This window comes from Mauremys reevesii, linkage group 4 (genome assembly GCF_016161935.1).
Source record: "Mauremys reevesii isolate NIE-2019 linkage group 4, ASM1616193v1, whole genome shotgun sequence".
NCBI classification, from domain to species: domain Eukaryota; kingdom Metazoa; phylum Chordata; order Testudines; family Geoemydidae; genus Mauremys; species Mauremys reevesii.
In genome coordinates this window covers 91,844,114-92,369,984 of record NC_052626.1, presented here as the reverse complement: position 1 = coordinate 92,369,984, position 525,871 = coordinate 91,844,114, and the positions used below count along the sequence as shown (strand labels likewise).

The window sequence follows — 525,871 nt, the reverse complement described above, 5'->3', positions numbered from 1 at the left end:
CCCTTTCCTCTCAAGATAAAATTTAATATATTTTGACCCATCTTGTTCCCTCACCCCACAAGTATTTTTTGTCACCACATCATGTTATCTCTTAATAAACATAAAATGCCATTACTTTGCATGGAGTTTTATGGAGACTAAATAAAAACAAGGTTCCTGCTACAAAAATTGTAAAATCTAGGATACCTGAGCTAGTGGAGAGCCTCACTGGGAGCTCCATTCAGCTGCAGAGATCCACCGGTGGATGTGTTTTTCTAGGCCTACAAACCTAGAATAGGAATATAGACAGAGAAAGGTGGTTAGTGAAAGGAGAGATGAAGGAATCAACTGTGTATAGTAAGGCAAAAGAAGAGGGGTTCTCAGGAGAGATTTGATGGTGCAATTTGAGGATGGATGGTGAAGTGATAGAGTGGTGTTTCACATGTAGGGAATAGCATGTAAAAGTCCAGAGAAGGAGGAGAGGATGAAAAACAAGGTGAGAAGAGCACAGGCCATGAAATGAGGAGTAGAGACCTGACAGGTTGGTGGTGCAGAGCCTTAAAAATGAAGATAAGGAATTTAAACTTTAGAAGAAATGAATTTGAGGGAGTTGAATGGTCAAAACAACAGAAATAGATTAAATAATCTTATTATTGTGCAGAGGTTAAGGGAGAGTCAAGAATTTGCTTATAATAGTCCAGGCAGGATAGAACTATGGCTTGAACCAGTTTTGACAGTGGACAGAAACATAAAGGTGCAGATTTTATAAATGTTTTAAAGACAGAAGCAACAAGATTGGGCAAGAGTCTGTATATGAGCAGATAAAGGAAGGGAGGAGTGAAAGATTAACTAAGTCTGTGAGTGACCAATTCCAAAAGAAAACAAAAACAGTAGAGTGGTCAGTATTAATGAAGAAAGGGAGAAGGCTAGAGAGTTAGGATCATAGGCTAGGAGTTCAGTTTTTGCTGTGTTCAGTTTAAGGAAGCAGCAAGTCACCCATGAGGAGACAGGAAGAAATGAGGCCCTGGACGAAAGGGGAGAGGTAGATGTGAGAGTTATCAGTACAGAGGTTGTAAGAAACCATGAGAGTTCATAAAGTCACACAGGGGCAAGGGTAGAGAGGGGACCAAAGACAGTGAGTTTTCCTTGTTCTTCCATATGACAGCACCTGTACTGCTGGAGCCACCCTGGAAGAGAGTGGGTGAGATGGGTCACCCACTGGAGAAGATATAGGTTGCTATTTACATATGAATTAAATTTGATGACAAAAAGTAACTGTCAGTTTTATGCTAATGCCCAAGTAAATATACAGTAGAGGCTATTGAAAGTAGCATTTCCAGCAGGAAAGGATTTACATATTGTCTTGATTTCCCTGCAGGATCTCAAGTAATCTCCATTACAATATTACAATTACAATACATTGTTTCCTTCAAAAGTGTGTGGGGAGGGCGGGGGAGGTGGAGGAATTGCAGACACCCATACCACACACAGTGCCTTGCCAACCTTCAGTGTTTGCTGTCAAGAAACTATGCTAATACAGGGCTTCCATACAAGTTTTATTACCACAAGTATAGATCAGCAACATACTAATAAATGGCAGAGCTACCAGTGAATTATGTAGGTCATCTCAAATTAATGACAATAGAAACTATAGTATCCTATCCCACTGTATATTTTGTTCATACTATATTGATTGGAAAACAGGAATTAATGAGAAAATGTACATATTAATATTATGGTGTGTGACTCTCCATGTAAAGTCATGTTAAATAAGATCACATGACTTTACAGTTAAGAAAAACAGTCCAACACACATACTAGTGTACCACATTAATTAAATATCAGGCTGCTACAAACACAACATTTCCCAAACTATTGCTGAGGTAGGTCAGGTATCATTTATAAGGGAAGCTGAGTGACATCTGCTGATTTGTTTAATTTCTTTGAAGTAATTGCAGCTGAGATTGATGAATAAACAGGGTGTAATTTGCATCGCCGAGGTCTACAAGTGCAGAATAAAGTCAATTTAATAGTTTGCACTTTATGCACACAGTATAAATCCACTTGCTCTGATGACAAACCCTGAGACCTTTGCAGCTTTTTAACACAGTGACTTGGGTTGCTTGCTGCTGTTCTATATTTGGGAAATCCATATTGAAGTGTGTTTGTCTTAGTGTTTTACATTTTTGTGTTTTATTTGAAGGATATCATTTTCTCAGTCTTTTAACACAAATGGGCTCAGAAAGGATCCCACTTAAAAAGAATCAGCTCTTTATAGTGCCTGATCTTGATATTTTATCTCTCAGGGTTTCTCTCTAATGATTCTTTGATTGTCTTAATCTCTATTTTACATTCAGTACTTAAGTTTATTTAAATATATGTAGTGAAATGTACATATAAAGACAAGGAGTATGTGTTGTGATTTAAGATAGTGTGTTTAGGGTTTAACTTTATATACTAGTGTAAAGTGTTTTTTTTTGTTTCTTGTGTTAACAAATATACTTTAGTTTCAAATACAGAAATTATCTTCCTTTCATGAGCTGAGCTTTAGTTGGCTTTATATAACAGGGACCTGATATTCAGAGATGTTGAACACTTGCAACCCAAACTGAAGACAGTAGAGCTGCAGGTGCTATTGTCTCTGAAATCAACTCCAAGTATTTAATAGCTAAAAGAAATGCAGCAGAAGCGATGTTGCTACAGCTTGGTTATAAAGCCTCCACCCCTCTTCAAGATCAGACAGAAAAGCCAGGGGAAAACAAAGGCTGGAATGGCCAAAATGTTGGGTTTCCTGAGCCAACAAGTAACACACCAAAGGGAATTCTCCATCTCTCACCTGATGTGTATCAAGAGATGGAAGCAAGCCACAACAAAGCAGCCCCTGGCACTACTGGAAGCTATTTGTCATTCAAAGAAATGAGCCAGATTTCTAGCTCTTTCTTCAGCATATCTGCTACTACTAATAGTACAGCTACAATTGCCAGGGAACTCCTTATGAATGGAACATCCCCGACTGCAGAAGCCATAGGTCTAAAAGGAATATCTCCTGCTTCCCCCTGTTCTGCAGTGCAGCCTTCAAAACTGCTGGAGTATTTGGCAAGGATTCAAGGCTTTCAGGTACACTACAGTGATAGACAAAATAGCAAAGAGTGTATGACCTGTTTGACACTGTCTCCTGTGCAGATGACTTTCCATGGTATTGGAAGCTCTATTGAAGCCAGCCATGACCAGGCAGCTTTAAGTGCCTTGAAACAGTTTTCAGAACAGGGACTGGATCCAGTGGAAGGGGCTATGAAGGTTGAAAATGGAACACTTGAAAAACAAGTCAAGCATCTGGGAGAGAAAGCAGACAATAAACAGACTAACTCAGGCACCATTGCTCAGGACTGCAAGGATTCAAAGGCTGTCGTCTAGGAGCTTCCCAGCACCCACTGCCGCCACTGCATCCTTATAAACCTGTCAACACGCAATAGGGTGTATGTGTACGATGAAATGAATGACTAATACCATTATTTGAGTCTTATGTGAAGACAACACTATTCTAACACAAGAGAGAGTATAAATGTTACAAAAGATACTTTTCTGAGATATGTACCAAAGCAATTTTTGAATCTATGGGGATAAGTTTAAAAAATCTTTCTTTTATACATTAGAAAACTAGATGGAGTTAAGAGATTTAACAGCTGAAATTTAAATACTGTAATATAGTACTTGTGGTCTAGCAGCCTTAACCCATAGCTTGGCCTGCTGAGATCTTTTTTGTAGCTCATTGGTTGCCACTTAGTTTCTATAGAATTTAAGATCTTATTTAAAAAAAAAATTACTGTTTAGAATGTCTTTCCAGGGGAAAATCCCTGTGTGAGGAAAGGAAGTGGAGTTCTGACTCTGATTTTCCTAAGAATTGTCTTATGAGGGGGAAGACAGAATTTACTTTCCCAGGGAATTGATTGGGTTCAGTTCTCTAAACCTGCAGATCGTGGGAGCTCTATTGACGGCAACTACATCAATATGGAGGCCTTTTGTCCCTCTGCACTCTACTGGGGCTGCCTAGGAATGCTGCCCCTAGACACTGATGGTTGTGGGTCACTGTTGGTCACTATCTGAGGTTGTATTATTGGCTCAACATTGTCTTTGTCAGTGATACCCCATCAGGTTTGAAGAGATTGTGCCACAGATACTTCATCCATTCCGCACATGCAAGAAAGCTCTCTCTCCCCTTCCATGGCCCTATAAGGAAGATACCCTGCTTTTGAAAGTGGAGGTGACTATCCAGCCCAAACTTTCTAGCCCTTACAAATATGAAACTGTGCAACACTGTCTTTCTGAGCCTACAGAGAGGGAGCTTGAAACTATAGCTCTGAATAATGGTAGAGAAACAAATAAAACTAAACACTTGGAAAATGTTGTGGATCTACTGAAAACAATAATATTCTGATTCTTATATAACTATACTTCATACCTTGATTACAGTGAATGTCCAGAATTCTTTTCCAGGTATAACACCAATTATTAACCCTTTTATTGCTGAACTGTATTACTACTTACCATTTTCACAAAATTATCCAGATATTGTATTTACTCAATAGGGTTGAAAATCATAGAAGTTACATATGGAAAGAACATACTGGGTCTGTGGAGCACAATCCAGGGTCCTCCTCTTCAATAAATTTATTACAAAAGTATTGACAAGAGTGGATTGTGGGATTAGGAGACGGGAGATGGATACATGTGCTGGATAGGGCAAGCTGATCCAGAGTCTTCAGCTGCAGTTGGTCGAGGAAGTTGGTGGAAGGCACATTATGTGACTAACTGCAATATTTATCACTATATCCAAGCATGAAACCACAGCTTGACTTTCAACAACTGAGAAAATATTATATTCTGGTACACTTCTGCCTTAATATAACACTGTCCTCAGGAGCCAAACAATCTTAGCGCGTTATAGGTGAAACTGCATTATATTGAACTTGCTTTGATCCACCGGAGTGTGCAGCCCTGCCCCCCCAGAGCACTGCTTTACTGCATTATATCCAAATTCGCGTTATATCGGGTCGCATTGTATCGAGGTAGAGGTGTATTAGTAATACGTAACTTTGTAGCTGCTAGGGGATCAGAAGAGCTTTACTAACAAATGCAAGAATTTTAATGATTAGCTACATTGGAATAACCTTTTCCACTTGTGAACAAAAACTGCAGAACTGTAGACTCTTGGCATTATGCTGAATGGGTCAAAAAGTTTCAAGACTCATAGACTTTAAGGTCAGAAGGCACGATCATAATTATCTAGTCTGACCCACTGCACATTTCAGGCCACAGAACCTCACCCACCCACTCCTGTAATAGATCCCTAACCTCTGGCTGAGTCACTGAAGTCCTCAAACCATGACTTCAAGTTACAGAAAATCCACTATTTACACTAGTTTAATTTCCAAGTGACCCATGCTTCAGAGGAGTTTTTGCCAATCTGAGCCAGGGGAAATTCCTTCCCAACCCTAAATATGGTGATTAGATAGACCCTGAGGATGTGGGCAAGACCCACCAGACACCTGGGAAAGAATATTCTGTAGTAACTCAGAACCCTTCCCCATCTAGTGTCCCATCTTTGGCAGTTGGAGATATTTGCTGCTAACAGTTGCAAATTGGCTACATGCCATTATAGGCAATCTCATCATACCATCCCCTCCATAAACTTATCAAACTCAGTCTTGAAGCCAGTTAGGTTTTGTGCTCCCACTGCTCCCCTTGGAATAATTCAGAGACTTTCAAGGTGATAAAAATATTCAAATTATTTACAGACCTATGTTCAGTTGAACCTCCAAAAAACTGAGGTCAAAGCTGAGCTAGGACTGATTGTCTTATAATGTTCTGATCCAAGTTTAGTGAAAGAAACTTATTGCAGCTTTACTAATGCCCAGTGGTTGGCAGATATCCACTTATATGAGGGCTGCTATTTGTGCAGGCTTCCTTTAAGTGTATAAATGCCAGAGTATGATATCCTCTCAGAGTAGAGGCTTAGAGTGAGATTAATGAAGGGACTTAGGTATTGTAATGCTGAGCACCACAGCACCTAATTTTTGGGTGCATAGAAAAATCACAGTCCAACAAAACTGCAATCCAAAAAGTTGAGGCTCCTGGCACAATGAATAGGGAGAGAGAGGTGCCTAAGAATGTGATCCTCAAAAACCTGCACTCTAGGTGTGGTGCCTCCTAAAATAGCCAATGGGAAATGTGGATGAGAGGGGTATGAGCTAAGCCCTGCTCTTCTCTTGGATTTAAGCACCTTATCTGGGCTGCATGGAAGCATCTACCTTTGCTTAGTGATCCGTTAATAAGAACCTGACACCAGGAGTCTTTCTTCCAAGGAGCAGATTTTGTCTTTCTGTGTATTTTGTAAAATGTACACTTACACACATTCAGCTGATTAAACAAATTAGATAGATCCTTGTGAATCCTCCCACGTTAGCATTGGTGGCCCTCACAGCAAAAGATTATGCACAGTTGCTGAAATATGTCATTTCTCCAAAAGACGTTAGCTTATTGTTTAACAAGGAAAATATTGTTTTTAAACTTATCAGCTGTTATGCTTTGTATAATATCAAAATACTAGATATATAATAATAAATCCCCATTTAAAAGTAAGATTTATAGATCTTTAGGGCTTTTAAACTAGATCTGCTAGTAAGGTTTTCTGTTATGTTTAGTAGTCTCTGTTGTTACTTCCCAAATGAAGTTGGGAGATATTGTTCCAAGAATTTGGGACCTTATGTTTCTATTATGCCATTTTAAAACTGTAATTGAAACAGACTGATATCCAGAAGAAAACACTTTTCCTGGTCTTTTTAAACATCTTTGTTATCTCTAAAATTAGGATTTGTTTTCTAGAGGTTCCTAAGTTGGGGACTGCAGACAGCTGGCTGGTCACACGGTACTGGCTCCTCCTCCTTGTTTCAGCTGCTTCTACAGAAATCAAGGTGCCCTACAAAGAAGAGCCTAGAAGTCTATAAAAGTAGCTGAAAATAAGGATAAAGAGCTACTTTAGCTGCCTCTTCTAGGTCAAGCTGCTTTCAGGGACCAAAGTCAGCAGTAGCACAGGATCCACTATTGGAAAAGATGTGTCCATTGGTGCAGTGGGAGGAGACCTGGTGGCTGGGCTGCATGTTTAGGAAATAATGAAATTAAGCAAGAGGGAAGCATGGTGGTTCTGACCAAGCAGCAAGGAAGGAGAGAGGAAGGAAAGGGAGCAAAGTAACAGAGAGCATGTGTAGAACTGTAGGGAAAAGAGGGAGAGGGTGGGTGGTGCATAAAGACATCCTCTCTATAAAAGTGTCCACACACTGAAAATGTTTCAGAATGCCTATGCTATGTTTTGACCTAAATTTCTTGAGCCTACTTTATCTGAGATTAATAGTCAAACTCCAGCTCACCTCAGTGGGAACAGGATTGGGTCCACTGTTGATACATTATAAGAACTGCCATTCCCAGGATGGAAGTTAGTCTCATGTTGACTTTTCAGCTTTTGTCAAATTGTTCAGGCCAGTTCTATTGATGATAGTGAAGCCTATAAAACTGTATTTACAGTTTGAACTAAAATAAATTGGATTTGTAATGAACCAGCACAAAAGTTATGAATTGCATGGAAGACATTAATCTGAGTTCTGGCTAACTTTTCCTTTTAGGCTTTTACTCCATGCCGATTAGGGGGTGTTCTAAATTGTAGTAGTGTCCACGCTAGGATACAATTTTGTTGTTAAACATAGACAATAGTGAAAGCTTTGGTACTTACGTTACTTTCTGTGTCAAATAGACTGCAAATAGGGCTGTAGGGTTCCATGTTTAATGTCTCCACGATTCGAAATCATATCCACTCCCTTTACTATTAATATTTTTTTCCACACTGGCTCTGAACACAATCCCTGGGATTTCAAAATTAAACTGGGTTCTTTCTGCAAGCCAAATTTTGCCATTAGTTACATTAATGCTCTCTCATTTTCCACAAATTCTGCACTTGGTTTTCTAGCCCTGAGGTCCGAATTTGTCTGTAGAATCTTTATCATATATTGCTATCTTCATTTATTTGAAATTAATTTGAACCTGTTTATGCCAGCAGCAAATTTGAGTATCATAAACAGATTATATTATTGTTTTAATTACTTTGTTCATCATCATGTGCAGAGGACAGGTCAGTATATTATTGTGTAATGTCTCCAACAGATCTAGGACTTTAAAAACAACAACTGGGCAAAACCTTTGGAACAAAGCAGATTAAACTTTTCTAGTTATAAAGCCAAATTGATGCCCACATGTTCATAGTCTTTCATAAGATGAGCAGGGAGTGGGTTTATTCTAGGAAGGAATTTATGGTTTTGTTCAAAACCATGCGGAACACTAAGGTTTCATAACCCAAAACCAAGCAAAATGTGTCAGATTCTGCATGGTTTCACTTTGAGTTTTCTGATTTGTTTGAACTTGAAACACTGAATATTAAAGGTTGCGTGGGGACCAAAATGCAAATAATTGACAAATTACAAACAAAGTGGATTTTGCATGGTTTGAATGGTAACCCTCAGTTAGAAAGCAGGGCTATGAATAGCTGAAGCAAAGCTGAATTAAACATGTTACCTGGAGTAGGCATAGAAAATAGTATTTTTCTTTTTTTAATTTAGTCTCCCTGAGAGTGGTGAAAAATACATTGCTAAGAGGAGGCCTGAGCAACAGTGGTGCTGAGCTTTTCATAGCATGGACCTTGTTCCCGCCCACTTTTCCATCCCATTCATAACTATATCAGGGAAGTCACAAATACAGCAATACCTACATGGAAATTAATGTAAAGAAAATATATTTTCATGTGTTGAAACTTTTCTCATGGTATGCTTGTGTTAGGAAGGAAATACATTTTTCTCATCTATCTTTGTTACATTTCCTCCTGATCTGCTCTGTTTCCACTGGTCTACAATTTTTGAGAAGGCGTCTGCTTCAGGGATAAAATGTGCTATTTATTATGTATTTTGATGTGCTGAATTCAAATATGACAATTAAAACAACTGATTGGCTACTGTTTCTAAGTTATGTAAGTTTTTACATTTTATGTCTATGTATATTGTGTAGATAGAGTTTTAATCATAAATTGTAAACCTAGGTCTTTTCATGTGTTTATGGTTGCTTTACATGATAATATTTCACCTGTCCTGTTTATGTAACACTTTAAAAATCAGCAAAAGGGTTATATAACTAAAATTTATTATGAAACAAAAGGCAAAAAACTATTATGTACATAGTTTAGTCCTATTCAGTGTCTACTCGGCGCTTCTTGGCTTGTCTCTTGTATTCATTAAATGGAGCATCTCTTGTCACTGTCCAGCAATAGTCTGCAAGCATTGATGGGCTCCATTTGCCCTGATAGCGTTTCTCCATTGTTGCAATGTCCTGGTGAAATCGCTCGCCGTGCTCGTCGCTCACTGCTCCACAGTTTGGTGGAAAAAAATCTAGATGAGAGTGCAAAAAATGTATCTTTAGTGACATGTTGCAACCAAGGCTTTTGTATGCCTTGAGGAGGTTTTCCACCAACAACCTGTAGTTGTCTGCCTTGTTGTTTCCGAGAAAATGTATTGCCACTAACTGGAAGGCTTTCCATGCCGTCTTTTCCTTGCCACGCAGTGCATGGTCAAATGCATCATCTCGAAGAAGTTCACGAATCTGAGGACCAACAAAGACACCTTCCTTTATCTTAGCTTCACTTAACCTTGGAAATTTTCCACGGAGGTACTTGAAAGCTGCTTGTGTTTTGTCAATGGCCTTGACAAAGTTCTTCATCAGACCCAGCTTGATGTGTAAGGGTGGTAACAAAATCTTCCTTGATTCAACAAGTGGTGGATGCTGAACACTTTTCCTCCCAGGCTCCAATGACTGTCGGAGTGGCCTATCTTTCTTGATGCAGTGGGAATCTCTTGCACGACTATCCCATTCGCAGAGAAAACAGCAGTACTTTGTGTATCCAGTCTGCAGACCAAGCAAGAGAGCAACAACCTTCAAATCGCCACAAAGCTGCCACTGATGTTGGTCATAGTTTATGCACCTCAAAAGTTGTTTCATGTTGTCATAGGTTTCCTTCATATGGACTGCATGACCAACTGGAATTGATGGCAAAACATTGCCATTATGCAGTAAAACAGCTTTAAGACTCGTCTTCGATGAATCAATGAACAGTCTCCACTCATCTGGATCGTGAACGATGTTGAGGGCTGCCATCACACCATCGATGTTGTTGCAGGCTACAAGATCACCTTCCATGAAGAAGAATGGGACAAGATCCTTTTGACGGTCATGGAACATGGAAACCCTAACATCACCTGCCAGGAGATTCCACTGCTGTAGTCTGGAGCCCAACAGCTCTGCCTTACTCTTGGGTAGTTCCAAATCCCTGACAAGGTCATTCAGTTCACCTTGTGTTATGAGGTGTGGTTCAGAGGAGGAGGATGGGAGAAAATGTGGGTCCTGTGACATTGATGATTCAGGACCAGAAGTTTCATCCTCTTCCTCTTCCTCAGCTGACTCAAGTGAGAATGATTCTGGTGCGTCAGGAACCGGCAGTCCTCCTCCATGGGGTACTGGGCGTATAGCTGATGGAATGTTTGGATAATGCACAGTCCACTTTTTCTTCTTTGACACACCTTTCCCAGCTGGAGGCACCATGCAGAAGTAACAATTGCTGGTATGATCTGTTGGCTCTCTCCAAATCATTGGCACTGCAAAAGGCATAGATTTCCTTTTCCTGTTCAACCACTGGCGAAGATTTGTTGCACAAGTGTTGCAGCATATGTGTGGGGCCCACCTCTTGTCCTGATCTCCAATTTTGCAGCCAAAATAAAGGTGATAAGCTTTCTTAACCATAGTGGTTATACTGCGCTTTTGTGATGCAACAGTCACTTCACCACAAACATAGCAGAAGTTATCTGCACTGTTCACACAAGTACGCGGCATCTCTGCTCACTTTGGCTAAACAGAAATGTGTCCCTTTGCAAAATCAAACACTGACAAATAAGAGAGCACGACACTGTATGATTTCTAGAGCTGATATAGGGCAATTTGTTCAGCAGAGTGATGTAAGCTTCGTTATGATTGCATCATCCATGACTTCTAGGAATAACATGATGCAATTCATATCATGTATGACGCAATACCAGCTTCAGATTGCATTATTCATTGTTTTGCCTAAAAAGCAAGTACTGTCCAAACCCAGTCATAGATTTATTCATAGATCCAGTCAAAGATGTATTTTAGTCATTTCTGGTTTAAATTGAGATCCCTTCCCTTTATAACTCACTTATCCTCCGCTATTCCCAAGTCAAGGGTCGTATATACTGACCCAATAGCATAACTTGAAAACTAGAGCCAATCAACAATTTTAAGCATCATTTTCGTTCTCAGTGACCCAGAATTAGTAAAGTTTGACTACATTTATTTCAGAAGCAGTATATGGGATCACAATATGAAAAAGGTTGATAATCATGGTTTTAAAAGAACTACTGACCACAATAATCTAGTGGTTTAATTATTTGCTTACAGGTGTTCCCTCTTTTCCCCCAAGACTCGTGGTACTAATCTAACCAAAGGTAAAATTCTTCTATGCTGCACTAGCTAGGGCTGGGCTTTGTTTCAGGAAAGAGCTATCCCATTAAAATAAACTCTAGTTAATTTTACATGCACAGTTAGTTATTAAAACATGCAATCTTCCCTAAGCAATTTTGATAGCAGCATGGTTGTAGGCATATTCAAAGTACCCAGTAAATTTTGATTAGTCATTTCATTTTGCATCCAAACCTACTCTCCTTGAAGTCAATGAGAAATTTGCCATTGACTTCAATGGGAGCAGGATCTTGCCCCTCATGAGTCGGGGTATTTCTCTGACTCACTTTTCACACAGTACTTAAGGTTTTGCTCCTTCACTATGCCCATAAAAAAGTGAATATATATTTATATTTATAGTACCTTTCATTAGATCTCAAAATGCATTTGAAAAGGTAGATATCCTCACCTTACCCAACTAAAGAGCAGTCAAGGGATTTGTCTAACATATTCAGCTGGCAGAACTGGAAAAAGAACCTAGAAACGCTAATATCCAGCCCTTTGTGTGACGGATATGGCAATATCCTGCAATGTCCTTAAAATACCTTATAGTATTAAGTTTATGTATTATTGTGTACTGTGATTGTATGTAATTTCTTTATGGGGGAAGTATGACAGAGGTTGTAACATCATGCAGTATCTTTGGGATCCATTGTTTAAAATGAATGTGTTATTCCAGATGGGAGGGCTACCAAAGCTCATCCAGGAACTAAAAAAAGTGGGTGGTGATTAAGGCAAATCAGACAGTTTGTAACTACCTCAGAGAGGTATCACCTCCTGTGGAGGCTCACATATATTAAATCAAACCAGATTTTCTAGAGACCAACAGACAAAGAAAGGACTTTTGGATAGTCTGAAATTAAACTGACTTAAGGCTTTCTTTCTGATCCAGCAAACATACAGAATCTTTCTATCCAATGGAGGGGAACCCCAATCATTAGGGAAGGGTTGGAAGAACTTGACCTACTAAGGCGTCCGTAGGATTAATGGGTGACCTCTGATAAGCTTATTAGCATGTGTGTAGGTTTTTATTCTTAATATGTTTTTCTGTAATTTCACCTTAAGTGTGCGTGCTTATCTAAAGAACTATGTGGTAACTTGTGACTGCTGTCAATTATAGCTGTTCCTAGCTTTCAAAGAGAAAGCAACACTCAAGACGGTGGCCTGTTTAGGCAGTCTGGTTTGCTGGGAATATTAGAGTGTAAGCAGGGAACTATGCAGCTTGGAAAAACGCCAGTGAGAAGGGTAAAGACATGTCTCTCACAAGAGAAGAGATGGCTGAGGAGCCTCGAGCAGTTGCCCTTGAGGGACCACAGAAAGGGAGCACAGGTGTACTTTCCCTGAACTGAGAGAACTTGCTCCAACTAGTATTCCATACAGCATAGCAATACAATTTTACAAATCACTCTCCAGGGATGGGTGAAGGATTTTGAAGTTTGGATGGTTTAAAGCCTTGCAACTGAAATATTAAAGAGAAATTAAAGGCAACGGGTACAGAAGTGATGTATCATTGTCATCTTAGATCTGTTCTGTGAAAACAGAAGTAAAAGCACAGTATCAATAAATACATTTTAATGTAAGAAATTAGGACTTGAGTTTATGGCTCTTAACAAACCCTCACTCTGGTCACTTTTAAAATATCACAACATATGCCTGTTCCAAAAGACAAAAATCAGATGCAGTTATTATATTGAATATCAACAATGCATTTTATTTCCCCTACTCCTCCAAACCCCATTTAAAAATGCTCTCCAATAAATATTTAGTCTCTCACCCTCTAATAATAATTGTACTTCTAAAGAGCAGAGCAGGTAAAAAATTACAAATGTGATGATAGTTCCGAATACGAGTCCCCCCACCCCCTTAGTATATCAGTTATATTTGAAAATGTTTCCCATAGCATCTATGTTTAAATGAATATCCCTTAACAGAAGATCAAAAGGGGATAGGAATGAAGGTAAGGAAGGCTTGGGGCATGAGAGAATCAACTTTGAAAAATTCTTTTTTTAGAGGAACTTTTCCCACCCACTTCTTACTTTAAAAAGTTTAATTTCACAATAGTTTGATTACATTGTCTACAACTACGCAAACATTTAAAGAATGAGAATAGTTTAGTGTTTTGTAAACTGACAAATTCTAAATGAAAGATCAACAGCTATCAATTGAAATATCTAGTGACTAATTCAAAAATTAGCATTAGTAACTAGTGGCTTCATATTTCATAGTCCAAGTAAATGTTGATCCTTTAAACAAACTGTAAAATTACACAAGCTGCTTAGTCCAAAATAACCTATAAAGTATTTTCAACAAGGTTATACTACCCTAAATATTTTATTTTAAAGAAGTAATCTGTAAAATGTTTTCATCAATTTTAAAAAAGTTTGGCTTTACAAAGTTTAGACAAATTGTGTTTAACCAGGCAGTGCACATCTTAAACTTTTAACGAGGGCTGTTGGTTAATCACAGTTAACTCATACGATTAACTCAAATAAATCACGATTAATCTCACTGTTAAACAATAGATACCAATTGAAATTTATTAAATATTTGTGGATGTTTTTCTACATTTTCAAATATATTGATTTCTGTTACAACACAGAATATAAAGTGCACAGTGCTCACTGTATATTATTTTATTACAAATATTTGCACTGTAAAAATTACAAACAAGAATAATTATCAATTCACCTCATGCAAGTACTGTAGTGCAAGCTCTTTATTGTGAAAGTGTAACTTACAAATGTAGATTTTTTTGTTACATAACTGTACTCAAAAACAAAACAATGTAAAACTTTAGAGCCTACAAGTCCACTCAGTCCTACTTGTTCAGCCAATTGCTAAGAGAAACAAGTTTGCTTACATTTATGGGAAATAATGCCCACTTCTTAATTACAATGTAACCTGAAAGAGAACAGGCGTTCACATGGCACTTCTGTAGCTGGTGTTGCAAGGTATTTACATGCCAGATATGCTAATTATTCATATGCCCCTTCATGCTTTGGTCACCATTCCAGAGAACATGCATCCGTGCTGATGATGATTGTTTAAAAAAAATAATCCAGTAAATTATAATTGTAAATCTCCTGTTCTGTTTACCCACATTCTGACATATTTGATGTTATAGCAGCCTCGGATGATGACCCAGCACATGTTGTTCGTTTTAAGAACACTTTCACAGCGGATTTGACAAAATGCAAAGAAGGTACCGATGTGAAATTTGTAAGAATAGCTACAGCACTCAACCCAAGGTTTAAGAATCTGAGGTGCCATCCAAAATCTGAGAGGATGAGATGTGGAGCATGTTTTCAAAAGTCTTAAAGAAAGCAACACTCAGATGCGGAAACTATAGAACCCGAACCACCAAAAAAAAAAAATCAAACTTCTGCTGGTGGCATCTGACTCAGATGATGAAAATGAACATGCGTCGTCTGCTCTGCTTTGGATAGTTATGAAACAGAACCCACCATCAGCATGGACGCATGGCCTCCGTAATGGTGGTTGAAGGTTCATATGAATCTTAAGGGCATCTGGCATGTAAATATCTTGCAATGCCGGCTACAACAGTGCCATGTGAATGCCTGTTCTCACTTTCAGGTGACATTGTAAACAAGAAGCTGGCAGCATTATCTTCCTGCAAATTGGAACCAAACTTGTTTGAGTGATTGGCTGAAATAGGACTCAGTGGACTTGTAGGCACTAAAGTTTTACATTATTTTTGAATGCAGGTTTTTTTGGACATAATTCTACATTTGTAAGTTCATGATAGAGATTTTACTACAGTATTTGTATTAAGTGAATTGAAAAACACTTTTTTCAGTGCAAATATTTAATCAAAAATAAATATAAATTGAGGACTGTATACTTTGTATTCTGTATTGTAGTTTAAATCAGTATTTGAAAATGTAGTAAACATCCAAAAATATTTAAATGGTATTCCATTATTGTTTAACAGTACGATTAATTGTGCAAATAATCATGTTTTGTGTGATTAATTGTGATTAATTTTTTTAATTGTTTGACAGCCCTACTTTTAACTAGATTGTTTGGGGGGGGGGAGGGGGTTTAAGCCTGTTTCCCAGTAATAGTTGAACAGGTGATTTAGAGAAGCAATTACATCTCTCATTCACTTCCCATTGTTGAAGTGATTTCATTAATAATCCCATCATATGAAGTTTGACAAAAGTGACTCACCTTTTAGAGTGTAGGGTGGTACTTTACAAAACTATAATCTGTTGCACCAATTGGTGCTCTTCGAATTCAGGATGAATTTATCATACCAAGAGTCATCTTCCTTGTATTAACTTTTCTTTTCCAAATCAGTGCTTATGCTCCATCCAGTTTTGGTATAATAATTGAAAAAGCATGGATTTACAGAAGGCACCTATACTGAAGCCAGGTGCATTGACTCTGGCAGAAAGTGATGGACATCCATTAGTTGACAAATATGGTGTAAGGAAAGTAGGTAAACCAATACCCACAATATTTCAAAACTGTAATTTGCTTATGTCAACATTTTTTCTTTGTTGTCAGCAATCACTCATTTGTAATTACTTCCTCCTTTTATGAATTAAGAGTCAGATTCTACATTCAAGTGACTACTCTGGCCTTATTTCATATAGTGTTTTATTTATATTTTAACAAAAAATGATACAATGTTTTTGGCACATGTACAAGATACAACAATTGAGACCAATGTCCAAAACCCCCAAACCTCTCTAGACCTTTCCCCTTCAAATCTCTCCAATCCAATTACGAATCTCATTTCACCCAGCAAAAGCCTGGGAGAGAAAATGAGCCTTGCAAAGTGAGTAGAAGGTTAACAGACTTGGGAACTGGGGTATACAGATGACAAGTTAATGCAATGGTCAAGCACCTCTCACTCATGATGTGTGGTTTCCACTCTCCTTGTGATTAAGCCATGAGACTCTTGGTTCACACTTCATATATCAGCTGATCAGTTGAGATGCAGTCTTTGAAGTAGATTGGACACAATCTTTAAGGCTTCAGCAGTTAAAAATGATCTATGGCACTCTTCAACCAAGAATCTCAGAGCACTCAAAGTATGAATGGCAATGACTTAAACATCACAGTACTCTGAGGTAGGTATTATACTTTTCAATCTGTAAAATGGGTAAGGCACAGAGGGGTTAAGTGACTTGCCATCAGCTATAAGCAAGTCTGACAGAGACAGAAGGGAAACCAATTTGACTCCCAATCCTGTCAGTCAATAACAAGAAAATAATTATCCGTCCACTTAAGTCAATGTGAGTTACTTATAGGCAAGATTGGCCTTATGTAGTACTCTCAGTGCACCCTATATCTTCCAAGTATTCCAGCAATTTCTCTTTAGATGAGAGATTTTTAGATTTAAGACGGTGATATGGAGTCATTAATAGTTTCTCAGTGAACTTCTCTGTCAAAAAAATTGTTACAAGTAAACATTCAACCTGTAAATGTAAACAGTGACTGAATACAAATGAACAATTTTAAATACAAGTTTAAATTTAATTTGCTGCTATTGAACCATTGGCCAAGATTTTCAAAAGCGACTCAGCTTCTGAATGTCCAACTGGTGATACGTTAAAGAGTTCCAATTTTAAAAGTGTCTCCCATTGGAGCTCCAGAAATGAAGGTAACCAAAGTCAGTCACTTTTGAAAATCTTGTCCATTGTCTTCTGATTACTAGACATTCTATGGATGAGTGATTTCTAAAATCTCAACATTCCAACAGGGTAATGTAAATGACCTGCATAAGCATGCAGGAGCAACTTTTGGACTCATTTTATCAGCCAGAAGTCTTGACTTTAAGCCTCCAAGACTAAGGTAATCAATGGAAGTTGCTTCCCCAGACAATGCTTTGAAAATTCACACTGTGTATATTAAGGTGGGGATGTGGAAGGAGAGAAATAATCCTACTAGTTACCAACTAGCCATTGCTATGGGTGGGTTGTTAATGGGATCTAGGGAAAGACACCTATCTGACTTGCCTAGCAATAACTACTGTTCTGCAACAGAGAGCAGTATGAAGTTGAGGAGAATACATGTAGTCATTATTTTAGATAACCCCAACCATGATTTTCATAAAGAGAATATCCTCTGTCCTCCTAAGCATGGCTTCCTGCCATGTAAAATCTACATTATTGCAGTATTGTCTCATACTGCCCAGTTAATGTTTAAAATTAGACAAATTAATACAGAAACCATAACACTATACAAGCGTGACAGATTAACTAGCTTTCGTCAATACAGCCAATTACTACTTCTAGAACCACTACAAAACCCACCTAGCAACCAAATGAGGTATCTATTTTGTTAGTTGTTCAATGCTTAATATATTCACAGTGGTTTAAAGTTTTAATTTAAAAAATGGTTAGTGTTAAGTCCAATTTTAATATTAAAAATCTTTTTCCTTCTGAATAAACAGTAAATAAAACTAGTAAGGGAATAACAGTAGTTTGATACTTGGCTCAAAATGCATGGGAGCTCAAAGATTAATATATTTATGAATGGTTCAGTTCTAGCACCAAAAACCTGTATAAAAAAGTTTCATGCTGGAAAAAGACATCAAACTTTTGCAAAACAATAACTTAATTTCCATTATGAAATAATTCACTTGCTCCTAGCTGTGCTGAAGAGCTGTAAGTCTTTCACATTTGTGAAAAGTGTCCTGCAAGGTACTGCCCCTTTTCAAATGTACATCTTCCAATGAAGATTAATTCCCCACTCCTCCAGAGTCAAGTTTAGGACGATGGGGCAGGAAGTGACATAGACTTTTTAAACATCTTAAACCCTTTTGCAGGCCCCGGATATGGTGGTGGTGGGACATCGTATTTTCCACCTAATGTCACAGCTTCTTCATAAGTTGGCAGTCCTGATTCATCACCTGTTCTTAGAGGGAGTGGGTTTAAAGAAACCTCTTCATGTCTTCTGAAGATGATAGATGAATGTCTTCTACTTCTTACACTGTCTGAGTACCTAACAGAGTTAAAAGTATTATGAATGACATTTTTGTTTTTATATATGAAGGAGAGGATTACATAGCCTTTTGCCAAAGCAAGTACATTTTTAATAATCTTAAACAGCATGGGCCAAATGGGTATCCCCAGAACCTAGGCTGAGTTAAGTGCTGCAGAAATTCACAGAGACAAGGATGGGGTAGAATCCTCCTCTAGGACCCACTATGACAGTTACTTCACGGCAATGGCTGGAGTAGCTCCTGTAACTCTGTTACCCATTCATACCTGTGAGGTTGAGAGGAGTAGAGAGAAGGAGGGCTAGAGGATCCATGTAGCAGTGGCACCTCCAAATTACTTCAGCTCCCTATCCCAGAAGAACTATGCAAAGGTCCACCCCTCCTTTGAGTTGCAGAATTGTGCCTCCTTCACTAGAAGAGGGGCTTCTATGCTTATGGAAGTCGGACAGGATTTGCTTTTAACAGGTAGAGAAGAGGCCTTTAAAAGGATTCCAACACAAGTAGTTACAAATCAGCTTTTTCTATCTCAATAGATATTTAAGTTGCAAAGATATTTACTGTTGTAAATAGTGTAACTCAATTTACTGTCATTTTCTGTACACTTATTTAATATATCATCAAAATTCAGTGCAGTTTTCTGCACTTTAGATCATTGGGATATTTCCATGTATGCCACAGTGTGCATGTTTAAAAAAAAAAAGTGCTGTTTACAAGAACTGACAAGCGCTCTTCTTTAAGATCATTAAGTGCTGATTACTTATATAGTTTCTCAAGTTTAGTGTTTCAAGCACTAGTACACAGTCTAGTTTTTAAATCATATTCCAGAATCATATGTAAAATAAATATCTTAAGTAATAATAGAATATTAATAAAATGTATTTGTTTCTTAAATACTCAATGTTCTGTGGAGTTTATGGGTGCTTCAAATGATAGTGGTAAAGCTTTTAGTCATAAGGGGAGTCTTAGTGTGGGTAGTATCACAGATTATACTTTGATGGTGTACATAACCCTGGGGAAAAAAAAATCAGACTTTATGGTTCCATCCTTTCATCACCCTGTATAGAAACAAGAACACATGCTTATACTGCAAATGGATACACATTTGGTTCATGAAATTCACAGAAATTCACCTACAACAACCCTGGAGGAGCAGATATCCAATAGCACTATACTTGATAATTTTAGGTTTAAAGATGTATTTTCAATTAAAAATGCATTCAGTTTACTTCTTTGTAAATAATTGTATTTTTAAAAAACTGATGCAGTTGAAAGGAAAGTAACCAAAACTGCCAGAGATTTTAAAAACAGAAAGAAAATTGGAGAGGAGATTTACACTAACAAGCTGGCCAAACAAGTTTTTGAAGTCTGAAAGATCTATTACAGATCATTTAGTCCACAAGTAAGATTGTGTAAACTAAAATCTGATTTACCTTTATTTCCCTCCTTTAGCTATTCAGAGTCCACTTAACTCTTTAAATACAATTGCCTAACACAAATATTTCAATTCAGTGATGGACAAATGGCATACTTAGTGCCATCTGTAAGCCTCTCACATTGTTTACTGCTGTGAATTTATGCTTGCAAGCATACATTTATTGCTATGTATCTCCTGCTTTACAGCATATTATATTTATCACAGCACAAAATATTCTCATGAATCTCAGATAAACATACTAGTTACTAACTGTGCCAATTAAGGAGATTCCACTGTATTACACTAGTATCAGAGGGGTAGCCGTGTTAGTCTGGATCTGTAAAAGCAACAAAGAATCCTGTGGCACCTTATAGACTAACAGGCGTTTTGCAGCATGAGCTTTCGTGGGTGAATACCCACTTCTTCGGATGCATCATGCTGCAAAACGCCTGTTAGTCTATAAGGTGCCACAGGATTCTTTGTTGTATTACACTAGTAGTTTTCATTGTGAAGCTCATAGAAAGGCTGTCTTTAGGAGTCTGTGGATCCTCAGCAAGCTAATTCTTTGGAAAAAGTTAAGTCCACTCATACTTCCTCTAGCACAATTCAATCTCTCCAGCAGTTACAAATCCTAATATCTAAAACTATTCTTAAAACCAGTTCACCTTCCTCCATTGCAGGTTTCAAAAACCAGATCTGGCTCAGGGCTTCCTCATGCTGAAACCATTTTTCTTGGTAAAGATTTTGGGACCCAGCAAAATATTGTTTAAACAAGATCACTCACCCATACAAAGGTTATTTGTTTTATATATTTTCTTGTGATTTAAGGTTATACAAGACTGTAGCTATAACTCTAAGAATCATATTTTCAAAAGCATTTAGTAGTGACCTAACACTGTCTCCACTGAAGTCAATAGTAACATTTCCATTCACTTCACTGAGAGCAGAATGATTTTGAAAATTCCACCTATATTACTAAAGTTTTTTCTGTGAAAGTAAAGTGAAATATTCTCAATTCCTTACCCAAGTAGTTGTCTTGCTTTGCATCTGTTTTTCCAGAAATAATAAATAAGTAATCCAGTTAAAACCAACAGAACTCCAGTAGCAACTAGGCCAGTCAGAAGTCCTGTAACATCAATTTTTTGTGTAGTTTCACCACCTGAACAGAAATCAGTAATTATTTCCAGTTGACTAACACTATAGCATTATTAACAATGCTTCGGCAGTGGTGGCCTTCTCTCTTTATGAAGATTTGAGAGAGATGTTATAGTAAGATTAATAGTAGTAGTTCCTTTCTATTAGTCTTCTCACATGACAAGCCATCACATCAATCCGGCACTTTAATGCCCACCCCAAGACATTAATACCCACCCCAACCAAAAGCAAAAGTTAACAAATATTCCTCTCCTAGATCATTTATATATGCATATTTTTGAGATTCTCCACCACTCCATCCCCACCAATTGTTATTTCACACACTTATTGCATCTTTTATCAGATTAAGTCCTTCAGAGCAGATCCTGACTTTCACTCTGTATAGCACCTACCACAGTGAGGCCCTGATCCTAACTGGGGCCTCTATAAACTATTGCAAGACAAAATAAAAACAGAAGTAGGAAGCAGCAGAATTATAGTTGTAAAGTTTCTATATTGTCTAATACATACAAGGAAATGGATAGCTTAATTCATATTTCAATATGCAATAGTAAAGGGCCAGAGTCCTCTAACTCCCCAAACTTCACACATATATTAGATACTATGTAATACACATTTCAGTATATAAAATATAAACACAAAAATGCACAAAAAATATAAACAGACAGCAATCAAGGGTTATAAAACTGTGCCAGCTGAATACTTAGTTATGGCCAGATGACAAATTGCAACATATTTAGAGGGGGAGGGAGGGTCTAGAATGTGTGTGTGAGGGGAGCAATATTTGCAATGTAATGGAAAGAAACGAGATAAGTCAAGATCAGAGCTTACCAAATTTTGTGCTGGGTCCTTTAATGGAATATTCTTTCCAAAAAGTCATCTATGAAAATATAAATGTTTTTTTTAAATAGTTCAAGCCTGTATGTGATGTATAACTTAAATAAGAGATTGTGGACAGAATTCAGACATGGCACAAATGGGCACAACTCCCACTGAAGTCAAAAGTTGCACCTTTTTACCCCACGGCTGAAATTCCACTTGTATATTCAGGTATAACATCATAAAAAACTGCCATATTAGAACAAACCAATGGTCCACCTAAACCAATAGAAAGAAATGACAGCTGTTTAAAAGAAAAGGAAAGAGACAAATCAAGAACACCTCTAAATTGCAATACTATATCATACAGAGAAATTTCTTCTTGATACCACTTAATAATTAGCTTAGACTGACAATGGAGATTGGTGGTACTTCTAATTTATCCTAGTTAGTGTAAGTTCCAATGCTATTCATGCAAGTGTCTGATCTTACAAAGCTACTTGCCTCAATAATATCCTTGAACAGTGAGTTCCATAGGTTAATAATATGATGCATTACTGTCTTTAGTCATAAAATATTCTCTTATATGCACTGTACAAAATTTAATCCTATAGTTAAGACTGAGACTAAGCCACAACCCACATTGGAAAGGGTGTGGGGTTGGGGGCAGGAGAAAGAAGCTGCTGTGCAGCAGAAGCCTCCTGGGAAACTACAATGTAGTCATGTAAAATTCCTCCTGGGAGACTCCTAAGGAATTCAAACTCTAGTGGCAGCTCCATCCTCCAGGGAGAGGGTGCACTGCTTGCTCCTTCTGCAGCTGAGTGCAGAGGATGGCAGGGGCCCTGGAGAGATTTGCACTACAGGCAGCAGTAGTTGTTTGGAGGATTGCAAGTACTGCCTTCATCTGGGTGTGTGTGTGTGTGTGTGTGTGTGTGGCTTGCACGCCTTTTCCCTCTCTTGCCAAAGATTTCTTTCACTATACAGTAGCATCTTCCAAGTTACTCCTTATCCATGGAAAACACACCCTTAACTGATCCACAAGGTCACCACTGCCCTCTTCTCAAGATTCCCCTTTGCTGTAACTTGTATATAAAATCAGCCAATTAATGAGTGAAAGGAGATGGAAATAGTTGGCACTTTATATATCAATTTTTTAAAAGTATAAAATACACAAAATTATTTGTGTGATTTTATCCCCTTCCCAGGGACTTTTTTCCCCCAAAAAGTTCCCAGTTCTGAAGACACTTATGCATGTGCCTAGCTTTACTTTTGTGAGTAGTCCTACTGAAGTCCCACTTATGTCTGTAAGTATTTGCAGAATCATAGCCTTTGCCTGCAAGCTTTTTGGGGCACGTACCATGAATTTGTTTGTGTTCACTGCATTCCTAATACAATGGGCCCCATCTAACTGGGGCTTCTGGTTCTACTGTAATATAAATAATAATGGCAGAGCTCCTATTTTAAGTGATCTCTTCTGAAGGGCTGAAGTAGTTTATAATAACAATCTACTGATGGCCACCCAGTATTTTAAACTAAATCAAAGCAATTACCGTTTTATCAGGGTCTTCAAAAATTTCTCTTGCCTCTTCATAATTGCACTGCTCCTCATAGCATTCTCTTTCTAGATTACCAGGAGTAAATACTTCAAAATCAAATCTGTTATACAGAAGATGTCGTCCAATGAACAAATTGGCTTCTTTTTCCGATGTAAACACTAACAAAAAATAGTTTAAAACAGTTAAATTAGGGGGATAGTTCTGGTATTCTTACAAAAAAAACTCTGGAACTCTTTAAAATCCCAAAAGAAAAACCTCTCTCTGTTTTTTCCCCATTTTACCTGATATAAAAGGAGACTTCAAGGTCTCTTCCTGAATCATTTTCTTTGCTGCCAACAAAGCAGTTCTCTTTCTGCCTATTCAACATGCAAACTGAAATATTTTCTGTCCCTTGCAAATAGTTGCAGATTTTCTCATAGCAACTTTTTAAAATTTGGTCCTCATGCCAGCTGTCTGAAATGCAAGTGACCACAGCTGTGGTATTGACCCTGCTGGAGTCCCTGGGAATCCTAAGGTTCCTTGTAGTATTCAATTACTTTAAGATGGACTTCTAAGCAGACCCAGACTGAGCAAGATCCAGTATCCCACATCTTGAAAAAGCCTAAGGATTACGTCATTTGATATGTTCCAGTAAAAATCCTAGGCATACATTCCTTTTCACACAGTCTGGTATCTGAATTCTAGTCTTTGATTTAGAAATTGGGTTTCCATCATCACAGTGGACGAATCCCATTAATTTCTTCTTAATATCACACTATTTAGGAACAGCATTTAAGGGTAGACTGAAACTTTAAACAAAAAGGGCAATACATTATTTTGATACCTTTCAAATAAATGCTGCTCTATGGTCATTAGGTCAGGGGTGAAAGTAACTTAAAGGACTTAGCGGTACACTGGAGTCCTGAGAGGAGGTGTGGCCTCAACCGGAAGAGGCGGGGCCTTTCAATATTTAAAGGCCCTGGGGCTCCAGCTGTGGCTGGGAGCCCCAGGGCCCTTAAATCACCCCAGGGCTCCCAGCTGCCTCTCAAGGGTGAATTAAAGGGCCCGGGGCTCCAGCCGCTGCAGAGCTCTGGGCCCTTTAAATCACCGCTGGAGCCCTGCTGCCACCACCCTGGGGCCGCAGGGCTCCAGCAGTGATTTAAACGGCCCGAGGTTCCACCGCTTAGGGCAGCCCTGGGGCCTTTAAAGCGCCTTCGGAGCCCTGCCGCCGCTGGGGCTCCAGCGGCCGGGCTTGGGTGGGGATTTAAAGGGCCAGAGGCTCTGGCTGCCACGGGGAGCCCCGGGCCCTTTAAAGCACCACCCGAGCCCCACTGCCGGAGCTCCGGCAGCGTTTTAAAGCACCACCCGAGCCCCACGGCAGGAGCTCCAGGCTCTTTAAATCCCTGCCTGAGCCTGGCTGCCAGAGCTCCGGGGGTTACTTAAAGGCCCGGGGGCTCCCCACAGAGGCTGGAGCCCTGGGCCCTTTAAATCACCACCGCGGAAGCCAGTCCATTCCGGCACGTCGTACCGGCTTACTTTCCCTTCTGCATTAGGTTCATGATGGAGTTCTTGCTGACATCATCTTTGATTAGGCAGAGTTTTTAACAACTCATCTGTATTTTTGCCATTTTTAGAAGCTGGTTAGGAGCCTCAGAAAATAAACTCACTCACCCTAGTTGTGAGGTAGGATTCCAGAAGAGTTAGTGAAGTTATAGCAGACTTAAAGAAACTGGAATGCATTTTCTCATCAGGTTTCTTCTGGGCTCAAGTTTTAGCCTGTCTTTGCTATAACTTGTAATAGAAAACTCATCTTTGAACAACAGAAATCTTCTGACCTGGTTTTCTGTGCAGCTGAAATATTTTAAATTAACTTCTAGTCAGGGGCGGCTCTAGGGATTTTGCTGCCCCAAGCAAGGCAGGCAGGCTGCCTCCAGCGGTTTGCGGAGGGTCCGCTGGTCCCGCGGCTTCGGACGTGCCTGCAGGAGGTCCTCCGAAGCTGCGGGACCAGCGGACCCTCCGCAGGCAAGCTGCCAGAGGCAGCCTGCCTGCCGCCCTCGTAGCGCCAGCAGAGCGCCCCCCGCGGCTTGCCACCCCAAGCATGTGCTTGGCATGCGGGGGCCTGGAGCCGCCCCTGCTTCTAGTATAAGTAAGTAGATGATTTTGCTAAGTGAAATGACTAGAGGGTTAATTAAAAAGAACTCTCCAGTGTGCAAGGGTGTTAATGAAAGCAGGAAGAGCATTCTTACAAACTAAGTCCACTTGCTTAAAAAGAGAGAGAGACAAGATTCAGGATAAAGTTATTCAGTCACAAAGTAGATATGTGCTTGTTAGACAATTCGTTTGTATAGATCAACGGTGGACAACCTGCGGCCCATCAGGGTAATCCGCCAGTGGGCCGCCAGTCAGTTTGTTTACATTTGCATGGCCACCCGCAGCGCCCAGTGGTCGCGGTTCGCTGTTCCTGGCCAATGGGAGCTGTGGAAAGTGGTGCGGGCCACAGGGACATGCTGGCCGCCACTTCCTGCTGATCCCATTGGCCGGGAATGGCGAACCGCGGCCACTGGGAGCTGCAGGTGGCCGTGCAAATATAATCAAACTGTCTGGTGGCCCGCCAGCAGATTACCCTGACAGGCCGCAGGTTGCCCACCACTGGTATAGATTATCCCATCATTCAGGAATTTTTCCCTTAATAGTTACTGTTCAGCATTGCAATGGTATCTCCAAGTATTTTGCTCAGTGACAATTCCAAAAGACTTACCGTATCACTCATATTAATTGCTGCTGCCTTTAATACTATACCTGAACAATTTGGGGAATCACTTATCTTAAGATGAATTTTCTTGTCATTATTTCATCAACTAAAAAGGAGTTATGGCATTTAAGATTATCACATTTTTACAGCGTAGAGAAAGGGACTAGCCTTAAAAAGAATAAGGGTGGGAGGGGATCCCCAAAAGTACATTAGGGCAGTGCTGAAATAGAGTTTTCCCTAGGAGTTCACCTTAGTGCAATGTGTATCAATGTAAGTACTCTGAAACTGATTTATACTAATCAAACTGAAAAGAAAAGCTTTGCCTATTTTGTTCAGCAGTGTTTCATTCACTTATCAGATATAACTGAAAAAAATTGTGTTTCAAAATAGAAGTGTTTTTAACTGAAATCAAAACCTGATCCTTCAACTTGTAGATTTTTCAACAACTTTCAAATCCAGGAGAATGGGGAAAATACTGTCAAATCAGGTTCCATCCTGTTAACACTAGTTAACTACCTAAGAAACTTGCACATATTTGCATTCACTTAAATGCTTTAAACATATGTGTAATGAACAGAGTTATGGTTGCTTTGTGGGAATTTCCTGACTTTTCTGTGTCTCACATCTGAAACAGAACATTAAATTAACAACTTGTAATTTTAATTTAAAATTGTGGCAGTTATGCATGCAGAGAACTTGCAGAATCAGAATCTATACAGAATCATAGAACTGGAAGGGACCTCGAGAGGTCATCTAGTCCAGTCCCCTGCACTCGTGGCAGGACTAATTATCTAGACCATTCCTGACGGTGTTTGTCTAACCTGCTCTTAAAAATCTCCAATGATGGAGATTCCACAACCTCCCTAGGCAATTTATTCCAGTGCTTAACCACCGTGACAGCTAGGAAGTTTTTCTTAATGTCCAACCTAAACCTTATATGCTGCAATTTAAAATAATTGCTTCTTGTCCTATGCTCAGAGATTAAGAAGAACAATTACTCTCCCTCCTCCTTGTAACAGCCTTTTATGTACTTGAGAACTGTTATTATGTCCCCTCTCAGTCTTCTCTTTTCCAGACTAAACAAACCCAATTTTTTCAATTTTCCCTCATAGGTCATATTTTCTAGACCTTTAATCATTTTTGTTGCTCTTCTCTGGACTCTCTCCAATTTGTTCACATCCTTCCTGAAACGTGGTGCCCAGAACTGGAGATAATACTCCAGTTGAGGCCTAATCAGAGCAGAGTATAGAGGAAGAATTACTTCTCGTGTCTTGCTTACAACCCTCCTGCTAATGCATTCCAGAATGATGTACGCTTTTTTTGCAACAGCGTTACACTGTTGACTCATATTTAGCTTGTGGTCCACTATGACTCCCAGATCCCTTTCTCCTTCCTAGGCATTCATTTCCCATTTTGTATGTGTGCAACTGATTGTTCCTTCCTAAATGGAGTACTTTACATTTGTCCTTATTGAATTTCATCCTATTTACTTCAGACCATTTTTCCAGTTTGTCCAGATCAATTTGAATTATAATCCTATCCTCCAAAGCATTTACAACCCCAACCAGCTTGGTATCGTCCGCAAACTTTATAAGTGTATTCTGTATGACATTGATGAAGATACAGAATTGAACCGGACCCAGAACTGATTCCTGCAGGACCCCACTCATTATGCTCTTCCAGCCTGACTGTGAACCAATGATAACTACTCTCTAGGAACTGTTTTCCAACCAGTTTTGCACCACCTTATAGTAGCTCTATCTAGGTTGCATTTCCCTACTTTGTTTATGAGAAGGTCATGCAAGACAGTATCAAAAGCTTTATTTAAGTCAAGATATACCATGTCTACCACTTTCCCCCCCTCCCCAATCTACAAGGCTTGTTACCCTGTCGAAGAAAGCTATCAGGTTGGTTGGACAAATCCATACTGACTGTTACTTAATCACCTTATTATCTTCTAGATATTTGCAAATTGATTGCTTAATTATTTGCTCCATTATCTTTCTGGGTACAGAAGTTAAGGACAACCCAGAAAATTACAGTCCAGTCAGCTTATTCCCATTATATTTGCCCTTTTCCAGTCTTCTGGAATGTCTCCCGTCTTCCATGACTTCTCAAAGATAATCACTAATGGCTCAGATATCGCCTCAGTCAGCTCCTTAAGTATTCTAGGATGCATTTCATCAGGCCCTGGTGATTTGAAGACATCTAACTTGTCTAAGTCATTTTTTATTTGTTCTTTCCCTATTTTAGGCTCTGATCCTACCTCATTATCACTGGCATTCACTATGTTAGACGTCCAATCGCCACCAACCTTCATGGTGAAAACCGAAACAAAGAAGTCATTAAGCACCTCTGCCATTTCCACATTTTCTGTTATTGTCTTCCCCCTCTCCCCCACTGAGTAACAGGCTTATCCTGTCCTTGGTCTTCCTCTTGCTTCTAATGTATTTGTAGAATGTTTTCTTGTTTCCTTTTATGTCCCTAACTAGTTTGATCTTGTTTTGTGCCTTGGCCTTTCTAATTTTGTGCCTACATACTTGTGTTGTTTATAGTCATCCTTTGTAATTTGACTGAGTTTCCATTTTTTGTGGGATCCTTTTTTGAGTTTTAGATAATTGAAGATCTCCTGGTTAGACCAGGGTGGTCTCTTGCCATACTTCCTATCTTTCCTATGCAGTGGGATAGTTTGCTCTTGTGTCCTTAATAATGTCTCTTTGAAAAACTGCCAACTGTCTTCAATTGTTTTTCCCCTTAGACTTGCTTCCCGTGGGATCTTACCTACCAACTCCCTGAATTTGCTAAAGTCTGCCTTCTTGAAATCCATTGTCTTTATTTTGCTGTTCTCCCTCCTACCATTCGTTAGAATCATGAATTCTATCATTTAATGATCACTTTCACCCAAGCTGCCTTCCACTTTCAAATTCTCAACCAGTTCTTCCCTATTTGTCAAAATCAAATCTAGAACAGCCTCTCCCCAGTAGCTTTCTCCACCTTCTGAAATAAAAAAATGTCTCCAATACATTCCAAGAACTTATTGGCTAATCGGTGCCCTGCTGTGTTATTTTCCCAACCGATGGCTGGGTAGTTGAAGTCCCCCATCACCACCAAGTCCTGTACTTTGTATGATTTTGTTTGCTGTTTAAAAAAAGCCTCATCCACCTCTCTTTCCTGGTTAGGTGGTCTGTAGTAGACCCCTACCATGACATGCTGTTAAATATAGTCCTGCCTGGCAGGATGGGGTACACTGCTGGGACAGACCTTGGTCTGTACAACCATATGCACTCTTGTTATTTGGAAATACTGGATTCTTCGTGTCATAATGGACTATACACAAATACTTTGAAGAAATGAACCAAATGAGAGATCAGTTTAGTGCTTCCATGTGTTGCATTCAATACTGGCTGCTAGGAACATAACTGCCAAACTGGACAGACCACTGATCCATCACTGTCTTGCAGTCTCTCACTAGGCAGATGTGGGATAATCAGTCTCCATGAAGGTCTCTAACAACTATAGATCTTCTTTGCTGTCCCTATAAAAATGTCCAACCCCTCTGAGTCTGGCTAAATTCTTGGTTTCCAATGTTATCCTGTGGCAATGAGTTCCACAGTCTAATTACACATTGAGTGGAAAAGTATTTCCTTTATTCAAACAAACTTTCTGTCATGTCAGAAGAGAATATGGTGATTCAAACAGTTTATGATCAACTATTTTTTAAATGAAAACTTTGATCTTTTCTGAATGCCAAGAATGAAAATAAAACAACACAAAAAAAACAAAAAACAACCTTCCAAATACGAACCACTGCAGTGCAGTCTTAATAGAGACTGAACTATTGTTTCAGACTCATTACTAAGAAAATCTGATGACAACGGTAACTGTCACTGTCAGGTGTCCAGAGGCCTAACAGGAGCCTGTATTGTCCTGTTTATCTCACTTGTGGTTTTTCTGAAACCTCACCGACAATCTGTTTGTCTGATGATCATTTTAGCAAAAACATCCAACTATTCTAAAATTATGGGAGAAGCAAGAATATGATTTTTAGACCACTCTAAATCCTGTTGCTTCTAATGTTAGTTAACTATCACAAAACTGTGTTACACAATTTTAGTTTTTAAACAAAAGATTGTTTCCACAATAGAACACCATAAGATGCAGTTTCACTCCAGAAAGCATAGCTTCATTTTAGAAGAATGTTACCTTCTTTCCCTGTATGCTTTGAATCCTTTAATCTTCTTGTGCAATGAGGAAATGCAAACATTATTGGCAGCTGACACAGTAGTACCAAAACCACAGACATAGTCTAGGATCTGTCAAAATAAAGTATTAGTTAAAAACTCCCAGATGTTATTTGTGTATCTTAAATGAATTTTCTGTATGCAGTTGTCAGACACAAGTCCCCACAAGCAACCTGGATTATTTTTTCCCTGTAGGCAGTACACCTACCAAACCGGTCCCACATATATTTAATAACAATTGCATAATGTCCTCCATATTGGTAGTCATCACCATTTGAATTAACAAAGCCCAGTATTCTTCCACTTGAGCTAGAGAAGTAACTCCATTAGTTGGCAGAAGTACTATAAGCCCTTACTAAAGGTTGATATTACATATTTTGCGATTGTGGCAATTGCACTTGGAAGATTTTAATAATGATGAGCCTGCAGCCAAACTAAAGTGCAAGTGTGACTGATTGTATTGAACTAGAGCTAAAAGAATCACTTTGCCCACTGATGAAGTACAGCCACCACGAGGGCAGCAGCTATTTAGCAGAACACAGCAAGCTACTTGACAGTTTACGGTAGAGTTTGTAATAAACTGTAACTTCAATAGGATAGGGTAAGTGATTCTAGCATATAAAACAGTTTTGATTCTCTGTTTAAACCCTTTCAAGATGCACCTACAAAACACTTTTCTAATTACATGACAATCCAAGATGTCAGGATGACTTTAAGATATCTAATAATCAAAATTAATTAAAAAATAATTTTCCTTCCTTCCAGTGGAGCCTGCTGGAAAGCATTGTTTCCTTTTTTAAAGGCATGAATAGGGAGCCAGTTTGCCTTCTCCATTGCCTACTCTCATTCTAGTTTGTTGATAGCAGGCAGGGCCCTACATTAAGTAGGTCCACAGAATTTGAGCAACAACCATTTGTCCCTCTGAAACAAGCATCTGAAGAAGTGGGGTTTTTACCCATGAAAGCTTTTGCCCAAATAAATCTGTTAGTCTTTAAGGTACCACCGGACGCCTTGTTGTTTTTATGGATACAGACTAACCCGGCTACCCCGATAACTTGAGCTTCCTCTTTGTTCTCCATCTGTGATTGGATCTGAAACAGGCTCTGGTGCAGGAATCTTGCCTGCAGCTCCCTTCCCCACCAGGCCTTGTCTTCATTCATTTATTCTTTATTGTGTTAGGACATGACTAACTATGAGTGTGAAATTAGCTAACAGATTCTTGACCATAACCTAGGCCAGAAAAGGCGTTCAACACGGTGTCAGCGGATTCCGCTCGCCACAGGCAGGGGGGGGGGGGTATCTGCAAATGGGAACAGAGTCACTTTATCCCAGCAGCTTTGGGACCCGATGGTTGGCCCAGGGTGGGTGGGATCCGGGGTGGCCCTAGCCTAGGTTTGATTTCGGGAATGAATTTCTTGTGTCTCGTCCTGAATGGCCCGACAGGCGAGGGAAAGGTTTAAATAACAAGTCTTCCGTGACCCTCCCGGCAGGGGACAATGTAGCTGGGCGGAGTCTCTCTCCCTCCCCCGCAGCCCGAAGGCAGGCACCCAGCCAGGCCGGGGACTGACCTACCTGCTCCGGCCGAGCTGCAGCGCCCACACTCCGGGCTGAGGGGTGCGGGCCAAACACCACCCCGCTCTCTCCCTTCGCCGCCGCGGCTCCAGCTGCCTCTTCTCCGCGGCGCTTCCTGGAGAGGGAGCGGCCAGGATCACATGGCCCAGCCGCTGGTTCACCGGGAGCCGCCCCAAGTGGCACCTGGTCTGGCCATACGGGGTCTGCCCAGAGCACCCCGCCCCCGCAGGCGGAGCTGAGCCCCGCTCTAGGTCCCTGCCCCCGACCCGGCACAAGGAGACGAGCCTCGGCATGGGCCCTGGCGTCCCCGAGCAGCTGAGCCCCTGCTCCGTGTCCCCCTTATGAGCGGAGCCCTGGACACCCGGCATAACAGCTTAGCCTCCGTATGTGCGCCTGGCGGAGCCCGCTCGGCCCCATCATGACCCCCTATGAGCAGGGCTCATCCGAGCCTATCGTCCGACTTCTGCGCCTTCTTCCTAGAAGGAGGGGTTGTCTCCTCATCCCTCCCAGCACTTCGGATTTGTGTTTTAACCTTTTCTTTCCTCTTCCTTGAGGGATGCTGATTAAAAGCATGAAGCAGGAGAGCAATGATTTATTTGTGAAATTCGGGGTCGGGGGGCACACAAAGGGTTTACTGGCCTCATTAAACAGCCCAGTGTCTTAATCCATCTACCAACTGATAATAGAAACTACTGAAAAATAGGGGGAGGAGGAAAAAGGAAAATGTTCCCTGGCTGGAATGTTTGGAGTCAATGTTTAGGATCCCCTGTCCCAGCCCCTTCCCAATAAACCACTGGTAGAAAGTAAAGAGAAATAAGAAAGGGAGAGAAGAAAGGAAAAAATAATAGTTAATACCAGAGAAGCCAGTAGGAGATCCCAATGTAATTTGTTAGACTTTCCGAGTACATCTCCATTTCAGAACTTGCTGTGATTTAGTGGATGTCAAGCAGCCTAGCCTCCTCTGCCCTCCAAACACAATGGGTCCAATTCTCAGGCCTAGGAAAAAGGGTGTATTTTTAATCCTTGATAAACTAATCCATGTTGCAAGTCTAGTAAAGATAAGGCAGTTGTACCTTTAATCCATATTAGCTGGACAAGATAAACCCAACAGAACAATCTCGGGTTTACCTCAAATAGTTAGTAGAGGTTAAAACTACAACTACATTGTCTTCACTAGGACTGTAACATAAGTTAGTTAATACAGATTAAAATACACCTTGGCATTGTCTTCACTGCCATTAAAGGTGTGTTTTTACTGCAGGATAATTAGCACACATTAGCTATCCTGCTGTAAAATCCTAGTGGAGACAAGGTACTGTAGTTTTTACTATGAAGTAGTTAAATAAGGTCAATACAATACCCCAACCTATAGCTGAGCTCACCTATATCTTTTTTTTACAATGAAGATATGACCCTTTCACTAGCGAAGACATCTTCAGTTAGGCTGTAAAAGGCTCTTAAACATGGCAGAAACAGCTCTCTGAGAACAAGGGTGCTGGAACAATTTGTATAGGGGAGGTGCTGAGAGCCATTGAACCAAACTGTAAACCCTGTATATAATGGAAACCACTTCAAGCCAGCACCCTTAGTTCCATCACCTATGCCTGAGAATACCTCCTGCACAGTGGGCCTTCTTGACTATCATAAAGCTGTCATAAGGGGAGGTTAGGTCCTGGAGCCCAGGGGTAGGAGGCCCAGGGAAGGATTGGACTGTGAGCCCACCCTACACTCACCCTGCTGTGGCTCCTGTCCTGTACCATGATGTAGGCCCCACTCCAGCCCCTTGGCTCTTGCCACAGCATGCAGATGTAGCTTTCCCCCTGCGATGTACCTGTCCTGGCCCTGGATTGGGTTTTTTTGTGGGGGTCTTGTGTTCCCCCACCCTCCCTGGTTGTTGGGGGCCCTGTGCAAGTGCACTGAGACTTTCCATGTGCCTACTCTTAGCCTCCCCTTCCCAGTGCAGGGGGCAGAGTGTCTGACTGAAACACACCTTACTATGGCTATTCTTGCTTCCCAGGGACCGTGGGAAACAAAGCATAAATTAGGTCCTTAAGGACTGCTGTCCACCACACAAACTCAGAACATTTCCTCAGACTCTCTCCCCACACAGTACTCATCTTCCTGGTAGGAAAAGGGGTGTTTCAAAGAGCTGTGGAGCTGAATTCACAACCTTTTGAAGCAAAGAGGATGAAGAATCATCTCCAGTCCACAAGCTCCCTCACTTAGCCCAACCAGCTCACCCCTCCTTCCCAGCATGGTGAAAAAAATATCATTTTAGGATTTGGGGCCATTTTGAAGGTTTGAGGATCATTGTGGTAGAATATATAATGAGTTGCCTAGCAGAATTCTCAGAAACAAATCCCTGCCCGTGCTGGTCAGGAACCACAAGTGATTCATGTTTCACAATTATGCTTAATAGTTTTGACTAATGTGTGGATATTATTTATTTACTTCAGAGGAGAAAGTAACTTAAGGGACTTACCAGTACGCAGGGTGGCTGGGGTCCTGAGCAAGGTGAAAGGACTGCTCTGGACCCCCAGAAGGAGCGGTGCCTCAGGCAGAAGAGACAGTGCTGCTTGGCCCATGCCGCCTGGGGCTCCAGCGGCAATTTAAAGGGCCTGTGGCTTGCCACCGCTAGCACTACTCCAGGGCTCGCACCCTTTAAATCACCCCCACAACCCCAGGGCTCCTGGCTGCCGCTGCTACCCCAGGCTCAGGGCTCCCAGCCACCACTACCACTACCCTGGGGCTCCAGCGGTGATGTAAAGGCCCAGGGCTCCACCAGAGCCCCATGGTAGCAACGGTGGAGGCCAGGCGCCACGGGGCTCTGGTGGGCCCCCGGGAAGCTGCCCCTTTTGGCCCCCCTCCCTGCTATCAGCGGCCCTGCTGGTATGGTTGGTTGTGTATTGGCTCTTATCGGTATGCCATACTGGGCCAAACTGGCTTACTTTCACGCTAATTTACTTACTAAATACTGTGATGGTGGTTTGTGCATATATGAAAGGAGAAAAGTGAAACTCCTCTCCTGCAAGATAGAGTACTGTTTGAAGGAAAGGTAACACTAGATACATATTTACATTATGACATCCACACCCTGCAGTGAAGAGATACTTAGTGAATATATCATTTCTTTTGGGGGGGAGGAACCTGAAATACTGCTGTCCTGATTGTGACCTAAGAACCTCTTAATGCCAACTGGTAAAAGGGTGCAGAGGGTTACAGGAATCTCATGAGTCTGGTGTGTAAATTCTAGTTCAAAGACTATCAAGCAAGGTCTCACATAAAAGCTGGTGTCACACTGGCCATAAAGATCATTGCAAAATTCATGTACAGGGGTTGTGTAAGGAGTTATGTATATATAACCAAAAATACGTTCTTAAAGTCTGCGTCTGTGAAGCTGGCCAACAGCAATGGTGAAAAATAGGTTCTGTTTTATTCATCTGTTTACATGTAACTTTAGTATTGCCTCATTCACAATGCGTCTCATCACACATCTAAACCAAATGCAATTGAAGGGTTGTGGGGACTTCAGAAAGAAAGTACCAGGAGGAGAAAAGAAAGGAAGGAGAGAAGCATATTTGGTGGTACAGATCAAAGGTTTGCTTGACTATATTTGCAGGGACAAAAGGGATGCCTGGGCACCCTTCACTGAGGAAGTAAAAAGACAGTGATTTTGCTTAATGAAAAAGGGGTCTCAATCAGGCTTGCTGAAAATGCTGAAGAGAACTTAGGGTGAGATGAATTTCTTTAGTCAGGAGGCTAATCTGTTAGTTAAGTTTAGCCTCTAGTCAGTTTGTTATTATTTTGTTTTATCTGTAGCCCTTTGTTTCCAGTGCTCTTACTCACTATCACTTAGGGCTGGTCTACACTAAGGGGAAAAATCGATATAAGATACGCAACTTCAGCTACGTGAATAACGTAGCTGAAGTCGAAGTATCTTATATCGATAACTTACCCGTCCTCACGGTGCGGGATCGATGTCCGGGGCTCTCCATGTCGACGCCGCCACCGCCGTTCGCGGCGGTGGAGTTCTGGAATCGATAGAAGCGCGTTCGGGGATCGATATATCGCGTCTAGATGAGACGCGATATATCGATCCCTGAAAAATCGATCGCTACCCGCCGATACGGCGGGTAGTGTAGACGTAGCCTTATAGATTCATAGACTCTAGGACTGGAAGGGACCTCAAGAGGTCATCGAGTCCAGTCCCCTGCCCTCATGGCAGGACCAAATACTGTCTAGACTGAATCTATTATTTTTTATAATAGGTATATTTACAGTGAAAACAAGAATAAGTTTAAGTGCTGTGGTGTGGTGTTAAGCAAAGTGATAGTTCTGAGTTGAATCTCACATAGTGGCACATACTGTTCTTTGGGAACAGCAGGCATCTTAATTCTGTGAGTATTCAGTGGATAAGGGGCTGGACACTGCAGGAAATGCTCTAAGATTCTGGGGGTTGGTATGTGCCTATTGCTACCTGTGCAGAGAGAGCAAGGTCTGCCTGGGCCTGGAAGGTAGTGCTTGTGCTTCCAGAGGCTGGTGGTTTCAAGGAGCTGACCCACAACAGGCAGAGACAAGATTGCTTCACGCTGAAGAGCAAGTAGTGGTGTGGTGCCTCACAACCCTGGGTACAACTGGGAAGCACCACACTGATCTCTGGACTTCAGTTGTCGGCTGTCTCCATTAGCATTGTAACATCAAACAGTTAACAATGCAACTATATATAGGACTGGCTTAGAGCATGTGTTGTATGATACATTAAGATTTCTTTTTGTATAATGAAAAATGACTAAAAACAATACCTAGCTTCAGATTTAAATCCACAAAAGCACAGACACTCTGAATTTAGTGCCCACACCAAACTTAATTTAGACATTGTGGAATGTACCCTATCATTAGAAAAAATATGATTTTTCACAAGCCATTGATAATAGACTGAATGCGCTATAAAATATGCTGGACAGATAGGCTGAATTAAATATATTGAACCAACACTCCCCACGCCCCCTTCTCTACATTGGACACAAGTGCTAGTAGATGTTTTAAGGTAGCATGCCTACACCTGTTCCTCTTTGGGATGGGCATAGACCCTTTTTGCTTATATAGATCTGGAAACCCCTGACACAAAAAACACATAAAATAACATTAGGCAGACGAATGGGTGCAAGTCAGTGGGATGAAAGGGAATGGGAGACAAAGGAATTCAACAGCAAAACATTAATCCCCCCTCCCCCACAATACAGCAGTCCCATCCCCCACATCCAGATATGCCCATAAACATTGATTTTCACTGAAATGTAGTGTCTAAATTACTTCTGAAAATGAGATATAGGCTCTTAAGTGACCTAGGTTTGTTATGAAAAATTTACCCTATGTCTTCTTTCATGCATGTTCTCTACAACTCATTTAGACACACACAAGAAAAGATGCTATGCAAAACCCATTCACAGAATATCAGGGTTGGAAGGGACCTCAGGAGGTCATCTAGTCCAACCCCCTACTCAAAGCAGGGGCAATTCCCAACTAAATCATCCCAGCCAGGGCTTTGTTAAGCCTGACCTTAAAAACTTCTAAGGAAGGAGATTCCACCACCTCCCTAGGTAACCCATTCCAGTGCTTCACCACCCTCCTAGTGAAAAAGTTTTTCCTAATATCCAACCTAAACCTCCCCCACTGCAACTTGGGATCATTACTCCTTGTTCTGTCATCTGGTACCACTGAGAACAGTCTAGATCCATCCTCTTTGGAACCCCCTTTCAAGTAGTTGAAAGCAGCTATCAAATCCCCCCTCATTCATCTCTTCTGCAGACTAAACAATCCCAGGTCCCTCAGCCTCTCCTCATAAGTCATGTGCTCCAGCCCCCTAATCATTTTTGTTGCCCTCTGCTGGACTCTTTTCAATTTTTCCACATCCTTCTTGTAGTGTGGGGCCCAAAACTGGGCACAGGACTCCAGATGAGGCATCACCAATGCCGAATAGAGGGGAATGATCACATCCCTCGATCTACTGGCAATGCCCCTACTTATACAGCCCAAATTGCTGTTAGCCTTCTTGGCAACAAGGGCACACTGTTGACTCATATCCAGCTTCTCATCCACTGTAACCCCTAGGTCCTTTTCTGCAGAACTGCTGCCTAGCCATTCGGTCCCTAGTCTGTAGCAGTGCATGGGATTCTTCTGTCCTAAGTGCAGGACTCTCCACTTGTCCTTGTTGAACCTCATCAGGTTTATTTCGGCCCAATCTTCTAATTTGTCTAGGTCCCTGTGTATCTTATCCCTACCCTCCAGCGTATCTACCACTCCTCCCAGTTTAGTGTCATCTGCAAACTTGCTGAGAGTGCAGTCCATGCCCTCCTCCAGATCATTAATGAAGATATTGAACAAAACTGGCCCCAGGACTGACCTTTGGGGCACTCCGCTTGATACCGGCTGCCAATGAGACATGGAGCCATTGATCACTACCTGTTGAGCCCGATGACCTAGCCAGCTTTCTGTCCACCTTATAGTCCATTCATCCAGCCCATACTTCTTTAACTTGACGGCAAGAATACTGTGGGAGACCGTATCAAAAGCTTTGCTAAAGTCAAGGAATAACACGTCCACTGCTTTCCCCTCATCCGCAGAGCCAGTCTCCTCATAGAAGGCAATTAGGTTAGTCAGGCATGACTTGCCCTTGGTGAATCCATGCTGACTGTTCCTGATCACTTTCCTCTCCTCTAAGTGCTTCAGAATTGATTCCTTGAGGACATGCTCCATGATTTTTCCAGGAACTGAGGTGAGGCTGACTGGCCTGTAGTTCCCCAGATCCTCCTCCTTCCCTTTTTTACAGATGGGCACTACATTAGCTTTTTCCCAGACATCCGGGACCTCCCCCAATCACCATGAGTTTTCAAAGATAATGGCCAATAGCTCTGCAATCACATCCGCCAGCTCCTTTAGCACCCTCAGATGCAGTGCATCCAGCCCCATGGATTCGTGCTCATAAGTCCCAAACCACTCCTTTCTCCACAGAGGGCTGGTCACCTCCTCCCCATACTGTGCTGCCCAGTGCAGCAGTCTGGGAGCTGACCTTGTTTGTGAAGACAGAGGCAAAAAAAGAATTGAGTACATTAGCTTTTTCCACATCCTCTGTCATGAGGTTGCCTCTCTCATTCAGTAAGGGTCCCACACTTTCCTTGACTTTCTTCTTGTTGCTAACATACCTGAAGAAACCCTTCTTGTTACTCTTAACATCTCTTGCTAGCTGCAACTCCAAATGTGATTTGGCCTTCCTTATTTCACTCCTGCATGCCTGAGCAATATTTTTATACTCCTCTCTGGTCATTTGTCCAATCTTCCACTTCTTGTAAGCTTCTTTTTTGTGTTTAAAATCAGCAAGGATTTCACTGTTAAGCCAAGCTGGTCGCCTGCCATATTTACTATTCTTTCTACAGATCGGGATGGTTTGTTCCTGCAACCTCAGTAACGATTCTTTAAAATACAGCCAGCTCTCCTGGACTCCTTTGCCCCTCATGTTATTCTCCCAGGGGATCCTGCCCATCAGTTCCCCGAGGGAGTCAGTCTGCTTTTCTGAAGTCCAGGGTCCATATTCTGCTGCTCTGCTTTCTTCCTTTTGTCAGGATCCTGAACTCGACCATCTCATGGTCACTGTCTCCCAGGTTCCCATCCACTTTTAATTCCCCACTAATTCTTCATGGTTTGTGAGTAGCAGGTCAAGAAGAACTCTGCCTCTAGTTGGTTCCTCCAGCACTTGCACCAGGAAGTTGTCCCTTGCATTCTATTGTCCCTCCTGCATGGGATCCCTTAACATTCATTCCCACCCACTCCAAAGAAATTACAAGTCCACAGACTGGTCCCAATAGCAATCCCATTTTATTGAAATCCATTACAATCACAATTGAACAAAGAGAGACCAGATAGTTTATGGGATTAGCAACAAGATACAGAGCTTCTCACTTCTATATCATAGGTGCGTCAGTAATAGCTAGATATCATTACCATCTAATGGCATGTTTGGTGGCCTATGTGAGATTAGTTTGGAGTCCAAATCACAAAACACACCATCACATTTGGCTTCAATTGACATTTTTGATAGCTGTTTATCAGAAAGAACCATGCTGAACTATCTGCAGAGACAGAATCCCTTCTTATCCCAGAGCTGGTTCCTTCAGGTCCTGATTGAAGAACATTAATGAAGCACACTGTAGGGGAAAGTTGCCATGCCACTGCCCATGCTATACCTATCCTGTGACTAGATGGAGAACTTCTCTCCCTGAAACCATCATTCCAACCATTTAACAACACTGTGTTCACTTTTGTACACATTTTAATTTCTTTTTTAAAATGTGAGACTGTCTTATGGAAAATGAACCCAAAAGAAAATAAAAATCAACTCAATTTTTAATCAGCTTTGAAATGAACTCACTTCCCCACCTGACCCCTCTCTCCACTTATTTTAACTGCAGTAGGATTTCCTGTCTTCCCCCACTTTGGTAAAGAGAACATGTGTGTAGCAGTCTGTGTACTATGCCACACTTTCCCTTCTTATACTGCCTGTTCTCCTCAGGACAAGATAATTAGATCACCCCACAATAAAAAATAAAATAAAATATTTGATGAGCTGTGCAGTCCCAGTTATCCCAGCAGGTTGTTAAAAAGTGGAATCCTGGGGAACAGCTGCAGTTTTGATGGGAATGGAGTCACCTCTGAAATAGCAATTTCTGACAGGTGGAGTATTAGATAGATGCCACATTGGTGGGATGGAGGATTCATAAGAGGGAAGGAGTATTTAAAGATCGAGCAGTAACGACAATGCTGAAAGAGCAGGCTGCACTCTGGTTAACTTTCTTGTGCTATGAGAGTGTTGCTAGCCCCTCAAATTCAAAAGTCCTGAGTATGGCCCCAAAGAATAATGACATTGGCTTAAAAATCATGTTTCTTTTTAAAGTCATAAATTTGGGGCAAGGCCGCCCAGAGGATTCCGGGGGCCCGGGGTCTTCGGCGGCGGGGGGCCCTTCCATTCCGGGACCCGCCGCCGAAGTGCCCCGAACACCCGCGGCGGGTACCCCCCGCCGCCGAATTACCGCCGAAACGGGACCCGCCGCCGAAGCGCAGCCCGGTCTTCGGCGGTAATTCGGCGGAGGGAGCCCCCCGCTTCGGAGCACTTCGGCGGCGGGTCCCGAAACGGAAGGGCCCCCCGCCGCCGAATTACCGCCGAAGACCGGGCTGCGCCTCGGCGGCGGGTCCCGCTCCGTCTTCAGCGGTAATTTGCCAGCGGGGGGTCCTTCCGCCCCGGAGCGGAAGGACCGCCCCCGGCGAAGACCGGGAGCAGAAGCAGCTCCTGCGCCCAGCCGCGCAAGAGTTTGCCGGCCCCCCCGGGGCCCCCGAAAAACTCTGGTGGGGGCCCCTGTGGGGCTCGGGGCCTGGGGCAAATTGCCCCTCTTGCCCCCCCCTCTGGGCGGCCCTGATTTGGGGTCTTATTTGTCTTCTGGTTTTGGTTTTTAAGGGGTTTGTGTTTTTAAGCTTTTCTTCCCCATCAGGACAGAAAACTTATTTGAAATGAAAGCTGAGAGTCTGATGTAATCAGGTGAGTCCAGGACTTAGATTTTAAGAAAAATATCGAGATTCACACAATTTAGGAGTAGAGCATGTGGCATGTTCAAAGCACATATCTGTTTGGAAAGGAAACAGTCACCAACGATGGGTTTTTGGTAGAGTATGATAGCATCCTGTTCATTCAAAATTGTATGAAGGAAGATGTACAGGGAGACCTCAGTGGCCAGATTTTCAGAAGTGCTCAGTACCCACTGAAAACAATGGGAGCTGAGCACTTGAAAAATCTAGCCACTAGAATATAGATGATCCATGTCACAAAGTTTGAATCCAGATCTGAATTTGCTCAGTGGAGAAGAACAAGAGAATAGTACACATTTTGAATTTTATTTTTCTTTCTAAACTGACTTTCTGGTCCTAGGTAAGAAGGAGAGAACATTTTCAAAGTTTCATTAACATTTAAATCACAAAGTAAATTTATTTTCTGCCACTGCAGTTTCCCTTTTTTTTTGCTCCACTCCCAAAAGCGTTTTTCTTTTTGCAAGCCAAGGATCCAGATTCACAAACCCAGACTTTTCCCTCAGATGAACACAGAATGCTTCAGTCTGTACAGAATTCACACTAACTAGGACTTTTGGAAACACATTAATGAAAATGGTGTAAATTGTGCAAGGTCTGCCCTATGTTAAAACCAGCATCCACTATAGAAAAACAAGAATTAATACAGTTTGTGGAAGTAAAATATCCATGATGCTTATAGTTCAGTAATCCCAGGGATATTAACATCTCATGCATCCATGAAAAGAATGAAAATAAACTTGTGATTATGTGGATATCATATTACATCTCTCTCTCTCACACACACACACACTCTTAAACTAAAATGCCCTGGACATTGTAAAGTCAGCGTGTTATCATTCACAGAGGCTCTCAGAGAACAAGGAACTGCCTTACTGCATCCCTGCAGACTCCCTAGCATTAGAGTCCCACTATCACAAACTAGGACATGGGTGGTCATACCTGGTGATAGGAGCAGGAACCAGAGCCAGAGCCAAGGGGTTAGAGCTAGAGCCAGGAACCAAAGCTAGCAAGCAAAATGGACAGAAGCCAGCCTGGGAACAAGACAAGCACAAAAATAATCACAAGTATAAATGTAAACATTAAGTAACCAGAGATCAGTTGTTGCTGTTAGACTTAACAGCTGACTTCCTGGGCTAATCAAGTGGAGTGGTCAATCAGGCAGCCTTGCAGTGGCTCAGCTGTGCTTATAGGCTGCCCAGAGATAGGACAGGTGCAGCTGCAAATCCTTATTTCTGACACCTGCATTGCACCTCCAGTGGCTTTAACACCACTTTCCCCCCATGTACAATGGCTTATCTAGAGAGTTGCAGGCCTTGATCTTTACTAGGGGGAGGGGAAAGTGTTTGTTGAAGCTAATGGTGGTGTGATACTGACACCAGTGCTAGGGGCTCTGAGGGGCTACAATGAGACAGCTCTTTGTTCTCAGTCATCTAGTTCCTCTGTCCCTCTAGCTTTCATTCATCCTGGGTTGGAGGATTTGGTGCTGGGGAGCTTCTTCCTGAAGGAGGCCAAGCTGGGCAAGGTATGTTCCTTGGGGAGAAGTAGAGGGAGCCTACACTTGGCCCTCCTGGTGCCTTTGAATAAGAGAGAAGTGAGTCCCTAAAAGTAGTAAGGTGGCCTGTGATGTAATATACAAAATCAAATGGGGTTTAAAGGGTTAAAAAACAATACTGGGCCCAAATAGCCCTGTACCTCTAGGCCTGCTGGTATGCTCTTACTGGAGGGAGCAGTTTAAAAGGGAGCTTGGACACTCAGGCAAAGGTGGTTGACAGGCAGCAGGAGAGGGGAATCCTTCTCCAGGAAAAAGAACAGGAGTACTTGTGGCACCTTAAAGACTAACAAATTTATTGTAGCATGAGCTTTCGTGAGCTACAGCTCACTTCTTCGGATGCATAGAATGGAACACACAGACAGGAGATATTTATACATACAGAGAACATGAAAAGGTGGAAGTATGCATAACAACTGGAAAAGTCTAATCAATTGAGATGAGCTCTTATCAGCAGGAGGAAAAAAAACTTTTTGAAGTGATAATTAAGATGGCCAATAGAAGGTGTGAGGAGAACTTAACATAGGGAAATAGATTCAATTAGTGTAATGACCCAACCATTCCCAGTCTTTGTTTAGGCCAGAGTTAATTGTATCTAATTTGCATATTAATTTGAGTTCAGCAGTTTCTCTTTGGAGTCTGTTTTTGAAGTTTTTTTGTTGCAAAATTGCCACCTTCAAGTCTGTCACTGAGTGGTTAGAGAGGTTGAAGTGTTCTCCCACTGGTTTTTGAATGTTATGATTCCTGATGCACGGCTGCTACTCTGAAACTTCTCCAGGAAGTTAGATAGATGGTTGAACCTGAGAGGGGAATCAAAGCGTGGATAAGAGATCCCGTAGGCAGTGCTTTTTCTAACTCTCATCCCCTTTGAAAACTTGTAGGTCTGGCAGGGCTCTGCTCCTTTGGACTTCATTGGCTGTAGGGTGATTGATTGGACTATAGAGGCTATGCCCCAAACTGAAGGGATCTATTAGTAGGCAGTAGCCCTGGGAAGGGAACTTGAACTTGCTATAGGGAGTTAGTGTTGCTCCCTGCTGGGACTAAGGTTGCTACCTTTCTCATTGCTGGTAACTGGACCCCTGAGGCCCTGCCCCCTGCTTTGTCTCTTAACCCACAAACCCCTTCCCCCATCCTCACTCCTCTCTCTTCCTCCCCCCCATTACTTGCTGGATTGTCTTGCCTTTGCTCCCTGTGTTCTGGGGCTGGGACAGGAGCTGCTGCAGCCTGATAAGGAGCCTGCCTGCAGGTAGGAGGTGGCCCTGGCTGAGCAGGGGCTAGCATGGGTTAATGACCTGGTGCCTCCCCTTACCCCATGGTAACCAGACTGTCAGTACATCTGACCGGACACTCCCAAGTCCCATTTTTGACTGGATTTTCCAGTTGAAAATCAGCATCAGGCAACCTTAAATGGCACCCAGACACAGAAGCCAAAAACTGGACTTTCTTGATAAAACATGGATGGGTGACAACTCCAGCTGGGATCCAGTGGAGAGGGAGGGGGTGGGTCCCCTTACCACAGACCCTTAAGGGCTAAGGCCCAGATGCTGATGGAAAGCTGAAGATTCCCAGCTTAAGGTCAGGAACGGCTATTGCTATTGTCTTGCCAGAGAGGCAAGGGGGTGGAAGTCAGGTGTGCTAACCACTAGGCTGCTTCACCCTCTGAGCCCACTATCACAAGGCCCAGATCTGCCCAAGCCTCCCTGTAATTTGAGCACTGGTTTGGGGCCATTTCAGCAGCCTCTTTAGGGATAATGTGAGATTGCAGCTTCATAGCAAGCTCAGATCTACAGAACCATAGTTAATACCTACTCTATTGTATAACAGTGAGTTAAGTACAGTCAGGGGCGGCTCTAGCCATTTCGCTGCCCCAAGCATGGTGGCACGCCGTGGGGGGCGCTCTGCCGGTCGCCAGTCCCGCGGTTCCGGTGGACCTCCTGCAGACCTCCCTGCGGAGGGTCCACCGGAGCCGCGGGACCAGCAGACCCTCCGCAGGGATGCCTGCGGGAGGTCCGCCGGAGCCGTAGCGCCCCCCGCGGCATGCCGCCTCAAGCACGCGCTTGGCGTGCTGGGGCCTGGAGCCGCCCCAAGTACAGTATTATATCCATTTTGTAGACTGGGATATTGAAATAGATTAAGTGATATGCCTAGGATGACATTGGGAATATGTGGTAGAAGTCTCCAGAGTCCCTGTCCTTTGCCTGTCTTTCCTCCTTTTATGTTTGATTATCTTCACTTTAGGGCCTTGTTTTAACAAATTGCCTGTGAAAACATTTCACCATTTTCCTAGCAATGTTAGAAATGTTAAGGGAGATCAGCCACTTAATAACCCTGTTGTCTAAGATCCCAGTGTTCACCAGAACCTTGCCTACACTAGAGCTCCCACCACAGGAAATGCAACTATAGAAGATTTTAACAAAAGTGTCAGTGTAGATGAGACCTATTTTGTCCCATTTTAGCATCTTTGTATGGATCTCTTTCACAATCTAAAAGCTTATCAACATAATAAAGGGTGGCCTATAGCCTTGTCCACACAAACTTGCATCAATTTAGCTAAAGATGTTTTTAAATCAATTGTGTTAAACTGGTGAAAAACCCTATATAGACACTTACTTTGATTAAAGAGTGGGTGATGTCAATTTTGCTAAAATTGACTTCTTAGGCCTGGTCCACACTAGGACTTTAATTCGAATTTAGCAGCGTTAATTTGAATTAACCGTGCACCCGTCCACACCACGAAGTTATTTAATTCGACATAGAGGGCTCTTTAGTTCGACTTCTGTACTCCTCCCCGACGAGCGGAGTAGCGCTAAATTCGACATGGCTATGTCGAAGTAGGCTAGGTGTGGATGCAAATCGACCTTAGTAGCTCCGGGAGCTATCCCACAGTGCACCACTCTGTTGACGCTCTGGACAGCAGTCCAAGCTTGGATGCTCTGACCAGCCACACAGGAAAAGCCCCGTGGAAATTTGAATTCCTTTTCCTGTCTGGCCAGTTTGAATCTCATTTCCTGTGTGGATGTTGTGGCGAGCTCAGCAGCACTGGCAGCGATGCAGAGCTCTCCAGCAGAGGTGTCCATGCAATCTCAGACTAGAAAGAGGGCCCCAGCATGGACTGACCAGGAAGTCTTGGATCTCATTGCTGTGTGGGGTGAGGAGTCTGTGCTTTCAGAGCTGCGCTCCAACAAACGGAATGCAAAGACCTACGAGAAGGTCTCCAAAGCCATGGCACTCAGAGGATACAGCCAGGATGCAACGCAGTGCCGCGTGAAAGTCAAGGAGCTGAGACAAGGCTACCAAAAAATCAGAGCGGCAAACGGACGCTTCGGAGCCCAGCCTCAGACATGCCGGTTCTACGAGGCACTGCATGCCATTCTTGGTGGGTCTGCCACCACTGCCCCACCAGTGTGCGTGGACTCTGAGGATGGGATACTGTCAACGGACTGTTCCTCGGAGATGTTCGCGGACGGGGAAGATGAGGAGGACGAGGCAGTCGACAGCGCTTACAACGCTGATTTCCCCAACAGCCAGGATCTCTTCATCACCCTCACGGAGATCCCCTACCAACCCTCCCCAGCCGTTACCCCGGACCCTGAATCAGGGGAAGGATCAGTCGGTAAGTGCTTTAAACATGTAAACATTTTTTTCTAACAGAACAGGAATATTAACTATGCAAAAAGAAGGTCAATATATATGGGGATGGAACAGAAATCCTCTTGGGAGATTTCCAAGAAGCTCTCCTGCAGGTAATCGAAAAGCCTCCGCATGAGGTTCCTGGGGAGAGCTGCCTTATTGGGTGCTCAGTGGTAGCACACTTTTCCACGCTAGGCTATCATCAGGTACTCCGGGAGCATTGCCTCCACGAGCATGGCCGCATAGGCCCCTGGTTTGTGCTGGCTTTCACGCAGCATGCGCTCTCTATCTGCCTCAGTGACCCTCCTCAGGGTGATCTTGCTCGGAGACTCCTGCATTTAATTAGAGTAATTTGTGTACTATTAGTATTGGGAGTGCTTCACTGTTCCTTTGCATAACAATGAGCGTCACTTTACAGCCACGTGGTGGAGGCTGCAGAGTGGCATCATACAGGGATCTTTCCCAGGGAACAGACGCGAGGGGGTGCAACAGGGGCAGCGTTTATGCTTTCAGGATTGCCTGTAGCAAGAGGACAGTGGTATACATTGACTTTTAAGCAGCCAAAAGTTTCAGGCTTACCATGCCTGGCTGCTCCACGGATTCTGCTGTCCCACCCCGCTTGTCTGGTCTGCAGTGCAATCCCCCAGGCAATGAAAGCGAATTCCGAAAATTCGAACTTTCCCTGAGTGAGTGCTGTGCATGGTCTTGTTCACAGAGACTGACTAGACTATGTTTCCTCTTTGCGGAAATGTATCTTTATAAGGAAGTCAATCCCTTTTCCCATCACACAGCTGCACCTGTATCCCGACCTGCTCCACCATGCCCCTCAGAGAGGCTGGTGCAGATTAGGCAGCGCAAGAAAAAGACACGGGACGAGATGTTCGCAGAACTTATGGGCTGCTCCCGAGCCGAGGCGGCCCAGCAGAGCCAGTGGAGGGAGAACCTCTCTCAGCAGCAGCGCTCACACAACGAACGGGAGGACAGATGGCGTCTGGAAGACCAGCAGGTGACTCAAATGCTGCTTGGACTAATGAGGGAGCAAATGGACACGCTCAGGCGCCTTGTGGATGTTCTGCAGGACCGCAGGCAGGAGGACAGAGCCCCCCCTGCAGTGTATCTGCAACCGCCGTCCCCCGCCACAAAGTCCCATACCCCCTTCCCCCAAAATAACAAGAAGGAGGTGCGCCAGGGGCCGTGAAAACTGTCACTTCACCCCAGCAGAGTGCTCAAGTACCAAAAAGCTCTCATTCGCTAAATTTTGAGAAGTCCTTCCCTTCCTGGATCACCCAAGCCCAAATCCCAGTTTCGTTCCCTCACTGTGTAGTTGATTATTAAAAATAGTTTGCTGTTCATTACTGTTTCCGTCATGTTTCTTTACAGAAGACTTTGTGTGAAGGGGGGGGGAGGGGTTTGGTAATTGCATAGGATGGTCATCATTACCTGGATACATACACGGGGGCAGGATCTACAGCAGGTCACACACACATAGTGCAGTCACTAGGCACCCTGGTCAGTCTGGGAGGTGTTTTTCATGTTCTGTGCATAGGCGGCAGGTGCCCTGCTCCAGCTATATTTGGAGCTGGGTCTCTCCCCCGCTCCTGCCTGGATCGGGCCCTGGCCCCCACGGGTCTCCCCCCCGCCCCGCCATGCTCCGTACCTGCCTGACAGTAGAGCGGCTCCCTGCACAAATGCTGTCTGGTGCCCCAGGGTCCTAGCGCCTGCCAGCCACAAATGGCAAGGCAGGCTGCCCTTACCCTGCCCTTCCACCATAGCCCTGAGCCTCTCTAATGCCCCAAACCCTCAGCCCCAGCCAGAGCCCTCCTCCCCCTACACCTCCTCACCCCTTCCTACGCCCCCACCCCAGCCCAGAGCCTGCACCCCTTACCCCTTCCTTCACACCCACCTGTAAACGTCCTGCCCCCAGTCCTCCCCCGCCACAAGGCCACATAGCCCCCGCACACAGAGTCCCGAAAAGGAGGGATGGCAGTCTCCGTTGAAACAACCAGTCTGGCAGTGCAGACCGCTCTAGGGGCAGGAGCCTGTCATTCCTTGAGTGTAGAAGCGGTCTGTACATCACTGCACACCCTACCCACCACAGTCTGCATCCCTGTTTCAACCCTTTAACGCGAATTCATTAGTAAAGAAAACTTTGCTAATTAACAATATTCCATTAACTTTATTTTTAAACGTGTGTTGGAAAGGGGGAAACGTGGTGAACGGGGTATGTAACCGCAGAAGAAAGTCAACAGTAACTGAAGCAGGGGCAGGTTCAGCTTCTCTGTAAAGAAACTGAACAGTCACAGGTTACCCCGCTCCCTGAGGAACCTAGCTTTCAAAGCCTCCCGGATGCACAGCGCTTCCCACTGGGCTCTTCTAATTGCACGGGTGTCTGGCTGAGCGTAATCAGCAGCCAGGCTATTTGCCTCAACCTCCCATCCCGCCATAAAGGTCTCCCCCTTGCTCTCACAGAGATTGTGGAGCACACAGCAAGCAGCAATAACAATGGGGATATTGCTTTCGCTGAGATCCGAGCGAGTCAGTACGCTTCGCCATCTCCCCTTGAGACGTCTGAAAGCACACTCCACCACCATTCTGCACTTGCTCAGCCAGTAGTTGAAGAGCTCCTTGTCACTGTCCAAGGCGCCTGTATAGGGCTTCGTGAGCCCAGGGCATTAGCGGGTAGGCTGGGTCCCCGAGGATCACTATAGGCATCTCCACATCCCCAACGCTTATTTTGTGGTCCGGGAAGAAACTACCTTCCTGCAGGCGTCTAAACAGACCAGAGTTCCTGAAAACACGCGCGTCATGAACCTTGCCCGACCACCCGACGTTGATGTTAGTAAAACGTCACCTATGGTCCACCATTGCTTGCAGCACCATTGAAAAGTAGCCCTTTCGGTTAATATACTGGCTGGCCTGGTGGGCTGGTCCCAGGATAGGGATGTGAGTCCCATCTATAGCCCCACCGCAGTTTGGGAATCCCATCGCGGCGAAGCCATCTGTGATGACCTGGACGTTTCCCAGGGTCACTACCTTTGAGAGCAGTAGCTCAACGATTGCGTTGGCTACTTGCATCACAGCAACCCCCACGGTAGATTTGCCCACGCCAAAGTGGTTCGCTACTGACCGGTAGCTGTCTGGCGTTGAAAGTTTCCAGAGGGCTATGGCCACTCGCTTCTGCACAGTCAGGGCTGCTCGCATCCGGGTGTCCTTGCGCTTCAGGGCAGGGGGACAGCAAGTCACAGAGTTCAAGGAAAGTGCCCTTACGCATCCTGAAGTTTTGCAGCCACTGTGATTCATCCAGACCTGCAGCACTATGCGGTCCCACCAGTCCGTGCTTGTTTCCCGGGCCCAGAATCGCCGTCCCATAGCATGAACATGACCCATTGCCACCATGATCTCCACGGCGCGGCATACCAGGCTTTCTGAGAGGTCTGTGCCACTCTGAGACTTCATGTCCTCACCGCACTGCCGGAGCCTCCTCGCCCGATTTCTCAGCATCTGACTGTTGAAGAGGTGGACGATAAGGTGCGAGGAGTTGACAACGGCCATAAGTGCAGCGATGATTGCAGCGGGCTCCATGATCACAGTGGAGTGCTGTGGCATCCGCGCTGTCACTAACAGGAAAAGTGCGCAAACTGATTTCCCGCCGGCGGGAGTGACGGTTGAATGCTGACAGTTACCCAAGACCACCCTTGACACAGTTTTCCCCCCAGCATTCATTGGGGGGAAATCCCAGAATTCCAATGGGCAGCGGGGAGTGCGGGAACTGTGGGATAGCTTCCCACAGTGCACCGCTTCCAATTTCGACGCTTGCCCCGTTAGTGTGGACTCACAAAGTCAAATTAGTGTCCTTACTGTGGACACACAAATTCGACTTTGTAAGGTTGGTTCTTCAAATTCGACTTAAGTTGATTCGAACTACTCTTGTAGTGTAGACATACCCTTACTAACAAACTTAAATGGAATAATCTGTCTGTCCAAGTTTTTGTACTAGTTTATATAAAAAAAAAATCAGGTTTTACACTGATTTCATGTAAATCAGTTTTAACTTTCTTCTGTAGACAGGCCCCAAGATCAAAGCTGGCCATCTTTAGAAATCGACGTAAGAAGTGAGATGCACAAAATTTCCTTTGACTATGAATTTAATCTTGGGCATTTAGCTAGCTAGTCAGGTGTTTCTCCATTCTATAGGCTAAATTCAGATGGAGATAAAGAAGGTACAACCCCATTAATAAAAATTAACTCCGTATCCGATACTATTGAACATGACATATTTTTAGTATGTCAGAGGGCCTGATATATTGCTTCTGTTAATGGGAAATGTGAATAGACCCAACTTTGAACCATTTGTACTGTAATGTGCATCTAGATCGCATAGTTATGGTGCTTTATTAATCTGTATAATAAGCAGCAAGTAACTGTAAAAAAATATGAGGGCAAGGTGCACAAATAATAGCTACCTTTCACATTAAATTTAGTTGGCTATCTACCAGATAAAATACCCCAAACCTTCAACAGTGGCAAGCAGACCACAATATCGTTATACAGCCACTTGGTAGCCTCATCTTAACTTTTATTTATTTATATTGTGATCTATTGTTTATCTAAACAATAGATCACAATAAAATCAATACTAATACAAGTACAACAAATGCTTAAGGTACTCAGAACAGAGAGATGGAAGGAATCATTCCTACAGCTCCATTTACAGTGCTGCAGAATTATCAGTGGCTTTTGTACATTTCAGTTTCCTGATATTCAGTGAGTCATTCAGTCACAACAACTCTGATGATTTAACAAATCATGTGATAGTGGAGCTGGAGAAGAGGTGTAAAGAAAGCAAAAGGGAGTGATCCTTTAGTTTGTTATGAAAGCTAAGTAAAGTAGTAATTTTGCTCAAATGTTGTGGGATAAATGTTATGAATAAACACTGTATGATCACAGATGTGTAACTGGAGAGAGAGATTGAGACTTCAAAACAAGATCCCTAAAATGAGAAATTAAATGAAAATATTTATTTTAGAAGCTGTAAATGAATACGAATAATTATGTGGAAATGCCTATTTCCTAAAAATATCCCCAATGTATTGTTCATTTTATCTATTAAACTTAAGTATCTATATATTTTTATGCCTCACTCATCACAGTGGTATCTGAGAACTATATTATCTTACTGAAGACCTGAATCAGAATTCCATATTTCATTTGTCTGAAAAATAAAAGTATCTTTCTGCAAGGGGTGGGCACTATCTATTAGTGTGCAGTAATTTTTCATTTCTGCCCCCTGAATTAACATTTATTTAGCCACAAGGGAAAGTAGTAGATTGGTTTCAGACTAGTCCCTATATTAAAACACAAGTTAATAAAATCTATTTATTTGTGATCAGGAGCATTCCAGGACAGAAATGAATGTAATTCACAATTAGTAGGATTCCCTCTAGTTGGTGTTATGTTGTATTAGGCCTGGTCTACACTAGGACTTTAATTCGAATTTAGCAGTGTTAATTCGAATTAACCGCGCACCCGTCCACACCAGGAAGCCATTTAATTCGACCTAGAGGGCTCTTTAGTTCGAATTCGGTACTCCACCCCGATGAGGGAAGTAGCGCTAAATTCGACATGGCTATGTCGAATTAGGCTAGGTGTGGATGCAAATCGAACTTAGTAGCTCCGGGAGCTATCCCACACTGCACCACTCTGTTGACGCTCTGGACAGCAGTCCGAACTCGGATGCTCTGACCAGCTACACAGGAAAAGTCTCGGGAAAATTTGAATTCCTTTTCCTGTTTGGACAGTTAGAATCTCATTTCGTGGTTGGACATCGGGGCGAGCTCAGCAGCATCGGCAGCAATGCAGAGCTCTCCAGCAGAGGAGTTCATGTAATATCTGAATAGAAAGAGGGCCCCAGCATAGACTGACCGGGAAGTCTTGGATCTGATCGGTGTGTGGGGCGAGGAGTCTGTGCTTTCGGAGCTGCGCTCCAAAAAACGGAATGCAAAGACCTACGAGAAGGTCTCCAAAGCCATGAGAGACAGAGGATACAGCCGGGATGCAATGCAGCGCCGCGTGAAAATCAAGGACCCCAGACAAGACTACCAAAAAATCAAAGCGGCAAACGGACGCTATGGAGCCTGCCACCACTGCCCCACCAGTGACCGTGGACTCTGACGATGGGACAGTGTCGACGGCCAGTACCTCGGCGATGTTCGCGGACGGGGAAGATGAGGAAGGGTTTGTGGAGGACGAGGCAGGCGACAGCGCTTACAACGCTGGTTTCCCTGACAGCCAGGATCTCTTCATCACCCTCACGGAGAGCCCCTACCAACCCTCCCCGGCCGTTAACCCAGACCCTGAATCAGGGGAAGGATCACTCGGTAAGTGCTTTAAACATGTAAACTTTTATTCTTAATATAACAGGTATCTGAAGTATGTGAAAAGGAGGTCAATATATATGGGGATAGAACAGAAATCCTCCTGGGAGATCTCCACGAAGCTCTCCTAGAGGTAATCGAAAAGCCTCCGCAGGAGGTTCCTGGGGAGAGCTGCCTTATTGGGTGCTCCGTAGTAGCACACCTTTCCGTGCCAGGCTTTCATGAGGTACTCAGGGAGCATTGCCTCCCCGAGCACGGCTGCATAGGCCCCTGGTTTGTGCTGGCTTTCACGCAGCATGCGCTCTCTATCTCCTTCAGTGACACTCCTCAGGGCGATCTCGCTCGGCGACTCCTGCATCTAATTAGGAAAATTACCGTAATGTTACACCCAGTCCAAAGTATTTTAAAAAAATCTCCGGACAGACTGCGTAGCAGAGAGTCATCACGCTGCTGCGTGACAAGCGTAACGGGAAGCCAAAGAATCAAATGGACGCTCATGGATGGAAGGAGGGGCGGGGCTGAGGATGCAAGCTATCCCACAGTTCCCGCTGTGTCCGAAAATCATTTGCATTCTTGGCTGAGCTCCAAATGCTTCTAGGGTCCAACACAGGGTCCGCGGTGGTTCAGGGCATAGCTCGTCAATGTACAGCCACCCTCCACCCCCAGAAGGAAAAGGGAAAGAAATTGTCTCTTGACTCTTGTAAATGTCACCCTATGTGTACTGAATGCTGCTGGTAGACGCGATGCTGCGGCACGCTACGGTAGCATCCTCGCCCCCCCACCCCCGCCTCATGGGTGACTGATGGTGCAATACAACTGGTACTCGTCCTCATCATCAGCCTTGCGGTAGATGATGTTGTGCAATAGGACTGCTACCTATCAGCCCATAGGTAGACGGCCTGCTAACCGTCTTCATCATAGCAACAGGGGGCTGAGCTCCATCAGCCCCCGCCCTTCATGTGTAAAGAAAAGATTCTGTAATGCCTGGACTATCATAGCAGCTGGAGGCTGCCTTACCCTCATTCCATTTCCCTAACAAGTCACTGTTTCTTATTCCTGCATTCCTTATTACTTCAGCATACAAATGGGGGGACACTACAACGGTAGCCCGGGAAGGCTGGAGGAGGAGGGAAGCAACAGGTAGGGTTGTTGCAGGGGCACCCCCTGTGAATGGCACGCAGCTCGTCATTCCTGCGGGATCTGACACAGAGTGGCTGTGCTCTGTAGTTCTCTGATACACTAAAACCCTAGTACAGTTGCCCCATATTCTAGGCGGGACTGTTTCTATTTTTAGATACCATAAAGGAGGGATTGACTCGGGGAGTCATTCCCAGTTTTGTCTTTTGCGCCCCTGGCCGATCTCGGCCAGGGGCACTTACGACAGCAGCAGAAGGTGTAGTGCAATAGGACAGCTACCCGTCATCACCTTGCCAATTTACATTGGCATGGTAGATGGTGCAGTATGGCTGATAACCATCTCTGCTGTCATGCAAAAGCAAATGAATGCTGCTGTGTAGCGCTGATGAATCGCCTCTGTCCACGGCATCTAGTACACATACGGTGACAGTGACAAAAGGCAAAACAGGCTCCATGGTTGCCACGCTATGGCGTATGCCAGGGCAATCCAGGGAAAACGGGCTCGAAATGATTGTCTGGCATTGCTTTCCCGGAGGAAGGAATGACTGACTACATTTACCCAGAACCACCCGCGACAATGAAATTTGCACCATCAGGCACTGGGATCTCAACCCAGAAGTGCAAGGGTTGAGTAAAAAAGCATGGGACACTGCGATGGGGTAGAACAGGGGCAGAGTTTATGCTTTCCGGATTGCCTGCTGCAGGAGTGCGGACGAGATAGGTGCTGTGCATGGTGTTGTTCACAGACACAGACTAGACTGTGTTCATTGTTCGCAGAAATGTATCTTTGCAAGGAATTCACTCCCTCTTTCCCATCACACAGCTTCAACTGTCTCCAGACCTGCCACAGCATCCCCCTCACAGAGGCTGGCAAAGATTAGGCGGCGAAAGAGAAAGACACGGGACGAGATGATCGCTGAAGTTATGGGGTGCTCCCAAGCCGAGGCAGACCAGCAGAGCCGGTGGAGGGAGACCCTCTCTCAGCAGCAGCGCTCACACAGCGAACGGGAGGAGAGGTGGCGTGAGGAAGACAAGCAGGCGACTCAAACGCTGCTTGGACTAATGAGGGAGCAAACGGACACGCTCCGGCGCCTTGTGGATGTTCTGCAGGACTGCAGCCAGGAGGACAGAGCCCCCCCCCCCGCAGTGTATCTGCAACCGCCCTCCCCCGCCACAAAGTCCCATACCTCCCGTCACCCAAAGTAACCAGAAGGAGTGGCGCCAGGGGCCGTGAAAACTGTCACTGCACCCCAGCAGAGTGCTCAAGTACCCAAAAGCTCTCATACCCTAATTTTTGAGAATTCCTTCCCTTCCTGACTCACCGTAGCCCCAATCCCAGTTTCATCCCCTGACTGTCTGGTTAATTATTAAAAAAACTTTGCTGTTAATTACTGTTTCCCTCATGCTTTTTTACACAACGCTGCGTTTGAAGGGGTGGGTGGGGAAGGGGGTAGGGTATTGCATAGGACAGTCACCTTTAGCAGGGTACAGAGACGGGGGCAGGATCAGCAGCAGGTCACACACACAGTGCAGTCAGTAGGCACCCTGGTCGGTATGGGAGGTGGTTTGCAGGTTCTGTGTGGGTGGGGGGGATATGTGACTTTGTAGCGGGGGAGGGGGGTTACAGATCTCATGAAACGGTCCCTGTCCTGGACCACAGAGCCACGCAGCAGAGGAATCTGTATCCGTCCTCCCCCGCCGCAAGGCCACATAGCCCCCGCACACAGAGTCCCAAAAAGGAGGGATGGCAGGCTCCGTTGAAACAACCAGTCCGGCACTGCGGACCGCTCTGGGAGTAGGAGCCTGTCATTCCTCGAGTTTAGAGGCGGTCTTTACATCACCGCACACCCTACCCAGCACAGTCTGCGTGCCAGTTTCAACCCTTTAACGCAAAGTCATCAATAAAGAAACCTTTGTAAAGTCACAGTGGACCATCTGTTTTATTTTTAAACGTGTGTTGGAAGTGGGGGAAGCGGGGTGGACGGGGTATGTAACTGCAGATGCTAGTCAACAGTAACTTGGTAAAGAAACAGGGGCAGGTTCAGCTTCTCTGTAAAGAAACTGAACAGTCACAGGTCATGCTGCTCGCTGGTACTTGAAGAGTTCCTTGTCGCTGTGCAAGGCGTCTGCACAGAGCTTCACAAGCCAGGGCATTAGCGGGTAGGCTGGGTCCCCGAGGATCACTATAGGCAGCTGCACATCCCCAAGAGTTATTTTGTGGTCCGGGAAGAAACTACCTTCCTGCAGGCGTCTAAACAGACGAGATTTCCTGAAAACACGCGCGTCATGAACCTTGTCCGGCCACCCGACGTTGATGTTGGTAAAACGTCCCCCATGGTCCACCAGTGCTCGCAGCACCATTGAAAAGTAGCCCGATTTCTCAGCAGCTGACTGTGGAAGAGGTGGACGATAAAGTGCGAGGAGTTGACAACGGCCATAACTGCCGCGGGCTCCGTGCTCGCAGTGCTGTGGTGCCCATGCTGTCACTGAGCAGAAAAGTGCACGAACAGATTGCCCGCAGGCGCTTTCGGGGAGGGAGGGAGGGCGTGATTGACGGTTCAATGATGACAGTTACCCAAAACCACCCTCGACACATTTTTCCCCCAGCATGCATTGGGGGGAAATCCCAGAATTCCAATGGGCAGCGGGGAGTGCGGGAACTGTGGGATAGCTTCCCACAGTGCACCGCTTCCAAATTCGACGCTGGCCCCGTTACTGTGGACTCACACAATCGAATTAGTGTTTTTAGTGTGGATACACAAATTCGACTTCATAAGGTCGATTCCACAAATTCGACTTAAGTTGATTCGAAATAGTCTTGTAGTGTAGACATACCCTTAGTAACTGGAAATATGTTATTACACTGTTAGCCTATACTGCTACTATGTGTCTAAGATGACATAGTATGTGCACCAACAAGTTAGCTGGGTATAGAACCCAGTTGTCTGACTGACTAGTAATTCAGATAGAACAAGCAAATGACTTTTTTCTTGACAATGCTACTGTTGTTGTAATGTGCAAAAGAATCTTATTATGACTATGGCCACAGGCTTTACAAAAAGAACAATAACCATATCAACAAAATATATGCTCTATCTGAAATATTAAGGTTGCGTCATTTTCCAGTTCAATGTTTCTCAGTCTAAGTATAAAATGACAAATCATTGGCAGTGCCAGTTTTTAAAAGGCATATAGTTCTTTGAAAGCTGGATTTGTTGGGATATTATAATATTCTGAACTTAATGAAGTGCTACAAATCCTTAACGTACTGTTAGAGAATGACACCCCATAGTGGGTTTTGAAAATATCTGCATCTGAATGGTACTCTTGAACTCTGTAATTGACTTCCTAAATCATACAGTTTCTTTTGTCTTTATGCAGAATTACAATTTAAGATTCCAAATGCAATAAACTTCTGTCAGTGTGCAATAAGCTCACTTACTAATAGCGTCATCTTAAAAATGTTAAATTGAACTTTCTTCAGATTACCTGTTTTTTTTCCATACAACTCATGTCAAAGGGCTTTTCAAAATACAGCATTTAATCAGAGCTTTAATTAATGTGTACCATTTCAGAACCTGCCATAAGAAAGATGTGAACAAACTGGAGAGAGCACAGAGGAGAGCAACAAAACTATAAGAAGTCTAGAACACATGAGTAAAGGTTGAAATAATTGGGTTTAGTTTAGAGAAGAGGAAGTGGGGCGGGGGGGAGATAATAGATATATTAAGGTCTGTTACAGAGAGGATGGTAATCAATTGTTCTCCATGTCCATTGAAGATAGGGGAAAAAAATTAATTGGCTTAGTTTGCAGCAAGGGAGATTTAGGTTAGATATCAGGGAAAAACTAATTATCAGTGTAGTTAAGTACTGGAACAGGTTACCTTGGGAGGTTGTGGAATCTCAGTCATTGGAGGTTTCTAAGAACAGGTTAGACAAACAACTGTCAGAGATGGTCTAGATATATTTAATCTTGCCTTAGCATGGGGCAGGGGGTGGACTAGGTGACCTCTTGAGGTCCCTTCCAGCCCTACATTCCTATGATTCTATAATGCATTCATATCTGTTCACTAGACTATTAGCATTGTATTTTAATTTTGTTTAAACATCGCCAATTCTTATTATATTATTTTCATACCATGAGGGCTTTTTAAGAAAACCTAGTGCTAGATGTTTATCCCAGAAGACATGATCTAGTATTGTAAACCTCAGGCTTGAGACTCCCTGTGTTTATAGTCTCAAATCCCAGTAGGTTTAATTTAATTTAGCCTATCAGCAGCTGTGAAAAATCAAATAAATGGAGGTATTCCAGGGCTGAATTTAGCCTGTAATTTATAAATTCACATTTTCCTATACAGACCAATTGCTTTTATATTTTACATTTGAAAGAATAAGAAGTAATATTTAACATCATGATTGCTTCATGGAAAAGTAAACCAGTATCCCCAGTTTCACCAAAAGGAGGTCCCTCAGCTCCCCCTGGTATCAATATAAATTGGGGGTGCTCAGAACCTAACAAGATTGGATCTCTGCTCTCTACCAGTTGATCATATTACGGTATATTCAGACATAATTTACTTAAGGTGTACCTTCCTGTTTTGTATGGTTATTGGAAAGGCTAGCATGATTGTAGGTTATTATATAAACTTCTTGATAGGAATATTTTTTTAAAAATTAAACGGAAATAGCCAAAATAATTGTTTAGAAGAAAGCACAATAGACATTGAAATTATAACATTGTCAGAATCCCCCTAATACTGTGGTGAAAGTCAGTTTCTAGATTTTCTCAGAATAATTTTATCTTGTTTACATGAGATATCTCTTGAATGTCATTTGAAAACAAAATGTTCCTATTGGTTTCTAGTAACTAAGAGCCCTAACCAGAAAAAAAAATAAATCTATGGCCATCAGAAACATGCAGCCCTGGAAAGATCCTGGGTGTGTAGGAGGGTGCCAAACACTAATCAGTTGGATTTGTCACAGCATACTCAGTGGAGCCACAGAATCATAGAAACAGGAGATGTAAAAAACCACATAGGTAATTTTGATTCTAGTCCATCTCCATGCATGTACAGCAATGTTCGCTAGAGCAGAGGTTCTCAAATTGTGGTCCATGGACCACCAGTGGTCTGCAAGCTTCATTCAGATGGTCTGCAGATAGTTCCCTCTAAGGTGTGCGCCTGGGTGGCTGCACACCTAATTAGTGGAGCCGTGCAGGCATGGCTCCACTAATTAGGTGCCTGGACCCTGGAGAAGATGCATATGTAAGGTGAGGTGGTGGCCTCGGGGGGGGGGGGGGGGAATAGATGGTAGGTGAGAGCGGGGAGTGGATGAGAAGAGGACTGCAGTGGCCAGAGAAAGAGGCGACTTTCCCCAGCTCCAGGGCTGCAGCTGCCAGGAAGAGATGGCCCTCCTTCCCAGCCCCAGCTCTGTGGCTGCTGTGGCAGGGGAGAGACACCCCCTCCTTCCCAGTCCCAGCTTGGGTGCTGCTGCAGCAGGGGAGAGATACCCGCCCCCTGAGCCCCAGCTCAGGGGCTGCCGTGGCAGGGGAGGGAGGGAGAGACCTCCCTTCCTTCCCAGCCCCAGCTCGAGGGCTGCCACGGCAGGTGAGAGAGGGCACATCCATTGCATTAGAAAGGTAAGACTACTGATATTAAAATATGAGTTGTGTGCTTTTATTTGTAGAACAAAAAAACTTTTATTATTATTATTGTTTTTTATATAGCGCTTTTATCCAAAGCGCTTTACAACAGTTAGCTAATGGTACAAACAACATTTGGAAAGATCATTAAGTTGTCCACCGAGACCCTCACCAATTTTCAAGTGGGCCATGAAAAAAAAAATTTGAGAACCACTGCCCTAGAGCATATTTTCTACCACCTTTTTTCCAGTTTAAATAGTCATCTTTGGGAGATTTTCACAATCCAGTAGATCTGTGGGAAATTTTAACCTGATGTTTAACCTACATTTGCTCTTTATTAATGTCAGTTTGACTGGAACTGAAAATTGAGGTTTGTGTTTTCTTTTCCTGTACTTGGGATGTCCTTTGAATATGTTTATCTTTTTTGAAAATAAGAGACTGATTCTGTCTCTTAACTTTTTCTCCCTCTATGCTTTGGAGTTAGTGTTTCTTTCTCCTTGTACTTTGATTATATTCCTTTTTCATGTAAATGCCACAGTCTCTTTGAACAATTTATTCCCCTGTTTAAACTGCTTGCTTTTCTTTTTTACACTAGAGGGAGCATTTTACTGTGCTTTTTGCTGCTTTTGTATTTTCTATGTTCACAGAGATGTATTTGCTTATTGTTCTTTTTACATATCCATATAATCATGGAATGCATTTTATATAGTTTGTACACCATACTTGGAAAATTTAGTATTTTGAACAAATTACCATTTAAAAATTATTTGATCATGAGTGAATGTAATGCTTGTCTCTTATGGATTGTCAGTCCTTATACATGAAGTCTTTTATTTATCCACAGAATGGGTATAGCCAAAGCAGGAGCAACACAAGCTTCCCATACTGCACTACAGATGTGTCCTAAGTCTGATTTTAAAGGGACTACTTTGAGAAGTGATAGGTTCATTCTTTCTCCACACCTATTCAATCCTTGTTCTCTTTGTTAAGACTGCAAATAAAAATTCCAATTGTTGTGGTGTATATTGTGATATAGTCTTCACAAATCTCACATCTTTTTAACTAAAATCAGTTTTTAAATCAAGTTAGTTAAACTGATGGAAACTTCTGTGTTGACACAGTTAAATCAGTTTACAATGGACTTGTACTGATTTAGCTTAAATCAAAATGTTTTGATGTAAGTCAGTTGTAAATGGATTTAAATATGTCCATACAGGTTTTGTATCAGTTTAACTACATTTATTTTAAAAGAACTTTAAAGCTGACAGTGCCTTAAAGTCTGAATAAAAACACTTCCTCTCAGTCTCCAGTCCGTTATTTCTTGTGAAGTCATAGTCTCACTAGTTCTCCAATTTCCATATAGTGCTCCAGAAAAAATGGGCTAGAAAGAACCTGATATTTCTAATATTGAAGTAGAAAAATCCACATTAAAAATAAACAAATAGACTTTCACACTTTTTTTATATACCAGTAAGAAACAAAAAAGGAAACATCTTATTTTTCAATTTGCAGATCACATTTAATGTACTATTAACTTCATAGCTCTTACGGGCTCATTTAAATTATTAAACAATTATTAAGTAAGCAACAAACCTTGAACATGAGTAAAATAACCTTTTTATACTCCTTTATACTGTGGCATTTTGCAGATTTCTTGGCAGCAGTATTTCAAAGAGAACAGTCATTCCAATGAATTGATGGTAGGGTTTACTGGGTATATTGAACCATAATGCGAGGTATGTAGTTGTGAGACATACTTCATATATTGCTGAGTATAGAGTGTGCTTCTGTAAATGCTATCCTCAATTTATCCATAATAGAGATCAGAAATGATTTTGCTTCTTGTTTTTTTTTGACATTTTTCCCTGTGCATTTTTTTAATCTGCCATCTCTGTAGTACCTTACATCCACCAGAATAGACTCTTCATGCTGTTGTTCTAAATCTGTTCAGTAATATCAAAAAGTGACCTGCTCAGCACTCCACCCAATGAAACATCATAGATCCTTTTTCATTGGTTATCTTCTTCAAGCTTTTGATCCAAGATTATTTAGGAAGAAATCTCAGCCAAGTTTGCCAACAGTCTTTGTACATTTGTTAGCTTTGCAGGTCTACAGCATGTTATAAGCAAAAATAATGTAATTTAAAAAATGTTCTGCTCCCTAACCAAAGTAGAAGTGATATCTTCTGATCTCAAACTGAAGTTCAAGCCTGGTTAGTACTTAGCAGCAGAAAGTGGTGGGTAGGTTCAGCAGGTGGCACACTTTCCTTTGAGTCAACATGAATCAGTTCTCAGGTTAGTGTTAAACTGTACAGTGTTGATGGAGGTACCTGTTTCAAATTAAAGATAGGTGATCCATGTACACAGGCCTTGAAGGATAGTACTCTTTGGTTAATGACATGGACTCAAGAAATCAGATTTTCTACTAACTTTTTAGAAGGCCATCAATAGCAAATACAGAGAAATGCTTACCAGTTCTGTTTGCAAACAGCATCTTCGTTTTTCTTTTGGAGGTATGACTTAACATCTAAAGTTATTTTTAGGAGGAAGGATAAGATGAAACATACTGTCAAAATCTGAACTCTGGTAAATTCATGCAATGCAAACTAACTGCAAATTAAGTCAATGGTGTTACTTTGGACGTAGACATGTAATTTAGTTTAGGATGTGACAGTTCATAATGTAGATTTGAAGGAATTTCTTTTATAACCTTGTCTTAAAAGTTTATAGTCCTTTCAAGAGTAAATCTCTGCCATTTCTTTAATTACACTAATTTTAAAACTTTATTAAATCTCTGGACACACTGTGCTAATACATTATAGGAACTCAGTTTGGGTATTCTGGAGTAGCAGGAGAAAAGTATATCCCAGTGGTTCAATTCTGAATTCATGAATAGATGAACCAATGTCAGTTCAACACTTAGAGTACTTTCTGCCATCCATATATTAACGTTTACATCAGTGCAATGTATATATCATTCTCAACTGTGCAATGGACTCTGAAATGTTTTCCCTGGATAATGCAGAGTCCTGTCTTTTTATTTCAAGTAGTTAAATCAATGATGGGTTCACTTCTAATTTCATACTAAGGCAAGTCTTCCTTAAAGTGATGTAACTGCAGTCAATTGCTTTGCAAAAAATTTGAACAATTTCATTATGAGAACAGACATGCTCTGGAGGCAGGGGCGGCTCTACGTTTTTGGCCGCCCCAAGCAGTCATGCGCGGGAGGCGCCCCGGAGCCGCGGGAGCAGCGGACCTCCCGCGGGCATGACTGCAGCGGGACCGCTGGTCCCGGGGGGCGCGGCTGGACCTCCCGCGGCTGGGGCCGGTCCGTGGGTCGGGCGGCTCCGCTGGCGGTGCCGCAGTCATGCCGGCGGGAGGCCCCGCCGAGCCGCGGGACGAGCGCCCCCTCCGCAGTCATGCCTGCGGCAGGTCCGGTCGTCCCGGGCCCGGTGGACCTCCCGCAGGCATGACTGCGGCAGGTCCGCTGCCCAGCCTGCCGCCCCGGCCGCAGGGGACGCCCCCTAGATTTTGCCGCCCTTTACAGTGTTAAGGCAGCATACAGGGAACGCCCAAGGTGGTATAAAGCTCTATTCCATGGGGCCACCAGCTTGTTTTGCTGGTGCCTAGAGCCGCCCCTGTCTGGAGGTGGAGCCTATAGAAAAGAGATGGCTGGCACACTTTCTAAAATCATATATCAACCATGTTTTCTTTAGTCTCCCCTGTTGTATAATCCAGGGAGCAGATTTGTGGGTAGATTTTAGGCAATGAACAATTAGATACAATTTTGTCTAAATATTTTGTGATATCTCATATATCACTAACACTGTCAGATTAAAAATCATGGATCCTAGCAATTGCCAAAGCTGCTGTAAGTTTAATGGACTGATCCCCTTAGAGACTGCTCTGTGGAAGGACTGGTTGGCATGGCACTTTGGCCCCATGGAATAGAGCTTTATACCACCTTGGGCGTTCCCTGTATGCTGCCTTAACACTGTAAAGCAGCTGGAAATGGGAGTGAGGGGGGGCAGAGATGTGGCTTTTATGGATGTGCACAGCTTCTAAAAAGAAAGGAACTAATAATGAACAGTGTTTGAGGACCGTTTAAGCCATTGTTCCCTTGATCGTCCTCCATCAACCTTGTGATCATCCTCCCAGTGTGATTAATGAGAGGGTAGGGCTGACCTAGGAGGGAAGGCCTGAAAAGCCAGAAGCTAAGTGACCAAGGAGAGCTAGCAAATAGGGGACTGCAAACAGGAGCGTTAGAGAGGGCGAAGGCGATCCCCCTGCTGAACAAACAAGGTGCGAGTACTAAACTTGGGGTGAGTGAGTTCGTTTGGCTGTTCGCATAGGCGGCAGGTTTGTATAATTTTTGGTGGGGCCCAAAATGGTGGTGCCCCCCCGCTCCCGCCCTGTAAGCCGATATAAAATGAAGCTACAACGCGTCAGTGCCACAAGATTACAAGGGTCAATTAAAAGTGGAAAGTCAGAAGCAGCACTTGCCTACTTCAATATACAGTATTATATTTTGTTGCATCTGTTGTGATGAAGTGGGAATGTTCTTAATATTTTCTCTGAATACTGTGTGGGTGCCTCAGTTTCCCCTGCAAGATGCCAACTGAAGGTGTTGGGGACAAAGAGATCAGGTGGCCTCCTTGTCCAGAAGAGACACAGAGGCCAGAGGAGGGAGTGTCAGTTTGGAGCTGGCTGGGGAAATTGGGAGAGACCCAGAACTTGGTTCTGGGCTCCCCACCCCCCAAGATGGACCTGACAGAGGGGTTCTGTTTTCTGTACCAACAAGCTCTGTTTAAACTGTGTTCCCGTCATCTAATAAACCTTCTGTTTTACTGTCTGGCTGAGAGTCACATCTGACTGCAGAGTTGGGGTGCAGCGACCTCTGGTTGCCCCAGGACCAGCCTGGGCAGACTCACTTTGGAAAGTGCATGACGTGGAAGGGCATGCTGAATGCTCCGAGGTCAGACCCAGGAAGGTGTAAGCTTCTTGCCCTGGAGACAGTATGCTCCGAGAGAGGAGGCTCCCCCAGAGTCCTGACTGGCTTTGTATGGAGATGTTCCAAAGCATCACAGCATCCCCTTCCACACCGTGCACTTCCCAGAAGTCCGCACAGGCACTGACACTCCCTCCTCCGGCCTTTGTCTCTTTTCCAGGCATTAGGAGGCCACCTGATCTCTCTGTTCTCCAACACCTTCAGTTGGCACCTTGCAGAAACTGATTTGGGAGAAATGAAGTAAAGCTGCCCAAACCGAGCTTGAGCACTCCTGAATTTTGAGGTGTTCAAATCTGGAAGGCAGGTGCTGGGGTGGAGAGGGCTGTGGGCTCCATGGGGAGCATGGCAGCAACTGTCTGGAGCTGCATGGAGCCAGATACGCTGGTCTGAGTGGCACAGTAAGCAGTTTGGGGGTTGGAGAAGAGGTAGGGAGTTCCGGGGGGCAGTCAAGGGACAAGGAGCAGGGGGAGTTGGATGGGGCAGAGGTTCGAAGGGGCAGTCAGGGGACAGGCAGCAATTGGATAGGCATGGAAGTCTAAGGTTTATCAGGGGACAGGTAGGGGCTGCGGTCCTGGGGAAGTTGGGTGGGGTCTCAGGAGGGGGCAGTTGGGGACAAGGAGAAGGGAGGCTTAGATAGGGGCTGAGGTCCCAAGGGGCAGTTAGGGGCAGGGGTCTCGGGAGGGGGTAATTGGGGAACAAGGACCAGTGGGGCTTAGATAGGGGGTGGAGGTTCTGGGGGGTAGTTGGGGCAGGGGTCTGGGAGGGGGCAATCAGCGGACAGAGGCTGGGATTCAAAGGGCTCTGGGCTGCTGGCAGCCGCGGGATCCCAGAGCCCTTTAAATCCCAGCCCGGCTGGGAGTCAGAGGACTCTGGGCTGCCTGCAACCGCAGGGAGCCCAGAGCCTTTAAATCCCAGCCGGGCCGGGAATCAGAGGGCTCTGGGCTGCCCGCTGCGGGAGCCCAGAACCCTTTAAATCTCAGCTGCTGCTGGGATTTAAAGGGCTCTGGGCTGCCTGCAACTGGGGAGCCCAAAAACTCAGCCGCGGCAGAGATTTAAAGGGCTCTGGGCTGCCTGCAACCGGGGAGCTGAGTCCTTTAAATCCCAGCCGCGCCGGGAATCAGAGGGCTCTGCGCTGCCGCGGGAGCCCAGAGCGCGGCTGGGATTTAAAGGGCTCTGGGCTGCCTGCACGGAGCCCAGAGCCTTTTAAATCCCAGCCGCGGCCGGGAATCAGAGGGCTCTGGGCTGCCTGCAACCGCAGGGAGCCCAGAGCCTTTAAATCTCAGCCGCAGCCGGGAATCAGAGGGCTGGGCTTCCGCTGCAGCAGGCAGCCCAGAGCCCTCTGATTCTGGGCTGCCTGCGGAGCCCAGAGCCTTTAAATCCCAGCCGCAGCCGGGAATCAGAGGGCTCTGGGCTTCAAATCCCAGCCGGAATCAGAGGGCTCTGGGCTGTCTGCTGCGCGGGCAGCCCAGAGCCTTTAAATCCCAGCCGGGAATCAGAGGGCTCTGGGCTGCCTGCGGCGGGCAGCCCAGAGCCTTAAATCCCAGCCGCGGCCGGGAATCAGAGGGCTCTGGGCTGCCTGCGGGAGCCCAGAGCCTTTAAATCTCAGCCGCTGCTGGGATTTAAAGGGCTCTGGGCTGCCTGCGGAGCCCAGAGCCTTTTATATCCCAGCCGGAGCCGGGGATCCGAGGGGTCGGGGCTTCCCGCTGCCGCAGGCAGCCCCGAGCCCTCTGATTCCCGGCCGCGGCTGGGATTTAAAGGCTCTGGGCAGCCCTGGCGCGCTCAAGCAGGAGAAAACATTGGTGGGGCAGAGCCCCTGCTTGGGATTTATTCATGGGGCTAAAGCCCCAGAGCCCCATATAAGTCGGCGCCTATGGCTGTTCGTGTTTTTCTTTTTCTTTCAGGTTATTTCAGTTACAGGGTCAATTGGGATTGTGTATTTGGGGACAGTTTGAGGCTGATCAAGGGAACAATGGCTCAATCGGCCTTGTGATCACTCTCTCCCTGTGTGATTAACAAGGGGGTAGGGCCAGGGCCGGCTCTAGGTTTTTTGCCGCTCCAAGCAAAAAATTTTTGGCTGCCCCCCGAAACCAGCCCTGGGCTCCCCCTCCCCGCACCCCCCTGCTGCCCCAGCCCTGGGCTCTCCCCCCGCACCCACACCCCCTGCCGCACCAGCGCTGGGCTTCCCCTTTTCCCCCCCACCAGTGCCCTCCTCCCACCCCCCTGCCGCCCCAGGCCTGGGCTCTCCCCGCACCCACACCCCTGCCGCACCAGCGCTGGGCTTCCTTTTCCCCACCAGTGCCCTCCTCCCACCCCCTGCCGCCCCAGCCCTGGGCTCTCCCCTTCCCCCCCACCTGCACCCTCCTTCCGCCGCAGCCTTGGGTCACTGGTAACTCGCTCCCAGGGCAGGTCATTCAGCAGGAATTTTGGATGTGCACAAAACACAGACAGGATTGGTTCCCATATGCTTACAGAGCTGCAGAAAAGTGGAACAATTTTCAGCTTGTGTGATTGGAGGATATCTGGATGCATATTATAAGACTGTCCTACATGAATGAGGAAAAGTTGAGGTGCCTTTATTATTCTTTTGTTCCAGTCTTTCTTTCTATGGGGAATTTGCCAATGCAATATCACTGTCTTCCTTTTAAACAAACAAACAAACAAACAAACAAACAAAGGCAATGGTTGTTGAAAATAGCAATTCCAGTCCTAATAAGCATTTCTTGCTCAATTTTATCCTACTTTTTCTACAGCAAGTTACAGTGGATCAGTATATTTGATTTGGGAGAAATGAAGTAACAGCTGCCCAAACTGAGCTTGAGCACTCCTGAATTTTGAGGTGTTCAAATCTGGAAGGCAGGTGCTGGGTGTGTGTGTGGGAGGGGAGGGGGCTGTGGGCTCCACGGGGGAGCATGGCAGCATGTATGCAGCAGCATGTCTGGCATGCCCGGGGGCAGTCAAGGGACAGGGAGCAGGGGGGGTTGATGGGGCAGAGGTTCGGAGGGGCAGTCAGGGGACAGGCAGCAATTGGATAGGCATGGGAGTCCCAGGGGTTTGTCAGGGGACAGGTAGGGGTGGGGTGCTAGAGGGAAAGCTGGGGGTCTCAGGAGGGGGCAGTTGGGGACAAGGAGAAGGGAGGCTTAGATAGGGGCAGGGGTTCCAAGGGGCAGTTAGGGGCAGGGGTCCTGGGATGGGGCAATCCGGGGACAAGGACCAGCGGTGCTTAGATGGGGGTGGGGTCCTGGGGGGCAGTTAGGGGCAGGGGTCCCGGGAGGGGGCAATCAGGGGACAGGCAGCAGGGGGGAGTTGGATGGGTTGGGGTTTCTGTGGGGGGCAGTCGGAGGGAGTGGATGGTGGCAGGGTGGGGCTTCCCTCCCCCTGGAGTGTCCTGTTTTTTGAATGTTAAAATATGGTCTCCCTACCACTCACAGCACGCTGTCGCATGAGGTCCCCCTCCTTCCTTTCCAGTTGGTAGTGGCCAAGGGAATGCTGGGAAATGTAGTTCTTTCCCTGCTCCAGGACTGGCTCTATAGGCAGGGAGCTAACCAAGGAACTACAGCTCCCAGAGCCCCCTGTTGGTTCTCAGCTTCCCTGCTGCCCCTGCAAATAGGCTGCCCCAAGCAGGTGCTTGCTTTGCTGGTGCCTAGAGCCGCCCCTGGGTAGGGCTGATCTAGGAGGGAAGGCTTTAAAAGCCAGAGGCTAAGTGATCAAGGGAAGCTAGTGAACAGGGGAGTTTGAGAGAGGAAGTCATAATATTATCGTTATGGTTAGGAAGGGCCGCATCGCCAGTGCCAACACTGCTTCTGTTTCCTCCACCTGTGCCTATATCCAGATAGACAACCGAACCATGGATGCCTCTACCCAGATCCTGGTGCAGATTGGCAGAGACTGCGGCCTGCATTTCCCACTTGCAGAAAGCCAGGCTGGGGGAACCATCCAGTGTGAGAGGTGCCTGCTGGTGGAATCTCTCAGGAAACAGGTGGGAGAGCTACAGGAGGAGGTGGCTAGGCTGTGGAGCATCCATGCACAGAAGAAATTCATTGACAGTATTCATATGGAGACTTCCAAAGCTGAGGATGCTATCCATCTAGAGAGGTGAGGAGGATAAGGCTTTGGTATAGGGAGCACACTGGCTGCTGGTTACTTCTGGCAGTAGGCAGTGCTCCACCCCTACTCCCAACCCACCCACCATGGTGGTGGGGAACCATTATGTTGCCCTGGCAATGAATGATGAGGAATCACTCCCCAAAGGTTGAAGAGGAGAAGCCATGTACCCCCAAGGCTGGGAGGATCACAGCCACCACTCCCAGGAGGAAACATAGGGTAGTGGTGGTTGGAGACTCTCTTCTGAGGGGGAAGGAGGCACCCATCTGTTGCCCTGACATGGCATCCCAGGAGGTATGCCAGGGGCCCATATCTGAGATGTTACGGAGGGATTGCCGAGGATCATTCGGCTCTCTGACTACTACCCCATGCTACTCATCCATGTGGGCACTAATGATATTGAGAGGTATGACCCTCAGCAGATCAGACGTAACTACAGGGCTCTGGGAGTAAGGGTGAAGGAGTTGGGAGTGCAGATGGTGGTCTCTTCAGTCCTTCCAGTCAAAGGTAGGCGCCTCAACAGAAACAGATGCATCCTGGAGGTGAATGCCTGGCTGTGAGGATGGTGTCGCCAGGAGGTCTTCAGCTTCCTTGACCACGGGATGTTGTTCCAGGAAGAAGGACTGCTAAAGAGAGTTGGGGTCCACCTATCGAGGAAGGGAAAGAGCATATTTGGCTACAGACTGGCTAACCTAGTGAGGAGAGCTTTAAACTAGGTTCAACAGGGGCAGGTGACCAAAGCCCACAGGTAAGTAAAAAATATGGAGACCTCAGAGAAGGGTCGGAATCTGAGGAGAGGATGGGCTGTTATAGCAGAAATAAGGGAGAGACAAGACAGAACAGGGGGAATCAAATCAGTATCTTAGATGTCTGTATACTAATGTGAGAAGTATAGGGAATAAGCAGGAAGAACTTGAAATGCTAGTAAATAAACACAACTATGACATAGTTGGCATCACGAAGACTTGTTGGGATAATATGCATGACTGGAATTTTGGTACAGAAGGATACCGTTTGCTCAGGAAGGACAGGCAGGGAAAAAGGGAGGACGTGTTGCCTTCTATATTAAAAGGTATACACTTGGACTGAGGTTGAGATAGAAATAAGAGACAGACTTGTTGAAAGTCTCTGGCTAAGGATAAAAGAGGTAAAAAAGGGTGATGTCATGGTAGGGGGTCTACTACAGACCAGGGCCGCCGAGAGGATTCGGGGGCTTGGGGCAAAGCAATTTTGGGGGCCCCTTCCATAAAAAAAATTGCAATACTATACAATACTATATTCTTGTGGGGGCCCCTGCGGGGCCCGGCGCAAATTCCCCCCCTTGCTTTCCCCTACAGGCAGCCCTGGGAAAAATAAATCTTCTGCATCTCGGCAGAAGAGAGAACTTCTTTACAAGGTCTCACTGGTTCTCAGCATCAGCTAGTGCTAAAAGGCACTAAAGCTCATTAAAAGGATTGGACAAATATTTTCCGTCAAAACTTTTTCTGGATCGAAAACTAGGGGTTTTTAAAAAGCAGAAAAAAATCATGGACAATGTCTGCTTTCCTTCAAAATTTGTTGTGGTTTTTTTTAATTGAAAAGCTGAAATTAGTCTGCCAAAACCTGAATATGGTTTGGGGTTTCAGAAGTGTGTGGCCAAATATTTGCTGCTTGCTGTGTTGATTGTTTAAAGAAACAATAAAAAAAATTCTGCTTAAAAAAAATCCAAAACTTTTGAACCACCTTAGCTTGTGACCAAACGCCTGAGCCCATCCAGTCAGAGATTTTTCCAGGTTTCTGATACTCTGCTGGCTTCCTTGACTCATATGTGTCTCCATAACTTTGGGTTAATTTAGGTTAGAACATAAGAACAGCCATACTGGGTCAAACCAAAGGTCCATCCAGCCCAGTATCCTGTCTACTGACAATGGCCAATGCCAAGTGCCCCAGAGGGAGTAAACCTAACAGGTAATGACCAAGTGATCTCTCTCCTGCCATCCATCTCCACCCTCTGACAAACAGAGGCTAGGGACACCATTCCTTACCCATCCTGGCTAATAGCCATTAATGGACTTCACCACCATGCATTTATCTGTTTCCTAGAGGCTGGCTCCATGGGGTCCCTCACAAACTGGAGACAGTTACTGTGGGTTTGTCTTTAGTATAGCTTATGTACATTCTCCACGAACTGAGCATTTGAGCTTGTTCCAGAATCTGGGATGAGCCTATGTTGTGAAAACTGAAATGCTCAAAATAGCACATGCATGTGAATGGACACAGGGTGCTAAAATTAAATTAACCCAGGGGTTCTCAAACTGGGGGTCAGGACCCCTCAGGGGGTCACAAGGTTATTACTGGGGGTCGCGAGCTGTCAGCCTCCACCTCAAATCCCGCTTTGCCTCCAACATTTATAATAGTGTTAAATATATAAAGAAGTGTTTTTAATTTATAAGGGGGCGGGGTTGCTATGTGAAAGAGGTCATTGCACTCAGAGGTTTGCTATGTGAAAGAGGCCACCAGTATAAAAGTTTGAGAACCACTGAATTAACCCCTCTGAAGCCTCAGGGAATGCAGGGGGGGGGTCTCCCTTGGTAGGGTTGGGAAGGAGGTAGGTGGTGTAGAATATTGCTCTTCTCATGTGACCCCTCCCCCAGTGGCTAATTTTAAATGAAGCTACCCTCCCCTGACATGAATCTCCCTATGGCACTGAAATTACATATAGACTATAATTGGGCATTTGAGAAGTGAAAGGGATGGTAGTCCTAATGGAAAAGCTAACAGCTTGGCTCTTCTGCAAGCCTCAAACTGTTGAATGAGCTGTAGGGTAGGGTAGGGAAGGCTGTGCCTCCCAAACAGTGTGGCCCTGTCCCCTATCCGACCCTCACCCACTTCCTGCCTCCCGACTGCCTATCCCCTTCAGAATCCCCGACCCATCCTGCTCCTTGCCCCTCACCATCCCCCAACCTGATAGCTTTCTTTGACAGAGTAACAAGCCTTGTGGATAGGGGGAAGTGGTAGATGTGGTATATATTGAGACAGTATCAAAAGCCTTACTAAAGTCATGACCTTCTCATAAACAAACTAGGGAAATACAACCTAGATAGAGCTACTATAAGGTGGGTGCATAACTGGTTGGAAAATCTTTTTTTTTTAAGTGTTGCACACTAATACAAACTGAAAGAATACAGCTATGGATATAATTATCATACAGTGTCAGCATCTGAATATTCGTAGATCAAATAGACAACCAAATTACCATTTACCAAATTGTGCCAATATAGGTTTGGAAAACCCTTCTTTTGGATGCATTTTCTTCTATAAAGAATTGTATTGGGCTGGACCAGAAAAAAGAACAACACACACAAAACCAATTTAACACTACATGAAAAGCAAAAAATAACTATAAGATACCTGTTTAGGATTAATTTAGAGAATTCTTTCAATCCATAAGAGTGTGTGTGTAATATATATACAACACATCACTTTATTAAAGATATATTCTATTAATTGGAAAAACGAGAGTAGAAAATTAATTTTCCTCCCACAATGTTAATGAAGGAATAAAGAAACTAATTTTCCATTGCTGTTAGGGGTTTATCCACTCCTTCGCATATTAAGAAATTAATGTAACAGATCCGGTCAACTGAACTGTCTCTGATTTTCCCCCACCCCCTATCCCTAACACCAGGTCCTTCTTTCACATAAAATTATTAAAAAAAAATAAAAAATTGAAAGAGTCTACAAAAGGTATCTTAACTTCAGCTTCTTAGTGTTTTTAGATCCTAATATTTACAGATTTGAGGCCCAATCCTGTTTGCGGTGAAATCTTCCTATGGATTTGATTTGAGGGTATTTGCTAATTCTGGCTCCACCATTACCAAGAATTTTTTCCTTGCATTTATTTAATTTTTTTTAAATATCTCCTTGACGTACTTTATTTTTCTCACTAGTATTTTATTTTTTTAATGTTGTCAAATGATCCCCTTTTTCACTTGACTCAAATGCTGAAGAGAGGGGGAAAAAAGCTCCCAAATATGGAATTGTCTTTATTGCTCTGCATTCTGAAAAATCTAGTTTTGATCACAAAAGTTTGAGAACTTGAGAATGTTATTAAACAATCACCAGGGACCAAGTTTTGCCTTGTTGAACCATGAGTTTATGCTACAACAAAATAATCTGAAATTCTCCTGGAACTTTTTTTTTCCATACAAAAAATGCTAAACTCAGAGGGTTTTGTAACTCTAAAACGAAACTCACAAATTTCCTTAAGGTATTTAAAATAAGTTTTTTTTATATTGCTTTTGATATGTACATAGTATTTTTTTCCTTTCTTCAAAATGTACATCTGAATTGAATGCTGGTGAAAGATGCTGACTCGGATAATATTGGAAATTTATTTTTCCTTAGAGAGCCAAATCCTTCTTATCTTACTTACACAAATAGTCCAATTGACTTAAATGGGACTACACACATTAATATGACTTGAGCAAGCTTTGGCCCAGATAGGGGATAGGATCTGCACTATTTATCTTCATTAAAAGGGGGAAAAATTGAGAATTTCAGTGTTTTTTGGTTTTGAGAGGGTACAATTCAGGTGAAAATCAGGGAACAGGCAAATAGAGGTATCATTGTGTTGGAATTTCAAAGTCTCAGCAGTATCAATGCAATTTTCATTCTCTTCCAAATGTCTGCCATGTCCATTATGTTATGTGGTCTCAAGTATCCTGGAATAACTCCAGTAGGACACTGAAACTTGCCACAGCTAGCAAGTTTCAGTGTCCTACTGGAGGATTCTTTTTATGGGCTCAATCCTACACGATGCAGAACACGCTGGCCTGGATCCAGCAAAGTACATAAGCATATACTTAACTTTAAACATGAGAGTAGTCCCATTGGTTTTAAAAGGACTACTTGTATGCTTAAATTTAAGCATACACTCTTAAATTATTTGTTGGATCACAGCAACTTGTCAGAGTGAGCCATATTTCCAGTGAAATACTAAGTTAGATCTCATCCAAGACAGCAGCAAGAAGAGATTTGTGACTATGTCTAGGGCAAGGAGATAACTACATAAAACAGTTCTTAACTTCTGCAAAATTCTCATGTGGAAAACTCTTTGGAGAGGCTCTTGACAATATTGTGGAACAAAATAAAACATTCTTCCAGCACCTAGGGACAATAGAAAATGTCAATGCCAAAGGATTTTCTTTCACCAGTTTTAATAAAGAAAGTCCAGGAAGACGCAGGACTTTGGTTACAATAGGCCCAGGCCATGGAACAGAATTAGTAGAGGAGGAATAGGCAGATCTACTGCTGATGTCCTGGACATGCAGGAAGACGACAAGATTCAAGAGATCTTTGAATTAGGCTGCAACTTTAACAACTTAATTCATCTGGGAGCTAACTGATGTGGGTGTGTGAGAGGGGCCCAGCTGGAGGGGCAGGACCTATGTATCTTACCCTGGGTGCACAGAGGCCATCTGGTCATGTTCCCCCTGCCACTTTCTTGTTCCAACAGAAAGGAACAGGGGAGTCCATAAAGGAGACATTACCCCTTTCTTCACACTGTCCAGAAAAAGAACCCAGGCCTTTGGGGTTTGGGGTGGGAGGTGCAGCCATGCTATTTAGAAGAACTTCTGTGAGAAAGCAACCTCTTCCATTCAATCAAAGCTAAGTGGGGGAATGCTTGCTGCTTTCTTTTTAATCAGTGGCAAATACAACTAAGTGCTGGAGGTTATCTGCCAACGTTATGCCATCAAGTTAGCTGAGACACCTACACTGACCATCCCATTATCAACATCCAGAGATCTCAGAGAGCCAACACGGTCCAAATGGCATTGCATAAGTGTGAGAGGTGACTTTTCTAGAGGCCTCCAATACTGTTGGCCTTTTTTTTCTTCTGTAACATATACAAACTAATATCTAATTTGCTATACACTATCATCTATAAGGACCACTATTTCCAATGGGAAATTTGTGAGAGAAAGACCATTAGGATTTGACCACAGCTGTCTTTCAGAAAGACTGCATTCCAGGTTTCTTCCTCATCAAATATCTGTACTTTGAAATATTTCTATCTCGGTTTATGATGTTGTATTTTTCAAAGGTGAATCTCAGTATTATTTTCTGCCATGTGTTTAATCTCTGTAAATACTCTTTGTATTATTCCTCCGTCTCCTTAGTATTTTCTCTATTAAATATTAACTTTTTCACAGTTAAATATCTTGTGAATTTACCTGATTCATTACTTTAAAAAAAAATCTTGACTGGGGCTTAAAAAAAAAGTTGGAGGAACATGTTAGAGCTCTTTGTGGACTGATGTTATCTTATGGTGCTTGATGAAAGGCTAAAGAGACCTAACTCGCTATGTTCTATCTAAAGTATTCTTTCTAGATGGATTATTCTAATGATACCACAAAGCTATGCAAAGAAAGATTATGTATGAATTCAAAAGAACCCAACAACATATAATTTTCAGAACATAAGGATCTGTGGGATGACAGTTCCCAGGTTTCTTGTCAAGTATTTACACTATATCTAAATACCTGTATGATATAGAAAAAAGCATGCAAAACTCTAGATTATCCTGTGTTGCCTGTTTTTGGGAATAGCAGTCTCGAATTCTAGCAATAAATACAATCTCAGGGTATTACTACATTGATGTTTTGGGAAATACCTATTCACAACACAAAAGGCTTCAGGAATTTGAAAGGATCATCAAAATATTTGACATTGTCAAGAGTGACATCTATTTCATTTTTGTCCCACATTCTTCTTAAAATTTCTGGGAAATACTCCTTTTTATTTAAAGTCATTTTAATTTTAATTTGTAGGATTAGCAAGAGAACAGGAGAGGTAATTAAAATAAACAGATCAAGACTGTAATATTAACAGAATCCCACAATCAGGACAACAATTAAAAAAGTTATAAACAAACAACATTAATACTTACAATCTTTATAGTACCACAGGAATAAATGGCCAGAAATAGTGTTTTTCTTTTCTCCTTGGCATGTTGCCTGTCTTGGTATCTCTGGTCTTTTTAAATTTGCATATTTAAAAAATACAAAACAGAGAGAGATAAATTGTTTTATATAAGATTTTACTATATTTTATTGATACCTTTGCTACAAATATTCTCAGGTAGTAATTACAGTAGTTAACATACAAAGCACTAGCTCTGGAATTTTACTCAGTGGTATAGATCATCAAATTCAGGTAATCTAAAAAAATTACATGGGTTGAAAATATGCCATGAACACTTCAATTCCAGTGTACTATACACACTTCCTCAAAGGTGGGGTGTGAAAGGAATTTAAGAAACATGTTGGTGAAATTACAAATATTTAGTGCCTGGAATTATGGTATATATGTTTAGAGTCTATAAAAGGTGGTTCTTTCATATTAGTAGAAATACATATTTGTGATTCAGACTACATATTCTGGACTGAATAATTATAGCAAGTGTGAAAATGAACTGTGATATCAAATCTGTGTATAAATTGATAATTGTATTTGGGTTAAAGCTAACACTAAAATCAGATACTATATCTGATTCTAGAAGATGTAGAGAGTTAAGGTTACCCAGTTTCACTGTCAACTATAAATATTAATTTATTTCACAAAATTGTATACATGATATAGAATACATTACAATAATAAAATTGATGCAGAAATGAGATAATAGCTGAGAGTTAGTTGTAAAAAGGCTTAACTTGATCCAACATATAAGATTGCAGAAAAAATGTACTGTATTTTAAAAAGAATAGCAGTGTTGTTCTCAATAAACCCTTAGTTGCAGAAGTTGCATTTTTGAACAGACTATAATAATCCACAGTGAAAACCATTAGAGCAATTCTGCAAGCTTCTCTAATATGTCATCTGGTTTAGACTAGCATCATAAATATTGTTTTGAAGATTGTAGTGTTTATATCATAACATCATGGTTTCCAACAGCTGTCATAGCCACCAGTATGTATTAATCTAATGCTTATATGGAACATTGTCTTTAAACTTCAATAAAAAGATCAGTTCTCTGATTCATTCAATTTTCAGCTTCCACTGTGGCTTTGACAAGAATATCTGCTATATTAACAGTATCAGTCCAAATTATGTCCCAACTCGCTAGTACTAAATTAGAGATTTGAAATCTGCTATATGAGGAAACTCACTCAAAAGATGTAGGTTTGAAAATATACTATTTCATAATCATCAGTAAATTTCAAATACATGTCATAGTTTTAACCAACTGAGTAATTCCTGGGATTGATTTTTCTATGACTATTTTTCAATAAATTGTGATTTAAGCTCAGTGAATATTGCTATGAATATCATTGAGAAGCATGAATTGTCCATTTATACAAACAAAATGGTTTAATGAAAATCCATGCTGTACTGACATTATAAACTACATGCAAAACAATGGGATTCAAAACCATTTCAAATAACAATATTTTGGAAAATTTTAGTGGTGAGGCTTCTTTACAGAGAATGAATTGGCACTCAAATTGTGACAGATACAACAGAACATTAAATGAAGTGAGCTCACTACTGTGTCCAGTTCCAGTGTCCATACTTTAAAAAAGATGTTGGAAAGACTGGAAAAGGTTCAGAAAGGGCTACAAGCATGACTGAGGTCTGGAAGAAATGCCTTATGTTAAGAGTATGCAGAGAAAGGCAACTCTATCAGAGCAGAGATTTCCCAAATTTTCCTTTCAATTTGGTGAGGTCAGAATGTTAACCTCACCAGCACATCACTAACATTATGTGTGTTACCCCCTATTATTCAGTCACACTACTCTTCATCACATCCCACCCCCTTCCTCCATTTGCTTATTGTCGATTACAGAAAGACTAAAGAACAGGAGTACTTGTGGCACCTTAGAAACTAAGAAATTTATTTGAGCATAAGCTTTTGTGGGCTACACCCCACTTCATTAGAAGCATGCAGAGGAAAATACAGTAGGAAGATATATAGAGAGACTAAAGAAGCTCAGTCTATTTAGTTTATCCAAGAGGAGTTTAGAGGTAACTTGCTCACAGTCTATAGGTACCTACACAGGGACAAAACTTTCTGATAATACAGGGCTTTTTAATTTAGCAGACAAAGACATAACAAGATATGACTGGAAGGTGAAGCTAGACAAAGTCAGGGTAGAAATGAGGCATAAATGTTTTATAGGGAGGTAATTAGCCATTGGAACAACTTACATAAAAATGTGATGAATTCTCCATCACTTGAAGTCTTTCAGTCAACACAGAATAGTTTAAAAAAGATATGCTCTAGCTCCACCGGAAGTTCTGGGTTTCATGTAGGAATTACAGGAGAACATCTATTTATAACAAAAATTTAACGTGTAATTGTTTTCCTGAATAAGGATAGATTTAAACACATGCCCTGAATCAGGGCCAAGAATTGTAAGCTCTTCAGTGCAGGGAATTTGTCTTCCTACATCTGTGTAAAGTACCTGTAGCACTAACAGTGTGCCATGAATAATGTACTGACCTTGGAGCTATTCTCCTTGAAGCTACAATTATTTTTTAAAATATGTTTTAATTGTTCTCTGAATATTGTATTCTTTGCATTTACACATTTTACTGAAACTTTGGTCTGTCCCATTTCAATTCCTCTAAACTGTCTCCTAAGTGAAACTTGCAAAACTAATGTTGAAAAGCCATATTGTTTTATCTGTTCATTATATGTTCAAACAATATTTAGCTTTATCCACTTATAATATCTGGCCCTGTTCATGTTGAAGTCAATGGGAGTTAGAGCACAATCAGGCTGTAAATGCATAAGATTGGGGATTTGAACATCTACACTAAATTTCATGTAAGTAAGGAGCCAATTACAATGAAAAGTGAAAATCTGTGATGACAGACCTTTGTGAACAGAACATATATGGCCCCAGTTGCATGTTTTCAATCAGTAATCTCCATGACAGTAAAGATACTAATGAGCATCTATGCGGGAAGAAAAAATACTGAACCATCATGCATGATTCCTAAATAGCTTAAAGCTTTGTATGGATTGACAGTAGGAATTTTTCAGTAATATTTTTACCATGGTCCATTTATGATAGTTAGCATAGATATAGGGTGACCAGATGTCCCAATTTTAGAAGGACAGTCCTGATTTTGGGGTCTTTTTCTTATATGGGCCCCTATTATCCTCCACCCCTCACCCCCATCCCAATTTTTCACACTTGCTGTCTGGTCACCCTACATAGATAACACTATGTCTCTTGGGCATGCAGCTGTGGTAACTGGTAAGGTCAATGAGGACTAACTTGATAATGCATTAGAACTGACACAGAGTGACATGGCCACTATTACTTAATTTGACAGTAACTGACAATGCTGATGTCAGTACTGGCTGCAGTATTATAAGGACTGGAAAACGTTAAGGATTGTCTCCATGTAATTGTATATTGCAATTACTGTTACATTCAGATTTTTAAAAAATATTCCTTTTTAATGTACTGTAATGTTAACAAATAATCCACCTGAAGAAATACAAAAGTACTTGATTAAATATTAAAATTTTGTTTTTAGTTTTAATTGACCTAATTCTGCTCACCTTTTTTCATGCCAAATACATGGTATTTCAGGCATCAGATTTATAAAGAAGTCAACACTGTGGATCTGAGTGGTTCAGATATGTGACTTTACATTATATTTGTCCATTATTGGCTATTGCTTTGTTCTGCATGCCTGGTTGAAATTGGGTTGTATATTTCCCAGAGGTCAAATTGTCCATAACTCCTGTTATTTTTGTGCAAGAAACTTAGAAGTCTGAGATAAATTTATTTGGAGATATGACCTTTAGCTGAAATAACACTATGGAGCAGGTTTGAAAAAATGAAAAATTATAGTGCCTATTAAACTATGTAATAGAAAATATTTGGAAAAAAGTCTATAATATTGAGTTAGGGAGATATACATCAGACCTATCCAAATAATTTAGTATGTGATATGAGATAAAATTTCCAACAGTTCAAATACTGGGGCAGGTCTACACTGCGGAGTGAAGTCGACCTAAGTTATCCAACTCCAGCTACATACCTTATTGTGGTGTCTACACTGTGCTGGGTCGACGGGAGAGTTTCTCCCGTCAACTTACCTTATGCAGCATTGATCCACCGGTAAGTGGAGACAAGCCCCTACAGTTAAACTGAAATCTGAATGATTGTGGAAAATTTTAGTCACAAATTCTTTACTTAAAAAATATAGGAGAAATTGGAAATTTGGAGCCCAACCTTCTTAACTTTTGTCTACTGGGAAGTGTTCTGTTTATATTGTAGTTTGAGTTAACAAGATCTGTTAACTGTGGAATACCTGGAATTATAAATTAAGACTTCATTCAGCAACCAAACTTTTATTATTTTTATGTATAATTATTTCTATAGTGCCATTTGTTACAGAAAAATTAAAAATGAGCAAAGAGATTCCCAGTTTAAGGACCTGATCCTACAGTCCATACTTGCTCAAGTACACCTTATATAACAGTTGCAGGCTCAAACTCTAACTTTTATATACAGAACATTCTGGAATAAGGAAGGTGGGTCTGGGAAGGATGAAAATTAATATTAAAATGATATACTGCTGTCATGCATGCAGTTTATTTTTGTATAACAATGATTTGTGCTTTTAACACTCCTCCACCCCTGCCCCCCGATTGAGGCATCAGTTGTTGTGGCTCCATGGTTAAGTTTTTAACTCTGTACTCAAAGCAGGCGTTCAATTTCTTTGTTATGAATGAAAAATACAGCTTATTTTCCCAAAAATGGCATTAATTCTTTGCATATAGAATGAATGTTGGGAATTTGAAAGTAAATTCATTAATTAATTTAGATGTTAAAATTAATTAAAAATGGGTCCTTTAAAAATTTAGGACTCCTTGTCAGATCTTTATTTGACTCTAATGAAATTAATAACGGAATAAATGCAAACTTTCCTTATAATTAAAACTCAATGAAATCTTGTGTATGGAGTATCAGAGGGGTAGCCGTGTTAGTCTGGATCTGTAAAAGCAGAAAAGAGTCCTGTGGCACTTTATAGACTAACAGACATTTTGGAGCATGAGCTTTCGTGGGTGAATACCCACTTCGTCGGATGCATGTCACACGGCGGCATTCACGAATTCACCCTCAACCTCAGCTCCATAACCTCTGTAGTCTATATCCTATACACATCATGTTATTATATTTTACACAATATTTTTTTTTTTTTTTATGTTTAAATTTTAGTAATTTTTTTTTTTATTCTTCATCATTCTTTTCTTTTCTTCTTTTTTAAAAAGGTTAAAGAATAATGTTCTTAGAAAGAATTTAAAAGAAGAAAAGAAAAAAAAAAAAAAAAATAAAAAATGGTTTCCATTTTTCCCAAAGGAGTCAAAGGAGGTCAAGGAAGAATTAGACTGTCCCTCTATTATATATAGAGAGGAGGGAGGAGAGAGTGGAGAGGGGGGTTTGTGAACCTCTGGGCCAGAGCAAGTGGGGTCCCACCCCACCCCTTCCGACTGCAGTTCACCCTGGAGCTCCTGCCAGGGAGTGAGGTGAGGGTGCTGGGGCTTGCCCCGCTCCCCCAGTGCTCCTGCCAGAGAGCGAGGGAAGGCCCTGTGCCCTGACCTCATTCCCTAGCAGGAACACCAGGTGAGCGGAGCAGGGCAAGCCCCTGCATCCCGACCCCACTCCCCAGCAGAAGCACTGGGGAGACAGAGCAGGTTGGGGCCCCTGGGGCCCCCAATTGGCAAGGGCCCTGGGCACAAGCCCCATTGGCCCAGTGGCTAATCTGTCACTGAGAGGAGCACTGTGAGGAGAAGGAGAATGGGTAAGCAGCCATCTTTGCTAAATTCGGCTATGCCAGGGGTGGGCAAACTACAGGCCAGGGGCTGCATCCTGCCCTTCAGATGTTTTAATCTGGCCCTCAACCTCCCACCAGGGAGTGGGGTCAGAGGCTTGCCCCGCTCTGCATGTGCCGTGGCGTCACACGGCTTCCGGAAGTAGCAGCCTGTCCACCCCCGGGTTCCTACGCTTAGGGGCAGCAAAGGGGCTCCGCATGCTGTCCCTGCCCCAAGCGCCGCCCCTACAGCTCCCATTGGCCTAGAACAGCAGCCAATGGGAGCTTCAGGGGCGGCGCCTGCGAACACGGTGGCGCACAGAGCTGCCTGGCTGCCTCGCTGCATAGAAGTTGGAGGGGGTCATGCCGCTGCATCCAGGAGCTCTTGAGGGAAGCGCCACCCGGAACCTGTGCTCCAACCCTCTGCCCTAACCCTGATCCCCCTCACACCCTCCAAATGCCTAGATCCCAGCCCGGAGCACCCTTCTGCACTCCCAACCCCACCCCAGAGCCCACACCCCCAGTCAGACCCCTACTCCCCACACCCCAACCCCAGCTATGAACCCCCTCCCATACCCTGAACTCATTTTTGGCCCTACCCCAGAGCCCTCACCCCCTCCCACACCCCAACCCCCAATTTTGTGATTATTCATGACCATATAATTTCCATACCCAGATGTGGCCCTCGGGCCAAAAAGTTTGCCCACCCCTGGGCTATGCTCTCAGTCCCAATGAGAACAGAAGATAGCAGCCATTTTGAAAGAGTGAAATTCCATACCTTAATATGCTTGGATTCCTTTTCATTTTAAACATAACTCTGAATTTCCTGGGTTTATAACATTTCATCTGGGGATTATTAAGACAATCTCATATTTGACCATAAAATACTGATATCTCCCTCTTTTGATTGGGAATTTTATTTAAGGTTTGAAGAATCCAAATTTTTCCCAAGGAACTGGAACTGGAGCGTAGGTCAATGTTGGCAGGGTAATTCTGAGAACGTCTGAGTCCAAACAGAACCTAGGTTATTAAAAAAAACAGAATTAACAACTTGTCTTTTCATAATTAACTCTTGAATATTAGGGATTTTATGTAAAATTCAAAAAATAGCATATTTGAATATATATATTTTAAGCAAGTTATTATAATAAAATGTTTGAGAGCAGGGCTTTGGAGCTGTGCTCTGGCTTCACTCCAGCTCCAGGCAAAAACCTGCAGCTCCACTGCTCCGGAGCTGCTCTGTGCTCCAGCTCTGGGCTCTGCTCCAAAGCCCTGTTTGAGAGTCTAGGTGTGAAATATTGGTCCCCATGAACTCAATGAGATTTTTGGCTGACTTCTATAGAGATAGGATTTCACACCATATTTTTTCCAAATAATAGCAGGCAAAGCCTACCTTTTCTGAAGTTCAACAACTACCTACATGCACCTATTCACTGTCTGATGAGGCATGTATAATATGTTCTGATACTTAGTAATTATTTTAAGCGAAAGTAAAATCCATGCCAAAATATTGCTACCATTATTTATTTCTAAATACCTAAAATTTCTTCCCGGATTATCTTGAATTTTCCTTTAACAAAATGAAGCTTTGTTAAGGCAGATAAAGAAAAGGAACAACACTGAATATCTTCAAATACAAAGAAAAAATACTCTGGACCAGAATTTGGCTATTTTGCAAACTGTTTTGGAAAGCTAAAATGATATTATTGTGATTTTTTTCTGAGAGTGAATGGTGTGAAAACCTCTATTTTTCACTTCCAAAATGTTGGACAGTGATTGCTTTCTATGATCTACAGAAAATTGTGAAGACTAGTAGTCAATAAGTGTAGGTTTAAAGTGCTAACCTCAGGCCATGCCTATACTAAGGCCTTGTCTACACTGGCAAGTTTCTGCACAGTAAAGCAGCTTTCTGCGATGTAACTCCCGAGGCGTGCACACTGCCAAGCCACTTAGTGCGCAGAAACTGCGCAGTTGCAGTACTGTATAAAAACCCACCCCAATGAAAGGTGTAGCTTTCTGCACTGAGGGTACAGTACTGTAGTGCCAGTGTAGACACCCTGGTCGATTACAGCACTGCAGTTGGCCTCCAGGAGGTGTCCCACAATGCCTGTTCTCGCCTCTCTGGTCATTGGTTTGAACTCTACTGCCCTGGCATCTGGTGACCAACCGTCATCCCCACCCCTTAAATTCCTTGGGAATTTTGAAAGTCCCATTCCTGTTTGCTCAGTGGTGTGCAGTGGTCTCAGCACATCTTCCCAGGTGTCCATGCCTGCTCCATGCACCAGGTGATCTCCCGCTTGGAGCAATGCTGAGCTGCTGGACCTCATCAGCATTTGGGGAGAAGAGGCTTCCAGTCCCAGCTGCGCTCCAGCCATAGGAATTATGATACCCATGGACATATTTCACAATGCATGACAAAAAGGGGCCATGACCGGGACACACTGCAGTGCAGGGTCAAAATGAAGGAGCTGTGGAACACCTACCACAAGGCGCAGGAGGCAAACTGTCACTCCCGTGCTGTGCCCACAAGCTGCCAGTTCTACAAAGAGCTGGACGCGATATTGGGTGGTGACCTCACCTCCACTGCAAAGGCCACTGTGGATACTTCAGTGGCTCACGTGCCAGGTGAAAGTGGACCGAGCCAGGAGGAGGAAATCTTGGATGAGGATGAGGAGGGGGGAAGGGACCCAGAGGCAGAGGACAACTTGGAGGTCAGAGATGCATGCAGCCCAGAGCTCTTCTCTACCCTGGAGGAGGCTAGCCAGTCACACCTGTTGGATCTTGGTGAAACACAAACAGGAGAGGAGGATCATAGCAAGTGGCTTTGTTTGGGAGAATCACTGAAGCAAGTTGTTGGGGGCAGGAGGGTTGCAGAAAGCAGGCTTCTGTCTGTATGATGTGCATACCACCACATGCCTAGTCTGAGCGGTGGAACAGGCTGTTGATTGACTCTCTCACTTCACGGGAATCTACCTCAAAGATCTCCAGGAAACTCTCATGGAGATACTGGCCAATCCACTGCCGCAGCTTCTTTGGCAGAGCTGCTTTGTTTCTTGCCCCATTAAGGGTAACTTTCCCACGCCACTCTGCTGTCACTGGACGGGGTGGGCGGGACACCATTGCTGCACACAGGCGAACCGCATAAGGGCCAGGGTGGAAGCCGCAGTCTTGGAGAAGATCCTCCTTGATTCCCTGCTCACCCTCAGCAGTGAGATATCTTCCAGAATGAACACTGTCTGTAGAAAATGTGGGGACAGGAATGATTATAAGGCCCCCCACTACAGTGCTGGCTCTCCCCAAGAGCCACATGCCCTGTCTACAGTACAGTCCTGGAACACTGATTTACCCTGCCCCTGTGGTTTGTCACCATTTTTGGGGGTCTTGTGGCTCATGTGTCCTTGCTTGGGGTCAGCCAGTTAGTGACAGGTATGTGAATAGTGGCTGTGTTTTAAATAAGTGGTCTGTGTTATTGCAAACAATGCTGCTTCTGAAAAATGTTGCATTTTGGCTTCACAGATATGACCTTGGGAACCCAGCCTCCCTCTTTGTTATTGCCGGCTGAATGGCTGCACAGAATTAGAAAGCGGCCACAAAGAACTAAAGAGGACTTTCTGTGTGAGGTCACGATGCACTCCGTGGCCAAAAATCAAGAACTGAAGGAGTGGTGGGACAGCGAGATGAGGGACCGAAAGGAGAACGTGGCCAGAATAAAGCCACGGAGTGGCTCTTAAACGTTATGGAGTGCCAAGCGGACACGCTCCAGGCGCTACTAGCACTGCAAACGGAGCAGCTCTGCGCCCTCCCTCCCCTGCAGCCGCTGTCACAAAACTCTTTCCCATGTGCCCCCCCAGACACCGCCAACACAATTATCAACCTCCTGGCTCCAGTCTGTACTCGCTGCATTCCACTCCTGCCCCGTCATAGTCCAGCCCTGCAGACTCCCAGTACCCATTGCACTCAACACTCATCCCTCTGAAGTACAGCACCTGCTGCACTGTACTCCAAAAGAGAAGGTTGGATATGATCCCTGGACATACACAATCTTTAACCAGCCTGGGACCCCACCTCCTCCTGCGACCCTTCCCTCCCCCATCTCCTTCAGTGCTGATGTGTGTTTTTTGTTTGACTCTCTTCTCCAGTTCTTTTTTTTTTAATAAAAGAATTGTGTTGGTTTGAAAGCAATCTTTATTCCATGATTTGAAAGCAAACAGAGCCCTGCAAAGCATCAGGCAATTTTCTTACATCTTCATATTGCACCATCTGTACCAATCACAATCACCTCCTAGCATTACAAACATAGGCGCCGACTCCGTGGGTGCTCCGGGGCTGGAGCACCTATGGGGAAAAATTGGTGGGTGCTCTGCACCCAGTGGCAGCCAAGCTCCCCTCCCCATCTCCCTGCCCCATCTCACCTCCGCCCCCTCCCCTGAGCATGCGGCGTCCCTGCTTCCCATGTAACAAACTCCGGGAGGGAGGGGGGAACGGAAACATGGCGTGCTCAGGGGAGGAGGTGGGGAAGAGGCAGGGCCTGGGATTTGTGGAAGGGGTTGGAATAGGGTCAGGGAGCGGGTGGAGTTGGGGCAGGGACTTTGGGGAAAGAGTTGGAATGGAAGCGGGGCAGGGGCGGGAGGGGGCAGGAGAGGGGTGGAGTCGGGGTGGGGCCTGGGGCGGGGGGGGGTCGAGCATCCACCGGTGCCAGCAGAAGTCGGTGCCTATGATTACAAACACTGCACTCCTGAGCATAGCAAGAAATATTAATGGCTTTCAGCTTCAAATTGTTGCCTCAAGGCATCCCTGATCCTTATGGCCCCACGCTGCATCCCTCTAATAGCCGGGGCCTCTGGTCGTTCAAATTCAGCCTCCAGACACTGAGCCTCAGCGGTCCAGCCCTGAGTGAAGCTTTCACCCTTCCTTTCAGAAATATTATGGAGTGTACAGCACACGGCTATAAGCATCAGCCAAGTCCAGCCTCTCATATAGGCAGCGCCAGCAGGCCTTTAAATGGCCAAAAGCACACTCAACAGCCATTCTGCACTTGCTCAGCCTGTTGTTGACCCGCTCCTTGCTGCTGCTAAGGTGCTCCATGTATGGCTTCATAAGCCACAGCATTAAGGGGAAGGCGGGAATCTCCCCAGGTCCCTTGGGACGTAGGGCAAAAATCTGTCTGGGGATTGGTCCTGCTTTGAGCAGGGGGTTGGACTAGATGATCTCCTGAGGTCCCTTCCAACCCTTATAGTCTATGATTCTATGAAGATCACAATGGGCATTTTGACTTCCCCTGCGGTGATTTCCTGGTCCAGGAAGAAAGTACCTACTTGCAGTTCCTGAACAGGCCAGTGTTCCAAAAGATGCGTGCGTCACGCAACTTTCTGGACCAGCCTGCGTTAATGTCCATGAAACGCCCACGGTGATCCAGAAGCGCCTGGAGAACCACTGAGAAATCGCCCTTCTGATTAATGTACTTGGTGGTGAGGTGGTCTGGTGCCAGAATTAGAATATGCATGCCATCTATCGTCTCTCCACAGTTAGGGAAGCCCATCTGTGCAAAGCCATCCACAATGTCACATACGTTGACCAGAGTTAGTCTTTTGGAGCAGCATGAGATTAATGGCCCTGCACGCTTCCGTCAACACAAGTCCAACAGTTGACTTTCCCACTCTGAACTGGTTAGCGACTGATTGGTAGCAGTCTGGAGTAGCCAGCTTCCACAGTGCAATCAATATGCGCGTCTCCAAAGACAGGGCAGCTCTCATTCTCATGTCCTTGCTGGGCCGGGGTGAGCTCATCACACAGTCCCATGAATGTGGCTTTCCTCATCCGAAAGTTCTGCAGCCACTGCTTGTCATCCCAGATGTGCATGACAATGTGATCCCACTACTCAGTGCTTGTTTCCCAAGCCCAAACGCGGCGTTCCACTGTGATCAGGACCTCCATGAATGCCACAAGCAATCTCGTGTTGTAGCTAGTACGTGTGGTGAGATCAATGTTTCATTCCTCTTGCCTTTGTAGTTTAAGGAATAACTCCACTGCCACTTGTGATGTGTTAGAGCAAACAGGATTTTGATCAACAGTGTGGGATCCATTCCTGCAGGTTGAAGAGGTAGAGCGCACAGTACAGAAACTGTTGAAAGATGGCACCAAATGCGGATGAAAGCATAGGGATTGCTGGGATGCAAAGCAATGCATCATGGGCATTGGTATAGGATCCAGGATGCTCCCTCCGCCTTCTCAGAACTCTTAGCAGCAGAGAAAGAGGTGCTCTGTGGGATAGCTGCCCAGAGTGCACCGCTCCAAATACCGCTGCAAGTACCACAAGTGTGAACACGCTATTGCACAGGCAGCTGACAGTGTGAACACACAACAGCTGTTTTCCTTCATCACTTTCTGAGCAGCACTGTAACTCTGCCAGTATAGACCAGGGCCGCCCAGAGGGGGGGGCAAGAGGGGCAATTTGCCCCAGGCCCCGAGCCCCACAGGGGCCCCCACCAGAGTTTTTCGGGGCCCCTGGAGCGGGGTCCTTCACTGCTCCGGGGGGGCCCGGAAAACTCTTGCGGGGCCGGGCGCAGGAGCTTCTCTGCTCCCGGTCTTAGCCGGCGGGGGGTCCTTCCGCTCCGGGGTGGAAGGACCCCCCCCGCTGGCGAATTACCGCCGAAGACGGAGCGAGACCCGCCGCCGAAGTTCAGCCCGGTCTTCGGCGGCAGGGGGGCCTTCCGTTCCGGGACCCGCCGCCGAAGTGCCCCAAAGACCCGCGGTGGGGGCCCCCCTCCACCAAATTACCGCCGAAGACCGGGCTGCACTTTGGTGGCGGGTCCGGCTTCGGCGGTAATTCGGAGGCGGGGGGGGGGCGCCGCAGGTCTTCGGGGCACTTCGGTGGCGGGTCCCGGAATGGAAGGGCCCCCCCGCCGCCAAAGACCCCGGGCCCCCGGAATCCTCTGGGCGGCCCTGGTATAGACATAGGGCAATTCAGCAGTATAGCTATGGTGCAGTAGCTATGCCAGGGCCGCCCGGGGAGTTGGGGAGCAAGTGGGGCAATTTGCCCCAGGCCCCACAGGGCCCCCCACAAAAATATAGTATTCTATAGTATTGCAACTTTTTTTTATGGAAGGGGCCCCCAAAACTGATTTGCCCCCGGCCCCCTCAATCCTCTGGGCAGCCCTGAGCTATGCCACTGCTGTGCTGTAGTGTAGTGCTTCCCACAGCCAGGGAAGGTTTTTTTCTAGTGTTGTTGGTAGTCCCCACCTCCCTCACTAGCTAGCATTCCTCCAGGATCCCAACAGGCTGAATACAGCAGGGGTTAGATCAGCTGAACTGCAGTGCTCAGGCTGTGTGGATTTTTCACACACCCACTGCTATAGCTATTCTGCTCTAAATATTAAGCCCCTAGATCAGGCCTCAGTTGACAAATTCCTGTCTGATCTCCCTTCCTTATGGTTGCTATCAGTCTGGCCTCACCAGCCCCTCACATTTCTCTCATTCACCTGCCCTGGTTTTAGTGAGAAGCCAAGGCCAGCACTAGTGCAACCAGCGCAGCTGTTTGGGACTCAGGCCATAACTGAAGGGCAGTTGAGGCAATTTGCGGGTGGTGCGAGCACCTTCCTCCTGCATATTTATTTTTCTTTTCTAATGATTTTACACATAAGCACAGGGAGGCACCCGGGAAATGGAGGGTGTGTAACAGCGAGCAGAGCCCAGAAACCAGCCCCTGCAAACCCGCCGCCGAGACCCGCCGAGACCCGCACCCAGCTCCCTTCTCGGACTGTCCGCGAGGCGGAACCGACAGTTGGAATTGGCGGGAAGGCGGCGGCGGCTCAGCGTGCGGGTAAATGGGGGACGATGACCCGGCCCTTCTCCTTTGGCTTTTCCCTCTTTCCACTACTTCACCCACCTCCCATTTAACATGTTCCCCACCCGCTCTGCCTCCCTCGCGTTACGCCGCCCGGGGAGGTTATTTTTCTTCAGGGTTTCAGTGCCAGCGCGTTGAGTTTTAAAGAGAAGGGGGGAGCCGAGCGGCGAGGGTGGGGCACGAAGCGGGGAGCCTGCAGCAGGCGGGTGACGAGTTCCCCTCCGCTCGTTGGGTTGGAGACATGCCTGCGGGGGTCCACCGGACCGTCCGCAGACACTTCTGCCCCGGCCGCGGGGCCGGGGAAGGGCGGTGCGGCGCGCCGCCCTACTTGGGGCGGTGTAATTTCTAGAGCCGCCCCTGGCTGGGACTGGCCTCTGCCAGGTGCGCGGGTGTCTGGAGTGCCCTGCTTGCCGGCAGCGGCTGTGCAAAGCGGCGATAGAAGCCCGATGCTTTATTGGTCTAGCCGCTCTTTAAACAGCCACTGACAAGAGCGAGGGGTTTAAAATCCTCCCACCTCCCACCCCAGCAATGAAAAGACTCCAGCTAGCAAAATAAGGGCTGCAGTGTTGTTAAAACCCCTCTAGCCTTCAACAAACCAACCCGCTACCACTAGGGAGTGTGAACCTGCTTATAACACACAGGCATATGTTATTGCCTATTCAGTCTTCCCACGCTGGTAAAGCATAGGGGACTGAACTTGACAAGATTACTGTTCTCAAGGAGCTTCAGAGAGCAACTTCGCCCAGTTCAATCCATTTCCAGTTTCCTGTGGCCATTTTGGTGTTTTTTCCCCCTACCCCTCCTGTAAGGTACAGTCTTTATGTGCATAAATAAATTAAAAGTTAAAGTTTAGAATATTTACATTGCTAAAATGTGTTAATAGCCTCTTAGCATATGCTCAAAGCAATAATTGAGCCATAAACAGCAAATATGTAGAAGGCCATTCATGCCTTTGCTTCCTGTCTTTCTGCTCTATGGTCAAGATCAGTCTCCCATACATGGATCTTGGCAGAATGACACATTTTCTGCTTCTCTCCCCCCCCCCCCCCCCGGCCTTTTTCTTGTCCCTGTATTTCATTCTTTCCCTTCACTCTATTCATTCTATCCCTTCACTTAATCCTTTGAGTACTACTGTAATAATTTCCTTGCCATATATTAGTTTGTTGTAATTCCAGCCGAGAGGAAACATGCTACTAATACCATTTATGATTCAAGGACAGTGGCAGACAAATTGAGTGACTTTTTTGCATTGGCTTTTAATTTTCATAGTGATCCCTGAAACTGATTATGTATTACAACGACCACACTAATAATTGCTTCAGCTGGGAGAATAACTGGTGAGTGTAGCCAGCAGTAAAGTTTATGGTGATGTGAGATGAGAAATATGCCCTCTACTGCATCAATCAATGGATGATGTACATTGTTGCCTTTTAACATGACAGTGGATTCCAACAATATAAAGCTATTATTGACACACAAATAATACAAGCACATGTATGACGTGTTTAGTAAGAGGCTAACAATTTATTGTAAAGTGAAATATCTTGTTTTTTCTTATTCGTCCCTCTTATATTATCTCTTATATTTGTGTTGAGAGCTAAAACGTAAAATTATAGTTCTAATTTTAAAAAAGTCTTTAAATATATTTATATTGAGAATTAGTTTTAAGAAGCTTGCTTATTGAATTTCTTACACCTCTTTTGTGTTTTCTCTTAATCCTTAGTTAATGGGTTTTGCATTATATTGTACCTTTAGGATGATATTTCTTAGAAAATATTTCACTGAGTCTGTAGTATTAGGAGCAAATTTAGGCTGTATTGATTCCTTAGTGAGATTGGCATATGAGAAGTTCTTTCTGCAGCACATCAAAATTTGTATGAGAGGTTAAGAAAGAATGATGCTTCAGTAGCAAATGATGCTTCCTGTGATTAATAGGACTAAGGAGTCATGTTAAGTGATGTATCAAAAATGGGTTCTCAAACTGGGGGTTGGGACCCCTCAGGGGGTCCTGAGGCTTTACATGGGGGGTTGCCAGGAGCGGCGCCAGGGTTTCTGGTGCCCTAGGCAGAATTCAGGGGGTGGCATTTTGTGCGCTCCCCACGGGGCGCATGGGAGCTTCCGGTTCTGCTCCCATCGCGCCGCCGAAGAAGGACCCTCCGCCGAAATGCCGCAGGCGACAGCTGCAGTCATTGAGCTGCTCAATAGCCCGCCGCTGTTTTCTGTGGCACGTCGGCAGAAGGTCCTTCTTCGGTGGCGCTACGGGAGTGGAACCGGAAGCTCCTGCGCGCCCCGTGGGGAGCGCACAAAATGCCGCCCCCCGAATCCTGGTGCCCTAGGCGACTGCCTAGGGTCGCCTAATGGAAGCGCCGGCCCTGGGGGTCGCGAACTGTCAGCCTCCACCCCAAACCCTGCTTTGCCTCCAGCATTTATAATGGTGTTAAATATATAAAAAAATTTTTTAATTTATAAGGGGGTTCGCACTCAGAGACTTGCTATGTGAAAGGGGTCACCAGTACAAAAGTTTGAAAGCCACTGATCAAAAAGGTTATATACACAAATTAAATTTTTAAAAACTTTAGCTGTTTGTGTAACTACCTGTGTACTGATTTGAACATTTACTACCAGTGTGAATGATTCCATAGTGTTCAGATTCTATTATTTTAGGGCCTGAGAATATGAACCAGAATCTAGTTTCATTCCTGCCACTTTATGTCACTTAGAGCAGCTTTTTTACACTGCTAACTTGAGTCAGGACTCAGGGTGGCAGGACTCAGTTCACCTCTCTCCTTCCCTCATTGTTATGAGTAGGTATCAATTGATCTCAAGTCAATGGAAGCTGCTAGGTGACCAGCACTTCTGAAAATTAGCCACTTTATTCATGTGCCTAAATATACATAAAGAAGCGTAACACTAGGTACCCTTTCTGAAAATCTTGGCTCCTTTATTTGTTTCTATGTTTTGGGCTAATTGCTTTTAAAAATTCAAAAAAGTCTTCCTAATTTCAATTTGTTGATTTCTTGCCATAGTTCCTTTTTATTTTATTTTTTAAAATTTTTTGCCTAAATTGGGCTGGATCTGCATTTTTGAACAATACCTGTTTGGCTAGAAAAACCTCTTGAACTTTGTCATTTAACCATACTGGTTTTTTCCCCCTTGCCTTTTTGCTTCTTTTATTTTTTTAAGGTATATTGTGGTTTACATAAGTAGCTTCCATGCTGAATCTAAGGATTTTAATTATGTAATTTTTTTACTTTATGGTCTTCTTGAGTTGCTCCTCTTTTCAAAGTTTAATGTCAGTGTTAGATTGCAGCATGGTGCCTTTTGTTGAGAATATTAAACTTAATTATATTGTGATTGTGATCACTGTTGTTTACTGGCTGAATCATAGTTATTCATTGTTCTAAGTCCCAAGTATTACATAGGGTTAAGCCTCTAGCTTTGTGTGCTGTGCCAAGGAGCAATCTTTTTAAGGTTACATACAGCATGGGTGGAGGAGCTTTGCTGGCTTCTAACTGGAGGTAGTGGCAGTGGCTAAAGCATCCACTGATAGGAACATAATGGCCAAATTATATTTGATAGCCAGCACTGAAAGACTGAGCCACAGGAATATGGATTGGCCAGTGATGCAAAATCATCAGCAACCAGGTTGCGGTAAGAAGGCTGCCGGCCATGTGGGGAAATTTTTTATAAATTGGGTTTTGGGGGCTTAACAATTTAGAAATTTGGATTCTGTGTGAAAATAGAAACTGGAGGTCTGATTCTCCACTGCTTTACTCTCATCATCAATAGCTTAGCCTGCAAACAAGTACCAAGTGGATGTAAAACAATATCAAATCAAAATAGTATCGTTTTACATCCAAAATGCACTCATTTTGCACAGGATGTAAGTGACAGCACAAGGTGCAAATCAGGCCCCAAGCCTGCCCTAATAACAGAGGATCCAGTAATTCCCTTCATGTACTCATCATGTACTTAAGTCTGTACCTGGTGCTACTTTTGTGCCACTAAATCTCCTTCCCCTGATGGAAAAACAAGTTGGAGAGTCTGTGAGGTGGCCCTCGGATTGCTTCTGACCCCATAGTTGTCTCCCAAAAAGTATTTCCAGATAGGGTTAGTATGGCTTAGAGTTCCTAATTAGAACTTCAGCAAGGCAGCATCATTTAGTATAGTGTCAAGTAGGTGGCAGTATAGTGTATAAAACAAACACTAAAAGCTTTGGTATCATTGTATGGCCAAAAAACAAGTAGATGTAATTTGATCAGGTTTCTGTAAAAAGATGTCAGATGTTTCTTGTTCTATAAAATGACGATAGAAGTTAGGGGAGGATTAAATCATCTTACATCAATATGTTATGGGTCCCATATAGAATTTTAAAATTTTGATAAAACTAAGATAGTCTTATATTTCTAGTTTTTGTTCTGAAATGGGTTAAATAGGATTGTGAAAAATTTAATGAAATTATTTTATGTATGCTTGAAGAGGCCCTTCCCAAGTTGTAATTGTGTTCCTACCATATTCGTGCTCTTTAGATACACTACATTATATTAAAGGAAAATTAGTGTTTCTGGAGTTATTTTGAGGGTATTGTAAATACATTTTGGTGTTCAGTAGATCTATGAAATTTGCTTATGTGATAGAAAAAAATAGGAGAATTTAAATTAATCATCTGGATTTCTAGGTTAACTAGCTTTCAAAAGATTTCACAAGAAGTTGAACTATTAAAGAGAACTTCTTGCAGAGGAAGAGAGGTAGTCTCTCAGGTAGGCAGTTGAAAGCCATTATATGTTCTTCTACCGGAGCATGAGGATGTGTATGGTGCAGGTGTGGACCTGCAGGCTCTGCTGACAAAAATCTCTAATCAAAAGCACATAGGAGTGCATGCATCCTTATATGGAGTACCCATAGAGAAAAAACATCTGAAGAACTCCAGTTCCTGTACATACATGTAACCTCTCCTTACTCCCAATTATTCTCCAGGATCTCCAAGAGAGAAAAGCACAATGTCACCTCTAGGTAGCCTAGTTTATTCCTGCTCAAGACTATAAGCAAATCAGCAACACTTCATGCTCAGTAGTATCAAAGATAGCTGATAGATCTAATATTAGCATGTGCACTTGTGATGTATCAGTGCCATAGCCAGATAAGCCAGATCAACAAAAATATCTGAAATCTCCTTCACTAACAATTGAGAGTTGTCTTGCCACTACCTTCTCACTAATAGAATCAGGACTGTAATTGACCAGATTGTCAGCATCAAGAGATGGTTTCTTGACCATCATAGCACACACTTCCTTAAAAGCATTTGTCACTTTGCCCTCCTAAAAGGAGATTTTGACAGTCCCCACCAGCAAAAGAAGTAGCACTTCTCCTTACCCTTTACAGCCAGGAAGACCTTGGTTGAAAGCACAGGTTGTGGGATGAAGATTGCTTAATTATCTGTGAGAGATGAAGCAATATGCAAGGCAGCTGGAGTGCAGAAATCCTGAACTGAAGATAATAAACAGCAACAAAGATTTCTTCAGTTTTCATAGTGTGGCTCTACAGGACATAAAGAAGTTGTTCCTTGCCTCCACCATAGCAACTGCAAAACCTGAAACAGTAGATTTATTCAATATACCGGATATCCTATTCAATCTGTTTAATACCAGGAGCAGACCTGAGTACCTTCTCTTATGTCTTGTTTTGCAAAGAAAATTGATCAGATTCAGATTGAGTTGTCCATGTCTAGGGTAACTGAGCAGGATCTTGAGGGGATGCTGGCTAGGTCATCTGTGCTCAAGTTTATGCTCTTGGTGCTCACTTAAATTCTGGATGTACCGAAAGATCTCATCTAGCGACCCCCATCCTTGGCCTAGGGAAAGGAAGGGGCAGAGTGAAGGATGGAGGTAGAGTGTGTTAGAGCTGCTATGCCTGATTCTGTACTGGTGCAGAAAAATGTAAGGTAGGGGACATTTAGTATTTGTTAATTGCCTCTCTTAACGTTATTTTACAATAGTCTGGATCTGTCTCCTGTAGTTTTATACATTATACAGCATTCTCATAATTTTAAAACATAAATTAAAAATCAGTCATACATGTATCGCTGTCCCTTTGAATAATTCCAAATAGTTAAATTCTTATTCATTCATTCATTCATGCCCGTCACCCCAACCGGGGTATGGGCCGCCAACCACAGATCTCCAGAGTCTTCTATCCTGGGCCATTCGCTCTAGCTGGTTCCAGGTATAGCCCATTTTTTTGCTATCAACCTGAAGGTCGCGTCGCCAGGTATTTCTTGGGTGGCCTCTTTTCCGCTTGCCTTGGGGGTTCCACCGCAGTGCCTGTCTGGTGATGTTGGTTGGCTGCTTGCGTAGTGTATGTCCTATCCAGCCCCACCTTCTCCTTCTAATTTCTTCCTCTGCTGGGAGTTGACGGGTCCTCTCCAAGAGGTGGATGTTACTGATGGTAAATTCTTATTACAGTTATTGTATTAGGGCATTTTACAAGATCACTGCTCTCAAAGTTTTCATCTGAGGATATTATGGTTGCCAGCTTCATATAAGTGGGAGAGTGACATAATCAAAAGGTCTCCATCATCTGGCAGGGAGAAGTGTAACCCCGACATCTGCACTTGTATAGAAGAATCTGAAGAAAGAAAATTGACAATTTTAAAATTTCTCTTTTAGCCTTAGTTGCAACTTACTAGTTAAGACTGGGTTCACTTTTTCACTTGTAGCAGAGATTCAACCTTTTGTTTTGTATGAAGAAGACAATATATCTTCCCCATATTTACAGTATGCAATCTGTCAGCAAACACTGAGTTTTCTGAGATTTTCTAGTAAATGCATTACTTAGTTTGAGTTAAAATTAATTTTAAATAGGTCTTTTATGAAAGTTTACTTTGAGTCTCATGATTCACTGGTCCCCTCCAGTAAATTCAGGGCATATCTACACTACAGATTTAAGTTGGCATCTAGCCACCGCAGTAATAAAGTCAGTAGTGCATGTCCACGCCACAATCCTTGTGTCAGTGGCGTGCGTCCTCACTAGCAGCGCTTACATCGATGCAGAGAGGAGTGTACTGTATGTAGCTATCCCACAGTGCAACTTGCTGCAGGGGTTTTTGGGAAGGGCTTGTAATACCTCATATGACCAACACATTCTCGCAGGGGGGACTGGGAACATTGCTTCAATGTCCCATGATGCAATTTTCTCCCTCCCTACTGCAACATATAATATTTTCACCTTTTTTGAAAAGCTGACATGGCCATGAATACCCCATGTCCCGAGAAGCATGGACCCTGCTCAGGTGTGAACTCTTGTTGTGAGCATTACAGACACCACGTGCTTTATCCTGCGGTATTTCCAGAGCCATGAGAGGAGCCGCCATGCAGAACATTGCAATGTCCTTCAAGCAGACCTTCTGAAAGCCATAGAACAAAACAAATCCTGGTTGAGCTGGCATTCGCGCAACAGCTGAACACGGTGGAGTGCTGTTTCTGGTCCCAAGAAACAAGCACTGACTGGTAGAATTGCATCATTATGCAGTTGGATGATGATGATTAATGGCTGCAGAACTTTCATATGTGCAAAGCCACTTTCCAGGATCTGTGTGTGGAGCTCTCTCCTGCCCTGCAGCGCAGCAACACTAAAATACTCTGACAGTCAAGAAGTGAGTGGCGATTGTTCTGTGGAAGCTTGCAATGCCAGACTGCTACTGGCCAGGGGGAATCAATTTGGAGCTGGTAAATTCATCATAGGGGATGTTCTGATCCAAGTATGCAGGGCCGTTAATCACATTACATTTTGCTAAGAAGGGTTGTGACTCTAGGCAATGTGCAGGAGATACTGGATGGTTTTGCCACAATGGGGTTCCCTAACTGTGGTGGGGCGATAGATGGCACGCATATCCCTATCTTGGCACCAGACCACCTTGCCAAAGAGTACATAAACAGGGATACTTTTCAATGGTGTTACAAGCACTGGTGAATCTGTTTTGCCAAGCACTTGGGGCTGTTTTACCGAGATCAATATGGGATGATCAGGGAAGGTGCATGTAATGTGCATCTTTAAGAACACCGGTCTGTTCAGAAAGCTGCAAGCAGGGACTGCCTTTCCGGAATGCAAAATAGCCATTGGTGCCATTAAAATGCCAATAGAGATTGTGGGAGACCCAGCCTACCCCTTACTCCCATGGCTTATGAAGCCATACACCAGACACCTGGACAGCAGCAAGGATTGGTTCAACAATAGGCTCAGCAAGTGCAGAATGTCAGTGGAATGTGCCGTTGGCTGTTTAAAGGGTCACTGGCGCAGTTTGCTTACTAGGTTATAGCAATATCCCCATGGTTATAACTGCCTGCTGTGTGCTTTGTGATATCTGTGAGGCAAAGGGAGAGAAGTTTTCACAAGAGAGGGGCATGGAGGTGGATAGGCCGTCTGCTAATTTTGAGCAGCCAGATAGTAGGGCTATAAGAAGAGCTCAGCGTGGAGTGCTGCATCTCAGGGAGGCTTTAAAAACCTGTTTTAGTAATGACCCACAGTAATGTGCGCTGCTTCTCTGTATTGTGCCTTTCCACAGTGTGAACCTTGCTGTGACTGCTGGGTTTTTGTCTCCAGCACATCCCCTCTGTTGCCTCAGTTTCCCAGTCCCTCCCCTTCCACCCATTTTAAATTAATAAAGATGATTTCATTCTCAAGACATGGGCTTTTATTGCATAAACATACTGAAACTTAAAGATCACAAAAAGAAGTTAACCTTGGAAACCTGATGGAATAAAACTGGGAGGGAAAAACACATTCATCTTGTCTCTAAAAGCACAGTGGCCTTGTCTGTCACATATCATTGTGTGGCTTTAATTCTTAGGCCTGTCCCCCAGGGTTGAGTGGAAGGGATATTGCATTTCCCCCCCTTGCCTCCTGGAATGAGAGGGAGAAGGGGAATACAGTGATGTTGGAAAGTTGTGCTGCAGAATGAGTACAGCCTCAAGGCGTTTCTCCTGAAGGTCAACCAGATGCCTCAATATGTCTGTTTGTTCCTTTAGAATCCCCAGCATCTGCGTCATGCCACACTCATTCTCCTGGGCTGCTCTCCTGGTTGCAATGTCCATGTCCAGTTTTTCAGAGAGAAATGCTCCATGCTCTCTGTACGTCTGCCGTCCCAGAGGTGTTCATAATTTTGTGAAACGTCATCACATATTCTCTTTCCCCTTCGTCTCGTCTGGGAGAGCCTCTCCACTAGTATGGAAGAAGAGCTGAAGACTACACTTTCAGCTGTAAGCCATGAACAGCACAAAGCAACCATTTTCAGTGCAAACCTAGGGTCTAGTGCATAATTGCTGTATAAAAATAACTCCCCTTATTTCACGGACGTTTAAGTCAGAACATTTTGATTTAAACAAGGTATTTATTGAACCAGTTTGCTGTCCCAGCCATGGTGAGTATGGCCCTGATGCATGAGTGCTGGACCATCATGTGTGTGAGTGTGCGTGTGTGCGTGCATGTGCTTGAGGTGGTGAGTGGGTACCACAACATTTCTCTTCCCGTCTTCCCCCCATTTTCCCTGGTGCTGCTGTTGCTAGCCGTCGCCAGAGGCTTGAAATTACTAAGGTCAATGCCAGCCCCTGCCACCCAAACTACAGCCATGTTTTGGAAACCTTGGGTGAAGGGGTGTGAAATCACGAAGGGGGAGAGCACATGCACTAATGTTTGCACATGTAGTATTGTTTGCGGTCCAAGTAGTTGAAATGAAAACTACCACTGCCTCCCCTAGGTGACCCTAGCTGATATCACTCTCCTTAGGGGAACCAAGGTGGCAAGGAACAGATGCCACAAGCATCTGGGTGCAGACTGGGTCCTTATGCTGCTATGTTGTGTACTGCAATGAGGCCAGCCAAATTAATACTGGAATGGCATGGGAAAGTGTCCTACCACAGTGGAAGAAATAAGGCAGCCCTCTCCAGAAACCTTCTGCAACAGATTGCAGAGTACCTCCACAAAAGTTTCCTAGAGATCTCTATGGAATTTCCCGGACTATACAGTCTTTTTCATGGGGCACCCTCTGCCTTGCTGGTATGGCTACTGGGAAGCAAATAGCCACTCTACCTCTCCTTGTCTAATTAAAAATAGAATATCAGAACATATGATGGGGTGTGCCAACCCCGCACTGAGCCGCTGGGAGCAGACCAATCATTGTGGGCTCAGGAGGCCATGCCCTCTTTCCCCTGCTCAGCATGCTCCAGGTGGAGAAGCCAGATAAAAGAAGGCAGTCCAGCTCATTCGGGGCGGGTGATAGAGGAGGAAGGATGTACACTGCTGGTTCCTGCAGAAGTACCCGTGATGCTCCTGACAGTAAAGCCTGAAGTCCTGGACTACACTCTAGGCGACTCACTGACTGCAGAGACCATGGGGGAAGCCAAGTCGCCACCCACTGAGGAGGCTGCTGCCTTCTGTATGTCCTAGCCCAGAGGGAAGTAAGACCTATAGACTCTTTGCTTACCTTGACCATCCAGAGGCTGCAGCCTGCTTGCTGTTTCACCCTGCCTAGTGGGCAGGGCCGGTGCAAGGATGTTTCGCGCCCTAGGCGAAACTTCCACCTTGCGCCCTCTCTGCCCTGAGGCGCCCCCCCCCGTGGCAGCTCCCCCCCTCCACCCTGAGGCACCCCTCCCACCCCAGCTCACCCCTGCCCCGCCTCCTTCCCGAGCACGCCGTCGCCTCTTCACTTCTTCCGCCTCCCAGGCTTGCGGCGCCAATCAGCTTAGGCACCGCAAGCCTGGGAAGCAGGAGAAGTGAAGCAGCCACGGCGTGCTCGGGGAGGAGGCGGGCCATGGGTGAGCTGGGACGGGGAGTTCCCCTGCATGCCGCCCCCCCTTACTTGCTGCAGGCGGCCCTCCCCGCGCCCTCCTGCCCCAGCTCCCTCCGCCTAAATGCCGGCGGTGACTGGGGTGACCGAAGATCCGGCCGCCGCAGAGGCTGCCAAAGAAAATGGCACCCCCCAGATCCCAGCGCCCTATGGTTGCACTGACCCTGCCAGTGGGCTAATTCCCCAAGTGCCCCCATTGGTGATGGACTCAATATTTTCCACAGTTGTAGCTGTAACACAAGAATGGGGTAGCCATGTTCCTATAGGCAATCCTGGGATTGGAAGCTATTTGTTTGGAACAGGTACATCTGGGAAAACTTTCCCCCTTAACATCTTCACTTCTTTATTTCAATTAGAGCAGGATTGGTTGCTAAACCTGCACGCACTTCACTGGGATATAACTTTCACAAGCATTTTTCATTAAAAGATCCAGTTTCCTTAAGGCTAGTGCCTTACATGGTTTTTCTCAGTGAGCACATACTCACCTGCAACCAAATAAGTGTGCATAATTATGTATGAAGACGTACTACACATTTAATAATTGATTTAGCTTGCACAGAAGTGTCATAAAAAGCCATACAGGGCATAACCAAAGATATCTGAGTTTCTTGTATAAAAATGTTACTGTAATATTTAAAAAAAGCAGAAGTTTTTCAGACAAATTTGTTAGGTTTAAAAAAAGAAAATTTGTACTTCATTATTTCTTTTAAAAGATACTTTGATCAATTATAGTGTTCAGAAGTTTTATCTAATATCAAAACCTACCAGTTGTTGTGGTAAAATGATAGTGTGAAATTAATGCTGTTATACTATAACAATAAGGACGTGACTCATGTATTTTATGTACACATGCATTCAAGTGTAGTGACAAATGGCTTCATGCTGTGTGATTAAATGCATATTAGCGTTTGCCCTAGGCATTTGATTATTACCATCTTTACTTCATTACATTACCACACTGTATGGCCATATAATTTATAAGATAATACAGACATCACTTTGTTGCTGATAGGAATTATTCTGTTTTATGGATGGTGTCCTTTAATTTTGCCTTTCATGGATTATAAAATTGGTTAATATCTGCTGAAGTGAATCACTGGAGAAGCAAATAAAGATGTTGGCCTCCGGTCACAGTGTCATTTGTGATACTGGCAAAATCTTACAGGCTCATTTATCCCTGTACATGATTGATAACACTATGGGTTAAATGGAGAAAGCTTTGCTTCCATTAAAGGATCATCATGAATGAAGACCTCCCACTTAAAAGTCAGGCATGATGAGAAGACAAGAGACTATCTACAGGTCAAATTAAATAACTTAAATAATTTAAGTGGAATGACAGTGTAATTTGTCCAGTCTGTGTTATTACCCTGACCCCTATCAGGCTCATAGGCTAACTTGCTTTCTAGTGTAGGGTATTTAAGATGTAATTTTTAATAAATGTTCAGATATAAAAACCTTTATGGCACTTAAAAGTGTGTTTTAATAAACAGATTTAATAATGTGTTTTTAAAAAACATCATTTTATCATGTTATATTTGTTAAACATAAATACATAATAGAAAAGCAAGTGCAGTGAATGCTTCAAAGTGGGGATTTTAATCATTTTTTATAATTTTCATTTTTTTCATTTTAGAATGTTGTTGTCTTAAAGATGCACATTATAAACTTTTAAAATGTTTTTTTACACCAACTCTGACAAACATGTTTGTTGCCAAGAACAGAAGGAGCATGCATTTCTTCAGGGACATTTTTTGTTGCACAAGAAACAATTTCTGTATTATCATACTAACCAACACTCAGTATTGTTTATCTTGTGGTTTTTATGGCTTCTAAACAGTTGTATTAATTTGAGACGTTTATAGTAGACATTTAATCTGTCATTCCAGTATACATCTGATGTTTTTAAATCTTTAAAAACATGTTTTAATAATTTAATATAATATGAAATTATTAATTTAAACTTCATCAGATGTTTTCTGTCCGTATATTTGCATGCTTTTCTTTTTGCTGCACATCATCTATTCAAACAAATTATAGAGCAAATGGTCAAGTTCTCGTATTCCTCTGACTGGTGGGGAGAGTCACACAAGTATCACACTCAGCCTAGAGAGGGAGTAGGGTATAGCATGCATCATACCTTTGCAGTTTCCAGTGGTTTGTTATGGAGCATTTTGTGGCAGTCTCAAAGGAGGCTTGCCTGACCTCCCAGTTGCAAAATGAGTGCAGATTATACATAAGAAATTGGTACTTCACAATGGAAGGATGAGTGAAATCTCTGAGCTTCCACTCAGAAAAGCTTTTATCTTGACTCAGTGACTTCGGGATGTGAAGCTTTGCTTGTCAAGTGCCCTTGCTGGTATCAGTGGGATCAATTGGCAAGTGGATGCCTCAGGTCCATTTTCTTCCATCCCTTAAAAATGGTAAAGTTGATTTAAAAAAAAATCACTGACAAAATAATTCCCCAAATTGCTTTTCTGATGAACAAGGAATTGGACACTATCCTATATAGACTAACACATATAGCTTTGCCCATTGACTTCAGTGAGGCTACTTGCATGATTACTTACATGCATCAGCCTTTGCAAGATTGGGCCCTAAATTAATCCATCACTTTCTTTGTGTACAGAATTTTTCCACAAGAATTAATTTTTCTCTAAACATACCACACACAAGATTCTCCTATTTGGATTAGCATCCTCGTGTCTGAAGCTGGTGGAATTCCAAAGCTCAGAAGGCTAGGTCTACAAAGGGACTTAGATGTTGCAACCCTCAGAGTTTCAGTGCCTAGGCATCCTGCTGCCTAGTGGAATCCTTAGGCCTGAGATAGGCACCCAGGTTTCCCATATAGTGCATGGGAGGATAGTTAGGGGCCTAAGATAGGTGCCCTCAGAGGGGAGCAGGTTGTTTGGAGAAGCAAAGGAGCAAAATGCAGAGAAAAGCAGTGGGGCTTAGATTCATAAAGATACTTAGGTGGCTAACTTCCATTGATTTGGGCTTCTATGCTCCTGTCTCTCCTAGGGACTCTGAGCCATGAATTCTCTCCCTCACCTCTTTTTTGGGGAAAACCAGAGAGAGACACCCCTTCCCCATCATTATGCCCAATAGTTAAGGCACTTTGTTGTGAGGTTGGAGACCTGGGTTCCAGTCCCTTTTCAAAATAATGCAGAGCAGAGATTGAAATCTGGGTCTCCCACCTCCCAGGAGAATGCCCTAACCACCAGGCTGTTGAATATTCTGGGGGCTTCTCTCATTCTCTTTTGGTGGAGTTGTTCCACTTTGTATAAATGATTAAATTTCCATTGGAATAGGACATGTCTGAAACACCAGGCTGTAGAGTCAGTCTGTCCATCTGGTCCAATGCATATTTAATTATTCATACAAAGTGGAACAGCTTCAACAGGAGAGATCGAGAGAGACCCACCCTAGACTATCCAATAGACCTGAACCCAGGTCTTCACCTCCCAAGAGGTTAGGGCACTTTTCTAGGAGGTGGGGAAACCTGGGTTCAAGTCCCTGTATCAAATCAGGCAAAGTAGGAGTTTGAATCTGGGACACACACATGTAAAATTCCTTTCTTTGGAGGTCTGGTCTAGTAGGCATGCTTTGAGAATGCCTACTGGATCAAGCCCTCTGGGGCCATTTCAAGTAATGAAGGAAAGAAAGAAATTATTTGCATCTGTTATTGGGAGGGCTGATTGAGCAGTTTTGGATTCAATAGGAGTTTTGGGTAAATAAGGATTTGTCTGTCCTGAATTCTAGTGCTAGTTTTTTTTATTAAAAATAATTAAGCCTGTATTCTATGTGCAAAAATGAATATGTAACTGTGTAAATGAAAGTACAGAGTTTGGTTAATTGCACAATATGTGTCTGCACATGCAAGCAATCACTTGATGGTGTTGCTTAATGTGGATACATTTTTTTACACAGGCAGGCAGATTTCAGCTTCTACTCTTGAAAATTTGGTCCTTTAATTCTACATATATTTTGTTTATGGTGTGGAAACGTAAGTACTTTTTAAAATTATTGATAATTTATTATTAAGTGCTAACAGTATTCTTGGTGCTGTATAAGACAGAAGACAATACTGGGCCTGATTCTCCTCTGCCCTCGTCCCTTGTGTAACTTCAGTGAGTTCATTAGGGCATGGCTACACTTGCAGATGTAGAGCGCTGTGAGTTAAACCAGCCTTCAGAGAGCGTAGTAGGGAAAGTGCTTCAGTCTGCGGCATTTGCAGCACTTGCAGCAGCATTGGGAGTGGTGCATTATGGGCAGCTATCCCAGCATGCAAGTGACTGCAACGTGCTTTTCAAATGGGGGATGTGGGGTGGAATGTGACAGGGAGTGTGTTGTGAATATGTGGGGGGAAAGAGAGTGGGGTTGTGGGGGGCTGAGAGCATGTCAGCATGCTGTCTTGTAAGTTCAGACAGCAGCAGACCCCATCCTCCCACCTCTCTCTCTCACACACAGCATTCCACACTAATGGCTTGCATGCTGGCTGTCAGAAACAGAGCTTTGAAAGGGCATTTCTGCTTTCCTACAGGAGTTCAAAACAATGACAAGAGTGGCCACTTGACTTAAAGAGATTATAGGACGTTTCCGGAGGCCGATCAGAGCGCAGTAACACAACACCTCGTTCACACTGATGCCCGTGCTTTGTAGCCAAGGTGCAGAAAAATGTTATTCCTCTCGCCAAGGTGGAGTACCAGCAGCACTGTAGCTGCGAAGACAGAACACTCTACGTGCCTTGCCAGTGTGGTCGGGGAGTGAGCTAGGGCGCCCAGGGCTCCTTTATTGCGCTGTAACTTGCAAGTGTAGCCAAGCCCTTAGAAGTACTCCTGGTTTGCAGTGGTGTAATTGAGAAAAGAATCACACCTACAATCCCTTCCCCAAGCAGCTCAGGTTGTGTTTATATTATGGTTTTAGTCATCAGATAACAAGGCCTTAGGCACTGTTTCTGGCTCATGTTTTGGTTTCATGACACAAATTGGGAATTCCCCCAGGAGGATCCCAGGTTGTTGTACTCTTTCTCCCCCTTCATCCCCCCATGACCTTTGGAGCACCAGCATAGGGAGGTGCTAAGTGTGGTCCTGGGATTAACTGGTATACTAAGGAGGAGGTGTTGCTAGAGCACTCTGCATTCTGGCTATTTTGGGCTGCTGATATAAAAAAATATCTTTCAAAAAGAAGGAATTTTTTTGAAGCGCATCCACTATATCTACAATTACTCCTGTTCCATAAATAAGGCAAAATGCTGGGTAATCTGAGGAAAATACTATAATTTACCATTATCATCTCCACCCCAAACAGGCTGCCCCAATAGTGGCAGTAATATGAATCTGTATTGGTGTGTGAGATCCAGCACTACAAACGATTCCTTGTGTGTAAGAGAGGGGAATAGTTGAGTAAATGAAATCCACTGCCAAATCAGCATAAGGAGCAGTGCTACGTCAGCTCCTGCAGCGACTGTGTTGCCAAGTCTTGCAATTTTATAGTGAGAATTTTATGTCATATTTAGTGTTTTACTTAAAGTCCTAGTTCCTGTAGTCAAATAACCATTAGAAAATCTCAGCTTTCATTTTAAAAAAGTAAGTTTACTGCCATCATGGTTGTGGGGAAAAAAGCCCCAAAGTACATTTTTCTTAGGAAAAAAAAAAGAAAAAAATATATACAATTTTTAAGCAATGTTAAGATTATTATTATTTTATTTAGGCTTGAGTCATGATTTTTGAAGTCTTGGGGTTGGCAATTAAATTCTTTTTCATAGGTTGAAATAGCATCTGCAGCCTACCCATGTCAGTGATGTAGGTTATTTGAGCTACCAGATGTGCATAAACCTGGATCCTATGTCCCTTCCCTATTTCACACCCTATGTATGTATGTATTTATTATTGAGACTCGAAGCAAAAGATAAGAGAAAAAATTATGGGATATGGTGAGATAGTGATAAAAACATCTTTTGTCCTCTACCATCATTGTACATCCTTTTATTAATACCATATTTATTTTTAACTAATGTGTAATCATTAATGGTTTTATATTTTCTGGAAAAAAGTATTCAATATATCTCTAACTTTAGAAACAAATATAAAAGAAACTGGAAGCTAGCAAGATCTCAAGTTATATCATGTACCTGCTACAAGAATAAATAAGAAATCAAAATTAAATATATTAACTCTAAGCAATAAGCAAGGGATTTCATTTTTTGTCAGATTTAAATATTATTGCCTAATTTCACAGTTTACAAATGGGTGTTTAAATAGCTAAATTATGATGTCATTTTCAACACTTGCAAGTTTTCAGAAAGTGAAAGTCTTTAAAGGCTAAATCTTAAAAGATGATATAAATTTGTATATTGCAGATACTGACTTTAAATATGGATAGAGACTTTAAGACAACGACACCTGCTTATACTTTTCAAAGTTCTTCAGACACACTGCTTTCTATTCATCTGTTAGATTTTAAAACAAGTTTACTAGAGGCAGTAGAAGAACTGCGTGTAAGAAGGGTATGTGTGCTAGAATTATTTTAAACTCCCAATTCTTTGTGTTATTTCCAACGTTTCATTATTAATTGTAAGAATTCCTACTCATCTGTAAAAACAGATAACCCACTTTCATACAAAAGAACACTTATCCGCCAGGATTTTGTATCATAAATATCATGGAAGCTTGTAGTGTGTGTATTTGGGGCATATATTAGACTTGGACAACTTAGTTCTTATGGGTACGTTGGGACAATGAATACAACTGTCACATATTTATTGATCAAAAAATACAATTGTTTACCAAATTAAAAAGGGAGAAATTGCTTATAGTCAACTTTTATTTTCTATTGTGTTTATTTTATTACCAATATATCCTTCTGTATCAAAAACCGTTTCAAGAGTGACTCATGATGTGGAAAGGTGGCAGACATGTAGACATACACCCATAACTGAGTCTATCTCAGTCTTTTTTTAACAGATTGATTTACCATTTACCAGGAGGGGTGTAGCTTTGACCTGCTTTTCTGTCAGTGTACCAGTGCTTTCACTAAATTAAAAAAGAAAGCAAATAGATGGTTAGTATCTTTGACATACACAAATAGATTTTTTTCAACCATCTTGTTGGTTATAAACATAGTCAATAAAGGACAAAATCAAACTATTACTTTAGAGATATCATGAGCACTGCCATGCTAAGATATGAGTATTTCTTGATTTAAAATAAAGAAGTAGATGGAGATTCATCTTTAAGTATTGCAATTATGTCTTTATAATTAAAGGCTAATAGTAACACCTATTTTATTTTTCAGTTATATTCCAAAAGATTCTAGTGTACATTTGCTAATGCTTTTCTTTTTAGATTTTCTGAATGATTTTCTTTCTGCCTTTCACAGAAGAAATATACTTTAGTTATTTAATACCTTTGACCTGTTTGACAAAAGTGTATTATAAACATTATACAAAAAATGTTTGCATTGATAAATGTTTACCTTTGTTTTGATCTATTTTAAAAGTTAAATGGCACAACACTTTTTTAAAATAATACTACATCTGTAATGGCTGCTGCACAGTATCTAAACCAAAAGCCTCCAGGCCCTTGGTTCAATTGCAGTTGTTATAAATTCACCACACCCTAATCACTACGAACTGTGGGTTTAGTCTAGGACAGGAGTTTAGCCCAGTACAGCCATGTTTGCAGTAATGAAGGGAACCTGGAGAATTTTTATTTATATCAGAATAGCAAACCACCACTTTTCCCCATAGGGATAGTATATTTTGAGAGTGTAACAGCCTGCTGCCTGTTACACTATCAGAGTTTTTAACCTCTTTATTTCATTTGGTTAGAGTCATATAACACTATGCAAAAGGTCTCTTGTAAGGTATCATTACAAAGTTTATAATCTACTGAGTGTGGTCATCCTGTTTGTGTAAATGTATCACTCTTGTATCTGAAACTAGAAATATGAAATATAACTCTGAGGGCCTATTGTAATTATGCAAAGTGTGGGCCATTAATGGTGGTTTGGAATCTTGATGGCTCCCATCAGCCAGGACAATTGACTGTGGATGGCTCTGTTTGCAGGCAGGCCTTCTTGTGAGTCAGACTGGGAAGAATGAAGGCTTGGAGTCTCACAGGAAAGCTTTATACAGGGTAAAACAGATTTATTTGGGGTTTAGACCCCATTGGGAGTTGGACATCTGAGTGTTAAAGACAGGAACACTTCTTAAGTTGCTTTCAGTTAAGTCTGAAGCTTTGGGGCATGTAGTTCAGACCCTGGGTCTGTGTTGGAGCCACCCCTGCCTCAGGCTGCTTCCTCTTATTATTACTCCAGGTTTCCTGGGTGCCAGCAGCAGGGGCGGCTTTAGGTATTTTGCCGCCCCAAGCACGGGGCAAGGCTGCCTTCGGCGGCTTGCCTGTGGGAGGTCCCTGGTCCCGCGGATTCGGCGGCACGCCTGCGGGAGGTCCGCCAAAGCCGCGGGACCAGCGGACCCTCCGCAGGCATGCTGCCAAAGGCAGCCTTCCTGCCGCCCTCGCGGCGACCGGCAGAACGCCCCCCGTGGCTTGCCGCCCCAGGCACGTGCTTGGCGTGCTGGTGCTTGGAGCCGCCCCTGGCCAGCAGCAGAAGCATTGAGAAACCATCTCCCTGCTTTCATTTCCTGTGCCCATACTGTGGCAGCCCCTAGCTGCTGGGAAGACTAATTGTAGGGAAAATCTTGCTCAGCCCCTGGAACTTTGATATGGAGCATGTTTGGAGCCGACAAAATCTTAGTAGAGTTAGCTGCCAGCCTTTAACACATCTGTGTTGAACATGTGCAAATTGTGATTTTTGAGAGGCTTATAACTTGGCCAAATTTCAGTTAATTTTTACATGAACAGCAAAAGCCACATCTGTGTCACCAGCATGTCATCCCTTGTGTCAAATTTCAAGCCCTTGCTCCAAAGCATGGAGGTACAAACTGTCTTTTTCCCTAAATTGGTCTCAGAAATGGTGGAACTATTTAGCTGAAACTTAAAAAAAAAAAAAACAGACTGAGGCCAACATTGTGTAAAGTTTTAGTTTGAACAATTAAAGTTTGGCAAAGCTATAAACAAATGAAATCAGGGTCTTACAATGGAGAGTGTTAGGCAACCCTAACTGTTGGCGATGCTACCAGCTTTGCCTATAATATTTTGTACTGTATATGTTTTGCTATCATTCCCTTTTCACATTGCTTTGCTGATTATTTACTGAATATAACCGTGATTTCAGTCTCCACTTCTTCCTTCCACCTTTATGCTGCCATTTAAAAAAAATACTTTACTTCTTCTGTTAATTTACTTTCACCCTCATTAGTAAGTCAGAAAGGCTGGATTCCCCTTCCCATCATCCCTAACCTTTCCACTTGATTTATTGAACACTGGCATAAATATATGGTTCCTGAATCTTAAGAACCCTCATCATTTCTTTAGAATCAGTGATAGGGAGAGGCAACTGGATGTAGCTTTCTTGTTAGTAAGTGTTTAAGTTTATAGCTGATCTCTGTTGCTAGTTAATTAATGAATAGCAAGGGTGAAATCTTCTGTGTGCCTTCTTAAGTGTACTAAAAAAATTAGGAAACACTTCCATTATGCACAGCCAGAATAATAGTTTTCATATGCAATTTATCATTTGCATGTGCAATTAATGTTCTGCATTAAAAATACAGGGTTTTGTGCCTGCAAAACAGATACTCTTGAAAATTTTATGGGAGCAATCAAAGAAACATTTTGAAAACGTGGACTTCAGTGTACCATGATAACTGAATAATAATTATAATATCTGAGAGACCAGGTAGGTGAGGTATTATCTTTTCATTGGATCAACTTCTGTTGGTGAATGCGTCTAGCTTTTGAGCTGTACTGAGCTGCAGAAGAGGTCTGGTAAATAATTTTGAAAAACAGTTGAACAAATATTTAAACAGATATGTTGTGAGTTCAGATTTTAAGGGAAGGGGACAGGCAAACTACTTGTCCTCTTTCCTTTCTAAAATGTCCTATGTTCATACACTTAAGACTCTAAATATCAGTACAGCTTCATTTAACATTGTATACAACTTCTACATCAGATTGTAACTACTGTAAAGTGCTACATGCTGTAATAACAGAAGGAAAGAAGTTAAGAAGTATAGGCAGAGGAAGAAAGTTATTAATAAGATTTAAAATGAGATGGAGCCTCAATGAGGCAGATAGATACAAGAAAGCTATTCCAGATGGTAATAGTTACAGAAAATATTGTTCTTTAAGTAGTGTCCCAGCTGGTGCTCCACTTCAGGTGCTCATCTGCCTTTTGAGTCCTTGATCAGAGATTTTCCATTAGCAGTATTCATTCTGCCCACACATGCACTCTATACAATTTCATGCTGTTCTTTGAGAATATGTAGGGCTGTGTGGGTGAACCGTCTTCAGTTCCTTCTCTATCGCCTCAGCCTGGGACAGAGCTCTAACATGTCCACCTCATGGGTGCCTCAGCATGTTTTATAGTTACTGTTTAGTTAGTTCAGTGTTAGTTGTTACAGAATTAGTTGGATGTAAGAAGTTTGTTTTTCCTCTCTCTCTTTTTTCTTTCCCATTTTTTTCTAGGGAGCTTATTTGGCCTGTCTGGTCATGCCTTGCTGTCTTGTTGGGAGACTATCCTAATCACTGATGGCCACTCTAACCTCCCAAGCCGTGGCTGCCCCAAGCTGCGCCGCTCCCCTTCCCCCCCTTCCCAGTCCTTCTCCGCTCCCTCTTCCAGCTGGGGGGGCGGCGGGCGGCATTTGCTCGCATGCCTGCGGCAGGCGCGCGCTGCGTCCACCCGGACGAGCGGAGGAGGCGGACTCGCGGGCTGCCTGCGGAGAGCTGCGGAGAGCGGAAGGCGGGGACCGCGCGCGGTCATGCCTGCGGCAGGTCCGTCCGGCCATCCCGGCTCCCCGCCGCGCCGCAGCGGGGGAGGGAGCACGGAGCGAAATGCCGCCTCTCCCAGGATGCCGCTAAAGGCGCTTGCCCGCGCTGTGCCTAGAGCCGCCCCTGACTCTAACTGTGTCTGTTGCTTGGGAGAGTCCCATATCTCCCCAAAGTGTAACTTTTTCCTGGCTCTAAAATCTAGAACTCAGAAGAATTGGAAGATCAAACTGAAACTGCTGCTGATAGAGCACATCCTTTGCCCAGCTTCTGAGTCAGGTCAAGAAATTACCTCCTATACGTCTGTAATTAGACAGATCCAGTACCACTTTGGCTAAGGTCTCACTTAAGAAGGGGAAGATCTTGGACGACCCAGGGAAAGCTCAGAAGAAAAGGAGCTCAATCTCCCAAGAAGCTCTGATCTCCTGCTAGGTCTGTGGTGTCGAAGGGCTTGACCTCTCCACTCAGTACCTTGGTGGTGAAAAACTCTTCCTTCAGTACTAGCAGAACAGGGAGATCCTGAAGCATTTTAGAGAAACCTGCACCAGTAAGGCCTCAATACCATCTGCCTCCAGAGCAGCACCATCTATTTCAGAGTTACCAATAGTGCCTTCCCACTCAGCTCTGTCGGTACTGACAAAATCAAACTCGCGTCTTTGACCCTGGCACCTACACTCTTCAAACCAATGCCCAAATCAACTGATGTGTTGTTACCGACCCACTCAGTACCGCAGAATTCCATGACTCCACGGACTTGTCAGTGTTAGATGAGCCAGAGATCCCATAGGTGTAGTTTGACTTCTATATTTGGGGGGTGACTCCAGTCAGGCCAAAGGAGGGGGTGGGGGATGACGACAAATTCTGTGCCTGCCCACAGGGATGCTATTTCAGATTGGAGGAGGGACTTTAACTGTGATTCAAGAGGCTATGTAGGCAACTGAAAACTCTAGTGTTTTTGTAGATAACTTAGAAATATCTGACAGGAGCATCGTATCTAATTCCTATATCAAGAAAGAAAATTAAATCAATGTTAGACCCGCTCAGCTCTAATACTAACAAGTTCTGACATCTTGTGGCAAGTCACTTATGAGACACTGGTTAGGTTTAAAATCGTAATGTATATTCTTACTCAGATACTTTTAATAAAGTCAGAAGGGACCATCGTGATCATCTAGTCTGACCTCCTGTACATTGTAGGCCACAGACCCTCACCCACTCACTCCTGTAAAAGACCCCTAATCTCTGGCTGAGTTACCAAAGTCCTCAAATCATGGTTTAAAGACTTCAAGTTATAGAGAATTCACCATTTACACTAGTTTAAACCTGTGAGTGACCCCATGCCCTATGTTGCAGAAGGTGAAAAACCCCCATGATCTCTGCCAATCTGATCTGGGGGGAAATTCCTTCCTGACCCCAAATATGATGATCAGTTAGACCCTGAGCATGTGAGCAAGACCCACCAGGCAGATACCTGGGAAAGAATTCTCTGTAGTAACTTAGCCCTGGTCTATACTTCGAGTTAAGGTTGAATTTAGCAGCGTTAGATCGATTTAACCCTGCACCCGTCCACATGACAAAGCCATTTTTGTCGACTTAAAGGGCTCTTAAAATCGTTTTCTGTACTCCTCCCCAACAAGAGGATTAGCACTGAAATTGACCCTGCTGGTCAAATTTGGGGTAGTGTGGACGGAATTTGACGGTATTGGCCTCCGGGAGCTATCTCAGAGTGCTCCATTGTGACCGCTCTGGACAGCACTCTCAACTCAGATGCACTGGCCAGCTAGACAGGAAAAGCCCCGCGAACTTTTGAATTTCATTTCCTGTTTGGCCAGTGTGGCGAGCTGATCAGCACAGATGACCATGGAGTCCCAGAATCGCAAAAGAGCTCCAGCATGGACCGAATGGGAGGTACTGGATCTGATCGCTGTATGGGGAGATGAATCTGTGCTATCAGAACTCTGTTCTAAAAGGTGAAATGCCAAAACATTTGAAAAAATCTCCAAGCGCATGAAGAATAGAGGGTATAACAGGGACCCACAGCAGTACCATGTGAAACTTAAGGAACTGAGGCAAGCCTACCAAAGAACCACAGAGGCAAATGGCCACTCCGAGTCAGAACTCCAGACATGCCACTTCTATGATGAGCTGCATGCCATTCTAGGGGATGCCCCTACAACTACCTCAGCCCTGTGCGTGGACTCCATCAATGGATTCTCACGCAACAGGGATGTGGATTTTGGGGATGAGGAAGATAGCGCACAACAAGCAAGCAGAGAAACTGTTTTCCCCGGCAGCCAGGAAATGTTTTTCACCCTGGATCTAGTACCCTCCCAACCCACCGAAGGCAGGCTCCCAGACCTAGAAGGCGGAGAAGGGACCTCTGGTGAGTGTACCTTTGTAAATATTGTACATGGTTTAAAAACTAGTGTGTTTAATTATTAATTTTCCCTGAAGATTGAGATGCACTCGCGGCCAGTACAGCTACTGGAAAAGTCTGTTAACGTGTATGGGGATGGAGCGTAAATCCTCCAGGGACATCTCAATGAAGCTCTCCTGGATGTACTCCCAAAGCCTTTGCAAAAGGTTTCTGGGGAGGGCAGCCTTAGTCCATCCTCCATTACCATGCCAGGCCAGTAGCACATAGTCTGGAAGCATTGCATAACAAAGCATGGCAGCGTATGGTCCCGGTGTTTGCTGGCATTCAAGCAACATCCGTTCTTTATCTCTCTGTGTTATCCTCAAAAGAGTGATATAATTCATGGTCACCTGGTTGAAATAGGGGAATTTTATTAAGGGGACATTCAGAGGTGGCCGTTCCTGCTGGGCTGTTTGCCTGTGGCTGAATAGAAATCATCCCCGCTGTGTGCCATGCGGTGGGGGGAGGGGTGAAGCAAACATCCCAGAGAATAGGGTGGGGTGGAGTGGTTTAGTTGGGTTTGTGCTGCACGTTAACCCGAAAACCGCAGCCCTTCCTTTTAAATGGCCAACCCAACGGGTGCTTAGTATGGGACATGAGGGCGTTGCTGTTTGAAACCATTCCCACATGTTATGAAGGTTAAAGAAGCCAAAAGATTGTGGCTTACCATGTCTGCCTGAAAGCCAAATTCTGTTGCTCACCGGCCCTGCATGTGTGATCTCTCACACCAAACCGGCAGGCCCTCAATATAAGAGGCAAAATGCAAACTTGTAAAGAAAGCACATGTGCTAGGTAATGTTAACAGCTTGATTCACAGTGAAAGAGTCTACCCATTGTTCTCTAAAATGTGTCTTTTTAAATTTTACTCTCCCTTTTTTTCCCTCCTGCAGCTGCAAATGTTTCAACGCTCCCTGTATCATCTCCATCCAGAGGCTAGTAAAGATTAGAAGGCGAAAAAAACGCACTCGTGATGAAATGTTCTCCGAGCTCATGCAGTCCTCCCACACTGAAAGAGCCCAGTGGAATGTGTGGAGGCAGACAATGTCAGAGTGCAGGAAAGCACAAAATGAACGTGAGGACAGGTGGCGGGAGCAAGAGGAAAGGTGGCAGGATCAAGATGATAGGTGGCATCAGCGCGATGAAAAGGGGCAAGAAGCAATCCTCAGGCTACTGGAGGATCAAACTGATATTCTCTGGCGTATTGCTGAGGTGCAGGACGGGCAGCATGAGCACAGACTGCCGCTGCAGCCCCTGTGTAAGCAACCACCCTCCTTCCCAAGTTCCATAGCCTCCTCACCCAGATGCCCAAGAACGTGGTGGGGGGGCCTCCAAGCACCCAACCACTCCACCCCAGAGGACTGCCCAAGCAACAGAAAGCTGGCATTCAATAAATAAGTTTTGAAGTGCAGTGTGGCCTTGTCCTTCTCTCCTCCCCTCCTCTACCACCCCACCTGGTGATTCCCTCCTCCCCCACCCCTCCTGGGCTACCTTGGCAGTTATCCCCCCATTTGTGTGACGAATTAATAAAGAATGAATGCATTTGAAATAGCAATGACTTTATTGCCTCTGCAAGCTGTGACCAAAGAGGGGAGGGGAGGGAGTTTGGCTTACAGGGAAGTAAAGTGAACCAACGGGGTGGGTTTTCATCAAGGAGAAACAAACAGAACTTTCATACGTAGCCTGGCCAGTCATGAAACTGGTTTTCAAAGCTTCTGTGATGCGCAGCGTGCCCTGCTGTGCTCTTCTAACCGCCTTAGTGTCTGGCTGCGCGTAATCAGCGGCAGGCAATTTGCCTCAACCTCCCACCCTGCCATAAACATCTCTCCCTTACTCTCACAGATATTATGGAGCACACAACAAGCAGTAATAACGATAAGAATATTGGTTTCGCTGAAGTCTAACCGAGTCAGTAAACTGCGCCAGCCCATTCTGCACTTGCTCAGCCTATAGTTGAACAGCTCCTGACTACTGTCCAGGCTGCCTGTGTATGGCTTCATGAGCCATGGCATTAAGTGGTAGGCCGGGACTCCAAGGATAACTATAGGCATTTCAACATCCCCAATGGTTATTTTCTGATCTGGAAAGTAAGTCCCTTTCTCCAGCTGTTCAAACAGACCAGAGTTCCTGAAGATGCAAGCGTCATGTACCTTTCCTGGCTATCCCACGTTGATGTTGGTGAAACGTCCCTTGTGATCCACCAGTGCTTGCAGCACCATTGAAAAGTACCCCTTTTGGTTTATGTACTGGCTGCCTTGGTGGTCCAGTCCCAAGATAGGGATATGCATTCTGTCTATTGCCCCACCACAGTTAGGGAATCCCATTGCAGCAAAGCCATCCACTATGACCTGAACATTTCCCAGAGTCACTACCCTTTATAGCAGCAGCTCAGTGATCACATTGGCTACTTGGATCACAGCAGCCCCCACAGTAGATTTGCCCACTCTGAATTTATTCCTGACTGACCGGTAGCTGTCTTGCACTGCAAGCTTCCAGGGGGCTATCACCACTCGCTTGTGAACTGTGAGGGCTGCTCTCATCTTGGTATTCTTGCGCTTCAGGGCAGGGGAAAGCAAGTCACAAAGTTCCATGAAAGTGCCCTTATGCATGCGAAAGTTTTGCAGCCACTGGGAATCATCCCAGACCTGCAACACTATGCTGTCCCACCAGTCTGTGCTTGTTTCCCGGGCCCAGAATCGGCATTCCATGGCATGAGCCTGCCCCATTGCCACCAGGATGGCCAAATTGCCAGGGCCCGTGCTTTGAGACAAGTCTGTGTCCATGTCCTCATCACTCTCGCCACCGTGCTGCCGTCGCCTCCTCGCCTGCTTTTGCAGGTTCTGGTGCTGCATACACTGCAGGATAATGTGCATGGTGTTTACAGTGCTCATAACTGCCGCAGCGATCTGAGCGGGCTCCATGCTTGCCATGGTATGGTGTCTGCACGGAAAAAAGGCGCGAAACAATTCTCAGCCATTGCTCTCACTGAGGGAGGGGTGACTGGCAACATCTCTTACAGGGTTGGCTTACTGTACTGTTCCCGCAGTCTCTGCTGCCCATTGGAATTCTGGGTTGCGCTCCCAGTGCCTGATGGGACAAAAATATTGTCGCGGGTGGTTCTGGGTACATGTTGTCAGCCCCCCCCCCCCCCCACGGTGAAAGCAATGGCAAAAAATTGTTTCTCGCCTTTTTTCCTGGGTTACCCATGCAGACGACATACCATGGCAAGCATGGAGCCCACTCAGCTCACTGTCACCGTATGTCTCCTAGGTGCTGCTGGCAGACACGGTACTGCAGTGCTACACAGCAGCATCCCCTTGCCTTGCCCTGCGGACGGCAGACGGTACAATATGACTGCTAACTGTCGTCATCGTCCCGTGGGTGCTCCTGGCCGACCTCGGTGAGGTCAGTGATATTCCAGGCAGGACTGAATCTCCATTAGACGAAACTTAAAGAAGGGAATGACCTGGAGTCACTCCTATTTATGTCCAGGCGCCCCCAACCAACCTCACTGAGGCCGGCCAGGAGCATCCATGTCTGCCCAGGAGCCACCGACCAACCTCACCGAGGCCGGCCAGCAGCGGATGGTACAATACGGCTGCTAACCATCTTTGCTAACTTGCAAAGGTGAGGAGCTGCTGCAGTGTAGCACTGCAGTACCGCGTCTGCCAGCAGCACCCAGGAGACGTATGGTGACAGTGAGCTGAGCAGGCTCCATGCTTACCGTGGTATGTTGTCTGCACGGGTAACCCAGGAAAAATATGAGAAACAATATTTTGCCATTACTTTCACGGGAGGGGTTGGGGGGCCAACGACATGTACCCAGAACCACCTGCGACAATGTTTTTGCCCCATCAGGCATTGGGAGGTCAACCTGGAATTCCAATGGGTGGCAGAGACTGCGGAAATTGTGGGATAGCTACCACAGTGCAACGCTCCAAAAGTCGACACTAGCCTCGGTACTGTGGACGCACTCCGACGACTTAATGGTCTTAATAGTCTTAAGTGGGGACACACACAATCGACTGTATCAAATCGATTTCTTAAAAAATTGACATATTAAATTGGCCTAATTTCGTAGTGTAGACGTACCCTTAGAGCCCTCCCTATCTAGTGTCTCGTCTTCAGCTGTTGGGGATTTTTCCTACAGGCAGTTGCAGATGGGCTACACACCATTGTAAGCATTCCTGTCATACCATCTCCTCCATAATCTTATCAAGCTCAGTCTTGAAGCCAGTTAGGTTTTTTGCCCCCACTGGTCCCTTTGGGAGGCTTCTCCAGAACTTCATTCCTCTGATGGTTAGAAACCGTTGCCTAATTTCAAGTCTAAACTTACTGATGGCCAGTTCATATCCATTTGTTCTGGGGTCCACATTGATGCTCAACATAAATAACTCCTCTCCCTCCCTGGTATTTATCCCTCTGATGTATTTATACAGAGTAATCCTATTTCCCCTCAGCCTTCTATTGGTTAGACTGAATAAGCCAAGCTCTTTGAGTTTCTTCTCATAAAGTAGGTTTTCCATTCCTCAGATCATCCTAGTAGCCTTTCTCTGCACCTGTTGCAGTTTGAATTCATCATTCTTAAACACGGAAGACCAAAATTGCACATACTATTCCAGATGAGGTCTCACCAGTGCCTTGTATAATGGTACTAACACTTCCCTGTCTCTACTGGAAATACTTTGTCTTCACCCCAGGACAGTATTAGCGTTTTAGAACATAAGAATGGCCATACCAGGTCAAACCAAAGGTCCATCCGCCCAGTATCCTGTCTTCCAACAGTGGCCAATGCCAGGTGCCTCAGAGGGAATTAATAGAACAGGTAATCCTCAAGTGATCCATCCCTGGTCGCTCATCCCCAGCCGCTGGCAAACTGCAGCATAACATTGATGGCGCTCAGTCATCGTGTAATCAACTAATACCCCCAGCTCTTTCTCCTCTACTTTCACTTCCAACTGATAAATCCCCAGCATATAGCAAAAATTCTTGTTAGTCCCTAAATGCATGACCTTGCACTTTGCACTATTAAATATCATCCCATTTCTATTACTTCAGTTTACAAGGTCATCCAGATCTTCTTGTATGGTATTCCAGTCCTCCATATTGGCAATACCTTCCAACTTTGTGTCATTTGCGCATTTAATTAGCAGATTCCCACTTTTTGTGCCATGGTCAGTAATCAAAATGTTAAATAAGATTGGTCCCAAAACCAACTCCTGAGGAATTCCACTAGTAACCTTCCTTTAGTCTGAGAGTTCACCTTTCAGTATGACCTGTTGTAGTCTTCCCTTTAGCCAGTTCCTTATCTACCTTCCAGTTCTCACATTAATCCCCATCTTCTCTCATTTAACTAATAGTTTCTCATCTGGAACTGTATAAAATGCCTTACTGACATCCAGGTAGATTAAATCTACTGCATTTCCTTTGTCTAAAAAATTAGTTACATTCTCAAAGAAAGATATTAGTAACTTTACCACCTCTTGAATACAACAATTGAAACAATTGTAGAAAAATCTATAATTATTTTCTATCATGTAGGCTACATACTTTTTTGCGGTTGACCAAGCTTGGACCAGATCATTTAATTTTAGGAAACATTCTAACAGCCCTTTCTGTTAATGACTCTGTTTTATAAACAAAATTCTGACTCCCTGCCTCAGCGGCGCAAACTGGTAGCAGCACATCGCCTGTCTCCTCTACAGAACTCATTGCACTGCACGTTCAGGCTGCCTGCCCCTGAGGCTTGTAATTTTTTTTTTAGGGGGGGAACAATGCCCTCCTCCTTTGCCCCCCAAACTCCAAGCATGCACAGACCCTACTGCTTATGGGTACTGAATAACTCTCGGTACTGAGACCTCGATCTCCAGATTACCTATGCTGCCTCGTACCTCATGATTCTCCATCCTTCTCTGCTAGGCCTTCTTCCCCATCCGCCCCCCCGCCGAAGATGTTGAGGAGGGTGAAAAGGGTTCCCCTCCTGATGACTACAGGAACTCATACTTTGATAAAGATAATCACCCATGTCAGGAATGGTGGGATCAGTTCTGAGTACCAACCCTCTCCCATATGGGCCTCCCCAGTGAGCATACTGGGATCCTTGGGTGGTGTATTGGCAGCAATTTGTCAGGTCTCTGGCTCCACTTCACCAGGAAACTAGGATCACACAGTCTCCTCCATCAAACTCCCAACATGAGAAGACCTTTGAGGTACTGGAAGGTAGGGCAGACAAAGAGGCTACTTGTCAAACCCCTACTTTGTCTTTGTCTCCAGAGGAGACAGTCATGCCTCGACCGTCATCAATGGTAAAGTTTAGTCAATCCCAGAATCTTGTGAAGATTCTTGTGGCAAACACTCTCCATATACCTAAGGACTCGCATCTAGGATGACCAGATGTCTCGATTTTATAGGGACAGTCCCGATATTTGGGGCTTTGTCTTTTATAGGTGCCAATTACCCCCCACCCTCTGTCCCGATTTTTCACCCTTGCTCTCTGGTCACCGTACTCGCATCACAAGCTCCTGGACAGAGTGCAAATACACGACCCATTAATAATGTGCTCCTGGATCCAGCAAAGACTGTGCATGGAAACTCCTGCCACCATACTGCCAACTTGTAAATAGGCAGATAAGAAATACTATTTCCCATTCGCGCCCAGGGACTAAAATTTTTTTGTTTTCCTATCCCCCACCTAATTTCCTGTTGGTGGATGCCATAAACAAGCAGGGTAGACAGCATTGCTCCAGTTCTACTCCTTATGACAAGGATTGGGAACAGTTAGAACTTTTTGGACGGAAAACCTACTCATCTGCAGCTCTCCAGTTTTGGATTACAAACTATCAGGTGGTCATGGCCAAGTATGATTACATGAATTACAACAAGTTCACATTCTTTATTGAACATCTTCCACAGGAGCATAGAGAACACTTCGAGGCCATGATTAAGGAGGGTCAGTTATTTGCCAGAATCTCTCTGCATAGTTCCAACCTGGCCGAGGCAAACTTGGTGTTCTTATCTGCCTCTTCTGTGTGTCCAACTGGCTCACAAGCTTCTGACTGTCCCTCATCTCCTGTCCCAGGACCTAGGTTGTGTGCTTCATTCTAACTAGGAGTCCTCTATCTACAAGCATGGCTTCAGAGGATTAGAATCTACCTGCTTGACAGGTGTACAGCAAATATTGCTAAATAGTAGGTGGTCAATTTGAATCACTTACCTTCAGAAATGGAAGAGGTTCAACCACTGGTATTACCATCATCGCCTTGTGCCTGAATCATCTTCACTGTCAGCCATCTTGAATTATTGGCTGGATTAAAAAAAATTAGATTGTTCAATTAGCTCTATTAAAGTTCATCTCACTGCAATATCCACCTTTCATTCCCTAGTACAGGGAATTTCTGTTTTTGTGCACCCTACATCCCTGAGATTTATTAAGCATCTGGGATATCTATGCCCCTAGGTTAAGGATCCTACTCTGACTTGGGATCTCAGCCTGTAACTTAGATACCTTTATGTGACCTCCATTTGAACCTATGGCGATCTGGTCTTTGCTTTGCTCATCTATGAAGATGGCCTTTCTAGTAGCTACCATGTCAGGCCTCAGGGTTGGAGAAGTTGGAGACTTGATGGCAGACTGCTCCTCCGCCCCCCATTTACAATATTTTTCAAGGACAAGGTCTCCATCTGACTCCCTCCAAAATTCTTATCTAAGATGCTTTTGGATTTCCATCTTAACCAGTCTATTCACTTACTGTTATTTTTTTCCTGAACCACACAAATTTCAGTGGGAGACTTCCTTTCATACATTAGACGTATGACGGGCATTGGCCTTTTAGCTGGATAGGACTAAGCAATGTCAGAAAACACCTAAACTCTTTGTTTCTATTGCAGAAAGATCAAAGGAGTTCACAGCCTCTTCTCTGAGACTGTCAAGATGGATTTCTGGGTGTATTACTGCTTGCCATGATGCAGCTGGTGCTTTGCCTCCCCAAAGGATTATAACACACTCTACCAGATCCCAAGCAATTTTCACAGCATTTCTCAAAAACATTCCAGTGTCTGAGAGCTTCTACATTGGGCTCCAGTGCATACCTTTTCTAAACACTATGCCATGGTCCATTCCATCAGATCTAATGTGGCAATTGGTTCTGCTGCACAGTCTTCCCTCCCGGACTTGATTCCCAGGCTCCCTCGTTCCTGTGAGGATACTGCCTGGGAGTCACTTAAAGTGGAGCAGCCATAGGGACACTACTCGAAGAAGAGTAGTTACAAGGTTACTTACCTTGTTTGGTTACTGTGTGTCCCTATGGGTGCTCCGCTGCCTGTCCTCCTTCCCCTCTTGCTTTGGACTGTTCTTGTTAAATGTTCGGCTAGAGAAGGAGCTGAGGGTGGTTCACCTGTGCAGATCTATATACCCTTCAAGCATGGTGCAAAGTCCTACAGAGCGCATGTGCAGGCTAAATGGACTTTAACAGAAAATCGCTGATCAAGGGCCGCATGCGCACCTGAAGTGGTGCACCCGTAGGGACAAACATCTTGAAGTGTAATCTTTTTTCTGTATCATAGTAGTGACATTGGTGGGAAGAACAGAGAAAAGGCCAATACTAGATGAATGGAGGGACCAAATGAGGGAGACAAGATCTGTGAGACTGGCTGGCGCAAGTCCTTGGAATGAATTTAAAATTAGATAAGGTTTTAAAACAAGACCAGTTTTGAATTAGATTCTGAAATGATTTTGGAGACAGTGACATTACTCGAGAATTAAGGTGATCTATCGTACTTCGTAATATGAGAGTGTCACATATCTCTTATCTTGTGGAGATTAAGGGCTTGGCTACACTGGAGAGTTGCAGCGCTGGTGGAGGCTTTACAGCACTGCAACTTAGTAACTGTCCACACCTGCAAGGCACATCCAGCGCTGCAACTCCCTGGCTGCAGCGCTGGCTGTACACCTGGTCTGCTTGGGGTATAACGAGTGCAGCGCTGGTGATGCAGCACTGCTCGTCAAGTGTGGCCACACACCAGTGCTGTTATTGGCCTCCAGGGTATTAGGAGATATCCCAGAATGCTTTTAACTAAATTACTCTCTTTGTTTTATTATGATGCCTCTCTTTGTTTTGTTGTGAACTTGGGGCTCCGGGAGCTGTTTATCTAAAAAACAAACACAGCTCTTGTTTGCTGTGATCAATCTGTAACTGACTGTGAACAATCAATTGAGATAACCCACTACCTTGCTGTGAATGAGGCAGGCAGGGGGATGAGTGTTTGCTTGAGGAGAGAAACAGCGGGGGGATGGGGAGAAAGGGAGTCCGTTGGAGCAGCTGCTTATCTGGTCTGCAGGCTATTTGCAGTTAAGAGTAAATGAGGGGTCGAGGAAATTTTCAGATTTTGCAAGGCAGGGAGCTGAAGTGTCGGCTCCAAAAATCCACTCTCTCTCTCTCCCCCGCTCCCTGTCACACTCCACCCCACCCCCCTCTTTTGAAAAGCACGTTGCTGCCACTTGAACGCTGGGATAGCTGCCCATAATGCACCACTCCCAACAGCGCTGCAAATGCTGCAAATGTGGCCACACTGCAGCGCTGGTAGCGGTCAGTGTGGCCACACTGCAGCGCTGTCCCCACACAGCTGTACGAAGACAGCTTTAACTCCCAGCGCTGCACATCTGTAAGTGTAGCCATACCCATAGATGGTGCCTCACATTCCTCACCTGCCTGTGTCTCAATTTTCCTCTCAGCTGATGCAGTAGTTTAATTTAGGCTCCTGGATAAATTAGGAAATGCTATTCCTTTCAAGGTAAATAAAAGTCAAATGAAAAAATCCAAACAAGCCCTCCAGTCAGCTATTCTTTGTTCTAACTTAGCCAAAGCCCTACTTTAAGAGTCTGAGCAATCTTGCTTTCTTCTTGATGCAGGTAAGTGAAAAGGAATTTCCAGCCACCTCTTTTGGAAACCTTGCTATTGGCTCCGAGACAGGAAACTAGTAATTGCTCCAAGCTATTGTGCTCTCATTCCCCTCATCCTCTTTTATCACCCTGCTGGTCCCACTAAGCCTCCTTCCTGACTTAAGACCTGCTTTGCTGGGCTTACTGAGCTGTATCTGCAGTTGTCTCAGACTTCCATCTCTCTGCCCTTTCTCATTCTCCTTCACTCATTAGAGACACCAAAAGTCTTCATGGGCCCTGTAGCGTACCTGGCCTTTTCTCAGATTCTCTCAGAAGGAAAACAATGTTTTGCTACCTCCCTAATAGCTTCTTCATTGACAATCAAGGTTCTTTTTTATTTTCCAGAATGTATTGCTGTCCAGACTGCAATTCTCAGGGTCCTCCTCCTGATAACTACACTTTCCAGGATTCCTTTATTCTGTTTCCAGTGGTGTCCCTATGGGTGTTCTGCTTCAGGTGTGCAAGTGCCCTAGGCTACCTTTGATCTGAGATTTTCGGTAGGAATGCCCATTTGGCCCACGCATGCACCTCCTTGTGCCCTGTACTGAGGATATATAGGGCTGCATGGGCAAATTGCCCTCAGTTTCCTGTGACGGTACATCTAGCATGCCCACTTCAACTTTGATAGCTTAACGAAAACTCAAGGCTATTATAGTTAGTTTAGCTTACCTGATTTGAGTTTGTTTTATATTTTGGGGCATTTTATTGCTCTTCTTTGGACTTTCTCCAATTTGTCCACATCTTTCCTGAAATGTGGTGCCCAGAACTGGACACAATACTCCAGTTGAGGCCTAATCAGCACAGAGTAGAGTGGAAGAATTACTTCTCATGTCTTGCTTACAACATGCCTGCTAATAAAAAGCGAACATCATTCTGGGATGTTTGTAACAGTGTTACATTGTTGACTCATATTTAGCTTGTGGTCCACTATGACCCCCAGATCCCTTTCAGATACCTTTACTGAGAAAGAAGCTTCAAGAGAAAGACATTCTCATGCCCTTTCCCACTGAGATGAGCAACACTCATACCTCCTTCTCTACCTTATAGTCCTCCTCAATTGCCATATTGGGACCCATAGGCAGCCTACTGTCAACAGTTTTCAAGAGCTCCTAGCTACTCTCCTGGGGATCATTGCAAAAAGCACTCTCCTGACCCATCTCTCCCTCCTCAACAGCCTCAACTTCATGAGGAGTCTTTTGAAGAGCAAGAGGCTAAGGTGGATAAGGAGGTGACACCAAAAACAAACATCTCCTCATCTTCTCCAGATAAGGCTGTGATGTCTCCTCCACCTTCCTATGCTGATGATTTTAAACAGTTTCAAGACCTGATGAAATGGATTGCTGACTTAATACAGATCCCATTGGAGGAGGTCCAAGTTCATTCTTCCCTCTCTGCTGTTCTTAATTATCTGGTGGTTTTAAAGAAGTCAAATCATTCTGTGAATTCCATCAGAGTTCATTTGGCAGCTATTTCATTCCCCTGTGCAAGGATAGTCATCCCACAACTGAAAGATTCATCAAGGGGTTGGATAACCTTTTTCTGCAGAAAAAGAGAACCTACTTTTGTATGGGAAGTGAACTTGCTCTTTAATGGTCTTATGAAACCTCCTTTTGAGCCATTAGCTAAGTGTTCTCTGATGTATTGATCTATGAAAACAGCATGTTTAGGCTATCACCTCTGCCTGTAGGATTGGGGAACTAGGTGCATTAAATGACTGATCCTCCCTTTAAGATAAGACATTGTTATGCCTATATCCCAAGTTCATATCTAAAATATCCAGGGCATTAGCTTTCTATTTGGACAGAACTAAACCATTCAGAAAGTTTTCCAGACTATTTATTTCTGTTGCAGACAGATCCAAAAGATCTTCAGTTTCTATTCAAAGACTTTAAAGTGAGTTTCCAGTTGTATTCTTGTTTCTTACCAGACTGCTAATATTCAGCCCCCTTCAAGAATAATAGCCCATTCAACAAGATCACAAGCTGCTTCCATGACACTGTTAACAAATGTTCCCATTACTGAAATTTGAAAAGCAGCAACATGGGCATCAGTTAACATTTTTTCCAAACACTACACTCTGATATATGCTTCTAGATCAGATGATGCTGTTGGCATGGCAGTTCTTCATTGTTTGGCATGGCAGCCCTTCATTGTTGGATCCAGTTCCGAAGCCCCCTCTTCTTTCAGAGGATACTGCTTGGAAATCACCTGAAGTGGAGCACTCATAGGGACCCTACTTGAAGGAGAGGTTATTCACCATGTTCAGTAATTGGAATTCCTCAAGTTGTGTGTCCTTATGGGTGCTACATTACCTGCCTTCCTTCCCCTCTGCTTCAGAGTTTCCTTCAAGAGACTTTGCAGTAGAGAAGGAACTCCTGGTAGTTCACCCATACAGCCCAATATATCCTCAATACTAGGCATGAGGAGTTGTAGGGTGCATGTGTGGGTTGAACGGGCATGCTACTGAAAATCTCTGATCAAAGGTGTATGGAGTGCATGCACACCTGAAATGGAGCACTGACGGGCCCACATCTCAAAGAACTTCAGTTACTGCACATGGTGAATAACCTCTTTTTTTGGGACTGAACTGGTTGGTTCTCTCAAAAGGAGAACCACTACATATTTTGCTACCTCACTAATAGCTTCTTCACTGACAGTCAAGGTTCTTTTTTATTTCAAAGCCCCCATTCTCAGAAAGTATTTCTACCCAGACTACAGTTCCTATGGTCCTTTTGGGAACTACACTTCCTAGGATTCCTTGGTTCTGGTCTGAACTTGATGAAGGCTGTGTCTGGTTTTTAGCCTCTCTTAAAAGAACAGCACACATTATTTCAGTGAAAATATGAGTAGAAGTATTCTGAACATAGTGTAGTCTAGAGAGTTAAGACTAAATAAAGCATGGATGTGGATTTCAGCAGAGGTAGAGAAGATGCAGAGATATAATTGGGCAATATTGTGACAATAGGTTATAGGTAGATATGCACACATATGGAGATTCGTGGGGGAAATATATTCTGGGCCACAAATTTACCCTGTCAAGAGAGACAGATAGGGAGAACTGAAATGAATTATTAACAATATTTAAATATCTGTGTAGATGACTGTTATCGTAAAAGTGGTGGTTATAGTTAAAGACAGGACTAAGATGGTAGGAAAAAGTACCGTTCCAAGAAGTGAACCTTTTTGGACTCTGTACAGGAGGGTCTTGATGCAGAAAAAGAGCCATCCTCTGACATGTGGAACAGTTAGATTGTTGAGAGCAGAATCTTTTCCGGTTTCTCTGGTTTCCTCCTGCTGAGCTATGTAGGTAATCCAGGAGGAAGGAATAGTCCACAGTGGCCAATTCTGTGACCAGTGATGTCAAATCACATGACAGAGAAGGTGTAATCAGAAGTAAAAACAAGGAGGTTGTTGACCACAAGGAGAAGAGCAGTATTTATGCTACATCCAGAGTAAAACACATCTTAAGGTCATGGGTATTATGTGAGATGGAATTGGAAAATGAAAAGCCTATATTTCCAAGAACTTTGAGAAAGGCAAAGTTAAAGAATGAGAAATATTAGTGAGAGAGTCAAGGATTTTTTAAGAAAGTGTAGTGAGGCAGATTTTGTAAAATTGGAGCATATACTAGGGGAATGAGAATTGTTGACAATGTTTTAATGTAGTGAGCAAGAGTAGGAGCCCGCAAATGATAAGAGTGGAAAGGAAGTTACGGGAGGTGGTTTGCCTGAAATATCCAGGGTTGAATAAGGGGATGGATTGGCAAGAAAGGAGAAGGCAGCAATAGGGAAGTGTTTCGAGTAGGAAATATTAATATTGGCAGTAGTAGTAGTATTACCGTAGCATTTAAGAGCCCTAGTCATGTATCGGGACCATGTACAAAGTGTTATACAAACAGAATAAAAAGATGGTCTTTACCACAAAATGCTTATTATCTAATTGGTGGGAAATAGAAAACACTGACAAAATGATGCCTGCAGGCTCTGTACATTTGGTATGGGAAAGGCTGATAGAAGAAGATCTGAAAGGTGGGTGAAGAAGAAGGTTCCTTGTATAGAAGAATGAATAAAGATTACCAGGGAAATAAAAAAAGAGTAGAAATTAGACTTAGTAGCCAATAATGGCACAATAAAGATGGGGGTCGGTATTCAGTGACTTCTGTGGGTTGTTGAGACCACTGCTTTGTGGAAGTCATATCATAGGCCAGTCTTGCTGACTCTGTTAGGAAGATGGATTATAAGAAACTGTAGAGCATCTGATGAGGTTTCCAGATCTCTTAACGGATTTTGAAATGAGGCATGCAATAATGTTTTTAAGACACTAACCAATGTCTTGAGAGCCCACAACTGCTGGTGTGGAAAATAATGGGAGTTTTGACAGGGAATAGGTTGGTTTAAGGCAGAGAGCAGCACAAGTAATTGGTGGAGAAAGGTCAGGTAGAGAAGCTTTAAGAGAACAAATCTAGTCAAAAACTATGTTGGGATTAATGCAAGAACAGTGAAAAAAGAGCTTTCAAAGGGGAAGGTGTTGGAAAGGTAGTTCAGTCAGTGAGTTACTTATCCCAAGTATATATAGATATTTAGTTGACAGCGTGCTTCTGAACAGGAAATGCCTTTGAGAATAAAGCCCAATGTCTGATTATTATTGGGCTTTAAGAAATCATATAATCAAATTTCCAACAAGGTCCTATCAGAAATATTGGAAATTGAAAAAAATATACAGGAAATCTGTTGAACTAAATACCCAAGTAAAACTTTTATGTAAGGAATCCTGATCAGTCTGGAAAACAATCAGAAAAGTGAGGAGTACTTGTGGCACCTTAGAGACTAACAAATTTATTTCAGCATAAGCTTTCGTGGGCTACAGCTCACTTCCGAAGAATTCCGAAGAAGTGACCTGTAGCCCACGAAAGCTTATGCTGAAATAAATTTGTTAGTCTCTAAGGTGCTACAAGTACTCCTGTTCTTTTTGCGGATACAGACTAACACGGCTGCTACTCTGAAACCAATCAGAAAAGTGTGAGAACTATTTGACTGAGCAGCATGAGAAATTGGATGTGCAATTTCGTAGGAGGTGGATTATAAGTTTGAAAAAGATAGTAAAAGTACCTAACAGCAGTTTTGGCTGCTTGGACATCAGCCAGCTGTCCTCTGTTCCTAAATCTGTTCAGGGTCAAGAATTGAGGGGGCCTGACCAATCCAGAGCCCATCTTGTAAAACTACAGCCTGAAGCAAACACTTTAAAATAGGCTTGACACTTTCTAAAGGTTATAACGAGTAAATAAACCATCAAATTACTCCTCTTTTATTGTTATGATAGTGTTTTTGTGAAAACACTTAAATCCTTGTAGTCCTAAGGCATATAATAAAAAATAAACACTTTTAAGATTTTGTGTTCTTTGATAGCTTATTAAAGTTATATACAGTATTTTCTTCCTAAATATAACAAAGTTGTTTTTTTAAACAGCTTCAAGAACTTTTTAAAATGGGAAGGCAACTTTTAAAAACTTTAAATCCACAATGAGTAAAAGGTAGAGATCCTATAAAGGAAGTCAACGAGTTAATGTTGGCTAAAGTTTTTAATTGTTAGCAATTTCACATACGAACATCTTTATCAGATAATTGTTACTCTCCCTGGCAATTTAATATGGTGGTAGCTTTTTACTAATAGTCATTGTATACACTGGTATTTTAGATAGTTTCCAAATTCTGGACAGAAATCCAGACAAAATTTGTGTAGGTTTGGGAGGAAATTAAAACACCCCGTTGGTTCAGTGTTTTTTTGAGGCCATGAATTTATCAAAGACTGTTTGTATTTTAAATCTAATTTTCAAACCTATATTGAATGGTCTGTGTTTGTTTGGTTCAATTTAAAATGCTTAATATTAACATAATAGCTAAATATTAAGGTTTTTAATGAGCATTAGTGACAGTACATTTCTCTGAGTCCTAACTTTTTAAGCCAAAATATATAATGAAATGTAGCTCTGGTTGTTTGCTCATGCCCTCATTCACATTTAAAGCTCTTTAGTTACATGTACATTTTGAAATTAAACAAATTGAAATTGAGTGTGTGTTGGATTAAGAATAGTCTGAAAAATATATTTTTATAAAATAATTATCTTGTAATTTAAACTAAAGAGCATTGACTATACTCAGACAATTGTTAACAAGTGAGCTCTAGAATCCAATTAACTGGAATAGAAGTTCCATGGGCAGAGAACTTGAGAGACTGGTTTATAGTACTTTACCCAAACCCTTTTTAAATGTTATATATTTTTTCCTATATTTCCTTTTTCATCATAGCTAATTATGAAAATACTGTATAGGTGCCCAACCTACTCCCATTTAAATCAGTGCTAGTTTTACCACTGATTTCAGTGGGTCCGGGATCAGTGTGAATTAATAAATGTTTTTCCCCTTTTTATCAGTCTAGTTCTCATGTTTTAATTATTTGTTAGTCTACTGTCTATGGTTTGTTTTGTAATGACTCAAACTATGAATTTTGGCTTTACTGAATGCATCAAAAGAAGACAACATTGTAAAGAAAAAAGCTTTTGTTTAGACACAACTGTGTTTGTAATAGTTCAACTTGAGAAATTACCTTTTTTAATAATTTTGATGGATAATATTGATGTTTATTTTGAAGCATTTTTTTCAATTTTTATCAATTTTAAATTTTCACAGTTGCGGGAAAATGTGGGGTAGAGGTCAGACAAAAAGTTAAAGCTTAGTAACCATTAAAATTGTCAATGTCACATTTCAAAATATACTAAGTAAATATCCTTAAATCAAACTAATAACTAATCATACAGAATTTTTCTTACTTTGCCTATCTGTGAATTTTGATTACTGTTGATGGAAATATTTTTTCATCTGTTTGTGTGTACAGTGAAATCAATGTTTATTCACATTTATCAACAAAAATCTAATCCTTTCCAAGCCTAGTAACATCAAGGAAACACAAAAAGTGTATAACAATCAAATTGGATATTTTATATATATATATATATATAAAAAATAGTATACTATATACTCTTATAGTATACTATATACTATATATATTTTAAAATCCTTAAAATATATACTATATATATATATATATATATTATAGTATAATATTATATATATATATATATATATTTAAAATATCCAATTTGATTGTTATACACTTTTTGTGTGTATTATAGTATACTATTATATATATATATATATATTAAGGATTTTTAAAGTATACTTTAAAAATTAGCTGGAGTGTAGTGAAGGCTAATCAAAAGCATTTTTAGGGATCAATCTTGCAAACGTGAATTCTTTAGTGATTTTGCAAAATTTAATCACTTTAGACCTACTGTAGTCAGAATCCATATGGGGGCAAGAAACTGCAACTGAAAGGACCACTTATGTGAGTGCCATTACTTACTTATGTGAGTGTTTGCAGGCCTGAGCTCATAAATAAAAGCTTTTTGTCCTCTACTACTGTTCTCTGTATCTCACACTCATTTAAAAACAATAATTATGCTATGTTAAAGAAGCAGTTGCTACCATTGCATCCTTAAAATTTGAGGGATTATGATAAATAAATTCATAATGATCATGAGGACATTTTACTTGCAAAATCTTTACTTAGTATTTTCTACAAGAGTTTTGCTAATGATGTATCCTAGCTTTTTCTTTTCATTAATGTGTAGTTTAGTAGTAGCACATGTTAATGGTATTTGTAAATAAATTGTTTGAGACTTCTATAAAAAGTCATAAGTTATTCAAAATAATTGGCTTTTGTCACCAATGGAGGAGGATACAGGATGCTTTCTGGTTCTTTGTTTATAGATTAATATAAGAAAACTAATTTGTTGATGTTAGAAAGTATCACTCAGGGAGTACAGAGAAACCATTTTATTATCTTTTTAAATTTTGTGTTTGCCTCTGAGATCTGTTGGAAGTCATGGCCATGTGCACAGAGGATCTGTGCTTCTGGAATAGTTCCAGGGTTTTCTATCCCATCCCATAGCTTCCTGGTGTGGCTATTCCCCTTGAAACCCTCTTTAGCAGGGGGTTCCCAGAAAAGGTTATTAGGATGTATCACCTTTACAGCAGATTTCCTACACTGTTGATGTGGTGATTGTGCACATAATGGATTCATTCCCCCAGACCAACCCCCTGTTCATATACTACAGAACACTTCTTTGGAGCCTGGGAACATGAGGAAGAGAGTCTTATGGGAATGTCTGATCCTCTCACTCTGCATAGGAAGGGGACATCGATGTGTGACGCTGTATGGAATCTGGGGGACACTTTACTATATTATGAATACCAATATTGTAATATTGCAATGAGTTGTGCCAGATATGCAATGTAAGATATCTGCGAAAATGCTATAATTTGCCAAGTATAATCTTGTTTCTGTTTGTATCACCTTTGTATTGTAAGTTATAAATATGTATGGTATATCTATATTTCCAAACTTGTGCTGTGCATCTGGGTGACACCCCCAGACAGATTGGCATCAGCATTGCCTACCCTGCTTGATGGCCCATCAAAGGACATCAACTGTACAATGAACCCATTGAAAGGGTCAGGGGCTACACCTTATGACTCAGGAAGGCATGCAGGGGCATGCCTATGGACAGAACTCTAAGCGTTCCATGCCATATGCTGGGCAGCTTGTGTTTGGAATAAAGGAAATACAAGCTGCACGGCAAAAGACTATAAAAAGTCTTCTCCTTTTTGTCTTCATTCCTGCTTCTTTCCTCTGGAGTAATTTTTCTACAAATGAAGCTCTGAACAAAGGACTGAATGACCCATCCAAGCTGTGGATGTGTTCCAGAGAGACTTTCAAGCCATCAAACTCACCAGTACTGCTAACAACCTGATATATGGACTTTGAAGTCTTTGTATGTATGTAACTGCTTTATCATTTAGCAGCTCTCTTCTTCTTCTTTCTTTTTTCTTTATAATAAATCTTTAGTTTTAGGCACTAAAGGATTGACTGGCAGCATGGTATTTTGGGTAAGATCCAAGCCTATACAGACCTGGTAACATGGCTGGCCCTTTGGGGTTAGAAGAACATTTTGTATATTGTCCAAAGTCAGTCTCCCCAGCCTCCTCTGTTTTTTTTTTTGCTGGTGAGACCGGCTTGTAATGCAGTCCCCTTAAGAACTCAGGGAAGTCTGTCCCTGTCTTCCCATCAGTCTTAGTTACAGTCTGTTGGTTGACCTGACCTGCTGTTGCCTCAGATAGGAGAGGGGCCTTTCTCTCTGGGACTGACTCCTCCCCCCCTCTTGCAACTGTCTGTCCTGAGTTTATCACAATATGTGAACAGAGTTTTAAAATAACTTCTCACTATACTGGACATAGGTGCTGATTGGAAGCCAGAGAACTGGAATGCACTAAAGGGGGGATTTCTTTTTTCTTTTTGCTACTAGATAACCAGTGTGGGGATCAGAAGAACAGTTTGTGACTGGCTGGGGAGTTTAACTTCAGTATTACCCCCCAGTCTTAGGAGTATTTCTCTCCTTTTTGCAGCCTACCTGACCTTGGCATTTCCAGTGAGGGCTACCCCGGGTCACATTGCATAGTTGGCAGGATCCACAGAACCAGATCATTTGGGTTTGGATCAGAACCCCACACTATTCCAAACTTTGAAATTTTGGTACTGAGTGTGTTAAATGTTAAAGTTAGGCACAATGAGTGATCCACAATCAAAACTGCAAGCCCTGAGAGAGAGCCAGCGCCTACAATATAAGAGAGAAATGGTAGAACTTCGAATGCAAGAGAAGCAATTCTTGGCCTGGCTGGAGAAAGAAGCTGAAGAGAGAAGAAAAGCTGCCCAGGAATGCAAAAGGCTAGAATTGGAATGCAAAAAGGGTGGCTGTGCGATTTTCTTCTTTTGCTTCTTGATAACCAGTGTGGGGATCAGAAGCACAGTTTGTGAGTGGTTGGGGAGTTTAAACTTCAGTGTTACCCACCAGTCTTGGGAATATCTCTCTCCTTTTTGCAGCCTGTCCTGACCTTGGCATTTCCAGTGAGGGCTACCCCAAGCTCCTCGGGTCACACCATGCATGGGAAGTTTTCTCTAGCACAGTGGTTCTCAACCTTTCCAGACTACTGTACCCCTTTCAGGAGTCTGATTTGTCTTGCGTACTCCAAGTTTCACCTCAATTAAAAACTACCAGCTTACAATATCAGGCATAAAAATACAAAAGTGTCACAGTACACTATTACTGAAAAATTGCTTTCATTTTCATTCTGTCAGCATGAAATTTTAGTTGTACAGACTTTGCTAGTGCTTTTTATGTAGCCTGTTGTAAAACTAGGCAAATAGCTAATGAATTGATATACCCCAACTAAGGGTACGTCCATACTACCCGCCCGGGTTGGCGGGTAGCGATCGACTTCTTGGAGTTCGATATATCGCATCTCATCTAGATGCGATATATCGAACTCCGAACGCGCTCCCGTCGACTCCGGAACTCCACCACCGCGAATGGTGGTGGCGGAGTTGACGGGGGAGCCGCGGACTTCGATCCCGCACCGTGAGGATGGGTAAGTACTTCGAACTAAGGTACTTCGAGTGCGTACTTTAGTTCGAACCCACCCACCCCTAGTGTAGACCAGGCCTAAGAGCAGTTGCTTATTTTGTGTGCAGAGCTTAGAAAAACACCTCTGTCTTTTTTCAATTTGACTATTGTTAGAATGTATCCCACACAGAGGCTCAAATATATATTACAAATGTAGCTATTCCTTTAAGAGAGGGATCTTATCTTATGGTATTCACCTCATTTAGACAATGATCAATGGCAGAAAGAAGGTTTAACATTAACCTTTTGGTGCTTAGAACTACATGTCAACATAGCTCCATAAGAATCTCTAAAAGTCTTCATATCTTGGTCATATGCAATACCAGAACAGTAATGAGTAGTCTGCCACAACATACAGAGTCACCTGTAAATGGTCAGTTCTTGCTGGAAATCATGACCCTCTTCCAGTAGACAAAATTGTGTTTTTTCTTCTCTCTGAGCTTTATATTTGCCGGGGAAGAGCAATATATGTGCATATTGATTTAACAAAAGGGAGCTGATTTCAGTTAGGAAAACTACACTTTAATATTAAATATTTCAGGAGATCTACTATAACTTAGTGACAACCATAATAAACTGTCAGCAAAGGTATCATTTGCTACCACAGCAGTTGTTTGATCCCCAGGCAGATGCTTTTGTAATAATTGGGGAATTGACATATATCTTCCCACCTCTGCTTATCTATTGTGAATTTTTTCCAGACTATGAAGCAGGAAAAGGCAAAGATCACGTGTTAATTCCATTTTGGGCCAGATGTCTGTGGCTATCAGGCCTTGTTTTAGGATAATCTTCCTGACCACATATCTAAATTTACTTTCAACAGCTATTGCCTTCTCTTTATCTTTTTTGTTCTCACTTGACTGGCACAAAAGCTTTTTGGTACAAGATGTTGATAAATATTCCACCCTTCTTTCAAAATGACTGGTTTTGCTCAGCATCCTAACAAAGATTCAGTTTTGATTATCTCTCCCTGTAGCTAGCATACTTTCAGAAAGTATTGTTCAAGTATGGCCACAATAACGGAAATAATTTTTGGAAGGAAGCTTTCAATTTTATTGTGGAAGTCTTCTTGAAGGGGCTCAATTTTAACACTTTATGGGCAGAGACATTAACCATGGTTATCTGTAGCTAACCATTGCTAAATTGATTCTTCTCACATTCATTACATGATGTTGCTTTGTTTTCATCTCAGCATTGTGGCTTGGTCTCATCAGACTATTTAGTCATAAAGGTTTTTCAAGCATGAGTTCAAGACAAGCGTATCTTGCTCTATTTCATTCTGACTCTTGATTTGTTGTAGGATGATGAAGAGTATAGATATGACAAGGGAAATATTACTTACTGATAATTAAATTAATTGTTTTCCTAATTCCCAATCTTACATCTCTTCCTGTCAACTCTTACTTATTTCATTCATGCTAAGATTTTTCTGATTGAAGAGGATGAACATGTTTACTGTTTGTACAATGTGTATGTATATAGTCTTGGTTTAATGCTATTTTGACCTCCTTGCTTTTTGGTGGATAGAAACATACTATTCTATATATTGAACTGTAGCTGAAAAATAGAAGAGCATGACTACACTAATTGTGTTGGTACGTAACTTGTCTTTACTTATAGTTCTTATGTGTTTAAAATTATGGATAATTACCTTTGTATTTTTTTAAAACTAGGATGCTGAAATTAATTATGAAGATCAAATTAATAAAATTATTATGGAAAAACAGGAACTTGAGTGGCAGAAGGTTAGTAATTTTTCCATAAGCCTGATAGTTTTAATATTTAGCTGTTAGAATTTCATTTTAATGGGATGTTAATGGTGTTTGGAGTTAGGTACAATTGAATGTTAATTTTTTTTAGATTATAGTCATACCAGTATTAAAGCATGAGGGAAACTGGATCTGACAATGGTCTTCCATACTGCTCATACTATTTTTGGCAATAAGGTAGCTGTGATCAGGATTCTAAAAATGTGAAATTTTGTTAAAAATATCACAAAATTTGGCATGCTTGGAAGTTGTTGCTAAGAGAGATGTAGAACTTGAAATAATGATATTGAATCTCACAGATGAGGTGTCTTGACAGAACTATGTAGGGGAGTTAATACAACAGCTGTCTGCATTATGCCTGGCTATAGCAAGTGCTAATACTACCATGGTTTCAAGAACAACAAATTCACTCAATATTTTTTTGAATCATAGAATATCAGGGTTGGAAGGGACCTCAGGAGGTCATCTAGTCCAACCCCCCCTGCTCAGAGCAGGACCAATCCCCAGACAGACTTTTGCCCCAAATCGTCCCCCTCCAGGATTGAGCTCATAACCCTGGGGTTAACAGGCCAATGCCCAAACCACTGAGCTCTCTCTCTTTGGGGGGAAAAATCCAAAGAAATGTATTTTCAGCAGTAGGTTACATGTTTATACCTGTCCAGAAGTGATTCGGTAGCATTTACACTTCCAAGATGAAGCCTAAATTAAAATGAGTTTAATATTCTTTTTAGGGTTAGGACTCATGAGGTTATACTTTAGTAGAAAATCCATTCCCTTTTTTAACATAGTTTAACCCATGACAACTGTCACTAGGTCACATGATAAAAGGTTTCTCTCAACATATTTTATGATCACACAAAAAAACCCAAAACAACCCTCCCACCCAAATATTCAGCCTTATCCTTGATCTTGAAATATTTAACATTTTAGTGAAGGAAGATCATTTATTTCTTGGGCTTTATCCTAACCATCTCAATTCAATAATCCTATCTATGTGCTTTGATTCTGAAAGATTAGATATATAAAAATAAAATAATATGGACATAGAAACAGGAAGCATCTTAGATTTGAAAAGGCAACAGTGCTTTCAGTTTGTATCTCTACCTTGCTTTCCTCAACCTGTGGTTATAGTCCTTCTCAAACCTCAAAGTTCAGTTTCCATTCCCAGTTGAGGCCCCACAAGCAAATTAATGTACACTAATAGGAAAACATACAGGGTTTGTAATCAGTTGGCCAAACTAATTGGTTTTTTTTGGGTCACATTTAACATGAGCACACAACATATCTGAGTGTAAACAAAAAGTTATACAAAATTCAATTCTGTGTAACTATCTGTTGGAATGGATACATTTTGAACAAAATGAAATCAAGGATCTAGGTCCCATAACTTCTACCACACAGAATTGGGGCTGAGAACTCTGTCACTAATCAGTCACCCATGTAGTAGATTAGTCCTTTTACTACTTAGAGTTATTTCTCCTTTTTTACATTAAGGAGGTATTGACAAGTTACTTACAGTCTCTAATCTAATCCATGAGCTCCTTAATGAGGCCTCTTCTGTCTCGTATCTTCAGATATGTCTAATTTATCGCCATATTTGGGGTCGGGAGGGAATTTTCCCCGGGGTCAGATTGGTAGAGACATTGCGGGATAGGGGAGAGGGTTCACCTTCCTCTGTAGCATGGAGCATGGGTCACTTGCAAGTTTAAACTAGTGTAAATGGTGAATTCTCTGTAACTTGTAGCCTTTAAACCATGATTTGAGGACTTCTGTAACTCAGCCAGAGATTAGGGGGGTCTATTTCAGGAGTGGGTGGGTGAGGTTCTGTGGCCTGCAGCGTGCAGGAGGTCAGACTAGATGATCATGATGGTACCTTCTGACCTTAAAGTCGATGAGTTTGAGAGCCTCTCATGGAATTTAGACAAAATGGCTGATATGCGTGCAGTTTTCTACCCTTCCCATCATCTTGTCTTAAGGAGTATGTATAAAATTCAAAGAACCCATTTTGGAATCATTTTAAAAGAGTAACTCTTTTTCAAGGGTTACAAGTATACCACGTTTTTGTCCCTAGCCTCTGTTTACCAGAAGCTGGGAATGGGCGACAGGATGGACCACTTGATGATTACCTGTTCTGTTCATTCCCTCTGGGGCACCCGGCATTGGCCACTGTCAGAAGACAGGATACTGGGCTAGATGGACCTTTGGTCTGACCCACTATGGCCGTTCTTATGTTCTGTGAGCTTGTTTTCACCTCACAAAGTTAACAAAGTTTATACTCTAAGTTACCACATTTCTTTACTTTCACAGTTGAATGATCAAGTTCATAGTTGGGTATAGGAATGGAAGAAAGATAAATGTGTTGTTAGCAACTTATGTACAATTTTATTTGATATTTATGACACAATTGTTCTTATGGTATCTAACAATTCCTGTTAATATTCCCATAGTGAAGTTTAGCTTTCAATAGAACCATCTTAACAAATCATTATCACAGATATTGCATAAAAAGGTGGTGGTCAGTGTGGTCTTGTGCACTGTGATGTGAGGATTATTAGTTTGGGTTCTGAGCTCAGTCCCTCTCTCACCTGTCAAGGGCTAGGTATACTGCAGAGATAGTTTCTATCCATCCTGGCTAGTTATGTTGCTGTAGTGTCACAGAAACACCATCACCTTTACTGTTTACATAAGCACACACTTTTCCCTTCGTCTTGTTCCTCATCTCTGATGTGGAGAATCATATTATTCTAGCACATGAAATAATTTAAATTATGTCAGTAAGAATCTATTAAAATATAGTTTAAATCTTGCATTGCATAAAAAGAAAACATAATTTGTTAGAAACAATCAAGAGAAGAAATATGTGAGATATTGAAAATCCATCATAAATTTATTGTAGAGGCAGAAATAAAAAGTATTTTTGTGTGTATGGTATGCATTTAGTGATAGGAACCATGGGGTATGAATTTAATGAAAAAACAGGAATAGAAGATAGTACAAGTTTCTGTTGGAACCATAGAGCCAGTTTTTCATAACTGTATGCAAAAAATGCATGCATAATTTACTTCTGCAATTGTTGATTATGCATACAAATGTATAGTTACACATTAAAGTGGTAGTTTGCATACACAATTTAATGATTTAATGTTCAGTTGTAGTAACTGTACATGCAGTACATTGTGCAGTTGTGCACAAACAGTAATGAAAACTTAACCCTTAACTTTTTCACTTCTTTGTATCTTTAGTTTTAACTGTGTAAAGAGAAAAACAGTGTTTGGAGTTATTCAGGTTTCTAAACTTACAAGCCCTGCTTCCTTAAACTGTTTCTTCCTTAGAAGTTTTTTAGTTAGCAGAGTTTATAAATTCTTTGAACTCCAGCAGGATTCTAGTGTTGCGGAGAAAAATTGTACTGCAGAGCAAAGTGGCTCGACAACAGTGGGGTTGCAGTCCAAAAAATCTTGGAAATTATTTGTGATCTGGGCTGTAAGTCTGTGATGCTCAGAAATTCTACAGGAGCAGACCAGTAGCCCAGATGTAAACTTTCCAAGTTTCCTGACTCCATGGTAGAGTGCAAAGTCTGAAAACCCGTGAAATTTGAATTGAGTGTAGAATCTAACGATTCTACACTCTGTCCAAAATTCTTTAGTCTTCCGAGGGCATAACTCTTATTGACCTCAGAGGGAGTTCTGTAAATGGAGGTGTGACTGGGGTCCCAGGGAGCTACACTGAGGTTACTCAATTAGGGTAAACTGCAAAGAATGGGGCAGACAATCCCCAAAGCTGGTGGATATTCCAATGCTTAGATTTACCAAGCCAGGACAGAACGGCTTTTATAATATCTTACTGGTTACCCAGCGCCAACAAAACAGTTTCCTTTAAGTAATCCAGCCTTAGGCCTCCACCCAGACAGCCAAGTCAAATATGATGAGGCTTACTGAAAATCTTATTAATCATATAAGAAAGTTTTACCAGTCCCAAAAGACTGGACACATTACCTTCCAGGGTAATGAATATTCCAAATACACACATATTTTAACCAAATACCCACTTACAGCAAATTCTTATTAAATGAACTAAAATTTATTAAAAAAGAAAAGAGTGAGAGTATTGGTTAACCATAGAGTCAGTTTTTCATAACTGTATGCAAAAAATGCTGCAGAAATTCGGGGGCGATGCCTCTCGATGACACCGCTTGCCGCCGACAAGTGATGTCATCAAGAGGCGTCGCCGCCGAAATGCTGCAGCAATTCAGCGGCATTTTGGCGGCCAGGACGCGGGCGCATTTAGATGCACTCGCGGGTGCCATGGCACCCGCGGGCACTGTGTTGGGGACCCCTGGATTAATCAGAGCTTACTAAGAAATTAGATGACATATTAAAAGGGTCTATGGGTTTATTCACAAGGCTGCTCTGCTGTGTAAAGCCAGGAATCCAGCCTTCCTTTGGAACCCAAGACACAAACTGTTCACTTTCAATATTAGCTAACGAAGCCTCCTGAGGCAAAGTCCAAGGCAAAGTCAGTGAATTCATTTTCATTTGGAAGGCTTTGGCCATTAGGCACCAACACATTTTTCTTAGTAGACAAACTGTTGACTACCACCAATGGCCCATTAAAAGTTAATGGGAGAAATTCCCTTTTGCCCTCACTAGGCACAGCTGTTAACTTTTATAAGACTTCACCCAGAAATTTCTTTCCTTTTGCAATATCATGAACTGCAACAGATTCTTTTTGAGCTTTAGTTATGTTCAGAATTGACTTTGGTATAAACAGACAAATTTACAAACTCCTTCTGAGTTTCACTCAAACCCAGAACTACCTCTGGTACATCAGGAAGATTTTCACACAGCTTCTTTTTGGGCACATAATTTCCTGTAGACTCCATAGTCAAAAAGTTAGAGGAATTCTCTTCCTCTTTTCAGCTCTTCTTGCAGACAACATGCAGGTTACCAGGCTCAACACACACAAGTTTAGGGACCATTCTCTTTCTGTTACAAGTTTCCACACTGTGTGTAACATAGATCACCTTTATGCTTTCCTTGTGCCCTGTTCATATCATCAGCCTGATCAGACAAGGTTGCCATATCTTTATCTAGCAACTCACTAGCAACAGGCAAAATAGAAGCACCAGCATCGCCTGGTCCCTGGGAACTAGCCATGACATCAACTGGATGCAACCTGGTTATAATGTCATTATCCCTAGCAGACACAAACTTAGGAATATTTCCTTCTTGGGCTTCAGTTATGTCCAGAATCAACTCTGAGACAACTGATAAATTTTCAACCAACATAGGCTGATGGGCTTCTTCTGTCTGCTTTCTGGAGAAATATTCTCGTTTAGCAGACACACTGCTATTCTCAACAGACAACCAATTTGAGAGAAATTTTCTCTTATTCCAGCACACATGGCTGTTCACAGTCAATTGTTTGGCGAGTGGGACACCTTCCTTAACATTTAAGGTGGATTTTAGCCAAAGGCACTCTTACAAAATATTCAGATAATGCTACAACAGTTACACTTTCACCTGGCAAATAATCTGCCTCCCTGACAAGACTTGCCTTAACCAAAGTAATATCTGCTGTGGTGTCCCTTCATGCCATACACCTGATTCCATTAACTTCTGCACAGCTAATAAACTCTGCATTATTGTTCCCATGTTTAGCTTTAATATGAGTTTTAAGGTCAAGTCCTTCAGAAACAACAGTAACAGCATTTGCACACAAGGCAGCTCTATTTGGGTCGCCTGTGTTTTTAGGATAACTGGATTAGCATTTCCTGGATTTGCTGATTTATTTTTTACATTTGGCCACTCTGGTTTGATGTGTCCAAGTGTACCACACAAATGACATACCACTTGTCTTTGCTTAGATTATGAGTTTTTCTGTTCTGGGCTTCCATGAGCTTTTTTAATAGAAGTGGGGCTGGTCCCACTTTTAAACTATTCTCTTCTTTTAGATTAGAGAGAATAGTGATTATTCTTTCCCAAGGGCATATTTCTTTCATGACTTCCATTCTACACAAATTCATCTGCAATCTTAGCAGCTTGCAAAACAGACCTGGGCTTTTTATCGCAAATAGCAGCCCAGACCTCATCTGGAACCAAATTTAACATCTGTTCTAGAGTAATTAATTGCATTAATTGTTTAAAATTACCCCAAGCTTTCTCACCAGTAATCCACTTCCTGACAAAACCTAACAGTTTATAAGCACATTCCATGTAAGTAATATCATTAGACATTTTAAAATTTCTAAATTTCAACCTATAAGTTTCAGATGTAACTTCAAAACATTTTAACACAGTATCTTTATATTTTACATAATTCAAAGCTTCATCCATACTCATTTCATTGAACACCTCTGTAGCTTTCCCAGTCAATCTGGTCAGCAGGACAGGCATATGCTATACCTTGGGATATGGTGAATTTCACATAAACGTTCACAGGTAGATAGAAATTCCTCTATGTCTTCAGTATTTTTGTAAATGGGACAAATTCTTTCCCAGTTTTTGTTGTCACAAGGGGGTGGATTTCCAGGTTGTATCAGCTTTTTCTGCTCTTCCAAGACTTGGAGCTGAAGTCTGGCAGATTCCTGTTGCATCTGGTGAGCCTTCTCCTCAGCAGCCAGACATTCCATATGCCTTAAATGGGCTTCTTTTTCCATATCAGCTCTCTTTTGCTTTTCCTGCAATCAAAGATCTATCAGCTTTTGTTCATGTTCAAGTTGCTGCTGGTTTTTCACTGCAAGCATTTTCACTGGGTCTGCTTCCTGATCACTGGCCATTAACAGATTTTTCAGTTCTTGCTCTGGGACTTTTTTCCTAAAGGTCACCCGCTCTGTAAGCAGAATTCTTCAAGTGTTTTTCTTCAAGATCTTCATACGATCCTTGCTCACTCACTGTAACTGATTTTTAACCTTTAAACTCCAATATCAAAATGAATTTTTGACAAGCATGTGGTTCTGACTACAAAATCTCAAATAACCACAGACTAAGGAATCATTCTTTTTGTTGAGTTCAAATTCCTTTTCCTGATTTTTGTTTTATGGATAGCTGTATATTTTTTTCAATATCCTTTTATGTAGTATGTATTGTGCACCAGAGCTTAGATAGATGAAAATTTGTAAATTCTATGGCTATCATATTATGAACAAATAAATATGTTGACTAATAAAAGATATTACCTTTCTCCTGCATAGTTTTTCTCCTCATTCATAACAAATGGGTAATCCCTTTCACCAGTGGAATTCAGAGGTGATCTAGAGTTGTTGACGCTAGGGACTTGAGGACTAAGCCTTACTCTTCACCCTGGGCTACCAGAAATTCTGCCTCTGGTGGTAGAGCAAGTTAGCCGTTCTGTTTCTCCCAACCAATTTGTTTTACAACTTTATTTTTTATTCATTTTGTGTTCATACAGAACTCAACACAGAAATGTCATTCATTGATGTAGTCCTTTGGTAGGAAAGTAATACTGGGTTGGTTCCCAGATAATTCCTTAAATTACAAAGCTTTTACTTTATGTGGAAGAACTTACTTTTTTGCCTATTATTCTATTGTAATAAGCAACAGTTTAAATTAATACTATATATTCCCCTTTACTTCCCAAGCTGTGCAGCACAATGAAAAATTTCTTACCTGATAGTATTCTTTGCTAATAACGACTCTCTTTGTTTAATCCACTCTGGTAGTCTGGTAAATTATCAGAATACAATTTGTAACAAACTGAAAATTTTCTCTAAATGGAGTCTTAAATGTAAAATTCCCTTCAAATTAGTTAATACAGTTTCAAATTGTTGTCTTAATACTAATAATTCGTTGCTGGAGTATTTTTATAGCTTTGGAAGAACTTTTCTGGTGGCCTGAGGTAAAGAGTAAGGCTCTAGCAACAACTCTGGACTGTCTCAAAATTCCACAGGTGAGAGACATTATCCATTTGTTATGAATTAGGACAGACGCTGCTAGCAGAAAGAAAATTACCAGGTAAGATATTTCTCATTCAAGAGCTTCAATTTTAGATAAGTCATTTATTTTATTCATTTTTTTCCCTAGAACCTACTTAAGAAAGAATCAAAATAGCAATATTTTTTCTTAAAATATTATATCTCTGTTACTGAAAGGGTATAAGTAAGAGTCACGTTTAAAGCACATTATAATTTGAGCTAATTTAAAGTATTTTCATTGGTAATTGGCTGGTAATTGGCTGAGCCTTAATCAGTGGGCGGGGCATTCACTCAGGCCAGGGCTTTATAAAGCCGCGCACAAGCGACCAGGGAGCTTTGCGAACAGGGAGTTTCGCAAGGGAGTTTAGAAGGGGAGTGGGAAGGGAGTGGGAGTCCCCCACCAGCCCTAACCCCTTCCCCGTGGTCCCCCTAAAACCTATAAACCGAACCACATTCCAAAACTCCTTTCTGTAAACCACCCTTCCATTAACTAGGAGACAATGTAGGCAGAAGCCCAGCAGCAGAGTGGGGGCTATCTGGTTTATTGCACTGAGTGTAGCATGTATGATTACCTGCCCTGTGGGCGGGTGGCGTATGTGCGAAGTCGGTGCAAGGAGCTCCTGGCCCTCAGAGACCATGTACGGACTTTGGAGGCCAGGGTGGCAGAACTGGAGGAGCTAAGAGAGGCAGAGAGGTATGTTGATGAGGCTTTCCGGGACACTGTAGAATTGTCCCACCTCCGCTCAGACAGCACCTGCACTGTTGAGGAGGAAGAACAGCCCAGGGAAGTAGAGCAGTCAATGGGAGCAGAGGGAAACCTTCCCGTAGTTGGGACCCTCCTTCCAGATGGTGCGGGGGTTGCCTCTCGCACTGAGGTTGCCTCTCCAGGGGAGGGAACTCCAGTTTCTAGGAAAAGGCAGGTGTTAGTAATGGGAGATTCGATTATTAGAAACGTAGATAGCTGGGTCTGTGATGACCGGGAGAACCGTATGGTGACTTGCCTGCCTGGTGCAAAGGTTGCGGATCTCTCGAGGCATCTAGACAAACTTATGTGTAGTGCTGGGGAGGAGCCGGTGGTCATGGTACATGTAGGTACCAATGACATAGGGAAGGGTAGGAGAGATGTCCTGGAAGCCAAATTTAGGCTGCTAGGGAAGAGACTGAAATCCAGGACCTCTATGGTAGCATTCTCAGAAATGCTCCCAGTTCCACACGCAGGGCCAGGTAGGCAGGAGGAGCTTCAGAGTCTCAATGCGTGGATGAGACGATGGTGTAGAGAGGAGGGGTTCACGTTCATTAGGAACTGGGGAAACTTCTGGGATGGGAGGAGCCTATACAGGAGAGATGGGCTCCACCTAAACCAAAGTGGAACCAGACTGCTGGCACTAAACATTAAAAAGGTTGTAGAGCAGTTTTTAAACTAGGAGATGGGGGAAAACCGACTGCTGCAGAGGAGCGTGTGGATCGGACACAGACTTTTCTTAGGGGAGAGTCTGATGATAGAGAATCTCCAGGTTATAGTCAGGAGCAGAGGACTGAAGAGTATAATGTAAGGGCCGGATCAGATGATAAACAGTCACATAATAAAGAATCTGGCACATCAGAAAAAGGCAGGCTAATAAACAGGGACAAGTTTTTAAAGTGCTTGTACACAAATGCCAGAACTCTAGATAATAAGATGGGTGAACTAGAGTGCCTTGTGATAAAGGAGGATATTGATATAATAGGCATCACAGAAACCTGGTGGACTGAGAGCAATCAATGGGACACAATCATTCTGGGGTACAAAATATATCGGAAGGACAGAACAGGTCGTGCAGGGGGAGGAGTGGCACTATATGTGAAAGAAAGTGTAGTTTCAAATGAAGTAAAAATCTTAAGCGAATCCACATGTTCCACAGAATCTCTATGGATAGAAATTTCATGCTCTAGTAAAAATATAACATTAGGGATCTATTATCGACCACCTGACCAGGACAGTAATAGTGATGATGAAATGCTAAGGGAAATTAGAGAGGCTATCAAAATTAAGAACCCAATAATAGTGGGGGATTTCAATTATCCCCATATTGACTGGGAACATTTCACTTCAGGACGAAATGCAGAGATAAAATTTCTTGATACTTTAGATGACTGCTTCATGGAGCAGCTGGTACGGGAACCCACAAGGGGAGAGGCAACTCTAGATTTAATCCTGAGTGGAGCGCAGGAGCTGGTCCAAGAGGTAACTATAGCAGGACCGCTTGGAAATAGTGACCATAATACAATAGCATTCAACATCCCTGTGGTGGGAAGAACACCTCAACTGCCCAACACTGTGGCATTTAATTTCAAAAGGGGGAACTATACAAAAATGAGGGGGTTAGTTAGACAAAGGTTAAAAGGTACAGTGACTAACGTGAAATCCCTGCAAGTTGCATGGGCCCTTTTTAAAGACACCATAACAGAGGCCCAACTTCAATGTATACCCCAAATTAAGAAAAACAGTAAAAGAACTAAAAAAGAGCCACCGTGGCTTAACAACCATGTAAAAGAAGCAGTGAGAGATAAAAAGACTTCCTTTAAAAAGTGGAAGTCAAATCCTAGTGAGGCAAATAGAAAGGAGCACAAACACTGCCAACTTAAGTGCAAGAGTGTAATAAGAAAAGCCAAAGAGGAGTTTGAAGAACGGCTAGCCAAAAACTCTAAAGGTAATAACAAAATGTTTTTTAAGTACATCAGAAGCAGGAAGCCTGCTAAACAACCAGTGGGGCCTCTTGATGACCAAAATACAAAAGGAGCGCTTAAAGACGATAAAGTCATTGCGGAGAAACTAAATGGATTCTTTGCTTCAGTCTTCACGGCTGAGGATGTTAGGGAGATTCCCAAACCTGAGCTGGCTTTTGTAGGTGACAAATCTGAGGAACTGTCACAGATTGAAGTGTCACTAGAGGAGGTTTTGGAATTAATTGATAAACTCAACATTAACAAGTCACCGGGACCAGATGGCATTCACCCAAGAGTTCTGAAAGAACTCAAATGTGAAGTTGCAGAACTATTAACTAAGGTTTGTAACCTGTCCTTTAAATCGGCTTCGGTACCCAATGACTGGAAGTTAGCTAATGTAACGCCAATATTTAAAAAGGGCTCTAGGGGTGATCCTGGCAATTACAGACCGGCAAGTCTAACGTCGGTACCGGGCAAATTAGTTGAAACAATAGTTAAGAATAAAATTGTCAGACACATAGAAAAACATAAACTGTTGAGCAATAGTCAACATGGTTTCTGTAAAGGGAAATCGTGTCTTACTAATCTATTAGAGTTCTTTGAAAGGGTCAACAAACATGTGGACAAGGGGGATCCGGTGGACATAGTGTACTTAGATTTCCAGAAAGCCTTTGACAAGGTCCCTCACCAAAGGCTCTTACGTAAATTAAGCTGTCATGGGATAAAAGGAAAGGTCCTTTCATGGATTGAGAACTGGTTAAAGGACAGGGAACAAAGGGTAGGAATTAATGGCAAATTCTCAGAATGGAGAGGGGTAACTAGTGGTGTTCCCCAAGGGTCAGTCCTAGGACCAATCCTATTCAATTTATTCATAAATGATCTGGAGAAAGGGGTAAACAGTGAGGTGGCAAAGTTTGCAGATGATACTAAACTGCTCAAGATAGTTAATACCAAAGCAGATTGTGAAGAACTTCAAAAAGATCTCACAAAACTAAGTGACTGGGCAACAAAATGGCAAATGAAATTTAATGTGGATAAATGTAAAGTAATGCACATTGGAAAAAATAACCCCAACTATACATACAACATGGTGGGGGCTAATTTAGCTACGAGGAGTCAGGAAAAAGATCTTGGAGTCATCGTGGATAGTTCTCTGAAGATGTCCACGCAGTGTGCAGAGGCAGTCAAAAAAGCAAACAGGATGTTAGGAATAATTAAAAAGGGGATAGAAAATAAGACTGAGAATATATTATTGCCCTTATATAAATCCATGGTACACCCACATCTCGAATACTGTGTACAGATGTGGTCTCCTCACCTCAAAAAAGATATTCTAGCGCTAGAAAAGATTCAGAAAAGGGCAACTAAAATGATTAGGGGTTTAGAGAGGGTCCCATACGAGGAAAGATTAAAGAGGCTAGGACTCTTCAGCTTGGAAAAGAGAAGACTAAGGGGGGATATGATAGACGTATATAAAATCATGAGTGATGTTGAGAAAGTGGATAAGGAAAAGTTATTTACTTATTCCCATAATACAAGAACTAGGGGTCACCAAATGAAATTAATAAGCAGCAGGTTTAAAAGAAATAAAAGGAAGTTCTTCTTCACGCAGCGCACAGTCAACTTGTGGAACTCCTTACCTGAGGAGGTTGTGAAGGCTAGGACTATAACAATGTTTAAAAGGGGACTGGATAAATTCATGGTGGCTAAGTCCATAAATGGCTATTAGCTAGGATGGGTAAGAATGGTGTCCCTAGCCTCTGTTCGTCAGAGGATGGAGATGGATGGCAGGAGAGAGATCATTTGATCATTGCCTGTTAGGTTCACTCCCTCTGGGGCACCTGGCATTGGCCACTGTCGGTAGACAGATACTGGGCTAGATGGACCTTTGGTCTGACCCGGTACGGCCTTTCTTATGTTCTTATGTTTTACGAACAGGAAACTCTGCAGCATGAGACAGAAACATTAAACAAACAACACAAAGAAGCCATGGCAGCTTTCAAAAAACAGGTAGGAAATTGAGACTCTTTAACCTCTGATAATAATACTTTTAAATATGGTGGTCCGAAAACCAAATTATCAAGTAGTATTAAAAACTTTGTAATGCTGTATATAAAATATTATGATACAACCCCACGGGAAAACATTAAGTCCTTTTTTACACAAAACACACATGTTTTAATTAATACTTCCTACAGCTATATCAGAGAGAGAGAGAGAGAGAGAGAGAGAGAGAGAGAATCTTTTTTTCACAGAAATCTCACAGAGCTAAGAATCTGGCAAAGGTAAATTATGAGGATCATGAAGAAATAGTCAACCTGGTCAAGTTCCTACCTAAAGATAGATATCCCCTTCAAAAATACGTTCCAAAATGTCATCCTGCCTTCAACATTAATGCAACCAGAGACGCAAAAATAGGATTTATTTGGATCTAATTAAGTGTAAGTATAGTATACTTTGGGCCAGATCCTCAGTTTTGCCAGAGCAGTGCTTGACACACCTGGGAGTCCCCACCTGATCTGCCTTTGGAGGCTGCTGGTGGCTGAATTGCTCCCTGGTACAAGCTTCTCTAACTTGTGCTGGTGAATAACTGCCCTATAAATGATGCTTCATTGGTTAGGATTGCTGAAGCGCATTGCGTTCTAGCTCTGCCCCTGATAACCCCCCAACCAAGGGGAGCAGCAGCTGTTAAGGAGTCCCCTAAAGTAGGGAAATTTTCAGGTGTTGCCTAAAGGTAGCTTTGAGCACCGTTATGTTACTTGAAAAGTGGGATTTGTATGTGCTTAGGTACCTTATTGAATTGACATGACTTAAGTGGCATTTTAATATAATGCTCCAAGATTTTTAATTCTGCCCTTTCAACCATGAAATACAATCCTTATATTTTCTTTTAAAGTTTATTTCCTCATTGCCACCATTTCAATGAATAAAGTATCTCAAAATAAGTGAGACAAGGAGGCTGAGCTAATTTCTTTTATTGGACCAACTTCTGTTGATGGAAGGGACAAGCTTTCAAACTTTACAGAGTTCTTCCTCAGATCTGGGGAAGGTAGACCAGAGTGGCCAACCTAAATACAAGGTTGGACAGATTGTTAAGCATATGGGGTTCACACATGTTGAGGATATCACTTAAACTGAAGTGGACAAGCAATACCTCTGCAGTAGTAGGACAAAGGATGGTAGTAGGCAGCAGGGTATGTTACAATTACAAATTGTTGTAATGAGCCATAAAACCAGCATCTCTAAGTCCATCTTTTTTAGTGTTCAGCAGAGTTATGAATTTAAGTACCCAGGCCCATCTTCTGACAGCGTTGTGCAGGTTTCTTTTGAGGATGAGGACTGAGAGGTCCGATATGGACACATTTCTTTGTGAAATGTGTTCATCTATGGTGGGGAGAGGGATAGCTCAGTGGTTTGAGCATTGGCCTGCTTAAACCCAGGGTGGTGAGTTCAATCCTCAAGGGGACCATTTAGGGATCTGAGGCAAAAATCTGTCTGGGGATTGGGCCTGCTTTGAGCAGGGGGTTGGACTAGATGACCTCCTGAGGTCCCTTCCAACCCTGATATTCTATGGGTGTGTAGTGGGGTGGTTACTCGCTCCTGCCCTGAAGGGTTTAAAAAGCAGTCGTGGAGAGGGCTGCAGCTCTAAAAGCTGGGCTGATTGGGGAGGCAGCCGCAGCTGGGCCACGCCCCAGTCGGGCCACAGCTGGCCTGTATAAAAAGGCTGTGAGCCAGGAGCCCAAATAGTCTCTCTCTGTTTGTAGAGGGAGATGGGCCTGGCTGCAGGAAGCTAGAGACAGGGTACCTGAGTTGAGCAGGGTTGGGGAAAGGCAGAGGAGCTGGGGAGCTCCAGCCTGGAAAGCTCCAGGCTGCAGCCTAGCAGAAGGCAACAGGTACTGGGGGTTGCAGAGGGCAGCCCAGGGGTAGGCAAAGGCAGCAGGTCCAAACCCAACCTTGCCAGTGATGAGTAGGCTGATACTGCAGTCTGCCCCAGGGCATGGGGCTAGGCGATGACTGGCAGTAGCCTGATACTGAGGCAAGGTGGGGATAGTGAGTGGGGGTTTCCTGGGGAGGGGAGACCCTGAGAGAAAGGGGTTACTGCCAGGGGGCAGTACCCCAGCTAACAGGGCACCGGGTCCAGGGAGGGACACGGGAGCCAGAGGACAAGCGGTAGTGGATCACCGGCCTGCAGAGGGCGCTCCAGGCTGGAAATCAAGCTAATTCCATGGATGACCAGCAGGAGGCACTGCAGGGGTGAGTCTGCACCTTTACAGGGTGATAGGATATTTTTGTCTTTTATAATTTTTCTGTGTGAATTCATTTGAGTGTGTAGTGATTGTCACATAGTAGTTGTTAGGGTATTTAATGCACTGGATGAGGTACATGTAGGATCCATTGATGTTGTAGGGGGTATTGATCATTATAACACTGAAGATATGTCTGCACATTTTGGATCTATTGTTCTGGCAGGGTCTGATGCTGCTTTGAGTTGGTGGGTCCTGGTTTGTGGGGACTTCTATGAGTGAAAAATAGTTAACAGAACGCTATGGGTGAAGGTCTGGGCCAATGGAAGACATACATTTTTAGAAAAAAAGAAAATGGCAGGTACACAATTCTTTGAAGAAAATGAGATTCTTCTTCAAGTAGATTCAGCCGTGTATTGCACTTGTATGTTCATGTGCCCAGTGCATTGAAGCTGGAGAATTTCACCTAGCAGTACTCATTGGAGGGCAGTTCTCATGCCTTGTGGCCATCGCCCCTGTTCTGGCTCTATGACATGGCACTACCCTGACCACCACCTGTGGCTGGAATCTGAGCTCTGCGTGGTTTCACCTCACAATCCCTTTTCAGTGCTGAGAGTTTTCTTCTGTATAGTTTTCATAGTTGTTTAGTTAGTACCCTACTTAGTGTTAGTAACTGTTAGTATCGTTATTTGCCCTGAGTGATGCCTTCACCATGGCTCAAACATTGTCTGCTGTGAGGGGGTGTGTAATCCCCAACAATGATCCTCACATGGAGTACTTGCTCCATTTGGACCAGGGTCATGCCCAGGAGCAGTGTTTGATTTGTAAATCATTCACTAAATGGACTCAGGTGCCTAGAGACCTTTTCCTGAAAGCAGCACCTCCTTGAGCAAGCCATGAGACCTGTTTCAGTACCGAGGCCCGTGTTGGATCATTGGGCACCTTCAGGGTTGGTGCATGATGCTGCTCCATGTTCTGAGGCTGGTGATTCCCCCTAGAGATGGAGAAACTGTTCCCCTCCTTGAGTGTGCCAAGGAAAAAGTCTCATAAGACCAATTGAGATCACTATAAGTCTCGTGATGACTCTTCTTGGTCTAAGAAGAGTACGGATGGTTGCCGTGCTACTGCTGGCACGTGGGATGGAACAGGTCCTTCTAATCACTCCCTGGTACCATGTATACACGCGGGATCCCATACCACTTACTCTGGTTCCGACCCTGGAACGTGCGTTGAGTCTGTACCAATGACATCTATGCTGACACCAGCTGTCTCCACACCAGTGGCATACCAGGCAGCAGTGGATCTACTCTGCCTAGCAGTTCCAGACTCCCACCTCATGACAGCCACAACCTCATTGGCACCATCTAGACATGTCACAGAACCGCAGTGGCTTTTGGTAACATAACCTGATCTCCCTCTGCCACAGACTGCAGAGTTGAGACTGGGGCTAGGTCTGGAACTGAGGAATGATACATTCCTTGTCACTCTTGTTGCCTTGGCGGTAGATTTGTTTTTGGGTGATTTGTCATTTGTGTCTGGAACTGCACTCTCAGCCTTCAACTACAGTTTGAGTGTGCCTAAGACTGTTAGGTCACATGGCTGCATGCACACAGTTAGTCCAGTTTGTCAGGATGCGTCTTGGCCCTCTCCAAATGTGGCTGAGGACAATTAGCTATATGGTTGTGGACAGTACAGGACAACATATGACAGGGGGTCCTCTTCTCTCGGTTCCCACTGCCCAGGACCAGAAATCTGGTCAGAGCTTGCATGTTGCACTCAGATCTCTCTATATTTCACTGTGTTGCTCCTCCATGGCTAAATGAGGAATAGGAACAATGTTTGGAGGCTGTGCGACAGGTTTTACTTAATAATAGGAAGACCTCCACCAGATTGGCCTATTTGGCCAAATGGGAACATTTTTCAGTGTGGTCATTGGCCCTCAGGGTTCAACCAATGTTGGCTGGGATTCAGGACATCTTGGAGTACTTGTTACATTTTCAGTCTTCAGGTCTTGCACTCAGTCTGTTGAAGGTCCACGTGGCTGCAATCTCGGCATTTCATCCTTCCATCCAGGGGAGGTTGTTATTTTTGAATGCCATAGTAGCAAGATTCTTGAAAGGAGTCCTTTGTCTCCACCCACCAGTGAAAGAACCATTTCGTTTGTGGGACCTCAATACAGTTTAGCGGCTCTGATGGGATCTCTGAGTCTTTGGCATCTTTTTTTCCACTTCTGTGTCAAAAGATTGCATTCCTGGTGGCTGTGACCTCCAAGAGTTGCAGGCTGTGATGGCAGAGCCTCCTTATACTCAGCTGTCTAAAGACAAAGCAACCTTGCAGCCACACACTGAGTTTTATGTAGAGTAGTGACTCAATTTCACCTGAATCAAGCAGTGTATCTACCTGTGTTCTGTCCTAAGCCACAGACAGACAAACTCTGGAGAAGCAGCATCTTCATTCACTGAACGTCAGGCACTGCCTCACCTTTACTTGGACAGGACTAAACTGTTTTGTGCTTCGCCTTGTCTGTCATATGCAGACTGGAAGAAGGGACAAGCCCTCTTTTTGCTGACAGTCTCCAGATGGATAACTTCCTGCATCTAGACTGCATACAAAATAGTGTGAACTACGATCCCTCAAAAGCTGCATGCTCACTCTATGAGGGCACTGGCTATGTCAATGGCTTTTTTAGGTGAAGTTTCAGTATTGGACTTTGCAGGGCTGCCATTTGATCACCTGTACATATGTTTACCAACTATTATGCCTTTACTGCAGCATGCAGAACAGATGTGTACTTTGGTAGAGCAGTCCTTTTTAAGTAGGCTCCAGGCCCCACCTCTTGTGTGTACTGCTTGTGAATCACCTAGGTGGACTACATGGCTGCATCTACTCAAAGAAGAAGAAACAATTACTACTTTTTTGAGTGATGGTCCCTATGTGTATTCCACACACATGTGTGCATGCGTGCCATGTTCCTGAGTCCAGAAATTTTCTCCAATCAAAGTCCATTGACCTGCACATGTGCAGTGTCTTTCCTCGTGTTTCCAACCAAGGGTATCAGGGATGGTGTGGGTTGACCCCACTACAGTTCCTTCTTACCTCCACATGGCCTGAGTTGGAACCCCTATTCCTCCTTTGCTCTTATTTGTATATACCTGTGTAAATATTTTTTTCATAGTTTTATAGCTTAGTTTGAGATAGTTTAGCATTGTACAGTGTAGTATAGAACCCCAGTCGGGGGGAAGAACCCTTTGCTACCTAAGGGCTATGCACAGGTCCTAGGCTTCAAGAACTGCATCTCCTGCCCTCATTGCTTTTTCATTAGTGGCGAGCATCAATGATGCCTCTAGTGTCTGGGTGAGGCGCATATCTCAGTGAAGTGTGACCGGTGTAAGTCCTTCCTGCCAAGAACTAGAGAGGCCTGTGAGCTCCAACTCCGTAAGTTCCTGATCAAAGAAGATTTGCGGCCCCAGACTCACTGTGATCCTGGCCAGGGACCCCCGTACAGTGGCCTTGACCAGGGCCGGCTCTACTGTTTTCGCTGCCCCAAGCAGAGCGCTGAATTGCCGCCGCTGATGGCGGGGGCAGTCAGTACGCTGTTAAGCGAACAGCAAACAGCAGAGAGGCAAACAGAAGGAGTTTGCCTGGGATCTGTCTGAGCAGAGGTACGCTAAGTGCTGCATTAGGGGGACTGCGCTGGTGAGTATCTGAGTGTCTGTTGAGGGGACAGTTTGGCAGTTTGACCGTGTGCTTGATTGCTTGTTTGAACAGTGTGAATTGGGAGTGCTTTGTTCCAGCTGGGCCTGACTGTTATAAAAAGGCAGTCAGCTGCGAACCAGCTGAGCAGCGAACAGCAGAGAGGCAAACAGAAGGAGTTTGCCTGGGAGTTCGCCTGGAGAGAGCCTGCTGAGGCTCCCCTCTTGCAGGTGTCTCTGAGTAAGGAAGCTCTTAGAAGGAAGAGACTATGGATGCTGAGCGAGCCGCTGTTGTGACCTGCACAGGATGCGCCATGTTTGTCTTCCTTCCACAGGACAGAAGCGACTTTGTCTGTACAAAGTGCAAGCTGATCTCCATTTTGGAAGAGAAGATTCAAGGTCTGGAGAAACGAATATCAACCCTGCGTTCCATAAAAGAAAATGAGGATTTCCTGGATAGACGTCAGGATCAGCTTCAGCGGGCACAATGTTCTGAAGATTCAGAGCAGGCTACGCAGCAGGGACAGAAGGCCAGCGAGGATAATTGGTGGCATGTGACTTCCAGAAGAGGAAAGAGTACCAGAAACGTCCATGTACCAGTAACACAGATGCAGGTGAGCAACCGTTTTTGTGTCCTCTCCGCAGGTACTAGTGCAGAGAGTGGAGTGGATGATACATCTGAGGGAACAGAGCAGAAGGAGACTCCGCTGATTGGAAGGCATGAGATGCACCGTCCTAGGGATGGGGGTTCCACGACCACCACTCCCAAGAGGAGGAGGAGGGTGGTGGTGGTCGGGGACTGTCTCCTCAGGGGGACTGAGTCATCTATCTGCCGCCCTGACCGGGAAAACCGAAAGGTGTGCTGCTTGCCAGGGGCTAGGATTCATGATGTGACGGAGAGACTGCCGAGACTCATCAAGCCCTCAGATCGCTACCCCTTCCTGCTTCTCCACGTGGGCACCAATGATACTGCCATGAATGACCTTGAGCCTATCACTGCAGACTATGTGGCTCTGGGAAGAAGGATAAAGGAGTTTGAGGCGCAAGTGGTGTTCTCGTCTATCCTCCCTGTGGCAGGAAAAGGCCAGGGTAGAGATCGTCAAATCGTGGAAGTCAACGAATGGCTACGCAGATGGTGTCGGAGAGACGGGTTTGGATTCTTTGACCATGGGATCAGGGGCGGCTCTACCGTTTTGGCCGCCCCAAGCAGTCATGCGCGGGAGGCGCCCCGGAGCCGCGGGAGCAGCGGACCTCCCGCGGGCATGACTGTAGAGGGTCCGCTGGTCCCGCGTGGCTCGGCTGGACCCCCCGCGGCTGCGGACGGTTCGCAGCTCCCCCGGCTCCGCTTGAGCTGCCGCAGTCATGCCTGCGGGAGGTCCAGCCGAGCCGCGGGACGAGCGCCCCCTCTGCAGTCATGCCTGCGGCAGGTCCGGTCGTCCCGGGGCTCGGTGGACCTCCCGCAGGCATGACTGCGGCAGGTCCGCCGGCCCAGCCTGCCGCCCCCTAGACTTCGCCGCCCTAGGCAACAGCTTGTTTTGCTGGTGCCTAGAGCCGCCCCTGCATGGGATGGTCTTCCAAGAAGGAGTGCTAGGCAGAGACGGGATCCACCTTACGAAGAGAGGGAAGAGCATCTTTGCAAGCAGGCTGGCTAACCTAGTGAGGAGGGCTTTAAACTAGGTTCACCGAGGGAAGGAGACCAAAGCCCCGAGGTAAGTGGGGAAGTGGGATATCGGGAGAAAGTACAAGTAGGTGAGTGCAAGAGGGGAGGGCTCCTGCCCCATACTGGGACAGCAGGACGATCAGTGAGTTATCTTACATGCCTATACACAAATGCAAGAAGCCTGGGGAACAAGCAGGGAGAACTAGAAGTCCTGGCACAGTCAAGGAATTATGATGTAACTGGAATAACAGAGACTTGGTGGGATAACTCACATGATTGGAGTACTGTCATGGATGGATATAAACTGTTCAGGAAGGATAGGCAGGGCAGAAAAGGTGGGGGAGTTGTGTTGTATGTAAGAGAGCAGTATGACTGCTCAGAGCTCCAGTATGAAACTGCAGAAAAACCTGAGAGTCTCTGGATTAAATTTAGAAGTATGAACAACAAGGGTAATGTCGTGGTGGGAGTCTGCTACAGACCACCAGACCAGGGGGATGAGGTGGACGAAGCTTTCTTCCAGCAACTAACAGAAGTTGCTAGATCACAGGCCCTGGTTCTCATGGGTGACTTTAATCACCCCCATATCTGCTGGGAGAGCAATACAGCAGTGCACAGACAATCCAGGAAGTTTCTGGAAAGTGTAGGGGACAATTTCCTGGTGCAAGTGCTGGAGGAACCAACTAGGGGAAAAGCTCTTCTTGACCTGCTGCTCACAAACAGGGAAGAAATAGTAGAGGAAGCAATAGTGGATGGGAACCTGGGAGGCAGTGACTATGAGATGGTCGAGTTCAGGATCCTGACACAAGGAAGAAAGGAGAGCAGTAGAACAGAGACCTGGACTTCAGAAAAGCAGACTTCGACTCCCTCAGGGAACTGATGGGCAAGGTCCCCTGGGAGAATAACATGACGGGGAAAGGAGTCGAGGAAAGCTGGCTGTATTTTAAAGAATCCTTATGGAGGTTGCAGGAACAAACCATCCCGATGTGTAGGAAGAAAAGTTAATATGGCAGGCGACCAGCTTGGCTTAACAGTGAAATCCTTGCTTGTCTTAAACACAAAAAAACAGCGTACAAGAAGTGGAAGATTGGACAAATAACCAGGGATGAGCATAAAAGTATTGCTCAGGCATGCAGGAGTGAAATTAGGAAGGCCAAATCACACTTGGAGTTGCAGCTAGCCGGAGATGTTAGGAATAACAAGAAGGGTTTCTTCAGGTATGTTAGCAACAAGAAGAAAGTCAACGAAAGTGTGGGGCCCTTGCTGAATGAGGGAGGGAACCTAGTGACAGAGGATGTGGAGAAAGCTAGTGTACTCAATGCTTTTTTTGCCTCTGTCTTCACAGACAAGGTCAGCTCCCAGACAGCTGCACTCTGCAGCACGGTATGGGGAGGAGGTGACCAGCTCTCTGTGGAGAAAGTAGTAGTTCGGGACTATTTAGAAAAGCTGGACGAGCACAAGTCCATGGGGCCGGATGCACTGCATCCGAGGGTGCTAAAGGAGTTGGCCAATGAGATTGCAGAGCCATTGGCCATTATCTTTGAAAAATCATGACGATCCGGGGAGGTCCCGGATGACTGGAAAAAAGCTAATGTAGTGCCCATCTTTAAAAAAGGGAAGAAGGAAGATCCAGGGAACTACAGGCCAGTCAGTCTCACCTCAGTCCCTGGAAAAATCATGGAACAGGTCCTCAAGGAATCAATTCTGAACCACTTAAAGGAGGGGAAAGTGATTAGGAACAGTCAGCATGGATTCATCAAGGGCAAGTCATGCCTGACTAACCTAATTGCCTTCTATGATGAGATAACCGGCTCTGTGGATGAGGGGAAAGCAGTGGATGTGTTATTTCTTGACTTTAGCAAAGGTTTTGATACAGTCTCCCACAGTATTCTTGCCAGCAAGTTAAAGAAGTCTGGGCTGGATGAATGGACGGTAAGGTGGATAGAAAACTGGCTAGATGGTCGGGCTCAACGGGGAGTGATCAATGGTTCCATGTCTAGTTGGCAGCCGGTATCAAGTGGAGTGCCCCAAGGGTCTGTGCTGGGGCCGGTTTTGTTCAATATCTTCATTAACGATCTGGAGGATGGTGTGGACTGCACCCTTAGCAAGTTTGCAGATGACACTAAACTGGGAGGAGTGGTTGATACGCTGGAGGGTAGGGATAGGATACAGAGGGACCTAGACAAATTAGAGGATTGGGCCAAAAGAAATATGATGAGGTTCAACAAGGACAAGTGCAGAGTCCTGCACTTAGGACGGAAGAATCCCATGCACTGCTACAGACTAGGGACCGAATGGCTGGGCAGCAGTTCTGCAGAAAAGGACCTAGGGGTTACGGTGGATGAAAAGCTGAATATGAGTCAACAGTGTGCCCTTGTTGCCAAGAAGGCTAATGGCATTTTGGGTTGTATAAGTAGGGGCATTTCCAGCAGATCGAGGGATGTGATCATTCCCCTCTATTCAGCACTGGTGAGGCCTCATCTGGAGTACTGTGTCCAGTTTTGGGCCCCACACTACAAGAAGGATGTGGATAAATTGGAGAGAGTCCAGCGGAGGGCAACAAAAATGATTAGGGGGCTGGAGCACATGACTTATGAGGAGAGGCTGAGGGAACTGAGATTGTTTAGCCTGCAGAAGAGAAGAATGAGGGGGAATTTGATAGCTGCTTTCAACTACCTGAAAGGGGGTTCCAAAGAGGATGGATCTAGACTGTTCTCAGTGGTAGAAGATGACAGAACAAGGAGTAATGGTCTCAAGTTGCAGAGGGGGAGGTTTAGGTTGGACATTAGGAAAAACTTTTTCACTAGTAGGGTGGTGAAGAACTGGAATGGGTTACCTAGGGAGGTGGTGGAATCTCCTTCCTTAGAGGTTTTTAAAGTCAGACTTGACAAAGCCCTGGCTGGGATGATTTAGTTGGGTTTGGTCCTGCTTTGAGTAGGGGGTTGGACTAGATGACCTCCTGAGGTCCCTTCCAACCCTGAGATTCTATGATTCTATGAAGGCGGCATGTGCGTTTCCGCAGCAGTGGCAATTCGTCAGCAGCTTCTGTCTTCAGCCAGAAGACAGAAGCTGTGCCGCTGCAGAAAGCTGAACATAGAAGCTGCCGCCGAATTGCCGCTGCTGCAGAAACGCGCATGCCACCCTAACGGCACATGGACTGCCCCCGCCGTCAGTGGCGGCAATTCGGCGCACTGCTTGGGGGCAAAAACACACAGACTGCCGCCCCTTGCAGATTGCTGCCCCAAGCACCTGCTTGGAATGCTGGCGCCTGGAGCCGGCCCTGGCCTCGACCAACCAGTAGTGCCACTCTGAGCACAAGCCATGATGTGGAGTCATCAGCAGCAAAGCCCAAGGACAAGGCCCACCACGAGAATAAGAAACACTCTTTTGATCATAAGAGCAGATCCTGCAGCAGATTGCGCATAAGAGGCACATTTCCTCCCCAAGCTGTGCCAGGTCGGGTGAGACATCATGGGCTGATCCCGCGGAACCGGCGCCAAAGGGTAAAGTAAAGAAGAAGCAGGATCCTTTGGTACCATTGGTGACCATGGTGCTGGGAATCATGGAACACCCAACTCCGCGGGTGGCCCTGGATGTTCCATCGGTGCCACCTCATCAATACGCAGACTGTCTCCACTCCTGTCAGGCCTGTCCATTCTCTGGGACATTCCTCTGCCTGAGGATGAACTGTTGCAGGAGAGGCCCCTTCCCCATCCATCAGATCGGGATCCCCCGGTGACAACAGTCTTGCTCTTTTCAATGGAATTGTTGTCTGACTTAGAGGAATCCCAGGACATAGCCCAGCCAATGTCCCTGCCACAGTGCACGAACCCAGATGGACATCCAAGGCAACCTTATCCACCTGGGTATGACTCTTTCTCAATACCTCCCCACCCCCAGGAAGGTTGGCATCACTTTCAATGGAGACTGCTGAGACCAGTGGACTCCCTCCTTCTGGCCCTACTGGAGCCCCCGGGACCCATATTACAGATGTCTGGCACCATTCTTATTGTTCCTCCCCCACTCACCAGCTGGCTTCATCGGTATACGAGGAGGAAAACGTGGAATCAGTACTGCCAGTTCCAATTGGAGCCTCCTCATCACTGGATCAGGCAGTCATCCCTTTGCCACCCTCTCGAATGGATGACCCCCGTCAATACCAAGAACTTCTATAGAGTGGGACTAGTGATGTATAAATTCTGCTGGGGAAGTTTTGGATCCCCAGCATCATCTCCTGAATATTCTTCAACCTCAGAGACCAACCAGGGTGGCCCTTCCCATAAACAAGACCATACTGGCACCAGCCAGGATGGTTTGGCACATGCTCATATCATGTCTCCTCCTCCCACGAAAAAGCCAAGAGATGCTATTTCATGCCAGGCAAAGGGACCAATTTCCTTTTTATGTACCTGGCCTCTAATTCACTGAGGAGTGGGTTCAACAACAGATGTGGAGCGGGCTCCACAACATGCACAGAAGTCCAGCCCACCAGACAAGGGGTCGAAAAGGTTGGACCTCCTAGGCAGGAAGATCTTTTCCTCAGCTGGGCTGAAGTTTTGCATAGCCAACTACCAGGTGCTGTTTGCTAAGTATGATTTCAGTATCTACAGCAGGCTGGCAGAATTTAAGGACAAGCTCCCTGAGGATGACCAGGCCCAGTTCCAGGCTTTGGTAGATGAGGGGAGACTGATGGCAAAGGTGGCCCTTCAGGCCATGGTGGCACAGCTGACACTGAATCCTGTTCCTTGGCCACCAGACTGGTTATGTGCAGAGTCCAGTCTTTGGGTTTCCTGAGAGAGGTTCAAAACACTATTGAGGACCTCCCTTTCGACAAAGCCAATCTTTTTAATGACAAGATGGATGAGCCTCTGCATTCCCTGAAGCATTCATGCTCCACTCTGCGGTTACTTGGAATCTACACCCTGCCCCCCAGGAAGAAGTACCAGAGGCGGCCTTTAGACCACAGCCACCTAATGCCTACCCATCCTACTATCAACAGCCACCTCCCCACAGATGACAGAGGTCCCAGAGAGCTCGCTTCCGAGCCCTGGCCACTGCCACCTCCTCCATCCTCTTCCAGTTGCAGTCAAAGAGTCATTTTTGGTTGAGAGCTGTGAACCACCTTTGATGCCACCTACCTCACCTCCTGTCATCTTTGGTGGCCACCTTGCCCACAATTGAGGCAAGATCACCGTAAACAGTTGGGTATTGGATATTATCCATCACGGATACTGCACAGAGGTTCTTTCCTTCCCACCTCATCACCCTCCCACCTGACTCCCTTTGGGGATCCCTCTCACCAATTGAGTCTTCAGACTCCCTGCTTCTCAAAGGTGCAATAGAGGTTGGCCTGCCTCAATACCAGGGGAGAGGGTTCTACTCACCATATTTCCTCATCCCCAAAAAAGGCAGAGGGTGGAGGCTCATCCTGGATTTTTGTCAGCTAAATATAGTAATCAGAAAGCTGAAATTCTGGATGGTCACATTGATATTGATAATTCCCTCCCTAGGAGGAATCATGGTTCATTGCTCTTGCCATGAAAGATGCATACTTCCGTGTGGACATCCACTTGTCTCATAGGAAGTTCCTGAGATTCAAGGTGGGGCAGCAACATTACTGATTTCACATCCTCTCCTTCAGCCTAGCAACAGCACCAAGTGTCTTTACTAAGGTGTTTGTAGTCGTAGCGGCCCAAATGAGATGCCAGGGACTTGTACGGTATTCCTGTACCTGGATGACTGGCTTCTTAGTGGAACAATCATAGCAAGAAGTTGTCTTCATGATTTAGTCTCTTTGACACCTCCTTAGGGGTCTGCGTGAATGAACATAAGTCTGTTTTGTCACCTACACAGACAATAAACTTTAGAGGGGCTCTCTGTGTGAGCCTTTCTTCTGGTGGACGGGTTCTCCACTATGAGCACCCTGGTTGCCTGCATTCACCACAAGCCCTGCACCAGAGCACGCCAGTGCCTCTCTCTTTTGGGACACATGGCCGCCTGCACCTATATGACGCCCCTTGTGAGATTTCACCTGCGGTGCCTAAAGGCCTGACTTTGCTCTACCTACAAGCCAACCAAAGACCTCATAGATGCCAGGGTCACTGTTCCCTTGGACGTTCTGGCCTCTCTCATTTGGTGGTCTGATCCATCCAAGGTAATGACCAGGACCCCTTTCAGCCCTCCTATACCAAGGGCCATCATCATGATGGATGCTTCCCTTGCAGAATTGGGTGTTCATCTTGATCACCACACGGTGCAAGGTACATGGACATCACAGGAAGCCAGGCTACACATAAACATCGTGAGACTCCAGACAATCCATCTTGCCTGCAAAGCCTTCCTTTCCCTCATATGCTTCCTCCACGTGCAGATCCTATTTGACAACATTACCACAGTGGTCTATGTCAACAGGCAGAGAAGGGTGAGATCTCACCCTCTCTGCTCCGAGGCAGAGGAATTGGTGTGTCAGAAACCAGGTGACCATACAGGTTGTGTGCCTCCCAAGTTCTTAGAATTCCCTGGCTGACATACTGAGCAGGACTCTCTGCATAGACCACAAATGGGAACTACATGACACAGTCCTGACTGATCTCTTCGCATGGTGTGGTACTCCTTGATGAGACCTCTTTGCATCACAAATTAATCAAAAGCTTCCCATCTACTGCTTGAGGGCTGTAGGCAGATACTCCCAGGGTAATGTTCTCCTGCTCCCCTGAATGGGTGCCCTTCAATATACCTTTCTCCCTGGAAAGTTCTCCAGGACAGACCATCATCATTCTCATAGTACTCTACTGGCCCTGGCAGTTCTGGTTCACAGACCACCTGAAGCTCTCCACCAGTCAGGCTCCAGTCGTTCCTGGATCTTCTCAAACAGGACCAAGAGAAGCTCAGGCATCCCAACCCAGGCTCTCTTCTCAGGGGGGAGGGATAGCTCAGTGGTTTGAGCATTGGCCTGCTAAACCCAGGATTGTGAGCTCAATCCTTGAGGGGGCCACTTAGGAATCTGGGGCAAAAATTGGTCCTGCTAGTGAAGGCAGGGGGCTGGACTCAATGACCTTTCAAGGTCCCTTCCAGTTCTAGGAGATTGGTATATCTCCAATTATTACCTTTATTACCTCACGGCCTGGGGTTTGGATGGGCATCTATAACGGGGTGTCCATCCCACACAGGATTGGAAGGGGTTAAGATAGCCTGGCTGGCCAATTAATTCCCCAGACTGCACCTGGAGGAGGAGCCAGGCAGCAGGGAACTAGCTGATTGCACACAGGCTCACCTTTGCAGGAACAGATAGAGCCTATAAAGCCAGGAAGCTGGCTACAGATGAGGGGGCTTCAGGGAAGTAGGCTACAGCCACTCCTTGAGTGGAGGGAGTTGGGAGGCTGGCAAACCCAGAGAGAGGGGAGGCCAGATAAGTAGGAAGAAGGCCAGGGAAACAGCAGCAAGGGGTGGGACCATGTAAAGATCTTGGCTGCTTGTTATAGGATCCTTGGCTGGAATCTAGTGCAGTGGGCAGGCCTGGATTCCCCTGCCAGCCACTGAGAAGTGGCAAGGATGTTGGAGTTGCCAGACAGACAGTGTGTCTGGAAGGACTTTGAATTCCCCAAAAGGGGAGAACCTTAGTGACCTGGCCAGAGGGCCAAGCCACGAAGAGGAGACTGGAGCCCGTGGAGTGAGAGAGGCACCAGGGCATGACAGCACCGGTGAAGACACCACCAGAGGGGTAGCGCAACACCTGGCAGGGATACATTTCCAGGACAGCCAGCAGGAGGCACCACTAGTGGTGAGTGAACACTGTGACAGTGTCTAACATAGAACGTGCATGTTCAGCCTCAGTCCAATGGATCCTTAACCAGAGCAGGAAAAAGTCCACCAGAATGTGCTATTTGACAAAGTGGCACCTCTTCTTGAAGAGGGCGCACTGTCATCACCATTGTCTTGACATGGTGATCATCCCGGTTGTCCTAGATTATTTCTTCACCCTGAAAACATTGGGTTTAATCCTCAGCTCCCTCTTTGTGAACCTAGTGGCATTTGGTGCCTTCCTTCCCATAGTGGAGGGATACTCTATCTCCATGCACCCAATGGCAGTATATTTATGAAAGGTTTGGTCAGAACCTTCCCACTTGTTGTCAAACCCATGCCCAAGTGGGATCTTAACCTCGTCCTCTCAGCTCTCACAGAACCACCCCTTGGAACCTATGGCAACCAGTACCATGACTCACCTTTCATGAAAGTTGCATTCCTACTAGCTATTACTTTGTCCAGATGGGCCAGTCAGCTAGTGACTATGATGGCAGACCTCCCTACATGGTTTTCCACAAGGAGAAGATTTCACTATGCTTGTACCACAAATTCCTCCCCAGGGTTGTGTCTGAATTCCATCTCAATCAATCAATCCACTTATCTGTATTCTTTCCAAAACCACATGCCTCGCCCGGCAACTCCCTTGACGTCAGATATGCCCTAGCATTCTACCTACAAAGAGCTAGGCCCTTTAGAAAGTCTCTGAGATTCTCTTTGTTGCCATGGTGGAGAGATCAAGGGGACAAGCCATATCCTCACAAAGGATCTATAAGTGGATCTCAGGCTGCATATTCAAATACTTGAATGCTATAAGATATCAAACTTCCCCCTGCTGGGGGTCTTACAGCTCACTCCACAGGGACACATACTGCCTCCAGTTACAGTAAGTAACCTCCTCTTTGAGCTGTGATAGAGACATGTATTCCACAACCCACCCTCCGTCCACTCGGCATTGGAGTCTATACTTTTGACATATGGTTGGTATGAATTGAGGGGAGTTGTGGCGGCACTATCTCATCTAGCCAGGGAGGGGCTACAGCTACGAGGCATCAGCACCATTCCACCTACAGATACTCCTAGACAAAATTCTCTGGCTCCAGTGCACTAGATGTGTGCATATCTGCATCACATCTCAAAGAACCACAGTTACAGTAAATAACAGTTTCTTTTTGTACCTGCAATTTGCTTTTTCATCAAAGTTATGTTATTTTTTGTTGATTATATATTGTGGATCATCTACAAGGACTGAAAAAAATTCTGGAGTAAGTGTCATGGGGCTTGAGATTGCCCCTGCACCTGGTGCTGAAGGATTCGATCCACTAGTATTGGGGTAACCAACATACTAACTCAGAAAAAATAAATTAGCAGGTGAAGAAAATTTTCCTTTCCAGCCTGACAGGGAAAAGTTGGTTTTGGTTCATACATTTGGTGCTATTGTAGAACTGTGATAAAAGTAAAGCATTTACATTGTTTTGTGTACTATTAACTATATTCTGTTGTCAGAGGATATAAGTAAAATTAATCCTACTTCTCTAATAATAAAATTAATCCTACTATGTTCTAGTGTCAAAGTATAGGAATAAAATTAATCCTACAGAGGCAAAAATATAGTATATGTTGTTTTAACATACCATTTTTAATTTTATCCACTATTGGCAATGAAGTTACAAGCAAGGATGTTTACCATGGAAGAAGAAAAGGTACTGTGTGCAATTGCATTATTACTCTAATTTATCATTCAATGGAAGAAATATGTGACAGATGTGTTATAAAAATTTTAAATGTACATTACATTTGTTTTGAGTATAAACTATAAAAGATCGTGTAGTAATAATAATAAGCATTTATTAATTATTTTTATAACAGTAGTGCCTAGAGGGCCCATTTGAGATTAAGTTCCCAATGTGCTAGGTGCTGTACTAAAATATAGTAAGAAAATATTAATAATGCATATAAGTATACTAGTTTAACTGCACAATATTAAATTAAGCATAGAATAAAAAATGCTGATGGTTTTCATAAGGTTGACCTGGCTAAATTTTGATTTAAGTAATTGTACTTGCCTAAAATTCCTCTTGTTTCAGCTGGATAAAGTATTTTTCATCTCTGATCTTAAATAACTGTTAATGTGCACTCTTTTAAATGGTTGCTGAATTTGACCCAGAGGTGGCTGAATTTTAATGATCAATAATGATCCATATACAAGTGTGTATATAGTTTACACTTTAATTTAAATAGCTGAGTACTACAGCTCTTGTGTGCTCACACAATGGAAGTTATACAGTACTGGACGTCAGTGGCTCAGTCGTCCTTCAGGCAAAACTCACACTGTGCAGGCCAGAACAGCAAGATCAGGCCCTAAGTTTTAGATCCTTCTGGGTGTAAATTAGTACAGTATTAATATTAGAATCTCAATTGTGGCATCTAATACTTTTAAGGCATTGTAGTACTTGCATTGCAAACCCTATATTTAATCTATAAATTGCAAGATTTGCGGGAAAGCAGTATTAATTTTCTAATGTGTATACCCAATAATGTGTCTTGTACTACTACAGTATTCTTACATATGGAGTCTCATTCTTGAGTACTTTATAATAGCCACATTTTTAAAGAAAAGAAATAAAACAAGGAAATTATATTTAAAACTATTAAATAATGTTAAGGTTGTGACCAAAGATAGGAAACTTAAAGTCAGTATTAATATTCTTAACCCTTCCTCTTGTATCATTATTAATACATTAAAACTTAAGGAAAATAAATCAGCTCTAACATGTTTTGGTGTAAATTTGAATTACAACTTTAGTATATTTGTGTACTTTTATATTTATATTTTTAAAAGATTAAATATTCATCATAATTTTCACTATATGTTTTTCTTTTATATAAGATTCAGAGGTTACAAAGGTGTGGGTTTTGTATTTGAACAGGCATTTGTAGTTTTTAGTCTATGGGTGAAGACTCCAAGCTGACAAATAACAGATAAAAGTGTTTATCTGATTTTTTTTCCAGCCATATTCCCTGATATTTGACCAAGCAACAAATAGATATAACCTGCAAAGGAGTCTGTTAGATTTTACTCATTATTGAAGAAAGGCTATTACAGTTAGTTACCTTTCTCTCTTCAGTATCACCAACATACTTTGTCTTCTAATTTTAGTATGCTTTAGGGATCACAATAAGTTTCCTGCTACATGTAGCTGAATCTGTAGTTGCTTTAATCAGCTCTGTTTAAAAGGAGATTCTAGCGTTACTTATATACTTTGGCCTTTGGTATAATCTTTAATAACCTACAAATAGGAGGATACACGTTACACATTACATTGGAATTTTAAGAACTGGTTTCACTAAAAAACAAGACAAAATACGTGGGCCTTGGTTGTGTCCCATGTTGAAACAGTACAGAGGTGTGCCACCTGAGCAGAAGCTCTTGGAGGCATTATGTCTCAAGTCTTGTCTAAACACACAAGCTTGCATTTGTTTAACTAAAGGAGTATTTAAAAACTGGTTCAGTTAAACCAGTGCAAAACTCTTTTACAGACACTTGTTTTGTTTTGAGTGGCTTATGTTGATTCAGCTGAATTCATTTCTTTAGCCACTTATGTTAAACCAAAATAAGACACACTTAAACTGAAATAAGTGTCTTTTTAAATTGGTTTTTACACCAATTTAAGTTAAACTGGAGTAACTTTATCATGTAAACAGGCCCTCAGACCTTATCTACACAGAAAATTGTACTGGTTTAACTAATAGTATGTCTTTAAACCAAGATAATTAAACCAGTACAAATTTGTGTGTGGACATTCTTATTTCAGTTTGTCTTCATCCTTTTTATTTATTTTTTTTTAAACAGGATTAATCAAAATAATAAATTCTTTAACTGAAACAAGAGTGTCTGTACATAAACTTGCACCAGTTTACCTACCAGTGAATCTGTTTAAAAATATGTTGAGTGTAAAGCAATGAGTGCCTTTAAACCTAATGGTTAACAGTATCCACTTGAGGGAGTATCCACTCCAGCAGCTTCCATTGGCCTGGAGCAGCAAACCGTGGCCACTGGGAGCCATGATCGGCTAAACCTGTGGACGCGGCAGGTACACAAACCGGCCAGGGGCTTTCCCCGAAGAAGCAGCGGAACAAGTTTGGGAACCACTGGTATAGGTAAATGGCTCTACATTGTGCTGTTTTGGTATTTAATATCTTGGTTCAAAACTGGGATAATTTGTTAATCCTGCATTTATGCCTCACATTTCTCTGCCATAAAGGAAATAATCCACTTGGAGTCCAAAGTTCCGGGACTACTTGTAAGCGGGGAAGAAAATCACCACTGTGCTCTCAGTTTTAATCTCTTTTTAGCAGATTTCTAAATACTCCAGATATTGACTTAGCTAAATGCTACATGATTGTTTTGCGTGCAGATTGTTCTCCATGGTCAAGAATCTATCACAGTAGAGTAGTGCTTTATATTCTTTACACTTGTGGTTGACAAGTTTTTGTCTTAATATGTTTGGTTTTTCCAAATGCTAAAGTATGACTTCTGATTTAAAGGGCAAATATCAGCTTGCTATAGAAACAAAAGAAAAAGAAATTGATGGGCTGAAGAAAACATTAAAAACATTACAGGTAAATTAACTTTATTGTTAAATGCAGTACTCATATAGCTCTATTTGTTGTTAAGTGGAAAGCTTTTCTTTATTCTTTGTTTTTAAAGGGGGTCTTCTAGGAGCTCTTACTTTCTTTTTTACTGTAGAGGTGCACCTCTGAACAGCCAGGTGCAGCTGCTGCCTGAATTTCCCTCACCAGTCCACCGTCTTTCTTTATTTCTCAGAGTTTTTTAATTTAGTTCTTCCCTTCTAGGAGGACTTCAGGGGAATGAAAGGTTCTAATGAAGTATAAAACACTGTCCTTTGCTCTCTCTGGGACATAGCCTTCCTCTTTCTTTGAAGTCTTCCCTTCTGGCTACAGAGAAGTGAAGGGGGTTTTCCCCCAACTCTTTGAAAGCCTTGGCACAGGACCCCTAAATAGGTGCCCACCATGGTCCTCAAGCTCATACTGCTACTTTTGCCCCTTCACCTGGTTTTGCCACAAGTTTACCATCTTCTCCACATAGTCCACAATTAACAAACATGTCTCACTCAAACTCTGACCCCTGCCTGACAAAGTCACTATTTGCACTGATTGAGGTTACCACTGTTTTGAAATCAGAGCAAGCTACATATTTCAAGCTGTGAGTTATAGCATTTTATTTTGTCTACATGGGGCATTGCATGGGTGCAGCTATGGTGGTGTCTGGGCACAGTGGCTGGAATGAGGGCAGTGTAGTCTCCAGTGTAGACAAGGCTTTTAAAAAAATATTTATATTGGAAGGTAGGTAGTGATAGCCTTGTTCTTAAAGACAAAGAAAATGAGATTGGTCGACCTAGAGAGTAGGAGTAGAGAATGTTTAGTTTAAGGAAGGAGAGAATTACTGACAGTGGAATGTGTTGCCAAATTTCAAGTTTTGTCAGCTCCTAATTATTTTCCTTCTTTTGGCTGAGTAGGCTAGTTATTTATTCTGCTCTGGGCAAGAAGGTAGTTATGCTTCAGATGCTCACTCTGCAATTGTTGATTAACTGGAAGGAGAATTTTCAGTAAGACTGGTGGCATTTGTCTTGTAATTGTGCTAGAATACCTTCTTTGAAGCCTGGGATTTTGACATTTCTGAAAGTGATTGTTTCAAGTCAGCTGCAATATGACTTGAACTCCAGTAATGCCAGCATCAGACCCTTGCTCTCACTTTTTCTGGGACTCAATTAATAAAGAATTAAAGGAGGGTAATATAATTGTCAATCAACATGGGTTTATGGAAAATAGATCCTGTCAAATTAATTTGATATTTTTTTTGATGAGATTACAAATTTGGTTGATAAAAGTAATAGTATTGATACGTAGACTTCTGTAAGGCATTTCACTTGGTACTGCATGACATATTGATTAAAAAGTTAGAATGATATAAAATTAACATGGCACACAATAAATAGATTAAAAGCTGGCTAACTGATAGTTCTCAAAATGTAATTGTAAATGGTGAATCATCATCAAAAGGGTGTCTTTCTAGTAGGGTCTTGCAGGGATCAATCCTTGGCCCTTCGCTATTTAACATTTTTATTAATTGAAGAGGGTTCAGAGAAGAGTCATGAGAATAACCAAAAGGTTAGAAAATGTGCGTAACAGTGATAGACTCAGGGAACTCAATCTATTTATGTTAACAAAGAGAAGGTTAAGGAGTGACTTGATGACAGTTTATAAGTACCTACATGAGGAGCAAATATTTAATAATGGACTCTTCAATCTAGCAAAGAAAAGTATAACATGATGCAATGGGTGGAAGTTGAAGCTAGACAAATTCAGGCTGGAAATAAGGCATACATTTTTAACACTAAGAATAATTAACTATTGGAACAACTTTCCAAGAGCCATGGTGGATTTTCCATCACTGACCAATTTTAAATCAATTGGATGTTTTTCTAAAAGATCTGCTCTCTGAATTATTTTGGGAAAGTTCTATGGCTTGTGTTGTACAGGAGTTCAGACTAGATTATCACAATAGTCCCTTCTGGTCTTGAAACCTATGAATGAATCTATGGATTTATTATAACATTTTTGAAAGATTGATGGCAGTGCTGCTTCTCGTTTTTCACCTTTTGAAAATCTCTTTCCATTACTACTAAGTCAGCATAGTAAATTGAACATTGGATATATTTTTTTTTAAATTGAAGAGATGACATAAACTTCATTTTGTCACCTGTCTTATAAATCAGAAGGTATTATCTGGTGTTGGCATGAACTAATATTGGCAAATTAATCTTGAGATGGTGACAGTGGCACTCATATGCCATCATCATAGCTTTGAACACTGCTGACGTCCCTCTGGACAGTAATTTTGTGTTGATCCCTGCTGCCATATATGCACAAGTAACATCCTATCATGTAGGTGGTCTAACACATTCAGACTAGTGCTGGCATGGGTAAATGGTATTATTTATGGATAGACAACCAGATTCTTGGTATTAAGACCCAACTTTATCATAAGTACATCATCTCATGCTATTTTTATATATGGAATTATGACATTGAAGGTTGGGCACACAGATTTCTTGGCTAGTTACTATGGCTTTGGCTATGTCTATAGACCTTACAGTGGCACAGCTGCACCACTGAAAGATGTCCCATGTATCTGTCCTAGGTTAATGGGAGCTTTCCCATCAGCATAATTAAACCACCCCCAACAAGTGTCTCCCACTGACATAATGCTGTCCACGCCGGTGCTATTGTTGGTGAAACTTATGTCAGTCAAGGGGTTGTTTTTTCACACTGCTGACTGGCAAAAGTTTTACCAACAAAAGTGTTATTGTAGACATAGCCTCAGTTTTAGGTTTCCCTTTTTTTAAAGGGAAAACTCACATTTGCAAGTATTTATAGTGTTGTTGGAGAATGGATGCCTAGATTCTTTCAGTTGATGTTGTGATTTACCCTCAAAAATTGTTTATATTATTTCTGTTTAACTAATATCAATTAACTAAAATGTGGTCAAATCTCTAGATCTGAATGAAACTCCAAATCAGATTCCAAATACTTTCTTTATTCTGTCTCATTGCATACTATCCTTTTGGAGGGAAAAAAGATAATTAAATTCTTATCAATAAACTCTTAAAGGAGGGAGGAAAATTCTAAAATTCTAGTTTGAGTTGATGATTGTTCTTGGTCCCCCTCTATCTGGCCCTGATTCAGCAATGCATTTAAGCATGTGATGAAAGAAGAATTACTCTAAATCAGCAATTTTCAAACTATGGGGCCAGCCCTCCCAAGGGAGGCATGGGAATGTGTCAAGGGAGGAGTCAGCTTTGTGCTTTGCTGTGTTTTTTAAGAGCTCTGGCTGTCAGCCCCAGATAGCTCCAGTCCCTCACCAGGAGGCAGCCCAGGCTCAGGCTTTTCTTCCCCCCACGATCCCTGACCTGGAGGTGGTGGGGCTCTGGCTGTCAGCCCTGGGGTGTCAGCAGCAGCACAGAAATAAGAGTGGCAATGGGGCACTAAGTCTGCTGTGAAAAGTGATATTCATCACTTTTCACATTGCCACCCTTCCTTCTGTGCTGTTACTGGCATGGTGCTACATTCAGAGCTGGATGCCTGGCCAGCCGGCAGCCGCTGCTTTCTACTCTGCCTTCAGAGCTGGATGGTGGTATATGTAGTTTAGGGGAGAGCATAAATGACTACAGACACAAAGAAGGGGTACCTGATCAAATAAGTTTGAGAACCACTGATCTAAATGATGTAGAGATTTTTTTTTAATTGCCATAATTAGGAAAACAGTAATTTATAATTGTTGTATGTATTTTCATGGTTCATCCTAATGTTTAAATTGCATTTCTTGTATTATCAGAAAGGTCATATTTGAAACATTAATAACTTCTTACTGTTTTTCAAGAACTTTAAATTGTTTATATTAGAATTTCTAGCAATGGGTAATTGGATCTAAGGTTATTGATATTGTATTGCATATTCTATTCTTCTTAACTTTACTGCATAGAGTGGTATCTTTGGGTGTCATACTCTACATATTTAATCATCTGGTTAATGTTGAAAATATTTTAAAAGTAAAAGTAATTCCTCCACATGGCTAGCCTTCTGTGCAAAGGTTGTAAGGATTTGTTTTTCTTGTTCAAACCATGACATAGAACAGGTGGTGTATAGTGTAACTCATGGTCTATTGACCATGATACATGGCCAGCTAGTGTAATAATGGTTCTCCTGGCTTTCCTTAAGTAAGATAAACTGAAATAAAAAATATTTCATAGGATGTTAAGAATTTGATTTAAATTTATCAACGCAAGTATATTCAGAGTTGAGATTGAACCTCCTTAACCCAGCCTATTATACCCACGTATAACAGTGCATGTAGGGTTCAGTCTCTGCATTTGGCAAGTTCTATAGTGTGCAGGGCTTAAGGGAGCAAGAGGTCACACCAGTGTCTGTAAGCCACCTTTTTGTTACCCTGAGTTGTACCCATTTCAGCCCCTGGCATGAGTTAGAGCAGCCTCAGCTGCCCATAAGCAGATTCAGGAATTAAAGAAGGAGAGGGGAAAGACAGGAAGATAGAGTAGAGTGTGGGAGGATGATGGAGAATGAAGGAGAGAGCTGGGGAGTGTGTGGTGGGGAAGGAACAGGGTGGATAAACCAGAGGGGCAGGGAAAGATAGGGCAAAGAGACAAAGCAGGAGGAAAAAGGGAAGGAGTTTCCAAACTAGCTGTGGGATCCTCAGTATGAATTCTTAAATACTATAGGTCTGCATTATTTTCTTTAAAGTAAAATTTCTGCTCAAGATTATAATTTTGCACTCTTAGTTTTTAAATCACTTTCTTAAATTGTCAGAATTCCACCTTAAATGGATTCATTGTTCTCTAGGCTTCCTTCTCGATAAAACACATTTTTGCACAGGGTCTACATAAACAAGACTCTTGGTTATTATAGTTTTTCTTTAGTCATCCTTTGTATCCCTGATTGTACTTGAGGGTCACCTCTTATTTGCTATCTTCACTTGAGACTGCATGTTGTGGCCAGCCACCATAACTGTGCCCATGATGGCAATCTTAATTGGCTATGAGTATTGTTGTTGAATGAAATTAGGTACTTCTTTCCCAACAGGGTGAACTTATTTCCATTACAACATTACCAGATGGAGATATTGGAAATTTAACACTGATCTTTCACATGCTGGTCTGGGTTCATCAATACCAAGGGGATAGGTGTCTTATTAATACTTTAGCTAGGACACTACTAGCTGAACTGAAACTTGAATGGAAAATTTTAGTGCAAAGCAAGTTTTTATATTCAAGTGATAAATCTCTCATAATATGAATTAAAAATTGAAACAATGTCAACCTCTTAACAACAGAAACACTAGTGAATTCCTCTGTTTATGCTTACCATTGTTGATGGATTAAAGTGTACAAGATTCAAGAATTGCAACTAAAGTTCTAGTTATTGATTTTATGGATGGTAATCTTTGAGATCTAAGATCTTCAGGGTCTAAAGTCCACAGGTAGTTGGTAAATCTCACACTACTGCAAAGTTTTTGTATATCCAAAAATAGTATTTAATTTTTAGGATTGTACATTCATATATTCAAAGGTCCAGGACAGTGGCTATACACCTAAACATTTGATCACTTCTGCAAATGATACTAATATGTGCTGGCAGTATAATAATGCTATAGTTAAAGGTATTAAAATATCACTAAAATTTGTATATTCTATGAGATAAAAGATAAGGGATCAAATGTTTCTAATCTTACTCAGGGATTACTTGACTCAAGATTCTCATTGACACTGGTACTTTGCAGTGGATATTACTGGAGTGGAAAGTATTATATTAATGACTTCAAATGGGAATTTTTCATTAATAAGAAACACAAGAGTTATACTAAAATGTCTTTATTTTTCAGGCATATATAATGGCTATTTATCTATTTGTTCTGAGTAGAGAACAGGTTCTAAGTTCCTCTAAGACTCAGATATTACTCCAATTTCTTCTACTTCTTTCTCCCTTGTTTCTTGCAAAGGCCCTACATGAAGGTGATCTTCCCTCTAGTGAAGGTTGGTTATAGCTCCCTCCAAAGTCTATGCTGATGGTGGGGGAGAAATGTATATCACTTTTTAGCACGCCTCCATCTGTTGACTTATGAATAAAGTTTGGTGTATAGAACTTAAACTCGGATCCCCTCATTTTTATTTAATACATGAAGATTTTCTCCTACTCCTTTTGAAGTCAATAGGCTTTTCACCATTGCCTTAGCTGAAAATTGGACTGAGATCTAATTTATTTATAATAAAATATGCTGTAAAACAAGTATATTAAAGTAATTACAAACCATGGAAAAAGTTTCACAGGCACCAGTAGCTGACATCTTCACATTTGGTCACCAAACCTGGTCTTTAATTCTTGTAAATATATTAAAAAATGTACTAATAAAATATTGTGTTGATTTATATTATGTTAAACATTATTAAAATAATATGTATGTCATAATACAAATGTATGCTCTTTTACATTAATTTGTTTGCATTAGAATTTCACGGATTTCTTTTGCATTCTTTAGATATTTAAATAAGTGCAATGTTATAATCTTAGTCTTACAATAAAAGAACCATTACAGTAAATGAACCAAAAAAAGGGTATTATTTCATTGGGATGAACAACATCTTCAATACACATTGAAAATATAAATGAAATATTTAATATGTATGCCTTCTTCAGTAAAGATTGGTAAAGAAAAATGATACTGTAACATTAACTGTGTAGCATTTTTGTTTTTACAGATTTCAAAATACACTTTACAGAAGAAATTGAATGAAATGGTAAGAAACTACAAAAACTGTAGATGACTATAGAAGAAAGAGGCCAAGAATTTTCACAATGACAAAATGATGACAGATTGGAAGGGTTGTAATGAAAATACTGACAGAATTTTAGAAATAAGCTATGAAAAGTAACTATTTGTTTAGACCTAGATAAAAGAAAGAGGTCACAATCTTGTTGTATGTAAAATACTTCAGTTTTTTCTCTTCTTTTTATTATATTCTGACAATTGCAGAATTGTTTATAAAAACCTTTAATTTAATATTTGGAATTTTTTTTTCTAAAATTGAAATATTCCTTAGTTTGTAGCGCACATGTAGTTTAACTTTTGCTTATTAGAGCCAGTAAAGATTCTTTTTACAGAACATAAAAAGAATAACAATATTACATTATCCTTAAAATTATAAGGCATGGCCTGGAGTTGGCTGCATTAGGATGGGATAGTCAGGGACAATGACATGTCTAAAAGTTAATACATTAGCAAAAAGGATGACATGGGGGGGGGTTAGAGTTATTTTTAATATTAATTCCCCAGTAGAGTTTAGATTTGATCCAAGGAGACAAAAATAAGAGACAACTTACTCCCTCAGACATTGAATATAGAGTGACACTTTAGTCACTCTGAATCCTGTTGTGTGTTTCAGGAAGTGAAAGAGCAAGCTGCAGAAACATTGCTAAGCTTGATTGAATAGAAGCTGTGAAAATTCTGTTGCTGCTCAACTGGAAAGAATAAAGATAAAGATAATATTGTCAGACCATTATAAACTGTGATTTTAATTAAGAAGCTCAAAAACTAGAGTCCAGTTTAGCTTTAAGCACCATGACATTTGTACTGAAAGTCATCTTCAACGCTACAGTGGTTTTACACAAAATGTGGTGAAATTGAATAATGTGTCCTTTGACCTGGGAGATAAGGCTACAAGTTAAAAGATCAAAGGCAACATAAAATGTGTTTTGTCTTATTTCACTTTTAACTTGTATTTGTTGTTAAACAAGTACTTGTAATCTGAAAAATGTTAAAATATACAAAATTATTGAATTTTTATTTATATCCCTTCAAATACTGTCTTTTACTGAGCTCCCATGTTCCTTCTTCCATATGAAAGAGAATAATATTTAAATTACAACACTTTTTGTCTGCAAACTAGAGGTGTATTTACACCTCCTAATGAAACGTTGCTTATTTATATATCATTGTATTTTATGGTGTGTGTGTGTGTGTGTGTGTGTGTGTGTAAAAATGTGTACATTATATACACACACACACACACACACACACACACAGACTCATAATCATTAAAATTATCTTTAGATGCCTTGGAAACACTCAAACACTACAGTGCTGATACACTGTAAGAACCTGGATGAATAAATAGGTACTCGTAATAATTTCCTAGAAATATGTGGGGAAACTTGTTAGAAACCCTTTTTTTGGACATGTCCCTACTTTCTGTAATTCATATTTTCTTAGCTCTATTCATAATAGGTGCTCAGAATCTATGATGATAGGGGCCAGATAAGGAGGTAGATAGAAGCTCCATTATCTAGCTATTTGTGTAGCAATGCAATAATGCATTTTAGATTGGGTCAAGTTCTGACAGCTTTACTCCTTGAGCAGTCCTGTTGAAATCAAAGAGATTTCATTCTATCAAAGAGAGAATAAAGATTATAGATTTGTAGCCATTGTGAGCGATAGTGGCTAATCTAGGGACTTTGAGATTGTCATGTAGAAAATAGATAAACAAAGAGTTCTTAGAAATTCCAAGGTCTTAGTTTTTTGATGCTCATTTATATGCCAGATTATTTCCTTCTTTATATTTCTGCTAAAGAAGGGTCAAATTCTGCCCTGGCTAGTGCATTGAAAATTAGCAGAAACTATGCCTAATTCATATTCTGTACCTTAGAAAACCTGCCAGCCAGGATAGCAACATTTGCTTCTGCTGGAGACTGGATGTGCCATCTTGGGCTTGTGCACTCTTTTAACCTGTAAAACTACAATCTTCACACATTCTGTGCACACCATACGTAATCACGTCGTGCAATCAAGTTGGGTGTGGGAATCAAGGTTGCTGTGGGTTGTTATCCATTTATGATACTGTCGTATAAATTACGTTGGAATTTTTAACCAACAGGGCAAAAATTTTGTTTTTGTATTTGAAAAAGATTTTAGAAAACTTTTTAAATATTAATAGAAATATTAATAGAAAATGTTAATGTCATCCTTTTTCATTCCCTCCTGTTTCAATGAAAACAAGGGCCCCGATTCCCCAGTGCAGTATCCTAGTTTTTAAACCTGTGGATTCTAGTCCGTGGGAGGATCAAGACAGTATTGGGAATGATAGTGTAGGCTTGGTGAAAGTAGCTCCTGTGCCATGCCTTCTCCCTGTAGCTGACATAGAGGAAAGAGGTCATGGCCATGTCTTCCCCTTAACTCTGCTGATCCTTAGCAGCCATTATCAGTCCCTTGGCAGTTAATGTAATTTAGTGTGTTCTGATGCTGGATTGGCACAGAATAGACTCAAGGTGAGCTTTTTATCATCTTTGTGCTTCCTCCCTGGCCTGCACTGCGTTATCCTCAATTATAATTGAGGATCTGGGCTAAGGTTTTTAGGTTTTTTCTCCTCTCAAACTTTTCCCTATAGTATCTGAAACATGTTGCTATGCATGAAAACCAAGGAGGGATATTATATATAAAGTAATCAGTCTAGTTTCACTCTCTCTAAGTTGAGCATTATGAAAACAGTAAACACTCTAATTTGCAAAAAATAAATTATGTTTTCTAAACTGTTTCATTTTTAATCTAAAATATTAGGGACACACAAGGAATTTTTATATAAACATGATTTTTTTATCTTGGCAGTCTCAACATTTTTAGGAATTCATCCACAACTGTTCATGGCTGAAAAACAATAAAACTTGTTCGGGACTGCATTAATTTTTTTTTTTAAAAGATTGACTTTAGGGAGAAAAAATTTGAAGGAACTAGTGTATGGGCCAAATGTTTCTGCTTTGATTTACATATTTTGATAGCTCTCTCTGCATAATTTCCACTTCATCTTGCCTCAAGTCTCCTGCAGTAATAACTTCTCTGTCTCCCTGGTACTCTCAGTTCCCAATTACCACCTTCAGCCTCACGGCATATATCTGACTACTAGTGTCTCCATTCCCAGCATATTCCTCAGATGTGAGCACTTCATCTTGTGTCTTCCCCCTAGCAAACTGCCTGGCCCTGAGCTATTTCCCTAGACTAATTCCACCAAGAAATCACCCTGTTTCAGCAAACTACATGGCCACAACCAATTCCACTCTCCATCCCAGCTTATCTTTATTTCAGGTGAAGGGCACTGTAGTTATCCTTCCACATGGAGTATCAGACTGTAGGACGGAGAAGTAAGATTCCATGGCTTCCCACTCTAATAGGAACAGACTTCTGTGAAAGCTCCAGGATCAAACCCTCTCTCCCCAACAGACTCCTTCCAGATTTCCTCTATTTTGTTTCCAAGAATTATTTTAGGGGAGGGATGTTAGGGTCTGAGTGGGAGACTGTTTTACATCCCTGTCGGGAAGGATGTTAGGGAAGTGGCAAACCAGTCTGCTTACCTTTTCTGGGAATGAAGCCAGGAGTGTGGCTTTTCCACCAGAAGTCATCTTTGGGCCAGCCTTTGAGGGACAGCAGGCCAGTCTCTTTCTCCCTTGGCAAGAGCATGGGGAAATAGCATATCAGCACGTTCTTCCTAGCAGAACATCTGTCCAGAATATGTGAAGGCAATGACATCCCATTTCCCCAGTGAGAAGGATATAGGGGGACTGGCATGTTGACCTATCATGAGGAAAGAAGGTGGCAAAACAGTAAGATAAAATATTGCCAAGTTAAAAAACAAAATTAAAAAAATGTGCAGATCTTGGGGGGAAAAAAACAGAAGATTGGGAGAAACTTCCTGCAGGTTTTGCTGTAATTCTTCAAAGTATGATATTTTCAAAGCTTGTGATTCTTAACACACACGGTTTTGTAATATTTTAAATATGAGGCATGTACTGTAAGGCATTATTGCTAAAGTAAGCCAGGGCTTTAAAAATAATTCCTGCACTATAGGGTCAATTTTCCCTACATTGTATCTCATTAATATGAAAATTAATCAAACCTTTAAGAGTAATGGAAATTACCTGCATCGGGAGGAGAACATACCCATGTATAAATTTATATATAGGTCTATTTAAGGTTTTGACACACACAGAGATAACAGAAAAGAAATTCAATTTAAATTGACATGGCTCTTAGCTTATCTCGCTGTGCCTGGCTACTTCAGAGCACAAGAGCTAGAGGCAAGAAGAAAAGATAAGCATGGATTACTTAATGCCAGGCCAAAAATATAGAAACAAAGACCAGGAAGTTATCTGGTGGTTATACAGGTCATGGATTTATTGAATAAATAACTGAATCAGATGACCCAAACCTAAACCTTGAGAGGAAGTCCCTCATGGGTGTGTGTATCTCCACCATTACTGAAATCTATGAGCTGTCTGATGCCATGGAAAAACACTGTGGGTGTTCCTGGACTGGCCACAAGTGGTTCCATCCTTGGGACTGATTTGCCATGTTCCAGTTATGGCCCAATACAGTGTGTCTGGCACTGAAGCCTTATTCTGTGGTATACTTCTTTCAAGACACCTTGGCATAGTTGAGATGGCATATTACGTAATCCAACTATTTCCCTCGATCATGCTTTATCAGCAAGGCATGCCTACCTTAGAGGGCAGTAAACTTAGGTTTGGCTCCTTCTACCACCATCTGCTTGGAGCAGAAGAAAAATTTGCACTTCATGTGTAAGTCTCTAATAGAATAAACATGCCTGAACTACTGTCAGAAGAAAAGGTAATAATCAAGTGTCGTCATTAACTTTCTTTTCTTATTTTTGTTGGTTTCATTCACATCCCTAGCATTACTTAAATGCAGTTATTTGGATGTTTTTTCTGTGCTGACATAAGTAAAGGGTTGGAAAAGAGAGAAGAATTATATGAAAATTCATAGGCTGAGTAGCTGGAAGTGATTGTATAAGTGGTTGCTGTTTCTTTATCTGTGCTTCCATTACAACTTTCAATTTGCTGTATTGCGTTTAATTTTATTATCTTATACAACATGAAAAATTTGTATTCTATATATCCTATTTTGCTAGTCTTATGCTGGCCATTTCTTTGATTACCATCAAATTTTATTATCTTCTGATGCTTGGACATATATTGCATTTGTTAGCCTACAAGAAGGGAGCACCACAGAAGTCAAGCAAGTTGGGCCAAATTCATCCCTGTGTAGCTCCACTGAAGTTACATACAGGAATGAATTTGGCCCAACCTGTTTGATTTCTGTTTTATTCGCTAGCAGCTTAACAAATGCAATGTATGTCCAAGTAAATTAATGGAATTACACAGGGATGAGTTTGCCTCTGTATTTTTAAAGGAAATTAAAGGAAAATTTAGCACACTTAATAGTTTAAAAAAACAATCTAACAAAAAACAACAACAAAACAAACCAGAACAAACCAGAAAAGAGACTCAAACCTAAAGTAAAGAAAGGGATAAAAAGTAGTTTTACAACTGCATTGATGTGTCACCTGGAATACTGTCAGGGGCCGCTCCAGGCCCCAGCACGCCAAGCGCGTGCTTGGGGTGGCAAGCCGCGGGGGGGTGCTCTGTCGGCGCCACGAGGGCGGCAGGCAGGCTGCCCTCGGCGGCTTGCCTGCGGAGGGTCCGCTGGTTCTGTGGCTTCAGCGGACCTCCCGCAGGCATGAATACTGTTCATTTCTGGCCACCATGTCACAGAAAAAAAGATGTTTTCAGTGTTGTAGCTGTGTTGGTTCCAGGATATTAGAAAGGCAAGGTGGGTGAGGTAATATCTTTTATTGTACCAACTTCTGTTTGTGAAAGAGTAAAGCTTTTCAGCTACTCAGATCTCTTCAGCTCTGGCAAAGGTACTCAATGTCACAGCTAAATACAAGGTGGAACAGATTGTTTAGCATAAGTAGTTAACACATGGTGTTATAAGAGATTGTTCAAGATGAAATGGGCTGTTAACACCTCTGCAGTCATAGGACTAAAAGGTGTGAGGGGGGACTAGTGGGTTACAAATGTTGCAATAAGCCATAAATCCAGTTTCTTTATTAAGACCATGATTTTTATCATCTTGCAAAGTTGTGAAGCTTATATTCAGTGTAACTATTTATGCAAACAATCTTTTCCACCTTGTATTTATCTGTGACATGCTGAGTACTTTTCCCAGACCTGAAGAAGAGCTCTGTATAGCTCGAAAGCTTGTCTTGTTTACGAACAGAAGTTTGTCCAATAAAGGATTACCTCACTCACCCCGTTTCGCTTAAAAAAAAGATGAACATTATTAGAACACTGGAAAGACTTTCATATGAAAGTTCACTGAAAAGGTTATTACTATAAGGAAATGAATAAATGAGCTCTCTTTCTCTCTCAAATGAATGGTATATAAAAGGCAAATCATGAATTCCTATTTACCCTTTCCTGTAACACAATAACCAAAGAAACAATAGACATAACACTGATAAAAGGAAATGTATTTGACACAACAATTAACCTGTGGAATTCATTGACACAAGATATCACTCATTCAAGAGTTTAGTAGGATTAAAACAAATAAAATCACATGGGTAATTAGAAAATCCACAGTTAGATTATTTGAGTTAAAAATGTATAAGGGATGTAATCTCTCATCTTTCAGGGCATAAAATAACCATTGATTGGCAGTTGTTAGGAAGAAACTTCCCCTATGAATGACTTATTCCATAATTGTCCATGAATCTGATACTGATTTGCATTTGTGTTCCAATATTTTTAACCTATTAGAGCCTAACTTTTGTTTTTGAGAATTGACTTACATTTTAGATGCTTCCTTTAGAATACAGAAACTTTTAAAATCCCTAGCTACTGTTTAGTAGTAAATGGTGAGCTTTTGTTTTTACCAAATAATATATTGAAATTATTTTATTTAGATAATTAAATTATACTATTCTTCTTTAAATCTCTTTGCAGTTCCATTTGATTCAGAATATTGTTGGTTGAGTATGATGCTTTGATTTATCTGTCTGATAATAGTTGAAAGTTTGGCGAGCACATTTATAATCGCTAGAATTGCTCATTAAACTAATTCTTGGTTCCTGTTTTCAACAGGATCAAAAGCTACAATTGCACATAATGGCAAAGGAGGAACATCATAAGAAACTGAATGAAGTTGAGAAATGCTATGCTACTATCACATGTCAATTTGGAATGATAAAAGGGGCTCATGAGAAACTAGAGCAAAATGGTAAATTTTTCTTAAATGTAGTCCTACAGTAGTTAATTTTTGTAGTGTTTTTCCTTCTTCAATGAGTATTTTCACATTTAGAGGTTAATCTTGTTTTCTCCATGGCATTAGCGGACCCTACTCAGGTGGAACTGATGAGTTTCTGTGATGGAAAAGAGGAAGAAGAATTTCTGAACCCTGTACCTAGATCCACTGCCTCTAGTTATCTGTTTCATGGGTGCTTCCTGTGTCCCAGTGAGCAAAGATCATAGACCTCAGTCCTACAAAGAGCTGAGTTATCTTGCAGAGTGCTGAGTGCCCTTACCTGTGATAGACATTACTGAGGGTGAAAGCCAGGCCTCACTGGAATCAGTGAGGGTTTTGCCTTTGATTTCAGTGGGGCCAAGATTTCACCCTGAGAGGTGAAGCCATTCAGCACCTTTCAGGAAACCTCATCAGCATCTCATAGAATCTATCCCTTACAATAATTAGGAAGCCAGACTATTCTTTTCCCTTCTTCGGGGGATGAGGGGTTTGCTGTCACCTTCCAGCCATCAACAATCTCAGTTGACAGTCTCCAACTCTGATTCATATTGTTTTAAATTAAATATGTACAGAAATAGAAAATAATAAAACAGGAAAAATAAATAGAACTAGATGAACATCATCATCTAGCACTTTTTTAAAAATTCTGCATAAATAGCTACTCAAGTATAACAAGTCTGTACCAAAAACTCATTCCCATCTCTGTGCTTAAATTCTACAAAGCTATTTGTGAATCTGTTGGTATATGACAAAATTGCACCAAGTATCTGTGTTCACTTATGTACAACAGTTTTGCACCAAATATGTTTTTCTTCCATAAAATACCAAAATTAAAACCTATAGCTCAAATATTTAAAAGTATGTGCAATTTTCCACACACAGAACTTGTGTAGAAACGCCCCCGTTATATGCATAAAAGTCATGAATTTATATGTGACCACACATTTTCATGTACACAACCCTGACTCGCATGTGTATATTTAGTATTTTGTACATCCTTTTTGGCTGCATGCAAACATGTGCACAGATCTTTGAACATTCAGTCTGTGTATGTAAATACACATATGGAATATAAATAAATATTAGTTATAATAAAGAAAGGAAAAAATCCAAGCATATGTCAAAAAAGGCTTGTCTAAGTGAAGTTAAGTAATTTTTCTAAACCTTAAACTAGCTAGTTTTCTATATTTAGATAAGAGTAAATTGGTGGCCTGTTCTGTGAACATTCTTGGCATTTTAATGGCTGGGGTTATTCCTCATGCTCATGTCTTTTGAAATACAGTTGTGCTTAATATTTAAAACAAAAGAAAACATTGCTGTTCTTTCTTTTTATTTATCATGGAAAAGTCCTGTTTACTGTTTGTCCTATGCAGAAAATGTTTTTTTTGCAATTTTTATGGAAAAATACATTAGCTTTCTGTATTTACATAATTTGGAATATGTATACATATATTTTATTATGCAAAGTATTTGCAAAGTAAACAGCTGGAAAAGATTAAATATAACACAATACCAGTGTTTCTGTTCAACAAGAAAATGAGCTATTCACCAGAGTAACTACAGTCAAGTATCAGAGGGGTAGCCGTGTTAGTCTGGATCTGTAAAAGCAGCAAAGAGTCCTGTGGCACCTTATAGACTAACAGACGTATTGGAGCATGAGCTTTCGTGGGTGAATACCCACTTCGTCGGATGCATGTAGTGGAAATATCCAGGGGCAGGTATATATATGCAAGCAAGAAGCAGGCTAGAGATAACAAGGTTAGTTCAATCAGGAAGGATGAGGCCCTCTTCTAGCAGTTGAGGTGTGAAAACCAAGGGAGGAGAAACTGCTTTTGTAACTACAGTATCTCTCTTACTGAAGAGAAAATTAATTTTATACTGTGGCATATAACAGCCATATTAAGCATGTAGATCGCTTGTAAATTCTGAATATGAATCTACAGTCAATGGAAAAGTCACAGGAATCTATACATTAAATAAACCTCTAATTTCTACTGATTTCCTGGGATTAAAAATAGTGTTTATGAAAACAATTTGTAGATTTTGAAAATGTTGAAGTTAAAAATTGTTGCTTCGTGTAGTTGTATAGTAGAGATGCCCCTCTTTCTAATGGGATCCAGCACTTTTAACTCTGGCTTTATTTATTGTTATTATTTGTTTCAATCTACCAGGCTTTAAAACCATGAAGGTGAAATCCTGGCTCCATTGAAGTCAATGGGAGTTTTGTCATAGACTTAAGTTGGACAGAATTTCACCTATGATATTTTATGTATTGGAAAGTTGTCTTGGGACATTTTAAGAAGTGTGTTACATTTTGTAATGCACATATTTAATTTGAAAATCTCTCTCATAATACTGTTACTGAGGCTATTGTAAACCTGATCATATTGTAATCCCAATTTTCAAACATTCCACCTGAAATTGACAAGCTGTAAATGCCTGAGTAGATTATTTCTAGGAATTTTGGGGAAAAAAATTAAAAAGGAATAGGAACTGTGCTACCCAATTTTGGAATGGGAGCTGTTGGAGAGGTAAAAAAGAGGGTGCATGAAGGGAAAACATGAAGGGCAAAGCATAGAATAAGGGATGAAGAGAAAGTATAGGAGATCAAGATGCATGGATAGGGATAGAGGAGACGAAGAAATACAGAGACTGGGGGACATGTACAGTTTTTTAGATGTACTATTTTAAACACTTGTAGAGTAAAATTCTGGCTCCATTGAAATAAATGGCAGAACTTTCATTGACTTCAATAGGGCCAGGATTTCACTCACAGTTTTCAATATAGATAGAAGTAGATTTTAGTCTCCTCTATTGCCTTTCTACTGTCCATTACCTCCCATATTCCATCTAGGTATAACTGCCCCTACAGATCCTATGGATTTGCTAAAATCTGTGGAAGGGAAGCCCCATTTTGATGGGTCTCATAAATTCTGTAGAGCCTGCCTCTACAGACACTTGAGACACTTGCAACCTTAGCTCCTTTTTCACAGAGTTTGTTAATGAAGTCATGTATACATTACAGTGTATATAACCACATGGAATTTTAATTTGAAGGCATGTTTTGAGGATGTATTTAATTTTTTTTCATTGAAGTGCTGGAAGCACTACAACTTAATAAGAAACTGGCATCAGTGAATAAAAGACAAGAGTCTGAAATAGATAATCTAAAGGAGGTAAGTACAGTATGTATTTTCCAGATGTTTGGGCTTGTTTGAGGAGCTTCAGTAGAAGTAGTAAGAACAATAACATACAAATTGTAGCACTATTTTTCATAATGGCTGAGTGGCTAGGATTGGCTCTCAGGATACCTGGGTTCAGTTCCTGGCTCTTCCACTGCTTTGCTGGGTCACCTTGGGTAGTCACGTCCCTCTCTGTGTCTCAGTTCCCCATCTGTAAAATGGGGATAATGCTACTGACCTCCTTTTTAAAATGCTTTGAGATCTGTGGATGAAAAACACTATGTAAGAGGTAGGTATTACATTATTATATGCTCCCCTTCCTGTGTAAAAACTATGTGAGAGGAAACCTCATCAAATGTTGGGCAGCTTTGTGGAGTTCCTGGCACATAGGAACTGTCATTGATCTTCACTCATCTCAATTTCTTCTTTGCCAATAACTGGCAGCCTGGCTTTCTCCATTGCCTCTTCCATCCCACTATTCTGTGGTTAATGACAGCCTTTCGTGGACCCCTTAGACATACTGTGTGGCTCCCCTTCCTGGTTGAAAACCATTGAGATAGCATATGGCAGTGGTTCTCACCCAGGAGTCTGGGGCCCCCTGGGGGGCTATGAGGAGATTTCCACCAAGCAGGGCCAGCACTAGACTCGCTGGGCCTAGCGTAGAGAGCCGAGATCCCACCACATGGGACTGAAACCCCCTGGGGCTGCAGCCGAAGCCTGAGCAATGTAGCTTCACTGGGGTCTGGAGCCCCAGGCAATTGCCCTGCTTGCTACCTGTTAATGCTGGCCCTGGCTTTTATATGCAGAAAACCAGTTCTTGGGCACAAGTGGGCCATGGAATTTTTATAGCATGTTGGTGAGGCCTCAGGAAAAAAAAGGTTGAGAACCCCTGGCATATGGGGAACAGGCAAAAGAGCACCTATGCCTATAAAAGAAATCTGGTAGCCTGGGAGAAAAAAAAACCATTGTAGAATCACTAAAATAAATGGAGAGCTTTGGGACAAGTGTAACCAGTGTGAATGGTGGGCAGGAGGCGTGTGGACAGTGAGGCTACCCTGCCACTGAGCTCTCTCTTGTCCCTCACACATGCAGAACTATAGTAGTTGCCAGACATCTCTTTGGATTTGCCCTTTCTCCTAAGCAGGTGAGTGAGGCAAGCTAAAAGGGTTAATATGCATGTCAGGATGGGTAGGTCTCTCTTTCCTTCAAGCAGCCAATTAAAGGGTAACAGGAGAAAAGCAAAGGCAACCCCTGCAATGGTCATGTAATTTCATTCTCTGTCCATAATCCCACCTTGTTCTTGTCTCCTCCTCCCCACTTCCATTTATTTGAAGGGAGGTCCAACAATGTTTTCTCCTTGATCATCAGGCTCCCAGAAAGCTTGAAAGAGAACCAGTTCACTGCTCCACTTCCAATCTCCTTTGGGTTTCTGTTGCTCTGAAATTTTCAGACAGATGACTTCGTGGTCCTGCTCCTGCTGCTGCTACATGAAACTACCTGTTCTTGAGTCTTGAGACTACAACTTGCAACAGAAAAAATTAGTTGTTTAGGAGAAGGATTCAGTTACCATTTAAGTTTGTTTTAAACTGATGAAAATTGGGCATTTACTCACTGTGACTTGCATTTTTGAAAAGTGAAGTTGATGAGTACAGCAATGCTTTAAAATTCTACCTGCACCTAGTATTGTTTTTCAGTTTTTAATAGAACACACAGCTTCTCATTGTTGTGGTTCATTGGGGTATGATGCCTTTAAAAATCTGGTCCAGAAATCAATTATACCCTGAGATAGACAATTTAATTAATTAAGACCCTTTTTCATCTGTTTCTTTCAATCTCAAGCTTGTTGCCTATTGCAGACATTTATTTTCTGCTTACAGTTTTAATAACAAAGATAAATCACTAAATTAAATCTAATTTATTTTAGTTGCATACTAGAGAATAAGGCACACCGTGAGTATTCAAAAACACCAAGTTCCAAAATGACTGTTTGATTCAAAAGATCAGAGCTCTGTCTATCATTAAAATCATACTTAGAAACTTAACGATAAAGCACAACGTTGTGAAATTACTCAAAAGGGTGTTCAAATCATGAAGAGGTTTTAGAGCTTTTAGAAAAGCCTTCTTTAGTGCAAATACGTTATTCAAATAATAATAGCATTACACCAAATATCCACTCCCCCAAAAGTAAATGGTTTTTAAAAACAAAACTAAAAAGGGGGATTTGTTTTAAAATGGTTAATCTCAACACTGTGTTGCAGATAAAACAACTTTCCTCTTCAGAACAAATATAACTATATGGTGCACTTTGACCACAGAAATCTTAATCTTTGAGAAATGAATTGTTGTCTATGTAGAATGGTTCACATTCTCAGGCAGGATCAAAAATTGTATGGAGTCCACGAAAACTGGCTTTTGCATAACTGAGACGCTACACCGGAACTGGGGTCTGATCCTGCACTAAATCCAGATTGAGACTTCATGATAAATCTCAAAATTCCAGAAATGTGTGAACGTAATAGTAATTTGGATTAGTTATTTTGGTTAAAGGGAAAAACGCAGAACAATTTTATGAAATAATTATTAGAACTTTTTCATATGTGAGGGCAAGAAAGTTGTACACCGCATCCAGCAACACAATCTTTCACTAAGATTTTTTTTCCTCCAGGATTTATTCTTGAAGTTTAGGGGTATAAATTAAAAGAAACTATTTTTATACAAACAAAAAGAAAGAAAGAAAGAAAAGTCTCCTTTCCTCTGACTAGCACAGCATGCTTTCTTGTATCCTGGCTTTCTTGTAAACGTCTAATTGAACCTTCACTCTTCAAGTGCTTCCACATTGAACACTGGTGGGAGAACTACACTGCAAGTTAACTCCCTGCCTGTTATTGTTCAAGTAGGGGCCTCATCACCTTCTTGCACATAGTGATGGAAGCGCCGAATACTACAATAAAGGCAGGATGTTTACCCATTTTTTAAACAGTTTTACAAGTAAAAACAGCACATAAAATAATTAAGAGGGTAAGCTGAGTTCCTAAATAAAAAGGATTAGGAAAATTCACACTAGGCATAGAATGTGGTGTGTCAAAGCTGTGGATATAAGAAATTTCTGTACTGAGAAAAAATATACTGAAATTCATGCCTGAGTTCTTTTGTTACTTTTTAAAAAAATCTTTCCGCTCCCAAAAAAACTCAGTAAGTTATTCGGTGTTTGATGCTTTTTATCCAAACCTTTAAGAGGCTGTTTTCTTGATAATTTGTTATGTTTCTAGACAATTTTGGAGAATTCATCACAATTTCTAATTTTGACATTTCATCAAAATTTTGAAATTCTGTAAAAAAAAAAAAGAATTTTCAATAAAAATGTTGCAAAAATTACATCCAATTTTTGATCAGCGCTGCCATTTAGCAGCCTGATTGCTTGTGCACCATTTCTGGTCAGCAAGCAGGTTATACAGTGGTTTACACTGCATTGCTGCTTTACAATTGTGTAGGGGGCTTCTCAGTTCTGACTACAGACTGGAAATATGGGTCATGTTGAAAGTGGTGTCAGGACTAAATCATAAATGTTCTGGGCCTGATTAATTTTGCTCATGGTCAGTTCATGCCAGCCTAGCCAGTGCAAAGTGACCACAAAGTGAGGCCCTTTGTAGAATAGCTCCAGGATAGCGTAGGGTGCATCTGCAGAAAACATGAAGCAGGCAGGAACCTCCATCACAGTGAAGCATGTTTGGAACAAGCTGGGATTGAGAAGGGGTATATCCTGCATCCTGGCTATTACCAATAGCTGCAAGGCCCAAAAGGGTCCTTACATCCAGGGTACAACTCACACGGCTGACCTAACTAGCGCTGGGCCAAATTAGAGGACTGGGCCAAAAGAAACCTGATGAGGTTCAACAAGGACAAGTGCAGAGTCCTGCACTTAGGACGGAAGAATCCCATTCACTGTTACAGAATAGGGACCGAATGGCTTAGAAGCAGTTCTGCAGAAAAGGACCTAGGGGTTACAGTGGAAGAGAAGCTGAATATGAGTCAACAGTGTGCCCTTGTTGCCAAGAAGGCTAACGGCATTTTGGGCTGTATAAGTAGGGGCATTGCCAGCAGATCGAGGGACGTGATCATTCTCCTCTATTTGACATTGGTGAGGCCTCATCTGAAGTACTGTGTCTAGTTTTGGGCCCCATACTACAAGAAGGATATGGAAAAATTGGAAAGAGTCCAGCAGAGGGCAACAAAAATGATTAGGGGGCTGGAGCACATGACTTACGAGGAGAGGCTGAGGGAACTGGGATTGTTTAGTCTGCAGAAGAGAAGAATGAGGGGGGATTTGATAGCTGCTTTCAACTACCTGAAAGGGGGTTCCAAAGAGGATAGATTTAGACTGTTCTCAGTGGTAGAAGATGACAGAACAAGGAGTAATGGTCTCAAGTTGCAGTGGGGGAGGTTTAGGTTGGATATTAGGAAAAACTTTTTCATTCAGAGTGATGAAGCACTGGAATGGGTTACCTAGGGCGGTGGTGGAATCTCCTTCCTTAGAGGTTTTTAAGGTCAGGCTTGACAAAGCCCTGGCTGGGATGATTTAGTTGGGAATTGGTCCTGCTTTGAGCAGGCAGTTGGACTAGATGACCTCCTGAGGTCCCTTCCAACCCTGATATTCTATGGGCTGATCTTGCCCGTGACGGCTCCAGGTTCTCAGGGATACAAGCTGCCTGTCCCCCTTAGTTCCTGAACCAGCCTCAGTGCTGGAGCAGGAATAAATTTACTACTCTGTGTGCTCTACTCTCAGTGGACTGTCAGCCATTTTCACAGGCATTAGGAAGTTTAGCTCCAGATCAGGAGTAATTGCTCTCATACAGTTGCTACTGATAGGAGTCTGAAGCTGGAGAATATAATTTAACTTGTACTTATAGCCATAAAAGTAGGTTACAGCTCCAAAATTAAGAGAATGGCACATATAGATCCAGGACATCAGATTGGCGCTCTCCAATATGCAACTGCAGTGTCTCCTAGTTTAGATTGGCACAGGTGTATCTGCCCCAAGCAAAGTGAATCTAATTGGGTTTTAGATAGACTATGTATGTATGTTTGATTATCAAAATTTCTAGAACTGGCCTTGGGACATTGTGAATGTCTTAAAATGACTAGTTCTACTGCTTGCGGGAGGAAGTAGCCTTCTCCTGACCTGGACTCCTTTCAACTGCAGACTTGTCAGTTTGTCTTAACAGGACTGTGGCATAGGTTTCATTCTCAATATTTTGTATTTTAAAATATTTGGTTTTAGCTATTACATTTGGCAGGTTTCATTTCAAGCATTTGATGATGATTATTTATGAAATGCTTAAATGGAAACTTGGCAAAGATAACAGCCGAAAGAAATAAACCCTTAAAAATTATACTGAGCAAGGCTTGAAAAATTTACCACAGAAGATAGTGGAGACAACACAAAAGATTGGGGAGAGGGCCACCAGCCAGTTCAAAGGGTCCAGTACCTCAGCTGCATCGCCTAGCTTTCCCATGCAGCAATAGAATGAAACTGACGTAATTCTTTGTCAGGTTCACTTTGGTTACAGGGTTCTCAACAGCAGTCCTGAAACCAACCAGTGTCTTGTTATGTATGGTAGAAACCTCTAAGAAAGTTAGAAGAAGCAGCTGAAACACTGGAGCTTAGATACAGTAGACTTAGGAATCATAGAAATGTAGGGCTGGAAGGGATCTCAAGATGTCAAGTCCAGCCCCCTGCGCTGAAGCAGGACCAAGTAAACTGAGACCATTCTTGACAGGTGCTTAAAAATCTCCAATCATGAGGATTCCACAATCTCCTTTGGAAGCCTTCCTTAACTACCCTTATAGTTAGAAAGTTTTTCCTAATATCTAACCTAAATCTTCCTTGCTGCAGAATAACCCATTACTTCTTGTTCTACTTTAGTAGAGATGGAAAACAATTGATCATTGTCCTCTTTGTAACAGTTAATATATTTCAAGAGTATCATCAGGTTCCCTTCAGTCTTCTTTTCTCAAGACTAAACATGCCCAGTTTTTTTAACCTTCATAGCTGAGGGTTTTATTTAAATTTATCATTTTTGTTTGCTTTTCTCTGGACTGTCTTCAACTTATTCACATCTTTTTCTTAAAGTGCAGTACCCAGAATTGGACACAGTTCTCCAGCTGAAGGTTCAGCAGTACTGAGTAGAGGAGGACACATGCCACCCATGTCTAACATATGACATTCCTAGTAATACACCCTAGAATATTAGCCTTCTTCTTCGAGCGCTTGCTCATATCGATTCCAATTAGGTGTGTGTGCGCCTCGTGCACGTTCGTCGGAAGATTTTTACCCTAGCAACACTCGGTGGGTCTGCTGGGTTGCCCCCTAGAGTGGCGCTGCCATGGTGCCGAATATATACCCCTGCCGACCCAACGGCCCTTCAGTTCCTTCTTGCTCCCATGTCGGTCATTGGAACAGTGGAGCACAGCTTAGCTGATCTCCACTTCCCTAGCTACTCATAGTTCTCTTGTTATTTTTTGTGTATATAGTTGAAATTTCTATAGTTGTAGTTAGTTTTATTTGTTCTATAACATAGTTAGTGTATATAGTTAAGAGGGGTTTGGGGATTAGCCCCTTCCCCACACCCGGTGCCGGGCCCAGTTCACCGGGTTTCAAACCGTGCTCGGCCTGTCACAAGCTGATGCCAACAGGAGATCCCCACGACTCCTGTCTTAAGTGCCTCGGGGAATCCCACCTCGCCGATAAGTGCCGGATCTGCAAGGCCTTTAAGCCGAGGACAAAAAAGGAGTGGGACTTTCGTCTCAAACAGCTCCTGATGGAGGCAGCTCTTACTCCTCCGCCCTCGGCACCGAGCGCTGGACAGTCCGCAGGCAGAAGCACTTCTTCGGCACCAGATCGCACCAGTACTGCTAAGGCCTCTCGGCACTGACCGTCGCCGGCACCGATGTCTGTTTGGCACCGTTCCCTCTCCCCGCGGGTGAAGAGGCATAAGACTCCTGCTGCTTCCGTGCCACCTGCACCACAGCCAGAGCACCCGACTAAGTCGGATCGCCTGGCACCGACACCTGCTGCGGCACCGACAACATCGGCACCATCGATTCTGGTCCCGCAAGGGTGGTTGAGTCCGGTGCCTGAAAGCTCCCCGGCGCAAGCTGTGGTTGAGCTCACTATTCCCTCTACGCCGGAGACATTTTCCACGGCGAGGGAGCTGATCGCGATGACAGAGTCTGCGCTACCTCAACCCCCGGCACCGCCGGTGTGGGTCATACAATCTATAGGCAAGCCTGCCCTGATGAGACCACCCTCTGTCGGCACCACAGAGTGGCACCGTTCATGATCGCGGTCCCACCGGCGTTCTCGGTCCCGTCGCCGATCCTGGTCCCATCGCCGCTCGCAGTCCCGGCACCGCTCCCCTTCTCGGTACCGGTCGCACTTGCAGCACCGATCAGCGTCCCGTTCGCCGGCCCGGTATGCTCAGCACCGATCCAGCTCCTGGCACCGCTCCAGGCACCGTGACTCTCGCAGCCGCTCCAGATGTCGAGCTTCAAGATCCCGGTCAACTTCCCAGAACCGCTCCGGTCACAGGTCCCGATCTCGTTCCCGGTACAGCTCCCGGTACCGATCCCCAGTGCCGTGCAGAGCAAGATCAATCAGAGAAGGAGACTCTTCCCAGGGCTTTTCAGCCCCTCCTTGGCCATCTCCACACACATCTGTGTCGTCTCATGCGGACAGTACCTATGCACAGGACCGTGACTCCGATGTGCCCACCAGAGTCTTCCAGGAGACCCAGGCCCAAGATCAAGGCCCCCCATCAGTGGTCATTCTGGACGCCTTGGGCATATCACCAGGCCCAAGGTGTACCTCCAGTCCCATCTCGCTCTGTTCCATCAGAGCACCGGGTGCCGGAGGCGACTATCAGCCGCCCCCCTCCTACCGGTACGGAGGAAGCTCCCATTCAGCCACCAGATCCCCAGATCCCACTGGAGCAGGAGGTCGTTCAAGAGCAAGAGTCCACGCAGGACCTGCTTGTCCCTGGCCTTTCCTCTTCCTCTTCTCCAGATGAGGCGGTGGCAGGGACATCCTCCTCGGGCCCCCCTCCAATTGACATGAGGGCCCATCAGGACCTCCTGAGACACGTGGCACTCAATATGAATCTCCAGGTGGAGGAGGTCCCGGAGATAGAGGACCCGGTGGTGGATATTCTGTCGGCTGACGCCCCCACAAGAGTGGCCTTACCATTTATCCGTACGATCCAGGCCAGTGCTGATACCATCTGGCAGTCTCCAGCCTCTATTCCGCCCACTGCCAGGGAAGTTGAGCGCAAGTACATGGTGCCCTCTAAGGGGTACGAGCACCTGTACGTGCATCCTCCTCCCTGCTCCCTCGTCATACAGTCTGTCAATGAGAGGGAACGCCATGGCCAGCAAGCTCCGGCTCCAAAATCGAAGGAGGCTAGGCGCATGGACTTACTGGGCTGTACGGTATACTCGGCAGGGGCCCTCCAACTCCGGGTGGCAAACCAGCAAGCCCTGCTTAGCCGCTACAACTATAACACCTGGGCGGCGGTGAGCAAGTTCACGGAGTTAGTCCCTCAAGACTCCCGTCAGGAGTTTACTGCCCTCTTGGAGGAGGGGAAGAAAGTGGCAAGAACTTCCCTCCAGGCCTCGCTGGATGCAGACGACTCCACAGTCAGGACTCTGGCCTCGGGAGTTGCCATGAGATGTATTTCATGGCTTCAGGTGTCAGGCCTCCCGCCGGAACTACAGCACACCATACAGGACTTGCCCTTCGACGGTCGAGGCCTGTTTTCTGAAAAGACTGACCCTAGGCTGCAAAGCCTAAAGGACAACAGGGTCATTATGCGCTCTCTCGGCATGCACACGCCGGTGACTCAGCGCAGGCCTTTTCGTCCCCAGCCTCACCGCCCTTACCCTCCGCCTAGACAGAGACAGGACTTTGGCAGAAGGCGTGGCCGAGGCAGTCGTAGACGGCAGTCAGGACCCCAAGGGGGCCAAAATCAGGGTCCCTCCAAACCACCAGTGGGGCCAAAGCCGAACTTTTGAAGGCACGCCCGAGGACGGCGTAGCAGTTACTTCCCAGGATCCTTTCCTCCCCTTTTACAACCGCCTCTCCTTTTTCTTCCCTGCGTGGTCCCAACTAACCTTGGTCGTTGGGTCCTACGCATGGTGGAACTGGGGTACCACCTCCAGTTTATTTCGCCCCCCCGTCCCTCTTCAGGGACCCCTCTCATGAGCAATTCCTCTTGCAAGAGGTACGGAGGAGGTACCAAAGGACGAAAGGGGCAAGGGGTTCTACTCCCGCTATTTCCTGATCCCCAAGGCGAAGGGAGGTCTCAGACCAATCCTAGACCTGCAAGAACTCAACAAGTTCATGATAAAGTTGAAGTTCCGCATGGTATCCCTGGGGACCATCATCCCATCCTTGGATTCCGGAGTCTGGTATGCCGCCCTTGATATGAAGGACGCGTATTTTCACATTGCCATTTATCCTCCACACAGATGGTACCTCCGGTTTGTGGCCAACCGTCAACATTTCCAGATTACAGTCCTTCCGTTTGGCCTTTCTACAGCCCCAAGAGTATTCACAAAATGCATGGCTGTAGTTGCCTCCTTCCTCCGCCGCCACCGGATACACGTTTTTCCATATCTCGACGATTAGCTTATTCGAGGGACCTCCGAGACACAGGTCACCCATCATGTGGGCATCGTCAAAGACCTATTCATGCATATAGGCTTGATGATCAATATAGAGAAATCCACTCTGATTCCCACACAGAGAATAGACTTCATTGGGGCCATCCTGGACTCCAATCTTGCCAGAGCCTTCTTACCACAGCTTCGGTTTCACGCGATGGTAACAATTATCCAGGGCCTGCAGAACTTCCCGACAACTTTGGCTCACACTTGTCTCGGTCTACTGGGTCACATGGCTGCCTGCACGTTCGTGAGCAGACACGCCAGGCTACGCCTCCATCCCCTCCAATCTTGGCTCATCTCGGTATACCACCCGGGCAGAGACAGCATAGGCATGATCGTCACAATCCCCCTGAGCATTCTAGGCTACCTCGACTGGTGGTTGACGCCGTCCCTGGTGTGTGCAGGGATGCCGTTCCATCTGCCTCAGCCTTCTATGTCCCTGACGACGGACGCGTCATCTCTCAGTTGGGGTGCTCACCTCGGTCATCTTCGCACTCAAGGCCTTTGGTCAGCTCAGGAGCTGGCCTTGCACATCAATGTTCGAGAGCTGAGAGCAGTCCGCCTTGCGTGCCAGGCATTCCAACAGCATTTACAAGGCCGTTGTGTCTCAGTATTCACAGACAACACAAGGGCCATGTATTACATAAACAAACAGGGAGGGGCACGGTCCTCCCCCCTTTGTCAGGAAGCCATCCTGCTCTGGGACTTCTGCATAGCCCACTCGATAGACCTGGTAGCATCCTTTCTCCCAGGAGTTCAGAACACTCTGGCGGATCGCCTCAGCAGATCTTTCTTGTCTCACGAGTGGTCGATTCGTCCGGATGTTATCCATTCTGTTTTCCGGAAGTGGGGCTTTCCCCGCATAGACCTCTTCGCTTCCTGCGAAAACAGGAAATGCCAGACGTTCTGCTCCTTCCAAGGCCTCTCCCCGGGCTCGATCTCGGACGCTTTTCTGATGCCGTGGACGAGCCAACTGCTTTACGCCTTTCCACCCTTCCTGCTGGTTCACAGGGTCCTACTAAAGCTCCACAGGGACAGAGCCCACTTGATCATGATCACTCCAGCATGGCCCAGGCAGCACTGGTACACCATGTTGCTCGACCTGTCGATAGCCAACCCAATTCCCATGCCTCTTCGCCCAGACCTCATAACTCAGGACCACGGCAGACTTCACCACCCAGACCTGCAGTCCCTTCACCTCACAGCATGGCTGCTGCATGGTTAAGCCAGTCCGAGTTACGTTGCTCTGCCTCGGTACAAGTAGTACTCCTGGGTAGTAGGAAACCTTCTACTCGATTAATATATCTGGCCAAGTGGAAGCATTTCTCTTGCTGGTGTGAAAAGCATAGTGTTACTCCCACCAAGGTCTCGATCCCTACCATCTTGGACAGTGATGAGCTGCCAAAATATTAACAACCGGTTCCCTCCTCCCCCCCCAGGAGGGGGTTCGTGCCCCCCCCGGGGGGGCGTTCGTGCCCCATCCAACCCCTCATGTTCCTTGACACCCCCCCTGGGACCCCTGACCCATCCCCCCCTTCCCTGTCCCCTGACTGCCACTTGTCGCCCCACCCAACCCCTCCTCTCATTCTCGATGGCCCCCCAGGACCCCTACCCCATCCAACCACCCCTTCTCTCTGTCCCTGAGTGCCCCCACCACCTCATCCAACCCTGCTCTTTCCTGACTGCTCCCCGGGACCCTTGCCCCCATTCATTCACCCTGTTCCCTGCCCTCTGACTGCCCTGACCCCTATCCACCCCCCCACAACCCACTCCCTCCCTGCCCCCTTACCACAATGCTTGGGGCCGGGACCGGGTCCACTCCGCCAGGACCACGACCGGCACCGCGGGGCCCAACTCCCCGAGCCCGGCTGGACCAGAGAAGGCACCGCTCCGCCGGAACCGCGGGGCCCGACTCCCCAGGCTGGCACCGGGGCCGAGCTGCTCGGCCGGAGCCGCGGGGCCTGACTCCCCGGGCCGGCACCAGGGCCACTGCTGCGGGTCCCGAGCTGGGCCGGGTCAGAGCCGCTCAGCCGGGACCAGACCGAGCAGGGGGTGCTTGGCCGGGACCGGGCTGGGGAGCTTGGCCAGGGCCAGGGGGAGCCGCTCAAGTGGAGCTGGACTGGGCCACGCGCGCCATCCACCCCACCCGGCTTACCTGCCTGCTCCTCGTTTCAGGCTTCCCGCGAACATCTGATTCGCGGGAAGCAGGGGAGGGGGAGGAGAAGGAGGGCGGAGCGTTCAGGGGAGAGGGTGAGGTGAGCTGGGGCTGGGGGCCAGGCAGACAGCTGCCCGAGCTTTGTTAAGTTTAAAAACTTTTTAGAACCTGGTTGTCCTGGAACAACCGGTTCTAAAAAGGCTTCTAAATTTAACAACCGGTTCGCGCAAACTGCTGCGAACCGCCTGGAGCTCACCACTGATCTTGGACTAACTCTGGTCTCTCAAACAGCAGGGCCTAGTGGTATCTTCACTGAGGGTGCACTTGGGGGCCATCTCTACCTTCCACCCAGGGGAAAGTGGCCGCTCCGTGTTCTCGCATCTTATGGTTTCTAGGTTCCTCAAGGGCTTGGAGCGCTTATACCCCCAAGTATGCCGCCCCGCCCCAACCTGGGACCTCAACCTGGTTCTAACCAGACTTATGACTGCCCCATTCGAGCCGCTAGCAACCTGCTCACTGCTATACCTGTCCTGGAAGACAGCTTTCCTCGTAGCCATTACATCGGCCAGACGAGTCTCCGAGCTTCGGGCTCTCACGGTGGACCCACTGTATACTGTGTTTCACAAGGACAAGGTGCAGTTGTGACCACATCCGGCCTTCCTTCCTAAAGTGGTATCAGCCTTTCATATCAACCAGGATATCTTCCTTCCGGTCTTCTTCCCAAAGCCACACTCATCACGACAGGAGCAACAATTGCACTCCCTGGACGTCCGTAGAGCGCTCGCATTTTATATCGAGCGGACAAAGCCCCATCTCTTTGTTGTGGTGGCAGACTGAATGAAGGGCCTACCACCTGTCTCCTCCCAGAGGATTTCATCTTGGGTGACGTCGTGCATCCGTACCTGCTATGACTTGGCTCATGTTCCATCGAGCCACCTCACCGCACATTCTACCAGGGCTCAGGCTTCATCTGCTGCCATCCGGGCTCATGTACCCATCCAGGAGATATGTCGTGCAGCTACCTGGTCCTCGGTCCACACCTTTGCCTCACATTACGCACTGGTTCAACAGTCCAGAGATGATGCAGCCTTTGGCTCAGCAGTTTTACATTCTGCAACATCTCACTCTGACCCCACCGCCTAGGTAAGGCTTGGGAATCACCTAATTGGAATCGATATGAGCAAGCACTCGAAGAAGAAAAGACAGTTACTCACCTTTGTAACTGTTGTTCTTTGAGATGTGTTGCTCATATCCATTCCAAACCCGCCCTCCTTCCCCTCTGTCGGAGTAGCCGGCAAGAAGGAACTGAAGGGCCGTTGGGTCGGCAGGGGTATATATTCAGCGCCACTCTAGGGGGCGACCCAGCCGACCCACCAAGTGTTGCTAGGGTAAAAATCTTCCGATGAACGTGCACGCGGCACGCGCACACCTAATTGGAATAGATAAGAGCAACACATCTCGAAGAACAACAGTTACAAAGGTGAGTAACCGTCTCTTTCTCAACTGCATCACACTGCTGACTCACATTCAATTTGTGATCCATTATAATACTCAGATCTACTACCACCTAGCCAGTTATTTCCCATTTTGTAGTTGGGTGTTTGATTTTTCCTTCTTAAGTGTAGTACTTTGCACTAGTCTTTATTGAATTTCATCTTGTTGATTTAAGACCAATTCTCCAATTTGTCAAGGTTGTTTTGAATGCTAATCCTGTTCCCCAAAGTGCCTGTAACCTCTCCCAACTTGGTGTCATCTGCACATTTTATAAGCATACTCTGCACTCCATTATCCAAGTCATTAACGAAAATATTGAATGGAACTGGACCCAGGACTGACTCCTGCAGGACCCCACCATCCCAATTTGACAATAAACCTTCAATAACTACTCTTTAAATATGGTCTTTTAACCAGCTCTGTACACACCTTATAGTAATTTCTCTAAACCACATTTCCCTAATTTGCTAATGAAAAGCCTTAATAAAATCAAGATATATCACATCTACTTCTTCCCCTCATCCATTAGGCCAGGAAGCCTGTCCAAAAAGGAAATTGGGTTGGTTTGGTCTGATTTATTCTTGACAAACCCATGCTGGCTATTTCTTACAACCTATAATTCTCCGGTGCTTACAGTTGATTGTTTGGATGAAAACACTGCATCTGTTTACATTTGGTTCATATTTGGAACGTTACCTTTGTAGCCATAAAGGCTAGAAACTTAATTATTTTTATTTCAAAACTTAAAATTCTTCATAAAGCAATGGCCTAGGCCCCCGCACTCACCAAAGAAAGTTCTCCACTTGCCCTTGGTGGGTGGGTTTGTCTCTAGATCTGATTGTTAGCATTTTCTCTAGCCACGTGGTCAGATAGATTACCAGATTTGCGATACTGGTACAAAAGAAAATATACATGAATATATATCTTCCTCAGCTAGACCTCCCACTCCTCTACCTAACCTCCATGGCCACAATATAAATGTGCATAATAGTTTTTTTTTGGGTTTTTTTTTTGGTTTTTTTACAGTGCAAGATAAGAAGTAAGGACCAGACTGACTACTTTGTAGGATTTTTCTTGTGCATGGCAGTAAATCCTGAGTTTTAGAAAGCATGCAGTATCAGAGCCATAGACAGTATTTGCACTTGCTTATCCATTGGGCTTTATAGTACACAGAATCTAATAACTGTCTCCCATACAGATAGTGCATTCAAAAAATTAGCATAGTACTCACTTCCACAAAGTCAAACCTCTTACTTCCTCTTACATTTAATTTTGAAAATATGCTTTGTTGTGTGTTGTTTACTTTCAGTAAAAACTAACATAATGAGTATTATCTAATTTTTGTATGAAAAGACTGAAATTTCCTAATTGGATTTTCAGATTACAAAATATCACATATCTAAAGTAATACTATTCTCTTTACAGTCTTCCAATCAAACAAACAATTATACTTTGTCTATGTTAGAGAACTGTAAATTCACTTATGACTAGAGTATTGAAAACAAATTGTTTATAAAAAATGAATTGATAGTAGTAGCTATACTCATTCTTTCATACAAGTCTATATTCATGATTTTCACATGCAAAATAATCTTCAGTTTTTCTTTTGCACTGGTATATGATTTTGTCCAGAACAGTTAAACCATTGTTTCTGTGATAAGATGGAATTCCAGTTTTGTAGAGAAAAGTTAAACAGACCAAACATAGTTGCTAGATAAAACTATTACCATTCTGAATGCTTGGTTCACGACTATGGCATCATGAAGAATTCTTGATACTATCTGTGAACAGCATTCATAACCTCTGCTGTTTGTCTGAGTAAACGTCAGAGTGCTCAAGGAGAGAGCGATATTAAACAGACTACCTTGCACCAGAAAAGGAGGGGCGGGGGAGAAAAGGGCACAATATTTATGAGTCCAGGAACTATAAGTTGTAATTTAATGAGATCAAAGCATTTGCTGTTTATTTGCTGCACTAGCCGCTTTGGATAAACTAGTTAGAAAACAGATAATGTTTTTTTTAAAAGTGCAGGACATTTAAAAGATTATAAAGGCTATAAAATCAAAGGCATATTTTAAATGGGAAATCATGTTGTAAAGGTTTCTAATATTAAATTAATTTAGTGTTCTCTTGAGATTAAGTAATTAATGTTACAGAGAAAGCAAAGATCCCAAAAATTTATGGTCAGTTCCTGTTTTTGCCAGATATCCACTGTTCTTCCTTTTTTTCTGCTATATCCCAGGAGTACACAGAAGTTGTCATTGGTATACTAATGGGTACTTTACTCCTGTTGTATGGCTCGGCCCAGGAGTTCCCTACCAACATCAACTATAATGTAACTCTAGTACTTTTGTAATAGGGAGAGACAGTAGCAATATTTATACAACCACTCTTGGTAGATGACTTGATGCTTTTTTTTTTTTACACGGATAGTTTAAACAAACAGTCATTACTATTAATTTAATGTATATTACTTAATTTCATTTATTTTGGTGTTTCTGTACTTTTTTAAAGAAAGGGCATGAGTCAGGATAGTGTAAAGATTTCTCTGTTTTGAGTTGCAATGCTGATACTGGATGAACTATTTATGCATGTTTCCTGTGTTAAGGAACTGAAGAAAGTAACTACAGACTTGATAAGGTCCAAGGTCACATGTCAGTACAGAGTGGGAGAAGAAAACATCAATCTTACAGCAAAGGAACAGCAGCTACAAGAACTACTACAAAAAATCAGAATGGTATTCAAGAAGCTCTTAACATTTGTTGCCTAATGTTTCCTATTTCTCATTTAAAAAACAGAGCTGTAATGTTGCTATACCTTTTTGAGAACTGAATATATTTAGTGACAATTATTTGATTTTAAATACTACATTTTCTAGGAAACTAACTCAATTATAAATGTAAGATTTTATTATTTGTAAGATCAAATTTCTTTCATGTACTAAATTTCATTAAATAGCTCTCGATAAGGATGAAAAATCAGTTTAATGTAATTTTATTAAAGAAAATATATTAATATTAAAGATTGTTGCATAATATTTTCATACATTAATGTTCATTTTATATTTTGTTAAGGAAACAGAGATTAATAAAAAGCTCAGTGAAGAAAATGCACATGTTAAGGAAGAGAAACAGGTGAGTCGTTAATGCAATTTTGCTGTTTAAAGTTGATTAATAATACTTGTAATCAAATATTTGCCCATTTAAGAAATATGTGCTAAACTCTTAAAATTAACTGTGTTCAGCATTTTACATTTCAGACATAATTTAATGTTCATTTTAATAATAAAAACAGGATCTTACTGTTTTTATATCAAAACAATTAATAGGACAAATATATTATTTTATTAATTTTGTTTTCCACATTATATTTCCAAGTCTTCATTTATTTATTTAAATTTCAGACAAGAGAAACCTGGCATGCCAATGAAAATAATCTTCTACATATGTATTCAATAAAGATATGCAGTAAGGATTGTAGAATACTTGTTTCCTCTTTCTGCACACTGGTACCCAACAAATTACTTGCATTTCACTGGTAGTCCATCCAGTTAAAATTGGGATCATGTGTCAAGCGTCCAAATAAACTACTCAAACACACATTGACTGTAATAGCAGTGTACTGCACTGCTTTGCAGGATATCTCACGTAAAAGTGATCTTTTCTTAGGTCATAAAAGACTCCCTCTCCATAGGTCATTAATACCAGGCATGTCATAGAAGTGATGTACATGTTCTCAGGGAGGGGAAGGAACAGAATACTGACCACATTACCCATTGAGCCCCCATTGATCTAGCAGTACCATCGTAGTCTCAGAAGACTGTATTTTGACTTTGCTTTTGAAGAATGCTTGACAATAGAACTAGAAAAAGTAGGTAATGGATGCTTATTAGAGTTTAACTTAATGACTCTCTCTCAGCCCTAAATTGTGCTAAAAATACCCCATGGAGTGATGCTTTCAGTCTGATGTAATGCATATGTTTGTATCATTTGGGAGTATGGTCAAGTATTCCCATTAAAAAAAAATCCACAAAGCCTCCTGCTTCCACCATGGCTAAAAACCCCTAAAAGAAGCAGTTAGACACAAAAAGACATCCTTTTAAAAATTCGAAGTCAAATCCTACTCAGATAAATAGAAAGGGGCATCAACTCTGGCAAGCCAAGAGCTAAACTGTAATTAGGCAGGACAAAAAGAAGATTTGAAGAGCACCTAGCAAAAAGACAAACTAACAACAAAATTATTTGTAAGTACATGAAAAGCAGGAAGCCTGTCAAACTCAGTGGTGCTACTGGATGATCAACATGCTAAATGAGCACTCAGAGAAGACCAGTCATTGCAGAGAAGTTAAATGAATTCTATGCATCCGTCTATACTGCAGAGGATGAGAGGGACATTCCCACATCTGAGCCATTCTTTTTAGGTAATAGATCTCAGGAACTCTCCCAGACTGAGGTGTCAGTAGAGGTGGTTTTGGAACAAATTGAGGAATTAATCAGTAATAAGTGACCAGGACCAAATGGTATTCACCTAGGAGTTCTGAAGGAACTCACATATCAAATTGCAGAACTACTAACTGTGGCATGTAACCAGTCACTTAAGTCAGCCTCTGTACCAGTAGACTTTCAGACCTCCACCTGGTCTCTAATTCTGTGTGTACAGATGCTAATACTTAAACATTTAGTTACCTGATTTTGCCTGAAAGAGAGAGACTACCTATAGTATATGAAAGAAGTCAGAAAACTTTCAGTTTTGAATCTCTTTAGAGATAAATTAATGTATGAAGCAGCAAAGAATCCTGTGGCACCTTATAGACTAACAGACGTTTTGCAGCATGAGCTTTCGTGGGTGAATACCCACTTCTTCAGATGCAAGCATCCGAAGAAGTGGGTATTCACCCACGAAAGCTCATCCGAAGAAGTGGGTATTCACCCACGAAAGCTCATGCTGCAAAACGTCTGTTAGTCTATATGGTGCCACAGGATTCTTTGCTGCTTCTACAGAACCAGACTAACACAGCTACCCCTCTGATACTTGATTAATGTATGAGTCTCTCTTTCAATTCCATTCAACATTTAAGAATTTTCTATCCCAAAATCAACTATGTCACATATTGCATCTGTGCAAATCATTTACTAGTAGCTACTGGATTAGTGTTTAGGAACACGCTCTGTAGGGATTTGTGGATATATAGTGCTTGTTTAGGTCATTCTCTATCTTGGGACCTTCAGAAATGTGTCTTACATATTGTTTCATGTAAAGTGGCTTTTATTTTCTCCATCACATTTGCTTTAACTAGCAGGCTTTGTCAACAGAGTCATCATTTTATGTGTGTTATGAAGAGACCTTGGTCTTTCCCCCCCCCCAGTCTACATTCTTCAGGGTGATCCCAGATTTACACCTTAATCAACCAGTTATTTGGGTTGTCCTCTCTTTCAGATCTTATTTTTCTTGAGATGAGGACATCCTTCAAAAGTAAGATACAGTCCTGCAGTCTTTAAATTCCATCTCTTCCAGAGAGCATTTCCTGCCATTTAGAGTGTATTCCATTCAATAACACTGAGTTCTTCTTAAAAAGAGACTCTCTCTCTCTCTGCAGGACATGAGAAATTTTAAGACTCTAGGATTGTAGTATAATAGGAGCCCTTCAGGAGTAAGGTAGTATACTGGTTTAGTGTACTGGCCTTTCATGTATGGAGATCTGAGCTCAAAACTTGTCACAAAAAAAAATAAATTTGGTGGTTTCATCCTGTTTAACTGTGGTGTAGGCATTCAGGCTCAGGCTGTAGCCTGGGTTCTAGGAGCTTGCAAGGTGGGAGGGTCCTGGAGCTCACGAGTCCAAATGTCTACACCACAATTAACAGCCCCGCAAACCTGAGACAGCTGGCAGAAATCAACCGCAGGTGTCTAATTGCAGTGTAGATATACCTTCTCTTCACCATGACAAACACCACAAATTTGGCACAAGTGTCAGCTGCTTAAGAGAATCCCAAAACTGGAAGAGCAGCAGGGATATTGCAGGTCAGAACTGTAGTTTGCATTAGTAAAGCTGGGGAAGAAATTTACACAGTATTATGTAGTACTTAAGTGAGAGCTACTAGTCCCTCACCATCATGAATATTAAATCCCTAAGAGCCACACTTTGAACCCTATACAGTGGTGAGTAGTTACTCTTGGGAATTCCTGTGAAATCAATGGAATACTTGTGTGAGTAACTGCTCACACAAGTAAGGGATTCACAATCTGGCCCTAAATTAATCTCAAAATTAAAAAATGCGTGTGTTATTTTTAGTTCCAATGGGCCCATCATTGTAGCATTTTGGGGGGGATATACCCCAGAAAGATCAGATTCTAGCTGCAAAGTCTGATAAACTTGAACTGTATCCAGGGCTGGCTCCAGGCACCAGCCTCGCAAGCTCGTGCTTGGGGCAGCAGATTCTAAGGGGCGGCATTCCATCCAATCCTAGGGTGGCACGTCTGCCCTTTTTTCTTCTTCTTTTTGGTTCGCCGCTCCGGCTGCCCTGTAGGAGGCGGCGGCAGCGCGGAGGAGGGGAGCGCCCTGCTGGGAGCGGGCTGTGCGCTCTGTCTGCCCCAGCCAGTGCCTGGTCTGCAGCAAGCCCGGCAGCCCGCGTCCTTCCCTCGCCGCCGACCTACAATTCACCTGCAGGCAGGAGTGGCGTGGAACCCTCCCGGCAGGTGGTGCGGCGGGAGGGGCCGAGTGGCAAGTGCCCCGCCTGAAGGAAGCCCTGGCCGCTCCCGCTCTCCCCCCGCTCCCTCCCCCTCCCCCCAGCTAGCCGGGGCGCACACTCTGCTGCCCGGGGCACGTCTGCAGCGCAGGGAGTCCTGCTAGCCAGTGCGGCTGGGGGAGTGGCACCGAAAGTTTGCACCCTGGCTCCAGCCGCCCCACAGGCTTTGTTGTTTTTTGTTTTGTTTTCTTCTTGGGGTGTCAAAAAAGCCAGAGCCAGCCCTGACTGTATCACAACATTCTGATGTTCATGTCATAATACACCATTACTGTGTGTAAATTCCAGCCCAGCAGAGTCTACATTCGGAAGATGGAGAACAGTTTTCAGGGTCATCCATTTGTCAAAGTGGTTGCCTGTTTCCTCTGGGGTCTTCCAAACTGGCAGTGTGATATATTGCCATAACATTACTCTGCCAAATGTGCTGAACTCAAAACTGTGAAGTGCAGATAGAATCTGGCGCATTTAAACATGTCTTGTTTAGATGGGCCCAGAACTGCTACTGAACTGTTCATCAAGTGGTTTCATATAAGAAAATACCTTGAGAAGAACATTACTATTATATTGTTCCACAGAAAAAGAGCACAGAGGCGTTGAGTTGCTCTTCCGTCTTCCACCAACACCCTCCCAAAACTGATAATGATAATTTTAAAAGAGAAATACTGATATTAATGTAAATTATGTAATCTATTAACTGAGGAAAGAACACATTTGTTAATCAAAAATAAAGTATTTGTAAAACATCCATTATTTTCTTTATACTCAAACTTCACAAACTAAACAGATTTAATATACCATGATTTGTTTATTTTCATAAGGAGATTATCAGTTCTCTACAACATATGCAGCAGCTGCTTCAGCGACTGACCCAAACAAATGTCAGAATGGAAAATGAATTGAATGCACTGAAAGAAGAATATCAGGTCAGATTTTTCTTGATTATACAATCTACTACTACCTGCTGTATACTTTTGAAGAGTGTAGGGCTGTTAAAGACATCAGAATGCTTTTCAGAACTTTTGACCTCCCATCCTCTGGTCCCTCAGCTCCTTACTGTCAATATGAACCTTGAAACACACCCTGTAGTTCCTATTCCCTAAACTCCTCAAAGAAAAAGATGGCTGCCAATTTTCACCAATTTGTTTTTTGGAGGATAAAGCAAATCTTAGTTACCCTCAAGACTGTTGTTTTAGTTAAGTGATTTTTTGTTAAGATTTGTATTGGTTTTTTTTTTTTAGAAAGTTGAGTTCTAAAAATCAAAGGGGCAAGATCCTGTCCTCAATTTCAGCAGGGCAAAAGGTCTGGCATAACAACATCCCAAGCATAGTGCCACCTTCCCACCAGCCTTGGCATAGGCTGCATGTTAAAAGTGGTGAAGGGGCAGATCAGAGTATGCTGAATTTGACATAATTAAAGCACCTTCAATGAGTGGCAGTAGCTATGTCCACAGGAGAGCTCTCTCCCATTAGCGTAGAGTGGGTCCATGAGTGATCTTACAGCAGCGCAGCTGCATCGGTACAGCCGTGCTGTTGTAAGGTCTATAGTGTAGACCAGTGGTTCCCAAACTTGTTTCGCTGCTTCTGCAGGGAAAGCCCCTGGTGGGCCGGGCCGGTTTGTTTACCTGCCACATCTGCAGGTTCGGCCAATCGCGGCTCCCAGTGGCTGCAGTTCGCTGCTTCAGCAGCTCCCATTGGCCTGGAGCAGCGAACCACGGCCACTGGGAGCAGTGATTGGCCGAACCTTCATATGCGGCAGGTACACAAACCGGCCCAGCCCGCCAGGGGCTTCCCCTGCAGAAGTGTTGGAACAAGTTTGGGAACCACTGGTGTAGACATACCCAAACTATCTATCTAAAGGTATTTAGAACCATTTATACACATAAAGGGGATTCCACAGTGAACAAATAGCTCAGCTATTGCCTAACTTCCAACTTGTAGCAGCAGAAAATCTCCAATCAAAGGCACACCTGAATTGGAACACTCATAGGGACACCACTCAAAGAAAGAAGAAGAAGAAGAAATAATAATAAATTTCTGTTTTAACTGTGAAAGCGAATCTAGCTCCCAATCAGTATATGTATCTACTGAAAAAACAAAAACCCACAACTTTCCAAACTGGAACTAATTGATATCCTAGTTGAAAGTCTCAGCAAAGAGGCTAAGGAGTGACTGGAGCTTAAAATATCCTGTCACCCTGTGCACACTACCACTTATGCTGGCAGAACTTATGTTGATCAGAGATGTGTATTTTCACACCCCTCAGCAATATAAATTTTGCTGACATAAGTGATAGTATAGACATGGTCTTAGTCAGTCATAAGTTTTCCATAATGTTTCCTTTTAAAAAAAAACAAACCAATCAAAAAATCCTTCTTTTCTGTGTGAGATTTCCTGCTGCCAAGTCAATCCCTTAGAGTAGAACAAAAGTCTCCAGGTTTTAATAACTGTCCATCTTGTAAGCCAGTGATGCTCATTATGCCTTGGTGAGAGGCACATTCCTGAGAGAGATGCCATTTGCAAGTCATTTACAAGCAGAACACAGAACATGAGAGACTTGCTTGAATTTGCTTTTGCTGGAGAGATTGATACACCCCTCTTCATGTCCTGGAGTGGCTGGGAATGAAAACTCTAAGCAGTCCTCTTCAAAAAGTACTCCTGTCAGCTCTGTAGGTCACATCTCTAAGAAAGTTTCTTCTTCTACTGGTAAAACTTCTGAGGTCAGGGGAAGAAAGGATCATCACTTCTCTAAGGGGCATAAATCTAGGTCACCGTCAATGTGTCCTAGCTCTAAGGGGCAGAATTCCTCTTGCTGTGCCACAGAAAAGGGTAGCTCAGGCTTAGGAAGGGTCCATCTGGCACCAATGCAGGCACTGCTTATTTTATCCTAGTTACAACTGTTGCAGAATGTCACTGTGTAGCTACCAACTGAGCACACCCTTGTGGCCTTAGGGTGACCTTGCAAATGACTCCTGCCTCGGTTTCCTCCTTCTACAGGCTTCATCAGTAACTCACTCACCCTTTTCTCCATTCACACTCTCTCTCAGATTGTAATATATTAAAATTTAACAAACATTCAAAGTAAAGTTCATATTCATCCATTTACACCTTATCAGGTCACTGCCAAGCCTTTTCTGCCTGTACTCTCCCCAAGTCTTATGCTTCAACTCAGAAAGCTGCAGGGCTGGCTGAGCTTGGTGTACTCCTCTATTTGTCATTCATTGGATACAGTGGTTTGCGAGCTAACATCATTCTTAGACTGTTTCGACTAGTAGATAGACCAATCCAGTATGTGTGTGGGAGTTCTGTTTGCTCCCCATCAACTGATTTTGAGTTTGGTTATGGATGCTTCTGCCCTACGTTGGGGGGCCCACCTGTGATCTCAGTAGATTCAAAGGCTCTCTCTGGTCTAAGGATTTAGCTCTCCATATAATGTAAGAGTTGAAAGCCGTTCGTCTAGCTTGTCACACTTTCCTTCCCCATATCAAGGGAAGCAATTTGCTGGTACTTATAGTCAACATGCAGCCATGTTCTGTTTGAACAGAGAGGAGCCATATCAACACTTCTTTCCCAAGAGGCAATGCTGCTTTGGGACTTCTGTGTCACCAACTCAATCTATCTCAAAGCCTCCCACCTTCTAGGTGCCCAGAACAGTCTGGCAGACCTACTGAGCAGGTTTTTCACTAGTTACCACAAGTGGTCTCTGCCCAGATATAGTCAGGTTCATTTTCCAACTGTGTGCAACCTGCATCAACAGGAAGCGTCATCCATCTAGCACAGTATCTGATGGATGCTTTCTTATTTCCCTGGAAATACAAAATCATGTACACATATCCTCTGGTTCTGCTCCTTCGCAGAGTGTTGTTAAAATTAAGCAGAACCATGCTTCAGTGGTATTGTTTTTCCACTGCTGAGCCTCTCAACTAGGGCTCCATTGACACTACCACAAGACCCAGATCTGATATCACAGAACCACAGTAATCTCCATTCCATCCAGGTCCTTTATACCGCCTGGATGCTCTATGGTTAACACCTCAGGAGGAGATCTGTTCAAAAGAGTTACAAAACATCATCTTGAATAGTAGGAAGATTTAGACTAGGTAGCTTTATCTGCTGAAATGGAAGAGAGTCTCTGTATGGTCCACAATAAGGGGTTTCCAGTACAACATGTGCCGGACTGTTTGTTATACCTGAAACACTGAAGTCTTGCCATTAGTTCTGCCAGGGTTCACCTAGCAGCTATCTTGGCTTTCAACCTTCTGGATTGACATAGGACTGGAGAAAACAGAGTGATTATCAATCAGGATTTTGAAGGGTCTGGACCAGTTATATCCCCAAGTAGAGGATCCTGTTCCTCTTGTGATTTAAGCTTAGTACTAGCAAAACTAATGGGTTCTCCCTTTGTACTACTGACTACCTGTTCATTACTCTATCTTTCAATGAAGGTAGCCTTTTTGGTGGCAATTACCTCAGCAAGAAAATTAGGTGGCTTGAGAGCTCTGATATCTGAACCACCATATGCAGTCTTCTACAAGGACAAGGTATGCCTATGCCCTCATCCAAAGTTTTTCACCAAAATGGATTTTCACTTCCACATCAGTCAGCAATATGTTTACGAATTTTCTTCCTAAGCCTCATGCTCATACACAGGAGGAGAGACTCTATATGTTGGATGTTAGCAGCACATTTTACTTGACAGGAGTAAATCATTTAGCTGGTCCTTGCAATTGTTCATGGAAGTTGCAGATAGGATGAAGGACCTTCCAATCTCTTCTCAAAGAATTCCATCATTGATCTCCTCCTATATATGATTGTGCTATGATATGGCCAATATTACTGCATTGAACAGGATGTTAGCACAGCCAACCAGAGCACATGCAGCTTCTGCAGCTCTTCTAACTCAAGTACTTATTTTGGACATTTGTAGACCTGCAACTTGGTCTTCATATTGCATACTGTTGCTTCTCATTATGCCATCTCTCAACAGTCTAGAGATGATGCCAGATTTGGACTGTAGTCCTTTAATCATTATGCAGGTAGACTCTGATCCTACCTCCAGACTGAAATGCTTGAGAGTCATCTGAAGTGGAATGGACATGGGCAATCACTTGCAGAAGAAAAACTGCTACTAACCTGTAATTACCGTTCTTCGATTTGCATTGCACATGTTTAATCCACATCTCACCCTCCTTCCTCTGTATATTAGAGTCTGTCTGGTAAGAGGGAACTGAGGGAAGTTGAGGGCAGCTCAGCCCTGTATACTATAATGCAGCAGCATGAGGCAGTAGAGGGGGCATGTGCCACTCCTATGAGTACCCCAAGGGAAAAATCTGATGCTAGTGTACTGGGTGTGCACAGACCTAAAGTGGAATGGATACATGCAACACATCTCAAAGAACAACTCCTAGAGCTCAGGGCCGTTTGCCGGACTTGCACAGCGTTCCTTCCACTCCTGAAAAGGTTGACCATTCAGATTATGACAAACAACACCATGGAGATGTTTTATATCAACAGGCAAAGGGAAACAAGATCCACCCTGCTTTGTCAGGAAGCTGTGCATCTATGGAATTTCTGCATTTGACATTAAATTACTCTAAAAGCCCTTAACTTACAAGGCTTGCAGAATGTTTTGGAAGACCACCTGAGGAAGCAGTTCGGAAGTGACTACATGTGATCAGTAAAAGATACCATCATACAGGACATCTTCACCAGATAGGGGGACCTGTTTGCAATGAAAGAGAACAAGAAATGTCTCAGATTCTGCTCCAGAGGAGTCAGTGCCAGGGTTCTCTGTCAGATGTGTTACTGATCCCCAGGGCTCCAGGACTAATGTATGCATACCCTCCAATCCCATTAGTTGCAAGAATCATCAGGAAATTCAGATAGAAATCAGCCACATGATCACACTGGCACTGGCCTTGCTCATCAAGTCTCAAACTTGATGAATCTCTCCATTTGACCTCCAGTCCAACTACCTCTTCCAGCTAGATGTAATCTCCCAGACAGACGGGAAAATCCTCCATCTTGGTCCAACTTTTCTGAATCTCACTGCATGGATGCTGGCTGGTCAACAGCAGTGGAAGGGGGCATCTCTTTATGGGTCCAGACTATCTTTTCTTATTTAATTAGGTGGGAGTTAGTATAGTTCCCCCACAGATCATGAAGTAAGCATCTCCATACATGTAGGAATGAGCTACTGTAGGTTTTTAAATGCTGTATATTATATTCATTCTCCAAATATTTTATAGTAGAGCTACATTAACTAGACAGTGCTTATAGGCATGTTAAGATTAAGTAAATCAAAAAGTAATTTGATATTTTTGTAGTTATAAAGTGAAGTAGAAAAGAATTCCTTTGAAGAATGTTTTATATCTGACATTTTTTCCAGAAGTGGTTTCAAAGAATCACAGCAAAATCCTATAAATACAGTTGATCATGTAGTTACATGCATTAAAACTGTTTACATTTTCAAATGTGTTTGTATGATCTTTATAGAAGGTAATGGATACCGTAAGTCTTTTATCTTCTGCACTTTGTTATAAAAATATGATAGGATAAAATTCCAGCAGTACTAGAGAGATGTGTGAGAACTGTTACTGTTGATTTACATGAGCTTGCTTTTAATTTATCAATATGACAGTAAAGTTGACACTGAGTAAGCCCAGAAACATTAGAAGCACAATTATGACAGCATAAAAAAAACGTAATAGCATATTACTATTCTTTTTAAAGCACTTTTATTCAATTTCAGTAAACCGATAAAAATAAAGGGCAATCAGACATACACTAAATATTTGACATACCAACAGATGTGTTTTACAATTTTAAATTAAACAATTCAAATTATAGAAAAGGTTATTAAGCAAGTTTAAGTATAAGCTGTGATAACAAAAAACAAATATTTTCTTTGGTTATACTGTAGTTTTTTCTTTAAGTACACTGGGATTTGATTGTGCTACATTTCATATTTCTCAGCTCTACACTTCATATTACTTTTTCAGCCCATTAAAACTTATGCAGTGAAACTGAATAATGGCAAGTGTTTTTATACCCTTTTATAGCCATTTCTTTTTCATAACCTCCCCCTGTTTCCTGTTAGCTAAACTATAAGCACCTTTCTGTTAATTTATGAAAATTATTGTTGAGTGAGCACATTATCACTGATCTGTATGGCACTTTCAGCATGTTAGAAGCAAAGGTCCAAGCAACATAAAACACATCAAAATTCATTAATGTGATATTGATTATTTTTTGGATAATTAATTTTATTGCAGACCCTTGAAAGAGATAATGAGCTGCAAAGGGAGAAGGCAAAAGAAAATGAAGAAAAGTTCCTTAATCTTCAGAAGGAGCATGAGAAAGCACTAAGAACTTGGAAAAAAGATGTAAGTTTGTTAAATTAAATGTTAGTATAGTCAAAGGGTTTTGAAATAGTCAAACATTTCAAATAATTCCTAAAACCCATGAAAATATTGCAAAAATAATGTATGAAAAAGTAAAATATTTTCTTTCCTGTACACTCCAAATTTGTGTCAAAAATATTTTAAAAGGTAGATTTAGTAGAAACTCCATTTGACTTTTGCATTTTAGAAGGCCAGGCGTACATCTCTTTTGGGCCTACACCACACAGACCAAATAGAGGCTTTTGTTTTGTTTGTTTTTTAATTTAACTGTAGCACTTAGATATAGTTCCAGACTTATGATTTTGTCAACCACTGCTTACATGTGAGGTATCCAGATGTTTCCTTAGCATGCACTAATACCAGGGGTTCTCAACCTTTTTCCTTCTGAGGCCTCCCCAACATGCTATAAAAATTCCATGGCCCACCTGTGCCACAACTACTGTTTTTCTGTGTATAAAAGCCAGGGCCAGCATTAGGGAGTAGCAAGCAGGGCAATTGCCTGGGTCCCATGCCACAGGGGACCCTGCGAAGCTAAGCTGCTTAGGCTTCAGCATTGGGTGGCAGGACATGGGGCTCTGGGCTTCAGCCCCATGCAGTGAGGCTTTGGCTTTCTGCCCTGGGCCCCAGCAAGTATAATGCCAACCCTGCTTGGTGGCCCCTCTGAAACCTGTTCCCAGCCCCCTCAGGGAACCTCAGACTCTGGGTTGAGGACCACTGCACTAATGTATTTTGCATTTACATTGGCTAAATTATATTTCTATTACAGAACCTTGTCATAGTACCTAATCTATTACAAATATATCATTTGCATTTTCTAGATTGTATTCCTGTACATTAAAAAAGTCATTTATAAATTATACATTACATTATAAAAGTCTAAGTGTAACCCCCTATAAATTGAAATCATGAAAATTAAAGGAACTTTATCAAGATTATTTGGCTTAAATACTGACCTACCCTCAATATTTGTTTTTCATGGTACTTCTTTATATATATTTTTAAACAAATATTCAATGGTTTCTTAAAAAAAACCCTCAGTAACAGCAACTTTGCCGTAAATTTGCAATAACGAATCAACTATAATAATATGAGATATTATACATACTAATGAGGAAGGGGTAAGAAAATAAATTTTTCATATTTTCAAGGTATTTGTGAAAACATGGCAAACCATCAACAGCTTTTTTTTTTAAATAGTTTTTAATTTCTATCCTGGCTTTCCCTTGATCAATACATATGGCCCTTCTTGAAGAACTCTGGTTCTTCCTCCATTTCTGGTAACCTCCATTTCACTGTAAGGTAGAATAAAAGACTCTAACAAAGTAATTTTCCCTCCCTTGGTATTCACCCCTTCTTGTCTGTTGAGACTAGGCCACTTCCACCTACATTGAATTGGTTCGTTAGCACTGACTCCCCACTTGGTAAGGCAACTCCCATCTTTTCATGTGCTATAATATATATTCTGCTTACTGTATTTTTCACTCCATGCATCTGATGAAGTGGGTTTTAGCCCATGAAAGCTTATGCCTAAATAAATTTGTTAGTCTCTAAGGTGCCACAAGGACTCCTTGTTGTTTTGCTGATACAGGCTAACAGCTACCACTCTGAAACCTAACAAACACAGTTACCACTGTCTATGCATTTGAGTCTTACAAACTGGAATAAATCATGACCAAAACCCAAACTAGAGCAAGAAGAGGGTAAGAGATGATGGAAATATGTCTAAAATCTGTATTTTGAGTGTATGTCGGCACAGAAATTAAATACCTGGGCTAGCTCACTCTGGCTTGTGGGGCACTCAGGCAGTGGGGCTGTAAAACTGCTGTGTAGATGTCTGGGCTTGGGCTGAAACCCAAGCTGTGGGACCCTGGGGGTGGGTGGGTGGGTGGGTGGGTGGGGGGAAGGTCCCAGTGCCCATGCTCCAGCCTGAGCCTGAATGTCTACAAAGCAATGTCTAGCTCCACGAGTCTGAGTCAACTGCCCTGGGCCAGCCATGACCATGCTGTGAGTCTTTTATTCCAGTGTAGATCTACCCTGAGTGAAGGGGATAATAAAATTGGCTGGTTTGGGTTATAGCATTCAGAGGCACCTGTTTTGTCATTTACTTCTATTGTGAGGTTTCAGATGAGGTTTCAGATGTTTTACTTTTTTTTATTATAGTTTATCTTAATTTGAGAAGCTGTTGATATAGCTGTAAAAATTATCTTTCGGGTTTCCATATGCAAAAAGATTGGTGTGTTCACTTGTTCTATGACCCTTCAATGATTACAGGAGGAAGACTTGAGAATAGAAATGGATGCTATTAAAAATGTATCACTTAAAGAAGCTTATGGTCATCTCCAAGACAGCCACCTTCCTCAGAAAAATCAACATACTGAGCAAGAGGAAAATTTGCAGGTAAAAATAAGGAGCATTTAATGGTAGTAAAACCTTATATTTCTTGTAAAGATATCAGTGAAGAAAAGATGCTTTGGTAATGTTTGCAATCCTGCTGTGCACTCCACTTAATCTAAGCAATTTAAACTTCTGTTTTGGTCTATTCAATCATTTCTCCAACATAATGATCCAAGAACAGTCTGAAATTTACTGAGCATATAGTAGGTTTCTTCCTGTTGGTCAAGCCACTTCTGTCCCTCCTGTTGGACCCAGACAATGTCCTGGGACCATGGGTGCCGGCTCCATCCCAACCTCCAAGCTCTCCATCCAACAGTGTGGATGCTTCATGGTTGATGCCCATTGGAAAGTCCTCCTCCAAAGATGTTCAAAACATGCTTCTGAATAGCAGAAAACCCTCAACTAGAAATTCCTGGCTAAGTGGAAGCACTTCTCTATTTGGTCTCAGAGGAAATATGCATCTCCAGACCAAGCACCCCTGGACCTCATACTGGACTATCTTCTGAATCTAAAACAACGTTTGGCTATTAGCTCTCTAAGGGTGCATCTGGCAGCTGTTTCGGCCTTTAACATATGGGTGGATAATAGATCCTTTTTTCCAACTCCATCACCCAATTCCTAAAGGATTTGGCCAGACTGTAGCCTTAACTATGAGACCCAATCCCTCCTTGGGATTGGAACTGAGTCCTAGCAAAATTGATGAGACCTCCCTTCAAACCCCTTGCAACTTGCTCCCTTCTTCACATCTCTATGAAGGTGGCATTTCTAGTGGCAGTTACCTCAGCCAGAAGGGTGGGTGAGTTGAGAACTCTGGTGTCAGAACCGCTCTATACAGTTTTCCATCAAGATACATTTTATCTTCACTCTTCACTGAAATTTCTTACAGAAGTAGTCTCTAATTTTCATGTTAAACAAGCAATCTATTCATTTTTTTCTGAAACCCCATATACATAGGGATGAGGAAAAGCTTCATTCATCTGTTGTCAGAACGGCTTTAGCATTCTACCTGGAGCATACTCAGTCTTTCAGATCCTCTGCACAACTGTTTGTAGTGGTTGGAGAGCGCTAAGGGCCAACCAGTTTCCACTCAGAGAATCTCTTCCTGGATCTCTTTGTTCATTCACTTATTCACTAGCTGGCTAATACCATCCCACCAGGTGGAGTGTTGGCACATTTTACTAGAGTGCAGGTATCTTCTGCAGCTTTCCTGACACAAGCACCAATTCTAGACATTTGTAAAGCAGTGACTTGGTCATCACTCCACACTTTTGCCTCTCATTAAGCCTTTCCCATCAGTCCAGAAACGGTGCTAGTTTTGGATGGGTTTCATCCCTTCTCCTTTTTAGGGAGTGGACCTTCCCCCTTCAGGATAACTCTTGCTGCAGAGTATGCCAACCTCTCCAGGCTTCATACAGTGCTGTAATTCCCGATGGCCAAAGCAAGCTAGGGGGCAGTCCAGACCAGTAGTTAAGTGTGCACGCGTTTGGATAGCTGGTAGGTAATCCATATTGGATCCATATCAGTCCAAGATTCCCCTACTCATCAGACAGGGGAATTCCCTTGTGACACTTTAGAGAAAAAGGGGAGTTCCATCAAAGATGAGCCTGTGCTGGCCCAGCCTGGTTTGAGCAACACTGGATGCCACATCCAATGCCTTTCACACTGCCTCTAGTAACCATATTGGGAACCATACTGGGATCCTTGGACTGCATATAGATAACAAATTTCTCATGCCCCTAGTCTCTCTTGTGTGGACAACAGAGGAAGATATTTTCTCCTACTCCACCTATCCTTCCCTCCACTACCTCAGGCACAGGAGTCCTTTGAGGAGCAGTGAGCCAGGGCAGATAAAGGTACTACTCGCCAAATAAATATTTCTTCATCTTCTACAGCTGATTACTTCAAACACTTCCAGGAGTTAATGAAATGCATTGCAAATTCCCTAAAGATTCCCTTGGAAGAGGTCAGGGAGTTGCAGCATAAGCTCCTAGATAGCCTTCACTGGACTCCCTCTACCCAAGCTGCCCTGCCTATCAGTGAGTTTAGCAGATCCCAAACGGCATAAAGATCTTGCCCCATTCCATTTTCAAGATTCCAGAGACTTTATGGATTGCCCAGGAAGAAATCAAGGGTTCAGAGGAAGAGACCATCTACATCCTCTGTATACACTACTGAGCTATCATCATTTAAGCATCAGGTTTCATAAGCTGGTCGAGGGCCCAGAAGAACCCCACAAAATGGAGTTGCATCTACCCCATTCCACCCACCTCCCACCCTATGGAGACTATTTCTCTCACTTTGAATCCGTATGGGAGAGTATTACCTCAGACAAATGGGTGCTGTAGGCTATCAGATCGGGGTACTCCATCCATTTTACTTCATTGCCTGCTACCCATCCCCCTTTCTTCAGGGACCTCTCTCAAGAGTACCTCTTAAGGCAGGAAATTGACAACCTTCTGAGCATAGAAGCCGTAGAATCAGTTCCAGTTCAGCACAGAGGGAGGGGCTTTTACTCCAGTTACTTTCTGGCCCCAAAGATGAACAGGGGATGGAGACTGATCTTAGATTTAAGACTCCTAAACAACTTTGTGAAATCACAAACATTCAGGAGGTTGACTCTTGCAGCTATAATTCCATCGCTGGAACCAGCGGGTTGGATTTTAGCCCTTGACCTTCAGGATGCCTACTTTCATACAGCAATTCATCTGTCTCACAAATGATTCCTGTGTGTTTTGATAGGTCAGGATCACTTCCCTTTGGCCTTTTGTCTGACCCAAGAGTGTTCTCAAAAATATTGGCAGTGGTAGCAGCTTACCTTTAATGTTTAGCAATAATTGTTTTCCTATACCTTGATGACTGGCTACTTAAGGATTGATGAGGTTTTCACTACCACAAAGATGTCAAGGTTCCTGTTTCACAATCTAGGTTTGCAGCCCAATATCAAGAAATCCATTTTAAGCCTGGTACAAAGAATAGAGTTCATAAGAGCCTCCTTAGATGTGATATCAGCCAGGGCTTATCTTCCTCTGACAAATTCTTGATGTTAACAAATCTCACCTCAAAGATTCAAATCAGTCCAAAGACATCTATAAGAAATTGTCTTCAACTTCTCGGACACATGGCAGCTTGCACCTTTGTGATGCAACATGCCAAGCTCTTCCTTTGATGTTTCCAGAGCTAGCTCAGGACTGTTTATACTTAAAAAAACAAACAAACAAAAAAAAACCCCACAGCCTGACCAAGCTAGTGTCATGTCAGTCTCTCCTTAAGTACAAGATTCTCTCAGTTGGTGGAAAGACCATGTCTGAGAGGGGATTCCATTTGTTCTACCTCCTCCTTCAGTCACCAAGACACATGCATCTCTAATGGGTGGAGGGTGCATTTGGGGACCCACAGAACTCAGGGCAAATGATCTGCCTAAGAGACATGACTACACATCAACCTACTTGGGTTGAGGGCAGTCAGGAATGTATATCTTTTTGCCTTTAATCAGAAATAGGTCCATAAAGGTCCTGATGGACAACATAACTTGCATGTTCTTTATCAGTTGACAAGGAAGGGCCAACTCTTCTTCCCTGTGTGCCAAAGCAATAAAGCTCTGGAACTGGTGGATAGTCAATTTCAGCCATATCTCAGCAACTTACCTCCCAAGGATACAAAACAGAATAGCCAAAAATCTCAGCAGGCACTTCTCCCAGGACTATGTTTGGGATTTGGATTCTTAGATTGTCGGTCAAATCTTTCTGACTTAGGAAGTTCCAGAAATAGACCTCTTTGATACTGTTACCTCTTTTGTTACTGTTATTACCTTTATTACCAACAACTTGAAATGCAAACACTTTTGCTTAAGTAGGGTCTTAGGCCCTCTCTCTTTAGGAGACACGTTCCTTGTTCCATGGACAAGAGGCCTGCTATATGTACTTCCTCCAGCTGCTGTTTCTGAAAATGATAAATAAAATCAAGCAGGACAAACCCAGAATCCTATGAATAGTTCCAGTGTGGCCCAGACATATATAATATTCTTACATGATTCACTTAGCCATTTGTCAGGCAATTAGCCTTCCATCCATTCCTTATCTTCTTTCCCAAGATCCAATTGGGTTCTTCACTCCAACCTGAAGATTCTTTGTCTTAAAACTTGACTAATGGGAATAGAGTGTACTTGTTCTGATGTTACTGAACAGTAGAAAAGGTGTTACTGAACAGGTAACAGGTAACAGTAGAAAAGATTCCACGAGATATACTTACCTCCGCAGGTGGAAAGGGTTCAGCCTTTGGCATATCCAGACATGTATTCCATCTGCTCATTCTTTCCTCTCAATTGTTCTAGATTACCTCCTAGAGCTGAAAAAGACAGGATCATCTATGAGCTCTATCAGGGTCCACTTGGCAGCTAAAACAGCTTTTCATTCCTGGTTGAGAGATTCTCAGTTTTTGCTCATCCCACAACTTTGAGGTTTCTCAAAGGATTTGGGGGAACCTTTTGGGGCATCCAACGAAGTGGGTATTCACCCACGAAAGCTCATGCTCCAAAACTTCTGTTAGTCTATAAGGTGCCACAGGACTCTTTGCTGCTTTTACTTTTCCCCCAAGTTAAGGGGTGCATTTTGATTTGGGATTTGAATTTAGTATTTAGATGTCTTATGGGACCCTCCTTTTGAGCCAATGGCTACTTCTTTCCTCATTAATTTATCTTAGAAGATGGCCTTTTTTGTGGCTATCACCTCTGCTTGAAGGGTTGGGAAAAGATAGGCTCTGACTGTGGAGCATCCATTTACAGTATTTTTCAAGAACAAAGTTTCATTATATCCACATCCTAAATTTTCACCCAAGGTGTTGTCCAAGTTTTACATCAACCAAGTTATCCATTTATTTTCCCAGAGTCGCGCCAGTCTAGAGAAGAGGCCACTTTGCACACTTTAGATGTTAGGAGAGCTTTAGCTTTTTATTTGAACAGAACTAAGGGATGTAGAAAATTACCCAGACTGTTTGTGTCCATTGCAGATAGGTCAAAAGGTTCATCAATTTCCACCCAGAAACTCCACAGGTAGATTTCTGATTGCATTATATTGTGCTATAAATCTGCAGACATATAGACTCTTTCTGGGGTGTTGGCCCATTCCACGAGATCTGTCTATATCTAGGGTTTTACTCAAGTGTGTTCCTGTTCTGGACATTTCTAAGGCTGCCACTTGGACCTTTACACAACAGGCAGCATGTGAACCACTGGGTGGGTGCGGAGAGGCTAGCTCCCAGCCCTGCCCCTTCCACCCAAGGCTCCTTCCCTTCCGTGCCCCCCACCACAGCCACCAGGCCCCTGCCCTAGGCTAGCTCCCTGGAGCACCGGGAGGGCAGGTGGTGCAGCCGCAGCTCCCGCTCCAGCTCCATAGCGACGGGAGACACGGCCCAAGCTGGGGCCACCCCACAGGGAAACTGGACTCCAGCTACACGGAGCAGGAAGCAGGGGAGGGGGGTCTGGGGGCAGAGTGTGGGCGGGGGCACGCCTGACTGTTTGGGGAGGCACAGCCTCCCCAGCCTATGATACCCATCGCCCATGCTCCACACATACAAGCATTAGACAGTGATCAAGTCTTCTAGATCAGAGGCAGCTGTTGGAAACACAGTCTTTTCTTCAGTCTTGGACTGGGCTCTGCAGCCTCCGCTCCAGCTGAGGGTTCTGCTCAGTAGGTCACCTGAAGTGGAGCTCCCATAGGGACGCTACTCGAAGAAGAGGAGGAGCTTTCTCATCTTGTGCAGTAACTGGAGTTTTTAGATGTGTCCCCCTTAGGATGCTCCACTGCCTGCCCTCCTTGGAGATTATGAAGTAGAAAAGGAATTGAGGGCTGTTCACCCATGCAGCCTTATATAGCTTTGGAGTGGGGCACATGTGCAGGCTGAACGGCATTGCTACCAAAAATCTCTGATTAAAGGCGCATGGGGTCTGAGCACACCTGAAGTGGAACGCCCACAGGGACACACATCTCCAGGAACTCCAGTTACTGCGCAGTGTGAGTGACCTCCCCTTTCATCAAAAAGAAAGTATTTCTCACTCTCGTTGATGAGAAAAGCTTAAAAATATGACATAAGTGCACCCTAATTTATCCAAAACCAAGAGGCAAATAAAAAGAATGCAATACTGTCTTTTTTCCCGAAGTTGTGATTTTAAAGCCTTTTTTATGACTTTTGGGGCCTGACTCATGATTTCTGAATGTTTGAGTTTGGTTATACTGGGAATGAGAGGAAAAGATGTAACAGAGGGAGAGACAGGCAATGTGCGAAGAAATGGAGAGGAGACTTCAAACAAATCCATAGGAATGGAGGAAAAATAAGGTATCAGACCCCATGATGGAAAAAGTCAATGGAGTTGTGGCTCTGGCCTACAGAAAAAAGTAAATAGAAATGCCTATCCCTTTTTCAGGGACAAAAGGAGACATACAAAGAAAGCAAATGGTTTGTGAAGAAAAAGTGCGTGTCTGTGTAATTAGCAATTGCCGGCTCTCTTCAGTCTTCTTTTTCTGCCCTCGCTTGTTATTGGACAGGTCATTTGGGATCATATGATTAAGCCCTGCCCTCTTTAGTGACCAAGTCAGCACATTTTATTAACACTTCTTCCTTTGAAAATTCTTCTAATATTTACATCATGCAAAGTTGCCCATTTGAAAAACCTAGTAGTCAAATAATTTGCCTGCTGAATATAGCTTGTGGGCCTGATACACTGCTGTATGTAAGCAAAGAAACTTCATTTAATTCAAAAGAATGACTCCTGATTTACAGCAGTGTAGTAAAAAAGTGAATCAGGCCCTTCCTGTTAAATCTAATCTGAAACTTTGATAAGTAACCTGAATATATTTTATCTCTAATTAATAAGTTAATTATATCTACCATTTTATGACAGACTAGTCCAAAAGAAAATACATATACACAATCTACAATCAAAAACGATAGTATTTCTGGTCCTGGACAGGAAGATGACATTGAAGTAAAGAATATTATAGGCTGCTCTTCAGACATTGATAAAGTACAGACCGAACAAAGTAATGGAAGTGGATGCACAGAAGAGACATACAACATTGTTGCCAAAGGTATAAATACTCACAAATAAACTATATGATGAGAGATTCAGTGCCCAAAATCAAATATTCTCGTATAAATTAATGAAATTCTTGGTATCAGTAGGTGCCACTTTGTGGAAAGTACACAAAGCTCTGAGTATAGGCACAATCCTTCCTGGAGCTGCTTGCCTCACTCAGGTACAATTTGCATGCTCCACTATCCCTTCTGGTGCGGTATATTTTCTGTGCCAATGTGAGGATAGGTTTGGAGAAACTTGCTTGTCCCCAGCTATAGTATAGGAGCATAAGGAGGGAGACACTCTTCCCTTTTATCTGTACACCCTGCAGGAGATAGGGTTGCAATAGCTCAATATGTAATGGTATAATTACTATTCCATGCAGGCTACGTCCACAAACACTTATGCCTCATATAGCTCTCTAAAACTTTTTTTTTTTTTTTTTAGTTTTTTGAACCTGCCCATGAAATGGTACTTATCTAAGCCCAGCCTCCAAAATGACAGGAATGGAAAGCCAAAACTTTAAGACCTTCATAACTATATGGTGGTTTATTGAATCTTCTCTTTTCTTGCTATCTAATAGAAATGTTCATAGCATTGGAGTATATTTACAGTGAACAGCTTCTGTAAGTATCAGAGGCCTTAGCTTTTCTTCATTATTTAGCCACTCGTAAATGATGGCATGTTCCTATGGTATGAACACTGTCCCTTAAATAGGGTTGATGAGTTATAGATCAGAAAGATTGAAAGAAAAATTACACATATATTAGTAACTTTATTTAAGCTACATATAGGATGAAAAAATCATAAGAAATTGTTTAAGTTAAATATCTAAATATATGGCTATAAGCAATTTCAATGCAGAGACCATTATCAGCTATTCTGGCAAATACCAACTGGGATAGTATTACAACCAAATCATAGAATACTTAACAGTTTCATTTTTTTAAAATAGGCAAAAATGTAAGTATATTGTTCTGTTTGAACATTATAAATATTTTGTCAAGTACATGAATACAATGTTCACTTCTAGGACTTTCTGATATTTAGAAAAAATTGTAACTATTCACGTATGAGGAAAATGAACATTAATGAAAATATCAGTACATCTTTGTGAATTGCATTTTGCAAAAAAAACCAAAACATTTAACATTCAGATGTTTTTGTCACTATAATATTTTCATCCTAATAGATTTACAACTTCTTGAAAATTATAAGGATGAAGTTAATGTTGCTAGCCACTGTGAAGAAAAGCAAAGGGAGGCTTCTCCAGGCAAAACCCTCTGCACAGATATTGATTTAATTACGCAAGGACAGGCCTCGGAAGTATGTGTTGCTGAGTGCAAAAAGACAGCAAATATAGGAAAAACAGACAAAACGTTCTTGGAGAAAAACAATGCAAGTGCAGAACTAAAGCCACAGGACAGATCTTGTGCATTGGCAAAACTCCCAGAGAACACAAGAAAGATGCTCCTTGACAATACTGAAGAATTTGGTGTCTGCAGTATGGATGCAGGTCAACAGACAGACTCCAGCAAGCATATATTTGGCAATGCTTCAAATGAATTAGTTTATAATACAAATGATAAGGCAGATGCCACACAGGATGACAAAGGTGTCTTTATAAATGAAGCACCAAGCAAAGAATCCAGACAAGTTATTGGCATAGAAGACAGTCCTGTAACTGAGAGAACTGCAGACAACCATCAAACCATAGCTGAATTTAATTTTGCCATCCTGTCTCAGGTTACAGAAAGTAGTCATACAAAGTTTCAGAAATGTCACTTACAGGAGTCTAATGACATTGATTTAGATAATGAACAAGACAAAACAGAACCACTTCATCTGTTAAATCGAAGCACCAGTGGCATATCCTCAGATATATTTAAATTTAAACAGATTCATACAGATATTCAAGAGAAACACAACAGTGACACTGCAAGCACAACTAATGGGAACTGTGCACTGAACAGTACTTGTGATACAGCAAGTGATGCTCCAGTTCTGCCTACTAGTTTCTGTGATAATGTAAGCATGAACAGGGACAATACAAAAGAAAACAACACTAATATGTCTCTGTTAGAGAATTTCAATGTAAGTACTGAAAAAACAGATACATGGACAAAGCTGAATGATATGCACAGCAATCAAAGTGAGGAAGACATTTCTGAACAGACAGAAACTGATACAAATACATATGCATGCACAGATGTTGTTTTGCCTCTGAACACTGAAAATATATGTGCTTCTCAGACTATTATTCATAAACAAATGGTTATAAACAAAATTACCACCGATAAACAAATGCCCTGGGAAAAAGTTCATGCAAATGATTTTCAGATACCCAAAATGAAGGATGGACAATCCCTTGTGATTAATGATAATGCACTAGAGAATACATTGTTAAGAGCAAAGAAAGAGTCATTAAATAGTACAGTTCCAGGAGAGAAAATTGCTGAAGGTCGCCTGGAAGAATCATGTTCTTTACTCATAAGGACATCTGGAGATTTAGTAAACAGAAGTGGAAGGTCATCCTTTGATCTTTCAACTTCAGATAAAAAAACTGAGAAAACGCCAGTATACTTAAGTTTTTCAGATCTCAGTCCTTGGTTGAGAGTAAATCAAGTTGAAAGTCAAACAGCGTGGGCTTCAACTTCCGAAGGGCCTTTCCATTTGAAAGAGAAACTACTATGTATATCAGAAAACAAAAAGATTCTTTCAAAAGCACAGTGTCAAAATCTGAGCATAAATGCTGTCATGAAAGAAACAGGACTAGGTAAGAGAAATAATTATTTACATTTTAAAGTGTAAGAGGAACATAATAGTGAATATGTATGTAGGAAAAACATTAAATTTGGAAGTTCTCTATTCAATGTAAAGTAGTATCAGAGGAAAAATGTAAACCTTTTGATAATTTTAGCTATTATCTATGAAACTTAGATTTGCCCTACTAAGATGTTGAGATTTCTCAACTAACCCACATTATAGATGCAACTAAGTGACCTATTCTGTGTTTATTCTATTATCTGAATAAATAAACTTTATCCCTTCCCTCCCTTTGTAAAACAAAATCAGTGCCAGAATAACTAAATGTAATTCTCATAAGAATTTCTATAGCAATCATTATCATCACTGCTCAGAGACCTAGACCTCAATCCTGGATCATGATTCCCCTAATGCAGATAGCTGCATCCATGCTACTGGATTCTGATGCAAGAGGGGCCCCAATCATGAAGACTAAGCACAGTACTAGTTTGGGGATACGAGTGTGATCAGGGGAGGTTCTGAGTACCTCTTGGAAAGTTTTCACTTCCTTCAGCTCTCACAGAAATTAATGTTAGTTGTGGGGTGCTCTGTGCCTCTTAAAATTGGGCCCATAAATAGCTTGTTTGGTTATATTAGTGTATATGTCATTAATCCAGATAACACTCGCACACACAAAATAAACAGAACATGGCAAAAAATGAGAAAGGAGAAGATTCTATCCTTTGATGCTTTGGGAAAGAAAAACAGGTGAGCCCATTAGAAAGCTTTTGGTGATTTGGTGATTATTTGTTGAACAATATTATGCATACACAAAAGCTGGGCGAATAACAAATATGAACTTTGTTATAAACATTTGTGAACTTAGTCTAGTAAAATGTGAAAAAGAAATAAAGCATATATCATAGATGTAATTTATTTTGCAATAAATCTACCGATTAGATTTGATTACTTTAATGAGAAGTGCTGTTTTTAAACTCCAAATAATCTTTTATCAAGATAGCAGTTAGAGGTAATTTTTGTTTCTCTATTAAGAAAAAAATAATGTATTATTTTTACAGCATCAAAAATTGTGCTAGGTGCTTTAGAAAAAAATAAGCGCCATAGGATAAAATTTTCAAATGCACCTAAATGATTTAGGTGCTTAAGTCCTAGTTACTTCCCTCCAAAGTTACCTCAGCAGTTTTGAAAATGTTACCCTTAGTCACTGCTCCAAAGAATTTATGATTTTAAAAAAGCAAACAAGACACAGCAAGTAAAAACAATAAAGCACACAATGAAGGAAATAGGGGAAAAGAAAAGAAAAACTAAATTTGTAAAAATAAGGTCATGTGGGTACATATGTATGTTATGCAGATGTCTTGGCGATTTCTTATATATCTCTGTATGCCTGGATTTGTGCCTGTAATATTTTGTATTGATAAGCTGTACCTCTAATTATTGAGTAATAGAATAGTGGTTCCAGTAAACACACTATTAGGCCTGACTGGCCCTTCGACAGAAGAATCCATGAGCTAAAGTAGGAGGAGAACTAGAAGGGAAACCTGCCAGGGAATGACATCTCTCTCTCTCACCCTCCCCGCCCCCTACCTCTTTACAGAATGAGCCACAATTCCACCTTCAAATCCCATTGCCCTCACCTTAGGGGCTTTTATGTCTTCATTGGGGCTCTAGAGACCCAGGAGAACTCCCTTCCTCTGCATCCTGGCAGCAGAGCTCCAATAAAGCTATGCTGTAGGGCTCCTTCTAGCTGAAACTATCCTAAAGTCCCTGTTAAAGGGAATTTCTCCCTACACAGATGGGATTGTAGAAGAGTTAATATAGCCTCATGCTGTATCAACTTTGTCAGAGATAATCTACAGAAGTGGGGGTGGGTGGGGAATGATAAAACCCAATCTCTTCATCTCTCAGCCTGTCTGCTCCCTGTGTCTGGCCTATCCAATCCCTCTGCATAGATCCCAGCTCAATCAGGGATACAGGTTTTGTGTATGTTCTTTGTAAATAGGATTGCAACCTGACTCACTTCATCAATTTTTCCTCCCTAAGGAAGGATGCCCTGAATATTGGGCAACTGCTAGAGTCAAAAAGGGGCAACAGTATCAATGAAAATTTTATGGCCAGTAGGGCTAAGGAATATCAGAAGGAATTCATGAAATATAGCAAGAACAAAGGAAATCCAAACACTGATACAGGTCTCAGACTAGATAAGGATGATAAAATTGACAATCATGAAGCAGAAATGATGTTAACTATTCAATTGATATTCTGTTCTGTATTTGCAAAGAAGCAGGGTGATGTATTCATATGTTAAAACAATAAGAAAATATTTTCTGTGCCATCAGTAACAAGGAAGTATGTTAAACAGCAGCTATTAATTTTTTTTACATGGACAGGATTGGATAACTTGCATCCATGAATATTAAAAGAATTGTTTAAGGATTGCTCTCAACCATTAATGATGATTCCTATTATTCCAAGATTTGTTAAAGGACTGGAAAAAAGCTGATGTTGAGTAATTATTGTAAATGGGATGACTGGATAACTTTAGGCTAGTTATCCGGACATTGATCCCAGACAAAACCATGGAAAGGCAGATATGGGACAAAATCAGTAAAGGATTAAAGTATGGCAGCATGATTAATACTAATCAGCATGGTTTTATGGAAAATAGGTCTTGTCAGACAAATGTGATATTGGTTTTAATGCAATCATGTTTGTTTGGCAAAGGTCATTGTGTTGGCATAATATACTTAGATGTCTGTAAGGTACACAACTTAATCCCACATAATGATTAAATTAACACTTTACAAAATCATTTTACCATATTCAAAGGATTAAAAACTGGTTAACTGGTAGGTTTAAAAAAATAATTAGAAATGGAGTATTATCGAATGGTTGTGTTTCTAGTGGGATCCCACAAGGATCTATTCTTGGCCCAATGCAATTCAATATCTTTATCAATGATCTGGAAGAACATAACTATGTAAAAATTACAGATGACACGCAGAGATGGAGTAGTCAATGATGACAGGCCCATTATAAAGACCAAGTTAGAACACCTAGAAAAGTGGGCTCATTTGAATAAAAGTTTTTAATACTGTCAAATGCAAGGTAAAATATCTAGGAACAAGGAATGTAGGTCACAAATTCAAGATGGTAGTTAGTATCCTGGAATGCAATGGAACTGAAAGAACTTAGGGGTAATGTTGGATAAGCAATAGAACATGAGCCTCCAGTTAGGTATAATCTGGGAAATATCAAGGCATTGAGATAGTATTACCTCTGTATATGGCATGAGACCACTACTGGAATACTGTGTCTAGTTCTGGGGCTCATACTTCAATAAAGATGCTGAAAAATTGGAAAGAGTTCAGAAACAGCTACAAGACTCCTCATCCGGTACCAGCGTGACCAGTATGGATAAGATCCCTGTCCCCCCGGCACTCACACCAGGACAATCAATACTAATGGAATCCTGCCACTTCAGGGACCTCCGCATATCGGACAAACCGCAGTCTCTGCTTCTCAGTGCTGGGACCTATGTGCTTAGCACAGGTATTATCCCCACTGCCATGCCATGCTCCTCCGCTCTCTAGTGAGGGTTCAGACAGCAAAGCAGAGGAGATGGCATCACAATACTCCACTCAGGCCTCATATGGTGCTCAGTATCAACAAAGCCCTAAAATGTACCCACAGGTGGCCTCATCACTGCCATCCTGGTTCGGCCACTAATGGGCACCACCGCTGGGATCTATGTCTCCCTACTGGCCCTTTTCAGACTCTTGGGAGCTTATCGCTGGCATGCCTCTCGGGCTTCAAGCCTCACCCAAGAACCCTCAAGACACACCCCCTCGGCCACAGCATCCAGAGCTTCGAAGCCTCCACAAGACATTATAGAGGAACTGGAGGGTGATGCCGAGGAAGAACTGACACCGAGGATCATATTCTCCTCTCCAGACGAAGCAGTAATGCCTTTCCCACCATCTCTGGCAGATGACTTTCGTCTCTTCCAGGAGTTAGCAAAGAGTTGCAGACACTCTCCAAATACCACTAGAAGTACATTCATCATTGACTCCTTGACTTGACATCCTCCATTCTACCTCCTCTCAAAGATCGCCCTCCCTATTAAACTACCTTAGACCCAGCAAGAACCATATGGCAAATCGCAGCGTTGATAGTGCCTACCTGCAAGTGAGCAGACAAAAACTACTACGTCCCCGCCAATGAATCTGAATTCCTCTTTTGCCAGGTTATGCTCAGGCCACATCCAACCTCCCTGTTTCATATGAATCAACTGAGTCACCTTCCAATTTTTTACTCCAAGCCTCACCAAGACAACAGGGAGGCTATTTTGTATACCCTAGATGTCAGGAGAGCCCTGGGGTTTTCTACCTGGGCAGGACAAAGGCCTTCAGGAAGTCCCCTAGGGTTTTCCTCTCCTTTGTGGAAAGATCCAAGGGCTCAGCACTATCAGCCCAAAGGCTCTCCAAGTGGGTCTCAAATTGCATCAGACAGTGTTACCAAGCTTGCAACATAACCCCTCCAGACTCTATTCATACACACACCACAAAGTCAATCTCCTCATCTGTTGCCTTCTTCCAGAATAGCCCTATCTCAGAGATCTGTAGAGCAGCAATATGGGCATCAGTCCACACTTTTGCAGAACACTATGTGATCACTGGGGACTCTGCCTCCAATGCCATCATCTGTAACTGACCTGACTCTGAAGTCCTGGCCCTCCAGAAGGGGGACTGCTCAGGAGTCACCTACAGTGGATCACCCATAGGGACACTACTCAAAGAAGTTACCTTGTGCAGTAATGATGGTTCTTTGAGATATGTATCCCTACGGGTGCTCCACAATCCATGCTCCTCCCCTCTACTTTGGAGTTCTTGTCAATGAGTCTGCTGTAGAGAAGGAACTGAGGGCGGTTAGCTTTCATGCGCTGGCTAGCCTCATGGTGCAGCCAGAGGAGAGACAGCACATGTGCAGGCCTAACAGACACTGCTACCAAAGTCTCCAATCAGCAGCGCAGGGACGCAAGCACATCCACAGTGGAGTACCCATAGAAGGACACATCTCGAAACCCCATCATTACTGCACAAGGTGAGTAACTTTTTCTCAGCACAGGGTCCTGCCTTTTGGTCCTTCTGCAGCACAGGGTACTCACCAAATGCTTGGCAGTCACACCACAGGTGGAATCCATGTGGACAACAGATCTCAAAGAAATATAGGCACTGTAGGTTAAGTAACTACAAAACTTTTACACATTTACACATCTGTTTAGATTAGAAGATGATGTAGCTATGTGGGATACCTGACTTCAACTCTCAACACAAATGCCATGCTCTCAGACTGGTGCATTGCAGAAATAGTTAACAGCCTATGTGGGGGAATTCCTTATGCCACTCAACCACAATTCTGCCATTGAATTAGGGAGTGACATTGATAGGTTACAGAGAGCAGCTACAACACATGATCTCCAGGGCGAACTGGAATGAACTAGGAAATAGTATAAGACCTTCCTGAAGAATTATAACAGAACCAAACAACAAAAAATTATTGAAATATAACATTATAATTAGATTAAGGTCTCCTGCTGGTACATACATGTGAAGGCATTTATAAGAATTAATGCCAAGGCAAAGCACATATGTATATTCATAGTAAGGTAATAACTTTTGCTGCTGTACCAAATGATTGATATTTGTTACTTTGCTGTATCAACATTGACTCATAACACTAACTGACTATGCTGACTGGTTTAGAAAATAGACTTCAGCCCTGATCCTGCAAAGATTTAGGTATATGCTTAATGGCACTACTCCCAGCATGGAAAGTCTTTGCAGCATTGGGCCTTACTGTGTAAGTCATTTTCCATTGACTTTTTTATGGAAATTTTGTGGCCAACTCTAACCATGTGATTCTTGACAAATAGGGTCCCACCACTGACCAACATTTCATCCCCCTCCGCCATCTAATCCTCCTCACCAGATGAGGCAGAGATGCCTCCTCCGCCCTCTTTTACAGACAACACTAAACTCTTTCAAGACCTAAGAGGGTGGCAGATACTTTGCAATTGCCTCTAGAGGTAAAAGAATCACACCATAAGCTGATAGACATTTTACACGCCTCTTCTTCATCCAGAGAAGCCTTCCACATCAATGAGGCTTTCTTGGATACAGCCAAGATGATATTTCAGACGCCTGCATCGGTCGCGCCAATCTGTAAGCAAGCTGATAAGAAATACATCCCAGCCAAGGGAACAGAGTTTCTTTTCTCCCATCCACCCCCTAATTTGATTGTTGTGGATGCAGTGAAGTCCAGAGGTCATCAGCACCAGGCGAAGTCGACCTCACGATAAGTATTGGAAACACCTCAACCATTTTCAAAGAAAGGCTTATTCTTCTGCCACACTACAATTCCATATAGCAAATTACCAAGCCCTAATAGCAAAATATGACTACTTCAATTACTCCAAACTCAATTTGTTCATTGATCATCTTTTGGAATAACACAGAGATCAGTTTAGGGCCATTGTCAAAGGACAACTGGCAGCCAAGATGGCACTCAATCAGTGCTCGACGTAGGCAATTCTGTAGCATGATCCATCCTCACAGCAATTGTGATGCAACGAGCCTCTTGGCTACATTTATCTGGCTTCCCCAAGGAAGTACAGACAACAATGGCGGGACATTCCCTTCAAAGGCATCAAATTGTTTGCAGAAAAGATGGACGCATCCCTCCACACACACAAAGCCTCCTGGGCCTACAAATCAATGTCCAAAAATCAATGTTAACCTCAATACAGAAATTAGAGTCCATAGGAGCCCATCTCGACTCTCTTCGACTGAGAGCGCTCCTCCCACAAAACAGATTCTATAAGAGGGGAACAGATTAAGGAGACAGTGCAAACCAGCCCTCAAATATCAGCCTGATGGGCCTTCAACTGTTGGGGCCTACGGCTGTAGGCACTTCTGTGATAGCGTATGCCAGGTTTTGCATGAGGTGTCTCCAGTTATAGTTCACCTCAGTTTACAGGCCAATCAGAGACAGCCTAGACAAGCACCTATCATTACCCACTGAAGTCAAGCAATCCTTGAAGTGGTGGAAGGACCCAGCAAACATCTGCATGGGGATCTCGTTCGCACAGCCCAACCCCCCTCCGGCACTACTCCTCACCATTGACGCATCCCTCATAGGATGGGGAGCACATCTCAACAACCTCACAACATGGGGCAAGTGGTCACCCACGGAGGCATGTGTTCATATCAATCTCCTCAAACTCACAGCAGTCAGGAATACATGTGCTTATTTCCTTTTGCTGATTAGAGGTACACACACAAGGGTCATGACAGACAACATAGCATGTATGTACTACATAAATCATCAATGGGTGCCAGATTACTTTCCCTTTGTGAGGAAGCACTAATGCTATGGAACTGGTGCATTATGATATCAATGGCCTACCTACCAGGAGTGCAGAACACGACAGTGGAGAGTCTCAGACTCAAGTTCCTACACAACCACGAATGGGAGATAACTCAGTAGTACTCTGTGGTATATTCAGACAGTGAGGGACACCAACAATAGATTTGTTCACCACTTACCTGAACAAGAAATGCCCATGCTACTTCTCCAGGGCAGGCCTCGGTCAGCACTCTTTAGGGGATGCTTTCTTTCTGTCATGGGACAAGGGCTGTCTATACGCCTTTCCCACATTTCCTCTATCGCTGAAAGTCCTATTAAAAATAAAGGGAGAGCAAATGTTTTAATGATTGCTCCCATCTAGCTGAGACAGACGTGATACCCTTACCTGTCACAGCTGGCAACATGTCTGCCAGTTTCTCTCCATACCTCCTCTCGCAGAATGAAGGAAACACTTTCCACCTCAACCTGCGGATACTCCAACTAAAGGCCTGGCTCCTTCATGGTTCCAGCACATATAAAGATCCTGCTTTCAGGAAGTATGGGAAGTATTATTACATAGTATGAAATTGGCTACCCTGTTTAGTTACCTGCAACAGCAGACTAGATTTCTGGTTTGGTGTAATTCCAAGCAAATTTCCCCATCTGCTACTCTCCCAATAGTACAGGAGTATATACTGACTCAAGAAATCAGGACGATCCCCTAGTTCATTCACAGTTCACCTAGCAGGCATAGCAGCCTTTTATGAAGAAATAGAGGGCTTCTCAGTGCTCTCACACCCAACTACAAAACAATTCCTTGAAGATATAGTAAATCTTTTTCCCCAACCCAGATGCCCCACCTCAATATGGGACCTAAACTTAGTACTAAAGAGCCTGACTAGGCCACCCTTTGAACCCAGGGCCACTTGTTAGCTCACACACCTCCCTAAGAAGACAGTGTTCTTGGTGGCAATCACCTCAGCAAGAAGAATAGGGGAGATAGCAGCACTAATGGCACCCCCCACCCCCTTATACAATATTATTTCGGGACAAGGTTACTTTCAGACTGCACCCAAAGTTCATCCCCAAGACGACCTCATCTTTTCACATAAATCAACTGATTCACCTCCCATCCTTTTACCCTAATCCTCACTGCGATAACAGGGAGGCTATACTGCATACCCTAGATGTTAGGAGAGCCCTGGCCTTTTACCTGGCCAGGACAAAGGCCTTTAGGAAATCTAAGCTTTTCCTTTCCATTACGGAAAGGTCTAATGATGCAACGATACTAGCCCAGAGACTCTCCAAATGGGTCTCGAATTGTATCAAACACTGCTATCAAGGTCACAACATGGTATCTCCATCCGGAATCCACACACACTCCACAAGGTTTGTTTCCTCCTCTGTCACCTTCCTCAAGAATGTCCCCATCTCAGAAATCTGCATGGCAGCAACTTGAGTCTGCGCATACCTTCTCAGAACACTATGTTATTACTGCGGAGTCTGCTTCCAACACTGTCTTTGGCTCCACAGTATTATCATCCATAACAGCTCCAAAGTCCCAGCTTCCCATTAGGGATACTGCTCAGGAGCCAGCTACAGTGGAGCACCCATACGGACACTAAAGAAGAGGAAGTTACTCACCATGTACAGTAGCAATGGTTCTTTGAGATCTGTGTCCCTAGGGATACTCCATGACCCACCCTCCTCCCCTCTTACTTAGCAGTTCTTGTCAAGGACTCTGTGGTAGAGAAGGAACTGAGGGGGATTCACCTGGGCATGCTGGTTAGCTTCCAGGCAGAGGACGAGTTGGGGACAGCGCATATGTGGGGTGAATGAACACTGCTACCAAAGTTCTATCAGCAGAGCAGAGATGCAAGAGCACCTACCATGGAGCACCTATAGTGACACACATCTCAAAGAACTATTGTTACTGCACAAGGTGAGTAACTTCCTCTTCACTGCAATTATTTACCAAAAATATCTTTTTATTTTAAATACTGGGACTTTTTGTAATGCATTATATAAATGAAACGATGGTAAACAGTATTTTTTATTAAAATGGAAACTTTACTGAAAAAAATCATCTTGCTGCTCTTCTACTGAAACAGAATTTTTGGCAGTAAGATCAAAGTGTAGAAAACCAAAGTATAAATGAGGTAAAATCAAAACAAAAATTCTGTGATTTAAAACAAACACTTGTGGTTCTTAAGATCAGAGATAAACCAGAAGTTTAGTCACTCTAAAATTAGTGCCTAGAAAATGAATTGCAGTTGTTACCATTTCCTTTTTGTCAATCAGATTCTACCAGTATTAACAGAGTTGCTGACACTTTGAATACCTCAAGTATCCATCGAGGTCCCAAGAGAGATCCCAGTGAAGAATGGAATGCAATAGCAAAGACTTTTTATGATTCTTCTTTTCCCTCAGAACATGTAAGTCAATTAAAAATATTGCAGAGCAGACCTTGGTGAGCTAATTCCACAGATATGTGTAGAACTGTATGCATCTGGATGCTTTAAGACCTAGTCCATCTCCAAAATAATATCAAGAGGGCAACATGGCACCATTTTTCACAATTAATGTTGATAGAAAACAGCAGGAAAAAGTCACAGCATATAAATCAAGCAGATGCTAGCCAGTCTGTTTTGGGAGGAGAGGGTGAGGTAGTTCATTATGTACCTTAATAAAAATGATCACCTACAATATAGGAAGACAAGCATATTATGTTCCTTTTGTTTACTTATCTAATAAAATAATTCAGAATATATATGAATTGCAATATGTTAGCTAGTTTGTTCTATGCTGCAATAAAATATATATTGCTCATTGCTTTTGAATTTGTTCATTATCATCATCTTTGCTTGATAAGCCAGAATATTCACATTGGTATACATCAACATATGAATAAGCAGAAAATTAAAAGAGGAAACCTGTCATTCTCTAGGGTCAATTTGTCACATAAGATGAAACTAGCCATGCTTCATGTTGCATTTTGGAGATCTCTGTGGTACGTAACGCTGTTTGCAAAAACCTGAAGAAAAGGGCTAAGTCTGGTTTCTGTCTCAAAGAGACAAGTGCTAAGGCACAATATGAAACATACCTACAAGGGTGATTTTTTTTGGTGACAACTTGTGAATTAACCATCTTGGACCTTCCATTTTGGAAATTATTACTGAGAAGATGGTGGGCAGTCAGCTGGATCCTATTGGTCTGGTTTCAGGCCTGGGTATGTAGAGATAATTATACTGATATCTTCATCTGATAGACCAAGGTTAGAGGTCTACTGATTTTATTGGATCACTTTCAATACTATTTCAGCACCATTTCAATATCATCAGCTCAACTGTTCTTTAGTAACACTATTCCTTCCTTTTGGATAAATCTCAAAGGGTTGCATTGAACAACTCCTCAGCCTCCCGACACTACTTCCATGTTATCAGTATTCTTTTTCAACAAACATGAGGCCACCGGCAAATGTTGAGTTGTTTTGGGCTACATGTGCATCAATATGCTCATGATATTCAAATCTCTCTTTTGCCTAAGTCAGGTTCCAATGTGTTTGCTCTTCCCACATGTGAAAGACATAGGAATAAGGATAAAGATGAGCTGAAGTTAATACTGAGTGGTAGGGAGAAGAACCTGGATAAACTGGCAGGGATTATAGCATTTCCACTCTTTAAAAGGAATGGACATTTCTGCCCTTAGTTAAAATAGTAGACCAACATGTCTTATCTACAGCTAGACAAGAGGTTGCAGCATTTCCTTTAACATACACACCTCTGACTGATTTATACACACTTTTGTCACTTCTAGACTACACTACTGAACTGTGGTCTACCTAGGGCTATTCATGAAAGCCAAGTAAAGACTTCCACTGAGGGAGAAAGTAGCCACTTGCCTTTGTGGATTAGACATATGTGAGACATAACCAGAGCATTTTGCTGACTTCAGGTGCATTTCAAAGTGTTGAATCTATAAAGCCCCAGTCTGGGATTTTGCTTCTGACTCTTCCCATTTGTTTTGGTATTACAATTGTAATAAGTTATTTCCTCAAGACTATAACTTTTATAGGCATAAAGAAGGGGAGCTGGAGGACTAAAAATAGTTGAGGTGTTCTTGATCACTAACAACTTATATTGCTATCATATAGACTACTGTACCAGTTATGTGCTACAGCACGCTGAATAAATTGTATTCTAGCTCAGACTAAATACATTCATCTGGGAAAAAAAAGGAAAGCTACAGTATTTTTTTTTATTTATTTAGTTGAGCCCTTTAATTCTGAAACATTTCCTGCTCCAGTTCATAAATTATGAGACACGTCTCATTCACTGCATCTTGAAAGGTAAAAGCTGCATAACTAATGTCTACAAGGAGAGAGGCTCTCTCCTGAAGACCTCCTAAGGTGCATGGGATCAGACACTCCAGTGATGTAGTCATTTCTGCAATATAATTTTTTTTTTTTAAAGAAAACCAAGAAAAATAGACGATATTAAAGTTGGATAGTTAAACAGTCAAACCAGGAAATTACAAAGGTAAAACCTTAATTCTGGCCCTTGTACTTATGCATTATAATATATGATCATTTAATTAGACTGTCTCAAATACAATACATACAGCTTTTCTACAACCTTAGGGCTTATACACACTACCACTTATGTCGGTATAACTTATGTCACTCAGAGTTGTAAATAAGTCACCCCCCAAATGACTAAGTTACACCAATCTAAGCACCGGTGTGGACTGCGCTATGTCAGCAGAGAGCTTCTCCTGCTGATACAGTTACCACCTCACAGAGGTGGTTTTATTATGCTGATGGGAGAGATCTCTCCTATTGGCATAGAGCATCTTCTTCAGATGCGCTATAGTGCTTCTAGTGTAGACTAGCCCTTAGATACATCTGTGGTATTTTGTAGTAGTGTGTGCGCCAGACATAATCCAGTAGTCATTTCTATCAAAAGTGGAGTACATCATTGCAGTACGCTTTGTGAAAATGGTACAAATTAGGTACAACAGCAATAGAGAAAATTTGCTGGGATACTTGAGATATTTCATAGCTAACACACATATTTCATACCTACCTGACCCCCATGAATTATATGCAAGGATGTATGTGTAGTGGTTGAAAAAAATTGTATCATATATGGCTGCTGACTAAATAAGTCATGTATTTGGATAAGACAGGCAAGAATGTACCATATAAAAGTCTAAATCAAGGATGACCTGGCCCACAATAACATGGAAAATAGGATATACACGAATGACAAAAATAGTACAAGATACTACACAGGTGCACCTAAGATTATAGGGGGGTGGAGGGGGAAAATCAAGGAATTTTATATAGCCATGTATTAAGCATCCATACATCGTGCTTGCAATCAGAATGCATATGCACAAGTGCAGAATTAAGGTTGCATGAGCATCCTTAACTCATTTCCTGACCCGAGAGCTTAAATGCATAACATTAACATTCTCTTAATCATGGCTTCTATCAATAACAAGTTCCGGTTGAGCTTAATAGCATTTGTTCTATTTGTCACTAAGACTGACACAGCAATGCATGACACTCATTAGAATCAACCAACCTGGGTACAGAAATCTGCAGTTTTAAAGCATTTCTGATCCTTTAACATTTAAAGGCCTAAAGGATACAAATTTTTACTCCAATGGATGGGATTCACATAGCTATCCAGTATTTCAAACACATTGTAACATATCTGTATTAAATGTATGAGCCTCTACACATCTACACTGTAATTTATTCTCCAGGGCTCAAATGCTGGTCCCTCTTGGATTAAAGCCCTAGTAAATGGCCTTGCACATGGGAACCTTACTAGCAATGCCAAGTGCAAAAACAATTCTCCTCCCACCAATCTAACATGAAGGTGCAGGTATAGTTCCGTACACCCCCTAAATGGGAATTCTGGCTGGTGGAAGCATTGGCAATGGACAGTTTGCCCACAGTCCTTCAGGCTTGTGGAGAAGAGCCAGACCCACCATTCATTGTCTTCCATATAGTGCAGTCTCTCTGCATGGCAGCCCACATAGTGGAACTGCAACAGTTTCGTTACATTTTAGACCTTACTGGGGTAGAAGTGTGGAACAGCATTTGACCATAAAAGAAATAACTATTATATTTTTCCATACTCTTGAGATTAAATTACTCTTATTTTAGTGTACAGTTGAAACACACTTACAATATTCCTTTTAAAATGCAAAAAATGGTTATAAAAACACAACAGACAATGGGCCTTGTAGGAGGTTAGGCCTTAGATATGTATTTTTATTTTTCATAATTATTTTAACAAAGTGGTGCGGAGTCAGTGCCCTTACAGCTTTAAGAGATACTCCCTCTGCCTGTAGCTGAAAAATGACCCTAATATATAGTCAAAAAGTGCTAGATGCATCTTCACTCAGCTGGAAAACTTGTGCATGAAGCCAACTCCTTGAGACCCTGTATGTCAAGGACTCGCGTAATAGAATTGCAGTTCTTGGAAATAGAGTTTCAAAGTACCACTCAGTGTGGCATATTAATAATCTGACAAGCAGTTGGAATATTTATTAATTCATTATATTATGTCTGAAAGGTGAGCCGTGGACCAATAAATGTCCCCACACCAAACCAGCTGCATGTATGTGTAACACAGTGTGTGCTGTGCAAAGAGTTGGTTTGCTCTAGTAATTATCCACAGCCAAAGTAACTAGGACACTATTTCCGTTCTCTGTCACTTTAAAACTGAAAGTAAGCAGTCTGAACACAAGTAGTATATTGGAAAAATGCCAAGTTTCTAATGGCTGATTCCACTTTCCTATTCCATTAGTAGTGGCAGTCCTCAGAAGGGAGAAAACAAAAGCTAAGAGAAAAATTTATACTGCAGCTTTACTTCTATTAAATTTAACCTTAGGGTTTACCATTGTTTTGTTTTGGTACACAGTAGAATGAGTGCATAATTCAAGGGAGCAAATAACTTATTTTAAAAAATTCTTGCAGTTTTTTTTCTTAGGGGAAAGTGAAAAGGTTTATTAAAGATACCTATATTGTCCGAAGATACAACTTTGATCACTTATTTTATCATGTCAGAAAACACTGTACATGCTTGATTCGATCAGATGTGAGTGTGTCTCTACCAAATGGTAAACACAATCGTCCAAAAAACTAAAAGAAGAGCAAAAAGAGCTCTTAACAACATGAGGCCCATTTTTTCCTCACTGACTGTCAGCTGAAGAATGAAGAGTATTTTTAAATTGTGACAGGCATCACTACATAAAAATTATCTCCAACTGGCATAATGTACATTAGCAAATACTTTGCTAAACTGCATACTTAATCCAAAATCGGCAGCCTCTCCCCAATTCTCAGAGAACATTCTGTATTTAAGTCTCAAATTAAGACTTCATTTTTTTATAGAATACAGTACATTTACTAATACATTATGAAGCAGAATAAATTAAAACTAAACTATGCTTGTCAAACTAAATGAAATTAGTTTTGCAATGCATTATCCTCACTGTTAATCATGTCTGTTTCCTCCTTACTTGCTAATCTTCAAAATTAAATAATTTGCAATGGATCTCTAGATATATCAAGTTATTCTAAGTTTAACGCATTTATACTACTACATTTTATTCTCTTAGGTGAAAGCAGGAATTACTGTATCATGCCACCAGCAGAAGCTTTCCCATCTGGCTTCCAATGCAGATACACCAATCTCAAGTGAAAGTTTACTCAGCAAGGAAGAGCAGAATTGTGATGCTCATAACTTCTTTATAAAAAGCCAAATCAGTGACACTGAAAAGTTTTTGAATTTAGAAAGGCTCCACCGGTCTAGAAAAAGGAAGTATGAAGAAAGTCTAGAAAAAGCTGCGGTAGGGGACAAAACAGAAAAATAATTCAATCTCTGAATATCCATATCATAGAAAGATTTGTAGAAATCTTCCACTGGAAGTAAAGAGGTGATTTTATTTTGTGGGTAACTCGACACTACAAACTCGCCAATGATTTCCCCCCACTAGTATTTTGATGGAATTGTATTAAAAGAAAATAGATTCCCTACATTTCTGCAATTAAAGTCCTTTCAAGTTGTTACAAAATTTGTTAGAAGTTAAAAATTTAAAACAAGTGTTATAAGTATATGTCTGTTAAGTGTAATTTGTGATGTATTTAACAACTGTACACCTCCTTCAGATGTTGAAAAATCTTAGCTGCAGGACTTCCTCATTTCTCCGCCAGAATGAGCACTAGCACAACAATCAAACAAAAGTGACAAATGATGTCTCAGAATGGAATGGTCCCTTCAAAAACCTTTATGACTCTCTAACTGGCCCAGTAATAAGAAAGTCTGCTGTTTACATGTATCAGATCTTAAAGAGGAGCTAATTTTTTTTTTTTTAATATCGTACTAAGTACAAATAGACAATTGGAATTTTAGAATAAATATTGCCTCTTAAAAGGCAAGTCATCAAATGTATTATTTACAAGATAATAGGGTGGCAATTTCATAAAGATTAATTTTTTCTCTATCCAGCTGATAATTATTTCTCTTCTTTTCCATTTCCACTCACTTTAGAATTACTTGAATCATCATCCTACTGCTTCTCTCCTCCTTCCCTCCCTCCCCCCTCAAAGAGAGAAAGGATTAAAATTGAGAGAACCAAAATGAATTAATACATAGCCAATATGATGATTGTTCATTATTGTTAAAAATGTATTAATGAACTCAAAGTGTTTTCCCATTTTACTTTTATTGCTTTTGTAGCTCATAGTTGAGTCTTTAATTTCTTAAAACCAATTACACATATTTTGGAGGCAAAAAAAACTTCAAAAGTTGTCAAAATGAAGTTTTGAATGTTTTTGAAATCTGCTCTGAGGCCAACAAAAAAATGCAACATTCAGGTATCAGAAAGACTGAGGAGACTGTTTTTCACTTGATTCAAATTTTGTTTCCAGGAGTTAAGTGTGTCATACAATTGTTGCCACTGCTGCTTTCCAAAAGTCCGATGTGTGCTGTTACTATAAAAGTAAAACAAAAATTGAAAAAGGGATTAAGACAGCATTTTTGCTATTTTTAGTCTCTCTATAAAAGGCTTCACCATACCCACACTGTAGCCTTCCCCAAGTATTTAAAGCAGCAAAAGTCATTAGTATTCTTGCCACTGTTAGGTCATTAAATGAAATGTGCTGGAAAATAGGACTCTCTTATTAAATAAGCTAATCACATTCAATCTGAGCTTTAATAAAATTATGATAAATAGCAACTATTTAACTACAGGCAATTGATAGGAACAATACCTTGCTTCTAGTTAAAATATTAAACAGATATATTGAATGAAATAATTAGAACACACTAAATTGTTCTACAAAATGCTGAAAAGAATTAAGTCTTACCTGACAACTACTTTTCTCTGTGTCTGATCAATTTTGCAGTTCACCATCTTTGTCTTTACAGCTGAAAAAAGGAAAATGATTTGAGTGATATTTTCAAGAGATAGCAAGGACATAAAATAGTATAAGCATCTTTAAACTCAAATTAATGTAAATATATACAAGTAATAACTTGCTGGATGTTACAGCCAACAGCGAAATAACAATCTGGTAGGCAGAAAAGCAAAGTGATGTAACAAGGTCATCCATGAATTCCTATGTTTTGGTGCCAATCTATTAAAGCAATATCCTGTACAGTTTTTATGAACTGTTCTCCCCTACAAACACATCCTGTTTTAATGACAGCAAGCAAAAACAGATGACAAAGTAAACCTGCAAACAATTTATTAGTTCTATAAATGATTATTTGAAATACAATTCCTGTCAATGAAAAGAAAACACTTCTCAAAAGTCAACAGTTCGCCAAGTCTTTAAATATGATGTTTCACACATGAATTTTTACATAAATTTAGAAATACAAATTGAGGGGAGGGTTTAAACCATATGTGGCTTGACAGACAAGTCTACATTAAAACAAGCAGTACCTTTTCATTACTTAAGTTCTAATATTCTATAGAGCTGCGTACCCAATTTGGCAAACTGCATGTAATTTTCTCTTAAAGATAACTAAGTATCTGTATTATAAGAATGGTGTACTCAGCTTGTGTGTGTTAAACATCTGACACTCATGTAAGACCCAAATAATATCTGTGCTAAAAAAATCCTAAAACAAGGAATTAGTTTTAGAATAAAAACAAACAGTCCTCATGAAAAAAATGTGTAAAATATAGCATGCTAACTCTTCTTACCATCAATGACAAATGCTTCTACATCATCTGCTCCAATCTGAAGTTCCTGCTGCATTGTGTCAAATGAGATTTCTTTGTTTTCCACTGCCATTCCCATAAAAGTAAGTAGTCTCATTTTGGCCATATTCTGCTCATGTAACAAGCCTGCACAACAGAGCATTGATAGTTTATGGGTATGAATTATAAATTTGATAAACAAGTTTAACTATTTTCCACATTCTACTACATATGCCTCAGAATAATTTCAAATTCACTTTACATCATTTGAGTAAAGGTTCCCTATCTGGATTTATCAACATTCCTGCATCTACCTTGTGCTTTACAAAAACACCCAATTTGCTCTTAGGTTCTTCTGGACCCAGTTGTTGGCGCTGAAAGTGCAGAAAAATGCAGAAAAACAGCAAAATCTTGGGTCTTGATCAACTAGTGAACAGTCAGCTCACATCTCCTTGAGACGTAACAGAATTTAGATACTCCAAATCAGTTACAGCAGAATGTCAGAGAATGGGGGGGGGGTTAGACAAAATTAGTTCAAAGTGCATCACCAAACAGAAGAGAAGCACAGTGGAACAGGGAAGCCCAAATGACCCTAATGGTGCCCAACTCCCCTCCCACCGCTACAATATCCTGAACTCACATCCCCCTTGGTCCTCTTCCAGTATACACATACCCTGTGGCTAAGACTAAAACGGAAGGTGGCTCCTTGAAAACAACTTCTCTCTTGATAATGCTCATTACTAAAAGCAGAGATTTTTTTAACAGAAATATATCCTGTTGAGAAAATATATTAGCCTTAAGAGGGGACTCCTCTCAAACTTCAGATAACAACACAGGACACCTAGTGGCAATGTATTCCCTGACATGCAGAAATGAAAAAATAGTAAAGGAATTGGAAACATACCTACTCATATAACCCCCACCACCATAGCACAAGCGGTGTCAATTGTCAGTGTATTAGCTTTACAACAAGCCTGTGATGTAGGAAAGTGCTACTGTGCTCATCTTACGGATGGGGACACAGGCACAGAGATTACATGACTTTCTAAGTCCTTCACAGAGAAAGTCTATCAGAGCAGGGAACTGAACCAGGATCTCATGAATCCCAGACCAAGCCGTAAGAACTAAACCATCCTTCCTTTCTCAAGCAAGGCCTATATATAGCCTTCCCCAACTGTCGCACCTTATCTAGATATTCTTATTCAACCTATCAAGTTTTGGGGGATAAATTCTAGAATCTGCATAAAATTTAATTAAAATTAACTTCAGTCACTTTAATCCAGTGTAACGGATATTCACACTGCTCAGTAAATATTTAAGTTTGAAATTTATAACATCTGTACCCTAATAAAAGATCAGGGAAGCACATTATTACAGGACATCATGGTGTGTTAATTAGCAATAATTATGATGCAGGCTCCCAATCTGGCACAGATTCAACAAAAATGTGATCATCATAACTCAAATGAACAAGAACCACCAGCAACTATAGCTAACTGGGTGTAATGGAAATATACAGCCATCAAAAAATCAATTAGTGCACATTAACCCTAATTAACAAATGCAAATGAGATGCTGATTAACTTTTTGAAGCAAGAAAGGTTGCTGATAACACCAGATTAGATGTGGACATGTTAGGGCGATTCAGTTGACACAAGATAATGCTACTGTTGGCCTAAGTTGTCAGCATTAATAAAACAACAAATTGTAACAAACTGATGCCACCTGTAGGAGCCTTTATTGAATAGCTTTTACAGACTAGTTTCATTTTTAATTAGTACTGAATCCAAAACAAGATTAAAACAGAAGCAAGTACTCTATTAGATGCCAAATCTTACTACTTATAATTAATTTTACTCTGTTATTCACATTAATATTTATAATTTCAAAGCATCATTGCTATCAAGAGGAAATAGCTAATTAAAAAAATTCAGGAAAATAAGTTTAAAATGAGGCTATTTACAAAACTACAGCCAAATGTTCCTGAGAGATTTCTGTATTCTTTTCTAGCCCTGCAACCGGTTTTTAAAAGGTTTAGATTAAATGTGACAGAATATGCTGTTACCATTGTAATCCAAAACTACTTTTATATGCGTGTAGAATCCTGGCCAAGACAAAGAGATTCCTTACATAATTTTCTGGCGGTTCAAACAAACACAAGGAAGTGAGAAAGCTATTAAAATTGGAGATAGAGTAACTTCTTCCATTTAAAAATAATTTTCAGTTAGAAAAGTGTAAGTTTTACAAGAATTAGCATATATTAAATATACTGAAAATCTCTACATTTTCAGATTTAAGGTATTTACTGATTAAACCTGTATATAGGAAAGGAAGCAAGAACAGTATGGATCATATTGGTGGGGGAGCATAACACAATAGATGCGAAGCATTTACTGTAAATTAATTCTCTGTATATTTCAAAAATCAGCAAAACTGCATTTTCAGCAATTATTTCTAGGAACAGACAAGCAACTTATTTGTGGAGATTCAAATGTATGAAAAAGACGGCCTCTTTTGCACTAATACAGTTCTATCGTCATTTGTGTGCTTTTCTGATGTTTCAAAAACACTCACGCAAACAGTAGCTGTGCTCTACCCTATCTACAATATACAAAGTGTGGCTATCAAACAGCAGGCCTTCTTTTGTGCATAAAATGGAAGTGCATATTGATGTTTCTAGTCATACTTTTATATTTTAATACAAAGTACCAGTGTCTTAAAGTTTTCAGTAAAATTATTCTCAGACTCATACTACAATCCATTAAACCAAATGATGTCCATGTTACGTTGCACTAAACTATGTTTTGTTTTACAAAACTACAACATTTTTCTCAAATGAGGACAGTCCTGGTATTCAAGTGTCATTTCAAAATCAAAATGATAAAACAAAATAATTTTTATGGAAACATTTATTCACTACCAATATGTCAAAACCTTAATGTAGTAATAAAAAAATCTGCATCATTGAGCAATTTCTGCATTGTCACTGACCCCTGTCCTAAAAAGCCGCAATATAGAAAACATAATTTTACTGCATGCAATAGCTTATGAACCAGTGCTCCTTTGAAACAGTCAATTACACATCAATGGGGGAGTGTCAAAGTGTTAATTACTACTCCTTTTTTCCACAGTGTGTAAATAAAGAGGGTGCTGACATTAACATTCCATCGCATAGCTTCATGTGATGAAACAAATTAACTGGGACAGAATGTGGTTTGCCAAAGCATAATGCATCAGCAATGCACAAACATTTGCATCTCTTTATCTTACTGTACTTCACCCTTGTTATACAGCTATGTGGTAGAAGTTAAATCATTTAAGCAATAAAAGTTTAGAAGTAAAGGCAGAGGAATCCTCTTTTTTAAGCTATGAATAATTAAGTGCTCATGAAAGTACAGGACCAATAGATCCTTCCAGGTATGGTGTGGGTAGATATGGTATAAGCTTCCTCACACAGTTCTGACCTGCACAACAAACCGGAATCTTGGCAGCTGAACAAAGGGCCAATCACACCAAATTGTGAAAAACTGCTTGGTGAGCTCTGAATCTAGAAAATGGGAACTAAGGGATTGTCTACTCTTGAAAGTAGATGGGTGAGCATAAGGTATTGTGTAAATTCAAAGTCTTTTGGCTATTTCTGAATACAATTCCTTGTGTGACACTTATTTTGGAATAAGAGTACCTTGTTCCTGTTAAGCTTAATCCACTTTCAAAGTGGGTTAAACTGAATCAGAAAAGGCACCTTTATTCTGGAATAAGACTACTAAATTAGTTGCCATCTCGGATTTAAACAAGATGAGAGGCCAACTCTGACTGAAATATTGACCCCCAACTCACTTTCACTTTGAACCCTACATGCACTCTTAAAGCTTGTCTACTCTAGAAAGTTGCTATACCAGTATAGTTAAAGCAGTACAACTTCCCTAGTGTGCATGCAGCTCTACCGCTATAAAGGTACTTTATACCAGCTGATATAGCTATAACTAAAGCGGTATATAAGGCACCTTCCAGGTAACATTGTGTCCTCATTAGGACTTTTACTGATATAACTATTTTGGTGAAAAAGATCACCTTCCCTAATCAAAATAGTTATACAGGCCAAATATTAGGATAGACCAAAGCCGTACTATTATCTGAATCAAAAGTTTTGCAGGGTTTATAAATAGAGAACACATAAAAGATCTGCTCAGTGATTTAAAAATCTAAACAATTTCAGATGTGTATATGAAAAAATGCTTTGGTATCAAATTATTTAAAAATTAATGTATTTTATAAAATTCAGCATACAGAGCACTCTTCAGAAGCCAGGATGAAACGATTATGCTTGTAGACTGACGACTGATGTCAAGGCTCTGAGCCATAATACCATGGTAGTAAGGCATCCATAGTTATAAGGCAGGAGGTGAGAGGATCCCTTACTGGTCTGGATGATACCCCAAACGTCACAGTAGACCAAGCCTTATAAAAGGTTTTGCATTGTTTTCTTAGAGAATACACAAAAGATGTGCTCAGTGATTTAAAATTTAAATCTAAACAATTTTAGTTCTGCATATGACAAAATGCGTCTATCAAATTATTTAAAAGTTAATGCATTTTTTGAAATTATGCATCTAAAGCATTCTTCAGCAGAGTTTTTTTAAGTTAAGGTACCCCATGTTCCCAAAATGAAGCACATTCCAGGGGTGTCTTGCCAAGATGAGGGCTTCACTCCAGCACCTCAATGTGAATTTATATTTTGTTATCCTAACTGTTTTGGATTTATGGACAAACATATCCATTTAAAGCTCAATTTCTGATGCCTGTAAGAGAACTCTCTCATTCAGTCTTATGACATACAACTTATGACAAGTTAACTATCCAACTATCTCACAATATAAAAAGTGTAACGTGTCACAGTAACCTTCTCTCCCGTCCCCTGCTGTTATTCATTGTAATTATTGTGTAACTGACATTGCCAGGTTATTGGGAGAAGTTACATGAGCACTAATGTAATGAAGTAAAAACGGTGGGATTATTTTGTAAATGTGTAACTATTCAGAAGAGTGGAGAGAGAGAGAAAAGAGTTAGTTCTGCTCAATAATTCTTTGTGCTCTTTAACCCATTTTAAAAATACGTTCTTAACGGAAGCTGTCAGCCCTTTATTAAACAAGCACAAGCCACACTGCATTAAAAAAATGGAACACAGGAATTACTATACTGAATTAGGTTATTGATGGATCTCATCTGGTACCACATCACCAGCAAGAACTGCTTCAGACGAAGGTGTAAACCCTTCAAAACCCAACAATTATGCAATAACATGCCCATGGAGTAACTTATTCCTAACCCCAGGTAGCTGTTTTATGTCCCACAACATGAGGATTAAATTTCCCTTTGAATTTTTTATTAAAGCTTGACACATTCTTGTGGCAGTGAGTACCACAGATTAGTTGTGTGGTTAAAAAAAACTATTTGCTTTTATGATTTTAAAATTGGTTTAATTTTAATTTGTTTGAATGCCTGCCTACATTTGTACTCATTTATATTATATGCTTATTCTCATTTAAGAAACTGGAATCCTAATATTTCAGCCCAATCTATCTTCTACAATAAGGGAGTGGAACACGGTGTATGCTTTGATGCATGGATTGTATAAAAAATTAAGTGGAATTAAATGTCACATTTAAACAACCTTTTATGTATCTGGCCCTCTCCATAATCATTTAGATTCTCAAGACCAACTGGTTTGCTTGAAAACATCCGTTCCTGAGCTGAATATGAAAAAGATGATACTGCTTTGAAGCTTCATAGTCATTACTGAGATAACTATCCATTTAAATCATACTAAGACTTTACTTGACCATCACAAAACTAATAAGTTTTCCTCCTCTTAAAGCCACCAGGCAATTAGTTTATGCTCAGGAACAAGTCAACTTTCTGATCCCTATTCAGGTACACCTCTGCCTCGATATAACGCTGTCCTTGGGAGCCAAAAAAAGTCTTACCGTGTTTTAGGTGAAACCGTGTTATATTGAACTTGCTTTGATCCACCCGAGTGCGCAGCAGCCCCCGACCCCCAGAGCACTGCTTTACCGCGTTATATGCAAATTCATGTTATATCGGGTGGCGTTGTATCGAGATAGCAGTGTATTTAATTACTACATTGATACTTCATAAATTTTAGTTTGCTTCGATTCAGCTTAGCATTATCACATGTAAACAAATGTTTAGAGCAGTAGTCAATTATTTTTTGTCAAGGTCAAAATTTCTTGGTCAAGGTATAGTCAAGGTCCAGACTCCAACGAAAATAATAAAACAATAATGATAATAATAAGTAAATAAAAAGATTTCAGGCTCCATTCAAAAGCATCTGGTGGTCCAGATTCGGCACACAGCCTGCCTATTGCTTACCACTGGTTTAGAACGTCAAAAATTTCAAATTCTTGTACAACATAGAAGTGTTACCAACAGGTTTGTTAAGGACTCCATTACAATTATACCTAATTACAATTAACACCGCCTATGAAACAGTACCTGAATAGTAGATAAAAGAAAAGAAATCTACAGGCACTTGTCTTTCTATACACAAAAATGCATTAAAGCAAGTACCAGGAAAACGTATTAAGATGTCTGACATGGGATTGCTCGTACTTGAAGTTGACAAGCACATTATTTGCTGCTAGAGAAAGGAATGTATGAGCTCAAGACAAACTGTAGTCTTGTCGCAAGATGGATGGCGAGCTAAGAGGTCTTAACCTCAATGAATAAAGAACTCGTGGCAAAGGCCCCAAAGTTTAAACTGGGGTGTGGAAAGGAGACAGGTAATAACTTGTTCTAGCTAAGAATAAGCCACAATTAAACGTACCTCCAAAGTCATTAAGGAAGTTTCTAAATACAACTCTCTACCCCAACAGAACGCTGTCCTCGGGAGCCAAAAAATCTTACCGCATTATAGGTGAATCCACATTATATTGAACTTGCTTTGATCCCTCCTCTCGCCCCCCCCCACCCGAACGCTGATTTACCATGTTATATCCGAATTCGTGTTATATCGGGGTAGAGGTGCATCTGTAATTAAAGCCTAGTGCCTGTTAGTTCAGTAGCCATCAGCCTCTTTGAGGACATCACTATACTCTCTATACACATAAACCAGTAAGCTGTAATGTAGGGCACAGGCAGGACAGGGACGTGTGCCACAATTTATAATTCTACAACAGTTGTCAAAGCCCATAATAGGGGATGCCAGGCAACTTTTAAAATTAGAAAAAAAAAGATTAAGCTTTGAACCAACTGAGCAGACAAGGCCTTTGAAAGTTCCATATCCAATGCAATCATTTAAAACTTACCAAGTGAGTCAATGAAGTCTTTGTTGTTCTGATAAAACTTGACGTAGGATGCTAATTTTGCACTTACAAAAATGGTCAAAAGCTAAAGAGAAGAAGGAAAACCTCAAATATAAAAACAGTTTAACTACGTTTCATTACAGTCAAACTGAACAGGTACCTCATGAACATTTGCACTGAAGGCACATGAAAAGGTCAGATGCAGTTTAATGAATCTCTCTGAATGTACTTACAAAACACAGATGGCATCAGAAAAAAAAAAAAGAACGAAGTTAACCATTTAGGGCCAACATCTTCCACTAGATAATGACCACTCCCACTAACTTCAAAATGGACAATTTGTCTTGAGCTTTTTTTCCCAGCCCCTACTTCTGACTTCAAAGGCATTTGGTACCTATGTATCTGATGGCAAAATTTGGATCTTAGTGACAAGATTTCCTTACCCAAAGTGCACTTGCTTTAGTGATTATCTGTGAAGATCATATTCATCATCTTAAATTAGAGTTGTACCTTGTTCTTACAATTAGTCTACGGAAACGAACTGCAAATAATTTTGTAAATTAATCCCTTGCTCAAGCATCTCTTGCAGTCCAATGGTCATTGTTCCTGCATAGGATGCAGCTGAAGTCAGTCAACTTCAAAATAGATTAAATCAACAAAGAAAAAAAAGCCCACTGCAGGAGATGTCAAAACAACTTGTCTGAAAACCAAAGTTACTTACATCATGAATAAGTTCTCCTTCCAAAAATTTCACTGGTTTTAAGGCAAGAAGATGGTCGAAGAGAAAGGTATTTGGGTCCTTCAGTGCTCGGACAATACATCTAGTTAGGGAAGGAAAGTACACATGGGTTACAATAAATGAATGCACTGCCAATTAAATTATAATATAATTTAATGTGCACTTCCACCGTGCTTTCTAGTGAATCTCAAAATGCTTACCAAATTATTCATAAACAATAGGCTCGCATCACCATTGTGAATATGGAAGTATTTTTAACTCCCATTTTAATGAAGGGGAAAACAGTCTCAGTGATTTGTCCAACATCAAAGAAAATTTATGTCAGAGCATAAAAAAGGAACCAGATCAAATCTTCCTATCCTGTGCTTTAGCTATACACTTGTTTTTTATTCCCTTACGTAATTTAAATTAATAAAGATGGGTAAATTATCTTTAATATCACCTATAAACTTCAGAGAACCAAGTCACTTTGGGAAGATGGATTAGACTCAGACATGTGACACAAAGCAGAACAAACACCAAGAAGCTTAAACATACTAGGTTCATAATTTACTAGTTGCAGCTTAAAAACTTTAAACAGTCCTATAAAGTTTCTATAACTCCTGAAAAAAACCACTTTTTGTTAAACTGCATGCTTAGTAATTATATTTACAGGTAAGTAACCCACTTTTAGGATAGTATTAATATTTCACTAGTGCTTAGAAGTCCCAACAGAGATTGTGAGCCCATTGCATCAGCACTGTTCATTTACTGTAAAAAACACATGCCTGGAAAGCTCACAGTCTGAAAAAAACAAGACAAATAAAACAAATGGAAGCAAAGTAGTATTAGGATTATCCCACTTTACAGATAGAGAAGTGAGGCATGAAAAAATTAAGTGACTTGCCCAAGGTCACCCAGGAAGTCTGAGATAGGGCAGGACTGGTCCTAGATCTCCTGAATGCCTTAACCTCAAGGCCACTCCACTCTTTACAACACTGCTAACCGGTAACAACAAAAGTACTTGATCACCAGACTATAATACACAAGCAGAAACAAGTATTTAGTATGATAGTTTGGTCTGCAAGTCTTTAGGGTATGGTTTTTGTACGTAGATATGGGTATTTGGTACTAGTAAGTATGCAAATGTTAATTCAGTAATATAAGCAGATCTGGTATCAATGATTACAGTTAAGATTGCCTAACACTCTCCATTATGAAAACTTATTTTCGGATGCTCTAATTTTGCCAAACTTTAATCATTTTTGCTGAAAATCCCCAGCTCTTTTCCTCAGACTGAATCCCTCCCCTACCCCACTATTTCAGTGAAAACAGTTCAGCCATTTTAGAGAACAAGACTAAGAAAATTAGACAGTTTTGACAACCCTATCCCCCCAACCCAACTGTTTTGTTGATAAGCTCTAGTATTTCCATGCTTCGGAACAAGAACTTGAAACATGGCAGAGGAGAACCTCAGGGCCAGGAAGGTGCATTTCTACTCTTCCTGTGAAAACTAACAGAACTGGCAGAGTTAAAAGACTGAAAAAAAAAAAAATCACAATTTGCACATGCTCAGTAGAGCTTGTTAGATGGTGCTAAAATCTCCAAACATGCTAACTAACCTGAGCACGCTCCTAGCCTAGCCACTGAGCATTCTAGAAGGCAGAGACCAAGATGGGTTGGGCTGGAAACCAGGAGGAGACCACAAGTTAGTTCTGGTTATCCCACTGGTCATTATTAATTCTGTGTACTTTGCAGCCATTATTGCTGAATAAGGCCTCACATCTCTAACTTAGGAGGCAGTCAGGCAACACTCACTCATTTTACAAATAAGGTAACAGATGTACTTTTTTAAAAAAAAGTTTGCTTTTTAAGAGCAGGGGAAATTAATGTTTTTCTAAAGTAGCATTTTTATGTAAAATTGAAAAGTCAGGCACTCAAGAGCTAGAATTGCCAAAATCAAAGTTGTTTGTTGCAAGCTTAATTCAGCCCTCTCACATGTGCTACAGTAAGTCTTTAAAAACAACAGGAGTACTTGTGGCACCTTAGAATACTCCTGTTCTTTTTGCTGATACAGACTAACACGGCTGCTACTCTGAAATAAGTCTTTAATTACATGATCACATGCTGTTTGTTCTACAGCATCCTGTGCACAGAATGAAGCAGATAGCTGCAAGAGAAAAGAGGTGTGCTTATGTTTAAGGCACTGGACTGAGACCCTGGAGAGCTGTCCCCTCTGTCTGCATCTGCCACAAGCTTCTTATGCAATACTAGGTAAGATTACTAAATTGCCAGGTCAACCTTAATTCTAGCATTTGCTATCTATTGAGAGTTTGACTTTGCAGCATTTACACTCTTTTCACACATATATATTAAATACAAAAAACCTAAGGCTAACATCTATCCATATATACATGTAATCTTATCTGCACTTGTTTGTTCATGTGCTAGAAATAGCTTATTGGCCAGTACAAAATATTACTTGTATTGGTTTCAGGATTGTGAGCTGTGATCAGTTACCTATCTCCTTTAACCACATTCTAGGTCAGAGGTGGGCAAACTACGGCCCAGGGGCCACATCCGGCCCGCAGGACCGTTCTCCCTTGCCCGCGGGACCGTTCTCCCTTGCCCGCGGGACCGTTCTCCCCTGCCCCTGAGCTTCTGGCCCGGGAAGCTAGCCCCTGGCCCCTCCCCTGCTGTTCTCCCTCCCCCCGCAGCCACAGCTCACTGCGTCACCGGCGCAATGCTCTGGGCAGCGAGCTCCTGGGGCATGTCCGGTTGCAGAGCCTGGCCTGACCCGGTGCTCTGTGCTGCGCGGTGTGTGGCTGACTCCAGCCGGGCGGTGCGGTTGCCTGTCATGGTGCAGCCGCGCTACTACCCACCGGTGCTCCAGGCAGCCCAGTAAGGGGGCAGGGAGCAGCGGAGGGGGGTTGGATAGAGGGCAGGAGAGTTCGGGTTGGTGGTCAGGGGCCGGGGGTATGGATAGGGGTCGGGTGGTCAGAGAGCAGGGGAACAGGTGGGTTGAATGGGGGCAGTCAGGGAGAAGGGGTGGTTGGATGGGGCAGAGGTCCGGGGGGGGGGGCAGTCAGGAAGGAGGGGTTGGATGGTGTGAGAGGAGGCAGTCAGGGGTGGGGGTTCTGGGGGCGGTTGGGGACAGGGAGAAGGGGTGATTGGATGGGGAAGGGGTCCTGGGAGGCAGTCAGGAAGGAGAGGTGGTGTTGGATGGGGCAGGGGAAAGTTAGGGGTGGGGAGTCCAGGGGCAGTCAGGGAACAGGGGGTGTTGGATGGGGCAGGAGTCCTGGGGGGCTGTCAGGAGTGAGAAGCAGAGGGAGTCAGATAGGGGGTAGGGGCCGGGCCACGCCTGCCCGTTTGGGGAGGCACAGCCTCTGCTAACTGTCCCTCCATACAATTTCTGAAACCCGATGTGGCCCTCAGGCCAGAAAGTTTGCCCGCCCCTGTTCTAGGTGAAGGATTTTCTAGTGATCCATAGTGTGGTGATCCATGTAGTTGCTCCTGTTAATATTCTGAATTTAAATAACTTTATTGAGTAGATCTGAAGGAGTGCTACATTCCCCAAATGTAACAATGTTATCACATACATAAAAGCTAACAAAAACTTTTGATGTATGTGTGACCAAACTGTTTAAATCTGTGGGTACTCACAGAAAATGGTGACCTATTTGCTCACACTCTCCAGAAGATGTTAGGGTTCAATCCATTTAAACAAAACTGAACTACAGCATCCACTGCAAAAAATTAATTTCCTCAATTTATTGCATAAGAGTCAATGTATGGTAATTTACTCAGCGAGAGCAATGAAAGTGACCAACAGGTACTACTTAAAAGTATCCCATAACGGTAAGACACAGCACTGAATGAACTCAATAGCAAGGATGACACTTTTCACAACATTTTGAATATAACCTTTATAACCTTCTTTCCGTGTTATCCAAAGCCATGGAATGGTGTCTTGTACTCCATGAGACTTCCCAGCATACCCTCTTGGGAGTGGTGAAGGCTCAGAAAAATGGCCTTTTATAAGCGTATTTCATATACAGTAACCTTCGTAAAACCATTCCCTCTGCTGCCCACAAGTACTTCCTGACCTCTAACCCTCTAGCAACAGGCCAGCACAATCCTGTGTGTTTTGAGACCAACAGAAGATTGAAAGGTAGGAAGACACTCAGAGGAATCAGCTGAACATGGTTTGTGGGGTTTAGCAAAGCTTTGGCATTTAAAAGTCAGTTGTCCAACTGACTGTTCAATGCTCTCATTATTTGGGGCACTCAGCACATAACCATACAATTACTGCATTACAAGCCACCTTCAAGGAAATCCAAGAGTTGCATATTACCTGTGAGCATCAACTCTAGCCTGGGAAGCATTATCCTCTGTGTAACTTCCCAACAGTTCCACCATTACTTTGGCTGCAGAGTCACTATGGGGGGGGGGGGAGAGAGAAAAAAAGTGTTACCTCAGGAGTGCTGAAAAATAATTACAAGCTTCTCAAATATTTAAATAACTCCATTATGAAGTTATAGTTCACCTGAAATTGTATTTGAAAGGATGTGGATGATCAATTTTAATTGCAGTGAAGAGGACAAATTAGCTAAATGTATTCATTCAATTGTGGTTTTACCAAATGTTTATCTTCACCCTTCATTTCATTCTCTTAAATTGATAAATTACCTGCTAGTTATGGAAAGCTTTCCTAGCTGGGAACCGCTTTATGTGATTCACTAGAATACTCTGCTTACACACATCTGGATCTAATCACTGCAGAATAAGTAGTACTGCACAGTTTACTTCAAAATGCAAGATGGCATGTTTAAAGATCATTTATGGTCAGAAAAGTGACTATGTAGAAGCAGCACCTTCTTACTTAACAGATCTGTTCTGTGAGCATTCAGAATGACATCTACTGACGTTAGTGTCAAAATTAAGTTTTTACTACATTTTGCTGTAAACCTAGCAAAGCGAATAAAGCTGAGAGTGAGCCAGATTGTTCTCTCACTCACATTCACACAATTAAGTTCTAATTGCAGAATTTTTATTATTGGTCATGATGTGAAAGTCAGAAAGAATTCAGCTTTGGTTTGCCAGGCTTACCTTTAGAAAAAAATCTTTACAAGTAAACGGAGTAAAACTTGATATGGAAAGCTGTGGTCTTGTCTACACTGAAGGTTTTGGTGAGGGTTTTTTGGTGGGTTTTTTTACAATAGCCTACCAGTGCTATCAACAATGGAAATGCTAGTGCAGACCAGTTCCTTATTAGATGATGGAGTAGTAAACACATGAGTGATTGATGTATATGTGAATGATTTCACCACTGCTAGCTGTAGTGAATTTCTTTAATGACGCAAACTTTCTGAATGAGTCACTGAGACCTGGACAACATTACCAGTAAGAATTTAACCAGTTTTGTGTTCTCTACCCATGAAATCACTAACAAGTCTCTCCTGGAACTATCTTACTACTTGCTTTCAAAGGGGCTAATCTACATTTGGAATCAAATCTCAGTCAGAAGGATACTAATTAATGCACTTTTCTGAAAAATGTCTAATACATTGATGAAAAAGATTCCTTCTCCCCTCCTTCCCTCTACACATAACATCGGGGCTCCCTTCACTATCAGCTCTATTTTGCTTGTTAGTAAGAAGCTCAAACTGATTATTCTAACCTTCAGAGTGTCAGAGTATTTTTGTAACATGAAAATCTGAACATTTCCTTTACAGCAATTCCAGGCACTGTGGATTTCCTTCTGTGATCCATTTAGAATATCTGCAAATTTGTTCTTAAATGAAACAAGTAGAGTTTTATGAATGGAAAGCCGCAGACTGCAAGCTTTAGCAGTATAGTCAGCATGTATCTAGTTACATTTAACCATGAACTCTGAACAAGTCACAAAGGGCAGAAACCAAGTGATGAATCGTAACCACCCACATATGGCTAGCCCATAGGGGGCTCAGGTGAGAGGTGTTTTTGTATTTTTATAGCACTGTTCTTTTTTGCATTATGTTATTATTAAGGAAATTAATATTCAAGAAGACACCTTGCAAAGCTGCCACTTATCAGAGCCTCTATAAGAAGAGGCTTCAAGCTCCCACAGAATTCTGGCATGATGGGAAACAAGAGATAGCTGATTCAATCTGGAGATGGATCAAATGGGAAAACATCTCTTTTGCCCAAGGTGTTGTGTATGCAGCGGAATCTGTCACAGAACTGCTATTGCTGCAGAATTTTGTTCCATGATCAAAGCTTACTTTTAAAAAAAAATTAAGATTCTAGCCCTTTATGGTTGTGAATACAGTTGGTTCACCTTTGGAAAATCAACTGATGAAGTGCTGTCTGCATAAGGTCTAGTCTACACACAAACTTGCACCAAAATAACAAAAGGTATGACTTAAAAGCTGACAAAGGCATTTTCATGCCCGTCTGCATGTGAACGATTATTTTGAAAGACAAGAGGTTTAAGTTGTTACAGCCAATATAGTAGCTGTTTGTATGTAGCCTAGCCCTAAGGCAGTGTCTACATTAGAGATTTTTGCACTGGCAAACTTACACCAACACAGTGCACAGCATAAACCTCTAGTGAAGACACACACATTGAACCAATTTAGGATGAGGTTTACTGTGCGTAGACAATTACATCAAAATAATGGCTGCCCCATGCATCTCAGAAAGCTGCTACCTCCAAACCTAGTTATTAAAATTTAGGCCTTGCCTTCACCGCTAAAAAACGTACGTTTTTACTAAAGCACATGAGAGATCCTGAGTTACACACTGAAGACTAGATACTTTAGTTTTAACATTGGACAATGTTAACTATTTCATTGCTGATCATTTTAGTAGACACATCCAGCTAGTGTGTTTATCTCAAACTGCCTCCTACAACTTCCCAGCTGCCAAAAGCGATGACATTTTCCACCCATCTGCCAAGATTTCCAGTTTTTCCACTGATAATTTAATTTCAATTCTGCAGCACTTTGAAAGTGAAAAAATTAGAAACTAAACTAAAATAAAAACTCACAAAAAATACTGTTCTGGTTGTAATATTTTCATATTTAACATTAAACTCTATTTTGAATTGATCTGATCTGCTGCAGAATTTAGGACAAGCCTGCTGTGTAGCAATAGAGCCCTGCTCTTACCCTTGCTACAGGGCATTTAGCTCATTTTAGAGAAAATATTTGCTGCTCACTTTTTAGAAAACAAAGGAGTTTTCACTTGTACTTCCAGAAAATGTCAAATTAAGAATGTCAAGAAATTCAACTCCCCTCCCCTTCTTTACATTCCCTTAGAATAAGTATAAAAGACATTTCTGCCCTATTTAATTCAGTTCAATTTTGGGCGCTGAACATGGCAACATTTTACAAAAGCTCTCTACTATGCCGTATATCTCCTGTGTTATGCATACTTGTATTTTTAATATTCTTCTAGCAAGACAATCCAGGCAAATACTTTCAGTTGCACTGGCCAATCTAGATGTATGATTAGACAAAAAGTCAATGGGAAGGAGGTAGCTGAAACCAGGTATAATAGAGAGGTGAGACGGGGAACAGAGTATACGGGGGGTTTAAACAAGATTTGGAAATCATAAGTCCCTCTACATTTTAAAATCTCAGTGGGAGGATACAACTAATGATCTTGCAAGATCAGTGCTGAGTACTTCCTTGGGAGCACCAGCACACTGGAAGAGAAGAGAGTCTGCTATGCCTAGCAGTTTCACTCTGCTACAGCTGAGCTGCAGCAGCTAAGGCACAAAGCTCTACTGGACAATCTCAGCAGGAAGAGGCACAAAGAGCAGGGAGGGAAAAAACATCTCCCCAACCAAATTCAGCTACCAATAAAGATCTCAGAAATAATGCAACCCCTGCCATCTTCCAATTTTCCTCAGTTCATTGTGGAAAAATTAATATTGTTTTCTTACTCCAAGGACTCCCGATGATTCTTGAACATTAGAATAGGAGACTTCCGCCAGAAAGTAGCAGGAGAGGTCTCCATAAAGCAAATTCTCCCCTATTACTGTGGGATGGAAGTGTGCATGTTTAACATCTGTATTTAAAGTAGCCTTCAGAAGTTACTGGAACTGTACATTTTATGGTCATGCACTATGGAAGATCCATTAGCTATACATAGCAATCCATCTTACAACAGCTGGTGAGAAATCAGAAAGTCAAAAACGTCAGTTCTCCAAAATAATTATTTCTCCATGTCCTTTGTTTATAAACAGACAAAGTAATTGAAGTATGTCTTTATCACTTAATTTTTCCATTCCCATTTATCTTTTCATACTGCTAGGTCTAGCAACATTCCTGAATGCTGAGGCTGGAATGCTGCTTTGAGTTTCCCAGAGTACTGCAGATAGTGCCTGCCCATTGATCCAGGAGAATGATCTAGGTCAAAGGTCATTCCTTATTTTCCTTCCCCTAAGAAGAGTAAGGTGCTCTGAAAAATCATCCTATTAATTGCAAAGTCTGCACTGACCCAGATGGTAGTACCATGCACGTAGGAGTTTGTGAAAGATATTTTTAATACTTAACTCTATAGTGAAGATTTTTTTTACAATTTTGATAGTAAAGTGGAATACATTACCAAAAACAAGACAATTTAAAGAAAAATTAATTCATATACAGATTTGATAACTAGTCAAGTTAGAAAACGGTTAACTGTTTAAAAGACACAACTGGAGCCAATTTGTTAACTTCCTCTTCAATTCAAAGATCTCCAAGTGGAATTTGAAAATGATAATGGAAAAGCAAGGTAGTTCAATTGCAAATAGCTTTTCTTTTAATTAGATGACTTAAATGGATGATCCTTTTTATCTTGGCTTATTTTTAACAACATTTGTAATGTTTGCAGTAAGCTAATTATTGTTTTGCTTTAGAAAAACATAGGGCTCTATAATTCAATTGGTGGAATAAGAAGTTTTTACAGAGTAGAAATATATATTAACTTTTCAAACATAAAGCATATACACTTCATTACATACAAGGTTTTTAGTTAACCTCTCAAAGGATGTGTAAGTATTATTTTGGCCTGAGAGCTGCTATGTAGTCTCATCCGTGCAAAAGTATTCTAGTGAAAATGGCTGAATGAGTAAGAAGTTGAATGAAGGTTACAGCTCAGATCCTTGGCTACAGTGAAGCCAGTTTTACACCACAGTATCATTGTAAATCATCCCTGATACCAGCTTAGCCATCTTGGGAGCCTTACCCCAATTTAGGGCAGGATCCCCTGAGTGAGAGCCAACACAGCCATTTCCCAACATCCATGACCAGTGGAACCCATGAGTAGTTGATCCCTGTTTGCCATATGTGAAATCTAGCAGTTTATACAAACTGAAAACCATTCATCTCAACGATTCATTTAAATAGGTTTTTTTGCCCTCTTCTTGCAGCAGGCAAGCAGCAAAAACCACCACCACAACCATGCTGCCCTCCCAAAAACCTGACCAAAACCTCAAACCTTTAATTACAAGTATTTTAATAACCTCAAATCCTTTTTAATTAAGTGAAGGGAAGGGATACCAAAAGTGTGTGCATAATATTCTGACATGGTGTCAAGTATCAGAGGGTAGCCATGTTAGTCTGTATCCACAAAAACAACAAGGAGTTCGGTGATCTGAAAAAGTGAGGTTTTTTACCCATGAAAGCTTATGCCCAAATAAATCTGTTGTCTTTAAGGTGCCACTGGACTCTTTGTTGTTTTTATAATATTCTGAGGGGCTGTGATAATAAGCATATTAAAATAAGATGCCTGCTTGTCCACAAAGATAAAGAGGGCTGTCCATCTACATAAAGGAAGTGAGGCGTGTTAAAATCATACCAAAAATCCTGAAACTGTTGTATAACAATTCCTTATTTAAATCTGAATGAAAAAAGTTTACTTTTGTGAAGGGAAGGTTTGTGCCTCTTGTTTATCCTCTCTTATCAGTAAATGTAAAGAGTTATGCTGATGTGTGCAAACAAGAGCTGCTGTCAATTTATTAACACTAAAATTAATTTGCAGGTAGACTGTACAGAATTACTTAAGATGTCAAATTACTTTGGTCAGCCTAGTTCATTAGATCAAAGACTCCTATTGTGGTCCCCCATGAGATTTTAAAACAATTCAGCAGGTATTATATTAACATTAATTTCCATGTCTAGTGCAAAGCTTTGTCTCAAAGGTAATGTTTATAACAGCACACTGATTGTGATAACTTTGATTAATAGACACCCCACACACACACACACCAACTGAACAATAGAGATGGCACTATACAGATTTAAAACATCAAAGCTCAATTAAATAATAAACTTGGCATATGCTATCATTTCTAGATGGAAAGCAAAAGTTTTACTTTTCTAAGTTTATAGCTTTCAATCAACCCACTGCTAACTTTAGTATCTTCTAAGACGGGGTGGGCAAACTTTTTGGCCCTAGAGCCACATCGGGTACAGAAATTGTATGGAGGGACAGATAGGGAAGGCTGAGGGAGGCTATGCCTCCCCAAACAGTGAGGCGTGGCCTGGCCCTCACCCGCCACCCAGCCCCCCAGAACCCCCACCGCCATCCAACCCCCCCTGCTCCCCACCCCCCGGGACTCCCGCATGCTATCCAAACACCCCTGCTCTCTGCTCCCTGACCATCCCCAGGATTCCCGCATCCTATCCAACCTCCCCTGCTCCCCATCCCCGATCACCTCTGGGACCTCCACCCCATCTAACCTCCCCTGCTCCCCACCCCGACGCCCCCCTATCCAACTCTCCCTGCTCCTCGCCTCCCCCCCTCCCAGAACTCTCCTTGCTCCCTGCCATGCCACCCTGGAGCACCAGGTCTAGTGGGGCTATAGCCGTGCCACCCGGCTGGAGCTGCAGCCACGCTGCCCAGGTGCAGGGAGAAACTGTGACTGCAAGGGAGGTAAGGAGGGAGGGGAGCAGAAGGAGAGGGGCCAGGGGCTAGCCTCTGCCCCATTCACTGTGCTACCGGGGAGTTGGGCTGGCTCCTCCGCAAGCCTGTCCTGACCCTGCTCCCTGGAAGGAGCTCGGGGGCCAGAGGGAAGGGTCCTGCGGGCCAGATGGGGCCTGAGGGCTGTAGTTTGCCCCCCTCTGTTTTAAGAGAAAACAGTTTAACTTAAAATTAAAAGAGCTCTTAAATATTAGTCTAAGTAGTAATAAAAGTATGTCCAGATGTATTTGAGGAGATTTAAAAGATTTACAGTAAAGAATAGTGTAATGAAATACTATTTCCCCCAAATCTCACACTATATACTAATTTAAAACTATTGAAATTCTCTAGTCTCTTATTTAACTCAACATACCTCTTCTTGCAGTCCACCAGTGCATCATATAGCAGTCTCAGAAGAGTATGTTTTTTCTCTGTGCTGAGATTCCAGTCAGAAATCCACTTTCGAACCTACATAGAAAACAATTAAAAAAGAAGTGCTGCTAACGTTTTCTGAAGAGTAATCTGACTGTTAACGTTAGAATTACAAACACTGCCCACTTAAACATGATCCAAGCTCTCCTGAAGAGGAAAAAGAATGATGGAAAGGATCTTTCTCAGAGATCCCTGTCTGGCTCTTCCAGGTATTCACTCCACAGTCCAAAATCAGGAAAGTGCACCACTGGAGGGCTCCAAATCAGTACCTCGCACCCTCTTCCTAAAGGAGGAGAGTGGGCATACAGATCTCGGCCTCCATAATGAGGGACATCAAACTAGTGTCCCAAAGCTGGTTACAGCACATTTTCCACACCCTGCATATTCAAACAAAGCTCAGACAGATCTGATGTGTTTAACATCAAGAAGAGAGGTTTACTTTCTAGTTTGTTGTGAAGAGCAGTTTGACCTCGATTGTAGGGTCAAAAACTTTTAAAAGGTCAAAAACCTCACAATTAAAAATCTGCTTTTTATTCCAATTGACTTTGACAATTTTTAATAGTGATAGCCACTATGTATTACCTCTGACTACCCTTTAACAACAGACCGCGCACAGTGACACCACATCAATTACCTGATCTAGTTCAGTTGGAATGTACTGAATGGCACCACATGCTGAGGCCACTTTAATAAGGCTGCAGTAGACTGTATATCTCACAGGAGTATTCTTATCCATACCATGGAAGAGATTGCTCAGCCTAAACCACAAAGAACAAATCAATTAACCCTAGCAGGTTTGGCAATTGAAGTGAATGTGCACAGACATCAATGTGTCCACTGACGTGTACTAGCATATAAAATCTGTCTAACCACCATTAGAGCCCTGTGTGGATACAAAATGTATATCCGCAGATATAAAGCAGATATTCGTGGAGATGCAGGGCTCTAGCAACGAGTGAGGCCAGCGGGGCCATGGCCAGTGACTGGGTCAGGAACTGCAGCAGCAAAAGCAGCAGTATGTTGGGCCACCACTAGTAGGAGCCAGCACCGAGCCTGGGCAGCTCCTCCGGCGTGACTGGACTGTCCCCACCCCCATCCACAGAGCCAGGCACAAGGCTCACAAGCAGCTGTCCTTGGTTGCAATAGTGTGTGCAAGCAGCTTGCATGCTCTCAGACAGGAGTCCCTTCCACGCAGCGGTCCAGGAATGTGCAAGTTGCTTGCGCATACTGGTGAGACCAGGGATAACTGCCAGTGAGCCTGCTACTCTCGCTCGTTGTGGCTATAGCCCTGCAGCTCCGCGGATACCCACGGATGTAAGTTTTGTATTCGCACAGGGCTCTAACCACCATCATCTCAGTGCTAGGACAGAGATGATAATGGCTTACTGTTTTATAGCACCTTGCATCAGAGGATCTCAAAGCTCTCTAAAAATATTAATAAATTCAGCCTCAGAATAACCCAGTGAGGTAGGTAGGTATCCCCATTTGTACATAAGGGGAAAACAGGCAAAAAGGTTACAAAAATGCAAAGGTCACACATGCACAAAGTTTCAGTAGAAGCCAGTTTTCAATTCCCGGGGCTGTACTTAAAAACAAAAAACAAACCAAAACATATACACATGACTATCACTCCTCCTGAAAGGAAGGATATTTTATAAAATATTTTAGTCCCCCTGATCCCTAAGGGATACTTACAGCTGCAGCCTCAGAGATGGACGCTCACCTTCCCGAAATTTGACCAACTTCTCACACAGGCTTTCAATCAAAGCTTCTTGTTTGTCAGGTTCCAGGATAAGAAGCAGAGATACTACACTGTTCATTACACTTTCAACATCTACACGTAAACAAAACATGCATCAACTTAACACTGCAGGCAACAATTAGTTCATCAGTGCTAGAAATACTCCTGCCACAAATGCTTATTTTGTCTCAGCAAGACATACTGGAAAAGGGCAATTCCAGTCTCAAAGGCTTTTTACAAAATCAGTTATTAAACTGGACAATAGAATGTGTGTGACTGCAGCTCAGTTTAACCTGCAATTCCCTGCCAGCGTATCTCAACCTTATTTATTTTCCACTTCTAAGGTGGAAAGAGAATTTGTTCTCTATGACATCAATCTCAATATTTTATGGGAAGCCAATGTAAATGTCAAGGTCTCCATCCCTATCTTCAAACACTCAATGGCTTGGGTTCAGCACATCTAAAAGATTGCCTAAAATTTCAGAATGACGACTGTGATCGACAACCCTGTACCTCAGGAACAATGGTACTTTATCACAAGGGTAAAGCTGATCTGCCAGAGACAAAGCTTTTTCAGGAGTCAGTCCCAGACCGTAGAACAAACTCCCACAGAAACTAAGGACCATCAATAAAGCTCATTTCCTCTGCAAGTGCAAGGTGCACTTTGACTTGTCACTGTATGTTTGTTAGAGCAGACATGTCTATACATATTTAAAAAAACGTACCAAAACACTAAACTGCAAACAATCTCCCCCCACCCACAGACACACTCCCCTCCTGGGGAGAAAATTAACTACATTTCACAAATGTTCATTACATTGCTTAACGCACAACTGGAAGGCACTCAAATAATACAGTGATAAGAGCTGTACAAGAACCTACAAAGAATATAATTCTCATTGAGACTGCCAACAAGGTTGCCAATTAATGCCAGCCATAGTTGCAGTTTGTGCTATGGACACCTTCTCATGACAGCACAGACCCAAGAGCACCTTGGTCACTGAGCAGCCACGAGTTTGCAACAACTTTCCATCACTATCTACACTGGAATAGCAAATCCCCTGGTTCGCCCAGTCCTTGCACAAACTAGCTTTAATCTCAAATACACTGATGTTCAATAAAAAGATCACTATAATATTCCAATTCACCAGACTCACTAGAATGCCAAAATGGAGATTAGCGTTCCCAATGTATAACTTCTGGGATTAACTGTACACCCCAAAAAGCAATTTAAAAAAATGATTAGCTTCCCCATGACAAGCATGGCAGACTATTATGAATATAATCTTCTCCAAATAAGGCTACTTCAGTTTCATTCTGGCTATGGAATTATGGGGCCTGTCCATATATTTTACATGCATTTGTCTGCTGCAAGATGCTAAATGATCAATATTCATAAATATTCATCCCTAAATGAATCCTAATCCTTTCAAATAAGACAGTCACAACAGTATCTATTTTCTCACACCTAAAAGATATAGCCATATACAAAGAATCATTTAGAATATAGGATGCACAGAAACTCAGTTAAGGCTGCCATAGTACACTTAATATTTACTGCAATTAGTACTGCAACCTGTCAAAAGGTCTCAGAAGACAATGTTAAATTTCTAGGGCAGAGTTACTGATTTAGTTTACCCTCAACACTAACCGTAACTTGCATCAAATTTCTTCATTCTTCTTAAAGTTATGCTGCTACTTACTGGAATGGGCCCCCCTGCTTTTAACCAGCAACAAGTCTTATTTCACCACTAATTTTTTTTAATGGAAATTGGTGTTGTACATGATTAATCACCCATCTCAGACACAGTCCAAACTATATTTCTCATTTCTTCAAAGGAACTGCATGTCATCAAGAGACAGGACTGAATACAGGCACATTTTGCCTTGTTTAAACTACTACACTGAAGGAAACATGTTTCTTCACCACTATGGGAAATTATGCCCTATTAACAACCCTATTGTGGGTTAACAAGAGCCTGTTGTACTATAATAATGTTGACACTTCTACTGAATACAGTCTGTTCATGTATGAGTCTTTATGTAGTGAAGGCCGTGTAACAGGTCTCCAAACCTTGCCAACAGTTATCTGAGAGGGTGTCTGTCCAAATGATTTATTTTGTCTTCTTTTGCATCTGCATTATGGAGATTCAAAGAGAGGAGGGAAAGAATGGCTTAACTCCCACAGACCACTACACCATATGCCACCAAGACTAAACACTGCCTTACATGGCCTCTACATCTATTTGTGAACTTACACCAGCCAAGGACAGGGTGAGTAGGGTATCACATCACTTTCAATGTAAGTGAACAACCTCAGTACACAGCAGCTTTGAAGTTCCCAGCTGGGATTCTTCTATTACTGACAAAAATTAATGTTCTTATATAGGCTGGTCCCTTTAAAAAGTTAGGGTGGGATTTTCAAGAACTCCCAGCACTGACCTAGCTCCCATTTAATTCAACAGGCATTTTACCACTGACTTCAAATGGGAGCAACGCTGAACACTTTTGAAAATCCTCCTTAATGCATAATGAGCTTCCTACGAGTAGTAGTACTCTTACTCTTGGTCTCTCTGCCATACAAGCGCTCTGTGTAACTCAAGGTGACTCACAAGCTCAGTCATCATAAAGTTCCTGAATATGCTAATCAAGAATATCCATACCAAGACTTTCAAAGACACAAACCTTTATCATCCTCCTTTAGACATACATCACAGACTTCAATAATCTGAGCCAAGTCAATGTGAAGTCCACCTTCAGAGTTCTCTTCAGAGATCTCAGCTCCTTTAGATTTCAGATAAGCTCGAAGTTCTGCAGCCTTTTAAAGAAATAAAGAAACTAATACAAATGTACATACTACTAGCGACAGCTTATTGGCTATCTTTGCTTGAATGAAAAAGCGTGCTTTTAACTCAGTTTAGCTAACTTGAGGTAAAATCCTAGTAAAAAGCAAGACAGTTTGTACTTTTCACATGAGTTAGGTGTTTCCCTCATAGTCTTGTGTGAAAACTACAAATACCTTACCTTCTCTAAGATTTTACCTCAAATTAGCTGAGAACACACCTCTTCCCAGGTGACAAGGCCTATACCTTAACTTTATAATCCAACACTTTACTAAATGACTGAGTAGAAGCCATGTTTGTACAGCAACCAGCACCATGGGGCCCTGATCTGATCCAGACCTTTAGGTGCTAGTGCAATACAAAGATAAATGCCTTTAAAAAAATCTTTGTGTCAAGGATCAAAATTAAACAAACATGGTATTTTTTAAGAAATAACTGGAAAGTACATTTCAGAACCCCACACTACATTAAAGAGGTTTTGGATTGAATATCTGAAGAGCTGTTACTAGACAGTAGTGCACGTAGACATTCACGCCACAAATTTCTAGTCTCTGGGGTTTGGGAGTATTTTCAATGTTTGTTTATTTATTTTGCAGAACTTAAATAAGTTTTAAAAAGCCTTCAGAAAGTGAGCAGGTGCTGGCATCCACAGACAGACTGAAGCAACAGCTCAAAGATATGAGCTAACCCATACCATGATGGCAATTTTAATACAAAGAAGGTTGAAAGAATAAAAGATGTAAGTAATGTCAGATATCTGAGTTAACTTTATTTTTTTTCTCCTCAAAGTAGACTCTAGGGAAGGAATGAAGGAAGGAGGCAGAAATAAAAGATGTTAGAGGCATGGAATTTGGGAGGAGGGGATTAAGAGACAATACTGGATAAAATAATATTTGAACTAATCAAAGACATAAGCAATTCATTAAATTTAGTGTTCTAACCTATTCTAACTTTGAGCAAAGTTTATTTTAAAGGGCCTCATGGAGTTCTCAAGCATTTTAATGGAACTTTTGCAATTTCCTATTCCCACAGTCTACAGAGCTCCAACAGGCACAAAGGTAATATATTCCAGTATTCATTTAAAGAAAATGGTATGTAACATGTTCATCAGTTTTCAGAGTAGCAACTGTGTTAGTCTGTATCCACAAAAAAACAGGACTACTTGTGGCATCTTAGAGACTAAAATTTATTTGCGCATAAGCTTTTGTGGGCTACACAGCTGCTACTCCGAAACCGGTCACTATAAGTAGAGTGATCAGTTAAGGTGAGCTATTATCAGCAGAAGAGAAAAAGAACTGTTTGTAGTGGTAATGAAAATGACCCATTTCCAGCAATTGACAAGGAGATGTAAGGAACTGGGGGGGGGTGGGGGTATAAGCATGGGGAAATAGTTTTACTTTGTGTAATGGCCCATGAATCCATTAAAAGAACAGGAGTACTTGTGGCACCTTAGAAACTAACAAATTTATTTCAGCATAAGCTTTTGTGGAACACATTCTATGCATCCGAAGAAGTGAGCTGTAGCCCACGAAAGCTTATGCTGAAATAAATGTGTTAGTTTCTAAGGTGCCACAAGTACTCCTGTTCTTTTTGCGGCTACAGTCTAACACGGCTGCTACTCTGAAACCTGTCATGAATCCATTGTTCATCAGTGCTTCACTTATTTGTTTTCTAGTCTCAGGAAATGGTTTTTTTGTCTTGCAAATACTGTTTAGTCTTTAACAAAGAATGTAACACCCTATAATATTTGTAGATTAAATATCAGCAAAATGATATAAAACTGAACTTTCCATTCAATACTATATATATGCTTAGTGTCATCAAGAGTTTCATATTGCTGAGCACTGTTAAAAAACTGCCTTGTTTCAGCTTAAAAGAGATTTTTGTGAACAGGTGAAATGATACGGACAATAAAGTGCTCTAGGATCATCTGGGATAAAGAGTCATATAGCTCTGGTATATTATTAATTCTGACTTTAGAAAGGCTTTGTATGAAAAATCCACCACACCTCAAGCTCAGTGCACTGAGGCCCAGTTACAACTTCTAGCTATTAGGGTTAGGGCCATTCTGGGATGGACTGAAACTGACCACATCTGCAGCGTTGTTGTAGCGCTGTTGGTCCCAGGATATTAGAGACAAGGTGGGTGAAGCAATATCTTTCCTTGGCCCAGCTGCAGCTGGGAGAAAGGCAAGCTCTCCAGCCACGCAGCGCTCTTCTTCAGGGCTTGTCTTTCCGACCAACTGCAGCTAGTTCAATACGAGATGTCACCTCACTCGCCTTCTCTCGCTCTGGAACGCACCAGCCGAGGAAGGGGGACACCGGCATGAAGATCAGTGAACACTTTCCAGCCCCACCCCCGTTCCGGGACAGGCCCGACGGCAGCCCAGCCCCCAACGCACGCACGGGACCGGGGGTGTCCACAGCACAAGCGACAGGGGCGGGCGGGAGTTTCCAGCAGCTTCCTGAGAGTCCCCCCCAGGCCATTAACAGCCCGGGCGCGCCGCGGGCTCGCTGCCCCCACCCGACAGCCGGGCGGCTACTAGCCCCCCCCCCGCCGCCGCGGCTGGCCCGGGCCCCTCGGCTTGACACTGCCGGGTTTGAGGCCGGTTCCGCCGCACGAGCCCGACCGGCGCTGCCGCCTGCGGCGCCCCGGGACGTTGGGGAGCAGCCGGACACGCGGTGCGGGCCGGAGGGGGGGCGGCTGCAGCGCCCAAATCGCGGACACCCAGCGCGGCTTCCCCGGGCCCCTAACCTGGTCCTCCTCGGTGATATCGATAAAGGCCGGGACGCTCATGGCCGCGACGGCTCCGCTCGCTGGCCCGGAGAGAGCACGCCGCCCGCACCGGAAAGATGGTGGTGCGTCACTTCCGGGACCGCGCACAGTCCGCTTCCGGGCTACGGGCCGCTCTGCCCCGCCCCGCCCCCTGTGGGTCCTGGCGGACACCGGCCAGTCCCGGTCCCCGCGGAGCCACAGCCCGGCTGTGCGTGGTGCGGTAGCGCCCCGGCTCTGCGGTTCGTTGTAAAGCCCCAGCTGCTGGAGTCCCGTGAGAGTCTCCGCGTCCCTTACCCGTTCTAGCCCGCGGGACAGCGGGGATGAGCGGGAAGACGTGAACCTTAGCGGCGCCACAGGCAAGAGGCGAATGTAAACAGCCGAGAGGCGCTGGGTGCATCGCTCAGCCTGTGGGGCCCGATGCTCTTTGGACGCGGGGAGGTGCCAGCACGGCATGCGGGCGTCTCACTCAAAGCCCACCGCCAAACTAACCTTCCCCGAAGCCAAAGACATCCTCTTCTCCGCCCGCAGCAAGAAAGTATAACCCTCCTCAGAGGCTAACGCCTGTGGCGGTTCTCGCTCTACCTCTAAGCACACTTGGTTCCTCTACTCCACGCACGTCCCATCTGTAGCCCCACAAAGGCACCAGACTGCTTCCTCCTGACAATAGCCAAGCTGGCAATAATCAGTGGAGCAGAAGGATGTTCAGTGAGGAGATTGTGGTGCCTTCCTCCATCCATGCCTTGGCTCATTCATGTGTCTGGGCCTGGTTCCTCTGCAGGGCATCCACTGACTCCTTTGCCGAACAGTGGGCATTGTACCTTTACAGACACCATCCAGTTCCCTCATTTTGTATTTATGAGTCATGATACCTGTCCCTATGCTCAGATTTGTAATCCCAAGTAATTAGTTCATTTCTGGGCTCAGTGGCTTCTCTCTTATGAGGTGGTGGGTCTTTCATTTTGGTGGATTTATGCCCACCCTTCTGAGACTTCAAATAGGCCCAAAGAGGTGGTCTTTTGGTAAAGTATGAAGTGGGAAAGCACTCTTTCAGTCTTGCCAAATTACAGACCCCATATTTAGGAGGTATTAAGTTTTCAAGTTGGTTTATTTAAATTAAAATGTATTTAAAGAATTCACAATCAATAGCATGACACAGTTTCAGGATCATCTGCAACATAATTTAAGGGTTCAAGATGCCTGATAATGTGGTACAGATTTCTGAGAGTGTCATAACCAGTCACTATAAAATTACAGACTGCTGAGATGGACCATTACTGCTTTACAAAATCCACTTTTGCTGTTCCTGTTACGCTGACAACTCTCACAGCTCTCTCAGTAAATGGGCTTTGTGTATTTGCTGTATGAACATTTCACTGATATCCATGCCCTATATGCTTCCAATTGTAGTCATACAGACATTTGCAATTTTTCTTCTTTTTTCCCAACTTCTTCGCTCTGGCCATTTCTAGGTGGGAAGGTTAAAGAGCTCACTGCTGTCTGGGTACACTATTCCTATTAACCAATCTTGGTTAAACAGGATTAGAGACCCAGATCCTCAAACTTATGTAGGAAATCAGTAGGCGTTAGGCACCTAAATACCTTTGAGGATCTGTGCTAAAGTGTATACCTATTCCAGTGTCTCTGATTTCCTCCTGCTATCATTCTAATCCTACCTATCTATCTTTCACAAGACTGCTATTCTATAGAGGCCATAATCTTCTGTTCTTGGCCCTCTGCTCTTTTGAACCTTTGTTCTTTTCTTGCTTGTCTTTTTGCCACCATTATAGCTGCCACTTTTGTACTGATCATATTCAAGTATATGTATCTTTTGACTCCTTTAGTCTTAGAATTCATTTTAATGTTTTGTAACTAATAAAACAATACTCTTCTGCTTATAGGTGCAAAACTGGTTCAGGAGGGATACTATCTACAGAGCTGAAGGATGATCTCATGATACTTGTCATGACAAACAAGAAATCCAACTGTACAGTAAGTTGCTGAAATTTAATCCTTCCTGGGGGTAAAATCCTGGCTAGAAAGTCAATGACAAAACTCCCATTGTCTTCAGTGGGGCCAGGATTTCATCATAGCTCTTGATAAGCTTCTTGTGCTTCTCTTCTTTGTTATTGCTATCAATTTAGTTTTTTTAATTTGGTTGTTTGTTGGTAGGCACTACTGAATAGCTACATAATGAGGCAACATTATATTCAAAACAAAAGCAACAACAAAAAACTCTACCAAAACAAAACACTTCACTGCACATACAATTCTCCTACTTGGGAAAGGATGAGAAAACAAATGGTATCTGACTAGGGTGACCAGATGTCCCGATTTTATAGGGACAGTCCTGATTTTGGGGTCTTTTTCTTGTATAGGCTCCTATTACCCCCCACACTCTGTCCCGATTTTTCGCATTTGCTGTCTGGTCACCCTATATCTGACCAACGTTAGTCATGTTGCTAATTGCACTTCTGAGAACCTATTTAGAATATCTTATGTAAAATACTTGCTAACGTTCAGAAGACTGTATATATTTTAATCATTCATTTAATCTATAGTTGAGCTGAAGGTGCAAAAGTCAGATCCAGAAATGGACTGAAAACACTTAGAGTTTGGTTCATCCCATTATAAAGATGGGGAAGATTAGCAAAATTCAGATTCTGATCCAGATCTGAGCTCAGACTTTGGACACTTTTTAAATATTGAAATATTCAGTATAAAGATTTTGATTCTATTTATTCATTATATTAAAAGCTAGTTCAAAAATTAACTTTTTCTTGCCAGAAATTAGTTGCTGTATTTTTTCCCTGTCAGATGATTCTCATTATATGGTAAGAAAAGTATAGGAATACCCCACAAGAATAAATAGTGAGGCAGTGCGATTAGAACTCAGTACTGAAAGTCAGGTGTCTTGAGTTTCTAATCCTAGCCTTGCTACTGACTTTCCTGTGTGACCTTTCGTAAGTCACTAGATCTGTTTGTGCCTGTTTCCCATCTGTAAAATGAAGATATTATTTAGCTAACTCCGTAAAGTACTTTGAGATCTTAAGATGATATATATCTATATATAGATATGCATATATGCATTTTATAACTATTAATATTGTTCCCATTTTTATGTATAAAAAAGTCTGAAAGATTTTTTTTTACATTTTTTCCCAGAAAAGTTTTTTTCGTTTATGTTTTACATTACAAATTAAAGGTGTACCTCTTCTGTTTTTCTTGGAAAACTCTATGAACAGCTAGAGAACTAGTAGATTTATGACATTACAGGTACTTTGGAAATAACTTGATTAACTGAGAGGGGATGGGATTTTTAATTGAAATATTAAAGTTTTAGTTTTAGTTTGTTTTTGTTTTAATCTTTATCACTCAAATTCCTATTAAGTGCAGGTAAAGCTCTCTTGTTAAGTATTCAACATATGTCCCTGTAGCAAAGGGCTGAGAAAATTCCCAATCCCTATCTTTCCATCATTCAAGGGAGACTCCAGTATACCAGGGAGACCAGGCTTGATAGTTCTCATATTTGCAAGGTTAAAAAAAAAAAGCCAAAAAATAGGGGAGGGGGAAACGAAACAACCAAACCTAGTTTTCCTTTCCTTCTCCTATTACTTTTAATAATTATTTTCATAATTCATGTTCACTAGGGATCAGGGTGTCAAAAACACCTACATGATTTAAGACTAAAGTCCCACTGAAAGTCTTGCGCTCCTAAATTACTTAGTCTCTTTTGAAAATCCTCCACTAGATTAGTAGTACTCTACTGTAAGCCACTTCCTTGCCTTCGTTGCACTGGGAATTATAACCAACATTGGAAAAGTTACAGTATGCCTAAAATTCCAGTATGTTCTCTGCCTACATAGTGGGCAAGAATCCAGTAGAGTTAGGCAGGATTGGCCATGAAAGGAAGAGATGCTGCTTCTGGGGCATAATTTCCCCTCCATTGACCACCCGCCCACCCCGAAGCCCTGAAAGGTGGGAGAAGGCAGGGCTGTGGGACAACTGCTCTCCTCCTCATTTTCCCCACCACATCTACATGCTGTGGAACCCTCCAAAACATAAGAGGAAAGGATCTGAGGGAAGCATCCACAGGAGAGACCTGAGCAGGAGCTATGCTGCCAAGGGGACAGAAGGGAACAAAGCACCAGTATGAAAGTACTTCTGGTGCTATGATAAGTAGCCTCCATAGGCAACTATAAGGCCCCAAGATTGATAACTAGGTTAAAATGTTTCCAGTGTCTTATGTTTAATAGCAAATACCTTTTGTAGGAAGGATGTCCTGGCTTATTATTGCTTGGGCATAGTAGCTTTAGGAAATAATAAAGAACTTTTTCATACTCTGTAAGTCATAGACTAATTCAAAACAGACATTTCTGTGAGGAAAAAAAAAACAGTAATGAAATTGTTCAGTACCAGGAAAAGGGAGCTGAAGTGATTACGATACTTTTTAATGGGCATTTTGAGGTTGGTATGGCAACCCTATGGATTGTATTGTTTACACTTGAAAGTGTGAATCATCTTGCTGATTTAATGCTTGGTAAATTCTTAATTCTGATGTCAATAATTTATGGTTTTTAAGTGCAGTGCAGTCCATAATGACTGGATTTGTTTCATGCTTCAAAAGTTTAAACAATCTACAGTCTGAAAAAAAATATATTGTTTTACTCATCATAGCACCAGGAGTGCCTTCCTGAAGTGATAATGCTGTTTGTTGAGCAAAAAGAGCATATGGTGTTCATGAATATCTAGCCTCGAAGTTACAAACAAAACTTCAGCCTTAAAGTGGAGAAGAGCACTAATTAAAATAGCATTAAAGGTTAATGGATTCCTATGCATGATGGATTAATTTTAACAATTAATTTTAAAAAGCTTTTAGAAACAATGACTTCTTGAATATTAATTGAATGTTTTTGAGTTTAGGAGAAAAAAAATCTTAATCCTTGTGTTGATATGTTATGCAGTAGTTAGGAAAAAGTAGTAGTCTACAATGAATGATTGAAATACATTGACTAAATGAAGCCACTGCAAGTACTGTGCTTTAACAAGGGCAGATGTTATTTTTGTAATTCTGGAAATTCCCTTTTATGAAAATTTCGCAATTCCCATTAAAACACAACTTCTTGTCTTCAACTTCTCTTTATAAACCAGGGCTCCACCTCCCCTGCAGGAAACCTGATTAATTTATCTTTGCATGGGGAATTCTGTGCGAGCTGAGGGGAATGCAATCTACAACTCCAGTCTGTGGGAATACTGTGGGCTTGCAGGGCAGAGGTCTGCAACCATTGCTCTAGTCTGTGTGCTGGAATACTGGCTGAAACTCCATCATGCCCCTATCAGGAGTTTTGGATAAATGGATCACAGTAACCACAGATACCATGGACTTGCCCTGAACATGTTCTCAACAGATCACTATGTCCCAACCTATAACAATTTTTAGAAACTGTGAAATATTTCTAAAGTACTTTGTAAAATGTGTGCACATACAAGAAAACATCATTTTCAAGCTCATACCGTTAAAACCTTTATACTGTGTCTTGCCACACTATCATTTATTGTTGTATATTCCACATATTTTACAGATAAACTATTTTAGAAATGTTTTAAAGAACATAAACAGTTTTTACTAAATCATGAAGATTGTTATCTAGTCTTTTCTTCCTAGAGATCTCTCAACCACGCACAGACCAGACTCTCATCTTGTGAGCTCTTTGGGGCAAGGATTGTGTCTGCTTACACCTTCCTGAGTCCAATGAAGCCCTGTCGCTGATCAGGCCCTTTGTGCACTAGCTTTATGTAAATAATAAATAATAATAATTAATGCCCCTGGATTGCTTTGGAGATCTGCAAGTTTATGGTACTATGAACTGTGCTTCTACCTATAGCTCACTGTCACCCTAATCCCATCTTATTATATTACTGATTTTAGCAGTGCTTTTTGAAACGGTCAACCCCAATTTAAATGTATACTGAGATATCTTTACTAAAAACTACTTTCCTAAACAGCATATTTTAATATTATCTGGTTTATGTTGTCATTTTAAAAAATCATATTTTGTACTTAAATAGATTAAATATTTCAAGTGACTAATGATTTTGGATGTCTCCATCTTTTGAGTGCCCAACTTGAGAAACTAAAAGGATTTTAAAGTTTTTTAGAGGATGTATGGTTAGCGCTTTGAAAATCTTGGCACTACTGTTTTCATTCCAAAGCACTTCACAAATGTCTTTTATCCACCACCACTGAAAAACGCAGCCACCACTGGAGAGACAGCACTGGACAACCAGTGCACAGCATGCTGCCCAGGTGTGGGTGGGAGAAGGAACATATTGGCTAAAAATACTAATGCAAACCTGATTTGTCATAGGATCTTTAATTTCTGCTCTTTGCTGTGGTGATGAACCCAGATGCAGGCTCACTGTACGTTATTAAATAAATAAAACAATAAAATAACTATTGACCATGCAGTTTTAAGGTCTTCTCTGAAATACTCATACACAGTATATTGCGTGGTGCTTACTTTATTTTTCCCAGAAGGATTAAGGTGTTAGGGGACTTTGTTGGTATTTGAAATCTCAGGAAGTGCTTTTTTAATTTAAAATTTATGGTTTTTTTTTTAAGTTACTCATCTTAGCGAGGTTAAGTAAAAGAATGTGCTTTAGTTCCCACTAAAAATGTAACATCTCTATATGCGACTCTGTTTTAGGTAACTGAATCTGCAACTTATTAGAGAGACAAGGTGGGTGAGGTCATTATTGGACCAACTTCTGTTGGTGAGAAAGACAATCTTTCGATTTTACACAGAACTCTTCTTCAGGTTTGGGAAAGGTACTAAGAGTGTGTCTACACTGGCAGAGTTACAGCGCTGGCAGTTACAACGCTGCTCAGAGAGCGCTGAAGGGAAACCACTGTTGTGTGTTCACACTGTCAGCTGCCTGCTCAATAGCATGTTCACACTTGCAACGCTTGCAGCGGTATTTGGAGCGGTGCATTCTGGGCAGCTATCCCACTGAGCATCTCTTCCTCTTCTGCTGCTAAGAGTTGTGGGAAGGTGGAGGGGTCACGGGGCATCCTGGGTCCTGTCCCAATGCCCTGTGAGGCATTGCTTCGCGTCCCAGAAGTCCCTGTGCTTCCGTCCACATTTGGCACCATCTTTCAATGGTTTGTGTACTACGTGCTGTGCCTCTTCGGGCTGCAGGAATGGATGCTGCTCACTCTGACTACAGGGGCGGCTCTAGGCACCAGCAAAGCAAGCAGGTGCTTGAGGCAGCCCATTTGCAGGGGCGGCATCCAGCAGGGATCCAGCCTGGGAGCTGAGAACCAACAGGGGGCCCTGAGCACTGTAGTTCCTTGGTTAGCTGCCTGCCTATAGAGCCAGCTCTGGAGCAGGGAAAGAATGACATTTCCCAGCATTCCCTTGGTCGCTATCAACAGGAAAGGGAAAGGGAGGGAGTATGGTAGCTGAAACCTCATGCTGCAGCTTGCTGTGAATGGAGAGCTCACTGCTGGAGTTGGGTGGCGCTGTGAATGGGGAACAAGTGTGCCCAAGGAGTAGAAGGCTTTGGCCCAGATTGCCCCTTCAGAAGACATCCCCAGACTGGATTAGGGATACTGGTGTGACCTCACCTTGCAGCCCCCAAAGAAGGAATTGGGTGGACTAAATGGACAGTGCCCCTCTCTGTCTGAAGCCTAGCAAGGGAGGTACGTGGATCCCACTAGAATTTAAAATGAAAAGTAAGGGAAGGGAGGGTCTACTGGACCTGGGCAGCTTTAGATACAGTACCAGGCACGTAGGAGGATTTCCACTTCTGAGCCATGGAAGCAGAAATTGACTTTTCCTTTCCAGATTTAGCTAATATTCAGAAAGGGAATCTAGCACCTGCCTTCCAGATTTGAACACAGATTTTTTTTTTAAGTTTTATTTGTTTAAAAGGAAGACAGTGAAGACATTGGCAAATAGAAACAAAGAGTGGAACAAAAGAATAATAAAGGCACCTCAACTTTTCCTCATTTATGGAGGACAGTCTTATAATATGCACCCAGATATCCTCCAATCACATAAGCTGAAAATTGTTCCACTTTACTGTAGTTCTGTAACCATATGGGAACCAATCCTGTCTGTGTTCTGTGCACATCCAAAATTCCTGCTGAATGACCCGCCCTGGGAGCAAATTACCAGTGACCCAGGGCTGGGGTGGCAGGGGGTGCGGGTGGAGGGGGCAGAGCCCAGGGCTGGGGCAGCAGGGGGTGTGTGGGTGGGGGGGCACTGGTGAGGGGAAGGGGGAAGCCCAGAGCTGGGGCAGCACGGGGTGTGTGGGGGGGAGAGCCCAGGGCTGGGGTGGGGGCAGCCAAAATTTTTTTTGCTTGGGGCAGCAAAAAACCTAGAGCCGGCCCTGCTGACTAACATGTCACAAGTGGTAGTGGAGTTATTCCTTGAACTACAAAGGCAAGAGGAGTGCGACATTGATCTCGCCACATGTACTAGCTACGACACAAGATTGCTTGTAGCTTTAATGGAGGTGCTGACCACAGTGGAGTGCTCGGGAGTGCAGTGCTTAATGCTAGGAGGTGATGGTGATTGGTGCATACGATGCACTATGAAGGTTTAAGATAATTGCTCGTTGCTTTGCAGGGCTTTGTTTGCTTTCAATTAATAGAATAAAGATTGTCTTCAAACCAACACAATTATTTTATTAAGAAACAACAGCATTGTTTAAAATGTATATAATGCCTTTTGTCTGGCAAAAAAAAATTCCCTGGAATCTTATGGGGAAATTGGATTTGCTTAACATCGTTTTGCTTAAAGTCACATTTTTCAGGAACATAACTACAACATTAAGTGAGGAGTTACTGTATTTGTGAAGCCAAAATGCAACATTTTACAGAAGCAGTATTGTTTCCAACACACAGAATACTGGTTCAGTGATTTAAAACGCAGGCAGTATTCACATACCTGTCACTGACTGGCTGACCCCAGGCAAACACCCATGAGCCACAAGACCCCAGAATGGTGAGTAGCCGCAGGGGCAGGGTAAATCAGTGTTCCCGGACCCTACTGTACACTGGGCATGTGGCTCTTCGGGAGAGCTAACACTGTAGGGTGCGCCTGATAATCATTCCTGTCCCCACATTTTCCACACTCTGTGTTCATTATGGAAGATATCTCGCTGCTGAGGGTGAGCAGGGAATCAAGGGAGGGTCTTCTCCAAGACTGTGGCTTCTGTCCTGGCCCTTATGTGGCTCACCTGTGTGCAGCAATGGTCCCGCCCCCCAAATGCTGATGAGGTCCAGCAGCTCGGCATTGCTCCAAGTGGGAGATTGCCTGGTGCATGGTGCAGGCATGGCCACCTGGAAAGATACGCTGAGACTACTGCACGCATCACCGAGCAAACAGGAAGGGGACTTTCAAAATTCCAAAGGAATTTACAGGATATGGATGACGGTTAGTCACCTGAGGCAGGGCAGTAGAGTTCAAACCGATGACCAGGGAGGTAAGAACAGGCATTGTGGGACACCTCCTGGAGGCCATTCGCAGCACTAATCAACCAGGTTCTCTACACTGGCACCGTGGCACTGTACTTCTGGCACAGAAAGCTGTATGCCTCTCGTGGTTATTTTACAGAGCTGCAGGCTTGTCTTTTGGAAGTGCTGTGCAGGGTTCCTTTCAGGATGAGGACTGATAGCTCAGATATAGAGTGATCACTTTGTGAAAAGTGTTTATCCACAGATGTTTTTCTCTTTAATCATTTTCCTATGTGAGTTCATTCAAAAGCATAGGGATTGTCTGGTTTGAGCCACATAATTGATATTGGGCATTGAGTGCACTGGAAGAGGTACACCACATATTGTGATAGGCATGCGTAGGACCCATGGATCTTGAAACATGTATTGTGGCGGATGTTTATCACTGTCTGAAGCTTATAATATTTAAATATTTAGTGCATGAACCACACACAGGCTCTGGCATGGAATGGGGTTAAAACATGGTTTCAAGCAGCCAGACATCCTGCAATAACAGCGAGGATTGCAGTGGAATGCAGCCACCTGACAAACTGGCTGTCTGCAGTCTACTAATACTAACAAGAGTGAGTGGATTAGGAAGATCTTCATGATGGTGGAATGTTTGCAGGCCCCACCCGCTGCAAGAAAGAGAGAGAGCACAGAAAATCCAGTATGATTTCAGAAGGAGCTAGCATATAGATATATCTATATCAGCAGGGCCATCCTTACCCATACGCAAAGTACACAGCTGCGTAGGCCCCAGGAATTCAGGAAACTTGGGGATGGTATGAAGGACAGAGAGAAGAGGGGGTGAGTGATTGACACCTGTTGTAAACCAGAGATTATTTTGCTGCAGTAGACAGGGCCAGAAAAAAAGAGATGGCGTATAGAGCACAATGCGTGTCCTATCCTGCATTTTCTGGGCACTATGATGAAGAAAACAATTCCTTAAGCTTTTAGGGGCCATATCCTGCAAACTCCTACTCACATGAGAAGGCTTTATGGAACTAAGTAGTCTTTTTAAGTCAATGGGTTTTAGGGTTGGACTATTGAGGCCCAGATCCTCCTCTTGAAGGGGATCCTTCACACACAGAACCCACCTTTCCATACAAAAGAGGAGCACATGCACAGCTGTTGTGGTGATACCTTTTCCTTCTCCAGTTTGGGAAGACTTTCTAGGCAATCTGATATCTGGATGAAAATTGAGTTGGCTGGGGATGGTTTGGGTGGGAGGGATTACTGCAAATAGACGCAGCCTTGTGGAAACTGGTCAGAAAAACTGGCACCCCCTCCAGCTCTGCAACTATTGTGTCTTTTCTGCTGAATGCTTGCTTGAGATCCTTGACACACTGGTGACCAGAAGGAAAGTGTGGTAGTGTGGCTTGGAGCCAGGCTGCTATGGCGCAAGGGGGAATCCTGGCAGAGATTTCTTCATTCTAAGGCTCCTCTCACTTCTTTTTCCTCAGCAGAAGATCTGGCCATAGTTAGGACAGCATAGGTAGGAAAGCCTTTACTTTAAATGTAAACTATGGATGGTAACTTGTCCAGATAAAGTAAGAACTGACCCAAACTTGGCCCAAAACTCAAACGAATCCCAAATCAAAATGTATTTGTTGTCCAGAAAAGTATGGACTTTATTATAAAGTTTGACTTTATTATAATTTTTTTTTTAACTTTCCTGTGCATCTGTATTTCCTGGTTTTGGCTGGGACAGGAAGGGCAAGTGCTAAAATACCTTTTGAGAGCCTGTTCTTGCGAGACATATTAAATATCTCACTAGGAAGCCCATCTTGTGATACTTCCAGGTTTTCTAATCTTAAGAAGTCTTAATCATTTCAGCAAATATGGGAATTTTTGCATGCTTATCTGGTTTTATTTTAAACTATTCCTAAATAGTCAACATCTCCCTGCTTCTTTCAAATCCATCCTAACCACATAGATTTTTTTTCTATCAACCATTTCTCAGACTAACCTGTCACCCACATTAAAAAGGTAAAAAATAAAATATGCACTGAATTTAATAAGTAAAATTCAGTATTACATCATTAATAATAGTTGGCTCTGATGTGGAACTTTTTGTCTTACAAATATATTTTATTTGGCCTATGGACACACTTATTTTGGACCTTGTGTAGCAGGTGTTTTTCTTAACCATTTTTAGGAGAAATCCCAAGTTTAGAGGAAATGAGCAGTCTATTATTTAAATTTCCTGAGATTAGAGGAAGAACACTTTGCCAAACAATGCCTCTTCACTTCAAAACCTCTCCTCATAAATTATGTTAGAAGATCTTATTAAAAGTCTGTAAAAATTTCCTATTAAAAATGGTTGATTGCAGTCCAGACCATCACAGCTTTTGTGCTTTCGTTGAAATACCACAGCTGTCGCGAAGAAATATACTGTGAGACAAAAGGTTTTGTTTCCTTAGTAATAAATTATTTCTGTGATATCCGAAGAAAGATAAAACTTTCACTTACGTTTGAGTGAAGGAAGATTCTAGTGATAACTTGTTCAAAAATCTATAAAAAGAATATAAGAATGTAGATCTAGATAGCAAATTAGAATCAGACTTCCTTTTAGTTTAGTAAAGCAATTACTTCTGAAGTCAGTGAAGATTATAACCGTGGATAATGGAATGACTTACTAAAGCACAGTGACTATATCTCAATAGAACCTCAAGTTAAAATTTTCAACTCTGACCTTCAGGAACAATATAACAGAAACCTTTAGCACTGGCAATTTTAAAACCAACCAAGCCAAATTTTAAAACCAACCAAATTTTTAAATTATAAGAAACAGTCTGTTTACTAATATATTTACAAATAGAGCTGGGCAAATATTGCAAATATTTTTCAAAGGCTTTTACAGATTTGCTTTGACCGTGTTTTCATTTATCTATGAAATAGGAGTTTTCTGTTGGGAATTTTTGAAGAAGCAGCAAATCTATAGGGTATAATGGAATATGTTTGCATAAAGCAAATATTGATTTAGTAAACCCAATCTTTTATACTGAGGACATAATACTAAGCATTATACTCACCCAGTCATGGAACAGAAGTATACCATGTGACCTACATAGATAGTCAAAACTTAATAACACACCTGTATTTTGTGCACAACCTACAGCCTAAAAGTATTTACATAAATTATATGGCAAGTAATGTTTTATGAAAGATAAAGAAAATCACAATTTGCTCCTGGACAATTTGGAGAAAAAATGGTCAAATTAACTATATAAATTATTTATTGTAAACAGAAATTGGTGAATAATTTATTAGTATATTGAGAAGAAATATTATAGAGCCTAAAAAAAAGAGTGCACGAGATATTTTGGGTTATTGGCACAGATATTAGTTTGCTTTCATTATTATTTATTTTTAAGTGTCAACACTATTCTTAATTAGGCCAATTTCTTTACTGTGTGGCTAATAAAAGAGTTGACTGGAATCTTATTTTATATATATGTAGCACCAGTGATGTGCAGGGCAAAAAACTCCTCCCATTCCCTGAGGAGTTTTCAATGTAATTTGGACAAATACAATACAAGGCCTTGATCCTGTAATCAGATCCATGTGTACAGGCCCTTAGGGAGCCCTGTAACTTTTTCCTCAAGAGTGATTTTCGTATCAATCAGAATGAAGATCTGTAGCTCTCTTGTACAGCAACATGTGTTGCGCACTGAATGTTTCAAATTATTGCACAAACATAAGAACTAAGTATTATTATTAACATACTAAATATCTTTAGCTTAGGATCTAAATATGGGAAATTCATCTTTGGAAATGATTTCTTCTGGAGTTCTGGAAAGAATACTATATGTCTTTGGTAACATGATCCTGATCCCGCAATATTTACTGAAACCAAAAGTTCCATTAATTTGGAGCAGAGAATCACATATACAAGTAAATTTACTCAGAGGAGTAGCTCCATTGTCACCATTTGTGGGCTTTGCCAAATTTCTGAGGGCCAGATTCTAATATCCTTACTCACATTGAGTACTATATTACTCTATAAGTTATCCCGTTGATATCAATGGGACCTTTTGTGGAGTGAGATGCTATTCAACAAGAGAAAGGGTATCACAATCTAGCCCTACTTTCATGAACTCAATGTTAATAAATACTTAAAAGGAGTTCTCTTATTTAAAATGTCTATTTCCATAATATTCAATAAATCAAAATTACTAAATCAGTTTGCCAGTTGTTGGCCACGCTGATCAAAGACAGTTTCTCATAAACTGAGAACAATGGTGAGTGCTGTCTCTCTTGCTTCAGAATAGGAGGGTTTAATAAGATCAAACTAACTCTACAATAATAGTACTCCTCTGCTTCATAAAATTTATTTTCTAATGACAATCCATAAAGATACATGAATAAAAATGTGGGGAATTTTAAACATTTATTTTATGTATTTTATATATATAATGCCATACACTCAGATGATGCTTTACAAAACACACACATAGACAATGTCCCTGCTCTAAGAAGCTTAGAGCCTATGAGAAATATGAACAATTTAATGATTACAAAAGAGATGTACTCTTTATTTTATTGTATGTATCCATTTTACTTACTATCCTAGAGCTCTAGGCTAAAAATTAAACATACAATATAATTAAGATAGCATCCATCCTAATCCAACTCCCTACTCACATAACAAAATATCTACCAAGCAATTAGATACAAAAAGAACAGACCCCTAAGAACACACCCACCAGACGCCTCAACCCTTCTCATATGTCCAGGAGAACAGATGGACCTTCCAGTGCATTCTGAAGGTCAGCAAACTGAAGGTCTTTTGGACTAATGGTGGGAAAGAGAATTCCAAAGTCAGTGGCCCTTCACATTAAACACCCTGCCACCAGACCCCTTCCCTTTTAAACTGAAGGGTCTCCAGCTTGAATACCTTCACTGATTGCAACTGCAGCAGTATCACAAGAGGAGAGAGAGAAACTCTTGGGTAAGCAAGTCTCATTCCAGTTAGGGCTTTATAGGTTAAACTCCATGTGAAAACTAACAGGCAGCCAGTGCAGATATAGTAGAGCAGTGGTATAATATGTTACTTGGGAAAATTCCCCTTAATAAGCAGGTAGCTGCATTGTGCACTAGTTTAAGCTTCCAGATAGCTTTAAAGGATAGCCCTATAAAGAGCACCTTTCAGTAGTCTAAACTTGATGCATCAAAGACAAGAGTCACACTAGTGAGAATCAGATCTGAAAGAAATGGAATACCCTAAGCTGCCTCTTCTCTTGGCCTTACATGTCACCATGGCTTACAGATGACCTGGGACAGATGAAGTGAGAGGGAGGATGGCTAGAGTACTAGTGTGGGAAGTCTCATGCTGAAACTAACTGCATTATAAGGATTTTTTTTTAAAAATTCAGTTGTGACTGTAAAAGGCAACGTTCTTGGTCTCCATCATTGCCTCTGCAAAATCTCAAAGAAGACTGCTTCTGATGGTAAACAGTTGCTTAGTCTGGTTGTCTCTTCTCAGTGGCTGATTCAAATCCCTTCCATTGTGAGGAAATCTCTAGTTTCTATGTGGAGAAAATACTTGGATTTGCTCTGAGCTCTGCATCTGTTAGGCAGAACAATATATAAGTCAAAAGGTGTTGAACTGCTCTAATTTACACCAGTTTACATGTTCTTCCTTCTCCTCGGTTTGTAAATTACCACTTTAGATTCCATTGCATACTGGTAGAGTATAAGTAAAAGGGAGGCCAAGGCAGTGTAAGGAGCTTCAGTGTAAAGATGGCCGTGTGGATAGAGCTGTTTGGAAAAATTCCAAACAAAACTTTTTTTGGTCAGAATTTGCCAGTTGATTGAAATGCAAACATTTTGCGGAGATGGTTCATTCTCAACAAAGTTCCTCTGGAAACCAGATAGGTTTCTGTCAGATTTCCTGGTTTCCTGCCAGCTTGCCTGCCCAGCTCCTCAGGAGCCTGGACTTCCAGGGTCTACAGCTTTGGGGCAGCCTGCCAGATTGTTTTTAATAAATTACATATTTTCTCAAACCATAAATATTACTCCTAAAGAGGATACTGAAATGAGAATAATATGATTTCTAAGTACTAGAGCTTCTGATGTTAGCCATTCTGAGTTTAAACTGTTTCACTTTCAACAGAATTGAATATCTACAAAGTATATTCAACCTCCTGCAGACTGCAGTTGTTAAAAGAAAATAAATCACTTAAACAGGGTCACAAGCAACAAAGGCCAATATGGGTTCAAAGTTTACAGGTCTCCACATTTATCAGGTAGAAATATGCTACATTTCACTGTTTCATAAAATATCCTTTTATGAAAAAGCCATCAATCTTTGTATGTCCTGCTAAAACTCTGATTTCTCAAATGAAAGAAATGAATGATGACACTGAATCAAGAAATCGTTTATGAGTTTATATTTTTGCAGGACCACCATGACTTTCACATACGTTTTCAATTTCTGTAAGGATGTGATTATCGTATGGATATGTTTTACTCCCACTGCCTGTACTAAGGGATCTGTCAGAATTGTGTACCCTTTTTTGGGGCAGATCAGGATTAATTCAATTTTTTTTTTAACTCCAGTGCTAATAACCATGCTAGTGTTTAGTAAGTAGTAATCCACTTACTTTTGTAATTTATCAAGAATTTTAATTGTATATATTAAAATATAACAAGTATAGAGAAGTTTCTATGTAAATTAAAATATGTATCTAATCTAGGAAGATAATTGCATCTGCATTTGTTAATAGTTTTTTAGAATTAACTTTGTATAATTTGCAGCTATTCTGCAACATTTCTACCTAATTCTTTTGTTTTAGCCTACTTTTGGCTTTGTCTTGCATTCTCTCTCTATCTCTTTACTAGCCTTGCACCTCTTACAGGACAATTTCTATGTAAAACAATTTTACTACCATAATTATACCCATGTTGCAAGAATTGTAATGCCAGAGTCTAGCATTTTCAGAGCACTAGTAATATATATTCATTTGTAGGGTGGAGAGTGGCAGACATCTGAACAACTGGCACACAAAACACTGTACAATAAGGAGGGAAGGAAATTTTAGCCAAAGACATGGGAGTAAACTACTACTGTTTTGAAAAGTGTCATAGGTTTTCTAATGTCACTGCAGAGCAAAGACAGTTTTGTTTTTTTTTTCAAGGTCTTGTCTGAAGGTTGTCACAATTCACATATTTTTTAGTGTATCTACCTCCAAAGAAGGAAAAGGTGAGAGTGTGTTGAGAATTGAACTTTTGTTTTCAAAGAGTGACCTGATGCTTGGACCTTAAGCCACCATCTCTGGCAAACTCAGTACAGTCCCAATCATCTGGATCATTGGAGTGGGATGAACCCTTGGTTGGGAGAGTTTTCTGTGATTTTTTTTATTTGTTTATTTGATTTTTGAGTAATCTGACTCTACCTGTGCTTTATTCCTGCTGCATTATGCCACCAGTTTATGTGGTCCTCCCTTGAATTTCTTATCTGGCCCCTGAGGAGGATTTTACTTTAGTATTTATTACAGAGCTTAATAAAAATAATAATTACTAAAGCAACCTTTGCATCTAACAAGACTTATGTTACATTTGATATAATCACACATCAGAATAAAACATAAAATACTTATAATTCTCGAATTGTTTGAAAGTTAGTAAATGTTTTTCAGGAAATTGATATGTTTTTTTAATTCCCTTAGAAACCAGTTTTTGGTAAAGTCTTTAATTTATTTTATGATACTGCACATAAAAATACACATCATACTTCCTTAGGAACTGAAAAGTTAGGTTGACTTACAGTCAAAGCATATGCGATCTAAATGTTTCTTTATACCTCTCAGTTCTCCGTTCTCTCTCCCTAGGAAAAAGGGGTTTGAAAAGAAAGAAGTTGTGACTTTTGGGGAAGGAGAGCCAAGTGACGCATGGAACAGCAGTGTTTGATATGGAGCTAGCACTATAAGAATGCAAGCCTGGCTGCATTGTAATGTGCAGTTTTTATGTAGTTACAAGGACCTGCACAGTAATTTAAGCAGCTCACTCTTACATGAGCATGCTATGAAATATATCTCATGACACCACCAAAGCCTCTGGAAAACCTTACATAGGAGAGGAGATATAAACAACTTTCAATGGGCACTATACATTACAAACTAAACATCGCCCTAAAACAAAATCTGTCTTGTCTGAGTAGACTGAAAGGAGAAATAAATTAACTATTCTGTTGGTGATGACCTTAAAGAAAATATTACTGATGGTATGGAGCAGGGAACTAAGAAGTTGTGCATTTTAGTTTTTCCAGTGCATTTGAGAAGTATTGCAAACATCTGCAATTTGAAGGAGTTTGCTTCATGTGCCCCTAAAAGCACTCTGCAAAACGTTCAGGTAATTCTTTAGGTACACCACCAGATCTTCCAAATAATCCTACAAAAACCTTTAATGGGATTTCAGCATTTTTTGTCTTTAGCTGTCAGCACTGTACTGTATGACAGTTCTTGTTGATGGGTCAAATAAATGGCTGATCTTCAAATCAAATAAATCCAAATTAGCCAAAAGAATATGAGGCCTCTTGTTGGTAAAGTGTATTGATCCCACAGAATTGTTTTATTGATAAATTGTTCATCATGTAATGTCTTTTTCATATGAAGAGAGTCTCAAAGCTTCAAGTGACAAAGGCCAGTTTCCATTCTAAACGGCTTCACATATTTTAGAAGCATTTTCCCTCCCTGTAGGTCATTGTAAAGCCTACCAAAACTTTGTTAAATGCTGGATCTACAGTGATGTTTTTCACACGAGTCAGACTGTTCCACAGTTATGGCCTTCCCAGTTTAAAAACAGTTTAATAAACAATTACTAAATCTGAAAATAAACCTATTACAGAAAATTATTAATAGTGTTCTACAGGTGGGTACTGATTTGGAAGAGCTCTCAGTGTGATACCATAGAAATATAAGAGTTGCTATACCAGATCAGACCAGAGACTCATCTAGTCTGGTGTGGTGTCTCCAACAGTGGCCATTACCAGATGATTAGGAGGAAGATGCAAGGAACTTCATAACAAACTGCCATGGAATAATTGGCCCATGGGGGAAGTTTCCTCCTAATCCCATACCAATCACTGTTTGGCTTACGCCATGAAGCATGAGAGTTTATCTTTTTTTTTTAAATAGTATCCTATCTAATGAAACCATGAGTGTTCTGATTGTCTGTGTAATTGACTAATCCTCTTTTGAATCCTACTAAGACAGTGAATTCTAAAAGTTGTTTATGTGTTTTGGGGAAAAAATCACTTTTAAATTTGTCTTTCATTTTTACTGGAAGTCCTGTTATTCTTGTATTATGACAGAAAGAAAAGTGGAGTGCTTGACGTCTCTGTATTGCTCATTATTTTATATACTTCTGTTAAGCCCCTCTTATTCATCTTCTTTCTAAATTAAATAGTCCTGATCTTTTCAACCTGTTCTCATATAGAAGTCTAACCATACCTCTAATCATCAAGTCTCTGAACTCTTTCTGGATAAACAGTTTAGTGAATAATTTTGAAGAATATGATCTTCTTTTGAGGAAAAAAATGGTTTTGTAGCTAAAACAGAGAACTAGGAATCAGAAGTTCTAATATGGGCTCTGCATACAAAGACTTCCTTGTAAAATTGGGAAAGCCAATTTTTCTCTGCCTCAGTCACCCTATCTGTAAAATGTAAAATCTTAAAATAATATTTCCTTTGGTCACAGAGCTATTGTGAGCTTAATTTCATATTTGTAAAGTCTTTTAAGATTCTTGCCTAAAAGATAATATGGAAGTGCAAAGTATTATTATTTTATTATTACCGTATATCCTCATTCATAAGCCGAATTTTTTTAGTAAAAAAGGGAAGCACCAGAGAAGGGAGTCGGCTTATGAACGGGTACAGAGAGTGAGAGGTGGGACACGGCCTCTCCTCCCAACAGAGGGAGCAAGGAGAGGCAGCACAGCCAGCAGAGCCAGAAGGGAAGAGGCAGGGCCAGAGTCTCTCCGCTTCTGGCCACGCTGCTCTCCCCACAGCCTCCGAAGCAGCTGCAGCTCCGGGGCTGACAGGCTGCAGCCGTGCCGCTCGGCCCCGCCCCCCAGAGCAGGCTGCAGCTGTGCCGCCCGGCCCAGCCCGCTGGAACATGCTGCGGCCGCGCCGCCTGGTCTGGCCTGCCAGAGCAGGCTGTGGCCGCGCTGCCCAGCCTGCTGGAGCAGCTCCAGCCAGGCCAGAGACATTCTCCCCTCACCCTCCCCAGATAAGATGGAAGGGATGGGATTGGGAGAGTGGGGGGGGTCCCGGGCTAGAGTGGGGTCATGTGGGGGGTAGTCACAGGGGTTACTCCCCTGACTCCCAACTTCTCCCTCCCAAAAAATTTCCCCACTAGTTGCTGTCCTGGCCCATCAGGGTAAGCAGCTGGCGCGCCGGGACACTTTTGTTTACTTAGGTTTACCTCCATGCCTGCGGACGCTCGAGGTAAACAAACCATCTTGTCCCACCAGCGGCTTATTCTGATGGTGCGGGAGCCAAAGTTTGCTGACCCCTGAATTATAGGGTCGGCTTATGAACAGGTTATAAAAATTTTCCATTTTTACTTATCCATCTTGGGGGGGTCAGCTTATAAACGAACCGGCTTATGATCGAGTATATACAGTAGTACTTTAGTTTTTGTTTTGTGTAGCAGGCTCACAAGATAGTGCAGACTTCTATAAAATGATGCAGCTATCCCGTTGGCCTTTTCAGGTTTAGTAAAACTATTCTGTTTCAGAAGAATCTATCTTGCTAGGCATTATATTATCATCATTATTATCCTGTACTGTTTAATTCCAAGAGCACATTGATACATTACATTTGTCTTGCTACTGTTCTCGAGGACATATAAATGTGCTTCTGGTCAAGAAATATTTTCTTTAAAAGTACTCAAACATTGACAAAAAATTCCAGTATGTCTTCAGCTTGAGAACTTCTCTTAGCTGGAGTATGGTAGAGCTGTTCAGAGAATGGTTAAGAAACTCCTTAACTGTCCAAGTGTATTATTAATTTGTATATTTTAACGAATAAGAGCTTTTTTCTTCTGTTACTCTGGAGTAACCTCTTGTGGTAAATCCCAGTTCTTTTTAAGCAGTGTCTTTCTTCCATAATCCAAAAGCTTAGGAGTTTGCCATTGCTGTTATTTCTTCTTATCTTATTATTGAACATCCTGGATCCTAGTGATATTGCTTAACATATGTCTTCGTGAAGCCACATCCATGCAACAATTCAGAAAAGCTCTAACATACATTTCATTTGAAGAGCTAACATGCTGCAAGGAATCTTTCAGCATACATCTGCTAAATTCATGCCCATGCTAAAATATTCTTAGCTTTGTAACAAAAACAAAAAGACCAAAAAGAAACATACTTATGTATTTTCTGTTTTTCAAAAGCAGTGAAAGGTCAGTGAAACACCAGGGAAGGTTAAAAAGGGAAGTTTGTTACCATACAAATAATCAAAACACTGAGATCCAATTTAGAGTTATCTGCTATTTTTCATCAGAATAGAAACAAGCAGGAAACTTTATATATTAAAGCTTACTACTGAATCCAGGTTTCTGTCTACTGTCATAGTATCTCTAGCAATATCTAAACTCTACAAGAAGAGCAAAGATTACACATAATTCTTCACCCAAAAAATCTCACATTATGATTCAATAAAGCAGCCAATTCATCATCACATTTTAATAAAACCAATAGCTTCTTACTCCCTTCCACCATCCTTTAGTAAATAACGTTACATAAACTCTTTTAAATATGCCCTCTCCACACATGGTGGCAATCACCTTTGTTACCTGTCCTATGCCCGTCTACCTTTTATCCAGTAAATCATTACATGTAATAGACCAAATCTTGCTTTCAGTTGCTGTACATAAGTATAATCAGGAGTAATTTCATTAATATCAGTGTAGATACTGCAGATTTACAGCAATGTAACAAGTTGAATCTGGACAGTATTTATACTATTTAAGCTTTATAGTAATATAGTACTTTATTGCCTTATATTACTTCATACTAATATTACATAGTATTTTAAGTCTTTAAATCCCAAATTAAGAATCCCAAGATAGCTAGTGAGAGGTCCCCATGCTTCTCAAAGTAAATAAAAAAACCCTGCTTACTAAAATCTTCCTAAAGAGCACATGCACAAAAACGAAATATATCCTCGGAGACCCTATTTACAGTAACCACCAATTTAATAAACCTTTCTAAAACCATCATGGTCAAATTTTACAACAAAATCTCAGTGAAATCAACTATAAACTAGACTGCTACAAAACAAAATGTTCTGTGCCAAAACACTTAATGCAGGCATCACCTGCTTAATCAAATTAACAGGAATAGGTAGCATGTGGGAGGGGGGTAACTTTTCTGGGATGATAGATAGCTGGCATTCTTTGGTATATGGCATACCAAGTGCTTTAGTGAAAGAAGTAGAGTCCTAATAATTACAGTTATTGTTTCTGGATAGTATGATTCTAATACAACCACAGCAAACTTCCCTAAAATCATTTCTCACATTATTGGTGAGTTTTATTTTCTTTTGAGTCCAGAAAGACATCGCTGCACCCAGGTTTTAACTACATGTGATAAAGGCATTATATAGCTGAAACATAGTCAATGCTAATAGGACTGGAACCAGTACAGAATTACTGGAAAAGATCCATTAAATCTTTTGCTTATAGGGCCCCAGTTTTTAAATGTGGACATCTTAGTATGATGTCAAATCCCACATTTGAAATCTGAGCGCAGAAATTGGCCCTTACATTAACATTTTGGCATCTGTAATGAATAGTTAAGTGCCGAAATGGGTATCTAAATGTCCAGGTGTGGTGTATGAACATCCTTTATATTTTTGATTTATAAGGATGTGCCTGGATATATGTGTACCATCACACTAACAAAACAAACACAACTCCCACCTTACTAAGTGACTGAAATAACTATGCAGTTTTAGACACTAATCTCATTAGCAAAGATATCTGTACCCTTCTCTTTTAATTCATTTGCAGTTAATTGTAGTAAGACTAGGTACTTGGGGCATATCACTGGATATTTTCAGATTTTGGTCATCTTTCCAATGAAGCCAGTGGAAAAAAAGACTCAATATCTTACTCAAATCCAGAAGTCATAGGCTAGGCAAAGAGTAGTACTAAGAACTGTTCTGTGCAAACATCTCTGTCCAGTGTTTAGAGCACTAGATTGAGGTTAGGATACCTGGGTTCTCTTCTCTTTTCTGTCACTGTTTTTGAGAAAGTTACTTCACCTCTTTATTAATTTGATTCCCCACAACCTTTGTATATTTTGTCAATTTAGATTATATGCTTTTAAGGCAGGGGCCTCTCTCACTTTGTGTTTGTTCAATAGGGTCCAATCTCAGCGGGAGCCTCTAGGTGCTTCTGTAATACAAATTATAATCTCTGCATTAGTGTGCCAATGAGCGTAACTCTGTCATGAAGAATCCTCACCATCATTTTGGATGAATATTAGAGCATCCTTCTGTGTCAGTTCAAATCCTTCCTTCGAACTGGATGGTCTCCTTTTGAATCCAATGCTCACATTATTCTGCTACTATTCTGGAAAGTAAACATTTCTGATTGGAAATCAAGGGATGGGAGGAAGTAATATAGGTTAAAAAGCAGCTTTGAATAGAAAAACAAAATAACTAAATTTACAGAGCTAGAGAGGGAGACTCAGTAATTAAAATATCTCAGACTTTAAAGAGAGTTTTAATGGAAGTAGCCATTTTTTATTGTCTTCAGTCCCCTGGGCTTTTAGCTGTATATTGCATTGGCGGCCCCAATGGTAAAGTTGATATTTTTATGTTCAGTTCTCCCACATTTCCAAATCACAGAAAAAGCCGTCTGAATAAAGAGTAATTAAATGGCTGTGCTTGTTCAGTCATCTGATGGGTTTTGAACAAAAGCAGTCAATTATGCCGCAGTGTGTGTTAGTTTTGTAAGTGTCAGGTGAAGGCTGACAGAGATCACATTTCTGTGTTTTGCTGCTGAATTCAGACCTTGGCCTCCAGAGGTAATGGATCTCTGCAGTACCTCACTGGAGCAGATAACGGAGTAGTACAGGATTTCAAAAGCTGACATACTTTTATTGCCACAATATTCGTGTCATGGAGATGATGGGTTTTATATTGTGGGTTGATAAATCTGTGCATTTCTTAAGGCTAAAAGCCAAGTCCTATTGATAAATAAAGTGGTTCCCCTTCTAAAAAAGAAACTTTGTTGCAGGAGATATCCATTGCAGTTAATGAGAGCCCCATTGGTTTATAAGCCTGGAAGTTTAGAATAGTAGTTTTGACCTTAGAGATGAGATGTATCCAAATACTGAATTTGTAGGTTTGTATATTAATTTATTCCACCAAAGTGCAGACTAATTGTTTTCGGCACGTGTAGGTGATGCTACTTGAGTCTGGCTCCAGAAGTTGGAGGTGCCGTCTCATTATTTCTCAGCCACTGAAGATTCTCAAGTCTGAGAACAGTCCTTTAAAAAATGTCATCAGCTACATCAAGCCCTGGTTCAGCCATGTAATAAGGTAACAGAGATGAGGGATTTGGCTGAGAGAATGATGTGCTCGCCAATCTGTATTAGCCATATTGGGATTCATTCTGGTTGGTCCTGTGATTTAGCGCAGTGATGGAAAGGCCATTATTCAGGACATGCCTGAAATTGGCTGCTGTTGAGATGTGTATTCAGGCTGGAGGGTAATTCTGAAATATGGTTGATAGATTCATGCCATTTTTCATCAAGCATAGGAGTATTTCATAAGTAGCAAATGAGTCAAAGGATGGTCTAGTAGTTGGGGTGCTAATCTGGGATTTGGGAGGCCTGGATTCAGTTCCCTGCTCTGCCACATGACTGGTAGGACTTTGGGCAAGTTATTTAGTCTCTCTGGGTATGTCTTCACTGTAGTTTGGTGCAAGTCTCCTAGCCCAGATGGACAGACTCATGCCAGTGGGGCTCGAGCTAGCATGCTAAAAATAGTAGTGCGGACATGGCAGCTTCAGCTGGAGCCGGATTCTCAAGTGCACCCGACCCCCTAGGCTTGAGAACACAGCTCCTGCCTGAGCTGCAACATCCACTCTGCTATTTTTAGTGTGCTAGCTTGAGCCCTGCAAGCCCACACCTGTCTGCCCAGGCTGGGATGCTCACTCCCAGCTACTGTGTAGATATACCCTCTGGGCCTCAGTTCCCCATTTTTAAAATGGCATGATAGCTCTTCCTTACAGCACAGGTGTATTGTGAGGATAAATGATTAAAGATTGTGAGGCACTCAGATACTATGGTAATGGGAAGTCATAGAAGTACCTAAGATGATAATATTCTGCACTAGCAGCGTACTCAGTGCTGACAAAATGCAAAAATAAATACAGTGGCTGCCCTGGAGAGCTTAGAAGGAATAATTTAAATGATGGTACAGTGTGACTGATCTGTGTTGCCACAAACTGGAATATAGGACTTTCTCTCTATACTTTCTTGTTACTATAAACATTTGCCACTGAGGAAGAAACCTTGCTGAAGTGACTGGTTTTTTTATTTCCTATTGAGTCATTGCATCAATTTATTGGGGTAGTGTTGTGCCTCTCTGGTTGTCGTGATTGCTTATTAGAATATTGGGCTCTATAAAGTGAAGCTGTTGCATAATTACCTGTTAAGGAAAGGATATTCCTTATAATGTTTCTCATCAGTGACCAGGGTTATTATGAGTAGAACTCTGCTGTGATCCACCCTTGGTTCCTTCTATAAATCCCTTACACCAAACTCCATTTTACAATTACATTGTGTGTGGCCCATATTTTTAAAATGGCCACAGCTTGGCCTCTGATTTTGCATCCGCAATTTTGCAAACACAATTGATTGCAGACACAAAATTTTGAGTCCAAAATGACTGCACTTGCATATTTAATTACCTAATTTATGAGTGCAGTCATGTATTTATTAATTATTATGTATTTATGTATATATTTATGCCTTCTGACAGTTGTCCCTATAATGGATTGCAGGTGCAAAATTTTCAGTGCTTTTTAAGCACTTGAGGAGTCTCTGAGTTTTTTGGATAGATTGTATTATTTATTTAATTCATAGATAATGATGGATTTATTTTTCTGTGGGTACTCTTTTCTTGTCCATTTTTTTTCTTTCTACACTCTAGAAAATAAGACACAGAGAGGCCTTTAAAAGCTGTTGTTTGTCTTGACTTCACCTTCATTAATCTTATTTAGTTTCTGTAAGGAGTCATTCTGTGAGTGCCGCCGATGGGTAATGTTTTCTTTTCCAAAGTTCATGATTCTTCTATTCAAATCACTAATTTTCACTGTTACACTCCAGTGGTTTAGTGCTTCCCAGGCCTCCAGGAATGAGTTCAATTAGCAATGCTGAATAAATTCTCAAACTTGATTAATCTTTCTTGTCATCAGGATTTAGCACTGCGATAACAGCATATTTTGTATTCATCAGTAAAAGATTCAGATCTGAATTTCGAAGAAAGCATTTCACCTGTCTAGCTGCTTTAAATCTGGCTTGGAGATGTAGGACTCAGTTCTGATCCACTGAAGTCAGTGGTGGATCAGTTCTGTTCCATTGAATCAATGGTATTTTGGCTTCAGTGTATTAAGCTATATGCAGTACTTGGATGTACATTCCAAATTAAAAATAATTTATTTGGGAAATTTGTAAATTAATTAGTTGATCTTGTAAAATTCAAAACAAATTAAAGCAATATAATTTGGCTAAGATGGTGGTGTAATGACTTTTGATGTAATGACTTTGTGATGATTTTGATGTAATGATATTATGGTATTTTGAAAAAACAAAATGCAAGCCAGTCAAGAGCAAAACCTTTGGAAAGTGTCATCCAACAGCAATTCTTCTGGCTGGTTATAGATCGGCTCTGACTGGCTCCATATGGTATCTTGTCCATTCCACTGAACCAAAAGATTGGGATCTGTCATATGGGACTTCTGAGTGGGTTATCATGAATGGAAACATGAGAAAGACAGGTATTCAAGATCTGTTGGAGAGAACTTCCTAGGAAAAGAATTACAATAATATTAAGAGCCTGGCTTAAAATTGTAAAGAAGGGAGAATGGAAGGAAGCCAGGAAATTCAGAGGGGCTTGTCTTGTTGGATATTTAGTGCACAGCATGCTGGGGTGGGGTAGGCCGGAAGTTCCTCCCAGAGGCGACATGTGGGGTGGTCACATGTCTCCCCCTTTACATTGTGTCCCCCCAGTATCAGCAGGCACAAGTAGTCTCTGCTGTATTTCTATGATTAGGCAGAGGTAGTTTAGTTTACACCGGGGTCGGCAACCTTTCAGAAGCGGTGTGCCGAGTCTTCATTTATTAACTCTAATTTAAGGTTTTGCGTGCCAGTAACACATTTTAATGTTTTTACAAGGTTTCTTTCTATAAGTCTTTAATATGTAACTAAACTATTGTTGTACGTAAAGTAAATAACGTTTTAAAAATGTTTAAGAAGCTTCATTTAAAATTAAATTAAAATTCAGAGCCCCCCCCCCCCCCCCCGGACGTGTGCCATAGGTTGCCTACCCCTGGTTTACACAATAACAATAATATTTTTTTGCCCTTCTATTGAACCTTCCATCCAAAATCTCAAAGCATTTTACAGGCATCCATGAATTAAGCCTCCTGACATCTCTGTGAGGTAGGTAACATTGTCCCCATTTTATAAATGGGGAAACAGATGACAGAGACGGTTAGTAACTTGCCAAAAGTCATGCAGAACATCTGGATCCAAGCCAGGAATAAAACCCAACCTCCTGATTTCTAATCCCATGCTTGACTCTGAAACCATGCTTCCTCTCCTCTAATATACACGGTACTATGTACAAAGTTATGGGTTGTCCAGCACCTGTCCTATCATTGCCTACAAACTCCAGCCACAAATGAATTAAGGACAATTTGTGATTTTAGCTCCTAGTTTCCTGCCTTTTGCCAGATTAAGACAGATCTCAAATGTTATTTTAATGTAACCTTAAAAAAACCTTGGTATTAATTTTGTATTTATTGTAGTTGTACTGACCCTAACGAGTTTACTAGAATGAATCCAACAGACGTCACAAATATTTCCAATGCAATTTAACATTCCTAAATAAAACTTGGTTTTCTTTTCTTTTTAAAAAACTTTTTTGAAGTGAAGCTAGGGCTCGTGAGAGATGCTGGACTGACAGCCCTGGAAACTAAAGAGTTCTACATATCCACAGAATAGGTACAGCAGCAGTACAAACTTCCCTACCAGTATTCCTTAAACCTAACCTAAAGGGACTACCTCCCTTAGAAGGGAGTCCTTTTACCTATTAAATTCTTATTCTTTCTGCTGAGGCTGCCAACAACGGGTTAAGTAAACTCACAGAAAAGACAGATTGCTCAATGTTCAGTTCCCTGGAGCAGGGACTATGTTTGCTTTAGAGTTTGCACAGCACCTAGCACCAGGTGGCTGGGATCTTGATTGGAAGCAATACAAATAATAATTCTTCATGTCATAAAATGCATTACAAACAAGAATAATTCATGGCATAGGCAATATAAAATTATTGATTTGAGGATGGATTCTGATGGATTCATATCCTTTAAAAACTTTAGAAAACAGTTAAGGTTTTTCCTAGCTGTGACATAAATAAAGCAAACGTTTTCAAAGGTTATGGGTGCCTTGGGATATGCTTAGTCCTCTCTTAACCTGTTAATTTATTACTGTTACAAGTTCATAAGCTGTGAAATGTGTTGGTCTCAAAGCTGATGATTATAACTTGTGAATATGAATGAGAGTTCTTTAGTTGCTATTTACCTTTGTTTTACAAGGTCAGCTTTTTCTCTTTGCATCATTTAACCTCAAAAATATCGCTGAGTTAGACAGGCATATAATGCTTTCTCTGGAAGCATACATTTTTCAGACCCTAACTTTATGTTAACTTTTCAGTGAAGGAAAATATTGGATTCTCTCCACTCATGATAGTATTATTTTGTAGGAGTAAAAATCAAATTAATGTAGCCATTCATAATAATAAAAATAAGTAATAGTTTTCCTGTGTAAGGAAAACACGGGTCCTGGGACTCAGAAATTCTAGGTTCTATTCCTGGCTCTGCTGTGACTTGGGTGAAATTCATCCCTGTGCAGTGGGCATATGCATCACTTGAATCCCACTCAAACCCTACGTTGAGGACTTAAGTAGTACATAGGCCTTTTGCTGGACTTCAGTATAGAGGTGAGTTTCACTAGACATGACCTTCTCCCTGTGTTTCTCAGCTTCCACATTTTGAAAATGACAGGGGTGTTGTGAGGCTTAATGTTTGTAAATTAGCTTGAGCTCCCTGATTAAAAGGCACTACACAAAGTATCACTAAGTGTCTTTATAGTTCACCAAAAATTAGACGCCATTATGGATGATAATTTAATATTAACAGTGGTGATAATATTAAAGAGATTGTAAAGATCAATGTCACTTTTTATGGGCTTGATTTCTGGAAGTTCTGGGCTTGCTGCAGGAATCACTTTAAGAAATTCTGTGGGTTGTGTTATGAAGGGAGTCAGACTAGATAGCCACAATGGCCCCTTCTAAACTTGAAACCAATGGATCTATGATTTAGTAAAGGAAAAAGCCAGCCCCAACTTGTGCTAGGGTTGGTCAACTCGGAATCAAGGAACTGCAACTGTCTCCCTGTAGCCACTACTCTCCACTATGGCTGAATCAGGATCACTGATTTATTGTACATAACCCTCAGTTTGGCTGGGCACACCACTGTGGTCTCAGTGTTTTCCTGAGCAGGTTCTCCTAGTTTATTCTGAAGATGGAATGGTGTACAGGAAAATAAACATTGTACTTGGATGGTACATAATTTTCTGTTTTTCTTATCACATTTGTGACACTGGAGGACTTTGTGTCAGCTCCTGCCAAGGTCCCCCTGCCTCAGGGAACCCTGACAAATGCATAGCTGGAATCAGTCTGGCTCACATGTGTGTAAGTATTGTTAAAATAGGTATTTGAATTATAAGAATGTGTTTCGTATTTAGACATTATTGAATGCTTTTGAGTTGTTGCATGCATTAATCTCACTTATAGTATCTGTATCCCATACTGTAAGGTAATATTTGAGCAATTGTATTGTAAGCCTTTGTGACTGTAAATCACCAGACAGGACAGAGTCATTAACTAGTGTGAAGTGCTGATCTGCAAGAGAAGGTATTACCTGTTGCCTAACAGGAAAGGTCCATCAACACCAGATGGACTATTGTAGGATGATAAAGAGGACAAAAGGTGTTTGTTGTTTTGCCCTTCCCCCATGAAGAAGAATCATGCAAGTGGATTCCTCTCATCAGCTGGGTTTGCAGATCTGAGGGAGATAAAACCCCCTAACAAGAAGGAACTGTCTCACCATGCTGCTTGGACACAACAGAAATACTAACCCAGGAACCAATCCCAGCAACAAACCCCACTGCCAATTCTGCCTGCATATCTGTTCAAGGGACACCATCGTAGGACCTAACCACATCAGCCACTCCAGCAGGGGCTCATTCACCCGCACATCTACCAATGTGATATATGCCATCACGTGCCAGCAATGCTCCTCTGCCATGTACATTGGCCAAACCAGACAGTCTCTACCCAAAAGAATAAATGGACACAAATCAGACATCAAGAAATGTAACATTTGAAAACCAGTAGGAGATCATTTCAATCTCCCTGGACACTCAATAACAGACTTAAAAGTGGCCATTCTTAAACAAAAAAACTTCAAAAACAGACTTCAGTGAGAAACTGCAGAACTGGAATTAATTTGCAAACTTGACACCATCAAATTAGGCATAAATAAAGACTGGGAGTGGCTGGGTCACTACAAAAAATAATTTTCCTTCTGTTGATACTCACCTTCTTGTCAACTGTTGGGAATGGGCCATGTCCACCCTAACTGAATTGGCCTTTTTAGCACTGACCCCCCACTTGGTAAGGCAACTGTCATCTTTTCATGTGCTGTATACTTATACCTGCCTACTTTTTTTCACTCCATGCATCTGATGAAGTGGGTTTTAGCCCACAAAATCTTATGCCCAAATAAATTTGTTAGTCTCTAAGGTGCCACAAGGACTCCTCGTTGTATGTGCTGATACAAACTAACATGGCTACCCCTCTGAAACCTGAATATTGCTGTGATTCTTGGTGTAAGGGACCATCTATCACAAAGATAGACTCATCTGTTTGGCAAGATAGATCACAGTACCCAAGGGGACTGTCTGTAACTCCCTTTTTAGAATGTTACAGTGCTTGAGGAGTTTACACTTGCTAATTGGTTGGTGCAATCGAAGTATAGAATTCACAGTCAACCGGGGTTTTGTACCCTTATTCCCAACAGTCTGTCCTGAGCTTGGTACTCATGCTCTTGAGTCACTGCAGGCAGCTTGCAGTACTGAATTTATAAGAAACGTTATTTACTGTGGGTTCCCTTGCTGGAATCCAAATGTACTGGTATTTAAACATATGGGATACAATTCCAACCATTTGAGGACTGTTTTACTCATTAAGCTATATTACCTGAAGCCGCCAGGCCTGAGGTACAACATATACTAGCTCTTACATGATTCTTCAGTAACTCTAGCTACTGCATTAAGGACTGACCAGTTCTTAAGGGATGGATTGGGATCGCTAGAGAGTACTAAGATAGGGGAAAACATAATTTCTGGCCTTACGAGGCAGGGACAGGTTAGAAGCCTTGTGCTTAGTGAGTTCTAACTGGGCTCAGCCCCTCCTCCTTCCCATAATGCCCTGCCTCTTGCTGTCTGCAATCACATTTTGAACTGCCTCTCCGCATTCTGTTGGTGAGAGAGACAAGCTTTCGAGCCACACAGAGTTCTGTGTGGTTTGAAAGCTTGTCGCTCTCGCCAACCAGAAGTTGGTCCACTAAAATTTATTATCTCACCCACCTTGTCTCTCTACTATCCTGGGACTGACATGGCTACAACTACACTTCATACATCTCCCCATTCTGTCAGGCCAGGAGGTGGTGTGTATTAGGAGGACAGATTGGGAGCAGAGCTCTCAAACAATCAGATATGCAGTTTCTGGTCAGTATTATAATGATGAGGCAAGTGGGAGCTTAACCCACCTCATTCTCTTAAATTGGGGCTGGGGCTCTCCTAGCATTACTGACCTGGGCCAGGAGAAGACTGAACAGAAAAAAGGATCTCAGTCCAGAACATAAGAGGGAAAGGGAAAGAGCCGAAGTCATGAGCAAGTTGGGGTCACTGGAGGGAAAGGAGACGATGAGGAGAGAGACAGGATCCAAAACTACTCATCCTTAGAGTTCTAACGGTTATACATAAGGTTAAACACTGGCTATCATCCTAAGGGGCTCTCTCTCACTATCTGTTTGTACAGTTCTGAATCAAATGAGACTTTGATTTTGGCTGGGTGCTGCCACATACTACTACTACTACTCATAACAATCCGCTTGGACAGCTGTGTCCAACTGACCATTCCAAATGACAGTTTTGCAGAAAAGGTCTCCATTTCAAACTTTCAATCTTTCAAACAGGGACAGGTGTGCTACATGTGATCCAGTCTGGAGTGTTCTAATTCTATTGTTTCTGAAGTTTCTTAGGTGTTTTGTGCTGACTTTGGATATGGAGAACAAAATGGCAGTTACTTCCTCTTTACCTCGTTTTGTATTTTTAATAATTTTTGGAGAGTTGTTTTACAAAGATGTCAACTAATCACTGCTGATTTACTATAGAAAGCATGCAAAAAGTACAAAGTATTGGATTAAAATGCAAAGGAATTTCTTTTGGTAGCTAAACTGGTGCAATGCTTGCTGGGATATATAACTTCCATCTGTCTGGTCATGGTTTTGTTTACTTTTCACAGTTCTTGTGAGTTTTCAGGTCAAGCCATAGGCTAGGACTACCTTCCTGGAGTTTAGAAGTTGAAAAGATCTTGATAAATTATGAGAGAATAACTCCAAATATTTTCAAGTTTTCTGGCATTGTTAAGAGCTCTGGAAAGAGTCTATCATTAAAGAGAATGGTTTTGAGTTTTGGATTTGTTCTTTACAAGCAAAGTGTATACTTCATGCTGCAAGCAGATGCCTATTTAACCTGAAGAAGAGCTCTGTGTAGCTCAAAAGCTCCTCTATCTCACCAACTAAAATTGGTAAATAAAAGATATTACCTCACCTACCATATCTCTCTAATATCCTAGAGGTGGCAACCCTACTCCCAGCAGGAAGCAACACTGATTCCCTATGATAAGTTCAAGTTCCTCTCCCTGGGCTACTTCCTACCAATAGATGGTCTGACATGACTACAACAACACTATACTTATAAGACCTCTGGAAGTTAGAAGTGGTAAAATGTCCAGAGGGGGAGAAATTCACTTCTGTGCAGAGAACCAGTGCAAGATATGTGCACCACTGAAGTCCCCTATTTTCAGGGCTTAACTGAAACATAAGTGGTACACATGCTTTGTGAAAGCAGCTATAAATACACAAGACCTTACACAACACAAGTTTTCACTAAAATATGTTATGCTTAGCCCCATTATCTTATACTTTTGTACACTGCATCTCTTTAGGAAATTAAAGATCATGTTATAATTGCAAATGACTGCACTATGCTTAGTTTGCTCTCATTTTCCAGTCACTGGGATGTGTTTAAATTTATTATTTTATATTTACTGTATTATAGAAGTGCTGCTCACAGTTCCATAGTCAAAGTTGTACTGCATTCTGCAGTTAAAGCAGATACAGCCACTGTTACATGTAAAGAATACAGTTTATCTTTCTCAAAATAATCACACTTACTCCTGGAGTAAAGTTCTCTGATAGTTAAAACTTACTAAAATCTTGTGCATATGCTACATTTGAAGACAAGTTTTAGGATTAATGGTCATTTTTGCCACCATTCTTCATAACAGAAAGTTTCTCTGTGAGCCGACAAATAATATTCTACTTCAAAGAATTCCACATAGAACTGTTCCCTTCCAAAATGGCTGTCGTCTCCAATTGTTCTTAATGGGACTGAGGTCAGAACTTGCCCATGGCTAGGTAGCCACTTTGAGAAGGACATCTATCTCCCATTGTTCTCAGTTAGAGTGAAGCCATAAGCTGTTCTTATCAATGTTGATTTCACTCTCACTGCAAACAATGGAAGATGGTGACCATTTTGAAATAAGGCACCTTAATTGAGCACCTCTGTGACTTCAGATCCAATGAGAATAATGGGAAAAGGCAGCTATTTTGAAAGAAGTAATTCTTCAGGAGTTTCTCTAAAGAAGAAGATTTTTATATGCTAGCCTCTGCTGTCAAATAGACTTCCAGTTCTGAAAAATTTCAAAATATTACCATTACTCCGAAACATTTATTTTCAAAAGCAATTCAGATCTACTCAACAGAGAGGATAAGAAGAGGAAACTGAGAATAGGGATGGGAATGGACAAAAGAGAAGGGGAAAATATGTGTATGTGTGCTGGGGAATGTGGGGTGCAGGATGGAGGGGAAAACTTCAGCAGGTGTATGCAGAGGCATGTGGAGGACAGAAGGAAGTGGAGGTTGCAGTGGTTGTTCTTGGTAATATAGGGATGTGCAAGAGGCAGAATTTGGAGGGCATGGTGGGAGGAAACTGAGGTATACATTCCAGATGATTTGCGCTTTTCAGTGCTGCAAAGCAAGTTATCTGTTAATGACATAATGAGGAGGGGAATTAAAAGAAGAAAAATAATGTAGCCTAAAAAAATCAATTTATTGTGGAACCACAAACACTAAAATACCTTAATTATAATCATATTGGGCAGAGCTAAGGTTGTTTGAGTGCTCTAACTGTATTTCCATAACCTGAATGTGTTTGGATTTCTTTTAAGTTTAACCTTATTTCTGAATTTCCTGGGTTGATAACACTGGGTTTGGGGATAATTTCAACATCTCTGCAATGACTTTTTCCCTAAATTACTGATACTGTGAACCTTAACTCCATTTTAACACCTTGGAATATTTAGATATTCTGTGAGAAACCTGTATTCTAGGTTTGATCTTTTCTTAATACTGAGACTGGGAATATATATAAAATTTACTTTGTAACTTCATTATCTATTGGCGGCAATCTCTATAAGTTTCCTTCAGATATTACAAATGGATGTGCTTTCATTTTTTTTTAACATAACTTGTACAAAACCTTGCTATTTTCTTTGGCTCCCAATGAGTACTTTGCAGAGCTGAGCTCTAATAAATAAACTGTTTTCGACTATTGAATTCTCCATCTTCCAGATGTGAATATTTTTGTTGTCCTTATTGGTGCCAGGCAGGATTCACAAGTTTATGCTCATTGTCAGAGCATCCTTTTCCCATCTAAGATACATTGCTTTCCTTTGGCATTATCCTGACAAATACAGATACATCCCTTTATTTATGCCTTTGTTTCACTAGGGGGTTGATTATTATACTGCATTAATAGTTTTCCTTCCATAGAAAGTATTGCAGGATATCCATAAATATGTATGTTCTCTTTCTTATCTTTGAAATATCAATACATCTTTCCAAATCTTTCCACCAACTAGTGTCAAGAGTGTAGCCAAAAGGTAGGGAGAGAGGTTGATCTAAGCATCTGTAAGAAATATTAAAATGTTCACATGCTGCCATAAATTTTGTACTAAATGGCAGGAAAGAGTGCATCCAGAGGCATTGGAAATAAGGTGTAAATTTTTGACAGTGAGGGTAATTAACCATTGGATTAGTGGATTCTCCTTTACTGACAATTTTTAAATCAAGGTTGGATGTTTTTCTAAAAGATCAGCTTTAGGAATTATTTTGGGGACGTTCTATGCTCTGTGTATTACAGGAGGTCAGAGTAGATGATCACAGTGGTCCCTTCTGCTCTTTATGACAAAGATTCAGATTCTATCTACTGGAAGCTGGTCCTATTTGTAAAAACGAATGCTGGTCCTTTGATTGGTTTGGTAGTATGGCTCAGGTTCTGCAATCTGGATGACAAGCCTGCATAATTGCCAAGGTATGGAGACTGGGCTTTTTAAGATTAGCCTGTGTGGCTAATGTGTGACACCCATGAAACAGTTAATAGCGAAGATCTGATTGGGAACTATATCATCCTTTTAGTGTATTTCAGATGATATGTGTTTCTGACTTGGTATTTCATTGGTATGTCATTTACTCCATATCAGGCAGGTCAGTTAAGTTTCCAGTAAATTCAAGGGATTTTCTTCTAATTTGCATCTTGACTCTGAGACATATTTTACCTTCCAATGGAAAAAATAATCAGAGGGGCATAGAGAGTCTAGGAAACTGCATAGGGTATACCTTGCAGTTTCCTTCTAGTGCTTTCCTCAGTAAGAGTGGTTTGGAGAGTCATAGATTGGGCAAGAGGCCTTCCAAACCTAGGGAGCATAGGAAGCCACAAAGTAAATTCAGCTTTGGACCCTGGAGTCTCTTCAGAGAGGGGCTGGCCCTCTGTGGTATCAAGCTGGATTCCCCTCTCCCAAGCAACATGGCTCTGTCAAGAGTTACATTTCCCCTTGAAGCTACACAGAAGAAGCCGGAGAGGGGTCTGGTATTTAGTGTCTGGCTTCATCCCCAGAAAACAAATGAAGCCAACATAGGTGGAGGGGCTTCTATTAGTTTGCTGCACATCTCCACCCACTGTGGCTGTTCCTCTGCTTGTGATATTCTGCAAACTGCTTATTTCCTACTTGTTCTCAGCACTGGATCCAAAATGGGTGTGCAAAAGTGGCTCCAGAGGCGGCTCCAGGCACCAGCACAGCAAGTGCGTGCCTGGGGCAGCAAGCCGGGGGAGGGAGGGAGGGATGGACGGCGTTTCTGCAGGAGGTCCACCAGTCCCGCTGCTTCGGCAGCAATTCGGCGGTGGGTATGCCAAAGGCATGGGACCGGTAGATCACTTGCAGAACCGCCGCTGAATCCGCGTAACCGGCGGACCTCCCGCAGAAACGCCACCAAAGGCTCCCTGACTGCCGGCTTGGGGCAGCAAAAAACGTAGAGCCACCTCTGAGTGACTCACCATCTCATTGAACCTCCCCCACCCCAAAAAACAATCCTTGCATACTATAGTTATTTATACAACTGCAAAGTGAGTGGAAAAGACCGCCAGGCTGATTTGGTAGCATTTTGTGCCTACTTTGTTCTTTTGTAAATGGCTACATGAGGTGCAAAGAAGCAGAGAATCAGACCCCATCGACTTTGCAAAATGTCCAAAGTTATTCAGACTTGTTTTAACCAATGGCAGGAAAAGCTCAGTCTGCTTGGTTGTGTGGGCTTAGATTTTGAGTTGATATTCTGCTCTGAGTCTATGCTAGGGACATAAATGGGAGACATGCATGTAGATTTAGGGCAGAAGATGTCCCTTAGACTGCAAAAAGCAGCACTATGAGCATTAATTCCCTTGGTCAGCCTCCATTTCAGGAAAATATAAAATATGTGGACTTCACTTTGTGATTGAATATGACTTTGCTTTTTGAACTTCAAAGTTTCAGATTCTTTCTAAATCAAATCCAAGCTACAGGTGCAAATTTCTCACAGTTAGGAATGAGCAAACAGAAATGTCCCAGTGAAAACATAATCATGATGTTCACTGTGTATCTCACTATTTTGCATAGTAGCTTGGTAAATATCTAAGAATTTTGACTACAGTTTATAAATAACAGCTGTAAAATAACAGCTGGCAGCTGAGCAGCTCAGATTATGAGAGTGCTTCTGAGAGCCTGGACTAATCCTAGCATGCCTGTAATCATGTTTAAAATTTGTTACCTGGGAGTTGAGAAATGAGTTTGAAAGAGACAGAAAATTGCTTCATGGGGTAACTGAAATCTAAATAACCAGAAAAAAGTTATAGTCAACTGGAGTTTTGCCTGACTGTAGTATTGAGCCTTAAATTGGCAGTGATGCTGGCTAAATTCAGCAGCAACAGGGTCTGCAGTTCATCAGTTCTGACATCCAGTAGGTGTCATTGCCGTCAACTGAGAATATCAGTCAAGGAACAGAGGGTTGATTTGTCAGGGTGTGGGGTGGAAGGGGGGAAACCCAAGTTGAAATACATTATTTTAAAGCTGTAAATCTGTGAGCACTTTAGGAAAAGGATGCCTCTACTTATATTCAGATTCTCCAAATATCAAAACTGCAATTTCTCATCAGCAGTCTCATCTTTTAGAAGGCATCTGTGTTTACTTTACAGTAGACAGGAAGAATAGTAGAATGAGTGAATTTTAAAGCCCTCTCCACAAAACTGATTAGAGCAAACAGGAGCATGCTCTGTATATAAAGGAAAGATGGTCAGCTGAAATAAGCCAGAGTTTTAATAAATTATTGCCAAAAGATTATTTTAATTTGTAGTAGTTGGCCTTTGATTTGCTGTACTGGCTGGTTTACAAGTTGCTACTACTGTCTGTTGGTGATAATACTTTATAATGGGCCAACAAGTTAGGATGATGGGGGTAAGGGAAGAGCCAACTGAATGTACTAGTTCATCAGCTAAGGACCTGCTCCTACAGCCCTTTCTCATGTGAGTAGTTGTCTTGAAGACAATGGGATTACACACAGGAGTAAGGATAAATTCAATGAGAAGGAGATGCAGGTTTGGGCCTTAACTTTGTAAATTATGCTCAAGACAATGACATTTCACATAAGTCCATGTATGTTTAAAGGAAAATATTTTAATTCCCTGGATCATGAAGTCACTCAATACAGAATAAGATTTCTCTGTATAAATTTTTTCCCCTGGGGAGCCACAACTCTGTTCTTAATGAAATGATTGTGATTTTGTCAGAAGAGTCAGGGTAACAGTCATGACATTGTGGGAAAGGTTTTCAGGTTCAGACCTTTCATTAGAATATCAGATGCTGTGATAAAATTATCATTCATTCTGAGTAGGTAACACCTCCTTAAAAACTAGCACTTCATTGATACAGAAGAACTCAGTGGGTCTCGTACTGCAACCTATACTCATGCGAGTAATCCTTATCCTCCACTATTTGTGTTGTCTTCAAAGGCACTATTCACATAAGAGTCATTCACATGAATAAGGATTGCATGATTGGGCCCTAAATTAGGTATTTGGGAATGCAGTATAGAAAAACTCATATTCCATATGTCCCCGGCATACCCAGTTAGGAATAAGAGCTTAATTTCTCTATAGACACCCTGTGAGCTCTTTATTCCTAGCTCTGACACAGTTTCAAATCGTAAATGGCTTAGATAGCCCCTCATGCAATGTATCAAAAAACTATTTGCAAATAAGCGTGAATAAAATAGAAGGGAACAATAAATTATCTGTGAAACAGAGTTACCCATCTTAACATTCATTAAATAATACAAGCTAAGACAAAAAGATATGTGAGCTATGTACAGTATTTCCAGCAGAGGAACACAGAGTGCATAGCAGATAACAGCTCCTTTCAACCACCCCAACAAATCCTGGGATATATATTATAAGCATATTGCCTTCTGCAGATATTACAGTATGACCAGGAACGAAAGAAATTCCTTAAAAGAAAATTCCTGAAGAAAGAAAAAGGACAACAAGAAGTTTAAAAAGTATCTAAGAAATGTTGGACCAGTACCATTGACTTATAAGTAAAAAGTGCACTTAAAAAAAAGCTACACTGTCTAGTCAATTGAGAGATTTTGAAATAGGTGTAAATAAGCAAATGCAGTCAAATCATTCTGTTTTTCACATGAAATCCCATCTACGCAATGCTCTGGTGATAAAACCAACCAACCAAGAACTACTGTATACATATGAGCTGTGAAATGAGTTAAACAGGTTGGATTGAAAAATTCAGTATTTCACTTTTTATCTTATTACATTTTCTCTTAATTTGCACCTTCTCCAATTGTTTGTTTCCACTATTGTTATTCCTATTATGAGCAAACAGATATTTTCAGTCAGAATGACCTTTATTTTAGATAAGAACAACAAAGCAAGAACAAAGCAAGTAAGGTTTCAATGAAGGAGCACAGTGTGTGTATCTCGCTTCTGTGGCAGTCTGCACTGAATTGAATACATAAGGGCTACCAGGAAACAGCAGAGTTCTTAGCAATTTAAAGGAAACAAAGGAATTTAAAGGAAACAAAGGAATAACAGTTTCATAACCAAATAATACAAATTATTCATTGTATGAAGGTACTGGATTTGCTCAATTCACTCCAGTACTAATGGTAGTGTTAGCCAGTACAGAACAGCTGCAAAAAGATGCTATTGGAGTTACGTAAAAGGTATCCTCACTTGGAGGATTCAGTAGCAGACCTGGTCAATGATATAGATTCATAGATTCATAGACTCCAGGACTGGAAGGGACCTCGAGAGGTCATCGAGTCCAGTCCCCTGCCCTCATGGCAGGACCAAATACTGTCTAGACCATCCTGCATAGACATTTATCTAACCTACTCTTAAATATCTCCAGAGACGGAGATTCCACAACCTCCCTAGGCAATTTATTCCAGTGTTTAACCACCCTGACAGTTAGGAACTTTTTCCTAATGTCCAACCTATTAGACTTTCAGGTCAGACCTGCTAATGTTAGTCCATTTTTCCCTCAAATTGCAAAGAGCAGAACTACTAATCGAGTCAAAATCAATAAGGTCAGTAAGATTGTTACTCTGTTTTCTATTGCTTTTATGAATCTGTAATTCTTCTTTGTGAAATCATCCAACACCTTTGTTTCTCTACACCAAGTACAGTGATAAGAGAATAGAACTATGAAACGTGATCTTTATTATAGAGACTGGATAGATGAGAGGTGGTCAGTTAAAAACACAGAGTGTGTCGTTTTGGTGAAGAATGCAGTTTGCTTCCGAATAATTCTTGGACCTGATTCACCACTGTGTTACTGCAGTTTTATGCCAGTGAAACTCCAGTGATGCAGTGGTGAATCAGGCCCCTTTTCATGATTTTGAAAATCAAAAAATCTATTACAAGTTTGACCACTTAGGGAAAACTGCCACAGAATTGGGAACCAAATGAAGATCAGAATGTTTTATTATATAATTTCTAATTACACATAAAATGTAAAAACATGCTAGGAAAAAGCTAAACGTAAAATCATTTAGTAACTTGAATCGACAAAACCCCTCCAAAATTCCCAGACAGATAACTATAAAACAAACAAAACAACATAAAACCCTATGTAACTTCAAAGTGATTTCTATACAAAACAGAATTATATATATTTCATTAATGAATCTGTGGGATTTATCCCTATAACATTATTTCTGATTGCTTTAATGTGCAAACATTATTAGCTCTTTACTACTGTAATATTGATTTTCTATGTTATTTTTTAAACTTCCCTTTCCCAGATTAAAATAATTTAGTTCAAATAACATGTTTTCTAATATCTTAACATGCAAACCGCAATGAATGTGGTCATTCATAGGACAAGTAGAGTAAATGCTATATATCCCAATTAAACCATCGACATTTTGGTAGGTTACATATAACTTTTATATTATTCCTTTCTAACTGATAATGTGAATTTGAATTCAAGAAAACCTCTTAACTAAAATAACAGACACTTTAATTTATTATGGGTTGGGCTGGAAATCTTCTTTTATGTGTTGCTTACCCAGGTCAGCTTTCTGCCTGTAATGATCAATAGTCCATCTCCTAAAACTAAAAATACTGGTCTGATAACTGTGATCCTGCCTTTTAACTAAAATAACTGTTCTAAGCTCAAGAGATAAGGATGCTCGACAATCTCCTTATACATTGCAAAGATTATTTGTAAGATTAAGTTGACCCTGTAACCTCTCCTTACACCCTTGGCATAAAACATTTAGTTTTCTCCTATAGAAGTTGAGAGGAGCTGGAAGCAGAGCTGCCCTAACAAATGTTTGTTGAATGATAGATTGTAGAAGATATAGCTAAAGTCAATAAGAAACAGTTATAGCATCCAGGAAGTGTCTTTGTAACAAGTTTAATTTAATTTTTAAAAAGCTATTTCAAATGTTTAGCCAATGATGATACTTTTTCTGAAAAATAGGTACATGCTAACCCCTTTAACATCAACTGGCCATATATTAAACATATTTATCATGTTGGAACTGGTTTAGAGAAACTGAGATTACAGAATGAAGTAGTCCCAGATGTTGAAATATTGGTTTTCCTATGATGCCTTATTGACCCTCTTTGGAGTGTTCTCTTATCGGTGTATGTTCATGTATTAAGTCATTATGGACCAAAGCCTCAGCTGGTGTAAATCAGCATACTTCCATTGAAGTCACTATATTTTAGACATCATGAGATCTTAAATTAACACAGGTCAACTGTTTTATATCTCATCCAAAACATGGCACAGTTAGCACCATAGTGCGCTCTGGTGTCAGGCTAGAACATTGATTCAGCAACAATTCAATCGGAAGAGTGTAAGTTACTAAATAAGAACATAAGAATGGCCATACTGGGTCAGACCAAGATCCATCTAGCCCAGTATCCTGACTTCTGACAGTGGCCAATGCCAGGTGCCCCAGAGGGAATGAACAGAACAGGTCATCATCAAGTGATCCATCCCCTGTTGCCCATTCCCAGCTTCTGGCAATGGGTGATAGCCATTGATAGACCTATCCTCCATGAATTTATCTGGTTCTTTTTTGAACCCTAGTATAGTCTTGACCTTCACAACATCCTCTGGCAAGGAGTTCCACAGCTTGAAATTGCGTTGTGTGAAAAATTACTTCCTTTTGTTTGTTTTAAATCTGCTGCCTATTAATTTCATTTGGTGTTCCCTAGTTCTTGTGCTATGAGAAGGGGTAAATAACACTTCCTTATTTACTTTCTCCACACCAGTCATAATTTTATAGACCACTATCATATCCCCACTTAGTCGTCTCTGTTCCAAGCTGAAAAACCCAGTCTTATTAATCTCTCCTCATACAGCAGCCATTTCATATCCCTAATAATTTTTGTTGCCCTTTTCTGAACCTTTTCCAATTCCAATATATCTTTTTTGAGATGAGGCACGCAGTATTCAAGATGCGGGCATATCATGGATTTATATAGAGGCAACATGATCTTTTCTGTCTTATTATCTATCCCTTTCTTTCTGTTCACTTTTTTGACAGCCGCTGCACATTGAGTGGATGTTTTCAGAGAACTATCAACAATGACTCCAAGATCTCTTTCTTGAGTGGTAACAGCTAATTTAGACTCCATCATTGTATATGTATAGTTGGGATTATGTTTTGCAATGTGCATTACTTTGCATTTATCAACACTGAATTTCATTTGCCCAGTCATCCAGTTTTGAGAGATCCTTTTGTAGCTCTTCACAGTCTGCCTGGGACTTAACTGTCTTGAATAGTTTTGTATCATGTGCAAAAATTTTGCCACCTCACGGTTTACCTCTTTTCCAGATCAATTATGAATATGTTAAATAGGACTGGTCCCAGTACAGACCCTAGGGGGACACCACTATTTACCTCTCTCAGTTCTGAAAACTGACCATTTATTCCTACCCTTTGTTTCCTATCCTTTAACCAGTTACCAATCCATGAGAGAACCTTCCCTCTTATCCCATGACTGCTTACTTTGCTTAAGAGCCTTTGGTGAGAGATCTTGTCAAAGGCTTTCTGAATATCTAAATACACTATATCCACTGGATCTCCCTTGTCCACATGCTTGTTGACCCCCTCAAAGAATTCTAGTAGATTGGTGAGACATCATTTCCCTTTACAAAAACCGTGTTAAGTATCAGAGGGGTAGCCGTGTTAGTCTGGTTCTGTAGAAGCAGCAAAGAATCCTGTGGCACCTTATAGACTAACAGACGTTTTGCAGCATGAGCTTTCGTGGGTGAATACCCACTTCTTCGGATGCAACCACTGCTTGCATCCGAAGAAGTGGGTATTCACCCACGAAAGCTCATGCTGCAAAACGTCTGTTAGTCTATAAGGTGCCACAGGATTCTTTGCTGCTTCTACAAAAACCGTGTTGACTACTCCCCAAAAAATTATGTTCATCTACATGTCTGACAATTTTTTTCTTTACTACAGTTTCAACCAGTTTGCCTGGTTCTGAAGTCAGGCTTATCAGCTGGTAATTGCCAGGGTCACCTCTGGAGACCTTTTTAAAAACTGGCGTCACATTAGCCGTCCTCCAATCAACAATACAGTTTCTTGCAGCACTTTACATTTTCCTTACAGGCTTCCTGTCCAGGTGCTGACCTAGCCCAATCCATTTTAGTTTGTAAAAATCTGATTTGCTGTAGCACTATGCCTCTGGTTTAACCAAAAGGTGCTATTCTAATACTATTACTTCTACTAATAATAATTAAGGCTGCCTTTTAGTCATGGGTATTTTTAGTAAAAGGCATGGACAAGTCACGAGCAGTAAACAAAAATTCATGGTGCCTCCTGACTCCTCCGCTAACTTAGGAGCTTCAGGGCCATGTCAGTGGGAGCCTGGGGGCTCCCCACCCAGGGCCAGCGCTTCCATTAGGCGACCCTAGGTGGTCGCCTAGGGCGCCAGGATTCGGGGGGTGGCATTTTGTGTGCTCCCCACAGGGTGCACGGGAGCTTCTGATTCCACTCCCGTCGCCCCGCCGAAGAAGGAAGGACCTTCTGCCAACGTGCCACGGAAAAAGTGGCAGGCAATTGAGCAGCCTTTCAGCGGCATTTCAGCGGAGGGTCCTTCTTCGGTGGCACGACGGGAGCGGAACCGGAAGCTCCCATGCGCCCCGTGGGGAGCACACAAAATGCCGCCCCCTGAATTCTGCCTAGGGCGCCAGAAACTCTGGCGCTGCTCCTGTCCCCATCCCGAGGTAAGTGCCCCACACACACCCTCCAACCCACTGCCACTAGCCCTGAGCCCCCTCCCACACACCCAAACTGCTGCTGCTAGCCCAGACTGACTGTGGCTCATTAACTTCATACTATATATAAGAAGGTGAGTGTGGGCCTCTAAGATGAGAGAACTGGAGAGCTAGGAGATGAACACCAGAAAGGAGGAATCTGAAGGAGGAAGTTTAGATTGAGATTTATATTGTGTCATTGTTTCTAAGTTACCAATAAAGAAGGGTGATTTTGTGCACAACCTCGGGGTTTGTGTGCTGTGTGGAGTGGAGGTGGGGACTCCACACTCAGATACCCTTGTGCTGGGTGCTAATACAAAACCGTAAAACAAATAGATTAGACCTCACTCCCAAGAGTGACTTGTTTAATTACAAAGCAATCAAAAGAGTTATCCTGTTTGTTTCAAAATCAGTTTCCCCTTTCAGAAGTCAAGAAGGGGAAGGGATGAACCTCTGGAGGTTTTAGGCATGGGCTTGGTTAGCCTAGGCACCTAAAAGTTCACATATAGAAAAGTTTGAACGCTTAACTGCACCTTTTAAAGCCTCACATCTCTCAAACCATATGACCCTTCCTTCCTCACACAGACCCAATGACTCTCACCCATCCCTATCAGATACCCCAACAGTCTTGGGCTCGAATTGTCATATGGTAGAGGGTGCAGGGGAATGATGGTATTCTCTTCCACCCCATTCTCTCCCTCCTTCTATTTATGGGAGGCCTACAGCACACTCTCCCTCCAAATTCTTTCTCTCTGCCCACTCTTTTCTCCTTCTCTGTGACCCTATGCATTCCTCTGGATCCAGCTGAACTGCATCTGGCCCTTCAACACACTCTAGGGCAGAGAAGCCCAAGAGTCCACTGTAGTATGCAGGAGTGTGGGGATACCAATACACCACTACTTCACACGTGTAGCTTATTTAATTAGTAATTACAGGGTGCTTTGAAATCTTACAGTGAAAGGCACAATGATAGGACATTGTTTTTATTACTAGTTGTTATGGTAACTATTGTTAATTTGTCTTTATAGTTCCCACTTGAGTAAGACACAGATCATACCTGGTTTGATGTTATTGATTCAATCTTTCTTACTGTAGACTCAATAAGACAACAGTGTATCCATGTATACATTTTCAAGGTTATCTTCATAACAAACAGGCTTGAAACATCAGATTTTTAAATGAAAACTATGACAGTAAGATTTCTCAGTTCTTTGAAAATCAGGCCACTAGCAGGTACAAAAAAAAATCAGCATCTTTATTCTGCTGCTCCATCCCTGGACCAGGTTCATCAAAGCATGGTAAAATAATAATAATAATCATCACAGGAATCAATCTCATAGGGCAGTAACACTGTCCTTTAACCACCAGCAGCAGCAACAACAACAACAATGTAGAAAGTTGGCAAGATGGAGATGTTGATGGGGTTAAATTAAATATTCATGTGTCTGAAGAGCAGTAGAAATTTCCTTTGATTAATTTGACAATATTTTTTGTTGCTGTGTTCACCGGCCAATACTATTAAAAGATGCCTTTTTTGGTTGATAAATGAGTAATAGAGATTCCAGAACAATGCCATTAGATTAGCTTTCTGAATAGAGAAGTGTGCTAATTTGCTTTTAAAATCCTTTTCTAAATAATTGTAAAAATATGAAGAATTCAAACCCTAGGAATATTTGTATTGGTTTTACACAATGCTGTGTCTATGCCTCTCAAGTTCTGATCTCTAGACCAAACACTTCTGTTCTGAGTACCAGTACAATAAGTTTTCAGCAGGTGCTGGTCAAAAAACAGAAAAAAAAAATCAGCGTGAAAAGCTATATATTTCCCCAACACATTGTTTGTCTGACCTTGATTTTGCCAACTATTAGTTCCAGAAGCAAAATACTTCATTCTCAGACTCTCATCCGTCACCTTGGAGATTATAGTCATTAGGGCTAATGAGTTCCCTTTTCATATAAGCATAGAATCGTAGGACTGGAAGAGACCTCGAGAGATCATCTAGTCCAGTCCCCTGCACTCATTGCAGGACTAAGTATTATCTGGACCATCCCTCACAGGTGTTAGTTTAACCTGTTCTTAAAAATCTCCAGTGATGGAGATTTCACAACCTCCCTAGGCCTACAGTGCTTAACCACTCTGACAGGAAGTTTTTCCTAACGTCCAACCTAAACTGCCCTTGCTGCAATTTAAGCCCATTGTTTCTTGTCCTATCATCAGAGGTTAGGTAGAACAATTTTTCTCCTTCCTCCTTGTAACAACCTTTTATGTACTTGATAACTGTTATCGTGTCCCCATTTAGACTTCTCTTCTTCAGACTAAACAAACTCAATTTTTTCAGTCTTCCCTCAGAGGTCATTTTTTTCTAGACCTTTAATCATTTTTGTTGCTCTTCTCTGGACTTTCTCCAATTTGTTCACATCTTTCCTGGAATGTGGCACCCAGATTTTTACATAATACTCAAATTGTTAACTCTTTTGAACAAAGTCTAATTTTTGAGTACTTGCCTTGGCCCAAGGTTCCCATCATACATATTGGGATCAGAATGATAGCTCCTTGTCTAATTGAACAACTGCTCTCCTCATCTATGGGCTACATCTTTGTGCAGCTCAATCTATAAAGCAAGACTTGGAGACCTTGATATTATTTAAGGATCCAGTACAGGTGCTATGTATCACCTCTTCACTAACTGCTAAAGGAATATTTAATCAGTACACTTTCCCCAACTAGGTTGCTTTGGAAATGCTACCTGAACTGTAAATTATTTGGATTTTGAAATTACTTTGTGTGGCAAAATCTGTTGCATGACAGCCTGAGTTAAAAGAGTTAAACTTAAATGCATAAAGACTTTAAACAAACCATCTGTCTGAAGGAAAGAAATTCATTTATCCTCTCAGTGAGGACATCATGCAAATCATACACACACACACACACACACACACATACATATTGAACAAAAGAGAAAAGAAAAAGTAAATTAATTTTCTAAAATGGAAATGTCTGGGGAAATCAAAACATGCTCTGGGGCAGAGAATGTGGTACACGTGTTCAGGGTCATACAACTGTGTGTGTGAAAATTTTGCATTCACCTATAAGTCATCTCTGCTTCCTATCAGGATCCTACAGTATGCTCAGAGCACTGCTGTGTACCTACCACTCTAACTGTGGCAACCCCTTGCTTGAGTCCCTGCATTAGGATCATGTGCCGGAATGCACTTAATCATGTGCTTATCTTTAAGCATGTAAGTCATCCCATTGAAGCCAGTGAGACTGCCCATATACTCAACTTTAAGCATCTGCTTAGTGCTTTGCTGGATAGAGGCCTAGCTCCTGATTTACTTCCATATCATATTCAAACACTTCATCCACATTTTCAAGACTCTATTCAGGTCCACCCCTGCCTTTGTCTTGCATCTCTTCTAATACTTTTCTCTTCCAACCTATGGTATCAGCACATCTTTCCTTGACACTATGCTCACTTCCTTCTCCTGTAAGCAGCTGTGTGCCCTGTCCCATGACTCCCCCTGTGCTTGAAATAACTCCCATGATCATGTGCACCACAGCCCCACATTGTTGTCCTTCAGACCCGTCCTCCAGACTCCTTTTTGTCAGCAGTATTTTACATTGTTCCCCGCCCCCCATACACACCTCAGCTTTCATGCTGAACAGCTTCCATAAACCCTAATATGTTAAACTTTTGGATTTTTTTTTAATCTAAGAGGACCTAACAAGATGTGTACATAATATTAACCACATCTCATGAGTGGTCACTGTTGTAATGCTCTTCTTCCTATACTACCTTACCAAACCCCTTTGTTATTGTCACTTCCTTCGCTGAGCAAATTCTAATTGAGATTGTAAGATCCTTTAGGGACCTGTCATTATATTTACCTGTCAAGCACCATGCACACCACAGAAGTGTATACATAATAAAAATAATAATCTAATAACCCAGTTCCTGTTATCTGTCCACTGTTGGCCAGCTTCTGATCTTAGTTGCATTGCTTTAAACAGTATGGCAGAAAGGAAATAAAATATAAAACATGCATGCCCCAGCACTCACATAGCCAAACTGTATATAAACACACACTCAGCACCAGCTTCTTCATAGCTATAAAACATGCAATGGGAGAATCTCCAAAGGGCTCAGATTTTGAATGCTTATCTGAATTAACTGGACCTACAGAGGACTCCATCAAGCCGTGCAGCTTTCTGTCCCGAACAAATTGACTCCACTTAGTAGCCCTTGTGGTAGGCTCTGCCCTACAGCCCCTATACCTGGTGTTGTCTTCTTGTGGGGAAGAAATTGTGGGTACCCTTCTAGGGCAATTTTGGACTATTGACTGTTCTCCCTTTCATTGTCTTCAGTGCCTAGTTGTTCAAGGCTACTCTTCCCACCTCAAATCCTGGATGGTCTTCTGGAGTGATGATTAACAAAGAACTGCACCAGCTGCGCAGATACTTTGTTTTATTTTTCTGACTGGCCCAAAGATGGCACACAAAATACACTGATTCCTTCTGAGAAAATGAATTAAAACAGTGTCTGCTAATTGTCAACAGCACATGAAGTAGGATCCATCAATCAGGGCACTAGAGCAGAACAAATACCATGTGTGTTACACAACCAATCTTAGTCACCTTCTCAAAAAAAGTTCAAAACTAAAGAAAATAAATTGAAAATTTGCTGCAAATCTTTCAAGTCATCCTCTTATCGGTCCCATTTTTACATGAAATTTCCATGCAGAGTTTAGAGCTTTTGTAAAATAGTTTCAGTTTTGTGAATCTTATACATGCTCAAAGCCAGGCAAATATCAAGAACAGAAGACTTCTCCACTAAAATGTTGCCTAGCCCTAGGATTGGGCCACATTGTGCAGTCCTTTCTACAGTTATTTACTGAAGTCGATGGGAGATTTGCCAAAGTAAGTACTATTGGATTTGGTGCAGTGCAGCTATCAGCAAAGATAAGGGAGAATGAATCAAGGGCAGCTTTTTTCCCTTTTACAATTCATAAATAGGCATGATATAATTTGTAGTTATTTTATTATGGGATTTTTATAAGTGCTCAACATTGGCTTAACTTTGATCCCATTGAAGTCACTGGAGTAGGGAGCTCTGTCCCCGAAGCCTCAACTGAGCTCCAGTGTGCTGCTCTAGCTGTGTTAAGTGACAAGAAATCCCTGTACCTGGTAGGGGGACAGCAGGGACTGTGTAAAGCTACCCTGGATGATTCTATGGATGACCATGTGCAAGCCGCAGTATAGGGGGCATGCTGGGAGTTGAAGGACAGCTGTAGGGCTGTCTAGATTACTCCAGAGACTGCACTGGACCCAAAGCAGACTAGACTCCAGTAGTATAAAGGTGGTTTAAAACCACCCTAGTTTCCCTTCCAACAGTCAAACCACAGAATGTCACCCTGGGAGTTTCACTACCAACTTCAACAGGAGCAGAGTTAGGCCAACACTGAGCACTTTGGAAAATCTCACCATTAGGGTTTGTCTGCACATGGAGTTATTCTGGAGCAAGAGTGTCCACACACAGTGTTATTCAAGAATAGCTATTGTGTTTAAATTCACACCCTACTATTTAAATGAGTGTCATTGCTCTTTAGATCAGTTTGTCATCCCAAGGCCAGCATTCTCTGGGATGTGTGTGAGTGAATTTGCAGGATCCAGGTATATTTTTAGATTAAACAATGTTGTTGTTCTTACTTTTAATTGGCCGTCTCCTAACATCTCATACTCAATATAATAAAGGGGACACAAAGAAAGCGATGGTGACAAAGCCAATTCCTTGCGGGTTTTGGCTTTCAAAACGTTTGTATCATTTTTGGTAAAAAAATGTGGGAGTGGTAGCAACAGTGAGCGAGAGCTTGACAGGCTGGACTAAAGTTTCATTTTTGCCAACAGTAAAGAAATTATAAAAACAAATTCTTGGCTGAAAACTTAAAAGGATAGGTTTGGAATGTTATCTTAAAGCACATTACAATCTCAGAGCTTCTAGTCATACCCCAGATAAAGCACTTTGTTTATATATTATCCTTTTCCACATAAAATGGCTTCTATAATTGAAGAGCTTTAACTATTAATGCTGGTTTTGTGGTTCACACGTTAGACATTTGATTTTTCATCATATAACATAATATTTTTATTAAATTAACTATTTCTCATATAAAAGCAGCAAAGAGTCCTGTGGCACCTTACTAATACTAATACTAACAAACGTATTGGAGAATGAGCATCCGACGAAGTGAGTATTCACCCACGAAAGCTCATGCTCCAATACGTCTGCTAGTCTATAACGTGCCACAGGACTCTTTGCTGCTTTTACAGATCCAGACTAACACGGCTACCCCTCTGATATTTCTCATATGTATGCATACATACACTTTTTTTGCAGCTAGCAGTGCTAACAAACAATACTAGTTTCATATAGTAAATATAGGCCTAATTTTCTTCTTAGTGTAAATTCAGAGTAACCCCACTGAACTCACTAGAGTTACTCAGGATTTACACCAGTATAACTTAGAGCAGCATCTGGCACACAGTATTTAGTAAAATCTTTAACAGTTATACTTTAGAGTTTGGTTTCAGATCTTATCTTTGTGTTTTGTTTTAAAGAAAATCAGACACATAGATCTGTCAGGATTAAACAAATATGTCACAATTTGTTATCTAAAGGGCAGCATTCTCTGAAATATGCTTATATTTATAACCAGAAAAAGATTAGAACTTGACAAGTATTCACTAGTATTTAGCATTGCCCATGGCAGCAAAGGAAACTTGGTGTCTTGCAGTAGGTACTAAGCCCCTCACAGGACCAGGTTCCAGTGCTGTATGTGAAACCAACCATGTAAAATACACATCTGAATTTTGTTTATTATTGAAAACAAATCACCCAGGGCCAAATCCTGGTCCCATTGACTTCACTGGGAATGGCAATTAAAGTTAGATATTAAAGATGAAATCCTGCCCCATTGGCATCAGTGACTAAACTCCCTTTGACTTTAATAGGTACAGGATTTTACGCTGTATCTGCAAAGATTGGGATCATTTAGGAAAACCTATCAGTGTTATTGAATCTGGATAATCATTTGCAAAGGAGATAATTAGTTTTTATTGCCTGAATAAATGGTATTTGTGCCCCTCTTAGTTCTGCTTTGTTGTTTGCTGTTGCTTGTGACCAATGGTACTTATTAGGCCTAAAGTATTTGCGTTGTCAAATGAGAGGCAACAGACCTTGTAGAAGGTGTGGTCTAGTTTATATGAACTTACACTGTTTTTTGTGGAACTCCATCTGACTCTTCACACTTTAACTCTGGCAGTAAAAAGGACTTGTGCTGACAGCTAGAGTAATTGCTGTGCACAGGAGAAAACTGAATTTAACTTTGTTTTCTCACTTCAGTTCTAAAATATAAGTGGATTCTTGCAGATCTAAGCTGAAATGCACAGATAAATTCCTGTTCTATGCAATAAAAATGGTTTATATGTTTTTCTGATGCTAAAACATGCAGAAGACACAAGTAACTACTACTGAGATGTTAAAAAAAAGAATAGAGCAGTTTGGGAGGCAATAAATTTTATTTTTATATACTATTCTCTTTCACGTTGCTTGTTATTTTTGAAACTCTCCAAATGCCTGGTCCCACTCCCCTTGAAGTGAACAGGAACCCTTCCACTGACTTCATTGGGAGTTGGATCTAACCCCTAGAACTTTGCAGGCTTTAAGAATGATGAAAGACAGTCTTTTCTCCAAAAAGTTCAGTCAGTTTTAGGGCTCTGCTTTAAACTAAACACTCTTGTTTAAAGGGAGCGAGGAGCCACCATCTACTTTTGCAGCAAAGAGGCAATTGGTCCAAATGTTTGTAAATGGAGCTTATAGCAAGTGATGCCACATATGTCACTGGACCCATCTGCTTATACATCTAAATGTTGTTAGAAGATTTGGCTACTTCCTGAAGCTGATCATACATGCAGGGAGGATGGGAGTACCAGTGGACAACCTAATGAGTTTGGGATTTTCATAATAACCATTTTCTTAAAAGAAATATGTCAAAATTGAATGGGAGATCACATAATTAAGGCTAAGATTTTGTCATGGTTATTTTTAGTAAAAGTCATGGACAGGTCACGGGCAATAAACAAAAATTCACGGAAGCCATGACCTGTTTGTGACTTTTGCTGCTGCGGCTCCATGGTTTCCCCCACCACCGTGGTGGCTGGGAGCTGTGGGGTTCCCCCTCCACCCATGGCGGCTGAGAGCTGCAGGTTGACCATATTTTCCACAGAGAAAACAGGACACCCCAGCCACTTGCCAGAGGCGTCCTCCTCCCCTTGGGCAAGGCTGTCAGCTGTCACTGGAACCCTGAGAAGGGCCGCCTCAGGAGTCTGTCACCTGAGGAACTTTGCAGGGGGCCCCCTGTCCCTTGTCGCTGATGTCACCTGTTGCTGGAACCTTGCCAAGGCCCCACTGGCTGTCAGCTCCAGAGTCCCACAGCCCCTGGGGCTGAAGCAGAGAATGTCATGGAGGTCTCTGGATATCACGGGTTCCGTGACTTTCCATGACCTCCGTGACATAAATGTAGCCTTACACATAGTGCATCTGATGGACAGCAATTGCTGGCATGTAGCTCCCTCGTCCCAGTGAGCTTTGTCATATAGCTGTTGTTGTAAGCTGTTTATTAGAAAGGCTCTTTTTCTTTCTTTCTTTCTTTTTTTTTTTTTTACTGCAAGTCCAAAAATTATTGGAAGGATCTATCTTGGCTGCAATAGGTTTGGGAAACGTCAAGATAGGGTTTAGCAACATGCTCTCTGGCAATAAGCAGGAAAGCAAAGAATCTTCTGCACCAGGGGACCTGCTAATGGTAATTAGGTCCACATTAGTTAAAATTGGGAAGAAACTTAAGGTGGATTTTTCAAAGCACTGTACTGGTTTAACTCTGCTCCCATTGACTTCAGTGGAAGCAGAGTTCAGCCATAAATATTTTTGGAAATCCCAACCATAACAGCTCCTTGAATTCTAGAAAAGACATAAAATAATATAAGGATTCAAGAAGCTGAGATCTGCATAGTAATGACCAATGGCAATATAGAAGCAGTGGAAGAAAAGTTAGCTGGTTTAGTGAATCAGTATAATGAAAAGCAAGACTTGAATACCATATATACTCGTTCATTAGCCCGTTTGTTTATAAGCCGACCCCCCAAGATGGATAGGTGAAAATGGCAAAAACTGTATGACCCTTTCATAAGCCGACCCTATATTTCAGGGTTTGGCAATCCTTGGCTCCCGGCCCATCAGAGTAAGCCACTGGCAGGCTGGGAGGTTTACCTAACAAAATGTCCTGGCCCACCAGCAGCTTACCCTGATGGGCCATGAGCCAAAGTTTGCCGACCCCTGTTGTAGATCGCTGATGATGAAACGGCAATTCTGGATTCGCTTCTTTAAAAATTTGTTAAAATTTTAGTTTTTTCTTAAATTGTATATTTGTTATGTTATAATTGAGGTAAAAGAAGTATTAGTATAAATAAAATGTATAGATATCAATTATATAATTTTTCTCAGTTCATGTCCATGTAAACAAAGCACTTAAAAACTCGTGCTTCCCTAAAGTTCAATTTTCTCAATAAGAAGCAAGTAAGAGAATGGAGAAGAAATAAAACACTAAAAGACATGCCAAGAAGCAAGAAAAAATGCCCAGCAATGTGCACTTCATTTCCTGAGCTGGAGAAAGTTCTCAATGATTGGGTTGTTGAATGTCGACAAAATGGGTACTTTGTCACTAGAACTGGAATTCTTCTACGTGCTCTGCAAATGTCAAAAGACGACAAATACAAGTCAGTAAAGCCGTAAATGTTTGTCCAATCAGCGGGTTGGTGTACTCGCTTCATGAACTGTCATGGTCTTTGTCTTTGTCAGCGAACAAAACTGCCGAGAGATCTGGACATAAAAATCGAACTTTTCCAAAGGTTTATTATAAAACATCAAGAGGAATATGCCTTTGAGCTGTCACAAATAGGAAATATGGACGAAACACCAATGATATTTGATCTCCACAGCAACAGAACAGTAACCAGTGTTGGTGAAAAAACAGTTTTAATTAAAACCACTGGCCATGAAAAAAAAATCCATTTTATGGTGGTTTTATCATGTTTGGCCAATGGATCAAAGCTCTCTCCTGTTGTTATTTTTAAAAGAAAAACCTTGCCTAAAAACATGATATTTCCTGCTGGTGTCATCATACATGAACACGAAAAGGGATGGACAGATGAAAGTGGGACTATTGAATGGCTGGAAAAAGTGTGGAATAAGACACTAGGAGCACTTTTCAAGAAACCTGCTGTGCTTGTTTGGGACATGTTCAGGGCACACAAGACAGATGAGGTGAAAAATGTGGCCAAAAAAATGAAAACTACTTTGGCTGTAATACCTGGAGGCTTAACTTCTATTCTATAACCACTTGATGTCTGCCTGAACAAACCCTTTAAAGACAGGATATGCAAAATGTGGTCTGAATGGATGTGCTCAGGCATGGCGAAATTGACAAAAGGCAGGAATCTTATGAAGCCCGAAATCAATCTGGTCGCTTAGTGGGTCAAGGATGCATGCGAGTCCATTCCCTTGGAAATGATAGAAAAATCATTTTGGAAATGTTGTATCAGCAATGTGCTTAACGGGTCAGGAAACGATGCCATATTTGATGATGACACAACAGAGGCTGATGATTAGAAGGAATCTGTGTCTGAAGATGACACTGCCGACATCTACGATGACAATGCAGGTGCAGGTGTGACTGAAGCTGAGTTTAATGAACTGTTTGGTGAATCAGAGGCTGATTCGGACTTTGAAGGATTTTAAGACTTTTTAAATAAGTACCTTAGAACAATATCAGACTATAAAATCGGTAAATGGACATTTAAAACATTGACTGTAATTTTGAAGGCGAATACATATTTGTTCAGTTATTACTATAACAACAACAGGTTTTTCATTAGATTACATTAAAATAATTCTAGCAAATTTTCTGAGTGTTTCTTGTGATGCCAATTTTTAAAATATAGCAGGGGTCAGCAAACTTTGGCTCCCGGCCTGTCGGTAAGCCACTGGCGGGCCAGGACATTTTGTTTACCTGGAGCATCCACAGGCATGGAGCCCCTCAGCCCCCAGTAACTGCGGATTGCCGTTTCCAGCCAATTGGAGCTGTGAGAAGCAGCGTGGGCTGAGAGACATACTAGCCACCACTTCCCACAGCTCCAATTGGCTGGGAACAGTGACCTGTGACCAGCACATCCCTCATCCCACACCGCTTACAGCAGCCCCCATTGGCCTGGAGCGGCGAACCGCAGCCAGTGGGAGCTGCGATCGGCCGAACCTGTGGACGCGGCAGGTAAACAAACCTTTCTACACTTAATTACTGAAGTCAATGGGAGATTTGCCAAAGTACGGGCAGGTAAACAAACCAGCCCGGCCTGCCAGGGGGCTTACCCTGGTGGGCCACGTGCCAAAGGTTGCTGATTTCTGTCCTAGTATGAGAGAGTTGTTATTTTGGGCAAGCAGTATGAGCAAGCTCTCCCCTTTTGGTTTACTTATTTTGCCTAATGCTCATTCTACACCAAAGAGTATTTATATAGTTACGTATATCTCGGTCATATTGGGTCCTGATCCAGCAAAGCACTTGATCATGTGCTTAACTTTAAACATGTGACAAGTCTCATTGAAGTCAATAGAACTACTCACATTCTTAAAGTTAAACACATGCTTAAGTGCTTTGCTGGACTGGGGTCTGGGTGGGATGTCCTTTTCCTATTTTTGGCCCCCTTTGTTTTGTTTTTGTTTATGTAGCTCAGAAGGACAGGACAACAGACAATCTACATTGCCTTAGAATTTAGCCTATCTTTTGTTTTCTTCTGTAGCACTCATCACTGCAGTATGTAAATACAGTAGTAGCTGGATAATTTAGTGGTTGCAAATATTAATCTTATTAAAAGAACTTTTTAGATAACATATATTCAAGAAACCCAATTCACAGCTGTTGAGCATGAAAACCTTGGCAGAGGAAAGGTTGGGCAAAAATGTATCTGGGCTATTGACAGGGATGGATCTTCTGTAAGCACCCAGAATGTAAGATAGAGATCTTCACTGGGAGTTGTGTGAGTAGATGAAGAGCACATTCTGATCTAACTTTTTTTGTCTTTAATCAAGAAAAATACACATTGAACTCAATGGAATTTGTATACAGAATTTGGCCCTGTATCTACTATTGGTTATTGTTATTTTTTCACATTGATTCATAAAGCTAGGAGTAGAGTACATTCTCTTCAGCTCTGGGTAAATACACATTTTCCCTTTCGAGGAGATAACACTGTTAATTATGTCTAAGTTAAGAGGAGAATTGCAAATGGAGAAAGATATGTAATATAGTGTATACAGTGCATCGCACTGCCAGCCACGGAACTTCAGTGTTAAGTTATACTGTGTAAGTTGCACTGGAACATACATTTATCTAAAGCAGGGTGATTTTATGGATCCATAAAACCTACATTTTCTCTCATGTTCTTTTTTTCTTCCTTTCTTTGAGTTAGACACTCAAAACCTAAAGAAAACCTAAAGCCATAAAATAAGCCTTTAAATGCTGCAGAAGGTTCGGCACAGCTTTCATTACATATCTCTGCAATTAGAACTAATTTACTGCCTTGTGAGATGGGGGAAAATGTGCAAGGTTCTTCTTGGATAAATATACCTCTGTAAGAAAAGCATAGCTGCTCTGTAAAAGTTATCTCCTTGTATTCAGCAAGTATCAGGGTCATTCTTCCTGCTACATACCGCAGAACATTAATTAATGGGCCTGCAGCTGGTGGTACCACTTTGGCTGCTTCAGCCCAACCTCTTATTCCATATTTCTCAGGTTTGTATGACTAATCTTGGACCACATCCCATCATCCCCTCCCCCACCTCCAGCCCGCCAGTACAAAAAGTACTTAAGTCTGCTGGAAGAATGCCAGTCTGTCATAGAAAGAACAGAAGTGTTGTTTCTTAGCTATTTTTATCATTTCTTCAAAAAAGAGACACCATATTGTATTGGCAGTTGTATATTTCTAATCATCTTTCATATTATGCACTTTGGCCAAATCCTGTTTTTTCTATACTAGCTACAGGGAGTCCAAGGTACAGCTGAGCCAGTATGGGTCCACTGCACAGGCCTGGAGGACAGGATTTGGAGATGTCATACAAATGGTTCCCCTCCGACATTGCAGCACAACTCAGGGTTTCTCACGCACTAGGATGCAGAAGAGGTTAAAACAGGGCTGAAAGGGTGTGGAGCTTGTGAATCCATGGCTAGATATATCCACAGGTCATTACCCTCAGTTGCAGGGCCTTCAGCTGCCTCAGAATAAAATCCTGCCCCGATTGAGGCCAATGGCAAATTCCCATTGACTTCAATGGAAGTAAGATTTCACCCTCAGGCTTTACCTTCAACTCCTAACAGCCTAGGAAAAGTTTGTGAACAATTATTAATCTGTTTAGAATGAATCTATTTTATTTAGATAACAAATTATAGGAGTAGTTCTGCTATTCTATGATCTGGAGGGAAGACTTCTCTCATCCATGCCTGTTCCAGGCTACTTCACCTTAGGGGTCTGGCTAAGGATTTGTTCCTCAGCACTCCTTATAAGCCAAACAAAAAGAAATGAAAACTGGCATCATTGCTTTAATTGACTTAAGCCATTGCATGTTCTTACACTTAACATTGAGACCTTTAGAAGAAAAGCAGCATTAAAAGAAAAGCCAGGAAATTCAAAGGTGAAAACTCTACCTTTAATTCACATGACTGTTGGAAAAAAGAAAGACTTGCACCAAAATGCAACTACTTTGCTGACACTCCATGTACCAGGACAACTGGCCAAAAGCCAGATCCACCACTAGCATCGGAGATGTTGGAAAAAAGTCTGCTCTTTGTACCAGAGATGTCTCTTTCAAGTGCCAATATTCACAGGAATATTTTTCCACATTGCACCACAAGTAGAGTGACTGCCAGGAGGACAAGAAGCAAAGGGGCTTAATGTCAGTTGTAACTCCTTGTTACTGACAACATCTGGAATTCAAGTCCTTAGCAAGAGTACAGTAAGACCCCACAAAACTCTAGAAAATATGCTGGAGGGAATGCTTCTGCACTGGTAATTTCCAATTGTTCTGAATGAGACAGAGGCCAGGGGCTGCCCCCAGGAAAGATGGTGGGTCCCTCTTTCAAAATGACCACTGCTTCTTGTTGTTTCCACTGGTATTAAGGGAAATTGCCCTCTGGGAAAATAGTGGCTCCTTGTGCTGTTGAGGACTACTATCTTCCTTGTAATTATATCATGAGTAAAAAAATGAAAACATAATTTTTCTCTTATCTGGAACTATAAGGGCAATTATGCACTAACCGTAATCAAATGATTATTTAATGGCATCACTCCAAGGCAGAATTAAGGTTTTTAAGGATGCATTAATTGTGCATTTCCACACCTTAACACTTGGATTGTTTTTAAGTTTAACCTTAATTCTGAATTTCCTAGGTTTGTAGTGTTTGTTTTTAGGAGAATTGCAACATTTGTGTAATGTGTTTTATGCTAATTTACTGATATGTATCCTCAATCTTAACTCCCTCTTAATATATTTGTATCTGGGAATAATACGAGTCCAGTTTAGCTTTTTCAGAAGAAAATGAGTTAAAAGTATTTGCTCGATCACAAACTGCTGCTGAAAGGGCAACCAACTTTTTGCACAATAAGAAGAGAGGCCTGTTTAAAATTGCAGCTTTTTTCCCATTCTGCCCACTTTACCTGTTTCCTTTCTCATGTTTTTCCTCCTCTTTCTTCTTTTAAACTTTATGGTTTAAAAAAACTGAATTGGGAGGCTTATGCCAACTCCCAGTTCATATTTCTAACCTAAATTTAGCTATAAATTTGCCCAATCACCTGTTGAAGGATGTGACTGGGCTAGGAGAGAAAGCAGTGGCTTCTAGAGAATGTCAGAATCTTTTTTCCCCCTGTGGAAAATTTCAAGTGTTTGGAACAGATAATTGAAAATAAAAATATTTTGGCCAAAGCCTGCAATTTTTCAATTCTGAAATGACACTACAGCTCCTCATAGTCCCAATCCTCTCTATAAGTTGGGCTGTAAGGAAGGACTACATCCCCCAAGATGCACCACAGCCTCCTTTTTTGGTGCAGAGAGGTGATGCATCATGGGAGATGAAGCCTGGCTGGGAAGCTTAGCCCCATTCAGTTTTTTGATGAAAAATCAAACATTTGTCATGGGAAAGAGATACTTTTTGTAAAAAATTTCATTTAGTCATGTGACGGAGCGATTCTGGCGGGACCCAACTGAGAGTGCCAAATCAGGACCAATTGCTCAAACAGGGCAGTCACAGCCCTAGGCTGGGGTTTTTCCACCTCTAAGGCAAACCAAACCAGCCAGACAAAGAGGACTCTGGTCTCACCCCACTGGCTAACCACAAGTCACACAAGCAATTTCCTTAGACACTCCAGTCTCCCAGTATCACCACCAGTGCACTTGTCCTGGGGATAAATGGTTATGAAAACCAACACCCCAATAAAAGGAAAGGGTTCTCTCGATCCCAAAGGACCAAGCCCCAGACCCAGGTCAATATACACATCAGATCTTACCCACAAATCACGCTGTTGCCAATCCTTTAGAATCTAAAATCTAAAGGTTTATTTACAAAGGGAAAAAGGTACAGATGAGAGGTAGAATTGGTTAAATGGAATCGATTACATACAGTAATGGCAAAGTCCTTAGTTCAAGCTTGCAGTAGCGATGGCATAAGCTGCAGGTTCAAATCAAATCTCTGGAATACATCCCCTGCTGGGATGGGTCCTCAGTCCCTTGTGTAGAGCTTCAGTTTGTAGCAAAGTCCCTCCAGAGGTCAGAAGCAGGATTGAAGACAAGATGGAGATGATGCATCAGCCTTATATAGACTTTTCCAGGTGTAAGAATCTCTTTGTCCTCACTGTGGAAAATTACAGCAAAATGGAGTCTGCAGTCACATGGACAAGTCTCTGCATACTTTGCTGAGTCACAAGGCATGTCTGCCTCCTCTCCATGGGTCAATTGTGTAGCTGATGGTCCTTAATGGGCCATCAAGCCAGCTAGGCAGGGCTAACACCAGCTTGTCTGGGATATTTCCCAGAAGCAGAGCATAATACAAAATACAGACAGTACAGAGCCAATACTTATAACTTCAACTACAAAATGATACACAGACATACAGACAGCATAATCATAACCAGCAACCCAGAACCTGGTCTTAGACACCTTATATGACCCCCTTTACTTAAGATTTGGTGCCACTACAGGACCTTGGTTGCAACACATGTTCTATATGGTCCCAATTTATATCAATAACGTCACAAGTCAAAACCCCAATTTTCTGTAGAAAAACAGTTCTGACAGAATTTTCAACCAGCCATAGTGGTTTCCTAGTGGTTGGAGTGCCACTGCAGGAGGATAGCTGGCATCCAAATATAACCACATCACTGTGGGGGTGTGGAATTGTTCTGGTCACTACAAGATGGGTTAGCTGATAGTTTTTCCTTTTAACTAGATATTTTCAAAATTGTTTTATTTTCCTCCATTAATTTTTAAACCTAGGAGTAGGGCTTTCAGTTAGCACTTCAGTATAAATCTCAGTCTCAGCCACATATTGTCATGTTAGAGTTGGGTTTTACTGGCATTTTGGGGGCGGGAGTTGTTTGTCCTCCAAACTAAACATATTCCATACAAATGAAAGTTTGTGGCTTTGTATGCCTTGTTTTTGGGCTGCCCAGTTTTCAATACCTGAAAAGTACCTGATTTTCACAGAGTGAGTGATCAGCACTCTCTGAAAATCAGGCCCTTTTAAAGTGCGTCAGGCTGGGCACCCATAATCACTAGTCACTTCTGAAAATGTTGGTCTAAAGATTTGACTGGAAGCATTCTACTTGGAAGCAGATCCTCCAATTCTATCCAGCTGAATGTACAGAGCACACACATGTTATCAGGAATGTTATTAATCAGCTTTGTACTCTGTTTAACTGTCTGTTAACACATAGATTGGTACTCTCACATGAGATACTTTTTGTCTTCCCTGCAGACTGGATGATCCTGAATCTACAATAGTCTGCTTCCTCACTTCACTTTCTCATTCATGATCATTGAAACACTTTAGGGAACTTGCAGGGCTGGCTCTTTAAATGAGCAATAATTTATGGCTTTTGACTGAAGCCATTACCTGGCAGATGATGATGACCATTTTGAGGAATTAAGGACTCAGGCCAAGTCAAGGGCTTTTAACATTTGTAACTAATTATTAACTTGCTAATGACCACCAGCAAAATCCTTTATTCCTTTTCCTATCTATTTAAAAGTATTTGAGGTTTGTTTTCTCTCTTGGAGACCTGCTGCCACCACCAGAGACTCTTTGGTTTGGCTCTAGGGATAATCAGTCCCATTTTCTTTAATAAGCCTATTTTGGTTCCACTCGGTGGTTGATGTTCTGCTGAAAAGCTGCACATTTACTTTTACTCTGCTATTACATAACCACATCAAGGAGAGCGGGGAGGCCAGGTCTTTGGAGCAGGGGAAGAAGGCATTTCCTAGTGTCAGTGGCAGCCCAAACATTGCTTTGCTTTTATTTTGCTTAGAGCTGTTGTGACCAATTTGCACCCAGACTGATATCATCAGTTCATCTACACCTGCACTTTACAGGTAAGTAGCTTTTTGGAAGTGGGTTTAATAAGCTTTCAAATGTTGTTGAACCTGAAAGGGAGGGAAACTCTCTTAAATAAAATGCATTTACTAATCTGAACCTGCTTTTTTGAAAGATAAGGTATTCCCAGCAGCCCTTAGGTCAGTGAGTGACAAGAGTGTTTGCTGTGCTGGTTTGTTAAGTAAGGAACTCCCTCCCCTGGATATTCAGCTCAGACCATCTCTGTCCAGTTGCTAAACTTACAGAAAATACTTCTCTAGGGTGTTTTCTGTTTTAAATGTGTCCATTAAAGGTACCCCCATCCCCTCTTCTTAATAATGCTTTATTTTGTTTCTTAAGATTTCATTTGGCTTATACGATGTTTTATAATGATTACACTATTGTTTATTATAATGTTAACTGTACAGCAACCTGGACTCCTCAGTGGTGGTGCTGGTGGGTGGATTTGTGGAACTCTATAAATAACATGACTTATGGTAAGGAGCGAGTCACAGTTCATAAAGAGGGAATAAAATAAGTATATGGAGTGAAACTAATGTGTAGAGTCAGTGATAATACTCAGGGGCTCATGTACTCCGTGATGATGCCACAGCATGGAGTTTGCAGCAAAATTCCATCCTCCCCGCCTGCTCTTTGCTGCAGAATTGTGCTTCAGAGTCTAAGCTTTCATTATTTAAAAAGTATGTCTCTATGGCAGATAACTCTGAAGAAAATTTTTGAAACCTGAAGCAAGTGTAAACTAGTATAAGTAGCCTGAAACAACAATAATAGTTAGCTCTTATACAGTGTTTTACATTCATAGATTTTCAAGAACTTTACAAAGGAAAGTGTAAAGTGGCCATATGTCCCAGGTTTATTGGGACAGTCTTGTTTATTCATATGGTTTTCTATTGTCCCAGGAACTTCTTTCAAGACACGATATGTTCTGTAATTTAATTCCTTCTATCATAACATTTTTATTGATTACAAAAAATATTCAAGATCTGTTGCTATAGTGAGCAAGATATGCTCTAATTATTATTTATTTATTTATTATTTGTATTGCAATAGTTCTTGGGATCCCAAGTCACAGCCCAATACCCCATTGTGCTAGGCATTATACCAGGGGTTGGCAACCTGCGGCACTTGGGCCAATTTTTAGTGGCATGCTGCTGCCAGCCAGGGTCCCTGCTGCTGGCCCCACTCAGCCCGCTGCTGGCCTGGACTACGGAACCCCAGACCAGCAGCCGGCTGAGCAGGGCTGGCGGCCGGGACCCCAGACTGGCAGCGGGATGAGCCTCTCAGCCTACTGCTGGTCTGGGGTCCTGGCTGCCAGCCCCTGGCCAGGCGGGGTCCCGGCCACCGGCCCCGCTCAGCCCGCTGCTGGCCTGGATGGATGGAACCCGGCTGGCAGCGGGCTGAGCGGGGCCAGCGGCCGGGACCCTGGCTGGCAGGGGCCAGTGGACAGAACCCCAGACCAACAGCAGGCTGAGTGGCTGCTGGTCTGACATGCAAAATCTTTTACGAGCACGTGAAACCTTAAATTAATGAAGACTTGGCACACCACTTCTCAAAAGTTGCCAACCCCTGAACTATCTATACAAACACTGAACAGAAAGATGGTCCTGCCCTCAAAAGCTTAGGAACAATCTGGTGGAAGGAGCATTCAGTGTTTAGAGTGTAGAGAAAAACTGGTATGTAAAAGCTGTTCTTTTGCTGAAAGTGAAAGGCACTTGTTCAATGTTGTGTGATAAATACATTTAGACACAAAGCTACTGGGGGAAAAAACACCCTGTTCTGAGAAACATGTATGTGCCACTGTGGAGTCAGAGGCTGGCAGTAGCAACACTTTTAAACATGGTTTTTCTTTAGTCTGACTGTTTCACAGCTGTAAAAATGTTGTCCTAAAAGTATCCCAGATTTTGACTTTTAAAATCTGATCACCTTAAGCAGGTCTTCTCATCCCCATTTTACAGATGGGAGTGGGGGAAAACTGAGGCCCAGAGAGGAGAAGTGACTTGCCCAAGGTCACATTACTAATCAGTGGTATAGCTGAGACTATGGTTCCTGAACCCCTTCTAGTCATTTCTGCCCTGTCCACAAAGAGGGGTGAAAGATGAAATGCATTCCTGTCTCATTGCCAAAAGTTTCAACCCATGAGTGCTCCAAACCCCAATTGTCTCCCACACCTTCTCAGGAGTCCAAAGCCTCAACTGTCCTCTGTCCAGCTGATAAAACCCAAGTCCTCCCTCCACTGGCAACTTCTCCAGTGCATTTATGTGTGTTCAATGCATTCTGTAAACACAATGAAAATTGTGGGGCAGAATAAAATTAAGTTTTTAATACTAAAAAACCCATGAGAGCTTCTCTTCATCTTCAAATTCAATAAAAAGCATAAATCCTAAAAAAATAAAAATAAAAAAAAATTACCACAGAATTTCAAATGATCTTGGGTGTAGAAATTAGGTCCATCTTACTGTGGACTACATTGGGTCCTCATAACACTGAGTGCTTATACAGCAATTTTCATCTTCAAAGCACTTAAGTCTCACAAGTCTTCATTTTACAGATGGGGAAACTGAGGCAGAGAGGGTAAGTGACTTGTCTGAGCCTATACAGGGACTTGAGCCCAGCTCCTTAAACTGAAATCAAGGGGAATTAGGCACCTAAATACCTCTGAAGATCTGGGTCCCAGTGTAAGAGCCAGAATTAGATATCGGGAGTTTCTGGCTCCAAATGCTGTGCTTAGATTACATCTCTCTAGGGAAGGAAGGAAACTTGCTGGTTGTAGAATCTTCAGAATTAAAACACAGCACAAGTTCTGTATGTCCTAAATGATCTCACAGTTAAAGTAAACACTGGCCTTTTTAATGGAAAAACGTTGGTATAGCTAATAAGGTAAGCTTCCAAATTCACCTGGACTAACTCTTTAATTGTATTCCTTCCTTTCTTTTTAATTGGATGCAATACTAGATCCTGATGAATTAGAAGATAATTGTTAGTGAAGTGGACATCTGTATAGTTATAACCTTTGTTTCCCAGAAAGAACATGGTTTGGATTACAAAGATGTTTTTGTATTCTGTGACTGTTGGATCCATTTCTGTTCTAAAAGTGTGGGACGTTAAAGGCATTTTTCCAAGACCATGATATGAGCACTAATTATTCACTGGCCATGGAATGTGATTAACAATTTTAGAACCCTTGGCTATGGAGTAGAAAGTCAAAGGAAGGAAAAAGATGCTATATGGGCCTGGGCCAGCAGAAAATAGTGGTGGTCTTCTCAGCTATGCAAACCCTATAAGAACATGGGTGATAGCTCTGAAGGGCTAATCTATTCAGGGGAAGAACCAACATGCTGAGGAAGAGCAAAACTCTCTCATTCAGGGAGCCTCAACCCAGTAAGCACCCATAGATCCTCAAATATAGTTTATTTCTACACACCCCCAGTCCTGTATTTTTAACCCTTTTTGCTTGCTGCAGCACTAATGGGAGTATCTCAGATACTGCAGCCCTTTCTTGTCACAGAGCCAGTTCTTTTTAGGTCCCCACTTTCTCTCTCTTTCCTCCCCCTGTCTCTTCACTTGTCACTGTTACTGCTAGCCATTGTATCACTCCTCTGATGTACGCAGCTGGCACACAGCTGCAGCTTCTTCCAAGGCCACCACATGTAGATGTCTCTGCTAAAAGCATACCAGTGAGCTAGCTACTCTTGACAGCTGTTCACCCAGCTCCTCTAGCTGCTGCTCTCCCACCCTTGTACTTTGCTGCCTCTCCCAAATACTGCAACCAATGTCACTGCACTGTGCACTTAATCAGCCTCTTGACTAATATGGCTGCATGCTCAAACCCTGCTGCTTCTCCTCTCCCACAGAGGCACCGTAGTGATATGAAGTTCTTTCAGTCAAGGAAAACTGGACCCAGAGTCCATCAATTCCATTCCTTTAGTTGGCCAGTCTCTGAAGTGAAATTGTAAGTCGTCCTTCCCTAAAATGATGAGCTTGCTGTCTCCTCAGTAATCTCAACCTCTGCCAATCCAGCAAGTAAAGAATATTGTTTGGAGGAACTGAACTGCTTAATTTAAACAAAAATATATGGAACAGAAAAAGACTTTAGAAAGGTCTTTACCATTTCCTAAAGGAGTTATTAGGATTAGGTACTAACAAGTCTAAGTAAAACAGCAAACGTTGATACTTTAAACACTGAAACCAAATAATGTTCTCCTTATCTACTGCTTTTGTCCTCCATGGAAAGTGTTGCTATCTTGGCTCCCTACTCTTCTGGGAACATAACTGAGGTTGTTTAATGATACCAGTACCTTTTTAATGACACACAACATGAATAGCTCTCAGAAATAAAGCTTGCAGTGGTACACAGCTGCAGTGAAATGGAGGGAACTTCACAAGTATTGCCACATGGAAAGAATTCCATGTGAGTGATGGTACTGAATTTTTTAATCTCCTAGTACTATGAAGTATGACAGGCCATTGGTAATCTAGACTACACTGTGTACAAGAACCAAGTTATTTCCTTATTATCTAATTAATTTTAGGCAGGGCAGGGAAATGATACATAGCTCACAAATATGTCAGTCTGGAGTGGTTTCTGTCAACTGGGACTTTATTCTGCCCTTTTCATGTGTGTGTCACAGGACAGCTTTTTATTAGGGCTCTTTATAGGAAATGAGAGAGAATCATTTTACATCCTGCCCAGAAAAAATGGCATCAAACAACTTCTTCAAAGTTCACACAAGATTTTCTAAGAACAAGTAAATGCCTACACGGTTAAATCAATCCCAGCTAATTCAGCATTTAGTAAACTCTGTCCTTAGTCACACATTCTACTATTCCCAGGCAGAATAAAGAATTGGTTTATAGAGGACAATGGTGCAGATGAAAAGAAACAGAAAATAAAACCCTATGGAAGGATGCAAGTGCACCTCTGGAGATGTAAGAATTTACTGCAAAGTAATATTTATTGCACTCGCTTCCTGGATTAGTGTGGGGAACACATACTTTTTTCCTTGCAATTTCAGAGATTCAGTTTGGATAGATTCTGAGGATGGATCAAAGCTTAAATTTTATCCAAATCTTTTACTTGTACAAGCTTCAGGAGTTTGGAAGCGAGATCTGAGACACCAGCAAACAAGGATTTGCAAAACCAACTCTAAATCCAGACTTCTTAGATCATCTCTAGTAAGGACTGAAAAGTTCAAGTGTATCCAAACTCTGAGCATCCCTGATGACACTGCCCACCTTCCTAGACACACATGCTGATGGCAGTGGAAACAACCTGATCTTCCATGTGCCTCCCCACCCCCACCATCTCACTTAAGAATTTACACATATTATAGTAGGTCAAAATGGGGGAAACTCATGTTAATATGGGCGTTTTGTATATGACTGATGATTTTTAAGGCCAAAAGGTACCATGCTGATCATCTAACATGCTCTCCTACATAACACAGGTCAGAAAATTTCACCAAGTGACTCCTGTATGATCAAGCCCATAACTTCTGTAATTTTAGTGAACCCATATCGTGGGTTTCCTCAGACCCTTTGAGGAGAACTCATGTAGTTGGTATAATATGAAGTATGATTTGCTGGGACAACATATTCTCAGCTGTGGGGAGGCTGTAAGCAGGGTCTGAATAAGCTCTCCCCTGATAGCTAGCTGGGGAGTGGGAGAGCTCATTCAGACTCTGCTTACATTAGAAAGACATCCAGTCTTGAAGTTAAAGACTGCAAGTGATGGAGAATTCATCACATCTCTAAGTAAGTCATTCCAATTGCTAACTACCCTCACTGTTAAAAATGTATATTTTATTCCTGGACTGAATTTGTCCACTTTCAGCTTCTAGTCATTGAATCTTGTAATGAATGCCTTGTCTACTAAATTAAAAAACCCTCTACAATCAGAAATCTTCACATATAGATTGTGATCTAGTCATCTCTTAACCTTTTCTTGGATAAATTGAATAGATTGAGCTTTTTTAATCTTTTGCTGTAATGCAGGTTTTCCAGACTTTGAATAATTCTTGTAGCATTTTTTTTAACTTCTTTCATTTTGTCAATATTCTTTCTGAAGTGTGGAGTCCAGAACTGGACATAGTATTCCAGTAATGCCCTCACTAACTCTGTATAGAAAAGTAATACCACTTCCCTACGTCTACTCCGTATTCCCCTGCTTTATACACCCAAAGATCTTAGTGCTTTTGCAACAGTTTGAAGCACCTGTGCATACTTTAAAAAAAATAGGATTTATTTCTTGTGCATATTTAACAAGCAAAGCATATTGTAGCCAATCCCACCAACCCCCCTTTGTGCTGGTCCTATGGGGCTTCCTCCCCCTTGAGCTGAGTCCATATTCCAGACATCCCATATTTAGATTTTTCTGCAGGAGAACTGCAGTGGTCCTGCTAAGCCAGTTTAATGGAGGAGACAAAAAAAACCCCAAAAAACAGAAGATCAAAATATCACAGCAGTGCAGGATTCTAGTGTTAATCCTGCATATTCCTTTCTCTGAAGAAGCTTTTCATCAATAAACTACTAAAGACTTGAAAAAAAAGTATGGCTTCTTTCGTAAGAAATTCTCTAGCTATTATATCTGAGGTCAGAAACACTCCACTCTTCGTGCTTCTCTCTTAATGTATAGACATTTACTATAACCTAATTAGGTGTGGCCATATGTCTTACCATAAATGAACATCTTTCACTTGGTCAGCTAATCATGTTAACAACAGCCTCCCATGGAGCTGCTTTACATCTTTCCAAGGTAGGGCTTCCCAAAATTTGTTATCTTGCATCAAAACATTGTTGGCACTTCATTTCCCCATGGCAATTTCATGACAGTTGTCCCAGGCAAATTCAATGCAGTCTCTTGTTGCCTTGATAAAAGATATTTTTAGAAGGTCTTGGTAGTAGTCAAGACATATGTCTTCTTACCTTAGCGTAGTGCTAGATATTCAAATTTTAAGCAGCTTTAAGTAATTGCCAAAATATGCCCTTATGTTGCTGATATCAAGAAATATCATTTCTTTGTTTGTTTGCTTTTTTTTGTTAATGGGAGATAATGTCTAAAATAGAACACAAAGCACAAAGGAACAACATTTAATATATAAACTGTATTGTTCCCATTTGGTCAATGAACTTGTTTGTAGAATGTCTAATACAATGGGACTCTGATCCTGACTGGGGCTTCTGGGTGATTTTACAATACAAATATTTAATAAGTCTCTAATTGCCCTCTCTATGTGCATACATAATACCCATTGAAATTAATAGGCATTGCATACATGACAAGAGAAGGTTAGATCTTTAAATCTATATATATTTAATTGATGTCCAGTTTTTGCTTCACAGTGAGGTTCTTATTTCTTTTCTGACACATCGTACCGTTACAACAAAACAATTGAAATGTACTGCAGCTTCTAAAGCAGATTTTATGATGTCGGTATTTGCAGACACAACAAAAGGCCTTTTGTGACCAGTGGGCTCATTACTATTATACTACTGAAAACACAGGAGTAAAAAATAAGTATTGCGGTTGATGAACACCAACCTCACCTGCCGAGGTTTATAGCAAGAAGAGTGATGCAGTTTGCGAAATCAATGCAGCTAGCATGAAGTGAACAGTAACTCCTTAAAAAGGTTTTGTATAGAACTCCATAGTTCCATGGTCTCTGGTGCCAGATTTTAAATGTTTTTAGAAACAACAAAAGCTAAGATTTTCTACAAGCAAAATTCACATTTAAAAAAAAACACAAAACCTGACAACAAATCAACATTACTAAGAATAATAATCAATAATAATATCCCTTTCATATAGAAAAAATAATCAGTTTATACAGTAAACTATATGCTTTCCAAGTTTAGGATTTATAGTTGTATTTTCTAGTTTTAAAAAGGCCAGAAATAGATGTTCATTAATTCTGAGGGAATTTTGAATGTCTTGAAATATGGCAGAGTCAGGGGAAGGATTACATTGGTGGGATGGGGATATAGTGTCTTTCACTATTCCTGTATTGCTGATTCAAATCCAACCCTGGTAGTAGCATCATCTGATTACTATTATGCAGTCATTGTAAACTAAGTTGATAGTGTAATCCCAGGTCACATAAATCCCTAAACTTGACACTAATGGTCAGCCTTGTTGGCATGGTTATAGAGAATGAAACCCTCTTTGGCCCCTAGAGCCAATGCCTCCAAGCCAGGGGTTGGGCACAGTGTCAAGGCAGCTTATATTACTGCTACCCACACTGCAACAGTTAGTTCTAAGGGCAAATGGAAAGGTTTGGCTTGCAAAGATGCTAACTCAGTGCCATTCAAAGGCCCTGCCTTTGATTATACATGGCAAAGTGATATTTTGGCTTCAAAACTGAAGGGGCCTGTTAGTAAAGATACAACTTTGTTACTGTATTTTCACTGCTACAAATACCAGACATCATTTTAGTTTAATTCTCAGAAATGTTACAAAGGAGAGACTGTGCTAAGTGACCATGGAAAATGTGTCTTGGATAAATAATTTCCAAGCAGCTCACTTGTCTGAGAGCTTTGTGGGCACATACAGAATACCTCTACACTGGGAAAAATTTTAAGCATTTTTCTTCGCTGACTCAGCTCAACCCGGGCTGCCCGTGGTGGCAGTCACAGTAACGAGAACATAATTTTACTACTATATCATCTAACCCTGTTCAGAGGTAGTTTAAAAACACCCATGTTCTTTCTACGCTGCAGCCTCCGCCATTGCTACCAGTGATGTGGAACTATAGTTTCCATTATTCCTACTGTAGTCAAGGCCACATTGGCTGGCACCACACAGCCTTTGTTAGAGAAGCATGCTTGACTGGCAGCAGAGGATGTGTCCACAGGCAGTTATTAGGAAACTTTGCCCACAGATCACAAACACATTTTGTTCTTTTTAACACCAATGAGTCCAGCAACCAATGGAAGTCACATTTTGTCTGTGACATCTCATAAAATGAAAATATCAGGTCTATTTTGTAATCGGTTTTTGAAGTTAGTATCTGATTATAAAGACAATTTCAATGATAAATGACTTTAAACAAAAGTATTGGGCATAACTATTTGCCCTCCCCACCCCCGATCCAGTGTTTGCTTCTCCTGATATGGCATTTATATGAGTGTATGTTACTGAACATCTCAACACCTGTGTATCTGGGGTTTTGGCTTCATGTTTTGGCACTATTGGCAGTCTGTGTTTGGTTGGTTTTGGTTTTATTTGTCTATTTTTTTTTTCAAATTTTTTGTCCACCTCAAATCTCTTCCATAATATTAATGACCTCTAGTGAGTTTCTGAGGAAATCATATGGGAAACAAAGCCGAAAACAACCTTCCTGATCCAAACTGTCCTCTGTGTGTGAACATTGGAGAAGTTTAAATTAGGAACCTAATCCAACCTTTGGAATTGGACCCATGTCTAATAAATATGTTAATACCAGAAACAAAAATATAGTGTGAGAGAGAAAATAAAAATGTAACTCTACCTGAATTCCCTTTAGACAAGAGAACGATATAGATTTTTCTTATGCATTTTTGTTTTCAGAGAAGGGACTCTGAAAATTGAGGAAAAATAACCCTTTACGTTTCACTGAAGGCTATTTCCAAGATCCAAACTGTCAGTCTTTTTGGTTTGACATACTTTTTAAACTGAGATCCATGTTCATTGTTACTGCTGTTTAATAATCCGAGGGTCATTTGAAGGGCTTTTGTTTGAGAGACCTTTCAAGCAAAGCCAAGACAGCAGTTTTCTTGGTTGTAGACAAAAATACATTAAAACAACCAAGGGAGCTATTACTTTTCCACATAATTATTTTTAATGTCTCACTGGACATGTATGAAATGCCTTTTGGTTCCTGTGGGAGAATTACTTTTTTTTTGTTTTGTTTTCACATTTTTTAGTGTGGCCTTTGTTAAATTTCTGTTATGTCTTTCCACTGTGCAACCCTCACCTCAAAAGACTTTATAAACATAAGCAGCGTCTTTAGGAACATGCTTCCAGTGTAGCCCACATGGTACATGTAGTTTTGTTACTGGTCATAAGGCCCTAAGACACTTGCATTCTTTAGGTCTACTTGAAAATAAGCGTATTAAAATGCAGCAGCCTCATGTACCTGGTATGAAAATGCATTTTGGAGATCCTTCCAGTTTCCTTAAAAGGGGAGGCTGGGCCAAAAAGAATCAGTGATTTAAAGTGACAACGCATATTTTTCTCTTCTATACAGAAAGCAAACAGAAAAAATGGTACATAAATCAAAGCGCATATATATATATATAGAGAGAGAGAGAGAGAGAATCTTTTTTAAAAAGACAAACAATTCTGTAAGATTCAAGTTTAATATAATTCCTAAGTGGATGGTCAAGGCTGATTCAGAACATATACCCAATGTGTGTGCTGCTGTATGGGGACCTATATTACGTGGTGTGAAGTGGAGGAGGCAGAGGGTATGCCCTCTCCTAAAACTGAAAGCTGACTATGATTCCCATTCCACTTTGAAAGGTGAACTTGGGGACCCCGCCCACTCTGGCTCACACAGTGACAAGTGCACCAAGTCCCTTACCAGATGTCCAAATTCTTCTGACAAAACATCTTTCCAAAGGGTGGTAAGTGTTTGACCAACCCCAAATGTACTATGTTTTTGTAGCTGTCAGGCTCAGACCTACAACACAGGGGGCACAACTGCCAAGCTAGCCCTATATCTAGAGCTCATGGAGGTGTATGTGAGGTTGGTTGGTTTGTTTTAAACATGAAATTGCTGCTGCTTTTATGTGTGTCGACTGCACCTCTGACACCATGTATTCTACGCTGAAATATCTTTCGTGAACATTTGTTGTGTTTTCTTTTCCTGGGATGGTTGTTTTATTTTGGGATTCCAGTGACATTTCCTAGCCCTTCTCTTACAAATCAAAGATCCAGACTCTGAGTTATCTTGCTCAGTGATATGGTAGATTTATGATGACCTAGATCTGTTTCAGTTCTGTCATCTTCCGAAAATGCCATCTTCAGAGTCTGTCTGCAGTGACATATTTCACAAGAGGGATGCATGTCTTGAAGAAAAATGGTTGAGCTTACTAAAAAATATGGTGCGTTTTCTATGCAAGCATATTTCCCAGTTGGATTTGGACCCAATTTCAGGTGCATGGTACTGCTAAGTTCTGAAGGACCAAATAAGATTTTCAGTATCTGCAGTTTAACTAACCTAGTTATAAGAACAGGAGTACTTGTGGCACCTTAGAGACAAACACATTTATTTGAGCCTGTTCTTTTTGCGGATACAAACTAACACAGCTGTTGCTCTGTAACCTAGTTATGTATATTTGAAGTCTGTCAGTCTCTGAGCTTATAAAATTGTAAATTTTGTAGGTGAGATTTAATTGTGTAATAAGTTCTAGTTTGTGGAATGATCTTATTTCACTCATGGATTTGCACCGCACAATTCCAACATTAAAAACAGTTTCCACTGGCTTTTACTAGGATTAGTATGATGATAGGAGCAAAACAAAGTGTTACTGTGTCACAAAGCGACAAATGTGTCATAGTGTTTAAGCATGAGACTGGTTGACAGGAATTCATGAACTCTAGTCCCAGCTCAAACGTTTCTCCTTTTGTGGGCGTTGGACAAGTAACTTGTATTTGCCTTGTGTTTCCCTATATAGAAAATTGGAATAATATGTCTTAATGCTGGGGTTAGATAATGTTTGTAAAAGAGTCTGAACATAACAATCACTATAAATGTTATGTATTTAATTACATGAATTTGTGACAAGTACAATGGAACTAATATAGTTAGGGCATTGTCTGGCAGTGACCCGGCGACCAGCGCCCGTGCCCCTCCGCCGCCGGCGCAGCCTGGCCGGGACGCAGAATTCGTGCGGCGGGAGCCGCCGGCGGGCCAGGGCCCCCCGCAGCTTGCCTTCGGCGGCCTGCCCCAGAATGTCCCGGGCCCGCTGCGCCACCAGGAAGAGCCCCCGGCCGGCGGTCCGGGTCCCGGTCCCGCCTCCGTGGTTCGGGTCCCGCCAGGGTCCCGGCCCCGCCCGGGAGAGACCCCCCCGCGAACTGGGAAGAGAGAAGAAGCCCTGGCCTCCTGGCCCGCAAGTTTCCCGGCCCGGAGGAGACCCCCCCCCGGGGGCCCCGAAAAACTCTGGTGGGGGCCCCTGTGGGGCTCGGGGCCTGGGGCAAATTGCTCCTCTTGCCCCCCCCTCTGGGCAGCCCTGTTGTCTGGAGAAAATATTGTCTAAGGGTCTACTAAAAAAATGATCTAGGGATGCCACCCAAAGCTTCCTATGCTGATATGACAATCTTATGTTCATTTGGACTACCACTCAGTGCTTAAGATGATTCTGAGATCCAGATTGCAAAAACCTTGCATTTTGGGATATCCCAAAATGCCATTATACCCAGAATATTTAGTTTGGTTCTGAGCTCTTCCATACCGGAAAATGTTGGTGGGTGGAGCTCACTGGGAAAGAGAGGGTTTATGAGGAAAGATTGGGGACGGGGGAGCAGGGATCGTGCAGTGGTTTGAGCATTGGCCTTCTAAACCCAGGGTTGTGAGTTCAATCCTTGAGGGGGCCATTTAGGGATCTGGGGCAAAAATCTTTCTGAGGATTGGTCCTGCTTTGAGAAGAGATTGGACTAGATGACTTCCTGATGTCCCTTCCAACCCTGATAGTCTATTAAAAGAACTAAATATGTATAGCTTGGGAAAAGAATGATTGTGGTGGAGGGACAAACCATCCTATAAATATGTGAAGCATGTAAACATGAAAAATGGAGAAGAACTATCTAGGATCTTACAAGTGGGTATAATGAGTAATAGATTAAATGACCAACAAAGAAAAAGAGACTGAATGAGGAAAAGCTTCCTGACAATGAGATCTGTTACATCAGGGGTCGGCAACCTTTCAGAAGTAGTGTGCCGAGTCTTCATTTATTCACTGTAATTTAAGGTTTCGCGTGCCAGTAATACATTTTAATGTTTTTAGAAGGTCTCTTTCTGTAAGTCTATAATATATAACTAAATTATTGTTGTATGTAAAGTAAATAAGGCTTTTAAAATGTCTAAGAAGCTTCATTTAAAATTAAATTAAAATGCAGAGCCCCCCCAGACTGGTGGCTAGGACCTGGGCAGTGTGAGTGCCACTAAAAATCAGCTTGTGTGCCGCCTTTGGCACTTTTGCCATAGGTTGCCTACCCCGTGTTAGATTATGAAATAGTCTTCCAAGAGAAGCCCTGTGATTTGGGAAATATAATTCTTGACTCTTAGAACCTCTGAATGGATGATACTTCTCCATGAATGTTGTGTTGCCACTGACACATATAAGCTTGTTCTTTTAGGCTTACATTTTCAAATGTGCATGTGCAGACTATATGGGCCCGAGCTTGTATTATTGAAATCAGTGGAAGCTTTGCCATTGACTTTAATGGACTCGGGATCAGACCCGTGCATATAAATCAGGTAGTTGCATGTGCACCTGGTCAGTTGGACTCAAATGCACAAGCATACACAATTACTTGATTTGCATGCACATTTGAATGTGTAAAGTAGGTGCACAATTCCACATGCATTTGTATGTCCAGCTTTGAAACTTTGGGCTCTAGTCTTTACCACATCTGTATGCAAACTGCTTATAGGGAATGTTGCAGTACGTGTCAAGAATATTGAAGAAGTGTGTGTAGGTGGCTTAAACAGAAACTGATAAAATATGGTAAATTACCACAATGATTGAAGAACTTTCATTCCCTAACAAAGCAAATGTAGGTGCCAGAGAATTGGTGATCTTATTGGTTTCCCCATTGTTCATCAAAACAATGTTTGAACATTTTGCTACTCATAAATAGCATTGTTTCACTGCTAATTCCATGTTTGGTTGAAACTGGTTCTAACAGATAATCTGAAAGAATAGTACTGGATTAAAAATTCTGCACAAGTTTTAGCTGACATTAAACTTACTTATCATTTGCTGCATTTACTTTGGACTGCTGTCCAGAATTTTCTGTAAATAATTGATAAGACTGAGAAACCATTTTGATTTGAATGATCCCAAAGAAGACACTGAAGGCAATAACTGTATAAAGGTCAAAAAGAGGCTCTCTTTGCAAAATATTGTGTTTGGTCCAGGGAACAAAATTACTGGAGATAGAAAATGGACTGACAGCCAGGTATTTCAATATGTCTTTTCTGAGTGTACTTTTTTATAAACTATTCAAAGTATACTGCTTGTGTGTAATTCAGGCACACACAACAAATATACATCTGTGCAAAACAAGTAAAATTAATGGCCCCAAGTGTGGATAGAGAGGGCAAAGAATTATGCTGCTTAGAGTGAGGCAATGAGATAAATAACTGCTAAGAAACCTTTTTGAAACTGTACAGAATCCAACATCTGCTCTGTTCCCAAGAGCTAACAGTTTGGAAATGTGGATCCTCTGAATTTGGAAACAAGTTATATACAAATGTGAGTTTCTTCATGTGAGTTAATCTATGAATAAATCAAAATATCCATTTCTTATAGATACTGTCCTTGCATTATCTTCTTATTTGAATTTAATATTTATTATCTCATGAGGGCATGATTAAATCTATATCAATAGATATATAACTTGGACTTTGAGATGTATCTAATTTCTACTAAAGGGGGAAAAATAAATCACTTAGATCTGGAACAGTGATCACAATGGAAGTTTCTTTTACAAAGAATTTATGGAGACTTTAAGTCAGTGATACATTTTGAATAAATGCACTATTGACCAGTATCAAATTTCCATTGGCTTTATCTTGTTTTTTTCTAAGCAACTGCTCATAAACTTTTTTTATATCTTGATTAGCGTGGTGGTGCTACTTGCAAATCTATTCATAGAACTACAGTATTAATCATTCGTGTTGTAATCTAAAGAAAGGAGTTGCACTTATTTGGTTGTTCCTTTCATTGTTTCTCTTAGAAAGCATAAATTACAAACTGACAGGGTCTCTTTGTCCCTTGCTTTTTCTATTTCTTTTCCACCAGTGTGTTTAATATTTTTGAACAGAGATTAGGTAAGGTATCACCAAGGTAGTCTTAGTCTGATCTGCATGTCATTTAACTCTACAATGAACTAACAAGAAAAGAAGACAAATAAATAACAGTTCTGATTGGTCTAGATACAGCAGACTTCCAATGTCTCTTTAATTCTTGTTCTAACATTTTTCAACTGAATAGTGGAAAGTAAACATTGGTTATTTTTAAGTTTGTTTTAGGGCCAAATTCATCCTTCATGTAAGTCCATCAGGCTTACACCAGAGATAAATTTGACCCTAAGACTCTGCTTTAACGAGTGATTTTTCCCCCTCTCCCCCTTAACTTCAGTTCCATTTCTCCCCAGCCTCAAAGTTTATCTAAACTACAAAAAAAAAAAAAAAAACAACCCTTAGGCTCAGCAGCACACCCCCCCCCTTTTTATCTGCAAGTGTAAACAAGGAAAACATGGGTGCTGCAGTACTACTGTGTTGGGGGCCATATAAATACCAGAATAGACAGGAGAAGACAGACTGTATTCAGCACTATTTCAGAACCCATTGTTAAAACCTGTTTTACTGTTAGAAACTGACAGTAAAAAACTTTTGAAGGGGTGTGAGGAAGGAGTTGAAGTTGAGGGGAGTTACAGTTGATTGTCTACCCTCTCAGCAAATTGGTTGGATGTTATATGCAACAGTGCATACATGAAGGAAGAGTTGGATTTAATGGAGATGGGGAAGGAAGGAAGCAAATTTTATGTGGGTGTTTTTGGGGTGGAGGGAATGAAGCAGAATAAAGGGCTGGGAGAAGTCACTTTTTGAAGTTGCCTTTTATTGCTAATTGCTTCCAGCAATTTATTTTTCAAGAACCATACAGAAATAATTAAGGTATTGGCCCTCAGTATAGGTACTTCATTTCCATATACTTGAATGTGTGTTCTAAGTGGATCCATTTATATAGGGCAGAGAGAGTATGTGTCTGTGAGCATTATAGACGTGTGCCTGTATAGGAACACTGTATGAAGTAGTCTGATAAGCACAGAGCATCTGAATTCTAAGCATAATCAGCCTTGATTGAATGAAAGTGTCAATTTCCTTGACTTCTATTGAGTAAAATGATTGTGTCCTTAGGGCCTGCGAGCATGGAATCATCTACCCATGCTGTGAAGAAGTAGTGGAGACACTCTGTGGCTGGTACAGTACTATGAGAGTTGCAGAAGCCCTGGCATTTTCTGCGCTCTCCCCGTGGCAGATTGCATGTGTTGGCCACTAAATGCAAATCCACTCACTCCTCCTGCACAAAAAGGAACAAACAAATCACATATAGCTTTGACATCTTGCATGGGTTAGCAGTATGAGATCCCATCATGCAGTGGGATTCTAGTGGTTCTGCCACATTCCAAGTCTTCCACAGTACTGGGCCATCATTTTTGCTATGGATCTGCTGTCAGCAAGAATATCAAAACATGCCACCAACCACTGCTGTCCCCACAAACGTTGGTTACTGTGTATTTAAGATATGGACAAGCTCCTTCCATCCTTCATTTTCAACTTGAATGATGGAATGGTGTAAGCCTTAATGTTGGTATATTTTACATATTTCAAAATGTATTCATATTCCTGCTTGTCAGACACAGAAATACCTGACAAGAAATGCTATAGAAAAGAGTTTTGGGAGAGAACTGACCCACTGTTGCTGAACAAAATACACAGTATGCATGTATATAGCACTCTTTATCCCAACACCCTTGTGAAATAGGTAAGCATGTCACTATTTCCATTGTACATGTGAATAAATAGAGGCACGTGGAACTAAAATTCCCGGGTCCTATTCATAGTCCCTGCTTTAACCACTGGACACACTGCTAGAGCCTTCATATTCTTGGGTTCTGGTGTCATTATTATGCAGTGGGACAAAGAGGAGACTTTGAATTTCCCCCCAAAATGGAATCAAGGTCCCAGTAAAGGTATTAAGCATATGCCTAACTTTAAGCATGTGCTTAAGTGGGTAGGTGCTGAAGTGCACTTCTGAGGCCTAAGGATGCAGCCACTCACTTGACATCACTTCCTCTGTACCCAGGGGTTCAGAACAAGATTTTAGAGAAATGGACCAGATTCTCAACTAGAATAAATTGTCAGAACTCCAGTGGAGTTATACAGATTTATACCAATTGAGAATCTGGTCTGTCGTGTATCTTTGCCCTATGTTACTACAAAGGGGTAGAATCAACTGAAATTAGGACTTCCCTTGCATTGTTAAATGTTTGTTGAGAAATAAAAATGAAACATGAAGCCATACATGGTAGGAAAACATGCTTGTGCCTAATCCATTGGAGAAATTGTTATAGAACAATTCACCCTTAGGGCAGTACTGCCCTGTTATTTTGCTAAGGTTAGTGAGACCTTGGGTTATCTTCTGTGTCAGTACCAGTCACAAACAGGCTTCACTTACTGAACAAAGTTGTCATAAGTATTCTGAGCTCTGTTTTAGTGACTTGGCATAATGTGCTTATTTTAGCTGGACCTTTCCCACCTCTTTTGAATGTGTAAATCCTTCCATTGCATTCCAGATGTGTATCTGGATTCACAGACAAAATGCCAGATGGCTCGGAGTTCTCATAAATTTTATAGGGGACAGGGGTGACTTGCTACTTTTTCATCTACAATATTATATTTAAAGATGGATCTGCTTTAAGCTGTATTCTACCAAGCTATAGATCAGATTAATTCCTTAGCTCCCAGTTAGCATATTTAAAAGTAGTCATTTCTGATTCATTCCATGACTTTTAGATCCTTTCTCTATATAATACATTATTTACTAATTTAAAATGTCAGAGAGAAAAGGATGAAATCCAACTGCAACATGTTACCTAAAGTAAAAACAAAAAGCATATACTAAAGTGCCAAATACCAGTAAAATTTCAATATAATTATTTTAGCTACTCTAAGTATATCTCCCTGTACATCTGAGACTTTTAAAATGTCATATATACCAGATCTGAAAGATGTTACTGGTATCTAGTTCTATATGAACTTTTATTCACCAGAATCTTGGCTAAGGCTAGCTGCACAGGGATATTTTATGACCTTATACAGCTTGATGATTTACATTCAGTTTTGTCTTAGCAGCCTGGTAATAAATTTTAATAGAACCCCTGTACTACCTAGTACTTCATTTAGTCCATTTCCATCCAGGAGGGGTGCAAGGTGAGACTAAATAATAGGAGGAGAGTTACTACAGAAAGTGGAATGATAGCTGCCCAGTTATTTATGACACTATTAAAAGGGGCAGATACTAGTTGTTGTTTTTCCTACCAAGAATTCAAGCATAGAGCTAGATCATTATTGTAGCCTTTATCAGATGCCTCAACAAAGTGAAAGAACACTTACCAAACCTATTTATTGGTTAATTCTTTCAGTGATGATACAATTAAAGCCGGTAATCAAGAAAATTAGGAGGGGAAAATGTAAGACAATGAATTAAACCCAGGCTGGGTGAAAAGCATTTGTATGAACTAGATGTATTATCAAACATTGAGACAGACTTTTTTTCAAAAGAGGGAGACTTGAACACTGTGTTTCCTACAGGTGCAGAGTAAGTAACTTTTTTTCCCTTCTCCACAAAGTTGAATTTGGGGTCAGAAGTTCTAATTGTAACCTCAGACTGGAATTCCAGATGGTGTGTTCGGGACTAGCAGCAAGTCTCAGTTCATCAATTTCATGTGCTCGAGTATGTGCTCTGGCTGTGGCCCTGACTCCATTCCCAATGTGGCATTAATGCAGAACAAATTGAGACATATCCTCTATATAATTAGTTCCAGAATTTCAAAGATTTACGGTAAAATAATAGAGTAAACTCCCCAAATCTGTCTTATTTTGGCGTCCGCAGAACATGGGAACACTTTGCTGTGGCATATTTACTGTAGTACTGTGTACAGCATTGACACTGGAGCAAGTGAGGGAAGAAATAGAGCTGCAGCAAACTTGTTGTCAGTTGCTGATACTGGTGAACGCAACCTCCCATAAACTCCAGCCTGGTCTCCTAGCAGTTCACGAGGGCTCGGGCAGCTCCTTGCCGTTCCTCGACTCCCAAGCAAGACCAAGCAGCACAGAAAACAAGAATGCAGAAGAATCCAGCCTCCGAACCGGAGGGAAATTCTAATGCAATAATAGCCAATGGATTTCTGCGATCGAAAGGAAGGTACGGAACAGGCTGTAGCATTGGGATCTGGCCGATGCTGACGGTCTGTCATGAGGAAAGGAATTCCTTCTAGTGGACTGCCCTGCTCATAAATAGCCAGAGAACTGACTCTCTCGGGCACTCCCAAGCACAGGGACTTTAGATCCTACAAACCAGGGGTGATGTGTGGTTCCCTTACACTGTTCAGGATTCCAGAAACTGTGTGTGTGTGTGTGTGTGTGTGTGTGTAAGTAAAGAGTTGTGTGCTTGGGTCACACATTTTAAACACTAGTTAATCCGTAAAGCCCCGCACCCGCCCTTGCAGGAGACGAGCGCAGGCAGTGCACCGGTTTGAGATTTTTAAAGCAACGTGCAGAAAAGATTTAAGGAAATTCCCCGTACGCTGCTGAAAATCTCCATCACACACCTCCGAAGTGTCCAGAGTGTATATTTGAGTAGCGTTGCTCCCCTCCTCCCGCCAGGACTGCAGGGTGATTATCGTTGTACCCCTAGAGAGGCACCGCTTACAGATGGGAGCTCTGCACCGGCTCTGCCCCGGAGCGCGGCACATGTATTAATTAAGCGTTATTGGTTCAGTTTCATTTTTCATTGGCCAGCGTCTTGGGATTCCGAAGGCTCTGCGGTCCAATTGCCTGCCTACTCGGGGATCTAATAACGCATACTTTGGTCCTGCTTTGAGGCCAAAGGGAGGTCACTGGCACTATTTATTACTTGGTTAAGTTCCTTCACTAAGGAGTACACGCATCTTGACAGATAGCTGGTTCCTTGTCTGTTTTTACAGTTGTACATTGCTTGTAAGGTTACAGAGGAAGCAGGGTAGAGACCGGCTGAAAGTGCTTCTAATTCCCTGGTGCCGATGAGCTAACAGAATCCAGCCATACTTTCCTTCTATGTTGATGACAGCATGCCAAAGTTTAAAGAAGGAGTTTGGGGGGAGAGGGAATCCCTTTCCCTCAGAGCACACTCCGTTTGATCTCACAATAATATATACATATCATATGTACTGGAGATTCGTTTTATCAAACATTCCTTTACACAGTTGTTTCCTGCCCTCGCAAAGTCACTCTTCCCCCCTCGCTCTCTCTCCAGCTTCCCTGCGTAACCGCTGGTCGGAGCGTGAACCTAAAGCTTCCTTTCAGTTGGATGATCAGGGAGCTCTCGTCCACCACCCCAGGGTGGCAACGGCCTCTGATTTCGCCTCGCCGGAATCTCCATCTCAGGAAGCTCACTGTTCTCTCCTCTGCACGGGACTGAAAATCCTGCTCTGCTGATCCCCAGCTAACGACACTAACACACCCTCCAGTTAGGCTTTAGGCTGTGTCCTAGATCTGCACCTTCTGTGGCGACTAGAACTGTTTCCAACACTGATCTCTAACCCTCGTGCCAGGGCAGGGCTGGTGTCCGCATTGTGAAATCAATCGGCTGCCCGTGGACCCAAAGGGGAGCACACGGGGAATGCACTGCCCGTGTGGACAGAACAAGAGCTGGATCCAGCCGCTATTGGGCCAGAGCGCGCCATTCGTTGCAAGCAGCGCTCGCCATTGAAAGGAATGCTGCGCTCTGGGCCAGGGGTTCCGCCCTTGCGGAACGTGTGCTCGGATGGGGATGGAATCAGGAGCCCTACACGGAGGGGACCGGCTGGCAGCAGTTGTATGGGTCCTGCTGCTCCCTTTAGACCTAACAGTTCTATGCAGCTGAGACTAGAGGCGGGCAGGGACGGGGTAAGGGTAGGGAAGCGACTCCGTTTCCCCGCCGGTTTCAGTGAAATTGATCCATGCACTATGAGGAAAATAAATATCTGCTCGCGGGGACTGGGAGCTCTGACTTTCCTAATACGCTGCCGAAAGCGAATCCGATTATTTGTTTGCAAGGAAGGAACATGTTACAGAGAAGGCGCCTCTCCAAACGCGGAAGCTCACATTTGAAATCTGTCTTCCCACTCCACATTTGTCTGAATCCTCCTCTTCGCCCGATAACTGCCGGATCCTCTCCCTTGAGGCTGAGGGCCCGATCCTGCATTCCTAGTGCATCCCAACCTTGTAACCGGTTTATTTGTAAATAACAAGTGTTACTGTTTTGTTGTAACCTCCGCTGCTGCGCATTTTAAACTCCAAATAAATAAACGTGACTTCAGCGCGACTCTGAGGCTCAGCAGGAGGAATGCAGGATCGGGCCCCGTGTGATTAATTCTCTGCCTCTCTCAGCCTCTTTGCTCCCTGCACCCTGGACTCCTGGAGATGGTTCACAGCTTTGTTTCTGCTGCTCTTGGCACTTAAATAATCAAACCCTGATCAGCTCCCTGAGTGAAAGGAGACAGATCCCTCTGTTTGCACGGAACAGCGTGAACAAAGATCGGGATTGTTGGGAATTTATCTCTGTTTAAGTCATTCTTCCCCACCCCCAAGCCATGAGCGGATCATTTATGGTGCTTAGTAAAGCGTAATAAGAATTATCAGCCCATTAATTGGTGGGATGGAAAGGAGGAAAATAAGAGGGAAAAACGCAGAAAGGGTAGACACTACAGCAGTGTGTATAGTTGGTTCCCAAAGCCCCTTTTTGCCAGGGATCTAGAGGGAATCTCTGCACCCCTGGAATTTATTATTCCAGGGTGCTGGAATAATAAATGCTTCTGGATATTATTAAAGAGCTTTCGCAATTAATTATTAAAAAGTTGGAAGAGATATTAAACCTGCTTCCGGGGTTAAACCCATTCTAAGTATGGGGGGCGGGGGGTGGATGAGACCTAAAGTGGGAGTGGGGCACTTAGATTATCCCACATATGTCTATTGGGGCTCTCACACCTTCCTCTGAGGCATCTGTTCATGGCCACTGTCAGAGAGACAGGACACTGGATGGCCGCAAATCTGACCCGGGCTGGAAATTCCTATGTTCCTCTTTTGTGTTGAGGCCAAGGGACCAGATTCTGAACTGTTAAATGTTGGGTAATTTAAGTAACAAAGCGTCCGGTGGCACCTTATAGACTAACAGATGTATTGGAGCATGAGCTTTGGTGGGTGAATACCCACTTCGTCAGACGCATAGTGGAGTTGCTCCTGATTTACACTGGTCTGAGATTAGACTCGGGCCTCCGACCAATATTTAAAAAATGGGACAGATGTAGATACAGCGATATTTAAAGGTTCTTTTGAACTAGGGAAGGTCCTTGGGTTTGCTCCTTAGATCTGAAAATGAACTTGGGAAGGGCTCGTTTCCTTCAACACACATACATACGCACTGGAATCGCTTTAAGTCTGGAAGAAGAGGGCTCTGAGCTCAGTGGATTTGGATGCATGTACTAACCCCTTCCTGAGTTATCGGACACGCGCCTGACCTTGACATTTAGCTCTTATTTGAAAACAACTCCAACAATAAACTGCATCTATTGCAGGGGTATTTTTAACCTGGTGCCCTGTTGAATGTGAGGAAATGGCTGTAAAAAGTGGGGATGGCCAATTACCAAGGGCTCTCTGTGATCTCCCTTCTGACTTTTCCCCTTGATAATTGGCAAGGGAGGACTAGTTGACCGGCAAATAGACTTCCACCCAATCTTTTATTGATTTCCTTGCTCAACCCAGTAGTATAGATAAATATAGACGTCTCCAATTTGATATTTCTTTGTGGCTTTGCCCTGTGGGATCTCTTCGGGTGGCAATCGCTGGGCATCGCTGTTGGGAAGTACATGCACCTGAATCTGGCTCTTAAAAAAACTGTTAAAAGCGATGGACTGATCGATTGAGGAACGTATGTGTCTTCCTAGCCTATAACCAGCCTATGTATACTTAGCATTCCAGCTAGGGTCAGGTGAAACTCTCGTAAAGACTGTATGTAACCTGTGCCAGTTACAGCAACGATCACACACGAGCAAGGAACATTTCAACACCTATCTCACCCAACTCCACATTTATCTGTAATAAGGCACAGTTTTAACAAATTAAACTTGTTTTTTTTGGGGGGGGGGATAAAATGACCTGTTTCCCTTCCCTCACCTTGTCAGTTCTTATTCTCAGCTGGAGCGGGTGTGTTGTGTATAAACACAGAACCTGCTGGAATTTATTTGCTCCTTGTTTTGGTTTAAAGTTTATTGTTTGTTTGATTCTATCCACTTTGTGCTCATCTGAGAGAGGGGAAGCTTTGGAAGTGCTTTCCTAAGTCTTCCTGACAGTATGAATAATGCAGTCCTCCCTAATGAGGAAATTACCTTTTTCTGTTCAGTAAGACTTCTTGTTACTTAAACAAAGCAAACAATTTACTAAAGAATACGATAGCCCACTTTTAGGAAGACTTTGCCTTTGTGCTAAGAGAGCCCTAAAATACTTGGTATACACAGTTCAAAGATGTTCATTTCCACGTATGTTTTGTAGTGGTCAGTACTGGAGGTTAATTAGATTATAAAGCACTTATAATATAAACTATTGAAACAAACAAATTCCATAACAACTGTAGCTAGCAGAATATACACCTTTCAATGGCTCAAAAACGCTACACGAGCTATAGGAACAAAAACAGATGCCTATAGCTTTGTCAGTACGAGGTTAATTTGTACCACATTAGGAAGTAGGAGAGGAAACAGAAATAAAAATACAAACCAATCAGTGTAATCGAAGGTTGAATCACCTCCATTTTCTTGAAAGAATGGGTTCTAATTTCACAGGCAATTTTCTGGAAGCTATAACAAACAGAGTTCTCTTTAGTTTAATCCTCACTTAACAATAACTCCTCAAACCTGAGAGATCTTTGATTATTGCAACAGCAACATTTCGCTGATTGCCTTTGGGCTAATATCTGTTTCCTTTTAGGAGAAGTAAGACCAATTTACATATTCAACCCGTGATTTAAAAGACATTTGCTTAAACGTTATTTCTCAAAATCATGTAGTTTAATCACTTAACTACAAAACATTTAGTTGTGTTAATTACTTAAGGGAGAAAACAAATTCAGACCCTGATACTTAAATACGGTTATTTGTATTGATTCTTTTATTGTTTTAAAACACAAAATCGGAGGTGATAATGCAGTGTGCTAACTTCTGGTGCTGTGGGGGGGGGGGAAGGATTACAGTGAAAATTGCTATGTAGACTATGACAAGTTCGGTTTTACAGATAAATGCTAATTGCAGTTCGTTGAGATTGAAAGGAGATCTTTTATCTTTACGTACCCAAAGCAGAAGGTTGCAGGGTGGGGTTCGAGAGTGACTGCTGCATTTTGTTTAATATTTTACATGTCCCGTAGAGAATTTTATGTTATGCAGGTTGAATCATGCCTGGTGGGGAAAAAATACAAAGTACACAGACCGATTGATTTGGAATGTTTAGCTTCTCGTGCAATATGCATGAAATATCAAAATGTAAAGATCTCTAATATGCGTGTAATATCAAAATATACCATCGAGAACCCTGTTTATATGAGGCGTTGGAAGCGTCTTTCAGAAGCAGATGATTTATTAGTAACTTTGAAAAAAGGAGGTAACCGAACAGGAGCCCCTAGTTCGTGTTTGGAAAGAGTGTCATTGCTTTAAAAAACCGAACAAACGACCACCGCTTTATTGGCTGACTAGGGCAGAGAACACCAACAAGACAAACTGCTGTGAGAGCTGAAGATGGGTTTGCATCGGTCTCTTTCCCTGCGGTAAGTGTCTGTTGTCTGCAGGCAAAATCCAATCCCGTGGGAGAAAGTGTCGCTTTTGTCGGGGGCTCGATCTCTAGAGGGAGAGGGTTGGAAGGATATTTCACACGGACCAGAGTCACAGAGTCACTAGGCCAAGGCTCTCTAATGACCCCCCCCTCCGCTGTAAGGACCTGATCCAAAGCCCCTGGAAGTCAATGGTGATGCTCCCCATTGATTGGAGTGGGCTGTGGCTCAGGCTTTAATTGCTCCTCGCCCTGCAGTTTGTTTGGATTCCATTCCGCGCGTTTCATTGCCATGATGAACATCTAACCGGGAGCTAGAGCGGGGGATAGGAGAGCCAGCGACTGGGGACACCTGGCCAGTGCAGGTGCTAACCTCAACGCCCAGCCAGGCCCTCTGCGCTAGCCCAGGGCGAGCGCTAACGTGGCTCACCTCTCTGCGAGCCGGGGGACAATGTCAGCGGGTAACATTGCCAAGGAAAGGGCAGGTGCGCTGAGTTTTAATGGGATCGCGAATAGAAGCTGTCCCCAGGCCCTGCTTTGCAGGGGATGCTGGTCTCCCGGGGAAGCACGGTCCTGCCCCCTGTGCTAGCCCCGCGTGGACGAAGGGCTGTTGAGGCCGGGCTTCTCGAGGGGAGAAGTGCCAGGCGCATCCTTTGGAAGCAAAGACTCCATCAGTCCCTGTTTACTGTGTACGGCTCTGCTGGCTGAGGCCTGTCAATGGGATTGTATGTTTCATTTAAATAGCAGTTCGCTGAGTAGAATGGGGGACATCTTTTTAAAGAGACTGAATCCCACATATCTCAGCACACTGAAGTATCACTGGCCAGCCAACTAAAGTCCCTTCCTGTGTGACTCTGCCCTTTGCCTTCCGTGTGATTCTCTTCCATAGCTCTGGTCCTCTCCAGTTTGAGCCTCTGGAGAGATTCGTACAGAAATCTCAGTACTCTGGTACCCTAAGGAGCCCTGTCGCACTGGCTGCCCCAGGAGAGAAGTTCTCGATGTCTCCCCAATGTCCGGACAATTAATTCCGACCCCCGCCTCGCAAAACGGCCACAAAATATCAGGCCAATTAGGCGTTACCTTGCCAGGTAATGAATGATCTTATTAGTCTTATTCTTCATCACACTTACTGGAGTGAATTCCTCCTGCCCGTCCTTACAGCTTCCACTTGCCCGCAGGTGCCCGCAAAAGGAGTGTTTAATTCCTCTTGGGACCTTTAGTAAGGAGAGATTGCAATGAAAAGACACATTTCTGCCTCTTTAAACCGGTGCCTTTCATTCGTGCTTCTGGCAAGGAAAAGCTCCCCCCCCCCTCCCTGGATTACCTGTAATAGATCCCCCTCCCCTGTCCCAATTGTGCCAATAACTGTTCCACATGCAAGCAGCTCGTATCTGAAGTCGTTTAGCGTGTACTTACTGACCACCTGGAGCCATCTAATAACCTGCCTGCGGCGGCCCCTCGCTCAAGGCAAAGGCAAACCCGAGGGCTGTTAGGGTTAGCGGCGTTTGCACCAAGAGGTGGGAGTAACGTGCAGGGGGAGAGAGTCTCCCAGCGCCCCGCCAGCCCCCTCCCTCCGGTGCTTTGGGTCTGGCTTGGCGCAGCAGAGCAGGCTGAGGTTGTGTGAATGGAGCATCAGAGCCCCTGACTCCTCCTCCCGTGCAAGCCCCGCTATTTGAGCTTTGGGAATTTGAGGGCGGCCAGGCAGCATCCGAGGTTCGGAGTTCGAGGCGGCTCGCGCGCCCCGCTGCTCTCCCGGTGCTGTCAGAGCAAGGGGTGAACCTGGAGAACAGCCTTGCCCTGGCGCTGCTGCCGGCTCCCGCAGGGCTGGACCCGGGGACTTGTGTTCCGGAGCAAGCTTCCCCCAAGGGGCTGAGCTCGGCAGCGTGGTGCCTGCAGCCGGAGCCGGGCTCTGGCTTGGCAGGCAGGGGGCAGGTCGCCTGGAATAAGTGCGGCCCGGGCGGGGACTGGCTCCCTGGCAGGAGGAAAGTTTGCGACCAGATGGGCTCCGACGTGCGAGATCTCAACGCCCTGCTCCCCTCCGTGTCCTCCCTGCCGGGCAACAGCAACTGCGCCATGCCGGTGAGCAGCGCCGCGCAGTGGGCGCCAGTCCTGGACTTCCCCCCGGGGGCGTCCTACGGCTCGCTGGCCCCGCACTCCTTCATCAAGCAGGAGCCCAGCTGGAACGCCTCGGACCCCCACGAGGAGCAGTGCCTGAGCGCCTTCACCGTCCACTTCTCCGGCCAGTTCACCGGCACCGCCGGCGCCTGCCGCTACGGACCCTTCGGAGCCCCCCCGCCCAGCCAGGCGCCCTCCAGCCAGGCTCGGATGTTCCCCAACGGCCCCTATCTGCCCAACTGCTTGGAGAGCCAGCAAGCCATCCGCAACCAAGGTAAGGCCAGCTCGCGCCCAGCGCCGCCGGGCTCGGGGAATGGTTTATGGGGCTCTCCCTCTGAGTGCTACAATCCCGACAGGCTTGTAAACAGAACTGCTGTGCCTTGGCTGTTCCCCGCCAGGCAGCAGCTGGGTAATATAATACCCGAGCCTCTTCCCCGTGCAACTCAGTAGACAACCCCCTTCTTAAACTGGGCCGACATATATAGACCCAGTTCATGGCTCTACAGGGAATTCCATTGCACACCGGCGTTCAACTGGGCTGGCCACTAACTCAGGCTTTCTTTAAAATAATATACGAATTGGCATCGCTAGTCTATTCGCTCTTAAACTGAGTTCTGACTCAGCTTCTGTAGTGAAGGTGGGTGGTTCACTCTTGTTGTTGTTTGGCGAGACCAGGAAATTTTCTCCTTGCAGAGTTTTGTTTCAAAGTGGGACTGGCTTCAAGACAGTCAAATATTGGTGAGGCTACTCTCAAGGTGATCTACAGAGTTAACTTCCAACATATCTGGTATAAAGTGGAGAATTACTTTAAACTGTTAATGGATCATCGTAAATAAATCACTTCCGTTAGAATATATTTTAATCTGAAGCCCCCTAGTTGTAAAATTAACATTTAGAAGCTGTGAAATAACACGCCCACTTTTCCCTCGCCACTAAACGGGTAATTGTGGCATCTCCCGTAGGAAGATATTTAAAAAACAAAATCCTAACTAACCAAACAATGGGATGGCATTTAGATAATCTCAATGTGCTGTTAAAATGTAATCTCCTAGGAAGGGAATAACAGAGAAATTACTCTTTTCAGTAGCCATTAAATTTACACCCATTAAATTACCAGGAAAATCTATTAGCAGAAATCCAGCAATCCCTAAGTGTGGACACGTAGTTATAATCTAACCATTTTCCTTCCATTTGCTGTAATTTAAACATCTGCAGATGTGACCGGGGAAGGGGGAAAATACCAAGCAACATATAATGAAGCACTGCGGTTAAGGTTCAGTTTTTACCCAGTTTGAAAGAAATAAGTGCGTCGTTTTTATTCTATGTGGAACACTTTCCTGGGGCATCTGAAAGCTTGCAATGGCTCCTTGGTTAAGGGTTTGCGGTATAGAAATACCTCATATAATCAACTACTAATTTAATTATCTTAAATGCATTAAGATATTAAGATATAAGGTTTAACGATCTTAAGCCTAAAACTGAAAAAAATATAATTATAGATCTATTGAGAACATCCCTTGATTCAATATGACATTTTAAGATCAATTACATGAGGCCTGATCGGGTTTTTTTTTTTTTTAATCGGATGGGAAGAGATCTTCAGGCAGGTTGTGTTATCTTTTCTCAAAGGTATGACCTATTATTTTTTAGAGGAGGGCAACAAATCCTTTCTACACAAAGGTGTTCTTACTGCCTTACACCAGATCGGTTACAATTCGGGGTGTGTATGTACACACACTTGTCAACTTCAAGAGCAAGGTTTCTTCTGTGGAATAAGTGCAATATTCACATAGCTGAATTGCTTACCTTCTAAAGTGCCTCATTGTAATACATACTGATAACCCACCACCCCGATAAAGAAACTGGGCTTTTATTTATTATTATTATTTATTTGAATTGTGTCGTGTTGTGTAGAATAGGCATTGGGGAGAAAGAGCTAAGAATATATAGGACAAAGCATTTGAGCTTCATTGTTTAATATTTAGTTACTGTAGCAATTACTTCAGCAATGCAGTAATTGAAACGAAAATGCAAAGCTCGTTGGTTCTAGGGCCGTAGTAAATGTAAAGTATCTCTGAGCAGTGTTCATTTACTTGGTTCCAAAAGTAGTTCAAACGCCTTGTTATTGAAAAGCGATCACTATTGGAATTATGTATGGAGGGGGAGATGTTTCAGATTTATTTGACACTTGGGCGTGTGTGCGCGCGGAGGATGTCTTACTGATATTTTAGAATTTATTTTTATTATTTTACTGCACAGATTACTGGGCAATGGAGTAGTTGGGGATATCAGGGTATCTTGTACTCTCTGACGTGTTAGGTAAAATAACGCTATGGGAAATTTACGCCTTCCATGATTGCAAATTAAAGAGCATTTGCCTTTCCAAATACCTGCTCTGTGTCTGTGTTGTGTGTTTTTTTTTCCCCCTCCAGTTTGTGCACCTGGACTGATGTTGGATTTCTAATGTTTAGCCTTTTTTTTCCTCTCGAATAACCTAATGTCTCCAAAGAAGTTCTATATTTGCTTAAACGTTTAAAATTTTTATATGCAGTATTTCTGCGGTCTTCCAGAAAAAATTAAACAAAAACAGCGAAGATTAGGAGAAGCAGACCACTTCTAAGACACAGTCATGGGCAGCATATATAGTAACTGTTTTAAATATCAGTTTCCAGTGGCCATCAGAAATGAGCTGCATTCTACATTTTGCTCAAAATAATAATTCAACACCAGATACGGCTACCTTTATATTTTTCTGAGCTCTGAGACTATACATTCAGTAATTCTCGGTTAGATTTTCTATCTGTATACTTAAAAAGTATTTGTAGATCATCGTGAGGAGAACAGTGTCAGGAAGGAAACTTTGGTTCGAACATTAAGATAATTTTAAATATTAAAATAAACTTTAGCCCATTTGTGTGGGTGGCAAAAGGAATGCAATTGGTCAGATCGATTCCCTCTAATCGATTCGTAGAGAATATTAGCCACAGTAAACTTATTTTCCTCGCCATTTTGATTAAAACTAGAGTAAGAAATTCTTTGGGGGAGTTAAACCAATCTTTATCATTTTAAAGAACAGTATTCACTAGTCCTTTGGCTGGACCTGGGTATTACTGCAGGCAAACCTGGTAGCTTATCTCTAGGGCGAAATATATTTCGCTCGGGGAGCAAATTATCTTTCAATAAATAGACAGCAAAGTTGTCCAAAACTAGAGGTGACTCAGATCCTATCATACTGTAAGTGGATCAGCTAAAACCATCACTTTATGGCACGCGCAGGTGTGCGATACCTCTAGCATTTCGATGGAGCTTCACACAATCGGTTGTTTGCATATGTTGATTTTTACAAACGCATCGTATTCTCTCACTTGCTTTTTTTCTGAAGGGAGAAGACAAGACTCGGACTGATCAAATATTGAAAGATCTTCCAGAATGGCCATGTTAACCTAGGTCTTAGGGGGTGGGGGGAAATGAGTGGTATCTACTAATCCTCTGTATGTCTCCTACCTGTTCTTTCTCCGTGTTTAAATGGCTACCTGCCAGCTTTCGCTAAATTAAGGCTTTCTGAAGATCGACTCTGATCTCTAAACTGCTGGCGAGATTCCTCGGTAGGGCGCCCAGGCAGTAAATATTTGATTTCAAGACACACATGTCAGTGCCATATTTTGATACACATCCAGTTATAGCGCCCAGTATAGTGACATTCCCAAAATAGTAACGGGTAAGAGCATCTTCTCCGCTAAGTAAAAATATTTTGCAGCGCACAACGCTTCCTTTGGGCCGAGAGGAATTTGGTAAGATTTTAGGGCTGAATAAAATGTTCTTGCTTTGAATCAGTCAAGGTTGCACTTTGCTTTTTCAGACGTTTTTCAGACCGTGGGAAAGACGCTACCTTGGCTCAGCAATCATTTTTTTGCCAAGTGTTGGGGGGAAAATAAGGCTTTGAAACCTCTGCCCATTTTCTCTTCTGGCTCCCCTGTCCTTTCATCCAGCTGGAGTCCTCCAACAATTGGATTCCTTCAGAAGATCGCATGCTCCAACAGATGCACAACTTTCAATTATTTTCAGCACATTTTAATCAGCCCTGCCTCTGATAAGGTCCTAATTAAAGAGACCTTGCTATCAGGAGGCTTGTTCAGAACTCAACTCTCTTATCACATTCCTGAAGCTTTGGGTCAGGCAACACCGGAAAATGTGGCCAAAACATCATTCTGCTCAGAGCAGAGTTTCGAAGGTCACCAAATGTCTGCATCAGGCCAAAAGTAACTAAGAAAGTGTTAGTGTTTTAGAACGCTAACAAGCAACAAGGAGGGGGAAGAAAAAAATCCTTCAGTCTATGAAGGAGATAAGAGGGCGAGAAACAGCTGTAACATGGAAGTGGATGGGGTACCCGTGCTGTCATCGCTGCCAAAGGGGCCCATCATCCTTTGGAAGAGAGAGGACCCGCAGAGCCATGGGGGTGGGATACAAAGACTAGGTTGCTCTGGAGAAATGCGGCTCGGTGTTTAATCGAAGCCCGGGCCAAAGGGCTGGTTCAGAACTACTTCGAGGCCAGAATCATCCAGATCTTTGCTATTGTGTAGCTTCCTCCTTTCGTCTCTGATGGAATTCCATAGGCCGATGATTTATTATAAAATGGAGGCATGGGACTAGTGCTACTCCAGCGCCACAGTGTTTTCTGTAATCTCCACCTTCTGCCTCCCACTGATCTGTCTTCCCGAGCCCTTTAAAATAAAGGCAATATAACCTCATTGGAAACTCTCCGTCATAACAAGTGACCACAGCACTGTAGGGGCAGGGATTGTTTTCTGATGTATCTGTACAGCGCCTAGCACAACGGGGTTCCAATCCGGAGTGAGGCTTTGGAGGGATGGGGGGGCAGGAGGCTAGCGGAATATACATGTAAGAATGGGGATAAAGAGATTCGTAAAAGCCAATGTCCAACTGTGTGTTTGGTCAAAACGGTTCCCCAAAGGAGGCCCGAGCTAGACTAATAAGGGTTAAAAGAAAATGTGATCTTTATAAAGAAGCTGAGCTCCAGAGCCAAGGAAGATTTAAGGTTTGTATTTGCTCTCAAAAGAGCTGCGCTGACATCTTTGGGTCTTGGGGTAAATGCTGATGAGCTGAGAAGCCTCAAAGATAATATTACTTTGTAATTACTTTTTTAGCTGAAGTTGTTTAGCTGGCTCCAAGTAATTAATGAAAGTTGGTGTCCAAACGCCTGATTTACGATTGGGTGTCGGCCGCGGGTCAGCAGAGGTGATCCCTTTCCATCTGAATTTACTCGGTGAAAAATATAAGGTGTTTATTATTTTGGCCAGCAATTTTCGCTTTAAAGTAGGAGTTTATTTTTCATTTAACATTCCACCTTTTTATTGCAGACTCTTCGGAAAGCTGTTCTTAAAAAAAGATTAAAGGGTAACTTTAAAACTGGAAATGGCAGATGAGAACACACAGCAGATGGGAATCTTCCTCTTTAATATGAACAACAATTAATGAAAACATCCTTTTTATTACTGAAACCGATCTGTCCTCTTTAAACAGGAACGAGACTTCCGATTTTCCATTCTCCATAGCGCACTGACTGGCTTTGCTCCTGACCCGCAGCTGCACTATGCCAATGGGCATCCCTCCCACCCGGGCACAGCACCCTCTTTGGCCCATTTCCCCCCTCTCAGTACCTCTCCAGAGCTGACCTTCTCAGCAAAGGCTTTGATTTGGTGTTTTTTTTTTTAACTGAACTTTCCCGGTCAGATAACATAACATGTATTGTCCTGGCCTCAATGCCTCTCTCGTCTAGGCTGCTTTGAAATGGCACTTGTGTGGCTGCAATGGTGAGAGTGAGTTATGGGGCAAAAATCCACCATTTCCGATCTTAAATGCAGAGGGGGCTGTACCAGAGTAGAGCAGCAATCCGAGAAGAGACACAAACCGTACCAAGGGGGAGGCTTTAACTAGCCCCACAGCCATAAATATAGAGCGAACTATTTTGGTAACCCGCTCTTGGGGTTATCGGAGTTCACTTTGATGGCGATCTTGGCAGAAGGGAGCCATTGGGAGCTCAAGCCCTTGGAAGAGCGTAGGCTTCAGTTTTCGACGCCTGCTTGGAGACACTTCGCAGGAAGCTGCTTCATGAGAAAGTTCAAGGCTAGGCAACTAACTCCCGATTCTTCTGTTGTTCTTTTGGAAGGTTACAGCACAGTGGCGTTTGATGGGACTCCAAGTTACGGCCACACTCCCTCTCACCACGCAGCGCAGTTTACAAACCACTCCTTCAAACATGAGGACCCCATCAGTCAACAGACCTCGCTAGGTAACGTCAGAGACCTTTATGTAGCCGAAAAGGAGGGAGAAACATCCAACACCTCCCGCGCAAAAATGGCCTCGCTATGGGATGGCCCCAGCAATTACAAATGTTACCCAAGGCGCTCTCTGCCCGAGGCTAGGGGTCCCATTATTAATATATGATTTTACTCTTGGCTGCTGCATAGCCTATCGATTTAATTACACGGGTTATCTGAGCCTGCGGGCTCCACATCAGTGGGAGATACTTGAAATGTAATGCACTCCAATGCCACTTGGTTAGTGCTGCTAAAGATGTTACATGGCGGGGATCTCACTGTAAATCCAGAGTGACTCGTAGTGAAGTTACTCTGGAGTTACTCCGGAGTTACGCAGGTGGAAAAGGAGAGCAAAATCTGGCCGGTGTACACAAGTAAACTTGCTTTATGCAGGCCAAACACCCAACCTGACTAGAGATGCTTAATCCTGAAGCCAACCAGCCAACGTATTTTGTATTGGAACTTTTCCTAACTTTCAAAGTAGCGCTCCCCCTTCCCCATCCAGATTTCTACTAAAAGGGCTGTGGTTAACTCTCTGTGGTTTGTCTACAGGAGATCAACAGTACTCGGTACCTCCACCAGTGTACGGCTGTCACACCCCCACAGACAGCTGCACAGGCAGCCAGGCCCTGCTCCTGAGGACCCCCTATAACAGGTACCTCCACGCGGAAGCCTTTACTGTTCGCTTCCTCTTTGATTGCATTTAACCTAGCTTGTTGCACTGACAAGTTTTTTGGCTGGTGTGTGTGGTGTTTTTGCTCCTTGGCAGACAACTCCTGGTGTAGGGGAAATATAATTTCTTTTCTTTTTTGTCTTACCTCATGCTTTTATGCATTTTTCTGTTTTTGCCCTGGTCATTAACTTTTTTTTATTTTTAACGAGGTATTTCCTATTGTCTGGCGCACACATTTGCCTCTGTTATGAAGGTTCTATGATGTACATAACATGCCTGTCCCAGCTACCTGCTTTACTTGGATTGCTTCTCACTAGAGCGGGAACAATAATGAAGTCCTCATGGTGTTTGGAGCCTGGCTCTCCTTCCTGATCTATACTACTATATTTTGTGGACTATATCGCCTTACAAAGAGACACGTTCAGAAAGCAACGGTTTAGCAATCTCAAGGTGCATCCTGACAATTTACTAGTCCGGTGTATGTACCATAGGAGCCATGCGAAGGGCTTTCTTCTTTTAAATGAAGGGCCTGATACTCTACCCACCAGTGACTCGATGGTAGTTTTAACTGAGGGCCAGATTCTGTTCCCAGTGAAATCCAGCGAGATAGAGTTTTGCCAATTGAATTAAGTGGGAATAGGATTAGGCCCGGATAAAGGATTGATCAGATTGAATTGATTAGGAGGGACCAGAGTGACAGGACATAATATGAATGCTTGAAAACTGGGTGGGAGTGTGGCATATGACATGTGTCCTGGAATTTTCTGACAAACACATTATAAGGCGGCTGCAAAAAGGATTTATATAAATGTGCTTCTATGGTAGACTTTTACCAGCTGTGCGAAGCTGGTAAGAACTAAGACATGCCAAATTAATGTTGATGCTTCTTCCCTAAAGCTGCATTTCCTCTGGTTTGTTTCTTTTTAATACACCACTGTCAATTCCATTCCCCCTTTCACGTGAGTTGACCATTACAGGTCCCAGTCCCGCAATCGCTAGTCTCTTTGACGCATGGAGTAGTCCGCCTGCCCACTATCTACTGCAGGTGGGACGCTCCAATCTATGACCCAGAGGCTTTCAACATCTTAATTTCAGTGGGCTCTGGAGCAGTCCTTCGGTGCTGTGCGTCCGGCCTGTTCTTAAAAGGGGTATGTGTATGGGTGTGAGGGGAGACTAGCAGGTCATTTAGGAATGACAGCAATGGATGGTGCATACGAAAATAAGTATCTAACTCAGAAACCAGTTATTTAAATTTTTTTCCCCCACGATGTGGCTTTGTATCGCAAATTAAACCGCCCTTCTTGTGACTCCCAATGTGATGCAAGAATGGGTTAAATATACATTTAAAAAGCAGAATCAGAAAATTAATACCCGCTTTGCTTGCCACCAAAATATGGATCTCGTTTTCTGTTTGTGTTCAATGGTGTACAACTATAATGGACCCTTTTCAATAGCTACAGTATTTCCCATTTTCTTCGTTTGGCATGGGGGCCAATTGTGTCTCCTTCAATTTTAAAATGTGTTTAGGAGTGAGAAGAGAAGTTACCCAAAATTTATTCTTCAACTTTTTGTGAACTTGGAGCCAGTCCCATATCTCTGAGTTGCTAAGTAACCTGAGCACACAAAACAATACGCCTTTGCAAAGGAAGTTGCAACTGACTCTTCTCGTAGGCTGGTTATATCGTCTTTGATTAATCAACACTGGACATGGGACAACAAAATTCTGTCACTTCCAGAAGCCACTTCTCCAATTAGCGTGAGTTGACGTCAAGGGAAGGAGGGAATGAGGTAATGAAGGAAGGAAAGAAGCCTATCCACATAGATTAGTTGTAGAATAATTGGCGGGGAGAATGCCTTCACTGAAACTGACAAAGATTGTTAATCTCTCAGGAAAATCTATAAATATGATTTGTGGAGAGGCCTCAAAAGGGGAAAAAATGTGTGGCTCTGCATGATTCGCGTGCAGCTCAAGGCACAGATAGTGTTTTCTTTCTTAACAGTTTATTCATATTTCAGTGCCTTATAAGATCCCCTTGCATTTTGCACTTGGATTTCAGACAGCTCAGTGAAATCATCTCGCTCTCGGTTCCATTGTGACCTAATATCTATGACTTTAAATGCACAAATAGCCAGACTTTAACGGAAACTTAATTTTGTTGATGGACCACAGGGCAAGACCTTGGTCGCTGAATCGGGAGGACTCCATAAAACTTTATCTCGCCAGAACCCCAATAGCTAGACCAGTTCTTTAGAAACGATCGGTACCTTTGGTGTGTCTGTCTCCGCAGCCATTGTAACCCTGGCAGGTCTGGTCTTTGGAGACTCACCCTAAAACATTCTAGATTTTAACACACACACTAACTCCCAGAGATACTTCATTGAGTAAGAAACCTTCACTCTGGGAAAAGCAGATACAAAGCTTCTGTTTAAGCCCCGCGATGGGATGTGAGCAAGCACAATCTGAATGGTACTACTGATTCCACGGCAGATGCGCTCAGTTTTACAAGTGCACTTAATTATGCTTAATGAAGCAAGTCCAGCACTTTGATATATGCATTCCAGCAGGAAAGTAAAGAACTGTTGCTTGTTCTAAAACTCCAACCGAAGGTCTCTACCTTCCATCTTCCCAACGATGTCTGTATGATCACTTTCCATAAGCTTCGGTGACATTTTCCTTAATGAACAGAATAGGGCACAAACACTACATCGCCAGTAATTTAAAATCTCTTGCTGTGAGTTTTGGAATTAGACCCTTTCATTCATGGCTGAAACTCAGTCCTTAATTCATCCTATTACCGCTCGGCATTGTAGCATGCAGTCAATTTCTCCCTGACTTGCGGCTTGATCCGTCTTCCATTGAAGCCAATGAAAGTTGTAACACTGGCTGCAGTGGGATTAAGATTAATCCCTTAAACCCTTTTGGAGCTAGCAGCATATGTATGTATAGCTCTACCAGAACGTTTACACACGTCAGAACAAAAACGTTAGTACTCCAGTTTCTCAACACAGGGGCATACTGACAGATCTATAAAGTGTCGGCTCTCCAGCATTTCATTATAATAGGGAGCCTCTCCTAAAACAGAGGATGGGATGCTATGCTAGTCTTCTTTCGGTACTTTCAGCCCTTGGAATCACTGATAAAACCTCCTAATGAAACCACAGTTTGACTTAATCCATCTAGATATAGTTCTTGTCCTTAGCAGCTATCTGCTGTAAATAGGCATATGTAGAGACTATTCTCTCACCACTTAGGCACCAATTGTAAACGACACTTGGAAGCAAGTTGTTTGTTTGAAGCCTAGATAGAAAGTTGAGCTACAATTTTGGCTTTAATACACGTACCAGAACGTCCCTTGTCTGAAAAATTACAATACAGCGGTGATCAGAATAAACTCAAAGTTCACTTGCTGATGTGGTTGTAAGAATCCTTTTGGATCACCAGGTTCATCCCAGCGAGTATGTCAGATCCATATAATCTCTTTTTCTCTGAGTGCTAGAAGCAGGAATACCTTGTTTGGAGGCAGAGCCAGTTGGCCCTATAGGCAGTACGGAGGGTAGGAAACATGGACTGGAACTGATGAAGAACATACCTCAGAAACAAGAGTATTTTTCATGTTAGTTTCTTAGTTCCTCCAGGGAAGAGGGTAGAGGAGTGGCTAGGGAGAACACAGATGGTAGAGGAGTGGCTAGGGAGAACACAGATGTTTGGGATTAGTACAGATGCAAGGAAGATATTAAACTAACTCTTGGCCCAGGGGTTCTCCAACTTGGCATTCTGTGGATCGCTCTTTGAGAGATCCTCTCATGGGCCATCAGGACCCACTCTGCAAAATATTCAATTCTTCACATCTCCACATCAGGGACTTTTGGTGGCCCATAGACCACAGTTTGATAGCCATTGTCTTCATCCCTGTTTGGAGACCCTATCCCTTTTCATCTTTCTTCTCACTCCCCCCCCTTCCATGCATAATTAAAACAAGACTGACAAAATCTAAGGGCATCCACATTGGTGTAATTTACGCCTTCTTCTGGCCTTCTCCATTTGTATGTTACACCAACTTGGACTGCTTAGACTGACTTAGCCTGCTGTCAGTAATATGGTCCCTTCCTTGCACGCATCACCTCTGAATTTGACCACTGAGTCCCATTGGAGGAGTCTAAAGCTCCACCAGCTTCCATAGACTTCAACTTCTTCCCCTCAGAAAATCAGGCTAGGAATTTAGGTTTGATAGTATGGCTTTAGGTGCCTAAGTTTAGGTACACACACTTTTTGGGAGGAAATGCCTAAATTGATCTATCTCTGGATGTTTTCAGATGTTCATGTGCACCTTTATACGCAGCTGTAGTTCGTGGAGGAAAAGCTTTGTTAGATACAACAGGTGAGCTAGAGTGGCAAAAAGGTACCAAAATCCTGAGATACAGGAGAGCATTTCCTACAAAGTCAGTCTCAGTCTCTCTCTCTGAGTGTTTGTTTATGAAATCTCCATAAAGGCTATCTAAAATTACATTGTGTTAGAACAAGTATTAACAGAGTGTTAAGCACCACGTGGTACTTAATTTAGACCAGGACTGCTGTGTTTAACATCTGGTCTTGGGTAGCCCTACACTGGACTAGGGTTAATCCCAGCCATCTGAGGCCAGGCAATATTTGTGTAGCTGTTTCATAGAGGTGTTGACATTCGTTAACACACATGTAATTTTGCAGTGTATACAAGGCATTGGTTTGCCTTAGGAGATGGCCCACAGAGTATTCCCAAAGGTGAGCAGTACAGTAATACTCCACCTTTGTTAGCAGGCCAGCCCTATTAATCCTCTTCTTTTCCTCAGTCCGTTTAGAGGTTGCTTAACACACGTTTCATTGTGTGCATATATATATTAGTATTTTGTTTTGTTTGTTTAAAAGTGGAGGAAGGAGGGGGGAATCGAGCACAACAGCCAATTGGTGGCACTAGAGACATAGGAGTTGTCCGCTATACTGGGTGCATCTAGTTTAGAATCCTGTCTCAGACAGTAGCCAGTCCTAAATGCTTCCTAGGAATGTGTAAGAAACCTTGTAGAGGCCATTTATGCAATAAATTGCCCGTGAGGAAAGGTTTCCTCCTGGTATCCATCAGTTTAGAGGTGGCTTTATGCTTTCAGAAAAGGGGTTTATATTCCTTCTAGCTATTTTTGTATCTTGTCTAATGTAACTCTTTACTGTTCTCATTATTGTACAAATGTCAAATCCTTTCAGAACCATACAAAGGTATCCTTGTGGCATTGAGTTCCCCAGGACACTTGTAAATGTTGCGTTTGTAAAAAGAAAGCGGCTTTAAACAGTTTTTGACCTCTGAAAGCCTAGAGGCATCAACCATCATTTCACAGCCACCAGCAGTCACTCAGGCTTCTTATTGCTCTGATCAGTGTCTGACTCCTATAACAAATTGCGATGTAAAATTCATAACTATTCCTTTAACAGATTAACAATGCACTTACAAAACTCCAGAGTTCTACAGACACTGCAGTAATTCACCAAATACTGCTCTTAAGGAGATTTCCAAGTCTAGCTAGTAGCAACCAATTTGTCCATAATAGAGAAAGGAAGTAAGGAAAAAATATGCAAGCAAGTCTAAGACTGAAGACCTTTCCATTCTTTTGCCCTGGTAAAAGAGACAGTAAGAAAGGCGATGACTTGAAATAAATATTCAAGAGCCCATAATTCTTATAATGGAAGCAACAGTATCTCTGAAATCTCCAGTTTTGGCAACTACGTGTTCTCTCTTATAACACAAGCACGGCATCTGCCAAAAGATACTGTGTCTGTTGTTGATGGCTAGTTATTGATGGCACAGCTATGCAGATTGCAAGTGTGCATTGAAAGGCCAGCATTTGTGATTCCATTAAAATGGTGATGTGAACTTTTCTACCTCATGCTGTTTAATATAGTAAACATGTTTAATGTTGAAAATTTACTGTGAGTCACACTTGCAAAGACTTTAAGAGTGGAGGAGTTTCAGTTCAGATTATAGCTCTTTCTGTGCAGAGGTCAAGAACTCAGTAATACTGCCGTGCAGGCCAAAACAAACTCTATATGATCTACTACTGGTTTCCTTTAAAGTTCCTCTTTTGCTCAGGGTTGACTTCCTTTTATTTCACTCCAACTTACATTAATCCTCGTTGTAGAAAAGCCCCCCCCCGTTTCATTTTAAAAAACATCTCTGTAATGAAAATAAGTTATTTTTAGTGTCTTCTGTGTTCATTTGGGGGGAACTAGTGATTCAAATGGGAATCAATGCAAGCAAATCCCCAGAGACTCCAGTTTTCCTTCTCACCATTCAAATCGTATTTAAAGCTAAGATTGAACATAACTATTGAGTCTGAGACCATCCTGTAGCACTAGCAGTAATAACCCATTTTAGATTTAAATGGATGTATGGATACTTCCTCTATTGGCTACACCCTACTTAACTCTTTCTGTAGAAGCCCGGGGATGCACTTGGCAAACTTGGTCAAGCATGCCACTGTCTGCCTCCCGCTTGCTTCCAGCCGGGGGCGAGTGATCAACCGTGGAGCCCGGAGTTCGCAGTACATTCCAGCTCGCTGTGTTTTGGCATTTGGAGTCTCTCCCCAGCAGCAGCAACTTTCACCTCTGTGTTCTATTTGCAGCATGGAAGGGGAGGGTGTTTCCACTGGAGCTGAGACTCTCAAACTCTTCCAGCCAGGATGTGATGTGATCGGTAGCTCTAGCCAGGGGCGGCTGCATCATTATTATCCCATTGAAGTCACTGAGAGAACTCTGCTGACTGCAATGGGAGCAGGACTGGGCTCTTGATGTCCACCCCCTATGAATCATTCGCTGGGTCTACAGTCCTGTCTGATCTTAGATGGGGACGATGAACACTCCCCCCTACAACCACCTGAAGCAAAATTATGTTTGCTTGTCAAAGCAATTGAGCCACGTTTACTTGAGAGCAATCGAGAATGCTCGGAATAAAACAAGGAGAAAATTCAATACAATCCGCCACCTCTCCCCCCCTAGATACCTAGTCACTCTTTAAAATCTTCCAGCCCAGATATGTGTGTTCAAGCACAATGTTGCCTCATCCACAGGCATTTTATGTTTAGCATTGTATTTAACAGGAGCTGTTTCACGAGTACAGTATGTATCTGGAAAGGCCCGTGGGGGATTTCCCCAGCCAGAAAGCGTACAAGCCTGAATTTAAACCGATAAACAAACCCGACTCGTACGACTCTCTGCGGGCTGTCGTTATGAATGGCTGAGGTCAGTAAGCAACCCTGAGTGGCAATGGTGGTCTCCAAAGCTTTTAGGAGCCGATGGGGCTAAACACTTATTTTTCGGGTGTGATTAAATACTGGTGACTTAACCATAGAGCTGTGTTTAGATCGGGAGCCATCTGTATAAATGGCTTCTCCTTTGCATGCGCATTAACCCCCCATTACAGGGCTAGACCCTGGGAACGGGCTTTCAGCCGAGTTAACATGGACGTTGGTCGTTCTTGGGGGGTGGGCAGGGGCCTTTCCGCGGAGCTGGGCAGTCGGGAGACCCGGGCGGGCAGAAGTCCCTGCTGCGGTGGAAATGGAAACGCAGGTCTAGCGAGGGAGGCATTCGCAGTAAGGCTCCGCTCCGAAATAACTGTTGAGGCGCCTCCAGCCGGAGCGCAGAGAGGGCCACTCAACCAGCTGGGCTCTGCAGGGGAAGCGGGCGAAATGCCGAGGCCTTTTCCCCTTCCAGTGGGTTCGTAGCTCAACCCACCCCACCTGCAGCCCTGATGTTCTCGTGAGAAGGACGCAGGTATCATAACCTAGAGAAGGCCCGGCCGGGACCGCGATCTCCCGGGCTCCAGCCAAAGGCAGAGAGCGGGGTCCGGAGTGGAGGTCCCAGTGCCGGGGGGGCTTTGAAGGCTACGCTCTCAGGCTGCTGGGTTCGTCACTCTTGGGTTTCCTGGGTGGGTGGGATGCTCCTGCCTGTCCCTACGTTCTCCGCAGACCAGGCGAGCGCTGCCACCGGGCCCCCTTGGAAGTGACCAGCAGTTACTTTGCTGCCCGTTCCAGCGGGAGCAGGGTCGGGCTGCAACTTCTGCTTGGAGCTTAATACTTTAACTTTCACAAATCGCTCCCCTCCAGTGCCCGCAGCTCCAGCCGCTGTCCCCATGGTACCTTGATTGTTAGTAGGTGGCCTCTGGGATGGCCCCGTGTTACTGTTGTGTCCTTCTCTTTCTCGGCAAATACATAACAAGTGACTAGTGGGTCTGTCTTCGCTCAAGCCACTTCTCTGGGCCAAATTCTGCTCTATTACACCGGCGTAAATGGGGGTCCGGGCTGACGTCATTGGAATGACCAGTGTAAGGGGCTTGATACAGTCTGTGGGAGTTTCCATGACAGCAGAATTTGCCTCTGTACTTGTTGCAAAGGACAAACCATCTTTGAGTTTATTTGATGACAAGTGTAAACTCAGGATCCCTTAAGCGGAGAATTCCCCTGATTGCACTGGCGAGGCTGTCTTTTGTAGCCGGGCCACATAGTTGTAAACCTCCCATTGAATGGAGTGCATGAGCCAGCCAAGCTTCCAACTGTACTGAAATGGAGCCCAGGACTACCTTCAACGTGTCTCTGAAGATTGTCCTGGTTCCTAAGCGATTTGTTTTGTGCACTGTCACCGAACCCAGTCTGGAATACAGTGGCTGCTGGTTAGTGACAAGATGAATGTGTACTGCTTGATGAAAAAGCAAAGGAGGGAGGGGGGAAATATTGTGGAGGAGGCTCTTATAAATGAACTGTCAAGGGAAAGAAAGTAAAGGGAAATCTCCTGCTGTAAATGCATCGTGCGGGCACTTCTAATAAAAATCAGGGCCCTGGAGGAATTAATTACAGCAGCATTACAGGAAGAATTCGTGGAATTGCAAAACGTAGTGGCACAGACCAGCACGAACTGCTGTTGCAAATGGGGAAACTGCAGGAGAGTCTAACAATTTCTGAGCTGATATGCAGGACATTGTAGTAGCATAATAGCAGTTCAGACATTCTAATGAATGATAGTGTCCCGCGATACTGACAAATGATATTACACATACTTTAAGATTGAAGTAATTTAACTTGTTTTTATATGCAAAAGCTTCCCACTGGAATCTGACTTTTCTAGCTCACTTTTACCTGCCATGAAAAAACTCTCTCAACAAAATTATATACAATCACTACATAGGTCTAGTGAGTTTAACTATTATTAATCATCCAGGGGTCTTATGTTGATTGTGAATTGCTATTTCAATCAGAATTGCTACATCAATCAGAAAATCGTTTCGAAAAGACTAGAGACTCAAAACGTTGTTTCAGTAAGTGTCTCTGCAGGTGATCGGAGAAATGTTGGGTAGCAACGGGAACCTGGATTTCCAGGAGAACCAAGATTCAGAAAGAACACAGGGCGGTTTTCCATGGAGAAGTGTTGCGCGAGCATGCTGTGTAGATAGATGGAAACCAGCTTGCTCAGCCCTGACTGTATGGCAAGACCCTCCTCTTACGGCTAAATTACTGAGAGAACCCTAGGGAAACTGACTGCTTTTGGTGTTGCAAGTCCGCAGCAGTTTTTCCTCTCCTCGAAGCACATACCTGTTCACTTTTATGTTTAAATTATTTGTGATAAGTGTTGAGCATTATTATATCAGGAGATCTGTAATCTCAATTTCTTTTGATTACAGTTGATCTCAAATAAAAAAACATTTAAGTGTTTTCTTTAAAAATAGAAAGTAAGCAACTGACAACCAGTTTCTGAGAATATTGCTGTCTGCTGAGTTCATTGTTCTAAGATTATAACATTTTACAAAAAAACATAAAACCAAAAAAGACTAGTATTCCAGTTGTGAGTTTAATTTATGGTTCACCCACTCCATTTTTCTTGTCAAGTCACTATATGTAGTAACATTGGTCATCAGTCCTGATAGCTTTCAGTCCATTAACCACATGATCTGCTACACGCTTTATTAAAAGTTAATTCACTTGCTTTCTTTTTTTATAAAAATAAGAAATCTTCTTTATTGCTAACTCAAACATCTTTATATACTGGTTCCATTAATTTAATTGCAGTATATTTTTTTTCTTTAAGAGCCTTATTGTGTATAATTTTCAGCCATTTAAAATTTACAGGTTAGATCACAATGAACACCTTGTCTTTTACCACATAATCATTCTTTCTTTTTCTTTTAAAATTAATGTCACAAACAGATAAGAGTTGAAATAATATAAATTCATTTGGTACTGTTATATGTATTTTGAAAACACTTTTAAAAAAAGAAAAATGAAAATTATTGCTTCTTTTTTTAAGTATTACTTGAATTTTGGTCAAGTAATTTAGTTCTAATTCTAGATATTTTCATAACAGTGACAATTTATACCAAATGACCTCACAGCTTGAATGCATGACATGGAATCAAATGAACTTGGGATCTACATTAAAGGGGTAAGGTGTTTTATTATTTTGTAATCTTCTTCTGCATTAGCGTAGTTAAAGTCATTTTATTTTTTATTTTATGAATGGAATAAGGTTACTGGCATGAAAAATGCTAACCTGTCCAAAAATAGGTCTTTATTTGTCTGTAATTTAATATGAGTTTAAAAAAATAGCCCTATTGAACTATTAAAAGTTTTATTCTACTAGTAAGTTCACTGTTAATAAGAATTTTATGGTCAAGTTTTCTCTTAGACTTTTTAGTCTAAGGTTAGTCAATGGGGAAAGAACTAGCAATATTTTCTTAAATTGTTGGTGGGGTTTTTTTTGTTTGTTTGTTTTTTGTCTTTTGACTTAAACCAATATGTCTTGGAGAACAGTATGGTGGTTGTAGATTTTTAACCATTTTACTGTCTAAACAAACTGTCTTCATTGTAGGTTACACAATTCAGGTGCCAAGTAAATGAAATAGCTTTCAATTTGTGTGAGCAAGGTGTTTTCCAGTAATAGACTAGTAATATTTGAATGTAAGTTGGGATAACATGAATGTGAAAACCTGTATAATTATATTATAGATAGTTCTAAGCAGCCATATTATTCCATATATACAGCACCAGTATGTGATAGGAGGGACTGCGTGAATGGGTATGAAGATAAGGTAGATCTCTACTCCAAAGCACTAACAAAATAAGCCTGTGAATGAAGGATGGGAAACAGTGGAAAAACCTCTGCAATTGAATGGTGAAGTTAAGTGTGGAGCTTGTCCATTCTGTTAACTTCCATTAATATAATTTAAATTTTTTTTTTGAAGATTCTGTCCTCTGATTAGTTCAGACTTCCTTGCAGTGAGGTGTTGTCTTCTTGACCCCATCATAACTACTGTTGGGTCAGAGTGCAATTCAGAAATGTGCTTTCTGTAACTTGTAAACCAGGGGTAGGCAACCTATGGCATGGGCGCCGAAGGCGGCACGAAAGCTGCTTTTCAGTGGCACTCACACTGCCCGGGTCCTGGCCACCAGTCCGGGGGGCTCTGCATTTTAATTTAATTTTAAATGAAGCTTCTTAAAAATTTAAAAAACCTTATTTGCTTTACATACAACAATAGTTTAGTTATATATTATAGACTTATAGAAAGAGACCTTCTAAAAACGTTAAAATGTATTACTGGCACGCGAAACCTTAAATTAGAGTGAATAAATGAAGACTCGGCACACCACTTCTGAAAGGTTGCCGACCCTTGTTGTAAACAGTGGCTGCCCAATAGATCTTGTGCTGGATTCAGCCCTGGACTTGTGCGTGCTCGGAATCTGGAACGCCTGCCAGTGGGCTGCTGGGCCTAGCTCATAGCCAAAGGCAGTGCGTGACCTGTGTTGTGTGTGTGAAATAACAATGGTAGCTGTTAGAGAGGGCCTGGGGAGTGAGACACAATGCAGGGGTGGCATGAGCAAAAAAGCAGAAGGGGAAAGAGCCATGAAAAGTTGGGAGAACAGCATTTTGGTTGTGGAAAGTGTGCGGGGGCTGATCATCTGCCTGGGTATCAATGCTGGGATGATCAGGCCCTGGTCTGCTCTCACCACCCCGGCCATAATCAGCCTCAAACTGTCCTGCCCAGGATTGCAGGGTGTAAAGTGATCTCTACTCTCCTACAACACAGTGAGAGCAAGAACAAATGAAAGAGTTCCAGTCTTAGACTACTGCTGCTACCTCCTGTGTCTCCTTCCCGCCATTCCTTTCTCCTTTTTCTCTAGTTCTAACCTCACTCTGCTCCTCATGCCAGCTCTTCTCTCCCTCCTTTTTATTATCTTTCCCTTCTCCAGGCCCCACATCCTCTGTCCCTGCCTTTCCTGGCCCTTTCCATATTCTCTGGCTTCCTTCCTCCATACCACTGTCACCCTCCCACCTTGCAGGGAATGGACTCTAGCCTGTTTTGCTGCTTGTCCAATATGGGTTTCCTGTTACTCTGCAAGCAGGAAGCCCGCCTCAGAGGTGCTGTAGATCAGAGCTGTTGGTAGCATAGCAAAGACACAGGGTGTGGTGCCTACAGGGCCAGGGCTTCTATCCCTCCCTTCCTGTAGGCAGGACAGTAACTGTATTGAGAGATTCCAAAGATGTCTCCCAAATCCCCTTGTGGGGTTGTCAGTAAAATTTAACCACTCCTGCCCTTTCAAAACGGGACAGCACTTTGGGATTGTGGAAGAGGATGTGCTAGGAGGAAATGAATAGAGCACATCAGAGGGTTTGTCTGGACTAGTATACGAACATGGTTTATTTTTAAAAATATGTTTTGGTAGCACAGTGTAACTAACCCATTCTAAAACTCTAGTGTGGACAAGGCAAGTTGCACTTTAGTAAGTGCTACCTGGTCCAGTTTAAGGCTTGTGGGGAGCCTAGACTTCAACTCAAGTATCTAGCTTCTGCTAACCTATAACTTGCCTGGTCCAGAGTAGAATTTAATAACATGCTAGTTAACATGTTCTCAAGCACCTCCTTTTGATCTTTGCCCAGACAAAGCCAATGTTTGCCTGACTTTGTAAGATAAACTACGGATGTTCTTTATCCTTTTCTGAGTAAATATATATGGATATATTTTTAAAATGGGAGATTCCCAAACTAATATGTAGGAAACTGACTTGATCCAGATTTATCTGGTATGATATTTGTGCAGGCTGGCTTCAGTGTAGCACAATAGTATGAAATACTGCTGATCTGCTTCTAACCCTTATTCGTGAATGGTACCTGAAGTCCAGAGGCACTAGATAGTAGTGTAGTAAACCACGTATGTCAGAGCAAACTAGTGAAAGCAGCATGAGTCTGAAGTGGTCTTCTTCTGTGATACACCTGGAATCCCTTACTGGAGAGAAAGGGGAGCCCCTTCTCTTCAAACCCAACTATTGTATACAAATCAAACTGACCACCTCTGCTGCTGAGGCTATTTCCTACTTTTTTCATAATTGTTTGTAATTTCCTCTTTAAGCTGCACCCCTTTTAAAAAAAAAACACAAAACCCTTCATTGCAATATTAGACACTGTTTTGTCTCTTCTGAAGAAAATATCCTGCAAAAAGGAGAAACACATCAACCTTGACCGAGGTCCAAGTTATTAAAACAAGGAAGAGGTTATTCTTTGGGGAACTGAGTGGGGAAAAAAAAGGGACACAATAGAAATATTAAAGGAGTACTGAACAAAATAAATGGTTTTACTTGTCCAAAAGTGCAGACTGTTAGCAGTATAAAGTTTGTGACCTAGAATTCTTGAAAGGAAAAAAGAAGAAATCAAGATGAATGATCTATGGTAAAACAAAGCTGAAAGTTTTGGTATAGGCCAAGATTGTAGAATCTGTGGAAAATCAGTGCTAGACATGGCCTCATCACTGGTAACATGAGCCAAAATAGTTATCTGTCTTCTCTGGCTGAGAGTTACAAAACACAGTACCTCCAAACTCAGTTGCCATGACCATAAGGTACTCTTCCTAAGATTTACATCTTTAAAATATATGAACTGTTCATAAGTGATTCCCAGGCGTTTACTGTTTCAGATACTTTTCTCAATCTTGAAGTTGTATTTTATGAATATTGGTATCTTTATGTCGAAACGGAGAGCTTAATTTCTCTCCAAAGATGACAATCCTTATATAGATATTCCCCTCTTCCCCCCCACCACTTCCTTATGACTCAGCTGAACTTTCTTTTATGTATTGTATTATAAAGAAATATTACTGCAAGTTTGCAAGAAATTGAGAAATCTAAAATGATATGTTAGTGATATAACATATCACTCTCTAAACCCTATCATTTTATATGAACTTAATTCACTAGCCTTTTTCCTGGGTTTATATTCAATTTAAGTTTAATGTACTAAAATGAAACTACTACCATATAGTCTAGGCAGGGTTGGCAGTGACACCTATAGTTAAGGTTGCCTGGCACTTTCTGTTATGTAACCTTACTCAGCCACCCTTGGGCATAGGCATTATGATATAGTCTTTGATTATGCGATACATGCTATTTTATCCCCTGGACTCCTATCTTGCTTGGTGCACAGGATAGACAGGAATCAGGATATGGACCTGGTTTGCATAGTGAATGAGACTGTTGTCTGTAGAACCGATTTGTTGCAAACAGTGGAAGGTATGGACTGAATGAAGCACAGGATTGCAGGAGGAGAAAGGTTGGTCTCATGGCTAAGGCAGTCAAATGTCACTCAGAAGAACAGGATTCTGTCTTTTCAAACTTTTCACAAGTGTTCACTAACTGTGTTCCTCACTTTCTGGTGTGCAAGTTGAGACAGCTGGGGCCTGATTTGTATTAGTGCTGAGAGCTCACAACTGCAACTGAAGTCAATGGACACTATGCTTTGAAAATATAAAGTGCTATAAAGATGCTAATTACTCTGAAAAAAATCAGGCCTTTTATACATCTGAAGATGGACACTCAAAATTAGTGGACACTTTTGATAAATTTGGCCTTAATCTCCAAGCCTTTGTTTCACAGCTGTAAAATAGGGAAAATAATATGGCCTCATAGGGGTTGATGTGAAGATACTTTCATTAGGGACTATTAAATCCTCCATACTATGGTGATGAGAACCTTGGAAGGCCCATGAGGAAATAAATATTTCTTTATTCAGTACAGGTTTTGGATAGCATCTGATAAGTAATATGGCCACACACTGAATAATGAGAATAAAGAGAAATATTGACTAGCTACCTACTCAGCTGTCTGATCTAGCCCCTGGCAGTCTCAGAAGTGCTGCTCAGGTGGGCCCAAGAATTGGGGCCATGATCTGAAAAAAGACTATAGTGCAACATCTCACTGGTATTGCATAGACCAGTCAATATTGGATAGAAGCCTAAACCCTGCTTTGGGACCTGAACCTGTGACTAGCTAAATAAGCTACCAAATGAGGAGCTCTGTCACAGAGCAGATAGAAAATTGAAGAAATAAGAGCTATGCTATCTGGAAATTGAAGTTATCGTGTACAGTCCCACTGAGGTCACATATGTAAACTGGCAGAGTTTGGCTCAGTGCCTTTTTTTCCTCTATTCTTGAGCTATGTAATCAGTGGGCTGAGCTCCCATGCACACTAGTGCGTATTGCCATTTGCTTGGTCTCACTGGAAAGAACAATGGAGAGGTCCTTTGCAAAGCAGTATTACAATTGCATTCTAATGTAAGGCCCTTAAGGTTTAGACTTTCTATAATAGATTAACAAGAGAACCTTCATCATAGCCTTATACAACACCATTAGTAAGTTCTGGGAGTCTAAATCGTGCCTCGCTGGGCTCAAATCTGCAGCCATTGTGAATGGGAGCATGCAATGATATGTTTTTCATGGTGTTAACTATTTTCCCCTTTTTCTTTCACATCAGAATGCCTAATCATGAATTTATCCTCTCCACTGTGAGGAAGGGAAGTACTCTCCCCATTTTACAGGTAGGGAATTGAGGCACGGAAGGCGATATCCTAGTTCCACTGAAGTCAATGGCAAAATTCCCAGTGACTTCAGTGGGACAAGGATTTCACTGAGAGACATTGTGAACAGCCCAAAGAAGTACACAAGCAGAGCTGTGAATTGAGCCCAGGTCTCTGAATACTAGTCCCGTGCCTTAATCTCAACAGCCACCTTTTCTTTCTTCATAATGATTGCACACTGGGCCCTAATCAGTGAAATCATTTCTCTGATGGTCAGTTGCCTTGGAGAATGCAGATAAAGCAGCAACTTTATGCTTCCCTCCTGCCTAATAGCATTACCACCAATAACAGGAGGAAACATCATCTATATCATTAATCAGGCTTCTCTTTATTGCCTCAGTGCTGGCATATATTTTCCCATAATATTGTGTGGTAAATATTTTATCAAAGGAAATCAGCTTTATTTCTTTTCTGTGCTGTTATCACACAAACTGCCCGCACCCTTGTTCTGCCTCATTTTTGGCTCTGTTTCTACACCCAAATATTCCAGTTCCTGCCTTGAAACACTAGTCAATTGCATCTTAATGTGGTGCCTTTGTAATCTTTCCTTCTGAATTTTTTAATTCTTCCATTTTATGAGTCAATGTGCATTCATGTTTCAAGCTGATATTTGTTCACTTTTCTCAATATGCCCTATAATGTTCCTTTTTTAGTCTTATGAAATAATAATAATAAAAAATCAAGCTTGACTCTCCAGATTTAAGTTGAGGCTGTAAACTAGTAAGACAGTTCTAGTGTAACAAAGTAAAGTTGGTGTGAGAGAGAAATTGCAGGTTGTGGGCGTTTTTTATATATTCAGATTAGAAAGTAATCTTTTATGAGATTTTTTTTTTATAACGTCTTAGATTGGTACAACTCTCTAAAGCTGCTCTGTTTTTCATCACACATTCTCATCTGTAAAACCTTCATTTTTATTAATCTCTGTACAATCTGTACAGTGTAGAGATTAATCATTTTAAAAGAGCTACTCTCCAAGTGTTAAGGATTTTCTGGCCTAACGCTAAAGACAAATGTTTCTAAATGCTCTACAGTATATAGCGCTTGCTTAGCATTTTATGTTGCATAAGTATCAATCTTTGTTTTGCAGAAATGTGGAGCTACATTTTATGCATTTTTTCCAGGTCTGCAGCTGGCTGCCTAGAACCAAAGGACATATATATATATATAGGGCCATCTCAGCAACCAACTTGATGAACTCTAAATATTTACAGTCCAGTGCTGCCTTTGGATAGATCTGTGCAATTTCCATTGAAATCCAAGGGAATTCTGTATTCACCAATGAAGGCAGAATTGGGACCCTTAAGGGCCAATTCTTGCAGTTTTTACTCAATCAAGAACTCCTGTAGGGTTTTGCCTGCATCACTAAAATAGTACTGGCCTGACAATAGGTTTAACTGCATCTGGCTTTGCTTAGCTTTGACTCTTTTCAGCATTTTTCCCCCCTATCAGTCATAAATATGACTTTAAACATTAAACAGAGGAAACAGTTTTTTCTCCCATTTTTTTCTGCTTGGACTTCTTGATGATTCCAAATTCCCACTCTACAATTAACACATTGGCTTCAGTTGCAACTTCTTTATTTTAAACCATAAATTTTGTTTATTCTTATTTAGCTCAGATGCAAAGGTGCAAAATTATATAGATTACAGTGTATTTGTAGAGATGTAGGACAATTGATCCCTTGGTAAACAAGCAGGACACATTTATTTTATTTTATTTATTATGGATTAATATTTTTACTTGCCATTAGTGGTCACAATGTACTAGGCACTTCCTGCTCACTCAGGTAAATATAGTCCCTACTCCAAAGAGCTTAAAGTCAAAGAATTTCCCACTCTTTTTTTTAAAGATCTCCATTTGTAATTATTTTAGTGTACTGCATACATGAACTCACTGATGACTTGTATTGCTCTTAGCACCCAGAGGAAAGTCCAACCTCTATCTTCTGTGTAAAATGAAACCAGTGGTTGTGATTCTGTAATTTTTGGAAAGTCTGAAGCTGGAGAGGAGCTGCCAGACTTACCCTAGTTCTTCCATTGGGTCTTCCACATTCTAGTGTGTATGCTAAATAAATTATGGGTGTATAACAAAATTCACATCGCTTAGCATGCATCATGTTTGCTCTTAACAAAAGGGAGATAGCAAGAGGGAGAGACATGAAAAATCCAGTCTATTTCACAAGCTATGTGACAGTGACTATCAATGCAGAGTGAGATTTCAATTCAAAGAAGCAGCTACAGGCCCAATTTGTGAAAGTCTTACATTGCTGTATCAACAGTCCCATTGACTTCCAGTAAGTGCCCCCAATGTGAGAATATTACAATTGTTTAGGGTCAGATTACTCTACCCTTACTCGTTATTGAGTTGTGCCTTCCTACTCCTCATGAAAAAAGTTAGTATAACAGGGCCATATATGATAAGTCCCTGACAATGCTGGTGGGTTTTAAGGAACTGGAACTATGGTTGTTTCTTACTAAGATGCCTTTTCGGGGGAACTGTTAAATGGGTAGTTTGCTAACTAGTTAATATGTGAGTGGTCAGGTGGCTTTGAAAACAATTTCTAATGTGATCAAGCCTTTCACTACAGTTCTGCTCACCAAAGCAAAGAGGGCATATGACCAGGAGTAATGGGATGAAATAAAAAAAAATGTGAGGAATGTTAGGGAAAACTTCCTGTCAGTGAAATTTAAGCTTGGGGAATACAGAGTGATTTGGTAGAAGCCCCATCCATGAAGATATTTTAAAAGTAGACTGGAGAAAATACCATGAGGAGCATTCCAGGGGATCTCATATATCTTCCTTCCATTTCTAATTCCTAAGATAAGTGGGTTCTGCTGGCTACTTTCCATTACAGAACTGAATAGTCCTTCAGAAAATCCTTGGCACCTACAAATGAAAACCTTGCAAGTCTCCTGTATTTCAGACACTGTAGAGTGCAAGTTAGTCTGTGTTTTGTAGCATGATTTCTACTCCATGCATCTGAAGAAGTGAGTTTTTTTTTTTTTACCCACAAAAGCTTATGCCCAAATAAATCTGTTAGTCTTTAAGGTGCCACCGGACTCCTTGTTGTTTCTGTGGATACAGACTAACACAGCTACCCCTCTGATGCATGATTTCTGCTGTAATTTGTTGTACCTTTTGGAGGTTTCGTCCAGGGTAAAGTTTACCATATGTTTAGGGTATCTTCCTACAAACTATCTTGTCTCTTGAACTGCCTAGGCTGCCATCAGGGGTGTGGATCTGATAGGTGAAGGATTATAAAGCTAAACTAGGCTACTCAGACAGGTGACTAATAATGATAAAGTTTACATTTACCCTTGCTTTCCTATGACACTACAGATCAGCAACTGCTTCTGCTGTGAACTGCACAGATGCCTCTCCCTTACTATAACATGCTAACTTCCTTCCCCTCTGCAATTAAAACAGATGTTGCCATGTGGTAGATGCTCCTTCCCTTTGACAGGCTTTTACACAAGTAGCAGATTTAATTGCTGCTGTCCTTTGAATTGAGAGGAAAATTCAACATTGATGGGGTCGTTTGTGGCTCTCTGATATTGGTGGATGCAGTAGCTGAGAAAATGATTATTTATTGTTTGTATTCTGGTAGCACCTAAGGCCTTAATCGGGATTGGGGTCCCATTGTGATAGGCATTGATACATAGATAAAAGAGGATTCCTGCCCTGAACAGGTGCCAGCATTGTTCTCTCCGTATTACTAATGGTAATGCCACTATTAAAAGATTTTATTCACCTTGCTTCCAACCCTCTTTTAGCCTGTTTCATTGTGAAATTTAAAAAAGCCTCTACTTTCCTATGAGGCCTAGTCTTTGACTCTTTGCTTCTGCCTGGGTTAGGTGTTCTTGAAAAAAACTAGCCCTTCCGACCCAGGAAAATCACAGCTGTTGTAGAATTTGTGAAGAAGTGGAACACAGGCTTGCTGTGTCACTTTTGATCCACTGATTTGCCCAGCCAAGGATATGATGTCAGAGCTTTGTAGATTTGGCTCTGAAAAAACCAATTGAACTAAAAATCTGTCTTTCTTTCAAGAAAGCTAGTTGTGGCTTCTAGGCAGGTAGCTGTCATGCAGTGCCATCCTGAAGAGTTGGATAAAAAAAGACTGTTATTGGGATACCCCATGATGAATTTTGGGGAGAGAAGCCTCCAGAATATGAAGGTAAACATGTAGATGATGGCAATCTCCCCAGCAGAGGTTTTGCATGTGTGCCGGAAGCTTTCCTTTGGGTTTAGTGTAACTAGTAGAAGAGGGTGCAATTAGCAGTGTTTGAACCCACAAAACTGTACCACGTGAGGCAAAGTAACACCTCTGTTAGGCGTCAGAAGCACACTGCTAGTCTCAATGTGGACTTGCTAAAGAAGAATGCAACACACACATTTTACAAATATTACATAGTCACAAAAGCGCTCTCTCCCCTTTGGTCAGATTCATGAAACTTTCAGATTCTTTCCAGCCTGCAATTCCATTGTTTGTTCTTGTAAATCATTCGAAAGACTGGACCTTCACATAGACTGCTTTCTTTCAGTGGGCCCTGCTTTCCTTTTCAGTCAGAGGTCTGGAGCCTCAATGGCCTCTAATCATGATGGCAATAGACCTGGTTATTCTAGGCTTTGCTTCAGAATCCCACTTTTCATCCATCTACATTGTCCCCCCATTGAGTCTCCATGGACTCTACTTCTAGAGTTTTTGAATGTTCATAATACTGAAATTTAAACACCTACAGCTCTTCATTTATTAACACAAATGACTATTAATTCAGAACTAAAAATTGCAGTGTACATGTATCACTTGAACATCTCACAGTTATTAAAGTGGAAAAATCCATGAGTGTTCCTACCTTTCTACACACCAAAACATAACATTTTGCAGGATACATCTTAACTAGGTAAACAAACTTGTGGAATTTTTTTTTATTTTAAATGTTGCTGTGCTGCTGCCTGGGGAATCTTGATAATTTACATCAACTGAAGATCATCCCCTTTGTGTTTAGCATAGGTTGATTTTTACAAAGAGTTAAACTACAGTGCATCTTGCAAGCTGATATGTGGGTTAAATGGTTAGGACGCTGATATGTAATCTGTACTGATGAGTACACGACTGCTATTCTTATAAATGTCATCACTTTCTCAGTACTATCTGGTAATATCTGAGTCATGAGGTGCTGACAAAATCCACTGTACTTAATGTGAAACTTGAGGCTTTTTGCTCATTCCAAAGATATTAGCAATAGCCAGCTCAGCATTTAGCTGATAAATAACTTGCACATATGCACATAAGTTTATGTTGCTATGTGTCTTTTTTTTCTTAACATCTTTGTGGTAATGCATCAAACTTTAAACCATGACAATACTCCTTTTTTTCTGGATAGCATTTATTGGGCAATAATAAATGCAACTATATTATTGAGTCAATGAATTGTGCTGGAAAAGTGATAATCATGATCTGACCCATGCAATGAAAGGGAAATCTTTCTCCAGTAATTTTCACTTGAGGATGGATCTCCTGACTACCAAATCAAAGCCTAAACAGTTTATCACCATATTAAGAAAGAAATCCTCTTGCTTGGAGCTGTGCACTAAAATATTTAACTGTATGCATTGTTCCCCTCTTTATCTGCAGCCATGCAACAGGATATGAGAGTGACAACCACACTGGTCCTATGTTATACAGCTGTGGGGCCCAATATAGAATACACACCCATGGAGTCTTTAGAGGAATACAAGTAAGTATATTCGGACATTCTACATAGGGAGAAGAAGAATTACTGTTTTTGTAGGGTTTCAGTTACTTATTGATTATTTGATTGGTATTTATAATTCTATTGCTAACTTTAGGTCTCCCTGTGTCATTAAGAAATCCCTGAGATAAGTTGACTTCCAGTTTCAGTGAAGAACAAAATAAGATGACCATGTTGCAGTATGAAAAATCATGTATTTTTCCTTCTAAAACATATCTTTGGAGCTGCATTATTCACTAACTTTAGGATGGCCAAAAATTAGAGGCCTCTCATCTAACTTGAAAGTTAGGTATTTAGTAACTTTGGCCACAGAAGTTTTTCTGTAGTTATAGTAGATTAGACCTGGGATTGTATATCAGCCTGAGCAAAAATGAGGTATCAGATGAAGTTCTGAATGTGTGGATTTGTGAAATTGTAAAAATTTGAATGTCATTCCTTGAAGACAGAAGTATACAAGTGATCACATCCCTAATGGCTAAATCACCAGTTAAACACTTGAAAGGGCCATAAAATCCAGGAGGGTTGATTCTCATCCATTTCTAACTGGTTATAGAATTAATACTAATGGATCCCATGCTGTATATTATGCTTGAGGTGCCTTGACATAAGGCACAATAAATGCATATATTCTGTAAACTGAATAGACAGTCCACAAAGCTTTTAAAGAAATTTAAAATGTATTCTGTCTTTTCTGCACTGCTTCAGTGTTGTTCATGTATCTCAATAGGACGATCTTTAGATTACATTAATAGTACTTGGTCCTTTTTTATAGTTTAAAAATTCATCACTTAGTGACCCAGCTCTTAGACAAAAGTTAAATGATTAAATTTTACATGCACTGAACAGAACTGAGAAGTTAACACTCAATTATCCCAGAAGAAAGTCTATCTTGGTTGGAACACTGTGGCAGTACCATTGTATAGTCAAGGTTGCAATCTACAGCAGTATCTAATAGTAACATTTTTTCTTACATTGACTTCCTTGGACCTTAGCTTAATTTCTGGCTTGTAAAATTAAGTATAAAAACATTACTCTGGGTCAGGTTCTGATCTCTGTTACACTGTTGTAATTCTGAAGCTAGTCCATTAATGTTAAAGGGGGTTACTCCACATTTATGCTGTTGGTAATTAGCATGGAATTTGGCCATTTATTGTAAGATATAAATATTAGAGGGAATTTAGCATGTAGCATTTACCTTCACATATTTGTAATGCTGTACATGGAAAAGGTGAAGGAAAACTGTTATACATTATTAATAGACTACAAAAATGGTCATTTATAGTATGGTAGGTACATCCGAGGATCATATTCATGTTGAAGTTTATTTGAGTGTTTCTACTGATTACATGGGAGCAGGTTTGTGACTATATGTGCTCACATTAGCTATGCACGCTGCTGTTTCTGCCATTGTAGGATGTTCGGCGAGTGCCAGGAGTCGCTCCAACTATTGTCCGATCAGCTAGTGAGACAAATGAAAAACGTCCCTTCATGTGTGCGTACCCTGGCTGTAACAAACGATACTTTAAGCTGTCCCATTTACAGATGCACAGCAGAAAGCACACCGGTAAGTGCCTGCATTGTCTAAGCAAGATGCCATATAAAGGGGGTGGTTTTAAAATCAAGATCGGGCAGAAGAGGCAACCCATGGCTCCATGTACAGAGACCTGTATGATGATGATTGTGTGTCTGTGTCCTCGCCTGGACCATTCAGAGAGATATTAAGGTTTGTCTGTTCCTCTAAAGATACCATACTCAGTAACTTGCCACATTAACTCTAGTTAACATTCACTTTAAATCCAACACTGCACTGGACTGGTTTAGATTACAAGCAAAAGAAGTTTATTCACAAAAGGAGCTAGGATATTAAGTGAGTTCCAGTATAAAGGATAGATTTAGAAATGTCTAAAAGCAAATAAAAGTGAAATATGCTTTCTAGATGCTAAGACTTAACACAACAAGCTACAGTTCTTGTCCAAGGTAGTTTCCTTACCCATCTACCTTCCAGCAAGATGGCTGACTACCCATCTGATCAGGATTTCTGATAGAGTCCAAGGTGCTCAGTTCCTAGGTGAAAGATAACTTGGGGTTCTTTGCCCCTCTCTTATATAGTCCAGTGAACCTTGGAAATAGATTCTTCTGAAGGTTTCCCCCCAAAGTGAAGTTAATTCAAGTTATGAGGAAGGAGACATGGAGTCTAGTGGTGAAGAAAAATCCATGTTGATTTCTTCCCCCACTGGTATTTGCTAAAATGCAAATTAATCTGTTTCCTGCAATCTCCTCCCCCTGCTGTGATGCTCAGTAGTTAATACTTCCCTTTGCTGGCTTGATGGGTCTGTTTACTTTCTATGTAGATTGCATTCCAATTGTCTCTTAATGTTCTTTGGAAATATCTTCAAGGTGGCAGAATCACATTCTTTTGTCTAGGGTAGCGTAACTTCAGCACTGCCTGGCAGACACACTTTGATAACATAATTTACAATAAGTTTTTAACTTTGAATTTGTCCTCTGTACATACATTACATAATCATATTAATGATCAGTATGTTATTAGCTTCCTACTGACACCTTACATTACACCTTTTAGTTGTAGGTTATGACCTTAGTGAGTTGGGGTACACTGGAATGGTCAGGCCATCTGAAACTTATTAAGAGCTATCACTGAGCCCCTTGTCCTTTTGCGTTGGGATGCTCTTAGGATCACAACTGTGCTAAAAGATACACATTTTCCTGCTACTGCTCTACCACATCAGCAATTGCTGTCATTTATCATAGGGATGAACTAGACTGTGGAGAGGTGGTCCATTGTAAACAGTCACGTGGTCTATCATACACAATCTCTGTTAAAATGTGGCTCACACTATAAAAGAGAGATTGCAAACCCCAGGCCTGTGGAATACTTTGAATACTATGGTAATGTTAATTGTGCACAGCAATTGTAAAGACGTTAAGGATAATCAGTGCAATGCATTTTTAATTTAATAATGCACAGGACTGCACAACACATGGAATATTCAGCTGGACATCTTCAGTGTTGCTCAGACCACAAATTCAAGATACTTCAGATTGCAACTGCAATTTAGGCTTCACAGCTCAAGCTGTACACAAACCAGTACTCTGGTCTCCATAAACAGTTTTAAAATACAATTTTGTAGGCACTTGGGAGCCTCTAACAGCTGCTTATGCCAGTATTTTGCTTGAAAATGTCTAAACAGTTTTGAGTTGTCCTCATAATCACTCCTATTTCCTTCATCACTAAACTTATTTGCTCCAGATCTTGATTTTCCATAATTTGAAATTGTTAATTATTCAGCTCTTTTATTACATGTAAATGCTTGGTTTATACCATATTATTTCTGGATGCCTCACAAAGGTTACTCCTGAATCTTTTTTTTTTCTTTAACTGCAAGAGATGTACTGCATTATACCACGCCCTATTTAGTGCCTGCTCTATAATATTTGGAGACAAAACCGTTCCAGGAAACTGTAGATACTGGGACTGTAGCTGGCTATCCTCTCCAGAGGGAGTTATCCAACTGCCTTTGACGGGCATAAATACCCTTATTCCTCCAGAGTGAGTTGTAGAGGTGCCAGAGAGAGGAGATAAATGCTCACAATAAATGCTTCATTGCATTCCATGCTTCACAAACCCAGAGGGGCTTTTCCCCCAGAATGATCTCTCTCTTTCAGATGTGGCCCTAGATCTGTACATCCCTGAACTTTGAGATATTTTAAATTCAAATTTAGATATGGTTTTGAATTTTGCAAATGTCTCTTAGCTTTATAAAAGGGCAGGACCATGCCCCCCCCCAATCCCCAGATGAGAACACATCCATACTCAGTGGTATCTAATATTCAGATGTGTCCCATTTCTAGTCTCTTTGTATCTTTGTCTTTCCCCTGTTTCCCAGCATGGAGGTTGTGCAGCCATTTTGTGGAAAGCTTTGGAAACCAATCTTTCTTTTATGGAGGAGTTATCCTTTTGGAATGACTGCTGTGGAGTGTCTCTTTTCCTGGTGGCGGTGCTTACTGAGTGATAGCTTCTTTACTACTCCTTGCCTTCCACACCCCACTTGCTTTTTTTAGGTGCAAGGCATTGTCTTAGAGAAATCTATAAGGGACCTCATCAGGCCAGTCTGAATATAATGGAGCTTCCAGCTAGGGACTACCTGGTAAAGTAAAGCCACAGCCCCTTTAAACTGTTTCTTAATCTGAGACTAAACAGGCAGCTGAGCAACACCTGAGCATTGTAAACGTAGGGTTCAGTGCTAAATATGCCAATTAGACTGAGTGGAGTCAGACAACTAGAAAGGGAATAGCAGTAGAATGTCTAGCATGGTGTTCTGCACTCACAAAAGAGGGATATTCCTCTTCTTCTTCCACTAACACCTACACCTTTGTGTAGACAGTACTCTGGAGAGTTGCAGGACAGCTGGAGAGCTTCCAGGGGCCAGCTACTATAAAGGCTATGTAACCCACACACCTCCTGGGTGTGGTGCTCTGTCCCATCTAGTGGCACCGAGACTAGAGAGAGATTAAGGAGTCTGTTCTACAGCCTTAGCTAAAGGCCACGTGGCTTTTAGCTCATGCAGTAGAGGCTCATGCACTAAGCTCCAGAGGCCCCAGGTTTGATCCTGCCTGCCAATGACTGGGGTCCATCAGTGCTACAAGTCTTGGAGAGCCCCCAGGGGCCAGTTACTATCGAGGTTACTTTTGGCTGTATCAGGCCTGTCTTTCTGTAATCAATATACAATTGTGCTATTCCTGAGGTAATGTGGTATTAGAATACACACATGCAGTTAGAAGCCCTTCCACCTTTCTGAATATAGTAATAGATGAGGTTTTGCAATAATGGACACTTGATTTGAAACAGGATGAAATATTAATATGTAAACTTAAACTATCTGTTAGTGCTGTTACAAAATAATTTTGGCCCTTGATGTATTTCTTCCTGTCACCTACTAGATATTTATATGACTGACTCATTAGTTCCTCTATTTATGTCCTTTTCTTTCAGATAATGTTACCAACTGCTATATTGCAAAATCAAGCAGAGCTCTGAAACAAAAAATTGGAATCTCTAATCAGTTTTTACTAATGTTTCAACAAAGTTCTTGTAGAAAATACATTGACATTTTGTACCCTCGAAGATTGCTTATCCACTGTTAACAATGCCATTATTGAAACACACATAACCATAAAAGCGCACTTGTTATCTGGCATATTCCACTGTAGTAGATTGAGCTCCTAAAGAAATGCAAAAATAAATATAAATTGTAAACAATAATGCAAATCATGTGGTGAGTAGATTTCAGGGATTGCTTTGTGAAAACTGATTATACATAAATACACGTGTGTGTGTGTGTGTGTGTGTGTGTGTGTGTGTGTGTAAAATAATATCACACACACACACACACACACACACACACACGCACACGCACCCCTTCATGAACTTGATCTATGGCAGAAACATCATAATTCCTTCCAGATTTTGTCTGGTGATATTCCAATTCCTGGTAAAGCTATGAATTCACTTTGAGTAGAAACTGGTCATCTTATACAGAAAATAGCTTTTTGGACCTTCTGTCTCTAAAAACTACCATTCATTTAAAAAGAGAGAGAGAGAGAGAAAGCAGTAATTGTCAAGAATTTTGCTTTTTAAGGAATTTGTAATATAGAGGGTAAGTGTGTGTAGTGGTGATTCTGTCTAGTAGCTGCCCTCAGTGATGTCTGAGTGCCTGCAATTAATGGAGCTGATCCTTTTAGTTCAAGTGTTAGGGGTTCAGCTTATGGTGTTGAAAGTCCAAGGTTGTGTTTGAAAGAGTATAGCCATGGTGTGACTGGTTCCCACCGGGGTGCCATTTGTAACTGGGGTACCACTCAGCCCGCCTGATCCACCAGCCTGGGCTCTCTTTCACACTGTGGTGCTGTGATAAGTTTCCAAGCTTGCTTTTTCACCAGCATACACACAGTATAGGGACACACACAGCTACAGCTTCACACAGATGCTGAGATTAGCTCTGCCTGGGATGGCTCAGCTAAGGCACCTCCTAGTTGCTAAAGCACCCCCCACCCTCCGAGTGCAAACCCAAATTATACTGTCTTGTGCTGCACAGAGAACTGTACAGTGTAAACTCATAAAATTCGCCCCCTCCCTTAATGTGGAGAGAGAGATGCAACAACTTTCTGCCCCAAGTTATAATTTCCACTCCCTGGTTTTAGACCAGTGGTTTTCAAACTGCGGGTTGCGACCCAGAATGTAAGACACTGGGTTGCAGCAGCTCTGGTCAGCGCTGCCAACCGGGCCATTAAAAGTCCCGTCGGCGGTGCTGCCTGCCTAAGGCAGGTTAGTCCCTAACTGTTCTGACACCACGCTGAGCCCCAGAAGTGGCCAGCAGCAGGACTGGCTCCTAGGTGGAGGGGCCACAGAGCTCTGTGTGCTGTGCCCACCCCGAGTACCGGCTCCGCCAGCCAATGGAAGCTGGGGGTGGGGGCTGTGCCTATGGATGAGAGCCACTTGCGCACCTCTTCCTAGGCGCCAGACCTGCTGCTGGCCTCTTCTGGGGCGCAGCATTGTCTGTGGTGCCAGGAGAAGCAGGAAGCCTGCCTTAGCACCCCTGCTGTGCCGCTGACCGGGAGCCGCCCGAGGTAAGCCCGTGCCCCAATCCCCTGACCCAGCCCTGAGCCTCCCCGCAATCCGGAGCCCTTCCTGCACCCCAAACCTCTCATCCCCAGTATCACCCCAGAGCCTGCACCCCCAGCCCAGAGCCCTGACCTCCTCCCACACTCCAACTCTCTGCCCCAGCCCTGAGCCCCTCCCATACTCCAAACCCCTCATCCCCAGCTCCATTGGGTCATGGGGATCAACAATTTTCTTCAACTGTGTCGCCAGGAAAAAAGTTTGAAAACCGCTGTTTTAGACAAAACAAAATCAAGTTTATTAACTACAAAAGAGAGATTTTAAGTGATTATAAGTGATAGCAAACAGATCAAAGCAGATTACCTTAATAAATAAACAAAACTGCAAACTGAGCTTAACATACTAGACAGGTAGGATACAAATTAGCAAATTCTCGCTGCGAGTGATAAACAGGCTGGCAGATTCTTAAGGCACAAGTTGCCTTGGCTTTCCCAGGTTTTCATACACAAGCTAAAAATCCCTCTAGCCTGGGATCATCACTTCCCACAGTCCAGTCCTTGCCCCTCAGGCATTTCCAGGTGTGGTGTTGTAGGGAGAGTGAGGACCCATCATGATGTCACTGTCCCCATTTCTATGGTACACAGTTCCTGGGGTAATCTTTGTGCTTGTGGGAATTTTCTCAAGAAGCCATTAACATTGTTTGGCCTTTTTACTGTTGTACCTGAAAGGCTGCTTGTGGGTGTTTTCAGCCTCATAACATGTTTCTGAAACACATACGTAGCCAACTTTATAACTTCACATATGACGATAGCTCATACAATCCAACGAGATATTACTGTCTAGCAGATCAAGACTTTTAGAATGATACCACACAAGGCATACTTTGTACAAAACATATCCTAATTACATGACAGTGGTGAATACTGGGGTGCCAGGGTGTCACACATGGGTTTGCTACACCTTAAATTTTATAGTACTAGATAAGTATAGGTGATGTATTTCACAATGACTCTATTTTATTGATTATACACTGTCACCAAAACCCACTCAGAATGGAGTGTGTCGTCTTGACATCCCTTCTGTGTCTCCTTCCTTTATCTAGTTACTTATATGACCTTCCTCACCACAGTATCTAGGCACCTTTCAGTCATTAATGGATTTTATCCTCCAAGATCATTGAGAGGTAGAGATATATTATCCCTGTTCTACAAATGGGGAACTAAGGGTAGATTAAGTGACTTGTTTAAGCTCACACATGAGGTCTGTGGTTGAGCGGGGAATCAAACCCATGGCTGAGTCCCGGGCCAGTGCCCTAGACCGTCTTTTGTCTATTAATATTCCTTGAAGGCAGACCTTGTAAGATTCATTCTCACGGGACAATGTGCAGCATAGATGGTTTTTCTTTTATCACCAACAGTTTCAAATACATCCCCCTGCGTCAATCTGGCTTCTTGTGCCAAAAAAAAAAAGCATAAACATTATCTTTAAAGCTTATCTGCAAAAGAAAAATATATATAAAAAAAGTGTACTGAAACACGTTATAATGGTATAAACACTTTTGCATTGACATTGAACTGCATCCACACAAGGGGGTTGCACCAATTTAACGGAATCAGTATAAAAACTCATTTAATTAGATTGGCACAAAACTGGGTATAGACCTGCCTCAGATTCTTTCTCTGTAAAACTTCCTGTCTCTGAGTGGAAGGCAAAACTTCAGCTACTCACTTAATGTTTTAGTCTTAGCACTAGCCCATGTCCCCATTCCAGAACTCCTCCACCAAAAGTCTACTCGAATGACAGTATGATGGTCAATATTGTGCACTTATAGGAAAGTGGGTCTAAATTCTGCTCAAGCATATATTTGGGTAAATCTGGAGTAACTGCACTGGTTTCAAAGAAGTTGCCTTTCATTTACACTGGTGTAATTTGGCCCATTTTGAATAAGTACACTGACATATATTTAAGACTCCAATGAAAAAAAAAGCGCAATCCAGAACCATGCCAGCTCAGATTTGTCTTATGTTTGCAGTGCTTTAAACCTAAAGTTAAAGTGCAATTTGAGTTTTTAATTGTAAAAGAAGAAATGGTTTCATAGTGAACTCTCTTTCCGTTCCCCCATGTCTAAAGCTTTATCTTGCATTATGGTCAGCCTTTATGTTCTTCTTGTTAGTACTGAAATGGAAATGATAGCAAAAAACTGAACAAGGAAAGGGCAAAGGGCAGGTGCAGTTTGATCTTCAACTCCTTTCTGTTTTGTTTTTGTCATATGGGAAATATTGTTTGTGTCCCTCAAACCTGGAAGCTTTAGCTCTAACCTGGGATGCCCCCAGTGAGCCCTGGGAAAGAAGAAATCACAAACAAGCTTTTTGCTAAGCAGTTTAGAACAGTGTTTCTCAAACTGGGGTCTGTGGATGCCTGGGGGTCCATGAGGGCACTCCAGGGGTCTGCTGCCCACGCTGATCAACTCCTTCCCCTCCCTCTCCTAACTCCTCCTGCACACCAGGGAACAGCTGGGAGGGAGAGGGAGGGGGAGGAGCGGGAGGAGGTGGGGCAGCGGTAGGGCCTTCAGGGAAGGGGAGGAGTGGGGGCAGGGCCTCAGGCTGAGTGAGGGACTTAGGGAGTCTGTGAAAATTTTAAAATCAAAATAGAGGTCCTTGGGTTGCTAAAGTTTGAGAACTGCTGGTTTAGAGAATCCACTGAGTGTTTAGTGTTGAACACCCAGTGCACTTTTCCTAATCGGATGCTTGTTCTGATGCTTATTGAAGTCAACATGTATCTCCACTGACTTCAGTGGGCATTTAATTAGGCCCCTGCTGAAGCCCAAGAAGAATGGAAGAGAGAGAAATTCTGGATCCTCTCCAAATCTCACTCCCCTTCCTTCTACACTCAATTTTAACACACTGTTTTGTGTCAATTTGCTGGATTGGCTGACCCCCATGTGTGCTTTGGTTGACGTTTTCCTTATTCTAATCAAAAATAGTTTTTAATTAATTTTTTTTAAATGGCTTTAATCTACAAACTGGCTTCTAATGGTTAAATTGCATAACACTTCTGTCCAAACAAATCTGAATGCAAGTGAGCAACTCTGTCTCCAGCAGAAGAAGGTTGCTGATAAGGTAGTCTGAAAAAGGCATCAGAGTTCTCAACCGAGTAGATCATTTTGTAAAACAAAAATAAAGGTCCTTTTGTTTTCAAAGTGGATGCCTTCAAGCCTGTTACACTGTTCTATTCAAATGTCTAATTAAAAATCTTCTGCATTTATATTGCAATTAGGAGACAATCATCCTGTCACTGCATTCTGTTCCACTGACATTCAGTCTCTTAAATCTGTCAAATGGCTGAATCTCTTGAAAGTAAGTGGTTTCCTAGAAGTAGGCATTTCTGTGGAAGTTCTTGTGGTCAAAGTATAAGGAACCATTTTAAACACTTGTGGCAAATGTAATAATTTACATAAATAAACTGAACAGATATGAAATAGCTTATCACTAGGTTTAAGAGTCAGTAAACTCCTTTGGGTACCTGCCACAGGAAGTTATAAAGGTTTTTATACAGATGTTAAGTGTGGTGAAAATTCTGATCTTTGCTACACCACTGTAAATCTTCATTAATATAAACAAATATCAGAGTGGTAGCCATGTTAGTCTGTATCTACAAAAACTACAAGTAGTCTGGTGGTACCTAAAAGACTAACAGATTTATTTGGGCATAAGCTTTCATGCATCTGAATAAGTGGGTTTTTACATGCAAACACCTCCCTCACCCAAGTCTATGAAATCCTTGAGAGCCTCATACAAAAATTATCTAAAAACTTTTCCTATGTGCTTTGTACATGTGAAATACTGCTTTTCATGGTGCTTAAGGGAAGTGAAGGAATAGGCATTTTGGGGGAGAAATGTGCTTTATTCCAGGATTGAATGTTGCCAATTCTTTTACACACTTACACCAGATAAAAATTTGCCAGTCTTTAATGTTTTGGGTTTAATTTTTTCCCCTTCAAATACAGTTTACAGCAATTTGTAAATCTTTAACTTGTGTAAATTACTTCCTTGTAAAAATTGTAGAAGGGGTTGGAATATGGTCTTCAGGGGAAAAGACATTGATATTTTTAATGTCAAATAATAGAATAATGTCAAATGTTGGAATAAATGTTCATGCAACGTGGGTTCAGTTTTTGTAATTTTAATCTATTTTTACCCCTTTTTAGAACAAACTGATTCGAGATCAAATTTAACTAAGGTAAATGAATTGTGCTAGATCCTCAGCTGGTGTAAATCTGCATAGCTCCATTGACTTCAAGCTATATTAATTTGAATCAGCTGAGAATCTGGCCCATTAACTTTAAAAAATATGTGAGAAGAAGCCCTAGCCTTTTTAATATAGCACATTTTATAAATTAAGAGACTCATTAAACATGAAGCTGACATGTTTTTGAATTCAGCAATACCTTTCTAATGAAACCTTTGTCCTCTTAAGGTGAGAAACCATACCAATGCGACTTTAAGGACTGTGAGCGAAGGTTCTCTCGTTCAGACCAACTCAAACGACACCAAAGACGACACACAGGTTTGTTGGCCATAGCTCTCTCCTCTCTAACATTCTTCTTAGCAGGAAGATGCATCCTTAGTTGGACTCCCGGATGATGATTTTTTACTAGCATTTCAGAATCATAGATTTATGCCTCAATAATTGAGCTTTTGGATTCTGCAAACTTGTAAGAAAACTCTCAAAATGAAACACTCTGCTCTCTGGAGTGACGTGCATGGGGTGGGAAATATTCTCTCTTTTGAACAAGGAACGATTAAACAAAATAAAACCATCTCCTAGTAATCTGATAAAAGTAATAATTTACAAACAATTAATGCACTTAATACTGTAGTGATGCTTATGATTTAAATATGTAAGGGAAAAACCTGCACTCACCCACGTGTGAGGCTCAAAAGGCAATGGAACTACTATGTGTTTGCTGTGCAGAAAGGAGGAGCAGATGATGAAGTGTACACCACACCCACTGCATTCTACAGAGCACTGCTCTGCATCCGGATCCCAATCCCGCACTTAGGCATGTGCTTAATTGTGAACATGTGCTTGAATCCTATTGACTTTAAGCATGTGGCTACACTGGCCAAAAACTCTGCACATAAGAACATAACATAAGAACGGCCGTACCGGGTCAGACCAAAGGTCCATCTAGCCCAGTATCTGTCTACCGACAGTGGCCAATGCCAGGTGCCCCAGAGGGAGCGAACCTAACAGGCAATGATCAAGTGATCTCTCTCCTGCCATCAATCTCCATCCTCTGACGAACATAGGCTAGGGACACCATTCTTACCCATCCTGGCTAATAGCCATTTATGGACTTAGCCACCATGAATTTATCCAGTTCCCTTTTAAACATTGTTACAGTCCTAGCCTTCACAACCTCCTCAGGTAAGGAGTTCCACAAGTTGACTGTGCGCTGCGTGAAGAAGAACTTCCTTTTATTTGTTTAAAACCTGATACCTATTAATTTCATTTGGTGACCCCTAGTTCTTGTATTATGGGAATAAGTAAATAACTTTTCCTTATCCACTTTCTCAACATCACTCATGATTTTATATACCTCGATCATATGCCCCCTTAGTCTTCTCTTTTCCAAGCTGAAGAGTCCTAGCCTCTTTAATCTTTCCTCGTATGGGACCCTCTCTAAACCCCTAATCATTTCAGTTGCTCTTTTCTGAACCTTTTCTAGTGCTAGAATATCTTTTTTGAGGTGAGGAGACCACATCTGTACACAGTATTCGAGATGGGCGTACCATGGATTTATATAAGGGCAATACTATATTCTCAGTCTTATTTTCTATCCCCTTTTTAATGATTCCTAACATCCTGTTTGCTTTTTTGACCGCCTCTGCACACTGCGTGGACATCTTCAGAGAACTATCCACGATGACTCCAAGATCTTTTTCCTGACTCGTTGTAGCTAAATTAGCCCCCATCATATTGTATGTATAGTTGGGGTTATTTTTTCCAATGTGCATTACTTTACATTTATCCACATTAAACTTCATTTGCCATTTTGTTGCCCAATCACTTAGTTTTGTGAGATCTTTTTGAAGTTCTTCACAATCTTCTTTGGTCTTAACTATCTTGAGCAGTTTAGTATCATCTGCAAACTTTGCCACCTCACTGTTTACCCCTTTCTCCAGATCATTTATGAATAAATTGAATAGGATTGGTCCGAGGACTGACCCTTGGGGAACACCTTGGCTCCAGGAAGCACTCCTTGGCTACAGGGTGGAGAATGTTGTAGCAATTATGAATGGCTCTGTGGCCTGAGTCTGGATTGCAGAATATTACAAGGTTCCTTATGCAAAGTCTGTTTGTTCAGTTTTTATCCTAAGGAAGACGGTTTGGCCCTTAAGAGATAATAGGAGAAATATGATGGACTTCAGCTGTGTGAAACTTTCCATAATGAAACCTGAAATCAGAGGAATCTTTCGGTTTAAACATAAAAACTAGCAGTTCATGTAAACTTTCTTTGGGTCTTGCAAACCTTTAATCAGAATGCTCAGCGGTGGCTCTTTTGGGGTGAGGAGGGATGTTTTTGAGACTGTTATATGGCTTCACTTAATTTTTTCCCCTAATATATATATGTTTTTGACAATCCCATGGTAGGTCTTCTGGGTTGAACAAATCCTTAAGAACCCATGTACAATATACATTGTTTAATAAAACTTGTTAGGTAGATTTTTTTTCAATCTGGTTTTACCAAATTGAATCCAAATACACAAAGCTTGAGGTGGAATGCCAGAGGTACCAAACCACAGGAACCAACAAATTAATAACTTTGCAGAGCTTTTCTTGATCATGACTTTTCATATTTTGAATCCTGTGATTAGTGCTTGCTTACACTGGCTGCAGCTGGGACACTTTATACCTGAAAGTGTTAACTGGTCTGTAGGAGAAAGATAGGGTTATGAAAGGGTAAGTTGTGCAGAAGCCTGATTAATGATCTTTGAGACCCGTAGGCGGGCAGTAGGGGAGGAGTAGTTACAGGAACTATTAAAAAAAAATTCCAGTACTTTGATAATTCAGAAATAATTGATCTCCCTGATCCTTCCCAAAAGTTGTTGGAATACAGGAATAGATTTGTTTTATCTGTTTAGGTGTGAAACCCTTCCAGTGTAAAACCTGTCAGAGAAAGTTCTCTAGATCTGATCATCTGAAGACTCATACCAGGACTCATACAGGTAAAACAAGTGCGTAAACTTTTCTTCACATTTATATTTCATTATTTATTTAAACTAAATAAATTTTACTGTGATTTAAATGTTTAGCAGGAGTCTTTGAACCTGGGCTAACATTTTCAAAAGTGCCCAAGTGACTTAGGAGCCGGAGTCCCATTGACTTTCAGTGCGACTTGGCTCCTAGATGCCCAAATCACTTTTCAAAATAGAACTTAGGCTCCTGTGTTACTTAGGTGCTTTGGAAAATGTTACTCCTGGGTACTTCATACTTTTAGGATATATCAGTTTGGCATAATGTATTTTGTCAGCTTTTGTGAAATGGCTTTAGTGATCTCAGTCCACAAACATCCACTGTGCATAAACTATCATCCCCACAACTGCCCACAAAGAGGCCATTTAGTGCCAGCCTCAGCAGAGGGGCTGTGGAGTTAAAGGATCCTCTCATCTCTACTCATGGCTCCTCTAGGTCAGGGCTGAGGCCTAATGTAAGGTATCTTGGGGAAGCTGGCATCACTGTAATCTCTCCTAAGGATAAAGACAGCAGCTTTCACCAACACTAAAGAGCCACACGCACAAAACCTAAAATAAAAACATGCCAAAATGTCCAAGGAACATTTGAGGAAACATAACAATGAAATTACAATAGATCTTTTTCATAGCATTTTAACTTGAACCTCATGTTCTGGGAGTAATTTTAGAATTATTTTTGCACCATTCTTAGCCGAACAATTTGATCTACTAACTTATTATATGAAAATCAGGATATCTTGCCAATAAACAACTGCCTTTCTAGAGTTCAATATTATTAGATACCTTAGTGCTATTTATAATGGTCTCAAGCTTTGAAATATGCCTCCACACTGCGAGACAAGGACTTGTAGAAAGTCCTACTCTCCCAACTAAGATGATAAGGACTTTTTATCTTCCCTTCCCTCCCACAAAATTTTCATATTTAAGATTTAAAAAAAGAATTTACAAAAATCAGAACTATTCGCCTGTAGAATACTGGCACTTTCCAGGCTGCATCCAAAAGAAAGTTTAAGACAATGTGCTGTGTCTTTCGTTGTCTACACTTTTATTGTCTGCAAATGGTAAAGGGCACAGTTTTAACCCCTGGTGTATGCCCGCTGATACAGTGTGAACTTGGCCTGAAATTGAGTGCATCTTCTCTAGGAAAAAAGTTGTATTCATAGTTAACATGACTTAAAATGAGGTAAATTCCTAGTGAAGACAAGGCAGTGTGTAGTTTTCACACAAATTAGTAGATTGCGTTAAAGGCCATGGGGGAGTGTAGGTTTTACCTCAACCTGTCAACATATGAAAACTACAAACTGCCTATTTTCACTAGAATTTTACCTCATGTTAGCTAACTCAAGTTAAGAAAACACCTTTTTTCCCCTAGTGAAGACAAGGCCACAAGCTCTGTTCTGTGCCTGAGTGAGAAGATCAAGAGTCACATGACTCAAGCAAATACTAGAGCCTGTGGCCCTACCGTCTTATAACCACAATGTGAGCTGGACCTGTGTCTTCACTGCCAAAATAGGTGGGTTTTTACAGCAAGATAGATAACTTAAGATGTCTCCCCAGGGATCTACATCAACAGAGCTATGGTGCACAGGTACTTTATTCCTTCCATGTAGCTAGATGAGGTCAGTACTATAGCACCCCACTTGGAGTTGACCTTAACTAGCTACATCAAGGCAGAAATTACAGTGCCTTGTCTCTCCAGGGATTTTATGGTAAGGTAGCTAAATTGAGTTAGCCATCTGACTCTAAAAAGCACAATTGTTTTGGCAGGGAAGACAGCCTGTAATACCTGCACAGGTGAGTGAGGAAGCGCCACCTTACTTCCTGTATTTCCCCCCATGACTGCTAGTCCTCCTCCTGAGCAGACAGGCAGGAGTGGGCAAAGCTTTGACTGTCTCCCCAGGGTGCAGGATAGTGCAGCTGATCCAGCATTGAAGGGAAAGTAATCTGCACCCAGTATAGGGCTGAAGCAATGGGAGAAGCAGATTTGTTTCTGAGGCAACACAATTACATGCTTCTTTTATGGAGGGTTTGTGGCAAAGCTACAATCTAGCCCATAATGATTAATTCACATCAATGAGGATGATTTGGCCAGTGCTGCTGAGAACTGATGGAGTGACTCTCACTTATATAAGTTTATGATTTTAAAGTATTTGTTAAGCTAATTAGACTTCAAAACCCCTTTATGTATCTATTTCACTGCTTTTTGAGGAAAAAAAACAAAAAACAAAAACACAAACCTACACAAACAAAACTTCACCACAATCCAAATTTCCCCTAGTGTGAATCTGGAAGTTTTGAAATGATCTGCACAAAAAGTGAGCCACGGAGGCAGGTGGGGTAGTGGTAGTTAGGAAAGCTCATGCCAACCCCAGAATATATTGACTGTCTCCCCAGGGTGCAGGATAGTGCAGCTGATCCAGCATTGAAGGGAAAATAATCTGCACCCAGTATAGGGCTGAAGCAATGGGAGAAGCAGATTTGTTTCTGAGGCAACACAATTACATGCTTCTTTTATGGAGGGTTTGTGGCAAAGCTACAATCTAGCCCATAATGATTAATTCACATCAATGAGGATGATTTGGCCAGTGCTGCTGAGAACTGATGGAGTGACTCTCACCTTACTTCCTGTATTTCCCCCCATGACTGCTAGTCCTCCTCCTGAGCAGACAGGCAGGAGTGGGCAAAGCTTTGACTGTCTCCCCAGGGTGCAGGATAGTGCAGCTGATCCAGCATTGAAGGGAAAGTAATCTGCACCCAGTATAGGGCTGAAGCAATGGGAGAAGCAGATTTGTTTCTGAGGCAACACAATTACATGCTTCTTTTATGGAGGGTTTGTGGCAAAGCTACAATCTAGCCCATAATGATTAATTCACATCAATGAGGATGATTTGGCCAGTGCTGCTGAGAACTGATGGAGTGACTCTCACTTATATAAGTTTATGATTTTAAAGTATTTGTTAAGCTAATTAGACTTCAAAACCCCTTTATGTATCTATTTCACTGCTTTTTGAGGAAAAAAAACAAAAAACAAAAACACAAACCTACACAAACAAAACTTCACCACAATCCAAATTTCCCCTAGTGTGAATCTGGAAGTTTTGAAATGATCTGCACAAAAAGTGAGCCACGGAGGCAGGTGGGGTAGTGGTCGTTAGGAAAGCTCATGCCAACCCCAGAATATATTGAATTGGAGAATGCTGGACCTCTAGCCAGCCCAGCACAGATGACTTCAGGCTCCAGAAACAGACCTGTACGTACTTAGAAAGACAGACAAACAAATAGAAAATCCAAGTTTATACTACTAATGATACAAATCTAGAAGAATAAAATTTCCAATTCTGTTCTGACCTGTGCCCTGCTCTGAGCTGCTGAGGACTTTCCTCCAGCACTCCTGCGCTGTCAGAAATGTGACTTGCTACTGCATTTGCATGCTGTGGTAAATTGAAGAATTGCTAAAAGTGCAGAAAGGATATTTTTCTATGTGGGGTCTGTTTGGTTTTTTGATTATTGATTTACTTAGGGGAGTGCTAGGAAAATATGGAGCATTCTGGCAGGGGCGGCTCAAGCACGGCAGCACACCGCGGGGGGCGCTCTGCCGGTCGCCGGTCCCGCGGCTCCGGTGGACCTTCTGCAGGCACGTCTGCGGGAGGTCCACTGGAGCCGCCTGCCACCCTCTCGGCGACCGGCAGAGCGCCCCCTGCGGCGTGCCGCCCCAAGCACACGCTTGGCGTGCTGGGGCCTGGAGCTGCCCCTGCATTCTGGGCCTCCAATAATTTCCCATTCTTTCTTCTCAGTGCGATATGCGAAGTCTACTTGGCTTGGAGAGCAGTGAGGAACTTTTTGAACCAGTTCGCTAAGCCTGAGGCTAAGCTCCATAGACCTCTTCTTACCCAGCTCATTAGGTTTTCACTGAGATGGCTTGACAGAGCCTATTGAAGTCACTGGAAATGAGTGACTTCCATGGGCATTGGATCAGGCTTTAAAGAATAACCACTGGTGTGCCAGGCCTATGTGCTTCCTTCAGGAATGTGCTGTTGCAAATGTTCAGCTTAATCTTTAAAGGGCATCTTTAAAACGTGGGTCGAGTGAGAAATGCCCTCATTTAGGGCCTGGTCTTGCAAAGCACTGAGCACTGAAGTGAATGGGAGTTGAGGGCATTCAGTACCTTATAGATCTGGGCCCATAGTTAGTTTCCTATTGAAAGGAGTTATAAAGAAACAAAATAAATGGTAAATGTTTCAATCCATCTCTATGCCAGTTAAACAGTGGGGTGTTTTTGTTAACAGGTGAAAAACCATTCAGCTGTAGATGGCCCAGCTGTCAAAAAAAATTTGCCAGATCCGATGAATTAGTCCGCCATCACAACATGCACCAGAGGAACATGACTAAACTTCAGTTGGCCCTTTAGACAATTCAAACAAATGAATAAACCAGATGGGACAATATGAACTACTGCAAACTCTTCCATCATCCTTGACCGCCTCTTTAGGAAAGCTACGGCTGTCTTCGCTACCCAGTTGAGACAAGTTAACTAAACCGTAGGATTCTGTTCAGTTTTGTCATCCATTTGGACTTAAAAAAAAAATTCTCATTCAATGTTAATTGGGTTTTTTTGTAACGTTGTTATGGAATTACAAAGACTGTTACAGTTAAAATATTACTATGAATTATAGTTACTTTTGATGGGTTTTTCTCTAATTTTTATTTCTACCTGAACTTTTCCAGGTGCAAATTCATTGTATCTTATTCAGTCAAACCATGTGTAGGGCATGTGTGCATGTCTGCTAAGGTAAGCTCTGTGCTTACTGCATATGTGCATATGGTTAAGTTTCCAATTTCTAATACAACCACACACTCCAAAAAAACACCTGAGACATTTCTGATAAGCTTTGTACTTCTACTGCCTAAGGGCAATTTTTTAAAATGTAAGATCTGATTTGAATTTCAAAAATCAACTTTAACCCCCCCACACAGTTTCTAGAGCAGCTAAAGTTAGATGAAGCAGTACCACTTTGCGCAGAAAATGAGAATCTTACAATTAAGTTAACTTGCTTTTAACATTATAGCATTGATTCCCCAAAACTGTATTTTCTCTGTTTAAATCTTTTTTATTTTTTTTGTACTGGTTTAAATTTATTCCATCATGAGATGCACAGATCTTCTTCTTACCCTAAACGGATTCCAGTCATTGTAGACATTTGGGATTTGTTTACAATGTAAACCACACTGGTTATGTGGTTAGCAAGCTGTATAAACTTAAAACTGAACTTAAATGGGGCTGGTCCAGGATCTCCATTAACAGATTACTCTTAAGATAAGTAACTTAAAAAGACTCTTCGTCAAGTATATGTGAAAAGAGACATTAGTGTGAGGAAATATATTGTTTCAGGGTTTTGGGAGGAGGGGTTTATTATTTCCTATTAATTGCTTGAAATTGTGTGTGTTTGTGTGTATATATATATCTGATAATGTATTGCTCTTAGACAACTAAAATTAGAAAGTGTATAAATATTAGATGCATCACTGTTCTGATGTTATTGCTGTTACAAATTATTGATAACACTAAGAATGTAACCTGCATTTTTCACCAAGCTTTCAATTAAAGCCCCTTCAAAGAGAAAAAAAAAATGAGTCCAACAGCTGTCTTGTTTCATGGCTGGTATTAGATTTCACATGCCATGTCCAATAGTTTCCATTTTTTGTATATAAAGGTACCACCAGCATTGATGACCACTAGTTAACCTGTCCAGGTCTTGACCACAATTTATCCATCTCACTGGGGAATTGTACTGGAAACAGAAAACAGTATCAGGTTTCATATGTTATAAAACAGTTGCTTCAATCTTTATTTTTTTCTTCTTACAATAGTTTGTCTCTTAGTGGGTTAGACCAACACAATGTCAGTGAAAACACTACAGCTTAGTAAAAAATCTTTGAAATAGAAAATATTGCCTTCTATAGAATCACATGTAGTAGTTGGCATGAATACCTTTTTAGCTTAGGAGGTCATAGGCTGGATACCAAGAAAGACTTAGACTTAAATTACAACTGTGGTGCACTAAATCAGTTGAGCAGGTTGAAAAAAACACTCATTCTTTCCCAGAAGGTGAAGTGTGAAAATGAGGATAAAAATAATGGTTACTTTGTCATCTGGCATGATTTTTATTTTGTAAATAAATACAACCTGATTTGGTGCCATCAGGCTCAGATTTTGACCTTGTAAAATTATTGTATCCTACTTCCCTTTACATTAACTATTTTTTAATCTTTCCAAGATCTTTTTTTCTCTCTTTAATGCAACACAATGGCACTCTAGCTATGTTAGGTTAAGCTTTTGGCAGCTGCATCCTCAAGAAAACGTAAGTTAATTCTTTAAGTTCTCTTTTTCACATGGATATTGCATCATTGTTCAGGGCCACCTGGGGGGGGGTGGGAAGTGGGGCAATTTGCCCCAGGCCCCGGACCCCACAGGGGCCCTGTGAGCCCTGGCCTGGCGGCGGTCCAGGTCTTTGGCCGGCATTTCATGGCGGGGGGCCCTTCAGTCGCTCCGGGCCTGAATCCTCTGGGCGGCCCTGTCATTGTTAATTACTGTTAGGGTACTGTGACTAGTTTATATCAGTCAGTTTTTATCTTTTGCTGCCAAAAGACCGCATCTCTCTGGAGAAACCCATAACGTGTGGCAAACATCAAATATTTGGAGCGAATGGTGGGTGTAAAACTATGCAGTATTAAATAAATAAAACAGCCCCGCCTTGTCCTCTGGCAACATTAAGCATTAGAAAGAATGTTCTCTGATTTACCCAGTAATGTTCTCTGACTACAAAACAGGTTGTTTTTTAGTCTGCACCCAAAAGAGAGATCTGCCAGATGTGTTTTTACTATAAACAAAACAAAAAATCCAACCTCAAGTTATGCCTGCATTAGTCAAACATAAATAAAACTATATCCCTGAAATGTAACCAAAACTACAGTACAACATGGCCCAGACTTTCAGTGTCCAGAAACGAGGTGTGTCCACAGCTTTCCTCCTGTAGTGAATTGCAGGGCAAATAATAATAGAAGGATACACAACTGCATAAGCAAAAAATGAAGGCTGGGTTGATGGGGGGCTGAATATCTGTTCCTTTGTGTTTTGACTGTAGCCACTTTTTCTATGAAAGTGCCCCTTGGTACAGTAACCTATGATGTTCACCATATACGCAACATTCAGACTGCAATGAGAATAGTGTTTACATTTTGCACTGTTTTTTATTTCTAGTCTTCTTACAGTCTTTGTCAAAAGAGGACTTTTATGTCCTTTCCTCTTGTTATCGCATTCTTGTTCTAAAGATTATATCAGACATGTACTCTTTTATTGAGGTGCTTTACTAATTGAATTGTACAAATGTAGTCCACAAACACTACTTCTTAAAGCATGCAGTGCTTCCTCTTGAGCCACACAGAAACTGCTCAGTGGTAAGTTTCTGTGAGTCAGCCCTCTATTGGAAAGATGGGCAGCAGGGAGGCTGGAATCTATATTTTAGGCATGTTATATGTGGCCTGAGGTCTCTGGAAAACTTGTCAGTGCAACAATTAATTGAGAAAATCTTGTATGCATCTGCCTTGTGTTCTTAAACTGAAAATAGTGAGTTGTATTATTTTGACCATTTTCTATATATTTTACTGTGCTTAGTTTAGCATTCCTGCTATGTAGCTTCAGTAACTCCTGGAAGAAAAAGTAGCCATCCACCATATAGTAGTGTGTTACTACATGTTGGTCCGAGAGAGACAAGGTGGGTGAGGTAATATCTCTCTTACATAAAATGAATTCACAATTCGCTGCCATTCCATTTATTTGGTTGCACTATGATGCAAACTCTATACAGATAGTGGTAAACAGCATAGTCTCTCCTATTTCTTATTTCATTTGCTGAGATCCAGGGGATCACTTAAATCTTTTTTGAAGACAGCTGAATACAGCTAAATGTGGCTTTCTTTTTTGACAAGAAGTAACTTAAAATGTCCTGTATTTAATCACACTATCATATTTTTGGGTAGCATCTTATTCTTTCAGGCTATGGACTATGGTAAATCAAGATGAGGTACAAATAAGTTTTCATTTTGCTGGGACTAGAGTACAATTCTGAATAATCTAGCCTGTAGTCATAGTTACATCCATCTGAGAAGAGACAGTAGAGAGGAATGAGTTTATAGCTATTTGCATGTCTCTCTTTGGGCCAGGTAAAGTGTATGTATTTTTAGATGGTTCTACAATCATCTCTATCTGTTTCAGGATGCCAGTAGAACTGACTTCATTCCTCTACCAACCAGCCTTAAAAAGACAACTGGGGCCTGGAGATATAGGTCTGTACTTTGAACAAAGGTTTTTTCCTCCTGAATAGGCACTGGTTAAACCTCATCTTGCCAACTATATTCAGCATATTGCCTTTCAAACAGGAACCAATGTGAGTGTGTCAAAGAGGGCTGCTGGGCTGGGTCAAACATATTAGACTCTTGTTCAACAGGCTAGTCAAGCTGCACATGGACAGGGTGGAGCAGGGGGCACCCAGGAGCTGGTTGCAGCTCCCAGATTCAGGGGTGCCTGAGCCTGGTACAAATTAGGGTTGCACAAGGACAACCCTCAGGGAAATTGCCAGTGGAGAATTGGGAGTAGTTCACTCCTCCCTATCCTGGCCATGCCTGCCCCAATGTGCTGCCTTCTTCCCATTATGTCATGGGTCATGGGGGGTGGGAGGGCAGAGGAGGGAGAAGCTGCTGGCTCAGGATGTGGTGGAGCTGACTCCACCAGTGTTCTACTTGTGGGGAATTCTCCTGCACAGTGGGAATTTTCCACTGGTCATCTCCTGCTCGCTTAAGGCAACTTTGCATTGCTTATGCAGCCCAAAATGGCATTAGTGGGTCAGAGAATCTGGCCCTATGAATATATATATATATATATATATGTGTCAAGACCCAGGGGATTGACCTTAGTTTTATAAAAGAAAGAACTTTTCAAGATAGAAGATGTGAAAAAAGTTAGAACTGGGAAGGAGTTTGATAATATGGAACTGGTCACAATAGTGATGAGTAAATAATAAAATTAAGAAAAATCCCAACCAGAATGAGACCATCTAAAATTTAGACAATTAAGAGGAAAACCAGGAATGCAGCCAGAACTATTCCACCCCAAATAATAAATACAAGGATAAGTTGCCAAGTGAGGTCAAAGAAGCAAATGGGAAAGTGAGTTTAAGAGACAGCAAGACACTTTTATGGGGAGAGAGGGGATTGAAGGATACGGTGACAAAACAGGGGGGAAGAATTGAGATAAACTTGGAGGACAGGCTTGGTGGGCCAAGTGGCTCTATAATTCATAGTGCGCCTGTGAGTTGCAGGAGTTCTGTAAAGTAGCTGAGAAGGCTATCGGACCTCTGGAGGAGCCTCACACACATGTCAAAAAATGTGAAAACTGAAAGTAAAATGCCAGAATGGTTTGAAGGGAAGATGAGTCTCACAGACAGGAATTTGTATGCTATCAGCAGCCCTGCTCGTTATTGCTGCCTGCAGCCTCGTTAATGCAATGCTTATGGCAGACTCACTACAAGAAGTTAGCATGAAAGCACAGACTTGGTGAAGAATTTCTACCCATGCAAGTGGGTCTTTGTTAGCTTCTTTGTCCATGATGTGGGGAGCGGATTGAAATACCCTCTTATTTTAGCATATCAACTTTTCTTAAAAGACTAAGAATGTCTGCAGGACAGGAAAGAGCACTATGAACTAGAAGATGCCCATTACATGTTTCAAAGTACAAGGAAATAAACCTTTATATAAGATTATCATCTTCATAACATCATTCAACCCAAAGGGTCACAAACCACATTGTAAACAGAGCCTGAACCTGCTCCCACTAGAAATTATGGCAAAACTCCCATTGACGTAAGTGGGGGCATGGTTAAGCCTGGTGTTAATGGACTGATCATTAAGGGCAGCAGCACTCTCTCAGACACAGCAGCACTCTAAAATGGTTTACATCAGGAAGAGCACATCCAGTTGATACAGGTAAGTACATTTAGTTAAGCAGAATGCAGTATTGGAATTTTACCAAATATTGGAATTGAAATTTGACCAAAACAGAAATGGTAACTTACTCCTTCAAAAAAGAAGACAACAACCAAAAAAAAACCACCAAAAACCCATGAGTACTCGGGACCTCTGTTAACAGGATATCTATTTAATTTTGAACTTATTTATTATTTGTATTACAGTTTCACCTAGAATTATTGTCAGGGCCCCATTCACAAGGTAAGCACAGTACAAATAAACCTAGTAAGAGACAGTCCTTGCCCCTAAGTGCTTACAATCAAAATAGACAAGACAGACAAAGCATTGGCGAATGAAAAGATTTTTATTTTTCATGGTGTTTAATGGCCAGACTTTTAAAAATGCTCAACATCCCACTGGAAAATCTGGCCTTTAATGACTTGCCTAAATTCATACTGGAAGAGTATCATCCAGAATTGGACCCATATCTCTTGATTTCCAGTCCCATGCCATCACCTCAAAGCCATCTTTCCTCTCATCATTTGCAGTTCCAATTTTCACATCATCGCTATCAATCTGTTGCTACAAAATATCAGCAGTATAGCTATTCTGAGTTTATCATGCCAATTTGTTTAAACAGATTGAGAAAATCTTCTAAAAGTGTAATATTACAATTTAATAACAAAGGTGAATATTCAAAAATATACTTCTCCTTTGTATTTTTCAAAGGACTTTATAAAGGTAGGTATTCTCCCTGTTATACCAGTGAGGAAAGTGAAGCACAGAGAGATTAAATGACTAGACAAAGGTCACACAGCAAATCAGTGGCAGAGCTGACCCCCCTCTCCCCAATTCTGTACTCAATGTGCTGGACTTCACTGACTCTCAAGGAAAGGTAAGCTAATATTTCTTTTGGTATGCAAAGGTTTTGTTTGTTTGTTTTTTAAAGGAACTGAAATACTTGAATAAAAATATAGCTTCAAAGAGAGATTTTTCATTCCTGGTAACAGAATGCCAAATATCTTAATACTGTTACATCATTGTTTTTCATCTGTAACACGTTGTTGACATTTGATTAACTGAAGTTTTGCACAGCAGTAATCACTACACTACACAACACACTGAAGCTAGACAGACAATACTCACTAATGTCACTGACTAAACAGAATGTGTTAAGAGAGTAAGTTTCCAGAAAAATCTAATACAAATCTGCCTGTCATTCCCCTGGGTCATAATAGTGCTTGATGTAGTACTAGAGGATTGAAAAGAAGAACTTCCCTACCTCCTAGGAGCCATTGTGAGGGGAAAATGCATTAAATATGGTGAGGTGCCCAGATACAGTTATAATGGAGCCAAAGAAGTACCCAAGAATAAAATGGGATAGATAGTACTGGTTTTTTGTTTGTTTGTTTTGTTTAAATGTTTAGGCTATTTCTCATTGACTTTTTTATTTTCATTGTGCACAATATGAATGCAATGTCGAGATATAACATTTTAAAAAGCATGACACTAAATTCTCCTCCTCAAAAATCTCTGCCTCAGGTCTCCCTGGAAAAACTGCATATACCCTTGGGCAACTACTAGTACTATAATAATTGCACAAGTTTCAGTGGATTTCTGCCTATGAAAGTCTCTCTTTTAAATCACTGAAGCCTGTAAATTAAATGATAGGTCTGGCTGCATGCTAAAGGTATATCATATAAGGCACCAATGGAGGATTTTAATCCATCAAAAGGTAAGTAACCCAGCCTAGCAAAGAACTAATTTTAGACTAGCAAAAAGTTAAAATGTTCTTACTTATGTATAAAAACCTTTTAGCTACTAGATGGCTCACCCCAGATGATTTATTTGCGTTATGAACTATTACACATTACTGGGAATACAATGTACATACAGGAAACTCAATCAACTCTTAACACATGGAGGAATTTACTAACTTGAAACAGAAAGTTACAGCTCTTACAATGGAAGAATCAGAGCTGCATGATATTGTATAACACATTCAGCAGCCTGAGCTTGAATGCTTATTATTAATTAATAATGAAATATTATAAAAATTGGAATTTATTTGGTAGTTACACAGACCAAATTTTAAATATGTTGGTTGGTTGTTTGATATTTGGTGTTGCCTAGAAGCCAAAAGCAAGGATCTGGGTAGGCCCCATTGTGCTAGATGCTGCATGCATATATATATATAAAAAAAAATCCCTTCCCCAAGGAGTTTACATTCTAAGTATGTCCTGCAATCCTTCAGTTATCCTGAGATGGAAAGAGATGAAGATTAGTGTTGCTTCTTTTAGAAGGAACAATATGAGGTATGTGACCATTTCAAAGCGCTTTAGAGTGCTTAGCACCATGATTTGCACTGACTGAAATGGAATTCAACCCATTAAATCCCTGTGCACCTCTTTGAAAACATCTCTCTAATCTTTTGTGCTGTCCTTGGAATGAAGGGAACCTCCTAGTGACTGATTTGATTTCTCACCCTCTTGTGATTGAGCTATGGGAGTTCAGCACAAGTGTGATGCAGACTTCCCCCATATGAAGACACTTTGGGGAGCATGAACCACATTTTATGATACTGAGGGTCATCACACAGGACAAACAACCTAACAGTCTAATATTCCTAAGCTGTATAAATTCCTGATGTCTGCTTTAGGCAGAATCCAAACACTTGTGTCAATTCTGTACCATGCCCCAGACTGCCAAAAACATTAATATAAGCATATTTATCTGGGCTGCAGTGTGTTACAAGAATTCATTAGGACAATATGTGATATGGTGCTGAAACAGAAGGCTATGTTTCTCTGGTCGGAGATGAGGAAGTCTAGTCCCTGCTGAACTTTTACAACTGATAAAGACAATGTCTGCTGGCAGTATTCATTTTTTACTGGGCCATCTGCATCTAGTCAAGGATAACTTGACTTTCTGAAAAAGCCATTCATCAGAATCAACCCTGTACAACTTTCTCTTGATGAGTAAAGCAATACAAAAGAAGGCCAAGATGGTTAATAAACTTCTCTGGGAGCAAAAGGTCAATACTGATGTAAACAAATCAGTGTCATAGTACTATACAGAAGCATTGAAGTTTCCTGTGTGTTTATATGGCTGATGCCCCGTTTCTTTTTATCAGTGTTTATCATTTATTTTGCTCTGCTTTAGCTGACCTATAAATCTTCAGAAGAGCGTTCTTTATTTTCTTAATTTTGTCATCTTTCTTATCAGCTTTTATCACCTATTTATGTCCAGTACATTTGCTACTCTCTGCTGCTTGATGGCAACACGTGATTAGAGTTTTGTTAACCTCTTGGTTCTCACTTGAGCCAGAGCTGTCTAATAGTTATGTCTTCTGAAATTTCCAGTCTTCTAAAGCTGAATAAACTAGAGGAGGGTTTTTTCTATGCAATCTAAACACATGGAAAAAGTTTTGAGTTAAATTAGTGCTCTTGAAAGATGCCAGCCTTTATTTATCCATAGCACAAGTAGGAAACAGGTAGTAGCAGTAGCAGTAAAGCACTGTTTCACTGCAGTGCTTTACTGATGTGCCTCAACTCTGTTCTGGAAAGTTCATTTTTAGGGGGTGAGATAGTAGGCCAGTCTTTGGCCTCTGTGCTTAGGCTGCCAACAAGTGTAATCTGCAGATGCAGTGGTTGTGTGTGTTGATCATGTGTCCACTAGGAGCTGGATTGAAACCACAATACTTACTGCACATAAATCACTGATCATCCATCAGATGGTACCAAAGTTCTTTTACTATTAGCCCCTGGGCTAACTCAAACACAGTGATCCTAATAGTGAAATACTCCATAGTCCAATGTAATGCTTGAAACATTTAGTACCCCAGTGATGATTATTTTAACTGAAATATGCCATACTCAGATTCAAAGTTGATTGTGCTGAAAACTTAAAAATGATTAACATGAGATGCATCATTTATATTTAATAAGGGCCTACAACCTGGACAACAGACCCTCATAATGATTACACAAGCCCAGATCCTCAAAGGTATTTAGGTGCCCATCTCCCATTGAAATCAATGGGAGTTAGAAAACTACACACCTTTGGGCACATTATTTGTTGGAACTTTGTATTAATGGTAATTGGGAGAATCACACTGCAAATCAGTGAATCTTGTGAGTTATATAATTATTAGTATGACAAACCAACAAAACCACTGCAATTTGTAAAAGGTGCATATGATGTGGATAAAGCCCAGTAAAAACTGCTTGTGTTTGTCCTACTTGAGACCTGCAAGGAAATATTTTTAGCCCAAAGAAATTATGTTAAAATCCACACATACACCCTCAGTATCACCAGCCCCAAGAAGTCAATAATCAGGCCCCCCAAAATCATGCTATTGGTTTAAGAATTAGGATAATTTGAAATAATAAATGATAGGTTCTTTTTATTGCCTATTGATTTTGAGGCTTTTCGGTTCGTGTGGATCACATTTTCAAGCTTTTCACCATGAGCACAGGACTAGAAATTCACTTTTAAAACAATTACATCTATTATTCTTTTGAAAATGGAAGATTCCAAGAGCTGGTGGCTTGAAGAAAAACACCAGCTAGCACGAGATTTGCAATAAAATCACCCATATTGGCTACTACAGTGATAGGGGCCATATAAGATATATAAATTAAAGGGAGGAAGGTAAAGAAAAAGACTGGGACTTACCTGAGTTTAATAGAAAGCTGCTGACAACTGTTACAGCAAAGCTCTGTAAGAGATTTAATAGTTTGCTAATAGATACCATTTCAGTAGATGGCACTCAAAAACATACAGCATTGTTCCTTGATTTTGTTGGACCAATAAAACTTCTTATTGTACACTGCAGAAGGCTGCTTGTGCATCACTCTTTACATACAGGTAATGGCAGGGGGTGGGGAGCTGCAATGGGGGGGTGCCTCAGGGCAGAGGTGGGGGAGCTGCCATGGGGTGGGGGGTGCCTCAGGGCGGGGGCTTGGGTGGGGGAGGGCACAAGGTAGAAGTTTCGCCTAGGGCGCGAAACATCCTTGCACCGGCCCTGGGGTGCTCCGATCAAGAAATATAATATGAGGAGACTGTCCTCAGTGAACATATTTAGCACACACTATTGTAAAAAAAAAAAAGAATAGAGCCTGTGGGTGTACACTATGAGATCTCTGCCTGCAGACACGCTCTGAGAAATAGCCTAAATATGGCCTCATGCAAAGAGACATCATCCAATTTATTGGACTTGTCACAGCCAGCAGTGGGTAAAGGGAGAGGTTTCTAGACTAAATGGAGCTACCGGCAGAGCACCTCAAAACAAAGGGTTATATCCTCAGCTCATGTCAATTGGTATAGCTCCATTTAGCTGGTGTAAACTGGCATACGTCCATAAAAGGAATTATGCCAACTTACACCAGCTGAGGATTGAGCCCAAAATTTAGGGTTACAAGAACAAGACTACAGGAGGAGGTTTTGCAGGAGATTAAGTAACCGCTGCAATCTGTGCATTAAAAATATACAAGGTCTGCAGACTCCTGCTTGGTGCAGAAATGATAACAGAAGAATTTATCTTTTTGCTAGAGTAATAATAATTAGTTCAGATGAACCCGCGTACCTTTGTAGGTTCGGTTGGTCGGGCATGGTATTCTTTCTTTCTACCTATCCTAAACAATTATTGAATTTCACCCTACAGGTGACTGTATCTCACTGTTGGATGTAAAATAAGTATTTCAGTTTAGGAGCCCTTTGTAAATTCTGCAGCTTAATTTGTTAAGGGCATAATTCTCCAACCCTTACTCATGTGGGTGGGCCCACTGAAATTAAAGTGTAAGGATTACTTGCATTGGCAGAGGTTGCAGAAGAGGGGTTTATGTTTGTGACATGCCTTGGGATCTTTTGGGCCGAGAGGCACTTTATATAAGAGGGTTATTATGTTTGAGCTGGGGCCTGCATTTTTCTATCACATTCACAATTCTGCTAGACTATTTATTTGTATTATATTTAAGTGTTTGTCAGACTAAAAATATTTCTCCAGAGTTATAGATCCTTTTAAAAAAATTAATTCTTCTTTTTCTCTTCTTCCTTAATTTCAAGCTTGCATCGGCCATAAACAAGGTCTATACTAAATGCCCAGGCAGATAGTATTTTAAAGATACATTACATAATTATGAACAGCCCAAATTATACATACCTTTAATTCCATCTAAATGCTGTGGATGATTTATATGGCTAAACATTATTATTATTTATTGCATGTGACTGTGTGTTTGGTGCTGTACAGAACCAAGAAGAAAAACATTGTTAATGTCTTAATATAACAGCTGTGAATTCCCTCCCTAGCACATACTAAGCCATTTATGTGATGTGGGGGGCTAGGTGTTAAACTAATGTGGCTTTTGAGCTGTTTCAACACTATTTTTATTAAGAGCACACACTTGGCTGTAATATAAATTACATTTCTAAGGTAGTTCTACAGAATCATTTTAAAAACCATTGAATACTACACAGACATTTCAAGAAATTGATTAAACCAGACATTAACCCAAAGAGATAATCACACCATGCTATTTTCTTTACACCATGCAAACCAGAAAAAGGTATTGGAAGAGTCTAATTAGTCAGCTGATGCCCACCACAATAGGGAAAAAAAGCATTCTCCAGAACATGTGCATGAATCTACTAAGGCGCTATTTAAACACGGCTTTGAATGGTGCTCTGGTTTGGTAATGGGCTGTACTCTAGATCATTTTAGCTTTAGGTTGTTGGCTCAAATCCAGCCCTGGACAACAGTAATCAAAAGTTGTTGCCATGAGGTATATGTGTGAAATGTGCTTGGTGGTCTAAGTCCTTTTTCTCAATAGACAAATGTTCACATCACAAAAATCTCAATAATTACACTAATATATAAGTATATGATAAAAAATGGCAAAAAAAAATCTCTAGGTAACAAAGCTTTGAGCAGAGATTGCTAATTTGAAGAAAAGGAGTTACCTCCTTTAGCTGTTTCTATAAAATAAAAATCACTATAAAGTGATGTTTCAATAGCACCTTGTACCCTAGCATATTTTTAAAATAGGTCTGAGGGTTGTTGGGGAGAGAGAGAGAGTTCACTGTATAAAACTCATTTTCTTTGTGCAGGAAGTCTTTCACCCAATATATACAAGAACTGTATTAAGAAATACAGCTAAATAATGATGTGGAATCAAGTTTCCCTTTACACACTAAAAGCTGAACCAAACAATTTCAGTAAATGACATCTCTGCATTATGCTCTGGTAAATTATAAAGACTCAAACATTGTTATTTCAAAAGATTCTGTTTAAAACAGTCACTGAGTTGAACTAGACTTTAGTGGGATAGCGTGCTATGTGTCACAATATACCAGATAAAGGATTATGCCCCTCTTAAGAATTAATAACACTTTAAACCTCTACATAAACTATTTTTTATCAATAAACATTTCTTTGACAGAACGCCAAATACACTTACCGGTCTTAACTGTTCACTCCAGTGACTAATCCCCACTTGATCAAGATTTTACTGATTTAGCAGCTGTCTGAAGAGTGACAAATTTATGATTCAACAGCAATTTAATTTTTTACTTGAAACTGCATGATAATTTGTGGGAATTAGCTACCAGATAAGATTACGAGGGTGGAAGACATGCACGTAATTCCACGTAGCACAATTTGGAGTGTTGCAGAATTATTTGAGAGGCATTGGAAAGACATGAATGGCCATTAAGGGATTAGCCCATCATTGATCGAGTGGCTACACAGAGTTGAGCTTTACTAAATCACTGGAGTGCTAGGTCATTATCCTTGGATACAAGAGACAGTTGAAGTCTGTGTCCAAACACATGAGCAGTAAATTGGAGTGAACAGAGAGTGTGCCAAAAAAATAAATATATGCTGAACCCTTGTTCTTCAAGTGTTCAAACTTCCAGGTCATACTCCAAGGATTTTTTTCTTTTTTGGCATGAAAAATATTTTTTTTTCATTGCTTTTAATATCAGCATATTTTTACTCTGTAATCTATTTCTTCCTATCAAACTGTATTAAATTTTTGCTTAGTTACTTAGAATAAATGTTGAAATTTAGATAATGTTTGTAAACTGATTAAAAAAGCAGTATGTTAGGAGTTTTCCGCTCCAGTTTTGGTGAACAGAATACAATTAGTACTAAATATTTCTTTAAAATAAATCCATTTTCCTCATTTTTGGGGTTTGGAGTGATAATGTTTTGGTAAGCCTGTTTCATATACTTGCTGGTTTCTGTATTATTAGAACTAAATCACTTATTTTTGTTTTGATTGTGAGAGTTAGAACAATCCATACCTGATTTTTTTTTAACAAAGTCCATGGATTATTTTTCTGTAAGAAGCAAATAGGTCTCAGTACACCCCAGTAAAGTAATGCACCCCCTTTCCTGGAAGATTTATTAATATAGCTGATGAGTGAGATTAACCACAGAATACATAGCTTCTGGGTTCCAAAACAGTACGTCTGAGGGCCATTTGGGAATTCAAAACAATAGTCTGAGTATGCCAAATTTAGGATTTTTTGCTGTGCTGAGTCTGTGCTTAGCCTGAATAAGTACTCCAGGATCAAGCACTTTGGGGCTTTTCCTGTATGAGCTGAGCTTAATGGTCTCTTTCCCTGAGGTGATGGAGTAGATCCAGCTGACATTGTTCAATGTATCTCAATCCAAAGGGATACTACTGCTCTGAGTGACTATTTCCCTGAAACATGTTGTATTTCATTAGAAACTGGTGAAATAAGGTTTATTGAGAGCAGGTTGGGAAACTCATCTTTTGACTGGAGAAACTGGCTCATTTCCTCAATATAATGAGCAGTTTTCACTTCCTACCATAATTATAAAATCTGCAACATCTAGCAGAGAGGAGGGAGCTAGAGGTCAAAGCAGAAGTTTGTGTCAATTGAGCTGAAAATGAATATTATTCAGATAGGGCATGCTTACTGAAATTGATGGAGAAAGAAGAGATGATCCAGCCAGGAGTTAGGCTGCTAGCCAAGGATACAGGAGACGAAGGTTCAATTCCCTGCTGTACCCCAGATTTACTATGATCTTGGGCAAATTGCTTAGGCTCTGTGTTCCCCATCTATAAAATGGGTATAATAGCACTTCCCTGCCTCAGATGGGTGTTGTGAGGATAAAGATTGTGAAGCACTCAGATCCTATGGTAATGAAGTCCATATAAGTTCCTAAAGTAGATAAAATGGGCATTAGACTGGGCCCAATCTTATTCCTTTTAAGTTCGGAGGGAGCAGGAAAAAGGTAAGGAAGTGGGTAGTGTAGGTGCTGGAGAAACAAAATCTAAAGAAAATGTTAAATAACAAATATGCAAAAATAGAGGAAATTACTTCTTAATAGATCAGGTTGAAAAACTACATCTACTTTCTGCAAAACTCTTTGTGATTGAAGTGAGCTGAAAAACCTCAAAATGATAACATTTGAACATTTTGATCAGCTCTATTTTTTAAGTTTTAACCTAAAACATGAAAATTTCAAAGTGTGTGTGTGTGTGTGTGTGTGAGAGAGAGAGAGAGAGAGATGAGTAGATCAGGGAGAACAAGCAGAAAAGGAGGAAAGTGCAAGAAGAAAATCAATCTGCCAAATCAGACAGAGTGAGGGAACAGGAAGAAAAACAGGAAATAACCCAATAAAATAGAGGAGAAAATAAATAACTTTCAATGCCCTAACAGTTTCCTCTGATAAAAATACTAGCATGGTGAAGTAAAAGCATAGCCATATCACTGCATGTGTGGGGATGTTCAAAGAAAGTAACATGCATAGAGATCACATATGTCATTTTCACCATAAAACAACCATGACTGTATCACTCACATGTGGAAGAAGCCCCACATGTGAACATGGGAGTGAAGAATGGCCCTACAGAGTCACTCCTCCATTTGCAGCTGCCAGTCCCCTTGCAGATTCAAGGAGCAACAAGAGTCCCTACCACCAATCCTGGGTTGGAAAGAGGCAGGCTATTTTACTAAGAAGCCCTCTCTGGTTACTGTATAAAACTCTGTTTATAGTCCCACATCCTGACCCTTCCTCAACTGGTGTAGGTAGCTATGTTACAATTAAATACTTCTATTGCAGAAATTTGGGGCGTGTGGGATTTTGGGAACCTTCACTCTCCTCTGTTGCAGTTGGCAAAGTAGCTAATAAACCTTCTATGGAATCCAAAAACCTCACTCCAATATGTTTATAATTTTTGAACTATGCATAGTAAGTGTGATTCAAAACAGGGTTAGAGCTCTCACCAAATTATTACAGTAGAGTAAATATTGCAGCACTAGATATTTGCCAAAAGCAACAGAATTATAATTGACTTGAGTTGCTTATTAGTGTGTAATCCACATAAATGGTTCATTTATTCCTACTTGTTAAAATTGATCATCCACGGAAGCAGAAAATAACTATTTAGAGCCCAATCCTGCTCATGTGAAAGTAAAATTATGTGTTTTAAATAAATGGATACTCACTGATTATATTGATGGAAACATGAAAACCCACCTCAAGAAGATGAATGTATATGAATAAATATCTTTTCCATTCCACTATTACAAAATCAGAGAGAGATGCTTTTTTTGGTTTACATCACTTCCAGTTTTAGAATGACAAAATGCACCAGTGCATACCAGGCGACGATTTCACCCTCTGACACAAATAAAAGGGCTTGGACAGACATGATACATCTGGTTTACAACTTTTAATTGCCTTTGTGACCCAGTTCATATCAAATACTCAAAGCAAAAGCCCTTTGTATGCACTATGAGACTAAATTTCTAATAGAAATACAGTGCTTAAAAAACTGCCACCACCTAAAATAGCAACAACATTTCTTGCCCACATAAATCTTTGGTGCTTTGTAGGTGACCTGACAAAGTGAGAAGTTGATTTCAGTTGTCTGTTGAGTGGGTTTGTTAAACTTCCCAAATAAAAGCTATTGCTAAAATAAAAGCCAGATTCTTTTAGTTATTAATCATTATACTGTTGTTTATTAGAATCAGTTGGCATTTATTATAGAATGCAAACATAATAACAAGCTTTCAAGGTTTGATGAATACAAAGGATAACTGGGTCTGCAACAATTTAATGAGGTTCTCTGATGTACTATATATTTAATTCACACATATAACTACACAAACATAAACACACATATTTATAAAATCAGTCTATTGCAAACTAGGTTCCATTAAGGCCCTCTATTCTCTGTGGCAAGCCTGAACAAAGACTCCCTGGATTCTGCAGCAGATTGGCAATCCTGCAGCATCTTCATGTAAATTTAACAACAGAAGTTTTTACTGAATTGAATATGGAAGTGAATAATGTGGTCGGTACAATATTCCTGGTGGGCAAAATACACTCAACCCTGGTAAAGCCACAGCATTTGGGCTCTATAAAGGTGCAATGTGGAGGTGTTGGTCCTCAAACCAGCCAAAGTCTCTACCATTCGAGGACATAACACAGCTCACACTACTAGTCATATCCCTTATCGGCTCTGTGGGCAAGCCACTATAATAAAAGGCAAATGATCACACTCTCACATACACACTCATCTGTGGTTCCCCACAGATCCAACCAATCTGTAATGAACCCAAGTGCTGTAGATTGCAGACACAATTATTAGATAATCCACAAAGATGTGGATTTGGATTAGATGATTGGTTCTTCAATTAAAAAACAAAAGCTTGTAAAACTTAGATGAGATCTTTCCTACTGAGACGAATAGTAGATTTCCTGTCCTCTCTGTAGACTGATCACTAGGCAGTGATCTTTCTCTCTTGCTTACACCCTCGCTCAATTAAACTGTCCTCGGTATCTGGGATCTCTGTGCCAATCATCTGCTGCTGCCCTACCAACTGCTTAGCTGATTGTTGTGCATGGTATTATGACATCAGAAGTAACATAACAAAACATTATAATCCCTATCAGCCCCCAGTGGGCTTCTTCTAAGTTTATCCTTAGTATTAAATTTCCTAATTCAGTAATGTCTGGCGTTTGATCATTACAATATTCTTGTAAGGTTCCTCAATTATTTTTTTCCTTTAAAGTGTGGTTCTACTGTGAAAAGTGATGATGTAAAAACTATACCATCTTGCTCAACAGGCCTGTTTCTGTGTATTCGGAGTCATATTTGCTAACTCCATTTAGAACAATATTTTTTCTGCATTTTTATTCCTGGCAAAGCTAACACAGCTAGGATTGCATGAACTGGATTCAAATCCTCCTTGTGCATTATCAGCAGAAATTTTCCAGCCAGATGCTCTAATTCAGGAATGCATACCTAATCAGGAAAGCACTTAAGCATATGTTTAATTTGTGCACTGCTTATAGTTAAGGATGTGCTTAAGTGCTGTGCTGAATTGGAGCTTGAGAGCATTGAATGTGCGGTTTCAGAGGTGTAACTGTGAGGGACTAATACTACCATAATTGCTTGTGATGATGGGCAGGAGCCCAGATAGCATCCAAACTGAGAGTACTGGCAGTTAGAGAAAGCAGGTTGCTACTTGTAAATTGAGCACTTCTACTATGGAAATCATTGAGAGGCAATAAACATGAAAACCCACAATGGCCTTTTTCTTGACCCAAATTTTCCAGTGATGATTGCTTCTGTTTTGGAGATGGGGAAATTTTATAGAAATCCAAAGTCTGAGCATATGAAAAGCCAAGGGCTTTTCATGTGAATTGTGCAAGTGTAACAGTAGTTGGGAACTTGGCAATGATGGAAGAACTATTTGTATACAGGTCACCTTCAGTGTCTTTCCCAGCATGTTGTTATGTGACAAAATGGTTTATATCTTAATTCATGAAATTTATTTTTTACTGTAAAACAAATGATAATGAGTGGCTCTTTAAAGTAATGTTTTATTTCCAGTGAGTCAAACTTTTGGCATTAGTTTCATGGAAAAAACATTTAACTTCACAACTGAAATAGAGAGTTGTTGACTGAAAATGACCTTATAAAATTAATTTTCAAAACTGTTCAGAGATTTTTCTCATCAAGTTTTCAGCAATTCATATATCTTAGTATTGACTATTAGACGCTAATAATTTTGTATGTAGCTAAAATTAGTCCCTATTTTTTAAACACACATGTATGGAACCAAGAAGAAAGTCACAGCTTTTCTCTACCTATGTTTCAAATCATGTTTTAACTAACATGCAGTAACTAACATGATTGTAAATTGTAATATAGATAAGGACCAAACATTTGTTCTTGGTTGTATTTAACCTAGGGTTAACTAACACAGTTGTAAACTTTAGTGCAGAGAAGGAACAAATGTTTGTTTCCTATTGTGTAGGGTAGACAAGCCCTGACTGCTGCTGTGGAGCTCTTTGAATTATTTTGTTCTTCTCCATCCTGTTGTGAAATGTAACAGAAGTTGATACAAGTGCCCTTTATCATTCATGTGGTAACAGAGTAGGAATTATTGCTATAATATACTGTACATGCTCTATGTTTAGAGCTGACAATCTAAGACAAATATGATTTATGGGACCATAGTTCAGATGGGGAAGGAAAGGAGACATCATTGGTGAAGATATTGGTGCAAGTAGGCTACATGAAGGAAGTGGGTTTTAAGGAAGGATCTGAAGTAGACTTGGTACATTGTAGGTAGGAAGCTATTCCTAGTGTAAGAGGAAACATGGATGAAGGCATGAAGCTGGGGGTGAGGGCAGGAGATGAAGGGTTCAGCTGGGAGAAGAAGGGTTTCTTGTCCTTTTCAGGGATAACTGACCAGGCATATGTTCACGTCCCTCTTATGGGAGTGCACCTCACACAGGCCCTGAAGAGGTTAATGTGGGCCCGAGAGGCCAATTACAGTATCTGGCTGCACCTGAAGCAGGGGCGGCTCTAGCTTTTTGGCCGCCCCAAGCAGTCATGCGCGGGAGGCGCCCCGGAGCCGCGGGAGCAGCGGACCTCCCGCGGGCATGACTGCAGAGGGACCGCTGGTCCCGCGTGACTCGGCTGGACCTCCCGCGGCTCCGGACGACTCGCGGGTCCGGCGGCTCTGCTTGAGCTGCCGCAGTCATGCCTCCTCCGGTCCAGTCGTCCCGGGACTCCGGAGGACCTCCCGCAGCCATGACTGCGGCAGGTCCGCCGGCCCAGCCTGCTGCCCCCCCCCGGCAGTAGGGGATGCCCCCTACATTTTGCCGCCCTAGGCACCAGCTTGTTTTGCTGGTGCCTAGAGCCGCCCCTGACCTGAAGGGACAGCCAGGCTTACCTGAACATGAAGCCCAGTTGGGCAGGACCAGGCTGCTTAGTATACAGCCAGGAAGATGAGAGCACAAGGAGGCTGCAGTCATTCTCTGGGAGTAGAAAACCCCACTGGGAGAATAAGCTCTGGGATCCTAGCTCTGGAAGAAGGATCAACCCCAGAGGAACCAGTGGGGGGTGGGAAAGAAAGCCTGAGATGGCTGGGTAGGAAAACCAGGGAAACAGCAACGAAGAGTAGGATTATGCAGACCTTAACTGCTCGTTACAGGGTCTCTGAGCTGGAAACCAGTGTAGAGGGTGGGCCGGGTTCCCCTACCAGCCACTGGGAAGTAGCACTGGATTGTTTGAGATGCCAGCTGGACAGCTGGTCCAAAGGGACTTTGTTACCCTGAAAGGGGAGGACTATATAGTGACCTGGCTGGAGGGCTGAGTCATGAAGAGGGAGCACCCAGAGCCAAGAAGAGAGAGAGAGAGGGGTCAAAGCACGAGTAACTAATGGAAGAGGGTGCCCTACCAGGTGAGAGCTGATCTCCAGATGTAGCCACAAGGAGGTATCCATTGCAGTAAGTGAATCCCTTCAATCCCCACATATTGACTAACCAACTTCCTGAGGAGTTCAGATTGATACACTGGTATTACCTGATGCAGGAGTAGATAACCCAGCAAAGTGTTACGTCAACCTAACACTGAGGAAAAGACCTTGAAATCTTTCCAACAATGTTGTTTTTCCTTAATGAACCAAATGTTCAAAATTATTAAAACTTATAAGTGAAATAATTATTTCTATGGCAGTAGTGCCTTAAGGCAAGCACACAGTAAGTGAGATTCCTTGCCCTGAAGGGCTTGCATTCTAAATAGACAAAAGATTTGGAGAAAGGACGTATTGTTATCATCCCCATTTTACATATAGGAAACTGAGGCACAGAGCGATTATATCACTTGCTCATAGTCATGCAGGAAGTTTCTGGCAGAGCTGGGAATCAACTCAAGAATCTCCAGCATCTTAGTTAAGAGCTTTAATCATAAGATCATCTTTTTAATGACAAAAGTGAATACCAAATCCCTATTTTGCATAATGCCAGTCAGTAAATGTGCACTATGTTCACCTTGAGGGTTTAAAGGTCCAAGGTCACTTTTTGAAGATAAATATATACTTACATGTGGCATGCTCCATTGGCTGGGCATTGAGAAATTTAATGTATTTCACAAATTTCTCCCCGAGATTCCTTTTCCCACCACATCAAGTTCAAGTTTTTTGTCCTTACCTTTAAGGCCCTACCCAGCTTTGTGGTGATCTGCTGTTGTTTCCAAGCACTTTGTCTCACCCTTATGCTTCGCCAATGATAATAGCCTTGACTGCCCACTTGTTTGCTTCTTTCACAGCTGTCTTTGCACCTTGCTCCAGGTGGCTCAGAACTCATGGAATGCCCTTCCTGAACTGTCCCAGAAGGTCCACTCTCTCCTCCTCCAGATCCCTTCTCAAGATCCTCTTCTTTCAGGATAGCTATGAGAAATTGGTCAAATAATAATAGTTAGATTGAAGGGCACTTGGATACAGTTGATATGTATTTAATTTAAAAAAAAAGAAAATGCGTATTGCTTGTTTTAAAACTATATAAAAATTGTACATATCTGTTTGTAACCCTTCCCATCACCCTTCTCATGTTGCTCGTCTTCTGAGACTGTAAACTCGATGGGGCAGGCGCTGTGTCTGTGTGGACAATGTCTAGCACTTTCTAGATGCTATTGGAATACAAATAAACTGCAATCCATTATTTTTTTAAAAAGTCAAATTTGAATTGAAGTCCGTTATAATAGGCTATTTTTTTTTGTTAGCCAAGTCTGTAGGATCCATGTAAGAAACAACGATACCAGGGAATGACTGATTTCAGTGTTTTTTAGGAGAAAATAAATGACATGAAAGCATTTAAAGAATGGGAAACCTAATTTTTCCATATCTCTAATTTTTGTGTCCGGCAAAAATTGGCAGTGGCCAGAGAAACGTGAGTACATCCAGCATTTACATCTCAATAACGTTATGCTTTGTACACAATAAGCACCATGATCCAATTAGTTTACTCTATTATTCAAAGAACTCAATGTGGAATCTTCCATTTTGGGGTTAGTTTAGCCATAAAAACTATTCTGAGAATGAACTTTAATCCATATCTTATCTTCTGCTTGAAAATGAACATCCTTTCTATTCTTATCAGAATGTTTCTGCTTTTTAAAAATTTTTGAGCGTTAGCCATATTCCTCTTGGCAATTATACTAAGTTGTTCCGACTCAGCTATTGGCTGCACTTGGTTACCTTTGGAATTCTCTCTCTTTTCATGACTACACTCCAGAGACCCCCTTTAATAACCTGCCCAGATTTAATCCTGCCATGAAAGCCATGTATGCTCTGATACATACTCTGGTTTCTCTTCAGATCATATAAATCTTTCACTCTGATACAGCTTAGTTTACAGACTACAGTAAAGAAAAAAAATCTGATAATCATGTATGCCAGCTCTTATGGTTGGCCTTGTGGTAAGACAAAATCACAGAATTTAAAAGCTGTGTTCACTCTTTTAGCTAAATTGGTCTGCGGTCTGATATTGTTTGTTTTTTCCCAGATATTACAAATTATCTCAGTGTTGTCCCAGTTGATAGCATCATCAGTGATGTCAGCACAATTCTGTGTATAAAACTTAACTAAGGGCTTGTCTATGTGGATGTTTAGTGCACGGCACACTGCGGCGTAAATCTACAGAGCTCCTGTATGTTGTGTACTAACTGCATGGACACTGCTGAACGCTAAAAGTTTCCAGCTGTGCACTATGGCACTCTTAGTGCACAGCAGCAAGGTCTGCATGGATAGTTAGAGTGTGGCACTGGTGCATGTAGATTTACACCTGAGCTTGCCATGCACTAACTTGCCATTTAGACATGCCATAGCATATTCCTGCTAATTATGCCACAAGATAACTCAAAACACTACGTGAAGCTAGGAACTACATGAAAAAAGATATATAATTATAATTCTTCGTATCAACAGAGTGAATATATTTTAGAATAAATGATATGTAGAAATGAAAGGATACTTCCCTAGGCCTATAACATTTTTCAGATACTGCTAGGTCAAATCTGGGGCCTACACAGGTTGCTAGTGTTTCTTCAAATCCATATATTTTAAGATTTCTACATTTACATATTTATAAAAAACCACAATGACTAATTTCTATCATTAACTGTCTTTGGGAGATTTCTATTTTTGCATAATGTCTGTTCTTCAATGCTTTTTGTCTTAGTAATGAGGCATGCTACACTTTCATCCTATGATATCTAATTTTTGAAAGAAAGTCACCACTACTAGAGGAAGTGACCATATGAACAAAATCTCAGTACTTTTTTTGGTCTTGTTGCCAACGTTGAAAGGATTTTGTGGGAAAGTTGTAGTGGAAAGAGGAAAATGACAGAACAGAAGCAAGAGCTGTTGAAAGCTATGAGATGTTGGTATTGTGCTGAAATCTGGTATCACCTGTTGAAAACTGACAAGTTGGTGTATCCTCCCGAGAATAATATTTGGTGATGTTTCTAACGGGGATCAGTAAAGAATCTACTAAGCAGTGATCTTCACTTGTAATACGTTAGCAGAGCACCCACTCCTGAAACCTTGTCTTGGATTGAACTGGAAATATCGCTTTTTTGTTTATATTTGTACATAAGTAAAAATGAAGTGTGTTTAACACAATGGTATGAAACTGGAAACATTTTAATAAAATCTGGACTAGATACAAAGGTATGTTTCATGTGGCTAGATTTTCATAAAATAAAACTAGGGATGCTCTCATTTTGGAGGATGTGAGATGTGTGGAAGGCTGTCAGAGAGCAGGGAGGGAAAGTGGCAAGCATGCAAAAACAAAGGCTGGGTATATGGCAGAGATATTTGGCAGCTGCCCTTATATAGAAGGGGCAGGGGGAGGGGTGGCTAGCAGAGAGCCCTACACCATGCCAGAGTGGAGCTTCCATAACCTTGCCTATAAAAGGCAAGGCTGTCAGACATAGTGGCCCTTTCATTGAAGATTTTCACTTCTTGGGTGTTGGAAGTGACAATTATTTATTGTTTGTATCACAGTAGTGCCTAGAGCCTTAGTCATGGCCCTGGACCCCATTATACTGAGTGTTACACAAACACAGAACAAAAAAGATAGACCGTGTCTCAAAGAGCTCACAGTCTAAGGCCAGGTTTGCCTTAGAGACGTTTGCCAGTATAGTAATGCCAGGTAGAAGTGTGATTTTTGGGGGGGCAACAGCTTTAGTGTGGATGCAATTATTTTAGTGTAAATGTGGTTTTGCAGTTGTACCTTTTTTTGCTCACCAAACCGGTTCAACCCTCATGGCAAAAGCACTTTCTTGCTGGTAGAGGCTGCACTAGGAGAGTTTGCTGCTCAAGCTACACCTGTAGCTGTACTTTCAAACCCTGTCTAGTGTAGACAAGTATCTCCCTCTTCCCCCCTCTCAGGCCACCTGCCACCCCACGAGAGGATTATACCTCCCCCTCTCTTCTAACTCCCAAAGGCGGCGGGGGGCGGGGAGCTGCTGCTGCTGGGAGGCAGCCAGGGCAGGTGACAGGCAGGAAGGCCCAAAGAGCTGACTGGGGGCCGCGGCTTCCCTAGGCCCGGCGGCGGGTCCGGCCCGTTCACTCTCCAGTGGCCCCGGCCGGCGACTTCCGGGCCGGCCCCGAGGTTCCGCCCCACGGCGGGCGCCGGCCCCGCGGGACCTCTGGCCGGACGGGACAGCGCGGGGTGAGAGCCGCAGTGAGGGGGCGGCTGGGGGAGCAGACGCGGCCCGCCCCGCGGCCAGTGCCCGGCAGGAGGAACGGCCCAGGGCAGCAGGAGCTCGCTGCGGATGACAGGGGCGGGCAGCCCTGGCTGGCTCCTAGTGATTGTAAGGCGGTGTCACCCCGCCCCCCCCCCACCCCGCTGAGGGGCTTCCACGGAGATATGTTAACACGTCACTTGATGCCTTTTTATTTATTGTTACAAATCTACTGAACAATTCAGCTGTGGCGACAGCGTGGCCCGCCGGAGCGGCAAAGGGAGCTGCTGCTCCTGCTGCTGCAGCCACCCGCAAAATCCCCCAACAGGCTTCTGCTCACTAGGGGCAGGGCAGAGCTGTGCTGGTCACTTGCAGCAACGGGGGGGCACTTTCGGGTTGACCCCAAAACTAAAATATTTAGATCTTCTCAGCAAACTGAAACGTTAAAAAAATCATTTGGGGTGAAACAAAATGTTTTGTTCTGCCCATAAATAAAACATTTTTCTTTTTCCGTTTTTTTAGCAATTATTTAGCAACACGTTTATAATTAAATTGCAGTACATTTGGAAACAAAAGTTGTTTTGAATCTAAAGGTCAAAATATTTAATTTTGAAAATGTCAAAATATTTTGGTTTTTTCCAAACAAAACAATTTGGTGAAATTGACACAAATTTGGTCAACCCAAATCTGCCTTTGTTGGCAAATAATATAAAATATAAAAAAAGGCAGAAAAGTTTCACCTAGTTTTAATCCGGTAATCTCCACTTGTCACACCACCATATTAAAAGTGAGTACATCTGCAGTCTGCTTTGTTGCATGTGTACTGTTTGTTTATGTTATATCTGTGCAGAACTACAGATATTAAAAATTACATTAGATTCAGCACTAAGACTTCTGGCAGCTTGCCAATGTGAATTTCAGTTATACAAAGTTTGGGCACTTCTGGCTCAAATGGAGGCCCCATAATGAACAGTTCTAACTGGGGTTATGTCTGCCTGGCAGTGCAAACGTTCTAACCTTAGCACTTCAGAGTGATCCCTTGCATTTGTTAGATTTCCAAGGTTTCTGGTGGGAGTTCTTTATGAAAGATATTTTGTTTATGTTGGACCTCAAACACAAGGAATAATTAGAAGGGAAAATAGAGTAAATTTCAACAGAAATGTAAGGTTGTAGAGCTGGATAAAGTAGGCTTGGCTGCTTACTGGTGAAAAGTGCATTTCTTGGCAAGCTGGACCCTATCAAGGCTTTGCTCGGAACTTCTAACAGATATTTTGGTTTAAAAGCTCTTAAATCTTTCATTCTCTTTACAAGAGCATGCAGCAAATTAAAAAAGAAAAGGGGAAAACATTTTGTGGATTTAAATAAGAAAAATCTTTCCAGATGAAAGACTTGGTACCACCTGTTGTGGTAAAAAATAAGATCTACACTCTTCTACTCAGAACAAAGGCCAGAATTACTTGGCCTACCTGTAATGTTTTTGAAATGTCTCCAGTACAAATAACACTTCATGTGGCTTTCTTGATGAAATGTGGTTGAGTTACTGGTCCCTCAGTGTAATTTGGATTCTGTTGCACTGGAATGATATCACTGTACTTTCTCTAATGATGACCTTATATATACATGGTATTGATAGAAGGTGAAATTTAGAACGATTTTGGTGAAGTTAAACATTACTTTTTATATCACTGACAGACAAGCAATAGCAGGCTGAAGGTTTGATATTTATTTATGAAAATGTTGATGAAAAACTGGAATTAAGACTTTCATGTAGGTTTTTTTATTTTTCAGAATATATTTTTAAATTATGAAGTTTGTAGTCCTTTCAGTGGTGAGGATGGCTTTGAAAATGTAAACAGCTGCATTGATGTCTGCTCTGTAGCCAACAGCACTGTAAACCCAGTATGAGTCCCACTAAATTGATTGGAAGGACTCATCTTGACTTCAGTGGGATTTGGATTGGCCTTTAAGCAGTATGAATTTTCCTTATAAACTAACCCTAATATAGAGCACACAGTAATAAGATGAGCCACTGAATAAATGACTTTATTCACTGGGTATTTTCAATTATTTCTTTCTTACAGTTGTTAGGCACAAGGACTGAATAAATCAGTTGTGTAATTCCTTGGATGAGTTTAATTCATTGACTAAAAAGTGATTATTGATGAAAGTTCTGGGTTGCACCTGGATCTAGGCTGCTCATTTCTCTTGCCTGCCAATTAAACTGCTTCAGATTTATGTCTGCTTGCTGTAGCTTTTTCACCATTTTCCATGCACTATTATTAATTAAATAATATAGTTTCTTACCTTGTGTTTCAGTGTTTAGTGTTTTACCTAGCGTGGGGCAGATCCTCAGTGGTTGTAAATTGTAGTAGCTCCACAATGGATGATAGAATTGTAGGGACTGTATTTAGGTAATAATAATAGGAGATATACCAATCACCTAGAACTGGAAGGGACCTTGAAAGGTCATTGAGTCCAGCCCCCTGCCTTCACTAGCAGGACTAAGTACTGATTTTGCCCTGAGATTCTTAGGTGGCCCCCTTAAGGATTGAACTCACAACCCTAGGTTTAGTAGGCCAATGCTCAAACCATTGAACTATCCCTCCCCCAACAGCAGCAGCTACAGTCTTACATGACAAATTACCGTAATAAGAAAATAAAGAAAGCTGAGATTTGTGATATACCTTCATTACCAGAGTTAAATAATAGTTAGCTAGATATTTAGACAGTTAAGTAAATACTCTGCTACCAACATTTGGATATAAAAATGTGGACAAAAAGCAACCAAACTTTAGTTGTAGTTAACAGTTAAATTTTTCTTTGTTATTTAGGGCATGATTCTGCAGGTATGCCAGTCTGCAGTAACTCAGAGATCAATGAAACTATGCATAAGAGTAAGAAAAGTATGGGATATTTTTATAGAAGGTCAGGCTCTTATATTTAATTTGGTGCTTTTTTGAGAGAATGGTAGAGGATTTCTGGAGGCAAATAATCTATGCAATAAACCCGGGTTTAATGTAACCAAATTAGGTGTAGTAAACCTACATGATCAGCCTTTAATAGCTAGTTGCAATGCAGCACCATTGTTAACATTGCCCAACTGCTCCCCCTTGTGCTAGATAGTGAAGGTTTTAAATGCACATTAACTGATTATGTGTGTTTAGTCTGGAACCATATTTATTTACATTTGTTACAATTATATTTTATTCTGTATTGATACATGTAGTTGGTTTAGTATTAGTGTTAATCAGCTCCAAAAATGTTAACTTTAAGGGGATTGTCAAGTAGTTTATACCTAAAATTTGATCTAATTAAAAATTAGGTTAAATATAGTTAAAAATTAAATATAGTGATGCATGTCCTCCAAATTTTAAATTATGTGATTTTAATAGAAAAATAATCTACATATCTATTATGGGGAAGCTTTTGAAAAGCCACTGTTTTTGGAAGAATAAACCCACACCCCCTGAAAACATAGGTACCATCCTTTGACATCTGTCTCTTCAGCATAAGCAGTTAAATAACAACATAAGAACATAACATAGGCCGTACTGGGTCAGACCAAAGGTCCATCTAGCCCAGTATCTGTCTACCGACAGTGGCCAATGCCAGGTGCCCCAGAGGGAGTGAACCTAACAGGCAACGATCAAGTGATCTCTCTCCTGCCATCCATCTCCATCCTCTGACGAACAGAGGCTAGGGACACCATTCTTACCCATCCTGGCTAATAGCCATTTATGGACTTAGCCACCATGAATTTATCCAGTTCCCTTTTAAACATTGTTATAGTCCTAGCCTTCACAACCTCCTCAGGTAAGGAGTTCCACAAGTTGACTGTGTGCTGCGTGAAGAAGAACTTCCTTTTATTTGTTTAAAACCTGCTGCCTATTAATTTCATTTGGTGACCCCTAGTTCTTGTATTATGGGAATAAGTAAATAACTTTTCCTTATCCACTTTCTCAACATCACTCATGATTTTATATACCTCGATCATATGCCCCCTTAGTCTTCTCTTTTCCAAGCTGAAGAGTCCTAGCCTCTTTAATCTTTCCTCGTATGGGACCCTCTCTAAACCCCTAATCATTTTAGTTGCCCTTTTCTGAACCTTTTCTAGTGCTAGAATATCTTTTTTGAGGTGAGGAGACCACATCTGAACACAGTCTTCGAGATGTGGGCGTACCATGGATTTATATAAGGGCAATAATATATTCTCAGTCTTATTTTCTATCCCCTTTTTAATGATTCCTAACATCCTGTTTGCTTTTTTGACCACCTCTGCACACTGCGTGGACATCTTCAGAGAACTATCCATGATGACGCCAAGATCTTTCTCCTGACTCGTTGTAGCTAAATTAGCCCCCATCATGTTGTATGTATAGTTGGGGTTATTTTTTCCAATGTGCATTACTTTACATTTATCCACATTAAATTTCATTTGCCATTTTGTTGCCCAATCACTTAGTTTTGTGAGATCTTTTTGAAGTTCTTCACAATCTGCTTTGGTCTTAACAAGCTGTATTCCTAGGTATTATTAATTATTCTGGTGCATAAAATGTCTTCATAAGGTGCTCCAAAGTTGTTTTAACAAAAACATCCAAGTTAATTTTAACTCCCTTTAAAATATGGGAGGAAAATTGTCTGACAAATAGGAGAAAAAAAACAACCCTCGGCATGGAGACTTTTTGTTTCATATATGCAATATGTGACCTTTAATTTGGTGTGTGTACTTTCTAATTTGTTTGTGCAAATGATAGCGTGCACAGAATTTATGTGCAAGTTATTCTGCTCACAAAATTGTGCATGCTCAGTTGGAAGCTGGGTTGAATCCTCTGAAAACTTGACCCTTACATTCTCTGAGAGTTAGTGGTAGTATTTAATGTTTGTATGTGCTAGTTGTAACACAAACATGTAGTAAATGACTATCCTAGTGGAAAGCTAAACATACTCATCTTGTTGGTATCCTTTAGATTGAAGCTAACATTACATTTTCTAGTAATAAAACATGATACTTCTGTAGCAATTTTCACCTGAAGATAAGAATGTTTTACAAGTTTTAATGAGCAAATAATCAAATCTCTGTGATGTAGGTAAATATTAAACCCATTTTATAGATGGGGAAACAGGTACAGATGTAACTTTCCCAAGGTCATACACCAAATCAGTGGTAGAGGCCATGAATCCTGATACGTACGCCCTTGCTCTAAATGTTAGATATATTTCCTCCCTAAAGATGCCACTTCTATTCCATGTTTTCCAGTACAGCAGTAACTATTTTAGAGGCTTGGCCACTTCTTTGTGTAAAATACGTGGTTTCTTGTTTTGCTACAGGTCAGTACTATGCATGAGCTTTTTTATAACTATCCATATCACTGTAATGTCTGGAATAGAAAGTGATATCATGCTTAGTTCTCTACTAGTTAGTTTCTGTCTGACAAGATTTTGTCAGGATTAATGTTTTCAGTTTATTAATATATTAAACCATTTTAGTGCATTTTAGATTGCATTTGAGTTGATTTTAATTAATGTATTTTATCATTTTTAAGAGGAGTCACATTTTACATGAACAAGCTCAGGGTTGTATGTGTCATGTCTATTTAAATTTTTACAGTTAATTGGATACATATGTACTGTATTAAAACCAATATGCTCAGATCCTAAGTGGTTTTATGAAAATGAACAGATTTTTATTTAAAACAGCTTATTTTCATCCACTTTTAACACAAACCATTTTTCAATACAAATATATTTGGATGTGTATGTATGGTTATGTTTTCCCATTTCTTTTCCAAACTCAGATTTACTTTACTAATTTAATAGATATTCATTGAATCAGTGCTTTTTAATTGAAGCCAATAAAATGTAATGCCAGTTTCTCTGAAGCAATGCCAATTAACTAAAAAAACCCCACATTTCTGAAATGGATGTGTTCATAGAGTGCCTGTCAAGTACCTGACAGAAAATGGAGATAAGGAAAGATGTAGAGGGAGAGGACTAAAATCAGGGACACTACATCATAAAAAGGAATAAGGTTTCAGAAACGTACAAAGAGTTTTTAAATAACCTGTTTTGTCAAAAGATTTCTTAGCTAATAATTATACGAGCCAAAACCAAGTATGCATGCTTTTAATAAAGCCAGTGTTATTTTATTCTTAGAATGCAGTTTAATTCAAACCAGTTAGTTAATAAGATCTATGGATATAGGCTAGAGACAAGGTTTAGCCATTTTAACTACTCACATTTATTGAAATGAAGCATTTTAGAAAAGTGGGAAAATTAAATGGAAGATAGTGTAGCTTAAGTAAACAGAGTGCAGGTGTATTGGAACTAATATACAGTAGTCTTACTCAGACCAATGTAGATTTCCATTCATGTAAACATGTTTGCCAGCAGACGGTGTGCTCTTAGAACATTTGGCAAAGGGTCACTCCCAGATAAGGTCATATAATAAATGACAAGTAGAATTTTAAATGCTTTCAGTGGATTAATACAATGGATTTTTTAAGATTAAGGGGGTTATTACATCCATTTGGTGCCTTTACTGCTGGAAAAATAACTGAGAGCAGAAGTTTTTTGTGTTACCTTGGAAAAAGATCTTCTAGAAGTCAAACACTATTAACTTTAACGAAGTAGCTTTGATGGCAGGGAAAAGACAACTGATACTACACTTCCCTAACAATAAACCACATTGACAGATAAAAACAAACATGTGCAAGATAACATATAGCATTTCAGAGAACAGGGTCAGTAACTAATGTAGACTGATGTGAACTTTGCTTTTCTTTAAAGACGGTTACTTCTTCTGTTGTGGTAACTTCTAAAAGCAGAAAAAATTAATTCTGTTTTTATGGCAAAGTTTGAACATGTTATTATTGGAGTAGCTAAATATGACTGTTCTGACAACTCTAATACCTATGACTGTAACTTTTGGAGAACAGACACATCTTCAAGAAGATTCCTTTACTTACCAATTTTGTATACTACTGTTTAACTTGGAAGAAATAGTAAGTTCTTTGGTTGTGATAACTTGCTCCACCTCTTTGCCAACCCCCACCTCTTTAACTTCCTTTAATTTTGCATTCTACTCTGGAGGCCTGGTACTGATCTGGTCATTGTTACTAACGTAGCTGCAGAGCCCTATTACCTTTCAGGCATTACTAACAGTGAGGCAAAATGGACACAATGCACTTGGCTAAAGTAAACAGTATGGGGCGTATGGTTAATTTTTTGTCACTAATGCTTGTTTGAGACAGAATAACTGCGTGTGTATTTGACTGCCTTAGTTTATCTCATCATTAATCATAAAATCTAGTATAACTGATTTCAGCGATAAAGCATAACCCAAATACACCTCCTAAATATTTTTTTCCTAACAATACTTCACTCAGTACTTTAAAACAATATTTTCATTCCATTAAAAAAAAATAGAAAACCCGCAGAAAAATAGTTCATTGTTCTGGGGCAATACTTGCGGATTACTTCTATAATTTCTCGTACCAGTGATCATGAAGGCTTATACAATAGATATGAATCTCATTTTTTAGTTTGGTGGTTCAGTTTAGCCCCTAGCTCATTGGGACATAGCATGTTGGGCTGTCTCCTACAGTGGAAACCAAGTAGTCCTAGCTGGGGACCTAAAATTGGGGAGGAACTCATGGGAGCCAGACATTTAAAATAACTTGAGTGCTGTTGAATTATTCCTTCCTCTTACCTTTGCTACTTGTAGCAATCAGCTTGCTCTCGTGGGGCATATTTAACAGTGGATTTCCTTTTGTTTGATCCTTATCGATACTGGAAAGAAATGTAATTAATGTTTTTTCATCAGACGTTATTCTGTGTAGAATAAAATTTTCTGTGTTTCCTCTGGTTTTTTTCTGTTCTCAAAGAGCCTCATGTGAAACCAGTAACTCTGAAAGTTCACTTGCTCCTACATGTTTCAAAGAGCTGCTGTATCCATAATTTGTTTGCTTGTGGCACCTTAAAAATTTGATGTTAGTCAACTGGGAATAAACAAATACGGGATTATTGGTGGAAGTGGTGAATAAGCAGCAGAAGCAGGTAAAACTAAAACTCTTGCTTTCTTTCACTGTGTAAGAAAAAGCATTAGGTTAGAGAAATACAGAAAATTATATATAGGCAGAGAATGTGAGGTGACTATTAACGGTGATTTCACATATGGAAAATTCCATTAAAGGTCATGGGAAACAGTGTGAAGTGACCCTAAACTTACTCTGAAGGAAGGTAGCAGAGGCCACATAGGTTTGAAGAGTATGCATTCTAGGATGGGGGAAGGATGTGAAGGAGGTCAGAAAGGTTGGGACTGTAGTGAGAGCATGATGTACTCCGCCTACTCCCGGCCCTCAGAAAGATTTCTAGGGGCCTGTTCCAGCTGGTGGAAGTTAATGCAGCCCGTTGGCTGCTCAGATTTGGGTAGGGGGCCAGTTCAGCCGCCCAGCCAGTGCAGAATTGGGGGAGGCATAGGACATGTGTTGCCTCCCCTTCCAGTCGCACTGTGGAGTTTGAAGACTGAGCCGTAGGCTTTAACCAAAAGAGCTAACCATATCATCTGCTCTTTCCTCATATTGTACATGTTAAACTACTGAAGTTCTTAAAACAGACTTCCCACAGTTGAGCTTTTTTTTATATGAGCAACATGCCTTCTAAATAGAAGGCTTTTCAAAGATTTTCAGGAGACATTAGCATCTGTTTGTGTGTGAGTAGGCAGGAACATTATATATATGGTGATGATGGAGTTGGAGTGATGATGATACTTACAGTTATAGCTCTTTGTGCTTTGAAAATATTAAATAATGAGATATAAATAAATATTATTCCCATTTGCAGAAATGGAGACTAATGCAAAATTTGTGACTTGCCTCATGCCACTATGTGATTTATGGGGAAAATTCACAGGTTTTATGCCAAGGGTGGCTAGGCATTCCTACGAACTGGCTATTTCTGGCTGCCATGGTGGCTCAGAGGTAGCTCAGTCCTGTGCTGAATTGGCATGTGGTGGTCCCAGGATCAGGGTGGAATGTTGCTTCTCCCTGTTAGTCCCTGTGCTGTGCTCAGCAGTGGAACAGGGATGAAATTGTCTTCCATGGGAAACTCCTTCACTGAAGTCCTTTTAAAGCTAGACAAGATAAAGCACTAGGAAAGGCCTGGTAGGAACAAGGGATGATCTAGATCAGTGGCTCTCAAGCTTTCCAGATTACTGTACCATTTTCAGGAGTCTGGTTTGTCTTGTGTACCCCAAAGTTTCATCTCACTTAAAAAGTACTTGCTTACAAATCAGACATAAAAATACAAAAGTTTCACAGCACAGTCATACTGAAAAATTGCTGACTTTCTCATTTTTACCATATAATTGTAAAGTAAATCAATTTGAATATAAATATTGTACTTACATTTCAATGTATAGTATATAGAACAGTATAAACAAGCCATTGTCTGTATGAAATTTTAGTTTGTACTCACTTCGCCGGTGCTTTTTATGTAGCTTGTTGTAAAACTAGGCAAATATCTAGATGACCTGATGTAACCCCTGGAAGACTTCTGCGTACTCCCAGGGGTACCTATACCCCTGTTTGAGAGCACTGGACTAGGTGACCTATTACTTCTTTTCCTGAGGGTATGTCTACACTACAAGACTATTTCGAATCAACTTAAGTCGAATTTGTGGAATCGACCTTATGAAGTCGAATTTGTGTATCCACACTAAATACACTAATTCGACTGTGTGAGTCCACAGTAACAGGGCCAGCGTCGACTTTGGAAGCGGTGCACTGTGGGAAGCTATCCCACAGTTCCCGCACTCCCCGCTGCCCATTGGAATTCTGGGATTTCCCCCCAATGCATGCTGGGGGAAAAATGTGTCGAGGGTGGTTTTGGGTAACTGTCATCATTGAACCGTCAATCATGCCCTCCCTCCCTCCCCGAAAGTGCCTGCGGGCAATCTGTTCGTGCACTTTTCTGCTCAGTGACAGCACGGGCGCCACAGCACTGCGAGCACGGAGCCCGCTGCAGTTATGGCCGTTGTCAACTCCTCGCACCTTATCGTCCACCTCTTCCACAGTCAGCTGCTGAGAAATCGGGCTACTTTTCAATGGTGCTGCGAGCACTGGTGGACCATGGGGGACGTTTTACCAACATCAACGTCGGGTGGCCAGGCAAAGTTCATGACGCGCGTGTTTTCAGGAACTCTGCTCTGTTTAGACAGCTGCAGGTATGTAGTTTCTTCCCGGACCACAAAATAACTCTTGGGGATGTGCAGATGCCTACAGTGATCCTCGGGGACCCAGCCTACCCGCTAATGCCCTGGCTCGTGAAGCCCTATGCAGGCGCCTTGCACAGCGACAAGGAACTCTTCAAGTACCAGCGAGCAGCGTGACCTGTGACTGTTCAGTTTCTTTACAGAGAAGCTGAACCTGCCCCTGTTTCTTTACCAAGTTACTGTTGACTAGCATCTGCAGTTACATACCCCGTCCACCCCGCTTCCCCCACTTCCAACACACGTTTAAAAATAAAATACATGTTCCACTGTAACTTTACAAAGGTTTCTTTATTGATGACTTTGCATTAAATGGTCGAAACTGGGATGCAGACTGTGCTGGGTAGGGTGTGCGGTGATGTAAAGACCACCTCTAAACTCGAGGAATGACAGGATCCTGCTCCCAGAGCGGTCTGCAGTGCCGGACTGGTTGTTTCAACGGAGCCTGCCATCCCTCCTTTTTGGGACTCTGTGTGCGGGGGCTATGTGGCCTTGTGGCGGGGGAGGATGGATACAGATTCCTCTGCTGCGTGGCTCTGTGGTCCAGGACAGGGACCGTTGCATGAGATCTGTAACCACCCTCCCCCGCTACAAAGTCACGTACCCCCACCCACCCACACAGAACCTGCAAACCACCTCCCATGCCGACCAGGGTGCCTACTGACTGCACTGTGTGTGTGACCTGCTGCTGATCCTGCCCCTGTCTCTGTACCCTGCTAAAGGTGACTGTCCTATGCAATACCCTACCCCCTTCCCCACCCAACCACCCACCCACCCACCCCTTCAAACGCAGCGTTGTGTAAAAAGCATGACGGAAACAGTAATTAACAGCAAAGTATTTTTAATAATTAACCAGACAGTCAGGGGATTAAACTGGGATTGGGGCTAGGGTGAGTCAGGAAGGGAAGGAATTCTCAAAAATTAGGGTATGAGAGCTTTTGGGTACTTGAGCACTCTGCTGGGGTGCAGTGACAGTTTTCACGGCCCCTGGCACCACTCCTTCTGGTTACTTTGGGTGACGGGAGGTATGGGACTTTGTGGCGGGGGAGGGCGGTTGCAGATACACTGGGGCGGCTCTGTCCTCCTGGCTGCGGTCCTGCAGAACATCCACAAGGCGCCGGAGCGTGTCCGTTTGCTCCCTCATTAGTCCAAGCAGCGTTTGAGTTGCCTGCTTGTCTTCCTCATGCCACCTCTCCTCCCGTTCGCTGTGTGAGCGCTGGTACAGAGAGAGGGTCTCCCTCCACTGGCTCTGCTGGTCCGCCTCGGCTTGGGAGCACCCCATAACTTCAGCGATCATCTCGTCCAGTGTCTTTCTCTTTCGCCGCCTAATCTTTGCCAGCCTCTGTGAGGGGGATGCTGTGGCAGGTCTGGAGACAGTCGAAGCTGTGTGATGGAAAAAAGGTAGTGAATTCCTTGCAAAGATACATTTTTCCGAACAATGAACACAGTCTAGTCTGTGTCTGTGAACAACCCCATCGCAGTGTCCCCTGACCCTTGCACTTCTGGGTTGAGATCCCAGTGCCTGATGGTGCAAATTTCATTGTCGCGGGTGGTTCTGGGTAAATGTAGTCATTCCTTCCTTCCTCCGGGAAAGCAACGCCAGACAATCATTTCAAGCCCGTTTTCCCTGGATTGCCCTGGCATACGCCATAGCGTGGCAACCATGGAGCCTGTTTTGTCTTTTGTCACTGTCACCATATGTGTACTAGATGCCGCGGACAGAGGCGATTCAGCAGTGCTACACAGCAGCATTCATTTGCTTTTGCATGACAGCAGAGATGGTTATCAGCCATATTGCACCATCAACCATGCCAATGTAAATTGGCAAGGTGATGACGGGTAGCTGTTCTATTGCACTACACCTTCTGCTGCTGTCATAGGTGCCCCTGGCCGAGATCAGCCGGGGGCGCAAAAGACAAAACTGGGAATGACTCCCTGACTCAATCCCTCCTTTATGGTATCTAAAAATAGAAACAGTCCCGCCTAGAATATGGGGCAACTGTACTAGGGTTGCAGTGTATCAGAGAACTACAGAGCACAGCCGCTCTGTGTCAGATCCCACAGGAATGACGAACTGCGTGCCATTCACAGGGGGTGCCCCTGCAACAACCCTACCTGTTGCTTCCCTCCTCCTCCAGCCTTCCTGGGCTACCGTTGTAGTGTCCCCCCATTTGTATGCTGAAGTAATAAGGAATGCAGGAATAAGAAACAGTGACTTGTTAGGGAAATGAAATGATGGTAAGGCAGCCTCCAGCTGCTATGATAGTCCAGGCAGTACAGAATCTTTTCTTTACACATGAAGGGCGGGGACTGATGGAGCTCAGCCCCCTGTTGCTATGATGAAGACGGTTAGCAGGCCGTCTACTTATGGGCTGATGACGAGGACAGGTAGTCCTATTGCACTACACCATCTATCGCAAAGCTGATGATGAGGACGGGTACCAGTCATTTTGCACCATCAGTCACCCATGAGACGGGGGAGGGGGGGGGCGAGGATGCTACCGTAGCGTGCCGCAGCATCGCGTCTACCAGCAGCATTCAGTACACATAGGGTGACATTTACAAGAGTCAAGAGACGATTTCTTTCCCTTTTCCTTCTGGGGGTGGGGGGTGGCTGTACATTGACGAGCTATGCCCTGAACCACCGCGGACACTGTGTTTGACCCTAGAAGCATTTGGAGCTCAGCCAAGAATGCAAATGATTTTCGGACACAGCGGGAACTGTGGGATAGCTTGCGTCCTCATTTCCCCCCCCCCCCCATGAGCGTCCATTTGATTCTTTGGCTTTCCATTACGCTTGTCACGCAGCAGCATGCCGACTCTCTGCTACGCCGTCTGTCCAGAGATTTTTTAAAAATACTTTGGACCAGGCGTAACATTATGGTAATTTTCCTAATTAGATGCAGGAGTCGCCGAGCGAGATTGCCCTGAGGAGAGTCACTGAAGGAGATAGAGATCGCATGCTGCGTGAAAGCCAGCACAAACCAGGGGCCTATGCAGCCGTGCTCGGGGAGGCAATGCTTCCTGAGTACCTCATGAAAGCCTGGCGCGGAAAGGTGTGCTACCACGGAGCACCCAATAAGGCAGCTCTCCCCAGGAACCTCCTGCGGAGGCTTTTCGATTACCTCCAGGAGAGCTTCGTGGAGATCTCCCAGGAGGATTTCTGTTCTATCCCCATATATATAGAGACCTCCTTTACACATAGTTCAGATTCCTGTTCCATTAATAATAAAAGTTTACATGTTTAAAGCACTTACCAACTGCTCCTTCCCCTGATTCAGGGTCCAGGTTAATGGCCGGGGAGGGTTGTTGGGGGATCTCCGTGAGGGTGCTGAAGAGATCCTGGCTGTCGGGGAAACCAGCGTTGTAAGCGCTGTCGCCTGCCTCGTCCTCCACAAACCCTTCCTCATCTTCCCCGTCCGCGAACATCGCCGAGGAACTGACCGTCGACACTGTCCCATCGTCAGAGTCCACGGTCACTGGTGGGGCAGTGGTGGCAGGCTCCATAGCGTCCATTTGCCGCTTTGATTTTTTGGTAGCCTTGTCTGGGGTCCTTGATTTTCACGCGGCGCTGAGTTGCATCCCGCCTGTATCCTCTGTCTCTCATGGCTTTGGAGACCTTCCCGTAGGTCTTTGCATTCCGTTTGTTGGAGCGCAGCTCCGAAAGCACAGACTCCTCGCCCCACACACCGATCAGATCCAAGACTTCCCGGTCAGTCTATGCTGGGTCCCTCTTTCTATTCAGAGATTACATGAACTCCTCTGCTGGAGAGCTCTGCATTGCTGCCGGTGCTGCTGAGCTCGCCCCGATGTCCAACCACAAAATGAGATTCAAACTGTCCAGACAGGAAAAGGAATTCAAATTTTCCCGGGACTTTTCCTGTGTGGCTGGTCAGAGCATCCAAGCTCGGACTGCTGTCCAGAGCGTCAACAGAGTGGTGCAGTGTGGGATAGCTCCCGGCGCTACTAAGTTCGATTTGCATCCACACCTAGCCTAATTCGACATAGCCATGTCTAATTTAGCGCTACTCCCCTCGTCGGGGAGGAGTACAGAATTCGAACTAAAGAGCCCTCTATGTCGAATTAAATGGCTTCCTGGTGTGGACGGGTGCGCAGTTAATTCAAATTAACGCTGCTAAATTTGAATTAAAGTCCTAGTGTAGACCAGGCCTGAGAAGTAGCCTCTACTACTCCTGTGATTCTACTCCATGGCTAGCAATGCCTTGTGGATCCATTTCACAGCAGATCATCTGGTGCTGTACCTACTCTTTCCTCTCCCCAAGCCAGGGCTGCCCAGAGGATTCCGGGGGCCAGGGCAAAGCAGGGGAGCTGCGGCGCTTGTACTCACCCGGCGGCGGTCTAGGTCTTCGGTGGCATTTCGGTGGTGGAGGGCCTTTCAGTCACTCCGCGTCTTCTGCAGCACTGAAGGGCCCCCCGCTGCTGAAATGCCACCGAAGACCCAGAGCGACTGAAGGGCTCCCCTGCTGCCGAGATGCCGTCGAAGACCTGGAGCGACTGAAGGGCCCCCACCACCGAAATGCTGCCGAAGACTCAGACCGCCGCCGGGCCAGGGCTCGCAGGGCATTTTGGCGGCGGGGGGCCCTTCAGTTGCTCCGCGTCTTCGGCAGCACTGAAGGGCCCCCCTCCACTGAAGACCTGGACCACCGCTGAGCCAGGCCTCGCGGGGCCCCTGCAGCAAATTGCGTGTGATCATTTGCTTTGTAGAGAGCCCTTGTGCATCTGGCTTCCCCAACTCCTATGCTCCATATGCAACAAACACTCACACTGATTACCCGTTTGTGGTCCTGAGGAAGGATTTGATCCTAATGACCTTTCAATGTGAATGAATAATAATATTGAGACTAGAATTATTGCTGGAATTTCCTGGTTTAGCCAATTGTTTAGCTTTTTGTTCTCCATGAGCCTATAAAAATATTCAATTTCTGCTTCCTACAAAAAACAGTATTTGAAATATTATTATCCCCAAATACCTAGATTAGTTCACTAAAGGCTCCTTTCTAAAGCGGAGAATTTATAGTTTGGAATTAGTGCCACCCCCTATATTAGCTTACACGTTTCCTGGACTCAAGCCTCTCATCCAGGCCTTCACTATTTAAATTACACCAATGTAGACTCCCTTAAGCTTTGTCTTCACTGGGAAAAAATGCGTATTCTTATAATGTAGCAACTAACGAGTGGTAAAATCCTAGCGAAGAAAAGGCAATTCTTTGTTTACCTCAACCTGCGAATGTGTGAAAAGTACAAACTGTCTTGTCTTCGCTAGGATTTTACCCTGTGTTAGTTACCACAGGGTATCTATCACGTGGTAAGAAAACGCCTTTCTTCATAGCGTGGATGCACCCTTACACTCAGTTCCTCGGAAATAGATGATGTGTAAGTGATGTAAGTGATACCATTGTAGCTAATGGGTGTGAGTCTAACTCACTGAGTTGTAATAGCCTATGCACAGAGGGATCCAGAAGTCAGTGTAAGTCATACCAACTCAGTGTGTGTGTGTGTGTGTGTGTGTGTGTGTGTGTGTGTGTGTGTGTGTGTGTGTGTGTGTGTGTGTGTGTGTGTGTAGATAGATAGATAGATGATAGATGATTGTTCTCAAAGCCAAATCCTGCTCCTTCCTTGACAGCCATAGAGATCCATCCGAGAGTGGAGCCAGTGCAATATAGGGGGTTGAGTAAGCCATGTACAGCACAGTACAGTACATTGTGACGTTTGGCTTCACATTAACATCCTGTGTGGCACAGCACAGAAGTTCTTGATTTGGCCTCAATGCTTGCTAGCTTCTTTTAAGGAAAATGAATGTATTCCACAGATTCAGTATACAGTTTTGATTGCTTCTGATTACTCAGTAAGATCCACATTCATCACTGAAGACTACATACATGGCAAGACTGAAGTTTTAAAATCCACTGTTGAGTTACCCAAGAGCATAAAAAAGCACATCCAGATGGAGCATTTTAGTCACTATTGGATAGCACAGAAATGACTAGATTAAAAAAAATCAAAAGTTTGATAATCTTTGTACTAAAAACAAATTCAGTCCCAATCAATTTTTTTTAAAGTAACTGAAATAATAGAAAGTGGTCTGGAAAACAGGAAAAGGAAAATATAATGGATCTGGGTCTCCTTATTTTTGCCTTAGCTGCAAGATCATTTTCCCCTTCACACTTTGTCCTTCCTTTTTAATATAGTATTATAGCCGATCTCTTTTGAAATTAATAATTCCATATTGCTGTCTGATTTCAAGGGGCAAAGTGTTTTTTGCTGGTAGGTTCACATACTGCTCATCTTTCCCGCCTCTTAGACTCAAATTTACTTCTGTCACACAGAACCCCTATGTTATTTCACATTTTGATATTTTAAATTATATAGAGTGCATCAGAATTACTGACTCATGATCCTGATGCTATTAAAAGCAATTTATTTTAAGATTCCTGATCTACCTTTTTTTTCTCTCTCTCTTTGGCATCGTTGCATCGTGCAGTTGGACCTTTGGCAGGTGGAGTAATAATCTTAAATTTTAGAAATGTACATTCATGGAATGCAATGCCATCAGCTTAGTTCAGGATTGCAGAGAGCTGTGCCCTCTTGTGTTCATTTGTAAAGAAATAGAAATAAGAACGAAAGAAATAGAAAACAGCCTGGATTCTAGGACAAAACCTACTGTACTGAACTCAGATGGTACTTATAAATCACAACTAATCTGATTAAGAGCCATGAATGATTCTTGAACTGTTTAAATAAAATATAGTATGGGATTTTTTCCCCCTGAGGACATGTATTTTGATTTAAAATCTTATACTAAAAGGAGAGGAACTACAGAGTGTAGAACCTAGTTTATTAATAATAAGTTGATGAATGAAAAGGATAATAATCATAATCATGTCAGATGTTTTTCCCAAAGAAAACCAGTATAAAACCTAATTATTACAAACAAGCTTCCTAATAAAGCATCTCCAGTTCTTAGACTGTTATTTCATGTGCCTCATATTTGGCCAAATACAATTAATTTATTGTAGATACTAGGACTGTTGATTAATTGCAGTTAACTTTACGTGATTAACTCAACAAATTAACTGCGATTACGATTAATCATAATTAATTTTTTTACTGGTAACAGAATACCAATTGAAATTTATTAAATATTTTTGGATATCTTTCTACATTTTCAAATATATTGATTTCTATTACAACGCAGAATACAAAATGTACAGTGTTCACTTTATATTACAAATATTTGCACTGTAAAAATGATAAACAAAAGAAATAGTATTTTTCAATTCACTTCATACAAGTGCTGTAGTTCAATCTCTTTATCGTGAAAGTGTAATTTACAAATATAGATTTTTTTGTTACATAACTGCACTACAAAAACAAAACAATGTAAAACTTTAGAGCCTACAAGTCCACTCAGTCCTATTTCTTGTTCAGCCGATTGCTAAGACAAACAAGTTTGTTTACATTTATGGGAGATACTGCTGCCTGCTTCTTATTTACAGTGTCACCTGAAAGTAAGAACAGGCATTCACATGGCACTTTTGTAGCCGGCTTTGCAAGGTATTTATATGCCAGATATGCTAAACATTCATATGCCCCTTCATGCTTCGGCCACCATTCCAGAGGACATGCTTCCATGCTGATGATGCTCATTAAAAAAACAATGTGTTAATTAAATTTGTGACTGAACTCATTGGGGGAGAATTGTATGTCTCCTGTTCTGTTTTACCCACATTCTACCATATATTTAATATTATAACACTCTCAGATGATGTCCCAGCACATGTTCATTTTAAGAACACTTTCACAGCAGATTTGACAAAACACAAAGATGGTACCTGTGACGTTCCCCTCTGGTGTTATCCGGACAGGTGATCTGCTAGATCACTCCAATCCTTGACTCTGGGAGCCACCCTTACCCTGCTCTGCTTTGAGAACCCGCCCCCACTCCTGGGCTGTTCACGCACAGCCTCTGACATGTAAGCTGCTCCTTGGATTGTGCAACCCAATGACACTAGCCAGTATCTCTGGTCCCAGACACAACCCTAGGAACCGCCATCTTTCAGTGTACAGTTATTCTTGCTAGACACTGTAAGCTTATTTGAGTTCATCAATTTAACAAATAAATTGATATGTACCAGGCTTGTTATCTCCAGGGGAGTCTCTGACACACTTCAAACCAAACGCACTGCTTCAGGTAGAATAAACAAACAAATTTATTAACTACGAATATAGATTTTAAGTGATAGAAAGTGATCAGCAAAAAGTCAGACTGGTTGCCAAAATAAAATAAAATATAAGCATGCAGTCTAAACTCTCAACCCTATTAGACTGGGCAACATCTAGATTAAGCAGTTTTTCTCACCCCACTGGATATTGCAGTCCTTAATATACAGGTTTGTTCCTTAAACCTGGGCCAATTTCCTCTGTTGGAATCTTGTCTTCTTCTCAGTGTCTTAGTTGCTTGCAGCAAGGTGGGGGGCAGGAGAAGGGCCCAGTATGTGTCCACTCTGTCTGTTTTATACCCTCAGTCCATGTGCTTGGGGAGCACAAGTCCAGGCATGTCTGGGGGGCATTGCTGAGTCTCTCCAAACAAGGTTGAGCAATTCTTCTGGTGTAGCCTCATGCAGGTAAGTCATTGCATTATAGCTCTCTTGCTGGACAATGGCTGTTGCTGAGTTGTTTGACATCCCACCCGGGTGTTGGTTACTTTCCTTGCTGTTGCCTCTGGAGAGCTAATATCTGGCTGATTCCCCAATTTATGCCATGTTTTAGTGACCACCATACAACACAATTCTCATACCTTCATATGCATTAATGATACATATATATGAATAGAGAAATGACTTTCAGCAGATCATAACCTTTCCCCTGATACCTTAAAAGGCATGCTTTATATGTAAGATGACAATTATATGAAAATGAGGAATATGGGGTTACACTATGCTCCCCACAGTATAAAATGTCACAGTACCAATGTGAGATTTCTAATGATAGATACAGCACTTGACCCAAGGTTTAAGAATCTGAAGTGCCTTACAAAATCTGAGCGGGACAAGGTGTGGAGAATGCTTTCAGATGTCTTAAAAAAGCAACACACCGATGCAGAAACTACAGAATGCGAACCACCAAAAAAGAAAATTAACCTTCTGCTGGTGGCATCTGACTGAGATAATGAAAATGAACATGTGTCGCTCTGCTCTGCTTTGGTTCATTATTGAGCAGAATCCATCATTAGCATGGATGCATATATTCTGGAATGGTAGTTGAAGCATGAAGGGACATATGAATTTTAGTGCATCTGGCACGTAAATATCTTGTGATGCTGGCTACAACAGTGCTATGTGAATGCCTGTTCTCACTTTCAGGTGATGTTGTAAACAAGACATGGGCAGCATTATCTCCTGCAAATTGTAACCAAACTTGTTTGTCTGAGCGATTGACTGAAGTAGGACTGAGTGGACTTATAGGTTCTAAAGTTTCACATTGTTTTATTTTTGAATACAGGTTTTTTTTGTACATAATTCTACATTTGTAAGTTCAACTTTCATTATAAAGAGATTGTACTGTGGTACTTGTATTAGGTGAATTGAAATATACTATTGCTTTTGTTTTTTACAGTGCAAATATTTGTAATAAAAATAAATATAAAGTGAGCACTGTACACTTTGTATTCTGCCTTGTAATATATATGAAAATGTAGAAAACATCTACAAATATTTAAATAAATGATATTCTGTTATTGTTTAACAGTGCGATTAATCGTGTGATTAACGGCAATTAATTCTTGAATCGCACAATTAATCGCAACTATTTTTTTTAATCGCTTGACACCCTAGTAGATACTAATATTTTTGTTAATAAAAATGCATGAACCCTCCTTAGTGTATTACTCCTTCGTGTAGTATTTTGTATGTGTCTTTACAAGTTACAGTTGTAGTAGAAAGCAACTTCTTGCTTATTAGTGAGAGTATGGATAGTATATTTTACAGTATTTGAAAAATTAGCATTAGCCTGGCAGGGGAATGGACTGGGTGGTATAGTCATCTAAGTGGTAGGATTCCATATGGCTAAAATTAACAAAATGATTTAGCATATTCAGTATTTTGTATAGTCAGATTTCAATTGTTTTATATACATATATCAGGATTTACTGAAATCACAGTTTAGTTTAGTTTGAATTGTGGTGGAATGTACTTAAATATGGATTGTTCCCCCCTCCCTCCACTTTTAAAGTTTTAATTCTAACCTTAAGTTGACTTTTGCCTACTGTGTGACCTCCTCTATAATTTTTAGTTTTATTTCCTGTGTGGGATCGGAAGTACACATAAATCATGCCTTAGGCTGACCTGTTCCTTAGCGTAGATAATATTTTGATTCATACTGTGTAACACAATTTTTACAACAATGCTGATTTCTTTTTTTGTCAGCCTGGAGTTCCTTTGATTTGGGATTTTAAGGAAAGTAAAAATCTACTTTAGTTTGCAAAGAGACAGTTGTTTAATGCAAGAGCTCTTCATCTCTTGAGACCTTAGTGAAAATCTAGATGGGATCACATGTAAAGTGACTGTCTAACCATACACACGAAAGCTTATGCCCAAATAAATCTGTTAGTCTTTAAGGTGCCACTGGACTCCTTGTTGTTTTTAACAATCCTCAGTTAGACATCCATTCAAATAAGAACATTGCCTCATAGCTTGGCACAGGTCCATATGTTTAGTTGTCTCTGCTCAAGGCAGAACCAGGCCAGGAACGAACTAGGGTTTTGCAAGTCAGGATTAAGATCTGTGAGAGTAGAGTGGTGTGAATTTGGATTTGTATTTCATTACAAATCAGAAACTTTAGCCTGGGTTTGCCTAAAGGTTTGTGAACCTTTCATCAAATCTGCAGTGAATTTCTTGTGAATCTGAGTGACTTCAGAGGTTTTCCATCACAAAAAGATTTGTGTTCTATATATTCCTTATAGGAATTAAGAACCGGATAGAAAATTTGGACATGTAACATGATCATCTTTTGACCTGTATGAGCACTGTTTACATACCAGTCTCCCTATTTTTTTATTTATATTGCCTACCTGGTTTTTTAAAGTATATGAAGAAAAAAGAGTCAAATCTTGAATTCTCTGTTCAGCAAATTCCCATAGATAATAGAATTTAGGATTTGGCCAAAGGTGGGGGAAGTATGTGTGTGTGAACAAGAACTAATATTTTCAAATAATATTGTAAATAGTAAGAACAAGGATTATATTAAGTAAAATAGAAATGTTGGAATTCAAGTAATAAGTAGTGATTTTGGAGCCTTCCTAATGGAAAGAAGGTAGAGCAATTTAAGGAGAGTACTTGCAGCAAGGAGGTAAAACAGATTTTAATACCTGGTGGTCACTCAATCCTGATCTTCCCTAATGGGCCCTCCTTATCCAGGCCAAACCAATAGGGCCAGTTTTTATTAAAAATGACCTTCCTATAGAAGAATCTTGAGACAGCTTTGAAGTGCCTAGTGAAACTGAGAATCCCATGCTGAGGGAACTGCTGTGTTTTATAGGACACTGTCAAGGCAATATTCCTGCAGGTGACATTCATGTCTAATGCATGGTTTGGCAAACTGCTATGAGGCTGAAGGAAGAAGGGAATTTTAAATGATGAAACTCTGCTTATAGACTAGATAAACTGGAAAACCCAGTTTGGTTACCCAAATTGTTAGCAGTTTACCTTGGGGGCTGTAGATAAATGACTTGTGTTGATTTGTTGTAGCAGAAAGCAAAACTTTATTTCTGAGATGCTTGTTTCCTGTTAGACTCAGAATATCCTTAGTATATTTCACAAGCACAGTACAGAGATACCTTATTGTTGCCAGTGATACTAGGTTATCAGACTTCCACCAAATGTATATTTTTCTCTTACACTTTTGAAGATAACCAATGGGCTTAAATGGAGTAACGAAGTAAGAAGTTATCTGTGGCATCATTTTGCAGAATCTTTCTGTAGGGTAGTACTGCAAGAATTAACGGTGATCCTGTCATCATTAATTTCAATGGTTTCCTGTTTGATGCTGTCAGACTTCCTTGAAGTGAAGGTAGGAGCTAGGCAAAGGCATTGAAACGCTAGCAGCAAGGCTACAGAAGGAGGTGGGGTATGGAGTAGCATACGTCTAGGGGACTGGATGGCCTGCTCTGCAGGTAGACAAAGTTGTCTAGTTTCCTGCACATCTGCTCCTGACGTTCTTTTCTCTGGGAGAACTTGATATGGCCTTAGCTTTGGAAGATCTTCGTTTCCATCTTCACATACTCCACATACCATCCCATTCTGCCTACATGCATACATTTGACCTCTACCCATTCATCTGTATTGTTGTCCTCTGAGATCTGACAAGCTAAATTGGGTTGGGTCCGGTCAATAGTTGGATAGGCAATCTCCAAGGTGCACCTAGATGCTGCTGGATGCGGTGTTTGTAAGGCTGAAGGTAGCACTCTTCCTTCCTAGTCAGTATTAAAAACCAGCATAAGAACATAAGAATGGCCATACTGGGTCAAAGGCCCATCCAGCCCAGTATCCTGTCTGCCTACAGTAGCCAATGCCAGGTGCCCCAGAGGGAGTGAACCTAATGGGTAATGATCAAAAGATCTCTCTCCTGCCATCCAACTCCACCCTCTGACAAACAGCTATCCTGGCTAATAGACATTAATGGATTTAACCTCCATGAATTTGTCTTGTTCACTTTTAAACCCTATTATAGTCCTAGCCTTCACAACCTCCTCAGGCAAGGAGTTCTACAGGCTGACTGTGCGCTGTCTGAAGAAGAACTTCCTTTTATTTGTTTTAAACCTGCTGCCCATTAATTTCATTTGGTGGCCCCTAGTTCTTAATTATGGGAACAAGTAAATAACTTTTCCTTATTCACTTTCTCCACACCACTCATGATTTTATATACCTCTGTCATATCCCCCCCCATTAGTCTCCTCTTTTCCAAGCTGAAAATTCCTAGCCTCTTTAAGCTTTCCTCATATGGGACCCGTTCCAAACCCCTAATCATTTTAGTTGCCCTTCTCTGAACTTTTTCTAGTGCCAGTATATCTTTTTTGAGATGAGGAGACCACATCTGTATGCAGTATTCAAGATGTGGGCGTACCATGGATTTATACAAGGGCAATAACATATTCTCCATCTTATTCTCTATCCCTTTTTTAATGATTTCTAACGTCCTGTTTGCTTTTTTGACTGCCGCTGCACACTGCGTGGACGTCTTCAGAGAACTATCTACGATGACTCCAAGATCTCTTTCCAGATTAGTTGTAGCTAAATTAGCCCCCATCATATTGTATGTATAGTTGGGGTTATTTTTTCCAACATGCATGACTTTACGTTTATCCACATTAAATTTCATTTGCCATTTTGTTGCCCAATCACTTAGTTTTGTGAGATCTTTTTGAAGTTCTTCACAGTCTGCTTTGGATTTAACTATTTTGAGCAGTTTAGTATCATCTGCAAACTTTGCCACCTCACTGTTTACCCCTTTCTCCAGATCATTTATGAATAATTTAAATAGGATTGGTCCTAGGACTGACCATTGGGAACACCACTAGTTACCCCTCTCCATTCTGAAAATCTAACATTTATTCCTATCCGTTGTTCTCTGTCTTTTAACCAGTTCTCAATCCATGAAAAGATCTTCCCTCTTATCCCATTATAACTTAATTTAGGTAAGAGCCTTTGGTGAGGGACCTTGAAATCTAAGTACATTATGTCCACTGGATCCCCCTTGTCCACATGTTTGTTGACCCCTTCAAAGAACTCTAATAGATTAGTAAGACATGATTTCCCTTTACAGAAACCATGTTGACTTTTGCCCAACAATTTATGTTCTTCTATGTGTCTGAGAATTTTATTTTATAATTGTTTCAGATAATTTGCCCAGTACTGATGTTCGACTTCCCGGTCTGTAATTGCCGGGATCACCTCTAGAGCCCTTTTAAAATGTTGGCGTTACATTAGCTATCTTCCAGTCATTCGGTACAGAAGCCGATTTGAAGGACAGGTTACAAACCATACTTAATAGTTTTGCAATTTCACATATGAGTTTTTTCAGAACTCTTGGGTGAATGCGATTTGGTCCCAGTGACTTGTTACTGTTAAGTTTATCATTTAATTCCAAAACCTGCTCTAATGACACTTCAATCTGTGACAATTCCTGAGATTTGTCACCTACAAAGGATGGCTCAGGTTTGGGAATCTCCCTAACATCCTCAGCCGTGAAGACTGAAGCAAAGAATTCATTTAGTTTCTCTGCAATTACTTTATCGTCTTTAAGCGCTCCTTTTGTATCTCGATCATCCAGAGACCCCATTGGTTGTTTTGCAGGCTTCCTGCTTCTGATGTACTTAAAAAACATTTTGTTATTACCTTTTGAGTTTTTGGCTAGCTGTGCTTCAAACTCCTTTTTGGCTTTTCTTATTACATTTTTACACTTAATTTGCCAGTGTTTATGCTCCTTTCTATTTACCTCACTAGGATTTGACTTCCACTTTTTAAAAGATGCCTTTTTATCTCTCACTGCTTCTTTTACATTGTTGTTAAGCCACGGTGGCTCTTTTTTAGTTCTTTTACTGTGTTTTTTAATTTGGGGTATACATTTAAGTTGGGCCTCTTATTCTGGTGTCTTTGAAAAGCGTCCATGCAGCTTTCAGGGATTTCACTCTAGTCACTGTTCCTTTTAATTTCTGTTTAATTAACCTCCTCATTTTTGCATAGTTCCCCTTTCTGAAATTAAATGCTACAGTGTTGGGCTGTTGAGGAGTTGCCAATCCCTGCTCTATGCCGATGGGAGACAGGAATGTTAAATGTTGTTATATTATGGTCACTATTTCCAAGCGGTCCTGTTATAGTTACCTGTTGGACCAGATCCTGCACTCTGGACTAAATCAAGAATTGCCTATTCCCTTGTGAGTTCCTGTACCAGCTGCTCCAAGAAGCAGTCATTTAAAGTATCGAGAAATTTTGTCTCTGCATTTCGTCCCGAGGTGACACATACCCAGTCAATATGGGGATATTTGAAATCCCCCACTATTATTGAGTTCTTTATTTTGATAGCCTCTCTAATCTCCCTTAGCATTTCATCGTCACTATCACTGTCCTGGTCAGGTGGTCGATAATAGATCTCTACTGTTATATTCTTATTAGAGCATGGAATTACTGTCCATAGAGATTCTATGAAATGTGGATTTGTTTAAGATTTTTACTTCATTGGATTCTACATTTTCTTTCACATATAATGCCACTCCCCCGCACATCCTGTTCTGTCCTTCCAATATATTTTGTACCCCGGAATGGTTGTGTCCGATTGATTGTCCTCACTCCACCAGGTTTCTGTGACGCCTATGATATCAATATCCTTCTTTAACACGAGGCACTCTAGTTCACCCATCTTATTATTTAGACTTCTAGCATTTGTGTACAAGCACTTTAAAAACTTGTCACTGTTTATTTGTCTGCCCTTTTCTAATGTGTCAGATTCTTTTTTATGTGAATGTTTCTCATCTGATCTGGCCCATACTTGAACCTCTTCCATCCTCTCCTCCTGAGTAGAACCTAGAGAATCTCTATCAATAGACTCTCCTCTAAGAGAAGTCTCTGTCCGATCAATGTGCTCCGCTGCAGCAATCGGCTTTCCCCCATCTCTTAGTTTAAAAACTGCTCTGCAACCTTTTTAATGTTAAGTGCCAGCAGTCTGGATTTACCTTCCTGTATAGGCTCCCCCTATCCCAAAAGTTTCCCCAGCTCCTAATAAATCTAAACCCCTCCTCTCTACACCATCATCTCATCCATGCATTGAGACTCTGAAGCTCTGCCTGCCTACCTGGCCCTGTGAAGCCATTTCTGAGAATGCTATCATAGAGGTCCTGGATTTCAGTCTCTTTCCTAGCAGCCTAAATTTGGCCTCCAGGACATCCCTCCTATCCTTTCCTATGTCATTGGTACCTACATGTACCACAACCACCAGCTCCTCCCCAGCACTACACATAAGTCTATCCAGATGCCTCGAGAGATCTGCAACCTTTGCACCAGGCAGGCAAGTCACCATATGGTTCTCCCGGTCATCACAAACCCAGCTATCCATGTTTCTAATGATCGAATCTCACATTACTAACACCTGCCTTTTCCTAATGACTGGAGTTCCCTCCACCGGAGAGGTAACCTCAGTGCGAGACGATACCCCAACATCATCTGGAAGGAGCGTCCCAACTATGGGAAGGTTTCCCTCTGCTCCCGTTGACTGCTCTACTTCGCTGGGCCTTCATCCTCCTCAACAGTGCAGGGGCTGCCTGACTGGAGGTGGGACAAATCTACAGTGTCCCAGAAAGCCTCCCTGAGCTCCTCCAGTTCCGCCACCCTGGCCTCCAAAGCCCGTACGCAGTCTCTGAGGGCCAGGAGCTCCTTGCACTGAATGCACACATATGCCACCCGCTCACAGGGCAGGTAATCATACATCTTGCACTCAGCACAATAAACTGGATAGCCCCCAATCTGCTGCTGGGCTTCTGCCTGCATTCTCTCCTACAACTATCTAGGTTAATTATAGGGTTTTTATTTAAATCAAGATGATTTTATTATAGTTTAGTGTAAAGGTTTTAAAGAATGGCAAGTGTATCTCTCCCCCTTTCCACTCCCCTTCCAGAACTCCCTCTCGAAACTCCCTGTTAGCGGCCCCTGTTTGCAAAGCTCCCTGGTGGCTTGCTCACTGCTTTATAAAGCCCTGGCCTTCCTGATAGCCCCTCCTCCTTGTTTAGAAGCTCACAGCTTCCAACTTCTGGCCACAGCACATGGCCCTTCAAACAAACAGACAAACAGACACAAGCTCAGCACACAGCAAGTAACCCCCAAAGACAAACACACACTACAGACAGCCACTTACCCCAAGGGTCCCGTATTTGCTCCTCCTTCACCTCGTATTAAAGGTTATTGTCGTGAGGCTGGAATAAATGGAAAAGAAAACCACCATTACTGAAAAATGCCTTTGCCTTGTTTAAGGATTGTAAAGGGCTAATGAATTTGATTTTATATTAATATTTTTTTAAAGTAGCACCAAAAGAGAGATTATTTTCTTTCTAAAATGTAATCACAGTTTCATAGAAGTTAGAGATGGCAAAGTACTCAGGCCATCTTGTCATGTCTCATTAGCAAAAGATTGAATGTATTTATTCTTCAAACAATTTTATCAATCAATAATTTCAGGGCCAGATCCTCAGCTGGTATAAATTGGCATAGTTTTATTGATTTCAGTGGAGCGATACCATTTTATAGCACCTATGGATCTGACACTTAAACTTTATGCTCTAGAAAAAATTGTTCAGTGTTTTGAAATTAAAGAGATGTTTGTTTTTATTTTGTAAGAGGAAAATTATGTGCTTCAACATTTCTTTTGAGCATTTCTCAAATATTTCATTTGTCTGTGCAGAGTTCTTGGTCTGGCTAAAAAATAAATTTAACAAGCAGAAGGAGTTATAATTACATATATCTGTGGCTTCTGGATTGGTTCTAATTGTGAATGGCATATGTTTCACTAGTGAGACTGATATAATGATTTGTAGCAGGTAGAATACAAGACATACCTAAAGGAAGTCACTTGGAAACATAATTTTACCTCCTTCACAGGCAAAGTGTTATGGGTTTTTGTCTGTCTGTTTTTCCTATAGGTCTATAAGAAATCAAATCACCCACACTGGTGTTAGCAGTCTGCTTTCTGCCTGTACACATAAACTTGTTTTATAATCTCAGGATGGTCAGCATCTGGAGTTCAGCCAGATTAATCCTTGTCAAACACTACTTAAATGTTATGATGATTAATTCTGATATAAATACATTAGTTAAATGTTTTAGCTGAATTATAAATAGTTTAAAGTGTTAAGTAGCCATTGTGAATCCATACTAAAACTGGATCATAGTAATTAAAGATGGAAGGTCTAAAGTTATTAGATCAATCAATCAATCCATTTTTTGCTAGGTAGGACTAGTTTCCCCTCCCCGCCCCAATAGAAGATGTTTTTCATTATTAATATTTGGAATATTTTACACTCATCAGCAGTATAAAATAGAACTCAGATAAATCTTATTTTAATAAAAACATCTTCACTGCTTTATTTAAAGACAATATTTGGCTTTTCATTCATAGATCTCAAAGTGCTTTACAAAGGAAGTACTATTGTTTCCATTTTGCACATGCAGAACCTGAGGCACAGAGATGAGACGTGATTTGCTGAGGGCACACAACTGGTCATTTGCAAGGCTGTGTATAAAACCCAGGTTGTTTTGACTCAAGTCCAATGCTTTATATGCTGGACCACTTTGCCACTATATTTTACTAATGTTCCCAATGCTAGGAAAGTTGGCAAATGATATTACAAGTTGTTGCCTAACCAGTTTATTAAATCAATCTAATAACTTCTAAGTAAGAAAAACACATTAGTTAATTATGTGAACATATTATACTGACAAACAAATAATGGAAAACGTTTGTGAACTCTGAATACAGAATATTAAAAATAAACTCCTGTATATGGAAAGTATATAGTCTTTTATTGATAACAAGCAGGGTTTCTTAAAAAGGCAGCATGTTTTGATGCAGAGCTAGTTAAACTGCTGCTGCACTGCAATGCACTACTTGGACTTTTGAGCCCGCCCCCCCCTCCCAGGTCACCAGTCACTGCTCTTCTGGAATGTGCTTGGAGTCAACCTTCAGGGAAAGCTTCATTGAGGTTTCAGATTGATGATGTAAAGCAACAGACCTTAGCATTTCCTTAGTCCATCACAATGGCGCCTGCAACACCTCAGTTCACCACTGTGCTGGCAGATGCATAAAACATGAAACAGACAAAGCTGAATTAATTTACTGACAATGAATTCTGATTCTAGATATTGGAGAAAGTTGACCTCTGGTCCTTCATTTCAGATGTTTTATGGGTTAGTTGAACATGTAGGAAGAGCAATCTTAACTGCACAAAATGTAGCGTTTCACTACGTTCAGCAAAAACAATACTGAAAGTTTTAGTTATCTCTATACTTTACTGCTAAAACATAATTGTCTTGTTGCAAGTTTGAAATGGTGCAAATAATATTTTAAAATGTGAAACAAGTGTTTTTGCTTTTGTAGGAAAGTTGGTTTGTCTGGTCACAAAAAATAGTCTACCAGTAACTTTTTATATATGAGTAAAATGCTTTATATTTCTACAGTTTTTGTTTTGTTACAATAAATAAAAGGCTAAGAACTAAAAGTAGTACCGTTTCTTAAAAAAAGAAGTAGTAAACCATTTGCAATAATACAGACAAGTAGTGTGTGTGAAAGTGACAGCTTGTGAAAAGAACATACCAGTATCCTATTACGCATTTGCATCAATTATACAAGACAAAACAGTGTGTCACTGAAAGAACATTCTGTGGTGCCCACCTGTGTTTTCCTAGGTGAAAGGGTAATTATTTTGCTGTTATTTCTTAATTTATTAATAGTCAGCACCGAACGTTAGAGTAAAAGATTATTCAAAACGAAGTGACAGATCAACTGTGTGGAAGATGTAATGATCTAGCTGCTGATAAGAAAAGCTATTAGTGTAAAGATAAAGGTCAGTATAGGATCTGAACTCTATTGATTGGTATTTCAGAAAAGATGAACGCTACAAACTGAACTCCGCTGGTGTAAATTGGCACAGCTCCTTGAAGGTCAATGGAGCTGCAGTAATTTACACCAGCAGAGTATTTGGCCTTTTTTGGCCACAATTTAAGAGAGATTGTGAAGGAGAGGTGAGGTGATCTATGAGACAATTGCATAACATCCCTGTGGTAGCTATGGCAATTGCTTATGTGGAAAAGTAGTAGTTAACATGTTCTTCTTTTGATGCAGTTTAACAGCCGGGAACAAGGAGAAGTCAGCATTATGTGCAGGTCCACAGACCACAGCTTGATTACTACTAGAATAAGTGATTTAAGACAGTAAACACAAGTCAGATTTGGATAAGTGGGAATACTGGAATGAAAGGGTTTAGATTTAGAAAAAACCCAGATGTTTACTGTTCATAATTAGGTTATGAATGTGAATGCAGTTCAGTAGGTTTACAGGAGCAATAATGCCTTCCACCCAGCTATCACTGTGATTAACAGTGTGTTTTGTTATTGCACCCAAGGCCATTATTAACATTTCACTTCATTGCTGCTGTTAGCATATTTTCTCAGGGAATATTACTTAAATCAGGTTAACTAAGAAGAATCCAGTTGGAGATTTTTATTTACTGGCATAAGTAAACTGCACTTGGCAAATTAATGGTTAGTAGTTACTTTTATTAGACTAAAACCAAATGCCAACAGCCATGGTCACTTTAAAAAAAAATCTCATTCCCACTTGAGGATTTCTGTTCTAAATGTAACTAAAATCTGTAATTTATTTAAATTTCATTGTTTGTAGTGTTAATTTACAACCATGAACTATATGATACTAGAAAAATATTCCTAGCAAGTAAGCAGAAGTGATACAGATGAGCAAGTGGACTAGGAGAAACTTATATGCACAGTACAGAAGTACAGTCATTACTCTGATCACACAGCCTGACATTTTTGCTCTTCACAAATTACTTTGAGTGCATCAATGGGCATAAATAAACTACACTCTTATTGGCATTCCAATGATCAACCTAGTGAAATACAACCGTGTAATGCCTTATTGTTAACCCTTTCAGTATGAAGAGCTAAAGTTGCTCATTGTGTTGTTGAAATAGTTTGTTTGAGGTAGATGAAAATTGGTTCTCAATCAGAGAAGAATAGGTTTTTTATTTTAATTTTTCCCAGCCAGGGAAAACATGTATGATTATATTAATTGACTGCTGGATGCTCCTTTAGTTTAAAAAAAAAAAAGTAAAAGGGAAACTGTTTAAGCTGTGAATGAAGAATTCAGTTTTTAACTAAGATGTAATAATAGTTTCATTGACTTTAAGGGCAGAAGGGACCATTATGATCATATAGTCTGATCCTCTGTGTAATAAAGGCCAAACAACTTCACGCAGTAATGTTTTCATCAAACCATTAACTTCTGCTTGAGCTAGAGCAGCATATCTTTTAGAAAAAATAGCCAGTCTTGATTTAAAGACTTCAAATGATGAAGAATCTACTACATCACTTGGTAAGTTGTTCCAATGCTTAATAACCCTTACTGTTAAAAATGTATGCCATATTTCTAGCCTGAATTTGTCTAGCTTCAGCTTCCAGCCATTGGATCTCATTATGCATTTTTCTGCTAGATTAAAGAGCTGTCAACAAGCAGAAATTTCTTTTCCAATGTAGACCCCAATTAAGACACCTCAGAAACTTCTCTTGGATAAAATAAATAGATTAAGATTCTTAAGTCTCCTACTATTAGGCATGTTTTCCAGATCATAAATCATTCTTGTAGTGCTTCTCTGTACCCTTTCCAGTTTGTCAACATCTTTTTTGAAATGGCAAAACCAGAACTGGATGCAGTATTCCAATAAGGCTGTATACAGGGGTAACACTACCAAGGCTGTATAATGACGTAACTCCACTAATCTGTTCCTTCTTGATATTCCCCTCCTTATACATCCAAGCTTGGCATTCATCTTCTTAGTTACAGCATTGCACTGGGAGCTCGTGTTCTCTTGCTTATCTACCATTGCCCCTAAGTTCTTTTCGGTGTCGCTACTTTCCAGGATACGGTCCCCCATTTTATAAGTATGACCTACATCCTTTGTTCCTAGATGTGACCTTGCATTGACTGTATTAAAATACATATTTTGAGCCCATCTTAGCGTGCAATCCAGGTTGGTCTGTATAACTGACTTGTTCCCATCACTATTTATCACTCCACCAATTTTATACATGCGCAAATTTTGCCATTAATGAGTCTATATTTTCCTGTTTTCTTCCACACCATTGATAAAGATATTGATTAGCTTTGGCACAAAAACAGATCACTGCAAGACCCGACTAGAAACATCACTAGTGGGTGGCGATTCCCTATTTAGCATTACTTCTTGTGGCTTATCAGTTAACCAGTTTTGAATGTATTTAGTATGTGCTAAGTTGATTTTTGTGTAGTGATGTTGTTGTTTTTTTAATCAGAATGTTATACAGGACTAAGTCTGCCTTGCAGAAATCAAGATAGATTATCCCTGTCACTGAAGGTTTTTAAGAACTGGTTACATGAGCACCTGTCAGGAATGGTCTAAGTATACTTAATCCTGCCTCAGTACAGGGAGATGGACTAGATGACTTCTTGAAGGCCTTTCCAGCCCTTCATTTTTGTGATTCTATGATTGTATCAACACAGTTACATTTTTCAACCAAATGAAATTAAGTTTGTTTGGCAAGACCTGTTTTCAGTAAAACCAAGTTGATTGCCATCCTTTAATCCTTTACTAATTGCATTCTATATGAGCCTTTCCATGACTTTGCTCAGCACCAATGTCAGGCTAACTGGCTTACAGCTATCCAGGTCATCCTATTTACCCTTTTAAAATATTGACTGCACATGATTGTTTTTCTATTCTTTTGAAACTTCCCCAGTATTCAAAGATTTGTTACAAATCAACATTAATGGTTCTGAGGGCTAATTGGCCAAGTCTTTTAAAACTCTTGAGTGCAAGTTATCTGGTCCTGTGGGTTTAAAAAGATTTAACTTTAATGGCTGCTATTTAACATTCTTCTTAGGGCTTGTCTACACTACAGGACTATTTCGAATCTACTTAAGTCGAATTTGTGGATTCGACCTTAATAAGTCGAATTTGTGTATCCATACTAAATACACAAATTCGAACTTAGTCCACATTCACGGGGCCAGCTTGACTTAACCTATCCCACAGTTCCACTCCCGCTGCCCATTTATTTCAATGCATGCTGGGAAAATGTCATTGAACCGTCAATCCCGCCCTCCCTGTCTTCCTGAAATCTGTTCGCGCCCTTCTCTGGTCGGTTACAGCGTGACGCCACAGCACTGCGAGCATGGAGCCCGCTGCGATCATCGCTGCACTTATGGCCGTTGTCAACTCCTCGCACATTATCGCCCACCTCTTCCACAGTCAGATGCTGAGAACAGCACGGTGAGAGACCTCTCACAAAGCAGGTACGCCGGGCAGTGGAGATCATGGTGGCAATGGGTCAAGTTCATGGTGCGATTCTGGGCAAACAAGCACAGACTGGTGGGACCGCATAGTGCTGCAGGTCTGGGATGACACAAGTGGGCTGCGAAACTTCAGGATGGGCACTTTCCTTGAACTGTGTGACTTGCTGTCCCCTGCCCTGAAGCGCCAGGACACAAGGATGCGAGCAGCCCTGACTGTGCAGAAGGTGGCCCATAGCCCCTCTGAAACTTGCCACGCCAGACAGCTACCGGTCAGTAGCGAACCACTTTGGCGATTGCTGTCATTCAAGTAGCCCACGCAATCGTTGAGCAACTGCTCTCAAAGGTAGTGACTGTCGGAAATGTCCAGGCCATCAATTCCCAAACTGCGGTGGGGCTATAGATGGGACTCACATCCCTATCCTGGCACCAGCCCACCAGGCCAGCGAGTACATTAACCGAAAGGGCTACTTTTCAATGGTGCTGCAAGCTGTGGTGGACCATAGGGGACGTTTTACCAACATCAACGCCGGGTGGGCGGGCAAGGTTCAGTGTTCAGGAACTCTGGTCTGTTTAGACGCCCAGGCAGGCACTTTCTTCCCGGACCACAAAATAACGGTTGGGGATGTGCAGATGCCTACAGTGATCCTCGGGGGCCTACCCGCTACCGGCCTACCCGCTAATGCCCTGGCTCATGAAGCCCTATACAGGCGCCTTGGACACTGAAAAGGAACTCTTCAACTACCGGCTGAGCAAGTGCAGAATGGTGGTGGAGTGTGCTTCGGACGTCTCAAGGGAGATGGCGGCGGACATCAGCGAAAAGAATATCCCGTAGTTATTGCTGCTTGCTGTGTGCTCCACAATCTCTGTGAGAGCAAGGGAGGTTGAGGCAAATCGCCTGGCTGCTGTTTACGATCAGCCAGACACCCGTGCTGAGAGAATATCCCAGCATGCATCAGGAGAGCAGGGTAACCTGTGACTGTCCACTTGATTTTAAGAGAGCCTGATCAAGTTTTCCCCACTTCCCAAGGACGTTTTAAAACTAAGGACATGTTTTAGTAATTAATAATAAATCTTTCGTTGACTTTGCATTTCTGTTTATTCGTTGAAACATGGAAGCATTCTGTGCTGGTTAAGGTGTGCACTGATGGGTGGGTTTGCAGGAAGGGGCGAGGGTGCTGTCCTTGGATAGGGGTTACCATGACGGCTGTGGGTTTGGGCGAAGGGGGGGGAGGTGGGGAAGGGTGAGTATCTGCCCCTGGATGAGGTCTCTTTTGGGGCTCGTGGCACCGGGAGGATCGTGACTACGGTCCAAATGCATGTGAAGGGAAGCCTGCCTTTACATTCGGGATGTCAGGCACCAGGACCCTGCACAAGCATACACATCAAGGAAAGACCGGGCAGCATACACCACACAGACTGTCCCTGGTGCCTAGTGACTGCAGTCTGTGTGTGCCCTGCAGTTGACCCTGCAGCCAAGTCTGTAGCATGGCACTGTGGGCTATGCAGTGACATTACAATTCCCCACAGAACAACAGAAAGTCTACTGACACCAGAAACGTGACGGCAACAGTCAGTACCACCAACCCGCTTTTAATCAGGTAATACACCGTGGGGGGATAGAACTTGGAGTTGGGACTGGTTGATGCTGTAAACAAAGACCTTGTACAAATTTACAGTTGTCTCTAACATGCGGTGCAGGGACAGTTCTCCTCCGTCTTGTCACTTTGGGTGAGGGACAGGACTTCTCTGGGCGTGGAGGCGGTTGCAGATGCACTGCAGGGGGCTCTCTCCTCCTGACTGCGGTCTTGCAGAACATCTGCTCCTCATTAGACCAAGCAGCGTTTGAGTCGCCTGCTGGTCTTCCTGCCGCCACCTATCCTCCCGTTCCAGGTGTGTGCGATGCTGCTGACACAGGCTCTCCTCGACTGTCTCTGCTCTGCCGCCTCCGCTCTGGAGCTGGCCATCAGTTCCTGGAACATGTCGTCCCTTGTCTTTCAGCCTCGCTGTGTGATGTGAAAAAGTAGGTGATTTCCTTGAACACATACATGTTTGCCAACAGTAAACACAGTCTAGTCAGTTTCAGTTAACAAGACCAAAGAGAAGTCTCAGGAGATCTCAGAACTAGTCCGAGATTTCCATTGCACTAAAGATAGCTGCATCCCTCTTGCACAAAGTCCTGGTAAGCCTTACAGTACATACTGCTTATCAGTTACTGGTTAGCTGTGCTCTCCTGCTAAAGGCAATGTGCAAAGCAGAAAGGATAAGCCTTTAGCAGCCCCGATCAATGCATGCTTGTTCTCTGTGGACTTCATTGTTATGCAACCTAATTGTAAACCATTAACAATAGTAACACTACACTAATTGCCCTACTTAGATGCAGTATTTGCAGACCGAGATCACCCTGAGGCGGGTCACTCGTGCCCAGAAAGACCGCATGTTACGGGACGCACTGCACAGACCAGGACCATATGCAGCAATGCTAGTAGAGGCGATGGTTCCACTCTATATTCGGATGTCCTGGCGTGGAAGAGTCTGCTTCAACCTCATGCGGAGGCTAACTGAATGACACCTAGAAATGTCGCTAGAGGACTATTTTTCTATCCCCATTTGTGTGGACCTTCTCTTTATATAGTTTAATATATATTATAGTTTAATATTTAGAATGTTTTAATTTGTAAATATTTAGAATTTCTTAAAGTCCATTTGTGTGGACCTTCTCTTCATATAATTTAATATATATTATAGTTTAATATTTAGAATTTTGTAAATACTGTTTCTATTTTTCTATAACAATGTTATAAAAATAAATGTTTATACGTGTGTTGCACTACCGCCTGATCCTTCCCTGATTCCGAGTCCTGGTATCTCTGTGAGGGTGATGAAGAGATCCTGGCTGTCAGAGTGGGTTCCATGTCGCCTGCGCCGTCCTCTAAAGACCCTTCCTCATCTTCCCCCCGACACTATTCCGTCTCGGAGTCCCCGTCACTGGTGGGGCACTGGTGGCAGACCCACCTAGAATGGCATGCAGTGCCTCGTAGAAGCGGCATGTCTGGGGGCTGACTTTTGATACCCTTGTCTTAGGTCCTTCACTTTGGCTGTATCCTTTGTCTTTCATGGCTTTAGAAACCTTCTCGCCCCACACAGCGATCAGATCCTGGACTTCCCCATGCTGGGGACCTCTTTCTATTCTGGGATTGCCGGACTCCTCTGCTGGAGAGCTCTGCATCGTTGCAGGTGCCGTCAGATTCAAACCGCCCAGACAGGAAAATGAATTGCTGGCCAGAGAATCCAAGCTCGGACTGCTGTCCAGAGCGTCAACAGAGTGGTGCAAGCATCCACAATTAAAGTCCTAGTGTAGACCAGGCCTTAGATACTGAAGACAGAGAAAGTATTTCCTTATCACTTTATTATATGAATATATCATTCTGTTTCTTTCCAAATACAGAATAAAAATATTATTGAACTCTTCTACCTTTTCTTCATTATAACTAATAATTTTACTATCCTTATTGAGTATCAGACCTATGCCAGTGCTAGGATATTTAAATAATTCCTCTTTAATGGCAACAGTACCAGGTAATTTGATACATTTTTACTCTGAAAGACAGTTTTCATATTCTTAAAATTCTGGGTATTTTTTGAACTTTCAAGGTTCATGTTTTTATTTTTTTTCTCAGCAACCATCAAGACTGCCAATTTTAAGTGAAAGCTGAGAATGTCTTATAATCACATGACTCTAGGAGCTGGGGTTTAAAGAAAAATGCCAAATATTGTGAGACTTGTGATAAAATCTCAAGAGTTGGCAGCACCACGCTAGACTAACTTTTATATTATTCAGGCTGTGCAGTACAGCATGGATTATCCAAAACTCCCTGTTATCCAAAAGAGGGCCAAGTTTTTATTAACCCAACTGAATCTTACATTGATTATTTGAACATAATTAATGCCCCCCATTGCATTTGGATAAATGTTCTTGTCTACATCAAACTACTGCAGGAATTACTGGGACAGTATGTTCCTCAGAGAAGGAAAGATATATCACTTTATGAAGAAGGCCATTTGTCTATGGATATGTCTACACTACATTATTTACAGTGGCGCAGCTGCACTGCTGTAGTGCTTCAGATGAAGGCACTCTAATCTGATGGGAGAGAGCTCTCCTGTTGGCTTAATAACTCCTGCTTCTGTGAGAGGCAGTTGCTGTGTTGGCAGGAGAAACATAGCGCTGCCCACACTGGTGCTTTTTTTGTAACTTATGTTGCTCAGGGATGTGGATTATTTTGTAAATTATACTGACGTAATTTGTAGTGTAGACATAGCCTATGCCTCCTACTGCAGGTGAGGAACACATAATTGTAAAACATGCCAAACTGGAGTTTAGGGTCTAGGCCTCACTTTTAGTTAAACATAGACAGTTGTGTTCAGTGCAGTTATTCCAGATGTATATGTTTTGAGAAAAAAATCTGGCTCTGAGGGTGAGTTTGGAGGGTGAGTTCTTAAAAATCCCTTTTACTTGGTCAAAAGCACTATGGCACGTTTTACAGCCCTCACTCCTCCAAACCAAAACCACTCTTTTGATGGAAATTGAGGTACATTATTAATACTACATAAGTCAGTTATTTTTTATTTATGACAGTTATGGTTTCATTAAAAATGGCATTACCTGCTGGGCAGCACAGCTATGCTTTTAATGGTTTTTATCAGGTTGTTAAAACTACACAGATAATGAATATTTTAATAGTCAGAAGGAGCAAACCATTTAACAAACTAAATTTGTTCTAGACTCTGATGCCACACAGAATGATAATGCCTGTTAATTCTTAATAAATAACCAAGATTGCCTGTTTTAAAAAGGGACTAAATGATGCCCATGGCATTTCCAGTGAGCCAGAGGGAGATTTCTGTGAAGCAGTAAATCATTGTCCACATATCCTTTTAGTTCACATCAAGTATAGCAAAAGGAGGATTTTGAAAACACCCAAATACAATCAGAAGGAATTTTACTGTATTCTGTTGTTATTTTTATCACTATTTTTTTTTCCAAATCAGTGACTGTAGTTATATCATGCAAAGATGATGGGCAGTGGTTTGTCCAGTGGAATCAGTCAAAGTTAAGAGTGCATTTGTTGCCTTTAATTTATATCATTTGAATTGCTGGCATTAAGATAGGCTTCTTAGTGTAGTTTTAAGACTTTCCACTTGGTGGAGCTTTATGATTGAATTTTTAATAAATTATCAAATTTTAAATATCTGCAATTCAGACTTTTAATATTATAGTGGAAAGGTTACTGAAACAAAATATGTTTAAGAAAATGTAATGAAGAGTAGATTTGAGTTATTTAACTTACTTTATTCTTGGATCAAACCATTTGATCCTGCTTATAAAAAATAAACACAGTATTTGAAAATACTTTGGCATGATTAACTCTGATCTTTTAAAAACAGCATAGCATACAATGCTAATGATTATATGTAGCTATCTCTTAGATGTATATTCTCTTAATCTTAAAAATCACTTGCTACATATTTAACATTTTAATACTTTGAAAAGCTGGGAATATCAAACATCTAATGCTATCTTACATTTACTGTATATATTTTCTTAAATTCTGAAGGATCCCAAAGAGCTTTAGCAATTACTTATTCACTTTATAGTGCTTAAAAATGTGTGCGGGGTTTCCTGGAGACAAAGGATAACATGGTCTATGCCCCAAAGAAATTGCAATCTAAGTTTGAGATGTGAGTTGATAAACGGGGCTAACTATGTGGAGGAGATGGCATGAGAGGGAATGAGGTTTACGCTAATATCATCATAGTTTAGGCACATGCATATCTTGGTGGTTCTGTTAGACAAAGATGGGGAAAAAAAGCAATAGAATATTTTTGACTTGCTTCTGTAGAGGTTCTGGAAAAACTCAGAATTCAGGAGGCATTTAAATAAGGTTAATGCTGTATGAATTTAACAGATATACAATCAGTTATAAGATTACTTCATGCATCACAGAAATATATCTGAGGTAAAACTGTAGGAATTATTGAGTAATATACATTAGCACAGATGACAGAAGACTATCCTATACATTTTTGTAGCATGTGTGAGAATTGCCCTGTGAGGCACCAATGCTCACATATGTACAGTTTTTTGCAACTCAAAAAATATATATTATCCACACCAACCTTTCCCCTCCAAACCTATTCACCCCTTATCTTGCTCTCTCTTGTGTCCTTCCATCACTTGTACTCCATTTACTTTTTGGTCTCTTCCTCCTGCCCCCCTTCAGCATCCAATCTGCTACTCCTAGTCAGCCATTTCTCTGCATATACTCATTCCTCCTGAGCCTCCTCTCACCAACTGGAGCAAGGGCTTGATGGGGGATTTACTGTCAGGAACCACAGAGATTTTCCTGCCCTCTCTGAGGAAGAGGAAAGAGGGAACCACCAGGGGCTTGTTAGGATCTTGCATTGATCAGTCTCGAGTGGGTTATTAAGTTATATTGATGTGCAAAATCTTAATGCAGAGTTAAGATTGTAGATGCTCAGCACTGCCCTGTGCTCTTTGGGCCCTTTCAGAACATGGGAATTTAATTCCTCAAACTCAAACCTCAGGGGAAAAAACAGGAAATGTGGTATTAGGGTCCCTTTAAGTGCCTCTTGCAAGAAAATTAATGTTATAAGAAAAAATGTAAACAAAAATGTTAGAGAAACAACAAAATGCAGCATTGAGGTGACACATCCTATACCACACAGCTAACTCCCCACTCTGATCCCTTCCCAAAAATGCCCTTCAAGGAGATCACACTATCTAACTTCCTGCCTTAGCTTTTGCCAGCCACCAACAGCCCTTAGATCAATGGTGCTGCGAATATCGGTGATGTGTGTTGGACCAAATTAAAAGGATTGCTGAACTAGAGCTTAGGCACAGAGGAAATGGCAGATTTAGATAGGGAGGGTTAAGATACAGTAATAATTCCTGTTGCCATCTCCATGGTGGCAGAGTTTAGGCTTTGTTGTGTGGGACGTGTCACCTAAACTCTGCATTTGCCTGTCTTTTGATGTTTGATTTTTGGGAATTAAAATCTCATGTTATGGAAGGGTACAAGGAGTGCAGGGCTGTGCTGAACACCTACAACTTTAATTTTACATGAATAACGTTTTTTTCAGTTAGTTTTTCATCCTTGGGATCAAAGGTCAGCACCTGTCTCCAGTTGAGTCTGTGGGCAAATCATTCACTCACTCATTTTTTTTCTTGAGGAATCTAAATTCCTCATGCATAAGTAATGTAGATAAGAGTCATCTTTCAGTCTGTGCATGCACAGTTCATGGTTGAACCAAAATACCTCTTTTCATAGAACCAAATAAAACAGCAAATTTTTTTATTAATGCGTTTTTGGGGATAAAGTAGGTTGTTCTGCTCTAACAGAGTACAGGAATGTATGAAGTTTGTTCTCCATTTTCTCTGAATTGGTGTACAAAATAAGACATAAGAACAAAACTTTTTAAAAGCATGTCATTTGGGGGGGGGCAGGAAAAGAGGTTGTGTTTGTATCCCAGGAACTCCTTGCTCAAATGACTCCAAACTTTCATCATATATTCTCCCTCTGCCGCTGACATGTCATGGCAGTTTTCAAGCCAGTCTGCCTGGGCATTGGATTTTAAAGCACTTTAAAAAAAATCGGCTCCTAAACAGAAACTCTGTTGCAGCCTTAACTATGGAGTAAGCTATTTTTATAGCTTTTTTTCAAAAGTGTGTTATGTTGTCTATAGATATTGAGATAACAAATGAAAGAATAGGATTAGCGTTAAGGTTGTTGCATATCGTTTTTTCAAAATTGAGTAAGTGATTTGATTGTGCACAGTGGGTTAAATCCTGGCTCCACTTAAGTCAATGGCAAAACTCCCACTGACTACAGTGGGGCCAGAATTTTGCCCACTATCTGTATAGCGAAGCACTTTCTATCCTGTTTTTTAGACTCCTGCACACACAAATCCTATTTCTCCATGGATTTTTTTTTTTACATGTCTTGGTTGGTACTTAAAGCACATGGTATTTTGCTCTTTGTGGACTGACGTAGGGCACAATTTACATGTATACATAGGGTATGTCTACACTGCAATTAAACCCCGTTGCTGGCCCGTGGCAGCTGACTCAGGTTCACAGGGTTGTTTAAGTGTGGTGTAGAAATTCGGGCTTGGGGTGGAGTTCAAGTTCTGGGACCCTGCAATGTGAGACGGTCCCAGAGCCCAGGCTCCAGCCCAAGCCCGAATGTCTATGCTACAGTTTCATAGTCCCATAGCCTGAACCCTGTGAGCCTGAGTCAGTCATGGGGTTTCCTTCATGTTTTATAACCAAGCATAAAACATATCAGTGGATATTCTGTACTCCTGGCTTCAGAATTTGAAATGGGGAAGGAGGAGGTTCCACATAGTGATGAATGTATCCCTTTACTTAAATCTCATACTTTGTAATTTTTTTTAAACAGTGAAGAGAACGTGCCCCAGGGTATCTAGCTGCCTCCTGCCTTGCCTTGTCGCTGAGCTCACAGGAGGAGGGGGCAAACCACAATAATTAAGCAGCAGCTCATCCTGGTGAGGACCACACATTATGGCATCAAGTGCCCAGTTTATCGGAGCAGACTACAGCTCGCAGACTACCATTTTCCCTGGATCATCTAGATTTCATTCATCGGATGGATTTTAAAAATGTATAAAATGTTACTAATGAATCTTTAATGTCATTACTATTTCTCTCCTTCCTCCACCTCTTTCTAGCAATCAGGGGACGAGGAAGCTGGAGTGTAGCTGAGGACAGGGATCCTGGGGGAAAAGAACAGGAGAAGGAAAATAACTGAGTAAGCCACTAATATTTATAAATATACATCTCTGGGAATTTCATACAGGCATCTAATTAAATGTTTTTTTTTCAGAAGTGGATATGTTAGCTAACATGCTTTTCAGCTACAGCATTGTAAAATTATGTAAATTGCATTTGAAGACAGGTGAGAGTATGTGATATTAAACAATGGAAAAAATTTCTTTGCTACAACCAGTCTAGCTTAGGATGCTTGGGTAAACGGCCTAGGACCATTTAAACACATGCAATAATTTAGTAGTGTTTTGACTAGCATTTGGAAGTGCCACATATGTAGAAGTTGCTGATTTTGGACAACCACACTGCTAGTTTAAGGCACCTCTGGTTTTTCCAAATTCTGCATGACTGCCAAACCTTCTGTGTGCTGTTCCTAGAAATGCAAAATACTTCTTTCTGTAACTAGCATGAGTCGTGTCATTTTTCTGCTGAGCCATGTAATGTATGTTACCCAGTTATGGTCCATGTAATGGGAAAATAGCATACTAAACGTTTATTTAAAGGAAACTATTAACTGTTTGTGCTAGTGATCGGTATTTCTCCTATCTAGTACCATACATTTAACATCAACATGTCTTGGTTCTTCGTAGTTTGGGAAGGTCATTGTACTGAGGAACAGCTGATGGACTTTAATTTTCTGTAGTACCGTGTATATAAAGTACTGTAGCATTATGCTCTGACCTGGCTTTTGGAGCTTTATTTTAGCAAAATTGCATGAGTATTTACTTAAGTGTCTTTAAAAATTATACTTAAAATCCTTGATCATATGAGGAGAGATTAAAAATACTGGGACTAATCAGTTTAGAAAAGAGACGACTAAGTGGGAGTATGACAGAGGTCTATAAAATCATGAATGGTGTGGAATAAGTGAATACGGAAGTGTTATTTACCCCTTCATATAACACAAGAACTAGGGGTCACCAAAGTAATAGGTAGCAGGGTTAAAACAAAAGAAAAGGAAGTACTTCTTCACATAAGTACAGTCAACCTATGGAACTTGTTGGCAGGGAATGTTGTGATGGCCAAAAGTAGGTTCAAAAAAGAATTAAACAAATCCATGGAGAATAGGTCCATCAGTGGCTATTCGCCAAGTTGGGGATGCTACCCCAGAATCTGGAACTGGACAACAGGGGGTGGCTCACTTGATAAATTGCCCTTTCTGCTCATTCCCTCTGAAGCATGTGGCATTGGCCACTGTCGGAAGACAGGATACTTGGGCTAGATGGACCATTGGTGTAATCCAGTATGGCCATTCTTATGTTCATATGTTCTCCACACTTGCAATGTGCACCCTCAAGCTAAAAAGTAATTTATTTCTTCATGAGGTGCAAAAATAATGAAACAAGCTTTCCTATTATTATTTGTTTGTAGTGTGGTAATACTTAGGAACTCCAGTCAAGGACCATGGCCCCATTGTACAACCAAGTAACAGCGATTCTTTTTCAAGAGATTTCACAATCTAGGTTTTAGGATACATTAGATAAACAGGGGTGGGGGTGTGATGTAAAAAGAAAAACAAGCTGTAGTATGAAAACAAAAGTCTCAGCTCATTACTTGCCTAAAGGCTGGCAGAAGGAAGAATCTCTCTCATCCTGGCAGAGGTAGGTTTTTAGGAGAGATTTAAGAGGATTAAGGAGGGGCAGGGGATAGAGGTAAGAGCAATTATATTTAGAGAAGTGGAGAAATGGCACCATCTGCTCTTATATGCCCTACCTATCAATTAAGACAATTATCAAATATTTGTGGAGTTGCAGGTGTGCCATTTGCTTAACATACAGACAATTGTTCATTTATTATTTTGCTTCATTATAAATAAAGAATTCATTATACAAATTCTATCTTTTGTATTCAGAAGGTCAGCATTTAACTGTGATGAGATAACTTAGTATGCCTTCATCATGGTAATAATGGAGAAATGTTTTCAATAAATAGATACCATTTTAGTTTTGATAGGTTTTCCAGCACAATTGTTTGTTCACTCTCCTAATTCGTTGCTTCTCTTTTAATTCATACAATTAAACAGCTATAATTCCACCAGGAAGCCTAATCCTACACGTAAGATGTAGGTCAACATAGCTATAGTGCTCAGGGGTGTAAAAAATCCATACCCATGAGTACCCCTATTGTAGACATGGCCTAAGTCTTCCTGGATCCTATGCAATTGCCACTCTGCCTATATTTACCATGTGACTCAAATAGTATAATATTTCCTTAGTGAGGCAATTTGGGAAAAAGATGTAGGGTTCCCCCCGGCTGATATTTCATTGGCGCAGACTCAGGGGTCGGATACAAAAGATATGTTACACAAACCATTTATTTTATCTTACTGTAATTTTCTCCCTTTTTAATATATCTTGTTTTTTAAGATGATTATCAGTGTCTGACACTGTTGGTTGGCTCATTTAATGAGGTTTACCCCAAGAGAAAATGATCCCCTCAACCTTTATGGTGAGGTGGTGAAGGGAACAGGGTGACTGGACCCTCAAGGTTTCAGTCAAAGAGGCATTGACTGAAATGTCCTCTCCCAATGAGGTTTGTCTTTGGCTCTAGATAATTGCACAAAAGGGAGAAGCCTAATGACTATGTGGAAGATAGAGTTGGCAGGTATGTGGGTGACAAGGGATGGTAACCTTGGTGTCCCAACCAAATGCCAGTTAGGATAACTACATGCTTTTACTCAAACTTTTCCACTATCGTTAGATGTAGTATTGCTCTTCACAGTTGTGTAATATTTCTTTGGCATTAAATGGTTTCATTGCTTTAACTTTAGTGTCTGAGGTTACTAAATTTATAATGTGTGTGTGTGTGTGTGTGTGTTAATAGTATGATAAATGTATATTAGATTTCACTAGCGATCAATCATTTTTCTGCATATGTTTTGTGGAGCAGTCGCTGTACCATATATATATATAATATAAGGATGTGTGTTGTAACTTAAAATCTCATTGGGATAAAAGGTATTATTTAAATGTAAGACAAGACTCGTATACCTATGTTAAAAGGCTGTAGATGTACAAATTTCACCTGTGGTCCAATGATGATCCTTTTTGGTCTACGCTGGGTATTTCCAGATAGCTTTCTGATTACATAATACTGTAATTTGCATTTACATGGCATTTTCCGCTTATGGGATCATAAAGCACTTTATAAACACTAAGAAATTAAGAATCAGAGCATCCCAGTGAGATAGGTTACAGATAGGAAAAATTGAGCCATAGAGAGGCTAAAGGCCTTGCCCAGGGTCTCACAGGGAGTCTGTAGCAGAGCTGGGAATAGAATCTGTATCTCCTGGCTCACAATCCCATGTTTTAACCACAACACCCTCCTCCCCTTCCTGTTTGTCATTTTTCTTGTGCATTTTCACTCATGCTCATCTCTCATGTATGTAGAACTTCACAAAGATATTTTGCGCCAGAAATTCTTCTGTACAATGATTGGATCTTAATATTTAAGTTTCTGTTTAAAATGAAGTCTAGCAAAGGGCAGTTTATCCTTTTAATTGAATCCACAGACGAAATAGTAAGTTTTTGCTGTATAAAAGATGCAGATCTTTTTATAGCCACAGTGGCTGTGCATTAAATAATTGAGCAAGTAAAATATCTAACACATAAAGGTAGCATTTTTACCAACACAAATGAACTAATGCTTACCCAGCAGAAGTGCAAGACATGTGAAAACATAGGAAGACAAGTTAATGATCTAGAAATTGTATAATGTGCTGTCTAAAAATCATGCTAAATGGAATACATTGCATTGGTTCATTTTTGCACTGAGATTAAAAGGAAACGAGTTTATTTTACAAACAAATGGAGCTTGGCTTACTCTGTTTGGTATTCATTGCTGTAACATTTACTTCTCAGAAAGTATCTGTCAGCTAAGTATTAAATACAATTAAGGACTTTTTAAAGCTTTGAAGTATTTAGTATAAAGTAATGAAGTATTTTGTTACATACTTTTCATGTTCGTTACTAAGCAACATACATATTTTAATTTTGATATGTCATTAGTTGGTATTCGATGAGAAATTATGTGCAAGGAAAAATAAAATATAGGAGGTGGTGCATTGATACATTAGAATTTTATTACTAATTACATGGAATCCATAATTTTGATTTTATTGTATTAATTTATCACTACTAATGGCATCCAGAGTTGAATTTATTTCAACTAATTTCATTTCTAAAATTTTCAAGGAGAATTTTTTTCCACAGTCAAGTTTCAGGGGATCAACCTTTATTTCAATGGTTTTAAACTTCAGATCTAAACAACAAAGCACTTTTTCACATAAACTCTTACTTGCTATCTAATGAAATTAGAATCCAAAATGTTAATAGTATGATAAATGTATATTAAATTTCACTAGCAATCAATTATTTTTCTGCATATGTTTTGTGGAGCAGTTGCTGTAGCATATCTTGTCATGCATCTGTAAGCTCAGCTGTCTTACAATAGCAGGACACAAGTGAGAAAATCAGATTCTTACTGAGCAGTACCTTGATATCACAAATTGCAGGAAAGTATATGCAGTGTAAATATGTCTGATTACATGGACTTCTCAGGTATGTTTCAGCCTTTGTGAGCAGTTTGCTAGATTTCAGTGCTTCCATACCTAGGTTGTTGGATCTGTAGTTGAAATCCTTCCAATATCAGTAAACTTATTAGGACCAGAAGTTTCTTGAGACTTGACTATACATTGTGGTAATTTTTTGGTCTTGCTGTGCAGGATTTTTCAATCCCACACAGCACTAGGATGGATTAATTATCTCAGAGGTTCATAGAGCCAGGAATCTTACATGATTAAATATTATGGATGCTGAATTAGCTGGTGCTCAGATGAGGGTGCTATTGGCTTAAAGAAACACAGATGTCACATAGAAAATGAGAAGAAAAATTCTATTTAGCAAGAACTCTGCATATATGTCATATCTTCTTCTGTGTTTATCTGATCTTTTGCCTGTTCTTTATTATGAGGGCAATTTACATAAAAATAGGATCTATGCCATTTATGAGTTTGTGTGCTCCTGCTGCTTATTCTCCACTTGAAGTTTTCATCCTTTATGGCATTTCACCCCAAAGCACTTTACAGTAATTGCTAATTGATATAAAAAGATCACTTTATCTACCCCTTGACATGTAGCCACCTCTGTGGTGAAGCACAGAAGCAGTTTAATAGTGCACAGTAAAACTACATGTCTGTTTAGGACAGGAAGTGAAGAACAACCTATCTAATTGAAAATGGAGAAATGAACTGCAGCACCCACATTGGAATTGGGTTAGATCATTGGGGTTAATATCCTTAGTCTTTAGAAAAGTCATCAGAATCTTAATCAGAGTAAGTGTTCAGAACTGCAGTTGTACATCTCATTTAAAACCTAACATATCTAGGAGCATAAACAACATGCTACACTATTACATCATTGAAGATTCAGGCCCTACTTGAATCCCCAGCTCAATAACCCTTGAGCACCTACATGTTCCTTCAAGGCCTCTTACTGTTGACCTAATTCTGAACTGCTTACCATGTAAAAACTAACTTCACAGAGCAAGTGTATGCCATAGACAGTTTCTTTACTCAGACTTGAGTTGTGTAAGATTGCCACTGGGAGAAGAAAGCTAAGAACAAAACTCCTAAAAAGCCTAAGAAGGCAGCACACAGTTCCCGTCTACATCAGGTGAAGTAACCTGATTTTCACTGTGGAGGAGGTTCTGCAGTCTCGGGGGCATGAGGAAGTGGGTTTCTTATTTAGACAAAAACAACGAGGAGTGCGGTGGCACCTTAAAGACTAACAGATTTATTTGGGCATAAGCTTTCGTGGGTAAACACCCACTTCTTCAGGTGCAGTTCTTCATGCTCCATGCATCTGAAGAAGTGGGTTTTTTACCCACAAAAGCTTATGCCCAAATAAATCTGTTAGTCTTTAAGGTGCCTCGCTGTTTTTGTGGATACAGACTAACACGGCTATCTCTGTGATACTTATTTAGACAAGTTTCCCCTGTTTGCAGTGTAGAAACAGTGTGTGAAGATTCAAGGCTTATAAGCTGGCAAGCCCTCAGAGGGGGACTAGGCAAGAGAATGCTCCATCATTCAGAAGTTCATCGGAGAGTCTCTTGAGACGTGGGTTAATACTGAGGCATGGGCATATGCAGCCACTGAAGCAGGCAGACAAATCTCCTGTGGTGTGCCCACTAAATATTCTCTCTTCTGCCTAGATGGTAGGTTTGGTACCACATTTCACTCAACAGTTGGGTTTGATATCATTTAAGCCTATATCGCATATTTACTCCTCCGTGACTTCATTAATTTGCAGGGTAACTAAACAGAATGGCACTTACCATAATTTATTTTATAAATTTTATAAATTTATTAACATTATAAAAGAATGACTCTACAAAGCACTGAGCACCCTGACAATTAAATACAGTAATCATCTAGCAACATAAATACAAATGAATTAACTCCATGAGCCAGCAGTCTTCACTATTCAAAAGGAGGTAGTGATTTACCTCAGCCAGCAGAAAATAAAAATAAAAATCTTGAAAAAAGCCTCTTACACTCCACACCTTCCAAATTATACCCAGGAGCATTTTTCTCCGAAAATCATTCAAGCAAATGGCTTTTGCAGTGTGTCTAGAAGGTTTAGTAAATTTGGGCTATTTCAGACAAAGCAGGATGGTGAGCAAGTTTCACAGTTCCAGGGTTCTCACTGAGAATGCCTACTGGCAGCCTCACACTCTTATAGAGATGGTGATCCAGCTTCATTACCTCCACTAATGTAAATGTAACAGTTTGCCACAGGGAGAGACCCAAACCCAGTTAGGCACGTGCCAAGCCATTTAAGGATTTATAGATGGCCATAATCAACATCTTAAACTCTACCTGGAGACCAATAGGCAGCCAGTGCAGATCCCAGAGCTCCCAACCCTGACAAATAGAAACTCAGGCACAAGTTAAACAACCTCTTGTGAGCTACTTCCCAATGCGGGATGTTTCCTCTCATGCCTGGATGTCTCCTCTCATGCCTGGATGCATAGACAGAAGGAAATCAAGACTCCCAGGAAAACTTTGATGCAAAGTAATTACATTTTCTCTCGTTTTCTGAAGAAGTTAAGGAAGATAAACCTCTTTCTCCTTTTGCAAAAAATTACGAATGCAGTGAAAGAAAGTGGCCCTGTTCTTAATAGTAAACAACTAAATAACTTTCTTTTAACAAAGTTTTGGATGTAATATAGATATAGATGAGGTGTAGGAGAGCCTACTTCCAGAGAGGATAGCACCACAACACAATGCAGCAAAAGCCTGCTGCTAAAATCACAGTAGCCAAGTTCTCAAAAGAAAACTTCAGGCCCACTTTACCTCAAGTGTTTTTCCCAATGGGAGCAAAATTTCCAGGACTGATTGTCACCTATTGAGATTCTTCACATGGTTCTTCATCCTATTTTCTTGGTTCAGACTATACATCAGATTGAGGAAATCTCTCAAGTAGAAACCACTCTGGCAGAACACCACTGGGTACAGTGACACAGACTCCAGCTTGCTTAATAAAGTATTGGATCTGGCCTCTCACTCAACAAAGAGGTTCAGATCTACATTAGAGATCAGAAGGCACATACCTAGGTTGAAATTAGAGGTCAATGTGTGGTTTCTTCCATGACTGTTTAGTCCAGACCAAGTATAAGGAGATCTTATTTGGTGATCCCAAGCAACAAAGCTGTATGTAGGGAGAACTGGGAGGTCTTTAAGTCAGACTGCTCAAATATTGGCTCAGGGGTAATGGTCTTATAAAGAGCAGCAGAAGGTTCAGGGAGTGCAAGGATGAGCCTTAAGCTAGTTTTGCACAGGGATCGCTGATCTGTAGTCTGTACAGATTATTTGTACCCCCAAGATCAGTCCCATGGTTTTCATCCATCATTCAGAAAATGTTTTGTTTATTTCAAATATTTTACTTTGGGAAGATCTAATATCCACCCACCAATGATACTTTAAAATAAGTATTTTATACTGGAGTACTAAGATTTCAGTATATGATAATTTTGATCCATCCTAGATTTGAATAAAATCCCATTGATTTGACAGTGGTTTATGCAAATATTGTAGTTCTCAGCATGAAAAGCTTAGAAAAGTTATTCAGTTTAAAAGATGTTTGATTTGGGTATTCAGTTTATCTTGGTGCTGCATTATCTGGAAATAACACAGGGCTTATATTATCTGTGATGACAAAGTTTTTTTTTAGTTTGTTTAAACAGTATGCAAGTTGACAGATCCCGCTACAAGTCATTGACTGGCTAAAAATCTTCCCTGGAAAGCTTGCAGGGGTCCAACTTCTACAGCATCTTAAAATGAAAAACAGACTGTCCCTTAAATAAAACCCCCACTGGAAAGGGAGTGAGTGACTAATGAGGCTAGTGATGGGTCTGTCACCTCTAGGTCACAAATGTATTCCAGTTTGTAATTTACTGGATGTTTGGAGGGCTATGTGAAATAAGTTGGTGGTCCTACTCCATGTACTAGTGGACAGGTGTCCACATCATGAAAACTACCACCATGTGTGGCATTAAATTGGAAGTAATTGGCAGGCTCAGTAGACAGAATGAGGATTGATATAACTGTCTGTCTCAGCGGATGGAACAAGGACTGAATAAGTGTAGACTGAACTACTCTTATTATATTGGGTGTTTAGATTGAGGCACATCACATTAGTGGGTCAGTTATACAGAATAAATATTATACTGATGGGCAGCTTAGAAATTCATAGGTAGAGGCTCCTGCTTTTTCTGTCAATGCAATACTGTACCTTCCTAATCTGTGCATAAACAATGGTCTGAAATCTGTAGTGCTTTCAATGTGACACCTTCCATAGTTGCTTTAAATTAACTGATACAATGAGAAAAGAATCATACTCAGATACATTTTCAAATAAAATATATGCAAAGACTAAGGCAATCATGTATTAGATGTTCTTGGTATGTAAATAACCTTTACTGTAAATTAATGTTTAAGGTGTTTTCATAAGATGCTGCCATGTTTTAACATTAAATATTGATATTTAGATGAACATTTTGCTCACTCACACAGGTTCTAAAAGCGCAGAACAGTGTGAACATTTATAGACTTCGGGTTCCCATTGATTTTGTTTAACTCTTTGAAGTGGATGGGTCCGGAGTTTCTGTAGTGTAGCATGAATTTAGAATATTTTGATGCTAATTGGATCCCATCAAGGTGTGGGTACTTGATGAAAGACCTCCAAAATGTAGTTTTACTGTAGTCGGTTTTTAGAGCTCTTTTTAAAAAATGTAGGACCTGTTTCTCTATTCCATTGCACAGTCAGTCCTTAATTAAATATATATAAATGGCTCTTAATGGTTGGCCAGTCTTCACCTTTGCTTCCAATATCACTGACACAATTTTGCACCTGCATTTTACTGCAGTTACAAAATTTTGGGTGCAATTAACTGCATATACAAAATTGTACCTCCAATACAGAAGGCCAGGTTGAGGTTTGATCAGATAGATAGGCTTCTAAATGTGCTTCAACAACATAAGAAGCTGCTCTTGAAAATTTGGATCGTAATATAAATACCCCGCTCCTTATTTCCATCTTTGTAAAATAATGTCTTTTAATATTTTATGGGATTAAAATGTCATGTTTGCAGTCAGCACATGGAGTGTTATTCTGTTTATCCCAGCCATACAATACTTCTATCTTGTTCAAAAGTGTGTGTTTTATTTTCAGGCCTCCTGGTAGTCAGCAGCAGTTGACAAATGACCTGATTCCACAGGTGAGTTAATTAAAATGGTACTTGTTTGGAACATGGGGACCTGCCAATAGTTAGTGTTACATCTATTTGGTTTTAGTTATAGATGTGAGGTAAATGATATACAATGATATTTGGAGATCCTTCATTATTATTGGTCAAAAGCTATGGAATTACGTTGGGAGGACTACCACATCACAAATCAGTGTGCTTCCAGTTGCAATTATCTCTCTGTGCATAATATTTTCTAATATTGTATTGTAATTCTTAACCACTTCATTGTCACATGTACAGTCAGCCACTCATTAATTTATGTTGATTATCGCAGACAACATAGTGAAACTAAAGATGTTTGTTAATTTTGTAATTTACTGTATGGAGAAAATTTTTTGAAACAGTCCTGTAACAAGTCACTGAGTTACCGCAAAAATCAATAACAGCGAAACATCAACCTGTCAATTTGCATTATTAAATTAATTCATCCTGGTTAGTTGTAGTGAGTTCTGTAAAATTATGATCCACCTCCCAGTGGTACAGTGCCCACTGACTAGATACCAATCAAAACTTCCCGTAAGAAATAATCAGCTTTCATTAACTAGATCCAGAAGTTCAGAACTATCATAGACCTCAGGAGGTCATCTAGTCCAATCCCCTGCTCAAAGCAGGACAAACACCAACTAAATCATTCCAGCCAGGGCTTTGTCAAGCCTGATCTTAAAAACCGCTAAGGATGGAGATTCCATGACCTTCCTAGGTAACCCATTCCAGTGCTTCACCACCCTCCTAGTGAAATAGTGTTTCCTAATATCCAACCTAAACCTCCCCCACTGCAACTTGAGACCATTGCTTCTTGTTCTGTCATCTGCCACCACTGAGAACAGCCTAGCTCCATCCTCTTTGAACCCCCTCCCTTTCAGGTAATTGAAGTCTGGTATCAAATCCCCCCTCTCTCTTCTCTTCTGCTGACTAAATAACCCCAGTTCCCCCAGCCCCCTAATCATTTTCATTGTCCTCCGCTGGACTCTTTCCAAGTTGTCCACATTCCTTCAGTAGTGAGGGGGACCAAAACTGGACACAGTACTCCAGGTGTGGCCTCAACAGTGCCGAATAGAGAGGAATAATCACTTCCCTCGATTTGCTGGCAATGCTCCTACTAATACAGCCCAATATGCCATTGGCCTTCTTGGCAACAAGGGCACACTGTTGACTCATATCCAGCTTCTCATCCACTGTAATCCCCAGGTCCTTTTCTGCAGAAATGCTGCTTAGCCAGTCGGTCCCCAGCCTGTAGTGGTGCATGGGATTCTTCCTAAATGCAGGACTCTGCACTTGTCCTTATTGACCCTCATCAGATTTTTTTTGGCCCAATCCTCCAATTTGTCTAGGTCACTCTGGACCCTATCAGTATCCTCCAGCATATCTATCTTTCCCCAGCTTAGTGTCATCTGAGAACTTGCTGAGGGTGCAATTCATCTCACCATCCAGATCATTAATGAAGATGTTGAACAAAACCAGCCCCAGGACTGACCCCTAGGGCACTCCACTTGATACTGGCTGCCAACTAGACATCAAAACATTGATCACTACCCATTGAGCCTGACAGTCTAGCAAGCTTTCTGTCCACCTTATAGTATTTATCCAATCCATACTACTTTAACTTGCTGACAAGAATACTGTGGGAGACCGTATCAAAAGCTTTGCTTAAGTCAAGATATATCACATCCATCACTTTCCCCATATCCACAGAGCCCGTTATCTCATCATAGCAGGCAATCAGGTTGGTCAGGCATTACTTGCCCATGGTGAATCCATGTTGACTGTTCCTGATCACTTTCCTCTCTTCCAGGTGCTTCAAAATGGATTCCTTGAGGACCTGTTCCATGATTTTGCATCTGGATGAGGATTTTGCCTCCGGGTGGGACCCCTTTGCAATAAAAAAATCCATTATTTTCTCTGCTTTAGTACCCCCCAATCTAGAATGAATCCACCACCCTTTGAGAAGGTAGGCTTATCTGATAGGACCTTCACTGTGCTATTATAGACTATTATGTTTCGAACTCTAATTCTGACTGCTTTGGCTGATAAGGCAGTATTATCAACATATTATTGCCTTCTGAAAATATGGTCCAAGTGTCAGGCTGCTGCTTAAGAGTGGGTGCCTGGTCAACCATACTTCAAGGGGCAAGAGACCCTTTCAGTCTTATAAGATAATGTCCATTTAGGCATGCTGGAATTAAGAGGCGGATCTTCCATGGGAATTTAACCATGAGCATTTGGATTATTTTTAATGACTGCAGAGCTGCAGTGACTCAATTTAATATTGAAAATATTTTTTAGAAATGCTTTCTGATGTTTGTCAATTCATTGTCATCTCTTTTTATTGTTCCTTAGAGCATACTATAGTTTTTATGCTTTATTGCTATAGCATAGTTGTGGTTTTAATCCATGAAATAATCCCCTTTATTTATTCTCCTTGTGTGGAAACATTAATTCTCTAATTGTAATAATGCTATGATGAGAGGTCACCCTGAAGCATGTTTTGCTCTCTTGAACTCAAATATTTTACTAATGTTTCATCGTAGCTGATTCCTCCCCTCCCCGAGGGCAGGCAGAGCTCCCTGTTTGCTGTAAAATCTTTCATTAGCTACTCTGTATGTTTGATTGATCTTTGCTTAGTGGTACTGCCTGAAACATATGGAATATATCCTCTTCACCACTTGCTCTACGATTAACATTGTGGTGTAAAATGAAAACCAAAAAAATGTATATTTTAAAAAACCAGAAACATTAACCACTGGTTCCCATCTTTCCCCTGCAGTTGTCAGTATCGGTTGGAAAGAGTATTGGAGTCATTTGGACTGGTCTTTTCAAGTGATTTGCCCTCACTGAAAAAGAGGAAGACAGGGACACATAATTATGTGCTTCCTAGCCTGAAATTTCCCCTTTACCTCTTTCTCCACCCCCACCCCCACCCCCCTCGATCTTTTGTCCATTTTGTTTAAGGTTATGTGACACATGCAACCTTTACAATTGCCATTATATGACTCCTGCAGATTCAAATTACATGTAGACTATATTATGGAAATGACATTTTTTGTGTAAGCTTTATTGTATCAGATTTTATATTTGTTATACACAATTATATAAGAAACTCTAAACGCTGATGGTATTTCATTACTTGATTGAGATTTATCATCAAACTGAGGTGTCATTTAAACAACAGAGCTGAATTGAATTAAAGTTAAATCAAAGCCTTATGTTGACAAGAAAATTATAAATTCTCTCTCTCATAAAATCATCAGTAGATTGAGGAAATAGGATTTTTCTGACTCTTTTGGAGACAGCAGTATCAATTCACTTTGCAAATCATTTGGAAAGAAATATGGAGAAGTTATGAGTCTGATTCATTGATTTATCACAAATAACTTTTTCCCCTGTAAGATTGCCAAGAGAAACTGAACATCAGAGTATTTTACCCACCCCGAACAAAACCTGCCATTATCTCTGTGCCCACCACAACTTCTCCTCAGGATTCCTATTCATACACTTCCACTCCAACACAACCCTGGATGTGATCTGGGTAGCAGTGATGAGCTGGCAAGTGATTGCTGGTGGCTTACATAGATCAAGCTGGACCAAAGGACCTGCCTCTCCTCCTTGTTTCCAGTGACACAATCACAATTAGAGAGGCTAAGAACACTTAAATACCTTTGAGAATCTGGGCCTTAGTAATCACCCAGGATTCTGTGTCTGTCAGACTTCTCTTTCTAACTTTATGTATTTGAGAAGTTTAAGTGTGTGCAATAAAAATTTCTTCTGCATAGATGGTTAGAAACAAAAAAAAGTTCATATTTTAAGGCGCTGTCTTGTGCTATTATGATTTTTTAAAATCCTTTGTTTAAAATGAAACATTTCATACAATAAGTTCACAATGTGGAATAATTGCTTTGGTATTTTAGAGGGAAAAATACATAGTTTATCTAAAAACAAAACAAACTGCCTAAAACCTCCATAAAAATCTGTTAGTATGTGTGCAAACTTTTTTGGTGTTCTAAAAATGTATTCACATTTCATTAAATGAATCACCAAATCCCTCACCATAAAGCCTAAATAAATGAGCTCTTCATATCATGAAGCCGTGGGCAAGACAGCCCTAAAGCTTCTTAGAGCTGTTGTTTTAGCCTCTATTTCCATTTCTGTGAATTTCCAAGGCACTGGCTCTGTGTAGGATTGCATCCACTGGTTGGTTCTGCCTGCAGTGCTTTCTGAATATGCTGATGCAAAGCCCATCTCCAGGGTGCACAGGGAGTACTTAAACCACTCTGATCAGTTGTTTCATTTGCTCATCTCTCCATGCAAGGCCACTATGGGTTCTGCTGCTACTTGAAAGGCTTTGAACGGGTTTTCTGTCAACAGGTGAATTTAATCCTGAGGCTAGAACATAATCATTCTATAGACTAGAACAAAGTTTGCAATCAATTCGTCAGTGGCTTTAAGGCTGTGTCTATGCTAGGATTTATTCCCTAACATTGATCACCATTTGTTACCACTGAAGGTAGACAGGGTTTCTGTGGTCCCAGTAATTTTTACTGCCATGTTTTCAGATTTTTACTCAAATTGGATTCGGATTATAGAGCGTTAAAAACACTGGCAGCTGCTGTTATCCTGTCTACTGGAGTTTCCACAACAAGCTGAACTAGTTAGTAGTAGCAACAATAAGAAATCCTAGGGGAGAAGGCTAGTGTAGGAAAAGAAAACCAAGCACCATTGGTTCAGTCTATAATGTATTACCATTGATGTACCTACTCAGCACAACTCTAAGCAAGTTAATTAGATTTGACTAATATTAATATACATCAGTCTTTTAATATGTTAATGTTTAGTGCCTGAGTTACCTAGTGGGCATTCCTCTTGCTCATATTTTTTTTACTTCTAGAATTAAAGTGCAATTTTTGGAGTAAAATTAATGTGAAATACTAATATTCAAGATGAAAATCAAAATGCAAATATTAGATATACTAAAAGTAAATAAAATGCACTCTCAACATACCATGAGCATTCTATGCTTTCCCTTACTATTGTACTGTCGTGGTGTGTTAGTGTTTCCATATGGCTTTACCTGTGAAATTCCTTACATGTGGTGTTTTGTGTCATCCTTAATGTTCTGTTAATCTAACTTTTATTGGCTGAATGTATCTTCATTGGTTAGATAAGCACATCCTTAAGCATTAAAATAGAACATGTCCAACTTGACTACAAATGCATGTAACTTGTTAGCAAAAACTGTAAGAATATATGTTGGCCAGAAGGGACTTCCTCATTATGAATTTATTTCTTTTTTTGCAAAAAGATAAAATCGGGGGAAGTGTAATTAGATTTTATGCTTTTTTTGTTCCAGCTAATTTTGTAACTGATATAAAACAAAATGAATTTTGACTTTTTCAAAATCATATACTTCCATAAAGTTAAAATAGCCTTCAAGAACACATTAGTGCACTGCAAAAATTAATACGTGCAAAGCAATGTAAGCACATGGCACTTTTAATTTTTCAGTAGCCCAAGGGCACTGTTATCTGGTCTTTTCTGGGAAATCACTCATCATGTAGCTATTGGGGAAAGAGAGAGCTTCAGCTCCTTTTCTGGGAGCAATCCAATGCAGTATGGATATTAATTAAATTTATTAAACAAATAACACAGTGACTCAGGGAAGCAGGGGTCCATCTGCCAGCTCTGCAGATTGATCTCTGCAGAGACGCGAGTTGAATGGTAGTTAAAGCTAAGTTGCAGAGCTCAGCAGATGGGCTCTTGTCTCTAGTGGGGGAGATTTGGTGGCGGTCCAACAGCTTTTTTCCCCCTCCAGGTTTTTGTTCCTTGCAACTGTGGTTGAAGAAGCACTTCTCTGTCTTTTCTCAGCCTGAGCCCCCTCCCCCTTTTGTTTATCTGAGCAATGTTTAAGTCTGAGTGATTTGTTAGAGAGGCAAGTCCCGGCTGATCTCATTTTGTGTTTGTGATGTAAACCTCAAGCAGAAAATAATTAGGAAAATGTAATCCCATTGACTTTACACCCCACTTGTGTACACTGCTACATCTCAGCCTGGTGCCTTGTGGAGAAAAAAAGGTCTAGAAGCAGTATTGTATTTAGTATTGAAAATTACAGCTTGTTATTCATCTATTTCCTCAAAAATCTTTTTGTCAAAGATTTATATACATAGTATGACAGCACCATTGCTTACTTCCTTTATATGCAGAATCTAGTTTTATTCTTGGATTTCACTTTATTTTCACTTTCTGTTTTCTTTCATATTTTTTAAAAAGTATGTGTTTTCTGAATTCCAATAACAGTCTTTATATAGCAGATGAATACTGATTTAGTGAATTGTTTGCTGTATATGGGCATACCTAGGACCTGTCTAATACTGATTATGAGAAATATAGTGGGTTCAATACTCTTGTAATTAATTATGCAATTAAGCCCTTTGTTTATTGCATATTTGCAGTTTTGAGAGGTCTCTAAACAAGTCACAACTGTGTGAATAATGTATGCTGTGAAAGACTAGTTATAATGCCACTTAAGGCCTTGGCAAAACTCCCATTGACTATAGTGGGAGCAGGACTTGGCCTATAATGCAGTAGATGACAACAGGGAATTCCATCGGTGAGAAGATTTCATAACATCTAGTCAGGGTTGGCCATCTCTTAATGGGTCATTGGTGCAACGGAAAAGTCCAAACCATGTAAATGTAACTGTTCTGTTACAAGAAATAGCAATCAATAGACTTAACAGGTTATAAGAGGGACCTACTGTTTATCAGGAAAGGGCCACATTGTGCCTTCCTTACTGAAACTTTAACCAGGCAAAATTGCTGTTGAAGTCTATGGGGAATTTTGCTCAAAATAAGGCATGAAGGATTTAGTCCCAAAAGCATGTGCTTTACAAATTAAGCAGAAAAGGCACTTTTTGTGATGATAGTTGATGTCTCTGTAGCGTTGATTGTTTCCTCTGCATTGGCTTTTGGCTCGTATCAGCTTTGGTTTACAAATTTCAATGTTTAACTCAAAACATAAATACTGTTAAGCTTCGGAAAATAAAATAGTTTTGCTTCCATTGTAGGTTACTATGCGTCGCTAAGGCTGTGCTTTCAGTTTTAGATCATGCTGACATTAATAATATGAATGCTTCAGTTACTATGGTAAATTGTCAGAATTAGTTGTTTTTTCATCAGTGCCCTGCCAAGGATTATTCTGAACTCTAACACTAAGACACATCACTGCACCACAGCTCTTGATAGTATTTTAAACTGGCCCAGTTTAATGCATAGGAGAGGCTTTTGCTGAAAAATGTTTGTTTACCGATGTGTAGTAGGTGAACTACCATTTATCTATCTAATTGGTTGGAACTGAGAAACCACAAGGGATCCTTAGTCTGCAGTTGAATTCATAAGCTATTTACCACATTCTCTCCACTGTCGTATACCTGGACTAATTTTGCTATCTGATTTAAACGGCAATCTAGTTGCTCTGGCATCTCAATTTAAGAGGAGATTGGATATTCTTGAAGTGAAATGCAAATGTTTTATTTTTGCCTCTAAACAAATGTGCTGTTTTTCCTCTTAAATTAAGAGAGGATTTGAAAATTAGATATGGATCTCGGGGTATGTTTTATGATAGGAAAAAATATAATATTAAACCTCTATAAATTAGTACAAACTAGTAAAACTGGAGGAAAAAAAGGCAGAAAGTTAGTGGAGATACTTGACGTGCTTGCTGCATGTTGTTCTGTGTCCTCAGAATGAATCTTGCATATTTTAGGAGCAATGAGACTATAGTAGTTAAGCAGTAAATAACTAAATTAATTTTTTCTAGGAGCGTCATTTTGCATTAATATGTGGAAATAGGGTAATAACTTTGGGCAAAATTCTATCAGTTCTACATGGTGAATCTTAACTCCAGTGTTCTGTTCTTCTTACATGTGCAGAGTTTCCATCACTATTGCTAAGGACTTTCTGAGTGTATAGAGAGCAAAATATCAAATACCTCAATTTTGCTCCTAATAGTACCTGTGCAACTCCATTATTTTAAATGGGGGTTACACAGGTGTAACTGAGAGTAGCAATGAACCTGGGATAATCTGTGTGGATCCGAGAGAATTCTGCCTATGGTTTGCTAGCTGCCTACTAACAAGCCCTAACCCAGCATTGACTATTTCTAAATTCTCTCAAGTTTTCTTTTGTCTATTTTATTCTTTGAAAATCTTCATGCATATTTAGAATTCTTGAAAGTGAATGCCCAGATGTGGTCACTGAATGAGCAGGTCTTTCCCACAGAGGCTCTCAATGTTCCTTAATGCAAATCTGTAACACTATTAATTATTCAGGTCCTCCTAGAACTCTTCTGAGCAAAATCTGTCAATTTGTGGCATCTAGACATCACAGTGACATGTGCAATAGAAATGTCTAAAAGCACAAGCTCAATATATGTCCACGGGGCTCTAGAAAAGTCATTCTCTTTACATGTTATTTTTCTGATTTTGAAACTCAGAATAGAAGGATTGGGTGATGGGTGAAAGGCTAATCTACTACATTTCTCTACTTTTTTTTGTCCCATATGTAATGTTCAATTTATATATTTATAAGTAGGTGATGAGGAGTTCTTGGATGTGACCCTAAGAACTCCTCAATGCCAACTGGCAAGGGGCCGGGGTTACAAGAGTATCTGATCTTTGTATCAGAGGGGTAGCCATGTTAGTCTGGATCTGTAAAAAGCAACAGAGTCCTGTGGCACCTTATATACTAACAGACGTATTGGAGCATAAGCTTTCGTGGGTGAATACCTACACCAGAGAATATCATGTGAGGTCTTAAATGAAAGCCAGGTTTACGCTGGCCGTTAATGTTGTTGTGAAATGTATTTCCTAAAGTCTGTATCAAGGTAGAGTTGACAGGTTTTCTGCCAAACAAAATATGTTTATTCACCCACCTCTCTGTAAATTAAGCATTGTAAACCAATACAATGGAAGCCTCATTTTCATACAGCATCAACAGATGAGGTTTTGAAGTCAACAGAGAGGCAGCACACTGAAGAGTAAGGTACAGGGTTATCCTGACTGTAGGTACAAACAATGAACTTTGGAGGATATAAGGAGAAAGCAAGAAAGACACCACTTTATCCTGCATTTAGAAAGTAGTTGGGCAGTATGATTACATTTGTGAAAATGGGTGCACAACCTGCCCTTGTTGTGAAGTTGCAAAGGACATTTGGAGTGGGATAAACTTCTTTTGACAGAAGAAGTTAAGTTTAATCTCTAGAAGGTGTGTTATGATTTTTTTTATATGTAACCCTGTTGTTTCCATTATCCTTTCTCACTGTCTCTTGAATCTTGACCCTCTGATGATAAACTTATTGTTGTTTGCACTGTAAATATATCTCAGTGTTGTGATACTGTACAACATTCTGGGTGAAGCAGGCTGCACCTCAGCAATTGCTGCCGTTCTCTGACAGTCTGACCCAGAGTCAGTGTGCATGTGCTTCAGGTTGCAGGCTGTCCTTTATCCACTTCAAAGTTCCTTTGTCAAAAAGTTCCCACCCAAAGATCTCTAGAGATTTTGAGCAAGGCTCTTGAACTTAACCAAACTGGTTTATGCATTTCTCCAGAAGAAATTGGAGATAATTTTCCAAAAGTGGATTCACTATACTGAGCACTTGAGAACCAGGCTGTTGAATTAGAATCACTGATAGATTCCTGGAAACCTGAGTAGAGCACCATCTTGGAATTAACCCTTTGGGTTCCATAGAGCCAGCCAGACTACAATACTTATGAATAGTTACACACGATATTTATAAAATTAATACAGATGGATAGCATTCTTCACAGCCTTTTTTTCCATTATGAATATTGTATAGCATTCATATTCATTTTATCCAACAAAACACGTTTCTCGATGTGGAGAAATGCTGTGTAAAATTCCTACTTACTTTGAATGTACAGATTTTATTAACCAACTTGAAGAGTTGAGGGAAAGGGTATTCCCTCAGTTCATGTTATTTAAACAGTTCATTGCATTTAAAATAATTTATATTGAACCAATATTTAATTATTTTAACAACCATGAACCAGGAGAATAATATAGCTACAGCTCTACCTACAAATTCATTGCTAGATTAAACATGTAGGCCCCATTCAGCAATGTACTTAAGCATGTGTTTGTAATTTAAAGTGTGTGACTTCAGTGAAAGTACTCATAAGTTTAAAGTTAACTTACTGAGTTTAAGCCATATTTACTTAGACCAGTGGTTCTCAGCCTTTCCAGACTACTGTACCCCTTTCAGGAGTCTGATTAGTCTCATGTACCCCAAGTTTCATCTCACTTAAAAACTAGTTGCTTACAAAATCAGATATAAAAATACAAAAGTGTCACAGTACACTATTACTGAAAAATTGCTTACGTTCTAATTTTTACCATATAATTATAACATAAATTGATTGGAATATAAATATTGTACTTACATTTCAGTGTATAGTGTATATAGAGCAGTATAAACAAGTCATTGTATGAAATTTTAGTTTGTACTGACTTTGCTAGTGCTTTTCATGTATCCTATTGCAAAACTAGACAAATATCTAGATGAGCTGATGTACCCCGTGGAAGACCGCTGTGTACCCCAAGGGGTATGTGTACCCCTGGTTGAGAACCGCTGACTTAGATGATGCTGAATTAAAAGTTTAGGTACATTGCAGGCTGTATTTTAATTGACATAAAGAACAATACAGGTGGCAAACTTCAGTACACTGGTTTTGTGCTTTGAGTTGTTGCACTGTGATTGCACAGCTCAGTTAAATACTGCACAGTTACATCTTCCTTGTCTGTTTAAGGCAGAAAAATGACTAATTATCACCTATCAAAAAGATGAACACTTTTTCATTAAATTAGGTAAAAGGAAAACACACTTAAAATGTATTATTATATATCAGCTTATGTATAAATTTACCAAAATAAGCATGTTTTCATAGCTTCATTAAATTTCTGTTTTCTTGCTAACACTGTCTCCAATTTTAAAAATTGACCATGTAGCTCCCACTTTCCCAGCAGAGGTAAAAGAGCAAAGCCAGATATTTCTGTTTTTGTGTGCTATTTCTGTTCTTGTGAAAACCATACAGCAGAGATCTAATGGAGAAAAAATATGTCCATCAGAGATCAAACTGTTAGCATAGAGTGCTACAGTGCAACAGCGCCTACCAAGACAATTCTTTTTAGCTACCTTTTATTAAATAGTTCTCTACCTTTTGATCATGTGTCTATCAAAGCTGCCTACACTCTTCAAACTCATGCAGGTTTTCTTTTTTTAATACTATGAATATGTTTATATGGGTGAACATTAGCATATATGTAACCAGTAAGAGCAAATGATGGATGCAAATTGCTTTAAAATGGTTATGAGTAGATGCTAACTTTTAAATATTGCCTTGTTTTAAATCCCACCTGGTGCCCAAGACTCTTATTAGGTCTATTTTAAGTGCAAAGAAATAAAATAAAATTCTGTCCTTGTATCAGGACAAAGTTACATGTTTTGGAACATTCTGTATTATAAACATCCTTATGAGGAAATCATATATACTGCAGCGATGGAGCTGGAACACACAGTACCATCTGGATTTGAACTTTTTCAAAGTTCATGGTTATTTAAATCTACATTTTTTGTTTGGGCTCATCTCTGATAAACTTGCAACTCCCCTCTGGGTTGACTTGAATTAAATGGATGTGAAATATTCAACTCAAACCTGAAATATGCCCCAAATCAGTCTGAGTTTGAGTCTGACTTCCCTCTATGACCCACCCCCATTTGTTGTTTTTAACTAGGGATTTTCACCCAATTTCTAGGTGAAAGAGTCTCTGATTGGTTTATCTAAAACCAAGCTAAAGTTGTGAACCCTTTGGTTTTCCCCTTGCTATTGTAAGCACAGCTTTTTGTGGTCCCAGAAAACTAACAAGCAGCTAAAAAATGAAACTCCAATATATTTGTCCATCAAGTAGAGGCCCTTTTGATTCAGAAATGTGTTGTTTGGTTTTATAAATACAGTCCCATGGTAACATATTTCTCTCTCTTTTTTTTCTTTTCTTTTGTTTTTTAAATAGAATTTTTCTGGTGTGATTCAAAACAATGAAACTTGCACAGAGATTTCTGGTGCATAGTAATATTCATTACCTGGCTACCTTTTCAGCAAAATCAAGCACTGAGGCCCATTACAGACAACGTGCTACATATGCTTACTTTTTACCAATACAGACAAGCTGGCAGGACAACTATCAGTATGGGCATGTGAACAATGCTGTCTACTACAGCTATATCGACTCTATAATCAACCATTTTTTGATCAGGTATGTATGCTGCTCCTCAGGGACTGCCCCCAGACTTCCTTTGTATATTTACTCATCTGGGTGATTTTGAAGTAGTTTGGGGGTTAAGTAGGTAAATGTATTTATGCACTTCCACTCTACTCCTATATGCCCCAGTGATCCAGAATGAAGCAAACATTCAAACTGAAACATCACTGCAGCAAAGACACAAGTATTTAAACATTTGGGCAGTATTTAAAGTACATTTAGTTTCACACATAATTCACTTAAATATCTTTTTTGCATTAAAATTGTGTTGGAATTGGATTTGAAAATAAACTTTAACAGTGATATGTAATCTGAATGATATAGTTCTCTGTAACCCACCGTAGTTTGTATATGCTAGTAGCAGCATCTCTTAGATGATGGACAGGGCTTTTTTGATATTGTTAAGGCACTGGCACATGTCCTTTCTTGTGGATGTTGGCAAGCACTAGCATTTGTCTTCTCATGAAGCACTGTCAAACCCTCTTTGGGTCTTATAGGTCGTACATGTCTTTTCTCAGGGTGTTGATGTGGAGCTATTGTTATAACCCTTTCTTTGATTTTTGTTAAAAGTCAAAGGGCCTTGTCATAATGACCCTTATTTCGGTAACAATCCTGCAGACATTTATGTATGTGCCTAATTTTAAGCACACAAGTAATCCCTCTGAAGTCAGTTAGTTCTGTGTTTAAGATTTTGCAGGTTTGGGATCCGACTGTATGTAGCTCATTTTGTTCTATGTAACTGCCATAACTAGGGTGAACTGCATGGAGCTCTCGTGGAAATTAGGTGTAAGCAGAGTCAGGATGAGCCCCACCCTGACATCTGGTGGTAAATTATGGGGAGTGCGGAAAGTGTTGCATTGGTATTTCGGTTATTTGCATGGGCACTCCCACCCCACTTAGCATACCGCAAAGCAGCATGGGATGGTTATTTTCACAGCTGTGGGAGCCCCAATTTCGTTGTTATTGGGGCAGGAGGAATGAAATGTTATCACCCTGATTGGGTAAATGGGGAACTACAAAATTGTCTTGTGATGGGGGGTTTCATTGTCAGCTGGATAGCGCTTGCTAGATGGGGCACATGGGTTCCAAAACCCATTGAAAAGAGAGAGGCTGGGGACAGGTATCTGTACTTGGTGGTGCAGGCTCTTTGTGTGAGTCAGAAGCACCAGTTCTACCTATGCTTCTCTCCACTGTGGAATGTCAGAGTTAACTTTTGATTCCCTTAAGAATCTAGATGCAGGTTACTGAGCTGAATTCACTGGTACTGGGGCTCCCCTACTATGAGCTGAAATCACTGAAGAGCTGGACTTGCTGAGCTGGACTTGCTGAGCTGAGAGCACTGTGCTAATGAGTGGAGCTGAAATCACTGAAGAGCTGGACTTGCTGAGCTGAGAGCACTGTGCTGATGAGTGGGGGAGCCTGAAGCGATACTGGCCGAGCAGAGTGGAGCAGTTTGTGCAGCCACTGGGTGAGTGGAGCTGAGCAGCTCGTGAGGACGGTTGGAGCGGATCACAGGACAGCTGGTGGACCAGAGCAGCTGGCAGAGTGGAGCAGCCCACAGAGTAAGCGGAGCTGAGCTGTTTGCGGGGACGACTAGTGGAAGCAGAACCCCACGAAGAGGCAGGGCAGTTGGCCCCGAACCACGTAAGGTGCCCCTTTCTACCTAGGCTGGGGAGGGGGACCTCTGCAAAGAGACTCTTGAACTCTGGGCTGCCTGACCCGGGACAGAGACTTTTGAATTGTGGGACTTTTGGGACTGTGGGTGATTTAGGGGGGTTGCTGGACTCAAGGGCCCAGAGAGAAGGACACGGCCCAAGTTGCTGGGGTGGGTCTTTGCTCACGGTTTGACCTATGAACTCCAGTTGAGGTATTTTCCAAATTTAATGCTTGTTGTTGTTTATCTAATGTAATTAAACCTTTTCTGCTACACCAAGAGTCTGTGCTTGCGAGAGGGGAAGTATTGCCTCCTTGAGGCGCCCAGGGGTGTGTGTAAGATTTTCCCAGGTCACTGGGTGGGGGCTCGAGCTGGTCTGCATTACGTTGTGGGGAAGGGACCCCTAGGTATTGAACCTGGCCCTTGCTGCTATTGTTTCAGCCTGGCAGAGGGGTTACATAGGCAAATGCTAATCTTGTTTTCTGTGCATGGTTTATATGTCTGAAACTTCATAGTATTGCCACTGGGGATGCACACCTTAGGAAAGGGACATAATTGACCAAAAGGAATAATTTAGATGTTAGTTCCTGCTTTCAAAAAATGAAACTGCCAACAAAAATTCAGATGGGTAAGTTAAGCAGTTCTGATTTTCATATATTAAATCGACTGTTCTGACTACTATATAACAAGAAATCACTAAATGTATATTTGGTAACACAGTTACATATTCTGTACAAAGGACTGGATGGCAATTACTGTGGGCTTCATGGAGTGACTCTGACATAGGGAAAAATTCAACCTACTGAAAAAAATATTTTGTAAAATAAGTGAAAAGTTTCCTTGAATGGTTCAGGATTATTCTAACTTTATTAAATAAAATTCTATTTGTAATTGTGCAGTATAAACAAAATCATAACTCAAAGATAATGTCAATTATGCAAGAAAAGCTACAAGAAATAAAGATTTGCTCATTTAGCAGACTTAAAATTCAGTAACTGTTTTGTTTATGCGTCATCTTTTTATTGGAATGTGATCACCTACCATGAAATATAGAAGAACATGCCCAATTTCTTTGTATATATCTGTGTTCACAAAGCCAAGTATGCTGAAGGTCAGTGGGGACTCTGAATAGCACAGCTAACAGACTGTTCAGATGCCTCAATCCTCAGAGACTAATCAGCAGCCCTGATGCTGGTAGAAAGGCCAGGAACCAATATGAAAAGATTTGAATGATCTTGCTTTCTTGAGCAGTGAGTGAATTTTTAACTATTCTTTGTGTATTTATGTAACCTTATACAGGTTACATAAATTAACCTGTATAAGGTTACATAAATTAACCTGTACAATTATATCTTACTAATAATTTGTGAAAGCTTTAAAATATAGAAAGTTAAATTCTAACAAACTAATATTGGTATGAGTACACATCTCTATTGTGGCTAAAGTGCTTTTTCTAAGCTAGAGAATAACCACAGGCCCCAATAAGAAAATTGAGGCCACTGTGTTTTTCAATTTACACTTGCCTGAACTTTATTCTTAGCCTCTTCTCTTTCCTTGCAGCCTCAGGGAACAGATGGGAAAATTAAGCTGCAAGGCAGTAGCTGAGGTTATTTCTGGGCCTAGAGTAGACCTAAATGTTTTTGTAGACCAGGAGGCCAGAATTCAAGGGGACAGGTTTGGTGGATGATGAATGCACCTATTTTGATATCCTTATAATTTTTTCTAATTTTGCCTTTTTATTTAGACATTACCACAGGATTGTCTAAACTTCCTTCTGTTTAGTACAGAGAACAACTAAGGAAGAGTCAGGTAACATTAGTGATCTTAGGAACTGAAAAGTTTTAGCTGTTGCTGTACATTCTGCACTATATGCTTCACTTATCTTCGGTAGTTTCACTGGCAAAAGTGGAGCAGTGCAAGCCTTGCATTACTTACCAGAGTTATCCTGGTTATGCTCAGGGCAACAAGGGGCATTGTGTAGTGTGGTGAGGTAAACCACCCCACTGTACATTGACATTACCTGTTTAAATTCTGCAAGAGTGTGCTGAGGCTTTGGGTGGTAGTGGTGGGAAAGACTTTTCAGGCCACACTTGTACATCACAGATAGAATCTGGCCTTGGTTTTATTATAGCACAGAAATGGCTGTCAATGGTTGGCTGAGCTGTAGTTCTAATGGGAAATTTGAATAATTTCAAACTTGTAAGTGTAATAGGGCACATACATTTATATAACAAGATGAAATCAATGGAAATATGGCAATAAAGGAGTGTAAATAAAAGCATTCCTGCTCAAAATAGATGGAACTGAAGAGGCATTGTCAATTTATTTAGGCCAGAAATTTGACGTTCTTTAAAATTGTCGCAGTCTGTTGATGATCAGTTCTGGTTTCCACATATCTGTGATGTTTGGGAGTTTTTGTGGGTGATTTCTAACTCCACCATTTTAGCTGAGGAAACCACAGAGAGAAAATAAATCAATCACTTAAACTAATATGTGAGATTGCCTTTACTTCTCTATAGTGAAAAAGAGTTGATATTTACCATGATTTTCATGGACACTTACTTTTTTGATGAACTGGCCTGGTCCCACTTCCTATAAGCTGGAACATTGCAAGTTATTGCAAGTCTCTTATCGTCACAGCCAGTGCTGGACTTTACAATATGGTAATATTAGCATTCCATCACAATATGATGATGCTGTGACAAGGTATTATAATTCAGATGTCACAGTGCTGTGATGTGATTATTTTGTTCCAGGTAAGAGTTTTAAAGGTATCAGCCCTAACAATTAGCTAGCTGTAATTTGTAAACATTTTTGCAGATGCTGTTGATGTTGATGCCCGGAGAGGGAGAGAAACCAAAAAACAGCTGTTTTGACACCTGCATCTTCAGAAACACAACAAAATAGAATGTTTGCAAGGACAAAATCTGCTAGGGAAAGGAATCTTGTTTTAAAATTGGTAAATGGGTATGAGGTGCACCAAAGAGTAAACAAAATATGAAGCATTGGCAAAAAAAAAACAGTTGACAGAACGCCTTTAAATACAGGAATTCAAAGTGGATATTACTTATTGTATTTGATTTGGCTGTGTCTGTGAAATATGACTGATTTTATTCAGTCCAGAAATGCAAAATGAGTGGCTAGAAAAATGTAAAGCAATGACTGCAGAAAATTACACTCTTTATGATTTACTTTGAATTGATCATATTGCAGCCTACTCAGTTAGGCTTGTAGTTCCAAAGGGCTTGTTATCTTGAGCACCTCCACAGGGTGAGCTGTTTGTTTCACAGCATAGGGAATTGTCATTTTCTTTCCATATATCTCTGGCCAGGGAAGTGGAATGTACAGTGTATTGCTGAGATAGTTTGGAGCCCCAAAGTGAACGTTTATTGTTTTGGACCAGTCCAATATCATTATATTCTGGATATTAGTTGAAGGAAAGGACTGGACTGGCACTCCCTGCCCCCAAAATATCTGTACAGGAAAGACAAGGTGAGAAGAAATGTTGGACAAGACAAAAAGAGACTGCTAAAGGGAAAGAACACTTATCTTAGCTTTTAGGTATGTAGGAGTGACCCAGTGCTATCCACCCTTTATCAAACAAACCAGAAAGTTTCCTGTGCTTTTAGACTTACATTTTTATTATGTGTTTTTAATTTAATTTGGAATTTTGAATAGAATAAACATCCTTCACAGTTCCACTATTAGTAGTTGGTATTTCCTTGTGTTAACACAGTATTGTGCATGTGTATGCCAATGAAAAGTATGTGTTCGTAGTTCCTCTACAGGAAGAAGAAATAACACAGTTAGATATTAGAAAACTGGGGCCTTTTAAAGTGATTCAGTTGTCCAATAACATGTTGCAAACCTAGATGTTGCAGAACTTAGTGAGGCCTAAATTCCTTCATGTACCTAATGTAGTCTGAATGTTATTTCCTGCTAATTGTATGCACCCAGCAAAACTTACAGCCATGCTCTCCACCTAAAATAGTCACAGTCCTGAAAACCTAAACCAATACAGACCGATCACTAGAGTTGAAAAGAACAAACAACTGGCCCTCCTCTCCTGTAACAGTACGCTTTGTAGGACCTAAAAGTCCCCACCCCCACTCGCAATTTTAATGTAAAATGTGTCATTTAACATTGTGTATCCCAAAGAATCATCTCATAAGACCCTCTACCCGTCCCCCCCCCCCCATCATCAGGCTATCCTCTCTAGTAAGGTGGGGTAATGTTGGAAAGGAGTGTGTTTTTATTTAGTTGTGTGTCCCAGTTATATAGTTGTGTGTCCCTGTTAAAATGTATTTATTTTAATGTGGACACACAACAAAAAGTTTTGCAGGCTTGCCAAAAAAGTTTAGTCTGACTCAGCATCTGTGAAGTGAATAACGAAACAGACTGTGACTGTGATTTAATTTCATATTGGTGCCATGTTGGCTGTGTGTTTTAGACATTGAAAGAGTAAGTACCAGGTAGAGTATGTACATAAGGAACACACTGTCTTTCAGAGTTGAAGTATACCTGACATTATGATGTCAGGACAGCCTGGAGAGTAAATTGTGCTCTTCATGCCTTTGCTTCAGAACCAGTTGTTCTATTTCTCTCCTGCTGAAGCAGAAAATTGAGCAGACAGATTTCTTTCTTGTCTCTTAAAAGAGGACAAAGTTACATTTTTAGGAAACGTGATCTTCTTATATGCAGTAGTATATATTCAGAGTCCTTTTGGCTAATTTTACAGTCTCACCTTCTCTGGGTTGGCTGCTGGAAATATTGTAGGGGGCAGTTGGTTATGCAAGTCAGAGTTAATACTGATTGTGTTTGTTTATTCAGTAACTGGATTTTCCCTGCTACACTCAGTACACATTTCTCAAACTTGTTTTAATGATTATCATGGTGCTGAGGGCTAGACCTAATGTACTTGGCTCTTTTTGTCACCTGAGAAATTCTCAGAAATCAGAGGATTAATTAAAAAGATACCTAATTGACTTCAAAAATAAACAAGAGCTTCACCAAATACAAGTGTGAAAATGTGTTTGTCTCTGAGAAAAGAAGAATGACTAGGAACAGGAGTTTACTGGTTCTAGGAGACATCAGACAAGGGCATAAAAAGAACATTCATCAAGGCAGAGCAATTTTTTTTACAGCAAATTGTGTCTGTCCCTAATTCTAAACTCTACATTTTATAGTATGCCATCATTTTAAATGTGTTTAGAAATTGGCCTCAGATACATATCAATAACGCAGTTTGTCAAATAGTCACTTGTTAAAAGGGGCGAGAAATTCTTCACCTTTCATGTTGACGTCAGCCGTCTAATACAGTGGAAAGAACTACATGAAGTTCCAATCATGTTGATGTGTGGAAGGGGTTAAGTAATTCTTGAACAGTTTATCGCTCATCAATTGTAATTAAATATGTTTATATTAAATTATGTGTTGTAATTAATGTAAAATCTTTTAGCCTGTGCTGTTATTAGAACCAGATGCTGAAGTATCAACAATATTTCAACATGACTGTGCTGCCTTGCCAGCTGTCTAACTGTAATTACTTTAATCTCAGCTTGTTATCTAATTATCACCTTTGTAAAGGGAAAAGTACTCTCTAATGCGTACTGATTGTTTCAGATGATGATGAAGAGCGTGAAACAACTGTCAGATATCTTAGGCCTGCTTATCTAGGTTAGAAAACTTATTGTGAGGCCTAGTTTGCTTCAAATCTCCCTGACTGAAAGTGCAACAATGGACATGAGACTTTTTCCACCTTGTTTATCCTTAGAGTGTGAAGTTAGTAATCAGTGGAAACAACAGAATTGCAGAAAAGAGGTAAACAATCTCTTTGTCTTGAAATATGGTGGGAGAATAACACATCAGAATGTATGTAGATGAGTGCTGTATAGATTTCCATAAGAATACGGTAAAACTTACCTTTTTATGATTAAATTCTTGTGTTTTAATAACTTCCTGGCATGATGTTTTTCTCAAGTAGTTATATGTCATGTGCTAAAACACTATAACCAAGTGCAAGAATTTACTTATTGAATTTTGGTGTAATATCTCATATTTATATCCAATTTTATCCTGGAAAATCCCAAAGTGTGTTAAGAATTTAACAAGTTACAGTCAGAAATTGCATCATTTACTACTGAAATGCAGTTATCTTCTGAGATGAAATGTGGTAATTGTCTGACAGAACACTACAATATTATACAACAGTTTAGCTCTATCATATCTAAATGAAAACACACAGGAAATTTTGAAAGATTGATAGATAAGAATGTAATTAAATGGAATTTGGCTATAACTTCAGGGTTTGCATCCCTACTCTTACCTCCAAAAAAGGGGGTGTGGAGAAGTGAGAAGAAAAGTGCCGTAGAACATTTAAAGAACCATAATTGGTCAGGACCTTTCATCTGAAAGACTGAATTTATCATTAAACATTATTTTACTCAGTGATAAGAAAATAAACAGTTTTGAGAGACAATTGTTATAGTCTTTGTAGTTTTTAAAAATGATTCTGTGGTAAGGTTTTTCATGGTTGAAGTATGTCCTCATTAATGCTGGCATGGTTTGAATGATGCTGAAATATTTGTGACTTGCTGTTTCTTCCCTTTCCTTGATATCTGTGTACATCATAACAGTTTGTCACTCTATTACTGTACCAACAGTAAAGAAAAGCTTTATTTAAAAAAGGGGGGGAAGGAGGGAAGATGTCTGTAATTGGTCCTTTATTCTGATAGACATACTCATCACTTGTTACAAAAATGTAATTTTCTGCTACTGAATTTAAATGACTCTATGTCCCTTTGTAGGGACCAGTTGTGCAAGGTGGTGAACATCTTTTTGTGAGGCGCTGAACGCCTTCAGCCCTGATTAATGTGCCTATGCGCTGAGAGTGCTCCAAACCATGCATCAAATTCTTCTCAAGATTGGGTCCTTACATAAAAGAAACCATATGTTTCAAGGGCAGCTTTGTTAGCCAAATGTTTTAACAATTATATTTCAACCCCTTCAAACAATCATAGTTTTAGCCTGAATTTTACATGCAGGACTCCTAAACTCCAATTCAGCAAAGTATTTAAGTGCATGCTTAAGTGCTTGATTGAATAACAGTGGACTGCTGGATTGGGTCTCTTGATTATCTTTTTTTCTCCTGCTGAAGTAGCCGATCCTTTGGCCATCATGGAGCTGCACAGTCAGTTGGTTTCAGTGAAACATCTTATGAAAGGTGCTGCTTGTGGAAGGGAAAAATCAGAATAGCATCAGAATGTGGCAGCAGATCAGTGGTAAAAGGCTGTCTTACTTTGGCATGAAAAGAGACTCTTGCTGACAGGACTGGAGAGCAGTTACTTCCATTGTGCATGCAAAATGCCCACACATGAGATTGCACAGGCAATTTCGATGTGGGGGGGGACTCAGGGCCCCTGGTGGGGCCAAGCAAACACTCAGTCTATGCTTCCTGAGCCTCCTGGCTTGGGCAAACAATAGGAGTTGGGGACTCTGACCCATCGGGTAGGTTAGAGTAAACAAAGAATCTGCAGCCCCTGGGGTGGGGCAGAACAAACGGTCAGTCTCTAGTTAGGACCCCTGGTAGCCATGTCTAGTGGCAGGTGCGGCGAGGGATAGAGGGTAGAAGAATCCGAGCCCACCCTACTCCACCAGGTTCCAGACAGAGCCCTATGAAGCTGGAAAATTACAAGTTAAGGGTTCAAGCATGGGCTTCTAATACATTCCCTGGGTCACTTCCTACCATAAAGTTTCATTTCGTTTCGGCATCTCCTCGGCTGGCAGCGGCTCGGCATCCCAGTCAGTCTTCACAATCGGCAGGTTGGCTGCAATGTAGTCCAGGTCCACATTCCCAGCAACCTGGACTTGGGCAGACTGGGCTGGGCTGCCTCCTTTTATCTGTCCCTTCCACCTGGAGCATGCGCAGCAGGAGCGAGGGGGCATGGCCCCCTAGCCCACGGGGATAGATCAGGCCCCATTGGCCCGGTGTGGGGTTGCTACACCCTGTCATAGTACCATAGTGAAACAGTTTTTCAACCTTGAATCCATGAAGCTCATTCTTATATTTTTCACTTTGACCGCCAGGAATATTTTGACAGACCTTCAGAAAACCATCCTGTAAGGCCATCGATAAAAATACATTGTAAACCATTTCTTTACTTTTTAAACTGCTTTTTGATCAGCACTTTCTTTTCTTCTTTCCAAAAACTAATTTTAGACTTAACTTTGTGTTGTGTCCAAAAGCAGAAAATGTCCCTGCATCTTTAGTATACACCCTCTACTTCTCATATGAGAGATCTATGTTGGCCCATTAAACTATAATGGCTTCTTCAGTTTATCAGGTCAGTGAACCATGAACTAAAGAGTCTCCTAAATAGGCCTTAACAAGACTGCTACTGCTGCAAAGGAGCCATTACCGTCTTTCAGGTTAGTGACTTGCTAACAACGAATTCCCAGGGAAAAGGTCTGACATTATAGAATGTACAAGCAGCAGTGAAGAAAATAAAAACACAAATAATTATTATTGAATAACATTAAGCCAAGAAATTCTGAGTGAAGGATAAAAATTAAGCTAGGTTCTTTTTAAATTGGCAGTTTTTGTCTTTTTAATAATTTTTTTTAGCAACATGAGTTACAAATGGGAATCTCCATCTCTATTTTATCCTTCACTGATTTTCTTATGGTTTCAGATTGAAGATGGAGTCTTCAGGTAACTGTAACATGTAGTAGTTTGCTAGGGTTTTTTAAGCATATATTTTTAAATCATCTGTGTTAAGAAGGTGCTCATTGTAGAGAAAAAAAGTCTGTTGTATGAAATCTACTGTTTATATTGACATCTGAACATAACATTTAAATACTTAAATATCAACATATGTACTTTCCCAAACCCTAAACTTAAATGTTGAAGTTTCTCTGCTAGAGAAGAACTGCATATATTGTCTGTTTAAATTCTTAATTTTGGTGAAACAGGGAAGGAAAGTAGTAAATAACTACATTTAAAAAGTATATAGTCACATGATGCCATCTATTGAATATTTGAATTGGTTTTTATTGTGTATAAATTAATTATACCGTATGGGTGAAATCCTGGTCTCACTGAAGTAAATTTGAATGTTCTCAGCTCCTTGCTGCCGCTGTTTGTGGTGCTTTGGTACAAAATAGTCGGAAAGACAACATAACCTGTAGTTAATTCCTGGCTGTGTTAAGTAATCCAAATACTTAAAAACTAAAAAAAAAAAAAATTGGATAAAGATTTTTTTTTCCTGTTTGTAAAGCCTTTTGTGTGACCTCTAAAATGACTATTCAGATTATAAACTCTGCTATTGGACTTCTGGTTATTTATCAAAGGGAGTATATTTTTCAGAGATTTAGGGATGAACTGCACAAATGTGCATGGTGGTTTAGAAAGATTAAAGAAGACAAGGTCCCTGATCAGGGAGCTTGCAATCGAAGGGCCAAATCCAGTTTCATGTGAGTAGTGTAGAGCCTTTGAAGCCAGTGGAAGTACTTATGTAAAGTGAAGAGGACTTGCCTTTAAGGGTGCAATCCAACTCCCATTGAAGTAAATACTCTTTTTTACTTCCGTGGGAGCTAGATTGGGCCCTGAATTAGAAAGATACAAATACTGTAGGAGATTACAACATTGGCATTTGCGGAGCATAGGGGAATGAGAGAGGAAGTAGGAGGAATTGAAAGCTAATATGTAAGTAGGAATGAAGCTGTGGAGAACTTTATTTGTTAAAATCAAGCAGATATTCTGTACTGCTTGACAGCTGCAGTGTACAGTAATTATTACTGAAACCTGCTCCTTTTTTAGCTCATACGTAGCAATATAGCACTGATCCAGTTTTCCAATGATATAGAAAATGCATTTATACTACTTCATACGTTTGTTTCTGGGAAATTGGGAAAAGAGCAGATTTTCATGGACGTATGTATGAAATAATTACCGGATAAGCCCATGCTAGTGTTGAATATTAGCAATTGACTTGTGAGGGACTGCCTGAGAGTGAGTGTTTAGCTGGGTGCTTTGTGTAGTGCATAGTGTTTGAGATTTGGGTGCAGCATTTCTAGTTAATTAATGATGCTCTATATTATTTTTTTTATAATTCAGTTAAGATCTTATGGTTTCCTTTAATAATGGGATTTCTTTAGGATAAAGGAACCTCATTTAAGGTTGCTATCTACAGCACATAGATCTGCACAAGTTGTGAAGATGCAGTACAGCAGGGCTTGAAAGTAGGGCTGTCAGTTTAATACATTGTGTGAAAATTGGGGCCAAAGGTCACCAGTCTCCTGGTACACAAATCTCCCTCCGAGAATCTCATTTCATTCAGACTATCAGTTAGATTAGAAATACCCTAATTATCCCACTGAAATTAAATTACTTTATGTAAGGGTGATATAATGAACAACCATAAAGAAGCTATACAACCAATCATCCTATTAGTCACAGCAAGACTAGACTACTATACACTAAATGGCTCTGGTTGATTATTGCAGGCTGGTTTATGCCACATAAAATAGAGGGAAGGAAGAAAAACAAGGAAGATTTGTTCTAACTTCTCTTGTTACATTTTTACTATTTAATTTAGTGTGTGTATTTTTAGCAAAATAGGTGTTGGGTTGATTGTGGTGTCATGGATTGTAGGTTTCATGAGTTACAAAGAGGTTTTCAGTTCCTAGATATACCCTGACAATAACCCAGTAATGATTCTGAACCAGAAAGAGTTAGTTGCTTCCTTTGTTGGGGGATTTCAGAAGTTTCGTTAGTGCACAGGAGCAATTCTCTCTTGTGTTCCAATTCAAATCTAACCCAGGACTCTATTCCCTTCAGACGGTTGTTCAGTGTAGCAGTCAGTCTGCTACTGATCAGGTGTTCCTATCACAAAAAACTCTACCACAATTAGTATCAGTTAGATCTCGGGGCAGAAATTTTCATAGAGATAAAAAATGAAAGTCCACAGAGACTGAACTATCCCTTCTCCTTTACCAGTTATCCATCCAACATAGAAGAAATGTAGGTATATGGAAGTATCATTGGGGAGGGGGGGAATAAAGGTGTTTGGGATGTCTTACCAGCCTGGTCTTTTCTCAGTCTGTTTTTATGAGAACTTGTTCTATGATGTGCTGCAGGTCTGTTCTAATCATCCATGGTCTGATCCTGCATAGTGCTCAGTGGATGTTGAGGGGCCCTTGGCACATTTCTGGATCAGATGCCAGTTATATTAATGAAATAATTATAGTCCAGAACATGACTGCTGCTGAAGAAGTTCGGTGGTCTCACTGAAAGCCTTTTAACTTCTGTGATGCCTACCTTGTACCCTGCCCAACTGCAAGTTCAGTTTTTCATCTTCTCTATCAGGAATCTTATGATAAAAGCATAACATGGGTTATGAGACGGTTACGGCAAATTATCCTGTGCAATCCTCCAGTAAGTCTTATAACCACTTTTGATGGAGTTCACTCCATATGAAATAATATATTGACGCTACTGAGTTATCTGCGAATAAGCATATAGAGAAATCATGTCAGGGAAAAGCAGCAAGCCATTCAGGTACTGTAAATACCACATTATATTGTATATCTTTAAGAGAAAAGAACAATGTAATATTTTTAAAGATGATTGGCTACTAAATTTTTTAGTTTACCTAAACACACAAAGTAGAAGTGTGTAACATAGCACTTACGTTGATCAGGGGCATTCATGTTGAGCAAATGTGATTTGATCGGTAATACAGGCTCTATGTTAGATATCAGGAACTGAGATGGAAAGGTACAGTACCAACTAAAATCACTTTTATTTTATCAGAGAATTACCAGGAGATAAACAGTAAAGTCTTGCGAAGGAAAGTAAGAATATTTTGGGTGAGGAGTACAGGAATTATAAAGAAATGACTCTGTTACCAAAATCTAAGTAATTCTTGATGCTAAATTCATGGCTCAAGGCAACAATATAAAGGGGAAAAATTTGCCTAGAAGTTATGAGACACTAGCAAAGAACTAAGCCTGTACAGAAGCCTTAATAGAATATTAAGCCTGTTCTGACTGACTGTATGTGGTCTCTAGTCAAGTCTGAATATAGTAAGGTACAAAGTCATTTAGAAATTCTTGATGAAATTCCATTACGTTGTGTTTTTCAATTTAAGGGAAAATGACTTTTGCTGGAACTAATATGTAGTGATTTAATCATGGAGGCTAGAGGAAACACAGCTCTCCAATTGCTTTAGACAAAAACTCACACTGTTTTCATAGATTGCTGCCTGATCATCTATTGCAAATCATTCTGTTGTTGCATTTACTACTGTGCATCCCCTAAGTTTTGTATGTTATCGGGGGGAGGGAGGGGAATGGATGTATAATTAATGATGAGCCAGCTGGTGAATGGAAATGTCCTGGAATTATAATAGCTTGAAAATAAAAAACTGGACAACATTGAATGGAAATGGCTGTTCTTACTCCAGAGTAGTGTAGTCAGCAGCCCATTCTATAGCTGTTTAGTTCAAGGTTTAAGGCGATCCCATGTAATGACACCAAATAGCAAAGAGTGTATTTTAGTCACTCTGGAAACTAGAGAGCCAGGGAGAATCACAAGGTCTGTACATGTCCAGCAGCTTTAGTAAAGAGTTACTATTGTATTCATTACAGCTGAGTCCTGCCTTGTTGCTATCACAAGAGATACTACACCCAATTCTCATGAAGTCTGGGTCTCTGATTTTTGTTCTCTGCCCTTTGGTTCTGGGGCCTCAATCTGATCTTCATGTTTTTCATATCATTAGCATCACTGTGTCTTTCCCTGGCATGGAAGAGAGTCACTCACAATGCCACTTTGTGTGTACGGTGACCTACAAGGGATACTCTAAAGACTGGCTTGGAGCCGGTAAGGGTGTGTGAGTTTCTAGGCTCCTTATGAGCCTAGAATTTCCATGTGGCATCTTCTACATGTTCATGCCGTGATAGTGAAAGCGGTCAACATCTTCCTGAGAGTTGGTGCATTTCAATAAAATACATTTGTTTTTCTGCAATTTTTAAATGTTAAATATTCGAAAAGATTTTAATCTAGTTAATGCTGATGCCCCAGTTATCCTTCCGGGGGGATAAAAGCACCTGGAGCAATATGTGCAGTGTACCTGTGCAAGTTTCTCACCATGCACTAAAGCCATATCAAGGTGAGGTTGTACAATAATTAAATGGATGACTGATAGATGAGCTTTTTAGATAAACAAAACTAATTGTAGAGCTTAAAAATCTTTCCTGAATACACACATTTCTGAAACAAGCTATTCTGAAATGAAAAGGATCCCATTCTGCAGATACTTACATAACTTTACTCCTGCAAGTAGGCCCATTCTGCAGATACTTACATAACTTTACTCCTGCAAGTCGTCCTGTTGATCTTGGACTATTCTCATGAGTAATGTTTGCAGGATTGGGCCCTAAATTGTCCCATAACATATGTTAAAATTAATTAATGCCACCATGAAGGGCATTATTTCCTAGATAAAATTGCATTAGAAACTAAATGTCATAACATCATTTGCTCAGGAGCATAATTTGGAAAATATTCTCATTTATTTAATAATTAAAAGCTTCATCTACTTTAGCTGGAAAGTCAATAGCAAGACTATAAGTTGGATGAGAGTAGTTTGGTACTAGATAGGTTGAAGTTAAAGTTTAATGTAAAGTTTTAATTTAAAATAAAATTTAGACTATTAAGTTCTTTTGGGTAAGGACCATTGTTTATTATGTAGTTTTACAGCACACTGGGACTGTGTTTTATGGCTGGGGCCCTTAGATGCTACCACAGTACCAATATAATAAAGGGTTGGCTAGCCAGCTGGCTAAGTCACTTCTGTTAGTGTCTTATGTTATAGATGTCACAAGTGTGAAACACAGTAACTGTATACAATAGTGAAGAGAAAATTAAATAGGAAAATACAGTGTGCACACACAGAAGAGGCAAACAAAAGAAATAGGAATATTGCAATATCCCTTGTTAAGCAAAAATAGAATTAACAAAACACTAGTCCCTATACAGTTATGGGGTTGCACCCAGCATCATTAAAAAAAACACACACCCTGATTTGCATTTTGACGTGTCTGTTTCTTTGTGTTACCGTAGCTAAAAAATGGCTTATTAGTACCGCTTCAAACTTTCCACATAGTCCAATCACCTCACATCTTGTGCACAGACTGTAATTGAAGAGAGTAGATTGTATTTAAACAGAATTATTAACACTTTTAATATCGAATTGTAATTGTTCTAGTGTATTATGAGCAATTTGCCCTCTGGTGGCTGGTTGCAGTTTAGAGACTTTTATACTTCAGCACTACAGGAGAGATTTCCCCTTAGCTTATGTGGTTGTGTTTTGCACAGCATGAAGAGAGTTGCATTTGCTTTATTCTCCTGAATATAGAGTGACTTGGTAACAGATTAACTGTGTCTGTCTGTCTGTGATCTTGCCCTCTAGAGGTTGACTCAAATAGGCTATAGGGATCATCAGCTTGCTCTAGCTCGAAGAATTATTTAGCATGGGAAGTGAAGTGTTTTCTTTCTGAAGCTGGACAATGTTTCTAGCCTCAGCTAGTTCCTCATGTGCATATTAGGTTTATATCGTAGTTATCTGTGATCTGAAGTACCTGGATTTGTTAGTGTGAAATGCCTAAGATTCAAAATGAGCCAGTATTTTTAACAAAGAGATTAACTGAAAAAAAAGTTAACATAAATGTTGCTACAATGTATAAACGCTAAGTAATGTGTCAGTTAAAAAAACTAAACATTTCAAAGGATAGAAAAGAAGATACATCCTCAGATACTGTTCATACCGTCTCTTATGTAAACGTACCAGTGTAAGATACTTAAAAAACAAACCTAATTCTGTACCACTAAAGGCACCTACCATTCATCAGAGATTTGCTTCTGTAACAACCACCACAAATCTTAGTTATTTGAAGTCATTAACCAAAAATGGAAATGTAATACATCTAGAGGCATGTTCTCTGTGATGGTGAAACAGGTTAGTCTGAGGTCTTCAGCCTACAGTATGTGTAAAGTGGAGTTTCTGAAGATAAATATGAAAGGCTGTATCCTCAGCTGGTGTAAATCAGCATGGGCCTCAGCTTTGGTGGCAATAATTTTCCTGAGTTGGTCCTACTCTCGTCTCTCAGACTGTGCCTATTCTATGCAAACCGAAAAATCTCTGCATGACTCCCATCAGAAGATCTAACTTTTCTTGTCTTGTCCTTGCGGTTTTTTGATGGAGCCTAGATTAGATATAACAATGGGATCTTTCTTCAGATTCAGATGCTTGTTCACTGGCCCTATGTTTTTGCACTGCTGTATTAGTTTTACTGCAGACACAGGAGATGCTAAAGTAAATTTCTTAGTTTGTATAGACATTCCTGCACTTTTAGCCTCCAAGGAAACTAGCAGAGACTCTAGAGGACATAGGAACTAATCTTTTTTTTTTATTCTGGGTTTTTGAAGTAGATCTGGAGGGGAGAACATGCCCCAGCATTGCAAGAAGCTGTTTCAGGAAGAGTGGAAACTACATAGAGTATATCATGCCTCATCAAATCTGCCAAGTTTAATCTGCCATTACAGAGAGAGAGCTGGCTAAGGTATGGTTAGAGTTGACTGACAACACTTAACTAACTACTAAGAATGATTTTGTCTTTGTAGTACAATACATGTCTTTCCACCATGTCCATGTGTATAGTATTTTAGAATGTGGTTAATACAAGTGATGAAGACTAGTTTTGAGAATGTGCTTATCTTTGTAAAACTGTGTCAGAGATCTTTCTATTTATGCTTGTCATTACTGACATTCTGCTAGTAACTATCTCAGGATGGCACCCGATTGCAAGATAGTTAGACAGCGTGTGCTGCTTTGGGTGCAAGCTTCCTCTTACAGTCCCAAACAAAAGCTGATTTTCTTTCATGACTGCCCTAGAGTGTTTGCCTCTGATGGGCTAAACACATTAAACAAAAGTTAGTTTTCTTTGTTTTAATTTGTGAATCACAAAGGTGTGACCCTCATGTCATCATTTGTCATTAGGGTGCAGCTCTACCATTAAGGAAGAAGCAAGAGCGGAAGAAGCAGCAGGTGTCACAGAATCTTTCTGCTCCTCATTGTGAGACTGTTTTCTTAGATCTGCACTATAATGCTAATCATATGCTGCAATTATGTGCTATGTACATCTCCATAAGCAGCAGAAACCACCAGAGAGTGGTGGCGGAAAGGTGGAGTATCCCACTAAAAAGAAGAATTCTGTCTCCCTTCCAGGGAAACTGGCTCCATTTCCATGCCTTTTATACTTATCTTATCTGGGATAAGAATTTCCCAGTGCCATTAGCTTCTAACAGCACCCAAGGAAAAATAATGTTTGAATGTAGGGTACTAAACCGAAGCCACGTTGACCTTTTTCAGTAATTATACACTCAATTTGAATTTGATCCAAATTACTAAGCACAAAGTTGCATTCCTAATCAAACTGAGCTTTTGGGGTCAAACTGCTGCTTTTGAGTCTGCTGTCACATTCTTCACCAAACTTCACTTTAAAAAAAGCACAGCCTTGCACCTGTAAATAAAGTTACTGCAAATTACAGAGGGCATGAGGCAATTACCATTGAAGTGTATTTCGGTAAAACTTGGATCGGGCCTTGTGGGCGCAAAAGAAAAAACAACAACTGGGCTGTAGTTTTCATGTCCAACTAAAAAGGGCCCTTTTTTCCTATTCCACAGCTGTAAATGCAAAATAGCTTCACTAACTTTGATAAAGTTGCTCTGCATTTAGGACAGTGAGAACAAAATGTAGCCCATTGTCTTAACGTGAAAAGAAATTTCACCTCTAGTTATCATTTTTGAGAATGTGATGGAGCAAAGTGATCAACACATGAGCACTTGGATAACTCATGAAGTGAAAAGCCATAAAAGATTAATTCATGTAATAAATCAAAACAAAATAAGTGAAAGTTATAGAAGAAATATGAGTTAATGCAAGCTGTGAGTGCTAAATACAGGAACTGTAAATTAGTGGTAAATTGTCATTCTGGTTTGCAGAGAATTATGGACAGTACTCAGCTAATGAATAAGAGTCATGCACCGCTTCTTGCAATGTGCTGAAAATGTTTCCAATAATGTGTTTTCAGAGCAAAGAAGGGAATTGCATTAACAAGAATACATTTAGGTTGTATGCTTTTTGCTCTAAAACTTAGTTTCCTACATATAGTTCCAATAACTTCAGTGAAACATTTGAATTAGATAACTTTGTACACCTGTTAGTGTTATAATCATTGGAAGAAAACCTGAGTCTCCATCTTTGTAGTGAACAAAAATGATCATTGTAATCAATGGAGGTGGCATGGGAGGAAAATAATAACTTCACAGCTTGCTAAGCCAGTTCCAAGTGTGTGTGCGAGCAGGCATGCACATGCACACTCAGAGCTTTTGAGCTGAGGCACTTCACAGGTTCAACCTACCCAACTTCACTTCTAAAGTCTGCATCCACTTTTTCTTTTAAAGTGATCTTACGTTATAGAGCCATATTACATAATTCCAGGAGAAGCAGAGTTTGAGTTTAGTGGATGTTCCTGAATTTTCATTTGAAGCCAAAGACATGAGATTTTCTGTGTACACTAGTAGCTGAGCCTTAAAAAAAAAAAAAGACATTTTGATTCAGAGTCTTGTCCATTCATCAATCCTAGTCCATCCTTCTGTTCCCTTCCCGAATCAGCAATGTCCCATCCCTGCCCACCTGGCACCAGATGTGCTGTCAGCCACCACTGTATGTCCCTAGTCCTCCGAGTGGCAGAATGCAAAATCTCAGGTGACATTCACCTGGAAGCGCTTAGCCCTCAACAGCTGCAGCCCCTTGATTACCTTACCCGCCTCAGCGGCTTTGTGCCACTACCATATCAATTGCTTGTCAATTCAGCTTAGCTATGACTTTGACTGACTGGAATGAGTGAAGTGGGAGTGGGGTGCAGGCGAATGGTTAAAATTAATTGCTACATAAGAAAAAATTGAAAGATAATTATTCCTGCTTTCCTGTCAGTGCTCGAGGGTAGATGACCTCATTAACTTGCAGCTTGTACACAATTCAATTACTAGGAGATGGAAAATACATTTTTAATTACCTCAGTGGCTTGTGCTCCATTCATCTCCATTTGCATGGCTTTTTTACTGTTGTGTTCTGAAGAAGCAGCACTATCTTACTAAGGTTACCATAAAAGCTTGCTCCTTGCTACAATTACTGCTGTTTGAGATAGGATATTAAGTGTGTGTGATTAACCCCTTGGTGCCAGGTGAATTGGAAGGTCCTATGTCAGCGCTAATGCATTTTTAATTAGTTTGGCATGTCAGGAAATTCCCAACTTGTAGTGTCAAAGAATTAAGTAGGATAACTTTGTTCACTTGTGCGTTTTGTTACCATGTATTTTCAGAAAACGTTGAAACCAGTGCATGAAAAGGACACCACCTGGTTAGACAACTGTCAATATTGATGGTACATCTCTAAAAATGATTCTTTTGTAATTCTTATAAAGTCTATTATGGCACTTACTGAATTAATGATGACTTAATTGTTTTAAATATATAGCTAGACAACCATTTCAATGCACAACTTTTGAGAACTATCAGTAGTGTGTTCAAGTGTATGGTACCAGATGGAAGGAATATGTGTTCTTCATTCTCACCTCAGTTAAAATTATAGCAGCACTCCATTAAAAAAAACATTATTGGGACTCCTGAAACTTGGCTTACAAGTTTTCTCAGGAAGAATTTTTCATAAAATTATATTAAAACAAACAACCTTACCCCCCGGCAACTCATGTATGTGTAATAGTTGTCATGTTCTAGGGTCCCCAATCCAGATAAATTGAATTTCTCATGACTTTTTAAACTCCTGTAACTCAAAGTATGATATAAATCATACCCAGTGGTGCACAGACTATTGGAACGGGAGAAGAATGCATGAAACCTCTTACATGTAAACAGCATGCCAGGCCTCTCTTACCTTAGTACTTAAGGAATGCAAAGAGAGAGCAAGCTCACATGAAGTCTTGTGATCCTTGTCTCCCAGGGGATGTGATCTGCGGGTGTGTGTGTGTGTGTCTTGCCTCTGACCTCACCCCCAGCTAGCAAGGATAGTGTAGTGAGCAGCAAATGCTAGTCAGTAGCATGTACGGGATGCAGTGTGATTGTACTCAGAAAAGCAGTTGTCCAGGTTGATGTTCTAGGGTTACTCATGAGAAATCCTAATCTGTCAATATCTCTGTTTTCCCCCTTGTTGCATCAGCCAGGCTAGGGATGGACTTATGTTTTTGTTGAATTGGAAAGCTCAGGATATTGATTACGCGATACAGAGTAGTGAATTAAAATTGCTGTCACATGATGCCTGTTTGATTCCCCATGGCACAAGTGTCCAGACTGCAACTAGGACTAATTGACCACATTGACTACAGTCTCAGCACAGAGGTCAGACTGAATAGGTCATGGAGACTGTCCTTTGATCCCTAGAAGAGTTCCCCCCAGGTCAGGACTGTGGCGTATTGATGTGTCAGCCATATGGCAATTTAGTCAGTGGCCAAAACAGATTATGTGTTGTAATAGTCTGTACCTTTGGACTGAGAGACGTTACAAAAGAATGTTTCATTTAAAGGGTGATGAAAACGTTATCTGCCTATTCATATGACTGTCACATCATTTCTGTTTACTTCTACAGACTTTGTCTAAGCCCTAGTCTACACTATGCGTTTAGGTCAAATTTATCAGTGTTAGATCAATTTAACCCTGCACCCGTCCATACGACAAAGCCGTTATTTTTGACTTAAAGGGCTGTTAAAATCGATTTCGGTACTCCTCCCCCAATGAGGGGATTATCGCTAAATCGATCTTGCCAGGTCGAATATGGGGTAGTGTAGTCACAATTTGACGGTATTGGCCTCCGGGAGCTATCCCAGAGAGCTCCATTGTGACCGCTCTGGACAGTGCTCTCAACTCCGATGCCCTGGCCAGGTAGACAGGAAAAGGCCCGCAAACTTTTGAATCTCATTTCCTGTTTGGCCAGCATGAGTGCAGATCTCATCAGCAGAGGTGACCATGATGGAGTCCCAGAATTGCAAAAGAGCCCCAGCATGGACCGAACAGGAGGTATGGGATCTGATCGCTGTATGGGGAGATGAATCTGTGCTATCAGAACTCCGTTCCAAAAGAAGAAATGCCCAAACATTTGAAAAAATCTCAAAGGGCATGAAGGCCAGAGGCTATAACAGGGACTCGCAGCAGTGCCGTGTGAAACTTAAGGAGCTGAGGCAAGCCTACCGAAAAACCAGAGAGGCAAACGGCCACTCCGGGTCAGAGCCCCAGACATGCCACTTCTATGATGAGCTGCATGCCATTCTAAGTGGTGCAGCCACCACTACCCCACCCCTGTGCTTTGACTCCATCAATGGAGTAGCACGCAACAGGGTTGCAGGTTTTGGGGACGAAGAAGATAGCTCACAGCAAGGAAGCGGAGAACCCATTTTCCCCAACAGCCAGGAACTGTTTCTCACTCTGGACCCCCTGAACCCACCCAAGACTGCCTCCCGGACCCACCAGGCGGAGAAGGGACCACTGGTGAGTGTACCTTTTGTAAATATTATACATGGTTTAAAAGCAAGCATGTTTAATGATTAATTTGCCCTGGCATTCGTGGCCAGTACAGCTACTGGAAAAGTATGTTAACGTGTCTGGGAATGGAGCAGAAATCTTCCAGGGACATCTCCATAAAGCTCTCCTGAATGTACTCCCAAAGCCTTTGCAAAAGGTTTCTGGGGAGGGCAGCCTTATTCCGTCCTCCATGGTAGGACACTTTACCACGCCAGGCCAGTAGCACATAGTCTGGAATCATTGCATAACAAAGCATGGCAGCGTATGGTCCCGGTGTTTGCTGGCATTCAAACAGCATCCATTCTTTATCTCTCTGTGTTATCCTCAGGAGAGCGGTATCATTCCTGGTCACCTGGTTGAAATAGGGTGATTTTATTAAGGGGACATTCAGAGGTGTGGGAATGATGTCAAACAGCAATGCCCTCATTTCCCACACCAAGCAGCCGTTGGTTTGGCCATTTAAAATGGATTGGCCATTTAAAAGGAGGCGGGGCTGCGGTTTTCGGGTTAACGTGCAACACAAACCCAACTAACAACCACCCCCCCCCCACACACACACACAAACCCAATTCTCTGGGATGATCACTTCACCCCTCCCCCCACCGCGTGGCTAACAGTGGGAAACACTTCTGTTCAGCCACAGGCAAACAGCCCAGCAGGAACGGGCACCTCTAGGATAGCTCCCGGAGGCCAATACCATCAAATTGCAACCACACTACCCCAAATTTGACCTGGCAAGGTCGATTTCAGCGCTAATCCCCTCATCGGGGGAGGAGTACCGAAATCGATTTTAACAGCCCTTTAAGTCAAAAATAATGGCTTTGTCATGTGGACTGGTGCAGGGTTAAATTGATCTAACACTGCTAAATTTGACCTAAACTCGTAGTGTAGACCAGGGCCTAGCCAATGAGATGCCCCGTACGACTTGTCGCTTATGATATGGTACTTTTCAGAAGAGTAGGAAAGTTGTTCTGATGTCCTGGTCAAATTCCAACTTGAGCAACTACATTTTGGCTAACTGAATCTCCTCTCAGTTTCAGTTGGATATGAGGCTCTTGTTCATTATATTTGCAGAGCTCTAAAACATTGATTCACATATTTTAACTACTTTTTTAAATGAAAAGTACTACAGTAATATGTTAATATTATATTCAACTCTTACTATAAAGATTTCAAAAGTGCAATTATTTTAAATTGATCATTGCTGCATTTTATAATAAAGGAAAGAATATAAATGACCAGTTTACTGTAAAATTCCACCCCAAATATATATGTGTAACACTTGGAAATATAACTGTATGTTGGAAGCTAAATTTGGGCTAGGATTTTGTTTCTATATTATGAGATGCAGATGTGGTATATAATATATGTTTGGGGTTTGGTTAAATTATATGTTCATAATCTTTAATAATTTAGGGCTAGATTTGGTAGATCTAATGCTGGCCAAACGCCCAGTGGAGCCAATGTGAGGTTTGCCTGTATGTGACCTACAATAGGTAAACATTTATGTCTTAACAGTCTTCCATTGTCCTTAGAAATGCAAACAAAAAATAAAATTTTGACCCACCTTGACATGTTGGCACAATTTCAGCCAAGCCATGTGGTGTTACTTCAAAATGTTTTATGTGTAATTAATGTCATGTAAGCTTAAAAGTACGAAGCCTACAAATGGAAATAGATTTGACTTGGGAACATGGTGACAGGTTGTAGCAAGTCAGCCTGTTTTGTTTATTTGGAAATTAAGACCTGTTTTTATAATCATTATGGTTAGGTGAAAAAATCAGGATTATCTGAAACTATTTGGATACTAGCTGAGTCTCAGAGAATGGACGTGAGCACAGCAGGATTTCCCACAATGCTCTGATCTCAGTATAACACTTCCACCTGGGGGAGAAAAAATAAGCATGATATTTAGGGACAAATTTAAACAAGGACCTTTGACGTTTGGGCCAACTTCAGTAGTGCCAAGATATTTACAGATGAGCTGTATCCATAAACTGTATGATCTTTGGTGAGATGTGATGCATGAGGAAATTTACTTGTTAGCTAAAGAGCCTGTCTTACTTCTGCTGCACCTCTGTATGAGTAAAATTATCCCTCTGGAACCCTGTCTCTCTTTCCTCTCTCCCCATACAAATGGTTGCCCCCTAGTAATAGTGGAAGGGGAAAATAAGGCCCTGACACTGTCTGTGTGATTGCCTGGCAATCTTTTGCCAGGTAGGTTCTTCTGTTATAGTGAAACTCTATTTGTAGTGACTCTTGTGGTGGCAAAACACTATTTCAAGGTTGTACTGTACAATACAGGAGTATGCATACCCCATATTCACATCAGTAGACCAGCATTTTAATCTGTATGACTGTGTTCTGCCTTTTATCCTGCCCATCACAAAATATTGTTCTGTGTTACCTAGTGTGGCATTGGGCTAAAAAATGGGTTGTTGTTTTTTTTTGAAGCCATCAAAACTGGACGTCACTGTCAGCTCACTGTCAGAGAGAATTTGGAGAACTAAGGGAGGCCACTTGATGGAATGTGTTTAGTTCAAAGTTCTGAACATGGAAGCAGATGCTTGCCTCTGGAGATATCTCATCCTGATAGTAAAGGGTCATGCAGATAAATATTATGTGAGTACATTATTTTCATACAAAGAAAAAGTCTCATATGTGGAACACAAAACAAAAGACCCAGGGACAACTCCAAAGCTGAATACAGAAGTTGCCAGGAGTCCAGGTGCTGCTGCTGGAATTATTTTTCCTGCCTTGGCTTCTGAGACTACAATGACAGAACATTCCCTATATGTGACTATGCATGGTGACCCCCACTGGTGAAAAACATGGAGAAGAAGTGGAGTGCTTTGATCATTTTATTAAAAAGAGAAAAACATCTTTCTTTAATCTGAAGATTGAAACGATACCTCAGGGGCAGTGGGGCTTACTTGGTATTTTGTAGAAGCAGAACACTCAAAGGAAATCATTTTGACTACAATGATCTCGCTCTCTGATCACATTTATAGTAAGTTGTTTTTCTGTGAAATTCCTTATTGGTCTGGTTCCTTGGCCAACTTCCAAAAGAGGATTTACACACACTGAGCTGTGGAGTGGTTAAGGATTCTCTTTAAATATCATTTTGCCTGATAGTTGGAGTACTGTACATTGTTTTTAAATCAAGAGTGTTTCCAGTATTCATTTTTGGTGTAGACTGTGATCTCATGAAGATGCACACACTGGGGCTCTTGAAAACCTCTGAGCCATTGATATAAGTAGGTGCAAGTCTGGGATTCAACCCTGTGGTCTCGTACAACTGGGGGAAAGTGGTTCATTGTACATTTCCTTTTTGAAAACCTTTTACATTTGGGGAGAGAGTTAATTGTCACATACTCTGTCTAATTAATGTAATAAATTACAATGAATCATGTTAGAATACAGTACAATTCAATTCCATATGGGCCACATAAATTAATGTTTTCCTTTTAGAAAATGGTATGGCTGGGCAAATAAAATATTCAGAAGATTAACAGTAAAGAAGGAATAGCTTTGTGTTATTTTCTCTTGTAATTTGAATTAGACATAATTACACTTCCTAAATATGGAAGTGAAATAAGTGTGATCTATAGAGAACAGACAACACCACGGAGACAAGTCTGTCTTTGTTTCCTGACCCATTAAGTGACAATTATGGTACTTGTGTTTAAACATCTTAGAAGTGCCATGAACTTCCCATAACTCTTCACTTGTTCTGCTTGAAAAGATCATAATTGAAGATTTGCTGTTCTGTTTTGTTTCTAAATGGGGTTCAAACCATCGTTGGCACTTTGCAGTTTACAAAAGAGTTCATAGAAGGATATTCTCAAATCAACTATTAATTCCATCTTCAACTCAATTACCGTATTTTCCGGCATATAAGGCGACTGGGCGTATAAGACGACCCCCTAATTTTACAGTTAAAACATAGGTTTTGGCCTATACTCGCCGTATAAGATGACCCCCCCTTCCGAGGGGGGGAGCCCAGAGCCTTTTAAATCCCAGCTGCAGCTGGGAATCAGAGGGCTCTGGGCTGCCCGCTGTGGCGGGGAGCCCAGAGCCTTTTAAATCCCAGCCGCAGCCGGGAATCAGAGGACTCTGGGCTGCCCGCTGCGGCTGGGAGCACAGAGCCTTTTAAATCCCAGCCGCAGCCGGGAATCAGAGGGCTCTGTGCTGCCAGCTGTTTATACCCGGCGTATAAGACGACCCCTGATTTTTGGGGGTTGTTTTTTAGTATAGAAAGTCATCTTATACGTCGGAAAATACGGTAAATAATTGCCAGACAACACGTAACCTAAAATGGATTTTATTTTCCTGAATCGGTGTACATTTGAAAGTTTTTTTTCCTGTATAGATTTTAAGTTACTTGTAGCATACTGTATTAGCCACCTAATCTTACCAATATCCCTTACATTATTGTATTTCCCGTAAATATCATTACATGAACTCTAATGGTCCACACATACCGAATTTACAAATTCCACTGTCGCCCATTCTATATCAGAAACTAATTTATTTATGCTATTGAGGAACATACTTTCTCAAGTATTTTTTCCATAAAAAAATCCCACCTCTTCTAGACTCCAGGACCTTATCTTTGTATTTTCCTATGATACCAGCCTGTAAAGAACCTGGCTACCAACATTTTGTTTGCTGTGTTCTAATTAAGTTGATGAGGTAAACTATAATTGTGTTGATAATTGGTGTCTAATATAGAATGAGCCATACTAGTAATGAATGAAATTGCTAAATTCTTTGTCCTTATTCATACAAGTCGTAGAGTATAAGGCCAGAAGGGACAACTGTGATTGTCTAGTCTGATCTCCTACATAACACAAACCATAGAACTTCCTTGAGATAATTCCTGTTTGAACTAGGTTCAGTAGAACTCTGTGATGATCTAAGGGACTAGATCTTCTAGTCCAGTATCTTGTGGTGTAGTGTGGGGATGACCCTTAGAAACTTTTGTGGAAGGTGAATATTTCCCAGAATGCATCCAATTATGCAATATTGTATTGAGATGGAATTTTTTCCTGAACTCAGTTCATTCTCTTTGTGGCCTAAAGTATGAGAAGAAATATAATTTGAATTTTTATCCAGATTTATATACTGCAAATGCAGAAGTTCTCTTCTTCAAATCAATGACTAAACCTGTTTTAAATATTACTAAGATATTGGTATCAAAAATATCTTATAGCCATGAGTCCTACTGCTACATCCCATATATTTTAATTTTTTTAATCTGTATTAATCTTATTGCATTTTAATTTCTTCATGTGCCGTTTGGGTTATGAGAAGGGATAGCAGATGTATCCAACTGGCTATATGTATTATCTCCTATTACTCTTCACATTTCCATAATCAGTAGTCCTAATCTTGTTAATCTCTCTTTCCATGAAAATCCTATGTCCATTCATAAAGTTCTGTAGAACTTTGGTGTCTTTTGAGATGAGGGGCCAAGGTGATACTAAACCAACAATTAATATAGCAGCATTTTCTTCCTTCCCTAATACAACCTAATTGTATTGTTAATTTTAATTTATGATTGCACAGTGGGCAAATGCCTACATTAAAATGATCCATAATGATGCCTAGATTTCTTCCATGAAAGGTTGCAACTAATTTCAGAACCAATGAGTGTATATTGTACAGATAGTTAAATTGTTCCTTTCAAAGTGTGTTGTTGGTCTGGTTAATGTTGAAATTTGCCTGCCATTGTGTTGCCCTCATATATGGCTTTGTTAGGTGTTCCTGGAGAGCCTCAGAATATTCTTTCTAGTCTTTACTAATACATGTAATTTTGTTATGGCAGCAAATTTTACTACCTAGAAATTAACACATACACCCCTTCCACATTATAAAGAAATACATGAACAATCCCATTTTTAATCTCTGTGCTGAGAACTGGTTCATTATCCCTACTCTTTGCTTCCTGTGTCTTAACCAGGATTTAGTATGTGATAGTATTTTAATTCTCACCCTCCGAGGATGGCGGTGGTTGTTTATTATTTAATATTTATAGTGTATTAGTGCCCACATCCCTGAATCAGAAGTCTCAATCCCTGACATGAAGAATTTATAATCAAATTAATTTCATTAATAGGCTCTGGGAAGTGGAAGAGGGGTTTTATCAAAAGACCTTTGTAAAGTCCACCTAAATTATACCACCAGTTCTCCTTTACCCACAGTTTTGTTTACATTTTCAAACCATTCTGACATTTTAGACAGGATCTATCAGACTCACCCTTTTGCATGCTGTGCTGCTTTGTCTCTATCATGTTGCATTAGTTTATTGGATTCATATGTCTCTAGTTATTTTCTCAAATATTTTCTCAAAGAATTGCTCAGAGCCAGGTTCTCAATCCCCTCCCCAATCTGGTTCCTTTGCTCTGCTCAGGCAGCAGAATGCACCTGGAGAGCTTCCCTAATGGGTGGGGTATCTGGGTATTTCCCTTGTGTAGGGGGAATTGATGGGTGATGCAAAGCTGGTATGGCCAGCACTACACCATCTACTCCTAGCATTTCTGGTGAAGGAAGGCTTTTGGGAGGAGGTCAGAGGTAGGAGAGGGCATGGCTTAACACCGCAGCCCCCCAGTTATCTTGACCCACAGAATTTTTTCTATGGGGCAGTTACTTATGGCATATCTTAGAGCAGTGGCCCCCAAACTGTGGGGCATGCACCCTAGGTGTAGAAAAACATTTGGGGGGCCTGGGCCAGCCCCCAGGGAGGGCGGGGAGGGAGCGCCTCTCTGCCCCCAGCTCCACTCCAGCTGCAGCTCTGCTCCCGGCCATGGCCCCAGCTGCAGCTCCGGCCTTGGCCCTCGACTCTGACCATGGCCCTGTCCCAGCCGTGGCTCTGCTCCCGACCACAGCTCCGATTCTGGCTCTCAGACGCAGACAGATTCTATTACAGGTGAAGGGGGGGGGTGCAATATAAAAAGTTTGGGGACCACTATCTTAGAGAAATCCTGAGTCTGCTCTAACGTATGTTAGGGGCTTGATCAGCCTCCAGTCAGCCACCGAATTCAGGAAAGTTAGAGATAATTTAGAGCCAATCTTGTCCCCTTAGGGCTACACAAAGGACAGCTCAGACAGATCCAAGGATCTGGCCCATGATGTATAATTTTTAGGATCACCACTGGCCCTTTAAAAAAAATAAAGATGGGTGCAAGTTTGGCTGTTCTCTGATATTGCAGCATATTTTAAATACACACTTTGATTACAAGAACTGGGCCTTTCTTCCCTACTCTGTTAGAATTCTGAGATGAATTCTAGTTCTGGAATGCTACTGCAAATGAATTTCTCGAGTTGCTCCACCACCTCTTATTTTAGATATTTCTATGGGCCTGATCCTGACATCGAGGAAAGCTATGGGTGCTTAACCCCTTTTCGGAGTAGGCTATCTAGCAGCACCCTGCCTCCTGTATTTGTAAAAGTTTTTCAAGATTGATATTTCTCTTTCTGTAGTCAATACGGATGGAAATAAATCATTTTGCTTCTCTGGGATCTCCTTATCCTCACTAATTGTTCCTTTTACACATGGCTGATCTAACAGTCAGACTGGCTCTCCTGCAGGCTTTCTACTACTGGTTTCTCTAGCTTTGACTACTCTGCAAATTCCTATTAGCCCTTTTTTACATCATCATCTTCACTTTGCATCCTACCTTCCAAAGCTTAGATTCACTTCTGATGTCATCACTTGAGTTAGAGTTCTACTTTTAAAGGCTACTTTTTGATTCCTTAACTTTTCTCTTTAGGCTGTTTCTATCTAACTTCCTCATCTTAAATAAATAAGTAAATCTCCTTCCTTGAAATTCACAGGAATCTCCTCCTGTGACATTACTACTTCTTGATATGATCCCCCTGAAAGGTTGTCAAACTTAACTATGGTCACTGCTATGAAGTGGCTGGACTGCACTTACACTCTGACTGTCTCATGTGTGTTTGTCTGGGCTTAGAAAAGAGCATCCACCAGACTCACTTATCTTTTTTTGTTTGTTTATGGTACCAAATGTTATTTCACTAAAATATGTCCTGATGCAACGTTCAATTTGTTTGCCACTCTAATTTCTTTCAACATTCTGCATTAACCTTGGTGTTCTGATCTGCAGGCTGATATGCTGATATATTTAGTATCTTGCCTCCAGAAATTCTGGGAAGAAAGCACAGGGCCTGCAGAATTCTTCATGTAGAGAGCAACTCCTACATCCTATGACCTAACTTGACT

At 41.3% G+C, this 525,871-nt stretch overlaps 5 protein-coding genes and 5 long non-coding RNA genes across 31 annotated transcripts; 5 read left to right on the top strand and 5 right to left on the bottom strand.

Moving 5' to 3' along the window:
* Positions 1-2,550: 2,550 nt before the first annotated feature.
* Positions 2,551-4,786, top strand: LOC120403763 (double-stranded RNA-binding protein Staufen homolog 2-like). The gene has a single exon (XM_039535369.1). The coding sequence runs from the start codon at positions 2,671-2,673 to the stop codon at positions 3,391-3,393; it is 723 nt and encodes a 240-aa protein (XP_039391303.1). The 5' UTR covers positions 2,551-2,670; the 3' UTR covers positions 3,394-4,786.
* An 11,419-nt stretch (positions 4,787-16,205) lies between these two features.
* Positions 16,206-42,755, bottom strand: PRRG4 (proline rich and Gla domain 4). Of its 4 annotated transcripts, XM_039533190.1 has the most exons (7): positions 42,635-42,741; positions 32,918-33,058; positions 30,453-30,562; positions 23,513-23,676; positions 21,975-22,023; positions 21,012-21,147; positions 16,206-18,576 (listed from the first exon to the last, which is right to left on the bottom strand). In XM_039533190.1, exons 3-7 carry the CDS (start codon positions 30,550-30,552, stop codon positions 18,342-18,344), a joined length of 684 nt encoding a protein of 227 aa, XP_039389124.1. In that variant the 5' UTR covers positions 30,553-30,562; positions 32,918-33,058; positions 42,635-42,741; the 3' UTR covers positions 16,206-18,341. The 4 variants fall into 4 exon arrangements, with proteins under 4 accessions (XP_039389124.1, XP_039389126.1, XP_039389125.1 ...); XM_039533192.1 differs by lacking the exon at positions 32,918-33,058 and having other exon boundaries at positions 42,635-42,755; XM_039533191.1 differs by lacking the exons at positions 32,918-33,058; positions 42,635-42,741 and adding an exon at positions 32,059-32,331.
* A 33,310-nt stretch (positions 42,756-76,065) lies between these two features.
* LOC120405101 lies at positions 76,066-82,962 on the bottom strand. Its single transcript, XR_005598362.1, has 4 exons — positions 82,732-82,962; positions 80,372-80,450; positions 78,324-78,445; positions 76,066-76,151 (listed from the first exon to the last, which is right to left on the bottom strand). It is a non-coding gene; the product is annotated as an uncharacterized LOC120405101 (long non-coding RNA).
* Positions 82,963-89,745: 6,783 nt separating this feature from the next.
* CCDC73 (coiled-coil domain containing 73) lies at positions 89,746-242,223 on the top strand. 10 transcript variants are annotated; one of them, XM_039536332.1, is made up of 21 exons: positions 90,336-90,605; positions 91,066-91,133; positions 104,567-104,642; positions 105,180-105,303; positions 106,998-107,144; positions 136,122-136,193; positions 148,792-148,863; positions 165,914-165,949; positions 168,795-168,869; positions 175,601-175,639; positions 182,832-182,967; positions 186,088-186,167; positions 202,151-202,279; positions 202,617-202,676; positions 207,101-207,205; positions 213,553-213,663; positions 215,953-216,078; positions 222,971-223,157; positions 224,337-225,920; positions 235,619-235,752; positions 240,956-242,223. In XM_039536332.1, the coding sequence occupies exons 5-21, from the start codon at positions 107,013-107,015 to the stop codon at positions 241,208-241,210; spliced, it is 3,333 nt and encodes a 1,110-aa protein (XP_039392266.1). In that variant the 5' UTR covers positions 90,336-90,605; positions 91,066-91,133; positions 104,567-104,642; positions 105,180-105,303; positions 106,998-107,012; the 3' UTR covers positions 241,211-242,223. The 10 variants fall into 10 exon arrangements, with proteins under 10 accessions (XP_039392272.1, XP_039392269.1, XP_039392268.1 ...); XM_039536334.1 differs by lacking the exons at positions 90,336-90,605; positions 91,066-91,133 and adding an exon at positions 89,756-89,772; XM_039536339.1 differs by lacking the exons at positions 90,336-90,605; positions 235,619-235,752 and adding an exon at positions 89,758-89,772 and having other exon boundaries at positions 240,956-241,169.
* EIF3M (eukaryotic translation initiation factor 3 subunit M) lies at positions 242,044-270,445 on the bottom strand. 3 transcript variants are annotated; one of them, XM_039536341.1, is made up of 11 exons: positions 270,290-270,445; positions 267,378-267,510; positions 264,647-264,785; positions 263,586-263,709; positions 262,893-262,987; positions 255,942-256,025; positions 251,591-251,690; positions 250,873-250,954; positions 243,551-243,694; positions 242,706-242,766; positions 242,044-242,330 (listed from the first exon to the last, which is right to left on the bottom strand). In XM_039536341.1, the coding sequence occupies exons 1-11, from the start codon at positions 270,329-270,331 to the stop codon at positions 242,210-242,212; spliced, it is 1,125 nt and encodes a 374-aa protein (XP_039392275.1). In that variant the 5' UTR covers positions 270,332-270,445; the 3' UTR covers positions 242,044-242,209. The 3 variants fall into 3 exon arrangements, with proteins under 3 accessions (XP_039392275.1, XP_039392277.1, XP_039392276.1); XM_039536343.1 differs by lacking the exon at positions 270,290-270,445 and adding an exon at positions 269,625-269,772; XM_039536342.1 differs by lacking the exon at positions 267,378-267,510 and having other exon boundaries at positions 270,290-270,427.
* Positions 270,446-270,457: 12 nt separating this feature from the next.
* WT1 (WT1 transcription factor) lies at positions 270,458-407,539 on the top strand. 7 transcript variants are annotated; one of them, XM_039536348.1, is made up of 11 exons: positions 270,458-270,549; positions 272,209-272,299; positions 332,315-332,378; positions 365,500-365,622; positions 366,203-366,305; positions 376,696-376,773; positions 387,867-387,969; positions 389,398-389,548; positions 399,098-399,187; positions 401,770-401,862; positions 406,167-407,539. In XM_039536348.1, the coding sequence occupies exons 2-11, from the start codon at positions 272,261-272,263 to the stop codon at positions 406,286-406,288; spliced, it is 966 nt and encodes a 321-aa protein (XP_039392282.1). In that variant the 5' UTR covers positions 270,458-270,549; positions 272,209-272,260; the 3' UTR covers positions 406,289-407,539. The 7 variants fall into 7 exon arrangements, with proteins under 7 accessions (XP_039392282.1, XP_039392281.1, XP_039392279.1 ...); XM_039536347.1 differs by having other exon boundaries at positions 270,504-270,666; XM_039536345.1 differs by lacking the exons at positions 270,458-270,549; positions 272,209-272,299; positions 332,315-332,378 and adding an exon at positions 358,920-359,586 and having other exon boundaries at positions 401,770-401,853.
* Positions 347,909-358,718, bottom strand: LOC120404229. Of its 2 annotated transcripts, XR_005597874.1 has the most exons (5): positions 358,614-358,718; positions 358,328-358,411; positions 356,726-356,830; positions 356,157-356,236; positions 347,911-348,663 (listed from the first exon to the last, which is right to left on the bottom strand). It is a non-coding gene; the product is annotated as an uncharacterized LOC120404229 (long non-coding RNA). The 2 variants fall into 2 exon arrangements; XR_005597875.1 differs by lacking the exon at positions 358,328-358,411 and having other exon boundaries at positions 347,909-348,663; positions 358,614-358,701.
* Positions 407,540-452,960: 45,421 nt separating the features above from the next.
* Positions 452,961-499,638, bottom strand: LOC120404228. The gene is made up of 3 exons (XR_005597873.1): positions 499,535-499,638; positions 458,116-458,173; positions 452,961-453,685 (listed from the first exon to the last, which is right to left on the bottom strand). It is a non-coding gene; the product is annotated as an uncharacterized LOC120404228 (long non-coding RNA).
* LOC120404231 lies at positions 482,917-495,337 on the top strand. Its single transcript, XR_005597878.1, has 3 exons — positions 482,917-482,962; positions 484,785-484,940; positions 495,070-495,337. It is a non-coding gene; the product is annotated as an uncharacterized LOC120404231 (long non-coding RNA).
* A 2,967-nt stretch (positions 499,639-502,605) lies between the features above and the next one.
* Positions 502,606-520,694, top strand: LOC120404230. Its single transcript, XR_005597876.1, has 5 exons — positions 502,606-502,792; positions 512,460-512,593; positions 513,031-513,106; positions 515,418-515,479; positions 520,081-520,694. It is a non-coding gene; the product is annotated as an uncharacterized LOC120404230 (long non-coding RNA).
* The last annotated feature ends 5,177 nt before the right edge of the window (positions 520,695-525,871 follow it).

Coding starts and splice junctions, on each gene's coding strand:
- WT1 (XM_039536344.1), top strand. CDS start 359,196: ATGGGCTCCGACGTGCGAGATCTCAACGCCCTGCTCCCCTCCGTGTCC. Junction 359,587..365,499: donor GCAAGCCATCCGCAACCAAG/GTAAGGCCAGCT, acceptor TTCTTTTGGAAG/GTTACAGCACAGTGGCGTTT. Junction 389,549..399,097: donor GCACAGCAGAAAGCACACCG/GTAAGTGCCTGC, acceptor TGTCCTCTTAAG/GTGAGAAACCATACCAATGC.
- PRRG4 (XM_039533192.1), bottom strand. CDS start 30,552: ATGTCTGTGGTTTTGGTACTACTGTGTCAGCTGCCAATAATGTTTGCA. Junction 23,677..30,452: donor AAAGCATACAGGGAAAGAAG/GTAACATTCTTC, acceptor ATTTTTTGTTAG/TGTTTACATCGGAAAAAGAA. Junction 18,577..21,011: donor AAAGCAAGACAACTACTTGG/GTAAGGAATTGA, acceptor TAACTCTGTTAG/GTACTCAGACAGTGTAAGAA.
- CCDC73 (XM_039536335.1), top strand. CDS start 107,013: ATGGATAGAGACTTTAAGACAACGACACCTGCTTATACTTTTCAAAGT. Junction 216,079..222,970: donor AGCAAGAGGAAAATTTGCAG/GTAAAAATAAGG, acceptor ATTTTATGACAG/ACTAGTCCAAAAGAAAATAC. Junction 225,921..235,618: donor CATGAAAGAAACAGGACTAG/GTAAGAGAAATA, acceptor TTTGTCAATCAG/ATTCTACCAGTATTAACAGA.
- LOC120403763 (XM_039535369.1), top strand. CDS start 2,671: ATGTTGCTACAGCTTGGTTATAAAGCCTCCACCCCTCTTCAAGATCAG.
- EIF3M (XM_039536341.1), bottom strand. CDS start 270,331: ATGAGCGTCCCGGCCTTTATCGATATCACCGAGGAGGACCAG. Junction 262,988..263,585: donor TTCCAACTGAACTAGATCAG/GTAATTGATGTG, acceptor TTTTCTATGTAG/GTTCGAAAGTGGATTTCTGA. Junction 250,955..251,590: donor AAGGAGAACTTATTCATGAT/GTAAGTAACTTT, acceptor TCTTCTCTTTAG/CTTTTGACCATTTTTGTAAG.